This window comes from Elgaria multicarinata, chromosome 6 (genome assembly GCF_023053635.1).
Source record: "Elgaria multicarinata webbii isolate HBS135686 ecotype San Diego chromosome 6, rElgMul1.1.pri, whole genome shotgun sequence".
Classification (NCBI taxonomy): Eukaryota; Metazoa; Chordata; class Lepidosauria; order Squamata; family Anguidae; genus Elgaria; species Elgaria multicarinata.
The window spans coordinates 42,995,964-43,572,679 of record NC_086176.1 but is presented as its reverse complement, the minus strand read 5'-3'; the positions used below and the strand labels follow the sequence as shown (position 1 = coordinate 43,572,679).

The 576,716-nt window shown below is 41.2% G+C and overlaps 5 protein-coding genes across 5 annotated transcripts; 2 read left to right on the top strand and 3 right to left on the bottom strand.

Annotated features, from left to right (window-relative positions):
• Positions 1 to 115,486: 115,486 nt before the first annotated feature.
• VLDLR (very low density lipoprotein receptor) lies at positions 115,487 to 137,829 on the top strand. The gene is made up of 19 exons (XM_063129291.1): positions 115,487 to 115,587; positions 123,159 to 123,278; positions 125,335 to 125,457; positions 126,389 to 126,511; positions 127,443 to 127,823; positions 127,923 to 128,045; positions 128,379 to 128,501; positions 128,898 to 129,017; positions 129,098 to 129,223; positions 129,643 to 129,814; positions 130,881 to 131,105; positions 131,821 to 131,939; positions 132,352 to 132,491; positions 132,787 to 132,928; positions 133,374 to 133,523; positions 134,389 to 134,466; positions 135,805 to 135,885; positions 136,050 to 136,219; positions 137,230 to 137,829. Exons 1-19 carry the CDS (start codon positions 115,521 to 115,523, stop codon positions 137,263 to 137,265), a joined length of 2,619 nt encoding a protein of 872 aa, XP_062985361.1. The 5' UTR covers positions 115,487 to 115,520; the 3' UTR covers positions 137,266 to 137,829.
• Positions 137,830 to 177,199: 39,370 nt separating this feature from the next.
• On the top strand, positions 177,200 to 187,080 carry KCNV2 (potassium voltage-gated channel modifier subfamily V member 2). The gene is made up of 2 exons (XM_063128555.1): positions 177,200 to 178,582; positions 186,799 to 187,080. Exons 1-2 carry the CDS (start codon positions 177,200 to 177,202, stop codon positions 187,078 to 187,080), a joined length of 1,665 nt encoding a protein of 554 aa, XP_062984625.1.
• A 14,120-nt stretch (positions 187,081 to 201,200) lies between these two features.
• Positions 201,201 to 231,782, bottom strand: PUM3 (pumilio RNA binding family member 3). The gene is made up of 18 exons (XM_063129289.1): positions 231,697 to 231,782; positions 230,781 to 230,872; positions 229,120 to 229,302; positions 226,305 to 226,440; positions 225,086 to 225,161; positions 224,235 to 224,328; positions 224,082 to 224,148; positions 222,499 to 222,673; positions 219,685 to 219,788; positions 219,180 to 219,258; positions 218,238 to 218,336; positions 216,890 to 216,943; positions 215,553 to 215,633; positions 210,225 to 210,367; positions 209,564 to 209,786; positions 208,819 to 208,906; positions 207,363 to 207,453; positions 201,201 to 201,483 (listed from the first exon to the last, which is right to left on the bottom strand). Exons 2-18 carry the CDS (start codon positions 230,860 to 230,862, stop codon positions 201,354 to 201,356), a joined length of 1,905 nt encoding a protein of 634 aa, XP_062985359.1. The 5' UTR covers positions 230,863 to 230,872; positions 231,697 to 231,782; the 3' UTR covers positions 201,201 to 201,353.
• Positions 231,783 to 246,107: 14,325 nt separating this feature from the next.
• Positions 246,108 to 323,839, bottom strand: LOC134400752 (histone-arginine methyltransferase CARM1-like). The gene is made up of 13 exons (XM_063129288.1): positions 323,668 to 323,839; positions 298,810 to 298,935; positions 295,558 to 295,664; positions 295,275 to 295,379; positions 289,257 to 289,367; positions 272,646 to 272,823; positions 270,715 to 270,805; positions 260,083 to 260,164; positions 258,539 to 258,624; positions 256,907 to 256,996; positions 254,387 to 254,524; positions 249,386 to 249,475; positions 246,108 to 247,141 (listed from the first exon to the last, which is right to left on the bottom strand). Exons 1-13 carry the CDS (start codon positions 323,837 to 323,839, stop codon positions 247,132 to 247,134), a joined length of 1,386 nt encoding a protein of 461 aa, XP_062985358.1. The 3' UTR covers positions 246,108 to 247,131.
• Positions 323,840 to 340,665: 16,826 nt separating this feature from the next.
• RFX3 (regulatory factor X3) lies at positions 340,666 to 500,839 on the bottom strand. Its single transcript, XM_063129286.1, has 17 exons — positions 500,695 to 500,839; positions 416,120 to 416,244; positions 402,508 to 402,605; positions 396,926 to 397,184; positions 387,691 to 387,765; positions 373,473 to 373,654; positions 372,771 to 372,890; positions 364,252 to 364,373; positions 363,198 to 363,310; positions 361,781 to 361,896; positions 361,184 to 361,338; positions 348,306 to 348,403; positions 347,447 to 347,596; positions 346,606 to 346,814; positions 344,398 to 344,551; positions 342,714 to 342,756; positions 340,666 to 341,774 (listed from the first exon to the last, which is right to left on the bottom strand). The coding sequence occupies exons 1-17, from the start codon at positions 500,816 to 500,818 to the stop codon at positions 341,536 to 341,538; spliced, it is 2,382 nt and encodes a 793-aa protein (XP_062985356.1). The 5' UTR covers positions 500,819 to 500,839; the 3' UTR covers positions 340,666 to 341,535.
• Between the last annotated feature and the right edge of the window lie 75,877 nt (positions 500,840 to 576,716).

Below are 576,716 nucleotides of genomic sequence, written 5' to 3'. Positions count from 1 at the left end.
GACAATCCCAGGAAAAAAGGCAGTTGTAAAAACAGTATGTGTTTATCATCATTGTTTAATACCTCCAAGTTTCACTCAGAACTTGATGGTCTGGAAGTGATTCTCAAGAATCCAGTTGCATTGCGGTAAGATAAATTCTATAGTCTTCCAGTGTAGACGTCATTTAGTACAGTTGCCAAGGCCCACTTCTCTTGTCAGCAGGAATCCAGTAAGACCACACAAGGCATGGTTAATTACGTTAATCCACCGATGTATTAAAAATCAATCTTTATCGCTTTTTTACATTATTTTTTAAAAAAAATGCTGGGGGATTTTTCCCTGGGCCTGCTCAGCTTTGCACCGAACATTTAATTAATCTGTCAGACAACTTGTGCCTAGAAAGTCACATGCAGCTGCTAGAAATCTTGATCCCTTGTTCTACACACAACACTGAATGTTGCAGCTTTTTTTTTTTTAAGTATCATTTTGGGCAAAAAAATGATACCATGGAAGAACACAACTTTGCTTAACTGGCTGGTTTAGTTTTAATATATTTGGGGTTGGGTCCAGATTTAAGCTGGTTCAACTGTGATAAAAGAAGCAGACTCACCCTGGCTCTTTCCATGGCAGCTCCTCATGACCCCTGAAAACGCTACACAGAACATTAGGAGATCAGGCTGAATGGGGTGAGCTGTGGTGTGCAGAGGGAAAGGGGGATCCCCCCAAATCAGGCAGAGGGACCTTCTTTGAATCCTCTTGCAGAAGGCAGATCCTTTGTATCCTGGGTTTCAATAGGGCAGCACACGAAATTTAAAAACACAATAAAACAAATTCTTAAATTTTTAATGGTAACTTAAAAGCCCGAAGTAAATAAATCTAGCACCCATGGAAATAAGCTTGAAGGTATGACAGAAATAACGACAAAGGCATAGAAAACATGCCGCCCCATGCTTTCAACTCATTGAGCAAGCAGTTGAGTGTTAAAACAGAAATACATAATTCATGGGTGGAGGGGAGGGAGAGAAAATAAATGTTGAATTATAGTGCAGATTCCTGTCTAAAATTTATTGTACTACCAGACAAGAGCAAAATGTACAAGAGAGCCAGAGAGGTGTAGTGGCTAAAGTGTTGGACTGGGAGTTGGGAGATCCGGGTTCTAGTCCCCACTTAGCCATGAAAACCCACTGGGTGACTTTGGGCCAGTCACAGACTTTCAGCCCAACCTACCTCACAGGGTTGTTGTTGTGAGGATAAAATGGAGAGGAGGAGGATTATGTACCCCGCCTTGGGTTCCTTGGAGGAAAAAAGGCAGGATATAAATGCAATAATAAATAAATAAATAAATAAATAAATAAATTAAAATAAAATTATGGTATTGTCCCAATAGTCCCATAGAGTACAGCCATTTCCCCTGATCCAACAGTTGTCCTAGTTAACTGAGAAGCCTTGCCTCCATATATGTGCTTCTGCTAAAACACATGTGCACAGATGCACAGTATCCCACTATACACAGGGGACCAGGCAGATCCGAATACTCTTACATCTATATACCTAGGTTGAGACATTATACAGATAATGCACAGGTAAACTGACCAACAAAGATGTGGGCTCAGATTAGTAAAACTCAATACTTATTTATATGCATGCAGTGATGCACATGAGAGCCATCCAGTGAGCTATTCCTCTTTGATCACCCTATAGTGCATAAGTGCACATTCCTATCAATTTCTCAATGACAATGTGTTACCACACTAAAACAAATGCTTGCATTTTAATGGTAACTTAAAAGCCTGAAATACATTGGTGTAGTACCCATGGAAATAACCTTGAAAGTGTGATAGAAATAACTACAACAAATCTTCTTTATATAGAGAGCTTTCCTACACAAGGCTGTTAATCGGCAGTTAATCTGCTCTATTGACTTTCATTTTTGTCACAAAATTGAGATCTGAGCACTACATGACTAGCATTTCCTTTCAGGCTTTCTGCTACATAACCACTATGCGGCACGGTGATATATCAGAATAGTGCAAATACACAAGTGAAAACAGCCATTTCGTTCACTTTCACAATAACGTCTCATGGCGCTTTCATAGTACTTCTATTTAAGCTGCGAGAAACCATTTCAGGACATGTTTCAGAGCATCAGAAAATTACTTAGTAAATACATTCGAACTGATATGAAAATATAATTGAAATCATTGGCTGTCTCCCAAACCCTCTTCTCCTCCTTCCCTGGGTACTTCATTCAGCCAAGACTGTACACACACACACACACACACACACACACACACACACTTTAATAACTAATGGGACATCTGCGAATTCCTCTTGCATTCAACTCCTTTAAAATTGTTGTTGTTTTCCATTCTGGCTTCTGGAGAGATACATGTTGTTGTTGTTTAGGAATGGGCAAATCTGCATCAGAATCCACTTTAAGATTTACCTGACCATGCCACTATGCCACTATGTTTACAATTAGTTATCAAATACAATTAACCATTAAAGTGAAACATTCCTTCCACCAGATAGTGTATGATCATTTTTGGCAACTCAATGCAGACATTTCAAAAAGCAAACACCTGTCTTGTTTTTCATATTTAAATCTTTTTAGATTATGTTTTTATGCTAACTATTTGTGTTTGTATTATTGTGCTGATTATGATTTATATTGCTTTGGGTTTTTTCCTGTTATATTAATCATGGATTTCTGTATTATGCGTGTAATTACTTCATGGCTGATTTTTGCAGAAGAAAGTGATGCATAAATTTAATAAATAATAATGATGTCTATCACTTTGGAGAAAAGGAGTATAAAAAGAGTAGGAATTGCAAAGAAGTTGAAGCTATTTCTTATTGGTTTCTTTCAAATGGATTGATTACAGTGGGCTCAAACATATTTAATTCTGTACTGGAGAGTGACCATTATTTGGATGTAAAGTCCCATTGATTTTAATGTGTCTTACTTCCAAGAAATCTGCCTTGGCATGGGATACCAATAAGGAAACAGGAGCTCTCTTAAAGCTGATCAGCAACCACCATCAACTGCCTTTAAGGTGACCTTGTGGCTATCTGTGGCTATCATTCTTTCAGAAGATTCAGCTAGCAGAATCATGATGAAATTCTGGATTTTCTCAGAAAAGTAAGGACACAAATTCACTTTTTTATTTTTCATATATAAACGTGATTCCAATGCCTACATTGTTCCTATCACACCAGGATTTTCTGTCTTACCTGGATAGTTATTTTAAACTGCTATTTAAAATGTGATAACAATCCAATGAGGATTTCTAGCGCTGTGCCATTTTGCAAGAAAGCATAGAAGCAAAGTGAGCCGGAGAAAGCTGACAGCAGGCAGCAAACCTCAAGAGACACCAGCAGAGGGCTGCGTGCTGAAATCCTTGTCATTTTGTATAAAGATTAGCAACTCCGTGACTTCTGCTAGAAAAAAAGAAAGAAAAACATCCAGCAGGGTCACCCACTAGTTCATAGGGTTCGTTCTTTCTGTAAGAAGTAGTTTGTACTAGCAATACGTATCATAATTTCCATGCTAGAAGGGTTAAAATACGCAATGTGCTACAGATCAAGCAGTCATAAAATGCACTGCATCTTTACTCTAACGTCCAACTGTGCAGAATATATTTTGAAATATGTAGCATGAACAGATGCATTTTGGGAGGTGAAAATGGATTGTTAAGAGTTTCAATGCAATATTATTTACACACACTATTATTTGGAGCATAAATCAATGTCAGTCATCAGATATTGCATGAATGAAAAGTGTTGCAATTCCTGTTGTCTGTCCCAGTATAATACAATATATGCATCCCGTAATCTGTTCTGCAATTGCTTTCCAATGTACCATAAAAATGTCAGAACCCACAAACTGCTCTATTGTTGGGCTACAAATACTGAATGAAGAGTAAAAAAAAAAATCAGGTCTGTCTCACGTTTGCATTGCTCTTTAAAATAAATCTAACACTGTCATTATTTTATTTACTTCTATGTTTTTCTCCCACCCTCCTGCCAAAGAACTCAAGGTAGCACAGTCAGCCCTGCCTACCTTTTATTCTTGCAACAATCCTGTGACGTAGATAAGCCTGAGAAATAATGACACACGCTGAAGGTCACCAAGTAAGCACTATGGCTGATCAGAGTTTTGAAACTGTATCTCCCGGTCAAAATCACTTGAGCCATTACACAACTCTGGATCTCAAGATAATTGGGGGTGGGGACGGGGGAGTGGAGGAGATGTTCAGTTTGGGACCTGCATATTTAGAGGGCCATGTGCCTACCAGTGAACCTATGAACCTACCAGTATACTGTGATCACCAGAGAAAGCCCTGCTGCATGTGATACCACTATCTGAGGGGTGAGGTTGGGAACATGGGACAGGAGCTTTTTACTGGTGCCACCCATGCTATGGAATCCTTTGCTCCATGAGATCTAGCTATCCTTCATTTGTGCTTTTAGGCACCAAGGCTAATCATTACACCCTTTAGATGTGCTTTCCGCCAGGACATTTTAAAAAAATTCAATTTGGATGCAGATTCATTATTGACGCGGTTTGTTATCTTTTCCTTTTTTTATTGCTGTTAATTGTTTAATTGGTACTTTATTATTTCCCGGTTCCTCTCCTTCTACCCCCTGTTTTCTTTTTAATTAATTTATTTATTTACAGTGCGGAGCCCAAGTTGAAGCTCCCAGTCTTCCCCCTTCCCTGTCCAGCCCAGCCAATGGCGACCAATCAGGGGGCACCATCAGCTCCACAATAAAAAAAATTCAGGGTAGGCACCCCACTTTTTTTAAGCGGAGTTTCTAGGGTTTGCCTCGTATGGCTTTGAAATGGCAGCTGCAGCATGTAGATGACCTGCCACCACTCCGAATCCACCCCGAGGCAAACCCTCCATCAAGACAAGCCCCAGGAGGCACGAAAACCCTCTTGTATATTTGCGCTATTCTGCTATACCACAATGTGACCTAGAGGTTATGTAGTGGAAAAGCAGGAAAGGAAATTCTCCTAGCGTAGTGCTCAGATCTCAATTGTGCGACAAAACTGAAAGTAGATACAGTGGGTAGATATGGTGGATTAAGAGCTGATTATCAGCCTCATTAGAAAAGCTCTCAATAACCATGATACAAAATAGTGAACTTGCAGGTCTGCATGAAGTTTTTTCAAGGGCTTTGCAAGACAGCGCAAATGTGCAGGCAGGCTGACAAATGACTCCTTATCACTGGGAGATAAATTAACTTAGAAAAACTCGTAGTATTTTTAAATGTCGATCCTAGGACAGCCCAAATAAATAAAGGTAGGGGTGTGTGTGTGTGTGTGTGTGTGTAGGGTGTCAATGCATACTGTTTGTTGGTTTTCATGCCTCAGGACTCCTCAGGCAACTTAGATGACCTAACTCTATTTATAGCACTTGAAGCCTAAAGGAAGGCCCAGATGAAAACATCTCCTTGCACACTTCAGTGCTTATTAATTACTTTAATTATTTTGGATTAAGACGTTTCAAGTCTAAAAATGTCAGAAAAATGGGCAAGCAGCCATATTAGAATACACAAGTGAATAAATGCATGGATAAAAAACTGTTTCACTATCTGGAAAAAATAAGCAGGAAGACCTTCCACATGGCAGAAGGGGGAGAGATAATAACTGAAAATAAAAATCGATCGTGAAATAAATCCACTCCACACGGGCAGGCTAATGCCAATGAGAGGAATGGCCAAGGGTTTATCTATTTCCCTCTGAGTATCAGATCCATTTAATTTAATGCTTTCCTGTGGCCTAATATTTCCAAGAAGCCAGCGTTTGGTTCTGCTTTATTACTAGTCATGAAATATTAATGTTGCAGCAGTGAGAGAGAAGGATGGATGCTGGATGCAAGGCTCAAAATGGGGACGCAGAGTGACTGGGAAGGAGCTTGTACAAATGGGGACGTCTCCTTCTAAGGTCAAATGAGGTGGGATTGCTTGGTGACTAATCTTTGTGTGTGAGTATGGGTTGGGGGATGTTCAAAGTTTTAGAGTGGATTGTTAGAGAGGGTGAATGAATAGCTCAGAATTCAGATGACATCATATGGTCACAGTCAGATAGAACGGTTTCACAGTCTCCACACCAGTCTTTCCCAACCTGGTGCCCTCCAGATGTTTTGGATGACAAGTCCCAACATTCCTGACCATTGATTGTGCTGGCTGGAATTGGTGGGAGTTAAGTTCTAAAATATCTGAAGGGCGGCAGATTAGAGAAGGCTGTCCTACACTAAAAGATCTACTCAGGTCCAAGAAGGAGAAGACACTATCATGAATTGACTTGACCAATGTACTCGCAATACTTTTGTATTAACTCACTAATTTGGATGTAGTTCATGCAAGGCATCAGGAATTGGGTATGATGGCTGGCAAATGGATGTTCATGCCTTGCACTCAGATTGGATGGCTGTTTGGTTCCTTACCTACCAATGCATTTTTTCTGGTTTGTCAAGTAAATTGCTCAGTTTTCTTGAAAACAAGCCCATCCTTTTATTTAAAGAAAAAGAAACCCTGTGAGGAAATTCCACTGGAGCTGCCATTTTATGTTAGGCTTGAATCAAGACAATGATTTCCTGTTCCACTACAGGTGCCAATCAACACAGCAAAACTGGAAGGATTATGTCACCATCACCAATTATTGCAGTTGTTATGAACAGCTCCTGGGCTTAAGCTTTACATAGGATTGTCACAGACTGTACGCCATATATTTCATGGCCATTTGGGCCAACTGTATACAACTTCGTTGTCTATACCTGTTTATGTATGCACACATGTACACACTCAGGCACCTATCAGCCGAGGATAACACTTGATGCATCCCATGCAGCAGATTCTAGACCATGAATGTTTATGCCAGAATGTATCCTTCAGGTGCCCTAAGACACTTTATTGTTGTATATAATTGGAGTTAATATACAAATAGCTAAAAGTCATCGAGCAAGCTACAGGAATGGGGCAGGAGTACCAACTATTTGGAAAATCAAGAACCAACTAAAATAAGCCATTGGTCTGTCTGTCTTGCCTTTTTCGTGTCTGTCAAGGATACAGTGTTGGATTCAGACTTAGAACAGAGCAACTGAAATCAACAGGACTCTATTGTTTTCAATTCCTCGAAATAAGTTTGGAACCAATCCACTGTCTACAACAATTTTCCCAACTTGGTGCTCTCCGGATGTGTTAGACTACAATTCCCAGCTAAAAGTTGTAGCCCAACACATCTGGAAGGTACCAGGTGGAGGAAGGCTGGTTTACAAAAAGTGGGCTTGCAGTTAAGGGAAAGGAAGACCGAATTTTACATTTCCCTCTAGCAATACAAAAAAACCACAGTGGTATCATGCATACTGATCAGTCCAACACTCTTACTACACTGTGATGACTCTAACAAATTGTATTTGGTAAATTTCCCTGGTAAACTTCATTAACGTTAAATGTATCTCAAAAAAGTGTAATGATTGTATCAAATTGTGACCCACTAAGCTAATGTGCATCTCAGATCCAAACCTTTATAACAATGGGCCTAAAAGCAAACAGTTCCCTCTTGCCTATTGAAATGCAAACCTGGACTGTTGTCAAATCAGGTTCTGCATGTGTAATGCCAAATGCCTCCAAGAGCTGGTGCCAAGAAAGCAATAAAGATGCTCCAACTCTCACTTGCTTTTATCAGAAAACCTTTTGACACCTTTGCCTTTGTAAGTCCACCACATACATTTTGCTCAATGCTTATACAGGGACCAGCATATTCAACCAGCATATTCAGCATTCAAAATGACAGTTCTCAAGAAGGTCTTGTAAAGGGCCTCGATCCCATTGAGGGGTTGATAAATTAGTGCATTGCTTTTCCATGTCATTGTTTGCATGCGTTCATCTGTAAGTCCATTCAGTCCCATTTCTACATTAATCGGTGTTTATTATTGGTCTGTGTGTCAACTTAATGCACATATTTAAATACATATTGTTAAACCTATTTGGTTGGATCCAGACTATGTTAGTCATGCGTTGCTCACATTGAAATCCATGCCGATTCAGTTAATCATAACTAACATGTCCCATTTCAATGGGACTAAAGCTTGACTATCTCAATCTGGATCCAATCCATTTTATTCTCAAAATATGCATTCCAAAGATATAATTAATTTCTCTCAAAAACTGCACATTTTTAAATGTATTTTTGGAGCTCATACTGTGTCAGAGCATTTGGGAAGTGCAAAACAGTGAACAACTAAGCTATGATCTGCATATTACTTAGGAAGGTGCAAGGGGGATTCCACACGTCGTACTGAGGGCGCTTCCATGCGCCCCCAGTGTGCCCCCAAAGCGATGGAAGAGATGAGGAAGAGGTGTCCTTGCTGCCGCCGCCACCCACCTACCTCCTCGCCGGCCGGGTCAGAGAGCTCGGAGGAAGAAGGCGGGGTGGAGAGCCGGCCGGCGAGGAGGTAGGTGGGTAGCGGCGGCGGCAGCAAGGACGCCTCTTTCTCGTCTCTTCGAACAGGCAAGCTACACGATCGCTTTGGGGGCGCACTGGGGGCGCATGGAAGCACCCTCAGTACGACGTGTGGAATCCCCCCAAGTCAGGTGCATTCATATAAGATTTCACAAAGATCAAATACCACAAGCATTCCCAATCCTATCTGGACAAAGAATCAGTCACAAGATGTGTTTGGAAATGCAACTGTGTGGAGACTATTCCATTTGACCTGGCTCTTTACACCGAAGTAAATGCACAGATTCACATTTTAGGACACATGATACAAGGGCAGCTTTTAACCACGATAATATGCATATTCGTAGATGGGATTTACCGTGACTTTTAGAGTTTGCACTGCATTGTGGTTATGTGTCCTTGCAGAGTTAAATCACATTTTGACATGTGGGTGGAGCTTTAAGGATAGGACAACGTGATTGGCTGATTTCCCAATTTCCAACCTATCAGCTGCTTCCTTCCTTCACTCCATTTTTCATTTGAATTCCGTGATTCTGCGGAGCTCCGCAGAGAAAGCTTCTTAAAACAAATGTATTGATTGATTGATGAATTGCATTTTGATACTGCCCAATAGCCGAAGCTCTATGCGCAGTTCACAAAAACAAAGAAGGGGAAATAGGCAGCCAGAGGAAGGAGATGAGTTCTGTCTTTTTCGTTTCCCTCTGCTGCCTTGTACCTTTCCCTCTGCTGCCTTGTTCCCTTTGCCCTCACTCCTGGTTTTTGTGTTAAATGTAGCCTCGTTCCTTTCCCCCCACTCCCTGCTCCCGGTTTGTCTGTTAAATTATCTCTGGAAATAAATTTTATAGCTCTGGTCCTCTCTCCTCACTCACTCATGCACGGAATGCAGGAGTTGCTAAGAGGTGCTGCTCTTTACAGGGGCGACCAGAGAGAGAGAGCAAAAAGGGGGGGAAACAAGATCAGTCCCAAGCCAAGCCATGGACTGAGGAAGCTCGCCTCTCACCACTGTGCTCCCCCAGCACTGCCTCTCGCCTGCCTATGCAGCGGTTGCTGCTGCTGCCAACGATTCCTAGCAAGCTCGTTCCATAGCCAAACCTGCAGCCAGAGACAGACTTCGCTTTTCTTTGGGGGAAGGAGAAGGGGTGGGTGGGATTGCTTCTGAGGGTGGAGGTTATGAAGCGGGGATCTTCAACTTTTTCCCTTCCTGGGCCTCAGAGTACATGCCTGGATAGTTTGTGAATATGATTGCTGACCGGAGTCCGAGCTGTTGCAGTGTTTGTGGGGGGGGGGGGAAGAGGGGGCTAAAAGGAGACCAGACAGTGCCCCTAACCCTCCAATCTTGCCCCCCGGTCCTGGTTTGTCTGTTAAATTAATCTCTGCAAATAAATTTTATAGCTCCTCTGTAGCATATATGGGATAATGCAAATGTGCACATGTATAACTCACTATATTAAAAAAATCAGGAAATAAATTGCTGTTGTTGCTGCAGTGTGAAGGTCTTTAACTACAGTCGAATCAACGAAAAAACAGGTTTTTGTTTAATGACAAGCCATCCCGATGTCGTATAGACGAGCGCCTGGTGAAAGTCTCTTAAAGCAACAGAGGAGCTTCCATTGTGATCCCTTCTTTGACAGTGCCTGAAATTGTTTTGTTGCTAAATCATCGCAATTCATTCTGTATTTTTGCAAGGCACCAGTTACCTAAGGTTTCTTGCCTGAATCCTAAATTTAATTGCATTGGGAACCTTTGCAACTGCATCGCATATGATATGTCAGGGAAGAAGAATCATTTGTGGATGCAAGTATGAAGCACAGAAAGATTGCCCCTAACGATATCTTTGAGAACCTGGCATGCTTCAACAATATTTCAACCAAAGCCTGAGACAGGCTCACTACTTGAATCCTGAACTAAAATTATATCAAAAGAGACAGCCGTACTATTCTATACTTTGGAACTACGACCCAGGGCAATGGCAGGGAATTTTTCAAATCTCTCATATATATATGAGAAAGGGAATAATTGCTTCATAGACTATTGAAATACCTTCTCTTGCTGGGCCAACTCTTACAGATAACAGTCTAATATTTTAATTAGTGCTGGGCCGAAACCTGCCCCTATTTTCGGGAAATTTCCCTCTCCCTGCCAAAGAGAGAAAGTTCCTGAAAATAGGGGGCAGGTTTTTTTCTGCCTCTTTCATAGGGAGTGGGAAAATTTAGAGAATTTTCTCTTTGGGGAGGAGGGCAGGGTTTTCACATAACTTTTTCTAAGTGTAGCCGATGGCTGAGGGGCTTTCTTTGAATTTTTTAGTTTTTTAAAAAAATGAGAACACCCTCTTCCTCCAGAAATTGGATGATCCCAGCAGTTGATAGGCTATTAGAGATCATGTGAACTTGCTCTCTCCAAAAATCATCCAGTAAGCTAGGGTGACCATATGAAAAGGAGGACAGGGCTCCTGTATCTTTAACAGTTGCATAGAAAAGGGAATTTCAGCAGGTGTCATTTGTATATATGGAGAGCCTGGTGATATTCCATCTTCATCACAACAGTTAAAGCTGCAGGAGCCCTGCCCTCTTTTAAATGTGGTCATTCTAGTATAGCTCCTGCACCTTTCACTGTTGTGATGAAGATGGAATTTCACTGTATTGTTAGAGAGAGGGATTGGGGGGGAGAGAATTGCTGGGGAACAGAAGCTGAAGAAATAGTGATTTTACCTCAGGCAAGTAACGGTTGTGGTGGGGGTGCTAAGAATTGCTGGAGGATCACTGACCATTTCTCTTTTTCAATTTCTCACCTTCAAAATATGGAATACCATTGGCTTCCCTCACGGAAGGGAGGGTATTGCAGCCAATGCACTAGGCAGGAAGGCTGGAAAGGCTTTTGCAGAAGAGAGGGGAGTGGGGTTAAATGAGAATCTAGCAGAGCATTTGGCTCAGCTTGCTTCACATAGAATGTGGCAGGAAAGCTGGGTCCTTGCCAAGAGTTGGCATGTGGGGCAGAAGCCCCAATACTGTTAGCACCTGTTGGCAGGTGTCACAGGTGTCACCGAATCATAGAACTGGAAGTCACTTTGGAGATAAATCTGCTCCAGCCTCCCCAACCAGGTGCCCTCCAAATATTTTAGATTACAACTCTCATAATCTCCACGCAACATTGCCAATGTTAAGGGATGTTGAAAGTTGAGGTCCAAAACATTTGGTGGACACCAGATTGAGGAGGCCTTGTCTAGTTTAACCCCCTGCTCAGTGCAGGCTGATGGATGGCGCCCAGCCTCTGCTGACATATCTCCAGTAGAGGAGAACCCAGCTCCTTCTGAACCAACCCTTTCCACCGAGGAACGTCTCTCACTGTTAGGAAGCTTCTCCTAATGTTAAGCCGAAATCTGCTTCCTCCAATCTCCACTCTTGGTTCTAGTCCTGCCCTTGGGCACAACTGAGAACAAGCCTGCTCCGTCTTCTGCACAACAGCCTTTCAGATATTCAAAGACCACTATCATGGATCACTATCACCTTCTTTTCCCTGGGCTAAACATATCAGCTCTTTCAAATGTTCCTTACAGGACTTGATTGCTTTTTTTATAGAAGTTTGCAATTTTGATTGGATCAACAGAAGGGCGAAAGGCTGCTTCATCCCTTTCCTTTCAGCCATTTGTATACTCAGGAAAAGCAGTGTGTGTGTGAACGCATGTGTGCACAGCCAACAGGGAAAGGATTATACAACCACACCTTTCCCAGTTTCCTCCAGTCCCAAGGCAGCTTTTTTTTTTTTTAAAAAAAAAAAAGAAGTTTGATTTTAACTTCATATGCTAATTTCTCAGCATATAAACTTTGTTTTAGTGGAGGCAGATCCAGTTTACAACTAGGGCTGTTCACGGACCCCCCGAACTGCTTCGTGGCCCGATCTGCAACTTTCGGATTGGGCTGATCTGACCCTCCCCCACTCCACTCTGCGGAGCGAGATCTAGAGGGGTGGATCGACATTTTGCTCCCCTTCCCTACTTACTTGCCTCCGTGGTGGGCAGCGGAGGCAGGTAAGTGGGAAGGGGGGGCAAAATGGGTCCCGAATAAGCCCCCCTCCCCCCTGCCCCCTTACCTTGCTCTGCCACTGTCACCACACTGACTGCAGTGGCAGAGCCAGGTAAGCCCCCCTCCCCCCCACTTACCTGCCTCCGGCGCTGTCCAGTGCCAGCTTCAACTGAGGGCCGTGGCCTGCTCTTCCAGCTTGAGGCCTAGCCCTCAGTTAAAGCTGGCGCCAGACCATGGCGGAGGCAGGTAAGACCCCTTCCCCCTTCCCTGGCTCCGTCACCGTCGCTGCACGGAGGCAGATAAGACCCCCCTCCCCCACACTTACCTGTCTCCGTTGTGGTCCAGAGCAGGCTTCAACTGAGGCCTGGCTGTCAGTTGAAGCCTGTTCCAGACTGTGACAGATGCAGGTAAGTCCCCCTGCCCCCTTACCTGGCTCGGCCACCACTGCCAGGTGAGCCCCCCTCCCCCCACCTGTGTTCGGAGCTCTGGATGGAAGTGAACCGCTTTGCCTCGATCCGCAGCTCCCCTGATCCAATCCGGATCCGCCTTTGGCGGAAGTGGATTGGGTCAGTCCGCTCTGGATTCGCTATCTGAAATGGAGTGGAGCACAGCCCTATTTACAACATATACAACAGAAGTGCCATTACATTTAATTCAGCAGGAAATTATCAAGTAACAGGAGAGAAATAAAAAAGAAGAGAACACTATACTCCCGATTTCCCCCTCCCCCTCAACATGGTGCCCGTAAATTAAACACACACCCCTCCCCCAAATATCCTGTGCATTCCTGGTTGGGTGTCATTGATAAAACTATCTGCATACAAAAAAAAAAAGAGGCACCCAAATGTTCATAAATTGTGAACTCTGAGTCCTCTTGCTTGCTCAACTCACTCAGGATGTTTGTGCACATGCGGGGTTTCCTGCAGCTTGGCTGCATTGTGAGGGCCTTCGTGGCAGATGGCATCCTGGCCAGTGCACTCCCAACCAGCTGCTTTTGCCTGGAAAAGCCCCTGTATCACAGAGTCCTTTTATTCCATCCTTCTTAGTTAAAGCATTTCCCAGGCACTTGATCTGCAATGTGCCCTGTGACCCAGCTGTGACGTGGGCTGGCCCTTCGCCCCATTCACTCCTTTAGCAGTCTCATTGAGAGATGTCTATGAGCTTTCTGCGTTAATTAACTCCAAAACTTTGTTAATTCGCTTCTCTAATGTATTGTTAGCTCCGGAGCTGCGCAGCTCCACAGTTGCAAAGGTACTGTGTTAGTTGGGTTCTCTGACGTAGTGTTATGGCTGGTGTGATACTTTTTGGAGTGGGGTTTATTTGTGCTGGTGCGGCGCTCTCATGGGGAGCCAGTATTGGGGGTTAGTTACTCCCCATTCCCATTCATCAAATTGTAGTGGCAGCAGGAACCTGGAGAGAGATGCATAACAAGCCTCTCTCCAGGTGATGTTAGTTCTACTCCCCCCTCCCCCCCATTATCCTAGAACTATGTCTTTTCCAGCACTGAAAAGCCAGGTTTCAGGGACAGCTAACTCTGAAAGATAAAGATTTGTTATCATTTTTGCTAATTGCCACTTGCCAGACAATTACACAGCAGTGGAAAAAAGCTGGATAACCTGAACTTACCTGCAGGGTACCGTAATATATGGTCCATGGTAATATCAGAAAAATAACTCGCGATTTGCTTCTAATCCAAGGAAAAATAGAACTGCTAGCTTTTTGTGCAACAATATATGCCTGCTTCAGTTGCACACTGCCTCGAAAACTGGGGTGTTTGGTATAGCCATTATGACCAGCAGCCTTTGAGAGACTTTTCTTGCATGAATTGTCTAATCATCATTTAGAACCCTCTAAGTATGTCCATCACCATTACGTGGAGTGAGCAGAAGAAAAGGGTCAATAGGTCAGAATTCTTCCTTCTTTCCCCTTGACTCCCCCTCTGCTCACACTTGATCTTTGCCTATTCTACTGTATCTCCACTTACGCTTTTCCCATGTCAGGCATTTAAAATGTTTGCTGACTGCTCAGTTTTTATCTGCCAGTAGTAGTAGTGGTAGTAGTAGTTCTTCTTCTTCTTCTTCTTCTTCTTCTTCTTCTTCTTATTATTATTATTATTATTATTATTATTATTATTATTATTATATTTGTGGCATTTTGATACTTTAAACTTTGTATACCATCCAGAAACCAAATTTCAAAAAGGGCACTAGGGAGCCTATAAAAGCACAAACAAACAAGTGGTTGTTTTCTGAGTCATTTTGCTTCTCTATGTTCCCACATCTCCCCCAGCTTCCCACCCACAGATTCCTGAGTTGATCAAATTAAGCCCCAGCCAGTTTTAACTGCATCCCCTAATAAAGTATTGTCCTTCATGCTTCATATTTCAACAATATCTCTTGGAGATATGTGGAGAAGGGGAAGGAAACAATGGGCTTGTTTGTTTCATGTTTATATTACTTAGTAGAGAGAAATTGCTGCATTCATTAAATGTCAAATTATCATCTGAATTGAAATAATGTATCAATCTGGGGTCTTCAACATGGTGCCTGTGCCTCTCTTATTGCCCACCTGTTCCTCCTGATTTTTTTTAGTGTTTTAGAGCTCAGAACCCACCTCTGTCTGTACTTAGGTTCTTCAAGAAGTTACTTGAAATAAGCAATGTCCACAGCCCAACTTGACAGCCATTTTGTGAGATCAACAATGACACTCAAAATTCCACATGTGCCCACTAATCCAAAAAGACTGGGGATGTCTGGTGTAAATGATTTACACATGGAGGAAGGGAAGAACCATGCATGTGGCCTTGAGCTCACTAGAGGAACGGCAGTATACACACACACACTCATTTTTATGGGAATTTATGAGAGACTGCTACATCTAGTTTGTGTTGGGAATATTACAGCCTTGTCTGCAAATTACAGGAAGAGGGCAGTGTTGCAGTTATTTCATTCATGGGAATTTGGAGCATAGCTTGCCTTAGGATCTTTATAGCCTACAGTGTGGTTTCCTGCAATTCGCTTCTCCCCTCCCTACCTTCTCCATTGTAGGAGCAGACACATTTGCTCTCTCTCTTGTCAAGAACACAAGAAAATGGACTGAACAAAATCCGTTTGAAATTATACAATATATCTGAATTTTATGCAAGAATATTGTAAGCCATTTTACCTTTTCTTCACTAAAGAAGGGTGTAGTCTCCTTTTGTTTTAAGATAGCCCTGTAGGCATGTGGGGCTGGTAAATGCTCGTTCTGTTTTTCCTTTTTGATTTTCTCTGCTAACTGCCTTTCTTACAGGAGGCAGCAATACCAAATAATTCCTATCAGTTTGGTCATTAGAATAGCCAACATTCCCCTGAACCTGCATATTCCAGTTGTGGTGGACAAGTTGATTTTCAGGGAAGATTAATCACCCACCATTTCTATTCTTCTCACTGAGGAAACTTTAAAAAGGTCTCCCGAAGGCTTCCCTGGAATGCAGCCTGAAAACCATTGTCCTGAATTAACCATTTCTAATAATGCAGCCAACCAATGTTGCTCTTTTTTCTCTTTTGCACATGAGATTCCTATGATGTTTTGTAGTGGTGCACTTTACTTGTAATTCTTTTTGAAGGGCTGAAGATAAAGTGCATTTAGCTTACATAGAAATTACTTCAATTATGTTAAAAGCTGAAGCCCGCAGCTGCTTCTGATGGATTCTCTATCAGTTAACACTGAGTACTATAGCTACAAAGTTCTAGATGAATAGTAGCCAGTTGGAAGGCAGGTAGGCATTCATCTTCTCTTGAATATCACTGCTATCCATGATACAAGCTGACAAGCTTTAAAATGTAGTTTGGAAAAGTAGACAGGTAGATACCAAGACACTATTGCTTTAAAACGGTTTATAACAGTAGTGACAACTGTTGGGGCCCAGGACACATACCACATACGGTTTTCAAACTGTTTTCAAAGTGTCATCTACTTGGTGTAGATCTGTACAAAATACCTCCACCTTCCTCTCTACATAAAGGTTTTTCCAAAGTGGGGTGGAGTTCGTTACATATCCATCACCAATAAAAAATAGGAGCTGAAGACCTATAACGAGAAAGCAAAGATTCCTGTACATGCCCTTATGGTTGGGTGTCTGATGAAATTTAATGATAAATGAACTGATGTTAAGCCTATCTACTACAGAAGCTTTAAAAACCTGGGAATTCATTACACAATTGTTTGTGACTGTCCTGCCACCTTCCAGATTTTATGACCCAAGCTGCCTGTCATCCAAACTCTGGACACATTTAAAACTCTGGAAACACAGTCAAATATGCTGTACAATTCCATCTATGTACCTCTGAAAGCTCTGAGGCATGGAACAGTAGCTCTTCATGCACGGTATTAGTGAGGTGCCTGCACTGTGCTCCACTTTGTGGTGTTCAGAGGTGAGAATAGAAGATAAAGTAACAGAGCCTGTTACTGAAAGTTTGATTTTGTGGGAGGGGGGTTATTTTAGTTTTATTCCTTCAAACTGGTCCTGGGACTTGGCCTGGCTGCCAGCATGAATGCTCCAGGAAAAAGATGAATAGAATGAGCTGCTGAGAACAGCTAGGAAAGCAAACAAAGGCCATTGCTGCCATTTTCAGCAACAAACACATCTTCAGTTCTTCAGAAATTGGTCAGCTCAAAAGGCAGCGGCACTGTCATTTTGTGCTAAGCACTAAGACACAGCCCTTCAATTCCACAAATAGCAAGCTAAGCCCTGGGGCACTCGCATTGCCATTCTTCTACCATAAAAGGGGTTATTGTCAGAACAGAACTGCATTTCTTTTAACAGGCAAGAGTTATTTTGAGGTAATTCAGCATAAGAGCCAATGTGGAATGGAGAGAAAGAGAGAGCTCTATCAAAAGAGTGTTTTATTGCATTACTGGGTACTCATGGATTTTTGTGGGTCCCTCTCATGATGTTGTTTGCCTCCTGCCCCTTCTAGCCTTCTTCGCGTGACAAAAAACCACCCCAGTAAGTCTGATTTATTTTAAAGATGGAAGTTGCCACTATCTCCTGCTGTGTGCAAGAGAAGCAGCACAATCAGAACAGCCTGCTGAATGGGCCACGTGCATATTGTTTAATAAGGGACAAACACACGGGCAGAGAAGTGATGGTAAGCAAATGTGATTTCCCCCAGTGTGATGATGCTCATAGAGATGTAAAATGTCCAGAAATTTTGAAGCCATGGAAAAAAACTGTTTCCCCCCCCCCAGGGGTTTTGGGGGTGGAAACGGAAATTTTCAGAAAAATTGAAATATTAGCTCTGTTTACAGATTCAAAGTCACTTTGTTACTTTAGGAACATAAAATGTAATTATCACCATGTTGGTTTGGCATACAATTATTACATTTGGTATATTAAAAGCACAGTGTATTCAAACAATTATTACAAATTTAATTTACATTTAAAAAGGGGGGAAGGGTAAAAAATGGAGCTATAAGCTCCTGAACTGTTAGGAACACCTGAACTGTAAGGAACCTCTTTGGTTTTGCCAGTTTATGAGGAGCAGGCAAAGAACAATTTAAAACAACAACAACAGATGAAACCACCAACATTACTAACAAAGAAAATTATTTAAGTCTCTGCTAGTCCTCCACAGTGTCAAGACACAGTGTCAAGACCCCATTCCCATAAAAAGAACTGAGAAAAAAAAGGGGGGACCAAGATTCAATGAATATGCATGAAATTTAATCAGACTCATTTTCTGACCTCTAGCTATCACTATCATTTCAGTCTCTGCTTCAATGGCAGTGCCCCCTAGAGGCAGAAATGCATCTTGCTCTTGCATTTGAGAGCTGTAGTCTCAGTTTGCAACCTAGGAAAACTGTTCCCCCCCCGGTTTTTTCTGTCCCCCGCATCCCTGGGCCTTCACATCTCTAGACACTCAGAGAAAGTACTTGGACCAGGGATCTCTGGCTTCAAACCCCTACCACCTTCAAGTTCACTGAGTGACTTTGGACAACCACTATTTCTTGGCCTATCACAGATTAAGCCATCATGGGCTACTGTGGGAGGATCTACACTGCGTACTGAAGGCGCTTGTGTGCGCCTGCAGTGCGCCTCCAAAGCGATCGTGTAGATCCTAGAATATTATTATTATTATTATTATTTATTTATTTATATAGCACCATCAATGTACATGGTGCTGTACAGAGTAAAACAGTAAATAGTAAGGCCCTGCCGCATAGGCTTACAATCTAATACAATCATAGTAAAACAATAAGGAGGGGAAGAGAATGCCAACAGGCACAGGGTAGGGTAAGCAGGCACAGGGTAGGGTAAGGAAGAGGCGGAGGAAGAGGCGGCTGGGGAATCCAGCTGCGTCCTTGCCACCGCCACCGCCACCCACCTCCCCGCCAGCCTCCTGCTGCCAGCGAAAGAGCCACTCGGCGGAAGAAGGCGGGGCAGAGAGCGGAAGAAGCTCTCCGACCCGGGTGGCTCTTTCGTCGGCAGCAGGAGGCCGGCAGGGAGGTGGGCGGCGGCGGCGGCAAGGACACGGCCAGATTCCCCAGCTGCCTCTTCCTCCGCCTCTTCCTTCTAGGATCTACACGATCGCTTTGGAGGCGCACTGCAGGCGCTCGCAAGCGCCTTCAGTACGCAGTGTAGATTCCCTCTGTGACATCCGAACGCAGCCAGAGTCATTGAAAAGATATAATGGGAAATGTTGCCCCTATGCATCACCCTGAACTCCTTGAAGGCAGCATAGGATATGAATGTGGTAAGTAGAAGTCTGTATAGCTATGATCTTACAGCAAAATATGGAAGTGCTGTACAACCTCCATCTGCGATATCCTTCAGAATTTAGAGAATATGTTTGTTTAAAATATATTTCAAAATGAACAAAGATTTCTATCCTTCAAGATTGCACAGAGGAAAAACACCTTTTTAAAAGTGTGCAGTTACTTCAAAACAGCAAATAAACCAGGAGGTTCAAGTGAGCCACTTACATTACTCTTCCTCTACTCTGTGCTAGTTTTGAAAGTAGCCACAATATGTATTCAATCTCACTTTATTCCTGCCAACAGACATTGTTTGCCTTGGCATCAGGAAACCCAGCAATTCATAAGCATCTCCCACAGTTCAATGTTAATGTAAGAATCAGCTGTCAGAGGTATAACTTAATTTTAATAATATGCTTCTAGTTGGAGAAATTAGTTGATCAGTGGCTTAGGTAAATTTATTCTATTTCACTCTGTGTGTGTGTAAAGTAAGCAACAATGTCCAGAAGAAATGTTCACAAGGACTGGCAAGTGACCCTTCTTTAGTAAGTGATGTCTATGCAAACCAACTATCTTTTACTGTTTTATTCCTATGTTCACCGCTCTGGAATCTATTTTAGATATGGACCAGTATATAAATATTGTAAATAAATAAACCAATGACTACTAGTCCTAGATTCAAAGACTGGATACTGAAAACAAGTTCAAAAGACTCAAATGTTTAAATGAGATTAAAACAAGTTGCAGTTATTTATTATAATGACTTTGCACTAAAAAGAGAGGCTCTAAGTGGCAACCAAGACAGGCAGAGAGAGAGAGAGAGAAAAGTCATGCTTGACAACATCTGGCCAGCTGAGGGAAAATACGTTGTTTCCTTATCAATGACAAATTATCCTCCCTAATCCCCAGGGAAAGGGTTTAGATGACCGGGCAGTTGCTGTTCCAGCAGATGAAATAAGCAGCAGATGGGATGAGTGGAGCAGCCGCAGAGGTGGTGGGTATTTCTGCCTTATCTACCTTCCTTAGAGAAATTGTAAGAGAATTATTGGATCCTAGTCAAAAAAGAATCTGCAGTGCTAAGCAGCAACATGCTTCCATGCTATTCCATGGGTAAGAAAGCTGTGAGTAATGTGTGTGTTTTCATTGTACACAATGTAATTTGTATGTGATTGTCAAAAAATAATATTACAGTCTCTGTGATGCAGTTATTACTAGCATCAGCTGCTAACCTCTGATTAGGGCACATGCTGCAAGAGTAGACGGGTGTACTAATCCCATCACATGATTGATGAAGGAGGGGGGAAGTGAGAATTCACTTGCTGGCCATGCCCCTTCCAAACCAATATGCCAGCTGGCTACAGGGAAAGGGCCTCTATGCCCATGCACCTATACATGCAGAAGGCCCTTCAACCTGACTGGGCTCCTTGATTGGCCAAAGTTCCTGACTGGTAGGAGAAGCTTTATGCACATGCAGATTTGTGTGCAGTGGCGTGTCTCATTAATGCGAAAACATGTGATCACAGGGGCAGGACAGTAGGTATGCTGCTGTTACCCTCTCAGGCATTCATAAAGATACTATTCTCTTTTCAAAAAAAAAAAGGTGCTGCTGGTGGGTGTGTAAGGCAATGATTCCTGCCCCTCACTTCTCTCAGGGAGCAAGGGGCAAGGTGAGAATGCGCCAGTCCTGCAAACTTCTATACTACCATTAAAACCAGGAGCCACCTAAAGAAATTGATAAAGCCAAGAGCGCATATAGATGGAACAGCTGGAATGTTAAAATGTAGATTTTGTGTTTGTCTGGAGGCACCTTTTTCAATCTAAACCAGCTGCTGGTGGGCGAGTGTCACTCCCTTCTTTCGTAGTTTACAGCGGCACAACCCTAAGTCGGAAATACGTCTCGTTGATTCAATGGGATTTGCTCTTGGCCCAGGTAAGTGTGTAGACCAGAGGACTACAGACTGCCCTCCCCCATTTTTTATTGTGAATATTAACAAAACAAAAGAATAAGTCGTGAAAAAGTATAACAGCAGCAAAATATTACATATATAGGAATATCATCATTTTTTCCATCAGGTATACCATTCATTTTAAAAAAAAGGATGGGGGGAGAAAGTTATGCAAGAAAAGCTGACCATATAGCCATGTATTTATCCCCTGCACACAAATGACTGCAGACTTAGGGTAAAACTACACGTAACGTAAATTGTCTGACATGTAGCTGAGCCTGTTTATTTTACTTGAGAGTAAGAGCTCCATCTGACGAGCGTTTTACTGCATGTTCATTACTGGGCACTCACGGATTGCTCACATGATGACATCTGCCTTCCGCCCCTTCTGGCCTTCATTGTGCTGCAAAACCTCCCAGAAAAAGTCCGGGTTGCTGCTCTTTCCTGCCAGACTGAATGGGCCTCCTTACTTCCTGTTTTGAGGAAGCGATGACAGAGAAGCAACGGGATCCGCGCGTTTCTACCTAGGTGTGATGGGGCTACAAGTGTAGACAGCCCTAACTTTGATTGGGACCACCATATACTGGGAGGGAAGAGTTAATCCTCCCCACATTTGTTTCCCCAAGATTCCCCCCCACTTCCTCTCCTACCACATTAAGATCCTTTTCTCTTCCGCTCTTATTGTTTCCAGGTAGCGCTATAGTTTATTTGTTCCTTAACACACCTACTGAATTTCATAGTTGACTGGGATTTGAACCCAGACCTCCTGGATCTGAGCTAAGCACTCTAACCACTACAACACAGTAACTTGCTTCAGACATTTGCTGAAGAATTTTATTTTAGCATGGTTTTAGCAATTTCATTTTCCTCCACTGTCACTGTTTCAAAATTTGGCTGCTGGTTTCAAATTGTCTGCCTTTATAAATAATTTGTATTGAGTCTGCTTTTTATTTTTTTATTTTTAAAGTTTGTAAGCCACTTTTTTACATGAGGCATTTGTCATACCCTCATCATTCTGTACCCATGGTTGTTTACAGGTTCTATAGATGGTGATGTGACCCTCCAATTTCATTTCTGTGTCTATTGATGACTTCCAGTAATTTTTTTTAGAACAGGGAAAATGCAGCATTTAATTGTGAAAGCAAAAGAAAGCTCTGTTTTCAGTTGCGTATTTGTGCTATTCTGCTATATCACAGTGCCACCTAGAGGTTGTCTAGCAGAAAAGCAGGAAAGGAAATGCTCGACGTGTAGTGCTTGAATGTCAATTCTGCCACGAAACCAAAAGCAGATAGAGCCGATTAACAGTTGATTAGCAACATTTTGTAGAAAAGCTCTGTGTTTTCTCCAATAGAAAGGCAGGGTAATAATAACAACAATAATAATAATAATGTTGTTATCACTGTTAACAGCAACAACAAATATATGCTGCATCTACCCTCATCAAAACAAAGAGTACTTGGAGATTAATTGTTTGTTTTATCATTGTTTTAATTGTACTGTTAGCCATCTTGACCTCTGTTGAGGAAAGTTAAGATATAAATGGTTTAAATAAATAAGTGATGCCAAGGTGGAGAGTTTATTGGGATTAGGGGTTATACAGGAGATCCAATGGACATATTTTGGGGCGAGGTTAAGCTCCCAGGGGTAGGAGGAGGGAAAATCTACCTTTCTTATCCTTGAAGTGGTTGTACAGGTGGGGTTCCTGCAAGATGCATTATAATTATTATTATTGCTATTATTATCTCAATTTATATCCCACCTATATACAAAATAACTTAGGCAGCATTACAAAACTACAATCTATATTCTATATAAATTTCACATTTTGTGGTTGCTATTACAACTCTGTCTTACAGGTTGCTGTCTTGGCTTTTTTCTCTCTCACCCTCTTCCACTGCTTTCCATTGCACAGGAATCTGTCAGTTTCTTAAACCTCAAATACACAAATTCTTTTCGACAGCAATTACAGCTCTTCTGATATACTAGCAGTGTATTAATTCCTGTCAGGAGTGTTTGAGTTCAAGCACCGCAGTAGTAATAAGATTATCTGTGAAGAACTGGGGTGTGACCAGGCAGCCGCTTCTATCCCACACACTATCACATGCGTTCAACCAGAAGCAAACAAAGCCGTTACCTTAGAGGGACAAAAACATAACCAGACATCTTCTGCCTCAGTATGGAACCTCTGCACGGGGCTCCCAGTAACCTTCTTAGTCCCAGGAGGGAATTGTAGGGGCATCGATCTATAAGAGCTGCCTGACAGGTTAGAGTAGATGAGTTGAACCTCTTTCAGCCTGAGGGCCAATTTCAATGCTGGAGAAGCTCTCAGGAGCTGCATTCTGAGGTGGGGGTGGCTAAAGGAAAAAGGGGTGGAGCCAAAATACCTCCCCCTGCTGCCAAAATGACAGCACATCACAGTTTACATCTCTTACTTCCAGTAACTAAGCCATAGAAGAAGCATTTTAACCTTATAGAATTGGGGGCGGGGGAGACAGCACAAAAGTAGGGAAACCTCCCAATGATTAGTTTTGGAGGAAAGGGGGTGGACCCTGGGGAAGGGGCATGGCCCTTTAGGGAACTCAAGAGGGCTGGATTGGCCTCCAGGGAGGGCCGGATTTGTCCCCCTTGGGCCTGAGGTTCACCACACCAGGGCTAGATCGTGTCATGTGACAAGCAAAAGACACCATGAGTCAGGCCTGTTTCCTTCGTCTAAGCAACAAACACGAACAACCAGAGATCACATATTTATTCTCCTCAAAATCAGAAGAGAATAAAAATGTTGGTAGTGTTACACAATGGCCTCTAATTGAAAATATTGCTCATCTATTCCTTTTTCATGGGTTGGATTTAGTAATGTATGTGTGTGGTTGAAGCTGGATGGTGAAAAATAGAGCTATATGCAAATAGCTTCTCATCATTCTCTCAATTTGTGGAAAGAGAATCTCCCCCCCCCCCCCGCAATTTTACTGATTTTTTTCCAGGGGGAGGAGAAAATCTTCAATAGTTTCTCATAGGGGGTTGTATCACACTGGAAAGGGTTGTATTACAATTTCTTTTTTCTAAAGTTTTTTGGGATTTTTGTGCCGCCACTGCAAGTAGCAACAGAAAACAACAATGCAGTTGTGAGGGAAACAATGTTGTGTCTAGTTTCAGGGAATCAGAAGAACTAGTATTATTATTATTATTATTTATTTATATAGCACCATCAATGTACATGGTGCTGTACAGAGTAAAACAGTAAATAGCAAGACCCTGCCGCATAGGCTTACAATCTAATAAAATCATAGTAAAACAATAAGGAGGGGAAGAGAATAGTAAAGTGCCAAAATCTGCCCTCCAGATTCTTGAAAGCATTCTTCCCCTATGAAAGAGGCTTCCATCTTTTTGCCTCATTCTCAGGGCATTTTATAATTCATTTTGAATTTATTTTGGTGGTGGTTTTGAGCTTACCTAATCGCTGGAAGATTGTCAAGGATGCTGTGTGTATTTTATCTTTCTATAATCTCTCTTTCCATTGCTCTGCAACCTCTCAGGCTGTTTGAGCTTCCTGATCTGAAAAGGCCCTATTGGAGGAATTACCTCATGATGTCTTCTCCTGGGTTTCAATTGACATGTGGGAAGCCATGGAAGCTACATTCTTCCAGAGAGATGATTGTATGATGAAAGACAGGATACACACACCTCGGCCAGCTCGTAAATAAGGGAAACAGAAGAACCTCAATCCAACCCATGAGAATTTCTCAGAAATTTCATTCTCTTATGAATTTCTTTTCAAAAGCAATTTCTTTTCTATCAGATTTCATGAGAATGGTTTAAAAATGTGGAATAAATTCTAAGCACAGCACTAGTGAAAAAGCAAAATACTCATTTGCCTGCCAAGGAAGTTACAAGGTGATGGTACCCTGGGATGGCATATTCGGAATGCTAATTTCTGTTGATTCCAACAGCTTCTTCTCTCATCAGGAAACCAAGATCTTACACGTGGGCAGCACCATCTCTTTCCCTCTCTCCTTTTGGTCAACAGCCACTCTGCTTAAATCAACTGTCCCAGGATTTGAAAGGATCTTATTCAGTATTTTAAATCAGCTTGTCAGTTTCTTTCAAATCATGGCTCAGCCCCTTGGGTGAAAATGGAACAAAGGAAGCCTATTTCAGCCCAATGCCCTTGCTCTTAGAACCCTGATGGAGAGTGACTTTACTCAGCAAGGGAGGAGGAGGAGGAGGGGGCAGATAAAGCACATCTTGTCATAAAGGAATCCATAAATGTGGATTCCTGGAAAGTTGACTGAAATTATTGTATTTTCTTTCTCGCACATCCTCCCCTGCTGCCCTCTGTTCAGTTAACTTTAAACAAGGCTAGTATCAAGCCAAATTCTGTGCTAAGAGGAAAGCCAAATTCTGTGCTAAAATTCTATGCTAAAAGATCCCATCACACAACTTCATGCCATTTTGTTTCTAATTTTTTTGAACTGGCTTAAACAGCAATAAGAAGAGAATGTACAAGAGAAGAGGTGTGTGTGTGTGTGTATTTGTTTATACATGAAGTACAATATTGCACGTGGTTATGCATGAAGCTGTGAATGTGAAGATAATGTAAAGTAGAGTTTAGATTGGACCTATTGGACAGACCCAGACAAAATGTGTCAAAGTAAAAACAACAACAACATTGTGCTAAAGGAAAGGAGATTTTAATGTATATCAAACACATGTACATGCACACTTCCCCCTATATCATTTTACTAGAACAGTCAACTGTCTACAATGCAGTTGGCATAATGTTACTAGAACTGGGTGCCATCTCAGGGCAATGAGGAGGAAAGAACAGGAGCAGCCCCAGATTTTTGATGTCCCTTGGGAAAGGCACTCTTGATGGCCCCCCTCCCTGAGTGATCTACTTTCTCATTGCCTTATCACTGCCATTGTCACCAGCTCCTGTTACTTCTCATAATGAGCTCAAGTTACAGGAATCCAGATTCCGGCTGGACATCAGGAAAAACGTCCTGACTGTTGGAGCAATACAACAATGGAACCAATTGCCTAGGGAGGTCATGGGGTCTCCCACACTAGAGGCCTTCAAGATGCAGCTGGACAGCCACCTGTCAGGTATGCTTTAAGGTGGATTCCTGCATTGAGCAGGGAGTTGGCCTCAATGGCCTTACAAGCCCCTCCAACTCTACTATTCTATGATTTCTATGATTCTTTCTCACCATTTCTACCCATAGCTTGAGCTTGCTCGATAGGCAGAGAGCTAGTGAAGAAGTTGGCGGTGGCATCCACTGCTCCTCCTTCTCCCCAACACCAACCTTTGGGCCAGAGCAAGAAGTAGGTGAACAAGACAGTTGCCGTGGTGAAGAGGAGGAGCAACTCCAGGAGGCTCTTGTCAGTGGGCCCCTGCTGGAGCGTGGGCCCACATCAGGCGCCCAGCCATTCCTACCCTTGATGCCAGTGCTGAGCAGGAGGCTTGTTCGGTGGATGCCTTATTATAGGACCTAAGTGTTTTCATGCATTTGCATGGACACCCAAAGTGATAAGTATTTCTAAGCAAAAGTAGCTAGGGGCTCACTTGCACTGCAGCAGCAGCAGGAGGAGGTGCTCAGCTGCTGAATATATTCTTTGGCTACATTGGATGTGCATTGTTTTTATCAAATTACTATTTGATGAATGCAAGTTTATATGCATGAATTATCTGTCAGCCTAGAGTGCTAGCAAGGGTCCCCAATGTGGTGACCCAGGAAGCTTTCCTCTCTTTGCCCCCTTCAAAAAAAAAAATTTTTTTTTTTGAAACCTTGGAAATCACATGGGGAGCCTTCTTTTCTTCCCTTTCGAGCCTCTAGCCTTACTCTTTCTCTCTGCTCTACCCCTTTGCCTTGCTATTCCCCCTTCATTCTAGCCTCTAGTCTCACTAGTTCTCTTCCCCACTCATTTTTGTCTCACTTTTGACTAGCCAGGCTCCCACGGCAGCCATTATGTGACAATCCACATCCTCTGTGGGACCCATTTTATGGTGACACCCACAGCAATTTCTCAAATTCCCATATGCCCCCAGGAGTCCAAAAAGGTTGGGGACCCCTGGCTGACAATGTAATCTTATACATGCTTATGCAGAGTTTAGTCTCACTGTATTCAGTGGAGTTTACTCCTTCCTAAGTAGGTTCACAGTTGCAGCCCTCAAATACATTACAACAGGAGTGATATGAGCTTAGTTGTTTGAAAAGTGGAGAAGGGGTTACCAGCAAGGATACTAATAGGTTAGGAAGTTTAATTCACTATTATGGGTTATCTGTTAGATTTGAAGAAAGACAAAACAGCATGTTTTTTCTGTTCTGGACTGATGATGTAATATTTATCAAATGCCAGGCTACATAACCTTTTCACATAAAACATTTAATGCCAGATACTAATTTTGTAACCACAATGACCTCTTTTGGCAAAGCAGAACTCTTTTTGTTCTTAGTTTGTCACTGAGAAAAAATTATCCTTTCATTGAACTGGTATGCATCTCATTATAAAAACAAAACAAAACTATTATTGTCTCCAGGGATGAATAAATCTCACATTGTTTAACTGCATATACAAGAGAGCAACCCTGAACCAAACAGTATGCATGGCACATATTTAACCATTGCATAAAATAACAAATTTTGACCAGACAGCATAGACTTCAAGTGCTTACCTTGCCTTACCTTTTCCAATTACTTCAGCCCCTTGGCAGAAAGATCCCCAAAGGAAACAGCTTCCTAATCTATGTGCATCTCATTATATTTATCAGGAGTCTGCTTGGCTCAAGTCATAAATTAATAATTCACGTTAATTGGTTTAGCATCACTTCTCTTGTTAGTTGTGAACTTCTCTTAGCATTGCTGGGAAACCCTGATAATTCAAGGCACTCTATAATATAGCCAAAGTGACTAACTAGGCAGCATGCACTCATTATGCATCAATTTAAGATGGGTTAATTCAAGCTTGCAGAGAAACAAATTAAATATGGATGGGTTTTTAATAACAGGGTTGCCAAACAAACGGGGGGATCATAATAAATAAATAACAATAATCATAATAAATCATCATCATCATCATCATCCCAGTGTAACTGGGGTGGATTTACTTTTAGGCCAGTTTACAGAAAACAAAGAGACAAGGCTATTTTGGTCTCTACCCCACTCCCAGCAGAGGTGTCTGTTTTCGCTTGCTTTAAGCTGTACATTTTGACCAACAGTAGCATAATCTGGAACCCGAGTCACTTTGATTTGGCCCTTGGGTGGCTTTTTCCATATTAAAATAAAGGTGTAGGAAGCCATCAATGGAGACTTGTATCTGTGATGTCAGCGGGGCGGTGAATCCACGCTGGGTTTGGTTCTGGTTCTGACTAAACCCAGAGTGGATCCACTGCCCCACTGACATTGGAGCCACCCGCCTCCACTGGAAGTTAATTGCCCACCAAATAAAAATAAACAATTAACATGTAAATGATTTCTCCCCTGAAACTTGAAAAGTTACATCTCATATTGGATTTTGTAGGTAATATGTCTGGGTGAAGGTGGTCCGTAACTGTGAATCTCTCACTACAAGATGGTGCCAGTTTTATGTTGGAGCTTATCCATCCTTGAGGGGCTGGAGTGTGTAGTAAAATGTACATCCAGCCCTTTAAGAACATTTCGAAGAGCCCTGATGGATCAAACCAAAGGTCTATATAGGCCAGTATTCTATTTTTCAGAGTGCCCAACCAGATGCCTCTTGGGAAGCCAATGAGTAATCGCCCTTTTCCACTGTTGTTCCCAAGCAAATAGTATTCAGAGGCATGCTGTGTCTTGTCCTGTGCTTCCTTCTTCAGTACTTCAAAGCTGCTACAGGAGAACTCCGAATCAAAATTAAGTATGTGTTTGTGGAGATGGACGTATTGAAAACGTTGCCCACGTACTGCTATTTCATTCTTTGGACAGAAATATTCGTGAAGTTCCCCAATGTTTAAAACCTTTCTTGTTCTTTAATCAATCATAAATGAAACAATTCTCTTTCTCATGATTGCTAAGTTTACTCAGGAGCCTTTGGTGAGGGGATTTCTCAAATGCTTTTTGAAACTCCAAGTACAGTGTCAACTGGATTGCCTCTATATACCCGTTTGTTGACTTTCTCAAAGCACTCAGAAAAGTTAGTGAGATAGGACTGACCTTTGCAGAAGCCATATTGATTATTTTTCTGCAAGACTTGTTCTTCTATATCAGGGGTGCAGAATCTCAGGCCCAGAGGCCAAATCCCTTTCCTCAGCCGCATCCCTTACACCAATGACTGATCATTTGATACAGTCCCAATGAGAATTGCTCCCTGTATGCCGCTATTTGCCCCAGATAAACTGCCCGCATACCACTGTCTTGGTCCTGATTGCTCCCTGCCCACTGCTGCTATTTTTTAAAATAAATAAATAAATAAAACACCGGTACATTAAATGTATTAAATCTACATATTAACATATCATGTCATCTGGCTCATAGCTGAGTACATCAGTGAACTGAATGGTGGTTGATAGCACTTTCTGTTTCACTTGTTCCAAACTCCCTTTGTGCTTTCTCCTGCTTGGAACAGGGAAAGTTAAGAAAGCACCTGTGGGCGGCCAGGAGGTCAAGCCTGAGGTGGGAAGGCACCCTGTTTCAGCCACTCCCAGTGTGCTGGGCACCTGGGCAGGATCAACACTACTGCTTCAAAATGGTTTATAACAGTAGTGACAACTGCTGGGGCCCAGGACACACTCCGTATACAGTTTTCAAACTGTTTTCAAAATGTCATATCCTGCTTGGTGAATGGTTAATCTTCCCCAGCCAGAGCAGGAGGAGAAGGGGTGCAGCAGTAAGTCTGATGGCTTGGATTGCTCAGCTGTCTGGTCAGTTGTGCAGGCTTGGGACACTATATGAGCCTTCTTCATAGAATCATAGAATAGTAGAGTTGGAAGGGGCCTATAAGTCCATTGAGTCCAACCCCCTTCTCAGTGCAGGAGTCCACCCTAAAGTATACCTGAGAGATGGTTGTCCAGCTGCCTCTCAAAGGCCTCTAGTGTGAGAGAGCCCACAACCTCCCTAGGTAACTGATTCCATTGTTGTAGTGCTCTAACAGTCAGGAAGTTTTTCCTGATGTCCAGCTGGAATTTGGCTTCCTGTAACTTGAGCCCATTAGTCCGTGTCCTGCACTCTGGGATGATTGAGAAGAGATCCTGGCCCTCCTCTGTGTGACACCCTTTTCTGCTGTCTTCTCCCTAAGTATGCTTAGCATTGCATCTTAACGCTTTCATTTAAATGTGCTTTTCAGACATGCCATCTCTCCCAGAGAAAACCATCTGCCAAAGGCTCATTCCTCTCTGCCAACCTTTCATAACGTGGTGCCCACCAGATGCATCCAACACATCTGGAGAAACCAGATTTGGGAAGGCTGGTCTATGCCAATTCATTTAGATATATGCCATACGAAGATTTCTCATCTGACATTGAATCCAAATTAAAATACACTAGCAAGAGGTATTGCGACAGTCTGTAATCTCTTGCTGATTAAACAATTGCTAGGATTTGTTATGATATGTTAAGGATTTGTGACCAGGATGTCATCTAGGATGTCAACAGAGGCTTTCACCAATTGTTAAATATTATTATGTTGCCCTAGCTGGGTATTGTCTTTTTTCTGTCTGAAGAGTATAACTCTACATTTCTATTCTTTTATCAATCAACATTGCCTCAGTAAGGGAGACCATTTTATCTCTTTCACGACTGTATTTTGTGGGAACCAACATGGCAACAATACTCTCTTCCTTCTGTTTTTGGCTTGGCAAATGTAAAGAAGTTTCTTACTACTGTGGGCCTGTTCAGAAGACACTTTAAGGCTTTTGGTTAAGCCGTAGGGTTTAAAATGCCTTGTATGATGCATTTTGCTAAACCCTACTCACTCACTAACCACAGTCAGACTGTCTGCAACAGGGTTAGCGCCTCCAACCATGGCTTAAAGTGTTGTGTGCAACAGCACGGCTTGTGGTTAGTGCTAACCCCAGAGAACCACAGTTTCACTAACCACAGAGCCTGAAGTGTCATCTGAACAGGCCCTGTGTGTCCTATTTTAAAACTTCCATTTTGCTAATGTTGTTGTTGTTGTTGTTGTTGTTGTTATTATTATTATTATTTAAAAAAAACCTTTACCATAAATTAAGGCAGGAATGCACCACCTTTTGAACCCCAAGGTCCATATGTGATTATGACTTGGGAGTTGGGGTCCACACACATGTAATCCCCTTTCTTACCCCCCTCCCTACAAACAACAATGATATGTGTTTAGTACTACATGAAATGCACATACTGTTCTGCTTCAAGGCTTGCAAGTGCCTCAGTCAGGGCTCAGATTGTCCCAGGAGACACAAACAGAGAAACCAGGCCAGTGTAAGGACATACACGAGATTCCAAATATGGTCAACAGGAGAAAGCAGAGGTGAGGTCAAAGCAGGGGTCAGTCCACAGGGGTCAGTCGTATCAAGCATCAAGGCCAGTCAGAGAGAGGGGTCCAGATGGGTAGCCAGGAGTCTAGGAATCTGCAAAGTTCCAGATGAGCAAGGCAAAGCAAGAGGGTTAAAGCACAGTTGTTTGCAGCAGAGACCTCCCTTCAGCTGTGCTGATTTATAGCTGGTCATTAATCAGCACAGCTGGCTAATTAAGTCAGCATGTTGCTTATAAGGAAGGCTCCACGTTGTGGCTTCTGTTTGTTCTTTTGCTGCTCATGATTTCAGGCTATGATTCCTGCATTTGGGGGAGTTCTGGAATGGCACTGGAGGGGCCAGGTTGCTCTTCTAATGGTTCCAGCCAGAACTCTATAGGAACTATTCAAGGTGCTGAACATTTTGAGGATGGAGTTCAGCACCTTGGAGTTCAGCACCTTTAGCATTCTGGCTAGTTCTGACTGAAATGCAGTATGGATTCACAGCCCCACTGAAATTGGAGCCGCTAGCCCCCCACTCATCATGTCTTTAAGTTCCCATGGTGGGGCAGGGAACCCACTTTATTAGAATATTTTGCAGCATATGCCCTAAACTTGCTGTTTTAGTAAGCACTCCTGCCAATAGGCTTTTGCAACAAAATAACAATGTGGAGATGCATGCAAAAACTGCAAAACACATCACTGATGATGATGCTAATAATGATAATATTCACACTTGTACAAATGCTTTTGCAGCATTAGCCCAGTATTGTATAGAGCCATCAGATGAATGAGTTAAATTCTCTCTGTCTCTGCCAAGTACAGCCCTCCCCATAGCCCTGGGGAATGGGATGAGATTTTTTAAACACGTCGCTTTTTGGGAGAGATGTGTGCAATGTGTTTCGCAGTCTGCCTTGGAAGGCAAAACATGATGAGGCAGCACAAATTCTATCCCCAAACTGACTGACATCCACTTGGCAGTGCTGCTCGCGACTTAACAGGTTCGAAATCAGGTTTGAAATCAGTACCTCCAGATTTTATTTGAGATCAGGTGCAAACAAAAGGTAACCTCCCACACCACGTGAGCAGACTTTCGCTCGTGGAACAGGGCTGACCCTTTCTCCCTTCCTGCCTCCACCCCAAAACTTCTCCAGACAGACCCCCACAATCTTCAAGAGCAGGACATGGGGGGGGGGGAAGGGCTGCAGAGGATGGGGTGATCTGCTTTGCCAGTGGGGTCTGTTCTACGGTGGATGACACCCGTGGACAGAACCCAATATGCCAAGTACCCTCGTAAGATGACAATACGTGTTTTATAAATAGCTTTCTATGGGTCATCTATAGGTTACCCTCAAGCAATATTTCTAAAATCCAGCCTTTTCTCTCCAACAGTACTGTTACATATCTTATTTCATGCCTGAACGGTTGCTGTGTTCTCTTCACTGGCGTACGTCTTCCTCTCATTTCCAGCCTCTCAATTTTGTCCATTTTACTGTGCTTTCTTCCTCATCCTCTACTCTGGCGATAGCTCTCTTCTTTTTTCCTCCATCTTCTTAACTGGTTCCCTTAGCCTTTTCCTCTCTGCTGTATGCTCCTTATTCTCGCTTTAGGACTCTCTTGCCATCTCCTTTGGGGGGGGGGTGCGTCTGTCTTCCCACATTCCTTCTTTTGCAAATGCTGCCACAAGACTGTTTGGAATTCGCTGCCTTTGGAGGTCGGGCAGGCACCAATGTTCTATTGCTTCCAGTGCCTCCCGAACACATGGCTGTTTCAGGAAGCTTTCCGTGAATGACCAGCCACGGTTTTACCAATAATGGGATTTTATCAAAACTTTGTTCTTTTAAATTTTGAATTTCTACTATGGCACTTTTATTCTACTTGCTGTTCACCACTCTGAAATCTTTAGATGGAGTACATTAATATTGTAAATAAAGACTTTTTTTGTAAGCAGAAAATCATCCTTGATTTTCTACCTGGGATGGTCATCAGCATGGTCATTGGGCAAATGCCTGGGAACAGTGGGAGTTATAGTCACAGACATCTGGAGGGCACCAGCGGCCTGTCTTGACGATGGCGCATTGGTGCCACAAGCCCCCCAAAGCCCGCAGTTTCGCTCTTGCGGGGTTGCACCACATTATCCCCCACAGCAAGGGGCAAGCCTGGGGTTTATATGGATCATTGGGGGGAGCAGGAAGCTGCTGCTGCCACAACTGCCCATCCCATCCTGGCTCCCCCGACTTAACTCACAGGGCTTTCCCTGCATACTGAAGCCAAGGGAATGAAGAACTTTGCCCCAGCAAAAATGGGGACTCTTCTCCCCACACCAGAGGCAGTGCAAGGGTGTCCCAGCAGTCATTCGGCTTGCTGGCCTGCCACTTCCCTCTTGCCTGGCCAGATGGCAACCAATCAGGGGTCGCCATCTTCCTGGCCATGCCTCCACCTCGCTCCAGAGCGTTGAAAGACAGCAGATGTGCCATCCTCACCTCGCTCTGGAGAAAGAAGTTGGGGTAAGTTCCCGACTTTTCTTCTTTGGAGCTTTGGGAGAAAGCCCCTGGATGGCTCCACAGTGGCTGCTGCATCTTATAAGTGACACAGCACCACCGTGGAGCCACCTCGGGGCTTTCCCCACTTATAGACAGACCCCATGTTGGGGAGGGCTATTTTACACTCATTTGATGGATGGTGCATTACTGTGGTCATTCAGAAGGAATCAAGGCATCCCTTTGCTCACTTGATTTCATTTTTATCCAGGCTTTGTTCAGAGATTTTACCAGGCCACCAAGCATCTTCATGTGATGGAAGAGTAGGCATGACTCCCACCCCTTCCCCCGTTCAGATAATGTCACGAACAGCCCAGAATAGCTGTATCACACAGTGCTTTGGAATATTAGGAATGCATCCAGTCCACTGCACTTCAAACATCAAAAATTATTTACAAAACTCTTGCTTAGATATCATTTAATTTTTGAATCTGCAGCTGCTTGAAGGGGCTGCTTTCAGATCAGCAACAACATCATATAAACTGGGAACAGAACATTAAAAAGGGGGGAAATATTTAAACTTAAAAGGCTACTGTCAGGATGCATGTTAAGTCTAGGTTTCAATTATTTACACCTTATGTGAAAGGGGCAATTTATAAACAATGAAATATATATGAACAACTGTAAAGGTACATATCCCCTAGAATGTCAACACAGTGCTTCATCCCATCTCCTTTGAAATACACTCTTTATTCAACACACAGGCAATTGATCAAATCAGCAGACTGATACACACACACCACATAGACTGATCTACCAGATGAAGTGCTCTACTTGTATTTCAGGTAGTTTAGTCCCACTGACATTAAGAAGAACCAATTGGCTTCAGTCCAGGCACTTTGGACTAGATGGCTGCAGGCTGCCACAGAGGTAAAATGATAAATCCATATACGGTTCATCATGTTGGGTTTTTTCAAGACACTGAGCGGTCTCTTTTGTTCAAGATGATTTCAGAGCTGATTTCCCACAAAATATGATCTGGGTTATCATTCTTTATATCAGGGGTGGGCAACTTGTGGCCTTCCAGATGTTTTGGCCTGTAACACCCATTAGCCCTCACTATTGGCTATGGCTGATAGGAATCCAGAAGGACACACGAAGCCCACACCTGCTTTATGTCATAATTTCCTTGATGTTACAAAGGGGGGAACAAAATATATGGCTATAATTTTTGGTGGAAAAAATGTGAAAAAGTCACAACGGTGTCTAATTATGTGCTCTCCCACCTGAAGTTCAATGCTGAATTATTAATGCGGTTTCAAGTAGTGCAGGTGGCCCCTGAATGAGACTTTTCTCCAAAATGTCGGTGAGCAAAGCACACAATAAATAGGCATTGTTGTGACATTTTCTACTTGTTTTGCTTTTTCTGATTGGAGTATCTCCCTGCCGTTTTCCTGCAATTTTTGGTGGCAACTGTGCTTTCACTGCAACATCTAATCCAGCCCAACCTTGCAAGCTGCAGATATATTTATTCCAAATCAAAGACATTTCTTAAAGCAACTAAGCACATGCATTAGTAAATTTGAATCCCAAATGCACACCCAGGCTCCACCCTGTTATCTAAAGAGTCACTTTGGAAGAAGAAGGTGGCAGTGTCTGGCAGAAGAAACACCACTTCCTGTGGCAGGGAAACCCACTGAAAAAAACAAGGAAGTGTCCCCGAGAGCTGGTTTCCTGGGGCACAGGCAGTGTGACATCTCATTTAACCCTGTCACTGTAGATTACAGTCAGTGTGGAAGATAGCAGGTCCCCAGCAGGAAAGTGTGACCCTTTCCACCCAATTCCCATCCATGTGGCGGATAAGTCTGCATACACCTATCCTGAGTGGTGACAGAAAGGCTGTGGCACTCGAAGCAGAGAGGCTGACAGCCCAGCTAGATCAAGGTGCAGGAATAGGATAATTGAATTAATTTAAACAAAGTGAGACAGTTTTGCCCCCACCTCTCTGAACAAAGGCTTCTCAATACGTCTGATATCTGAGACCTCTGAAAGGCGCACTCCCAGGACTGACAGGCTCTGTAGCTTTGATATGAAATAAAAATCATTTGGTTTGAAGAACGGCTCTCTGGAGCTTGAAAACTTCACCACTCTCACCACAGGATGTTAGGCCAATAAAAAAAAATCCTCCTATTTAATTGAACCTTCATTTGGAGTTCCCAATAGAACCCTTCTTACCAAGAACAAGAATTTTATAAAGTGTCTACAAGCAATACAAAACCAAAATGAATCAGTAGAGTCTGAGCCCAGGGGGATTTCACAGTCTAACATCATGCACATGAAAGTACAGGACAGAAGGTAAGCAAAATGTAAAATGAGAGATGAGGTGCCATGATGAAGGTGTAAGGATGAAGGGAGAGCAAAAAATAAATCAGGGAAAGTTGGGAAGATTTTTTCAGGCCTTCCTCATTATCCCCCCCCCCCCTTTCCTTTTCATTTCTTTGCCTCAAAAAACTGGTAGCTGACAACACAACGATATACAGGCATGCCTACTCAGAAGTCAGTCATACTAACTTCAGTGGTATTCAGTGGTAAGGAAGGCTCAAAACAGGGCAAGAGGACTTAGCAACAGAGGTTGCATGGTGTGTGTCAGGGAGGGGGCATTGCTTCTGTATTGGTTTCAGAAGGGGTTGGAGAATGTTTCATGGTGGAGGGGGAAAGGGAGCATAAAGGTGGATGTTATGCAGTTGCTATGTAAAAACAAATTTCTGGTTAAAGTAATGCAGGCTTTTCCTAGTGTGCACTCAATAAGCAATGTTTTTACAAAGCCCTGAGGAAGTAGGGCTCATCTTACACTCATTTCCTCTCATTTCTAACACAATGCAAGCACTATGAAATGACATGTGGCACACATTCACATTGCAAAGTGATGCCCCTTTCAAACTCCCCCTACTTCTCCTGCAACTACAATATAATGCTTTGGTGTAGGCCACTTGCTCACAATATAAACGCAGCAGGTACTGCGCTGCATTCATTCATGTTTGCCCATCAAGCAGCAATTGCGTCTGGAAAAAAATACTGGTGTCACAAAGGGAAGCAGCATCAGCCAGCTAGGAGCAAGGGCGGGTTCACCATCTCAGTTCATTGTCATTAACAGTTCTGAATATACCTGACGTACCAGGCCAGAGGTCTTTGCCAGCACCTGCTACTTGAGACCCTTTAAACGGAAGATGGTGGGACCTTAATCAGGGACTGTAGACATGCAAAGCATGTCCTCGATACCTACATAATTTATGCATTTATTTAGTTGTTTAAAACATTTCTAACCCACATTTCCATTAAAATGCTTGCACAAAAAGGTTTTTTTAAGTGCATGGTATAAACCAGAAGACATAAGAATAAGAGCTACATCACACCAGTATTTTATCGCACTGTTGTCCTGCCTTGTTTACCATTTTGCCCCGTAACCCTCACATGACATCGTCCCTGTCCTGCAGTCATCTCACCTCTTCACCTCCATTTTCCATGTTTTTCTAGGGCAGCATTTTCTCCTCTACGTGGGATAAAACTACCCTTCCGTCCCCGTGTATTGCTGTCCTCGCACTATGCCACAGAATGTCCTGCTGAAGGGCAGTCTTGCTGATGAAAGAGGAGGGGGACAGTTCTCCTCCAGTGCGCTAAGTTGCTCGAATGGACTTTTGCTGCTCCAACCCCACTCTCATTGCTCTATCATCCAGCCATTTCAACTTCCTTCTTTTTCTTTTTCTTTTTTGCCTGCTGTATGAGGTGCCCAGCCAATGAAATGCTAAATCGCTAAACTTTAGACAACAAAATCAGGGTGGCGGGGGGGGGGGGGGAGGCACCCACATCCATCAGAATGTCCATCAACCGCAAGAACCAATGAACTAGAGGGGGAAGCAGAAGGGGTGGGGTGGGGCAGCAATACCAGGAAGCACAAGCTGGCGCAGGGGAAAAGGAAAACAAGGCGAAATAGCGCAACAATGCACGCACATGAAAGTGACCCGCACTTGACGTGCTAATGAATTGCGGATGCATACCAGGGGAAAAAAGTAGGTGCGTTGGAGTTCTAAAAGAGGCAGCAGACAAAAACTGAAAGAAAACAAAGACAGTATAAAATACCACAAGTCTAGCAAGCCAAATGCCTGCTGGAAACCTTTGCAAGCCATCAGGGACGAGGCAAAGTGGCCCCCCCTTGGAAGGGAGTTCCATGAGCTGGGCACAACTGGCATCCCAACCCAACCCAGAATTATGCCCCCCCCCCCCCGCCGCCCACAAGTTTGTTCTCCTCATCCAGACAACAATGCAAATGTATTGTGTGCAGTGTTATTAGTATTGGGCTGGATCCAGACTTGCTTAACATATACTCATTGAAATCAGTTGGAAACGCTGCCTTATACAGTTTCAGACCCTTGGTCGATCTAGCCCAGTACTGTCAACACTGACTGGCAGCATTGGCTCTCCAGGGTTTCAAGCAGAATTCTTTCCTAGCCCTACCTGGAGTTGCGGGGAATTGAACCTGGACTTCCTAGATGCAAAGCAGGTGCTTTGTCACTGAGCTACCCCCCCTCCCCACAAAAGCTACGTCTTGCTTCCAATGGGTCATGCCATGGGTATAGGCTACATAGTGCCCTCCAGGCCCATCAGCCCCAGTCAGCATGGCCAATAGATAGGGATTATAAGAATTGTAGTCCAAAACATCTAGATGGCATCAGGTTGCCTGGCCCGGTCTATGCTAAGCGTGACTAAAGCTTGGTCCAGCCCAATGGCTTTACCGAATCAGTAGCACCCACCCCACCCCAACTTGGTGTTCCAACCCATTTCCAGGGAAGTCTCTGGGTTCTGTATGCAAACCTCCCATGGGAGAGGCTCCTAGTGGTGTGTTGCTTCTCAGAAAACAACAATTTGCTATCTAGGACCGGCAGACACAGTGTTCTGGCTCTTTGCAGCCTGAGCAAGCTCCTTGTGTTGTTTCATTTTTAATTCTACGGTACACACACACACACACACACACACACACACACACACACACACACAGGACAAGCTCTTTTGGGTAGCAGTAAGCCGTGGCACTGAGAATGGGAAGCGCTCTTGTCTGTGCTGCCAGCTGGGCAGAAGAAGACTGGTGTCAGAGAGCGGCCACAAGCCTAGAACACTTCCCGCCAAACTCAAAGCAAACAATGAGAGAGAGAGAGAGAGAGAGAGAGAGAGAGAGAGAGAGAGAAGGAAACGGCCCCGTGCCAGGCTGCCTGCTGAACATATTTGTATAAGAACGGGTCCCTGCCATGTTCTTGTCAATCATACCAAAAGCATTATTCCCTGCTGAACACTTAAGATGGTAGCTTTTGCTGGTTACTATCCTGGACAATAGGGAAACACAGAGAATTATGTTGTTCACTGTGAGCACTGCAGCTTTGGGAATGTGCCCTCTTTCCTTTCATTCCCCTTCCCCCCTTTTCTTCTTCTTTTTTTCTTTTTTTGCCCCAAGAATTCACCAATGGGACTGTCTCATTTGACATCCTGTAATGTCTGAAAAGACACTTCTGAGGATTGTGCCACATCTGTGGAATTATTCAGGGCTAAAATAGATATAATAGCAGCACAGCCATATGTTTAAATCCAGAACTGCCCCATTTATGTCGAAAGAAGGGGGAGGGAGTCCATTTTAGCAGCCAAAGGGGGATGCAGTCACAGGCTGTTAACCCTTTACTTCTCAGTGGCGTCTCTTCCCACAGTCTGAAGCCAAGGACCCTCTCCCTCAACTGATACCAGAATGGACCTGATGTACTTGGGGAGCTGCAAAAAGGCAAGGAACAGGAACTGGGAAGATGTAGCAACCCTTTGCCCATGCAGCTCTTCAGCCAATAAAATCAGACACCTCACACACACCCTTCATCCTTCATGATTGGGGCAAGACCAGTTAGGAACATAGGAAGCTGGGCCTGTTCAGACAACATGGTAAGCCATGGTTAGAGCGCTAACCTTTTTGCAGCAAATGGTTAGTGAGCATGTTTAAACCATGGTTATGTAGCCAATATGGCTAGGAATGGTTCACACAACATGCTAAGCCATAATGTTTAACTCTAAATCCTTAACCACTGTGGCTTAGCATGATCACTGAGTCAGACCACTGGTCCATGTAGCCTGGAATTGTTGACACTGATTGACAGCTGCCCTCCAGAGTTTTAGGTAGGAGATTTTCCAGCCATACATAGAGATGCCAGGGATTCAACTCGAACCTTCTGCATGTGAACATCTGTGAGTGACCAGTCACAAGCATGCTATAAAGCACTCATCTAAAGAAGCTCAGGGTCTCCTCCCTGGGACCTGTCCAGGGTCCTACAGGATCTGATCTTTCTTGGCTTTGGCTTCTGTCAGGTGGATACATACGTACACCCTGCCTGCTTCCATTGCCTGAGTCCTGAAAAACCACAGCATGCTTGCAACTTGGAATGGAGGGCTGTGGAACAAAGCCTCTCTTGAATAAACCAATATGGATAGAGGCAAGGGAACTGGGGGATGGAGGCCAAGGAGGGGAGTGAGCTAAATGTTGGGGTTCCCTGGCTCAAGACCCTGCGAAGCCTCAGCACAATTCCTGTTGCTCTTAGCTTGGCCACAAGAAGGGCCTGCAGAGAGGCCACGGTAGTCTGTGTCCTCTGTGAGTTTCCAAGTGACTATGACCCACCAGGAAGTAAAGGTCTTTGTGTCCCCCTTCCTCTGGAATAGATAAACATACCTCCTCTGACTATTAATTTTTTCTCCATCTCCTAATATTGCTCAAAACCTCTCCATTCTGCCCCTTGCATGGCCCACCTCATGCTGTTGAAACTCAAGTTCTCCTGGTTACACGTAGGCCTCCAAAGATAGCCTCTCCCTAGTGGCTTCCCACTCTTTACTCATTCCTTGCTTCTATTGCTCTGTCACTGCTGGTCCAGTGCTGTGGGGAGGCAGGGAGAGTGGCAGACATACCCATTACACTTTCTGCTTATATGTGGTCAAAAATAAAACTTGTTAACTGAATCCCGGTTGGTGTTCTGATGTCAGTGGGTGATGAATCTGCTCTGGGTTTCAGTAAGAAACCTTGGAGAGCTCCTTTAGAGTTCTTCTGACTGGTTCTGACTGAAACCCAGAACTGATTCAGCACCCCACTGACATCACAGCCATCAGCCTCCACTGGTTCCCACCACTTTAGTCCACCCCAGTGCACAATCCACAATGTGCAAGCTGTGCCTTCACAAAAGATCCTATTCATTTGGTGTCCTTTGTGAACATGTGTACAGATGTGAGTTCATGTACACATGTCAATGAAGACATCAGGAATAGCCATGGTGACACATGCTTGCAATGAATCTAAGCATTCTTCTTCCTGTTAGCACTTCCTTTGCTTGAAGCAATAAAATGCAACTGTCTCAATCTATCTAAAGAAAGCCACACATGCCACCAATGCAGATCAGCATCTGGATCCAACTTCACTTCTGCACTGGGATGCTGTAAGATTATTTCTTCATTTGAAATTTTACTAAATATGTGTAAGATTGGGGTTATAAAAGCTTGTTGACATAGCAGAGAGAAAGAAGCTTTTGGGGGCATAGAATGGGTTTAAATGGGTGTACAAGTGATAGGGTAGTGCTTTAATATTAAGGGGGCAAGTAGGCATACACACATAGAAGAACACTGTATGAAGGTTTAGATGCTTTAGTTTAGATTAGACCTGATGAAAATGATTTGGAAATATGATTTGATATTGCTCAAAGACATTGCTCCTGAGGGCTTGCGACTTGATATTGCTCAAAGACATTAGTCAAAAGAACTTGTGATATGTATTAATTATAACTAGATGAAGGTTGATGGTCAAGAACAGGTGAGGTTGTGGTTTGAAAAATCCCTGTGTCTATAAGAACAGAGAAGTAAAGTAGACAGTTGACCACATAAAAAGCAGAAGTAATGTCTATCTTGACATCAGAAGGGATGGAATATTCTGGGAAGAGGATGATCTAAATTTATGGCCTAGACCAATGGATTTAGCTACTTCAGAATAAATTAATATGTATTAGGAGGGAGGTCTTTGTCTCTGAGAAGGGTATTTAAGTCTGAACACAGAGGACAAAGATGACTTGGTCTTGCCTGGGAGAGATGGGAGACCCTCTGTGAAGAAGAGCACCTTTGCAGAGTCAGTATGAATGAGGCAGTTACTTCTCTTTTTTCTTCTCTAAAACCATCAAGACTTCCACTGATTTCAGTGGTGATTTAGATGTAGTTGCTGGCCCTGAAACCAGTCTTTCTTGAGAGGGGGGAGGAGTCAGCACCGGTGTTGTCACATTGTTATTGATGGTGTGTTTGTCTATGTTTGTCTTTGCAAAGATCTTGTTCTCCAGAAATCTGCCAGACTTGTGAGTATATTCTCTTAATTTGCTTGGCTGAATGAAAGTTCGTGTGTCTGTTTAACTTTAACTTTCTTAAATTATTGTAATAAATGTTTTAAAGCTATAACAGTTTCATTAAAGTTTGTGAGTCTGAGTAAAGTCAGTCATTCTGGGTGTCTATCTCCAGATCTTCTTTTTCATCTACTATAGTGGAGAATTTAAGGAGTACTGCTGCAAGGTACTGCAGGAACCTCACGCTTCCAAGCAGCCTATGTTCAGCGTCCCTTAAAATAAAAGTCACCTGAAAAATCCCTTTACAATGTTCATTCAGGCTCCCTTGAACTGGCTAGACAGATGTGGATTCCTGCATTGAGCAGGGTTGGACACGATGGCCTTATAGTCCCCTTACAACTCTACTATTCTACGTATGATTCTATGCGTCTTGCAATGGGCATCCCCACTAGAAGCCACTGGTGGTTGCAACAAGACTTTGGGTTGTGAGAAAACAAAATCCTATTCCCATCCTTCCCTCCCACCACCCTCCCCACTCCTGGCAAATGCCTCTACTGAATTTTTGTTATATGGATTATGCAATAGTCACAAGCACCAATTGGACAGATTCTAGCTGGTACCATAATTTTAATGTGTGTTTTTTTAAAAGAAAAGAAAATGTTTTTCACATTGATAATAGGTTGAGAAATGTTCTGTATACTATCTATGTCATGATACATATCGGAAGATCAGTCTTTCTGTATACCAGTTCTCTTTCTGCTTTGGCAGACAAAAGAAAGATGATCAGGAAACTGTCATTATAGGTATTGTAGTCCAAAACATCTGGAGGGCTCCAGACTGCCTATCCCTGCCCTAGTTCTTTTCACCAGCAAAGATGTTCTGCACATTCATTCTGCCTATTGGTCTAAGTTACTCCGCCGAGGTCTAAGCCAGTTCTGAAAAGAGAATTACCTGCACTGCAACATTTGTACTTCGAAGGAGAAGTATGTCAAGGAAGAGACAGGACGTTTCAAAACCCATTCCAAGTGCAGGTATGAGTCCTGGGCTGATGATAGTGAGATACAGGAAATGAGAGAATCACTGAGGTTGCTGAATGGAAAGAAGGGAATAGAATGGAAAGACTCACAAAAGATTCAAAGTGCTGGTATTAACATTTAAAGCCCTAAACGGTTTGGGGCCAGGTTATCTGAAGGAACGCCTCCTCCCATATGTACCTACCCGGACCTTAAGATCATCTACAGGGGGCCTTCTCCATGAGCCCCTGCCAAAGGAAGTGAGGCAGGTGGCTACTAGGAGGAGGGCTTTCTCCGCTGTGGCACCCCGGTTGTGGAACGAGCTCCCCAGAGAGGTCCGCTTGGCGCCTACACTGTACTGCTTTCGTCGCCAGCTGAAGACCTTTTTATTCACTCAGTATTTTAACACTTAATTTTAACTTATATTTAAATTTTACTGTTTTAACTCTGTATTTTAATCCTATATCAACTTTGCTGTGTGGTTTTATCCTGGTTGCGCTTTTTATACTGTATTTCGTAATTGTGTTTTAAACTGTTGGGTGTTTTACTGTGGTTTTAATTTTTGTGAACCGCCCAGAGAGCTTCGGCTATTGGGCGGTATAAAAATGTAATAAATAAATAAATAAATAAATAAATAAATAAATACTGCAAGACTTGAAGGCCAAATGAAAAAGAAAGAGTAGAGAATTCTGCCCACAACTGTCCCACCCAAAGATATTGTCCTATCTTTTCTGTATGTCCTGTTGGGTCAAATAAGCACATAAACAACAGCTCCTGTGGAAATATCAATTATGAAGCCTTCCTCCAGAAGACTAATGGTTACATTAAAATGAGTGAAGATAAATTATTTTGGGCCTGTGCGTGTTAAACTGCAGCGCTGTTTCCCCTTAAATGTGCAACTTTGTTCTTGTCTTGCTCGGAAAATGCCAGTGGAAAGAAACACTTTCTGCTTGAAAAGAAGGAAGAGTGGTTTTGCATCCTGAATTAGGCTTTGAAACTTCAAAGTGTTCCAGAAAAGATACTCAATGGCAGTTAATCGAAAAGGAACGATAAATTTGCAACCTAATTGGAAGACATCTACAGTTAGGCTGCAGTTGGACCTCTCTCCTGCTCTCCCCCTGCAATTTGCCCCGTGACTCCGTACGGGTTCCGCTCTGAAGAGGCAGACGTATCGACAACAAGCTTGGAGATGTCAAAATGGGGCCAAAGTCAAACATTATGAAGGAAAGGGAAATTTGCAATGATGGAAGTTGTTTCCTGAGCTTAAAGGAATTAACAAACTTTCTGTTTCAGCGTTAATCCCGTTATTTTGATTCATTCTCACTCCAGCCTAATTTGCGCCCTTACAGCAAAAAATAAATAAAATACTTTAATGTGACAGCAGCTTCCTCTGTCATTGATTAGCATGAAACGGAAACATAAGAAGAGCCTTGCTGGATCAGACCAATGGCCCATCTAGTACAGCATTTTGTTCCTGCAATGGCCAATCAGATGCCCATGGGAAGCTCACAAGTAAGGCACAAAAGTTCCCTCCCATTCATGTTCCCCAGGCACTGGTATTCAGAGATATGTTGCTTCTCGTGTTCTAGGATCATACTGTCTCTGATACCAGAGGTAATATATAGTCATCATGAGTAGTAGTAGCCATTGATAGCCATATTATCCATGAATTAGCCACTCTAGCCACTACCCCACACTGAAAGCCAATGTAGTGTAATGGCTAGAGTGTTGGACTGAGAGGCAGGAGATCAGGGTTCTAGTCCCCACTTATCCATGGAAACTCACTGGGTGATTTTGGGCCAGCTACAGACTCTTGGCCCAACCTACCTCACAGGGTTGTTGTTGTAAGGATAAAATGGAGAAAAGAAGGATTATGTACATTGCCTCGGATTCCTTGAAGGAAAAAGGCAAGATATAAATGTAATAAATAAACAATCCTCTTTTAAAGCCATCCACATTGGTGGCCAACACTACATCTTGAGGAAGAGAAGCATGCACGTTGAGGGAAAGGTACCACATGGAAGAGATGTCAACCAGTGAAGTACGGCATTGTGGTACAATGGATGTTTTGGACTGGCCTGCTTATGGTAATCCTATTGGGCTCTGGTTTGTTATTTGGGCTCACAGCATCTCCACAGGAATCAGTCAGTGCACAAAATGATTGTGCCTGACACAGAGCACCATCTGTCTGACCAGGGTTGGACATGCTGTTGCACTATCCCATCCACTTCCATTTGTTTGCTAATGAGATTTGGCATGACTTGGAAAGAAAGGGGAGAGGAAAATGCTGTATGGTCTGATCAACTGTTCTTGACTAAATTAATTGAAGCTGGTCATCTTTGTGCAGTAAAAAGCAGTGGACAAAAATCAACATGAAAAGGAGGAGAGGGTATCCGGAAGGCAACAGCTATTATTAGCAGTTCACTTACTACAGAAGATTGTGTTGCTCTCATACTCCAGCCCTTGCGCCTTTAGGATATTTTCTTCAACTTCATTTCGCACTAACCAGCCACCTATTCATTAGAGGAGGCCAGGAATAAAATGAGGTCACCCGGTTTCTGAAAGGCAGCTATCCCCCAAAGTATTTGAGGCTGTCAAGAGCGAGGGCTGACAGACCTTCCAACTAGAAAGACTCCTATCGCGGTCATGCAGCTCTGCCTGGAGGCCTCTGCTAAACCCTCCTCTCTCCACCCTCCTCTTGCAACTTTGCCACTTAGCACATTTGCAAATGTTTAAAAAGCTAGGGAATGCTGCTAGCAGACATTCAGGTTTGCTAAGAAATATTGAGGTTCAGAAACAGGGGCATGCCGTACCGAAGCTCCGTGACAGCAGCGTAATGAAAACATGTGGGGAAATCCTGAATTCCCCTCTTGTTATTTATTTATTTATTTTCAGAGCTGCTGCATCTGAGTGGATCATTTTGCATTTATCAATACAGGGTGGAGAGTATGTTTGTCCATTATTTTTGTGGATGTAATAGCTTCCCCCGCTTGATTTTTAATCCCCATGATGGGGGTGGCAATTTTGGGGGGAAATGGGGGTTGCTGGGTGAGAAGGTTTAACCCCCTATCCATGTATGGTGGTCCAAATCCAGATTAGGGCTCTGCATGCTTACACTAAGGTAAAAGCTAGTGTGGTGTAGTGGCTGAAGTATTGGACTGGGAGTCGGGAGATCTGGGTTCTAGTCCCCACTCGTCCATGGAAACCCACTGGGTGACTTTGGGCCAGTCACAGACTCTCAGCCCAACCTACCTCACAGGGTTGTTGTTGTTTTTGTTTTTTTAATTTTTAATTTTCAATACTTAAACATACACCATTACAATTAAAAGAAAAACAACATACTACATAAATGTTGAGTAACATTAATATCATATATTCTCACTTAATCTATATAACATAATCATACTTAACATAAAAGTGCACCCCCCCACCTCGGGATCTTATTCCTGATTCCAAAATCTCATAATTTCTTCTGCTGGTGGTTTCCCACTTCCCTTAGAAAACACAAATATTAGGAACTGTTTCCAGATTCCTTCAAAATCATTCGTTTTTGCTATACCTCTTCTCACTTTAATATTACATGTCAATTTATCATTAATAGCTATATCCCATACTTCTTTATACCATTCTTCAATAGAATATTCCCCTTGAATCTTCCAGTTCCTAGCTACCATCAGCCTTGCTACAGTCAGCAAATTCGTTATCAATTCCTTAACTTCTTTTTTACATTTTAAATCTTAAAATGTAAGCATACAGCATAGGTAAAGTGACACGTTTTATGGGACCTGGATTTATTTGAAGGCTGCTGTATGGGTAACAGAGTTCCCCTTCAAAAACAAACAAACAGTTTTTAAAAATAGCCTAAGAAATGGACAACCTATCTGCATGCTGGACCCTTCTCTAGGTGAACGGTGCCTGTCAAAATAAGTACTTTTTGTATATTGTATATTGCGAAATGTGTTACCACTTTTTTCAGCCTCTCTCTCAAAGTGACCAAACCAATTCAAATATCCTTACTGCCAGAGCAACACAGACAGCTGCTAGCCAAAAGACAACAATAAAAAGATTGTCATTGCTTGCAACAAACAATAAGGTAATTCTATTTGGCAGGACAAATTATAGCCTGCAAAGATCTTCTGGCTCCCAGGGAAGCCCTGACCTTCTTTTGGGCATTGACTGAGCACCATAACATAAACTTCAGTTGTACGCTAACAGGTGACTCTAAGCTGCCTTACCAGCTACCATCTTGAGCAGGAAGTAAAGCCATATTTTACTGTCAGATATCCTACTGGTAGGCACAAATTATAGGTTTCATTTTCTGAAGAGAAGGGATTTAAACAAACAAACAAAAAAGGTAAGTAAACTCCAGACTGCCAAGGATAGTCTTTTTGAAGGTGAGAGGGGGGGAAATGCCCAAATACACTTCATCCCATTCAGTTCCTTCTGTTGAAGACAAAAACTTGTTTTGCAGATACATTCCTGCTGAAGAATCTGAAACCAACCAGGCTCCCTCTGTGATGACAGGATTGCCTTCCATATTTGGTTCTGCTTCCAAATAAGGTGCACACACTCCCCGTGTGCCTTGCTTTCTTCCACACTTGCCAAATTTTTTAATTATTATTTTTTTGCCACCACTGTGGCAAATTTGATGGCAGAAACCATATTGATGGTGGTGAGCATGCAAACGTGGCAAGGGGGTCACATACAGCCTATGGGCCAAAATTTGCCCACTCCTGGTTTGGAAAAATATCAGCTAGAAAGACAATGGGTTGGATCCTGGATCTGCCTTAAATAGACAGAAGGGCTCTGCACAATAGAAAGTGCCCCCCTCGGTTTTGTGGGATCCCCCTCCCCCTGCAGTACGACTCACCCCACATTCAGCAGGGTCAATCAACCCTCTGTGCTAGGGTGATCATATGAAAAGGAGGACAGGGCTCCTGTATCTTTAACAGTTGCATAGAAAAGGGAATTTCGGCAGGTGTCATTTGTATATAGGTAGAACCTGGTAGAACCCTCTTCTTCACAACAGTTAAAGTGCAGGAGCTATACTAGAATGGCCAGATTGAAAAGAGGGCAGGGCACCTGCAGCTTTAACTGTTGTGATGAAAAGGAAATTTCACCAGGTTCTCCATATATACAAATGACACCTGCTGAAATTCCCTTTTCCATACCACTGTTAAAGATACAGGAGCCCTGTCCTCCTTTTCATATGGTCACAGTACAGACTCTGTGCATCATTATCACAGGGACAGCCGTGAAGGGACAGCCGTGAGGAGAAGGGGGAGGTGAACCCTGCTCCTGCTTGCCCAGGTGCCTGCAGTTAATTCTGGATTTGAAACCCTCAGTCTTTATTTTATCATATTTTGTGATGCACTTCTGAAGAGCACGTCGCTACAGAGGCCGGATCTACACTAGTCTTATAACGTTGCTAGTGTCCCTTTCTAACGTGGTTCTCTGTATCGGTTCTCTGTAGCTGTAACGTTACTGCAGGGCACATTGTTAAATCCTTTTGTTGCTGTGTTTGCTCCGCCCACTGCCTGCCTCATTCCTAGCCAGCAGTGCAGGGCAAGTCATAAGCACACACAAACTCCCTCCCTCCCAAAACATCTTAACACAAGTCCCAGGGAATTGTCTCAATGCACAGGAGCTAGCCACTTTGCTGAAGCTAAGCTGGGTCAGGATTGGGATGGGAGACCAAATTGAAAAGTTTTAGCAGCAGCCGCATTTAAGCCCTGCTGGTCATGAGTTTTGGACTTTGGACCCTTGTTAATTTTCCTGCAAGGAGCTACAGCTCCTTTGCAAAGAGGGGGGAAATGTTTTTTAAAAAATCATAAAACAACAACCGATGACCCAATTTGATTCAAATTTTAAGGCAGGACGCATGGGAGTACTTCACAATAAAAGCAGATTCTAAGGTGGAAAACTTCTGAGTCCTTTGCATACAATTGTCAGTGATTGCACAGTATAAGGCTGGTGTGATTTATCTGCTGTAGCAGATAAGATAGCAAACGGGGCGAAGGAAGGAGAACAGGAAGTGGGCGGAGCAAACTCAGCAGCTCTGGGTTGCGAGAGGAGAATTACCGGTATAAGGAGGCACATGAATCTGCAGCCACGCTGGAACTAAGAAACAGAACCTGTAAGTACGACTCATTTACAACATTGGAGACCCAGGGTCACGTGATGCTATGTGTCACAGTAACCCATTCAAAACGTTAGAATAACACCAGTGTAGATTCCCACAGAGTGAAACAGGGGAGCCACAGCCTTTTGGGATGTGTCCATTGCTGAACTTGACCACTTTAGATTGGAAGAGGGGAGAAGGTCAAATGTCCGACTGCTTGCCTACCTTAAAACATCGCCTTGTATAACTGTCTCCTTTTCTGCCAAGGCAACTGTAAAAGAAAAGAAAAGAAAAGAAATAAACCAACCCACATATACACAGTATTATGACCAATGCCTCTTGACACTACCTCAGGCAGTATAAGATATGGCTGTACTTGCAACTCCCAAGAATTTCAGCACTTGATCAATCCTCTTCGTAAGATATACCTTTCTTTGCAAATCACACACCATCCTCTGTCCATACAAGCCACAGTTGACAGGCACCCCTAAGGCAATGGCTCAAGAAGATCTGTGAAAGAAGAAGCTGCATTGTTCAAAAAACCAAACCACACCAAGCAAACAGCTATTTATTTATTTAAAACATTTGTATCCCGCTCTATATCACTAGGATCTCAGGGTGGCATACAGATAAAATCATACAATATAAAACAATAAATATACACAGCTAAAAACAAATTAAACCATGAATCAAGTTAAAACCAGTATATAATTTAAAAGCAATAAAAACAGTTAAAACAATGTGCAAACTTGGTGAATTTAACCATTAAAGGCTTTGTTAAAAAGCCATGTTTTCACATAAAACATGGAATAAAATCAGCGTTGGCGCCAGTCAAGCCTCCAAGGGGAGGGCATTCCACAGCTGGGGTGCCACAACAGAGAAAGCTACACGTGATACAGGGTGCCTTCGGTCAAACAGGCGCCCAAAGGTACCACGTCTTTTTCATTTCCAAATGTTTAGCTTACCTGGCCAAGCTGTTCAGGCTTTACAATAGCTCCCAGGTGGGAGGTCCTCTGATTGGCCTACAACTCCACCTAGAAAAAATGCAGAGGGGGGAATGGGGGGTGTTAGAAATATGGCAGGTTCTTGTCCCTGGCCTTAGGTACGAAAGACGAGCGTAGAAAAAGCACTGCAGAGGACACCACGTATCAGTATACTGAGGTGCGACTCGAACCGGGTCGGACCCTGATCGGAGCTTGCACACCACTTTTATTCACATAGGGTCAGCTGACAATGGAAAAAGGGGAGTGGAATGAAGGGGGTGGGATGCACAAAGAAAAAGGGGAGTGGAATACATTTACACAACCTGTGTGAGAGAAGTGGGATACAATTATAAAACCTGTGTGAGAGGAATGGGCTAAACAGGATACCTTTACCTAATCCCATCTCCCTTCCCTGCCATTCCACATCTTTCTGGAATGTGTGAGTCAGCCACTTCCTCTTGCAGGGTCCACAGAAAACACAAAGGGCAGCTTAGAGTTCAATTAACCCCTTCATTTCTTACAATCCCCCCTTTGAGACTCACTTCCTCTTTAAAATGATGTGAAGTCTCACTTATCTGTTTTACTTTCACGAGGTATCACGGTGTATTTTCTTCTCGAGTCTCGATCTTGCTGGCTTAGGGCTATGTAGGTAACTCTTATTTGCTTTTGAGTGACTGACTCAGACACATTATGAATCAAAACAGTAAGGCAGGGAATACAGCATGGCAATAAAAGAAACAGTAATGACACCATAAGCACTATGGGAACCAGACTGCGAAGCCATCTAATATCAGGCAACCATGACCATAGCCAAGAAAAGATAGAATCACTTCCCTCATTCTTCTAAGGGCCTTCTTGAATCAGCGTTTCCATATGATGGATAGTGCGGTCAATACTTGGTGCATAATCAGAAATATACATACAACAATGGGACTTGATCAAAACACACACACCTCTTTTCGCGGCTAAAATAAAATCGAGGGCTTGGCGATTTTGTAAGGCCACATTCCTAATTTCACTTTGTTCCTTGGCTAACATTTTAACACTAGAAATTGTATCATTGAACAAACTCTCCGTCTAATTGGATAATAGGTGTAAGTCTCTATAGTTAAAGGCAACTCCCACTCTTGGAATTATTCTTCTAGCAACCTCCGTCCCTCAATTAAATCTTAAGGGAGAGTTAACTTCCCTTCGATTACGAAGCCTTTTTTTGATTGTGACCTATGATGAATAATTAAAGGGGATTGCATGCACTACCAATCTTTTACTCTTCCCCTTCCCGGTGGAACATGCAGACACATCTAACAATCAGATACATTTAGGGTTTTTGACAATTGCTTAATATCCTGAAAATATGCATTTTTCTCTCATAGATGTTTTTCTTTATACTCAAGAGCATATACCTGGGAAGGAATGGTAAGGAACAACACAATTTTTGCCCACATTCTCATGATTTCGCAATTGCAAACCTCAATAGATTTTCTTGTGTGCTACTGTTCATAGGTACAGATTTTAAGCTTAGCCTTCCCAAGGTGCTTTGACGTGTATGTCTTTTCCTTGCTGGCTTCTTGTGTGGGACCTCTGTCAGCTTCCGGTACTGTGGCAGAGGGACCTACGTTGGTGTCCTCAGGGATGTATGGCTTTAACCTATTACAATGTGTCCACTTAGTTGATCCTAGCAATTTTATACAGGCATGCGTCACCAGTCCAACCACATATGGCCCTTCCCAAGACTCCCCCAAAGTCACTTTATTCTACTTGTTCAGCCACACTCGGTCTCCTGGCTTGTATTGATGCAAGGGGGCGTCCAAGGGAAGTGTCTGGGTCGTCACTGCATATTCTCGAAGCTGTAAGAGACATAACTGAAGGCCAGTTAAATGTTCTCGTAATTGGCTGTCTCCTATCTCCCATGTAACTCCAAATGAATGTGGCCAGGGAATGGGGGGGTGGAAATCCAAAAAGCATCTCAAAGGGAGACACCCCCAACCCCTTTCTGGGCATGATTCGAGCTTTTGTCAGGGCTATTGGTAACGCCTCTACCCAAGACATCTGAAGTTCTATTTGTAATTTTTGCAACGTGCTCTTCAGAGTCCTATTCATTCTTTCAACCTGCCTTGAGGCCTGAGGCCTCCAGGGTGCATGCAGCTTCTACTCAATTTGCAAAGCTTGTGCAAAAGCCTGTGTTACTTTTGAAGTAAAATGAGACTTTAAGTCACTCTCTAAACATTCAGATACTCTATACCTGGGGACAATCTCTTGTAATAGTTTAACAACCACAATGCGAGCTGTACAGTTTCTACAAGGAAACGCTTCTACCCACCCCGTAAGCTGGCAAACAATAACCATAAGATATTTATATCCCTTGGAGGGCGGGAGCTCAGCAAAATCAATTTGCACTAGTTGGAAAGGGTAATATGCAAGCAGCTGACCACTTGGTGGCACTTCTTTTGCAGAAGGTCCAGCCTTCTGACATACTTGACAACTCTGGGTGACCCGCTTCGCTGCCATGGTGATCCCTGGGCAAAACATTTGCCTTTTAACATATTCAATCAGGGCTGTCATTCCCGGGTGCCCCAACTGGGCATGAATCATTACAGCAAGGGGGTGCACTAAGGCCTCTGGGATATAAATTCTTCTATCTGGGAGCTTCTTCTATCTTTCTGGGAGGTCCGTCACGGTCAGCTCTTTTTCTAGCGGCCTCTTGCGCTGCCTCATCTGCTAGCTGGTTTCTTTTTCGAAGGTATGGATCAGTGCTCTTCTCGTGTGCCCGCACATGCACTATGGAGACTTTTTCTGGAAGCTTGACAGCCAAAAGCAGTTGTTCTAGCAAACTCTGGTGTTGTACAGGCTGTCCATGTGAAGACACAAACCCCCGAGTGGACCAAAGTCTAGCATGGGCGTGGCAAACCTCAAATGCATACAAACTGTATAAATGTTCACTTCTTGCCCCTCTCCAAGTTCAAGGGCTCTCATTAATGCCATTAACTCAGCTGCTTGAGCTGAATATTTACTGGGCAATTTCTCCAGGTACTTTCGAGCAGGTTTAATCATGATTACAGCACATTCGGTATATCTCTGTCCATCTTTAACAAAGCTGGATCCATCCACAAACATCTCAAGGTCTGGCTTTACAATTCACCTGGTCCCTTCTTCTGCCCCTCTCCTTCCTTCTAAAATGCTGCTATCATCTTCACAGTTCTCTTTTCCTTCGCCCTTTCTTCTTCTTCGTCTCTTCTCTCAAACACCCCCCTTGCTATCTCTAGTAAGGCCAGCAGGGGCAATCTCAGAGCTCCCGGAGTCTTTTGGAGCTTTCTCTGAATATCTGGGGCAGCCTGCCCGATAAATTGCATAGTCATTAAATGCAAATTCTCTGGTAGGCTCATATCAAGGTCCGTATATTCCTCGAACCCTGTCTTCAGCCTTTCCAAAAAGGCAGCTGGAGTCTCATTCTTCTCCTGCCTGATATCAAGGGCCTTACTGAGATTCGGGGCTTTCCTGGCTGACTTTCGCATTCCTTCTAGTAGCAGAGAAAAATATCTCTGGTGCCTTTCTCTTCTTGCATCACTATTCACGTCCCAACCAGGGTCTTGTGTAGGAAGGGCAGCTATAATTTCATTTTTAGTGGCCCCAGGCTTCCCGGACAGAAACTGCACTCTTGCTCTTGCCAATATCGTGGACTTAATCTCCAGCAGGCAAGAATTAAGGAGCGTTTGGGAGTCATGCCATGTGGGGCAGTGGGTACCAGCGAGAGATTCACTCTCCTGACGCGGATGCCATGGGGGCCGTGGGCATGGTATATGGAGGAGGCACAAGATCATCATCTTCTCCTTGCTGAAACACTTCCTTTTTCACAGAATGTTTCAATGATTCTTCTTGAGGTTTTATTCTACGGATCACCATGACAGGGTTGCAGGCAAACACCCATTTGGGTGGTGGCTTAGAGGTGACCACAGTCTGCCAAGGATTAATAAAGGAAACTGATCTAGTCTCCCTGTGTCTGTCACTATAACATGAACAGCGCTAACAAGTGCTGGGGAGAAAGAACCCTCTTTTGGCCAAGAAGGACAGAGAACAGGCCATTCTTTTTCACATAAGTGCTGCAACCTATCCCTCTTCATCTTAACACCATAATCACCACAAAATGCCTTAAAATTCTTCAAACAACATCCTAGAGGCGTTTCCCCTCCTGAACGGGACTGTGCACCACCCATCGTGACGGGGTCCTAGGGTCTGCTCCCAAACACTCTTGCCAATTGCTTTGCTCCTCGCCGGCCCTGATCCGCCTTTCAGCTTGCAATCAGAGAACCGCGGCTAAGAGCTCCACACTCGCTTGGACCGTCGGACCCTGCTCGGAAGGTCTCCTTAGTGTCCTTCAATCAACTCCACACAAGCAGACCCTGCCCTCCCTCTATGTGTCTGGCGTTTCACAGATCACACTCACCGGGTCTCGGTGCACTTCTTCCGTTCCCTCGGCCGACCCTTTAGGCGCGTCTGCAGTGGCTCGAGCCTAGCCCGTTTCCGACCAGTGGGTTCTACGGAGCTCCAAAGCGCGGTCCCACGTTGGAGAGACAGCTGAACTCAGCCGGTCGCGACTTCTCTTCCACCGTGCCTTCGCAGCTTTGGATTACCGCAGCCCACTCAGGGACGGATCCGAGTCCACGGCACCAGAAATTGTTAGAAATATGGCAGGTTCTTGTCCCTGGCCTTAGGTACGAAAGACGAGCGTAGAAAAAGCACTGCAGAGGACACCACGTATCAGTATACTGAGGTGCGACTCGAACCGGGTCGGACCCTGATCGGAGCTTGCACACCACTTTTATTCACATAGGGTCAGCTGACAATGGAAAAAGGGGAGTGGAATGAAGGGGGTGGGATGCACAAAGAAAAAGGGGAGTGGAATACATTTACACAACCTGTGTGAGAGAAGTGGGATACAATTATAAAACCTGTGTGAGAGGAATGGGCTAAACAGGATACCTTTACCTAATCCCATCTCCCTTCCCTGCCATTCCACATCTTTCTGGAATGTGTGAGTCAGCCACTTCCTCTTGCAGGGTCCACAGAAAACACAAAGGGCAGCTTAGAGTTCAATTAACCCCTTCATTTCTTACAGGGGGGCAGGGATGGCAACGAAGAAAACAACCAAGAAAGACTCACTGAGCTCATGCAATTCCAGAGTGCTCTTTCCTCTTAAAGGGACATATACCTAACAGCAGCTTTCCGGGGTCCCAGCCGCAGATTCCCCCCTATTGCTCCCACAGCCTCTCCCATACTGGTGCCCTCTAGCTTAGGGGAGGCTGTGCCACCAGATTCTTTAACTGCAGGTGCCAGGGACAGTTTGCTTCTGCGCATAAACATGTGTGCTGCTATTGAGCTATGGCCTATCCCTGTAGCATTTAAAGATTCAGTCTCCACCTGCAGCCTGAGGTGGCATCGTCCAGCAACAGATACTTCCTATGAGGCTGTTGACTAGACATTTGGTCTCTTTAATGCTGTACAAACTTGGGCAGAATTCTTCCCATTCTCATGTGAAGAGGGGCTGAGGCCAAGAGGCAGCGGCTGGCTTAAAGCCACCCATGGAGTTTATGGCTGAGGTGGTCTTCACACCAGGGACTTTCTGGTTCTCAGTTCATCCACAGCTCGCATTTCCCTGCATTTTTTAGCAGCTACGAAGAAATTATCGCCTTGGACCTCCTCTTCCTCTGCCGCGTCCTCTTCCTTTTTATTCACTCAGTATTTTAACACTTAATTTTAACTTAAATTTAAATTATACTGTTTTAACTCTGTATTTTAACCTTATATCAATTTTGCTGCGTGGTTTTATCCTGGTTGTGCTTTTTATACTGTATTTTGTATTTGTGTTTTTAACCTGTTGGTTGTTTTATGATGGTTTTAATTTTTGTGAACCGCCCAGAGAGCTTCAGCTATTGGGCGGTATAAAAATGTAATAAATAAATAAATAAATAAAAATCCAGTTCATCACCATGCAATACTAGTTCTCAGTTATATCTACACCAACAGTTCTCTATTACTGTTAGGTGTTACTGCTAAAGAGTTGCCATTCTTAGGGTGGCCATATATGCTCTCCTATAGAAGGCAGTCATATATTTGAAGGGCTGCCAGAGAACTGTCCGTTATTTTGAAGGACACTCCAGTCCATGTCCAGTTTAGAATACAGATGACCATCAGAAGGGGGAGCAGCAGGAGCTCATCAACTAAGCAAAGCACACAGGTAACCTGATCACACTTTTCCGCACTATGGTGAGATGTGCGATTTCTGTTTAAATTCTAACAATTATTTCTAAATTTGCATCTATACATAAAAATTAGCATATGCAAATTGGTGTCCTCTTTTTTGGTGATACATTTCTTCTCTTTTGGTGAGTCATAATTGGCCAGCCTACCCACTATGCAGAGAGAGCTTCCTGAGGAGAGTCTCTGTGATGTAAATTGTCCCCCATCCATATGACCCTGTTCTGGGAGGGAGAGAGAGAGAGAGAGAGAGAGAGAGAGAGAGAGAGAGAGAGAGAGAGAGAGAGATCCAAAAACACATAGCTGGGAGGTTCTCATACTTCTAGCAGTTTCCACTCCTTCTGAGAAGTCAGAAGTTGGCTCAGGCTAAACAAAATCCCCTTTAGTAATAGCACTGTCATAAGTGAGTGAGGGACCATGTAAGGATTTCTGTGGGCCCAATCTGGCCTACCAGTCTCCATGCGTACCAGTGGCTTTATGCAACACTGGTCCTACCACTGGAAAGAGTGAGGCAGAGGGCAGATGTTAGGAAATTACAGCAAGATGTGGGAAGATGGAGCTATGTGCCATGTGGTCTGCCCTGCACCCCCTAAGCTAGTCTGCTGCCTTCTAATGCAGTGAAAGATGCTGTCCTATTACGAGTGTAGAAGACAAATTCAACTGCCACTTTAGTCAGCTTTTGTACATGGAATGGAAGGGAGCTGCATTTTGTCCTTTGCGGAGGCAGAAAAACGTCTTGGACTTATTTTTTCTTTAAAGTTCTGCAGGTGCCTGCGCAGTGTCATATTGGGGATTCTTTGCGAGGCGGACCTCTCTGGGGAGCTCATTCCACAAACGGGGTGCCACAGCGGAGAAAACCCTCCTCCTCCCAGCCTTCAAAGTCTCAACATGGTGGCAGGTTTAGACAACATTCCAAAAGAATATAGAGGGAAATCTCTTTGGGATGATGATGATGATGATGATGAAACATCCACTTGCATCTAGTTCAGGGGTAGGCAATTGGTGCCCCTCCAGGGGATGGTGCAACATAATTAGGAGGGCTCCAGATTGCCCACCTGCAATCTAATCTATAGACGTAATTAGAAAGCAAACCTTATGAAGTCAAACACATGTTGTTAATACTGATGACTTAAAACTCTATGAGCAGACAAGAAAGTTCCAGGCAGGTGTAAGCTTCAAAGTTGAGAACCATAGGAGGTCCAAACCCAGGGCACTCCTTTATTTTATATTCCTGGCTTTGTGACTTCCACTGAGCTAAAGTGCAAAGAATGCTTCATTGTCATCTCTATTTCTTTGATATGGAAAGAGCACTGTTTAGGAGCCTATTTGCCATAATTGAGCTTTCACATAAGACTGATCCTGTGACTTGATCTGGAAATGACAAGGTTTATTGAAGAAGAAGAAGAAGAAGAAGAAGAAGAAGAAGAAGAAGAAGAAGAAGAAGAAGAAGAAGAAGAAGTTGTTGAAGTTGTTCTTGTGCTTATGAAAGGATTTCCTGGATTCAGACAGCAGGAAGCTGAAGATGTAAAACAAACAAACAATGTGAAAAGGCAGCGAGAAGCTTTCATTATTTCCCCCATTAATGTACGCCAATTAAAACGGATGAATTGTATTTCAAGTGACAAAGTCATTTACTTTCCCTTTCTATTGACCTTGGTCAACAACAGTGCTTAATAGTGATGGTGTTATATAAAGTGGCCTTTTGTTCACCAGCAAATGGACTGAAGCTACCAGAGGTCAGTGAGCAGACATCTGGCCTTAAGAACTCTGAGGATTGTTGACATAGGTTGGTTTTAACCTCTGCAGAGCAAAATCTCTATAAATCATCTGTAATCACTTTAGCCATTCAGTGCTCTCAAGCGGAAAGGGTTGACCAAAGCTGCTGCCGTTTGCTTGCCAGAGACTTGAGATGGCATCAGTCATGAGTTTCCCACAGCATGCATGATGCTCCTCACCACATCTAAACATTTATTATTTATTTAAACTACTTCTATTCTACTTGATATCCTGAGATCTCTAAGCAGTTTACATTAAAAAGTACATCTCATGCATTAAAAAAAACCCAACAGTGTAAAAACAATATAAAATAATAAATACATTAAAAACATTGCAACAAGCACACTAGAAAAGAGTGGTGCATAAGTTGATTACAAGTCAGGGAAAGCCTGAGTAAGCATGCATATCTGAAGGATCTTTTCCCGTTAACGCGGGTTGTGGGTACTCTGTGCTAAAAGAAATTACAATCCTGCACCCAGGCATATAATCCAAACTCGATGCCAGAAACAGCTGGCTGCTGCTGCCTAGAATAAATTGTGCAAATTGATCATATTTACATAAGGCCTGCCATTTTGCATAAATATTCCGGCAATTTAAAAATTATTATTTTGCATTATTTATTCTGATTTTGCTCAGCATAGGGAGAGGCTATGGAGTTAAGGACTTCCCCCAACCACTGACATTCTTATTTAGTCACCTTCTGGTTTCTGAGATGTCAGCGAGCATAGCTTAACAGCCATAAGGGCTAGATAGGTGCTTGAAAAAAGTAAAGCAGACATTTTCTGATATCTCAGTGCCGAACCTAACATGCTTTCTTAGTGATCCCATGGAATTGTTATACACACAGCCTTGCCAGTTACTATTTACCTAAAGAAAACACGCTTTCCTTGCTATTCCCCATTACCATTTCTGGCAATACAATTGACAGTTCAGCGCAATCCTATTCAGGGTTCTTCTTACATTTAGATGTTCCTAGAATTGAATCCCATTCATTTCAGTGGAGCTTACCCCCCAAGTAAGAGGATTTGGGACTGGAGCCTAAAGTATGAACTTCCCTATATGAGTGTTACCACTTATGGTAGCCACAAACATGGAGACTCTGGATGTGCGCTCTATCCATGCACACGGTTCATTCCAAGCGCCAACACATTGGCCTTTGCCTTTGGCATTTATTTCTTCCTCCCATTGATAGGGCGCCATAGAATTCCCCATGCAAACAGATGTTTAGGCTGCCTCTTTCTCTATTCTATGAAACCTTAGCTGCCCTCTGCATTTCTTGGACAGAAACGGTTAAACAGGTTCTCCCCCCACCCACCCGCTCCCTGCCTTGCTCTCCCGCCAGTCTCCCAGTTGCTATGTGATCTCTGTCTGCTTCCAATCCATTTGACAAACAGTCTCCTTGAGAGCTTGGACTGCATTTGCATGAGCAAACAGAACTAACAAAAGTACTAATGAGCTGTGAATGAATTGTGTACGGAAATTCTCATGATTTGCTAATGCACTTTCAGTCCTCTTCCTTCTGAATGGAAAGTCTCCCTGTGTGCCCACAAGCACGCACACACCCAGATTGTTTGGAGGCAATTCCCTTGTGTAAATAAAGGCCAGCAAGAACTCCTGCTGGGCACTCTCCTTTTATAGCATTGTAAAAGATTCCATGTAAGTCCTCTCCCCCAACATGAACGGTGGGTTCTGCAAGTGGAGCGCTTACCAGATTTCACCTTAAATAGGCAGAAATCAGTAAGGACGAATTCAAAAGTGTGTGTGCCTGTGTTTTTCAAATTTCCATGCACAAAAAACTACAAAGGGTTGCACCTTACAAATTTATGTTGGCATAAGCTTTCATGGCCCTGGTCCAATACTCTTTGTTGATTTTGCTGCAACAGACTAATATGGCTACCTCCCTGATCCATTCTCCCTGAAAGAGGATGTGATCACCCAAACAAAAGGACAAAAGAGGACACCGATTTGCTTATGCTAATGTATGCACAGATGCAAATTCAAAAATAATTACTATAATTTAAATAGAAACACAACGCATCTCATGATAAAGGAGAAGACCTATGACCAGGTTACTTGTGTAGGACAAAAAAAGGAGAACTCCAATAGCGATGTCAAAAAAACAAGAGGCAAAGGGGTTGAAAGCAAGGATATTGTTTATTCTAACATCCAACGCATTTTGGACCCTAAGGGTCCTTCCTCAGGGTAATTCGATAAACCCAATACATAACTTCTTGCGTTAATCAAATTACCCTGAGGAAGGACCCTTAGGGTCTGAAATGCATTGGATTTTAGAATAAACTATATCCTTGCTTTCACGCCTTTGCATCCGACGTTTTTTGGTATCCCCAGGTTATTTGTGTGCCTGCTCTGTCCGCTGCCCAGGTGCAAATTCAAGAGCCCTCCTCTCCTGACTTATGGCTCTTAACCTTCAAACTGATCTTGGATTGGACAGCCTTTCAAAGAGCAAACTGTCCTCTGCGAACTAGTACACCTGGCTGCCCCACCAGATATACAAAAAAAAGGACATCTATGTATAAAATTGCCCCGTGATTTGTCAAGGCCTTTTGTGTGCCCACTTCCAAATGGTGGCTTTTTATGGCTGTGGCTTCTGTATTTATTATTTCCTCTGGCTGGTGGAGTGGGATCAAATAACGATGTCGGGATTAAGCCTTTCTCTCCAGCACTGCATGTGCTGGTATTTGCAGTGTTGCTTGTGGGCCAACTGCTTTGTTTGCTTATTAGCGGCAAGGCATTCCCAGCATTCTGGCTATATTTCATCCAACAATGAATGACAACAACTGACTGGGTTGGGGGGGTGGGGGGTGGAATCCTTCTGCTTAATTCAACCAAAATCGTTACTCAAATATTTCACTTTTGGCTAAAAGGGTGCCCCAGGCATATTGGTGGGGCTGCGTGTATATTCTGTTTACTTGTACCCAGCTAACCCACATTCTGCACCAACACCTCCCTTCACTGGAAATCTTTCTGTGCTCCTATTATGGCTCCTAAGATTTCACCAAGCCTTACTTATTGCAGAGCCATAATGGTGCCACACAAGGATTTCCCGTCATATGTAGCAGGGCTTTCATGCCCTAAATAATGTTGTTGTTGTTGTTGTTGTTGTTAATAATAATAATAATAAATATCCTGCCTTTCCCCCCAATAGGGGACTCAAGGCAGCTTTACAAAATTAAAACATATACAATTAAAACATATAAATAGAAATATACAAAAGTCAAAATAGCACTAAACCAACTGTAATATTAAAACTTTTAAAAACATTTAAAAGGCAAATAAAAATTAACAAAGGTCCAAAGTATTCCCCAAAGGCCTGTCAGAAGAAAAAAAAATGTGTTTGCTGCCTCCGGAATCATAGGAAGGAGGGAGCCAGTCTAGCCTACCTGGGAAAGGAGTTCAAGAGTCTTGGAGCAGTCACCAAAAAGGTCCTCTCTTGCGTTCCGACCAGGCATGCCTATGTTGATGGCACGGCCAAGAGAAAGGTCTCCCCTGAAGAACTCAGGGCATGAGCAGGACCATAAGGGAGAATACAGTATTTTAGGTAACCTGAACCTGAGCCATATAGGGCTTTAGAGGTCAATAAGCAAATGTTCTTAGTTTGCAGAATTTCTGCAGGCCACAGAATTCAGGGGAGGTGTAGGTGCAGAATTTGGGTTACCTGGTCTATTGTGTGTCCCTATTGTAATCTGTAGCAACCTTCTCAGGTTCACCCAAGTAACAGGCTCTGACTCCTGTCTCTATAAATAACTTAATGAAATGCGAGACTGTGCTGAGCTTCCTTGCATTGACTGCAAGAGGTACCGAGCAAGTCATGGGCTTGAAAATATCACAGATTGAGGTCACTGCAAGGTGACATCCTGCCACGGATTCCATGAGTAGCTTTGGGCAAGTCACTGGCTGCGATTTAGAGTTACATTCATGAAATAGTGGGCTGTGTGTCTCTACCTGCCAAACAGATGAATAGAAGGGCTGGATTTGGAACAGGAACGGAATTCATAAAATCCCAACTCCCTGCCAAACAAATAATTGGTACTGTCAAAATTGACAGTGCCAACCATCTGCTCAGTGGGGCATGGTCCCTATCTACCTTCGGGACGGAGAGATGAAGCCCCAGGGGGTTCACCATTCGGCTCGCAAGCTTCTTCTGGTAACTTTGATCTGTGATCAGAAATAAGGGAGTATTTAAAGGATCTTACATATCTTGCATAGAACTGAACTGTGTTTTGCAGGCATGAAAACTATTGCACTAGGGCTTATGCCTGAGTAGATATGTATAGAATTGAGGGCAAATGACTGTCAAGCAGAGCCACAGTTTTGTATGCTTGGTGGGAAGAGGTCCATAAGAGTTACATCTGGCCCTGCCCACTTTCTCTGCCCTTGGCTCCATCTGTGCCCTTGGCCCTGTCCACTACTGGAATGTAGGCCCCAATACCCTTCCAAACTTGGCTCCCAGGTCAAAAAAGGTTCCTCACCTCTCACCTATGGGAAACATGTCTGTAAGCATCTGTGCCCACCATTCTCGCAATCCACCAAGGACAGCGTTGTTACAAGGTAGCTTCTGTGAGCAGTACTGACTCCATTTTGAAGCGACCCAAAACTCCACGTACAGACTGACAGCATTCACAGAAGGCCTAGGTCGAGTAACCATTTCCTGATAGACGTCTTCAAATGCCTTCTCCAGAGACAAAGGCAGGGGTAAAACTAAGCAGAATATGAATGCTGGATGGCAAGAGTTTTACCTGGTCATACACATGCTAATATAGCCCTGTTGCTGAACTCCAGGCTGCATCGAGTACAGCCATCATCCCAAATCACCCTCTTTTGTTCCCATAGCAAGTAGATCTTTAGATAAGATCATACAAAACCCCTCAAGTTTGAGAGAAGAGGCAGGCTAGCTCTCTCTCTCTCTCTAGAACCAGAAACACAGGGCATACTACAGATGCCAGCTTGCGAGAGCAAGCCGCAACGAGTGAGTGCTTTGCCTGGCTGTATTCTTTTCCTCTTCACCTAAGACCAAGAGTTGCAACTCTCCCCAGTTCTGGTCTACAGGAAAGGGCTGCAGCCCAAGGAAAGGTATACTGCCTTTAAAGATTCCCTCTACTCTTTCCCCTGCTGTCTCTGTGTGTATGCTCTTAAGTCTCAAAAAGTCTATTTTTCAGTCTTGAAACTGCTTCTAAGCTTCTACTTGCTCAGCTAATTTCCCCAAAACTAGCTTGTGCCTTTGTATTTGTTTCAACCTCAATAAATGTGCCATTGTGGCGTTATCCCCTTCATTGCTGTAAGTTTCTTGAGTAAGAATCGCCTTACTTAGCCACAGACGCTCTATTGCCAATGTCAAAAGATTCCTTATAAGCGGGTGTAAGTCTTATTAGAATGTGTGCAAGTTTGTACACGGGTCTAATGAGAGCACATCATGTAATAGCGTCATGTAGATCCCTCAGGGCAACTGTCTGTCTCAATTGTCCGTCTGTAAAAAAAAAGGGGGGATAATGGTTCTTATAGGCCTATTGTAAAGGGGACATGGAGGTTCTCAAAGCACTTTTCAGTTAAACTGCTTCTTTCTGTGATACACTTTCTAATCTCTGCTATTGCCGATAATGAAGGAAATGTAATATGCCGTTCATATTGGGAATTATGTCCTCTGTTTTCCAGTATGGTCTGACTATGCTTGTCACAGCCATTGTTGAGGATGAAAGAACAGGTGGATAGGAGTGGAACAGCATGTATTGACAAAGAATAGCTAGTTATGTCTCTACTATCTGTTGCCTTTTAGTATGTATGTATCTAAGAGGAAAGAGCTTCATTTTTAGCCTGGACTGAAGAATGATGTAAAAACAATAAGGATACTGAGACTCCCCTATACAGAAATAAAGATAATTTCATTGAAATAATTCCAGCAATTTTCTTCCCACACTGCTGAAACATATCAGCATAAGGGATTGTTCATATAATTGTCAACATACATGCAGAGAGACAGTTTATTCTTATGACGACAGCCTATCCTTTCAAACAACTTCTTTTAGTGACAGGCGTCTAATGCTAAAAAGGGTGTCTTCATGCGAGACGTTGATGCTCTTTTGCTTCTGCTTAAAAATAAATAAAACACTGCATCCATACCTGTACATCCAGGTGTGACTTGAGCATCAAAGTCTTGCCCTTCGACAATTTCCTGCCCAAGGACCAAACTAGAAGACGTGACAGACATCTGCAACCAGATCTCTCCTCTCTTTATTTATTTATTTGTTTAAAAAGCAGCCACAGAGAGGGAAGATTCAGATCAAGGCCATGGGTCTGGGGAGAGGGGATTAACATTCCTTCCCCCATTTCCCCAGGGAGAATCATACACACACACACACCCAAAGCTGATATTTGTCCCATCAAAGAAAATTTACCAATACACGTAGGTTTTTCATAATGTTGCAAATGGCAAACTGGGGTGGATTTTCATTGAGAAAATGGCATGACAAGAAGATTACCACACATACCTTAAGCGGCTTTTTTCAAAAAATGTAGAATAATAATAATAATAATAATAATAATAATAATAATAATAATATAATTTGTTACCCGCCTCTCCCTCCGGATTGAGGCAGGGTACAACACAAATGCAAACGCCATACAATACATATAATTGATTAAAACATTTAAAACTAATATATGATTAAAAGCAGCACATTATTAAAAGGCATCTTAAAATTTCAACTATAGAGACAGAGATCCAGTAACCTCGGCTACTTTAGCCCTGAGACAGGAGAAAGCAATAGCTATGCAGCTTCCTAAGCAAACATTAGCAATGCACATCAGAGCATGGTGATATCAGTGGAAAGAGTCCACAGAGCATTGCCTGCTAAAAACATATCTGTTTCCACATAGGGTAGCTATATGTCTTACTTTACAGAGGGCAGTCCTCTTTTTTTTTCTTTTTTTTTAGGTGGTACAGGCATTATTATTATTTTTAATACTATTTTTATTGATTTTCAAGTAAGGACAAATACAATAAACTCACAGAGTAAAAGAAAACACTCAGCAACAATATAAATGTTCCCATAGCACCACTATAAAAAAGCATGGGTGTTCATTCCTTCAATAAGCACTTGGTACAGAAAAAGATGCAGGTTAAGTTAGAACCTCTGACCAAAAGGATTCCTGAGTCATTGGGGGTCTAGGTTCGCCAGGATTGATATTAATAAATGTGAAAAAGTCCAACCAGTTTTCCACAAATGTGTCTGATGTTATTTCTCCTCTTGCTAACCTGCTATGTTGTGTCAACTTATCATTTAAAGCTAGTTTCCAAATCTTATCAAACCAGCGTTGATGGTCAAAAGGTCTGTCGCTTTTCCAGAATTGGGCAATTTCCCACCTTGCTGCAACCAGCAAATGGGTGACCCAAGGCTTTGGGAATAATGTTTCTATTGGCATTCCTAAAAATAGAAAGTAGAGCCAGTGCTGGATCAGTTTCTACTTCAACATGAATAATGTTTGTAATGGTTTGTCTGGCTCAGGTCTGATTAATAGAGCAATAAGAAAGGGGTGCTCAGGCCTTGGTTTTGCCCATCAACAATTAGCAGCTGGACAACAGCTGTCTGAGTAGGCACACAGCTCACCTAGGCACAGTCTTCCCCACGATGGTGGGATTTATTGTATTTCTATTTTAATTACAGACATTATTTCTAAATGTGCATATATACGTACCGACTCTCTTTAGACAACACGCTAAGCCATGCTAATGAGGTAAATATTATGGCTTAGTGTGTTTGGTGATCCATGACTTAGCATGTCATGTGAACCATTCCTAATCACGGTGGCTACATAACCACAGTTTAAACACTCTCACTAACCATTTGCTGCAAAAGGGCTAGCCATGACTTCGTGTGTCGTCTGAACAGGCCCAACGTTATGCAAATCTGTGTTCTCCCCTGCCCCCGTTCTTTAGCAATGCATTTCCTCTTCGGGGGTGATGTGTAAGTGGCCACGCGGGATGCTATAAACGAATTTATTGCTGAAATACATTTTAGGCAATACATTCGTTATAGCATCCTGAGGCTATTCTCTCTCTTTCTGTTCATCTCGGATGCTCACACACCTTGCACCAAAATAACTTTGTCCCATTTTCCAAGCCAACGTGCCCAATCTCTAGTGAAGGCATGTCTACAGGCTGAATCTTGCTCACCAGGGTTCCCCATCTACCTCACCTGCTTCTTCCAATGGCCCCTTCCCTCTCCCAGCAGGGAAAAGCTCTTATCTCTAATCAGCAGCAAATTGAGATAAGAGCATTTCCCTGCTGAGTGCTGAGAAAGTTAGCTTTTTCCAGTTTTGAAGCTACTAAGTGTTTCAAACTGCTTACTTCTTAAGCATTTTTCTACAGAGGCTTGCCCAGCTTACTTGTGAGTAGACATTCAGGGGCTGTCCTACTTACTTGTGAATAGGCATGCTGCTCATCCTTGGTGAGTGATTCAGTCCTGCTTATTTCTGAGCAGGCATGTAGAGGCATGTTCTGCTTACTTCTGGTAGGCCTAAAACGGAAACAATCACATTTGGGGCACACCCACTCTACCTATGGCTTAACCCACAGATGGGATGCAGCCCCCGAGTCCTTTCTCAGGTTAGAATTTGGCCCTGGCACTGAAAATATTCCCCACCTCTGTTCTAGTGAATATCATTGATGCACGTGAATGTGAAAGAAAAGCAACCTGTGATATTATTTATTTGTCAATGTAGCACTGCCAACATACATAGCACTTTACAGAATACCGCCCCATCTGCTACTCTGAGAAACAAAGGTAACTGAATTAATATGGGCAAATGCACGGGCACAGATGTAGGCTTCTATTCAGTTGGCAGTGAGGGGAGCCATCATCTTGAGAGAGTACAAATCAGAGCAGCTCAAAGAAGTCAACCCACCACACTTGCAAACCACTTGCACAAAGCCAACATTATTACTATGCAGGACGTGTTGCAATGACCGATGCTACAACTGCTGAGAGATTTTAATATACTTAGTGATATATAAATGCCACAAATAAATAAATAAATAAACCCCGGAGACATTATTACTTGCAAACTGAAATGAGGCCTTTAACTGATATGCTATAGTCGCCCTATGAATCTGCGTGTAAATGTGGAATTGATTTATGAAAATGAACGCCTATACACATTTGATATCTTTTTCAACATACATTATTTCCATGTACTTTAGACAGAAAAGCTTGTCATTCTTAAATGCCCATTTGGTCAAATGTTCTTTTCCTAAATTATCAAGATGCAACACATCAAACCATTTGACCCAATAATCACAAATATTTATTTATTTATTACATTTTAATCTGTCCAATAAATAATGTTCTATTACAAATCCATTCCCTGCATAATTATCTACTGAAGGATGAATTTCTATTAACTTCAAAAGTGTTTCCTCTTTTGATTATAGTTCTGTCTTCCAACATCTGCTGATGTTCACCATCACTCACATCAACCCCCCCCCCCGCCAGAATTCAGCCTTGAAACTTCTTTTATTGTAAAGATCAACTCAACAAATGGCCTGTTTATCCTTGAATGTGCATCTAAATGTGTTTATCCTTCTCCTCAGCATCTCATTTCAGTTTTCCATGTCAGGTATGTGAGCTTATTCTCCTGAGATATCAGCCACCATCACAACTCATTAACTACCCCCATCCTGTTCCTGCTGCTTCTGAGATGGACTTTCAGCAACCATCACAAATCTAGCTTCCAATATGATAATTTTGTGTTCAGATTGACAAAGCTTCCCCACATCCTCTCCCATTAATTAATTCAAATTGGCTTGGAAATTAGCCCTTCGGAAAGGTTTACAAGCTGGCTGAAGGACCGTAAAACATTCTGGTGATAAACTAGTTTTCTGTGAGGACCGATCCATTCCAATTTAATAGGAATTATGTTCATCCCTGTTGCCTTGATTAACATGTGCAGTAATAAGCATAATAGGGAGGGGAGGGGAGAATGGGAGAGGAAAAGATTCTCACTCTAATTAGACAGATGTTGTGAACACCACTAAATACAGAGAAATAAAGTAGCAGCACTAAGCCATGTTTAAAAGACAAGATGTAAGATTTACATTGTGACAGGTCTCCCCCCCCCCAAAGTAGTTGTTATTGAGTTTCATATAAAAATTGATATAATACATAATTGTTTCATTAAAAACATATAAACAAATAACATAAAAACTAAACAATAACTGGGAACGTTACATTCCTAGGAGTACATTATTTTTCAATTTAAGTTCAGGATTCGGTAACTGGTCTTTTTAACATCCCTTTGTGCCACATGGCTCTTGCTTTGTTTTTAATGCACCGTACTAACATTGCTACCACTCTGGAAGCCATTTAGGTGTGTTCTTTAGTTAGAGATTTGTTATCTAAGATTGCAGTTTCTCTCTAGATATTGGCCAGGGTGTTCCAGCTCTTGATTCCAGACAATGTCTGATGGGGATGTGCCACCATGTTGGAACAGAAGTAGCAACAGCAACTGAGAGACAAGATAGTTTTGTATGTACCTGTTCCACAAATATTTTCATGCACCTGTGAAATGCATCCCCCAGTAGTTTTTTGTGGGGGGGGGGAGGGGATATTTGCACCACCATTGCAAAAGGAAGTAAACCTGTTCACAAGGCAGCAAGTGTCAGGAAGAAGAAGGAACCGCACTACGTAAATCAGTTGACTGGCTGAGGCAGAATATGCATGGGGTTGTGCATTTGAATGTGGTGTCCACTCAGCACCACATGTGGTCCTTGGGATCATACAGCTTGCCCACCCTTGATACAATCCACCCATTCTGTGTTTCTTTCAATGTAATGTGCTTTTGGATGTGCATCTGAATGTACCTTTCCATCCACATTTGATCCCGATTAGTCACGTATAAGTATACGTGACTAAAGGATGTACCTGGGTGAAAGGCCTGCCATGGAGCACTGGTGGATAGTGATAATTCTTGCACAGCATGACAAAATGGGAAGCAACAGTACTGTTGCCTGGACATTCCCTGTTTCCCTCAACTATCATTCAGAGTGAGTGCAATAGGATGGCTTCATGTACCATCAGTGATGTCATCATGCATGTTTGACACTGTGACATCATGAGGTTCCCCATGTGATCCCTGATTGGCTAGGTTCCTGTAGTGAAAGAGCCCTTCAAGTAAAAAGATGGCACTTAAAACAGCACCATCTTGAGGAAACAATAGGAGCAAACAGGCATGAAAAAAAATGTACAAAGAAGTTGAAGGTAGGTTTCTTCTTTTTCTTTGGTGCTGCACTAAATAAGTGGCCTTAGGTAAATTCCTCCCTCTCAGCCTAGCCTACCTCAAAGGGTTTGGGGAGGATAAAATGGGATAACTCTGCATGTGCCTCCCTAAGCTCCTTGAAGTATAGATGCGTCATAAATATGATAAATAATTTTTTTAAAAAAACAGGGACACATCATGCTCAAAGGAATTGCTGAAATATTCCCCCCTTCAGAAAAGGACTATCATGCTGCCAGTATCCTCCACATCCAAGGCTCATTACAGCAGAAACTAATGCATTCCTGGGTATCCCCAAAGGGCATTTTAGTTCAATATTTATCAAATATACATGAGTTTACCTGGTTATATTAAACTATTTTCCTTAGAGTATAGGGAAAGCCTCATATACGGCCATACGTGTACATCTCCATCAGTTATTTTAGATGTGTTTGTATTTACATTTATTAAAACGAATGATTATTAATCACATCAATATATTATGATCTAGCAATATATTATTAATGGAAGTATGTTAAGTATGATGAACGTAACCATTCGATATTAATAAGATGAGCACAGTCAGCGTCCCTCTCCCGCCTCTTGAAATTAATCCCATCTGCAATGGCACAAAGTGCAGCGGGGAGCAGGGGGCAGCGAGGAGAGAACCAGCTGGTCAAAAACTGTTCATGGAAACAAGTGGGTGAGCTTCATTAAAACTCGACATCCTTCAGCTTCATGTGTGACTGCTATTTTTGTGCTGGGCCCCGGGGAGATGTGAACATAACAAGAGTCGAGAGAGCCTTTAATAGAAATGGATTCGGCTGCCATTCTTGGCCAGCCATAGTAATGCAATCCACAGCAATAGCTCAGTCACAACGCACACTAATTAAAGATATTTAAATGAGTAAACTGCCTCTTTTTTAAATGAAGGCGTATTAGAGGAGATCTAGAAAAGATGAGAGCGCCTGCAGGATTAATGACTGACTGTGCAATCAATCACTACAGGCTTTGTAGACAAATCTCCCAGCAAGACAGAAAACTTGGGTGGTTCTCATTGGGGGTAGGGGGAAATCCCCCATTGGTTAGTTTTAATTATTAGTTAACTACAGCTCTAGATCACCCCTAATAGAAAATGGCCTGGAATTTTTTGAATGTAAAAATTTAGAGCTTCTCTACATTAAGCAAAAACCCTGCATCCTGACCAGGCTTTCTTTTTCCTGACTTTTTCTGGGTTTATGATGGGCTCCTTAGACAGCGAACACATGATTTGGAATTTGAAACTTCCCTTCTTGGTAATGCTGTATATGTTCAATGAAACAGCACCATCTAGTGGCTGAATTATATTGCAATGCCAGCATTTCACACTGCTGATATGGTGCCATTAACATTTATTACAGCTTATCTCCGATATTTTTGAAAGTGAAATGAACAGGGAAATGCATGGGAGACATCCTGGAGGTTTATGACATCATGCAAAAGACCCAGAAACTTCTGTGAGTGACCACGAGCATGCAATAAATTGCTTGTGTAAAGGAGCTCTCAGTTGTATTCTCTCACCATTACTTGTGCCATAGGGTTTCTGACAGAGGCAACGGTCACACAATGTTACATGAATCTACAAACTATTCATTACATAATGCATTTGTATGGACCTTACAATAGGCTCCTATTATCATAGGCATGCACAGCACATTTCATTATGGTGTGCATCCAGGGATTTTTTTTTTTTTAAAGGCAAACATTTATTGAATACTCAATCATAAAGGACATTATTTTTATTCTTTTATTTATTAAACACTTATGTCCTACTCCACATTCAGCTTGCCTGACTGTGGGAGGGTTGTTGCAAGTGATGGTGGTGGAATGAGGAGACGCTTTTCAAGCCTCCAGCATTGGTGGGACTTTGTGGTAACACTGGCCAGAGGTGGGGCTTACGAAGAGGTATTAACCTTCAGGAGTCCTCCTCCAGGCCTCTTTGAAGCCTGGCTCCTGGCAGAGAGGCTCGCAGCAAAGCGATCCCTTTTTGCTCTTGCTGCCGGGAGCAATGGTGCTGTCTTGGAGGCAGCAGTTCTTCGGAATGGTGGTGGAGCAGCCAGAGGACTGTCTGGATCCCTAAGTATTGCCCCACTCAATTCGGCGCTTATTGCTTGTGACATTAGGGTGTGCCTGGGCCCACCCAGCACACCCCTTGTGCATGCCTATACCTATTATTATAAGGACTGTTGTTCCTTTGAAGCTGCAATCTTAACTGGGAGTAACTGTTGTTGAACTCAGTGTGGCTTACTTCTGAGTAGACACATATAGAATTACACTGCATAGCACTAGTTCTCAAAGTGTCAGGCAGGCATCTCTATGCAGAGGAAGATGGTTCCCATTAGAGGTTCCGGCTCCTCTCTGAACCCTTTCCAGTATGACTGGGTCAGTAATTGGCATGGTAAACATGTTTACTGTTATTAGGAATTAATAGAATAACCACCTTTCTCCCCCACTCCCAATCTTTTTGCAAGGGCATCCTTTTCTGTGTTGTGATCTGCTTGACCAACATCTTGGCTTGTCTTACATCTGGAGAGACTTGGGCAGTTAGGAGAAACCTCTATTCCATCCCTTACTATAAAGTGGGCATAAACCAATAGGATCTTGACCAAGATGTAGGCAGGGGCATTGTTAGAGAAAGTACCACTGAACAGCACCAAAGGCTTTTACAGCAGGATCCTTCATTATTTATGTACTAATAATAATAATCATAATCATAATCATAATAATAATCATAATAATAATAATAATAATAAATAAATTCTTACCCGCCTCTCCCTGTGGATCAAGGTGGGTAACAACATAGAATACAAAAATATAATAAAATAGATAAGACTGATTAAAGCACATAAAACTAATACATTATTAAAATAACAGCCAAGCATCTTAAAATTCTACTGGATAGGCTTGCCGGAAGAGATAAGTTTTTATTGCTTCTTTATATTTAGAAAGACTATTAAGTTGGTGGATCTCTCCCAGCAGGCCATTCCACAGTCTGGGATTGACAGAAGAGAAGGTCCTCTGGGTAACAGTTGTTAATCTAGTTTTTACTGGCTGAAGTAAATTCTTCCCAGAGGACCTGAGTGTGTGGGGCGGATTGTTTGGGAGAAGGCGATCCCGCAGGTAACCTGGACCCAAACTGTGTAGGGCTTTAAAGGTAATAATCAACACTTTATACTTCACTCGGAAACTAATTGACAGCCAATGTAATGATTTTAAAGCTGGTGTAATATGGTCACCCCTAGATGTACCGGTGACCAACCTGGCTGCCATATTTTGCACTAGTTGAAGTTTCCGGACTAGGCACAAAGGTAGCCCTATGTAGAAGTCAAACCTTGAGGTTACCAGTGTGTGCACTACCATCTTTTGGTCTTCCAACTCTAGGAAGGGGCGCAGCTGGCATATCAGCCAAAGCTGATAGTAGGCCATCCTGGCCGTTGCATTTATCTGAGCTGTCATTTAAAGCGACCCCAAGCTGTGAATGCAGTCTTTCAGGGGGGTATAACCCCATCCAGAACTAGTTGACACACCTCCAAACCCAGGTTGGGGCCATTGACAGTAAGCACCTCCATCTTGTCTGGATTCAGCTTCAGATTGTTTTTCCTCATCCAGCCCATTACCACCTCCAAGCATTCATTAGAAGGAGACCCACTATCCTTAGCTGATGCTGTTGTCGAAGGCATAGAGAAATATATTTGGGTGTCATCCGCATACTGATAGCACCCGCCCCATGCCTGCAGATGATCTCTCCCAGCGGTTTCATGTAGATGTTGAACAGCATTGGGGATAGGATGGTGCCTTGTGGTACACCATATGACAGCTCCTTCTTTGAGAAGCAGCTATCCCCAAGTATCACCATCTGGAACCTCCCCGAGAGATAGGACTGGAACCACTGGAGCACAGTGCCCCTGATTCCCAAACCTCCCAGGCATTCCAGAAGGATACCATGGTTGATGGTATCGAAATCAGCTGAGAGTTCCAAAAGCACCAGCAGGGACATACTCCCCCTGTCAATACTCAGGCATAGACCATCCACTAAGGTGACCATAGCTATCTTAACTCCGTATCCTGCCCTGAAGCCGGTTTGAAATGGGTCTAGAAAATCTGTATCATCCAAAACTGCTTGGAGTTGGAAGGCAACTGCCCTCTCAATCACCTTGCTCTAAAATGGAAGATTTGACACTGGTCTGTAGTTATTAAGGTCCAGGGGGTCCAGGGAGGGCTTTTTTTAAGAAGCTGCCCACCTTACATCCCACCTTCCTCCCATATTAGAATGCAAGGTAGTATACATGGGGTTCCCAGGTGATTGCCCATACAAGTACTGACCAGGCCGAGATTTGCTTAGCTTGAACAAGTTGGCTACCTCATATGCCCCCAGAGCACAACCTGGGGACACGGTCAACATGGTGGCTTGTAAAATCACAAGAAGACCACCGTGAATGGCATAGGGAAAATTTAGTTTCTCATTGATACTGACTATGACCCCAGGTAACAACATCTTCCCCAAAAGATGTGGGAAGTGAGAGCAATCTTTTTTACTCCTTCTGAAATACAAAAACACATTTATAATATGACCACAAAAATGGAGGCAAAATGAAGCACTTCTTAATAGATTTTGGTGAACCTGCATTTTGATCTAGCTTCTGACACCTTTAATAGAGAATGATGCAAATTCTACTCCCTTTAGATTTAGTTTGTTTTAATTAGGAGTGAGAAAGAAATTTCCCATAAAAGGACACTTAATTGCACTGGCCAATATTTAACATCCCGTGTTAACAGCTGTAGCACAGAGAGCTATGTCAATCAATTGCCATGGGCATTTCCTTCTAAGAATAAGGGTTTCTCCAGCAGTGGGCAGAGTTTACATCCATAATTGTTACAGAGAACTCATGATCTTTCTGTTACATTACAAAACGTACTGAAGAGAATATGGGGTACAGGACCGAATTAGTTTGGAACCTGTCTTTGGTGAGTTGCTTTGCAGTGCTGCATTGCCATTTACCTCGCTGCAATCCTTATTGCTCTTGCTTTCCTGCTGTGCAAAGGCAGCGCTAGAAAGGGGTGGGAGCAGGTGCCCTCCCCTGACACGTAACCTTTTCCCCTCCCCCACTCCATTTCCGAACCACCACCACCACCCCGTTGTTATTTCAGGAAAAGGCACTTTTCACATACAAATTATAACGGGAAATACAAATAAGATTACAATCCTAAGCATGCTTACAGAGGGCCTCAAGTGTTCCCTGCCAAAGAAAGTGAGGCAGGTGGCTACTAGGAGGAGGGCTTTCTCTGCTGTGGCACCCCGGCTGTGGAATGAGCTCCCCAGAGAGGTCCGCCTGGCGCCTACACTGTACTCCTTTCGTCACCAGCTGAAGACCTTTTCATTCTCTCAGTATTTTAACACTTAATTTTAACTTAAATTTAAATTTTACTGTTCTAATTCTGTATTTTAATCTTATATCAATTTCTGCTGTGTGGTTTTATCCTGGTTGTGCTTTTTATACTGTATTTTGTATTTGTGTTTTTAGACTGTTGGTTGTTTTATTACAGTTTTAATTTTTGTGAACCGCCCAGAGAGCTTCAGCTATTGGGCGATATAAAAATGTAATAAATAAATAAATAAATAAATTTATGGGATTAGGGGTAGGGTGACCATATGAAAAGGAGGATAGGGCTCCTGTATCTTTAAAAGCTATATGAAAAAGGGGATTTCAGCAGGTGTCATTTGTATGCATGCAGCACCTGGTGAAATTCCCTCTTCATCACAACAGTGAAAGCTACAGGAGCCCTGCCCTCTTTTGTATCTGGTCACTCTATACTTTAGCAGCTTTCACTGTTGTGATGAAGAGGGAGGGAGGGAGAGGGAGGGGGATATGTCACTCAAACATACCGTTGACTAACAGTCAACTCAACGCTGGCCTTAATCCACACCACGGTCGATTATAATCATGTTGTTTGAGGAGTACCTCCTCAGTAATCAACTGTAGAGATGACTATTAACGCACCATTGACTATTGTGTAGTCCAAATCCAAAGAATGTTTTATAATATATATATATATATATATATATATATATATATATATATATATATATCTTCTAATTACTTTACAAATTAACAAACACATGTTTAGCACACTTCCCCATTTTCTGCCTATGTTATGTCTTATAGGAACAAATTTTGAGATTGAGCAATGTTTATATTTGGGCAAAAGGCTTCCTGTTGTGCAAGCACATAACACACATAAGATGTTTGTGCTGACCACCAATAATGCCTTCAATGCAGAAAATGCATCCTCCCCCTTCCCCCACCAGCAGCATGCAAGAACTGCTGGGATCAATAAGGTCTGCTGAAATCAGCAAATGCCTTTCATGTATTCAGCTGACTGGTTACAGCTGAAGGCAGGAGTAAATGCCACTTCCCCATTAAGTAAGAAAGATAGACAGTGCTTCACCAAGGCATATTGATTGCATGTTTTAAGGCTTTGTTAAATGTTTCAGAAAGAAGTTTATGCATTTCATTAACAGACCTCCTTGTGCTACATGGCATGTTGGGTGAATGAATCTTTTGTGGCATGAAGGCTTTTCTTAAACAATCCAATTTTATTAGGGGAACAATTCATTCATTTTGCTGTCATTATAGATTTTGTGCAACGTGTTTGTTTTCTGAAGGTGAAAATCAATTCCCGTTTGCCCAGAATCCAGGCATCGTCTATGACAATGAATTGGTTATCGCCTGAAAACATTTCTTAGGGGAAATCTGCCACATACTCATAGCACTGGTTTTTCTACAGGAATACAAATAGGATGAAATGGGACAGCATGCAATGGACGATAGCTGTCAGCATTTTGTGTTCCCCTTCTGAAATATATATGACTAATGCAGAAAATAGGAAATGAAAGCCGGCTGTATCACAAGACCATGGCAAAAGGCACAACATAATAACCAGGTAATGCCAACAATCCAAATGATATACTAGAATTCCATGAAAATCTCAATATCTTCTTCTGTCCGTTCTCCTGAGTCTAAAAGGACTGACACTTTAATCACATCCTTTTCTGTACATTGTAACAAGCATCTAGGAAATGATGACATGGCAAGATCTCACTTTCACATTCCGGCTGTCCCTAAGCCCCCTGAACCCACTTTGGCCCTGACTACCAAACATGCACCACCAGAATCAGGCCAACATCCAGTGGTTCAGCGAGGTCATTTCTGACCCTGGACTTAATGGTCTTACGGTGCCCCCCTTCTGTGGATGGCCAAGTGTATTACTTCAATTATGAAGCACAGAGCTAACATTTCTTTTCTCTTCTCTTCCACCTCTACCACCCCCACCCCCACCCCCTGGGTTTTACATTCCTGGTTTCTTAGAATGATGATGATGATGATGATAATAATAATAATAATAGCAAAAACTGTGTGCCAACTTTAATAAAAAAAATACTCTGAGCATGTGTAGTTTTGCATTTCGAACTCACTTAAATCCAAGCACCTTAGTGACTACAGGAATAAAATGGAGTTTGCTTATGCTGTCCTGATGCTAAACACATTTAATGGGGAATATAAGCACAACTTTGTCATTAAAAAGTGTAATATATTTTAGAAGTAAAAATAATAAATGGAGCTTCTGTCACCATATGTAAGCCCAGCCAGCCGCCAAATGTTATTTTTTAAAATAAGGAGCAAGGAAGGATGTTATGGGGATGTCCATGTTGTCCCCAGTGCTGATGCCAGGACTATTTGCAATTGCTCCATCACCTGATTTTTTTCTGAGGTCTAGCCCTGGCTGCACCACTGGCAACAGTCAAAAGTCTGGATGATCTTACAGAGCCAAGGTACAGTTGGCAGAATGTTGGAGTTCAGTTCAGCCTTCAAGAAAACAATTCTGAACTGTTGACAACAAAGCAATCAACAGAAATGGGCCAAAAAGGAAAATATTGCACATGGAGGGCTGGATCAAAAGATTGCTTCCCATGAATGGAAGTGTGTTATCCATGAGAGGGAGTTCCTTCTTTTCACAGAAGGAGAGTTCTGCTTACAAAAGGACCCTCCCTCACAGAAAGCCCCTTCCATTTACAGAATGGACCTTTTGGATCCAACGAGGAATAGATGGACGGGTATATGTTGGTACATGTCATCTTTGTGTGCGTGCATTCATAAGTGTGTTCCCTCCTGTTTCTGCATTAATTTGCTTGCTTTTTTTTTAATTCACACAACAATTTGTATTTAAATACATATTTTGGATTCCCCTCCCATCTCAAAATTCAGAGAAATTCATGCTGGTCAGCATATTAGTCCAGGAAAGGTCGAGAAGATGCCCTAAGGCTGCAATCCTATGCCCATTTACCTGGAAGTAGGTGGAAGAAGACTCACTGAATTCAATAGGACTTACTTTTGAGCAGCCATGTCTAGGATTTTGATGTGTGGGAAATTTGCAGTTTTGAGTCTGCAAATTATGGAGCGATTATGACACTGCAAAACTCAACGAGATTTTTACACAACTCTTACTTGTATATTTTTTTAAAACAAGATGTTTGGTCAATAATATCTTTTAGAACTGATATTAAAAAAAAAACAAAGCTCTGTCCACAGTTGACTCCTGCTAGCATTCTTTTGGATGCGCTTTTATAGCTCTCCTTTTGTATCTGCGTTCCTTGTTGGCTGGCCTACATATTTTCCTTCTCACTCTTTCCCGTCTGGCATTTCATATATCATTTTCTTTTGTAGCTCAACTTTATCTGTCACTGCTCTTCAGCCTTGGAGCTTTTAAATTTTTTAAAACCGCCTACTGTATTTATCCGTTTTAAAAATACATTCTGATGTTCTTAGCCTTAGGCACTGTATACAACGTTTTATATAGAACTCTCCAAGCTGCATTTTCTTACCTAGCAATCACTGAAACCTGCATTGTGTTTTGCATCACATTGTAATTATGAGCCATTAAAATGTAAATACACATACAATGAGAAAAAGACATGACATTCTAAAAAGATGGGTTTTCACACATGACACAATGGAACTTTTTTAATCACTTATACAAGCAGTCTGAATGAGAGTAATGTAATGTACAGTATATCTAAAGTATTTTAGTATGAAAAGTCTACTTTGACTTTTAAGACTAGAAAATCAAAAAGAAGGGAGCTAAAAGCATATGAGCCAACATACAGCATTGGTATATGAAGGAGTGAATTCTTGTCAAAGCCAAAAATAGCACTAAATAGTCTTGATCTCCTGGGAAATTAAAGGAACTGAGACAGGTGTATTATTACTGCCTTTGAAAGTCTCCCTTATGAAAAAGAAACTGAGACAGTAGCTTCTCTACCATATATATATATATATATATATATATATATATATATATATATGACCCTATTCACATGTATAGCAATTTTTAATTGACTTGTATGCAGTTACATCAGATTTATCATCAGGCATAAAACCATGAGCCCTGATACTTCTGGGGGCCTATTATTGCTAGGCACAAATTTTCCTCAGCTTTATACCCTGCTCCTAAAGGTTACACAAGGCCATTTTGACTTCAAATATAACTTAAGGCACACTTGGGGATTATCCCGCAATTGTCCCTGCCTGCTCCCAGGATATCCTGTGTGTCATTTACATGAACAGGGATGACCCTGGGACGATCCTGGGATGAACCTTAGGTCTAGCTAAGGCCTAAGAGCTGAGGGCTGTAATAAATTCTGCTTGTGTCCATGTTTGGTCCTATTATTATTTATTTATTTATTTATTTATTTATTTATTTATATAGCACCATTGAATCCTACATCAAATCCTGTTCATGTAAGAACAGGATGTGGTCAACAAGTATGGAATCAATTATGTTGGTTCATTTTATTAAGTATTACATGTTGAATGGGGGCCGTGGTTCCAACCCATGAGATTATAAAAGTGCCAACTTCCACATCAGGGGTGGGCAACTTGTGAGCCTCCAGATATTTTGGCTCAGAACTCTCATTTTTCCTCCCCACTGGCTATGCTGGCAAGTGCTGATAAGAGAAATAGTTCAAAAATATTTGGAAGCCCACACGTTGCGCAAATATTTCATACCGTATTTCTTTGATTCTAAGACACACTTTTGCCCCCATATAAACATCTCTAAAAATGGGGTGCGTCTTAGGATCGCAGGTGCGATTATTATTCTTAGAATCAAAGCTCTTTTTCTGTTGGTGGTACTGAAATTAGTGTGCATCTTACAATCGATGGCATCTTACAATTGAAGAAATACGGTAGATACTACCCTAACATGTAGTATCTATGAAAGAAAACCTATGCATATAGGCCACATAGGCTTTCCATGCATTCTGGAAACCTGCACAATTAGGATTCTACCAGATCATGTGGAAATGGAAATCCTATACATCTAGAGTTCCATGTGCATAGACAGCCCTTTCAGGTGTCCAGGCTTAATGCATGGACAATGGGGGTGTCACTACCGTAGACCTCAGTGTGGCCCTTCAGCTTCATTCTACATTTGATATCCCATTATGTGCACATGTGAAGAGGCTTATGGGAACAAATTACAGTAACCCAAGCCAGTGTCCCAATAATTTAAACCAGGCTGCAAAATTGAATTCATTAATTGTTGTGTTCAATAATGCTTTTATTGCAGATTAAAAATTGCTGCCTCCTAAATCAGTAGGGCTTACAATAACGAGGATTTTTGGACCTGCTGATGGGTGGATTGCATTGATGAATCCACTTCCTTTTCAATGTACCAGTTTTGCTGGAAAATTGAAATATGTTCTTTCTGTCCAGGGGTGTTCACTCCACCCTGGAATTATCTGGTAATTGCAAACATCCACAGAGCATTCGATCTTCCAGAGTGGAGATTGGCTGCTTCCAAACCCATAGATTAATATCAGAACAGAGACATGCCTAATTGGAGCTTCTAAAGTCTCTGGAATAGTGTTTGCGTGTGTGCGTGCGTGGGTGTGTATGTGTTTGTATGTGTGAAGTGAATATCTCCATATTTGGAAGATGCTGAGTGGGGTGAGGGGTAGCTTTGATATTGACACCTGTGGCTAACCAATTAGGAATATCCACAGCACTGTCCCTGACTGTGGTCTCCTCCAATCATAGTGTTAGGGTGAGTGGAAAACACTAACTGGCTGCTGATTCTGGCCATGGGGGTGGGAGGGAAAGAGGGAGCGCATTTCTGCTCATACTCATAGAAGTCAATTATCCACATTTCCACAGTGTGAAAGTGCTGCTGGGCTGGCTGGCTGGCATGGTGAGTGAGAGAGCTTCTACACCTGAGTCAGGCACAGGCAGGCTCTTTATTTCAGTGCTGGGCTTCCCATTCCGGGATGGGGGCCTCCGTTCAATAGATCTGGAGGGCACCAGGCTGGAGAAGACTGAAGTGGGGGAATATCAAAGCATGAATGTATCTGATTCAACCTTGGCATGGCTAAAGCCCACTCTAAGATCTATCACCTTACCATGTTTCATCTCTTTATCTATAAATGTTTTGCAACTGTAAGCATTTTTGTTGATTTCCATTTTAAAATCCTTAACAAATCAAAGCATAAACTAATCTAATTCAACCTTGGTGGGGTTAAAGCCCTCCTTAAGAGCTATCACTTTGCCAAGTTTTACCTCTTTATCTTTTAAAATGAAGGAGCTGTGATCATTTTTGTTAATACTGGTTACCTGAATACTGAACAGTTCTTCGATGGGTAATTCGATGAGGCAGAGAGAGGGGAGCAGCTTTAAAATTGAGGTAGATAATCACCTCTACAGAGCTCCAGATCGAATTTTGAGGCAGACAAGACCCACTTTGCACACCACTAGTATTTAAAGATAAAGCCACAGGCTTTTATTCTCATATTTTCCATCTAACAATGAGTGGTGGTTGTTATTATTATTATTATTATTATTATTATTATTGTTGTTGTTGTTGTTGTTGTTGTTATTATTATTATTATTATTGAATTTGAAATTACAGCTTACTTTCCCCTTCCTTGAGGATACACAGAAAGGCATCTTAACTGTAGCTTTGTAATATCTACATTTACTTATGTAGACTACATTTCAGCAGCAAATTTGATGATTATGGGTTGTATCCAATGTTAGTTTAACTTAAGGCCCATTTATTTCAGTGGCTCAGATCTAAGTAGGACTAATATTGTATTATTATTATTATTATTTATTTATATAGCACCATCAATGTACATGGTTTTGTGTGCTGCATGATGTTAACCCAAAATACATTATGAACTGGTATATTGTATAGAAGTCCTATTAAAGTAAATGTGAATCTTTAATGAATTGACCACTTTAATATAAACATTTCTGTTAAAGCATCTCAAATAGATGCACCACTGGTTCCTAATTGCCAAGAAAACATCAAATTACTCCATGAGAATGGCAACATTAATCATTGTTTGCTAAGACAGTCATAAAAGTAACCCTTAAGCTCACAGGATTCACCTCCAAGTAAATATTTTGTAGAATGTTACCTTAGTTCATGAGAAACCAGTGTACAATTTTCTTTCTTTCTTTCCCCTTTCTTTGCCTCAATCAGTAGTATTCTTAATATGGTTTTACTGAGATTGAAGGCCAAGATCTGGCCTTCTGAACACAAGAAGTTCAGAAGCAACCACCAAATGTTATGTGGCCAAAAATGTTCAAAATGTTGGGCAACAATTTTTTGAGACTTATTTCTTTATAATCTTAGTCAAAGCAACAGATGTCTGGGCTATCCAGTTACCAAACATAGTATTTTAATATTATAGAGCCTTGCAATCCTTCCCATGGTGACTTTTTTGAGCAAAGGATCATTTTATCTGAGAACAGTGAATAAAATGAAATATGTTTATGCTGCTTTAGAACCTTGAAAAAGGGATATTCCAAAATGGCCAAATTGGTCTATTAAATTTGAGCGTTTATTGTGATAGAACTGGTCAATGCCAAAGGATCCAAATTCTAGTCTGAGAGAATACTCTTTCAGTAGTTGCAAATGTTGTACTCAATCTTCTCAGTCTAATGTGCTCATTTTTCAATTTTCCCCTGTACTAGTCTTTCGTTATTTTCTGCATCTGCAATTTCTCATACAAACAAAAATTTTGGGGTTCAGATAACGTGCCACTGAACGAACTACATGTCTTGTGTAGCTTTGCTCTCCAACCATGCAATATGCCTAGGAATTGGGGAAATATAAGTCGGTAGGCCAGATATAAAGAGACTGAGGAAATTGATGAGAGAACGATGTAAGGCCCTGTGTGTATGAGGAACCCAGCAATATAAACAAACAATAAAAACATACATTAACTGCTGAGGCAAGTTAAAGAATCACCAGTCCTGAACATCCTACATTGCTGAAGGGACTCAAAGAATTAATTTGAACATGCCAGAAAGGGGGAGGGGAGAGAGATAACACCTCCAGAATAAGGTTAGACAGATCTCTCTATTTCACTTTTATAAGTTTTGCATCCCCCCCAAACACAAGTCCTGTTTTTGCATTAGTTTGTGATTTTTTTTAATTAAAAGCCTACCTGAAAACTTGTCAACATTTTTTGTATACATTTTTGGTTGGGGAACTGTATTGCAAAATTCAGAGAAATGTGAATACCAAAGAATAATTGCATTCTTATTCAGGTTTAGATCAGGACATGTGAAGTAAGTTGGTTTTGTAAGTGAGACCAAATGGATTGGGGCCAGGGCGGGCAGGGTACCAGTGGATAGTTTGTTGTTCTCTTCATTTCTCATTCTTCCCTTTCAGTAGGCCTAATGGTTTTGTGGCCATCCCTTTTGGGCATTTATGAACATAATCAGGAAATTTCCGTTCCTTATCTAGCACGCTCTTCTTTCCTGGCATTTTGGAAACCCTGAGGGTGGAGTTTCACACAACAGACAGGCAATTGGAAGGCAATTGCTATATTATGGGGGCAATTGCCAGGCATTGACAAATCCATGAACAGTTTTTTTCTTAGAAATATGAGAAAATGCTAAATGGTGTGTAGATATTTGTGAAAAAAATCATGGTGGTTCAAACATTTTCAAAATCAGGAAAGCTCCCATTAATCCCACTGTAGCTTTCAGCCTTGATAGCAGACTTTCTACATTTCTTTTTCACATAAGTAGGTGAAACAAAAGTGTGTGTTTTCAATTTTTGTGTCAGAGATATCAATGGGTGATATTCAACTACATGCTAGTAGAAGTGAGATGACTTCCCTGCAACCTCCTTCCACCAGAGCCCCCTTCCACAAATGCTACACAGAGGGTCAGAGGACCCTCCTGATTTGGGACGCTCTATGGCATGAGAGGCTGAGTAGGAGCCCCAGAACCCACAAGAAATGGGAAGCATTTTGGGTGGGTTCTGGCTGCTGGGGAAAGTAAGAGGAAGAAAAATCAATGTTTATGAACTCCTAACCACCAGTGCAACATTGGATATCACCTATTGTTATTAAAATATATATATCCTTTTTGCCTGGAGAATGCATCAAGAAAGCTGTTTGTTGCCCAGTTCATAATGTATTTTAGGTTAACATCATGCAGCACACAAAACAAACAAGTGATGCTTATTAAACATTGAGGCTTAGGGTCAACTCTTTGATCACCCAGAAAACATTTTCTTTCAAGCGTAATGCAACTGTGTTCTCTAAAGAGTTTCAGAGACATCAATAATATTTGAAAAGGAAAAAGAGGAATAATATATGTTTTTACTGTGGGCTTGGGCAGGATGTCAATCTAATCTGAGGGAGGCTATTATGTATTATGTTCGGCTGATATCATTCCTAGCTAGTTGTATCTCCGGACTAGAGAGTTTTTAAAAGCTATTTGGGGTAGGGAGAGAGACTATGGCCTTAGCTAGACCTACCTTTTGTTCCGGGAGAGAGGAGGGGAGACCTCGCATTGGGATTAACTCGAGATCTCGCCCTCGTTTACAGGTGCGACGACCTCAGGAGGAGGTCTCGCACCCCACCCTAACCCTGATGGGTGCATCGGTCCCAGCTTCGCGCAAGTAATCGCACGGAGCGGGGTCTAGCCACGGAAACGGGCCAGACATTCCGTGGTCTCGGAAAAAGCAGGCCCAAAGGGGAGGGCTATATCCCAGGGCAAGGGAGGGATGATCCCTCCCTGATCCGGGATCCCCTGTGCGTCATGTGGACGCACAGGGACGATCCCAGGGTTCGCCCCAGGATATAGCCTGGTCTAGTTAAGGCCTATATCAAGGGAAAATAACTTTGCTCTATTTACAAGCCCAACTGTGCAATTCTATACATGTCTACTCAAAAGTAAGCACCATTGGTTTCTATTGGACTTACTCCCATATAAGGGATTGTAGGATTGCAGTCTAAACTAACATCTTAAACTGTCATAAGGAAAAATATGTTTTAGTAAGCAATAGACATGCAACCCAATCTTATAGAGGTTTACTCAGAGTAAGTCCAACCATGTTAAATGGGGCTTACTCCTATATAATGGTGCAAAGAATTGCAGCATTGACTTCCTCCCCACTCTCCTTTATTAATTTTGACACTCAAGTCACTCAGTCTAAAGCCCTTCATTGCAATGAGAGCAAACTTCCACGACTCCATGTATAAATGTTCTTAGTGTAACAATGAAAACATTGCAGGGAACTCATTAGAATAGCAACAGTTTTAATTGCAGAGAATATGACCCACAGAGCACTTCCAATTTCCAGCAACATCCCAGGTGAGATTGTTATAGAAAGGCATAACTGAAAAGAAAGAGAGACTAATTGGAACAATTAATTGAAACAACACACAATTAATTTCAGTGATGACAACCTTGACTGTGTTGCTGTCTCTCAACATGAAGAGCAGAGAGGATGTTGTCACACCAGATTTAGAAATGGAGACTCCTATGCAACAAAGCACGTCATCAGATATAAATTGCAATATCCAAACAAGTGTTCGTTGTATCCCAGTTGATCCATTTGCAGGAATATGAAAGGGTCAGTTCCAAGATGAAGCTCTACATGTGATTTTTGCTATTTTAATGGATGATACTTGATACATATGTAACGAAGAATCTTTATTAGCGCCAGTCAAGCAAACAAGATTAATCAGGGATCATGCTTTCTCATGCTCTCTATATCATACCTATGCTACATGATTCCTCAAATTTCTTTTGTGGTTTCTTGTGGTTTGTAGTTTTAATTTGGTTTTTAAACTTTTGTTTGTTTTATGGGTTTTGATGATGCATACTTTATTATATTTTGTTGACCACTTTTTTGTTGTTGTTAAAGAAGGCAAGACATAAATCTTGAAAGGAAAAACTAGATCATTTGCACACAGGAATGGATCTCCACATCACTGCTGCTTTCTGGTCCAAAAAGGAATCCATGTAATGTTGGCTCGGTTATGGCACATTTCCACATGCAGAGCTTATGAAATAGCATGAAAAAATGTCTGCCCTTTTGTGAATTAGGTTTTCGCAAGCAATGAATCTCATTGGTAGTCTTGGGTACAGTAGTGAATATAATTATTTCCTCATGGCAATATAATTATTTCCTCACGGACGCGTTAGTCAAAAAGAAGGATATCAAAGTGAAACGTGTACCTATCAACCATCCCACCATATTATGCTCAGAGCTGAGGAAATCAGCTGCAGTCTGGCTACATGGCAAAGGGTGACGTGAAGCCAAGAGCTGTTTGAATGACCCTGAGCTAAAAGAAAGTCCTGGGTGAATACTGTTTCTTTTGAATATTATAAGTCAGAAAGAAGTCATCGTGAGTTTTGTTTTCCAAAAAAAGAGGAAGCATATGCTAATCATTCCATATTTGTTAATGCCCTGCTTGTGTCACGGGCCCCAACGGTTGTCAGTGCACTTCAATACTGCTATAAAGCAGTAGTGTAGATCCTACAGTGCACTTCAATACCGCTATAAAACAGTAGTGTGGTTCCTGCCTTTTATATACCACTTTCATACCGCAATATCCTGCTTGGTGTAGATGAGCCCTATGTTAAGAAAGGAACTAGGTGCATATCTGCACCTTGTATATACTCTGTGGCCGCAGAGTGGCACACTTTTGTTTGCTTTATGCAGCTACCAATTTGCACCCACACTGTGGTTTTTGTTGTGACGCTGTGCATTTTTGAGGTCTCGTTTTACTGCATATTTGTCCAAAAACAAATTAAAGAAATACTTCTTATCATAGGAGTTTGAATGTGTGGGCCTTTGGAAAATGTTTCATTTTATCACTGCTTTGAGCCAGTGTAATCACCACTTAATGACTAGTTTTGGCTCTAAGATGCTAGTTACAGTATAGCTCCAACGGAGGAAAAAATATTCCATTTTATGAAATTTCCTCCATAGGATGCCAGAGCTCCGATGTCTGCAAGGTGAATCAACTGCCTATAGCAGGGAGGGAAATTCCTGATCCATGTGCCAGATTAGACAGGCTAGGGACATGCAGAAATGGTGCTTTGAAGCTGCAGCTCCTGAAGAAACTGCTCTGATTCTATACGTGTGTGTGTGTGTGTGTGTGTGTGTGTGCGCATGTGCGCCTGAGTGTACGTTAATGTTGTGTGCATGGGTATGTGTGAATGGTGCACACATGGGTCCATGTGAATGGTATGTGCCTGGGCTATGGGCTCAGTGGATATGGGCTCTGGCCACATCCACTCCTGGCATGCTGCCCTCAAGAGGTTTTCCAGATGGCAATCCAACCTTTGGGGCAATAAAATAAAATAAAATCCCCACACCTTGACAGACCTATGTGAAATCTGGGTGATTCTAATTCTATTTAGATGAATACATGGCAATACTCTTCAAGAAAGGTTTGACACACTCATATATATGTCTCATAGTACACCAATATTGTGTATCTCACTGGGCCATGAGCAGTGCTCCCCTCAGCTTTTTTAATCTTCCAGTTTCCCATTAAAACAGAGGATCTTTGGAATGGAGAGCTGGAGACACAGATAATTGGGAAACTCATGCAACAAACTAGATGGTGGTTTTGTTGTTGTTGTTGTTGTTGTTGTTGTAGTTGTTGTTGTTTGTTATGCCTAGGCTTTTAAAATGGGTATGCAAGGATTTAGTTCTGCAGGTTTGCTGTGCTTCCTATAGCGACTATCCTTTTTTTAAAATACATGAAATCAGCTTGGCTGGGTGTGGAGGGACCTAAAAGGGTGGATCCCCTTTGTTTGCTGAGTGGTGGTCAAAGATTCTCAAGACACAATTTCTCTCTCTTTAGAAAGTTTATTACAAGCAGTGCTGCAATAAACAGCATAGCCCTCAGAGGACCTGAGGAACTGCCCACTAATTTCAGGAAAGGCTAACATATTTATAGGGTCAGTTCCCCTTAGAAACAATGGCAGAACCTTTCCGCCAATCAAAATACAGTTTTGCAATACAGTAACCAATGATAGACAAGGCATTTATGCATGTGAAGAGTGAAAATCGTTCTAAAACTAGGAAAACAATACGTAGATGGATATTGCATAGGGTGACTAGGAAAACCCCGGAGACCTCCGGAAATTCGGGGATCTCTGGGGCAACCGGGGCTGGCCCCCAATTTACCGGGGGTGGGGGGAGATCACACGCATCTTCTGAGTCTTCTGGAGGAGCTCAGATCAGCTACGCCATTTGCGTGGCTGCTATTTGTGTGGCTGCTACGCAAATGCCATAGGTGCTACGCAAATGGTGTAGGTGCTATGCAGATGGCGTGGCTGATCTGAGCACTTCCTGGAGACATAGAAGACATGCGCACCCTCCCCACCTCACACAAATTGAAAGGGCCATGCTTGCTTATTGGGGGAAGCGTGGGGCACTGGGGCACATGTGCATTCCAATAAGAATCATGCCTGGCCAGCTGCCATGGCAGCTCAGAAGAGGACCAGCAGCAGCCAGAGCAGCCACCCACCTGCGGTGCCCCAGCGCAGAGCCCAGACCCACACTTGGCTGCATGGGTAAACTGGGTGCTTCTTGGGTGGGGGGAGGAAAAGGAGGACACAGGGGGGAGGGAAAGGTCATTTTTGCTTGCATTTAAAACAATGTTTTAAAGAGAGCCACTCTTTCTTGCTTAATATGAAATCATGCTGAATGGCCCTGAGAAAAGATTGATACAGTGACCCAATCATTCTTTCTCTCTTCTTTTTCCACCCTTACTTGGGAGTAAGTCCTATTAAACACAGTGAGGCTTGCTTCTGGTTAGGGAACAACCCTGTGCATGCTGTCTGTGGAACGCTGGGGGTTGTAGGACTTCTTTTTTTGCTAGAGGATTACCTTTTGCCTCCCTTTCTAATCTTTCTTTTTCTGTTTGGTCTAGCACTGGTGTACCCCCTCCTAACTACAGTGTTCTTTAGCTATTTTTTCCTAATTCAGAAAAAAAGAGAGGAAAATAATAGATTTGCTTTTATATTGATCTTGTATGAGGACAGGGGAGAAAAACTACCACAAAGAAATTTGTACAGCAACTAAAAATACATGTTAACTTCTTATATGTGTTCTGTATTTCAGTGATTTTAACATCAACATATGGTTTGTCTTAATTGTGAACTGTAGAATCAGACATGTGACCAAGGCCACGCCCCCTTGGGGTGATTATGTCAGGATGTTTAAAAGTACAAATCACCCAGTATTTAAAATTATATGAGTTACCTAGAGCATCAAGTACCACTTCCAATATCACTGTAAGATATCAATGATATCTTACTTTATCGTCTTTTAGATTCTGGTTTATAATCCAATAAATCAAACATGTGACCAAGGCTGTGCCCCCTTGGGGGCTGGGCCATGTTGGGGTGGGCATGCCTCCTTGAGGGTCGGACATGATGTCCTCCTTTTTGGTTTCCAAAATATGGTCACCCTGGGACCTGTTGTTCAAAACATCTGGAGGACACTAGGTTGGAAAAGGCAGCTGTAGACACTGAATCATATTTTGACAGATTCAAGACAGTGATAAAATATTGTTGCAGCCCAGTCCCAGTGTGCTCTATAGTTTACAGTCAGAACCTGATCAGACGTGGTCTGGAAGGTAGCTACAGTTCAGCAGAGAAGCCTGGGGCCTCAGAGTTTAGCTATGCCTTATTATTCGTGAAATGGCAAAAGGAAGGAGGGGGTGGCAGGTTTGGGCCTAATCAGCCTCTAGAATGGCAAAATAAATGTGAGTGCATCTGTCAGTTTTCTCAGAGGAAAGCAAGGAGGAAGTTAGTCCTTTCCAGCTGCTAGGGGTCGACCTTGAGTGTCATGCCTATAGTTAAGATAGCTAACAGCCTCTCCATAAGAAACTAGCAAAAGGGGTGGGAGTTTTCAAAGGTGTCACACAAGTTGATATGTCAATTCAATAGAACAGAACAGAACAGTCCTGCTGGGTGAAGGTTTTGTTTATGGGTCAAGATCCCCTGTCAAGTAGTTCATTAGGAGGTGAGTTACAGTTAATGCTGTCTTGCTCTTGCTTTTAAGCCTATAAACAGGCTGGGAACCTTTGCTGGGAACATCGTCTTTAATATCCAGCTTTTATTGTCTGTCATTTAGTCAGTCTGTATCATCTGAATGGTCTGTTTGATCTGTGAATCATTAAGAATCTGCCATGGAAGGTATTGCTACACTTTTTATAGGCCCTGAGTTCTTCTTTGCTATGGATTGTGCATATTCATCTTTGATAGCCCAGAGTACCTGCTGGCATGGACTGCTCCTGGCTGTTGGATTTTTCTATGCCTTGACTTATGTAGTTTGGAGATAACCAAAGTAGAAGGCATGGTCATCAAAATCACTCTATGGGCTCATCTACACCAAGCAGGGTATTCCACTATGAAAGCGGTATATAAAAGGCAGGATCTACACTACTGCTTTATAGTGGTGCTGAAGTGCACTGACAACTGTTGGGGTCCATTGACACATCTACACCAAGCCGGATATAACACTATGAAAGGGGTATGAAAGCGGTATGTGGTATGTGTCATGGGCCACAACAGCTGTTAGTGCACTACAATACCGCTATAAAGCAGTAGTGTGGCTCCTACCTTTTATATACCGCTTTCATAATGAAATATCCTGCTTGGTGTAGATGAGCCCTATGTTGGGGGGGAGTTACTTTTAGGGTGACCATATTAAAAAGAGGACAGGGCTCCTGTATCTTTAACAGTTGCATAGAAAAGGGAATTTCAGCAGGTGTCATTTGTATATGTAGAGAACCTCATGAAATTTCCTCTTCATCACAACAGTTAAAGTGCAGGAGCTATACTAGAGTGAACAGATTTAAAAGAGGCTAGGGCACCTGCAGCTTTAACTGTTGTGATGAAGAGGAAATTTCACCAGGTTCTCCATATATACAAATGACACCTGCTGAAATTCCCTTTTCCATACCACTGTTAAAGATACAGGAGCCCTGTCCTCCTTTTCATATGGTCAGCCTAGTTTATGCCAAGAATCATTCAAGCCACTTGCCCTGTATTCTGAACTGTAATGATTGCACTCGATCCAAGTGGAGAGGCGGGTAAGAAATAAATTATTATTATTATTATTATTATTATTATTATTATTATTATTTTATTGGGGAAACCAAGTTGTATTGATTTCTGACATGGTTGTAATTATTAGCTTTTTTACTTTTTTTTGGATTAAATATTGAGCCTACAGCTAATTGCCATCAGCTATATGATCTCTGGAGAGTTGCAACCATTAAGCTTTTGCCATGAGAGCTAAGAAGCTTGTCTATGAAACCTGATTTGCTAGCAAGAAAACTTCTCATGGATTCTGGTATTTTGTGTTCATTTGCCAAGATTTGTTTTTGCCAAAAGTTGGACACAGGACAAATATAATACTTTGGTTGACGTCTCTCCTTAGTGTATTTGTCATCAACTTAACTGTGCTGAAATAAAAATTGCATATTTCTCACAAACCCATCCCTCATCTAAATTCATACTTGTCAGGAGTTTCGAGAAAACGTCAGGACCAAAACCACATTAAATGTCTGCATCTTAAGTTAGGCAGAGTAAGTGTGAACCCGTCATTCTCTTTGACCTCTCTTCCTCATTCAACAATTGATCATGAAATATTCCTGGGTCTCTAATAGTGTAATCAAATATAAGTCCTATTGAGCTCAATATGGGAATAGACACTCTCCAAATTCCATACTTTGGAATTAGAGGTGCTGCCAAAATTTGTAATTACTCCATACTATGAATCTAGCCAGTGCAATCCACTGTGCTCAAAGGGACTTCATCCTGTGTAAATATAAGTAACCCCTCACATTTAAAGGGACTTGTGAGGGAGGGAGAATCACCCAATATCCAAAATAAAATAAAATAGTAACATTTTAGCTGTTTAATGTACATTCATATCTTTCCCCTCGATTTAAGTGCAGCTTTCTAAATGCTGTTGCAACATAGTTTTTGACAAAAAGAAATCGCACCAAGAGCTTGTTCCCCAGATACTGTATCTAATTATCAATTTTATTATGCAAACCAACTTCCTAATGTCTAGTTGCTGAGTTCAATGAAATAGCAATTGCTGTGGATATTTGTCCCTATCCTACAACTGACATTTTAGATCTTCACTGTAAGCCTCATTTTCTGCTCTAAGATTGCTATTTCACATTATTATTATCATTCCAATATCAGGATGTCTTCATGTATGAGTTAGTATGATTCATTTGGAGATATTTGTGTATATTAAATATATGAGGAAAATAAGAAGACCCATGCTGGATTAGACCAAGGTCCATTTACTCCGGCATTCTGTTCACACAGTGCTTAACAAGATGCCCACATGAAACCCAGAAGCAGGACATGAGTGCAACATCATGCTAATTCCATTCCCTTCCATCTCTGTTTCTGTCGTTCTCTGCTGAGATGGGTACCTAAGCATGCCTTGACACCAGCCCTGCCTGGAGATAAGCTATAGCCATCATGACTAGTAGCCATTGATTACCTTAGTCTCCATTAATTTGTCTAATCCCCTTTCAGAGCCAGCCAAGTTGGTGGCCATCACCGTTGAACTGAACGTGAAATCTGGGACACTGCTTCTAACCTTAGCAGGCACTGTAATTTTATTCTTTGTAAATTAATGCAGAGACCTTGTGACCTATTTTGATCATAACAAAGGCAGTGGAAATCTCAATAGCTTCCTCCCCGCCCCCATCATACTTCTTGTTAATAGATGTGCTATATATAGAAGACTCTATCACTAAGAAGAGTTTAAAACCTAGTTTTCTCGGAATATTCTACACCTCCTAGGGATTTATTTTTTAAAAAATCTGAAACATAAAAATGTATCTAGTGGGTTGTAATTGGCATTCACTAACATCCTATTTGCACCTTTCTTGGCATAACTATAAATTTAAAAAGAGACAAGCTAGAACTCTCTGGCTCTTACACTTTGAAGTATCTGCTTCGTAGGAAGTCTGTGACATGATTTCCCCTAATGGCCAACTTCAAGGGTTTTCACACATGACACAAAAGCATGTTTGAGTGTCTCTCATTGCTATTTGTGCACATGTGAATGTTATTAATGCAGAACAGAAAGTGAAACTCAGCCAATTTAAAAACAAAAGTTGATTCTAACCAATGAAGTGTTGCTTCCATTTCAGGAAGTGCCAAAAAATAATAATAATTAAGCCCTTGTGTGTGAAAAACACATGATTAAAGCATCTTTTAATCATGCCTTCCCTTCCACTGGGTCACAAAATTCCAGTCTGAAAAAGTTCATCCCCTATTCACTACTGTTTCAATATCATCAGAAACTCATTTGGGTGCATAAATCTGGATCCAAATCTACATCTAGCACTTGTGGGCACCCAGAGCCTTCTAATTTGTTATTGGGGCACTAACAACACAAAAGAGTCACAGGTTCAGTCTGGACCAGTTAGACAACTTTGACTGGTCCCAACTGGCTTCACAGTGTATCTTGGAAGAGATAGTTCAACTTTCCCATTTGCTAATACCTAGTAAGTATTACTGCTATTATTATTATTTTCTAAAATATTTCCCCTCCATTTAGTTTACTATTGATGTATCCAGCAACCATTCACAATAGCAGTACCAAGGTTCACAGGATATAATCAACAAGGAGGGATTAAAAAACAATAACCCTATAACCACACAAACCACTATGTACATTAATGAGTGATGTAATTTGGGAATGATCATTTCAACTGAAGCAGGAACTGAGCTTCATCAAGCACATATTGATATTGAACTTGTTTATTTTTACATGCTCGCACTAATAATGTGTCCTTAAAGAGCTGGAAGAACTCAAATGTATTTAAGGCTGTAAACAGAAACAATGAAATTAGGAGCCCTTCAATTGATTTAGCTAAGCATTTAAAACTAATGAGTGAATGTGTTTTGCCTGCAGTATGCAAGATAGTTCGGTTACCTAAGGTTCAGGGGAGGAAGTGAAATAATCAATACCTTACCAATCAATGTTAACCAACAGTGGGTGTTACATTAAAGCTAACAACATTATCAGTTAACATGCAGCTGGAAATCTATTGACTTAATACAGTGGTGGTTTTCAAATGGGGTGGGTTCTTGGGAAGGTTATTAGGGATTCTTCAGTGGGGAAGAGCAAGAATGTCAAACACACTCCACCAAAATGTAAGATGCTCACTGCTACTGATCATCACCTACAATGTGCAGCAGCTTCAGCAGCACTCTGGGCCTGCAGTCCAAAATGTTTCAAGGAGGGGTGGGGGTTAAAACTGCACAGAAGATGGTGGAAACCAATGCAGGAAAGCCAGAAGCTACATCAAGGGTGGGCCAAATGATATCTTGAAAGCACACAAGGAAAAAAGCAGTAACTACATCAACCAGCTGTGCCGTGATGTCGGCGGTGAGGTAAATCAAGCCAACTTCCTGCTCTCCCTGCTTGAACAACTGAGAGGTGGGACTTCTGTTTGTTCAAGAGAGCTCTGTGTGTGCAACCCCTGGTGTTGAATCAGGAAGAGAAACTGTGCTGGGAGTATTAGTCCAACAGATCTGCATGACACCAGGTTGGAGAAGGCTGCTCTGGAGATGAATGCCCCCAAAGCCTCTTTCTGTAGGCACATGGCTCCTCGATAGGCTGGGGCAAGGGCGTTCCTAGACGAGGCCTTAGCGCGCCTTGAGAGCCGGTTTCCCTGCTGTGCTTCCACATGACGCACAGGGGAATCCGGCTCCAGGCCGCACTGAAGCCTCCTCTAACGTGCCATAAGCGAAGTCGCTTATGGCGCGCCTTTTCCCCAGCCCCAGCCTGAGGCGGGGGGGCTGGGGAACGTCTAGCTACTTCTGTGGCTTTTTGCGGCTACTCGCTTACTTGCGAGTAGCCGCAAAAAGCCGCGGACTGGCCACAGCGCTGAGTGCTGTGCCCATCAGCCGGGGGAGATCCCGGTAGGGAGAAGGAGAGATGACACAGCACAGTCACACATACACAGAGGGAGAAGGAGAGACGACACAGCACAGACACACACACACACACACACGGAGGGAGAAGGGGAGACGACACAGGAGCGGATGGGGGGGTTAACTAAAAAAAACCCTTACCTTCTCCGCAGTCTTCGGGCCGCACGTGGCCCCTTTAAACTTAAAAAAAAATGGCGGACGCTGCAGGGATCCGACGTCCCTGCGCGTCCCGCGTCTGGAAGCCCGGGCGGCGCGCGCTAACATCAGCGCGCTGTCGCCCCGCCTCCCTGCCGGCTTATCCCGGCAGGTCTAGCAAAGCCCTTGTTGTGACATCTGAAAGTCAACACTGCAAGTGAAAGGTCAGTTCAAAATATAACATTTCAAAAAAGACATTTTCCTCTGGTTTTAGTCTCAACCTAGCTTCAAAACCACACAAATGTAATAAAGGCAAGTTGAAGCCTTGATGTAATACCCCACCCTATTTTTGTCTTTTTAAAAATTTAAGTCAGGGGGAAATTTAGTAATTAGGAGGTTCAGAGATTACGGGTGCAATTCTCTGCATGTTTAGACAGAAAAAAAGTCCTACAACTCCCAGCATTCCCTAGCCAACCATGCTTGCTGGGGAATGCTGGGAGCTGTAGGACTTTTCTCTGTCTAAATATGCATAGGATTGTGCCCTAACTTACAACATGTGGACCACATTCAAATAGTGCCCACACTTTTCAGTAGGATCACGACTTTCACATCACCAAAAAGGAAAAAGGAAATACATCATCCAAAAATCAGGCAAATGAGGATACAGATTTGTATAATATTTGCATATGCTAATTTATATGTGTAGATATAAATTTAGTAATATTATAATTTAAATCTAAATATAATACATTTCAACGTAGTGGGGAAGACTGTGCTTAGGGTGGTATTATCAGACTCATTAAAGGTAGCCAATTTTTTTACTTGTGAACAAAGTTTTGAGAAGATTTAGTATCTGAGCTCAAACACAGCTGTAGCTTAAGGTACAATCCTAAGCACACTTGCTTGAGAATAATTTCCAGTGAATTCAATTCTTTTATATAAAAAGTAAAGATTTATATAAACCTTTTAAGTAAACTAAGTTCAATGGGATTTACTTCTGAGTTACCATTCTTAGACCACTCTGTAGGTTTTATTGATTTCCATGGGACTTGTAAACACTTTCTATGCATATTTACTTAGAAGTTCGACTCCAGCCAATTGAACTTTCTTCATATTCTAAGTAATTATGCAATTGCAGCTGAATTCCATTAATTTCAATGAGTCTTCATCCCAACTAAATCTGGAATCCTAAAACATGGTCCATTAAAAAGACTTGCCCCCAAATCCAGGAAGAAAGACAACAATAGGAGAGGGAGAAACAGAAAAACAGAAAAAGAAAGGGGCAAAGAAGAAAAGAGAGATGGAAGAGGAAAAGAGAGGGGGAAAGAAGAAAATAGAAGGGAGAAAGAGAAAAGAGAAAGAGAAAAAAAGACAAGGGGAAAGAGGAAAAGGAGAGGGAGAAGAAAAAGAGAGAGGAGTAAAACAGAAAAAAGAATGGCCTAATCTACACCAAGCAGGGTATTGCACTATGAAAGCAAAACGAAGGCGATATATAAAAGGCAGGAGCCACACTATATAGCAGTATCGAAGTGCACTGACAACTGTTTGGGCCCAATGTCAAATACCATATACCGCTTCCATAGTGCTATATCCTGCTTGGTGTGGCTCCTTCCTTTTATATACCGCTTTCATAGTGCTATATCCTGCTTGGTGTGGCTCCTTCCTTTTATATACCGCTTTCATAGTGCTATATCCTGCTTGGTGTGGCTCCTTCCTTTTATATACCGCTTTCATAGTGCAATATCCTGCTTGGTGTAGATTAGGCTAATGTAAAAGAGAGGGGAAACAAAAGAAAAAGGAGGGAAGAGAGAAACAGAGAGAGGCAAAACAAACAGACAAGAGACAGACAGTGAACATACACACAGCATTTTCCCTTTTGCAAGTTAATAGACTGGTCTATTTATTCCTTTGCATGGGAAAAGGGAAAATTGCATTGCCCCAAGAGTTCTTGCAAGGTTTGGAGCCATTTTTGGCAGCTTCAACCAAATCCCATTCAAGTGAATGGAGAAATTGCGCCATTCATGTGAAGGGCAGGGGAGCTACCCTACTGAATACACAACTGTAGGGCGAAGTTGTCCCAAAAATCCTGAGGAAGGGATTCTCATGATATTTCCCCCCAAACGCACTGCCATTTTATGTTTCTCTCTCTCTCTCTCTCATGCAAGTGAATGGAGAATTCCTCTATCCAGTTACGTAGAGAAAAAATAGCCCAGTAGGGCGATGGTCTTGCAGGTGCGGTGGTGCCCATGAGCACTGTGTTAGGGATCCCAGCATTGGGACAATAAACCTTTTGAAGAGAAAACGTTCTATGTGCTTTTGGCACATAGAAAACAAATGTGTTCCCAGATGAGACGTTTATGTGCCAACTGCCTGCCCCATTCCCCAAATTTTACCAGGGTCATCTTCCACTCATAATCCCCATGCTTCTGTCTTTTTTCTTACCACCCACAGCCTGCCATTTCATGCACATGCATTTGCATGGATACAAGCAACATAGAAAAGGCATCTATTTTGTGTGATGGCTGCTATTTTCCTTCTGAATGCCACTATGAACAGAGTATTCTGGAGAATCTAAAATAGCAGCCAACAACCCAATGGAGCTTCGAAGAGTTTCCATAAGTTTTGCTAACTCCCTGAAAATTATGTGCACAGCTCCCCAAACTGCAAAAGTGATGAGGGCATCTTTTTGTTGATAGCCTCCTCCCCTTCCCCCAAATTTAGCCTTTCAGAATAGGGACACTGATTTACAAGGTAGAGGAACCAGAAAGTAGACAGGTGGAGCATATGATAAAGGCATTTCCTAACAGAAGTCGTTGGTGTTGCTGCAAGTGCTCACCCACATGTTCACCTTGACATATAAGTTTCATGTGTTCACAGAACATAGGACCAAAAAGGGACCTTGCCATAGGTGTGGTGTATACATAGCAGACACACTAAACTCTTATTCAAATGGGAAGTAGCTGTTTCAAAGATTGGAAAATTCTCACAGGGATAGAATGGATTTCTAATGGAAAGATGCAAATTAGGAAAATGAGATTTGCCAAATATACAGGGGAGGTGTAGCTAGGGAAATGGCAGAGATGGGAATTGGAGGCCTGTACAGCAGAGGAAGCTTACATGCTGTGAAATGGGAGGCAGAAATTGATAGATTTAGAAGAGAAGGGGGAAAATAAAGCGTGAGGTGGCTGACACAAAGGAAAGGGAATCTGGAAAACCTTATTTCTGGATTAGGTTGCCAAAAGCTGTAAAAAAGGAAGTGCTGTAGCCACAGACCATCCTCAGCTGCCTCAGTGTTAATTCCAATTTTAAAAATCAGGTGGCTTAGCATGTAGTTATACTCTTTTTGACACCACGTGAAGACCTTTTTATTTTCCCAGCATTTTATCATCTTAGTCTTTTAACTTCGCTGTTTTAAATCTGTATTTTAAATTTGTATTTTAAATCTCTGCATTGCTGCTTGGTTTTATTCTGGTTGTACTTTTATATTGTGTTTTGATATTGTGGTTTAAGTTTTATACTTTAGGTTTTACTTTGTATTTTTAATTTTTGTAAACCGCTCAGAGAGCTTCAGCTATTGGGCAGCATAGAAATGCAATAAATAAATAAAAATAAATAAATAATCTACATGTAGATCCTCAGATATATCAGCATCACACATGGCAGATCGCTTAGATGCATGTATCTTAGTGGGTTGGAGAAATACTGTTTTACAAAGGTAAGACAATGAAGTAGCAAAAAATATTATCCATTTTGTAGTAGAGACATTTTAAGATATAGTAAGTGGTATATAAACTAAATAAATATTTTGATGTTATTTTGTGAATAGAACTTTTAAATAGAAGATAAAGGAAATAATACCATTAAAATTCCACACACTGTTCGAACAATATGGTTACAAAGAGGTGATCTATTGTCTCTTAATTATGTACACTTTACCATTAGTGGAGGAAATTGCTTTGTTAGTGGAGCTCCATAGCAAGCACTAGAGGATCCCTTTTTTAAACCTAATGGGTCTACATTAAGCAGGATTTCAGTTTGATGCTAGCCTTTGAGTGTCTCTACATTAAGGGTAAATGCTTGCTTGGATCTTTGTGCTACCTGATTCTTTAGTGCAATTGTTATGGGCTGCATTATACAGGAAGAGAGGAGTGATCACTTGCTTTGAATTGAATACTTCCCCTCCCTTCACTTTTATTAAGTCAGTGCCATCTAGTGGTGAAAGATTGCGCTTTCCCCCAGATATTACTACCACATTAAAAATGTTTATTTTCATACCAGAATTTCCAGGGGATACCCCGGGAGATGTCCTTGTTGTTGTTGATGTCATGCAATGGACCCAAAAACTTCCATGGGTGGCCAATCATGAGCATGCAATAAATAAGTCATTTAAAGGAGCCTTTTATCTGCAGCCAAACCCACACTACTGTATCCCATGGAACTGGTGACTTTAACAAGTCTTTTGCCCACTTGTTGATAATGGAGGAACTTGTTCTGGAGGAACCCCTGACAAATTAGAAGGGCATCATTGCTTAGAGTGTAATCAGATGGGGGGATTGCAGTTCCCTACTGTTGCTTCTCTCCCCCACCACCACCACCACTACTTACTCACAGTAATTCCTCTTTCTCCCTGGAGAAGAAAGAGGAAGTAAACAAAGACCACGTGACCCATCCATGGGGCATTTTTATCATGCCACTTTTCCAGCACACAGCAAAAAATGGCAGCACATTCAGTTTCCTAAAAAAAAAAAAGTGTCAGATTAAAAGGGATCCATTTTGTGATGGAAAAAAAGGCAAGAAGGAGCAGGAGGTGTGTGGGAGGTGGACAACGTCATCTAAAGGATGTGTGAAAAACCATGAGTGGGCAGAAGCGAGCATGTGATAAAACGCTCGTCTGATGAACCCCTTAGTATGTCCTTCCTGATTCAGCATTGCCATTGCTGATATGCCAGAAGAGCTACCTCAGAAGGAAGCTAAAAGGAAGAAATATTGACATAGAGATTTAGAAAAACGTTTGAAAAGTAGAAAATGAACAGTGTATGTCAGGGGTGTTGAACCTCTTTCAGCCCGAGGGCTGAATTCAGTTTGGAAGAAGGTTTTGGGGTCCACAGTCCAGTGGTGGGTAGAACCAAAGGCAAATGGTGGTGGGAACAAAATACCAGCACATTTTAGCTTAAATCTCCTACTGCCATTAAGGGGAAGCCTTGCAACCTTTTAGAAGGGGAAACCACCAAACAATTGATGTTTTGGGGAAAGGAAGTGTGGCAGTCTAGGGAATGCCAGAGAGCCAGACTGGGGCCTCAGGTTTAACACCCCTGGTGTACAAAAGTAAAGAACTACTAATGTATTATCTTTTATTAAATTTATTAAATTTATTAAAATATTTATAACCTGCCCTATATCACTAAGATCTTCTGGGCAGCATACATATAAAATCATACAAACAATAAATATACACAGCTAAATAAAATAGTTAAAATATACATAAAATATACGTAGCTAATTAAATATAGAACAATAAATATACACAGCTAAAAACAAACCATTAATCAAGCTAAAACCAGTATAGAATTTATAAACAAAATTATATGCAGCCTTGGTGAACTTAGCCATCAAAGGCTTTGTTTAAAAAAAAACACATTATAACTTGGCGCCAAAATGAGGTGCCACTTGGACCGCCAAGGGGAGGGCATTCCCCAGCCAGGGTGTCACAACAAAGAAAGTCCTGTCCCATGTCCCACCACAACATATGTCTTGCATTGGTGGGATGCAGAGGAGGGCTCCTCCAACAGATCTCAAGTCTCGGGAAGGCATATGTAGGGAGAGGCATTCCCTCAAGTATCAAGGGTTGCAGGGCATTGTGTTATTCTGGAGACAGCAGCGGAAGCAAGATCGTCCCTGCTTCTTTAAATAGCAACCCATTGGTCCTTTTTGTCCATATGAAGACAATGCCAGACGCATCAGACAAACCTGGTAGGGAAGCCGAGAACTGGGCTTTTCAGGAAAGAGCTTATTTGCCGGGCAGAACATTCCGCCACAACAACAGCAGTTAAAGTCACTGTTTGCACGGCTGCAGCTTCAGCTGACCCAGGTATGGTTTCCTTTTCCTCTTTAGAATCATTCCCGGCACTTGAACTCCCGCTACCTCTGCAAAATGACACCGTGTTACAATAAAACTCTTCTGAAACGGCAAAGCTCGCACGTAGTAGGGAGATAAGCCCTTAATGCTGGCACTGCAGGAGAGGGAGGTGAGAGACACGTACTCAGCAGCACTCCTTCCCCGCCCATGCCACCACTACAGCTTGGCATCCCAGGGAAAATGTGACATATCATTGTTGGAAGTGTTTTGGAGCACGTGATTTGCTTCTCTTGAAAACTGCCGTATGAAGTCCTGTTGTGTGTGTGTTTAAATACATAAAACAGTAGTGTGTCTAGAAAAAGGGATTTAAAGGATAGAAGGTACAAATTAAGAAGGATCTAGATAAGACAGACTGAGATTTTGATTTTTTTAAAAAAAAAATCATAGTGAAGTTCACTTGTAAATGAATAACATTGGACAGTGTAGTTGCACAGCAGTAAGTACACTTAGAACCCAGGTGAAGGGTGGTTAAGTAGTTAAGTAGTTATTAAATGTTATTAATAAACATTTATTTTTATTAATAACATTTAAGTAGTTATTAAATGTTTTAATAAATAACTGTTTTAATTATTTTTTTCTGGCATTAGCTTGTTAATGGTTTGATATGCTTTCAGCTTTGCAAATTATTTATTGTTTTCTATTGCTTGAACTGATTTTATCTGTATGCTGCTGAGATCTCAAATAATATAGGGCGGGATACAAATGGGATAAAATATAAGGAAGTGACAAAGCACACTTTCCCCATACACTGGCCATGGCTAGACCAGGCCTATATCCTGGGATTGTCCCGGGATCATCCCTGTGCATCCAAATGACACACAGGGGATCCCAGGAGCAGGCAGGGATGACCCCTACATTTGCTGGGGATAATTCTTAGGTCTAGCTAAAGTCACTGTTGCAATCTATCCTGTAGTCTTTCTTTCTTTCTTTCTTTCTTTCTTGGATGAAAACAGCAACCCTCTGGATAAGCAGATAACAGAGATCTTGGCATCCAATGCTGACTTCATTTGGAACGATTAATCAGAGGTTTTCAAGAAAGAGTATAAGACTGAAAATGTTTCTTACCAACCTTTCCAAAGGAGGCAGCTGAACTGGAAGCCCCCGCCTCTCCTTGCCCCAGCAACAAAGAGAGCCCTGCTCAAGAGCCTGCATACAATTTCACCACCCCCAATTATTTAAACCCCACCTTTCAGGATAAAAATAACAATAACAAAGGTACATTAATAAATGCGCAATAAAGAATATTAAAATATAACAATCCATCTGTATCTGTCCCACAGGGCAGTTGGCAGGGGAAGCAGGGCTGACTCAAGGCACGTTTCTGCCTGATGCAAAAGGCAAGATGGCACCTCTGCCCATTCACACACTGAGTGACAGTGGAATCTTACTTCAATACCTGTAAAGTGAGAATGTCCTTCACTGTACCTTAGGGCAGCGGACTAGCTTATGGGCTTAGTGCTCTTCCCTCCAGCACTTTGAAACTCCTCCCCATCCCCCCAGCATCTGCACCTGAGGTGGCCACCTCACTGCCCTCACAGAAGAGCTAGCCTTGTAAACTCTACAGCAGCCTCTCTCACCCTGGGTCCCTCCAGAGGTTTTGGACTACAATTCCCATTATTCCTGACAATTGTTTATTTTGGCTGGGGCTTCTGGGAGTTGTAGTCCAAACCATCTAGGCTGAGCCCCTGAGACTTCATTATATCATGAATGGTTTCTGGAGGAGGCTGAACACCGACAGCTCTGAATTTCACGTATGTCAGCAGTAGGCATAAGGTTTTTGGCCTTCAACTCCCAGAAGCCCCTGCCAGCATGGCTAATGGCCAGGAACGTTGGGAGTTGGAGGCCAAAATATATGGAGATGTACTTTCTTCCCACCTCTGACATAAGACATAGTTTTTCAAATACCCTTGAATAAAATATTATAACATGTTTCAAGGGTCGGTGGGTGGGGTTGGTTATATTGCTTCTGCATCTTTACCCCTCTTATGATGCAATCCTTTGCTACTTGACCAGTCCCTTTCCCTGTCAACAGCTACTTACGAGATCCCCCTCACCCATCTCTTGAGGCTGGGCCATTGAATACAAGTAAAACTGTAGCTTGATTCTTAATATTAGCTAACATTCTTGGTGCTATGAAATACGTTCCCATCCCACAAATCCATGCCAACAGGGGGGGAAAAAGAGTAGAGACTCCAGGTCACATGGGGGAGCAATGAAAGATTCAGAAGCTGCAACAGCTGCTATTATTAAGTCATTTCTCATTAGTTGTCAGCTAATTAACATTCTGAAAATAGAAACATTTCTGCTCAGCAGAAAGTGATTCTCCATTCATTGTAATGACTGAGAATTCCACTCTTGGGAACAAGATTGATTTCATTAAAAAAAAAAAATTCAAGCAACCACAATGTTTGATTGTAGCAGAGGAAAGGGAGAGAGATTTCAAACTGGGCAAGCCTCTTGGGTGTGTTGTCTCCCACTAACCCAAACCACTCAGTGTCAGTAGTATGTGGAACAGCCTCCACAATCTCTGCCACACATGTTGACTCATTTGGAAGATGCTCCTGGCAAAGTTAGATGAGTGAGGGCTTTTTTATACATGAGGGATTTTTGTGAACTGCCCCGAGAGCTTGGGCTATTGGGCCGTATAAAAATGCAATAAATAAATATTTATCATGTGCTTGTCATTCCCTACTCATGGTTGTTTACAGGCTCTCTACACAATGTTGTGACAATCCAGTTTCTCTTCTAATGAGCATTTTTGATGGCGGTTTTTAGAGCAGGGAAAATGCAGCATTTAATTGTGAAAGTGAAAGAAAGTATGGTTTCCTCTTGTGTATTTGTGCTATTCTGCAATACCACAGTGTCACCTGGAATTTATGTAGCAGGAAAGGAAATGTTCTTCATGTAGTACTAGGATCTCAATTTGTGACAATACAGCGGATTGACAGTCAATAACAGACTCATGTAGAAAAGCTCTGAAATCTACTCTACCGTCTTACTGTAATACGGCTCCAGTCTTATGCACACTTATCCATATTTATTACATTTACATTTATAACCACCTTTTCTCCACGGAGCCCACAGTGGCATACATAGTTCTTCTTCCCAATTTATCCTCACACCAAACTATGAGGTAGGTTAGGCTTAGAGAACGTGACAAATTCAAGGTCACTTGGTGGGCCTTGTGGCTGAATGGGAATTTGAACCTGGTTGTTCCCGCTTTTAGACTGACATCTGACCACTACACCACACTGGCTCTTAATTAGAAGTTCTTACTAATGAGAAGAGACAAGAGAGGAAGCTGTTGAGACAAAGCAAGAGACATGTTGCAGTTGCAAAAACAGATTTTGCTCCTATTTTATAACCACACATTTTTCTATTGTAGAGTCATATAAATCAGCTTTGGCGAATATGAGAGCCTAATCATCTGAGACGACCCCAACAATTAACTGATTTTATTTAAAGGCAGGACTGTGCAATAAAGATGAGCTAACAATTAGTAAGCTCTAATTAAACCCAACAAACAGTAGAAATTGGTGGGAGTTTAGTCACAGATGGGCAGGCACTGGGACTGTATTTGACTAATTGTTTACTAAATTTACTAAATGTTTACGTTTTAGTAAATTAAATATAATTATACTATATTGGGATCATAACTGCTAATTCAGTGGACCTCAAAAATACCAGCACTACTCATATGGACATCTGAAGCCACCTTATACCAAGTCACGTCTTTGGCCCATCTAGCCCAATACAGTCTGTTCTGACTGGCAGCAGCTCCTCTGGATTTTCAGTAGAGCCCTTTCCTATCACTTACTGTCAGGGGCACAGAAACTCAGGCCCTCCTGGGGCCACCAGCACAACACCCAGGCTTCCCCAGATGACCACAGCCAGGCCCCCTTCCCCTGGTCCCACTGCCAGAACCACCTATTGTTTGGTGGTTTAGGGGGCTTTTGTGCAGTTCTTTTCCCCATTCTAAAAGGTTGAAATGCCTCTACTCAGGCTAATTTACTTTAAGCTAAAATATGCTAGCATTTTTGGTATTTTGGCCCCATCCATTTTGCCTTCGGTCCCACCCACCACTGGAATATGGCCCCCAAAAGTTTCTCTGAAATAGAATTTGGCTCTTTGGCTGAGATTGTGAACCCCTGATTTAACTGGTGATGTCAGGGGTTCAACTTTGGGCCTTCTGCATGCAAAGCAAGTGCTCCATCATTGAGTGATGGCCTGACCCATCTTAGTCACTGTGGAATAGAATCATAGAATAGCAGAGTTGGAAGGAGCCTACAAGGCCATCGAGTCCAACCCCCTGCTCAATGCAGGAATCCACCCTAAAGCATCCCTGACAGATGGTTGTCCAGCTGCCTCTTGAATCACTCTAGTGTGGGAGAGCCCACAATATCTGAGGTCCCCTGCCTGCCAATTCTACTTTAGCAACATGGGACCTGCTCAAGGGTGTGTCATGATTCCAAGCCCTCCCGCTGAGATGTAAGCCAATAAAGATGTCTTCCATGCAATCCACAAAGCTTTATTCAGTAAACAGACGTCTCTTCACAACTGAAGGGAGTGGGAATGCTAGCAGCTATCCCCTAAGCTTAATTAGCCTAACAAAACAAGGCTGTTGCCTATCAACTAAATGGACAGTTTCTTGCAATCCCCAACAGGCTTTTACTGAACCCCTCCTTCAGGGATGGTCTTTAAGATGAAACCTCTGGTGAGTGGCTAACCTAGTGGACTACCTCCCACCTCCGCTCAACTCTGCCTGCGTGACCCTGTGGTGAACTCTGGGATCTGTCAACTCCAATGTTTCCTCCCCCTGACAAAGACTGAGTTCCCAGGGGTGGGGAGGATGATCTCTGAGCCTGGGCAACCTGTCCAATAAGTTACTGGGAAGATTCCTCCTTGACTCCTGCAGAGTGTTGGAGAATTTCCTCCCCTGCTTCCTGTCTTGGCTGGTGTACTTCTCCTTCGTTTTCAGCTACCAAGTCTTGAAAACTCAGTCCCACACACTAGGGGGAGCAGGCCTGATCCTGACAGGGCACAGAGTGTGTCTTTTCAATGCCATTCCAGTAATGTCAATTGCTCTAAGCCAAGTGGAGGAGGAGCCCACAAAGAGGTTCCCTCTCACATTAGTGCTGTCCCTGATATTTGGAGGGCTGATGCTGGCGAGGTCCTCCCACATGACGTGGAGCTTCTGATGTTCCCAGACACATGCTGAGCAGTTCTCATGGCACTAAGGTAACTTCAGAGGGGGAAAGAAATAACTTTATTTAACTGCTGAACTTTCCAACTAAGATTGTAGTGCCTGAATTTACTTTCCTTTTCCCCCTCCTCCTCCTCCCTCCCAATCCCCTTTCCTTTTGTGTCATGTCTTTTAGATTGTAAGCCTGTGGGCAGGGACTGTCAAGAAATACTTTTGTAAGCCGCCATGAGAGCCTTTTTTGGCTGAATGGCGGCATAAAAATACTTAAATAAATAAATAAATAAAAAGAAATATTGTCAGCACTATTTTAAAGACTGAATGTTTAAGTGTTGGCGTATGAAAAAGATAGAAAATGCAAGACTGTAACAGTACCTGAACTATACCACTTCAAGAGTCAATTCTGCCTTAATATTTTAAGTTCATGGCATGATTCCAAAAAGTACATTCCTGTGAAAATATTTTGTCTGGTGGTTCAATCATTCAGTCTCTTGATAAATGCTCCCAGGAACTGCATATATCCAAGAATCAAGTCTGCACTCAACCACGTGGCTCTAATATTTTCCTGTGTTTGCACTCATGGTAATCACTTCTGGAAACATCTTTGTGGACAGATACAGAAGAAAACAGTATTTGAACTGGCCCATAAAGCTTTATTCAGAGGACTCTTTTATGCTCTGTGAAAAAAACAAGATAGTGTTAGGAAGTCACAGCACATGTGAAATAGATGCATGAAAAAGACACCCAACATGGGGACTTTGGATGGGATTACTTCCATTGAGGTGAAGTGTAAGAGCCAGAACAGACATTACGTTAAATGTGTGTCTAACAGCTATGGGGTTTTTCATTTTTAGTCTAGAGTAGGTACATCGATCTGGATCAGGACCCTAGCATTGGGGGTAGGGGGGCTTTTAAGAACAGAATTGGGCCATCTGATCCTACTGCAGAGTAAGAAAGAAAAGACTCAGCTCTAGACACACATTTAAAATAATGTCTGATTTGGTCCTAAGGATGCCTTTGGACTTGTACAAGCACTGTCAAGTGGAAACAAAAAGGCTTTAAGAATGCTCTGCCATCTTTTCTTGAATATTGAAAGCAGCCCTGATATGTTGCTTGCCAGTTCCAGGCATTGTTTACATATTATGTTCAACTAGCTGATCAAAATGAATCCTTATGTACTCCGAAGTTGCTTTCAAACCCCACGGGGCAGCTTTCAGCCTGCTACCCTGAGACAGCTTAAAACTCAAAGGTTCCAAAAACACACACCAACCAGTGGGAACTAGGCAGTATGTAGTGTTTTCGTATTCTTCTAGCAAGCTTACCTTTTCACACAAAATCCAAAGTCTGGCCCAGACTTCTGAACATGTTTTTATGCACACATAAAAAGAGAACTTCTATGCTTTGCTTCAATATTTGGGGTGGGGGCACAGTCTCTGCACGGGTACCCCTGTGTAAGAACTGCATGTGGGGAAATGCTGCATGGATTAGGCAATTCTAATTAGTATTGCATTATATGTTATCACAATGTACTTGAAAGTAAGAACACACAGGATAATTCACAACAGAAACTTCAAAGCAACTTGAAAGGGGAAGGAGTCCTTCTTGAACATCTGCTGTCTTGAGCAGAATGTTTTTGAAGGAGTTGAGCATTATTATCAACTATATTGGCCTGATTCGTTCATCACAGTAACACAGAACTTTTTAAAAATGCTAACTTATTGTAGCTCCCACTGCAAGTGAGAATGACTAAACAAGCCATGGACCTTTTTGTCTGTGATTTGCTTAGTGTTACATGTGAATCAGGAACCCTATCTTATTTGTGCCCCAACAGGCTAAGAAATAACCCAAGAACAAACCATGGTCTGTGGTTTTGTTTAGCCACTCCATCTTGCAGCGAGAGCTATCAGGCAGTTTACACCAGCACACTGCCTCGTTCATGACAAGCCAGAAGTTTTTTAAAAAAATCTGTCTTATGATGACATGCAAACTGGGCCACTGTCCTTCTGCCACACAAACATTTGTATTCAAATTAAAACCTCATTCTCTGTTTTGGGCAGACCATATAAAGAGAATTATCCATACAATCTACAACAAGCAGGATATTGCACTATGAAAGTGATTTGAAAGCGGTATATAAAAGGCAGGAGCCACACTACTGCTTTATAGTGGTATTGAAGTGCACTGACAACTGTTGGGGGCCACTGACACATACCGTATACCGCTTTCTTAGTGCAATATCCTGCTTGGTGTAGATTAGGCCATAGAAAGGCTCAGCGAAGAAGTGTAGGCTGACATCAATAATCCATGCAAAAGTTCGAGCAGTGATGATTGTAAGGAAAACTCTTTTTTAAACAAAAATGTTCCAGATCACCCACGTAGTAGTTTGTGTACACCCTTTGTAGTCAAAAAGGCCATACTGAACTGACCCCTTGGTTATCTTTAATACTTCAATTTGCATATCAAATCTTCTACCTCAGTGACATTTTCATAACTGGAGCTTTGGCTTTTTTAGGGCAAGGGAAACAGCGTCCGTGATTAAAATTCTGTTAAGAACCTCCCACTACTTCAGGCACACCATGTTTCCATCACTAGATGTTCGTAATAGATTCATAAAGCAACATTAATGATGATGCACACCTTGGATGACGCAATATCTTTTCTCCCTTAGTCAGTTTCCAGAACATCACCTCTGCAATTGATTTATCTTGTTTCTTGGCAACTTCCTCATCTTCTGCCATCTGCAAGATCGTTTCGCTAAACATCCAAAAGGAAACATTAATCATTTACAATGCCAAAATATGTTCTGGAAGAAGAACTTTGATTCCTATCAAGTGTACAGAATCACGTACAAGCAGATGCTAAACATCCATACATGGTTGATGCTTACCCTGAGCCAAAAAAGGCAGAGCTAACCATCCAAGTTTGTGTAGGAGAGCTGATCTATTGCCATGCCAAATGCAAGAGGCTTGGCAGGAAAACCTACCACTTCTGGATCTCTTGGAAATCATGGCAGGAAGGTATATATTAACTGAATATGTTGAGATTTCTCTGCACTCCCCCACCCTGCGACACACAGACACACACAGACATCTGCATCTCCATGCTCATGGGGTACCTCCCTGAGTACTTCTGGATGATCTGAAAGATGTAGAAAAGAGGTCAGACAGTTGAGGTCAGACAAATCCCATCCTACTGGGCAAGGAAGGATTGCTGCATCTCCCTTTTTCAGTCTGTAATTATTGTGGCCAGCAGGCTCCCCAAAGGTGAGCTCTTCTATGTGGAGTCCACAACTGCATCTCTCTAGGTAAGACTCACCCCTACATCTTCTGCTTCCCAATGTGAAAATGAGGTTTTGACTTTGTCCCAATGGGCAAGAGAGAGAGTAACCAGAGCTGACTTAAGACTCTTTAAACATTCAATATGTTTGAAAATACGTTAAGCAGGAAAACAATTTGTAGAATACCTCTGTTGTTGTTTATTCCTTCAGTCGTTTCCGACTCTTTGTGACTTCATGGACCAGCCCATGCCAGAGCTTTCTGTCGGCTGTCGCCACCCCCAGCTCCCCCAAGGTCAAGTCTGTCACCTCCAGAATATCATCCATCCATCTTGCCCTTGGTTGGCCCCTCTTCCTTTTGCCCGATGAAAATGTGCTGAACAGGAAGTCTTAAGATATGAATGGTTCATAGAGAAAAGTAAATGCAAAAGGACATCACATAAAGAACATTTGTATTCATGAACCACAAATTATGCAAAATAAATTTAAGTCTCGCTAAGGCCAATTAGAAAACAATGTTAGGATAACTATATAGTAGGCCCAGTAAGCAGCAATTTGAATTGATACTTAGCTTTACTCAAACTAGTTCAATGCAGTGTTTGAAGCTTTCAACTATATAGGCCCAAACTTTTAGAGAAAGGGAAGGAAGGAAGACCTATCTCAGGCAGAGATCTGAAGTACAGACTTTTGTGGATCCAGCGGAAGATTGAGAAAGAGTGGCCTTAGCTAGACCTAAGGTTTATCCCGGGATCGTCCCGGGGTCGTCCCTGTTCATGTAAATGACACACAGGATATCCCGGGAGCAGGCAGGGACGACCCCAGGATGATCCCGGGATAAACCTTAGGTCTAGCTAAGGCCAGAGGGGGGTGGGGAGAGAGATCTTCGAATCCTGTGTGTAGAATTCAGCAAAGTCTAGACAGGAAAAAATAATCTTGGTAGAAAGTAGAGAGAACAGAAAAAGGTAGAGAAGTCTGAGCCTCACCAGTGAGTAAAATCAGAAAGTTAGGGAAATGGAATCAAGCTGCTTAGAAGCTAGGCATCAAGCCCCAAAAAGCAAGTCCAGAAACAATAGTCAGCTGCAGTCTTAAAAACTGAAAGTAAGAATGTCAAAGTGACAATGTCTTTGTTCTCTCAAAAGGAAGGCAAACATGCAAACTATGGCCAAAGGCCTCAAATCTAGCAAAAATCTGTTAGCAAAACTTGGAGCTATGCAAAACAGAACAACAGAAAGACCTGAACTGAAGTCCTCCTCCTAGGGTTTAGTTTCTTTTGATTCATTGACTCCCCTAAATTTTCTTGCCTTCTGATTGGCTTTTCCCTTCTTTTCAGTCAACTAGAAATTTAGTTCTAAATTGGTGAACAACATATTGGGTGGACAGAAACCTGCAGAAACAGTGTTTTTTCATAATTTTAGGGAGCTGATTTACTTTAGGCCTTATCAGGGTATACAGGAACATTCTGGACTCATGGAACTGCTAACCACGATGAGTAAGAAACATTGCAACTTCTTCTCATAGTGGGCTATTGTTGCACAACTTGACCACTGCTTTGTCAGGTGCCAGGCAGCAAAACTTTCTGCCCTCAAGGAAAGACAGGCCTGCTTGTGAACCAAAGTTTCACTCCTATTCCATTCCATAACTTCCTTATATTTATTTATTTATTTATTTATTGCATTTCTATACTGCCCAATAGCCGAAGCTCTCTGGGCAGTTTACAAATAAGCACTGTGTTCCCACTTGAACCCCAAAAGGAACCTGAGTAACACACGGTACATTGTCCATGCCCATTAACCTACCAAGTAGCTCGTGGTGATGCCTCCTTTGACCTTACAGGTGTCATTTCTGCCCTTCCTTATCCATGTAGCTCCCCATCCTCTCCTTTGAGAAAAAGACCCCTTTCCTTAATGCACAACTGTGCTGTGTGTGCATTTTTATTAGACTTGTCTCATTGGCATTTCGAGATGCAGAACCTTAACCTATCTCATGGGGAACATATTTCCAGTAATTCCTGGTAGCATGTTTTACAATAACACTTGTGCATGTTTCCTGGTAGCATGTTTTGCAATATAAGCAAATCTACTGCCATAAGGTGGGTAGTGAAACAAGCACCCTCTAATCCTGCAACTGCTTGCAATTAATGAATCCCACTGAAGTCAAATCCCACTGAAGTCAATGATATTTATAATTATCTAAGTGGTTTCAGGAAATATCAGTTCTAAAAATATACCACAACTAGAATAAAATGCATTTTATTCAGCTCCTTGTATTCTACTTTCTTCTTGCTGTAAGTCTTATAATTGAATGTTAAAATTGTACAATGAAAATGTTTCTCTCTTAAATGCAAGCTAAAGCTTTGAATATAGTATCCCTCCATAGCATTTTATAAAATTATCAATTAACTGTAATCGTAGATAAAGGGGAAGGCAGAAGTAGCAATTTTCTTCTTCAACAGCAGGGTCAAGAGTTCCGAGTCAGATTCTGTCTAAAAAGAACCATGTTCATGCATGAGAACATGTGTGCAGTGGAATCTCCTTTTCTTGGGAAAACAAAACAGTTTTGAAATTTAATTCCAATAAAAAACATTCTGAAAAAGAATAGCATACACATACATATAGCCGTTATCAAACACAACGCATATTATTTTAAGACAAGGGTTTGTGTTTGTGTGTGAGAGAGGCACAAGGCGTAAGGCATGTGGCATGTATGCAAAAAAAAAAAAAAAAAAGAAAGCAAACAAGCAAGAAGCCAAGGAGATCTCTGGCAACCAACCAGTTTCCATTATAGCACAGTTTTGCTAGATGCATTTCTTCACGTACAAACCATGGCAGTGATTCGCAAGCCATTCAAACAGATGTTCTTAAAGTTAATTTTAAATTGGTCTGACTGCTACCAATGAAGTTAATTGAATATGATTTGCTTATGGCTTCAGTGGAACAGCTACAGTAACCTTCTCCAACCTACTAACTTCCAGATATTTGGGACTCCAATTCCCATCAGACCCAGCAAATGGTCAGGAATGCTGGGAGTTGTAGTACACAACAACTGAACGGCACCATGTTTTGGGAAGGCTGAACTACAGTCACTCTAATCCAACCTAAATACATTGGCCAAGATCCAAAGAGCTACTTTCAGTGTGTTTAAGAGCATCAGCAATACCCAATGTGAGTTCTTACTTCTTTTTCTTTGAACAGAACAGTGGACCTCTGTGTCCTTAAGTAAACTGCTCTTGAGATTCCCCCACCCCTGCTGTCACTTTAAAAAGTAGTTTGCCATGTGGGATCTGCTGTTTGAGAAAAAGAAGTTCAAAGCATCCTTGTGTGTGCATTCCTACGTTGTGGGGTTCTTTGGATACATTATGTAGAAGTAAGAGATGCCTCACACTTACAGCACTGTGTTGGTGGCAGCTGGACTGATGTTACACCAATGCTTCTGGCAGCAAACGTGTTAAGTGCAAAGATAGGCATGTGTCCCTAAACATGAAGTGGAGATGTACTAGGTGAACTGCAGCCAATCAGCATTCCTTGTTTATTTTAGGGGAAATAGCTGCAATACCAGTATAGCTCTAGCAGACACTGTTGCTGTGTAAAATGTGAATCAGTGTGAATTCAAAATCCCACTGAAATTGCTGGGATTTTACTTCTGCATAATATCTTTGGGCTGGGAGCAAGATCACATCCACCACAATAACTATTGCCTTTTGCCCTGTATCCCAGTTGCTAAAAAAAAACACATTAGAATATTCTCTTCCATGCTTTGGAAACATGGGACAATTATAGTCCCATGTTTCCAAAGCAGGTTGCTGAAATTCCCTTTTCTACATTACTGTTAAAGTTACAGGAGCCCTGTCCTCCTTTTCATATGGTCACCCTATGTAACCCTCCATAATACCATTTACTCTGGAGAAGTGTCTGTTGATGTCAGTAGCACACTTAATCCATCAGTGTCAACTTCTGCAATCCAGAAAGATGGTAACTACTGCTTTAAAGAATGAAGGTCACAGAGACCCTCCAGACATTTATTCTGGAGCAATCTGAACAGGATTGCAGAGTACAACACAACAATCCTATACAAGTCTATTCCAGGTAAATGGGCATAAGATGTTTTGACATAAAAAGCCATAAGCACAATGTTTAGACAGAAAAAAGTCCTACAACTCCCAGCATTCCCCAGCATATGTGGCTGGCTGGGGGATGCTGGGAGTTGTAGGACTTTTTTTCTGTCTAAACCTGCATAGGATTGCACCCCAAGAGCCTTCAGACTCTGATTCTAAGGCTACAATTATCTGGGAGCAACTTCTATTGAACAGCTGAGTGGACATGCTTGGGGTTGTAGTCCTAAAGAACCCCTTCTTGGGAGCAAGTCCCATTGACTAAGTGACAGCACATACATGCACACAGGTTCTGCCGTCGGTCCACAATCTTAAGCACACTTACTTGGGAGTAAGTCCAACTGAACTCAACAGGCCTTACTTCCAAGTAAATGCACACTTTAGCAGCAATCCTGAGTAATACTTATCAGGAGAGAACCCCACAGGTCTGATTAGATCTGACTTCCGAGTAAACCTGTGTGTCGCAAGGTGGGGGAGTGCAGAGAAATCTCAACACATCAGGCTCCAAACATGTTTAGGTCCCTCCACAACGCATGATATCGATCGATCGATCTCTCCTGAGAGAGAGACTAACTGAAAGCATAGGCAGCAACGTCGGACGCTTGTTTTGCCTTCAGTGTATATTTCCAGAACGGCAATACTTGGCACACTGCTGTCTCGTGTGGGTAAAATCAGGTCGCCCCACCCCACGCCTCCTCCCTCGTAGGGAAAGTCGCCACTTACTGCGAAGAGGTCAGTGGCGAGCGGCTCATCAGTGCGCAGGAGGCAGCGGCGGGTCAGAGAAGAGGCGCACCTGCGCGCCTCATCAGCACCAGCTGGGCGGGGACCCTGGCAGCGGCGGCGGCGGCGGCCTCGTTGCGCCATCCGAATGCAAGGCATCGCCTGGCCGCCGTCTGGAGCGCGCACAGCTGCGGCGGCAGGTTGCTTGGATCAGGAAATTAGGGCAGGCGGCTGGGATTGGAGGCGCTCGTAGCCAACCAGAGGCCGCCCAGGCGCCCGGGAGAGACACCGGCAGCAGCCCAGACCGAGACGGCAGCGAGGCGGTTCGTATAAGAGCATCGCCGAGCTGCCCTCCCCACCTCGTGCATGTTCCTCGGGTTTTCCTCACCGGCCCATCCGGTGTGCGGGGGTGTGTGTGTTGACGTGCGCGCACGCGTGCTGGTCCGCTCTGCGCGACGCCTCCTGGGTTTTATTTATTTTATGTACATGTATATATAGCCTGCTGGAACTGCCTTCTTCGCGGCCGCCTGCATTGTGTCCCCTTTCTCCACCCTGCCGGGACTACTACGCGAGCCGCCGTTTGCATTCGTGCCTTTGCGAAAGGAAGAAGGGGGGGGGAGCGCGCAGAGGAACGGCCCCCCCGCCTTGGATTTTCCTCCTCCCTGAATACTGCGAACTTGTTGTGCGAGGCTCAGCAGCGGCAGGCGGCGTCGCCGCACGATGGACACGTTCTCCTGGTGGGGGCTGTGGCTCCTGCTCGCCTTGGCTTGCCTCCGAGGAGCGCGCGGTGAGTACAAGGAGGGACGCGGCTCCATTTGCTCCCACTCACGCTCGTGCTTCGAAGCCTTTCCTGCGTGGTGAAAGCCCTGCAGACGGTGGGGTGGGGGAGGCAGGACCGAGCAGCACGCGTTTGCTTTGGTTCGGTGTCCGTCCCCCCCCCCCGCCACGCACACACGTTCGAGGAGGGGGACCAACGGCATTGGGCCGCCTCATTTCTTCAGAGCACCCCTAATGAAATGTCTTCAATTATAATTTTTACTAGTAATAATCATCATAAAGGAGAGGGAAGATGCCTGGGCTTCACAGCATTAAGATGTGGGCCAGGGCTGGGGCGGGGGTCCTTTTCAAATCCGCTTTGACAGGAATGAGACTGGGAAGTCCTTGTGTTGGGTAAAGATCTCCTCCTTTTGTATTGGTGCATGGGAGAGAAGGGCCTGGCCGCATCACCGGCTTTCTTTTGTTTCCCATGGTCAGTACTGTGTTATTATTATTAGTGCCTTAACTCTAGAGGTGAGTCCTTGGAGCCTTTTGCCCGTAGGTGAGCGCTTCTAATGTCAGGGGAAGAAAAAGAGCTGCTTTCTTTTCCTCTTCCCTGTTGTTTGAAGGAGATACCTGATGGCTCCTGATATTGTGTGGGTTGCAGAACTTTGCTTCTACCAGCTGAGGGTGATGAACTCATAAAGACTCCTGTGTAATCAAAGTATGGATGTCTGTCTCTGATAAGGTGAGGTGCTAGGTGTTGACAGAACAGCCACTGAAGGGCGAGGGGCTAACTCACATGAAATTTGGTAACTCAGTCAGGAATGACAGTTTTAGGAGTACTGTGTGGCCTTAGAACAATGCATGTGTGTTTGGTCCCTGGCTGAGTATTGTTTTGGTTGGCATTGGCACTTGCTTTGCTCTTCAGACTGTGTGTGTGCACAAGGCTTTCTAAAATAACACTTTGGGATACAAGGGTTTGACTAATTAAACCAGGAGTGCAGAACGTTTTCAAGGTGGGGGCCTTGGAAAGGTGGGGGCCCTTTCCACTGGACTATGTCAGTGGAAAACAGTGCAGTTATTGTCAGTTTTCATAGTTCACCTGTTAAACTATGAAACAACTGCCTGAAAGTATGTTGTTTTCTTAAACTTGCCCCACTTATCTGAAGTGTGTGTAGTTGAAGATAAAACTGAGAGAGACTAGAGCTCATGATAATGTTGAGTAACCAGCTCAGAGGCTTAAAGTGACTGATTATTAGTAGGCCCACACCAGTCAGAGCTCAACGTCAGTGATTTACACTTGGAAGTACTTGATGCTGTGATCTATTCTATTTATCTGGGCCAATTCAGTCTATCTGGTCCCTAGGCCAAAGTATATCCATTAATTTTTCATCGGGCTGAGCAGGCACCTGAAAGCAGGGTTCCTCTTAGCCTCTAACCTAAATTCTAGTCTCTAGATTCCCTTTGAGCTCACCAAGAAGATTCGAAACTTGATTTATTTAGCCCTCAAGTCCTGGATGGCTTCAGATATAAACAGGTAGGAATATCCTAAATCTTATTGGACTATGTTGGTTCCTGTCTTAAGCATCCTTCGAGTAAGCATACTAAAAAGGCCATCTCAGTTCTGAAGTTACATGCCAGGATTTCAGAAATGCTTATACAGACAACTTTCTTGACCCAGAGACTGAATGTATAGCACTACTTTTACATACTAGATTATAACTAACAAAGGTAACTGCTAAAATGTGGGCTTGGCTCCAGGACTGCCATCAAGGGTAGGCACAATTGGGCATCTGTCAAGGGCCAACATCCCAGCAGGGGCTTACTTACCACCTCCTGGACTTGTTCCTCCTCTTCATCATTGCAACCTGCTTGTTTACCTGCCTTACTTTGGCTCAAATAACTGTGGTGGTGAGAAGAATGAGCAGTAGACACCATTACTTATTTGCTCACTGGTTCTCTGCCTGTTAAATTAGCAGTAGTAATGATGAAAGAAGATAAGGAGAGAGAGCATTTGAGAAAGTAGACTCACTGAGGAAGGGCCCCCACTGAAAGTGTCTTGCCCAAGGACCCTCAAAAACCAGGAGCTGGTACTCCTTGCCTCCCTTAAAGTTTTTTTAATGAGGAAATTCTGTTGCACACTGCTGTCCAAAACTTGAGTTTAAACAGAATAAAAAGGGTTCAGAATATAACTGCTCTTTCATATATGTTTGGCTTGTAAGAAACTGCTGTGAGCACCACCACAAAATGGCTTCCATGGAAGCATCACGTAGCTGTAGTCACAAAGGGTAACCAATATGCCCAAGAAACTGAGTACAAGGCAGAAATTGAGTCTGAAGCTCAAATGTCTAACCACATATTTATCCCTGCACATCACAATGAAATTGCCATTTCACAGAAGGCAAAATGGATCATCAGCCAACTGCATATCTTTTTTCAACCAGTATTTCCTCTGCCTTCACCCTCCCTCTCTCACACACACCTCTCTTCTCCTCCAACCATAATTGCTGCTGCTGCCTCCCTTTGCCCCCCAAGATCACTCTCCACTGCTCTTCCAAGCTTTCCACATGATAGTGGGGTCCCATTTTCTTTCTTTCTGGGCTCTCTGCAGAGCAAAGTGCTGGCGTGAAGCTACCCAGCAACTTCATTTTTTAAGAATGCTTCTAGGCCCCAGCTGAGGCCCAGAGGCATTCTAAGAAAGTGAAGATGGCACTGGCTTTAGGCCAGTGCTTCACTTCGGAGTGACCCTAGCCACCCCAATGGTTTTAACAAGTGCCAGGGAAGGCAGGAGGCCTTGTAAGGCCAGAGTGAGGTACCCTTAGGCTTAGATATTGTGATACCTTCAGATGCCACAGTGGGGATTAGTTGTAAGACAACTAGCTTCGAACTTAGCTCTAAGCCAGGGTAGGGAGCCTGCAACCTTCCAGATGTTGGGCCCCAGCGAACATGGCCGATGGTCAAGAGCAATAAGAACTATAACCTAACATCTGGAGGGCCACATGTTTCCCAGCCTTGCATCAGCCACAACTCTATGCTAATACTAAGTGGGATGTTTGAGTTGTATGAAGGTGACAGTGTAAACTAGTGGCGCATAAAGTTGATAAGGGCGTATAACCTATGGCTAAAAGTACATAAAGCATATGCTCCTACTCATGGGTTGATGGTGGAATACAGGACTTGGTTGGTCCTAGTAGTTAGTAATAGTACAAAATATGAGCTTAGAAGTGTCTAGTTCAAACCCCAGCTTGGTCATGCACTTGCTGGGTAGCCCTGGGCATGCCATTTTTTCTGCCCTCATCCCTTCCATGTATTTGCTATCCAAAGCTATACTGGGCTGCAAGAGCTACTCTGAGGGGAGAAACTAAAGCCGCCTCATAGTCTTCATCTAGACCTGGCATAATCCTAGTTCATTACAGCAGTTGAGCATTCTGCTATGAAATGGTAAAGTTAATTTGGGTTTGTGCAATTAGCAAAAGTCTCCCTCTGGAGTTGTGAAGACTCAAAGGCCTGGTTCAGACAACATGTTAAACCATGCAGCTTAACCACAAAATGGTTAAGGGAATGCATTAAGGTTAATGTCATCTGACACACGTTTTCCCTAACCATCTACCCCATTAACCACATTGTGATTAGGCTCACTAAGGAAAACTTAACCACAAGTGTTGTCTGCAAGCATTCTGCATGTGGTTAGCATTAACCACAGCCGAAAATGGTTAAGTTAACCACAAAGCCCAGAGTGTCGTCTGAACCTGGCCAATATCTGTTATTTCCACAATTCTTAAAGAAGTGCTTTGTGCAGTTAGGAAGTGAGTATGATATACTCATAACTTGGTATTTCAAAAGACCTTCTTGTCCTGGTCCTCAGATAGTCTTTCCTCTAACATGTTGTGGAATAATCAAGGTACCGCAATACTGGCATTTGGAAACATCCGGCTTAAGTTGAGGATAGGGTTTTCCCCTTGGGGATGGAAATAATTCTAGAAACCTGAGATACTGGTTCATAACTTCCAATAAACTTCAGTGGTACTCTGGCAAAGTAGATCATGAGATAATTCACAACGTCAGTCTCGGAAATAATGGTACTTCAAAAGTTTCCGTTTAATCTTGGGCCTACACCTTATCTTCAAATGTTAATCATTCTAGTTAATGCTTGTCAAATTGGGAAGAGGGACTAGAGATGTGAAGGCCTAGGAAAAAAACTGGAAAAATATCTTTTTTCCGAGGACTGCTTTGGATTATGAAATATTTTCCTTTATAACTTAGGACAAAGTATTATTGTTACCCAGCCTTCACCAAATTGATTTCTACAAACTATGTAATAACACTTTTCTAGAAAGACTAGATATGTGAAATGTCTGGAAATAATGACGGATCTTAAGCTCCCGCAGAATCTTACACTGGAGCTCTGTCAGGAACAGCACTTGCTCTTTTTACTGAGGACTAAAAATAAATGTGCTCTGCCAACCTTGAGGTGGCAAAAGTAAACATCTAAATGATGCAACAAATTAGGAGAGCCTTGCATCATGCCACACTTCCTTAGCCTTTAAAAATGCCCATATCCTGTTTCAGTGTGACTCTAGACAGATGAGCCTGACTGCATGTACTGCAGCAAATGTATTGTTGGATCAGCTTAATGGGGGAGTGAGGAGTGAGTAAGTGCTGTGAGGTGGAACATAATTACTCACTTCCTGGGAGCAACAAGTTGAAGCTTAGAATACTGTGCAGTAAGGCATGTCTGCTTTTAGTTCCCTTAAATGTTAGTTGGCCCTTTCTCTGCCCCTGCTAGATAGGTAATGACTGAGCAGAAGCAAGCTATTCCACACCTTGGGGAATGAAGCCCATTGACCTGTTATAATAAATTTCATTGGGGAAGGGGCATAGCTCAGTGGCAGAGGCCATTCTTTGCATGCAGAAGGTCTCAGGTTTGATCCCTCGCATCTTCAGGTAGGGCTGAAACTCTGGAGAGGTGCTGCCAGTTTGCGTCGATAATATTGCGCTAGATGGACCGATGGCCGGACAGTAGTAGTACTAAAGCTTTATTGTTTCAACCAATGGTTACAACAAGCACAATAAAAGCAATGCTAAAACAAATCATACATGCAAGGTCAGAAATTTTGCTCTATATATTTGGGCTGGGCAGTCGCTTTCTATGTTCCTGTATATGGCTGAGTAGCCACTACTTATGGTCAGTGTGACAGATTTTGATTTAAAACAAAAGATAGTAACTTTTGGCCATGTGGCAACCAACAGGTGAGCAAACTACCACATGTTATGCAGTTGTAACCTGGATAACAGGCATGTGCTACCTGTCATATTTTATTATTGTAAACTTGTAGATGGTGGCTGTTCATTCTTGTTCTGTTAACATGAGTACTCCATGCTTGCTGCAATGTGCCTTTTCCATGTCTTTGTACAGCATGAGCCATGTCTTCCTAGAAGAGGGACATGGAATAGGGGGATGTCATTGCAGCTAATGTCTTAACATGCCGACCTAATTTAAGTCAGTGTTATGCTATGAAGACTGAGTTTGGGGTTCTTTTCTAAAGTATCCTTGCATGAAGCGTTCAGTCTGCATTCTGGAGACTGTGCACAAGTTGGTTCCTTTAGAGCCAGGATAGGCCAAAGGTAGATCTCCAGATGTTTTGGACCAACTCGCAGAAGCCCCTGTAAGCATGGTCAATGGTTAGGAATGCTAGCTATCGAAGTACAAAACATCTGGAGATGTACTTTCTGCCCACCGCTGGTTTAGAGCATTTAACTCTTATCAATGGAGGAAATATCCCTGTCCAATCTGCAGAACGAGGAGCATGTTATGCAAGTTATGTGAGCATTTGAAAAATGTGTGTTATCCAGAAATGCAAGTTGCTCACGCAGTTCACATCAGCGGAAGCAGCTCTAGAGCAGTGCTGCATTCTAGAGGCTGTACACAGGCTTTCAGGAGCTAAGGCAAGATCACATATTCTGGGGATGTGGCTGTTTGCTATAGTAGAAGCGGCTTTCAGTGACCTCTTGCTTCCGAACATTTCTGGTTAACCTGAGTAATACAACTGAGCTAAGTTTTCAGCAGCATGAGCTAGCTAAAATTTTCCTCCTGCTTAATACTAAAACCTGACTACTTCTGTTGTTGGATTCTTGATTGCCCAATTTTCTACACTATTGGCCAGGAAGAAGGAGTGTTAGGTTGTATCCAATGGTGACTTTGCCTTTGTGTAAGCAATCCTCATACAAAGCAAGGCAACTGATTTTCATTGATCTATCTCAGCCACTTAAAGCTCTCGTTGCCCCCAAAAGTTGCTCTTGAGGGCTGGGGACTTTCAAACAGTATGCAGTATGGCACAGTGGGCTGCAGTAGGTAGGAGGGAACAGTGAAAATTGGGTGTCCCAATTTGTGCAAATAGAAGTGTTTTCCAGTAAAACAAAGCCATGATGGGATACAACCCTTTTTATTCTCATCTAGCATTTGGGAACTGATGAACTAATGGTGTTATAAATGTGTGCCTAACAAGGACATGTCTCAGAGCCCATCAAAACATATAGCCAACTAAAGTCTTGGTTCATGAGATGAACCTCTTTCTCCACTGATTTCAAAACTCTACTGACTTCTAGTGTGTGCATGTGTGTGCAAGCGCATGCACGTACAGTTCATCAACTCCCAGTGCAATACTGCATACACCACAAGCTCTGAGTTGTGTAGCTCATCTGGCATACTGGTATTCCATAACTCACTTCAAAAGTAAAACCTAACTAGGAGCAATATTACCCTGCCTTCTGCTTTCTCTGCCCTTTAGCTTCACCAGCTATTGAATCCAATCCCTGTTCTGTTCCTACGTGCATGTCCCCTCCAATGTTGAGCTGTTCTCAAACACCATCTCCCTCTTCTCCAGAGGCACATTTGCCAAGCCTTTCCAAGATGGTATCAGCCTTGCCTCTCCATACTTGCCACTAACCTATCCCAGCTTTGAAGACTCAGTTAAGTTTCTTTGTTCAGCTCTATAGAGACAGGAGCTGTATAAAGACATTTGCTTGATAGGCTGAAACCTTAACAGGCAAGTTAACTTAGTCTAGAATTTTTTTATGTAACACCTTTACCTGCCTGTGGTTCTGTATCATACAACACTGCTGAAAGATAAGTGAGTAGCCAAATGTAAGAGGGCTTTACTAAAATGAGAAGGCCATACAAATGACCATTGAGGCAGTGGCTAAGTAATACTGAATGGCAAGACTGCTACCCAGTGGGGCCTGCTTGCTCCAACACCGTCCCTAATGATTTGTATACATGAGTAACTTTGGCTTTGTTGGTTTCTTCTCACCATTTCAAGGCCAGGCACTGAATGAATCAAAGCTAATTGTTTTCCAAAAGAGTGATATGGCTTGAACCGAGAGTTGTTCGTTAGAAAGGAACATTGAATCATCACTTCAGCATGACTAGAAAAAGCTTCCTATGACAGTTTAAATTACCAGAGGACAGTAATGTCAAGTCCTGACACTAGATATAAACATGCCTTGTCAAGGTGAAAGATGCATCTGATGTGCCTGTTACACTACATCTAACTGCAGCTTATTTCTTACATCTAACTGCAGCTTATTTCTCAATTCAAGGTACAAGAGTAACATGTGATGAATCTCAGTTCCAGTGTCATAATGGCCGCTGCATAACTCTGGTGTGGAAGTGTGATGGGGATGAAGACTGTTCTGATGGCAGTGATGAACTATCCTGCGGTAAGGACTTACATGGTCACTGAACAAGTTTCTAGGTACTAAAGTAGCTGGCAAATACTTCAGCATGCCTCCGACATGCTCTGTCTGAGTTTATTTAGCTGACAGCAAGCCATGGAGAACAAAATGATTGCAATAATGGATTCCAGCTCTTAACAAGCTTATCAAAGCGTCCACCCATATAAAAGGAGTGTGAGAAAGTTATTAATAATCTGTATCTTGGGTTGGGCTACTGGTTTTGTCAATGGCCATCTATGGAGTTTCACAGTATTTAAGGTCAATGATCAGAAGTTCAGAACTGTGCTTCATGCAATTGCAATAGAACAATGTGACCTGGGATATGCTGTAACTCCTTACCAAAGAAATACCATAACTCCTTACCAAAGGAAAAAGGCAGTAATTTGTACATTCAATAAACTTCTGATATATTGACAAACAACTTGAAGGAGCAAAGTGTATTAGCATCTTTTAGGCTGCAGTCCTGTGATCTCCCAAGTCATCCCAAAAACCATTCCCCTCCAAGGGTGGGTTGGGAGATCCAACCTCAAAAGAAACCTTCACAACTGTTGTGGAAACTCTTCGTGGTCTCTGCTTGTCTTTTGGTAAAGCAAAAAGAGGGTGTTCACATGAGCATGTGGGGGTGGATTGGGGGAAAGCTTAGATCCACAAGAACTACCCATCCACCCAAAACATTCTTGCTGAGAGACAATATGGTGTACTGGTTATAGTGTTGGCCTGGGACTCTCGAGATCTGGGTTCTAGTCCCCACTCAGCCATGGAAGCTCACTGGATGATTTTGGACCAGTCGCAGACTCTCAGCCCAACCTACCTCAGAGGGTTGTTGTTTTGAGGATAAAATGGAGAGGAGGAGGATTATGTGCCTCAGGTTCCTTGGAGGAAAAAAAGTGGGATATAAATGGGATATAAATCAGTCAATAAATAAATGCCTTCCCATTGCAACAAATGGCAAGGGAATCATAGGTAAAAGTGGAGGGGAGAAGAAACACCACTCCTTCCTCCCTTCTGCCCTGCTGATGCAAGCCCAGCAAGGCTTTGGGAAAGGTGGTTCTTCTGTCCTGATTTCTGTTCCCATTGGTAGTGAACTGTTGTAGGAAGACATTTTTAGACAGAGAAACCTGCTCATGAAGTGTTAGAATGGAGTAGGTCTGCCATTTTAAAACAGTAAGATGACTGGCATTCTACCAACTTCTAGTACAGTGCACCTCAAAAAAAAAATTATTGGAGGTTGATGCTATTCAGCTTTGAAGTCTAGCTCAAACAGCCAGTATCCCTGACAAATTCATTAGATGTGTCAGTCCTTTAGCATTTACTTGGCCATATTCTCTCTGTGCTAGAGAAGCTGAAATATAAACTAGAACTTTCTGGAGTCTCAAGACTGCTATAAATTTTGCCATCAGGCAGCTCCAAAAAGCATGAAATGACGCAAGCTGTTTAGTCGAGTAAACATGTACCTAGTTAAACATGTATGCAAATAGTGTAGCACCTGCACATGAGGTTTAATGGGGGGGGGGGGTCGTACATTTTGCATCCTTACTGCCGTTTGGTTTTCCCATTTCCATCCAACAAGACTCAATTTAAATTTACTGTTTTAACTCTGTAGTTTAATCCTATATCAATTTTGTTGCGTGGTTTTATCCTGATTGTCCTTTTTATACTGTATTTTGTATTTGTGCTTTTAACCTGTTGGTTGTTTTATTATGGTTTTAATTTTTGTGAACCGCCCAGAGAGCTTTGGCTATTGGGCGGTATAAAAATGTATTAAATAAATAAACCAATGCTCTGCTATACCTAGTTCTACATCTCTTTAGGATGCAACTGGCTGTAGAGATTTGCTGAAAAACAAGAGCTGTTTTAACACCTTTTTTTTTTAGAAAAACTACAAACTTTTGTTAGACCTCTTGATTTCATTGTGATACCAAGTATGTATTGCTACTGTGAGTATCTAGGGTGGCAACTTTGGGGACAGCTGTTAATCAGAGCACTTGAAACATGCTACTGAGTTGCTCCTGTAATTCAATGCAATTCTTCATCTTTGCAGTGAAGAAGACATGTTCTCCATCAGATTTTGTGTGCCAGAATGGTCAGTGTATACCAAACAGATGGCACTGTGATGGGGATACTGACTGTGAAGATGGTTCTGACGAACGTTCTGAACTATGCTGTGAGTAGGCTTGCTCTTCTGTTGCAAGGCAGCTCTAATGCCATCCATAAAACTGAAGCAAGTGAAAGGGCTGTGCACATGGCACACTGTGCTTACTTTTGGCATACAGCTGATAAATATACGCTCCTAAATATTAAGGCAGCAATTGGGGAGGAGATAGGTTAGGTGGGATTGATTTCAGAAACATGTCTGTGTTCTCTGGATGGCCTGTAATCAAGTCTTTGTCTACTTTCAATTTAAGACTAGGGTGATCTTTTCCAACCTGGGGCCCTCTACATGTTTTGGACTACAGCTCTCAAGGTTCTTGGCCATACTGGCTGTTGTTGATGGAAGATGAAGTCCAAAATATCTGGAGGGCACCAGGTGGGCTGGCTGTTGGACTTACAGGTGAGAGTTATATTAGTGTAGTGAACTAAAAACTTGTTTGTGATAATGTTGTAAAATGGCCACTAAACATATATTATGACCAAATAACTTGGCATAAGCAATTGCTGAATTTTAAAGGGTATTCACTTTCAGAATCTATACCCTGCTTTATATATTTAAACAGAGCTTGAATGGACTCTAGAGTTGGTTTAAATATGTAAAACGCAATCACAAATATTGAAACAGCTAGCCAAATTCATAGAGCATTAGGGAAATGACCTTTTTCTTCCAGTAACCTTCAAAAAAGTCTTCCTGAACAACACATTGGCTAATATGAAGAAGGGGGAGAGAGGTGGCCAGGATGGTTTCACTCTAGGTGGGCACTTGTCAAGGTAGACCAGCAGATATCACTGAGCAAATCGTAGGCTAGCCTTGCTTCACTGAAAGTATAAGCTGCATGAAAGCGTAAGCTCTACTACCTAAGCTGACTTGAATAGAAACCTTAAGGCTTTACCCTTGGACCTTGAAGCTGGTTCTAAGTGAACTCTTGATCGCTTCTCAATAGACAAAAGAAATTGTGGAGTAGGTGAAATGAGTTGTGGTCCTCGAACAAATCGGTGTATCCCAGTGACCTGGAAATGTGATGGTGAAGATGACTGTGGTGATGGTGAAGACGAAGATAATTGTGGTAAGCCAGACTTGCTTAGGATGGAATGGGGGTGACTTGGCCACCTAGGTTACATCACATTCAGCAACAGACATGTGAATTGGGAAGCATCCAGCCACATTAGTGTGCACGGGATATTAGCCATAACAAAATACTACTTTAGTTGGCACTCAGATTTCAGATATCCAGTTGGGCTGTATTTCTATCAACAGTCTTCTGGTCTGTTGAATTAAATGGGACTAATAGCAAATTCCCCATCAATGTTTCTGAGAATGCGATGGGAACTCAACTAGGTGTACTGCGAACCTCAAACTTTAATGATTAATACAGGATGCTTGATACTTTGGGCCTTTACAAATACCAGTAAAAGGCAATATTATATGAACTGTAAAGCCTGCCTGTCTAACGTTCTATGGAATGGCAAACTTTCTACAAGCAGAAATTGTCACTGTATAGATAGAAAGCAACAGAGTTAAGGAAAACAACATAAATGGCACCAGCAGTTGCGGCTAGGTTGCTATGTTGACAAATATGTGTTCAACAAATATGAGTACAAAATATTTATTACATTAAAAAAATTAAAAACAAATCGCAAGTATAGATAGAAGCTGCAAGACTACAGTGAAATGATCTACCTAGGTGCTTTCTTTCATTAGGCAGCAGTTTTTCCTGTAGCTTTTAAATTGAATCTAACTAGATTCCAGACGATTAAATACCAAATACTTAAATTTCAAAGTGCTGCCTTTATAACTCTTCTACAGCACCAAAACCCAGCCTAATTTAGGTGCTACATTAAATGACAGTTTAGTTAAGTGTTCATGGACATGAATCAAACCATGTACTGCTGTGAACTTGGTAGCGAAATTAAGCCGGTCAGTGTAGTATTGCAATAGGTTGTTCACATTTTTTGGTTTCTACTTGGTAAATCTAATTGTTCTGTGTCTTCCCTTAGCCAATGTAACTTGTAGTCCAGAAGATTTCACATGTGCCAATGGGCAGTGCATCTCAAAAGACTTTGCCTGCAATGGGCAAGAAGACTGCAGCGATAGTAGTGATGAGGTAGGCTGTACAGCACCTACTTGTAGAGTAGGTGAGTTCCAGTGCAAAAGTGAAAGTGACACCTGTATCCCAGGGAACTGGGTTTGTGATGGTGAAGCCGACTGTACTGACTGGTCAGATGAATCTCCAGAGCAATGTGGTCGCCAACCTGTCCGTACTGTGAAATGTGTCGAGGGTGAGATGCCGTGTGACTCGGGAGATGAATGTTTTCACAAGAAGTGGCGTTGCGATGGGGACACTGACTGCAAGGATGCAAGTGATGAGATCAATTGCCGTAAGTCACAGACTGTTGCCTATGGAAGGTGGGCTGTTGCTCCTCATTCATTAGCTCCGAGCTTAGATCTTCAATATTGTCTTTGTCTTCCTCTCCCAGCTTCTCGGACATGCAGACCTGACCAATTCAGATGTGAGGATGGCAACTGCGTACATGGGACCAGACAATGTAATGGTGTGAGGGACTGCATAGATGGATCTGATGAAGTGAACTGTCAAGCAGGTAACTGGGTAGTACCATATGGCTATGAAGTGACTTGAAACCCCAAGGGCCATATTTCTTATGCTGTTTCCTAGAGAGCCCGATGTCTCTGGAGGTCTTCCATTAGAGGTTTTGCTGGAGGGGTGGCATTGGGATGAGGCTTTGCTCTTGACACATTCCCCTGTGGGACTTTGATATCATTGCCCCTCAATGTTTCAGCCTTCCTAATGAAGATGAAAAAAATATTACTCAATCCATAAAACTGGCACCAATAACAGCTAAGTCACAGAACATTTTGAGCTGGGAACAGAGCCATTCCTTTAATATTGCGTCCCTCTTCACTCCAATCTTCAGCTAATCAGTGTACTGGACCTGGGAAATTCAGATGCAGGAGTGGGGAATGCATAGATTCCAACAAGGTATGCAACGAGAAACAGGACTGCAGAGACTGGAGTGATGAACCTCTCACAGAATGCAGTAAGTTGTAGTCAAAGCAGATTGGATTGTTGTCACTATGGACCACATTGTTAAGTAGCTTGCAACTTAGGTTTTTTTCTAGCAGTTAAACTCTCGTGTAAGTTTCCACTCAAGGTGGGAGCTCTTAACTATAGCATTAAGCAGCAACACAGCTTCTGCATCAATTTTGAAGCCAACAAGGTAAAATGCTTGTGACCTGGCTGTCACAAGTAAAGCAATTCCCAGACTTATGCAGACATGCAGCACTCTCTACATGGCCATATTCTAATCCAGAAACTGTCTCCAGCTCCCCTTCCATTGCAAATGTCTGTACAGTACCTCTGTCAACTGTGTTTCCAAGCACACACAATAATTCTGAAAAGATTGAGTGGCATTTCTCATTCTTCTCTCTTCCAGACATAAATGAATGCTTGGTGAACAATGGAGGCTGCTCTCATATCTGCAAAGACATGGTTATAGGCTACGAATGTGATTGTCCTGCTGGCTTTGAGTTGATAGACAGAAAAACATGTGGAGGTAAACTTGCTGTACTTGAGGGTGCTGCTGAAACTTGACTTCATATTGGGGTGCAATAGTAAATACCTTTTCTCTTCTAGACATTGATGAATGTCAGAATCCTGGTATCTGCAGTCAGATCTGCATCAATACAAAACTGGGCTACAAATGTGAATGCAGCCGTGGCTACCGAATGGATCCACAAACTGGAGTATGCAAAGCAGTTGGTAAGTAACTTGGATGGTGCTGGAGTAAAGCAAGTATCGCTCTCATTTGTCCAGATTCTGCCAGTGGAAGATACAAAACTCATTGCCATCACGTCTTAGACTGGCCGTTGAGCCTTAAGTCTTAAAGAGTTGGGCACCTTGTAATTAACATCTTGGTGTGTTGCTCTGATGGTCTCTGAAATGGCCCTTGGATTCCTGAAATACGGAATTCCATTGAGGGAACCTAAACACTTGGATGGCAGAGCAGAGCCTCAATTGGGGTATACAGTGAGTAAGCTCACTCAGAAATAAGGACTGCTGATGTTTAAGGGATTTGCCTCCCATATGTGTTCATAGTAGAGCTATCCTCTCAGCATCTGGCTTTACGGTGTGATATCCAGTGCTTCATCTGGTAGCTTTACACTAATCTATTCTTGCAGGAGGAGAACCCAGTCTGTTTTTTACTAATCGCTGGAGCATCAGGCATTTTGCCCTAGAAAGGCAGGACTATACACAGCTGATAGGAGACCTGAGAAATGTTGTTGCCCTGGATGCTGACATGGCTGAGCACACAATCTTCTGGGCTGACGTTGGGCCAAATGCTATCCTCAGGTAAATGGATTTTGTAAGCTGTTCCCAAATGAGTAATGAAACTTGAAGTTGCTTGGCACCTACCTAAAGGTTATTAACACCTCTAGCACTTTTTTTTTGGAAATCTGGTACATATTGTCCATCATCTCCTTAAGGGAATATGGCTTATTTTGGGGACAGCGTATGTTTTGCACCCACTTCGTTGGTTCAGTCATGGGTAATGAACAGCCCAACATAGGCTACACAGTTCACACAACACACTTCCATAGCTGTACAGCTGCAGGTAGAGAAGGTAATGCTTTCATTCCTTAATGACATACTTGTCAAGGATTGCTAGCAACTAAGAGCCAATAAAGAGAGCCAGTGTGGTGTAGTGATTAGAGTGTTGAGTTGGGACTTTGGAGATCTGGCTTCTAGTCCCCATGTGACCATATGAAGCTCATGGGCCAGTCAGTGACTCTCAGCTTAACTTACCTACCAGGATTGTTGTGAGGATAAATGGAGAGGAGGTGGACCATGGGAGCTGCCTTGGGTTACTTGCAGGAGGGGGGAAATAGTGGGGTATAAATATTAGAAATAAACTTGGACACTAGCAATGTTCTCGGATCGCTACTCTGGTGCCCAACTTCAAGATGGCTTTCAATTTAACAGGACACCATTAAAATGGGACGCTAACAATATTTAATACTTCCCTGTTTCAACTATTGTTCTATCTACCAACTGTTTTAGTGATGTTTGGGAAAGAAACATCAACTAAAACTTGTGCGTAAATGAGTTTTACTTGGTGCAAGAAAACATAATAGGTGCCAAGCACAATCCTGGGACAGAAGACCGCTAAATATTATTATTATTTATTACATTTATATACTGCCCCATAGCTGAAGCTCTCTGGGTGGTTTACTGGTATTGCCAGTCACTTTAAAGGATAGGGAAGTTTGAGCAGTAGCTGAAGCTAAATTTCTGGACAAATCAGAGTCCAGGACTGATTTGGAACCAATGTGATATGTTCTCAGTGCCTGTGTAGTATGCTTATATGTGGAAGGCTACATCCACTGGAGACTGCATTTAATGAAAACTTCCTTCCCAGTGCCTCAATTACATCTAGTAACAAACCAGTGGAGCACCACCGGATTGTAAACAATGTGCAGAACCCTGCAGGAATCTCTGTTGACTGGATTTACAAGAACATCTACTGGACTGACTCTTCTCTCAAGTCCATATCTGTGGCTAGCCTTGATGGTACTAAGAGGAAAGAACTGTTTAACACTGACTTAAGAGAGCCAGCCTCAATTGCTGTAGATCCACTATCTGGGTAAGTAACATGTTCACATGCTTCCATGCATGGAAGCATGTGAACATCTGAACATTGATCTCAAGTATCTTCAAGCTTCTATAGTAGGGACAAGATGCAGTAGTGCTGGAATTAGATTAGCACTTAAAGTAGTGAGAGATTTAACTCATAGCATTTAAGGGAAGATTACCAAGGGTCCCTTTTGGGAGGGGCAGCTGATGACTGCATAGCCCAGAAACCCTAAAATGAGGGCCATCTTGCTTCACAAACTTACTTGCATAGCAGCACAACACCTACATAGGCAAGAAAAGCATAGTAACTAATTCTAGTAACTAATATTGGAATAGCTGCCAATGATGTTTTCAGCTACTTGACTGTCTCTATTAATAGCTATGGGGCAGAAAAGGCTCTCTATCTTTCCAGTGACAAAACATAATGCACCAATGCATTATGTTTCTGTAACAGATTAGCCTCCAGGGAAGAGATCTGAAATTCGTTGATCAAAATGGTGCAGATGGCACTTGGTGCACCAAGCTTTAATAACACAATGCAAAAAATTGGCCCATGGTGCTACGTTCAGGCAACTTGTCAATAGCAGATATGCCAGAGTTTAAGGCAGAACACACAAACAAAAGCTATAGTTGTGCAACTGAGGAGGAAACATAAAATGAGGCAGTAGAAGCAAAACTATTAGCAGAGTAGACTTATGACAGCTCTTACCTGGTTTCTCTTACAGCTTCATGTATTGGTCTGATTGGGGTGAACCAGCCAAAATTGAAAAATCAGGGATGAATGGACTTGGCAGGCAGCAACTTGTGACAACAGATATTGAGAGGCCCAATGGGATTGCACTAGGTATATTAATGTTCTTCATACCACTTTGGAATTCCTTACTTAAGGAATTCTTGAAGTTACTGGTTTAATTGGGATTAGTGCCTTAAGGGTATGAAGGCAAGTGACCTTCTGAGATGAAATGTTGGGCCACAAGATGATACTACTCACGTCCTTCCCCACCCCCAATCAATATCCAGCTTTGGGATATTTGACATGCCTCTATGGCTTCTCAATGATCATTGCCATCTGCTTTGGTAATTACAGAGTTCTTGTGATCTGCGTTTTGTGAGGGGTCCTCATTACCCATTACATAGCCAAGGACACTACTACAAAGCTTCCCTAGATATCCAGGCTTAAAGTGCATTAAAGCAAGCAGGCAAACTCTTGCCAAAACATGGCTATAGCCTAAGTGCTGAAGTGTGTTTCTCTTTAGATCATGTAAAGAAGCGTCTTTACTGGGTTGATTCTAAGCTGCATAAGATGTGCAGTGTGGACATGAATGGGCAAGATCGTAGGATTGTGTTGGACTCCCATGAATTCCTTGCTCATCCATTTGCTCTAGCAATATTTGAGGTAAGAATTGATGCTCCCAGTGGGGTTTGTAGTGGTCGCAATGGTTTTTAGAGTGGTAGCAGGCTCACTTTTCTGCAGAATTGCTATAGAGCTTAATGATCTGTGAGCTTGGCCAGAAGGGCAGCCAATTAAATTGTCAGTAAGTAGTAAATGTTGCTCCTTGTGACTCACTACTAGGATTGGATAGAACACACGGCCTAGGCCAAGTGCTCCTCAGCATTCATTAACATACTCAGACATCAGCAATTCAAGGAATAATTCTGCAGTCTGAAACTATTATCAACTTGGTTCCTAGGACACTGTTTACTGGACTGATGGGGAAAATGAAGCGGTGTATGGTGCAAATAAGTTTACAGGAGCTGAACTGGAAACATTAGTAAACAACCTGTATGATGCTCGGGACATCATTGTGTATCATGCACTTGTACAACAAACAGGTAACAGCAGTGGGGGGGTGTAGGGCAGCAGAATCTCAATAGATAAAAAAGGGGGTTGGGTTGCAGAATGCAGCTGAGATGAAGGTAGAATGCCTAAACTCTCTGAAGGCTTCAATCTCTGTTTTCTGACCTGGTGTTCCTGCTTTTGGTCCATTAAGATAGCTTACGCTTGCTGGCAAGTGTAGAGGGGGCAAATGGCATCCTATGCTAGAAAGATGGGGCAGTACTCTTCTCGACTAAGGCATGCCCTGGGAGGGGTGCTTCATTCTCAGGAGTGTCTTCAAGAACAGTCCTAAGGTGGAAAGCCAATACACATTGGGTGCATCCTTGGCAACAAGCCAGTTGTTGTAATAGCTTCATCTAGTAAATTGACCAGTCTTTGCTACCTTGATAGAATTTCTAATTTCCAATATTAGCTGACACCTCTGAAAACTTCTACCCACAGGAAAGAACTGGTGTGAAGAAGAGAAAATGACAAATGGAGGCTGTGAATATTTGTGTCTGCCTGCTCCCCAGATAAACGACCATTCTCCAAAGTATACTTGCACTTGCCCTGATGGAGACACATTGCAAGATAATGGTTTAAGATGTAGAGGTATAGTCTCATGCACTTCACTCTCTCTTATTTGGTTAGGTGTGCTGAAAAGCAAATTCCAAGTCTATGCTTTGCCATCTCGTGCAAATGTGTTTGGCCATTAAATAGCATTCTGACTGCCTGGCTTCTACATACGCACGGATATTGCATGCTATAATTCATATACATTAACAATCAAACATTAACCTAAAATGATAATAAGCAATGTATACTGATGTGGGCCATATTAAATGTCTCTGCCATAAACCTGCTAGGTAAAATTGGACAAATGGCTGTCTCTCTCAGTCTCCCATCTGCAATATGACTATAACAATCCTAACTTAGAGGGAATAATTAGAGTTCTAGATAAATACAAGTCCAAAATTTTGGGTTCCATAGTTCTAGATGGGTATGCTAGCTAGAATGTAAAAGCACACTAATATATAAACCTCCTATAGCATCTTTTGCTAGAGTGCTAAATATTCAACGTTCTAAGTATTCTGTTCTGTCTGTGGTGGTGCTCCTGCAGCTTGATCCAAAACTATCTTGCATCCCACTATTCCATGTAATGTTTAAGTGTACTTATCTCATACTTCAGCCATGGCTTTATTTTCCAGAATAGGTTTTAAGCTATACGTGATGCTTCAACTTTATTTAAACATTGAAACTGCTAAGAAGTGCTCAAGGCCTGGATGGATAGACCCTGAACTAAGTCTAGCCATATAAGAGCTGATGGCATCCTTAACTGCTGGTTGCTGCTTCATAGCACAATAAATCTAATATCTTGCAAGCCAAAACTAACTAGACATGCATGCTCATGCTCATCTGCTGTGGGTGTACCACCTCCACAAAGCAAGAACCCAAAGTTATTGATCTATAATTTCAGGTACAGGAACTTCTGTGGCTTACACTGAGGCAAAAGAGAGCAGCAGAACAGAAAAAACACCGGGACCACTTTCTGGAGGTATTGGTCCTAATGCAAGATAAACTAATACAAAGCTCAAAGCTCTCAGTCAGCAATAGGCAAAGGTCTTTTTTTGACAGACCCTGAAAACTGAGTTTATTTGTCAAGGATCACTGAGCTAGCTGGACCTTGGTCTGATTTAGCAAAGAACTTAGTTACTTAAGCAAAAACTGCATAGGTAAGGATGACCCAAGTCAACACTCCCAACCTGTAAAAATTGTTTGCAATTCTTTAACTGCCTATGTAAAATATTCAAAGCAACATAACGTTCTGTTTTATAAAGTTTTATTGCATTCACGACAAAATAAATGCAGCAATAAAATCCAGCTCAAAATGCAGCAACAAGCTGTTGTGAGAAGAGAAGTCCTAGGCACTTGTCAAAAGCCAAAAGTACTTGATCAGTCAAGACAAATCTCCCTGGATATGATGGTTAAATATATTGGCAGCACCTCCATATAAAATGTGCTGTCCCTTGTGTTCATTGCTAGACTTCCAATGGCAGAGGGACATGGGGCAAGGAACTGGTAGATGATCTTAAGGGTTGAGCAGTTTTGAATGGTTGAAGGCCATTCGCAAAATACTCTTGTCCTGTAGGCTTTAAAAAGTCAACACAATACTTTTGAGTTCAAAAATTAGTAACCAGTGCAGATAGTTCAGAATCCTCAATTGGGCCTGCCATAATGTTAACCAGAGCTGGCAGATCAAAATAAAATTCCAATAATGCACTTTCTTCAAAGGCAGCTCCACTGAGTAAATTACAGTGATCTGGAGAGAAGGTGTGGCTGAATTTTATTTTGACTAACTTGTCAAGGAAAAGGATGCAATGGTATACTAGCCAAAAGCTGATGTTGTATTTAGCCATCCAGGAATAAGTCTTCAGAGTTACAGACTATACTCCTATGCTGCAGGCTCTGGAAGAGAGTGCAACTCTGTCAAATAAACTGAATATTTACTGCTAGATGAGCAGAATTCCCAACTAACTTCATGTTCTCTGGCTTAAGCTTCAGATTGTCCTCTTCAGTTCAAACTGTACCATGGAGATCTTACAAAGTTGATCCATCCCTGCTGTGAACTATAGAATCTCTGTTCTGACTGTGGCAAGCAAAGCTTCTCTGCCAGTGTGTTGATAGGAACTGGTATTCCATGATACACTGGCCAATGTTCCATAACAATAGGTGGTAATGTGCTTGCAACTTTGAGTGGAAATTGTTGATAAATGGCTGAAGTCCAGTCCATTTTCTGCCTTACTGGGGTTGTTATCAAAGCCTTTTAACCCTTTCTCAGGCTGTACTTGGCAGTAAATAAAATGGATTTTAAACTATAGCCTTCTCTCCCTAGGACAAAATCAGAGCAGTCCAGTGACGGAAGAGCTGGCTTCTTCCAAAAGTTCTTCAGCAGCATGGGCTATTCTTCCTGTATGTAAGTATAAATCAGAGACAATATTTCCAATGTACCTCCCTTCCTTCCTGGTTTAAATTCTGTTGGAGAAAATACTAATGATGGCTGGGTTAAACGTACCACAAAAGACTTTTTAGCTGATCTGGTTCATTCCAGCAAATGGGTAACCTCCCAATTTCTTTTAGTATTATTGGCGATGGCGGCTGCAGGTAGCTACTTCATGTGGCGTAACTGGCAACACAAGAACATGAAAAGCATGAATTTTGACAATCCAGTGTACTTGAAAACAACAGAAGAGGACCTCTCTATAGACATTGGAAGACACAGCAGTTCAGTGGGACATACATATCCAGCAGTAAGTGAACCCTTAGTGGCTGGCTACTTATAGCTTCTGACAGACTAATAGAGCTGCAGCAGACGGTTCTTGATGATGAAATTCAAGAAGGGTTTCTAGAAAGTCATATTCATTGCATGCAAAGTTGTGTTTATGTGCTTATGTGCATTTTTCTAGGGAGGGGGTCCATAGCTTTCACCAGATTTTCAAAGGGGTCCGTGACTCAAAAAAGGTTAAAAACCACTGATCTAGAGGGTCAGATGTAAGGACTTAAATGATCCTCAACAACTGTTGTGACTTGATTCCAGGGATACAAATCTTAAGATTCTCTGTCCTGGTTAATAAAGGCAGAGCCCATATGTGTGATGCACAGAGACCATGAGAAGTATTAAATCCTGGGCTAGCTTCTATGGCGTAACTACATAGAAATGCTCTCCAGGTCAAGGCTTTAGTGCAAGTAGTTAAGACACATTTGAGGTTAAAAATAGCAGCTTACACAAAACTATATTTAAACCCCCCCCAGTTTTTATTGTGAATATTAACCAAACACAACAAATCATAAATCGTGAGAAAGAAAAACAAAGAAACGTTACATATATAGGAATATCATTATTTCTGTCAGATATACCTTTCATTAAAAAAAATGGAGGGAGAGCTGCATAGGTTTCAAGAAAAGCAGACCAAATATCCATGTACTTATCCACTCGCTAGTCGCACCTAGATAACACCTTTTCAAATGTTGATAACATTAAGTCCTCAGTCCATTGCATTATGGGAGGTGACAGCTAAATACTTATATCATCTCATTGGAAGGATAAAACTGTATTTAACTTCAGTTTGAGCAGGTACTTGCTAGTAGGCTATGCTGTTCTGTAGAGAAAGTAAAATAGGATAAATGTGTATGAATGCTGGATGGATAAACTAGATGGCAAGGACAATCTTGAGTTCATATAGTTGCTTAAGGTAGAACTTCGCTGCATGAGATGGAGCAAATGACATTGTCACTAACCAACTTTCTCTCCTCTAAACAGATATCAGTTGTAAGCACAGATGATGACTTATCTTGAGTACTCAGCCAGTAATTACCTTCTAGTCTTCTTGTGTTCTACACTTCTTGGATGGTAGCCAGACCAGTGGCTGACGGATTCTTTCCCATCCTGGAAAAATGAAGATACGTGGAACAAGTTCACAAACCATTTTCATACATTCTGTCTACAACAATTCAACTTTTAATAGTTACTGGTTACCTGTAACCCTTTAATAAAATAAGTATTGCCACCACTGGCTATGTATAAAGCACTTTCCAAAAGCCATATTGAAGTAACAAGTGCTACAGAAGTACTACCTGTAAATAATTGTACAGGCCCAATTGTAAATCTTCCTGAAGATAGTCTATTAAGCACTTTGGAAAAACATTTCAATGTAAATTATTGTATAATTGTTTTTTTTCAATGGTTGGGCAATGGCAATAGGAGAAAACGGGTTACTCAGATGAATTGCCAAAAATTTGTAAACTTTAACTTTTGTATGAATTGTGAATTTGTCCTCCCTGAACCACCTACAGGGGTGTGCAGAGGACAACTGCTCTGTATCAGAAACCACTGTAAATTTCAACACTGAAATGAAATTAAAGAGAAGCAAATCTATTTACACAATTTTACTCATTATTTGTTTAAGATCATGTTGCTAGCACACTTTCTCTGTAGGCATATTTTTGCCTTGCTTTCAACAGATGGAGACCGGTGAAAATCTTAGCAGGACAAAAGTAATCTCTTTTCCCTATGTGCAGAACACATAAACTCTAAATACTGGAATATCTAAATTGCGGGGAGGCAACCTACAGCCCTCCAGCTATCCTGCAACTCCTTTCAGTCCGAGCCAGCATAGCCAATGGTGGGGGATAATGGGAATTGTAGTCTCACCCCTGACCTAAACATTGGAGGTAACTGTGTGATATCAAAAGCAAAGTAATGTTCTTCATACCATTGCAATTCAGTTTTACAGTTGAACTTGTAAAGGAAAACTAGTTTGCCGGTCATAAAATGCTGCTTGGCTTTTGTCTGTAAATACGATGGAAGATTAACAATTGGCGATTACAAGTAGGGCATGCACCAAAATGCTGCAGTATATCCCAGATCCTAAAGCAGGGACGCAGAAATTCAGGTCCAGGTACCAATTTAAATCCTCCTGTGGTCCCAGCCCTCCCGGGTTCCCCAGATATCCCTTAACCCTGCCACTTTTGTTTTGTGCGGTTTTACCCTGTTCTAAAAGGTTGAAATCTCTCTCCTAAGGCTTAATTACTGGCAGAAGAGCTTCCAAATATGATAGCATTTTTGTCTCCTCCCTCCTTCCCTGCCCACCATTGAAATGTAGCCCCTGAGAGCTTCTCCAAAATGGGATTCAGCCCTTGGGGTGAAATAGGTTCAACTAGGGATGGACAAATCCATCCATTTTAGTTAACGTTGAATTCAGTTCATCCTGAGCTTTGGGAATTTTAAAAAAGTTGATATTAGAATGAGTGTTTTGAGCACACTTGGCATACATACATTTTTGCTTAATATACACATTTTTGCAAACAATTCTAATATAACCTGTTTCTGAACATTTCTCCTAATATATGCATTTTTGCTTGGACAACTCCACAGCAAGATTCAGAGAAGCGCGCATTTGGAAGGATAAGTGAGCTTTGGATCATATGGTGGTTTTGAAAGTCCAAAATTAGGTATGTTCACATTAAAATGCAAACTGAATGTCTCCCCAATCCCAAGGTTCAACACCACTGCCCTAAAGGAAGTGCTCCTGATAAGAATTTAGGTTAATCTGGAATAGGAGTATAGTATTGCTGTTCAGGCCTCTCTGGGCAGTGTGGGAGTCTCAGGAGTAGGGAATGGATAAAGAATAGGGCTGGTCACCACTTCGGGTCTGGAACTAATTTGGACTGAATTGTTCGGAAATGAAGTGGTTCAGCTCTGGGCCAAATTGGGTCTGAAGTGCTTTGGACCTATCTGGATCCTATGCTGTGGGAGTCCCCATTATTTGCCTGGACCTGCCAAGTATGCCTGCAGCCTTCCTTGCCTCTTCAAAACGGTGACTCCCTTGGATGAAAAAAACGGGTTTTTTTCCTGTATGAATAAAGCTTAAATAACACACACAGAGGGAGAGACAGAGGCCCAGATGACTGCAGGCACTCACGGCGGGTCCAGGTAAGGAGCAGGGGGCTCACATGGCAGGTGTCCAGAAAAGCCAGGCCCATTGGATATTAGAATAATTCAGACATCCGAATCTCGATCCAGAGCAGGTTGGATCTAGGCTGAGGTGGATCGAGTCTGATCAGAAGCTCGAAAGCGGATAGGGTCTGTACATAGCCCTAATAAAGAACACTTCCCCTACTGTGCTGCATAGTGATAGAAAGCTGTCAACCCTCAAACTGAGCACTTTAAAGCTAAGTAAACCAGATAAGGGAGCCTGATCAGGATTAGCCCTGGGAATTTATATTGAGAGATCAGGTCGTTTTGAAACTACTAAATATAAAAGAGTGGTGGTATTTCTTCATCTTCCCCTTGATACAGCCCTGTAGAGTGCAATGGTAAGGAGAGATAAACCTCATAGTATGCATTCCCCCATTCCAGGAGAGTTTCAAGCTGACTGAGTTGAGCAGGTCAATTTTCTTGTCCTCAGTTTTATCCTTTTGTTTGTTTGTTTCAACTGCCCTTGGGCATTGAGCAGTCTGCTTAACTTCTAGTTTGCTTAGACACTGTCTGGACTCATCTGCTGCTCGCCGGTTGTTGGGCAATATTTTTTTAAAAAAAACTTGTTTGAATTCAATTTTCAAACTTCATATACCTTAACTGAATTGGGCTGTTTTCCACCCAAAGTTGAAGCTGAGGATCAGTGCACACCTTTACTAGCTAGATATCAGCAAAACCCTCTTTAAGAGTCTCATATGAATATTTGACCTAAGAACTCTGTTGGAGCTTGTGCGTATTTACTCTACTAACCAGGGCTTAGCCTACAAGAATTCAGGAAGGTGGAAAATATTACATGTGACTTACGGAACTACTCACTTGAATTAATACTGGATTGCTCCTAGCCAAGCCCTTATAAATGGGGTTGCTTACTGTGCAGTTATTGGTCCAGATTATAGATTTCCATAAAGAGTGCAAGAGATAGCTTAAGCAATTGAGTCAAGCCAAAACTTTGCAGGAGGAGGTACAAGACTTCCAGAGTCAATTTGATGTGGTGGTGGTGGTGGTGGTGGTGGTAATATCTTCTGTCTCCAAATATTATGATTATGTTGGTTAGCCTAGACCACGGAAACACCTGACTGAGCAGTGTCTGAAGACAAACTGTCTAGTTCTATACAGGGGTTTAATCTCTCTAATTGCATGGGTTGGAAACACATGGGATTTTTGTGTGGAAAGCTAGGAGGGCATAGCTAGGGTAAAGCAACAAACCCAAATACCGCCAAATACTGTATGCCATTTAACAGGGTCTACAGAAGACGGAGTGTAGTGATCGTTAATATAATTGTGTATCTACTAACAGGTCTCAAATGTATGAGCATAACAGAGAAGCCAAATTCCCCAATTACCAGGAAGCAGCAAATTGTGGGTGTGCCTGGGTTCAGAGGCAAAGGGGGAAAGTTGGCAGGTGAGAAGCAGTGTCTCAACGGCAGCATTTATTGTTGTTGTTTTTAATTAAAACAGTTGTATCCCACCCAATATCATTGGGATTTCAGGGCGGCATACAGATAAAATCAATTCAAATAGTATATAACAATAAATAATGTACACAACTAAAAATATATTGAATTATTAACAAGCTAAAATCAGTAGAAAATTTGAAAGCAATAAAACAACTAAAACTATGTGCATCTTTTAGGCAAATTTAGCCCTCCAAAGATTTGATAAGCCAAGTTTTAACTTGGCACTGAAACGAGGCCAATATTGGTACCAGTCAGGACTCCAAGGGGAGGGCATTCCACAACCAGGGGGCCACAACAGAGAAAGTCCGCATCAGCAAGCACCTATGGAAAGACAATCCTGCTGAGCCAAAGGGGAGGATGACTTAAGACTTTCCCTCATAGTCGTCACCCTGGTCCACATAAGGTGCAAAAAGCAGGAGTCCGACATGGCTTCAGTATTGCTGTCATCAACTTCCCCATCCACTTTCTCCTGGTAGTAATAGCTCTCGCAGAAGGCGGAAGTTAGTCACTGGTTAAACAGGAAGGGAATTTTACCTGCACACTAAAAGGGCTTCTGATTTCCTCATTGCAAGATTACTTTCCTTTTAAATAAGTTGACCTGTAGTGTGAGTAAGTTCCTCGAGGATGCTTCATATTATTCTGTTTATTTCACTGTTATGCAGGCATGATAGGTATTGGACTGGATCCAATCAGGAGAGGGAGCAGGCTTGAGCTCCCCACTTGTCCATGGTGGAGATGTCCTTAAGAGATATGGGATGTGGCACCAAGACCAGCCCAGTAGGGGAGCTGCGAGCTGGCCACTTTCTGGGCAGGGGGAAAGGACTCCACATTAGGTGTCTGTGCCATGGTGGGGTCCTGACCCTACCATCTACAAACAGCACACCTGGCAGGCGGGCCAGGAATGGGGAGTCAGATATCAGGCAGGCTGTTCAATGACAGGTTCCATGCATGAGGCCTCCGGTAATCCACTTCAAGTGAAAGCCAGTGAAGTTTTGGCCAAGTTATTAATCCAGCTATGTGTTTGATTTGTCCCCCTCCCTTTGCCGCTGGACCCAATTAAGCACAGCACCGCATAAACAGGTTTATGCTTACATCAAGTTAACATACCTTCATATATCTGCCTAAAGAGTCTGGTCTTAATACATGAATAGTTTCAGTCCTTCCAAGGAAAAATGACCTTAGTGATTACAAAAGTAATGCTGGAGATTACTGCAGATTTGATGCCTTTAACTCTCCTTGCTGCCCCCTTGTGTTAGGTAGATAATAATTGGGGGCAACGGTTATTTTATGGGATGGAACAAAGAAGCATTATGGGAGGAGAAATCATCAGCCAGGATTTAAGATTATTTTGGATTCTCTCTAAAATGGGGGGCACAATGGATTAAAAGACTTAGAGCTGGATCATTTATTTAGAATTCTAGACTTCCCAAACGCTTCTCTATGGCCTAGGAGGATAATTGAATTTGCATCTTCCTCACCATCTGTTTCCTGATTGTAAATCTGCAACGTGTGTTAGAATTTCTAAAGTGCTGTTTTGATTTTTCATGGCTAATAGCAGACCAGCTGAATACTGATGTACTGAAAAGGGCAAAAATCTAATTATATGCCAATGCAGATTCCTAGCCTATAAATTGTAGTAAAAGTGTCCCTCTTACAAGCAGCTGTTTTATGGCAAATAGTGCCTGAGCACCATATGGACATTCTCTTCGGTAATCATACACATTAAATATATTCCTGTTGAGAAGGAAAAAAATTTGCACTCTGTCATCACACTACAGCTTATGAAATGATTTCTTTCCAATTTAAAAACAAGTGTGACCTAAAAAGTGAGCATTCTAAAATATGCAAGAGTTCGAGGGAACAAGGCATTTTGATGCACAGTGTTCTCTTGGGAATGGAAATTCTTCCCTCTATGCAGAAAATGGAATCTGTTTACTTCCATCGTCTCTCACTGACTCACCTTGATATAAGATTCTTTATTGGTTAAAACACAGCTTTATTCCTTTCTGCACCAGCTCATTTTATAAAGAGATAGAAAGCCCCCTTTTCATCCAGGTAAAACATTCTTTTAACTGCATGAAACTGTGTAGTTCTAAAACGGCACATTTTTTCATGGACATATATGACATTTTCCTTAAACTTCTCTGGGGAATAGATTTGGGTTCAGGCATGGTCTGTTCCTAAACTGTGTCACCTTTGTCTTCTTTGTGTGTTAACTTCTAAATCTCAAAATCAAGCTAAATATTTTAGTGTAGCCTCAATGTTTATATTGCTTTTTGAATCAGCACTATAGCCCGAAGCACCATATATTTTTTGTGTTTTCATATGTCAGTATAGTGAAGTTAAAATTAATTGAAATAAAAATGCAGATTTATTATCTGAATGTTTCCCCGCCACTATTTTTCATGAGCCTAAAAGTTCTTCGTTGCTTTAAGGTTGCATTCCTATGCACACTTACATAGGAATAAAACTGTTCCTCTTTTCTCTGTAATTGCCATCCTTTGTTTACTCGATCTTCATGGAAGTTGATAAATACTGATGTTTCCAAATTGAATTCGTGTGTGTGTGTGTCTTGTCCCCCTGCATTGTTTCAGACCTGGTTTGTGTGTATTCTTCCCTACAGTAAAATTCAATTGTAGACAGGTGAAGTGCTTTTTGAGACTTTTAAAGGCTACTTAAATTGACATTTCAATTTAGTTAAAAGCTTCCTCTTTGCAAAATTTGCCTCCTTTATTGCTTTTTTTCCCCCCAGTGCAACTGAGGGAACCATGATTAATTGCTCCTTAGTCAGATTCTATTCTCCATTAAAGAGGAGGCTTTAGTTACTAGTTTCCTTTCAGATTTTTATTTTACTTTATAGAAAATAGTCATTTTGACACAAAATAAAAAGGGGAAAGAGGAAAGGAAACATCTAATTAAAAACACAGACAACAGACACTGTCTCTGACAAGTCATCCCTAATCCCCGAGTTGCACTGAACAGGAAATAATAAAAGAGGTCAAATCTATAAGCAGGAAGCTATTAATGATTGTTATAGGGGACCCTTGCTAAATGGGATTCATTGGTAAACAGTAGAAAAGGATTTTGGCCTTGGAAGTCCATTGGTGGTTAATATAGTACTATGCTAAGTGCTGCTTGAAACATGTGTTTTAATACTGAGAAGACATGACAGTTTAGTTAGGCTTCAGTTCACTCACTTTTAAACTAAAAATTAAATGAAGCATGTCTGTTTTAAATAGATACAGCTTCAGTTTAGTAGTATGACTAGAACTAGAACTGAATCAGAGCTGGGCAGGTGTATGAAATGTATATCAAAGATAATGTATAGTATTGATGATAATTGTTTAAATTATTATTATTATTATTATTATTCCACCTTTTTCCAATACTGAGACTCAAGGCGGCTTTACAAATTAAACATAGATAATGCACATGGCACGCAACTACTAGAAATACAAAATATCAAAAAACCTGGGATGAAGAGATGTTTTATATAATATATTATTTATACAATATCACCATTCCTGTGTAAATATGCATGTATCCAATATACTAATACCAAATATATGTTATATAAAAATACAATATATAAACAATGCATAAACAAAGTACACTCAGCCATGGAATACTGCTGGGAAAAGAGGAAAGTACCAGACGTGTGATATCAGACAGCATCAGCCAGATTTGCAAAACTATCATGAACAGGAGCAGAATACCTGAGCAGTGATAATTTTGGTGTTTCAGCAGTAGGACCTTAAGGATCCACAACCATTCTTAATTCACCTTACAATTTTTTTTATTTTTATTTTAAAAAGTGACCATGATCGAAAAACAAGCCAATCCCTGCACAGTTAGTTCCCTGTGCCCAAGGAAGCTTTGGCTGTGTGTTCTCAATCAGCCTGGGAAGCCATTTGTGAAAGGGAGAGTCTCACAAGCACTTTGTGGTCCTGCTGTTGTGCAAAGAAGCTCGGCATCCCTCAAAGTGCGCCTGCAAAACTTGCCTAATAAGTAGCCCTTTTGATCCTGTCATGGAAGTACCTTCTCCCCGTCATGAAAGATGCAGAAAATCTACTGAGCTGGAAAATATGTAATGGCTAATCGGTTCATTTGTCATCATTGACAGTACTACTAAGAGTAAAATGGAACTGCAGTATGCATTACTGAACCGTTTTGTCTTATTACCAAAGGACACTGGTACTGAAGCTGGATGTACTGTACCAACCTGACCATCTGTTGCCACATTAAAAGTGACATGAAGAGCAAAATCTGCTGTCAGAAAAACTGTGTGACCGTATTTAAAAATCAGCAATTTGTCAGCTTTTGCTAATGCTGTACTGTTGAGTGGATGCCTGGAATTGGGTTCAGGAAGGTTGTAGTGTCATGCTAAATATAGCTTTCCTTTCTTGCACGAGCCGCTCAGGTGATTGGAGCAGTCTGGTATTATTTAAAATAAGCACATGGTCATGGTTTGCTTCAATTGTTCGCCTTAATTGTCCCTGTTGCTTTTCACTTCCACCATTACCACCACGAGGTGTCATGGGCAGTATTTCAACAGGTCTTACATTACTCCTGAACGTTTGTTCATCATTAATGATCCTGGAAATCTTCTAGATCATTACCGGCTTTGAAGGCACTAAAAAAAAAAGTACCGAACTAAGGGAGAGACCATAGCTAAGGGGTAGAGCACACACTTTGCACGCAAAACATCTTAAGTTCAATCGCCAGCATCTCCAGTTAAAGAATCTGGCAGTAGAAACCTTTCACATTACCTGCCACTATCTCCAGTATTCCCTGGAGTGCACCAGTTGCTGGGGAACATGGGTGGGAGGGTGCTGTTGCACCATGTCCTGCTTCATTGGTCCCTGGTCAACAGCTGGTTGGCCACTGTGTGAACAGAGTGCTGGACTAGATGGACCCTTGGTCTGATCCAGTATGGCAGTTCTCATGTTCTAAACAATATTCAGCTAAAGGACAAATAATCTGACCTGGTATGAGGTCGTTTTCTATGTTCAGAGCCCACTTGCATGAAGTGGGGCATACCCTTGATTTGGTCTTTTCTCCAAGCTGTCTGATGAGTAGACTGAAAAAAGGGGGGAAGGTTGTTCCCAGCTTGAATCCACCCAGCCTTCAGTGTGGTTGCCCCCTTTCTATGGAAATCCCTACCTCTGGAAGTCAAGCAGACCCCACCCATTGTGTTGTTTTCAGTGCCTCTTGATAACATCTTTATTTCAAGAAGGTTTCCTTGATTGACAAGCCATGTTTTTTTTTATATCCAGCCAAGATTAAACTCTTTTCAAGTCTTATGTGCAAGAGTGAGGTCGATATTGGGTCCTTTCCCAGAGCAATTTCCATGGGGCTCCTAGGCCATCTCCCGCCACTGATTGGGCAGAGACTGTTGAAATAAAGCCAATGGAACAGCAGCATGTGCCTTCAGAGCATTCTCAGACTGCTTAACACAAACTGTTGCAATCCAGATGTTTTGGACTTCCATTCGCTTCAGCCAGCATGGCCATTGAGCAATGCTGATAGTTGTAGCCCAAAACATCTGGAGATCACAAGGTTGGGGAAAGGTGGTTTAATTTTGTCATAAATTGGGTTAAGGAGCAGCAGTTGCAGCACATTTCCCTTCTATTTGCCTGGATGCTGGGCTCATTTCTTGTTTTCGAACTTAAAAGACAACATCCTCGCCATGTGATATGCCCACATGCTTGTGGATATGGGTCAATACCTTGACCTAGTATAAGCTTTCACAGCCAACATCTTTGTCATTTGTTCTTTATCCATCTACGTGCTGCCCTCTGACCTCTTTATCTCATGCATTTTTCTTTCAGGTAAGTGGAATGTGTTTCTGTTTTAGGGGGATAGATTCGTTGATATAAACATAATAGTAGATCTATAGTAGCTATCCAGTTCTCAACATTTTGCATTGTGATATTGCACAACAATTAAATATTTTGTGGACAGCTGCTGCAACTTCTTACCGAATTGAGAGAATGGAGGTCAGGGGTTTTAATTCATTTGTCTGTCTGTGTCCATAGCACAGAACTGTTGGGGACTTAAACAGTTTTACAGCTACACTGCTATGGGTCCTGACTGAGCTATGAATTAGCATAAGACAAGTATCCCAGATCTTGTTTATCTGGGATACTTGCCGTAGCTAATTTGCCTACATTTTGGTGAAGTCAGGTGGGGCAAGAACAGGGAGCTTGCTAACTTGCCTACCATTTGGTGGAGTGGGATGTCGTAAGAACAGGGAGTCAATATCATTGTTTAAAGTCACAAACAGGGTTCACATAACATGAGAACCCATGGTGGCTTGACACCCTTGTTCGTTTTAGGGTGGCTTGTGATTACATCTGAATCCAGCAGTTTCCTCAGAGTGAATTGTTAATCACACATGAGTGATCCTGAGAATCCATGGTTTGTTGTTGGATTGTTCAAGATAGCTTGTTTTCGGAGTGGCTTGTTGTGATGTGTGAATCTGGCAGAATGGCTTATGTGTGGCTTTTCAGAAAGGGCTGTACAAGAGTTATGAAAAAACCAGTCGCCCCTCACCATCTCACACTAGTGCTGCCTCCTGCCTCCATCCTCCCTCATCCCTCACCATCTGCCCCCTCCTCTGATACATCAATAAAAAATTACACTTGTCAATTTACATCTTCACTTCATTGTCTCCCTAGACACTAACAACTTTTTGTGGTTCACTTTTGGGGAGATTTTGCCCAAATTTAACTTATTTTTTTAAAAAAAATCAGGGAGATTTGGGCAAATTTGCTGTAACTCCTGAATGTATTTGCAGTAACTACTGCGCTTATTCACAATAACTACTGCAGTTTAGTGAACTTCTGCAAATCTCCCTGAAAGTTTTTTTTAAAAAAGTTAAATTTGTGCAAATCTTCCCATAGGTGAAAAAAATCTACTCTGCTAATGAGCACATCTGCTGTCATTAGAAAAATAGCCTGCTGAGGTTGTACAGCAGAGAAAAAGTTTCAGTTTTGCATTGGAATCTTTTCTAACATTTTGGAATAAATAATTCAACACAAAGTATGGTACCAATTCTATATTGTCATAAATAACTATATATGCTGAATATGATTTTTCTTTATGAAATGTTCAATATTTCTATTTCAAATTTCTAACGTTTTAAAAAGTGGGAGGGGGTGTGGCATGGACAAAGTTATTTTTTAAAGGCAATATTATATACTAAAGGCAAGTATTTCCAACTGGCCATCTTCCATGCTTCCCCATTATAATGTATTGATGGATTTTGATTTTATTTATTTATTTATTTATCCAAATGAAATATACCTTTAGTGGTTTGACTGATTCTTCTTAAATATTGAGCAGTAAGAAAGTTATGCACATAAAAAAAAATGTATGCAATGAAATCATAATAGTTCTAAACCAACATTCAGTTGGTCCCATTTGCTGTCATTGATTTGTAGCACACATTCACAAAAAGATGGTGTAAAAATCTAGGCTTCAGGGATATGAAATTCAAGGCTGTTCCACCCATTATGAGGCACATTGTAAACTGTGTTAGCCACAGCATGTACACATGACAAAGAGCTGCAGCTAGTTCTGGATGTTTTAGGGCCAAACAAGTGTTGATGTTAAATATATCTTTGTATTTAAAATACAGGTTAAAAAATACAAGTACCATAAGCTGTTGGGGGAGAGGAGAACTGATGATTATTATTGAGATTGCAACAGGTGTAGAGAAAAAATGTAATCCTTTCATCCTTTGCTGTCATCCTGAGGAAAATCCCTCACGGGTACTAGTGGGTAAATTCCTTCCAGAGCAAAGGAGTGGGATGTGTTAATTTTCACTCCTCACTTGCAGCAAGCTCATAATTATCAGTCTCTGAGTTGATGTTATTTGTTATTGGGTTTTTTTTTAATGTGCATGTTAAAGCAAAGATGCATCTAATGGCTGCCCCTACGTATTCTTGTACGATGCATGCATTTTCAGACAGATTTGTTTCATTTTAGAGCCGTACTTAGACTTAGGAGTCAATTGAAGTCGTGTCCCCCCCCCCCCGCTATTTTTATCAACCCACCCGTGGGGAGGAGTGGAATTTCACCTCAAAAAAAAAGGTGGAGAAAAATTTAACCCCCTCCTCCTGGAGCACACTAGGCGCACTCCAAATTGAGGCTGCGCGTGCTTACATGAGAGTTGGAAAAACTAGCAGACATAGCTGCATCATGCATGCTTTCTCACACATTTAGTTTGGCCCTTAAGTGTAACTTTTAAAATAATGCAATATGTGGAAGAACTCTCCAGTTTAAATTCTGCTGTTGTTGTCCGTTGGAGAACATCAAGATTTCAAAACTCAGCTCTAGGAAATGTAATCTGCTTTCTTGGCACATAGTACCACTCTTAATACTTGTGCAATTTCTAGAACAATAGGGCCCCTCATGGTCTGAAGTCTTGTAGTGCACTTGTTGTGTGAGGGATATGTAATACTTGCTACTTTCTACACAAGATATATTATGTAAATGAGATCTTCATGACCTATGGAATAAACTGTCTTGTACCTTCACATTTTAAAGTAAGTCATTAAAATGTCAGTTAGATTTTACAGTGTGAGCTTCCTGTCTTGTTTAATTATAAGATATTTGCTTGAGCATTCTGTGTGGGGTACAATGCAACCTTGTACAGCAAGCAACTCTAAAGGTCCTGAGCATAGGCTTATTGCATAACAATTTAATCTACTTGATTTGATAGGGGGTTTTGTACCAATTAAATGAGCTTAGGGAACCAGCAAAGCTTTAAGGTCACTTTCTGTGAGGCTGGACTATGCCTCAAACAAAGGAGGTAATTTTCATCTGCCTAAGGGGGCAGAAAATAATATTTCATTTGAAGTTAATGAGCTAAAATTAGCATACTTGTTAGGAAGAGGAAGGAAGGAAAGATGGTGAATGGGCATAGAGGCTGCCAAGCAATTCCAGAATATTTTTCTGGTTGATCATATCTGAAATGCTGGAAAAATTGGTTAAAAACAAGTTTGTCATCAAGCCAATTTTCAAATTACTCAGTACATTTCAAACATAAGTTTTTACCCCAAATATGCATAGACTATAAATTTCTTAATAATTGAATGCTTATACAGTGTCTGTCTAACTTCATTTATTTGAAAGTTCTTCTCTATACCCTTGAAACGTGAGAAAAAAGATTGTTTACTTATTTTTATTTAAAGCCAAAAGTTATAAATATAGAAAACTTTCTTCCTGAAGCTGTTATTCCACTGTATCTACTTTTGGTTTCATGACAGAATTGAGTCTGAGCACTATGCGAAGAGCATTTCCTTTCCTGTTTTCCCACTATATAACCTTTAGGTGGCACTGTGCTATACCAGAATAGCACAATTATACGTGTGTGGGGGGAAACACTTTTTTTGCTTTCACAGTTAAACGCTGCATTTTTCCTGCTCTAAAAAGAAGTCATCGAAAGTGCTTTTTAGATGCAGAAGTGAAACTGGACAGGCACAACATCGTCTCAAGAGCCCATAAACAACCATGAGTAGGGAATGATGAGCACACAATATATACCTCATGTAGAAAAGCTCTCTTAGGTTTGAAAAGTTCACTCAAGAGGCCTGGACTTTTAATTAATATATTTAAGCATTGACACTTATTGCAGTAGGACAAAAGAGAGTTATGACTTGATCCTGTGTGATTGTAAGATGCATTTATTTTTATATGGGCTGTTTAAATGTAATATCCCACAGCTGACTTAAATACAAGAGAAAGATCATAGAATCATAGAATAGCAGAGTTGGAAGGGGCCTACAAGGCCATCGAGTCCAACCCCCTGCTCAATGCAGGAATCCACCCTAAAGCATCCCTGACAGATGGTTGTCCAGCTGCCTCTTGAATGCCTCTAGTGTGGGACAGCCCACAACCTCCCTAGGTAACTGATTCCACCGTCGCACTGCTCTAACAGTCAGGAAGTTTTTCCTGATGTCCAGCTGGAATCTGGCTTCCTTTAACTTGAGCCCGTTATTCCGTGTCCTGCACTCTGGGGGGATCGAGAAGAGATCCTGGCCCTTCTCTGTGTGACAACCTTTTAAGTCTTTGAAGAGTGCTATCATGTCTCCCCTCCATCTTCTCTTCTCCAGGCTAAATATGCCCAGTTGTTTCAGTCTCTCTTCATAGGGCTTTGTTTCTAGACCTCTGATCATCCTGGTTGCCCTCTTCTGAACACGCTCCAGCTTGTCTGCATCCTTCTTGAATTGTGGAGCCCAGAACTGGACACAATACTCTAGATGAGGCCTAACCAGGGCCGAATAGAGAGGAACCAGTACCTCACATGATTTGGAAGCTATACTTCTATTAATGCAGCCCAAAATAGCATTTGCCTTTCTTGCAGCCAAGGCAAAACTTGCCTTGTTTTAACAGTCTATATATTTAAAACCATTAAGGCTTCAATCCTATACCTGTTTACCCGGGAATAAGTATCATTGAGCTCAAAGGGGCTTACTTCTGAGTATACTTGTATGGGATTGTTCTGTAACCGATCCATAAATATTGCTAGGTAGATTCCCCCCACTGAATTGCTAGTTATGTAACTGGACTATTTTCTTATGATTGTGTTTAGATTATACAGTCTTGACGAGGATTATAGATGTGAAGGCTTTTGTTAATTACATGGGATTGGTGAGCCACCTTGAGCATGTTCCTTATAGGGTGGAATATAAACAGAATAAATAATACATTTGGTGACAATGTTGTTGGTATTGACTAATATCGCAGTTTACATAGCCAGGCTTTGTATTATTATTATTATTATTATTATTATTATTATTATTATTATTATTTATTTATTTATTTATTTATATAGCACCATCAATGTACATGGTGCTGTACAGACTAAAAGAGTAAATAGCAAGACTCTGCCGCATATGGAATCAGCCGGTGAGGGAGGTTGACAGAGACATCTTTCCATTCTCTTGTGTCTGAGGTAAACATACAAACACTTTTCAGAGCAAACTACACAGTCCTCCATTAACTTTTGCCTAGAATTACTACCTATCAGGAAAGCAAATAATATTTCACATAACTGGAGTGATTCCACCCCCCTCAAGTGGCCATGTACAGGCACAGCTGGGGCAAAAGATAGTCTTTAGCTTATATGCAGTCCAATTATGACTTCCCACTTTTATGTTGCAATTACTACCTTTGTGTGGTAGCTTGCTGAGGCTGGAATAAGACAGCTTTATACATTTGAGTCAAATCACTGGTCCACCCTTGATTAGAATGAGTTCTCAGACAGAGATTTCCCCCCAGCCATCTATGATTTTGTTTACTTTTTATTCTCCTAATCATACATACTATAGCGGTGTGTGATAGTTTTACTTACTTGTGTGTAAGTATGCAGGATCCTGGCTTGGATCGAGACTATGGCACACTGGGACAGGCTTTTAATACTACACACACACACAATTTCCCCCCCTCCAAAAAAACCATACTCGAAGGTTCTATGGCTGAGGGAAAACTGAGAGCCCATACAGATGACCACTTGTCAGCCATTTTATGACTGTAGTGTGGAGCTGCTCCCATTTTACTACACACCTGCACTGTGAGGTTAAATCCTTTCTATTTGGCAAGATGATACATCTAACCTGGGGTAATTTGTCTGTAGGCTTTTTCTTTTACTTTTCAGGTTGAAATTAAAAAAAAAGGTTTCTTCCCTGGTTGTACAGTGTCGCCATAGAAACGTCTTGGTTGTGCAATGGCTGTAGTTGAAAGAGGTAACACGTGCCAGAAGAGCAATCTGAAGAGAAGATGGATTTGGCTTCACAGATTGGCTATCAGTAGGTAAGGCATTGAAAACCTAGGCAGTTTTCCAGGTTGTTCAGAACTTAACGCTGGCACTGTGTATTACTTTAGGATTGACAGAAGACAATGGAATGTGATATACCCTATTTCTTCAATTCTAAGACACACTTTTTTCCCCATATAAACATCTCTAAAAATGGGGTGCATCTTAGAATCGCAGGTGTGTCTTAGGGTGTGTGTTTTTCTGTTGGAGGTACTGAAATTAGTGTGCATCTTATAATCGAGGGCGTCTTACAATCGAAGAAATACGGTAGTATTCCACTTAGTCTAACTTGCTCCTAGATCAGCAACAGTTGAAGAATACTTGTTGATTTAGCCTTATTCTTGATTGCTACCCTTATACACAGCAATATGAGTGGTAATAATCCAGCCTTTCACACACATATAGTGAAGGTGTTTTTTTAATTTACTACATTTCTTTCCTGCCCAATAGCCGAAGCTTTCTGAGTGGTTCACAACAATAATAAAATACAATATGATAAAATACAATATATATTTTTAAACTACAGTATAAAATAAAACTAATAACCAAATAGAACCTATCAGCAGTGGAAAGATTTAAAATACAATACCAGATTTAAAACAGAAACTGAAAACTTAAAATGCCTGGAATAAAAAGGTCTTAACCTGGCACCAAAAGCAGCACAATGAAAGTGCCAAGCGAACCTCTCCAAGAAGTTCATTCTACAACCAGGGTGCCACCGCTGAAAAGGCCCTCTTCTTTGTAGCCACCCACCACACTTCCTTTGGCAGGGGCTCCGGACAAAGGATTGCTGAAGATGATCTTAGGGCGCAGGTAGGTGTATATGTGAACAGACAATCCCTGAGTACAGATACAAAAGGTATATATACATTATCATTGTACCACATACCTTCCAGTTATTGAATTAAAGAGATGTATCATTCTGAGTTCTCAAAAGGCAATTTTAAAGCAACCTCTGGAGAAGGTACTTGAAAATATCAGGGCTGGAATGTGTTGGGCTTTATTGAAAATAAAGTTATATTTTTCAGCATCTTTGAGTCATGTTCTCCCTTTGTGGATCAGTGGTAGATGACAAACTGGTCAGTTCTTTGGGCTAGATATGCTTACCATGTGGTGACATGCAAAATGTCTGCATGGCCTTTTAATATCCAAGTGCTGATTTCAAACTGCATTAAACTGAAGATCAAAATTAGCTAAAAATAGCTTGCAGAATTTTTGGACATGACTATGTTCCAAGACTTCTGCAAGCTTATTTTTAGCTGATGTTGATGTTTCAGTACTGCCAATGTGAGCCCCTAACTCTGTTACTTGTAACTTGCCGTGAAACAAATATTGACAAGTGGAAGCCTTGCTTCTTATCTTTAAAGCATTACAGTTTACCATCAATCAATTTAAAGGTCATACTGCAGTGCTGCTAGAGAAGTAAATAAATATTTGTGAAACTCAGGTATTAAAGTGCTCTTACTAGTGTGCTTGTATAGTTGCTAATAATGCCAATAATCTGTAGTGGCCAAAATGTCTGCAATTATCTATGACAAGTGAGGACCATGAAACAAAACGTCATGATTGAGAGGGGGGATGTATATTCACCAAGGCCAATCCTTCTCTCCTCCCACCAAATTATTTAAATGGCAAAGAGATAGTTTAAATTGGGGGCTGGATCTCAAAGGCTGCACACCTAAAGAGAAACAAGTTGCAAGGTTTTTGCCTCCCTTCAGTCAAACTCCTGTTAAGGGATGGCACATTCATGCTGCTCCCTGCTGCAGCGTTTGTAGGCGGTATGAAGGCCATGTGCATCCCTTTGCCCCAGCCTGCTTTGGGGAGGCAGGTTGTGGTTGTTGTTTTTCAAAAAGCAGGATTTTGCTGCACACACTGAGCATGTTTGGACAACACACTAAGCCATGGTTAGGCCGCTAACCCTTTTGCAGCAAATGTTTAGTGAGGATACTTAAATGGTGGTTATATAGCCAAATGCCACCATGGTTTGGAATGGTTCACATGACACACTGAGTCATGGTTCACACAACTCACTAAGCCATAATGTTTAGCTCAAATTTCTTAACATCATAGCTTAGAGTGTCATCTGAAAAGGGTTATTATGGGTTCCATCCCTCAGTAGAGACTCCTATACTAACTTCCCTCCCATTTGGCTACTAATATAGTGATGTTCCCAAATAAATGTGCAGAGATTAATCAGAAGGTGTACAACAGAAGGCTCCCAACATCTTTCAGTCCAACAGGGCCTGCCCTTGATCCTTCCTTCCTTCCTTCCTTCCTTCCTTCCTTCCTTCCTTTCTTTCTTTCACCTTAGCCACTTTATCAATTTTGAACTGGTCTATCAATGCATGATTCACATATGTTCTCTCTCCCTCTCTCAATCAGAAGTTCAGAGAATCTGGATACAGTTAGCTTGCACTTGATGAGGAAGATTGCCAAATTTCTAATTTGGCAGTAGGTTGCACCCAAGAGTCCACAAGAACATGCATGGTATCATTCTGTCATCCAAACGTGTGTTTGTGTGCTTATGTAATCACAAAACAAATGTGTGCATAAGATACCTTCACTCACTCAAATATGCACACATATACCCTCATTCAATTGCTGACATGTCCTCTAACATTTATCTAGCCCTAACCATGTGCAATGACATACAAACCTTCCCCATTCCTTCCTCTATCAGTAGCAGTTTTGTTAGAGCCCCCTCCAAGTAACTCTAATCAGAAGGCAACACACTTTGTTTACCAGACTGATTTCACCTACTCTGAAGATCATTTTGAGGGATCCTTTTCAAAGACGAGGCTGGGAGCAGCTCCACACCACAGACATAATTTTACATCATGCACATGATTATATCTTGGCTTAATAAGCTGAGTCATAAACTAGCTTTTGGCTGGCACAAACAACCCCTTTGCTCTGTCCTTCATAGCAAAAGCAGACAAACCAGGAAGCCTCTAGTTAACCATTGTTTCTCATTTTGTCTGAGATATGGATACAAGCTTTGGAACAAGCAGGGATATTAAAACAACTTCAAACTGAGCTTTGATATTTAAGAAAAGCCATGTTGGATCAGACCGAAGACCTATCGCAACCAACATTATGTTCTGACAGTGGCCAACCAAATGCCCATGAGAAGCCCACAAAAAGGACATGGGTATAATAGCACTCTCCCACTCATGTATGCCCGTTCCCAGCAATTGGAATACAGCAGTATGCTGCCTCTGATACTGGAGGTAATATATAGCCATCATGATCATGAATAGTAACCTCTGATAGATTTAACCTCCACTAATTTGTCTAATCCTCTTTTAACGTTGTCCAAGCTGATGGCCATCACTACATCTCATGGTAGCAAATTCCATAATTTCACTATTCACTGTGTGAAGAAATGCTTCTTTATTGGAGAGAGTTGTATTCTCACATCCTGGATAATTTACTTTCTATTGCAGTTATAATTAGGGCTGCATGTACCGTTGATTAATCAGTTAACTTGGTTTCTTTATAATCTTCAGTTTGCATTTTTAAAGATTTTTTTAAAGCTTTAATTATTTTTAATACAATAACTATTTTTAAAAAACTGTAGGTGAGAGACATCTTAGAAGAGAGACATTCCCTGTTTTTCATGCACAAAGAGTTGCCTCTGAAATGATGCCTGCTGTGATATTTTCACACACTATCTAAAAACAAATAATGCTGTTTTTCCCTTCAGACTGATTGCTTCATTCATATGTAGATTAAAACTCATATGATCAAACCCTTGTTATAATTAACCTTAACTCCATTACCACTCCTCTTAATTTCTCTTTTTCATCATTACAAGTATTTCTGGCCACAATAACAGACAATCATGTAAAGCAAAAGTTTCTTTTTTCCTTTTCTTTTGCTACCTGTGATTAGTCCAATTCAAATGGATGCATAAATACATTTGTATTTGCCGAGTGGACATCATGCATATATCTGTGTGGGAAAGGAACACATTATCTGTCATTACTCCAACAGCGCTCTCCTGGATAGTCACAGTAAGTTCAGATCTCAATTGTAGACATATAAAATTGTGATTTTTATTTTTATTTTCCCTAACATGCATTACTTTACACTCACATTGAATCTCTGCCATTTTGTTGCCCATTCACTCATCTGGAGAGATCCTTTTTGAATTGTTCATAATCCTGTTGGCTTTCTACCACCATCCTGAATAATTTGGTGCCATCCACAAATTTGGCCAGCTCTCTGTTCACCAGATGATTTATGAATACGTTGAATAGCTCTGGTCCCAGTGAGTTTTGTTGTTTCATATGTAACACCATTTACTTAAAACGAGACTTGTTTTTAAAAGCTGCACTGCATAAGATAATATTTTGCCAAGCTCTCTCTGGTCTATACCACCTTTTTTCTTTGCTTGCTTATTTTTATATCCCCATAAATGCACTTTACCTTGCCAATTCAATGCAAACCTAAATATATCCTCTGCATTAGTGAACAGGAGACAGCATACTTCAAAACAAAACAAGAAAAGGAAGAAAATGAGCCATCTGGTGTCTCATGACAGGATGTACCTTGGAGAATACTTCATCTTAGATATTGATTCTCCCGTGCTACCAGTAACGGGCACTATTTGGATTTGCAAGGCATAATTCATTTTCTGGAATGTTGAAGAACTAAGTGGTTACATATCTCCATACCAAATGTTATAATTAACCTATAGTTATTTTAAGACATTGTGGACTGAGATAACATTTCAGGTGTAGGCAATGAGATATAACTGTGTGATTCAAAGACTATCAAGCAAATATCTAGATGGCCAGAAGGGGTGCAGGAAATTTATTTATTTATTTATTTATTTAGAATATTTATATACCGCTCCCCATTGAAAATTTGCCTCTCTCTTTCTTCAAATGTTGCTCAGAAAGTACCACTGAGTGCTTAATATTTGAGTGCTTGATACTAGATATGCTGTGTTTGATATTTGGGTTGAATCCAGATATAGGTGTGTGTAACTAGGCTAGTGAGATTTCCGTACCTCCTCCTCCCCATGGCAGCCTTTCCTGCCCCTTGCAAATACTAAACAGAGGGTCCGGGGAACCTGCAGAATAAGGTGAGCTATGGTGCAAGTGGTGAGGATGGATACCTGAAAATTAGGCATAGGTAGGGTGACCATATGAAAAGGAGGTCAGGGCTCCTGTATCTTTAACAGTTGTACTGAAAAGGGGATTTCAGCAGGTGTCATTGGTATATATGGAGAACCTGGTGAAATTTCCTGTTCATTGCCACAGTTAAAGCTGCAGGTGCTCTGTTCTCTTTTAAATTTGGTCACTCTAGTATAGCTCCTGCAGCTTTAACTGTTGCGATGAAGAGGGAATTTCACCAGGTTCTCCATATATACCAATGACAGCTGCTGAAATTCCCTTTTCTATGCAACTGTTAAAGATACAGGAGCCCGGTCCTCCTTTTCATAGGGTCACCCTAGGCATAGGCACCTCCTGGAAGACAGATCCTGGACCCAACTCTTTATATTCAGTGTTTTGAATTCTGAATCAGGAGACATTTGGGGGAAAGTTTCCTATGCAAATTTATTAATTTGAAAATTAATAATTTGCATAAGGAAATTTGGATCAGGACATTTTTAGTTTGCATGACAAAATATACTGATGCCCTACAGCATGATAGCACATTTATTTTACTTGCATTTAATAAACAACAAAGCTTTAAAAACTATCTCACGTTAATTTTTTGTCCCAATACTGACCTGAAATAACTGAGGAGGGGAAATTAAAGCACATTTAATGTGTTTTAAATGTTATGTTATACAGACATTTTTATTGGAATACTTGTAAAAATGTAAAGACTTCCCTTACAATGTTTACATGGGACACACAAACACACGTACTGAAAACTGTTGACAAACTAATAAATTTTAGCAACCCAAAGAACTCTGCCTGATTTGCTGGCAATCACTCATCTACAACTTTGAAACTGACATGCTTGCCTAATATTGCACTTGCAATTGATATCCACTCATGAAATGGAAATATTTCATCCACTTATGAAATGGAAATATTTTCTACAGAAAAATAAAGCACTGGGGGGGGGGGATTCATAAAAAGTTTTGTTTTACACACAGAGAGAGAGACAGACACATACTACTACTTGTGTGTGACCCTGAGAATGCTCCCCCCCTTTTTTTGCTTTCTAAGATGCAGTTTGGTTTGCTTAACTCATTGTAGCTATTTGACCTGCATGTCAATTCCCTGCTAAGTATTTGTTCCCTCCTTGTAGCATGCTGTGTTCTCTTTTTGTACTGATTGGGTCAGGTCTTGTATCTCAGGGCAGATTATGGACTGTTTGTGCTGCTTTCCCAATCTGTAGTCCTTAAATATTATCTTGAGAGATAATGTTGCATGGAGGCTAAGGCTGCAATCTGCACACTGATTTAGGAGCAAATTCCAATGAATTCCATTGGCCTTACTCCTAAAGAAAATGCACAGGATTGTGCTGAATGAATATTATGATCTACTTTGAATACCATTTTTCTTAGAAGAAAGGCAGGGTACAAATCAAATCAATCATTCAACAAACTGAACAGGACTTCTCAATCTTGCTTCTGCCATGAATTCTATGTGTGATATTAGGCAGGTCAATCCCAGCAACAATATGGGGGTGACAATACTGACCTATCTTACAAGGTTGCAAAAAATACAGAGGTGATGTATGGGAAACTGCTTTGAACATTTTTCATATTTTTAAGCTGCATTCCCCTAAGATGTAACCATGCTTTGCTGTTATCAAATCTCACCATCTTTATTCCACTCACCACCTTTGTCATCCATCAAAATCACCCCTTGATACATTTATTATTTATTTGTTTATTTATTTTATTACATTTATATCCCACCTTTTTTCCTTCAAGGAACCCAAGGTGGCATACATAATCCTCCTCCTCTCCACTTTATCCTCACAACAACAACCCTGTGAGGTAGGTTGGTCTGAGAGTCTGTGACTGGCCCAAAGTCACCCAGAGGGTTTCCATGGCCAAGTGGGGACTCGAAACCAGATCTCCCGTCTCCCAGTCCAGCACCTCAGCCACTGCACCACACTGGCTCACATTCATCTCATAGGCATTTATTCAGCCAAACCGGGGGGGGGGGGAGAGATGTTGGGTCTCATCAGCGTATTAAGTGTTTCATTGCACCGTGCACAATAAAACTCCAGGGTGATTAATTAGCTGGAGTACTTGAGATCTCAGAAACACAGCAAACCATTAATGTAATTGAACTTTACAGTCAGCACAACAAATTAAGAGAGAGAGAGAGAGAGAGAGAGAGAGGCATCCCCACCCTGCCCCCTGCGTCTTTTCAGTTCATTAGTTAGTGCATAAACTCCTGAAAACAAGCTGGCTAAATTAGGGCTTCCTTCTAAAACTGAGGAATGCAGCATTTTCTGAAAGCACTTCTCAGTTAAGATTCCGGATGACAGAAAGGGAAATTCTCTTTTTGGGAGATATCTCTTGGAATCTTTTATCTTCCCACGAACACATAAGAATGGACAACCAATGTTGAAACTTCAAATATCACTCAGTAGAACAGGGTTGGAGAGAACCTTTTTTCGATCAGGGATGTGCTGGCAGTGGATGGAGCCAAAGCTGAGGGGGAGGGGAGTCAAAGAGTCTCTCTCTCTCTCTCTCTCTCCCTTTCCCCCTTCCTCCCCATCCAGAAGACTGTTACGGAGAATTATGAAATAAGCTTTTGAAATAAGGCCGAAGGTCATATGATTTTATGCCAAGGGTCACATCTGGCTCTAGGGCTACAGATTCCCCACCACCTGTTGCAGAAGTTGACAGTAACACAAAAAATAAAAGGAAAGAAGAAAGACCTGTTTACTCCAGTTGAATATCCTAGGGAAAGGATCTTCTTCATCAGATCTACAGTGAAGACTAGCAAGGGTGGAGCACGGAATAGGATTTTATTTTAAATGCATTAAAAGTACATGGTTGGCTGGGGAGTACTGGGAGTTGTAGGACTTTTTTCTGTCTAAGCATGCATGGGATTGTGCCCTAAATAGTCATGTTTTATCTGAAACATGCAGTGAAATCCCATGTATTTCTACTCAGATGTACGCCCTCTCAGGCGCACAGTGGTTTAGCAGATAAATTGGCTAGACTGCACAAGCCACCAAGCATTGGTTGGGGACAGCAGTGTTCTTACAAGTGCCACTGAAGCACCAGTCAATCCAAGTGGTGGGCTTCAACACCCCTCTAACCTTACTTACAAGTGGGTCACATCTTGGGATGATAAATTGCATGGGAAGACAATTCATTTAGGGTTAGCCCTAGTGGAGAGTGTTGCGCTTGATCCAGAAAGATGGAGGTGAAAATCTTAATGTTGCTGACATATGCACATCTGTGCACACACACACACACAGATTACAAGAGATATCATGTACCCAGCAGATTTATGAACTGTTTCTCAACAAAAAATAATTAATTTCTTCTCTCTCATCTCACACTATTGCCCCGCTCGTGCTCTTCGCTCCTCTGATGCCATGTTTCTCGCCTGCCCAAGGGCCTTTACTTCCCTTGCTCGGCTCCATCCATTTTCTTCTGCTGCCCCTTACGCCTGGAACGCTCTTCCAGAACATTTGAGAACTACAAGTTCAATCGCAGCTTTTAAAGCTCAACTAAAAACTTTTCTTTTTCCTAAAGCTTTTAAAACTTGATGTTGTGCAGACTTTATACTGTTAGTTTTACCCTACCCTGTGCCTGCTTACCCTGTGCCTGTTTGCATTCTCTTCCCCTCCTTATTGTTTCATTATGATTTTATTAGAATGTAAGCCTATGCGGCAGAGTCTTGCTATTTACTGTTTTACTCTGTACAGCACCATGTACATTGATGGTGCTATATAAATAATAATAATAATAATAATAATAATAATAATAATAATAATAATAATAATTTCAATACCACACAATAGCTGAAGCTCTCTGAGTGGTTCACAAAAATTAAAACCATAAAGTACATCTTAAAGTATAAAATATGGAAACTTGATCCACAAGATAAAAGTGCAACCAATAAAACCAAGCAGCAATGGAGAAATTTGAGTTTTAAAATACAGATTTTAAACACCACAGTTAAAAGTCTAGGATGATAAAATGCTAAAATACTGCAAAAATAAAAAGGTTTTCACCTCGCGTCAGAAAGAGTACAATGTAGGTGCCAGGTGAAGCTCTCTAGGGAGCTCATTCCACAGCCGGGGTGTTATAGCAGAAAAGCTCCTCCTTGTTTTGGGAAAAGCTCCTTCTAAAGTGGGGGAAATTAGATAAACAACCATTAAGGTCCAAAACATACAGACTTTATTTTTGCATGCACACATGAACAGTTGTTATAAAAGGGGAAAACGGTGTGGTTGGTATACCAACCCCTAGCACAGCCCTCCCTGACCTGGTGCCTTCCACTTGTTTCAGACTACAGCTCCTATCATCCCTAGCCATTTGCCCTGCTAATTTGGGCTGATGAGAGTTGTAGTACAAAACAACCAGGAGGCAACCTACTTGGGGAAGGCTGCCCTGGCACATCGCTAGGCCTAACATAAAGATAGCAAAAGATGGAGATTGGGGAAATCAACATTTGCAAGGCAAGGGATTGGGAAGCTGTGTGACCAGGGGACCTCGGGTGTTGGTGCCAATGGGGAGATGTGGGGTCAGAAATGGGCAGATTTAGAAAGAGAGGAGGGAAAATAGAGCATAAGTGGTTATAGTTACCTGGCTTCAGAATTAGGGAGATCCGAAGGATGTCACTTCCTATTTGGTTACCAATAGTTGGGAAATGCTGTGGGCGTAGAGTACCCTGTAGCTTCTCAACCGTTAGTTATAAATAAAAAATGGAGCAAAAGCTTCAAGCCACTTAGATGCTCTTCAGTAGAGTACTATATTGCGCAAAAAGAGCCAAAGGACAATACAAAGCTGGTTCTGACACCACTAACACTCCCTGCACAGATGGACAGCCATCTTTCAGGGATGCTTTAAAGTGGATTCCTGCATTGAGCAGGGGGTTGGACTTGATGGCCTTATAGGCCCCTTCCAACTCTACTATTCTATGGTTCTATAAAGGGAGGCTTAGCCATTATTAGGGACTCTGGAGCCACCACCAATTTGGCTCAAAAACAGAATTTAGAATTTTAAATCAGGGATTCTCCTTGGAATTCCCAATAGCATTTCAAATGGTTTTTCTCTGCTCAAGAGAGAAGCAGGTTCCCAATGCTCTAGGCTCCAGGCTTTATCACTGCCATTGGAATCAAAGCCAGCAACTCATATGGAGATTACAAGCTTCTGGAGTGGCTCTGAAAATGCAGGGTAGGTAGTAGAGTGCAGAAAGGAATCGAGATAGGAACAATCTTGGAAGTGACTCAGAGCTTCTCTACATTCTCTGCTTTCTGCTTCTGTTTTCATTCTAGGAAGTGTACGTAGGACTGTAGCCTAAATTACTCTCACTCAGCCTGGATTCCATACACTGGTGTAACTCTGCTACCTTCACGAAACATAATTAAGATTGTAAACCACCAAAATGCTAAGGATTTATGATAGTAGTGAACAACAGTTTTGTTTGCAGTGTGTTGGTTATGATCTGGATACATACATAAAAAATGAGGGCTCTATTTTCCGTGTGTGTGTGTGTGTGTGTTTAAATTAATCTCTGTCCCCTTTTACTGTGAATTTAATAAAGCAAAACAAAAATCAAATCATGAAAAGAAAAAAGAACAAGGAAAAAATGCATAGAAATATCAATATTCCATCGAGTACTACATTTTTTAAAAAAAAGTAGATTATGCATAAGTTTTTTTAAAAAAAGCAAACTAAACATCCATATATTTATCCATTCATGAATGGTGCCTATATACCATCAATTCAAATGTTAACAGCTTTGTTAGGTCCCCCAATCCAGTCGATTATGGGAGGTGAACATTTATTTATTTATTTATTTATTTCACTTATATACCGCTCCCATAGCCAGGGCTCTCTGGGCGGTTTACAGAAATTCTAAAATTGAGATAAAAACAAGTACACAAAATTTAAAACTCTAAAACACAGAACATACACACATAAAGCATTAAAAACCGTCTTTTATCCATATATTTTGGCAGTGCCCAATAGTCACCTCCTTTTGGTCACAATATGGATAAACTTTGTATTGGGACACGCTTCAATATTGAATGATGTGCATGTCCTCCTAAATGATTTACCAGTTTATTGGAAGTTAATATATGGTCAGTGCAAATGGATTTTCTACATCCTTAGCCTTAGCCAAAATACTGATTTTACAACATTGGAAGGATATGGCGGCACATCTTAATCACCCACTAAACATGTAAAAGAAGCATTAGGTGCATTACATCTCCAACAATTACGAGGATTAGACAAACACTTATTAAAAACACATTGTGGAATTCAATAGACCTGAAACTAGATTTATTTATTTATTTATTTATTTTGCTGAATAAGGCATAGCCTAAGATCCATAAATACTTCAGGTACAGAAACAACAATTCTTTGGTTCAGCAAAATAGAGACCTGCAATTCTCTATTCCATTCCTGTCTTGGATCCCGAATATCATATTTATTTACTGATAAGAAGTATTTATACACATGAACCATGGGTCGATATGACTATTTCCCATGGGTTAACATCAGAACCAGACTCCTGGGTTTTTTTGCATATAGCATTGTTGCTCCTTTTTCCATTGACGGTTTGCCTTCAGTTCCCTCTGTCTCATTTTATATGCAACGTTGACAACATTTCCCTGGACGGTGAGTTAACGCGGAAGTTTTCCTCTTCCTGCTTTCTACTTCAAATCCACCTAACAATGCCTGCCAATTCAGTACCCTGGAGGTTTGTACCCCCATCTGCTGAAGTGGAAACTGTCTAATTCAAACAATCCCTTCTCATCAGAAAGCACTCCATGGCTATGTGAATGCAAAAACTCACCCTCTCACTGAACCATCTGTACAGCCATCCACTACTCTTCAGTGTCATTTTTCTCTTTGAATTTGTTCTTGACACTGGAAAGATCTCCTAAGATTTGTCCCCTGTGTTTGTCTGTCTGTGCTTCACTTCTCTTTCCCAGCATTTGTGGCTATGCAGAATTAGAAGGCATTTCTATTCTCCAAAATACTTTATTTCCACTTCATCTAAACCCACTGGTATATTTCACACATTTAAAATATATCATACAGTTCTGTTAACTATTAAGCAAGCTCTCATTTCTGCTTTTCAACAATCGTGATTTTTTGTTTTTTTAAAAAATCTTACAAATTCATTTTAATAGAAGATGAAGTGCAGATCAACTCCTGCAACCCTATCACTAAATCATTATCTGTAAAACATGCAGGTATTTTTTTATCTGAGATACAGGCAGGATCTACACTACTGCTTTAAAACAGTTTATAACAGTAGTGACAACCGTTGGGGCCCAGGACACACTCCATATACAGTCTTCAAAATGTTTTTATAGTGTTATATCCTGCTTAGTGTAGATCTGGCCTGAAGGCTGTTAACAATAACTTAACAGACAATGAATGAAAAACAGCATTAGTCCAATATACTTAGAGTATACTAGTCAAATGCCTGGTATAAGTGAAGTACACTAATTTTCACTCTTCCCCTCACCTTATTTAAAACTATGGTATTTCTCAATAAAACAAAGGAAAATGGTTACTCTCACTCAAAATCACTTGCCTGCATAAATACCCATGATAGAAGATGTACAGTGCAATCCTATACATGTCTACCTAGAAGTACGTCCCATTAAGTTCAAAGGGTCATACTCCCAGGTAAAAGTGTATAGAAGGGTAGGGATCTTTGTCTGGAAGCACTTTGAATCCTCTTGCTCTGTTCTCCTCTTGCTTGCTTTCCTGCTTCTCTGACCACCATGACCACCACCAACACCCTGTGTCAAATAGCATAAAATGTTGACTTTATTGCTGCATGAAATCCCCCCCTTCCCAGTTGAATGGCATCCTGCTTTCCTCACTGCAACTGCGCTGGTTGTCAACATTCTGTATCTGAGCCTTCCCCCATTAGAGATGGAAAGATGGGCATATGCTCAGGAGGTTGTAAGGAGTGGGGAATTCCTAGGCAACCTGAAACTATCTCATTTGAATGTCTGCAACCTCCGCATATTTTCCATATTAATACTATAACCAAATGCAGACTCCGTGACTTGAACGTCAGCCATTTTTCCGCTTTGTTTACCATGTTGTCCGACAAAGAATTCTGGAGAACCTGAAAACTGAGTTGGCCTAATATAGGCAATAAAGTGATCAGGATTTTGGACATTTTCTTTTAGCTAACACCTCGACTTTCACAATCTTATAGGCAGCACTCAGAAATACTTCCAAGGTCAGCACCCTAGAGGCTTACCACTTTTTTCTTTTTAGCGGGCAGGGACCCTATGCCTTTAATGGCTAGATGACAGGGAGAAACTCAACAGGTGAAGTTATTCAAGCACCAAGTCATAGGGATGGCAGAAGCGGCATCTGTCAGTGCCCGTCATGCCTTTGTTAAAAGGCACAAAATCTCTGATCCATAAAATGGTGACGAGCCTAATATAGCAGTACTTCAGCTGCAGGATGAATAGAATCTTCTGGGTGCAGCCAGAACATCCCATTTAAAAGCGCTCTGCAGGGGTTGGAGTGGGATTAGTTCTGGCTGCAAGCAAATCCATTCCTTACGGAAGAAAAAACATGAAGGGCTTTGTTTTGATTATGAGACATTGTGGGGGAAGAAGCTCCACAAAATCTCTCTCTTCCTCAAGTTTCTGCTAGATGAATTCACTGATTTAGCCCATCATTAAAGTAATGGTGATGTTTCCACAGATTGCTTGGTAAATGGGGTCTGTCAGGCGAGCTGGGATTAATTAACATGGCATGTGAAGGTTTTCAACTGCTTGGCAATGCTTAAAAGTGCAAGCAAACAGCTGCAGTCTTAGGCGGCCATCCTGCATCTGCTTACCTGGGAGCAAGCCCCATTGAAATGAGTAGGATGCACTTTTAAATACACTTCTATAGGATTGTACTGTTAGGCTCTTATGGCACCTCATGGAAATTAGCACTGTAGACAGGGCAGCTTTAAAAAGCTGAGATTAGTGTATTTTCCAAAAAGGGAACCATTTTCAGTAGCTTTTTGTTCCTCACATGGTGTTTTATTATATTAATAGGCTAGCTTGGTATGTTAAGCTCAGTCACTTTTCCCTGACCTTGTAGAGGTTACTAAGCGACAATTCTTTAGCAGCCAGTAACTACTGAGTCATAGTTGGTTGTGCGTGTGGGCATGCATACACATGATTTCCCTTGCTTCGTAATTCTCTTCAGGGTATTGCAACCCTTTCAAATGACATAGAAGACCACAGTCATTAAAAAAAAAAGTTGTGTGATTATCTCCCCATCCCCAGCCTTTGTACACAGTATTTGTGCCTGTCTCACTGGAAGTTAACATTTTACTGCAGTTAGCTTGTTTGTTTTTTAATGTGAGATTTGTTTTCAGTTTTTGCCATGATATATCTCTTTTATTTTTATGCTGCCTTGAGCTTGTTTTCATCATATCAAGGTGGGATATAAATGCCCCAATAAATAATAAACAAAGTATGAGTAGCATTTCTAAAAGTAACAACAGGACCAGTTGTTCTTAAACTTTTTCTTTTTTTGACATGAATACCAGAGGCACAAAGAATTAGGCAGTGGAGTTTACTTCCCAAAACAATGCCCTAGCATATAAATCAGATAAACAGCACATGATTTACAATTGGATACGCAAAAGACCTATTAAAAGCGCACGTTGACAGACTCCCATGAAAACTACGGTCAAAGTTTGAGCTATTAAAGTGATTTAATCTGGAATGTGGTTTGGTATGGATAACAATGCTAAGAGCAAGTGTTATACGTGTATGTGTGACGCTGAAGGCCAGCTGGCAAAAGCTACCACTTTTGAAGGCCCTGTGGTAAATGCATATTTACATAAAGAACTTCATCAGCCGGAGTATTTGTATAACTGTTTCTACTCACTCCAGGAAATATCCTGACTGAAACTTCAGTCAAACATTTCATCAAAAAATTGCATTTTTCAGGAATAAATCCCATAGTTGTTGTTCCTAAAAAGACCTGCTCAGTGTTGCATAAACAGATAGTCTTTTGTGCAAATGACTTCACCACTAAAGATTTATATGTAGTAATGTGAAGTACAGCAAAACTTGTCAGGCTTTCTGCTTTATTATTTATTTATTTATTGCATTTATAACTCACCTTTCTTCCTCCAAGGAACGCATGGTGGCATACATAATCCTCCTCCTCTTTTTCATTTTATTCTCACAACAACCCTGTGAGGTAGCTTGTGTTGAGAGTCTGTGACTCGCCCAAAGTCACCCAGCGGTCTTCCATGGCCAAATGGGAACTAGAACCCGGATCACCCGACTCCTAGTCCAACCCTCTAGCCACTACACCACACTGGCTTTACAGACATAAGGAACCACTGTATACAGCAGGGGTGGGCAACTTGTGGCCCTCCAGATGTCTTGGTTTACAACTTCCATCAACTCTCACCATTGTCTATGCTGGCTAGGGTTGATTAGAGTTGTAGGCCAAAACATGGAGGACCACAAGTTGTCCATCCCTGATGTACAGACATAGTTCATAGAATACCTCCTATAAAATGTAGAATGCTATACATGAGCATTTTATATGTCATTTTTTATTATAAGTTTCAACAAAATAAACAATAAAACAAAACAAAAATAAAAAAGCAAGTGTAACTACATACTTTAAAGGCTTCAGTTTCAAATATTACAATATTCTTTTTTAAAAAAAGAAAAGAAAAAGGAGTAAATTACACATAAACTTCAGTAGAGACAGACCAAATATCCAAATATAAGTACATTTGTGAATGGTGCCTGTATATCACTCTTTCAAATGTTGCTAGTGTTGTTAGGTCTTTAGTCCATTGCAGTATAGCGGTGAGTTTTTATATTGTAGTATCAATCTTTTAGCAGTCAAGAGGACACAAAAAATCCATTTACGTTGACCATGTGTTACATTTCAAGAAGCAGATACATAATTTAAACATGTGCATCAGAAAATAGTAAAGTGCTTTCCAATACAAAGTTTATCCATCTGATGACTTCCTCCCAAAAGGAGATACTATATTGGGCATTTCCAGAACATATAAATAAAAGAAGCATTAACCGTATGACACCTCCCACAATTAGCCGAGTTAGACAAACTTTTGTTAAAGAGATGTTGTGGTATCCAATAGTCCCGAAACAAAGGTTTTTGCTGAATACATGGTGTAAGTAAGCATGTGTTTTGACAGTATATCTATCTGTGGCCAAATTCATGCAACAATTTTGCAGTGTGGTTGCTGCTGAAAAGGAAAGAAATCCTTGTATATATAAGTTTATATAAAACTTGGAAATTTGAGCCTGGCGCTTTCACCTCTAACTGCTCTAAATTATAATGAAGAAACTGAAAACAAGACAGTTTTGGGTAATATGGTCGAATAGAGCTTAGGAATATATACTAAAATGGCCATATTAAAAGCTATCATGACATTCTTGGAGAAATCAAATTTCTGTTTTCCAGTGCTTGCAGATTAGGCATATAATATTCAATGGGAACTTTAAATCAACTTTATAAACCAATAGCTCATAGCAATTTTAATCTGATAATAAATAATTATTATGCACGGGTAAATGCTTTAGGAAAACACATCTTTCAAGACATTTGGAATGGAACTAAGGAACAAAATCCAAACAGCACACTCAGTCGGTGTGCAGAGACCACATCACGCCAGTCCTTTTCCAGCTTCATTGGCTGCCAGTCCAGGTCCAGGCCCGATTCAAAGTGCTGGTATTAACATTTAAAGCCCTAAATGGCTTGGGGCCAGGCTATCTGAAGGAACGCCTCCTCCCGTATGTACCTGCCCGGACCCTAAGGTCATCTTCAGGGGTCCTTCTCTGCAAGCCCCTGCCAAAGGAAGTGAGGCAGGTGGCTACCAAGAAGGGCCTTCTCTGCTGTGGCATCCCAGCTGTGGAATGAGCAACCTAAAGAGGTTTGCTTGGCACCTACATTATATGCTTTTAGACGCCAGGTGAAGACCTTTTTATTCTCAGAGCATTTTAACAGTCTATAAAAAACATTAACTTGGTGTTTTAAATTTGTAATTTTGCATTGCTGCTGTTTTTATCTGGTTGAGCTTCTATATTGTATTTTATATTATGGTTTTATATTGTTGTTTTATACTTTGAATGTTTTTAATTTTTGTGAACCGCCCAGAGAGCTCCGGCTATTGGGCAGTATAGAAATGTAATTAATTAATAAATAAATCTCAACATGAATTTTACTAATTATTATGTAGATGGTATTTGACACCATTCAGGCTTAGTAAAATCTAAAGGCAGGTAGATCATAGGTGTTAGAGGTCCAGATCCAGTGGAGTAAATACATTTCTTTCTTTCTTTTTAGCAAGAAGCCCCCACTGCCTTCTGAAAAAGATGTAAGAGGTGACAGATTCTAGTTATCATATTCTGGTATCAAGGGTGCATTTATTTTTCTCTGTTTGTTTTGGCTTCCATTGTTTGTAGACATATTATTATTCCTGCAGGTGTGGTTAATTTTTAAACATACTTCTCAGGAGGCCAGTGGGCAGTGGGTGAAGTTCAAAATAAGTAAATATTGGCATGCATACCTGGTGGGGCTGTTTTTTGCTTTCAGCAGCAACTACTTGCACCTCATGAGGATCCACACGGTTTAAAGGGGGGGTCCTTTTCAGGGCTATGAGAAAGAAGCTGCAGGTGACCCCAGACACTCTCTTTTTGCACATGAACAAAACATTCCAAGAACTGTAAGAAGCACATACCTATTTTCTACTTTTTCCACCTCATTTTGTTTGGTGGGAAAGTGATTGATAGGCATAATGAGAGAAGGTGTTGGCAATGGTTATGAAACAAATGAACTGTGGCCCAAATACACGGCATTACACACCACTGCCAGCTGCCTTTCTTCTCAGTATGATTTCTGTGGAGAAATACAAGGATGGACATTCACAGCGATATGAGCCAGCAAGGTGAACCATCTTTCTCCCTTACTGCCCTGTGTGTTTGGAATTGTCTCCCAAACCCCTGTGTGATGCAAATCTCTGCTTTAAAAAAACTCACTTTTTCCATGAAGCTTCTGGCATAACTCCTCATTCCCATGCATTACTGTAAAGTGCTGTCAGACAGACGTCTGCTAGTGCTCCCCATCAAAAGGCGTTATGCAGCCATTTTGTCTTTTCTTCCTTAACAGATATTTTCTGGTAAGAAAAAAAATGTAAGAAGCAGTGGGAGAACACATGGAAGACAACTTCACTTAGATCCCCCCAAAATTTGTCGAATGGTAAAATAATCAAAGCCAGACATTTGATGAAAGCTACAATTCTGTTTTCCACTCTAGGTTCTCCATTTCCCATCATTAGCCTCCCCCTGGTGGCAGGAAAAAGAGAAGGAAACCCTGTTTTCTAGAATTCTGAGTGGACAATGATTGCAGGAAGGGGCAAAACTCATGGTTCTAGTCCTTTGCTTGGAGTAAATGGAGTCATTCACACACACATTTTCTAAGCCAGCCACTATTGCTCTATTCATGTTCGCCACCAAGGGTCTTCAGAGCTTGTGTTTATTGCTTTTACATAGTAGCCATTGGAACACATATGTACATCATCTTGATCTGTTGCATAGCTCTTTTGTGACATTAAAACAACCCGAAACACCCCAGGATGTTTAAACTACTGACATTACAGGGACAGTAGTCAGCCTTTTCTTTATACTGCATGAGTCAAAAGAAATACAGGCCGTTCCTCAATAATGCGGGACCTAACAACTAGAGGGACATAAGGCAATGATAGAATCCTGTTGAAATTTCTACTACATAGATACTTAAACATTCCCAGTCCTGACTTTAAAAACAAACAAAAAAATAGTACTTTGCTTTTCATTGACAATTTTGTTGGACTTTATACATCACCACAAGTTCCTTAGATCTACCATAACAGTAAAACATTCCTATTTAATAACCCAGGGATCTGCTTTCAAGAACAATCGTATAGCACCCCATAGCACTGATAACAGCTTTCTGTGTTTCTCAGTTGACAGGAATGTCCCATTTACGCTAGGCCTTAATTCACAAACGCCTGGACCTTTTTCTTAACCCTTTTTTGAATCTGCTCCTAAGTATTTATCAGCTCTTTCCCCTGATTTCTTAGTCTTTTATTTTACATCACCACATAGAGATAACAAACACGCTGAGATGGACGGATTGCACAACCCCCTGGCAGGGCTCATTTAAGAACTTCGTAGGGTAGGTGGAAGTATGTTTGGCATTGGATTATTGTGTCTACCAAAATACATGCAGCATTTGTGAATAAAGTTGCCACTTTGTTTTCCTGACAAAGTTCCTGTGTCTTTAACCAGTGAGTGACGGGCAGAAATGCAACAGGCAAATCTTTTCCTATCCTTGCATCACCACACCCAGAAAAGCTTTGCTTCTTGCATTACTTCCTGTTCCGCAGCTGTTAAAGATATAACATTTTTTGCTTTATAGAGGAAACAGCCTTACCACAATGTCAGGACAGACAATGAAAATGGCACTATGGTCTGTTCATTTTGCAGTTGAACATCCCAAGTGGTACAGGGGAGAATGTGGGATTTAGAACCAGCAGATCTGAGTTCTAGTCTTATAACAATGGATGCTGCCCTGAAGTCTTTGGACAAAGGACAGGATAAAATTGTGATAAATAAGGGGGGAAGGCACCCCTAATATGCTAAACCTGAAGCTCATCCTAGGATCTTAGAATCATGTAGATTTCCTTGTCATTTGCGTTTAACCAACAGGCCAACTTACAGTGTGAATGAAGAGTTACAACAGAGCATTTTAGAAGATGAGTGAGAGCCAGTGTGGTGTAGTGGATCAAGTGCTGGTCTGGGAGTCAAGAGATCTGGGTTCTAGTCCCCACTTGGCCATGGAAGCCCACTGGATGACACTCAGCTCAACCTACCTCACAGGGTTGTTGTTGTGAGGATATAATAGAGAGGAGGAGGATTATGTACACCATCTTGGGTTCCTTGAAGGAAAAAAAGGCAGTCTATAAATAAATAAATAAATCTGCATGGGGGGTTATTGTCTTCACTAGGGATGGGGAAGAAGTTTGTTTGGTTTACATTTTCTTGCATACTTCACTAATTTCACACTTTTGAACCAATACACAAACTGAATTTAGAAACCTTCAAAAATTCACACTTCTCCGAATTTTGCAATATAATTCTCCAATCGAAAAATGCATACACTAGGAGAAAGTGCACATAAAAATGCATATATTCATGAAAATATTCAGAAATTGCTTGCAAAAATATTTATATCAGGCAAAATTACACGCAAAAATGCATGTATTAGGAGAAATCCATACACACAAAAATACAAATACAATTTTTCATGACAACTTTTTAAAAATTCTGAAAGTTCAGGACAAATCAAACTCCAGACTGGGGAAATGAGAGAAAGTGAATTCGACAGGTTCATTCATCCCTAGTCTTTACCAAAGCAAACATAGGAAATTGTGTTTATGCCACAAGATGTTTGGACATAAAGGAGAGGAGGAGAGTTAGGGGGTGACCATATGGCATTTGAAATTAAGGATGGGCAAACTCTCCTCGGCTCTGAGATTTCACTACAAGGGTAGGCAACTTTGGGAGTTCTGAGGGTGATGGAGGCTGTATGTTACGTGGCAAGCGCTGGGGGTAATGCTCAGCTGTGGGCAAGAGTTCTCTCCCACTTCATAAAGTTGACACTGATGGATCTATTCATGTGCATCTAACTAATTATATATATAATATATAAAATGTAAATGTTCGTTCGAAACAGACGTTATATCTCTGAAAGTTCTTCACCGATTGCTTTGAAATTTTGACACAACGTTGCATTCGAATACGCGAGCGTTGTTATGTAACTATGTTCTATATGGGGTCAAAAGTTTGTCTTAAAATCGAAGAAATAGGCCTCCTCAAAACCAGTCCTGCTGATCATTGTGACATCGCCAACCAGTAGGCCAATCCACTGCCTCTGCCTCCTCTCCTATTTGCATGTTCTCTCCTATTTGCTCTTATAGGTCATAGAAGCAACAATCTTGACAGGACCTTTCAAAGGTGAAGATGTCCTCATTCCTCGCATTCCTATGATTCCAACAGATATGCCATTTCAATTTAAGAGATTGCAATTCCCAATTCGATTGGCGTTTGCAATCACCATCAACAAAGCTCAGGGCCAATCTTTAGAATTGTGCGGTTTAGATCTAGACACAGATTGCTTCTCACATGGACAATTATATGTTGCGTGTTCTAGAGTTGGCAAACCAGACAATCTCTATATCTACACAGACAATGGAACAACTAAAAATATTGTATATCCACAAGCATTGTGAAATTAAACATATTAGAAACATCCGCTTTGTCTTTTCTTTCTTTTCAATTTAACCAGACTGAGCCACAGCAACGTGTGGCAGGGTACAGCTAGTGTGTATATATATATATATATATATATATATATATATATATATATATATATATATATACTTACTTGCTGTTCCTTGGGTCCCCTCATTCAATCAGCTGATCAGGGCTTCAGCTGCTTAGCTTCCGCAATGCCGCAGTTTTAGACGCTCTTAAGCTTTTCACAGGACTTGCATGTGCGTTTTGTCCCCTAGAATATGTAATTCCCAACACCAGTCAGGCATCATCGTAGTCCTTTTATTTCTGCACAGCTTTTATGTATCAGTTATACGCAAACACAGTTCACCCAAAAAAAGCATGAGGGAAAAAAGAACTCCAAGCCTACACATTTTTATCCCTAGCATCTTCCGATGGCAAAGAGCCACTTGGAAATTCAACCCCTCCCTAATGCCAAAATAAAACATGCAGGCATGTTTTCAATATGGGTGGGTGGGGAAACTGCCCAAAAGATTTACATGAAACAATTAAGAGAGAATTGATTCAAGTAGAGAGAAGATCATCACCAACAAAAGGGTTGGCTGACCACATCTTACTGAAGTTCCATGCTGTTTATTCAGGCAGGGCCGGTGCCAGACTATTTTGTGCCCTAGGCAGGTCAGCAACTTTCACCCCACCCACCCCCACCAAAAAATGCCGATGTTTCCTGGAAAAAATAAGCACAAAACTTGAAACTGCTAAATTTATTTTAAAGTGCAAGAAATACGTCATGCCAATTATAGCAAACAAATTGGAAAGGAACATCTATGGGTCTAAAATGCATTATTTAATAGGAATATCACCTCCAAATCATCCCCCCCAACTCACACACACACACGCACGCACGCACGCACACACTCAGCATCACTCACTCCAAACAAACACACACATGAACACATGCATTCACTCAAAGGTCCCCTGCACCCCATTCACCCATACATTCTCTCTCTCTCTCTTCTGGGCGCGTTCCAGAAGTCCGAACATCCATCCATCCATCTCGCCCGCCCAGGCCCAGCTGAATCCTCGGGCCGGGCTGGCTCACAGCCAACGCGTGTGAGTGCTGCGCTGCACCTGGCGCCCCTCTTAGCTTGGCGCTCTAGGAGGCCGCCTGAGTGGCCTCTATGGTAGCACCAGCCCTGTATTCAGGACAAACATTCGGGGATTGTGCCAGTAAATACCTGACATTTGGTTCAAGTCAGATTTAAACTGTCGGGCACTCCCAAACCCTCCAAACAGCCATGTCAGTCAGTGCAAAGAAGGGTGGGCAGGGAAAGGAAGACAAAAACTTGGTTGCTACATGACTACTCACATACAAATATGGGACTCAGTCTAGTGGGGGAGGAATAGGAGGCTTAAGTTCCATTGATAAAGTTTCTTCTAGTCCATGCCCACAAGCCACTGTTCTAAATCTTTGTTTTGAAAGAATCCGACATATAAATGGGTTGTAAAAACCTAGGGTGACCATATGAAAAGGAGGGCAGGGCTCCTGTATCTTTAACAGTTGCATAGAAAAGGGAATTTCAGCAGCTGTCATTGGTATATACGGAGAACCTGGAGAAATTCCCTCTTCATCACCACAGTTAAAGCTGCAGGAGCTATACTAGAGTGACCAGAATTAAAAGAGGACAGAGCACCTGCAGCTTTCACTGTGGTGATGAAGCTTTGGGACACACACACACCTGTTGCTTCTTAGACTTTCCTCTGCTTTCACCACCTGGGCCATTTCTTCTTTAACATCACTTTGGTACATACGTATGGTTGAATTACATTAGCTGCAGCTCCTCATCAGACGCTTGTCTACTCAATGTGAACACATGCGCACACTTCAGAATACTGCAGCAAGTTAATCCAAATTCTATTCCAAGAAAAATTGAATTGTAACCTTGCATAATTAAGCAAATATGCATATAATGGCACATTTTGCATAATTTATTCTCCCTTTGAAAGTCAAAGCAGTGAACAAAGAACGATACACAGCATCAAAGCTCCAACCGCTGAGTCTGTCCAATAGTGAAAATTCTCGATAGTTGACCTCTGGCTTCTATGATTGGACCAGGCATTGTCAAATCACTTTCAACCTCAAGTCTGTCTTCACAGCCTTAAGGGCTAAAGCCTGCTTAAGAAAGAAAACTGAGATTCTCAGGAGGAGACTTCTGAGTCCATTTAAATGCCTATTTCTGTGCTTCCAGTGGTGGGATAGTTGTATTTTACAAGTGGCAAAATACTAACATTCAACATAATGTTTGAATTGATCTCAGAGTCCTCAACAAAGATTGGTGTTAGTTTTGCCACCTGAAAAATGGACTGCAAAGTATGATGCACTGGTAAGAGAGAATAATATACACAGTGTCTTACTATACAGCAGGGAGGGGAGGAAATAACCCAGAGAAAATTGGGAACGAGCTGAAACTCTCTAGCACCAATCCATAAAGAGCCATTACTGCTCGGTCACTGGGGGACCCTTCCCTCCCTCCCCATTCCGGATGCATGATGAGGTCGCACAAATAGAAAGTCTTTGATTTCTTTTTTATTGTTGTTATTAGCAGCAATAACTTCTTATATTTTGACTGATTATCCACAGATTTCTGGATCCATAATCATTCACGTCACAGACAGAGGGAGCCGAGGCTGAAACAGGATAATAGCCTTTAAATCCCCTTCTCTAAGCACTCAGATCTTCCCTGTCAGCAAGATTAAAGCGGTCAACAGCAGTCCCCCCCCCCCCCCCGGTCGTGTCTGTATCCCACACTGAGTTTTAGCAACAACTGGAGCTGGTGGCTGGTAGGCAAAACCCCCGTGAAGCTGCAGCTTTGGTGCCGGATGCTTCAGACAAGAAGACACAAGGAGGGAAAGCAGCAGCAAGAAGCACATATCCTCACAGGAGTGGCGGCATAGAAAGTTGCACCCATCAGACTAGAAAGAGAACATGTGGAATTTTAAGCCAAGAAGACAACCTCAGACTTCAGACCCTGAAGCAGAAGCACAGGACTCTACCTTGGAATCTCCTGTGGAATGTCAAGGAACGGTGCATACAAACGCGCTGGCGGGAGGATTGGGTGCTGCTATTTGGGGATCCCAGCTCCAATGGCCCCAGGAGATGGAGAAGAACTACTACTGCTTGGATGAGGAAGAGGAGGGGGATGGAGAGGGAGAGCAGAAGGGACTTCCTTCAATGTTCCCATTCAGTCCTGCTTTTCCTTCTGGAGCTGGTGCTGCGTCTTCCTCCTCTGTGCTCAATATCAACGTTGGTGGCCAAAGCTATCGCCTGACCTACCAGGCAGTGGCCATCTATCCAACCACTCGGCTGGGCCGCTTGGCCACTTCCACAGACCGGCGTCGCCAGCTAGGCCTGTGTGACGACTATGCAGCACAGGGTGATGAGTATTTTTTTGATCGCGACCCGGCCGTCTTCCAGCTGGTCTACAACTTCTATGCTTCGGGAGTGTTGCGGGTGCGGGATGAGCTGTGCCCCCGAAGCTTCCTGGAAGAGCTGAGTTACTGGGGGGTCCGGCTCAAATACACACCCCGATGCTGCCGCATCTGCTTTGAGGAGAGGCGTGATGAGCTGAACGAGCAGCTGAAGGTGCAACAGGAGCTCCGTGCCCAGGCCGCGGTCCAGGAGAGCAGGCATCTCTTCCACCACATGCGCTATGCGGCCCAACGTTGGCGCCTCTGGAATCTCATGGAGAAGCCTTTCTCCTCAACCACAGCGAAGGCCATGGGGGTGGCCTCCAGCTTTTTTGTCCTCATCTCAGTGGTAGCGTTGGCTCTCAACACCGTGGAGGAGATGCAGCACAGGGACAAAGCCAGTGGAGAGATGAGGCCCATGCTGGAGCACGTGGAGACCTTCTGCATTGCCTTCTTCACCCTGGAATATGTTCTGCGGTTGGTGTCCACCCCGGATGTGCGTCATTTTGTTAGCAGCGCCCTCAATGCTGTGGACCTCATTGCAATCTTGCCCCTCTACCTCCAGCTCCTGTTGGAACATTTTGTGGATGAGGACCAGCCCCGTGGACAAGGTTCCCAGCACGAACATGAAATTGAGAAAGTGGGGCGAGTGGGAAAGGTAGGGCAGGTGCTACGCATCATGCGCCTCATGCGCATTTTCCGCATCCTCAAGTTGGCCCGCCATTCTACGGGGCTGAGAGCCTTTGGCTTCACTTTGCGCCAGTGCTACCAGCAGGTGGGCTGCCTCTTGCTCTTCATTGCCCTGGGCATCTTTGCCTTCTCTGCTATGGTTTACACTGTAGAGCATGATGTTTCCAGCACCAACTTCACCAGCATCCCCCATGCCTGGTGGTGGGCTGCCGTAAGTACCTACCTTACTCCTGACTTCTTTCCCTTTTACTTAGAGCTGCTGTCAGTTTTAAAGTGGCAGAGTAGACCCAGATCTCTGAACATCTGTTCTGAGCCGTGCTTTTACAGAACCTGCGCAAACGCACACACCCCTCAGCTGGAAGCTTTAGGACATCAGTTTCAGTAGATCCCGTCTATAATCAGTGAAGCTGAGCTTGAACCGGATGGCTATTTGTGGCTACGCTCTGCACAGACTTCCCGCTGCTTCTCATTGAGAAAGGAGAGGAGGGAAAGGGGAAGGCGCTCAGACGCCTACATGGCACGCCTTCACTTCGCGGTGACATCTATGCGCCTGCTGGCAGCTGGCTGCTAGCCTTTTATCACAGATGCAGAATCAGGGGATAGTTCCATTTTCCTCCTTACTGAAGTTTATAAAAGCAGCAAACCTGTTATGTCAATGCAATAAAAAAAGGTGTACCGATTAGCTCACACAGCAGTTAAAAACTTAGAAGATGAAGTTGAGTACCTGCCCCTGAAAAAAGTGGATTTATGTATGTGCAATTGGGAGACAGGCAGATAAGACAGCTGTCCTTCACAAGACTTTCCAGACAGCTGGTGATAGTAGCTACAACAGAAGACAAAATGGTATTTTGATTTTATTTATACTGAGCCTGGACCAAAATAACAAAACAGGGGAGGACCACCTGGCTCAGTTGATTGTAACAGAGCTTAGAATGTATAGGCCTCTAGTTGAAATGCATCATAAGCCACCAGTGACTGAAATATATTGCATATTTTAGTGCAGTTGGATGAACAAGAAGATCTCATCCACATAGAGTCTACTTGGCTTGTACCTGCATGTAGGTACACGTAGCACATAGGAAGAAGCTCGTGCTGCAAATTGTCCAGTAATACTTTGGTATCAGATGTCCTTGCTGAGTTGCCAGTGCTAATCAAACATGAAAACTGCATTATCAGTCCCTGTAGAAAATCTATTGCTTGTGCCTTTTCCCACATTGTTTCCACTGTTTAGCTTCACTAGATATGGCAAAGTATGTAGGCATCACATGTAATAAATTGTGCGTGGGACTCATACAGCTTTCTGCACGGATTTCCAGAGAGGAAATCTATCTTGCACAAAGTGACCGGATTTACCCCTGAATTGGTAAATAAATCCAAGGTTGAGGTAAGTTCAGGGGATGTTAATTATGGCTAAGAGCGTATGCAAGCAGACTCGTAGACCCCGTTCAGATGACACGCTAAGCCACAGTGGTTAAGGGTTTTGAGCTAAACATTGTGGCTTAGTGTGTCATGTGAACCATGACTTAGCATGTCATGTGAACAATTCCCAACCGTGGTGGCTACATAACCACAGATTAAACACGCTCACTAACCATTTGCTGCAAAAGCATCCATGGCCTAACCATGGACATGTCTATATTGAGGTCACATTGGCACCTCATTATCTGACATCCTGCAATTGCGCTCCACCCGCGGAAAGGAGCACAAATACGGGTTTTGGAGGCTCACAGGGCCAGCACCCCCAGTTCCTGTACACACACACCCGTTGTTTCCCTCCTCCGTTTCCCCCCCACCCCCAGCATCTGAAAACAAAGGAGCCATGGAGGGAGCAGTCGGCTCCTTGCCCCGTTTTTGTTTGTTTTTACTGGTGTTTTGGGGTGGTTTTTTTTTTTTTTAAATCATTTGTTTGTAATTGCGCAATTCTAGAGAGGTGCAGAGACAAACTGCCACCTCCCCACTTTCACAGTGCACCCTGCATTATTTTATTTTATTTTATGTGTCACTATGTGTTGGGAGGCTGTACAAGGTACATGGAGGTGGTCCAGTGGCCATTCGGCTTGCTGGTCTGCCCACTCCTTCCCCTTCCTCCTGTCTGGCCATGGCGACCAATCAGGGGTTGCTATTGGCCGGGTTCACGCCTCCGGCTCAACACCGGAGCAAGGTGACAGACTGCAAATGCGCCTCTACGCCTAGCTGACAGGAAAAAGTCACAGCAAGTTGCCGACTTTTTAAAAGTGGAGCTTTGGGGATTTGCCCCTGGATGGCTTCGTGATGGTGACTGTGCAATGTCGATGACCTGCCGCCACAGCAGACCCACCCTGGGGTGAGCCCCTCATCAAGACAACCCCCATGGCTTGTGTGTTTGAACAGGCCCATGGACAGATACATCCAGAATAGTTATAGAAAGCAGAGAAGCTATTGCGCAGCTTTGTCCAATCTGGAGCCTTCCACGTGTGTTGGACTACAACATCCATCACCTCAGGCCATGCTGACTGGGAGTGATGGAAATTGTAGTCCAGTTCAAAACATCTGGAAGGCACCAGGCTGGGGGAGACTAAATTATAGAACATAGTGCAGACGTTGCATCATGCCGAACTGATGAAAGTATGGAAATGTTCTTTGCTAACTTTTCACCTTGTGGGCTGCAGAGGGGAACAGTAAAACCACACCTCATTTGTGAAGTTGTGGATGACAGTGAGTTGAATGTCTTTTCATGATCACCCACACTGGGAAGGATTCTGATTGTATGCAGTTATTATTAATCTAGAAAAAAAAAGTACAGTATCTGCTGGAATAAAACTTCTAGATGAATGGGTTTGGGACTGATCTACAAACTGATACTGAATCAGAGCACTGCTGATGGGTAAAGCACATGTTGAAGCAGGGAGAGAACTGGTTTCTGATGCTTCTAACGCAGAGGTGGGGAACATGTGGACCTCCAGATGTTGCTGGACTACAACTCCCAACCTAGCCAAAGGTGAGGGATGATGAGAGTTGCAATCCAAGATCATCTGGAGGGCCACGTGTTCCCCATCCCTGTTCTAACGGATTAGCTGGTATTGTCAGGAGAAGTAGTGCAGTTACACCAACACAACAATGGGAGCTATAAACATCCTTACAGCAGGAGCTACTGGGTTCTAGAGGTTTAAACCATCTTCCCAAAATAATCCTCCTAGTCTGTCCGGACTAGCAGCTGTTGGCATGGTGTCCTCGCCTAAACGTGATTGATGAGTGACCAGTGGTTGAGATTGTGGAGCAGCCGGAAACCTCTTCATCTGGAAGCACCCTGTTCCTTCCAGTTGCCCACTGCCCCCACTGGGTTTCAACAACAAAGGGGAGAACTCCTTAGAGCTCAAGTTGGGATTCTGTAACATAACCAAATCTCACCCCATGGCCCCTTTTGCATGCTGCCACAGTAGCCACTTTCCTATGGTGCAGTCCCACATCACTGCAAACACATGTAAATAGCAGAAAACCATGGAAGAGGCCAATTGTTAGGGTCAGGCAAGAAAAGCTAAAGTAAATGCCACCACATTCTGGTATTTACATGCATATGGCAAGTGATGCGATCCTGGAGTTGTCAACCCAGTTCCCACCAGATATTTTGGATTACAACTCCCATAATTCCCAACCATTGGCCAAGCTGGCTGGGACTGATGGGAGTTGTAGTCCAAAACATCTGGGGGCACCTGGCTGCCCTCCCCTTACCCTATGGGGAAGCAGCAATGATATCACTGCAGGCACATGCCAAGACTCAAAATATATGCTGGCACAGAATTCATAAGTGTATTAATTTATTTTTAAGAACAGAAGATAAATCCCTTCCCTCAGTTCTCTAACCCCAAATTTCCATATGCAACGTAAGAAAAATGCACAACTGAAAATTCCTTTCCAGAACCATGGGCTACCGTCAGGGCCCAAACAGACATTACTGGGGTGACCATATGGAAAGGAGGACAGGGCTCCTGTATCTTTGACTGTTGTATTGAAAGGAGGAATTTCAGCAGGTGTCATTTTTATGCATGCAGATCTAAAACAGGGCAGGGCTCCTTCCACTTTAACTGTTGTAACTGTTGTAGGGTGACCATATTTTGGAAACCAAAAAGGAGGACAACATGGTTGCCCCCAAGGGGGCGTGCCCACCCGAACATAGCCTTGGTCGCATGTCTGATTTTACAGCACACATTTAAGACAAATCTGTTCTACATAACATCTTAATGTTAAAATCACTGAAATAAAGAACAAGTGAGAGATTCAATGTATCTGAAATTAACTTCACTCACTCCTACTTTTGTAGGTTTTGCTGTACTTTGAAGCTTTTGCTATACTCTGTGTGTTACATTCTCCCCTTCCCTCAAATATCTTTTCTGGCTGTATCTTCACTCATTGCAAGCTGCTGTTGTTGTTAACAGGGTTTGCTACTGCCCTCAGATCTGTTTCAAATTTGGTACAGCTAAAGCTCTACCTAAAAGCTATCATGGTGCTAACTTTCAGCTCTTTATCTTTAAAAATGACAGTTTAAAAAATAATAATTTTAAAACCTCATTTTTTAAAAAAAATCCTAAAAAAATCAATGGATGAACAGATCTGTTTCAAATTTGGTGTGGCTAAAGCTCTTCCTAAATCCTATTATGGTACAAAGTTTCATCTCTTTAACTTTAAAAATGACGATTTAAAAATAATAATTTTAAAACCTCAATTTTTAAAAAATTCCTAAAAAATCAATGGATGAACGGATCTGTTTCAAATTTGGTGTGACTAAAGCCCTTCCTAAGAGCTACCATTGTGCCAAGTTTCATGTCTTTATCTTTAAAAAATGACAGAGTTATAAGCATTTTTGTTAATTCCCATTAGAGCTGCTCTTTGAAAAAAATCCAGATTTCCCCTCCCCCTGCCGGATTTGCCAGCAAAAACCTGGACAAATCCAGGCAAATCCGGTCATATGGTCACCCTAAACTGTTGGTCTCTTCTGGCAGGCCTACCCAGATGAATTTTAAACCTAAGAATTTGAATGTGTTGTGATTGTTATTTTAATATTGCATTGGTTTTATATGCTCTTTTAACTAGTTTTATGTATTATATTGTATTTAACGTTGTTCCCTGCCTCGATCAAGAGGGAGAGGCGGTTAATAAATAAATATATGATGATGATGAAGAGGGAATTTCACCAGGTGCTACATGCATACAAAATGACACCTACCGAAATTCCCTTTCAATACAATTGTTAAAGATACAGGAGCCCCGTCCTCCTTTCCATATGGTCGCCCTAGACATTACTTTAAATGTGTGTCTACTAGCTATGTTTTTTATTTTTACTCTAGAGCAGGTGCTGGGGATTGATGTGGATCTTAAAAGGCCTCCTCTCAGGCTTAGTATCAGAGCTTCATCATACCTACCCATTTCCCTCGAATTATCCCATAGCGTATGAAAGCTGTCGTTGCTGCTAGCTCTATCACAACAACATTATAGATCCACCCTGCTCCGGTGTGTGCCCCGGGAGGACTGGGCTGGGCTCCACGGCGCTCACCTGGGGGCTGCCGGGATGGCCCTGCTCCTCGTCTTCCTGCTCCGGTGTGTGCCCCGGGAGGGCTGGGCCTGCTCCGGGCTCTGCAGGGCACATTGGAGTACTTCACTGTAACAGCAGATTATAAGGTAGTCCTTTGCACGCAATTCGCAGTGATTGCACAGTATAACGCTGATGTGATAGAGCTCTCAGAGCCCCAGCACCTACTCTAGAGTAAAAAAAAAAAACATTTGAAGCAATGCCTGCTTTGGCCCTTGGTAACACATCTCTCTTCATCGAGCTGTTTATTTTTGGAGATATTCCTCCTGCATTAACATTCAATTCCAGTGAGTTAATTTCCATCAGACCACAGAACTAATCCCAGCAAATGCGCCAGGTGCATCCTACAAATAAGCTCGCCTGAGCAGGCTCAGGGAGCCAGCCTTATGTTTCATTCATCTGAAACGTCAGGCTACTTTAAATAATAATAATAATAATAATAATAATAATAATAATAATGAGGAGGAGGAAAAGGCTCCACTACATACGGCTGCCTTTTCAATGAATGTTCCACCACAAAACTAATCGTGGATGCTGTCTGACGGAGAGAGCAACGTGCTGTGCTGCTCTTGGCAATTTCTCTTACTGTTTTGTCAACATCATTATAATGCCTTGGAATGGCTTCCGATAACCATTACATGGAAAAATTGGCAGAAATTCAAGAGCAGAGAGTCATTATTCTTCAGACAAGACACATGATGTACTTGGTCAGTAAAGTTGCTCCAGGTCAGCAAAGGTGAATGCAGTTCTAGCCAATACCCAGTGCTCAGGCTGCCATCTCTGCTCTACCTTCTTCCCCATTCCAGATATCTCCTGTGGCAGCATAAGGTGCAAAAGTTCATGTTCCTGCAAAACAGGCTTGAAACTAAGCTCCATGGAAACACTCAGTTACTCCTCCTCATACACACACACATTCCTTTTCTAAGTAGCAACAATAGCAGCAGGACAACTCCCTTTCTCTGATAAGAATATATTTTAGCATACGCAGCAGAACAGAAAGAAGCAGCAGGAAAGTGCCTGTGCAAAGAGCCCGGCCACCACTGACCACCTGCAGAAGGTACTGCCGCCACCGCAACCATATTGTTCTCCTTCAAATGAGGGACTCACAAATTAGTTTTTGGATTAATTTCCTGGTGGAAGGACCAAAGCGTTTTTCAGCTTTAAGGAGCTCTTCTTCAAGTTAAAAAAAGTCCTTTGTTTGAAACCGTCAATATATATCCATCAATAACTTGATCCTACAGGCTAGTATGTGTTGAGGAGGGGAACCATGATTAACGTATCGCAATATTTGCACAGACACTCAGGGTGTCATTTGATCATATTGCTCTGGGAACAGCCACCATTGCTGAGTGTGTTTTATGCCTCTTGTAATTTTATTTGTTGTTACTGTATTGTATTTGTCTTTTTATAAAGTTATGTATACATTGCCCTGGGTTTCCCTGTGGATGAAGGGCAGTTTATACATTTTTAAAATTAAATTAATCAATGTGGTGTTGCTCTGTCAAACAAAGCTGTGTGTGACATAATACATCAAAAGGCAGACAAAATCCACCTACTCATCACCCTAAAGATCTTTCAACCAGTATGGACCTAGTTACATTGGTACAAACCTAAACACTGAATAGTTTCAAGTACAGGGTAAAGAATAGGACATTCATGAGAGATACTACTGTAGTTTCAAAGTTACAGATGACTGTGATATCAAAGCATGCAAATCCTGCATAAGTTGTTATTCTTGGAAAATGCACACATTCATTCATTTAGTGTAGGGTGACCATATTTGGGAAACCAAAAAAGAGGACACCTAGTGTGTGTGGGGGGGAAGCAGCTTTCTGAGTCCTGCAGGAAGTACGTTATTCCCCCGCCACCTTAAAGAACCCGATTGGAGTGGAGGAGGAGAAAGGATTTCATTCTGCACCACCACCATCCACTCCAATTGGGGCCTTTTTTATAATGTCCACGAATGACCCACTTTCCCCTTTAAGACCTCAATTGGAGCTCGGGGTGGGGGAATGATGTGCCTCAAGAAAGCATGTCATTCCCTCCTGCCATGCTAATGGCAGCCTTAAAGAGGAAGGTGTGTCATTCCAGTACATTATTGAAAATTATAGAAAATCCCCCTGACACCATGGAAAGAACAAAAACCAGGACAAATCCGGGGAAATCCTGACAGTTGGTCACCCTAATTTAGTGTGTGTCGGGAAGCTGTGTCCAATCGAAAATACCTACTGTGGCTACATGCAGTGAAATACACATGTCAATTTGTTACCCATGACATTGTACATGCATCCTGGTCAAACTTGTGATCTGTGTAGGGGAAAAAAACATCTAAAGAAAGAGGAAGAATTCTATAGACACTGTGTCAATCTGGAGAAAAAAGACACCAGACAGAACCCAGGAATGTGCTGAATCCTTCAAAAACTTTGGGAGTTGTTAAGGACTAATATAAAGAGAGACATTTTGGGTCAGGCGAAAGGCTTACCTAGACCAACATTCTGTTCTCACAGTAGCTAACCTGATGCCCATGGAAAGCTCCAAAGCAATAGATGAGCCCAGTAGCCAGCAACTGGCATACAGAGTTATATTGCCTCTGATACTGTAGGTGGCATACAGTATAGTCATCATAACTAGTAGCCATTGATAGCCAAATGCTCCATAAATTTGTCTAATCCTCTTTTTAAAGCTGTCCAAGTTGGTGGCTTTAAAGTTATACTAACCAAGTACAACGTAGGACCTTATAGAGATTACTGTACTAATGAAACATGAATGCATCAATGTGTAAAATAAAATTTTAATAGAATTCTAAATGATCTGTGCTGGGTTTGCTGTTCTGACTAACCGCCTCAATTTTATTTGCTTAAAAGGTAAGCATTTCTACCGTGGGATATGGGGACATGTGTCCGGAAACTCACCTTGGACGACTGTTTGCTTTCCTCTGCATCGCTTTTGGAATAATTCTGAATGGAATGCCCATCTCTGTCCTCTACAATAAATTCTCAGACTATTACATCAAGCTGAAAGCATATGAGTATACAGCTATTCGGAAGGACAGAGGGAAAGTGAATTTTACACGACGAGCCATGAAGAAGATGTCTGAGCGCTGTGGAAACAGGCCGTCCCGATTACCAAGGCACAGATACAATTAGCACCCTGGAAAGAAACGAGGGATGTGGAGAGAAGAGATCACTTAGGTCACTCTACAAGGTAACTGGGCTAAAAACTATGAACAGATGTACCTGAGTATGGTACAAATTGAATCAAACTTCTTTTAAAAAGAAATACAGATGTATATCTTCTTCCTTATTATTTTGTCTGATGAAGGATCCAGCTGACATCCAAGCAGCCACTGGAGTCAATGTTGTACTTGGATTGTGATCCAACAATCAGTTCCAAGAAGGATCCATTGAGAATTGAGATATAATGCAATGCCATATGTTTCGTCTCCAAATACAATGCTACACAAAAAAGAATGTCACTTATTTTGTGTGTATTTACATATATGCTGACATGATAGTTGTTGCCTGAAAATCAGGGTTGTAGGAGATGTTTGAGCAGAAAAATATTTTGGACTTGTATCTGAATTTTACCACAATCCTGAGATTGCAAAGAGGAGGGTGTGCACAGCACTTTTCTCCTGTGATGGTATATAAGCCAATGTGAGAATATGGAACTTTAAACAAAGTCTTCCAACCCTTCAAACATGTCAAAGTCACATGTGTCATATTTTCATGTCCAAAACAATAACATTAGAGGGAAATTAACACGCTCTGCTACAAAACAGATTAATAGATGTGGGGTTTGCCAGGGTAAATTTCGAAAATAGCTTTCCAAGGAATCCAACACAAATATTTTCTAATTGATGCCAAACTAAACTAAAAGGACAATACACAACCAGTGAAATGCATTTCTGGTATTAATGTGTCACTACAAGACTTATTGTGGTACTGAGTCAAAAACCAAATCAAATCTGTAAACCACAGATGAAATGAAAGGGGAGGAAAAGGTGGAGCCTAGTAATCCAAATGCTTTGTCAATAGTTCTTCCATCTTTTGATTTCAGCTGAACTTCTGTCTGTCTTTGTTACTTTTTTTCATTAGCATTATTGAGTGTTCAAAGCATATGCATTATCTCAGTAAACCTAACAACAACTATGTAAGATAGAGCAGTAGTTCTGTCCTCGTATTGAAGATGGGGACTGAGGCCAAGAAATATTAGCATATTGAAGGCAGATGCAATTTGAATCAGTAACCTCCTGCTTTATAACTCATTCTGTTTGGCACCATCCTATTCTCCAGCAGTGAGTCATGAGGTGACTCATAGGAAGTTACTAGTTTTCACTGCTGCATGAGGGAAGGAAGACCCATTACCAGAGGGCCCAATGAGGCAGCGGCATAGAGGTCATTACTGTCTTTACATCGCTTTGGAGACAAAGGCTCTCAAAGCACCATGTTGGTGCCTGGCTGCTGAATAACTAGCATTGCCTAGGATGAGTTGTTGACATCAGGACACATGCTGACCACTGCTGGTGAGTGACAGCAGCTGCCTGCTTCTACCATGTTGAGTTCAGAGCTCCCACACCTACGATAACATCCTACGATAAGGATTCCAAGTTTCCCTCCCCTATGCCTGGGATACTGGTAGCCTCCAATGAGCTGGTTCATGAGCCAGCAAATTTTACATGGCAGCCAGAGTCCCTTGGTATTACATCCATATTCCCTTCAGTAAATAGATAAGGCTGGATCCAGACTTAGTCATATTTAAGTTTGAGTCATTGAAATCAATGGGGTCTAATTTAGTCATGGAACACATCTATGCTTACAGAAGCATTGATTCAATAGCTCTACTCTAAGTATGATTAAATGTACAGAGTTCCCTAATTGGCTTAAACCCATGATTACTAGAAGTTGGAACTGAAGTTAATTCTTCCTAGAGGAAGAATTTCCCACTGAAATCAATGATACTTAAGGTAGCCAGGTCTACTCTAAGTATGACTAAAACTGGATTTAGCCTTAAATGTTATATGCCCAATGCCCCCTGATACCTATGAACATGTAAATGTTCTTCAAATACCCAGTTGTCACCCAACTGATTATCATTAATAATCCCATAAGAAAATGAGGTTATAATGAATAGAAATTATGTTTATAGGTTTTCAGATAGCATCTGAGTCATGATGAGTAAAGAACATGTTGAAATAGTGGCCCAGTTCAGATATAATAACTATTGATTATTAGACCAAGGAGGGTGGTTAGGCCTATGTGCTCCTTCCTTCCCACTTGCCCAACCTGGGAAACAGTGGTTAAACAAACCAGTATACAAACAGTGGTTTGTATCTCTGGATAGAAACCTGGTTTCTTGTTTGATGTTGTAGTCTGCACCCAGAGGAAACTGTGGTTCAAGAAACTCCAGAAATGTTCCTGTACAGCACTTGAGGGGTATGTGTGTATAAGAAACACACAGGCACAACAGCACTTGGTCCAATAAACCATGGTTTATTAGACCAAGATCATTACATCTGAATCAGGCCAGGACTTAAATTGTAAGAAAGCTGTTAAAAATCACAGTTGAAAAAGGTTTATAAATTACCACCTCCCAGTCAAGCTAATAGTTTATTTATAAAAGTAGAGCCCAAAAATCACCGTCCAAGAAATATCTTGTAATGATTTTACTCCATATCATAGAATCATAGAATAGCAGAGTTGGAAGGGGCCTATAAGGCCATCGAGTCCAACCCCCTGCTCAATGCAGGAATCCACCCTAAAGCATCCCTGACAGATGGTTGTCCAGCTGCCTCTTGAAGGCCTCTAGTGTGGGAGAGCCCACAACCTCCCTAGGTAACTGATTCCATTGTTGTACTGCTCTAACAGTCAGGAAGTTTTTCCTGATGTCCAGCTGGAATCTGGCTTCCTTTAACTTGAGCCTGTTATACCGTGTCCTGCACTCTGGGAGGATCGAGAAGAGATCCTGGCCCTCCTCTGTGTGACAACCTTTTAAGTATTTGAAGAGTGCTATCATGTCTCCCCTCAATCTTCTCTTCTCCAGGCTAAACATGCCCAGTTCTTTCAGTCTCTCTTCATAGGGCCTTGTTTCCAGACCCCCGATCATCATATTTGCAGTATCAATAAAGGTATCGTCCTGTGGTTCTGTTGGCACGGGCTCCTGTACTTTGAAGTGCAACACCAGTGAATAGTTTCTTAATAAATATAGGTGGAAAAATATAAGAACAGTTTTATTGGAGATGGGGGTGAAAGGATGCAGAAAGCTGATGGAAAGGAAGCATGAGGGCAATTACAAGAGCCAAGGGCTGTGGTTTGAGGGGCTATTAATAAACACAGGAGCAATCATTTTTCCAGAAAAACAGCTCAGGCAGACCATGGGTGCTTCAAATGATCAAATTCGCTTGGAACTACTGAATCTCTGTTATCACATTCTAGATGTTAGTTTGAAGCACAGTCTGGAAGCCAGCCAAGGACAAGCGGAGGGGAAATTTACCATTCTTCAGAGTAGTAAAGTATCTACAGAATCTAACACTGTTTAACAGACTCAGGAGACTATACTTGCCTATCAATGGAGAGCAATTAATTAAACTACTATCACCACCACCTCTTTCTTTACCCTAAATAAAACCATCTGCTGTTTTTCACTCCCGAAACAGCATCCAGAGCAGCGTGTTCAACAGAAAGAGTTGGAGAGGGTCTCTGTAACAGACTGGCATATTCTGAGCGTGTAAGAATCATAACTGTATCATCCAAAACCAAGCTTAATGCATGTGTTATTTGACTTTCTGCACATAATGAGTGGCGAGTTCATTTATGTCTGAAGATGTTATAGACAATGTATGCCGATCATTAACTACAGAAGCGAAAGTGCATACAAATGTCACAGACCTCTTGTCAACCCGCCTCAAGTTTTCTGGTCGTTTGGTTTTACTGTTTACAGTATTATTATTTCTCTCTCTCTCTCTCTCCCTACGTATATCACCCTTCCCATCTGAAGGAAAACACTTCACGGTGCTGGTGAAGTGGGCTCCATTCCACAAAAGCTTATGCCAAAATAAACCTTTTTAGTTTTTAAGGTGTCACAAGACGTTAAAGGAGAACGGGCACACTGATTGGATCCTCCACTCCCACTGAATAGCCTCGCTAGCTGCTGACCTCCTGCACAATGACTAACCGATGTCCTTTTCAGCATGTGTACAGTTCACACGTTATACTGCAAGGCGATGCAGCCACATCTTTTCTACACACAAGATGGGATGAAAGAAGTGTCTGTGGATACAGTACTGAATGTATTGACAACTGTGTGAAGTAATTTGAGAGACAGTGGGGCACAATGGTTAGAATGTTGGTCTAGGACACTGGTTCCCAACTTTAGGCTTCCAGATGTTGTTGGACTTCGATTACAACTCCCACCATCCCTATCTAGTATGGCCAATGGTCAGGGATGATTAGGGGTTGTAGTCCAATATCTGTGACCCAAGGTTTAGAACTCCCAAAGTTGAGAGTGGGGATTCGAGACCAGGGTTCTAATGCCCAATCAGCCAAGAAACTTACTGGATGACCTTGGGCCAGTCACTATCTTTCAGCCTAACCTACCTCACAGGGTTGTTGTGAGGACAAAGGATTATATCCAGTAGTGTCCATCCACCAGCAGAATTGTGAATTTCACTATGAATTCTTTGGAGGAAGGGTGGATATAACTGTTCTAAATAAATAGCAACTGAAGCCAATCTAAGGCAGCCAGATTCACACCATCTTATTAAACATTCTAAACACACTTACTAGTTCTACTGTATTCGTGCTTCATATTGTATTCAAGCTCCATAAATATGCATAGGTTTGCCCTGTATGTTGACTTCTCAAGTGGATTTTGGCATACCCAACACTGCTTACGAATGAACAAACATAGGAAAAAAATGTTGTGCACCATACCCTGGTTCAACCCTCCTCTGGAAGATTCTTCTGGGGCACCGGTCAGAGAATTTGCAAGGCCAATTCATTCTGCCATCACCCAATGTAAAACATGGTAGCCATGCAATTTGGCTGCTATTCAGCCATGCTTATAACACAAGGGCGTAAGTTGTTACATATTTCTTAGACTAGTCCCAATCTAAGAAAACATATTATTTTATTAATTTATTGCATTTATATACCACCCCATAGCCGAAGTGCTCTTGGTTTACAAAAGTTAAAAACAGTAACAAACATAGGAGAAAATTGTTGTGTTCTCTGTACGCATTATGCTTCCATGTGTGTTTCCAAGAGGAATTTGAGAATCTACAAATGCATTTATGAAAATACAATTGACATGCATGGGAAGGAAATTATTGAAAGCGTGGGCTCACATCCCATCCTTCTTCTGAAGAAGAAGGAAATATCCAATTGCATTATCATGGCAACATAGCGAGCATCCTGGCTGAGGAGGGGTTTGAAGCAGGGTTTCCCCACACCAATTTAATCACTGCACTACACTAGCCAATGTGTACAGTGTGCTATCAAAAAAGTCTCGGTTCTTCAGATCAAGGATGGACTCGAGGAGCTTGAAGAGTTTGTTAAATGTACCATTTTGCAAGATAAGCAATCAGATCTCCCCTTTCTCAAGAGATTTTGGGGTGGTCATAATGGAAACGTTCATGTCAAATGTAAATCTTTTTAAAATTCTGAGTTCCCAGCTTATTTTACACAAAGGTCCTCCTGAAAAGTTAAAATTACTGACTTTGAAACACAGCTGGAGGTGAAGGCACCCAGTGTAGGAGCAGGACCCTCTTTGTGGAAGTTCTGATGTGGGATAGAGATCTGCTGCCTGGCAGGAGTGCTCAGTAGGGAAGGTGCTATTGCACTTGTTTCCCACTAGTTGGCCACTGAGCGAAAAGAATACTGGACTGGACCTTTGGTCTGACCCAGCATGGCTCCTCTTATGGTCTTATGTGAGGAGTCCCTATGTGCTTGCCCCCACTTACACTCTTCTACTTGCATATTTGTAAATAAATCAAATATTATCACAGAGTACCCAGTGCTGTCGCTTTCAAAACTGCTCAGGGAAGTGGAGACATGAAACATATTTAGTGTTGTTTTCGTTTTTTTGCAGAGATTAATGAAACACTAAGGGAATTGAAAATCAATCCAGCAATATGGTTCACTAATACTGGATGTTCATCCTCCAGCTCAGCAACGAGAGCAAAAGTACTCAAGATGAAAAAGTCAAAGAAGTAAACATGCAACTTGCCCTTTATTGGTGTCCCAGTGGAAGCATCGCACTAAGAAGGTGCCATTACCAAGTGAGAGTTTCAAAAAGAAAATCCCCATTGGAAGCAGAATTGGCACAGATGCCATTCTGGGGGAGGGGGGGAAAGATCACTACTCTGGAGGCAAAGCAGCAACAAATTTTGCTTTCCATTTTAGAAATATAGCTGTTGAAGGACTACAGGATGATCCATAGTTGACTGAATGGCTGGTTCCATTCCCTTGGCTCTGAGCAGATAGTAACATTTAATCTTAAAATCTGCCTCATTTTTAGCTTAAGAACCATGAAAATAGCTATGCTCTAAACACCATGCACCTCAATAAACAGGGACAGCATAAAAATTCTGGGCAACAACCTTTTCTGCTTGTTTTAAATGTGGCTTTCAAGGTATATTTAGCTTCTTGGAGGAAAGGAACCTCTCGTGCAAGCACTGAGTCATTAACTGACTCTTAGAGGGACGCCAGCTTTTGCTGACGTTTTCTTGGCAGGCCTTATAGCGGGGTGGTTTGCCGTTGCCTTCCCCGGCCGTTATTACCTTCCCCCCAGCTAACTGGGTACTCATTTTACTGACCTTGGGAGGATGGAAGGCTGAGTCGACCTGAGCCGGCTGCCTGAAACCAGCTTCCGCTGAGATCGAACTCAGGCCATGGGGAGAGTTTCAGCTGCAGAAACTGCTGCTTTACCGCTCTGCACCACACGAGGCTCTATTTAGCTTCTTAGATGATGTATTTTTGTCCCATTTTCTTGTATAAAAATAGGGGCTTGTGCTGATCTGCTGTTTACATAACCTTTATTAACTTCTTTATATAGTAGTACAGAAATTACACAACATACCAATGTAATCTGCCTCTTTTATCCTGGATTACTACTCACAAATGCCACAGGAATTGTATTTTGGAATATGTCTGTTAAGGCAATTTAAAATGGACATGCAGAAAATGAGCAACGAAAAATAACCACAGGCATAGTCAGAGAAGGAACTGCTGAACACATTGGTTTTAGTGGTATAGTGAAGCCTGGACCATGGGGTCAATGTCCAGGGCCCCAAAAGGCCAAGGAGCCGAAATGACCACCCAGAGAACGGCAGAGGAGACCTTCCTGAACAGAGAAGGCCAGTGATGGGCCAGTAGCAAACAGGCCTGGCATCAGCACCTGAGCTAGCGTGGGCATCCCAGAGCTGATGCTGGCCACTGCACCATCCTTCCTTGCCTCTTATTGTCAAGGGGCAACTAGCCACAAATTATTTATTATTTCACAAATATTTTCAGCAGCTACAAAAGGTCGCCACTTTTGGCTACGCTGGAGGAGAATAACAAAAAGGGGCAAATTTTTGAACTGTTTAGGAAGGTTCACTCAACCAACCAGAGAGGTGCAGACAACTGCACAGCGGAGAAGGTGACAGGAAATTCCCCTTGCTCTGCTTTCACATACTGCCCCCTCTTCCCATCTGCACTATGAGAAAGATACAAGCCCATGGGAGTTCCAGCCTCTGAATTTCAACATTGCATGGAGTTAGGCCATCAATCTAACCCAAAGTTAATGCAAGCTAGAGCTGCACCAGACACATGAATGTCATTGCCTGTATATTCAAGGTTTACTTTAGCTAAGACTGCTGTTTTGCTAGCATTAAGAAATTAAAAACCCTAAATGTTTGGTCATGCACTGATAAAAGGTATATTTGTGGCAAAACCAACGTGGATCTCTCCTATTTCCATAAAAACATTCATGCAGTTAAAGAGCTGGGACAACTGAAGAATGCAAGATGACCCATCCTTCCCCAAGCCTTCAGATGTGTTGAACTCCAACCCCATCATCCCCAGTCAGTGTGTTCATTGGTCTTTTGTCTCTTGTGAGATCACATGTCACTTCTGCCTAATTACCAATTCTCCCTACATCCCGGCCTGTTCCAACAGATCCCAACACTACAAACTTTGGGTTGGATATAGATTTCGCATGCGTAGGTTTCCACCATAGGATGTTTAAGCTGGAGGAAAAGAGGGAGTTGATTTTGTTCAGATTCTCCCCTTAGCCTGCAAATCTGCTCTGAGGATTAGCCTCCCCCACCCCCACCACAACGCTGAAACAACATAGGAGGTGGTGCTGGCAGCTGAAGGAGGAACTGGAGAAAATGGCCTTCCCATTTCCTCCAGTAGAAGTCTCTGCTGGATTGGAGTCCATCCCATTCACAGAAGAAGGGTATGTGTGGATCCAATCCTTCAGCTCTAATCATCATTCTAACCACAACAAACTCTGCGGTATCTAGGGGTCAAAACTAGTTGCAATTTCAGAGATACATGTATCTTCCAATATCTTCTGTGGGCATGCTAAAAGCAGCTGCGGCAAGCGGACATGATTTTGATCAGGGCTATGATGCAGAGGGAGGGGAATATTTAACACTTCCCCTAACACCAATTCTCCAGTGTAAAACCTCCACCCACCTCCCTCAGTGAGGGAGGAGAAAATGTACAGGCATATTTATTGTACCTGCATATTTTCCTTTCTTTGGCCAGTAGCTGGTCTGGGGGTATATTCAAGGTTTACTTGAGCTAAGACTACTGTTCTAAGCAGGACAGGCATGAGGAAAAAGTCTCCCTGCCCCTTCACCACCGTTCCAACCCAAATCAGGCCCTCCTGGGGCTGCTTGTACCTCAAAGATATCTGGACATGCATTCATGCACCTCCAGCGTTACATCTAGTATGGCCCTTTGAAACATTAAATAGAAAAGGTCTATTGTTTCAGACTAGATATGATAAATACCATAGTCAGATAGAGCACATTAACAATATTGCGTATTTAGTACATTAACAAAATGTAATAGACAAGTGGGCATTGCATTAAGCAAACACCTTTAAAAGACAATACACAGAATGATTGAGCAAGCTTAGAAGCATTTTAACAAATCGTAGTATCTTTAATGTATGAATACTGGTCTTTATACACCCACAGCTTTCATTACAATAATCACATAATCCAGGAAATGGGAACCCAGAGCTGAAGTTCTAGCATTTCTGACAAAGCCCCATCTTCTTTTTAAAAATCTGTCAATCCTTTAAGATTGCCATTAGATTTGGGGGCAGCGAGGGAGATGTACAATTGTAGGAATATGGTTAGACGACTGCACACACACACACACACACACAAAACAAGAGACGCCTGGTCTGGTGCACTTATAAAGATAAATAGAGATGAAAGGGGATATAAGCACCAAACCTCTAAACAAGAGAACCCAGTAAGCATATCTATACAGAGACTTGTCATTAATGGTTAGTTTTCAGGCAAAAAAAAAAAAAAAAGACTTCAGAAAAAGAGAACATTGCATTTTTTCAGAGGTGAAGAACATAATCAGCGAAATATGCAAGGGGAGAATGAGGAAGACAATCAAGTGGAACTGAGGTAGGTGGATGACCGATCTTCCATATTCCATTTGAGGACAAGCCTTACACTATCTTCCCTGAAGCATTCTGGGCAGAAAGGACTTCCTCTGTGCCACACAAGTTTAACCAACACCGATCATAGGCCGTTTCTACACCAGCCCAAAAATGTGGACTGGTCACGACCAAGTCCCTGTGCAGCCAAATGATGCACAGGGACTTCCGGTGGCAGTGGGGGATGAGCACAGGTTTTCCCAGGGATAAATAATCCCTGGGAAAATCCCATTCTTCCTGCGGTTTTAGGATTTAACTTGGCCTTTTGGGCTGAAAAACGTTTGGTCCCTACTCTACCAAGCAGTTAATTTGTATTCTGTTGCCCCAAAATAAAGTCAGAACAAAGCAGCAAAGAAAAGCAGGAAGCTTGCTCCCCAGTAAACTAGCTCCATCTGGAAGCTTTCGAGGCCTACTCTTTAATGGACTGAAGTGTCCTGATAAGAAGTACAGATGGCCAAATCCCCTTTTGGAATTGGACCAACCCTTTAAGATAAGAACAAAAGATCCATGCTGGACCAAAGACCTATCTGGAGGGGACCTACACTAATGAAAAATTACATTAAAGAAGGGTTACGATACCTCATTGGGACACATGATGCTCGTTATGTAACGTATCATCATTTCCTCATTCTTAGTATCGTTAGATCTTTTCTTTTTTGTCATTGTAACAACGTTGCATGAGGTCGTATGTGCCCCCTTCCTTCGTTATCGCTACATTTCTTTGTAATTTCAAACCAACTTGTTCATCTAATCCGTGACAGGGGGGCGTGTTTATTTGATTTCAGCACCTAAAACAGCTTGACTTCCTGTGTTTGTCCTCATGTCCATTCGGCTCGGTGGACATTAGGCTGTTCCGTTCTGTATTATCTCCATTCAAAAGTTCTTGTTGCAAAGTAAGTTGATTTTGAAGTGACTTAAAGCCTAAAGATCCCACCAATACAAATTGAATTCCAACTCATGCACAGATAGAATACAAAATGGGTGGGAGGGAGAATGAAGGAGAACAGGAAGTGGGCGGAGCAATGTAACGTCCGAAGAAATGTAACTCCAAGCTACAGCGAGACAAGAAACAGTGTGTCCCTGTCTAATGAATTTATACCGTCAAAGCAAAAGGTAAGTAACGTTTTAATCCCTTAGTGTGCCCCGTTACATTTTAAACTGCAAGGAAATATAATGTTAAAATGGGTAATATACAACTGATAAGCAATAGTGTATATTCGCCTCTAGACCAGAATTCTGTTCCCACAGTGGCAGACCAGAAGCTTATGGGGAGAACACAAGCAAGATATGAATGCAATAGATCCTCCTGCTCATGTACCCCAGCAACTGGTATTCAGAGTCCTACTGCCTCCAGTCCTGCAGGTAATAACAGCGAGCAAATTCAACTTGTAACAGCCAATCAGGGGTGATATACGTAACTAAGGCCTCCACTCCTAATGCAAAAGAGACATTTTAACTACACTGGACTAGATGGCGTAGGGCAACAACTAAAACTTTGAAGGCATTTTTTGCTGGTCTTTAAAGTCATTATCAAAGTTATCTGTTTCACTGTCACAAGAGAGAAATTCCGTTAGCGGAACTGATGAGTTGCTGTGGCCCCTTCAGAAACTGCTCGGAGTGGCTGTGTGTGCAAATGAGTTTTGTCACTGCCAATTAGATCTATTTGAGATTAACCTTTAAGTGCTATACAGGGTAATAAAGCTTAGGCGGATTGTAGAGTGGCAGAGTCAGCACCACGCTACCCAGTCGCTAGGCAGATTGCTCTCATTGGTCCAAGTCCTTTTGGCTGCGCAACATATATATGTCAGGGCCAGTTGGCGTACTTGGCGACTTACAACTCTGAGCTCTTTATGTGTAAATGCAACTCTGGCCAATCAGTTTGCAGCAGAGATCTCTCCCCCTCAGCATTGGCACTTGGGCAAGTTCAAAATGGATCTACCAAGGCAAGGAAGGGAATTTGCACTGCTGCAGCCAACTACAAGACTGTGATTTAGAAGTAACAATATAAAGCCAGCATGTAATTTACAAACTTCTAATAATTGACACACGCGGAGTTAGTATCCTTTGGACTCAAGAGGAATTGACTCGCTCCAATTGAAAGCAGCAGGATTATACTCAAGCACTGTGAAACATTGGGCGGCATCCAACAGGACACTTCTGCCCCTACAGATTCTTTTCTGCTCCACTGATTGAACTGAACAAATGAAGGCGCCCTCCAATTATGTTGTACAAACGGGACCCACCACCTATGCAAGAGAGATTTAGCATTTCCATGGGGAAGCCCCCAAATGAGTGGAAACACTCCTTTCTGGAAGGAAGCAGGTCGGCTGATCTCCCTTCTGTAAGCTCTGCTGACCTGCCTCATTCCAGAAACAAGCATTTCTGCTCATTTTGGGTTGCCCAGGAAGTGCTAAATCACCATTGATCAACACAATCAGTGTGGCGGAAGAGAATTGGCTGTGACAGAAGCTCCTCTTAGATTTTGCCCCCTGAATTAAGCAGCATGCCGTAAGGTAACACTTCCAAAGTGGTAGAGCTTCACACATCTGGCCTGTCTGCATTATTCCTTTTTGGAGTTTGCATGTCCAAACCTATCTGCTGAATTGCACGAAAAGACTCACATTTTCACCAAAGTATTATTAAGGCTAGTTATTCCACCAAACTGTTTTAGAAATTCAGCACCTGTATTCTGCACTCTTAAGAGAAGGTATTTCCATGGCAACAGCATATAAATGCATATAAATATTCTTCTATGCAGAACAAAATCATTATTTTATTTCTTGCCAAAGGAGGGAAGTCAGATGTAAAGTGTGGAACGCTTTAACAAGAGACAGAGAGACCCAGTTCAGGCAGAACGCTCCCCGATTGCTGAACAGTCACCACAAGCTCATCTGCTCCTCTTCTCAGCTTCACATTTGATAGCTGTCCTCCCTTCCCTTGTTGGCAATAACCTACCATTCACAGTGGCATCAGAGCCAATGGCAGCCATTGTTGCTGTTAACCAGCTTGTTCTTGAACCCGAGAGTGAAGTTGGGACCTAACCCACGTTTCAGCTTCTGGACTGAGAGCAAACTATGGTATGCTGTAGTTAAATGATAATGAGTAAAGCCAAGGGGAAGCTTGCACAGGTGGCACAGAGGTGCTTGCAAGCCAGGGGAGGGTTGGACAACGGGCTGGCAATCATGAAGTGTAAGGCCTCAACCAAGCTGATACGCCCCATGCAAACGGGCTTACCTAAATCCACCTAGGCTTGGAAGTGACTTCACCCTTTCCCTTTGTATTGCTAGATCAACAGTTTTAATGTAGCAATTAAATTAGCATCCTAATTTATCCCAAAGGTTGGATGACCTCTTGGTCAAGTGATGCCTTATTTTATCTGAAAACTACAGGAGGACATGAATCCAGGCTTTGGCTTCCGCAAGTGGAAAATCCACCAGGGGTCTTGATTTGATCATGACAAACTTCCCTCTGAGGTCCTGGACTCGGCAGAGCCAAATGTTCTCCAATTTCAACGCAACTAGAATGTCAAATATACCACAGAGTCAGCAACAGCTATATGGGAATCTGTGCTGTCCTCTCAAGAGATGTGAATTTTAATAGCATCTATATAATTATTTCCAGCATTAAAAAACACGATGATAATCCATAGCCCTTATGAAAGTAAGAGGACTATGCAAAAACCAGATTGAGTAGCCCACATTAACCCATGACTTGATGCAATTCCACTTCACAATTCCACATGCTTATCTTCAGGCTGCACACATCAATGGCTGGACCAGAGCCACTGACAGCACTGGCTGATGGTAGATCAATTCACTTGCTGCTTGTGTTTATTATGAAGCATATGTGTGTTGCGCTCATTGGTGTTATACATATCAGTTCCTCCCCTCCCCCAACTCAGACACTGAGCTCACATCCATGCAATTCCAAAGGATTTTTTTTTTTGCCACCAGCCCAGGTTTGCACATAATAGCAAATCGAGGGTTTGCCAGGCACAACATGCCTCTGGTGCGCTCCTCATTTCCGCTTTCATTTTACAACCTACAATCACCCCAATCGAAGGTTGCTCTTGTGACATCCGAACCTGGGCACTCTGGGTTGTTTAGGAGTTAAACAACCTGGAGTTAACCCCCAAACAAATCATCAGTTAACTCTGGGTTGTTTAATTCAGATGTCATGAGAGCAACTGACAATCAGGGCAATCACAGGTTGCCGAAATGAAGTGGGGGTGAGGAGGGAGCCACGTGTTCCTGTTAGTGCCTGTACCGACCAGGTTAAAGTTTTCTGGTTGTGACAGAAATGCAGGCTTGCGAATGTTAGAAGAAAATCTGACAGTCAGTGAGCAAAGCCAAGCAGTGAAATGGCAGTGAAGCAAAGATGGGGAGAACCAGTCTAAATGGAGGAAGGGAGAGGGGAGCGCAGCAGTTGGGTCGACTGTGCTGCTGAAGATTAAAATGGTGAAATAGAATGCAGATCACTATGAGAAAGGGAATGTTTTTAAGCAAAAATATAAGTGTTTTCAATTGCAGTTTCATGAATAGCTCAACCTCCAGAGATAAATCAACCAATTCCAAAGAAGAAGAAAAGATATCCAGCATTCAGAAAAATTGGAAGTTTTTATTGGTAAATTAAAGTAATTATATGAGGGTTTAAAAAAAAAGTTACCCAGACCTGTCCAAAAATATTTCCTTTAAATATATTAAAAGGAGGGATTTGCTTACATTAGAAAAGTCCCTTTAATAACTTTAAATTATGATAATTTCTCCAACAATGCCTTTATTCCAACTGCATCACTTTTAGTCTTTTTTAGTTTTGGAATCAGACTTTTTAATCCATCTTTGACTTGAGTTGCCACTTCTTGGTCAGAGCTCTGAAGAAGGCTATAAAAGGGAAAGAAAAAAAGAGGGGAATCAAAATTAGATTTAAAATAAAATCAGAATAAAATGCTACAAGTGGCAATGAAGGGTAAACAACTGAGAGTAGATTTAGTTTGCCAAGGTACAATTTGGGGTCATCATCTATTAGCAAAGGCATGTATGTACAGGGCACATCTGGGCATGACAATTCAGTGAAAATGTTGTAGATCTCCCCATGAGATCTTTTCCCTCCCTTCAAATGCTCTTCTGCACACAGTATTATTATTATTATTATCATCATCATCATCTCGATACTGCCCCATAGGTGCAGTTCTCTGGGCAGTTTACATAAGATTAAAACAATTAAAAACAATATACAGAACTTAAATTAGGTTAGTTAAAATGTCTGAATCAAGTCTGTATTTAAATTAATTGCTTTCATTAGTTTCCAGATACCTGTAAACATGTTTTTATTCCAGCAGGCTGTGGAATGTTTACATGTTTTTAATATGGGCTGGGCTGTTGCTCCACATGTATGCATGTGGAATCCAATTAGGTCCTCTTGCTGACAGAACCGGTTCTCCCCTCACCTCAGAAACTGTTTGAGGTTTGGGAACCATGTGGAGCAGATTTTGGAGGGGCTTCAGGGGAGAATGTCCCATTGCACAAACTGAATTCTGCTCATGCAAGGTTGCTTTCCACACTGCATAACTGTATCTTCATAACTGAAGCTATTGTGATTTCATTGCAATGCAGTTTGATGGTCACTGCAGCTGAAACACAGCTCAACCTATACATTTTAATATTATTTATTAGAAGAAAGAAGCGGAAAGGCAATGAGTTTCACTTTAAGGGAAGCAGCCACCATCTGTTCCAAATACCAGTCATACTGCGAACTCCAGCAGCAACTGCCAGAATCTAAGGAGTCAAGCTGGCAGTGGCAGCATTTTTTAAAAAAAAGCTGGGATGATGACGTCATCTGCCATCCCTTGCAGCTCTTAAGTTTAGCTGCAATTCTCACAGTAGTTGGGGAGAGGGGGGTGAATTTCCCCAGCAGAAATATATTGTTCCTTGCTGTGTAATGTGAAGTATTTTGGGATGGCCTGGTCTTGAAGGGGCAACTAAGACCCATTAGGTATACTAAAGGTTCTCCTAGTAGGAGAAAACTCATACAACTCCCCCTCCGAAGCGACCTTGCTAGATGGGCTAAAAAGCCCATCTAGCACAATATGGAGGATGGGGATGACGACAACAAAGGTAACCTCCACTGCTCCTTCCACCCTGCATCTGATGATCAGACGTGTCCAAGTTTGGGGGCTTCCGATTATTAAGGACACAGTCGATAGGATTACGCTCTTAAAGCATTTTTAAAGAATGACTAAGAAAGTATTTGCTTGGCATTAAAAAGATACCAGGATAGAAGCCTGGCAATAATTCCATAAATGGGCCATCCGAAACTTTATTTCCGTGACTGCAAATACAGCAGGCTAGTCAATGGGGAGTAAAAAGAAGAAGAAAAACGGGTCTTGGAGAATGCAGCTTTATCTTTAGATTCAGTCAGGAAAATCTGGCTTTCAGGGTGGGGGGCATGTTTGCACTGACAAGCAGAATTAGTAAAAGAACTGAAAAAATCAGAGATGGAAACAGTATTCCAAACAAGTGTTCCAGGGAAACCACTGGAGACGAGTTTGTGGAAGTCTTTCCATGTTAAGGCGGGAGTGGGTGGCAAGTGCCTTATTTTTTAGAAACGCATTGCGCCCTGGTAGATTGTGCTGGGCTGGCAGATTCATTTGTAACTTGTAACTGCAATGTTATTTTTATCATAACCTTCTGATTAAACAGCCACATCCCCCGCCTTGCTTTTTTTTTTTAAAAAAAAAAAAGATACATAATAAGGATTATGTTGCCAAACCAAACAGAATGAGAGAAGAATTAATGTGGCTTGTGGAGTGATTAAAAATCTGTTTCTCAATGTGACCCAAAATACTTCTGCCTTATCCAAACACAGAGCACTACTAGTTTGCTCCATCATGTTACAATGTTATATATAATTTACATATAATTCAAATATTTGTGTGAGCTATACAAATGCAATTACTCATGCAAACTACAAGGATTAACTTCAGTTTCGCTTTATCTTTCAGATTATTTTGGAGTGTGAGAGAGGAAAAAAAGACAGATTAACAAAGGTTATTTAAAATAACAATAATAACAACAACCCCAAAACAAGTAGAAAAATTTAAATCTGCTAACATATGCCATATATCCAGCTCCAGCTATGGAATCTGCACTTATTTCCTTAGCTCAATCTCAGCAAAATGGTTTACAACCAAATGCTCACAATTTAGCATGAAACATGATTTAAGACACATTAAATGAATAAATATTAGAGGATAAGAAGCCCACAATCTACAGTCCGTTACAGGCTTGATTTTAGAACATCACCCTGCACCAGGGAGACTCAATCAGAACAACGAGAGGCTAAGTTTTTAAATCATTTTGATAAAAGTAATGGAAGAGCCAGAAATCTAACCGCTAACATTCCTCCTTAATCAGGAGCATATGTTGCAGCACTAATAAAAGCTGCAGGATCTTTCCCATCCCCATCCCCACAAACAGTAGAAATATCTTCTTTATTATGACAGCTATGGATTAGAGCCACGAGAAATCGGAGCAGCAGCAGGACATTCATTGACATGGGCCCCTTTGCTTTTCTACTGCGAGTAACATAAAGGTACTACTTATTACTCTCCCGATGCCCCCCCCCCGCCTGCGTCAACATCTGCAGAATAGCCTCGGCTTAAAGGTGGCAACTGGGAGACTCTTCTTCATTGTTCAAACACATATTCTGTGAGTGTCAAGTTATCCAACTCACAACTCTGCATTGTATATAAATCCTGCAGAGCATCTACTGAACGCATCTAATTGCCGATTAACATGGAAGGTATGAAGTTGCCACAGTCCACGACTCCACCTAGCCCCCAACTGCCTAAGCAGAGTGGCAGCGGCTCTCCGAGGCCTCAAGCCTCTCCCAGTTCTTCTGAGATCTTTCTCTTTTAAGTGCAGATGGCAGGGGATTGCAGCTGGGGCCTTCCGCGTGCAAAATATTATGAGCCCTTCCAGAATGCTGGTTCCTTTTTAGGGTTTCTGCCATTTCAGGGAAGGGCAACAGAAGTGTGCAAAGCTAGTGTAGATTCTGAGATGACAAAGAAGTCGGAGCTGAAACACGCAAGAATCACACACACTCTTTTCGTGCTCTGGTGTAGCCTCGATTTTCTTCCAGGAGAGCTGTGTGGGCAGTATCTGCTCTTGGACCCTAGACAGAGCACCTTCTCTGGATGCTGTTGCCACTGGCCAAAGTTGTTCTGAACTGTGACTTTTTCTGCGATTTATGTAGCACTTGCATAAAGTTGTGTTAGCCATATTAGTTTTTAGCGGGAACAGCCAGTAAAGTCACTACTTAGTCCATGGCAGTCTGCTATAAGTGAATTGGGTTGTAGCATCATTCAATTGAAAGCAAGGAATAGAGACTAGAGCCTGAGGGAAGGACATATATTATTTTGGTCTGGAAGCCTTTAGGATACAGTTGAACTCCAAAATACAGAGAAAATGGGGAAAATATCACATGTGAACAATACCCAGAGATTGCTCATCCACAGCATTAGTTACATAGAGAAAGGTGCAACTGAGAAGTGGTGACAGGGACAGCAAAGTTCTGAATTTCCACAAATCAAGCAACAGCAACCGGTCCATCCTCACTTTAAACCAGATTGTTCACATCTTTTTAGAGGAAAAAAGGAAACTTTGCTATAGCGGTTGAAACAGCTCTTCGCAAATCTTTATTCAACATCTGTGTGAGGGATTAGAGATTTTAAAAGGATTTAAGCACCCCTGTCATAGGCAAGGGATCTGTTCTAAAATGTCATGAAAAATCCCTATAGATCTATATTATAAAGCCATCAGTTGAGCATTAAAACTCCACAATGATAAACCTCATGAACGGATGTTTGATTTAAGCCCAACACTTTTGCAGTGACCCTGAGAGTCAAGGACATTATTTTACTCCATGTCAGAAGCACTAGAAATGAGGCGAATTAGAGATGGGGCAGCAGATAGTGAGGACTTGTAGAGGAAGGGCAATCCATTTCAGATAGAAAAATGTATAGCCCGAGTGAATAAAATCTATCAGTATAGAGTAGCTGCTTATTCTAGGGCTTTAATTTGACTGTCCCTCCAGCAAAAGCTTTATTTCCTCTCACCATCTCAGCTTGCCTTTACTGAACATATTCCTAGCCCTGAAGGGGTGTCTCTGCTTTGAACAGTATGGGTCAGTCTAACAGCAGCAGTCAAGTATTAAGGAACCTGCTTTAGTACAGGGCGCTGGGACTAAGTGACATTTAGATGCCTTCTATTCGTACATTTCAATGATTCTGAATAGCTTGACTTGATAGCTCAGTTTTAATCTAATGGTCTATGTTGCCATAGCGATGCCATCATCTACAGACAATCTGCTAAAATGTTCAAAGCAGAAATTAAAACTAAATAGGGAAACATCTATGGCAGTTTCAATGCAAAAAGGATTTTAGTTATCTAGAAAAACAGGTACTCACAACGAATGTAAGCTAGAATAAGCATTTTATTCCTATCCCCCAATTATAATTTAAACACTTTTATTATTGAGGAGATGGATGCAAATACTTCAGTTTAACTGGGTTGTCAAATAGACAATCATAGAAGAGTAAAGCTGTTATTTAAATCGATATTGTTTTTATGCTTTTGATGGTTTTAAATTTTTGTATATCTGATTTTAACGTTCATTGTTTTTAACTTCTGTAAACCGCCCAGAGAGCTTCGGCTATGGGGCGGTATATAAATGTAATAAAATAAATAAATAAAATCATTTGCAAGTTGCTTGCTCCAGGTGGGTGCCAATGACGGTAAGAGAACTGTGATTACATACATCATGAGAAGGCAGTTTTCTGGGTGGTGCCTCGCTGAAGTAGATTTAATTTTATCTATTTATTTATTACACTTATATACCGCTCCCATAGCCCGGGCTCTCTGGGCGGTTTACAGAAATTCTAAAATTGAGGTAAAAACAAGTATACAAAATTTAAAACTCTAAAACACAGAACATACACACATAAAGCATTAAAAACCGATTAAAAACTAAACATGTGGGTAATTAGGATGTGCCACCATATGCCTGGGCAAAGAGGAAAGTCTTAACCTGGCTCCGGAAAGATAGCAGCGTTGGTGCCAGGCGAGCCTCGTCAGGGAGATCATTCCACAGTCTGGGGGGCCAGAATTTCCAAATTATTAGACAACTAAGCCTCCAGACAAGTCATATATTCCTGTAGCACCAGATAATGCATTGAAACAGAGAGTGTCCAATTTGGGGAGATAGTAGGCAGACATTGAAAGTCTTTAAAAAGCAACCTTTGTACTGCTACTTCGTTCCAGATAAAAGTGTACAGCAGCCTTCCTCAACCCAGTGCCCTCCAGAAGTTTCAAACTACAATCCCCAGCATTCCTGTCCATGCTGGGTGGCACTGATGGGAGTTGAAGTCCAAAACATCTGTAGGGCACCAAGTTGAGGGAGTTGGCGTACCCCATCCTGTGTTAGTGGATTTCCTGGCATTTGTTTTTAAACAGGCCAGTTGAAAGCAAGGTGACAGATAAAACTAAGCAATACTAATACTAAGTATTACACGGTAATACTTAACAAAACTAAGCAACATGGTTACTCCCTGTTTGCAATCAAGAGGGTTTACAGGGCACTTACAAATAGCATAAACAAAGAAGGTATAGGAATGAACGACAATGAAGCTGTTTCATTGTTTAAAACCTAAATAGCATTCATTAGATGTTCAAAAATTTAGAAGTATAAGTGTTCTCCATACCGACACAGAATAATTGCACCACGATTCACATTTGCCCAGGTCTTCAGAAGGTCGACGCCCACATGCTCTACTAATATTCTTGCAAAACATCCTGTTATGGGTAGAGACCAGACCAGACATCACACAAATCTATTAAAATTCTTTACAAATTTCTAACCACTCATGATTTGAATATCCATGGCCAGTCTCAAAAAGATGGGACTATTCAATACATTTGTACATACATGACTGATTTACTAATTGTTAGCAATCCGAGGAACATAATCAAGCGGTAACAGCAGACATCTTTGAAGAGCTGACCCTATGCCCACGCCTAGTGCCACAACCTAAATTGCTTTTGAAAATCTTCATTTCAGAAGTGATTTGCAGTCCAGCATGGAGAGCCAGAGTTCAATGGACAAACAAACATCACTCAGGCACTCAAAACGAGTTGGGTGGTTCTTTGCATCTTGGCCACAGAGATATGCCCGCTTTGCTTATATCACACGTAAGTTTCGATCAGTTTAACCTGGGGGCTCATAAGGCAGATAAGGAACTGAAAAGTCATGAACCAGAATGAATGTGTTGTTGACTGTGGGGAGGGGGGTATCGGTGACGTATAGCGCCCAATCAAATGGAAAACTCACATACAAAGGTAAAATCAACTACACTTACACTGAAGCAGATACAGGCTATACTCTTTGTGCTGTTGTATTGGATTGTTTAGAGCAGTCTTCTCCACCCTTATGGGATGTTTTGAACTTCAACCCCCATCAGCCCCAGCCAACATGGCCAATGGTCAGGAATGCTGGGAGTTATAGTCCAACATCTTAGAGCACATCTGCCCTGAGTCTGCTCCCTTCAATACCCCAATATTTAATACCTAACACTTACGCACGCACGCACACACACACACACACACACCCCCATGTCTTAACTCATCTGGTCCTGCAAGTATGAAAAGACTACCCCTGAGACTGCCTTAGTAGAATATTGCAATAATGCAGCCTCCCTCCTAAGCAAACCTTTCTACCATTCCTACCAGCAACTTCCTTCCCTTTCTAGCTCCAAAGTATCTTGTACTTGTAGTACCAGAAAAGACAAACATGCAAAAACAAGAAAGAAAGATAAAAATTGGGGGGGGGGAGGAGAATCAGGGCCCAGCTGGCAATCCCCAGAGTAGCACATAAAATGTCTGATTACTGGAATTTACCCCAATATTTTGTTTCTTTAATCAAATGAAACTGCCTTCAAAGGTGTACGGCTTTTACTTTAGATGAAGTTACATTCACACAAACTCCCAGAGGTTTCAGGGGAGGGGGGAAATTGTGCATCGTGGATGCATTAAATTAAGACAGATTCATAATTAACAACTGGTGCAGACAAGTTCTTAAATTACCTGCACCCAACACTTAGAAACACCTAATTAGGTCTGTGATGCATGAGCTCCTCATATTTTACAGATCTACCAACGTACCTTCTCTGCCATTCTCTCTCATTTTCTCATCTTGCTCAATTAACCACTTCAGAACCAAATGACCTGCTGGGTGTTCTGCAATGTGAAGCTTTAAAAGAATAGAAGAGCGTCAAGACTGCACAGTGCTTGCTTCTCACTGTCTCAAAGCCTGAATCTTAAAACTCTTCAAGAACTAGATCAAGGCTAATGCACATTAGAAGAGCTCCATACAAACATATTTGCTTTATCCATTTAACTAAGTGGCATACAAAGTAATCAGTAATGAGCAAATAGCAGGCTATTCAGAACATTAAGACAAAGACCTGGTAATGGTTCAGACAAGCATAAGTATGCTTTTTAAAATTTTGTTCTTGCAAAATTTTTATGACTTTAGCTTCACAGAATGACCAAATTTCAAACTGAAGTATCCGCTGGAGTCAAGTATTTAAGAAATTTAGATCTGTAAGTGTGAAAAGCTCCTTCCTGTAGTTGGTTGAGGAATCAGGATAAACTAAGAGACCTCCTAATTCAGCCTTCACCAACCTGGTGTCCTCCTGATGTGTTGGACTGCAACTCCCATAATTCCCAGCCAGCATAGCCATTAGCCCCATTGGTCACGGTGGCTGGGAATTATGGGCATTGCAGTTGAACACCTATGGAGAGCACCATGTATGGGAAGGTTGTCCTAGTTTATCCCAATTCTACAGTGAAACTATAGCAGACCTCCAAGGAAAAAAAAGAAAATGACAACAATTAATATTCCTACCTGGCCATCTTCGCCCCCTGGAACCATCTCTCTTGCTGCAAGACCAGCAATGGCTTTCATAGCAGGCTGGACATCACCAATAGCAGTCCTGAGGATACCAGTCACTACAATGAATGCAGCTTTGTCCATCACCATTTCTTCAGTATGTAGGTTCAGGTACTTTAATAAGGGTGGAGAAACAGCTTCCAGCAGTTCAAGGTGGCGAACATCTACATCCTTTTTGCTGGTGGAAAAAACACACATAGATAGTAGTCCTTGGACTACAGAAAAATGATTGCATATGTGCTTGTTCTTGTAAAGGAGAGAGCTGATGGAGATGCATCAGAGAAAGTACCTGCAGAACTGTTCTTTCCACCAGTATCAATGATGGGAGACCTCCCACTCCTTTCAGAAATTGCTGGATCTAAGGATTCATCTTCAAGTTGAAGACAACTGTCAAGACAGCTTGCTGTCAAGACATATTTGTAGGAACACCCAATGAAAGTGCTTTCAAGGGGCAAACCAAGTTCTATTTGCACAGAGATGCTTTTTTAAGATGCATAGCCAGCCATCTGGCTGCAGCTTGTTGTGTCATGGCTTCTTTGAGAGGAACATGATATAGAGAAGGCAAGATGCAACCAGTTAAGCTACAAACTCAAGGAAAAATGCATTTCCTAATTACCTGTAAGCATTTCCATCACCCTGTTGTAGGATTTTGATGATCGCTGGTGAGAAATATGTCGTATCCCTTGGACTTAAAAGATACAATAGGACCTTCCTTCCATATTTGTTGTTTACAATGCTGGTTAAGGAATCACTCATTTCCTAAAAGTTGGGGGAAAGAAGAGGGGGAGGGGAAACTTGCTAGTAGCGTGACAATAGTTTATTTTCAATGAAAAATTCCATTTTCAATTCCTTGGTGACTGAGCTGAAATTTAGGCCCACAGTTTGAACTGTTGTTGCAATACATTTACCCTGAAGCAAATCTTACCTATGACTAAATAGGATGCTTTGCTGATTCATGGCAAGGTGTGCTCATTCCAAAGCATGGACAATAATGGACTTAACTCTATGTTTGAGAATGACGGCATGCAGATTCCTCGTTCTCCCCTTCCTATTTATGATTATTCCTCCCTTTCCATTTCAGTATATTTTTAAAAATTCAAAGATAAAAAGTATTAACACATGTTTACGAAAATCTGCAGATATTAGTATGAAAGTTTTAGACACCTATTATTTCTGTTTAGATACAGGAAATTCTGAGGATTCCAGCTTTGCTAATCACCACTTAGTTTGTTCTCAAGTTAGAAGAAAGGGGCTCATCATATGTGCAAAATCTAACTAGACACCTGTTTTTTTAACCTTCTCTATGGCATTACACAGTAATGTACTGATTCCCTAAGTCTCCATTTCCTCTTCTGTGAAACGAGAATTATTGGTATACCTTATCAGGATGTTGAGTTGAAACGAATGCCTCAAGATACAGGAAGTACTATTATAGTTAAGTTATTATTGGCAATAGCACCAGAGTGGGGAGAAAATTCTGAAATGAAGCTCCTCCTGTTACTTGACATTCAGGCAGATAACAGTTTATCTCCTCACCAACCAAGGATACTTTAAGGTGAAGGATTAAGTCACACATTCTTATTTTGCAGGTTGATGACTTATCTTTACACTTCTGGCAAAGCAAGACAATACCATAAACACAGTGACTTGTGACAACCTTGTAGCACGCTTCCTGCGAAGTAAATCCATTTCCCCCCAATAGTTTTCTGCAGCATCTGGCATGTGTTGCAGACAATTGCCAGAGCATGTCCCCTCACTCCAACTATGGGACAGCTAAAGCCACCAGTTCTGAGAGTAGCCGAAATAGGCAAAGTAAAAGATGAATCCTAGACCCTTCTGCAGATGATCAAGGTAGTTCACAACTAAAATGACAAAACCAGCAAAAATGTGGATACAACAGCAATACATCTAATCTGCAATATTTCAACTGAATTCTGTATCAAAGCAACTAGAAGCAATAAAAAAATTCCATACAGGTCTTCCATCAAATCAGTAATACATTAGTAAGTTTGCTTAATTCATTATCTAAGCATGAATGAGCATGGAGGGTTACCTTCCTCAGAGCCTAGCTACTTATGCCACAACCTTCCCATGAGAATTCTTCTGCCTCTTGAGCATTCCCACCAGCAGCTAGAGAAAGCTGAAGGCTCTCCACCCCAGTTGCCCCATCAACAAACAAAGAAGGCTTGAGGGTATAGAAATCCCACATAATAAAGGAGGAACCCCTGGCGGCCTGTTCTGCATGGTTCAGGTATACTATTTGACAGATATGAAACCAGTCACAAATGAAACCAGGAAAATATACGGCCAGAGCTTCAGGCAGTTAAAAGGGAGAGGGAGGGAGGGGGAGAGAGGGAGAGAGAGAGAGAGGGAGGGAGACAGAGAGAGAGAGAGAGAGAGAGAGAGAGAGAGAGAGAGAGAGAGAGAGAGAGAGAGATGGGATACTCCTTTACCATCCAAGAGAGATAATTTTCTACACATCCAGGAAACAAAACAGACGTGAGAAAAACTCTCCCCAAGCAATTGCTATTCCAAGCACCAAAGAACATGACTGTTGTAGCTGCAGGTGCCTTCGGTAATGGAGAGAGTGTTATCACTGACACAGGAGGTGGCAGAAATTAGGCGCATGGCATTAGGCGGCTGCCAAGGGATATTCTTCATTCTGTCATAGCAAGTCAGCGACAAGCCCTGTGGTCACTGCATGAGACACAGATGCCCTAGTGCTGCTTTTGTCTCTTTTTCCATATGTTCAGAAGTGCAGCTCAAGAATGGAACAGCCAAGGAAAGTGTATTCCAAGTCAGTCTGTTGTACAGCAACTATCCTTTCCACGAGATGTGTTAGAAACCATTCTTTACATTTCAGTCATAGCAGGGCACACGCTGGAAAGTTTCCAGCAGCACAATTATCTCAAATACCTGGCTGAGCATGACCCGGATCACCAAACTAACAAGTATGCAGACCTGTTCGTCTGCAAGATTTACAATGGGGCATACACAAATGCTTTGAACGAGGCATGTTCAATCCTGTTTAGCAAATCCTATACACCAGAGGCTCTTCTAGCCACAAGTTCTGCCTTATCCTTTCACCACAAATGCTCACAGTATCAGGTAGCAGTGTTGTGACTAACACTTGCAATTCCCAAAGTTGCCCTCACGAGTCCATGGGATGGAGAATAGAAAAGGTCATTATGCCTTGTCCCAGATTGAGGTGGGGAGCAGATATGTTTGCAATTGTACAACAAGATTTTACGTGTACATGCTGTAAGCAGAAGTCTCATCTCTTCTGCACAGTAGCCAATAAATGTAAAACCTCCAACAACAGCTGCTACCATGACAGAACTGTGCCTCTTGATGTTGCTGGAAAATTAGCTTAATCTAACACAAACACGTGACTTGTAGCAAAACTATATTTAGCCTAGAGCGAAGAGAAAAGTCAGTGACAACACTGATGCAATATTGTAAATAATATGTTTTTTTCTTTACTTTACTAAAGTAGCTCTTAAATTACACAGCCTTGCCATCTTCTATGAATGGTGCTGATCCACCTTTTCGACAGAAATTCTTTTTGGTACATTTCGCAATTGTGAGCTTTCATAAGAATTCAATGTACATGACAACTGGGTTCCACACATTGAAATTAAGGGACACAGTGGGTCCCCAGAGCATTCCTAAATTTTGGGGGAAGTGAACTGGCACATTATCCGCCACTTCCAAAGTACTACTTGCCTTATCACTTTCCCTGTTGCCATCTGCTCTAAAAAGACAGAGAGAGAGAGAGAGAGAGAGAGAAAGAGAGAGAGAGAGAGATGTTCCCTCCCAGCAAAAGTAGTGGGAGGGAAAATACCTAAGCTACCCTGAGGCTGCTGTAGGCAAGGGACTTGATTCTGGGGCCTCATAGGGGAATGGTGGGGCCTTGGATCTGGTGGATCCCAAGCCTCCTCTGTCTCTGCAACACCCTGTTTTGGGCCCAGCTGCCCGCAACAAAACTGCTGGTGGAGTTTTGCAGCCAGTGGTTCTGGGGGTTATTCATTTATTTATTACATTTACATACCACCCCATAGCCAAAGCTCTCTGGGCAGTTTACAATGTGGCCATTTTGTTTTCTGATGTTTAAAGGTTAAGTGCTATAGATACAGCTTGGCAAACATCAATAATGAATTAAGCATTCAAAAAGTCCTCAAAAGCATGTTAGAATCTCAAAATCACCACCAGTCGGTTAGGCTAGTTGTTCAAAACCTTTTAGTGGTAGCCATACATAATGGTATTCATAGCCATATATAAAGGTATTCAAAGTCAACAACAACAATAATAATAATAAAGGCCTCTATGGGACTGTGCAATATAATATAACTATCATTACAGATACCTCTGAATACATTAGTATGGCAAGAAGTATTTTAGGGCTTTTGTTGTTTACAATACAATTTTCACAGCAATTTGAAGATACACAATACTTTCCCTGGAACTTTTTGGCAAGATAGCTGCTAAGGCCCTGAGGGAGTAAAAAAACCCAAAAACACCTTACCCCATACTCCCCTTACGATAGTGTAGTATTTTGAGCATTTAAGATTGCAGCTTCAGGATATTATTACAACAGCCACTACAAACTATTTTGAGAATAAGTACATTTCCTACCAAAGTACCATTCTGCTATTTGTGAATATCTGCTTCTTGGGACTACTTGTTTCTTATATTAAGAAACAGCTGCCATATATTTCTTATGTTAGTTATATTGCACAACTACTGAAGTCTTTTAGGGACTGTCCAAAGTCACAGAAGATCGAATCATGACTCTCTCATAACCTTGTCTAGTTTGACCCTCAGTGTAATATTTAATATTGCTGCCCACCAATTTACCCGGAACAGATGTGAGGCTAACTAGCCTGTCATTTCATGTTCCCCCCACAGTAGAAAGCAAAGAGCCATCCATTTCACCATTCAATCAGGATTTTAAAAATTGCTCTTCAATTTTGGCCAGAATGCTGAAAGAGGATTATAGCTAAATGCATTTAAATGAGCAGACTGGTTTCATTAAAGACGTCAGTTAAACAATATCATATACTCAAGGTAAGTATACCAGAACAGCAAAACACAAAACAGTACCTGTGAGCTAGGCACAATTTTTTTTTCCAGGATCAACCCCCCGCCCCCTCCGGCCACTTTGACTAAGATAGTTCTATACTTCTGGGATGAGATATTAGTAACCCTACTGATAATCCTTCTTCATGCTGCCCTGCCATAATAGTAATATCAGCTATACATTATTTCCTACTAAGGCAGGAGTTTATGCAGGACTTTCAATGGGCCAGCTCGCCAATCACTGCCCAGCCACAGCTTATTGTGTCGTCCCAACCTGGGCAGCATGGCTTGCTGGAGAATTAAGTAACCTTCCAACAACCCATAGGCTATTTGAGGATTGTGTAACCCTCCAGCAAGCCATGCTGCCCAGGTTCGGACAACATGATAAGCTGCAGCCGTAAATCATGCCCAACACGTTTGATGAGTGCCAATAACTTTGGGGCTGGAGGGAGAAATGAGATTCTTAAGTCCTGTGGATATTCTTTTGCACATCAGCACTCGAACCCTTAAGTGTGCGCACGCTAATACATTATGCTGGACCTCAGTATTTTAAATAGTGCAGAATGAATTATCCACCTTTAATATCAAGATAAAAAGAAAAGCATCACCCTGCCAGACATCAACAAACATTTTAAATGTTTGCAGTATATTAAAAATAAAAATCAAAGCAGCAGGTAATTAACAACAGCATTCTAATTAACAACAAAATCAAAGATGTAGGAAAAGACAAAATGACTTTTAAAAGAAAAAAAAACACTAAACAGTTTGAACACCTGGCATAAAAAACACAACAAAGTTTCCAATATAATATATATTTTAAGTGAACTAGGCAAACTTGTGAATCTTAGGAAATTAGATTACTTACAGATATAATTAACTGTTTCACAAGCTTGGTGTCATCAATGCAGTCAAATGCTGCCAGCAAAACCAAGTGTGAGAATTCACCCTGAAATATGAACCAGAAAACTAAGAACAAAAACTAGCCACGCACACCAGTTCATTAGATAAAGATAATCAATGACGATTGTTCATCTTAACCAAGACAAGATTTATCAATACCTGATAAGTGATTTTATTAACATGCCATGATACTTAAATCAAATTTTATTCAACGCAAATAAAGGCTGCAATCTACGCAAATTTATTTAAAATTAAACTCTACTAAACTCTGTGAGACTGTGGCCCCGTTCAGACAACACACTAAACCATACTGCTTAACCACAAAATGGTTAACCATTTTGTGGTTAAGCAGCATGTTTAGCGTGTTGTCTGAACAGGGCCATATCTGAGTAAACACGTTTTGGATTGCAATGTGAGACTGTTGTGAAAAATACTATATTAATTTAAAAGCAGCTATGTTATCTCTACATTGGTTCTGAGTAAAACAGATCCACTTCAAATGAAGACTTGTTCTACGGAATGAAGTCTTATCTATTCAGTAGATGAGCTAGGAATCAAACCACAGAAGAACACAAAACTGTTTTAGGCAAGACGCTAGCTATGAATGCAAGCTTTCAACAGAACACATACCTCAACTGAGCAAAAGAGTGTATATACACATCCTGTCTCTGTTCTTCATCCTTTGCTATGGAACTCTCTACTACTTTTGTCTATGTTCAAACGATTTCTTGGAACTCATATTGAAAAACATGGTATAGTGGTGTTTATTACATATGCCTGTGGCCTTTATAAAGATTATTCTTACATTTAACTCCTGTAGGGGCCATAGTTCAGTGGTAGAGCACAGGCTTCGCATGCAGAAGGTCCCTGGTTCAAGTCTAACATTTCTAGGCAAGGCTAGGAAAGAATCCTGCCAGAGAACCTGGATAGCCACTGCCAGCCAACCTTCATACTGGTCTGACACCGTATCAGGGAGCTTCCTATACGAACGTCTTCTGAATTCATAGCACCACATAGATCAAAGGCTTTGCAACTTATTATAGAATCATAGACTAGCAGAGTTGGAAGGGGCCTATAAGGCCATCATGTCCAACCCCCTGCTGAATGCAGGAATCCACCTTAAAGCATCCCTGACAGACGGCATACCTGAAGGATATAATACCTCACAATAGATCGTTTTAAGCTGCAATTGTAAATTTACTAGGGAGTAAGTCCTACTTGAGCCCAGTGGGACTTATTTTTGAGTTAACATGCACAGGACAAGACTGGTGATGACCCAGACACTACTTTAAAAATACTTACAGTAGCTATTTTTTCTATGTACGTCTTCATGGTTTTTACAATGACTTTTCTATCCTAGAAACAAAGAAAAACAATGAAGGAATAGTGATGAGCCTGTAACTTTAGAAATGAATATATTGCTATATTACATAATCTCCAGAACGCATCATATTTATTAAATAAATGCAAAACATTTTGGGACAATGGCCCCTTGAGAGGTCCAATGACCCCTATAAGCTCCTCTTTTATATGGGGAACGGAAAGGCACCCTGCAGAGCTCCCACCCCAACCAGTCCTACTTTGCTGATCTCTCTATTAGGAGTTCATTGGGAAAGCACATACCCTATTTCTTCGATTCTAAGATGCACTTTCCCCCCATTTAAATATCTCTAAAAATGGGGTGTGTCTTAGAATCGCGGGTGTGTCTTAGGGGTTTTTTTCTGTTGGTGGTACTGAAATTAGTGTGCATTTTACAATCGAAGAAATACGGTAGCATAGGTATACCAGGTCTATCAAAACTTTCCCCAGAGTGAGCTTCAAAAGTTATTCTTTATCTAGAAACTTATTGCCAAATATCACTGTTGGATTTAGTATGCCTAACCTTCCTTTATTAAATCCCAAAGAGCAGTCTGACGGGCTGAATCTAAGCAGACTTGCAAGCTACTTTTAGGAAAGGGTGTCCAATAGGTCCCTGCTTTGTTCTACCTCTTTCAATTCATAAAAACTGCAGTCTAAAGAAAGGGGACCTTTAGAAGATCCCAACGTTGTCTCTTGACAGGGATGCACAACTCAAATCACACATTTCCCACAAAAATGTATTCTGAATTCCCCCAGGGGACTGGTAATGGATACGGGAGGGAGCTGCTCTCAGCCTTCAAGTCTAATGCTGTGCCGGCCTGCCATAAACCAAGAAACAGGGAATTGTATTACATAAAGCTCTCTTTCTTTTTCTCTCTCTTAGGAGCTCTGGAAAAGCCCGAACACAGATCCTGGCAGCACTACAGTTTTATGTAGAAGTTTCAGCGCTAAGCATTTACACAACGAAGGCAAATCACTCTCTCTCTCAAGTCTGGATTTACAGCATGCCTACAAAGCACCATGATAAAGACCACCATGTCATATTCATCATAAAACTTGTTTAAAATCCTTCGTATCTTTCAAATACTATTTAAAAAGGATATGCAATTCCATACTTCCTTGTACTACAATCAGACTTGCCAAAGTCAAGCATAGCTGAGTAGCTGGTAACTGCATTAGGGAAAAGGTTCCCGGGTGCTAGTTTTTAGAGAAGCCACACACATTTGTATTCAAGAACTCCCATTACTTAGAGTAAGACTTTGACACAGACAAGCTACTTTGCATACAATACCTTGGGGGTCCCATGCCACAAGCAATGCATTGCTACTCTGGCTCCATCATGCGTGTGCGCCAAGTAGATTACAGCTTCTCTAATTGCTTCAATCATTTCCTAGACATAAGGAGCAATAGTTTTAAGGAGATGGATTTAAGAAATGTAACAAAAACACACGACCTACAATAACAAGAACATTATTTTGATCAGATCTGTCATCTGCGCTGTCTTTTCTTACAACCAGGACTGGGGAAATATTTCAAACTCCTACGACACAGTTTTAACACACAGGCAACCTATAAGTATTAAAAATGGCAGTGGGTTCTGCTGTCATTACAATGACCGCTAGCTTCAGATGTTCAAGTATAACAGGTAAAGAATAAATGCAGGTAACCATCCCAATTCAACTGTAGTCATGCTTTAAGATTACATTATGCATGACTAGCTGTGCAAGAAATAGGATTAGGATGTGCATCCCACTGAAAAAATGTAGGAAAGGCTACATCCATACTCTGATGTGCATCAGAGCTACACTGCCAATTCCTTTTTCATTATGTATTTGTTTTAAATTTTCTTTCCCAATTCAATCATTCAAAACAGTTCTAATACTTCAATTTAACACATACCTAGTATCTCTATAGTTGCTAAATCACCTGGTTGAAACTTGATTCCAATATGTCATTCTTTCCTCCCATAGCAACTTATAACTTGTTATTTTATTCATTACCATGGCAGCCTAAATCTTATTTTTCCATTGTAACCAGGATGGTATGCATGCTGCTCGCCAATTCCTGACCCAGCCAGTGAGACCTCCTTAGCTGGATCAGAGTGGATGCATTTTTGGTTAAAATGACCAAATAGCAAGATGATACATGATACACAGCTCTTACAGTTTATTAATTTATTTGAAAACAGATACTCAAAACCTGCAACAACTAAAGTCAATGAACCAATACTTACAGATCTCTGTTTAGGGACTGCATGAGTAAAAAAATCCAAAAAAACTTTATGTACCAATGAATGCTTTATTACAGCTTCTCTGCAAGATAAGGAAAAAGTAAACAGACATTTGTTTGAACACTAATGTGAAATATAGCCATTCAACAGCACATAGCACATTGCATTTGCCAAAGATCTGGAGGTTGTCATTTGCAGTAGTATTCAAGATAACGCTTGCCAGAAATCCAAGTTTTCAACAGAACCTAGCCAAGGTATAAGTATCAAGAGTCTGCCTGCCTCGAGGGATAGAGATATTAAGGGGAGGCATTTTGAGGTGTTTTTTTTTAAGAACCTTTGGATCTTACGGCAAACTTAAGAGGGGCACATTATACTAACGTGCTTGATAAGTCACTGTGCTAAGAATTATTCCACTTTAACTAATTTAAATGTCACCATTTCAAATTTATCCCTGCAAGCACCCCACACATTTTGCTGAGAGAAGCATTGCATCACGTATTGTTCTTACTTTTGAGCCATTGGGGTAAGGATCTGTTTCATTTCATCCATAATGGCCTCCCGCTTTTCAGGCTGAGCCTCCAAAACTTCATTCAGAGTTCGGTGATCTGACGACTGAAATGAAGACAAGCCACTGTGAAGGACAGGGGTGCAAACCTCTGAGTTGTTGCTATGCGATTTTAATGTCTGCCTTCCATGTATGTTCTATTGCGTTTAAAATCTGCTGTGCCAGGCTTGGGAGGGAGGGAGAGAGCTGGTGGCTTTTGGCCAAGGTAGTTTCTGCCTAGAGCTTGTGCAACTCCCACTACAGCACCTAGAGGTTATCAGGGTGGTTGGGAAGTTAACTTGTTTCAGCTGTGGGAAAAGAAGGTGGGTCCTGTCCCTATGGGAAGGGGTCGTCAGAAGCCTGGGAAGGGCACGGGTTGGTTAACATGGGTCATGGGGCTTGGGGGCTAAAAAAGAGGTAAAAAACCCCATGAAGAAGACCCTCCAACTTCCTTGGTGGTGCGTGCGTATGTCAAGTGGGAAGATCAGGTCCGAGGCAACCAGGAGAGGGTTGCTCGGAGTTAGAGAGGTTTTTTATGTTTTAGAGTATGTGGGTATCTTGGAGAAGGCCAGCCGCCATTTCAGCTGAGCGTGGGGACGTTTGACTGTTTATTGGGGTAATGGCTAGTTACTAGAACTTTTCCCCACCTTTCTACCTCACTCCCTTTTCCCAATTCCCCTCCCTTCTGCCCTTTCCCTTTTAAGAGGCTTTTTACTGACCAAGGCCTTACATGTTAGCTTTTAGTGTTGGCAATAAAATTGCTTTAGTCCCTAAATGTGTGTCTGTGTGTTATTCCCCAAACATCTGGCTCATCCTGGTTGTGGATAAGGCTAGGGAGGTGGGTTGCCTGGGAGTTCAGCACATTTAGTCCAGGAGCCTACTTTGCAGGGCTGTCAGGTGGACCCTGACATCCTCTACAGCCACTATATTGAATTTTAATGACACTGAAGTTGTGGGAGCTTCTTCCAATTCCTCTATGCCCCACCAATTTCCACCTGCAAGGGGGACCCACCGCTTTCAGAAGAAATATTTAGCACTTCCGGGGCAACTGGAAAAGAGTAGAAACACTCGTTTCTGGAAGAGGGGAGGTTGACGCTTGCATAAGGGAGCTCAGCCGAGCCGCCCCAGTCGAGAAACGAGCATTGCCATTCATTTCAAGGCTTCCTCTGGGAAGCCCACTGTTCCCAGATCCACCACTTGCACAACAGAATCAGCAGGGTGCAAGAGAATCAATAGAAGTGTAAGCACCCCATTGGGGTCTGCCCTATATCTGCAGCCAGATATTCTTAAGCCTGTCATGGTGACTTCATTAAGCCCAATTCAGAGACTCAGAACATACATAGGAGTTGTGTTTAAAAAATGTTTCCTGACTGAGCAATGCTGTGGTTGACGCCACACAGATATCCCAAGAGAATAAGGAGAGCCATCTCTGAAATTGCCCTGAGTGAAAAAGCTTACATTCACACTATAGCATCCAACAGAATTCCGAATTAGGCCAATGCAGAATTAAGCCACACTGAGTCAACTTCTATGTAAGTACGTTTAGGATCACAGGGTAATCTGCAAATGGAATCAGCAGGGTGGGATGATGCCTATTAAAGTGGCTGACGTAGCGTCTATTCGCACAGCTTTTTAAAAGGTTAGAACAGCAGGTATTGGTACTCGTTGCATTCCTTTTGATAGCTACCATTTCCAAAGGGAGGTATGGTTTCTCATTACTATATGAAGTGGAACTCCTGCTAATTGGTCTCTTATTAAAGAAAGCCACAAAGCATGATCTATAGCTCTTGAAGACTATGATAAAACACACAATGAAAGCAGAATTTAAGTAATAGCACATTAGTATTCATGGTTTCAAAGCTTTGAAAGAACTTCATTAAACCCTTTTTTAAAATAGATATGAAAATAGCTCTACCCAGATTCCCAAATACAAAAATTTCTACTAAATCAACTCCATATTGAATATACTGCAAGGGTTACTTTTTAAATCTTTAAAACTGACCATTTTTATCGATCGGGTGCTGGCGGGGGTGGGATAGACCTGAAATGACCCGATGTGAAATGCTGCATAACTACTAAAGATTCCCTAATGCATCAGTATTTTAGTCTGCAGGACTAGCGTTGAAAATTTCACACCAGAAAGTTAAAATATAGGTACAAGCCTTGAAAGTTGGCCTCTAACATTAAGTTGGACCAAGGTCTAATAAAGCCAACCTTTAAAGAAGAACAAAGGAACATATGTTCAAAGTCCAGTACATTTCTGAAGTGGTTGCCTTATACACACACACACACACACACACACACACACACAAAGTACCTTTGCATCTGGCTGCCCTGGACTAGAGTTTTAATGAAGGTACCAAAATGTGAATTAGAATAATGTGAACCACAGATCCATTTTAAAAATAGAAGATCTCTTAGTCTTCATAGTACCAAAGTTATTTGATGGGGAATCTCTCTCTCTAATGCACAGACTGGGCAGCTATCTTATAGCCTCAACAATGATCTGCTCCAAGAAGGGATCCAAAATACAGGAGGGAAATACAGTTTTGTTAGTGGAGCACATAGACCCCTGTGATGACGTGTGTACCAGCTAAAGGTATATGGGCACTTCTTCCGGACTCCTGGTCTGGAACTACATAGTTGCATTTTCCATTCACATTTGCCTGGCCTCCCATAAGCCCCTGCATTTTAGATGTTAGATAGTTGGGGCGGGGGGGGGGGGGGAGAGAAGCTACAAAAACATTTGTGATAGAGGAAATTGTTTCCACTCATTACCTTGTAGACTTGGAAAGTATTCCCATAAAGCTCCTCTGTCAACATGTTCCTTTGCTCTAAAATTGCCTTGTCGTTGTACGCGTACTCCACCACGGCCGATGCTTCAGCATGGCGCAGCATCTTTCTCACCTCACCTTTAAAGCTTTTGATTATTTCCGCAATTTGTGGCTTTGTTCTGTTCCAGAAATAAGTTGAACATATGGATAAGAAAAGAAAAGCAGGCCAGCAACTTTTAATCAGCGCTCCCCAATCTAGTGCCCTCCAGATGTTTTGGCCTATCACTCTTATCAATACCTGACCAACACCTGGCTGGGGCACCAGGTTACGGAAGACTGTTTTAAATAATCACTTATTGGGCCTATTCAGAAGACACCTTAAACCCTGCTGGTTAAGGCTTTTGGTTAAGCAGCAGGGTTTAAGGTGTCTTGTGTGATGCATTTCGCTAAACCCTGCTCACTCACTAACCACAGTCACGACTGTCTGCAGCAGGGTTAGCGGCTCTAACTGTGGCTTAAAGTGTTGGGTGCAACAGCATGGCTTGTGGGTAGTGCTAACCCCAGAGAACCACAGTTTTGCTAACCACAGTCCCTGAAGTGTCGTTTGAACAGGCCCATTAAATACACCCCCCTAAAATTGACACACATACCCTATTCAGCAAGTCTAAATTACAGGCCTATCTAGAATGACAGGGGCCTACACATTTTGGCTCCGCTTATTAGCAAACCATCACTTTTGGTTTCTTGGTACCAAGCCTGCCCTTCTCCAGAGTGCACTGAGCACATGCACCAAACTTGGGAGGTGGAGGAGCAACCTCTCATGTTAAGATGAACTCTGCAGGACTGCATGGGTAAACACAGTCTGTAAGATGGGTGGGGACTGTGTGGCCCTCCAGATGTTGATAGGCTGCAACTCCCATCAGCCCTCGCCAGCACAGCCAATGGCGAGGGATGGGGTGAGCTGCAATTCAGCGATATCTGGAGGACTACATGTGCCCCATCTCTTGTCTACTGAAACAACCTTGCCAAACAAATTGGGTTTAATTTGCATTGCATATCGATCCACAACAGATTGTACCAATGGTTATGATGAGCTGTTTTAGAATTATAAACCCAACATTAATATAAACCAAACCAGCCTTTTTTTCCTTTTTCTTTTTTAGACTGGGGCAGGCATTAGTAGTAGTGTGACACTAGGAGGAGACCAAACAATATTCCTTGCCTTCTTGAGCAACAGTTCTTTGAACAGTCAAGGCTTTTCCAAAGTGTGGCTAAGCCCTCAGTGGGATCACTAAATGGAACAAGTGGGTTGCAAGGAGAATCCATTCCTATTCCATCAAAGCTCATTTTAATCCTCTCAAGACTGATCCAACATAGGTCAGAAGGAGATAGAACGACTCAGTCCAAGGTTAGCCAATAAGCTTTGTTGACCAAGCAAAGATTCAAACTAACTCATTCCAAAGTTCAACTCCCAACATCCTATCCTTGACACAGCGAGTCTCAATGGCAGGTCGGTTTACTTGAAACTGGAGAGGAAATCATGCAGGCAAAACAAGAACCACGTATATAGATATGCAAGATACCTACCCATACACAAGAAGTTTCTTCACAATATTTCTGGAATACTTGGACTTGCTTAGTTCAGTGAAGCTTTCTGTGGGATGAGAAATCACACTGAGAAAGGAACAATAATGAAGCACTCTGCATGCAAAGGCATATATATATATATGGAAATTATACCTCTTAATTCTTCAAACACTTCTTGCCGTTGCGTCTCATCGCCAAACTGAATGTAACATTGGATGACACGGGTTGAATCATGAGCAAATGCCATCTGTGGAAATAAATGAGTCTATTACTTCAGGCCATTTAGGCAGCATTGCACTCTGTGAGATTTAGTACATTTGTCTTTTTAGATAGCTATAATGATACCCCTGAACGGAGACTAAAGCCAATTGGGGTGTAATGACATAATACACTGATACAGAAACAAACAGTATGGGTGCAGTTAGAGTGGTAAAGCCCTGAGCAAGAAATGAACTAAACCAATTTGAGGAAAATTGCTTTAATATTTTCACCACTCTAGTATTTGGCATTTCAAGTGTTACCTACAACCAATACATATAACAGAAACATTTCTTATAACCTCATTTGCTACATAGTAACATATTTCTTTTTCTTACCAGCCCCAAGAGATATATTGGAATCTACTTTAGTGTAAATTACTGGACAAGAAATAGGTGTGATCTAGAGAATTAGGGTTTTCCTACCTCTGTAGCCGCTTGCAGCACCTGAAAAGTTCTGCCTTAGGCTAGGGATCTTCTGGGATGGGATGGGATGGGATGTGGTTCAGGCTCCAACAGGAATAAGGAATTGGTGGGGACGGGGATGGGGTGGGCGGGGAGAAGCCACTGTGCAAGTGGAAGGAATTTCTATTTGCAAAAGGGACTGTTCTGGATCCCAACCATAATCATGTGAACGGGGGAGTGCAACTCAACAAGCACTTTTTCACTATTCACCCACAAAACGTCAGCAATTTGTGAATTGCGAATTACTCTATTTCGCTTTGTAAATGTTGCCATACTTCTTACGTTTTTAATTTTCCCACGAAGTAGCTCCTGAAGTTCACCCAACAGCTTCTTGCGCTTTTCTTTGTCACAGTTTTTCCTACCAAAACAAGCAGATCCAAACGTAAGTCAATAATTATTTCCTTCCTGACAATTGAATCTCTTGAACTTTGGCATCTAATGTTAGGAAACCTTTTAAAAACTTTTTTTTTTTTAAGTGTTGTTCAGGAGCAAAAAGCAACATAGGTGAAAAGCATAAAGATAGCAATATTTCATTACTTGCTTTTTGTCCATTCTAAAGCTCAACAATTTACAATAAAATCATGATTTGGGGACAGCACATATGCCAGGAAAGAAGGCTAGTAGCGAAACGTATTTAAGATACAACACTGCAAACCCTCCCCTTTCAACTCTAATGACAGAAGAAAGGGAAGTCATTTCAATGAAATCTGCAGGGTGACCATTGATGAGGGTCGTAATCAAGATTTGTCACATTGCTACAAAGACAAGTGGTGCTGTCATTCTATCCTCACTCCCACAGATCAAGCTCCAGCACAGTAACTTGCCCAAGGTCGTCTAGAGAGCAAAGATCTGAACGTTGGCTTGCATCATTCAAGCTAAACCAGCAGTTCTCAACCTGTGGGTCGGGACCCCTTTGGGGGTCGAATGACCCTTTCACAGGGGTCGCCTAAGATCATCGGAAAACACATATTTCCGATGGTCTTAGGAAACTGTATTGACTGAACTATGTCATGTATCATCTTTTGTATTATTAAAGCTATTGTTATGTATTATTTTCATTAGCAAACCATCCCATGACAATGGATCGTGTAGAGAAGAACGAAAATAATTTTATGGTTGGGGGTCACCACAACATGAGGAACTGTATTAAAGGGTCGCGGCATTAGGAAGGTTGAGAACCACTGAGCTAAACACTCAGTAGTGCTGTTAGATGGCCGACCTCACAGGAGACTCAGTTCACAGATTATCTCATCCAAGATTTTCCTTGCAGTGTGCAACACTTTACCTACATTTTTTTTTCAAAAAAATCCTGACACCCATTACTTTGTTTAGCAATAAGAAAAACAAACACACTGACTTACTCCCTATAATCCATCTATAGGATACAAGGTCTGCACAGGCACTAAAGTGACATGTAGGGCAGAGTGAACTTTTCTTCTTCAGGAGAGAAAATCCAAGTGCAGCGTTAAGCTACAGAAAATGCAACCAAAGTAATTCTTACCGTCGCAGAGTTTCCCAAATCTGCTTTCCCTTCAGCACTGCATCAAAGTTGGTTTTGTCATTCAGCTGTCGGCTCTGCTTCAGTTCCTTCTTTTTCTTCTTGATGTCATCCCACTTAGGCTTCTTAGGCTGCAACCCTGACGATTAAGAATTAGAATTTAAAAGTGCTCCGGCACATGAACAGGCGTTTAATCTGAGTCGATTAAAATAGTACCAATTGTTTGGTGCAGGTTACTGTTTACGGGATTTTATCCCGCACCGAGTCTTCTCTAATCAAGTCTCGCCAAATTTGCCTCTGCTTGCAAATCCAACAATTACAGTCTTGAGGGAAGAAACAGTTTTTGATGATAACAACTTATTTTGAAACAGTGGATGCGTTCGGATGACACTTTAGTCCATGGGGTATAAACAGTCCACTCCACGGATGGCTATTTGTGTGGCGCCCTCCACTGAGTTATCGTCTCCCCCCCACACACTCGCCCCCCCCCACCGAATGCTGACGCTGGTTACCGCTTACCAGGGCGCCGCCATTCCTGGAGGAGGAGCGGAGGGGGGAGGAGAGATGCAGTGCGCGCCAAGGTGGTTTGTCCGTTGCCAAGCGACAGCCACAGCAGCGGATCAATCCCACCTCCTGTCAAGAGGAGAGATGGCTCCGCCGAGTCTTCTTTCTTCAGTGATGGCCACGGAACGTCTTTCGCAGTAGCCATTTTGGAGAAAGAAGCCCTAGCGGAGCCATCTCTTCTCTTGACAGGAGGCGGGATTGATCCGCTGCTGTGGCCATCACTCAGCGACAGGGATGCCACATTTCCCCGTCATTGGAAGCAACTTGTGTGCCAATTGTCACTGCACCCAGCACGGAGGGACAGGTGATGGGGATATCGCTCAGCACTGATGCGTCTGTCCCCACAGAGAAACACGCACCACCCCTGTTGCAGGAGCAAAAGGCTTCGGGACACTCTCCTCATGTGTCAGGGCACGCGATCCAGCCTCTGGGGGAGGATGCATCAATGCCAAGTGACATCATCACTTACAGGGGATCACATGGTTCGGCGTTGACACATCCTTCCCCGTCGGGGCCATGGCAACAGAAAGTGGGCAGCTATAGCAACACCACCCCCTTCCTTGTTGCCATGGCACCAACAGGGAAAGACCCGTCAGTACGGAGATAACTTCTCTGCTGAGAGGGAATCAGTTGTCTCGCTGGCGCCTCTTCCATCCCCATCAAATTTTGAGGCAGAGAGCGGGGAAATCTGACAAACACAGCTCTCCCTGCTCTCTGTGTCAAAACTAAATAGGGACAGAAGAGGTGCCACCGAGACAACTGATGCCCTCTCAGAGGAGAAGTTCTCTCTGCACCAACACATCCTTCGACTTCATCTGCATAGCAACAGGGATGGGCGCAGCTACAACAACGCTGCCCACTGCCTCGTTGCTATGGAAATAACAGCAACAAAGGGGTGCGCAAGGATCCAAGCTGCTGCTGTGACGAGCAGAACGGATTCTTCTGAATCCCGTCCATCATTATTGTCTGAGGTGGAATTTAATGTTATTATAACTCACACTGATTTATTAAAGGACTATTTTCCTTTTGATCTGCCCCATATTGTCTAGCATATTCCACACTAGAAAAAATCCAATACAGTCCTGTTAGCACAGATAGGATAGTATAGACCTAGTGTTTTCCTACAAGATCCATTCCTTGTTTGTTAGAACTTATGAAGCAGCATCATTGTATGTCAAACCATTGGTCCATCTGGCTCAAATCTACTCCGAAAGCAGCCAAGATCTTTTCCAGCTCTTCCTTCCAAGCCCCCTTTAAAAATATAATAATAACTGCAATGTCAACAAAAGGGGAACCTTCTGAATGCAAAGCACATACCCTTATTACTGAGCTCTGGCCCATTTTATTTATTTATTTATTACACTTATATACCGCTCCCATAGCCAGGGCTCTCTGGGCGGTTTACAGAAATTCTAAAATTGAGGTAAAAACAAGTATACAAAATTTAAAACTTTAAAACACAGAACATACACAGATACAGCATTAAAAACCAATTAAAAACTAAACATGTGGGTAATTAGGATGTGCCGCCATATGCCTGGGCAAAGAGGAAAGTCTTAACCTGGTGCCGGAAAGATAGCAGCGTTGGTGCCAGGCGAGCCTCATCAGGGAGATCATTCCACAGTCTGGGGGCCACCACCAAAAAGGCCCTATCCCTTGTTGCCACTCCGAGCCCCTCTTGGAGTAGGCACCCGGAGGAGGACCTTAGACGTTGAACATAGTGACCGGGTATATTCACGTCGGGAGAGGTGTTCCATCAGGTATTGTGGTCGTGCCCATATTAAAGATGCAGGCTTGCTTAAGACAAGGTCAGGAAATTCGAGACTGAACTGAAATCTGAATTTGAGGCTCATGCTCCTAACGACTTCAACGGCTACACTCACCATGGCAAGTGTGCTGCTGCCGCCGCCATCCAACAAGAACGACAAGACCCAGTCTTGGAGCCGGAAAGGTGGGCGGGGAGGGGGGGGTCATCCAAGCAGTTGGTTGGCAATCACTGCACCCTCTTCAACTCCTATTTTAGGAGGAAGGCTTGGGGTTTATGACTTTTATTATCAAGAATATTTATAAACCACCACGGCAGAGTACAAGAGTAGGGTCAAAGAAGCCACTGTTTGGCTGCTCTGTTGCTGAGCACTGGGCAATCTCAGGAGAGGCTTTTAAAAGAAGCATCACGAAGACAGTAGCACCTGCTATTATACTGAAGTGCATTTTCCTTTGATAAACATATTTTTTTTAAAAAAAAATTTCTCACCTCCTTCTTTATCATCCTGAAGTTTGCGCTTCCTGGAAAACTTTCCTGATAGTTGTTTACTCTTGAATTGTTTCACACCAGTTTTCCCAGGCTTTTTGTTTCCTCTCTCAAATGTCTTAGATTTAAATTTGGACTTGGTGTCTTCCCCATCTTTTCTTTTAAATCTTTTTGGAGGACCAGAATCTATTTCAAAGTAGTAATAATAATAATAATAATGCCTAGTACCAACACTACATCTGCTTGTATCTAAGATTCTTATATTCTTCTAAGCCCTCTTGATGGTTGATACTTTAATTCAAAGCTGCTTCTAGTTTCCCCATAAATTCAACATGTTTAAATGTACATTAGCATTTCAATTCATACTATACTTACAGAGTAATAACCATTTTTAAAAGATGAAAACCCTTTTGACTCTTAAAATTGTTGGATTACAAAAAAAACTTTAACATTTGGTAGTATTAAAATGCTGTTATACTAATATAAGAGAACTTTCTTCCAGAGGACACATCTAATGCCATCCTCTATTCCTTATACTAGTATCGTTAAGACAAGAGAGAACAGAGAAGTGCTTTGTGGACAGATTCATATCAAACAGCCTTCCATTTCCCCATTTGTATATACAATTAATGCTGCAATCCTACACGTGCTTAGACAGGAAAAAGTACAACTCTCAGCATCCCCCAGCCAGCACAGCTTTTTCTCTGTCTAAAAGTGCATGGGATTGCAATCTTAAGTGGATGAAAGATGCCTTTCTTACTCTGTACCTATAATCCTCAGTACCACATTCAAATTCCCACCCATTAGCAACATCTATTCATCACAAGCAACACAGAGCACGTAAAAAGACTGCAATAATTACTACACTTATATGGAAAAGTTCCAATTAAATCAATTGGACTAACTTCCATATAAACATGTTGGAAGAGAACTGCAAATAAAAGTACTGTCACTACTTCTGGCAAGGCAAAAAAAAAAAAGCTAGGGAATCTATAAATGGTACAAATTTGAAGTATAACCATTTCTTTCCTATTTGTGTTTCATTTCTATCCCACCTTTCCACCGAATACAAAACACCTTTCAAAACAAAAAAAAGTCAGGAGAAACAAAATTAATAAAACTCATACACAGAATTAATTCAACTAATTTCTAGATATTAATGTAAGACACCAATAGGTGGATATCCACTGGACAGCAACAACTAAAGTATTACAGACTCTCAGCCTCTGCCAATGCATATGAAACAGCCACCATGTGGATGCTACTTTAAATTGCTATCCATTGTGGCTGTCTCCATATGACAAACTGTTTCTGCACACTGGCTTGACACTGGAATCTTCTGGTTTCTGTCATGCATTTCTGAAGGTCTGAGGTGGAACTGAGAAAATAATAATAAATAAATAATAATAATAATAATAATCTTATCTACATGACTATTAACCAGGCTTAACAATGCAATGCATTATCTCAATTCAATAAAGCTAAATATTTTAACCCTTAATAAACCAATATTTTACAAAATCAGCTAGCACTTCATCTTACAGTTATCAGTTCAAAGTCTCATTCTCTAGACTTTACTCAATCCCAGGTTTCCCTGCAGTATTATAAATTCTTTTTCTTTGTGAGTCATCTTTAGGAAATAACTCTGATAGTATTCATCTTACCATCATTCTTTTTAAATTTCTTTTTACCAGGGCCTGCTTTTCCACCTTGGCCTGTAAATTTCCTTTTACCTTTGGCTTCCATTCTGTTAATGCTGCAAAACACAGAAAATGGTAGTTATTGGTTGTGATACCTTGCCACCATATGTATACAGTTCAGGACTGCAGAGATTTTATAAACCTTAAAGCAGCCATGGCCCATTTGAAATATCGATGTTAAGATTGGCCGACCAGCTGTCGACCAGGGACCAACAAAACAGGACGCGGTGCAACAGATCGCACAGGTAAACAGGTCATTTCATCACCATCCTCCCTGCTATGCTGGGATGCACAGTATTTCTATTGAAGTTATAATTTCGAGGTTTGCATCAATGCATAAAAATTGGGACTGGGAAATCAGTGTCCTTTTTTGGTGATGTATGCCCTCTTTTTGGGGGGGGGGAGTGCATAGGAGGCCGCACTGTAATACAGACTAATTGGAAAGCGGGGGGAATCTAACCCAAACACACTGTCAGGAGACCCAGTATGCACCCATAAGCAGCATTTAACAACTCCCCACCATCAAGAGGCACACAGTGCAATCCTATACATGCTTACAGAGAAGAGAGCCCCATTGAATTCAATAGGGCTTACTCCCAGGAGAGCTGGTATAGCAGCTTCCCTCAACCTGAGGCCCTCCAGAAGTGTTAGGATTACAATTCCCATAATCCCCCAGACAGCTATGGAGGATTATGGGAGCTGTAGTCCCACAGGCACCAGACTATGGAAGGCTGGAAGACAGGGTAGCAGCCACAGACAAGCTCAAGTAACAGGCCCAACAGGCACTCTCTAGGCTAAACCCCACAAACAGGAGTGGCTCCACACAACACTAGGCAGGCCAGTCCTGACCATGCGTCGTCTCCCCTCCAGAAAAACTCACCCGACGGCCACACGTGCTCGCCTCCAGCCGAACACCGCTGCCACTCACCAACTTGGTTGCTTTACGGCGGAGTCTTCGATCACGTTGGTCCACGGGAACCTCGGGGGGACGACAGTGTCATGGACGCGTTGCCGTAAAGCAAACCACAGGAGCCCCCAGCTGGGGGAACGCGGAAAAGACAGCTGCACTTCCGGTTCTCAGCCGAGCAATACCAGACGACCAAGGCAGGGCATCATAGAGAATTTAAGGTAGAGCGGGAGTCCCTTCCCCCCCCTTCGGTTCTTGCCCGGTGTGGAACCGGAAGTGAAGTTTTGTGTGCAAACTCTATGGCCCATCAGTGCAGATTCAGTCTCAGCCGGCGGTGCTTTGTTTTGGCGAAGCAGCTGCACGCTCCATCCACTGATATAGAAAGAGGAGCGTAATGCCCGCCTCTCAGCTTCCGGCTTCATGGGGATCTCCATTTTAGATAGCCCAAGCTGCGATTCTGTGCGCGCTTGCTTAGGAGGAAGCGGGACTGTCTTCCGAGTAAACACGCCTCTGTCCGGTCGCGCTGAAATCCTAGTCCACTAAGCGCCGGCTCTGCGTTGAGGGAGAAATTGACGGGGTGGTGAAGATGGTAATTTAACTAGATTTACCTTTGCTGCATCCTGAGATGCGGTCGATCTCTTTGAGCCTGAGATTAATTCAGGTGGTTATGGCTGCAATCCGGTACCCACTTAACTGAGGCTGAGCACCACTGCACACTGGCGACTTCTAGAACAGCCTTCTCCAGCCCAGTGCCCTCTAGGTGTTTTGGAATTCAATTCCCATGAGCCCCAGCTACCATGTCCAATGATCAGGAATGCTGGGAGTTTATTATTATTATTATTATTATTATTATTATTATATTTATACCCCCCCTTTCGCAAACTTGGGACTCAAGACGGTTTACAGGATTAAAACATGTACAATTAAGTGTTGTAATCCAGAACAGCTGGACTGTACCAGGTTGGGGGAAGCTGATGTATTGGGTTGTGCTGTCAAAGACACAAGTATAGTTAGTAAAAATATTTGTTACCACCTTTCATGCTATTGACAATTCTACAACTTGATGTGTATATTTTGAAACACTGCAACGGAAAAGTGTATCTGCGACATCTTCAGTAAAAATTAAATTAAACATTAAATTAAAGTAGCTTTGCCCAATGTGGTGCTTTCCAAAAGTGTTGGGAGTTCACCTCCCATCAGTTCCAGCCAACATGCCAATAGTCAGGAATGCTGGGAGTTATTTTGTTATTTATTGGATCTCTTAAGATACAATCCTATTCAAGTTTATGCAAAAAAATGTCCTAGAGCTCCCAGCATTCCCCAGCTGCTGTCTGGGGAATGCTGAAGACTCTGGGAAATTTTTCTGCCTAAACATGAATAGGATTACACCTGTAGTTGCTTTCTTGTTTAAAAAAGAGTCAAGGTGACTTACAAGAAGTTTAAAACACAAAATTCAAATCAGCTAAAACAATGTCCACTAAAATACAATGTCTATAACTCCCATTTGGACTAACTCCTATTTGGGGAGCCTTTATGAAAGAATTGTAAGTCACTATATCCAATTTGAAAGATAAGGCATAAATATGAGCTGCTTGTACCCTCACCCCAACCTGCAGTATGGGGATGATAATACTAGACTGTATTGCAAGGTTGTTGTAAGGCACTCTTGCAGACTCATCACCCTACAAACCAGAATATAAGATAATATCTCTCAGACACAACCTTCTAATAATATGGAACACTTTATAGCTCCATTCTTAGAACAGGAAGTCTTTGCATGGCAATTTTTAAAAATGGTTTAAAACTAAAACAAAAGTTGAATCCCATTTTACCTATACAACAAGCCTGAATTTGAAAGAACATGCACTTCTGTCTTTGATTCTTGCATGCAGTGGGGGCAGACCAGATACTGTGAAATCGCTTCAAAATCCTGGCTTTCTGCATTACTTTGCCTGTTGGCAAAGCAAGGGAGGCAAAAGGGCTTCTTACTGTTATCATGCTTGTGGTCATAGAAGGCATCATGGATAGATTTGGGTGGGATACTGGCACTAACAAATTCTGGTGATCAGCACTGAATTTTAATAAACATGAAAGTTCCCAAGGCAAATCATCACATTTCCCCCTGTTTTCCTGAATACATTGGCACTTTCACTAAGACAGGATATAGAAATGATATTCCCAAAACTACTTAAGATTTGACCTGCACCAAACCTGCTTTCTACAGTTGCTAACACAGAGGCAAAAAGGGAGTATTGGTGGAAGATGTGGCTATGGTAAAGAGGTTTGCTACAGGCCATTATAGCCAATTTAAAAGCTCCATCACACCGGGGGTTAACACGCTCCCTACTTCGCTTCTCTGCCTGTGTTTTCGTTCCTCAGTTACTTCCTCTTTTCAAATGAGGAAGTACAGAACGAGCATGAGGCCCATTGAGTCCACTGTTCTAATGGTGCTGCGTCTCCTGCACACAGCAGGAGAGAGCAGCAATTCCGAGTTTAAAGAAACATTGGACTTAAAGAGGGGTTTTATTGTGGCGCAAGGAAAGCCAGAAGGGTCGGAAGGCGCACGGGAGGCAGACGATGTTATGTGAGGGACCTGAGCAAACTTTGTGAGTGCCCAGTAATGAGCATGCAATAAAACACTCATCTATCCTTTTCTGGTAGAGCTCTTTGGCCTTTTATGCAGGGCTGTGGAGTCAGAGTCGGAAGCAATTCTTGGGTTACTGGAGTCGGTAAAAATGTTCCGACTCCTAATAAATTTAAATTGTATATAGAGTTGCGATATGTCCCTGAAAACCAAGATTGTGCTGGATTCCAGCCAATTCCAAAATATTCTGGCCGGTTGGACAAAAATCCCGGATTTGCAGTCCAGCTGGCCAGAGAAATTCACACACACCCCCAGTGGATCGGCAGCAGCAGAGAAAAGGATCAATGTGCCGCCTTTTCCAGAGTGCCGCTGCTCCTTCACAGGCAGGCTCAGACGAGTCACCATGACTCAGGTGCTCCAAGCATGTGAGTTCCAAGCACAAGAAGGAGTTTGGTAATCTTGGCTGGTTGCGGTAAGTGCTGGGCCCCACTGGGTTGTTTGTGGGGGAAGAAAGTTTTTTGGGGTGTATGAGGGAGGGAGTGGGGAGAGGAAGGAAAGGAAACACAAAAACAATCACTTTTAACTGAATAAAATACAGTTGTTACGAAGTAGCTCTCCTGTGAGTGAGCAGTACAGACTCCATTTTGAGGCAGCCAACAGTCAAGGTGTCTTCACCCCTCCATCTTCAACAGAGATGAGGAAAAAAAAAACAGGAATGGGGCTGAGAGCAATCACAAGGCTAGGTCAAGCAATTCATTTCGATAAGAATCACCTTACTTAGCCACAGACACGCTATGACCAATGTCTGAAGATTCCTTACAAGTGTGTGTGTGAGAGTCTCAATAGAATGTGTGCAAGTTGTACACAGGTCTAATGAGAACATATCACGTAACACAGTAAAGGAGATTTTTATTTGGATTTTAGAAAATATAACCTCATTGTTTTCATTTTTGGGCTTCTTTAATAAATAAAATAAAATAACCAGAATATCTTAGCTATAGCCTTTAGACCCAGGCTTTAACAGGTTAGGGTTCTAAAAAGTTGTGTGCTTGCAGTCGATGTAGGAAATATATAGAAAATTTATTTCCTATATCGATATATAATCAAAGGAGTCGTAAGTGCCATGAATAAAGGAGTCTGAGGTTTTATGTGCCGACTCCACAGCCCTGCTTTCATGGCTGTGTGACAGTTTGAAATCCGACAACTAAAGCATGCTGTCGAAACCGCTAGCTGTTGAATTGGTTTCCAGTGTTATGTGTTTATCTAAGCTTAAAGGATTAATTGTTGCCATTACTGAATAATACAGGAAACAACTTGAAAATTGACTTTTGAACAGGGTTGTCCCTGTAAATGGGGTTTTAATGTTGATGCTCTCATCCGTAGACAGACATTTCTTGAGTCAGGCCTTATGTAACCAGTTGTTTTAGTTCAAAGAAATGCCATCCGTAATGAGACTTGCATTAGTTATTTCATGTGGTTAATAAATTAGCTGAAGGATTGAAAGCAAAACAGTTGCCCAAATAAAACAGCAACAACAAAACCTGAAGTAGCCTTTACCAGTTTGTCAAGTCTTTTGTCATATTTTTCCTTCTATTCATTTGAACCAATTTGGGCAAGCTGGTTTACACGTGAAGGTGGAGTTAAAAGTGTAGATGTCCAAAAAACTGCATTTTCCTCCCAAAGTCAGATCTCAGCATTTTTGGGCTTAATTCTATGCATACTTAGACAGACAAAAATGTCCTACAAGTCCCAGCATTCCCCAGCCAGTTCAAAAGTCAATGCTGGCTGGGGAATGCTGGGAGTTGTAGGACTTTTTTCTGCCTAAACATACATAGGATTGCGCCCTTAATCACTTTTATGTTCAGTAATGAATATACTCTCCACCAGATGGCATTAGCATCTCAAATACAATAGAAACAAGCTACTCTTCCACTACATTTAATAGGGTACTCAGTCAGGTGTAGCAAAGGTTAAAGCAATCAACATATATATGTGTTACTATTTTTGCATCTGATGAAGTGGACTTTGTTTAAATTTGTTAATCTTTAAGGTGGCACAAGATCTTGTGTTGTTTTTCCTGCATCAGACGAATATGGCAGTCCCCCTGGCAATGATCCTTGCTTTGTTTTACCAAGTCATCATCCATCCGTCCCCACAATGAAATGTTCACGCCTAGGACCACTCTCAGCCTGATCCACATATATCCCTGAGTCCACATATACACCATTTGTGCCTCTGCAGACACACCATGTCATTTGCCATTCGATCATCCAGCCCCTGATGCACAGCTTGGAAGGGGGTGGTGCTGGCTGGTTGCTTCAGCCAGCTAAGTGCCAGGTATCAGTGGGTGAGGGTGAGCATCTTGTCCCCATCTCCTTGAAGGCCCACTTGGACTCACTTAGATGGTAGAAATGGCGAGGGGGTATAAGGATTGTCTTGAATCTGTTATGTCTGTGTTTCGCGGTTGTCAGCCATCATTGACGGAATTGGAATTATTTTACTAGAGTGTGACGCCACTTGTCCTAATTTGCTTTAGAGCTAACACATGGCTCAGAAAAAACTTCTGCTGCAGAATCTGCAGGTCAGATCCATACAAATCCGAACTCATTTGATCCCACTGTGGATTTCTTCATCAACCCTAGAAAGGACAACATATCCAATGGTGGTGCAGGAAAATCCTATGTCATTGTGGAATGCAATAGAGGCCCCGGTGATAAAACCTAATACATGAGAAAAACCAATCATATGCAACTGGATTTCAAGCATGTGTGTCAAACGACAGAGTCTTGGGGCACCTTAAAGATGAACAAATTTGTCATGGCATAAGCCAGGGATGGGGAACCTGGGTCCCTCCAGATGTTGTTGGACTACAGCTCCCGTCATCCCTGACCATGTTGGCTGGGTCTGACTGGTGTTGGAGTCCAACACCATTTACAGGGCCCCAGATTTCCCACCCCTGGTATAAGCTGTTGTGGCCTGGAGTCCACTTCATCAGATGCATGAATTATTGCCTTCAGTTGGCATGTATAGATATGTTACTGACAATTATGTTACAGCCTAAATGTATGCACAAAATAAGCACAGTAACTGAAGATAATTCTGCCCCCATCTTGACGGCGGCGCTTTGGCGCTATGAAGTGCCTTACTCCCGTACTTGCATTCCTTCCTGACATCTGCACGGGAAGGAACGCAAGTGCGAACTTTCCCGCTCTGTAAAAGTAAATAAAAAATAAAACGGGGGGGGGGGAGGAGAGGAATGAAGCAGCCAGAGGAGAACGCGAAGGAAGGGACTTCAGGCCAGCCACCTCTCCTCCCTCTGGTTGCCCATTCCTCCGGCCCCCCAATTTCTTTTTCTTATCTGTATCTGCAGCTGCGCAGATATAGATAATAAAATTAAAAAGGGGAGGAGGAACAGCCCCGTTCCTCTCCTCCCCCCCCCGTTGTTGTTGTTTTTGTACTTTTACAGAGGCGAGGGGCTGCCCCCTTCCCTGTCCAGTCCATGGCGACCAATCAGGGGGCACCATGGGCTGTGACAAGCCTCTGCTGCCAAAAAAAAGTCTGGGTAAGAGCCTGACTTTTTTGGAGCGGAGTTTCCAGGGTTTGCCCCCGGATGGCTTTGCAACGGCGGCTGTGTCATGTAGATTACTTGCCGCTACTGCAAAGCCACCCTGGGGCAAACCCTTCGTGCCCTCAGTCTGTATCTGATGAAGTCAACTATAATCTATGAACGTTTATAACTGTAATGAATGCGTTTAGCATCAAAGTGCCACAAGACATTATTGTTTGTGCTGCAACAGATTAATACAACTACCTCTCAGGAAGCCGTGTGTTCGTTTCATTTTTCAATCTACTTTGGATTGCAAATAGATTGTATAGATGCAGTGAAAAAATATATTGGATTTAGCCAGGACCTCACTTTGTGAAGAATGTTGAGGAGGAGGAGAAGCAAAGTAATGGCAGGACACAAGAGAAGGTCATCTTTCCTAATGAGCAGTGCTGAAGTGATTACAAAGAAAATGGAGTAGGATGGTGGGAAATTGGGTGATAAGAGGGGGGAAAGGAGCATTGTACTGGAAAATTTAGGATGCATTACTCGGAAGTATGGCCTATTGAGTTCAATGAGACTTGTTCTCAGGCAAGTGTGTATAGACTTGTGGGTTAAAAAGAAAGGAGGTGCAAAGTTATAGGGGTGTCTTTGTATTTCTGATCCCACATTTCTGCCATTTGCAGAGGGTACTGACTCTCCAGAAAGCTGACCTGTGTCCCCTTGCTCAGTCTGTTGTCCAGGTGCTGTTGTTGACTGGCTACTTCAAGGCCCAGCTCTTTCTTCTGATGGTTGTTTATCTTCCAAGCGGACTTGGCCTGGACAGCCCTTCAAATAGGGGACTGCAAAGTTGGACACAGGGCCACCCTAGCTGAGTACCCTAAATAGCTCTTTGAATCACGGATATTACTTCTATTAGAAGAAAATTGTTCTAACAGGAAGTGCTGTTTTTACAAAGAAAGAGTTCAAAAAGGAAGGGTTTTGGAATTGCTTTTTTTAAAAAAATGTGGTTTGGTAAATGAAAAATTCGCTGTAGTTGTTGTGAACGAAAAGATCTTTCTTGAGCTTGTTGTTTTTTGCATTTCAATTCTGCAAATTATTTTATTCCAGCTAAAGACAGACACCCATCAACCCCCATAGTTTATTAGTAAACAGGTGAGTTTTTTGTTTTTTTAAATAAACTGTAGGATTCAATTTATAAGCTTCTAAAGTTCTTCCTCTGCAGTGTTCTCAACAGGGGAAAGAGAAAAGAGGATTAATGGATTACTCACTTTGCTGTGATTATACGCAATCCCTTATTACACGTGGTAAAACCACTTCTGTGTTAACAACAGCACCAGCCATGTTTTGTCTCACTTCTGTATCAGATAATCAGACCTGGTTTTTAGGTTTTGCTTTGTCTTTGTTTTTTTAAGCAGTTCAGAAGCTGTGCATCCTAAAGTTATGTTTGGTCAAATTTGGCTAGATTGCACTGAAAATGGATGTCCCGAACCATTTTTTGATGGATATGCAAAATCTGGAATTGTACATGAAATTGTAAATGTAAATCGTTTGTCCAGTTTTGCCCCTTGGCGAAGTGATCAGTCTGAGTTTGTAATTTCATGCTTAATTTACAATTCACAGCAGATTTACACTCTACAATGCTAAGGAGAAAACTGGCCCTTTCCCAAGTGCTCATGGGCATTTTCGAGCTGAGTATGTTGCTCATTTGAATCACAGTGGAAAGTATCACTCATGAGTATTTATACTGATTTTGGCTCTCTCAGAGTGACTCCCTTTCAGTGTTACCCTGAGAGCCACTTTTCAGTATGCAGCTTCCACAAGACTAGAATAATGTTTAAATGGCCCAACTAAGTGGGTGTGTTTCAATCCTAAGGATCCTAACCTCAGAATAGGTACTCCAATGGGTAGAAAGAAAAAAACCATATACCTGCTATTTGAATGTTACTCAGGAGCCACCCAGGAACTGCAGGGTGGGGGAGGCAGAGAACGTATTTGCTACGCACATACACTGTTTTTCTTTTGCAAAGTCTGCTGCAATAAGCTCAATGCTTGTAATAGCTGTTTAAAAACAACATCATGTAGGTTTTTAAGTGCCAGGAATTCTTGGATACCTGCCATTTTGATGGTCATTATTCACTGCTTATTTTCAGTTAATTCTGTTCGAGATGAATGCCTTTGGACTCAATGGCCTGAACGATTTGCCAAATGCTGTTCTTTAAAGGGCACCTTCAACACATCCAGATGCTCCTTGCTGGTTGTCTTTTTGCAGCCATGGTGCCATCTGTAGAGCTGAAGGACTATTTCAATCTTATCTAAAGGCTTTAGAAATCCTCATTGATTTCAAAGAACTATGGCAATAGTAAGGCATTTGGGAATTCTGGTCCAACTTTCCAAAAGAGGAGCTGGATCTTTATTCTACATTCTTTTTTATATGAGGGACGTCAGTATCTTTGGTCTGGAGTTAGCATCTCTGAAGATTGCAAAGTGTGGCATTGATTGCATAGATGTCTGGCCCATTTTCTATAGTCAAGTAATATATGCAAATAGCATGCTTTGTTGAAAGAAGAAAATTCATTCATTCATTCATTTGATTTGTACCCCACCTCATTTACAGAATAAAAACAGCACCCACCCCAACAGAGCTCCTTACACGCCAAATGTCTGCTTGATTAAAAACGGCTTTGCCTGCTGATAGAAGGACAGCAGAGAGGAAGCCAATCTAGTCTCCCTTGGCAAACTCCCTGCACAAATGCACTTCTGGCCACTGATGAAACCTGGGCATCTAGGTTCAGGCCCAAGTCCAGGTCTACACTCAAACTGTGAGCCTGAGTCTTCAGGGGAGTGTAACCCCATCTAGCACAGGTTGCATCCCTATCCCCTGATTTCCATTTCAACTTACCAGGAGCACCTCTGTCTTGTCTCCCATTGAGTTTCAATTTGTTTGCCCTCGTTCAGTCCATTACTGACTTCAGTCACTGATTTATAGCTCGAACAGTTTTCTTGGATTTCGATGGAAAGGATAGAGTTTGGTGTCATTATCATACTGGTGGCACCAAACCCCCAAACCGTGGACAATCTCTCCTAGCGCTTCCATGTATATGTTAAATAGCATGGCGGAAACATGGAACTCTGACGAACACCACAGGCCAACAGCCACATTGTCCAGCAAGAATCCCCCAGCACCACCTTCTGAATCATCCCTCCAAGAATGTGCAAAACCACTGTATGTGTCCCTTCAGACAGACGGCCTCAATTATGCAGGCCCTAAGATTCACGATATCCAGGGCATTAAAGTTAAGATGATCACCTTGAATGGTGTTCAGAAATGGATGGATAGCCAACCCAGTATAGTTATTTCAAGACTTTAGAGATATGGTTACTCTCAGGTTCTAATTTTTCCAATCTTAAATTCAGTTCATTCCGAATTCATTGAGAATTTTTTGTATCTAAAGTCCAAAATGTTTTTTTTAAAGTTTGCATGAAAATTCATAGAAACTTGTACACATTTCTCCTAATACATGCATTTTTGACTGCAATTTTGCCTAACATACATTTTCTTTGTAAGTCATTTTCCTAATACCGTATTTCTTCGATTCTAAGACACACTTTTTCCCCCATATAAAGATCTCTAAAAACGGGGTGGGTCTTAGAATCGCAGGTGCGATTATTATTCTTAGAAACAAAGCTTTTTTTCTGTTGGTGGTACTGAAATTAGTGTGCATCTTACGATGGTGTCTTACAATCGAAGAAATATGGTATAATGCATTTTAACATTATTTTCATGAATATAGGATTTTTTGTGTGAACTTTCCCTGAATATACACATTTTGTACATCTCTTTTGATTGAAGTACTCCACTGCAAAATTTGAAGAAATCTGAATTTTGAAGGATAAACAAAGTTTCAGTTCACATATTGGTTCATAAGTGTGAAAATAAGTTCACATTAAAATGCAAACCAAAGGAATTTTTCTTCCATCCGTAGATATGACCCATTCAACAGGTCCTACTACGTAATCTAGAATAATAGCACCATTGAAAAGTTCAAGGGGACTTACTCCCATTACAAAATTGTTGTTTGCACATAGACTCTGACTGGCCTTTAGCTTGACTGATGGCGAAATCATGTATTGCGGCATGTGCAGCCATGACGTTTTTTAAAGCTGATACGTTGATCAGAATATGAGTGATGAGACCAATCATTCTTTCAGAGCCAATGCCAAGCTTTGAGGCACAAAGCTCACAATCCGAATAAGAGGGTAATGCAGAAGTGTGTGTCTGCTCCCACCAAAAGAGATTCATGGCATAAAGGTGCATTTGTATTGATAAATGCCAAGTCAGAACATTAGCTGGAGTAGCAGATAGACAATCGGAAGACAGCATGAGGGAAAGAGTGTTACTGAGAAGCACAGGCGTGATGTACACATGTAGCTTGTACGTTATGTTGGCATCACGCTAGTGCCCTGTCTAATGTTTCTTTTGTTCTGGGAAAAGCTGCTCAGGCAAGAGGCTCAGGGCAGCTCAGAACAAGAGGATCCTGATGTTAGTTATGCTAGGCTACCTGCCTTTATTGTAATTGAATTCCATTGACCTGTGTGTGTCCTCTACTATAACTTAATCAAAGAGGACAGAGGTGCCTTCTGGCAGCATGCAAAGCTTGGGAACTCTGGATGCATAAAAACGCCTTCCTGACTACCACTTTGCCACCCTAGTACAACAACCCACAGGCATGCCTTTAAATTGGTCAGTCTACAGCCTTGGCAGAAAACATGGCCCAATCCTGAAGCACCTTCAACTCAAGACAGATCAGCAAGTCAAAGCAGCATGTGGACACCTCTTGTGTTACCCTTCTGCTCTGTATGCCTTTACCTGCCTCTCCCACAAGCAAGGAAAAACAGAGCTGTGTGTCATCCCCAAATTCATGACACCGCACTCCATCCCTATGGACAATCTTTCCCAGCAGTTTTATGTAGACATTCATATTATGCCAGTACTTTTCCAGCTGCAGAGCTGCCAGTCCATGTCCAGGCCCAATTCAAAGTGCTGGTATTAACTTCTAAAGCCCTAAACAGCTTGGGGCCAGGTTATCTGAGGGGTCTCCTCCCGTATGTACCTGCCTGGACCCTAAGATCATTTTCAGGGGTCCTTCTCCAGGAGCCCCTGCTACCAGGAAGAGGGCCTTTTCTGCTGTGGCACCACAGTTGTGGAATGAGCTCGCTAGAGAGGTTTGCCTGGAGCCTACACTGTATTCCTTTCATCACCAGGTGAAGACCTTTTAATTTCCCCAGCATTTTAGTGGTCCAGCCTTTTAGTTCTGCTGTTTAAAATCTGTATTTTAAATCTCTGCATTGCTTCTAGGTTTTATTCTCATTGTATTTTTATATTGTAGTTTTAAGCTTTTATATTTTATATTGCTTTACGCTGTTTTAATTTTTTTGAACCTCCCAGAGAGCTTTAGTTAGGGGGCAGTATAGGGTCACCCAGATGGAAGCGTCATCCTGGAGGGCTGAGCAGCGACACCCTGTTTGAACAGGGGCCTTGCTGAAAGGCCAAAAGCCATTGTCTGTCAACCAGTCTGGAGGAGGCATCTTACTGTCACACCTTCCCTTTTAAGCTGATGCAAAGGGGCAGAAGCCTTTGCTAGAAACGTCTTGTCTGCATTGCCTGAAGCCCTCTCTGTTTGGATCCATCGTCGTCTGGGGCTTTGGAGGCACTCTGCACATGGACTTTCCTACTTGGAACTATAGTTTGCTAAGGACTTGCCATGAAAAGTATTGTGAGACTTTTCATAGACTCAAACTCTCATTTGCTGTGGATTATGTGTCTTTGTTTGTTGTCAGCTCAGACACTGTACCAGCAGACTGGGTTTGATCTATGACCTTTAGACTTTCCTCTACCTGGACTCATGTGGCATGGCGATGCCAATGCAAATGTGGTGTCACGGGACTCCTTGTGTTTGTGAGTTTACCTTTCCTTGGTAGGCCTTGACCATGTAGGCTGGCACAGAAAATCTTAAATCTGGGTTAGGAGCATTCCAACCAGTACTGGAAAACTTGCACTTTGATCCAGTGAGGGGGATCTGTACATGCAGGAAGAGTTCTGCGCGAGGATCAGGAACCATGCACACAAGATTCTCATTGCTGGTCTCCCACTTCAAGCCTTCTGGGCTGTGATGCAATTGCAAGCTGGCCCACACAAAAGATGGTTTGCACAACCAGGGAAAGAAAATAAGCCATCGTGGCTTATTTTCCAACCTCACAAGTCCTGGTTGCACACCACCTAGTTGCCATAATTACACTTGCGAGGTAAACCACCCCCACCACCAGGTTTAGATGTCACAACAAGTTGCACCCAGCAAGGGTAATTATGGTAATTAGCCGGCACACAACCAGCACGGGCAGGGCAGGAAAATAAACCACAGTGACTTATTTTCTCTCCCTGATCACGCAAACCCAATCATAGTGTCCCCCTCACAGATGATCAGTACTGTCAGTCAACCATGATGATGCCAGTCACCTGCTGGAAATGAATCAAGCCTCGAAGGGGCCGTAGCTCAGTGGTAGAGCATGTGATTTGCATGCAGAAGGTCCCAGGTTTGAGCCCCGGCTTCTCCAGGTAGGGCGAGGAAACTGCCTGAAACCCTAGAGAGCTGCTGCCAGTCAGTGTCGACAATACTGGTCTGGACTCAATATAAGGCAGCTTCCTATGTTCTTATGCTCCCAAGCCTTCTGTTTTTGCTACACAGATGATCAGCAGTTCCAAAGGAAATAGACTAGCTGATCAGCAGGGTAGCTGCAAACATACTGTTGTTTTATACTTTGAATGGTTTTAATTTTTGTGAACCGCCCAGAGAGCTCCGGCTATTGGGAGGTATAGAAATGTAATAAATAAATAAATAAACAGCCCACACTTGCACTTGTTTCAGTGGCTGATCAAGAGGGCCTGCAGTTGTGGTCAAAAACTCAGATTTTCCAAAGCTACAGCATGTCAATAGAAAAAAAACATAAGCTACAAAGTCCCTGGGCAGTACAGAGATCCTAAACAGTGATTAGGGAGGTACAACACTGGCTGTGGTTCTGACAGATGATTGATTATGGTTAGTTCAGTCCAGCAGCAATGAACAACCTCCACCTTGCTCTTCCATCTGAAATTAAAGAGCAGTTGGTGGTTGGGATTCACCCCGAATCTAGCTGTGAGTTGGTAACTCAAGGAATGTAAATATATCCACTTCCCAGCGGGCTGCATAGCATGTTCTGCACTGCTTATTCACCACAGGCCAGCTGCTGGAAGCCAGCTGGATCAAGCAACACATCATTTAAGAGAGTAAGAAGACAGTCGAGCCTCATTTCTCTTAACCAATTCATGAGCGTCTCTACACTAAGGGAAATGGCATCGTTTACCTGGGGCTGTTGTGCTTCCTGGTTTTGGGTGCAATAGGTATGAGCTGATTACACCAGAAGTGAGGGCTGTCACTGCGGTAGATCCTGCTTAAAGGTTTGAACGCCTCCTTCCCTCCCTGGCAGGAGTGCAAAGGAAGGGAGGGGAAGTCTGATGTACTGTTTCCTCAGAGCCCCCAGGAAAGCCAGGACTTACTTCTGGGTAGGCATAAGACCCTTGGCACACTTACTTGGGAGTAAGCCCCATTGAATTTAAAGCGGTGGTCTTGGTGGTGGTCGGGTGAAATCCGATCCGCCTGGCTTTGTTGCAGGGAGGCGTTTTACCCTCTTCTCCCTCGATCACAGACATGGGAAAGTCCTTCCTCAGCAAGTTCATAGCGCAACCCCGGAGTTACACACTGCCGGTTTTGCAACGTTAGAGTTTATTCCACATTTTCTTTGATCTATTTTATAACGAAATAAGCACAGGGTGGGGCGGGGGGGGGGGGGAGCCGCAGGAGACATCCTGGCTCATGAGGGAGTGTGCGTGTGCTTTATTTTGCTCATGTGAAGAAGCCCATTGTTCAGCCTTTCTCTATGCTTTTTTCTTTTTGTGCTGAGTGCTGCTGTAAATAATCGCAGGCAGAATCTCAGGGAATGACTCTACACATCAAATGGAGCCCCAGGGCTAAATACTTAAGGCCTCATTCCTGTTGGCCAGTAGAGATATTTGTTGTCCTTTTCATGGGAGCAATTAAAATCTCTCACATGAAATTAAATTGCTCCCAGGAAATCATGGGAGCAATTAAAATGGCACAGTGGAAAACACAGAGAAATTAGAAGCCACACTTGGGGGAATGAGTAGTTGGGTGGGTGGGAAAATATTACACTTTCCCAAATAAATCCTCAGAGAAACAGCGACCACAACCTCATTATATTTTGTATTTAAATTTTATTGGAAAGATTAAATGTACAATTGCCATTGTTATCTACAGAATGTATGAAATATACAGAAATATGGGTGCAGAGAAGTTATTCTGCTGTTGCCCTTCTTCGAAACATTTATTTTAAGAGTCTGTGAAGATTGACTTGTCGACTGACTCAAACAGTCCAGAATTGCGTTTTCCAACCATTAAAATAATACAGGTCAGAGACATCCATCAGTGAATGATCCTAGTGCCATATTGCTATGAGACAGTAATAGTTTATTATTGGCCAGCTGGGAATAAGTGCCAGATTTATCAATATATCTTGCAAATACTGAAAAGAGTTAAGTATGAACTTGGTGTTTTGTTCACATTACTTCTATACATCCTATATGTGTATAGAATATGAGGTAGGTTTTGTTAAAAATATTCCTTGGAGGGGGTGGGGAGGGGAATGAAACAAGAAACCAAGGGGAGCCAGTGTGAGAAAAATAAATCAAAAGCAAACTCCTGCCCGTCAAATGCTAATGCTTTCCTCATCAACCAGAACAAAGAATACAGTAATTCAAATGGGCAAATGTGGGATTAAAACTCCAGTCCTATATGCCAGCCTTTTTCAACCTGGTGCCCTCCAGACATTTTGAACTACAACTTCTATCAACTCCAGCAAGCATGGATAATGGTCAGAATGCTGGGAGTTGTAGTCCAAAGATGAGATTTTCCACTGCTAGCCATTCTGCACAGTGGGAAATTCTTCCGGACAGACATGTTTCAAGATTGGGATGTCAGTTCGAAAAAGTAGGGGAACTGTACAAGCATCTTATTATTTAATTTGCATAAAATACTTCCTTTCAGTATGTACAGACAAATTTCACAGAAGCAGCAGCATGTTCAATATTCTCACTTTTAACTCCGCATAGGGTACTCTGTTTGGTTGTGATCCTGGTTGTTCTTCCAGTAGGTGTATATCATATGATCTAAGCGTACCTATAAAAATAATTAAAGTTATATGATATGCACAGTCTTCTTAGAGTTGTAATGGTATAGAATAAAGCAACAGAGAAACATTGGGTGCGATTTCAATCAAAAATGGATAATGTATCCACTTGTATAGGATCAATTTCTGCTCATAGAAAAGTTGTTACCCATACCATCATTAACTTAGCTGTCTGCTTTTTCGGTAGCACCAGATGTGGCCAGATCTATTAAATTGTCTACTGGCAATTTGGGAAAGGCTCAAGGTTTGCACCCATTGCTCTAGCACATGATTTTGCCACCCTTAACCCTGCACACGCCTGTTCTGGGGTGTATGTCCTGCCTTTTAATCGCAATGTTCAAGTTGATCTACAACATAATTAAAGCACAACACCATATCTTCTTTTTGCCTCTCATTACAGCTGGGAGAAGAAGTAGCAAAACACAAACTGCTACATCTCTACATCCTAAAAAATAAAGCTTACACCTGCAGTCTGAATAGTAGTTAATGGTTTATGGCAAATTATGACATTAAATGATTTCGCTGATACACAACCTTGCCATAATCCTAGATTGCCTTGACACACATTTTAACTATGACATTGGGACAATGGTAACAAGTCTGTGACCTCTATATTTTTTGCTTTGCCCTTAGTATCTAATCCTCCTCCTATATGTCAATCTCAGTTCAGTCTGCAGTCCTTCTTGCTACTGATAAATTTTTCATCTCAACTATTTTTCCATCTGTAGGCTCACATGTGTACATAACAAGCAGACTTATCTTGCATATTGCAAACAGTAGCCATTCAACAAAAGGAAAAGGAAAAAAAATATTTGGAAATACTTTACAATATATCAGGGAAAAGAAACAATTTCTAAGGTTGTACCTGCACCCATTTGTCCAATTGCAATTATATGTTGCTAATGCATTGTTTCTTTTCCCTGTGAAGTGTGTCCAATATGTGTTTTGCAACTGATCTATAGTGTATACATGTTTTCTTTTCTCAGCAGTGCTGTAATACCCTTGCAATGTATGTATGTCCAGGAGGGGAGGCAGGAAAACTCCCTAGAGCTTTAAAAAAAAGTCAGACAGTCTTGCACAGTAGCATGCTAAAATAAAAATAGATGTAATTTCTGTCACAGAGGAGAAAGAACAGGATGAAAGCATTTTAACCTTTCTCCAAACGATAGTTGCATAAACAAGAAGAGTATTTCTTTTATATGACAGTAGTTGTAGCTAGAGCAGAGCTGCAGGACTGCAGTTTCACAAACATTTTCTGCCCCTTGAATAGAAACACACACACACACACCCATTTTTGTCAATGGGGAGGCATTTGAAAAGGCACAAAAGCAGGGAATGGACACATCTAATGTCTGCTCTGTGCTTGAATGCCATTCTGATGTGTATCCAAAATGTATATCCAGGGGCTGAGGCAACTACAGTTGAGGGGGGGGGGGTTCCAGACATATGGCTCCAAGCGCTACCCATCAAAATGCATTGCGCAATAATTCTATCTTTCCCTCCTTAACAGATTTTCTCTAGTAAGGAAAAAAAGAGGGAAGAGGCAGTGGGAGAATATGAGAAAATGGTAGCCCCTACAGAATTCTGTGAATGAGCAAGGTGATAGCATTATAAAAGGCTTGTCTGGAAATGAGACGAGGCCTCAGGCTATCACACTGAAGGCAATGTAGCTACATTTGCCATCACTGAAATCGCCACAAAGCTAAATCTGATTTGCTCCATGGCTTTCTGATCGCACAATATGAAGCTGATTGCTATGATCATATAGTGAAAGAGAAAGAAGCCCTAATAAATCTGGAACAAATGGCACCCAGAGTAGCAGCAAATTGGCCCTGCAAGGAGAGATGAAAAAGTGGAGATGTTCATAAAGGCAGGGAGGGGGCTTGGGAGAGCATTTTGGACACCTTTAAAGCAAACTTCTTGCCTCAAAAATGCCCAGGAGCAAAAAATTCAATACAGCTGTAATTTTAGCACTGGGAGTCGCAGGAACAAAGCAGCACAGTAGGAAAGGATGAAGAATCACATGCGAAGTGCACTTGCAACATGTGATATTTACCAGAACAGAGAGCAAAAATTTGTGCTGAAGGCTAAAGGTTAACAAGTCATGGATTCTCCATAGGTTCTGTGAAGAGAAAGTATCAGGCACCTACTTATCAATAGTGAAATCAATAACCCTTTAGCCAAATTTTACAATTCAATAATAATTATGAATCTTAGCCAAGGGCATTTCTTACCTAAAAAATGGGTTCTTTAAATCGAGGACATTGCCTGACTTAAAGCCTGTCTCATCCACTACAGCAACAATCTGGATGTCATAACTTTGCCTGTAGCATAAATAAGAAATACCATTAAAAGAAGAAATCAACCATTACTTCTTAGGTTTCAACATTGTTGAATTAATTGACACTCTGTTTTGCTTGCATTTACCACGTGTAACTAGGACTGAAACTACTAATTTGTACAGTTGATTAACTTTTCACAGATTAATCAGAACTGTCCCTCATAAAAATATTTTCAGTAAGTATTACACTGGATTATGGAAAGGGGAGCTTGCAATGTAGACACACTTGGAAGAAGAAAATACTTAGGTCCTGTTGTGCTCCTGGTGTAACTAGGACCCGATTTACATGTTGCCCAATCACTTCCACTGCTCCTTCGTTCCATGATTTGTTTAGCATGACATGCACACCTGGACCTCTGGCTTGTCTCTCCCCCAACATGACAGAGAAATGACCTATATGGATGATGGGGCTCATCAATCACTATTGCCAAGTGTTCGTATTATTGTAAAAAATCTTTGTCTATTTTGATACAAAGAATGCATTTAGAATAATTTGCTTAACTACATATTTAGTCAAAATAACTATTAGTCTTCTCTGTATGTTCAAAAAGCTGCCTGTAGTATTTATTTTAATCAATTAATAGGATATTTCATTTCATCATTGCGGCATTTTCATGTGAAACACACACTTTGGTAAAGACCTTCTCTTCTCCCTCCAATGTTGAGGACATGACTGAGATTCAAGGAGCTCTGCAGGTACATGGAGGCACTTCTGCATGTCTCCCAGCACCTCCCCAATCTCCTTTTCTAATCACAACTTCCCATGGGAAGCAGCTCGGAAAGCCATTCCACCCACTCTGGTTTCAGCAGTTGCTCTTAAGAATGACCCCATGGAAAGAAGGCCTCCCAAGACCCACTGTATGTGTAAAAACTCCTTGCCTGTCCCTTTGGATCCTTCTAGGCTATAATGTCTATGTTCTAAGCTATAATGTCTAGGAGTTGGGGACAGAGACATTGTCAAAACTGAATTCTTTGGGTGTTTCCAGACGGACAGCCCTGGTAAGAGAAAACATGGAATAAGTGGTGGGAATACATGGGATACAAATTGACGATTTGGATCCTGGTTCTGTAACCCTAACGCTATCAGTTAACACCTGCCTTCTCTCTATTTACCCAGATTTTGAAGTACCAAATCTGGGTCTGACTTAAAACTTCTGGTCAGTACATACTTCTAATTCACACACACAAGTACATCTTATCCAGGCTTTATAAACCTGAGTAAACGTGAGGAGGAGGAGCATTCTAGTCTCACCCCCACCTCACATATTTCCATCATCCTATACTTGTGGAAGGTTACTTTCTGCAGAGGAGAGCTCTTGTATCCATGAAAATTCTCCACACGATTTTTGTCCAGCTTTAGTTAAAAGGCAACTGCCTAGCTTTATTAGGCTAATTAAGCTTAGAGGATAGCTCCTAGCATTCACACTCCCATCAGGTGTTTTGTTGTTGTTGTCCTTTATTGTCTCGCATCTCGGCAGGAGGGCTTGGAATGATGACAACAGGAGGCTCTCCAATTCAGAAAGCCACCCTACCCAAGTACAGGCAGACATGTGTGAGGAGAGTATGGGGCTAGCATGTCCCCCTCTTCACATATTTACCTGTTAACTCAGGATAACACTTCAGGCATCTGATGAAATGGACTGTAGACCACAAAACCTTATGCAATAATAAATCAATTCATTTTTAAGGTGCCACTGAACTCTTGTTTTTGCTGCAACAGACTAACTCAGCTACCTTTCTGGAGATTTTCTTTGTCTTGTTGGCAAGCTTTTGACATATGAGTCTCAGGGACTGAGAGGCTGGAGAAATGGCAGACCTATCAAGGATCCATGAGGTTTTGTTTCCTTGTAACAGTTTTGGTCAAATGCTTGCCAAAATACTTTGTGGTTCTCAAGCTGGTAATTTGGCCAAAGTATCTGTGAAGTGTATATGCATATTGCCTTAGGATCAGGTTTGTAGACAAGGAAGCAGCCAAGATGCCTGGCCTTTAATGAAGGCTTTGGCAATGGAATCATATTGCTATAGAGACAGTTTTGTAAACAAGTGGGATTACAATAGCAGTTGTGGTAGCATGTGATGGAAAACACTGCTTCTCTTAACCCACTAAGTAATTGATACTCTTCACCTTTGAAAGGCAGGCACTGAATGTGAGCAATATGACTCCTTTATGGGAAAGCTTTTAACCAGAAAGCTTGGAACACTGAAAGCCACATGTTGGGTATTTGCTGTTGATATGAATGAAGTATCTTGATTGTAGTACTAAAACCTCTGATTTGGGCATTGTGCAACCAGAGCAATTTTTTAAAAAATAAATGCAGTGGATGCTTTGCTTCCACTTACAGACACACGTGCATAAAAGTCATCAAAATGAAAATGATAGTACTGTTTTATATTGTATTGTAAGCTCCCTTGAGTGCCCAAGAAAATCAGAATATATATAAAACAAGCCGCCTTCCTATGTGGAAGCCCTTCAAACTTTTGATCAAATTCCAAGCAAGTATATTTTTTCTGACCAGTGCACATACAAATGCACACAAATGCACACAACCCTTTATATATGCTATGTATAACTTGTATTTTCATTCAACAGTGAGCTTCTGCTCAAGCTGTATTGCTCTAGTTGTTCTGCAAGCATATTGGTGGTAGGCTAAGAATTATTATTAGTGATCTTGTTATATTATTATGTACAGTTTTTTGTTTCCTTTTTAAAAATGTTTTAATTCAACAATAAAATAACATTTCATGTGAAAAAAACCAAACCCAGCTACACTACACTAGCTAGGGTTCCCATGGCAATAAGACCCTGCCAAAAAACATCTTTCTTGGGAAGAGCCTCCCAGTAGCCCTATATAAAAGAGGTAGGAAGATGTCGGTGAGCAGTTTCTGTCCTTTGACTTCTGCCTGATTCCAGTTTCAAATTTTCATTTGCTCCTTCCATGCATGAATTTTGGATCAACCAGTTCAGCTGAATTTGACCTTTCTTTTACTTGCTGAGACCCAGACCTTCACCTGGATTCTTTCAGAAGCATCCTTTTACTGAGGGGCTTCAAAACTGCAAGGAGTTTGATGTCTGGTCTGGTGCTTAACCATCACAATTTCATAGAGCAAAAGGCTGAATTCCAGAAATCCATTAAGGATGCAGAATAAGGACTGTGACATCCACTATTTTTTCTTAATAGGCATTGGCGTGCCTCGTTTATGTGTTTCCACAAGTAATTCTAACATCTTGGTACCTTTTCCTGCTGGGCAGCAGATACACTTTTTGCCACATCCTAATTGGCAAAGCTCACTCCTGCTGATTTTGCCAAGATGACAGGAAGTAACCAAAATTATCCCACAAGGAATAGTTTCAGTGCCTGCGCACTATGAAGAAGAATTGGATGGAATTCAGGAAAAACACACCCTCCTGGCCTAACAGGATTTTCAACAGCTGCCACTCAGCCCAGGGACAAAATCGTATGGCTGCCTCTAAGATGCCCCCCTTTTAAAATTCTACAGATTCTACAGTACCCCCAGATGAATACAACTCCCATCATCCCTGACCACTGGGAATTCTGACTGGGTTTGGGAGTCCAACCATATCTAGAGGGTGTCCCTTTCTGTGGATGAGGCTTGCAGGGGAAGTTGTTAGATCCTGATGGCAGCCAGATTGAGGCAGGAAGAAAACAGGACCGTGAATAGCTCCAAGTGAGGCCTGCTGGCTGCAACCCTCCCCTACTAGAGCTACAGAAGGATATTGTCTCAGCACATAACTAAAGCAAACTGAAGCCTTATGTAGGCTGTTAGACCTGTAGTGTGGTCAGCTCCACATCTCCTGGAGGAGCTAACTGGTCTGTCAAAGGGCCCTTGCCTGATTTTATAGCTGAGTCTCCTGTGAGGTTGAAGAGATGGGGAGTTTCTGCCTGGGATCCGTCCTCTGAGCCAGAAGACAACAGCAAGGGTGTGTCATTTGGCCAGGATGAGCTTGAGCAAGGTACTGACCATCCTACCCATGAGGAAGTTGCCTGTACTTCATCCTCATTAGAATCTCCTGAAAGGTCTGAGGGTCGTGACCCCGAGCTACAGGTTCCCCACCCCTGTTCTACAGCAACTCTAGCTTTTCACCTCTTCTCTATGCATGTAGAATTCATCTGTGTCTGATATACTGTGAAGGAAATACCACAGGAATGTAAGATTTGAGCAAGCCCTTGGTGAGTGCTGTTCTTCACCACCTGTCTGGAAAGGATTGTTATTCCACTGATATATAAACAGAGTCATCTTAAAATGACGACCAGAAATTGTCCTGCATGCTCAACCATCAACAAAAGTTAAAAACACCAAGGATTTAGTATTAGCTAGCAAAATGAAGTCACACACACACATGGCTCTTTCTGTTATACTGAGAGCAAGTGAGAGATTGAAATCAAATGAAGTAAGTAATGTTGGAGTAAAGGACAGATATGTTAACTACTCTAATGAATGTTTATTACCTCTCTAAAATCACTAAATTGAAGCAGCTTCAAAGAAAAGGAAATGCTGTACTTGCCCATTATATTCTGTACAACGAAAATCAATATTGCTGTGCTAAATTTAGGGGTAAGTGCATAAAGAGACGCTAATAGTAGCAAAATGTTAGATCTCTGAAGCAAATTCACTTGGCACAAATGTCAAACTGACAATTTTTCTAATCCTCTTTCTGAACACATGAACATAGAAAGGGCTGGATATCTACACTGTGGGTTAAAAATGCAAAGCATATTTTATACTGCTTGTTCTCTTCATTTCTACAAATTTGCAAATGCTTCATAAGATTAACTTTTTATTATCTTCTCCAACATAGTGTTGCAGAGACTCTGACTAACCCAACGAAGTGAACATCTTTAAGCAGAAAAGTGCCAAATGCTTTGCTACTTACCGTTTGTTTGCTACAAATAGGACTTTCCCTGAAAGCGTTTCCCCTTCTTTGGCAAAGAGAGGAGTTTGAAGAAGGCAGCGTACTTGATACCAGTGAGTCAGAGGTTCTGTTGGAGCAGTTGATAGCCAAACTGTTACCCTTAAGAGGAGAAATTAAATAAATACGCAAGCATCAAGGAGAGAAAGTGAAGCTAAAAGTCGAGTGCAGCTGTCAAAGAGTTCCTGGGAAAGTCGGGAGAGAAAAAGACAAGGGCTTGGATCCGAACTTTTTGCTCTGTGAATGAAAGAGACTGCCATGCTGGAAAGGAGCATAATGCTCACAGAAAGGGTCCTTTCGAGGACCCCTTCCATGAGTACAACTCTCCTTCTAGCCACAGAGATAAAGGTTAGAATCCAAGCCAATACATTTTTCAAGGGCAGCATCATATCCAAGGAAGTACAGAGTAATATCAAACCTCTTCTCCAACATGCCAAAGGAGGGATGATATCCAAAAAATGACCTTAAGGGAATGTAGATAAGGGGAACACACTACTGAGGTCAGTGTAATTCCACTGGAACAGCCGCTTTCACAACCACAGTGTCCCTGACCGTGTCACTGTTAAGCTGTCACTGTGTTGTTTGGCAGCCTCATTGGAACATGCAGTTCACTATGCAGACCTATTCAGCATGAAAGATAAAATCCAGCACTCATCCACCTCATGCAGAGAAAATCAAAGCTGTTCTGAACAGTATACCTGCCAGGAGGATCAGCATTCCTATGGCAAGTCTCCTGCTCCTTAGCCATCTAGCTCTTTGTTGTATTCAAGGGTAGACACTATGGGCATGTCTACATCTAGGGAGGGAGTGGGGAGGATCTCATGATATTCTGATCGCGAGATCCTCCCCCTGGGTTCACACGCAGCATGCGACGTCCAGGGATGTCGCATGCTGCATTCAGAAAGCAGGATGTCGTGCCCGCCATTTTTTAAAGAAAAAATGGCAGGAGCTGGAGCGCACTTGTGCTCCATTGATAAAGTGAAAAAAAGAAGAAGCTCCGACCCCACTCCCCACCCATCCCCGATGTCCCTGGACTCCCCCCATCCCAGTTCCTTCCCTCTGCTGATCCCTTCTACTTGTGGGGAGGAGGGAAGCAGCTGGGTTGGGTGCCCACACCACCAATGGTCCTTGCGATCGTCCAGGGACCACAGGAAAAGCCAGGAAAAAAGTGTTCCCAGATATCCCGGGGAAATGGAAGGATCGTCCCTACCTGCTCCTGGGAACCCCCGTGCATCATGTGGATGCACAGGGACGATCCCCGGGATAAAGACTGGTGTAGACAAGCCCTATGTGATCAGCCCAAGCTAAATCATGACAAGGCAAACAAACAGATTTGCAGTGTAGGGCTGACTGACCAAGCTTTGTTTCTTCGGGTCTAAGTGGCCTCTGTAGATCACCAGCTGAGCCTGAAGCACCAGCTGTGACCTTTCCTGAACAGAAATTGGCAAGTGAGTTATCCACAGCCTTGTAACCTCCAGACTTTGTTGCTTCAATATGCTATCAGGCAATGCCTTTGAAGACTCCTCAGAAAGCTAGTTCAGAACACAGCCGCTAACTGGAGCTGGTCCTAGGGAACACACCCTGATAGTTTTGCTGTTGATCAGCTGCCAAACACAATTCAAAGTGTTGATGCTTACTTTTAAAGCCCTATACAGTTTGGGATCCGGGTACCTTTTCCCACATGTACCTAGCCATATGTTATGATCGCCAATGGAGTCTTTCCCTGGTTGCCGCTGCTTTCAGAAATCAGGTGGGTGTTGATTGGGGAGAGGAACGTTTTGGTTATGGCACACCATCTCTGGAGTGCTCTTCTCAAGGAGCCTCACTTGGAACTTACTCATGTCTTTTGGGCATCAAGTGAAGACCATTTTATTTTCCAAGGCATTTTAAAACTTTACCAGAATCTAATTTTATTCTGCCAATACGATATTTGTGAGACTTATATTGCTTCCGCTGTTTTAATTTATGTGTGGTATTTTTGATACGTTTTCTTTATCTGATTGATAGCCACCCTGAGGGCATCTGGCTGAAGGGCAGGATATAATTTTAAAAACAACAGCACAAAAAAATGCCCTTCAGTTGTATTAAATATCCCCAGGGGTGGAAAACTTGATATAAAGAAGGTGTTGATTAATGTGGTGAAAATCAAGATCCAATCTTGGTTTGCTTTGATGGTAGTATGTGATGACTTAGGGTATCATTTTCACAGTGAGAGACATTTAGGTAAAACAGCCTGAAGTAGTGCATTTTTCATGTAGAGTCTATTTTACACAAACACCTTCCAGTGCAAAAATGATATGGTGATGCTGATATGTGGAGATCTGACCACCTCAAAAATAAAAAATGTGTCAATTATGCGTATTCCTTCATGTATTAGGAGGAAGAGGAGTTGATAAAGCATGTGAATTTGGCCAAAGGAAAAAAGTCCCTTCCCCTTAAACAGGTGTTTCAAAGCAAATGTTGGGAGTAAGAAAAAATACGTACAATGAGCCAACAAATGCCACATCAAACCAAAACGCCAAGCCATGGATTAGCCCAGACTGCATCATTTGGAAAACAAAGGGGATTTCCACTCTGCAGAAGGAAAACAAAAAGTTGTCATGGGTTATGTTAGAAATCCATCATTACAGTAACAAAATGTCATGGATGGTTTAAAACAGGAATTGGCAACTTGTGGCCTGGCAGTTGTTTCACCTGACAGCTCCCCTCACCCTTAGGCATGCTGGCTATGGCTGATGATATGGCAATTTTGAAACAGGCACCCTCATCTTAACACATTTACTAGAAATCAAGTTAAATGGAGTTTGTGCAGCATGTTTACTCACATTAGTCTCACTGAGTGCAATGGTATATAGCAGCCTTCCCCAGCCTACAGATTTTTGGGTTTCAACTCCCATCAGCCCCAGCTACCACGGAATATGGTCAGGAATGCTGGGAGTTGTAGTGCAACACATCTGGAGGACACCTGTTTGGGGAAGGCTAGCATGTAGCCCTGCGTAAGCAAGGAAAAGAATTCTCTGGTATCAGTCAGGCTCTAACACTTTATCCCTGAACCCTGAGAAGTGCTCTGTTTCCACTGCAAGGCCGGCACTCTGAGCTCTGTGGTCCAGGTGCATCCCCTAGGATACAGTACAAGTCCCCCTGAGCATTCAGTCAGGGCCAATCCTTGTCCACAGGCCCAATAAAACCCTAGCCTTAGAGCTTGCTCCTCGGTCCAAGCAATGGCTTATGCTGCTGCTCCCTTACCCTGATTGCTGTGTCTTGGATCTCTTGTCTATGCACCTGCCTCTGCCTTCTTGCATACTGCTCTGGAACCTGACCCCTGTTTCGGACTACACTGCTGCTTCTTGCTCACTTGGACAGACAGCCACCTCCCCTGGTGTCCTGGAGCCTGACTGCCTGACACATGCACTGGCTCGATACAGGTTAAGAATATGCCTTTTCCACTTTGTGGAGACAAGAAAGGAGGACTGCAGATGCTCAGTGGAAGGAACTGAGCATAATTGCTGTGTCCTAGAGCTCTCCGTCTAGAAAGTTATGATATCATCATCATCATCATCATCATCATCTCCTGCCTTTCTGCAACTAACAATAATAAAATACTGAATAAAAACAGAATTTTAATTAAAACAGCATGAAAGCAAACACATTATGAATCATATTTATTAATCTCATCTGCTACCGAATTAACAAATGTTTGTCACCTGTATTGTTGGGTTAATTCCTTTATACCAATACCCATTTTCATGATAACCACTGATGAAGAAATTATACCTTTGAATAAAATCTTCCTATACATTTAATTACTATGGCTTACATTTCACTTTGTTTTGGTGTGATTATCTTTATGAATGTCATTGGGGATTTTAAAGTAAAACATTTCACACTGAATTATATTCTACCCCAATAGTGTGTTTATTCTACTACAACAATTCAGACCTCTGACAGGGTATTAAGGATAAAAGGCTAACTTTTATTTTGGATAGGGCCGTCTCTTGTGTTGTGCAGCTGCTGGCTGGCTTGTAAATGAAGAATAACAGCAAACAATGGTTTAGAGTGTGTGTGTGGGGGGGGGTGATATAGAGATGGAAAAGCAGCCTCTTTCCAGAGACTTACCTGTGCAAATCTTCTTCTTCAGCATCTGTAAAGTTGACAGTGTATTTCACTGTCCGGGCCATCAAAATTCTAATGTCAAATGTGTCCTGTAGGTTAAAAGTAAACGTACAAACAAACAAACAAACAAACCAGGATGCGTGTGTTATCATCTAGTGTTTCAAGCTTGTAAAACTTATATTTTACCCGAAGACGGTACATCTTGGCTTGGTCCTTTTCCTATAAGTATTATGCATCTAGAACTCTGAAATATACAACATACCCAGAAGATCTAAATGGGATGGGATTTGTACAGGACTTTCTAACCTTCGTACCACCAATTAGTTCTTTTAGTACAATGCAGTGGTACAAACTATACATTCAGAACTGTACAGCAGTAATCTTAACATCTCTTGCTTTCTACTTTCTTATGCATATTGCTAACTCACATCCACCATGAAGGAGGCAAAAACGTCTCATGATTATACGATGGTCAATGGAACATATTGGAGAATAATATTTGCCTCGAGAGAACTCCGAACAGCCTTTAAAAATTCTGTTTGCTTGGTTTTTCTTTGAAACATTACTTTGCTGTGAACAAAGGAATCACAAGCTTTCATATATTAGCTGATTTTGACTTAAGCTTAAAGAAAAAACAACCCATGTCACTCTTAGGTATATCCTACTGCTACTGCTACCTTTATTCTATAGAAACACCTGTCTGCGATATAAATAAACTAAAAGCATGAGCTACATACAAGCGGTCTCATCCTGTGCCTATGAAGTCTTCTGCATTAGTTTCAGGAATACATTTTAGCCTTATTGTTATTGTTGGCTAGTTTTTTAAATTTCACCAGTGGTAAATAATCCCTATTATTTATTTATTTATTTATTTATTTATTTATTTATATAGCACCATTAATGTACATGGTGCTGTACAGAGTAAAACAATAAATAGCAAGACCCTGGTACTTGATTGTGTTTATAAGATTCAGGCTCAAATCAAACGTGATGAGGATTTCTGTGATCTCTCTATCCGCATGTTTTTCTTTTTGTGTCTCAAGTACTCTGCTGCATGGTGCTTCTGAGCAGCAGCAGGAAAAGAGAGTATAGAGTGGCTACTTAATTGTTTCCCCTCCTTCCATTTTTGAGCACAACATCTACTCTGCACAAGACACTGTTTTACCAAGGTGGGGTGAGAGGAAGACATACAAGATATTTCCCCTTTTGAGTGAAAAAGCAGCTTGAGAAAGTTGATTCTGAGCTTAAAAATAACAGGAGGAAAGAATCAAGCAGTTAGTGTGACCTGGTTTTCAAGAGCACCACAGCTTCAGCTTCCACCATTCCTGACCATTGGCCATGCTAGCAGGGGATTCTGGAAATGGAAGTCCAAAACATCTGGAGATCTACCTTCTGCCCACCCCTAGCCTATCTCCTCTGAAACACAATAGAGCTCAGAAATATCAGTGTCTTTACTGCTCTCAGAAGACCCTACATGGGAACAATGGCTACCTTTGGAACATGATAAAGCAAGAGAGAAAGAGATTTTTTTAAAAAAAAATACTTACTACAATAGGTTGCCTGAAGTACTCATCCACAGCTGCATTGCGGAGACTGGACAGATTGACTCCATAAAAACATTGCTGGTACCTAGAAGAAATAATGTAGTTGTAAAAAGAAGAAGAAGAAGAAGAAGAAGAAGAAGAAGAAGAAGAAGAAGAAGAAGAAGAAGAAGAAGAAGAAGAAGAAGAAGAAGAAGAAAGCACAAAGAAATCTCAACAGACTACCCAACATCCACAGATCCATGCAAAATCTTCAAATAAACCATGAAGCCTGATCAAAGCACATCTTTGATTTGCAAAAATTCTGTCCTCCCATTCAGCATAACTTTTTCAATATTACAGGTTGTTTGTGAGTAATTGTCTATTGGATCAATGAGCTCTGCGAATAGTGGTAAAATAATACTGTTTAATTCTTCTAGGGAACAGCACTTTGGTGTCTTTTACTTTAAAAAAATCTTTAATATACTGGTTGTTGTTTTCTCTACAACACACTAATATGAGGGAAACACACAACCAAAAGAAACAAATATTAGAATTTCCCAGCATTGTCCATAATAAATAGCTGTTTCCCAAAGCTCCAAAGGAGTCCAGTTTTTGTGGTTGTACTAATTTTAATCAGGGACTGAGGATCTAGAGGTAGAATGTGACATGTGTATTCATTCAGAAATCTCAGGCAGTAGAAAGTTTCAACAGCCACATGCATTTCAAGGAAAAGTGCCATCAAGTTGTAAGTTCAAAATTATGAAGCAAGCTCTGATTTAAAGAAGTGGCTGAAAACATAGAAATTGGAATCTAGATGGAAAGACACTTGAGTACCGAAAAACAGTAACAGCTCCAGAAAACTGATTGCTGACTTAAGTCAGGAACCTTTGTTGGCAAACTTTGAAGAGTCTGTCTCAGAGGAGGCTGCACTATGAAACTTGAAGGGATGGGGTGGGGTGGGAGGAAGGCAAGGCCAGTTAGCCATGTTAGCGCCAGCTTCATGTCCTGCCTGAAGAAAAGAATATTTTCATGGGCTGTGTAAAAAACAGCTAAGTCTGAAGAGCATGAAGATGTTAATGGAAAACGGAGTTCATTTTTGTTACATGGGTCACGTGTTGCTTGCAGAACAGAATAGTATGATGCTGCAGAAATGCAACTAACCATTTGGAAAACCTGCAGAGCGCTGTGGGTTTAGTAGGGCTTTATTTATTTATTTTCCGGTAAAAATGCCACTGGAAAGGACCCAACATCCACAACAAGTGCAAGATCAGAGGAAGAGAGACGCTGACCACACAAGCAGTTCGGTGCTATGTCTTGCTGCCCATGCCACGGAGAAAAACTATAAAGGCCATCCCTATAAACTCAGGTGTAGGTGTGCTTCAGTGGTCAAGGTTTAATTTCTTTGTCTTGATTAATAATAATAAAACCTATGCTAGTGTGCTTGATAAGACAAGAATTATACTGAGTAACTGTCCATATTTCAACTGGAATCCAAAAGAATTTGCACCTTTCTAGTGTGTGTGGGTGGGTGGTGGTGGGGGGTTGGCACTATAGTATCCAAAATCCAGAGTGCCATGTGTGCTCTGATGCGTTTCTGCTTGAGTGAGTTGTTTCAATGGAGAGGGCTACTTTAAACAGTTTTGCCCTATTTAATACATGAAATTAATTGGGGAGATTATTTTCAAGCAGGAGAACCTAATAAACAGATTGGGAATTCCTGTGGTTAAAAGAAAGAGCTGGAGCAAACTAAAAATCTATGAACTATTCCTTCCTTCCTTTCTTTCTTTCTTTCTTTCAAAAAGTGGTTTAATATCCATGTTTCAATATTCAAATATAAAACATATTAAATATTTTTAAATTAAAACCAATGTCTTAGATCTTAAATTAGTTTTTGACAACGTTCTTTTAAAGCTGTGTTTATATTGCCAGCTTGAGTTGTTTATTGCCAGGCCTGAGCCAAGAATACACAAAGGGAGCCATAAATGGAGCCATTTTGCCTTTCTGCTGGGTGGGGGGGGCAGGAAAGAGAACCCCAATAAAACATGTTTTCTGGGTAGGAACAGTGAACTAAAGATCGGTATGATAAATTCTCTGAAACATTTCTGCTCAAATTGCAGGTTAAATTTCACTATTTTTTGGCAGGATTATTGTTTCACACCAACCTCTGTGCATATGTGTGTGTGTGTGTGTGAGAGAGAGAGAGAGAGAGAGAGAGAGAGGGAGAGAGGGAGGGAGAGAACGCGCAGGAAACTACTCCTAAAACCTACTCCTCAACACATAAAGAACAGCTGCTGTTCAGACAACTTTGCACTACAAACTTAAATCATATAACTAAAAATAAAAGTAATTAAGTGGGGCAAGCTGTGCTATAATAAATCAAAATGTAAGGAAAAAACAAGGTCCAAGTTCTTCATTCGCAGTCAAGCCAACCAACTCTGGCATGCCCACGTCAAAAGCACTAACTTTCGCTTCCAGTGTTACTTTAACTAAATACATGAGGTAAGTCAAACTCATGTCAGATATCAAATTGGATAGAGTACACAAGAGGCGCAGGCTTTCCCCAGCACTGAAGTTATAGCTAGATAGGAAAGCAAAATTTAGAGAGCTCTGAGAAACAGTCTAAGGCCCTTTCTATACCTGCCTCCCCCCGGGATCATCCCAGGATCGTCCCTGTGCGTCCAAGGGCTTATCTGCACCAAGCAGGATATTGCACTATGAAAGCAGTATATAAAAAGGCAGGAGCCACACTACTGCTTTATAGTGGTATTGAAGTGCACTGGCAACTGTTGAGTCCCACTGAAACATCTACACCAAACAGGATATTGCACTATGAAAGCGGTATAATCATGTATACTATGTTTTTAATCAGTTTTTATGTGTTTTATATTCACTGTTGTTCCCCGCTTCGATCTAAGTGGAGAGGCGGGTAAGGAATATATTATTATCATCATCATCATCATCATCATCATCATCATTATTTATGTGTCAAGGGCCCCAACAGTGGTCAGTATACTTCAATATCACTAAAGCCGTACTGTGGCTCCTGCCTTTTATACACTGCTTTCATAGTGGAATATCCTGCTTGGTGTAGATGAGTCCCAGATGACACACAGGGCATCCCGGGAGCAGGCAGGTATCATCCCTCCATTTCCCCAGGATTTCCGGGACTGCTAATATCCTGGTTTTACTCGTGGTCCTGGGATGTTCCCGAGGACTACAGGCGGTGTGGGCAGCCATCCTGGCTTCTTCCCTCCTCCCTGCGAGTAACAGGGGTCAGCAGAGGGAAAGAGCCGGGCTGGGGGGAGTCCAGGGACATTGGGGTGGGGGTAGGGAGCAGGCCTTCCCCCCTCCCGCTTACTTTTGTGCTTGAGTGCAAGTGCGCTCCGGCTCCTGTTCTTTTTTTAAAAAATGGCGGCCACAACAGGTGCGAGGTCCCTCTCCACTTTTGGGACGTCGCACAGCCGCCTGGACACAGGGAGATGATCCCGGAAGCCGGAAATCCCGGGATCGTCTCCCCTGAGTCCCTCTACACCTTTTGGTATACAAAGAGCCTAAGCCAACTTTCCTGTATAAAAAACAGAACTGCCACTAATTGCCTCAAAGAGACCATGACTTAGATATTTATGGTCACTACTTCATACAATAGAACTGTAAACATTTATGTAGTATGTTATGGAGTCATCATTCCAATACCCTACAAACTCTGGGGAAATATTTAATCCCAATCTGATCGCTGTAAATCTAACCTCTTTGGGCCTGTTCAGATGACACACTAAGCTATGGTTAGGCTGCTAGCCCTTTTGCAGCAAATGGTTATTGAGTGTGTTTAAACCATGGTTATGTAGCCTCCATGGTTAGGAATGGTGCACATGACACGCTAAGTCATGGTTCAGATGACATGCTAAGCCATAATGTTTAGCTTCAAATGCTTAACGACCGTGGCTTAGACATAAATAATTTTCTTTGTGACTAATGTTGATGGTTTCTTCTGTTGTTGCTTTTTAATTGTTTTTGCCTGCTCCTCATAAACTGGCAAAACCAAAGAGGTTCCTTACAGTTCAGTTGTTCCTTACAGTTCAGGGTTGCCATGTCATCCGAACCCAGCATGCAGCACAGCAGGGATGGCTTCTAACCCACCCCACAACCCCTACTACAACCCATGGGTTCTGGGACGGGCTAGAAGCTACCCCTGCCATGGTGTGCACTGGTTTTGGATGATACACCAACCCTCAACGTGGCGCAGGTAATTAAGCAAATGGCAGGCATGTGGGATGGGGTGGGGGAAACAACCCATATTTTTTCCCTATGAATCATGCCAACGTAGATTTGTTCTCCAAAACATCAGGCGAGCACACAATAAACAGGTACTTTTGTGACTCTTGAGTGCTTGTATATGTAAATGTGAATATGAGTATGGAAATGAGAGTATGAGAATGCATACATGTGTGAAAGTAGGCATCTGTGAATGTCTCATTATGTGAATCAGTGAATGTGTAAGTATGAATGCATGTGTGTGTGTGTTTTATACAAACACACCCACATAAAAAATATGTATATGTTCCTGTTTGAGGGGTCCTCACTTGCTTTTTTAAAAAATGATCCAGCTAGTAGCTCCTAGAGTAAACAAGTGGCTAACAAAATGCATCTCACAATTCATTGTAGACATCTGTGTAAGAATAAAAAGAACAGTGCATAATTTAGGAGAATTTGGAAAGATGTGCAGTCTTGTAGAGACTCCAGGCTGGAATAAATTACCTTGCAGGTGTTTTAGTACTTCTGTCTCTATAGGTACAGTGTGTGTATGAGTGTTTGGCTTTACATTACAGGCCTTTATTTCCATAGCAAGAGAAAGCAAGAGGGTGGAAAACAAGCTCATGAAACAATGGGAAGGGAATCTTATAACCAATTGGTTCTTCATATAGGGACTGTATATTTTAAAATGTAGAGAGCATCCCTAATGCAACTCTATAGTTATTGTAAAACTAAAAATTAACAATGAATAATACATAAGGAGTGGGAACCTCTGATCATTCATGGGGGAGGGGAAGAAGAGAAACAGAGGGATACCACCACCCACAGCTTCCTTCCACCTATTCTAAGGGCTACTCTAAAAGAGAGATTTATTGCACGCTTGTGATTGGCTATTCACAAAAGTTTGCAGGTCTTTTACATGACACTGTCAGCTACCAAGATGTCTCCCAGGGTATCCCTTGGAAAGAAACTATGGAAAGAAACACTTTTAAAATGGTAACATCCTGAAAAAGTAGGATCTTCCAACACTAGATGGTGCTGTCTCAATGGAACTGAACAGAGGGGAAGTATGCAATTCAAACCACCTGGTCACCCCTCTCCACCTGTGAAATGCAGCCCATAACAATCACGCCAAAAGGAGGAAGCATAAATGCCCTGTGTAAGCAACGCGATTTCCCCTTAATGTAAAGATGCCCTAATTATGCAACATTCACAAATGCACATGTGCATGTGCATTCTCAGGCTCATGCACTCAAATGCATCCACACAGCCTATTCTTATCCTCCTGTTGATGAGCAGGCTGGTTTGGGATTAGTGAAGGAAGTACCTGACGATCCCCTAAGTATATTGAGCTGACCTTTGTCTGCAAAGCACGGGGGCTCCCCAGAATAAAAGACAATCCTCGCTGGGCTAAAGCACACTCTTCCAGTGCCGAGTACAGCATTTTCTCTTACGCAAGACATCCTCCATACGGGCCTTCCCTCACTGGGTCTATCTTCTCACTGCCATTGTCACCAGCTGTTGTTTCTCCTCATCTTCTTTATCATTATTGCTACCACTTGCTTGCTTGACAGACAGTGAGCAAGTGGGCAGGGGCACCTACTGCTCCTCCTTCTCACCACCACCATTGTCTGGGCCGGAATAAAAGGCAGGTGGTGAAGCGGAAGAGCAGTTCCAGAGGGCTCTTGACAGTGGGCTGAAGCCCAGCCATGACTGCCCTTGATGTCAGCCCTGCACCCTCCCGAGCTGGACTAAAACATGATGGGCATGCACTATCTGCAGGCTCTTACACTTCCAGAAGGGGTTTCAGGATAGGAAAGAGTAAGTTTGAACACACAGGCAGGATCTACACTACTGCTTTAAAACGGTCTATAACAGTAGTGACTCCATGTACAGTTTTCAAAACATTTTCAAAGTGTCATATCCTGCTCGGTGTAAATCTGGCCACACACACTATTGTTTTATAAAAACCAGGGTTCTCTACCAATGATAGGGACATTTCCAATACTAACCATTCTTGCAACTCTCATCTTTCTCTGTGTCCCTGCACTCTTTCCTACATTCTTCCATTCACATATGTCCCTCCATACTCACACACAATGCCACATCCACAAACTATCCACATACTCCACTCAGAATACCATTCACACACAAGCACAACTTCTTAAAGCTTACCCACACTTCAATAGTGCTGCTGCCCATTCCCTTCTATACTGTGCACATTACCAAAGAACGGAGTTTTGTATATCCTCAGACTTTGGGCTCATCTACACCTAAGGATGTAGAGGGAGGGAGGAGGACCACAGACTTACCTGCTTCCACAGGGGTGGGCACCCACACCCCCGCGGAGCTTGGGATCTTCCCAAGTCCACGGGAAAAATTGAGATAACTGCAGCCTCCGTTATCCCAGGGAAACTTTCAGCCCATCCCTGGTTAACCCTGGGATCCCCTGCACATCATTTAGATGCACAGGGATGACCTCGGGACAACCCTGGGGAAAAAGGGCTGGTGTACATGCCCTTTGTATTGACAGGTGGTTTTTTTACATTTCTAAACAAGTGGAATGTTCATATATTCCATGACACTTCTTCTACAGCTAAGTCCACAATTAGGGAACGTTAAGAATATAATTTTAACTCTGCTGTTTTAAATTTGTATTTTAAATTTGTATTTCTGCACTGCTGCCGATTTTATCCTGGTTGTGTTTTTATATTGTGTTTTATATCATGCTTTTATACTGTTTGTTTTATACTTTGAATGGTTTTAATTTTTGTGAACCGCTGAACTTCAGCTATTGGGCGGTATAAAAATGCAATAAATAAATAAAGAAATAAATAATAAGAGCCATGTTGGATCAGACTGAAAGGCCTATCTAGTCCAGCATTCTGTTCCCAAACTAGTCAACCAGATTCCTCTTGGGAAATCCCTAAGCAGGGCTTGAGAGCCACAGTGCCCCTCCTGTTCATGACCCCCAGCAACAAAAACATGCTCCCTCTGATACTACTGAAGGTAATATATAGCCGTCAAGACTAGTAGTCATTGATAGCTTTATCCAACATGGATTTGATTAATCTCATTTAAAAGGGATGGTGGTCATCACACATGTTATGGTAGCGAATTCCAACATTAACAAAGCTCTGTGTACTTCCTTTTATCTGTCTTGAATTTCCCGCAATTGAGCTACACAGAATGATCCTGGGTTCTACTATTAGAAACACTTTTCCCTCTCCAATTTCTACACACACACACACCATGCCTAATTTTGTACACCACTGTCCTGCCCTCCCTTAATTGCCTTTTTTCTAAGCTAAAGAACCTCATACTGACTCCAAAGATCTCAGAGTGGACAGCTAAGCCCCCTACCAAAGGTCTCAGGTGCTTTTCTTTTGTCATGCTCACCTGTTTTGGGGAGTAAATGTGCAAAGACACACTTTTACTGCAAATTGACATGTTCTATGTGATTCCTCATTCATCTCTCTACAACTACAGTAATTGCCCTAAAAAAATATCCAAAGCTGTCTTTAACTTTGGAAATACAAATGTAGACTATATGTTGTGGTTAGGGGGTTGGCTTTATGAAGACTAATGGCGTAAGGGCTTCCAGATTTTATTTTGCTCCTGTATTTATAGAGTACATGTCTTGTTACCATCCAGTAGCTACAAATGCCCAATATGTAAATGTTAATTTTCGTCATGGCAGGAGTAGGTACATATAAGAAATGGTATGCACAATGTAGCTGGTAAAGCTCTCTCATCTACCTATAAACTGAAAAATTGTAAACTGTCAAATTCAAGCCTTATGTCTTCTGCAGATGAAAACCCAAAGGCTATAAGAAGATACAGACACATCTAATCTGTAAAAGCTTATGATGAAGCTGTTGCACTTCTGCCTAAGGTTGCTAATTAGGCTTACTAAGCATAAACTATTCCTATGCAACAAATCCCCAACTTGCTAGTATGAGTTGCTGGAACATAGAAAAGGCAACACACAAAAGTAACCAAAAACTTGGCACCATTCCATTGCAGCTTATCTTTGTTATTACAGGAACTACAAATAGAAAGGATTAAAACGGAGAAAACAGTTCATCTGGTAGACAAGGTTTGCAAATCCATTAGCAAACAAAATCAGTTTCATCTAGAATAGGTGAGGTATGCAAAGGAGCAACCACACATTGGTTTTGAAGCAGATGACTATGCATTCACCCCCACAATCCAAGTGCACCTGAAAATTCATCTTGTGGTAGCCTATGTCTGCTTCTGCCAGCGTATATCGCAGCTGGCATCCAAGACCCACAGGCTATTGGTGTCCATGGCTTCATCGCATAAATATCCTTCATTTACCTACATTGCAAGCAGCAATTGTTGGACCAACAGAGGCAGGGCAATCTGTATTGCCAAAGTACCTGCTTTTCCTAGGCACCTAGTTTGTTTACATATGTCTGTTTTAATGAAAACCACCAAAGTGAGAAAACAGCAGTCTGCCTTTTGGATACATCCAAAAGCAGGTGTCAGTTTCAATGAACGTAAAAATATAATGCACTGCATATGATTCAATGGCTTATTTTAAATTATGGAAGCATTCAAAGAAGCAATGGCAAATGCTAGTCCTCATGCAGGATTTTAAAATCATGAGGATTAGCATTTCATAAATCACTATTTCAGAATCCTAATGAAACAAATGCACTGGAAGACAAATCAATGAGAACCTCAGGTACAGACTGAAGAAAAATATGCAAGCTCTAAAAAGAAACCAAATCCCAATTTTTAAAAGAGGGTTTAATTTATTTTAGAGCAGCTTCTACAGATTCTTTTGGTTTCATCTTTACCTGTAGCATTTCTTCATTGCAAAGGGAAGTGCAAGAAATGGAAAATGACAAAGCAGGATCTACAGGAAGCTAGTATGTAGAGAGGTCATCAAAATCCACTGAGTTCTCCAACCACTGTGGGTCATCCCCTCACCCCTTCCTTGTAATGCCTGTTTTAACACAACATTATATATGATATTTCCCCCTCCCCAACTACATAACAGAATGGGGGAGAATATAATGTCTGGTATGATACCATTTGGTACATTGAGTTAAACTAGATATTATGGGAAGGAATATGGGTTCTGTCTCTCTTGTAATGTCTAGTTCCACATTTAGATTATGGTATGATGGTTATTCTTTGTCACTTACTTAACTCGTAGGTAACCAATAACAGAAATAAAAAAAGGACCACTGATTCACAGAGAAGGGAAGAAAGTCGTCATGTGAATATGATCAAGAAGCACACTAGATTCTGTGACTACACAGTGATGTGATCACATCCCATTCAGTCAGGTTATGAGCCAGGTTTCAGCCTAGAACTTAAGAACTAACCTCCAGAACCCATTTTCAATGTCAGGGCACACTCTGCAGCATGTGATTAAACTAAAAGACAACTGCCTATTAGATCAAGTCATAAAAGTAATATGAAGTCCTACTGAATTAGTGCTAGCATAGGACTAAAACTTTAATAGCAATACTACCTTGGCCCATTCTGAGTTTTTGGGGCTTGGGACTCAACTAGTTGGGTGCTGGCTGATACTAAGTGAACTGCATACCACTCTTACTACCATCTGAATACACTACCAAAAAAAATCCCTTTCCTTAATCACATCCGTCTCTCTGCTTTGAACATGTTTACACAGTACTATGGAGTGATTAGCCTTCCAATTTGAAGGTGATGTTCTCATCACCAGTGTGATGAGCCACAGCAGTGGGAACCAGTGTGGCATAATGGTTAGAGTGCTGGACTGGGACTCAAAAGATATGGGTTCTGGTCCCCACTCCACTGTGAAGCTCACTGGGTGACTTTGGGCCAGTTACTGACTCTCAGCCTAACCTACCTCACAAGGTTGTTGTGAGGATAAAAAGGAGAAAAGGAGGACCATGTAAGCTGCCTTGGATTCCTTGCAAGGGGGGGGGGGGAGGCAGGATATAAATGTAATAATCAATCAATCAATCAATCAATCACATGCAACAATTCCTATCCAGACAACTATGACTGCCTATAAGGAAGAGGCCATCAAATGGAGAGCCACCACATGATGTAGGCTTCAGACGACCAGGCCATGACATGATAACTATAGTCACTGCACAAACAACAAATGTTTTGCCGTGAAATGTGGCCTATAAATAAATAGGTATATAAATATGAATTAGCCCTAAGTGGCATAGCTGCAGATCAGTGAAACAGAAATGGAGTTAAGAAAATAAGAAAGCCTTTCACTCTGTTTTGATAAGTATAGTTCACCTCCGTTTTATGATTCCAAAAAGCAGTTTCATTTGGAACCCTCTGTTAAATTGCCAAACAGAAGACATTTTATCTTTCTTTCTTTCTTTTTTTTTGTTTGTTTGTGGAAAAAAATGAAATAATCATTACCAAAAATTGGCTCTGGAGTAGTGTTCCATGTAGAGCTGTTCATCGGAAAAAGGAGCCAAATGAATGTCACTAAATGTTGGAAACATCATTCCTAGTGAACAAAAGATAATATACAGTAGCAAAGTTCAAATCTTCTACGTAGCCCTATTTAAACAGTTGTTGGAAATATCCAGTAATCATTATCCACTCTCCATCTCAAACAGTTTATCCTTCATAATTCCACAGTGGATAAAAATTTATACTTTAAATCCTGATCACATTTCAGTAAGTCCGTCAGCAACAAGAAAACACTTCAGATGGTAATTCAAAGATGCTGCCATGAGCTGATAAAGGCTTAACTTTTTTAAAAAAACACATTTGGGATTAGATATTTAAATAATTTCCTTAAATCAAAAGCAAGATTCTATTCCAGTTCATCCACCACAGCTGGCCAAGCAGGATAACATTTCTTAACAACAATCTATAGACTCAACATATAACTGTAATATGTTATCACGAGCAGACCATCAACTGTTTCAGATATTCACTGAAGATAATCTTCAAGGCTGTCAGTATTAAAGAACTGGTAATGTTACCATGCATTTAACAAGGAATATCAAAACACTGCAAAATATTTTACAGACCTTATACCCATTTCATATACAATGTGAAACACACAAACTGAGCACATTACAGACTTATACTGCCACCAGAGAAAGAACATGGAATCCATTCACCCACACTTCAATTAAATAAGAGCTTAACTCATCAACTATGAAAATAAGTCCAGATGAATACATTTTTATAAGTGAACTGGTTATACCCAGCACACCCATGCAGAGATGAACTAGCTTATGAAGGAGATGCAGGAAATCGACAGGAAATTAAATATCTATTTAATTAACGTTAGCTGGGAGGACACTTATTCCATTTCTGCAGAACACAGTTTGAGATGGGGAGAAACATTGCCTTAAGACAATGCTGTTGTAAATCATGTATTGGATATAGACTGAAATCCTAAAGCTCTTCACTCTAGAGTGGTCACTGAATTCAGTATTCATTCAGAGTAAGTTGGTTCAGGATGGCAGTCTTACAGTTCATAGGAGAAGTCATAGCTTTAAAATGCTTTATAAAAAGTAAGTCTTCTTTACCCAGGAAAACACAACCTCATTGTACAGATCAAGAAAAAAGACCGAATGTTAGCATAACCTGCCTTGCCACTAAAGTAGGATTTGACTTTTTAAGCACAGCAAATAAGAAGTGCACCTTTAAAGTAAGAAACACTAACTTTTAAGGCAACAAAACATCCCAAGTTGGAATAGCTAAGAGCAGACACACTTGAAAATTTAGGCATAAAGTGATGCTTACTAGGTACTGAAGAAGACTTGACAGAAAGCTGAACACCTTGCCAGACCTGCACTGCACCCAACTCCCTCTTAAGTTTTTGCTGTACAGTCTCATTATTTAAAAATCAAGTAATAATTATCTTATTTTCTACAGAACACTTTTCTACAGCAAAACACTCCACTGTTAAATACCTTTTAAATGGGCTGTAAAATTCTTCCATCCTGTCATTCCTATAGATCCATGCTGGTTTTATAGTGAAACCATCTTGAAGGCACCAGAATAAGAGGGTGTGTGTCTAAATCACTTCCTAATATTAGAAGGTATAATGATCTTTTAGTTTTCTTGTGACAGAACTTCTATCTGGCTGGGAGTCCATATTGGTATTTGGAAACAAAAGTGGAGATAGGGCTGTTGGATAAGATACATTCTTATCAGCTTATTTTAATTCATTTAATCAGGTTTATTGTGGATGATAAGGCATGAAGTGAGAAGCAATCAATAATGGCTTATATGGTAGAGGGAAGCCACCAGGATTCTATTTGGTTGATCCTTTTTCTGCAGACCTTCAGTTCTCTAGTCAATGGCTGGCAAACATATAGACTCACCATTTGACTTCAGCCATTTCTTGGAGTGGAGGTAACTTTCCAGCATCCTTTCATTGAATAGCATGTAACCCATTGGTTCAGAAACAATAACATCTACGTTCTCAGGCAGGGAGATTTCTTCAATTTTTCCTGACAGGACGTTGATCTTATCAGAAAGGTTGTTACTTTGTACTAGAATCTGTAAAGTGAGGAAGTGGAAAAACCAAAGTGTATTAGTTTCTTTGATCCATAAATAATATGAAGATGTAACAAACAGGTGGATTAAGTACAACTGTAGAAGCCTATAACAAGAATGCCTGAAGACCTCTCTGTAGTAGAGGTTTCTTACAAAGCTGCAAACCCTACTGCCCCTCCCCCCAGCAACCCTCAATTATCTTTATCAAGAGTTTCCAATCCCAGCCAGTAATATAAATGGACATTATTATGATGTCGTATTTCCATATTCTGTATTTCAGAACCCTCTAGATAAGGCAGGGTAAGAAAGCTAAATAAGTAAATTAAAGCATAAATAAAATGCATACATAGAAACATTGCATTGTAAGGAATGCAGACTTATTTTAAATGTTCAATTCATTATAAGTTTCAAATGTATGTGGAAAGTGCCTTTCCTTCAAGTAACCGCAGGGTTGTCACCATGTGGAGTCAGAAGAGCTACTTGTTGGGGGGACATCTGCCCATTTCTCACCTCTCTCTGGTCCCACCTATATTGTTAAATGCCCACAGTAGTCATATGCTATCTCTCATTGATCCCGTTCAGATGACATGCTAAGCCATGGTGGTTAAACATTTTGATCTAAACATTATGGCTTAGTCTGAACCATTCGTAACCGCGGGGGCTACATAACCACAGTTTAAACATACTCACTAACCATTCGCTGCAAAAGGGTTAGTGGCCTAACCATGGCTTAGTGTGTTGTTTGAACAGGCCCATTCAAAGTATGCTTAGAAAAGAAACGGCATAACAAACAGCTGTTGGTAAGACTACCATGCATGTCTACCAACTGTAGTGCTAAATGGCCGAAGTGGATGCTTTCACCTTAGCCTTTATAAAATACATTTTCTAAGGGGCCCAGAAATGCTATGATCACCTTTCTTTTTGTTGCATTAGTGTGATAATGGGCACACATAATTTTTCAGCTTTTTGTATACCTGCAAAAAAATGGATACAATTTCTGAAGATGACTTCATAGTATTCTGTGTTGTAGTGTAGATTCTGATACTGTTAGTAACAACAGAGATTATGGATCTTGGGTGGAATCCAATGGGGTGCTTATGCCCCCAAAGATGCTGTTGCACCCCACATATTCTGTTGTGCAAGCGGTGGGACCCACCAATTCCCAGCATTTGTGCAACAGAGATTTAGCACTTCCCAAAGGAAGCCCCGAAATGGGTGGAAATGCTTGTTTCTTGATTGGGACAGTTTGGCAGACATAAGTGGTTTTGCTCTTTTCCGGTTGCCCTGGAACTGCTAAATCTTCATTCTGCAAAGTGGAGGGCACCACTTGCAGGCAGGAAGAGAATTGGCGGAGGTGTAAGCGCTCCATTGGATTTTGCCCCTTGTAGTTATAGGTCCCAATATCTCCCCTGCTGCTGTTTCTCCTTTCCAGATTAATCTGGAATTATTTATTTATTTTATTACATTTATATACCGCCCCATAGCTGAAGCTCTCTGGGCGGTTTACAACAGTTAAAAATGGTAAACATTAAAAAGTATACAAAATTTAAAAATCATCAGAAACATAAAAACAACAGTATAAAAAACAACAGTTTCCATTTAAAAACAACAATTCTGGGGTCCATTAAAAACAAACTTAACGTTGTTAAATGCTGTTAAAATGCCTGGGTGAAGAGAAAATTCTTGACCTGGCGCTGAAAAGATAACAATGTTGGCGCCAGGCGAGCCTCATCGGGGAGATCATTTCACAGTTGGGGGGCCACAACAGAGAAGGCCCTCTCCCTTGTTGCCATCCTCTGAGCTTCACTCAGAGGAGGACCTTAGATTTTGAGCGCAGTGTACGGGTAGGTTCATGTCGGGAGAGGCGTTCCATCAGGTATTGCAGTCCCAAGCCATGTAGGGCTTTATAGGTTAAAACCAGCACCTTGAATTGGGCTCGGAAACATATAGGCAGCGAATGCAAGTGGGCTCAAACCTCCCTGTTCCAGCTATCATTCTGGCCGCCGCATTTTGCACAAGCTGCAGCTTCCGAACCGTCTTCAAAGGCAGCCCCATGTAGAGAGCATTGCAGTAATCTAATTTGGAGGTTACCAGAGTATGGACAACTGAAGCTAGGTTATCCCTGTCCAGATAGGGGCATAGCTGGGCCACCAACCAGAGTTGGTAGAAAGCACTCCGTGCCTCCGAGGCCACCTGAGCCTCAAGTGACAAAGATGGTTCTAGGAGAACCCCCAAGCTACGAACCTGCTCCTTCAGGGGGAGTGCAACCCCATCCAGAACCGGTTGAACACCCCCTATCTGATCAGAACCACCACCCACCAGCAGCATTTCAGTCTTGTCTGGATTGAGTTTCAGTTTATTAGCCCTCATCCAGTCCATTGTCGCAGCCAGGCACCGGTTCAGCACATCTACAGCCACACCTTTTAAAAATTTACATACTGCTCTACATCCAATAAAATTCCTGAGGCGGCAAACAATAAAATCGAGGGTATGACCTGCTTCATGCCCGTGATAACTCATATATCGAAATATGATTTCTATTAACAATGTGCTGGGTACAAAATATTTAGTGCAATGTTAGTGTGTTAGGAGGGTGCTGTTTTTGTGTGCCTTGAAGCACAAGTCCTGAAATTTTAAAAATGCATTTGAAATTAAGGAAAGCAGAAGGTGAGGACAAAAGTTAGAAGTGAACTAGGCTGTTTTAGCAATGCTCTAATAATTTCACTATTATTATGAACAATGGGGAAGGATCATAAACCTCCAGTTATGATCTTGCAGAAATAGCTCTTTTTATCACTGAAATGGAGAAAGGAGACCACTGTGAAAATATGCCACAGTAAGCCTTGGGATCACAATTCCCCCATCTTTTCCAGAGCATTCTCAAAGAGGAGGGTGCAAACTTGTTGTTTTGACCAAACCCAACACATGGTGGTTAATCTTAACTGTGGTTTGTTTGAAACAAGACAACTTCAAACCCTGACTTATGGCGCTATCTTGTTTCAACAGACCATAGTGAAGAGATTAACCACACATAGCACTAAAATGCAGTTAATTAAAAACGGAGGAGGAAATGCTTCCAGTAACCTCTTCGCAACTGTGCTGGATGGGGAGAGGGGAGAGAGGGAGCTCATTGTACTTCTTACAAACCATGTTTTATTATGATATCAAACTAGATCTGGGAGGTGCAAGAAGATGCAATATTTCAGCACAAGTTTGTGTATGTGTAATTTCTACTCTATAGCAATGCTATGAAGAATCGGGGGGGGGGGGAATACTGTGTGAATAAGCCCTAAAATTTTCAGTATATATTTCACTATATTACTATACAAGTTATTTCAACAATACATTTAGAGGCACACCCAAGGCATTTAAAACTCAGTTTCCTTGCTTGAAGTGCACCCTGTTCAGAAGTCAAAAGCCTGCTAAGACATTTCCATTCTACAACTGTTAGCAGACAATAAAACTGAAACGCACTGTTAAAAAGCTTTTGTGTTCATGCTGGAATTAATTCCAAAAAGAGTTTAAGGATCCTTTACATTTTTACAAAAGAAAGAAAGAAAGAAATCAACATCAAATATCAGCTATCAAAGTCTCTTTTGGATAGTAAGTTTTCCATCATGCTGACAAGTAATTTTTTAATCCAAAAATAACTTCACAGTTAAGATGAGTTACAGCTGAACAGGAGAGGACAAAGCAGAAAACTAAATCATTTCCAAGCTTTCATAGATTGTGATGGATAACTTCTATAACAGTCCAGAGGGCATTAAAAACAACAACTAAAGGAAGTTGCTTTTACTTGTGAAAATGAAGGTAAGCAAGATAATGAGAATACACAACTGTATCACTTTTAACAGTTCAGCTATTCAAGATTGTAAGAGACTTTATACAGACATAGTTCTCTAATTTTTAATCTCTACTTGATTCCTTATGTGAAAAACCTTGAATCAACACAACCCAAACCTATCTTATAATTCTTCTAATGTTAATTTAGTAAAGCAGTCACATTAATTACCAGTTAGCATGTTCCTCAGAGTTATTAAAAAACCTTTGCCAATTAGTCTTTAATGATCTTTTTAAACACAAATAGTACTTAACTTCAAAGGCAGAGCAACCTAACCCAAAGGAATGAGGTGGAGCAAATTGTGCCACCATTCTGGGCAGGGATTAGCCATACCCCAAATTTAAGCCTAAGGGATTTCCCAGCCAAGATTTGAAATCCTCAGTACAGACTACATTGTCAATGAACAACTGAGTTCCAGTGACTTGTGTCCAGGCAACAAAAGTTCCTTAGAACACCCATCACCAAGATCTGAAACCATAGAAATGTAAATAACAGACAAATTAAAAAAAAAATAGAACTTACATAGCTTCATAGAAGCGTACAGAACTATTAAATAACCCAGACACAAGTGCTTTAAATTTGGGTGACCATACGTCCGGATCTGCCCGGACATGTCCGGAAATGGGGGGACAAATCCGGGTCCGGACAGAAATCCCTGTTCCTCCCTTTTGTCCGGGAAAAAGGTCTTTATTATTTTTATTTTTATTTTAAAAAAAACCTGTTTAAGGCTCTCCTGGCTTCTATCGGGGCCTCTCCTTGGTCGTCGTCACTATGGCGACGAAGGAGAGGCCCTGATAGAAGCCGGGAGAGCCTTAAACCGCGTGTTTCCGAAACGTGGAAACACCCGGGTTAAGCCATGCCCACCTCGTCCATCTGGGCCTCTCCTATGACATCGACAGGAGAGGCCCGGATGGACGAGGTGGGTGTGGCTTAAGCCGGGCATTTCTGCGTTTCGGAAACACGCGGTTTAAGGCTCTCCCTGCTTCTATCGGGGCCTCTCCTTCGTCATCGTCACCATGGCAACCAAGGAGAGGCCCCGATAGAAGCTGGGAGAGCCTTAAAACGCGCATTTCCAAAATGCGGAAACGCCTGGCTTAAGCCACGCCCACCTCGTCCATCTGGGCCTCTCCAAGACGCAGCGGGTGTGGGCGACAGAACAAGAGGCAGGGCTGCAAGGCGGCGGCAGGCTGGCGGCAGCTGCAGAAGACGCAGCGCTACAGCGGAACAAGGGGCACGGCGGGGGCACGGCCAGGGCGGAACAAGGCGGGTGGGATGGCGGCAGCAAGGACAAGGTGGCGGGGCAAGGTGGGGGCCAGAAGACAGAGAGGCGGCAGCAGCGCAGGGACCGGAAGTGAAAGGAGGACACCAGCCGGCTGTGGACCAGGCAGCAGCAGGACACGAGGTGCAAAGGGAGGAGGCAGCTCCAACTTGGGAAAAGGTAGGCCAAGGCAAGGCCACCATCCTCCTTAATTTGGCATGGGGGTGGTGAGGTGGAGGGGGGAGAGGCTGGGACGTAGGGGGGGATAGGGCTAGGGAAAGGTGGGGGCGGCAGCTAGAGCTTGAGAGAGGGGGCTTCATTGCTAACCATAGGCTTTTCTTCAGCCACTTTAAAACTGGCTATTTGCAAGTTTTCAAAAGAGTCCCTGAAAAAAATTAACCTTGGTTACCAGGAGGTAAACGAAGGAGGAAAATGCCTCAGGTCAGGTGCAAACAAGTATGGGGAAGTAAAAAGAGCTGGTGATGATGATAATGGATGCTGATGTTAATATTAATAATGCTCCTTCTGTTGCTGGTGGTGGTGTTAAAGGATGCTGATGCTAATATTAATAAAGCCATGGTGGATCCCCTGGGTGGGTTACGCGGACCACCAATTGGGAACCACTGTTCTAATGTGTACTATGACTATTGTGGTTGTTTGTTATAAAAATAAAGAAATGGTTTTATATAAGTGTTAATTCTTTTTTAGTATTTAGTATATTATTATAGTAGTTGTGTGCCTTTGCTACTCATTGGTTGCTATCATTTACTTTCTTTGAACCGCCCAGAGAGCTTCGGCTATTGGGCAGTATAAAAATGTAATAAATAAATAAACGTGACCGAGGCCACGCCCCCTTGGGGGGCCAGATATGTTGAGTTGGCTCCACCTTGGGGGTGGGCATGTTGGGGTGGCCACACCTCCTGAGGGCGGCCATTTTGTCCTCCTTTTTGGTTTCCAAAATATGGTCACCCTATTTAAATACACCTAGAACGTGCTATCCCTTCAATAAACTCAATACTGAAAGCCACAGAATTTATCAAACTGTCTCTGGGGCATAACAAAAAAACCAGAACATACCTTTAACCAACATCAATAAGGGGGAAAGTGTATCAGTTCTTTCTTAAGATCAAATGTACACCAAGAAAGCCATAAAAAATAAAGTCACTGGGGGAAGGTATAAATCTTGTAAGCCACCTTGTGAGTGCCTCTGCCCTGAAAGGCGGCCAAGAATTTTTTTAAATGAATAAAATAATCATGACACTGGTTGCAAGTAAACAAACAAACATGCCTTCATTGGGAGCTATTCTTTTCTAGTAAAACAGCAAAGTTGCAAAAAAGTCAAAAATATCCCATAATGTAAACTGCATAACACCTATAAAAGTTGACACCACAGTTGTTAAATATACAACTATATATTGTTCCATTAACATACATATAATGTAATTATGATAGTTACAGATGTGTAGTAAATGCAATAATCCCGAGTAGAGAATTATCTGTATCACCAAAACACATACAGAACTATTTTCTGAAATTTGTTTATTGTGCACTGCCTTGGGAAAATCTTTCAGGTCAGATCTATATTTAGTCATGACTAACTTATCCCACTGATGGGTTTATTCGAAGCTTGACTAAATATGGATCCAATTGTTTGTTTTGAAAGATGGAATCAAAATTTTTAAAATAAATAGCTGGTGGCACCCCAGTGGAAAAGTTTTCCATTGTTATATTCTATCCAGAACTCTGTAAATACATTTTTAATTTCTCAACCACTGTTCTGGTTTAGGTTTTGAGATGCTGTAGCTGGATGGCTATGAAAATGCCTAAGGACAACCCTCAACAACACATTTTGCAAAGGTCTTCCTGTAAACATGAGAAAGTGGTCTTCTAAAGGTCCTTGACTTAGAGCTGCCATTAAATGAGGCTGCAGGTTAAATACATTTGCAGGTGCAATTGGGGTCTAAATGATCCTCGCAGCAGTACGTATTTTTTTAGCATTAACTTTGCAAATTAGGTATGATGGGGGGGGTCAATTTTGCTGGGCACAAAAAAAGGATATAACTGGAAAAAATTGTTAAAAATTAGGTTTGTAAACAGGTAACATAAACCTCTATTATTGACTCCTAATACTATTTGTAATGATTATTAAGGAAAGTGAGGAATTTGTTTATTATGAAGGATCTGTAGACATAAAGAGTAACTAATACATTTTAACAGCATTTTTATGGTCTTTTTGACCTCTAGCACTTTGTGTTCATGTTTTTTTCAGTGTTCTTGGCCATTCCAGTAGGGGTAAAATTGACCACCAAAGCCATAGTAATAAAAACAAAAATGCACTAGATTTGGGAGTCATTTTGTCTCATCCCATATCTCTCATCATGATTAAGGAATACCTGGAATATAGAGTTACAGAAGGCTGACACAAGTGTTTCATGAATTTGGCAGTTTGACTCTATCTGTCAGCAGAGGGCTAAATTCAAAGATCTTCACAAAACAAACTACAGAAAACGCAAAATACTACTAAAATTCAAACTACATCATCACACACTACAATCCCCATCTTGGGTTCAGCTGAGCTTTTCTGAGTGGTTCTGGGGTTGCTTTAATCTACCTCAGTGAATCCAGTATTGGAGAACTCAGTGGCCCATTGTGACAAGTTTCTGAAACATTTCGAGGATACAATTGGCCACCTTCATGCTGACTTAAAAGCCACTATTAATGCAGTGTCTATGGCGGTATCTAGCGCATTGTCTTATCCTATTTTGGGAGATCAGTTTCCATTTTTGAAGCCTGAGGATATGATATGGACAGGGTGCTTGCATCTGTGCAGCCTACCACGTGCTCTCTCGATCCTTGCCCTTCATGGGTCCTTCAAGCTAGACATACTTGGAAGTTCCGCACACTGGAACTTCCTCTCCCATGCTGTTTGGGAGGCAGAAAATGTGGTGAATGGTAAACACCTCCTGAAAACGTACCTGTTTATGCAAGCTTTCCCTGGTTTGTAATTCATATTGTGATGCCACTCCATTTAACTGTTTTCTATTGTTGTTGTTTTAAATTGTTTCTGTTATTTATTTATTTTTGTTGTACCTGTAATTGTTTACTGTGTATTTTAATAGTAATTTTTAATCTTTCAGAATGTAAATTACTTAGAGATTTTATTATATTAAGTGGTAGTATAATTAATAAAATAAATAAATAAATAAAATGGTCTTGGAATGAGACAGAGTTTGCTTACTTAATATGTAAGCATCTCCATGCTGGAATAATATTGTTGTTTATTCGTTCAGTCATTTCCAACTCTTCGTGACTTCTTGGACCAGCCCACGCCAGAGCTTTCTGTCAGCCGTTGCCACCCCCAGCTCCCCCAAGCTCAAGTCTGTCACCTCCAGAATATCATCCATCCATCTTGCCCTTGGTCGGCCCCTCTTCCTTTTGCCTTCCACTTTCCCTAGCATCAGCCTCTTCTCCAGGGTATCCTATCTTCTCATTATGTGGCCAAAGTACTTCAGTTTTGCCTTTAATACCATTCCCTCAAGTGAGCAGTCTGGCTTTATTTCCTGGAGTATGGACTGGTTTGATCTTCTTGCAGTCCAAGGCACTCTCAGAATTTTCCTCCAACACCACAGTTCAAAAGCATCTATATTCCTTCGCTCAGCTTTCCTTATGGTCCAGCTCTCGCAGCCATAGGTTACTACAGGGAATACCGTTGCTTTAACTATGCGGACCTTTGTTGTCAGTGTGGTGTCTCTGCTCTTAACTATTTTATCAAGATTTGTCATTGCTCTCCTCCCAAGAAGTAAACGTCTTCTGATTTCCTGGCTGCAGTCAGCGTCTGCAGTAATCTTTGCACCCAGAAATACAAAGTCTGTCACTGCCTCCATGTTTTCTCCCTCTATTTGCCAGTTGTCAATCAAGCTGGTTGCCATAATCTTGGTTTTTTTGAGGTTTAACTGCAACCCAGCTTTTGCACTTTCTTCTTTCACCTTTGTCATAAGGCTCCTCAGCTCCTCCTCGCTTTCAGCCATCAAAGTGGTGTCATCTGCATATCTGAGATTGTTAATGTTTCTTCCTGCGATTTTAACTCCAGCCTTGGATTCGTCAAGCCCAGCACGTCGCATGATGTGTTCTGCATACAAGTTGAATAGGTAAGGTGGGAGTATACAACCCTGCCGTACTCCTTTCCCAATCTTAAACCAGTCCGTTGTTCCATGGTCTGTTCTTATCGTTGCTACTTGTTCGTTATACAGATTCCTCAGGAGGCAGACAAGATGACTTGGTGTGAACGTATAATTACATCCTTGGACTAGGGTTCTGGAATTCTGTATGAATTTTGCAGCTCTGATTTAACCCATTTCAGGAACATCATTACACTTTATTGCATATCAGCCAGGTAGGCCATTCGCATACAAACAGAATAATTGCACACCCAGCCGCCAACTCACCGCAGCCGAAAAAGTAATACAATCATTAATAACATTAATAACATCATAGACAGCCAGATTGTCATATTTATGTTAACTATATTAACCAACATATGGTATCAACAGGATATAATTTGATCCTATAAGGTAGTCAGGAGCTTCCTCACCTCCAGCGCCCGATGTACAAACTTTGCAGTCCTAAATGATATATAATGATCAGAGCCTAACAGAAGTATTTGAGTTGCCTTTTTGGGTGGCATATAGTCAAACCTAGGAATTAAAGGCTCAAGATATTGCTTCCTCAATTCTGCATACATTGGGCATTCGACTAGAAAATGTGTCATATCCTCAATTTTGGGGCAGCCAGCTGGGCAGTCTGCTTTCACCCTAGGATGGGTCTTATAACACGCCTTCACCTCCATCGACTGGAGTGAATTTAACCTGCACCGGGTGAATAACCATCTTAGCTCATATGAAGTAAGAGAGGTTAAATATAAAGGAGTCTTTCCCGGGGTAGTAATTATACTTTTATATATTGTATTTGATTGGCTCACTTCAACAACAGCCAGTGATGACTGGAGATCGCAGTCAAATAATCTCCTGGAGATCTCGTCCTTAGCCCCATCAAACCCCCTCATAAGGAGGTATGCTTGCGAATAACCAAGCTTGGAGACAGAGAGGCTCATCTTTTCTGCCCATGAATCTTTCTCCATATCATCGTGAGTAGACAGTGGTGAAGCCAGGTGGAACTTAATCTTTAGCCAGAAAAAGATTGCTACCTTTAAAATAAGTGTTTGGATTGAGTGGCATGCTGTTTCCAGATAGGCAATATCCCTAGAAGTAGATCTAGGGACTCCAAGTGCTCTAGTTAAAAATTTGTGTTGCTCTATCGCCAGTGGAGTAGTATCTGCATGGGCCCAAACAGGGCCTCCATACAGGATCTGGGGGAGTATTTTGCTTTTATTATTATTATTATTATTTATTTATTTATATAGCACCATCAATGTACATGGTGCTGTACAGAGTAAAACAGTAAATAGCAAGACTCTGCCGCATAGGCTTACAATCTAATAAAATCATAGTAAAACAATAAGGAGGGGAAGAGAATGCAAACAGGCACAGGGTAGGGTAAGCAGGCACAGGGTAGGGTAAAACTAACAGTATAAAGTCTGCACAACATCAAGTTTTAAAAGCTTTAGGAAAAAGAAAAGTTTTTAGTTGAGCTTTAAAAGCTGCGATTGAACAGTTCTATTAGGGTTGCTACCCTATTCCCCCCGGATCCAGCTGCAAAGCGGAAGATAGCATTAGCTGTTATATTGGCTGATAGAGCTGTTGCTTTTAAGTGCTCATACCAGGATCCTGAGCTTTGAAACATTACTCCTAAGTATTTGAATTTGTTCACCTGCTCAAGCTGGCCGCTATCAAGCTGCCAACGGTATACTTTCCTTCCCCCCCCCCAAAAAAAACTAGCATTTTGGTTTTATCATAGTTAACCTGCAGGGCTTCGCTCCTGCAGTAAGCACTTAAAGCTCTCAGCATCCTTCGCATCCCCACTTGAGTATATGAGAGGAGGATGGCATCATCAGCGTATAATAACACCGAGATGTTCCTATCCTTCAAGTGCGGTGGATTGAAGTCGGGCAGGCCAACGAGGAAACAATATCATTTAGGTAGAGGTTAAATAATAGGGGTGCTAACAGGCATCCCTGGTGCACGCCTTTATTGGTTGGAATAGACTCCGAGCTCCCTTGGTGGAAGTTCTCACACGTAAGCTGGAGTTTTGGTACAGCCCCTGTATTCTTCTGAGTAACTTCTGCTCTGTTTAAGAGTGTTAACTTCCGCCAAAGGCAGGGTCGGGATATTGAGTCAAAAGCTGCTCTGAAATCTATAAATGCAGCAAAGAGTGAATGATAAGGAGGGGGTGTATATTTCCCTGCTAGATATTTTAATACAAAACAATGATCTATTGTAGATCTGCCACATTGGAAGCCTGCTTGTTCTTCTGCCAAAAGATTTTCTCCAGTCACCATGATTCCAACTTATCTAAAAGGTGCCTTGCATATAATTTGCTGGAGACATCCAAAAGGCTTATAGGGTGGTAGTTTTTAGGATCCGCCCTACTCCCCTTTTTTTAAATAGGCACCACAGTTGCCACTGTCCAGTCTTTAGGAAATTTCCCTGATCTATCAATAGTTGTGAATAGGGCTGCTAGCATTGGTATCCACCAATGAGGGTAGTCAACGAAGGGTAGTCTGGTGGGATGCCATTTCTGCCAGGAGCCTTGCCCCTCTTTAACTTTCTTAGCAGAGAGGCTATTTCATCGCAAGTCACTGGGGGCCAGCTAGACAGCTCCGAATCCTCCTCAGGCAGAAGGGGAAGGCAAGCAGTCTCATCATAAAAAAGGGAACGAAAATGTAATTCCCATTCATTAGTGCTTATAGCGGCATCCATGACTGGGGTCTCAGTTCGTCTTAAAGTTGAAATAAGATGCCAAAATCTGGATCTATCGTTCGTTTCAAGTGCTGATGACAGTTCGGCCCATTTTGTCCTAGTATATTCAAGTTTCTTCTCTCTGATTAGCTTTTTATAGTTCCTGCGCAGTGCCAGATAGGACTGCAGTAGCGGGACAATGTCCCTGATTTCAGGGACATTTCACCTCTATACCCCCGTTATATTTTATTGATGAAACAAAATAGATAAGCATTATACCCAATTTAATTAGTTTTGAAGCTATTTGATCACATCCCTGACTTAAATTAAGCAAGCAGTTCAATAGGCTTGAGTTCAAAATGCTCATGGTTCAAAGATTATGCTCCTGCACAAGTAACTTGCTGAATTAGAACCAAAGACTGTGTTTTTATTTGTTTAGGATGAGAGAATGAACAGAAAAATCTCACCAGATAAGGAAATGTAGAGGTTAGAAAAATACTGCTTTGTGCAGTGCTTTGGTTATTTAATCTGGCACCCATATTGCAATGCATTTTAAAATAGTTAATAGTGTGATTGCCAGATGGCCCACCCAAGTTCTGCAATATTTCGCTGACCCCTTTCCATCTTTCTTTCTCTCCAGTTACTGCTCAATATGGAATTTTGCTTCTTTTCACCAATATACAATTGATAATTTCAATGGAATTACAAAACAAACAAAAAACCACTTGGAGAAAGATGTTTCCAAAGTGATTTTGAAAGTAGCTTATCCTAAATAGAGAGATCCTGAGCATCTAGTAATTTTTATTTGTGCTGATTCAGCCAGCAAGCCTCGTTGCAGTCAGGGCCAAGCATCACCGGACAATATGAGGTCCTGTTCACAGCAAGGAGTTGAGGCAAGCCAGGATCAGAGGATTCTGGCCAAGCAGCAGTCAGGTTTCTCAGAGAAACAGGAAACAGAGTAGCACCATGGAGAGTTCCAAATGATGCTGGGGCTGGAGACCAGTCAATCTTCCCTGTACGTTGCTCCATCAAGAAGCAAATTGTGAATGGAGTTTTGGCTTCCTTTAGGCTAGTTAGTTCTGCCTACATTATAAAGCCCTTCTCTTTTGAAGGGGGCTGGTCTGTTTTGGCAGCCAAGGGCTGAAACATTATGGAAGTGGCTGCAGCATGGTTGTATCCTAATGCCTAGAGTCCTCAGAATCTGAGGATAGCAATGCAACCTCCTCTGGCCCCAGGGGAGCCTACCTGGGGAACGAGGTCTTAGGGGGCTGGAAACCTCATTACCTCCCTCTGTAGCCAAGTCCTCTCGCTGTTCTGCTAATTCAGAGGCCTTGATCTAGAAGGATGAGTGGTCAGGGTGCTGGACCATGACACCATTACCCGTACAATGTCCCTACAGCATTTTGTTTTCCTAATGGAGAGCAAAAATTTACAATTCCTAAATAGGGAATTGACTGGTTATAGTACAGTATAATGTAAAATTTCTCAGCTGCTAATCTCTATTTCTATCCTTTGTCCATGTATTTCTTCCTAGGCAGTCTAGTTCTTTAATATTATGTATGGTACATAAAAGAGTAGATAGTTTCCTAGATAAACATATTGCAAATGAGCTCAATGAAAATGCAACTAAATGCATTTTGAACTGCTATTTCATTTCTTTTTACTTGTACTAGAATTTCCAAAGTGAATATAAAGGGTTTTTAGATCCAGCCTTATCACTAGAGGTCCAAGCAGCATCCATACTTTACAACAAGTACAGTTAAAACAAAAAGAGAAATACAAAAATTAAAACAATAATTAAACAAGCTACAAAATTAAAACATTTAAAATATGAATTTTTTTAAAAAAAATCTAATATATAAACAGTGCATTAACAGAGATCCGGACTACTCCCCAAATGCCTCCTGGAACAAAAAAGTTTTAGCCTGCCTCCAGAAACACACCAGGGAGGGAGCCAGTCTAGCTTCCCTGAGAAGGGAGTTCCAGAGCCCAGGGGCAGCCACCAAGAAGGCCTTCTCCCGCGTTCCCATCAGGCGTGCCTCTGATGGTGGTGGGACAGAGAGAAGGGCCTCCTCTGAAGATCTCAGAGGATGGGCAGGCTCGTAAGGGAGAATACGTTCTTTCAGATAACCTGGCCCCATGCCATATAGGGCTTTATAGGTCATAACCAGCACTTTGAATTGTGCCCGAAAACAGACTGGAAGCCAGTGGAGCTGTTTTAACAGTGGAGTTGTATGCTCCCTGTAACCAGCCCTGGTCAACACTCTGGCTGCAATTCTTTGAACCAGCTGAAGTCTCCGAACACTCTTTAAAGGTAGCCCCACATAGAGCATGTTACAGTAATCCAATCGGGTTCCCCAGCTCCTGGCACATTTTTGAGCACAGTTCAAAGGGCTGGTGCCTACTTTTACAACCCTACACAATGTGGGACTCAAGTACATGAAGGAACACCTTCACCTGTACCAATCTGTCCATGTGCTGAGGGGTCAATTATCAGAAGTCCTCTTGTAGGTACACCCCACTATTTGAGGAGATATATGTGGCAAACAAGGAGAGGACCTTCTTAGAGCTGGCATCCTGTCTCTGGAATTTCTTCCCCATGGAAGAGAATCGGGTGCCAATTTTAATCTATTTTAGGTACCAGGCATAGACATTATTTCCCCAGGCCATGCAATTAGGCGGAAAGGCAAAATAGAAATTTAACAAACAAACATCTTCATTTTAACACTGAGTGGATTGTATGTAGATTCGACTGCTAGTTGTATCAGTTGTTTATTGTGTATTATTTTTTTAATGTTGTTACTAACCCGAGAACATAACATGTTGAAGGAAGAGGGATAAAATATATTAAATAAATAGGAAACTTCTGAAATAGCAGGGCATACTACAAAACTAACAACTTAATATCCTTTTTCCTTCCCAAACTAGTCGTTTGTTCATTAGATAGAAACTCTCACACGAGTGGCACAAACACCATAATAGCATTCACAAGAATGTTTGCTTCTCCTATTTGGGCCTCTATTCAAAAGAAAACCTGTTGAAAAAGCTGCCAGAAAGACTTCGCTTTATCCAGCCTCATATGCCAAACACCTTTGTATTCCTCAAGGGCTAATTTTTTATTTCCAATGATCCCATTACTAGTTGACCTCTCCTATATAGTCAACTTTTCCTCTTTCCTAATCGCTCCTATGTCCTGTTTGTTCAAGTGCTCTCCATAAATTCCTTTCAGTTTAACATCACAGCCTTTTTACAAATGACTGAAATCCCAATCCCAAAAACATTTATTTGGAAGCACCCCATCGGTTTCAGTAGAACAAGTTTCCAGCTAAATTTAGGCCTATAGCATTAATGCAAACTATCAGGTTTATTTAGTCATTTGGTTAATCCTGGAAAGATATGCAGTGCAATTCCAGGCATATCTACTCAGAAGTAAATCCCACTGAGTTCAACAGGGTTTACTCATAGAGGAGCGTGTTTAGGAGTGCAGACTTAATCCTATTTTTCAAAAGATAATTTTTAATTTCTCTCAGCTAAGGTAAAGACTTTTTCAACTGTAGGTCTAAACTATGGATCCATGCAAGGGGAAATTTGGCACACTGAGCTGAAAACCAGTCAGCTAAACCAGATGGTCATTTTACATTTTCTACATTCAACTGAGTAATGTTTGCAACATGCCTACTTCTTTCATTTTGCAGATTGTACCATTGGGATGACAACACAACACATGTTATGTTGCATTTCATTTCAGTACAGCTGTATTGGTCCAAATAGCTTTGGCAAGAGCCAAAATATTTAGATAACCAGAGTTCTGGATAAAAAGCAGGGCTACTTCATCAGAATTACATAGAAATGTAAGAAAAAAATAAATGTACCTGATTACAATTCTTCCAATTTCTGTAATACAAACCCTTGGGACTTTTCAGACTGTTAAACTGACCCTATTTTACTGATCCACAATCCCTCCAGACTGGCATGTGTGCCAAGATTGTGTGTATGCCTGTATCCCCACCCCACGCCACCCCCACAGCAATTCAACGGATTGACTAACATTAGGGGCAGTTTCATTCATTCATAAATTCCAGGGTTAAGCAGATGTCAGGCTATGCCTTGGTCAACTCTGGCACAAATTAAGCCCTGCTATTATAACTAAAAGAACCAATAAAATCCCTTTATTTAAATAGAAAAGCTATCCCCCTTTCTTGCACTCATTAAGTGGAAGCAAGTCTCACTGAAGTTAACACAACTTGCTGCCATTTAATGTGTAGGTTCAGGGTGTTAGAAGAATTATGAGCTCCAAGGCACGATCTTGACAAAGCCCTGCGAAATGAATAAGAATGTGCAGAAACAGCACTTGATGGACAACAGTGACCTACGCTGCTAGCACTCCTAAGTTTACTGTACAGTCAGTGATATCTTGTTTCTGTGGGCCACAGCAAAGCATGCCAAACTAATTCAGTAACTGGATGAAATCCAACACACTTACCTCGGCATATTTTGCCACCGAGCTAGCTTCAACAGCATAGACTTTTCTAGCTCCAGCTTGCACAGCAAAAAATGAAAGGATTCCTGATCCACAGCCAACATCTAAGACCACCTTGAAACAAAAAGGTGGGGGAGGGAGAAATATGTCACTGTACGGAGCTTTGTTTATGTTTCAAGATTTTATCAGTGGAATGCCCCGGATTGATGCAGTCCATCATCTATTCTTGTGTGAAGCCTACTAATCAAAAAGAGCTTCTAAATGGAACTATGTTGAAGTTTCTTCATTATATTTTCAAATCAAACTATTTCCATCAATTTCATATCATATTTGGCCTGAGTACTTCTAGTGACAGCAAAGCAAAGAATACATTGAAATGATGAGCAATGCGTAACTTGATATACTTGGAAAACATGCAAATAAAAGATAATTGACTCCTATGAAGAATTTCAGTGGCATCCCTTGCCATAGTATTATTTAACCAGAAGCAGTAACATAATTGTGAAAGATAGGGACAAATATTTTATGTTTATTGACTTGCTCTCATGGTACCTATAGATTATTTTCAAACCACTCGCTCCCTAGCTTTGAGGTGCAATGCTATAGCAGTTTCAATGTTTAGAGAGCACTGATATTTTTTTTGTGAAACACTAGGAAAACAAAGAATCTCACATAAAGAACTGAAGTAGTAAAATCAACCAAACATCCCAGCTCTGATTGTAGCTGCTTATATCGATTTAACAAAAACCAGCATTCAGTGGCTGCAAATTTGGCTGCATTAATCACTGTCACTCCCAACTAGGGGACGATGCAGGGCTTTATTATGGAGATGGTAGAGATTTCCTTCCTATGGGCCACACCCAAGCCCCTGCCAATGTGGTTTGTTGCTGAAAGGGTTTTTAACTGCTTGGGTATTATTATCATCTTTTCTTGACATTTGTTTTAACTGATTTGTTTTAATGCTAAGTTTTAATTGAGATTCTGTTTTTAAACCATATTTTATGAGCTGCCTTGAATGCCATTTTTTGGCAGAAATGAGTGATATAAATTTACTAAATAAATAAATCCATACATACCTGTGAACCTTGAGCCACATTTTCCCCTCTCTCAAAAACTCAACAAATGAACTCATATCCATCTGCACAGGAGCATCCTATGCTCCTGTTTTTCCAGGATTGATGGTTCAAACCTTCCTGCCCTCAACCATTTGTTTTCCAAAATCCTCCCCATTGTGTGGAAACTAAAAGGAAGGGTTCCATTGTCGCCAATGTGTCCTGTGTCTGGAGTGGGGAGAATTTTAGAAAACAAACAGCTGGGGGTGGGGGGGGGATGTTTCAATTTCCCCATCCTTCACACAGTGCTTCTGATCCAGATTGGGGATGTACACATTTACTCTTGGTACACATGATGTACACATTTACTCAGCTGCACACAAGATATTTAATGTATTGAGCACATGGGCTGAGAGCCACCACTTCCAGCCTTCAGTCAACTGATAAAAACGTTACAGTTTTGCCAGACGTTTGCCAGAAATGCTGCCTGAAGTAATGTTAAGGTGGTCAAAAGACCCCCTTTCTGGGGAAAGAGTGTACACCAAGCACTCAAGGCTCTGCCACGATACCCCTCCTCCTTTCCCTCTGTTCATTAATAAAGAGTCATCAGAATGCAGTTGGCTGGTTGCTCAAGGTTGCCCTGCACTCACCACCCCCAGAGTAGGGTTTTGTCTCTCAGCAAATGTAGCAGTTTCCAAAAACACAGCTTCTAAGGCTTGGATCCCGGATCCAAGTTGCCATTATCCCAGACACTTCGGCGCACCGCTCCTCGTTATCACCTGAACACCCCTCCCCCATTGGTCAGCAAGGTTAGCTTCGCCCGCCCTTGCATGGGGGGCTTATCTGATACAGTAAGTTACATAAACAAGGCATAGTTGTCACAATATTATGTGTTGTTAGCTGTTAGAAATAGTTTCATTTATGGAAAATGTATAACTCTGCAATCAATAAGGGATGGGAGGAGAGATGAGCCATGAGCTCATCAGGAGGGGCATGGAATGTTATAAAAGATGTTGGTTGTGGATGATGGGTAGAAAAGCTCGTCTTTGATCCGTTGAGGGTGAGTTTCCTCCTACACGTGTAGTTCAATAAAATGGTCACTGAATCTGGACTTGTCTGGTTTTCCTGTTCCCTCCCTTCTGGTTGGGATTTTTACCCTAACAGTAACATGAAGTAGTTTGACTGTTGTATTTCTTCCATATCTGCCTTTCCTCATTTCATAGGGCTACTGGTTTGGGTTCTGTTCCATTATTGTTATAGTATTTTATCAGTAGTTATGTTTTTAGGATGGTTGGTAACCTCCTTGAGGTTCTCTTAGGGATGGAGAGGCAAAATAAAAATCTTCAAACAAATAAAAAAAGAAAGTTGAATGTAAATCAAATATGCCTCCCACCCTCAGTGGTGCATTCATGCAGACAGTGCACAGTAGGGTAGCCTTCTCCAACCTGATGCCCTCCAGATGTGTTGAGCTACACATCATCCCACATGTGTAGCCTGTGTGGCTTGTAGTCTAACAGATCTGGAGGGCACAACTTTGGGGAAGGCTGCAGTAAGGCCACACAGGAGGGGAAGGGATAGAAACTTGCATTCGTGGCCAAATCCAGCCTCTGGGAGCACTAGTTAACCATATGTGTTCTAAATTTTGGGAAAATGTAAAGGAGTCCGGTGGAAGAGAGAAATATTTTCTATAATGGAGCTTTCCCAGTTCAATAAACTATAGCAGGAATCACAAGCTATATACCTTTCTTTTGCAAAATTGGTCACCCTATCCCAGTCTGGATGAAATCTTTTTGCCAATATATGAAAGAAGTTATAATACTAAAGGTGAATTCTTTGCATGCTGGCTGGGACATACTGGGAATTGTAGAACTTTTTTTGTCTAAACATGCATGGGGTTACACCCTAAATTGTTTTAATGCATGATATTTCGTTAAGCCAACTAGAAACGTATTTCTAGTTGAATTGACCATGCATTTCTCAAGTTTTACTTGTTGAAATCTATTATTATCAAAATACACCTTTCCATTAAAGTTACATTTGTTCTAATGCAAACATAGTAAATTAAATTTATAACATAAAATTACTTTCATTTTATAAACAGCTAACGCAAAGCATGCCACTTCTTCAGTTCATTAATGGGTACAATTAATGAATTTTTGCTATACGTAACTGTTGTGCATTTCTCCCCAAGATCTCAGAAATGGAACACATAATGTAAAAAGGTAAATACCCCATGACACTTATCCCAGAGGGATGCATGGCCTCAATGTGGAAAATCATGACTAGAATGTTGTGGTGTTCCCAATGTCCCCCATAAATGTCAATATGAGAAAGGGGACACAGATTTCTGCACGTACATAAGAAAACTGTTGCCCGGGAAACCATGCAGCCGTGTAACACTCTTAAAGTGTACTTTCTTTTTTCTTTTTTTAGAAAAATCTTATAGTGTAATGAAAACAGTTCTATTGCATGACCTCTGTTCCAACTGTAATCTGTTGGATTTTGTTACAGAGATTCAGTGAATACTTGGGTTGCAAGCACTAGCCTGCTACTTTACACAGTCTGAAGTGAAAAACTTGAGCCAAATCATCTCCAAGCTTATTTTCAATTCCTACAGCAGGACTGAATTAAGCTCTCTTTTATTTCTCCAATGGCAAGCTGTCAAAAGTGTCAGTTTCAATTATATGGTTTTAGCCAGGTACTGTTGGCTGACAATGTATGCCTGAAAGAACCAAACCTACAAAGCGGCCATGGCAGCATATGTTGATCCCAAAAACTATAAACATGGGTGAGATGTTAATAATGAAGTGCAAAAGCCTTAGCAAAATCATATGAGATGTACAAACTAGAATCATAGAGGAGGTTCAGCATGCCCTCGCTCTTGCAATGAATTTAGTTGGCTGGATCCAGACTTCATCATACTTAGAGTAACTTCATTGATATCAATGGGATATGTTATTCATGACTAACTTAAATCACATTGATTTCAATAGATCACTCTAGTCTGGATCAACCCCACTGTTTTGAAGACCGTATCAACAGTTTCCCAAGCCAAGTTTGTAACAGCATCAGCTACTGATCAACCACCAGTAATGTGTTTTGTATAAAGTCCCAATGAATGAGAGGAGCAGGCACAACAGTTCTGGTCTGTTGTGCACATACCATTTGTTTCAATGGAGTTAACACAAATACCTCCAAGTGGATATGGCATCTTTCCCCTCAAAAATGGAATTAGACTAAGTAAGTAATTTCCTATCCTTCTCATTGCTTAAGGAAAGGTAATCTATAAACAACTGAACATAAAAACTGATAACCAGGCTACTGAATGCAAATTAATACAATATTTTGTTAACTATTTTATTTTTTGCTCTCTATCACTATACTAATAAACTATTCTTCCCATTACTTTAACAAGATTATTGGAAAGTTTCTTAACCTAATATTTTGATCTGGAAGCTACTTCCCTTAATTATTGATCTGTGAGGACTCCAGTTGTCCAAAGACCATTGAGTGTGAGAGAAATGCAGTCTGTACCCACTAAGGGGCACTTTCTTTTATTCATCTGTTCCAGAGTTAAGCCTAGGTTTGAAAACAGATGTCAGGTTATGCCTTGATCAACTCTGGTACAAATTAAGCCCTGCTATAACTAAAACAAGCAATAAAGTGCCAATATTTAAATGGAAACACTCTCTCTTTTCAAATTAAATGAAATATTTAAAATGATAAAATACAGATTTTCCTTCCACTTTTGTTCTCAAGTCTCTATTTTCATGGAAGGATAAGCAACAGGAATTTGTGGTTTCGATAGGTAGCTAGCAACTGTTACTGTTCAGTATGTTTAAAAAATAAGGATATCAGAGGGGCCTTGCTTAATCAGACCAAGGGTCCATAGAGAAAAACACACAGTTTTACAAATGTAGCTATTCTATTAATTTATATAAATTATTAACAGTGCTTCCAGGTGCACAGCTCCTCCTGCTATCAATTAGCAGGCACTGTGCAGCAATTCTGTCTTTCTTTCCTTAGCACATTTTCTGCAAAGAAAAAAGTTAAAAGAAGCAATGGTAAAACATGGAAGGATTAAGACTGGAAGATATTATCATCTGCCCCCTCACCCCATAAATGAGGCAGGGCGATGGCGCCATAAAAGCTAGTCTGGAAGCACCCTACAATACCGGCCATTTTATATTTCAGTCCCTTTCTTAATAATCCCTAACATAGAATTTGCCTCTCTTTTTTTCATTACCACCACACAGAAAGTTGACATTTACACTGAACAGCACATCAGGTTCCCCCAGTCTAGCAGACACACCTTTGAGCCCATGTGGGGTGGGATGAGCCATGGAAGTCCAAAACTGCCTTGCTGCATAGGCTTCCCAGCTTCCAGGCTGAGGCTCTCTCGTCACCCCTTGGGCCTTCCTAGATGGCCATCCTACAGCCTTTCAGTGAGGTGTCCATGGGCAGGGCCCAGTGCAGACAGACCAAAGGGAAGACTTGAGCAGCCTTAGTTCAGTAGCAGAAGATTTCACACCTGGCATTTCTTCTCAAAAGGATCTGTAATAGGGAACCTGAGAAAACTCCATGGCTGAGATCTCGGGGAGTCAGTGGTAGTCAGAGTAGCCAGTGGTAGCCAGAGTAGACAGTTCTGGTCCAGGTGGTTGAATAGTCAGACACAACAGGCCTCTTCAGGCGTTGAACAAACATGTGAAGAGTGCAGCGGTCCAGCCCAGCTCCGCCTTTGGCACTGCCTCTATTGTATTGTATGCCTGAAGGGCAATGGTCTGAATGGGAGAGCCTCCTGTATCTTTGGAGGCTCTCCACGCGATTAAGAACCCCAGGAAAACATGGAACCCTGGGGGGGGAAAACCATCAATATGGGAGGAAGAACACCTGAAGAAGGCTACCTACTGTTATGCCGACATTACAACAGTATTATGACAGCACTGCAGGCAGATGAGGCAATGCTTACCTTATCTTTAAAATCTATATGGTTCTGTAGTATTGCTCTGTGATATGTGGCCGTCCTCACAAAATCCTGCATCATATTCTGTTGTTGAGATAAGCAGCCATAAAACTAAAAAGAAAAACAGGGGAAATGTATAAAAATCTGTCTTCTACCATTTGCCTGTTGTACTTCACACATTAAGGGTACAGACTCTGCTGCAGAAACCCAAGACTGGACCAGGAAGTGCAGCAAAACCAGGAAATATTGGATTTACTTCTGGTAGTATTATGATGCAATGGAGCTCTACCTGAAAATACTGAGCTGCAGAGGATTCTTCTGTTCTCTGATTGAATATGGAGTGTTCCTTACTCTGATTCCGGAAGTTCTTCAGTGCATTTGAAAACGTGCAATATTCTGAAACAGAAATAATGAAGCTAAAGCACAAAGCAATTAAATATAGAAGCATGAAAGGCAAGCAAAACAAAATCATGTATGTTATGTGAAACTACCATTGGTTATATATTAAGGTAAGCTACCAGATCAGCACCAGATTGTGAAAGAGCCAGCAAAATAAGGAAGGTAACTGAGTTATGATTAAGTTGCTCTGTATCCTCTAAAAAATAATATGAAATTCTGTTGAAGTAAATATGTAAATAACTTGCCATGAATTATATTCTGTGCTCCATAATCTCTCTGTTCTTTCCCTCAAAATAGATTAACTATTTGGGGTAATTGTGCTCTTAAGGATAGCACAGTTCCTTACCCTCTCTTCTGTTATTAAAAATAGTCCTTTTTGCCTAATATAAAAATGTTTTGCATGCAGGTTTCCCAATATAATGTATATTTGAATACTATTTTCTTCAATATATGCATATTTTGACTGGAGAACTCGATTGCTAAATTGAGAACAGTGCAAATTTTAAAAGATAATGGAGTTTCAGTTTTCATAGTGTTTCAAAAGTGTGAAACTCAACAATTTTCAGCCCCCATCCCTCGTCATCCCTGGCCCTACTATCTCTCAGTATTTTGGCCTCACCTACTGTCCTGTGGAGGAAATGCAGCCCTAATTGAGAACTGGCAATTAAGATTCCTTCCAAAACTATTTTTATTCTCTCTACATTCTTAGACAGTTCAGAAAAGAGATCAGGAAAGTTGTCATGTTGCAAAACGATGAATGCACATGTGAATAGATGCAGGAAGCATGCACATTTCAGACGTGCGTCTTCCCAATCAAATGACAACAATAACTAATGGTGGTTTAAACACTTGACAGTTGGTTATTTAACCCACCATGGGTTATCATGTTGTCTGATGGGTTTGCAGTAGTTTTACCCATCAGTTTTCCTATACTATGTTAAACACATTGACAGGGAAAAGCAACATAGCAAAGTATCTAGAATCACTGGTGTTTTTAACTATCAAATTATGTAGTCAATAACATATCATCACATTTGCTCTGAAACATAGATGTGCAAACTCTGCTCTGCTACCAACAACTTAATTCTATTCTCTGTGTTTGTCTTCCAATAAAGCAAGCAGTATTGCTGTGCAAACACTTTAAGCAGTTCAAGTAAGTCTAAATCTGGGGTGTTGAATCTTAGGACTGCAGGTCAAATCTGGTCCACCAGGGGCCCAAATCTAGCCCACTAGGGTTCCCCAGATAGTCACGTCGACTTTCCCTGGCCTCACCCCCTTTCTCTGACTGTTGATCATTTGGTGGTTTCCTAGCATTTTCATGGTTTTTCCCCATTCTAAAAGGTTGAACTGACTCTCCTAAAGCTTAGTTACTGAAATTAACAGCTTCAAGCTAAAATATACTGGTATTTTTTTGGGGGGGGGAGGCTTGTTGCCTTTGTCCCCCTTGCCTTCAGCTCCACCCAACACTGGAATGCAGCCCCCAAAAGCTTTTCCAAAATTAACTTTGGTCCTTGGGTTGAAAGATGTTCAACATCTCTGATCTAAACCCTGCACACATGGATCCACAATTGTAGATACCAGCTCACTGGTGGCAAAAGGAAATCTCTTCCTGGCAATTAGTTGCCCTTGGATGTCCAGTGTTGATTTAAGAAACCCATCCCCATCTGAGTTCTCACCCCATTGAAGAGAACATGGATTGTGGAGGTGGCATCTCTCATCATGCCAAACAGGAGGGAGAAAGATCCTGACCTTGTTCTGAGTTCTCTGAATGTGCCAGTCACTCTCACTTTATGTTGAGCTCTGGGGATACTTGAGCAGTGAAAATCTCTGTCACTGTTTCTGCATGTCTCTAAATGTGGTGCAACTGCTTCTGGGTGTCTCCCAATCCTGCCCTTCTCCTGAATTCCAGCAGAGGACTGTGGTCTATCCACTCTGAGTCAGGACTTGGACAGTCTCTTTTATTATCTCTAAACTTTCCTAATACCTGGCAGAACTTAGGAGAAGAGAGAGGTTGGTAGCAACCAAAAGAAGTGGCTGACTACCATGGCTAGCCAAAATTCATAGCCCCTTATTTGTACATGTATATGTGTTTGCTGAGTGAATATATACAAACAGCACAGAAATTAAAGTCAGCCTGGCTGACACTGAAAGAGAAATCATCTTAATTTTTCAACTAAGTGCTGTTATGTGGACAACAAGTAAACTGTAAACAGGTGGAATACACATTCATTGGTTGAACAGTTCCAAATAGATGGCCATTGTTTGCAGAAGACAAGCCCTTATATAAGAGACACATTTTCAGTGAATTTTATGGCCTGTTTGATGCTATTCAGATGTTGAGCACATGTTCTGCAGGAAGCCAAGAATACCACCTATGATTTACTGCTGTCTAAGTGGTGGAAGCACGAAGAATGAGCATAGCAGCCTTCTGCATGAATTCAAGGTAGGCAAACATTTCTCACCATAGAAAGAGATGAAGCAGGAGTTTAAATCATCATAGCTCTCAAGCCATACACAGTGGTGCAATTCCCATATAAACCAATAGAAATACTCCACTAAGAGGCCTGTAGACCCTACTGTTTGTAGATACCTGTTCGCAGCTTAAAAGTCTAAACTATCTAAAAGTTGCAAGCAGTTTAAACATAGGCTTAGCCTGCAGGTATGAGGCATTCTGAACAATATTCTGATTGTGCTTATTATTATTATTATTATTATTGACATTACTTGGTGCATACTGGGTGTGTGTGCACTGCACCGAAAATCTGAGGGTCCGACGGTGCTCCAACGGAGCTCCAAACTTTTGGTGTGAATAGGGGTCGTTCTTAAACCCATTGGATACCTGTGGTGCAGAGCGAAGGCTGTTTGCTCTGTCCCATTTTTGGATAAAAGTTTCATTATGGCTATGGCAATTAACCAAAATGCTTACAGCTTTGTCATTTTTAAAGATAAAGAGATGAAACTTGTCACATTGACAGCTTTTAAGGAGGGCTTTAGACCTGCCAAGTTTGAAGCAGATCCCTTCATCCTGTGATTTTTAAAGACTTTTTAAAACTTTTGACAGCTCAGTTGTTGCTTTAAGCAAATAGAGTTATGAGGTGAGTTTTCAAACACACACAATACACACACAATACCAATCACTTACCAGAATGTGACCTGAACTGGAGTAAGGCGCTGTTGTAACCGAGTGTTATCAAAATGGACTCTTTCCCCACACGGCAGTATTCAGTATCATTGTTAACTAAGCATTTAAACACACAAATCCCATCAGCTGCAAGGAAGAAAAAGTTATTTTTCAGTAAATTTATTACAAAAACAATGCATAAACATACATATATTCGTCAACATATATCAATTGTCTGGCAGTTGCATTAGTGGATACCATTTTTAACAAGTAGTATGTTTTCTTCTCAAATGACATTAAGCTGGTTCATGTACAAAGCTAAGCCATAGTTTAGCACAAAGTATATGAGCAGGAACAAACCCGAGCAAAGCCTTAGTCTCGTACACACACCTCGTCCTCCTCCTCCTCCTTCTGAGAAGCTGGGAGCAGCTTCATAATCCATGGGCTGAAATTGAACTTGTTCAGAAACTGACCAGAGTTTGTTTACAACATTGGTAGGCAACTTTGGGAGCTCAGGCAGTCATTTTCACCTCCCGGAACCCCACCCCCACCCCCACCCCCACCATGGGTGACAGTCTGCCGGGAGACCTTGGGGAAAAAGGTTTTTTAAAAAAAGAATTTACAAAAAGAAAAAAGAAAATTTCTAAAGCACTATGGACTGCCAAAAAGATCAAATTTAGCTTGTTTGCTACGGAGCCTTAACACAAGTCAAATTTAGCTTGCAAAAAATTTAAATATGACCTTTTTGGATCTCTATAGTTCTGGATGACTTTTTTCATTATTGTTTTTTTAAACTCTTTTTCAGAGTACGGCAAGGATGCACGTTTCCCACTCTTACTTTATAAACTATGATAACAACAAGTAAGGATTCATGGAAAGTGAAACTAAATGCTAGAGAAATCCTCCTTCCAACTGTGCAAGAACAAGGCTTCACTCAAATTCATTCCCGTCTGGGTATATAACACTAAAACCTGGTTTGGTATTACAGGTGAAACACCTCATTTTGTTATGTGCCTGTTTTCATGTTCTACAACATGGCTTCATCGTCACCTAATTGTTTTTGGAATGCCAGAATCCTTTTGCATAACCCTTTGCTATGAATTCACTAGATGCCCTTTGTATCAATATGGTGGTCAGAAGTAAAACCAGCAAAAGCAGTAAGATAGTGTTTGAAGGAGGAAAAGGAAGTGAGAAGGAGTTAAGAGGTAGGGGTGTGCAGAGCGGGTCTGCTCCTCCCTGAAATTCATGGTGGAGCTCTGTTGAGCAGTTTCCCTGCTCCGATTTTCAGAGGCAGTCTGTCTCCCCACACCGCTGGATTACTCACCGAAAAACTGCTCAGTTTTCAGAGAACCATGCTAATATTGTCAATGGGAATGTATACATCTCCATAATTTTTAAAGATAAAGAGATTAAACTTGGCACCCTGGTAGCTCTTAAGTAGGGCTTTAGCTATGCCAAGTTTGAAGCATATCCCTTCATCCCTTGATTTTGAAAATCCCCCCCAAACTACCCCCCAAACACACTCCCTTAAACTGTTTATATGCACTTCATCGTCTCTCAGGAGAACTTGCAGAAGCAGCAGGGAAAAGGCTGTGCCTAATTTTGGGTGCGGGGAACTAGAAGAAACACGTCTCCCTCTCCCAACACGGCCAGAGCCAGCTGCAGCACCCATTGCATGCCTCATAATGGAATAATAAGCCTTTATTAATCAGAAAAAAATGTGTGCTGCTTGTGCATGAGTTTTGAAAAAAAATGTGCACTGCAACATACACACAAAGTAGACAGACTGCAGAAAACACAACACAGAACTCACAAAGGATTAATTTTTTTTGAACGGAGGGGTAGTAGACTAAACACACACACACACACACACACACACACACTATATATATATATATATATATATATATATATATATATATATATATATATCAGCAGGCACTTGGGGATGAAATGTAAGATAAAAGATTGGAATGGAAAGATAAAGCGATTTTTTTGATATTTTATTATATAGTTTTGGTGGGTGGAGAGTAGACTGGGTAACAGTAAAACACACACTCACCAACTAAACAGGAGTGTGGGGTGGGGTGTTTGGAAGCAATTTCAACAAGAACAAACATTGACTGAGACAGATAGACTGGGATTTAAAGAAAGATTGGAAAGATAAAAGATTTTTTTCTCAATTTCTTTTTAAATTTCTCAGTGGGGGTAATAGGTTAGCACAAGAAAACACACACACATTCACTCAATAACGGGCGAGCATGGGGTGGTACTACAAGAAGCAAATAAAAACAGATACAGAAAGAGCAAAGCAACCCAGCCAAAAAAAAAAAAAAAATGGAAACAGGAGCTATCTCTCTCAACAGCTAGAAATGAAGCAGATAGAGCAAGCACAGCTAACAAACTGAGAACTCTCTCTTTCTCTCAGAATCTCTCCTCCTTCTTTTATTATTTTATTTTATTTATTTATCATACTTATACCCCGCTCCTCAGCCAAAAAAGGCTCTCAGAGCGGCTTACACTTAGCAAAAAAGACAGTCCATTCTTTCCAAATGCTCCACGAGGAATGAGATGTAGGGCAGGGAAATATGGGTTATATCATTTGCAATCCCGCCCCCTAAGCAACGTGATTGGAGGGAGAACAGGGAGGAGACTGTGGCTATGGGTTAGCCACAGATGTCAATCTCAAAACTACCCTTCCCTCACCCATCAGCAACAGTGTCTTCCAAATATGGAAGTGTTTGTCCATCAACATGAAACAAGCCCTCATGTCGCCTAAAAGACCTTCGGATACCTACGGCACCGTGATTTCAGAGGTCCGTTGGAGGACCATCAGACCCCTGGATTTTCGGTGTGGAGTGCACACCCCTAATAAGAGGTAGAGTGTTAAGAGGGGCAAGGAGAGAACAGTAGTCCCTGTAACTAAGAAGTCATCTTAATAAAGCTTGGGTGACCACATGAAAAGGAGGACAGGGCTCCTGTATCTTTAACAGTTGTATTGAAAAGGGAATTTCAGCAGGTGTCATTTGTATATATGGAGAACCTGGTGAAATTTCCTCTTCATCACAACAGTTAAAGCTGCAGGTGCCCTGCCCTCTTTTAAATCTGGTCACAGTATAGCTCCTTCAGCTTTAACTGTTGTGATGAAGAGGAAATTTCACCAGGTGCGATATGCATACAAATGACACCTGCTGAAATTCCCTTTTCTATGCAACTGTTAAAGATACAGGAGCCCTGTCCTCCTTTTCATATGGTCACCCTAAATAAAGCACCCTCTTTATATGAAGTTAGGAGTTGTTCCGTTGATTACTTAAGGAGTGCCATATGAAACATCCTTAGGCAAGATGACTCTTTCTCTATCCCAGCCTCTCCACCTGCAATATAGGGATTACTCAGATAATATTTGTGAAGCACACCTAACACTCCAAAGCACTATATCAACACTGCATTTTATAATATCACTAGCTGATATGCCCGATGTTGCTTGGGTCTATGAATAATGTTTATAACATTTATTTGATATATAATAAATTTCTATGCAACTTATAAATCTTCAGGTTGGTTGTTGTTGTTTTTAGTTTGGTTGAGTTAGTAAACTGTATTGTTAGAATAAATGGGAAATTGTGTTAATAAGAACTGTATTTTAAATTAGAGCTTCGTGATAAACCACATTTTTTGTTTTACCTGAAAAGCCACACCTCCCATCATGCCTTGGCTGGAACATCTGTCTAAACGTCAAATACAATCAGGACACACAACATCCTTTCTGCCAGCTAAAAAAGATGCAAACCTAAAAATATGTTTTCAAAATATGCCAGGCATAGCCCAGATATCTGAATAACATATAACAGGGAAGCAGATCCACCACCTGATGGTGCTAGTGGCATTATGCCACTGCCATGAAGCCACATAGATGATAAAGCAATTTTCAATATCTCCAGCTGAAGAAATTGTATTTATGAAATGTCCTGAAGGAATAATAGCAATTTGTACTGGTCATGACCATGAGTCACAGTTTGGTGGCAAGAGAAGACTCTTGGGAGTTCCACCGAAGGCATGTTGGGAGTTGTAGGCACAAGCCTCAGTTTTTTTAATTAATTTTTTTTAAAAAAATTCAAATCCAAAATTTCATGTTTTTAGATTTTTTACAGTCAGACCTATCAGCGTGTCAAATTTCAAGTTTCTACCCGGCATTGCTCGGGCCCCCTATGTCTGCAAGATAATCATCTTAAAGTAGCAGGGCAGTGCTAGGCCTGTGAGTTAACCTCTAAACAAATTAAATTCATTCCCCCCCCCTCTTACCCTCACGACAACCCTATCCTAGGCCTGAGAGGTAACTTTAAAACAAATTAAATTAGTTTCTTCTCTCTCTCTCTCTCCTCTCTTCTCCCTCAACACCTGGCCAGGGCTTCCTTGAAGCTATTGTCATGATTTTCCTTGTCTCTCTTTCAAATAGAACTTTTGCCAAAAAGCCTATAATGCACTGCAACTGAGCCCTAAGTGGGGCTCAGGATGTTCTGGCTATTAAGCCTTCTGTTTCAGGCTAGCTGTTGCTAGAATAACATTATTGTACCAGTGCCTTACATTTTGTTTTCCTGTCCTTGCCTTGTAACTGAACCTCTGTGTTACTGATCCTTGGAGTCTTGCATTACTCTTCTTTTTTGACTGCCTACTTTTTGCAACTACTTATTTGTTTGATCTTGGCTGTGCCTTAGAAATGACCTACTTCCCTAGTAATACTGTGCTTTGACTATTGCATGTATCTTGACCACTCCTGCCTTAGCCTGATCCCATACTGGACTGCTTTCTTGACTTGCCCTATAATTTGCCTTAACACTGAATCTGATTCAGCTAAAGCAGGACAAATGAGTGTTTTCTGACTGTCTACGCTCACCTTGATGTGTGTGTGTGTGTGTGTGTGTGTGTGAGTGAGTGATCAAGCATCCCATGGCAGCCATTTTTAAGAGCACCTACATCACTCCTTCAAAATTTGAAATGTGCCCATCAGCCCAAAAAGAGTGACAACCCCTAAACTAGCTCCACCACCCTGTATATAACTTAACGTGGCACTGCTGTGGGTGTGGGTGTAGCATATTCTGGAGACATAATCATAGATATGGGAATGAAGAGGCACTCTCTTCTGATCTGGGCTGGGCTATGTACTGAAGGTGGTTGAAACAATAGCAAAATATATCATATTCCATACATTATTTCTCTACCACAAAACAGAGAAAACCATGCAATATTGAACTGCTTTAATGACACACCACAAAACCCTATTACAACAAGAGCCCTTTTACAAAGCACACAATTCCTTCAACATATAAATAAAGTTAGCATTCCAGACATGCTACATTTCTTTATGTCTGATACAGGAAATTTACCCTGCATTCCATCAGAATACAACTCAACCATGGCAATAATTTTCCATTAAGCAGAAACATGCAGTATGAAACTCCTTAATTAGTTTCCTTAAACGAAGTCACTATGATTTCTTCCCTTTGTAATTCTTTGACACACCATTACACAGTTCTAATCCTTCATGGCATATTATGAGAAATGCCTAATTTGAAACATAATCATATAACTGCTTTCTGTATAAGTTGCTTTACCTTCCACCTGGCACTTTCCCGATAATAGAGCTGTCATTTGTTGTCCTTTGATTAATTTGTTTTAATCCTTATTGTAACATGTAGCTGCTGTTTCTCAGAATAGCTTTTATAAGGCAATACCACAAGTCATGATTCACAGGTTAGATGAGTAATGAGAGGTGGGTAGTCGGTGGGTAGTTTTGCTGTAGAGTGAAGTTAAGGGGTGTGTCATATTTACTTTTTTATTGTGGAGGCAAAGTGCACATCCTTCCAAGAGATAAAAACAGGTTTTTGGAAAGGGAAGCGAAATATTCATGAAATGAAGGGGGCATTGCTGTGTGTGCTGTGAAATGTGACAACGATGAGAGGTTAGAGCAAGAGGCACAGCAAGGAAGACAATAAATATTTATTTTTTCAAATGCATTTCTAAAGGTCACAAAAAGCACAAGTAAAGACGGGCTTGTCATGCATCAGCAAGGATGACAAATGTGTTACATGAGAGTTGCTTGTAATACTCTCTATACATTCAACGAACAATTCACCATTTCAATTTATGGGTGGGGGTGGGGGAAACATTGCATTCCCCCAGCAACAAGATATAGTGTTCTGTGTGATGAGGAAAATGCAATAAACACATTCTACATCACCTTCAGGAAAGACATCTGGATCACATCTCACCCTACCCTCTGCAATGTATGAGAAACAACTGCATATTTGCTGCTTTGCAAACTGATAGACTGGAACAGGCTATCAGGCTGGGTGGGTTTTTTCATGTCTTCTTGTGGATTAAGACAACTACTTTTCCCAACCACTATGGATAGGCAAGACATGGAGGGGTAGGGCCTTTTCAGCACTGGCTCCAATTCTGAAGCACTCCTTCATTCCTTATTTTCTTTTAGGCAGCTAGCTAAAGTGGTTTTCTCTCATTGAGCTTTTGAGGCTGTAAGTTTGTTCCGATCTGTGTCTATTTCCTACTAACAGCCTGTCATTTTAAAAGTTCTTACTGAATTTTAATAACTATTAGTTAACTTGTAGGCATTCAAATGGAGGGACATAGTACTACAAATAATTTAATTAATTAATAATAAATGTACAAGTATCGGCTTCTTCCCCCCCCCCCCAATAAACTCAATAATGTGTTCCTTGTTTCAGTAGCTTTACAAGTGTTTTCTTAAAAGCATACCTAATATTCTTTAATAGTACCATTCTTTGATATTCTTTCATAAAGCAAAAAAGTGTCAAAATGGTTCATTTCTTATAAAGACAGAGACAGTCAAAAGTCACCCCCTCTGGAATCTGCTGTTATCCATGTTCTTTAGTTATTTCTTTTCTGTACTATGGAAACATGTTTTTTCTTTAGATAACCGACATGTGCATGCCATCTTACGACTATAGCAGAGAGACCAGTTACCCTATTTAGCATCTTTCACGCAGAACACCACAAGGTGCTTTAAAAAATAAAGTACACTTCCATTTTAATATAACTGGATTACAGTGGAATCCTATGCAGAGGTGGAGGTGCTCTTAGTACTACCAAACAAAAGATGTTGTGTATTCAGACTCTCTCTGCTTAACATTTTCTGTGGTAAAAAAAAAAAAAAGACAGAAAAAGCACTGGGAAAACATGGCAGGGTTACCAATGGAAGATGACACCATCTGGACCCCTGAAAAATTCTTGAATGAGGCAGGGCAATTGCACAATAATTTTTTTTTATTTATTTATTACATTTCTATACCGCCCAATAGCCGGAGCTCTCTGGACAGTTCACAATAATAGCCTAATCTGAAAGAACCCCGTCCCACTGAGTTCAATGGGACTTACGCCCAGGTAAGTGTGTACAGTATTGCAAAGCTTAGTTGTTCCTATTCATCTGATGAAATGGCCCCCATTGTTTATACTTAGTATTTCATCTCAGTGTAAAATGGTCTAATGATTTCTACCTAAGGCAATTTCTGAAAAATCAATTATAAAGAAATCTAAACCAACATAATGCATGCTGGTGCAGAAAGATTTAAGGAGGAGTTCACATAGATTAAATTATTCTATTTGATTAGTATAATTTGACCAAAACGTGGCTCTTTTAGGAAGCCTTTGGTTGATTTGGTGCTCTCTCTCTCTCTCTCTCTCTCTCACACACACACACACACACTCTCACACACACACACACGGGATGTTATTTTGGTTATCTAAACATGTTTCCTAGTAAGAAAATAAAAATTGTAGTTCTTTTTCTCAACTTTGCTTAGTGGAGTTATATAGTCACAAGTTATTGAAAGCACCACAGTAATAAAAGGGATGGGGAAAACATGACAGCTCTGACTGTCTGCAAACTATCTGACAATCAATATACAAGCTAGCATATCCAAGGAGTTCCATGGATATAACTCATGGTGTTGCTTACATATTTTTGGCAGAGATGAGAAGAGATATGTTTAGCTCACCATGCAAAGACTATTTTTCCTGTTCTATAGGAAAAGAACTGTCATACTTGAATGCTAAAATATGTAATTAACTTGTCTGATTATCAACTAATTTACCAGAAGCACAAAAGAAGGAACAAAGGGAGTTATTGTGCAAAATGACATTGTGTTCAGACACTGGTATTTCGCATAGCTGCCATCAAACTGTGTGGCAGCTTTGAGATGATTCTTCCTTTTGTCAAACTGAGGATTCAAAAATCTGTTTGATTTCCTGTTCAAATTCTACAGAAATGCAACAGATACTCTGCCTAAAGTTGTGTGTGGGTGCTTGCTTTAGCACTAGTGAAAAGGAGGTCAAGCCTTTGCTTTCATGCTCACTGCTTGACTTTAGAGAGAAGCCAGATGGAATTAGGTTACAACTAAGCTAAGAGAAGGTTGAGAGTGCTGAGATCTATTACTGCTGGACGAGACAGGAAATCATCTGCTGCTACTTTCTCCTGTACAGTAAGGTATTGAATGCCATGCTGGATAATAGCTGAATCTGACTAGTGTGGGTCTGTGATACATATTATTTCTTATTACATTAATATTCCACCCTTTTTTCCCTCTTGCAAGGAACCCATGGCAGCTTACACGGTCCTCTTCCTCTCCAATTTTATCCTATGATATAGATTAGACTGGTAGTCAGTCCCAAAGTCACCCAATGAGCTCCATAGCCGAGTGGGGACTAGAGCACAGATCTCCCAAGTCCCAGTCTAGCAACTATGCCACACCGGCTCTCAAACTGAACTCAGTCTGCTTGAACAGCAAGTCTAGGATCTGCCAATACCCCTCCTGCCCACTGCTACAATGCTTCTGCTAAACTTTCACCTGCTGCCATGGATTATCATGAATGTGCATATATAACTGTATATATGGAGGGAGAGGCGGGTAACAAATAAAATTATTATTATTATTATTATTATTATTATTATTATTATTATTATTATTATCATCAATAGCCACTCTTAGCCTACTCCTTGGCTGATAGATGTACAACTGGGGGCAATGATAAAGAATTCTTGCAGCATATGTGCTACAATAAATGCTATGGCAGCACCAAGAGACAGTGAGCCCCTCTATCTGCACCCCTGAACCCCAGCAGAATGCATAGACCTAATGAATAATATCTGGTCCTTTACCTCCTCCAGAAGGACCTCTTATTGAACATGAGAAACTAGCAGAAGTGTTTTAGCATCATAGCCATAGATAGCATCTGGCTCAAAAGTGGGGATCATTACAAGGTGGGTGTGGAGGGTAGAGATAAATTCTGCACAGAGCCTCACCAACTGCATGCTTCCTGCTGTCTAGTGCTGAAATACTAAAATTAAGTAAAGGATGTGCTTTGCTTATTTTAACATTTATCAGACAAAAAAGTGATTTTAAGAAAGGAATTTTGGAGCAGGAAACATCCATCTTAGATGGTTCACTAAATAAACCATCAGTTATGGGGGAAAGAACCAGGACTGACCAGTTCCTCAGGGCAAGGCCACTCTCACAGCACCCAGGATGGATTTTACAAGTTCTACTTGATTGTAGCATGCTACTATTTTAAAAACTGCAATAAAATCCAGTCTTCATTGCATGATTTACAATATACCATTTGCAGCAATTGGCAAATAATTAAATTCTGCTTTGTTGCCTTGCTTATGTACAAAGCAAGAGCAATACTATTTGGCAAATATACTAAAATGGATAAGCAGGGTCAAAGCCACAAATATGACATGCGATTAATTTCCTCACCTCACCGTTACAACATAACTCTTCCTTTTCTAAACCCTTCAAACAGACACATTTTTTTTACTGGTACTAAATACTGAAGTTCACATGTAATAGAAACCTTTATGCAAGAATCTTGAGGAACAAGTTGTGCATAACTTTGCTTTCACAGCTCAATGACATTTGAAATGAAAACTTTTTATGCCTTTGCTGGAAGCATGTCTAGACAGTGGTTGTTTACTTGAAATACAGATTTATCTGCAAAATCTCTGTACATATGTCTCCACTTTATTTTCAAGAGGAACTAGGTATTTCTATTACTGTCCTTTGGGTTCCATGTATTAAGATGTTAAACGTCCTATGCCAGTCTGAAGTGTGACTGGACAAATACCACATGGACACTGTCAAAAACAGAACAAATATTCCTGGCAAAGACATAGCAAAGGTACTGGACTAAGCCAAAACCAGGCAAATATGATGTCTGTCTTTAAAATAAAACAAACTAGCCATGTAAAGAAGCCGGAAAGAACTCTACCTTTCAAAAATACATTTGTCTGTTAGACCATTATGTAATTCCATGTTGCATAAATACAACAAATTCCAATGTAATTACTGGTGAATTTACCATCACCAGAACAATATTGTTGTACAACTTTCCATTTCTCTTTGACTTTCTTTTATTTCCCTACAATGTACTTTTAAAAACAGCACAATAGCAAAAAAAAATGCAAACCCTTTTTTAACCAGTGGGCGGGAGCGAGGTGGGTGGGGTGGGGAAGAAAAGCAAAACCAACAGGATAGAGTCAGACAAGAACCCAGGATACTTCTACTTCTGGACTTAATGGTAGTAACAACACACAAAGATTATGTCAGGAATAAACAATCCGTCCAATTGACTTAAAATGAGGGTTATTTATATCTTGCAATAGAGCAGTTTTCCCTAACCTGGTCCCCTCCAGATGCGTTTATTTATTTATTTAATTACATTTATATACCACCCCACAGCCGAAGCTCTCTGGGCGGTTTACAACAATTAAAAAAATAAATGGGAATAATGCACTGCAACTCCATTATTCCCAACTAGCATGGTCAATTGCCATATTGGGAAGCTCTACAGTAAGGTAGAGATCACAGTGCTCCAATAGCGCTTAGACTGAGAAAGGCATTATTGCCCCTTTCCCCAGCCTTGGTCAACCAACAAGCTCCAGCACATGCTCATCGAGGGCCAGCCAAACTTGCGCTGAGACTTGTTTTCCATTTCCTCCTCAGCGGCCTCCCTGCCCAGTGCTCCCATTGCCCGATGAGACAGCTGTCTCCTGTCCTTTTAACCTAGGGTTTGCAGAGCCCACGCATGCCCAGCGCCTTCTCCCAGCAGGCCCTCTGGGCATGCTTCCAAATCCCCCTCAAGTTGAACAGCTGCTGAGACACAGTCCTCATCCACCTTGCCTTCAGGTCATTTAGCTGACTCATTTAAACCCTTTCCAGCAATTCCTGTGCCTGCATCCCCTTGCCCCATCACAGGGGCACAACAACAGCCAAAAGATGTGAGGAGCCAATATAATTTGCCTTGCTGAAATCATTCCCTCTCAACCACCCTTCATCAAATACTAAAGTATTTTCAGCATCAAACAGTGCACATAATAAAAGCAGTTGATGATCTGAACAAGACAGAATTAGTAGCTGTGAAGCACGGAGTAAATGACTGCACAATGCAAACTTATGGTTTTCTGTAGCTGTTAGACTTGAGTTGTAATGAGCACAGGAGCATCGTATGAGACAAAAGCAGGGCAGAGATTCCAGTTATCCAGATTATTTCACAAGATTCCAGTTCTCTTTATTCTGTCTTTTTGGTGGCAGAATTAGATACTCTTTCACACCTCTTTAACATTCTGCACCAAGGACCACATCCACCGATGGCTTAATCTCCGGTCTCTTATATGGTAGGGGTAGCATTCTGTAGCAGTCATGCATCCAGTGCCTGTTGTCTTTTGCACCCAAACTCATGTTCTGTTGCCTATGAGCTCAGAGGTCAGGGTTCCAAAATTTTAGTCTTTTAAGTTTAATTCCCTACCATAAATCCTTAGAACATGAACTTCAAAAATTAAAACTGACTTTATAAATTCTTCCTGTTCAGGTCCTACAGGTTTACGTAGAAATAAAAACTTGTAAAGATTTAAAGCAGGTGTTCGCCCACCGTTTGCATGTGGGCTCTTATCTTTTTTGTAATCCCCGCTATCTCTTAATCACTGCTACCCCATCAGCAATTTGGTAGTACGGGGGGGGGGGGGAGTCATATTTTTCCTTTAAAAAGGAAGTGCGATTTTGCATTAAATCAAGGTGCTTTTTCCTGAAATCCCTCATATGTCTCACTGAATTGATACTTATTTCTGCACTGCCAATTTGGGGGCAGGGGGGCAGCCCCCAGTGCGCTCCAGGGGGCAGAAATTGGCCCTTACACCCTCAGAAGTTACCCACTCCTGATTTAAAGACTGACGCTTGACTATCTGATCAGTATGCAGCAAAAGGCCTATTGGTAGAATATTAGTGGCAAACTTCTTCAGTTAGTACTGAAAGAGAATGTGCCTCTGGGTCCAATGGCTGCTAAGTCTCTTAGTCACACATTGATCCCAGGGAACCTAACTTAGGCAGCTTTTTGTTTCCCACATGGGCTGACTTTTCTTCTTTTTCATCTTCAGAGATGTCTAAAGATGGCAACCTGTATTGCTTGGAAGAAAGCTTCAACATTACCAGAAGCATAGAGCTCAGCATCAAGGGCACAATCAAGGCACTAGAAGAGTTGACTGGTACTGAAACTGACCATTCTGACAGCAGACTCCATTGCAGTTGAAGTGGGCTCTATAGAGATACCATATACCCCCTCAACCAGCAGATCCATTATGAAATACAACAACAACAGTTTATTGCTTATTAGCCAGTCAGGCCATGCGCATACAAAAACATAATAAAATACTCCTCATGCCAGAGGTAATACCAAAATACAAAGTGTTAATAAAATGGCTAACAAGAGCAGGTTAAAACATCTTGTAATCCTGGACAATATTTGCTAACATGTTATATTATATTAATAAGTTTAGTCTTTTATGGCTGCCAGTGACTTTTGTTTCTCCAGAGCCCATTTGACAAACTTGGCAGTCCTATATGATGTATAATAATCCGTACCAGCCAATAGTGTTAGAGTTATGCTTACAGAGGAGTTATAATTAAACCCAACTATCTCTGAGTTGGGCTTTTAGCAAACATACCTCCCAGCAAGGGGGTATGATAGTGCCAGAGAGGAGAACTTAAGAAGGCTACATGACGTTGACATCCAGACAGCAATGGCCATCGCTGCTGGGAGTCCTTCCATTATGAAATAATGGAAGGCAGTAATATAGTGTTGGATCTTGACAACCTGCAATCTGGCATCCTGAGCACCTTTTGCCAAAGAAGAGCCTTCAGTTGGGATGCTCTATTTCTCCAAATCTGCCAAATGAAGGCTTGAAAGTGCTTGCATGAATGCACAAAGTGAGCTAATCCCACAAAGGAAGTAAAGGAAGTGGCCATTCATTGGCAGCAATTTGTCCACACACAATGAGCACTTTAGGAACATGGCAAATATGGTCACCCTAAGCAGTACGTGTATTGTACAAGTAAAATAAAGTAACAAATGTTACTGGCTGCTTTTCCTATTGTTTCCACACTGACGTTCTGGCAAACAATAGTAAAATGCAATTTGCAACGTTCTTTCTTTACACCTAATAGTGTTTAACAATAGAAAGCTTCTACGGCTCTAGGATATACATCCGAGAGGCCCAACGTGTCTGACACATGTCGGGTTTTGAAGTGATTAGGTTAGCATGATTCCAACATGCAGTCCTGGTTTGTGGTGATATATCAAATCCTTACTTTCCCTTAGGCATTTTTTTATAAGCATGCATTTTAAATGACCTCTCTGAAAATAGGAAAATGAAAATAATAACAGCACTCCTTTCAGTAAAAAATGTACACACACTCTACAATTCCTACTTGGAAAGGAACATTGTGAAGCCAAACCATGGTGGAAAATAAAAGCTACAATGTAGCACAACAGCAGGGCATATCTGGCACGGCTATGAAGCAAAACTAACAGCTGGGATGCAAACAACAAGCACAACGCCACAGAAAATTATTCTTAAAATAGTGTTCTCTCATCCAGATTTTCATTTCCCCCCTTTCAATTATATTTCTCCTGTGCCCCAGTTTAGATTAGGAGGAGGAATGATTAAGGAGTCTTTCAGTGCAATCCTATGTCTACTTAGAAGCAGACCCCTAGAGTTCAATGTGACTTACTCCTTAGGCTGCGCTCCTCTATCCCGTTATGAGTAGACATAAGTAGGCATGTATAGGATTTTACCATTATTCAAAAACAACAGCTTGTGACACTTTAAAAACTAACATGCTTATTCTGGCATAAGCTTTCATGGACTATAGCCCCCTTTGTAGGGCGCTACAGTCCATGAAAACATGCCAGAATGAAATGGTTAGTCTTTAAAGTATCACAAGACTTTTTGATGCAATGGACTAAGATGGCTATCTTCTGGACACTGTTAATAAAGTTCCACATAAGACTTCCAAAAGGATCTGAAAGAGATCCTGCTGTATTAAACTTTGTTTTCTACTTCTTTTCATCATTTTCCTCTTGAAAATGTTGACTGTCAGCAGATACAAACGTATAAACCAGGATTAAGGCTTACTCCGAGGAAAGAATATGTGGAATATATTCATCTTTATATTTATTTATAGTTGTTTAACTTTAACAACCACATGCTTTGAGTCCACATGCTTTGAGAGATTATTATACTTTAAGGGGAAAAAAGTCCCTCATTTCCTCCCACAATTCTTACCTGGGCATTACGATATACAACATTAGAACAATATAAGATTGTAATCTTCCTTAGATCTGGTGACTTTATCTTCAGTTGGCCTTACATCCCTCCAAAAGGGCATATTTTTATCACAACAGGTTCACAGTTCACTTATAGCAGCATCTCTCTGCTGACTTTAATGGAACCAGACCTGGTTACGTAGAAGCCCAATGGTATAGGCATTACACACCCCAAATGTCTATATTGGCTGACCTAGGCATATTATGGTAGTATACACCTGCATATGAGTTATCATTCTCATATTCCAATATCATGTATAAGGTTCATTCCCATGAGAAGCAGCCTTCAGTCACCTTGCTAAATAAGGTAAAATAGGTTGGTGTATTTACATTGTAATCTATCTTGCATAATGGTAAATGACTTTTCAGACAGAGGGTTTATTTAATTTTGTTTGGCATTATCAAATAGGCTAGTTGCTTTTGCTACAAACCATCATGCCAGAGTTGCATGTCATGGCAAGCCTCTCTGAAAACAAGTCATCCTGAACAATCCCTGAGAAGTCATGGGTTCTCAGGCTGGCTGGTGCATGGTTAACAAACCATGCTCGAGCCACTGTGCTGGTTTTGAATGTTACAACAAGCCACTTTGAGTCTGAGTCCAGATAATCATGGGGGAAAAGATGCCATCGTGGCTTCTCCCATTGCCCCTGTGCAAGCACCCCTCATTTACAGAATTACATGGGCTGAATTACCTGGACTGGTGTGTTGTCCAAACCCATAGCACAGGGTGGCTTTGTAGCAACCCTACAAACCTCAACTTGTAGTGGGGCTTGTAGAGTGTGTACTAAGCCACCCCTGCTGTACTGCGCATTGGGTTTGGATGACACGCCAACCCATGCTGCAGCACAGGTAATAATGTAAACAACGGATGCACGCATGGCATGGATGGGGAGAAAGCTACAATGGCTTCTTTCCCCCACTTGCAATTGTCCAAACATCCCTTGAAACAAACAAGACTGACAACCCAACCAACTGTGGGCTGTTACCTGACCAACTGTGGCTGTAAACAGCATAGAGGGCATGTTTGTTAGGATACCAAACGCTTGAGTGCCATGGAGAACATATATTTAGGATTGTTCAACAATCAATACATTTATGACGAGCTGTTTGATTTTGGGTTTTCTGTCCTGCGCAAGAGATATGTGATTTATTTACATCATGTCATTTATCTTTGGGCACTATTTTATACACTGAATATATGCTAGCTTTTATATGAGAGTAGGGTGTATTATTTCTCTTTCCCCATATTCATTATAGTGTGGTTCAGTGTTTAGACAATTGACCTCGGACCAGAGGAATCAAGGTTCAAATTGCCATTCAGCCATGAAGTTCATGGGGTGACCTTGGGCTAGTCACTGTCTCTCAGCCTGACCTACCCCATAGGGTCACTGCAAAGATAAAATTGGAGAGGGAACCCTGTATATCACCCTAAGTTCTTCAGAGGAAGGGTGGGATAAAAATGTAGTAAATAAATAGAAACATAGAAAATGTAATCATTTATTTTAATAATGTCATTTTCAGCGTCCCTAAATATCAACAGGAAACTGATTAATCGTAACCAAAATACCAATAATTAATTCATCCATCTGGTCACATCTGAAAGTAAGGCATTTTCACAGGCTGTAAATTTTAATACAGAAACCTGCAGCTAGCAGTGAAGACAAGCTAGTAATCCCTTCATGGAACATTAAAGATGCTCAGAGCTTCAGGGGCATGCTCAGTAAAATCAGCCTATACAACAAAATTATACACATTATTTCTGAGTGCACATTTGTGTTGGATGTTAATAGGTCAATATTCATTTGCTTCCTCTCAGTGTTCATTTGCTTCCTCTCTAATAGAAGCGAGAGCCTGTGGAAGTTTGGATTGCATCATAAAAGATGCATAGTTCTCAAGCATTACAACCAGAGAGGTTTTTGTATGGGTAGATTTGTCCAAACTCTGTGTTCTGGGAATGGCAGCCACCACCACCTGGGCTCCTACTCTGAAAGGGGATTGGGTGGTTGTAGCTGGGATGTTGAGTAGCTGGGGCTTGCACTCCTTTCAGAGCTAAAGCCCAGGGGGCTGTGACTGGCATCCACCATTTTAATCTCTGATTAAACTAGTGGATGATCCACATTAAAATGGCCAGTGCCAACACTAGTGCTTGCCAGTTTTGTTGCTGTTGTGCCTGCCTGCCCCTAGGTATGAGGAGTGGCACTGTTGTTGCCACCGGGGAACCTACCCAGGGACCTGCTGAACCCGACACCAGCAAAAATACTGGGAACAGGTTAGGTGATAGGCCCTTCTGAGGGCTGGCATAATTCTTCCCCATCTTACCCATGCTGCCATTCCTCCCTTCCTCTGTTCTTTCCCTGTTGAACTGTAAGCCCCTTTGGGCAGGGAACTGTCATACCTGTTCTCTGTAAAGCATCATGAACATAAATGGTGCTATATAATGATAACAACAAGTGTCAAACAGTGCCGACCCCTGATGCCAGGCTGAGTAATTGTCTCCTCTCCCAAATAAAATGCCTGGGAAATTGTTGATAGAAATTATTTTTCACACTGGTTTGAGGAAAGCAACCTCCATTGTCACTTGAGAGAATTCTTAGAAATGACATTGCAAGGGATGAAGAGCTGATGAGGATAATAGTGTGGAAAGTCATAGATGTAGGGTGAAAATGATCCAAATGAACATGTGTGACACGAGCAAATACAGTTATTGTCTACTAAAGTAAACATATATTGATGATGTTAAAATGCTTTTCAGTGTTTAGCTTGGAGAATTAAAAATCTAATAGTAAACACAGATATCTGTGTAAAGATGGTGGCTTTCAGCAATTCGAAAGCAGTATGAAAGAATCATAGCTGCCCATGGATGTACATGGGCTGCGCATATAGCTTCAGCAGTAAGCCAGCTGCGCAAACATAAACACCCACTCAGATATAGCCTGGATCAGACTCAGGGAGAAATGACTGGCTGGCCATTGCATCAGTCACAAATTTAACTTCCACATTAGCCAGTTTTTAAAGTGTTTACAAAAACCTTTATTGAACAAACATGGCAAGCACCTGAAAGAAAGAACAGAAAGTCAATACACATAGCACACTTTAAGCATGAGGGAATCGGGTGAACACCATGAACCTGCAGTGATAAGAACATAAGAGATACTGTGCTGGATCAGACCAAAGGTCCATCTAGTCCACCATTCTGTTCACACAGTAGCCAACCACAGTAGCCACCCTCCTGCCCATATTCCCCAGCAATTGGTGTACACAGGCACATTGCCTCTGATACTGGAGGAAGCATATAGCCATCAGGACTGGTAGCCATTAATAGCCTTATCCTTATGAATTTGTCCAATCCGCTTTTAAAACCATCCTAACTGGTGGTCATCAGCAATTTTAACTATGTGCTACATGCAAAACTTCCTTTTATCCATCCTGAATCTCCCACAAATCAGCTTCAGGGGATGACTCTGGGTTCTAGTATTATGAAAGAGGGAGAAAAATATGTCTCCATCTACTTTCTCAACACCTTGCATAAGTTTGTATGCCTCTATTCTGTCTCCACTCACTCACCTTTTTTCTAAGTTGAACAGTCCCATACGTTGTAACCTTTCCTCATAGAGGAGTTGCCCGAGCCTGTTGATCATTCTAGTTGCCCTTTTCAGCACTTCTCCAACTCTACAGTATCCCTTTTTCCCCTCGCTGCTGTGACCAGAACTGTACACAGGATTCCAAGTGTGGTTGCACCCTAAATTTGTATAAGAGCAATCTGATATTGGCAATTTTTTGTTTCCTTTTCTAATTATGCTTAATTTGGAAGTCGTTTTTTCCTGTTCTATTGTGGTCTCAAACCAAACAAGTTTTAGTAGACTCTTGCACTTCTAATGCCTCCATTATTTGCCATGGTTTCCATGAGCCTGCTGCAATGTGACTTGGGGGGAATTATGCAGAGAATGCACAGAGACGGATATTATGAGCCAAATTCTTGAATTGATGGGAGTGCAAATTGTATGAGTTGTTAGAATACACTTAAGTGCTCTAAGAACGGATTTTAATCTGGTGCATAGGCTGACAACATAGTGCCTTTTCAGCCTTGGACTAGACCTTTTTCATGTTGTTGTCTGAAATTGAGGTAATTGAGCCCTAGAGCTCCCCATAACCAAGAGAATAATTTCCATTTAATGACAATTTTGCTCTCTGTGTGTAAGCGTGTGGAATAAGCCCTTTACTAATTATCTAGAATTAGTAGATGTGTTTTCCCAAAATAATTATTTCCATGTCATCCTTGCCTCCCCTTACATAGTTACCAGTGATAGATATCTCAGACCGGAATTCCCCTGCACTATGGCACTATTTTTTCATAGGCAGGGATATTCACTAAGACCACCAGTGTCATTTTGCTGTGAGATTCCTTTAAGCTGCTTTTCTCAGCAGAAGCTCTGCAACATTGCAAAGAGTTTGTACTTATTTCCATTTTTATTTGTTTATAAAAACTGCATGGGGAGGGGAAATGGGAAGCATCAGAAGTAGATTCTGATGCAGTGCAGGGATGCTGTTGAGGGGGAAAAATGCCCCACTGGCTACACAGATGCAAATACATACAACACCTATGCACACAGAGGAGGCTGACTCCTTAGACCAGCCCCCATGAGAGCTTTGCCATGCAGATATACAAAGCAATCAAATGAACATTGCCGAAGGATATTTGAATCTCATCCCTTTTATCCTCATGGTTTTTATCGTCCACACAACTTTCTCTTGAGACGAATCAAAGTCTCATCTGCCCGACCGTGCATTTAAAACAAAGATCACATTCGAGTGATGCTAAGAAAATCCCACGACACCTATGAATTAAGGGCAAAAGAAATAGCCCTGACATCAGGATCAATATTTACCTCCATGAAATAAGTTATCATCATCCAGGGGGCCCTGCATTCAGTATTCACAAGCACATAATGGCAGCAGTCTTTTCTCCTAACACCATGGAAATGCTGGTATTAAAGAGTTTTCTAAAACACTCCGAGATAACATCATCACTTTCAACATCTGTGAACTGCATACTTAGTTCTGAGCAAACAGGAGACAGCCTGTGTCCCAGCTGCATTCTGTTTCATTATTTTCTAGCCAGTGTGGTTCAGTGGCTAGTGTGCTGGGCATGTGCCCAACAGAATTAAATTTCATACTAAGCTCAGCCAAAGGCTCATTGAGTGGCTTTAGGCAAATCTGTAAATGGGACTGATAATGCCACAGGAGGGTTGGGAGGCCAAAGAAAAATAAATAAAAAATGCTTCCAAAGCGTTTTGCTCCTCCCATCACCCACCCCAAGATCCTGATCCCAAACATTTGCACCAGAGTAACTGGCTTTAGTACTAGTGAAACATCACAATCTCACCATATTTTGCGAGATGCTGCCACTACATCGTGGTTGATACCTATGAAGAAGGCTCTATTAACAAGTCCTCTTGACTAGAGGTTTTAAAGCTGCTTACAAAAATCTTCCCAAACCTCAAACACAACTCCCTAAGCCTACTACAGTAAACCTCTGCAGATGTAACAGAGAGTTCAATTTTCTAGATGTACTATTTTTTTCTAAGCATAATCCAAACAGGCATTCTTGTGTCTTGCTACATTTTAGCTCACTACATTTTTGTCCATCAAATTAATTTTTGTGTTTTCCATACTCATTTATTTCCTCCTCCAGAAAGTGCAGGTATGACATTTTAAATCTCCGTCTTAATAACTGCTTAACTTGCACAACTATACCACATGCTGCTGCTGACCAGTTGTGATGCTTATTTGAATGCAGGTAGTTCCCCGACCCCTACCCCAAATCTCCGAAATGTAGACATATCTACTTATCTAGTACAGGTTTTAAGGCTGTATCTATATCCAGTGACCTGAGAGTATGTCCAACTGAACTCAATGAGCTGGTTCACACAATCGCTATTTTAAGGTTGTGGGTGGTTTGTTAACCATGTGGGAGGTTTGTTAATCCACACTTGTGGGGTTCGGACAACATAATCAGTCATGGCAACTGCCTGCTGCATTTTGAATATTTAAAATGGATGTTCACACACTGCACAACCCACATGTTCCTTGGCCTTTAACGTTAACAAAATGCCAAATTTGAAAGAATGGAAAGGGAGCTTTTTAAAGACTCCTATTCTTAATCATTACTCTTCATAACTCCTACCTTGCTCATTCCTCAAAATATATCCAATATTATATGTGATTTATTTTCCCCATACATATGCTAGCATTGAACATTCATTTGCAATTTTTAAAATCTTTATGATAAATGTTTTCTACAAATCTGGATTCTGATGACGGTTTTGCTTTTGCTTTTCTTTTAAGACTATCTAATGATGTCAGCCTTTTCTGCCTACATATAAAATATTTTTAAGGCTATAGTGCTTTGTTCTGGTGCTAATCAAGGAGCTCATTTTAGTTTGAATGACACATATGGCTGAAATTCTGCCTTTTAAGAGCTGTCTTCATTTTAAAAAACCATTCATTTAAAACTTTTATATCTTGTTTTACCCATAAGCATAGCTCAAGGAGGCTATTTTAAACCTCTAATGTTCCTCCATTCCCTTAAAAAGTTTTTGAACATCTGCTGCCATTTCTGTAATATTTTTAGTGCAATCTTGGTAGTAATGGAACATTTTTTAAAAAAGACCAAGACATTTTAGATGTTAAAGCAGATTTTCAGAGCAGCAACCCCTTCTGTCTAAAATAATGCTGGTGATGGAGAGCAGAGGGGGAGAGAAAGTGCTGTCCCAAGATATTTTGCTGCCTGAAGTGGACCTGAAATGGTGCAGCCCGCAACTAGGCCCAACACTTTCAAAAGTCTTGCTGCACCACTCATACCACTTCCTGTCTTCAACAATCCCCTCTCATGCTACTACCTGAAGTGGGTCACCTCAACCAGATGCATGGCAGGCCCAGACCTGGAAAACTATAGAAACGCACATCGAGCTGAGCTACAAGCTGCTCATTACTTTCTTGTTCCAAGAATTTGTTTTAAAGTGGAAAGGACACAGACGCTACTGACAAGGGTTTCTGACCCAGCACACTACTGAATCAACTAGGAAGCAAACTGCTAACAATATGTAGCCTGGGATTGCAGCAGGTGACCAATCCCTGTGGCCCCAAATACCTGATGCTTTTTAACTGCCCCCTTCTCATCCCTATCAGGACTTCACTGTGGCTTACCACATTTACCCCATTTGACTATAATACTTGCCCGATGCCAATTGGAAAATTATGGACAGTAGATCAATAAAATAACTTCAGCCAACCAGCTTATGTGCAATAAAACTTTACTATGAAGAAGACAAAGCCCTAGGTTTCACATTTACCAATCCAGGGGGGCTGGTAAAATTTGTTCTCAACCCCAGTAACTACCAACTGACTGCAATCTACAACAAAGGAAACACACACACTCTCACACACACACACACACAGAGAGAGAGAGAGAGAGAGAGAGAGAGAGAGAGAGAGAGAGAGAGAGAGAGAGAATGGCAGTCTCCTGGATAGTGCCATTTTTATACAGCACAGTAATTTCTACTCTGGTCCACTCAGGTAGTCCTTCCACAGTTGACCTAGTGGTTCAGTTAGGTTATTTTAAATCATTTTATTTATTTATTTATTTATTTATTTATTTAAGGATTTTTATGCTGCCATTCAGCCAAAAAAGGCTCTCATGGACTCAATGGTCTTATGGGGACCCCTTTTAGATAGCCATGTGTGTTCTTTCAGTTGTGAAGCACACAACGGTCTTTTCTCCCCACCCCTTAAACAGCCATTCTACGCTTTATAACTGCTTCTGCATGCCTTCCAAAACTGTTTGCCAGCCATGACTTAAAAAGAAAAAGAAAAGGAAGGCTGAGCATGTGTAATTTTGCATTTAAACTCACTTTATTACCATAACTACTGGAATAAAACAGAGCTTGCCATCTGCAGGTGCTACTCTCTGGGTAATCACTGGGGAGGCCCTTGGGCTGTGGGGGCCCTGGACTTTGACCCTAAGATCCAGCCGTAGCTGAACCACTGAGTCAAGCAGCACTAAGCTGGTGGGTCCACAGGGCAGGGCATCCATAGCGGACAATTCAGCCAACAACAAGCTTACAGTTGGTTCACCATAAACTTGCGGCCTGGCATTTCCCATCCCTCTTTGCATCAGAAACAAATGGGTTTCATCAAAGCGTAGAGAACTGTGCTAACCACACTTTCTTCCAACATTTGTTGTTGGTTTTCTGTTTGTTCACTTAATAAAATACTAACTAATTGTAGGACAGCAGCAAGGTGTCATCTTAACGCTAGAACTAACAGGTCCACATCCACCATATGCAACTGGCACATGGCACACCTTTTTTAAAATGAAATCTTAAACGTCAAAGCTGAAGTGGGAATTATTCTCTAACTGGAGCTGCCCAGGGTTTCATCTTAGGTCAGAGTCATAGCAGTTTGGAGCCAGATCTCACTTTGCATGTTGGAGCGTTGCATGCTGGGACTCAATCCTGGAACATGCACAGTCCTAATAAAGAGTGAAGGCCAATTCACATACTAAATTTAATACAAGAGATATACCTATATGAGTTGAGAAATTGCACACCTCTGTGGAAACAACCACTGTAGTATTTCCAAAATGGGCTCCTCTAATTAGTGTTGTGGCAGTTTGTCAGGAAACTGGTTGTGTGAACTGAGAGTTAGAGAATCTGTAGCTATAAAGCATGGGCAGGGCTGGTGCTACCATAGAGGCCACTCAGGCGGCCGCCTAGAGCGCCAAGCTAAGAGGGGCGCCGGGTGCAGCGCAGCACTCACATGCGTTGGCTGGGAGCTGGGCGGGCCCAAGGATTCAGCCGGGCCTGGGCGGGCAAGATGGCGCCCCGTGCCCGCCCAGCTGAAGCGAAGCCAGGGACACTGGGGTGGCGGTGGGGCGGCTCCACATTTGGACTTCAGGAATGTGCTCGGAAGAGAGAGAGAATGTAGAGGTGCATGGGGTGCATGGGGTCTTTGAGTGAATGCATGTGTTCATGTGTGTGTTTGTTTGGAGTGAGTGATGCTGAGTGTGTGTGTGTGTGTGCACGTGTGAGTTGGGGGGGATGATTTGGATGTGATATTCTTATTAAATAATGCATTTTAGACCCATAGACGTTCCTTTCCAATTTGTTTGCTATAATTGGCATGACGTATTTCTTGTACTTTAAAATAAATTTAGCAGTTTCAGTGCTTCTTATTTTTTTCCTGGAAACATATGTTCTTAAAAATCAAAGTTGGCATTTTTTGGGAGGGGGTGAAAGTAGCTCACCTTGCCTAGGGCACAAAATAGTCTGGCACCAGCCCTGAGCATGGGCTGCATGCCTTTCAATCCTCACTGGCAAACCAAAGCAACCTTTGCAAATCTGGGGTGGCTGAAAAAGGCTTTTAGGAGAGTGCGCATGTCACACCCACAGAACTTTAAGCTGTAGTACTTTTCGTTTTAGAAAATTCTCACATAAAATGTGTAGGACTTCAGGAGCATCCTGTGTATGGATGTGATGGTTACACGTGCCGATCTCCCCACCATGCTCACATGGTAGATTTACCAGCTTCCCAGGGCATGTACACTGAGCAACAGCAACAAAAATAAAAAACAAACCCATGGGTACAAGCTGTGACCATGTTCTCCACGGATCACATATTCATTCTTACACAGAAAAAGCCTTCGGTGTAGGAAGTTCTCAACATGTCCTAAACGCCCCCCACTAGACGTACTCGTGGGAACATATGCGATGGACGAGAGAGCACATGCTTTTCCAAACGTTACCTGCCAGGCAATCTTCCCAAGGTATTTAGCAATTCCCCAACTTCATGATTTACAATGAATAGATTTATCTTACTTAAAAGAAGGAAGAGTGAGAGAGAAGGCCAAGGCGGCTGACCAAGTACCATTGGAAAATATAAAATGAAGCATTTAAATAACTGGACACAGAATAAAAACACAGCTCATAAAAAAATAAGGCGGGGTGGGGATTGGGGAACGATGCTCCAATAAGTTTCATCGAGGACCCTCTTTCTCGCTGCCCGTGGGGCGGGCAAGCCAGCAGCCCCTTGCCAGCCCCGGAGCTCCATGCCCGTCTGACAGCTTCCCCTCCCCAGACGGGCCGGCCACACACACACACACACCACACACAGCTCGCTTTACTTAACCGTCTGTCACGGTCATCTCGGCGTCTTCCTCGCGCGGCTGCACCTCCAGCCGGAGCGCCTTCTGGTTGGGGCTGGCGAAGGGGAGTCCCTCCAGGAGCTGCTCCTCGCTGAGGAAAAGCAGCTTCACGCTGTACTGCAGGAGCCGGAGCGGCGGAGTCGTCGTCGCAGCCATGGATTCCTCCCCCTCCTCCTCCCCCAGCAGCCCAGCCAGCCACGCACAGCAGCTGAGGAGGCTGCTTCCTCCGGCAGGCGGCAGGGGCAGAGGCAGCTTCGTGGCCCGGGCGCCTTACCCGCCCCCTTCCTCCTCCTCCTCCTCCTCCTCCTCCTCACACGAGCAACTGGGAAGAGAAAAGCCCGAGGAAGGGAAACGGGGGAAGGATTGGGAGCGCCCGGATAAACAAGCTCCCCATCTGAGACGCCTCCTCGCTCTCTCTGGCATTTGCAGCAAACCAGACGCCTCCCCACCACCACCACCACCCGTCTTCCTTCCCCCCCCCGCCCCTCCTCTGTATTTTTTTTTAAAATCCCTTCAGCCAAGGAGAACGATTTGCACGCACACAAACCGAGGCTGTGTGAAACTGCCTGTGTGTGGTGCAAACTCTCGTTAGTATTGTAAGGAGTGACACCCGCCGGTCCCCTTTGGAACTGCACGTGCGGTCTTCGACGCAAGCAAAACACCACGAGCAAGCTGCAGCGTCTTTAACATCAATCAATCAATCAATCAATAATCCTCCTGACAGTGGAGGCTGGTGGCTCCGATTTCGGTGGGGTTATGAATCCATTCTGGGTTTTAGTCAGAACCAGCCAGAACTCTTGAGGAGCTATCCAACGTGTTGAACCTAGTCTAGGGTTGGGGTTCAGGTTCAGCACCTTGGATAGCTCCTTTAGAGTTTTGGCTGGTTCTGACAAACCCAGAATGGATTCACAGACCCACCACCGAAATCAGGCCACCAGCCTCCCCTGTCTTCTGATAGCCATGGAAACATTTCTGGACCCCGACTTCACTTTGCACATTGGAGTGTTGCATGCTGGAGCTCAACCCTAGAACATGTGCACTTCTGTGCCACCACTATTTGGAGGCAGTTATAGTCGCGGTACAGCACCAGTTCCTAGCGGGAGTGTAGGAATGGTCGGGATTGCCACTTTTTCCCTTTGCCTGAAGGGTTTCTGCACCTTTTAACAGCTGTTGAGCTGGCAGAAATGAAGCAAGTGAAGTGTTGTTGGGGAGATCACCCTCTAAATTTTTGCATGCCATCTGCTTATTTAAGGGCACAGGAGCCCTCCTCGCCAATGAAGAGATAACTTCATGCTTTAAAAATGCCCTCTATTGTCCCCCAAAGAGATAACTATTTAAAAATCCACATTGTATTTATTTGTAGTTATCTTACTTTCTTTGGCAGACTCAATGCCAGCTACAATTTGGGCGGGGTGGGAAGACACAGCGGTAAAAAGAGTAAAAAAAATAAAGTATAAGGCATACAAATTGGGAGAAAAAATGAAGAGAATGGGAAAGTAATACCTGGCATAGAATATGCACAGGGGTGTAAACTATGGGGTGGGTGGGCGACAGGGCTCAAGCCCCCTCTGAGATTTCCTGGGCTGGCAGTGATGCCCCCCCCCGATTTCCCAGAGGAGGCAATGCCTAATCAGGTAACATCACTAAGCTCACAGTCTGTCTGACAGCAGTGCATATCCTGAAAGTATTTCTTCTCCTTGGTGCTTTGTTTACTTATCTGCCCTTCAATGCTCACCATAAATTTGTTTTAATTCATAAAAAGATTGTTGATTTTTATCTTGCGCTTCAACCTGGATGGTATATTATATAGGACTATGGATGGTGGGGTAGTGTGTAAACTATCATAATATTATAACTAAAATGTATTTTTTTTGTTGTTTACTAGTTATTTTTATATGTGGCTTTAAACACTCTAGGATCTATTGATGAGGGATGGTCTCCAGAAATAGAAATATATACATAAATGTAAACAAATAGGCCTGCCCCCCTTCATAGAATCATAGAATAGCAGAGTTGGAAAGGGCCCACAAGGCCATCGAGTCCAACCCCCTGCTCAATGCTCAATGTTATCCATCTGTCAGGGATGCTTTCCTAGGTTTAGCCCCATGCTCCCCCCCTCCCTGGGAAATTGAGAAGTCTACACCCCTCCTAATGCACGAGCTTTTTTTATATATGGAAGGATGAAATGCAAACAATAACTCTAGAACAATGGGATAAAAAAATTCAATACTGGAGACAGAAGAATAACTATAGGAGTATAATAAATAAATCTTACAAGTAGTAGAAAATTGAATAATAGTTGGTTAAAAATATGATGAAACTGTATGTTTAATTCTGATATTTATAAATGGCCCTTCATCAAACGATATCAATGTAACTTTATGCTTAGAACTGAACTCATTGGGTTGGATCCAATGTTGCCCTTGTGTGGGTAGCTTAGGCATGCCAGTGGCAGCATGTTCATGGCCCCTTCCACTGGCGGCTGCAATATAGTACCTCCGGCCCCTTCTAAAATTGAATATTTTGCTCATTTTGGCACTTCCCCTGGAAGTGTTACACTGTGGCTACCAAGGGTATGCACGCCATCACCAGCACGCCTGGGCCACCCATGCAAAGGCAATGTTTGATCCAACCATTGGACTTAACTTTTAGTCTGTACTATTTTACCCTTCTGGAGATTGACTGATAGGTTAGTTTTGTAAATATAAACATACATACATACACAGGATTCTAGAAATACTGCTAAGCCAACAGAATACATTTTCCAGTTGGTAGATTTAGCCCAGATAAAGACTGTGTTCACACAACCTGACAGTCAATGGTAGGGTAATAATTAGGGCTGTGCACGCACGCACGCCCCCCGATTTACCTCGGAGGTTGTTTCAGAGCCACTGAAACAGCCCTGATTTGACTTGGGGTGCTTCGGGGGTTATCCGCCTCACCTCAGTGCTGAAGCCGAGGTGAGCTTTGGGGCAACTCAGCTTTGCGAGTCCCTGGGTGCCAGCTGTGCAGCCCGCACACAGGAAAGCTGGTAGCAAGGCCAGCCATGAGTCCATTGGATTCACCTCCCGCTCTCTGTTCTCCCCACTCACCTGCTGCCACGTTGCTGCCCACAGCTGCCTGCTGCATCACTGCTGCCGCCACTACATCGCTGCCATCGCCGCTGCCGCCCGCTACATCGCCGCCACCATTGCTGGCGTCGCATCACCCACCACAACAGGGAAATGCACTATGCCTGAGAACCAGGCCACGATTTCAAGATATCACAGGGGCTCTGGTTAGTACCTCTACAGCCACCATAGTTTGTGGCCATAGAGGTACTAAACAGAGCCCCCGCGATATCTTGGAATTGCAGCCTGGTTCTCAGGAGTGCCACTTTTCCTGGTCGTGGCAGGCAATGTGGCAGCAGCACAGTGAGTGTTGCTGGCAGTGGTGATGCGGGGAGAGCGGGGAGAGGATGGTGAGTCCAGAGATCTTCGGCTATTGGGCGGTATAAAAATGCAATAAAATAAATAAATAAATGGACTTCGGGCCGGCCTTGCGGCGGCTTTCCCACAGCAGTGGAAGGGAGGGCCCAGTGCTGCTCCGAAGTGGCCTGAGGCACCCCAAAACTTCGGTACCTTTCTGCTTCAGCTTCGGGGCACCTTGGGCTGACCTGGAACTGACTCGGAACCGAGGCAAGGTGGGCCAAATCAGCACACCTCACCTCGGTTTCAGGCACAGCCTTAGGAATAATCAACTTGACAGTTGTTTATGTAGAGGGTACTCCCCATACAACATGATAATAATGAACCTTGGTGTGGATTAGGATCAGTGTTGAGTTGACTATTTGTCTACACTGAGTTGACCAACTCATTCCCCGCCCTCTCTCCCCTCTCATTCCTCCCTCCTAGTATCCCATCAGCCATGGCTACTGAAAATCTATTCTACCAACTGGACTAGAGTGGAAGCCACTGCTTTGACTGCTCTTGCCTTGCGACTCTGTGGCTGATGAAATAACCAATGGTGCCCTCCAAACAACATAACCAATTGTGGTTCAAGTAGCCAACTCTGCACAATGTTGGTTATTTTGTCCAAATAACCAACTCTTGGTTCAAAAAACACCCTCCACGTAACACGATAACCCATGGTGGGTTAAATAACCAACTGTTGACTATTGAAACAACCATTGGTTATTGTGTTGTCTGAACCCAGTTGTTGTGTCTCCCCTGTACTCATTTGCCCTTCTGTGGTCTTCACAACCTACTTGGGTGGTGGTGGGGAGTGATATGCCAAGTGGCCATGAACAATCCTAAAAATTGTACTTCGGAATTAATACTTAGGGCAAGCACAGCATCCACAATGATTTTTCCACATCCAGGAAAACTAAATTTGGTAATGTAAACCAATGTTCTTACAAGTCTTAGAAACATTTTTGGCTGCTTTGAGGTGGGGGAATAAATGGAACTTGCGTATCTCCTATGAAATAATGCACACTGGCATATTTTTTTAAAGCACAATGAACAGGAGTGCTAGATTATAATGCCTAATGTGAGCATTCATTATAGAATGTTTTTTGTTGAAAAAAGGTCCTTAGTACTGCAAAGATTCGCAATGAACTCCCGAAATAACATAAACTTATTTGAATATTGGACTCCAATTTCCCAAAAGCTCAAAGACAAATGCTCACAAAAAGATAACATATCAATCATAGAGATCAATGTATTTATTTATAGGATCAGCCATGGAATCTCTTCACCAACCTAGATATGATTTTTTTAGGCATGACAGATGAGGAAAAGTACAGTGAAGAAGTAATTGGTTTAAAGTAACCAATTTTATTGTCAATTTCTCTTGCTTTCCTTTAAATTGTATCAACAAAATTGCCCAGGAGGTGTCACTGTTATGTTTTTAAAATGGTATTTTCATCTAGTAGCAAGTTTTGTGTGTGTGTGAAAAAAGCAAAACAAAAACAAAATCTGTCAAGTGAGCGGTTCTAGAACTGACTAGTTATCTTTCAAGCCAGAATGGGCACTGACATTATTAATGCCCATACTGGAAAAACGAAGGTGAAAAACAGTCCTCATTAGTGACTATTATCTAGAGAGCATTTTGCTGATAAAGTAAGATAAAGATAATTCTGGATCCTGGTGTTTTTGAGACCAAAACACTACTTTGGGCAAAAGTTCAGAACAAAAAATGCTGTCCATATCGCTGCTGGCCAATTTGGAAAGTTTCATGAATTGCAGCCTGATGCAGTGTGATTCTTGGATTGTGATGAGTGCACATAACCATTTCCCTATCATCACTACATGTCTACCAAAATTGGAAAGGGAGGAAAAATGTTTTAACAACTGATCTAATCAGCTTGTCGTCTTCACACTCATATACACTAAGCAGACAATTGTGCTTACCTCCTTGTACCATGCTTCTCCATTGCCCTTGCCTCCTGAAAGTCATAGACTGGTATGTTTGATTGTGCCAGTACTTTGTGATCAGCATGGGGGCTTTTGTTCAACTCCTCCATAAATCATGGAATCCCAGGATTATACCATTCTTAAACCCTATCCTGCTGGGCCTCAATCAGAGGAACAAGACTTTAGAAGATAAAGCAGGTTAAGAACAATGTTCGGTGGCTTGCATAAGCTAACAAACATAATCCTGTTAAATTGCATTCCATGGAAGCAACACCCCTTTTTTTTCTCCTAGCACATTGAGGTTTATCAATTATTTTCTCATTATCACATTCACTCCAAGACATCTTCCTTTTGAGAGAAACACATGGTCTAGAAAAGTGAATCCAGAACAAAGCCAGGGCATTTAGAAATTTAAAAACGCATACCCAAATCACATGCATGCAGGGAATGGTCAAATACTGCAGAATTAAATTTTCGAGACCGCTGCTTTCAGAGATGTGCTTGGTGGCAATCCAAATCAGGGCCTTCTCAGTGGCTGCTCCCAGACTGTGGAAATCCCTGCAAAGGGAAGCTAGGATCACTCTCTCCTTGCTGTCTATCCACTGGCAAGCAAAGACCTTTTTATTCAAACAGGCCTTTGACATGTAAACAGGCTTGTTGGGTTGCAATTTTTATTCTGTTGTTGTGTTCTTAATTGTGCTTTAATGTATTTGTTTTTACTATTGTTTTAATCAAATTTTACTTGTGATTGTAAGCTGCCTTGAGTGCCATTTTTCTTGGTAGAAAGGTGGGTTGCAAATCAAATGAATAAATATTGTGCCTTGCCAAATAGGGCATAGTGGAATTTCATTAAATTTTAGCATAAGCATACACAGTTAAATTGGTATGTTCACAGCACTGTGCATATCACACAGTCCTGGACAATGCCACTGTATTATATCCCATAACATGTGTGTGACCTGAAATCAACCTTGTAAGACAACAAACTCCATTATATGAATTTGAATTCATGAGATACTTCATGGTTGTTATAACCTCGGCAGTGGGACAAGTTCCATGCTTGAAAATGCCTATTAGTTTATTCTCTATCTTGTCCATGAGAATAAAGGACTGAATGGCCTCAATTACATGTATAATTTCCTTCAAGTACACCACCGTCACCTGTAATTATGATGACATGAAAGAGGAGTGCCACTCATTTTTCATATTCTGGAACTAGGCTACTATATTTTGCAGGTAGCTGGGAGTTTCTATTACAGTATACTTGATGGAGAAGACCTATGACAACAAGCGAACAGGCCTAAATTACGTACCAACACGTTGGCTTTTTAATCAATTCAATGATCCAAGAATTATATGGTCATAGCTGAGCCTGCATGTGTGGGAAATGTTTAGAAAGAGGGTGGCTGGTTTCAAAAAAGTTTATGAGTGACTTTGCTATCTCTGATTTATGCTGTAATCTTATGCACACTTACCAGGGAGTAAGCCCCACTGAATACAATGGGGTTTACTTCTTAGTAGCCATGCATAGAATTGTGCTACTAGTCTTTCCTCCATCACCATCTTAAGACTGAAAGAAACTCAGTGCTAAAAGCCTTGTAGAAACATTTTCCCCATTTCCCTTTAATTTTCTTTCAATATACAGCCCAAGTTCTGAGTCACTTGAAAGCTCAGAGACTACCTTGAATCTAAACAAGAACATTATTTTAACTGTTCTGGTTTGAATTTTGTTCAAGTGGGCTGACACTGAAGCTTATTTTTGTTTGTCATCTCTGCTGAATCTTCTATAACTCAGCACAACAGCTGAGCTAGAACACTAGGAGTATGTAGCCTATTCCTCTTCACATTTACTCAGAAGAAAGCTCCACTGAGTTCACTTGAACTTATGCCCAAATAAGTGCAAACTCCAGTCCATAGGGCTGCAAGCAGTCAATTTAAATCCATTTACTTCAGCAGCACTCAACTGGATTATATCTAAACACTCTGGCTGGAATAGCTGAATTTACTACAACATATGGATGGACTGCCTCTGTACACAGTTGGATAAACCTTTATCTCTTGCCATCTTCTGTATGCTTTTCAAAATAGTTCTACTGACTAATCATTCAGGATTTTGGGAATTAAATAAATTAGATGTTCCAAAATCTTATATGTAAAAGCCCATCGCCAGTGATTTTAAAATAGCAGCATTTTATTGACTTAAATGATTTTACCTCACCCAAGGAAACTAACAAATAAAAACATTAAAAGTGAACACAATACATTTCAGAAACGTCTCACAACCAAAATCAGTGAGCTATCCAACCACGTAAGTTCTCCCCGTTTCTTCTGCATAATTATTTTTCTTTTTGATTATTTTATCTTATTGTGTGTGATTGGGTGAGTGAGATGGCATGCAGACAGGAATGTGTGTTGTATGCAGAGTCTAACAACTGTTGACTACAGCTGAGCACTTAATAACTGTAGTTACCCAAAGTATCAGTGAAGGTCCTTGCTGCACTTCCTAGTTGGAAAAATCCAAACAGTGATAGCAGCACTATTACTTTAGTAAGTTCAACTAAAAAGCACTAAGAAGTGAGCAAGCTTTTGAGTTTGCAACAGTTCTTTAGTCTTTTGTAAGCCAAAACCAAACAATAATATATTCTGGTGAGTATAAACATTTATTTGCAGTTTGTTATGGCAAGGAGGTGTTATGCAGACAATTCTGTTAGGCCACGACTTATGCAAAAGAAAAGAAAAAAGATACTAGCAAGGCTGCTAGGATGAAGAAGCAGAGTCAGCTCTCCCCTTGAAAATATAAGGTTGAAAATATAACTTGGTGACTTTTAAATAATTCCTAGTAAAGTGTTAAGTTATTGTTCCCATTGTTAAAGGACCAACATGTCAACCTGCATTTCTTTGCTGACTGCAATCCACCAGGCACTGTATAATCCTATGCGCCCCACCCCCACCCCCACATTAAATCCCGTTGAAATTAATGGAAGTTGCAGTTATGTTTTGTGGATTGCTTCCTTTACCTGCAGAGAAAATGTCCTCGTTTCACACACAAAAAGTCTGCCAACAACAGTGAACATGAAGAACACATACGCATACTCCTTAGAATGTAGACAGAGATATAAATAGAACAGTGAACATGAAGAACACGTACACACACTCCTTAGAATGCAGACAGAGATATAAATAGAACTTATACTGATTTATTTTATCACTATTTACATAAAAATTAGGTAGTATCAAAACAGGAAACATTTAGCCACATCTTCAGCTCTCACGTTATTTATTTAAAATTTCAGTAGTTACATTTTAGTCAATTTTATCAAATAGTATGGCCCTAACCCAAAGAAGAGAGAATGCAGATGGTGTACTTACAGGTGTATTGGTAATGCTGATTCACCAATTAAGCTACAATCCTATACATTTACATTGGAGCAAGAGCCATTGAACACAGTGGGGCCTAATTCTGAGTAAATATGCAAAGGATTATGCTGCATTCTATGGTTCTGTGTTGCATCCTTTATTAAGTTGGGTTTTAATTTTTTCTAAATTATCTCCAAGGTCCTTTCTATGATTCTAGGAATCGTAAAATGATACCTGGATAAACTTTGGCACTCTCTTCCTATCTGCCTAGTTGGTCATCAATTGCATTATAGTTGATCTATGGACGCTACATGATGTCTGAGGTCAACCTTATGATTCCCATTTTACCAATACCCTTTTGTGCTGCTGATTGGTTGATATCATTGCTACACTTACATAAAGTATTTCTGTGCATGACTCTAAACAGGGCACATAGCTATAAGCCCCTAAATTAACTTATATATTGGAATGATCTTTAATGAAGACAAGCACAAACCTTGAAGTGTTGACATGTGTTGTTGTAGATCATGTACTGGGTGTTAAGTTTCATTTTCCAGAACTGCTCTATAAATAGTTCCCATGATCTTGGAAAATAGCATACAACAGAAGAAAAATCAAGGTAAACTTTTCCTTCCAAAGAAAACTTAAAACATAAATGTTGCTGTTTTCTAAAATACTACCTTCCATAATCTCTCTTTATAAAAATGGAAACATTTCAAGTATATTTGTAACAAGAAAACAAATTTATTGATTTTAAAAGACAAGACACAATTTTGTTTTGAAAAACACAAGAAAGCTAGCCTGAGTTCAAGTCTGAAATATTCAGAAAAATCCTACTATCTTTAGTATGTTCCAGTCATTTGTTTAAACAACACACTAAAAGTTAATATATATTTTTTATAATTATAAAAGTTCCCCAGTTATTGTACAGTACACAATACAAATTGCCCACAAACTATTATTTAGCTCCTGCCAATTTTGAGAGGACATGATATACTAAAAGATTTAGCATTTTCACAAAAATCACATCAGGAAATACATATTTACAAAATCAAATACATTATACAAAACCCATCACGTTATTCTGTAAAGATGTTTTCTTTAAATAATTAAAAAGTATATTCAACTGTAATCCAAAAACTGGAAAAGAACATTACATTATCTCACACATACAATCTACAAAAAGTTGCTTACCTCATTTACATTATATATTCAGTCAATTGGAAAATAAAAAGATCCAGTATGTTCTACTAGTGTTTCCTGCATCTCTGTGCTTGTGGGACTGAAAAGCATGATCTGCCACTTACCAAGTGAAGTTTACTGATGGCACTTAAGGGGGGGGGGGAAACCCTTATAAAATAAACACACACAAAAAAAACAACTTAGCGAAGGTAAGAAAGCCCTGAGTGATAGGAAGGTTAGTGATTGGTAAGAACTAAAATCAACCCAATTAAACAGGCACAAATTTCTCAAGTTTTTAAAAAGGCACACAAATGTTTATTTTATTTTTATAGCCTCACTAGCTAATACTAAGACCGTCAAATTTTAAATGGGAAAATTAAAGTATAAGGGAGAAATCTCCTTTGGTTAAAACCTTTGCATGTTGAAAATTATTTGGTTAGTCATTGTAAGTAGAATTTCAAATTTGTTTTCCTGTCTAGATAAAAAATATAATACTCAAAACAACCTGGGATCATATACTATGTCTTGTGGAAGAAAAAGATGTGTGAATTTTAATAAGTAGCTTTAATGAGTAATAGGATGCTTCCTAATCACAATCACACATGATTTTAAATCTGAAGATTTTAAAGTTTGCAACACACTTTCTATGTTGTTTTGCAATAATATTTAATTCATTGTGAACAAACCATTAAAGGGCACATTTCACTTTAAAAAATTGATTTCAGAAATAATCCCTATTTAAAAAATACTAAGGTGACCATATGAAAAGGAGGACAGAGCTCCTGTATCTTTAACAGTTGAATAGAAAAAGGGATTTCAGCAGGTGTTGTTTGTATCTATGCAGCACCTGGTGAAATTCCCTCTTCAACACCACAGTTAAAGCTGCAGGAGCTATACTAGAGTGACCATATACAAAAGAGGGCAGGGCTCCTGCAGCTTTAACTGTGGTGATGAAGAGGGAATTTCATCAGGTGCTGAATGCATACCAATGACACCTTCAGAAACTCCCTTATCTATTCATCTGTTAAAGATACAGGAGCCCTGTCCTTTTCATATGGTCACCCTAAATACTACTTATACACATACTTTTTCTTGAATCTGGTCAGAAAGGGAGATCCATTAATCCTGCAAAAATGCAATATGACCTGGCATAGCAGATGATTGGTAGAAAGCAGCCACTCACCTGCCTTGGAACTTTGCTGTTGTAAATAATGCTATGTCTTCCCAACCTATTATGCTATCCAGTTCTCTCTGAAGTGGAATCAGATTTAATTCCTGACTTCAAATGAGTACAGGTACAGAAGCATTGCTGCTGCACAATCTCTATTCATTTCCTATATTGTTTGTAGGGGAGGCTGCTCAGCATCAGCGTTTGGCAGATTTCCCTCAGCGTGAGGCTAATGGAGTATGTTAATGTTTTGTATTCGACCATGTATTCTGGTGCATTTCATTTTACACAATTGATTTAACTGAAAAATTCTTACCGAGTATTACTCAGGGCTTCCAATCCCAACGTAACTTATTTTTTAAGAAGGGGTGGGGAATTAAAAAAATAAAACAAAAATCAAATAAAACTGAAGACAAATCATTTTGAAAACAAGGCATGTTACTTCAGCCAAAATACCCTAGGCAGTCACTTTGTAAGTGGCTTTAACTATTAAGTAAAATTGGTAACGTAAACTCAGTTCTACTGGCACGTAAAATCACTAGCAGCAATGATCAAGGCATGCAAACTGAGAAGCATTTACAGTAAATTATTATGAATAATAAATTCAAAAACCCTTTGAGTATTGCATTTATTTTAATTATACATTAATCTGAATAACTTGTCTGAGGAAGGAAATGTTTTTTTTTTTTGCATTATAGAATTTCAGCAATCCAAGTATCTTTCAGAATAAGCACGGTAGCAGCACAAACTGCTTATTGGTGATACTGCTTGGAACCAATGGACTACAATTTTGGAATATAATTTCTAGATCAGGCCTGCACAACTTGTGATCCACCAAGCCAAGTGCAGATCATCAAGCATGTGCTCTGAGCAACTGCAAACCCTCTATTGTGGCAGTCTGAGACAGGCGGCAAAAACAGGATGATCCAACCTCAGGCTGGTCACCATACATGGCTAGTGTGCTGTGTAGACTTGGAGTGTCACAGGCCTGATCTAGAGAATGGGTTCATTTGGCATTTACTATTAAGTTTTTTGTTTGTTTTTAATCACTCAACTCCTATATCACTGGTGCCTATTTTTATATCAACAATGTCTTACATTTTGAATTCCTTAGAAATTCATTCAGTGACACATTCATTCTGTAACAAACCAAAGATAGGATTATGTATAGAACCAAGGCTGCAGTTCAAAAAAGTTACATACATAGTGGTAAAACAACATGCACAATCAGAGGTTTCTTTGAGTACCAAAGACGCAAAATGCCTGGTTTCAATAGCAAAATGTCTGCCGTAGAATATTCAAAGACACCTCCGGGTCCACACAGTTCTCCACCATGAACACATATATGATAACTGGACTGTCATGGTAATAACCTGTGACTATTTTATAGCAGAGGTGTGCAACTTTTGGCCCTCCAGATGTTTTGGCCTACACTTCCCTCAGCCCTAGCTAGCATAGACAATGGTGAAGGATGGTGGGAGTTGTAGGCCAAAACATTTGGAGGGCTATCAGTTGTCCACTCTTGGTTGATAGGAATGGTAGTATATGGGTTTGTTTCCAATGGTGCCCTTCTGCCAGCAGAATAGACACCACTGGCAGATTGTATTTCCCTTCCCCCCTGCAGCCCCCATCCGCAAATATACTCTAGAAGCTTGGGGGACACACCCCAGAGCAGATTTGGGGGATCCAGAGGGATACTTGCTTGCACAATATTAGATTTAACTCATAGAATTTAACTCCAAACTTTCTGTAAAACCCAGATCTCTGAAATACATTTCCTATTTACAGTTGTTGAATACTAACATAACAATATTAGTGTGAAATACATTTATATGCCTGTTAAACATTTACTTGTAAATACATTTTAGGTAATTTACAATTCAGGTTTCTTTAATCAAATAATTGCCCCCTAAAATACTAGAAATATTAGTTTGTGCAAGCAGTATAATTAAGTGGCAGTGGCTGTTGTTTTCTAAATATATTAAACCTAAAATCAGATGTTTGCCTTGAATTCAAGTATTTATTCTGTAGAAAAGCATTTGCAACAAAGCTAGACCTTAGATAGTTAAAATGTCTTTAATGTACAGGCCTGGGATATTTTACATTTACATACAGACTACATATGACAATCTTTTTTAAAAAACAAAATCTTGAGCAGGGCTGTGGGAGGTGCAACCAGTGGTCTCTGATGAGGACTCCTAATATTTTCCTTATAGTTCCCAGACCTTGATCCTTTGAAAAATTGTGCACACGTAGTACTCATTAATCCAGATTGCTGTTGTTGGGTATGGGCACAGTGAGCTTACAGTTCTGTCAGTGCTCTCACTACCCTGAGATTTGTACAAGTAAAATTAACTTACAATGCTCAAAGGGTTAATGCAAGGTATTACCATCAAAATAATTTTCTAACACTAGAACTAAGCACTGCATTTATGCTTCTATTCCAGTTTTATTTAGTCACTAAACAAACACTCTAGCAACAGTACTAGAATTCCCTTTCCTTTTATCTATATATATATAGAGACTGACCTGTAATGCAGGAATAAGGGCCCAAATTTCACGACTGGTACTGCTCTCACAAATCAGTGTTACATATTCTGAAATTAGTGTTATATGCAAATTTACCGTTGCTGTTTTCCTTAAGGTAATCCTTTTATAAAACTATTCAATAAATGAAATTAGGTTGCAATCCATGTCAAACTAATCTGATTTCTTGCCAATTTACCTTGTGGAAACTATGAAGATCATCAATGTTTTACTGAGAATAATTTGAGAAAGGTGTTTCCAATGCTTAAAAATACCTCGTTTTAAAATTTAAAAATCGTATGTAGATCTGTACATTCCTGAATGACGGTACCATCAGTACTGTTTTAATTATCATCACCCATGGTGAACCAAATGTGGTAACATTGCACATCGGTAACTTTTTAAAAAGATGACTGATTTCAAAAGTAGTGTTGTAACTCCAAGTTATAATACAAAAATAAGCACAAAGCAAAAAATTCAGACAAGACAGTACAAACATTTGTTAGTTTAAAGTGACAGCACCAACTATTTTGCATTCCTGAAGTGCTTATGAAAAATGGGCCCTGGATCTGAATAAGAAATTTCAATAGTATCATCCACATTGATCACTGCATTACTTGTTCAAGAGCCAAAAAGTCTTTATTTAAAAACATATTATTCCTTAAATGAGCTTTTAAAACAAATTGCCCACAAATCATGAGTTCATTCTCCTGCAATGCTCCCAAAAGTGCTTCAACTATGTAAGTATTCTCAGTGCTGTGGAGTTAACATCTGTATTTTATGTCACACAAAAAATCTTATTTCAAGATCCTATCCAGGATTCAAAGCATTATGTGGGGACCATCTGTGAAAATGTCAAAAATCACAGTAGTCAGGAGCAACATCCAAAGTCAAGGGACCTAAAAATCAGGGGACGACTGGAGCAGCATCTAAATTAGAAAGGAACTGCAACTGGAAGAGGAATTTGGGGGAACCCTGGTACATACACAAAATATTTGGGCACATGCATGGGAGTCTTTGGATCCCAGCCCTTATACATCAAGTTTTTCAAAATGTTTATAAGGAATGGTATGAGTATATAGGCACAAGTAGTATAATATCAGAATGATTAGGTTGAAGAACCTCTGGGGATAATGCAGGTCAGTGGGCCCATATGATTTGTAAGGCCTACCAGTGGTTCACAATGAATCCACTATAAAGCAGAAATTATCAGGGGATAAAAATGTAAAACATGTTTACATTAACCCAAACCTGCTATTCTTCCAGTCTGTTTTTATTAACAACTTATCGGAGCATTTTTGGATGTATTTTCTGGCTGCTGAAATCCATTTTATTTCCATGGTTCCACTGCAGACCAGAATGCCACTTTTTTATCAAGATATAACACAAGGTACAATAATGTATTGATCTTTTTGGCACATTGAATACAGTGATCAACTGAGGAGGGAAATAGGTGGTGGGGGTTGATCGATAGAGATTTACAAGCCCTATCTCGCTCAGAAAACTAAATTTGCATCTTTCTCTCATTTCTCTGCATAAACAAAATCCAACATTAAAAATGAAAAAGACAATGATAAGAAAACATACAAGTTTGCCATCTGAAAAAAATGATATCCGTAAATACGCCGCATCTAATACAGAACAATCTTACTAGACCTTTAAAAAACTATGCTGAAAAATGTTTCTTTGTTTTTACATTTAATTTCACTGTATTGAAGTGTAAACATTTCATAATGCACAATGAGAGGGAATAACTATCACAGCTTAGTTTGTTTTTATTTTGTTTTTAAATTTGGTGAGGGGTGCAGACGTGATGGATTTTGAGGGGGAAAATAAGAACACATTTAAGTAACAATGAACAGAATCATAATGGAATATATCAGCATATGTTTAACGATGTGGCAGGAATTACTAGGCACAACACCTAGCTCAGCCCACACTGCCAGTAGGCTTCAAATTTTGCAACTCTAAGCAATTCTTAAAGCTTAGTTTAGAAAGTAGAAATGTTCAAATTAAAAACAATTTAGTAAATCTTTAGAAATTCTTGAAACATGAAAAAGCTAAGATCAAACCTGTGTGCTATAAATATACCAATAATTCCACCTGCTGTTCAAGCATTTGGTGATTGTAACCTTAAAGATCGTCTTTCAGACATATGATAAACAAAGCCCCTAATATTTTACCCAGGCCTTGCTATAAAGTCTGTAAATTTTCTTTGTGCTTTCCTTCATTTTTGGTTTGTTTTGATCAAACTAAGAAAATTCAGGTATCTTTTAAATCAATGAAATGTTTAATCCATTATACGTACAACAGGTCAATTAGAATAAAAGGGAAACAACATATAGTATGATTTAACTGTTAAATAAAATAGCAGACTGACCCCCCACCATATGCACAATTGAAACTATATGCTGCTTAAAAAAACCTTTACTTACTTTACTTTTTAAAATTAAAAGTAGATAAGGGTTTAGAAATATATATTTATATATAAATTCTTGTTTGGGAATTGGCTAACCTATTTTGTTGACCTTTGACATTGTTAAAGCTAGTTTTGTTTTTCACCCACTCTCCCCCCACCCAACCAAGAAAATCTGATTAGTAATAAAGTGAAATTCAGCTATAAATAAGAAAGAAATAGGCCGTCACTCTGAGGGATAATATATCTAATAAAAAAATCTTGATTTCTGAAGACTATGTAACCTGCCCTTACTGTTTAGGGAATTTGAAAGGGGCGGGGGGGGGAGGGGAAGAGAAAGAAAGAAGACAGGCACACTTTGTTGAATCAATGTAAGAGTTATTAACAAGAAAATCTTAGCTTCAGTTCTGTTTAAGGCACCATGTAATAGCCGAGGTACAATGATCCCTGATGTACATTCTTAAATGGCAATGGTCCGTCTAGCCACCTATTCAAATTCTATGCAATTGGGAAATAAGTACAAGTGACATGTGCCAGTTTCACTGCCTATTAAACATTTCTGTATAAAATGAAATCCACTTAAGAACCAGGAATTATTTTGAGCAAAATTACAATGCAGGTTGCTACATTCCTTGCATCCTATAAACTATCTTTAACAAGAGCAGCAGATTGAACTATCACGAGGAAAAGGACATGGAATTAAAAAAGTCATCTGAAAGGAATGGTTTCCTGCATGTCCAGTTCCATAAGTAGCACGTACAATAAAAAAAGAAGATGCTTTTAAAAACTTCAGTATATAAGATCTGCAGTCCCACTGAAGAGCAGAAAGCATCTGGGTAGTGGTCCCATATGTATATGAGGTGCATAATCCGCCAAGTGCTACTGTTACACAGCCTCCGCTCATTGAAATGTGGTTTGACTCTTTGTTTGCATCCAAAGAAGATTTCATTTGAATTTTATGCAAGCTCTATTAAAATGAATGGAGGTTGCACAGAGTCTAGGCAGATTGTACCTGAAATCAGTAGTCTTAAAAGAGAGGAGCTGGTATGCAAAAAATTAAAAATGATTTCTTTTAAAGGAAGCTTGCATTGTCTATAATGGTGTCATCTGTACATTTATTAAGTACACATTACCACATGCGATCAGAGCTCTCGTTTATCCTGCAACGGTGAGAATCGCTCTTCCTCTGAGAAAGAAGACAGTCTGTGTTTTCTAGCATTATAATAAATTTTCCAATATATCCCCTGAACACTCTGAAATGTATTAAAATAGTGTCTTCCAGTTCTCTTCAATGAAAGCTGCCTTTGAATAACCATTTTAATGCAGCTGCTGTCAAATGATCATGCCTCCAGTGTAAATCAAAGAGGAAAATTCTTGATATTTCAGAGTGCAATTAATTAAAAACCCTATTTATACGAAATCACCATGACTAACAGTTAACATTAAAATATTTTGTAAAAACTATGAAAAAAATTAAATTACTTTTAATTATAAAGAGGACAAAAACATTAACATTAAGCTTCGCAAAAATGCTTCTTGACTCTTGAAACTAAGAAAACTCTTTATATTAAGCGGCCAGTGAAAAATGATTGTATTTACCAATTTTTCCCCCCGCCCCAAAAGAGACCTGGCAAAATACATACACCCAATTCCATTTCACAACTCCAGTAAAAGTAATGTTCAAGCACAGATAAAATTTGACAACAGTTGACTTTCAGACTTCTTTTTTGCATCCCTTCCCTCCCCCATGATAAGCCCAACATCAACAGGGCTAATATAATCTGGAAAAAAAGAGCTTTAATATTTGTTAGACTGCAGTATATGTATTTCCAGTAGCACTGCATTGTCTGATAGTTTGAGTAGCTGTAACAATGTGCTCATTGTGAAGAGGGTTCAGGAGGTTCGGCTGCACTCCACTCTCAAGCACGGGTTGCAGGCAGCCCACCTGAAAGGCCTGGCTAATTTCAGTCTTCTCTCTCTTGGCTTGTGGCTCTCCAGATTCATCCAGCTCTTCATCTATTTCACTTTCAACTTCACTGCCTTCATCTGCACAAATAAAACCACCATGAATCCTGCAATCTGAAAGAGCCATGTTATTGTGAGATATAATTGTTTAACCACCCTACCATTACCCTAAGTTAGTGCTGTCGGTTGCTCCCAGTCCATGACCAGATCCAACACCAACAAGACTAAGACTAACTTACATGTGCACCTTGCTGGGTTTCCAGTCAAATAATTCACCATTTCTTAAATCTGCAGGTAAAGGTTTATTTGTTTCTCGTCATCCTACCTTCTGAAGTGCACATTTTTACTACATTACAACCATACTTCCAGTTTCTGAGCTATGGGATGTATCCATTCCACTAATAGATATGCTTTTTCAGCAGAGCCAGAAGGGGTGCAATCCCCCCCATCCCCACCATGCTCCCTCAAAATCTGCTCTGGTGGGCTGGGGTGGGAGGGATGGCACAGTGGGCAGCAATGGGGAGGAGAGAGAAAGCAATTCCTGTTGCACTTGCAGATTTCTGCTAGTGTAATATTGCATTTAACACTATATGTTCACTTGTCAACTTTTTTTTAAAGTTTGCAATATCTACAACTATCTCATAACCTATGACCAAGAATTAAACTGGTAATGCAACTACTGTGTCATACTGGCGTCAATTAAGCCTGGTTTACAATGCCAATAAATTTAAGAGGTCCTTGTGAATTCTTTTCAAACCCCCTTAAATATTAAATGGTAGAAATATGAAACTAAAATACACAAAGGTGCTTTATGTGAGAAGAAACACATGTTCCTCTCCCCTCTGAATCCCACTAATTTGCTCTCTTGGAAGAGGTTCCCCCAACCCTCAAAGTGGAATTTCAGAGAGAACATGGAGCTGCACTGGAAAAGGGAGAGTAAGAACGTCTGATTGTATGAACAGAGCTCCACTTGCAATTCTCTAAATCTAAATCAAGATCTATAATGTATTTAATACTAACCTTTGTCCATATTTCCAGGAGACACAGCATTTAAATCACCAAACTGCAGATGAAAAAATAATTAATAGATATTTATCCAATATGATATCCTACCAATTTCTATAGCAGTCAAATCCTCTATCAATCCCTCTGGCACTAATCATACCCATGACTACACAGAAATGAGTAGCAGTTGTTCACCCCTATGCATAGGTCTTTGGGTTTTCACCACTCAACCATGTGGGGAAAGTCAGTGTTCTAAGACAGCTTTCCTCAATCTAGTACACTCCAGATGTGTTGGAGTGCCATTCACTACGCTGACTGGGAATGACAGGAAGAGAGTTCAGTACATCTGAGGGAACCAGGTTGAAGAAGTCTGCTGTAAGATGGCAATCATGGTAAGAAAATGTTGCTGCTAACAACATACCACAAGGTCTTCTAATCTGAAGCTGACTGTTACGAAGTATTTAGGAGACTATTCCAGAAAAAAGAGAAAAGGAAAGAAGGAGAAAATGGATGAAGGCATGCAAGACTGTAAGTAGTTTACAAAAGAAGTAAACATACCACAAAAGCAGCAACGAGAATTTGTATACTTGATGAATGAAGGTAAAGACCACTCATTGCTTGATTTCCACCTTTTTTTCATAAGACCCTTTTAATTTTAGCCCACATAGCAGAAACAGAATACAAGGAAGAAAAAATAAAATAAAACTAGGGTGCTTTTTGATGTGTCTAGAATAGCTAAAATAACCAAATATGATGGCTACATCAGGTTTCTTCAAGTTCTCTTCATGCAGAATTTTGATACAATCAAAATAAAACCCCTGAGGATGATTAGGTTTCATCTAAAATGGTGAGTATTAGGATGAAAGGAAACACCTGCTTTGGGAGAAAAACATGAGCTTTCTTTATTCCACGAAAAAACAAATAAATAAATTTAATTTCCTCTGCTGTTTTGAAGTGCCAGAGTGGAGACCAATTAAAAAAAGAGGGGTGGTAGTTTGGATATTGAAGATTATAGGAAGATTGCAGATTCAAAGGAATGAACAACTGGGCCAAATGGCAAGAGCAAAATGTAGGGTTCAGTACTCAGGAATAAGCCCAGTGTGAACAAATATATGCAGTCAAACTAAAATACACAGAAATTGTTAAGGCCTCAGTATGGATTTAGGAAGTATCAGACAGCAGAACTGAAACTTGGGGCAGTATCCAACTATGTCATTCTGTTAGTGTAAATGACATTGCACTAGCGGGAAACTAGGCTCTGAACTGTGCGTAAGAGGAGAATCCAATTATGCTTGCACAAGTACGGTTGCACAAGCACTTGCGCATTACACTTGTGCAACCTGTATTTTATAACTCTTCTGCAACCTGTTGCACATTCCTCTTGCACAACTCACTATGTGACTGGTTGCACAACTGCTTGCAAAACCCGCTGTGTAAGCATAATGAGCAACAACTTGCACAACAAAACGATTTGGCGGAATTCCGCTAGTACTATTTCAGTTTCTGGAATGACACCATTCAATACTGTCCTTGGTTTTATATCTATTGTGTCCAAATCTTGCACAAAGAAGTTTTATTGCAACAGTTAACCCACCTCCCCACACAAGACATATTTACTGATTAACAGAATATACTTAGAGAAAATTACTTCTAGTTTGTCTTTAAATCAGTTGGTGAAGTATTCTAATTATGGACTTACCTCTCCCATGACTGCAATAGGTGTCTCTCCAGTGGCTTGAGCAACACGATGTTCAACTAAGTAAAACATGTATTCATCGTACAGTAGACGGATCAGATGAAAAGAACCAAAGCTAGCAGCACTGCGCAAGGTTAAATCTCGAATAACCATTGAGCTGTATAAAAATTAAACAAATGGGAAATAAGAGCATTCAATATGTAATTCAGAAACCTCTGAAGCATATCCAAAACAATCTTGGAAAATTAAACCATTTACGCAAATATGCTTATTTACATTACATTTAAAAAGTTCTACTAATGTGTTCAGACATACCATTAAACCATGTCGTAGTGTTTTGTAAATGAGCAGCAGTGAGTCTTGGGCTTGTGCACTCCCCACCCCCACCCCCACCCCCAAACTGGCATGACTATGAGGAGATCCACTGCCTGGCTTAAACTAACTAGGGTTTCATGCTACGGCCAAACTGGAATAAACTATTATAAACTATGATTTGATCCTGGCCTTTTTTTCACAGTATAACTAACCACAGTTTGAAATTTTTGGACATAAGAATAAACTGCACTTAATTAAAAACAGGTAGTGGGTGCTTCCAATCTCCTTCTCGAAGGTGTGCTGGAAGAAGGGAATGTGTGAGCCTGTGGCTCATTCATAAAGTGCCCAACTAGAGGTTTAGCATTACATCCAAACCAGGATATTGTCTCTCTTTCCCCCAGAATTACTTATACCAGGGTTATTGGGAAATGATGCGGTAGATATGTGGCAGTGGCTGCCGTTACTCAATGGTGAGGGACATGCATGTTGTGTATGATCTCAGCACAATAGATTACAAGTTAGCATGCAGTCCAATGCACAATGAATATGAACACAATTTTATTTATTGAAACAATCCAAAACCAGGATGGTCAACATAAAGTTCATGGGTTCTACCTGGCCCAGCACAGCCTACAGGAAAGTTACCACGCAGTGGAACACCCATGGTGGGAATATCTTGGTAGGCTAGATAAACCCCAGAGGACTATTCACAGTGCCCATTCATGATACACAAGGATCACATTGGCTGGGTTCATACACACATGTTGGTGGTTATTAAGGTAGTGTGGCTTATTAACCACCCCTGCACATGCTGGGTGTGTGCCACCCAATTTCCCTAATTACCCTTGCTTGGGGTGTCTTGTTGCTATGTGTGAGCTCTCCAAGGTGGGTTGCTGGGGTGCTTAACAAATCACCCAGCAATTCTACAACAGAGTGTGGGTCCTGGGTGGTTTGTTAACCACCCCAGCTACCCAACATGCTGGGTTCACACATAAAAACAAGCTGTGCCTGGGCAAGGATAATTAGGGAAATTGGGCAGCATGTGCCCAGCATGTGCAGGAGTGATTAATAAGCCGCTGTGCTTTATTAACCACCTTTGTGTCATGCAAACCTGGCCATTTTTATACTGAAATTGGTTCATTGTCTTCAGTATTAGGTTAATTATCCCTCTCTTATGGACAATGACTAACTTCTTTATTGGGACCTTCAGAGGAATTAAAATAGCTTCCCAGGAAACAAGTCACCATCCCCAACCACAACAAAGCCTAACTATATGTCACTGCATTTCTTCACGTTCTTCCCTTGTTAACTTGCGACCAGGATAACTGAGAGAGCACCTTCTCCCTTACCAACCTGCCCGGTCACTGAGGTCATCTGAGGGCATGCTCCTGGTAGTTCCACATAGACCCATCCTTCGATTGGAGTCCACCAGGGGAAGAGCCTTCAGCGTGGTGTCCCCCCCCCCCTTCTATGGAATTCCCTTCCTCTGGAGGTCAGGCAGGCACCAACTTTGTATTCCTTTCAACACCTCCTGAAAACATCATTGTTCCAGGAAGCCTTTTCTTAATGTCCAGCCATGGTTCACAGTTCACCTTTCATTCTGCTTTTAAAATTTTTAAGGTGTTTTATTGTTTTTATTATATTTCACCTTGTGCACCACTCCAAAATGTTGAATGGGGAACGGTATATATATATATATATATATATATATATATATAAATAAATAAATAAATAAACAAACAAACAAACAAACTTGACTCTCTGCTCTTTATGACAAACTTTAGGTGGAAAGCATGACTTGAGGGACTGGTGTTGTGATAGCACTGTAATATGAAAAAAGAAGAGTCTGTGTATGCAACAGAACATAACCTACTTGGAATACTTTAAGGCACTGACCTGTAGAAAGACCACTTTAACAGAAATTGTCGCGCTGCTTTAGGAAAACTAGGTCTTCCTTCATATGGTTTCAGTGCTTGCATCATTACATTATCAAGCCAGGCAGCCCACTGCTCCAGAGTACTCTGCTGTTGAAGAGTCATCTTGAAATCTGTTTCCAACCTCTGAACCATGTTGTCATCACACTGGCACACCCAGGAAGCCTGCTCCTGTCACAGTACAAAAGAAGTCAAAAGTAGTAGCTCTATCCCACATTTAGACGTTAATTATAGGAACCCAAATGGGAAAGTGGTTTAACCAAGGGACAGAAGTACCAAAAAGGAGAGAAGATTTTCTGGATATTTAAAAGAATAGATGGATTGGGGGTTATCACAGCCAGAAAGAGGAGTAATGGAATTGTTGGGCATTAAATGTATTGTTGTTGCTTCTCAACTCATATGTATAGTAAATAACTTATTTGATAATTTCAAATGGGTTACTAAACATCTTAACTTTTTCCCAAAGTTGACTTAGAAGATACTTGCCTACTGTCCACAGATGCATTGATATTGATACTGCAGGATACCCTAGTACCTTGTTGACAACCCAAATGTTTTCAGAAAGTGCAAGACTGAAACACCTAAAAAGACCCCAAACTGCAGAAATGTTTGATGAATATTTTCTTGCAAGGAGGCTGAGCTATAAGCTGTAATTTTTCAGTTATGCCTACAAAATATGCAGAAGCAAAGCATTCTTGTAACAGTTTTTTCTAGATGGAATTGCAGTGGCAGCTCAGAGACTCAGACCCAAGGAAGAAAAAACAACGACACACTTGCATGCATTCTCTAAACTTCCATTATACCTGGACATTGGCAAAATCCACACGGTTGAGGTCATTGAGCATCTGGTTGATTTGAGAAGTGTTCTGCAGCACAGCACGAGCTGCCTGAGCGAGATGATTAAGAGATGTGTATCTTCGCAGAGTCTGAGCAAAGGCACTTACAGCGGCAACCTACGAAGAACGAAGAAAAAGGCCTGACATACACTCTCATAGGAATGCAACTGGCCAGCAAATTTGATTAAGGTCCCGTCTTTACTGAGAAGTACATTTTTCACACGGCTATCTTTTTTTCAATGAAAGAAAGCTGATGAGAATGGGGAAACTTCATGGATGTGACAACAGATATACAATACAGCTATATATCCCACAAGTTTTTCTCTGTGACATTTATTCTTTTTATGGGACAAGGTAAGTAAAGGCAGGAGTTCTGCGCAGGGGGTTGAAATTGACAAGATCTAAAAAGCATGAATTCCACAAGAATTCACATAATCCACCCCACCCCTCTTTCTCTCACGCACACACACAGAGTTCCATGTCGTAGCATCTTCTGACAGATGTTTTGCCAGTTTACAGCTAAGAACTACACAACTAATGAATGCAGTATTCAAAGTCCTTCAATAGGATAATTTTAGACATTTGTAAACGAACTGTATGTTTACAGTAATATTAAGGAATGTCATAGATTACTAAAAAACATTCAACATATAAAAATATTTCATATTACACGAAGACTCACTTGTGCATTATTTTGTTTTAAAGGGATGCTTTTGACACTGGCTTTTATACTTATGACTCAGAAAGCTTAAAACAATGGTTTCCCAGGGTTTCATAACACCCTTTTTGATTCACATAATTTAGAAGGCAAAAATAACTATTTTACCTTGGTTTGAATCATTCTCTGTGGAATATTGTTCATGGCATTGGAAAGCCAACCTTCAAGGCTTTTTGCAAAATTGCGAATGGCTTGGGTCAAGGCACCTATGCATGAAAGAAAGCAAACAAATGAAAAAAAAAAGTCAAGGCATGTGTGTATTGAAAGACTTATGTCCTTGAATATTAATAGAGTGAGGGAATAAATGCAAATGCATAGTACTAATCATTGTAGGGATAATAAATAGAAATACCATATAGAATTAAAGGCAGTACTGTATTGGCACAAGATGCCTATAGAACAGTGAATATCTGGCCATGGTCTAGTTCTCGCTGAGGTAGTAAACATGTGTCTGGGCTGTGTCACTTCAGACTGCAAGTACGAGGTATTTTGTGTTCAATCATGTGAGTTCCCACCTGCAGTCTGAAGTGGTGGAGTGAACACAGGTTCACTTCCATATATACAAACTAGACCCCAGGTAAGGGTCAATCACATATTACAGTAGCAGGTAAAGGAACACTTACATGACAAAGTAACTCTAGATTGTAAGTATATCATTAGATGAAGCCACTTGCTCTTACTGTGGAGTTACAGTGTAACCAGTGATATAGTGGAGTTGGGCTTGCAAGTTGAAGCACTAGAACTTCTTGATTAGCAGGGACGATGACATCCTCTGCCACTCCCCACAATTCAATTGGGGTGCTATTTCAACCACAGCCTTCTATTTTCTCTACTCCCCACAATTCAGCAGGCTTTCCTGTTCTCTCTGAGATTAGTTGAAATCCTCAGAGTAGCTGGTGGGTGGGGTGGGAGTGGATTTTCCCAGGAACAAGAAATTATTGCTGTATTTTAGGGTGGCCTGGCCTTCAATAAGTAATTAAGACCCATTAGTTTTACAAAAGACTTGCTTCTGGCAGCAAATTGGTTTGCTGATATGAATCATCATAGCTGCTTGCATTTTTGGACTCTTCATGGGAACAAGGATACAGGGAATGATGGCTAACTGTATTTCAAAAATTACCACTACACTACTGAGTGTAAAATATCATTAGCTGTTCTCTGAGATTGCAGATTTTTATATCCACTTTTGTACAGGTACAATACTAATGCTTGGATTTGAGCTGTATGTGATTTAATTCTATGGAGTATTTCTATTGATTGTTTCAATCCTGATCAATGTTAAGTACCATAATTTTAACTTCTATAGTTGAGTTTTATACCTAATTTCTTTATCTGATTGTTAAAAGTTTGGGATGTCACTTGAATATTACCCTCCATATTTGAGAGTTACTGTCTGTTATTCTTAAGCGCATACAATTATAAGGTTTTTTTTAATCAATGTTTTCAAATGCATTTAAATACTAAGTTTTTATAACCTAGCATGCAAAACTAAACCCAACCATTCAGTGACTCTTTAAAATATCTATGGAACAGATGCAAACACAGACTCACTCACCCTATGATCACAATTCAGGGAGCTAATTGAGGTGTATTTAAGGGCAACCAGTAAGATCTTTCTTTGAACAGGAAGTCTTACCACCACAGGTTAGTAAAAACATAAACACACACTCACACACACAATCAGAAACTGCTTCAGAACAGCTTTGCTGTTAGAGGAGTCTGTTCTTTAAGTGATAGAAGTCCAAATCTCTGTTGCGGGCAGGGATCTCTAGTTGTGTAGTTCTGAGGGCTGTGGCCTACGCCAAGGTTTTTTATAGAAGGCCAGGAACTACTAAAGTTCTATTTTAGTGCTTATACCTGCCTCAATTATAAAGCTCCAGAATGTTTCGATATTCAATATGCAGAAGCTGGAATTTGTAACACAATTTCTAAACTAAATCTAGCCACCAGCATGGTCTGCAAATCCCAAACATAAAAAATAACCATATATTTAACAGATTGGAATGGAAATAAACTCCTATCATGGAATGGCATTGAATTATGTCTTGTAGCTTCTCTGGCACTAATTAAGCATTCAACACATACATTGAGCTTTATGGTTTTGGCTTAACAGAAGGATACTAGCTTATAACATATGAGTAACTTCTAGTTCAAGATATGTGGTGGAACAAAGATTAAGTGTGAAGGCATCTTACATTGGGATACATAAAAGGGAATTCTGAAATTAAAATTTGACCCCTTTTTTCTCATTTGGTCTCACTGATATGGCAGATATAGTCGCCAAAACTAGTGTCTAAAACAGCCTTCAACAAACTAGTGCCCTCCAGACTTTTTGAATTACAACTACCAACATTTCTGACGATTGGCCATGCTGGCTGAGGCTAATGAGATGTGAAGTCCAAAACATCTGAAAGACACCAGGATTGGGGAAGGCTGATTGAAAATTTGAAAGAAAACAAGCAATGTCAACGGAATAACAAAAAGAGATCATCATCGTACATGCTATAATCAATCTCAATTCTCCGAGTGGTGGCCCTTGTGTAATAAAAGCAGTGCCACCCACGTACAAGAGGGAGTTATCAACAGGGTTAGGGGAATGCCAGGAGTGGCAGAAATACTAAGAAGCTTGTAAAATAAACCCCATGCCCCCCTCCCCAAACAGCCACAGGATTGAGCGTGTTCAGTGGCCATGGAATGCTGACTAACTGGAGAAAACAAACAAACAAAAAATTGAGTGGCAGGGGAATGGAATGGAGTATTCTGGAGGAGGACATGGCTGACTGACCAGAATAGTGAACAACAGCACTCTGCCCTGCAACCTTTTGTTGCAGGTTCCATGTTTACCCTCTGTTTCTAAAGTTCAGGTGTGAGGGCTATTGCTTGTGCAATCAAAATGACACCACCCAAAAGGAGTATAAGCAGGCTTCGGGGAAACCCAAGGTTTGCAGAAATACGAAAAACATTCTCAAAAGACATTTTCAGAAAACCCCAAACGGGGGGAATCCCCAAAAACAGTCCAATGGAGAAAGCATTGCTGACTGACTAGAACAGTGAACAAAAACATTCCATAATACAGGTCCCACTTGTAACTTCCTATAACTGAGATCCCAAGGGTCATGCTTCCCATCAATCTCCCTGTGCCCCCTCCAAAATTCTGGGGGTCCTCTGATAGGCATTCAGTGAGGTACAAGGGAAAATTGGGCATCCGTGCACACACATACACATCCCATGCATTTGCATGGGCTTCCTTAGATCCTGGCCAACATAAAATGTGAATGACAACAACCCCTCTATGCACAATAGATCATACTGCACTAAATAAAAGCTAAGCAGTAGCTAAATATTAATCACTAAGATTAAATATTTAGTATTAATCACTAGTACCAAAATGAGTCATATTAACTGCCCATTAGAAATGTACTTCGCTTAAAAACCTCCCCAACATCAATAGTAGTTAAGTTTAATTACAGAAGAGGCCTGAATAGCTCCATAAAAGCTTCCCATGAAATAATCATTCTAATAAACACACACTAATTTCTACAGAAACATCTGACACCTGACTTATAGCTATATATCAATTGGATTTTTATACATTTTTCATATATAGATATTGTAGCTACAAGCGACAGACATATGGCCACAGTCTTAGTAAAATAGGAGCAACTAAAACTTAGTAAAATAAGTCCAACTTATTAGGACCAACCAAAAAGCTACCAAATAATGATCATGTTGAAAGTTGGCCGCAATACAAATCCATTGGACTGGACAATATCAAGGGGATGGAGCCCTTCCCCAAAGCCCCTCTACTAATATCATTCACCACACCCCATTTTTCCTTTCTCTGTGCAGAGAGAGAAGCATGCCTTTCTGCATGGAGAATGGGACTCAGACAGAGCTTGGAGGAGCGATTCCTCCAAGCACTAGCCAAGTCAGGCAATTCCTTCACCTCCTGCTTGTTGTCCGGAATTAGGGCAATGAGTGGTGTGTGAAGGGAAAGGAAGAGCCACTTCTCTAAGCAGCTGCCAAATCAGGCATCACTTTTGCACATGGAATGGTGAGCAACATGCGGCAGGAAGGGATTCAGCCAGAGCTTTGAGAAGTCACTCTGCCAAGCGGTGACCAAATCAGGCTACTTTGGGCAGTGAGAGAAGCCTGAATGGAAAGGAATCAGGTGACACTTGAAGGAACTCCTCCAAGCACCATCTGAGTCCCTTTCTCTGTGCTGAGAGAGGTGTGCAGCCTCCACATCCCTCTCTGCACAAAGAAATGTAAAAATGGGTGGAGAAGATGTCAGGGGAGGGGGAAGGGCCTGGGAGAGGAGTGGGCCTGCAGAGGTACTCATGTGAGCCGCATGTTCCTCACCGCTGATTTAAGGGTGCTAAACTTAGGGGGGTTAGTACTGAACAAACACAGCTCTAACTTGGTTTTAAATTAAGTACCACAGAATAGTAGGCAGATAAAAGAGAGTGAGATAATTCATAACAGGAATTTAGCACTTGTAAACAACGTTCTTTTCAAATACCAGAAATAAATCATTCAAAAAGCACAAAAGGCTTTTGCAAGTTTCTGAAGATTTCAAGAGGGGTCTCATTTCATATTAATCCAAAATAAATTCTATGACCACCTTTGTTTCAATCCATTGAATGCCTCTAGATTTGTATCAGGCCTTTACTATTAAAGGCTGATTTTACAACATTAAAAAAATGCTCAGTTTTCTTGGTACTCATAATTATTAAGGGACTTGGTGAGTACAAAAAGCCTTAATGTTGCATTCTTTGAAGCTGGGATGACTAATATACAAGAAAGCTACTCTGGAGAACAGCATTGTCACCTCAGCTTCATAATATGAGAAAATTGCTTGAGCTGCATTTGATTTCATATAGCACATGTAGGCTGTTAGTAGCTAATACTTTTGCAGTAGCACTTTCATTAGCAATACATTATCTCATGTTCAGAGTAAAAAACATGCTTCCCTGTAGTAGCATACGTTATCAACATTGTTGCTCATTACCCTCACATTTCCTAAACACTTCCTCTACCCCCAAACCCAGATGACTTTTAAAAAATTGGTATCATATCATACGAGATGCCTTCCAATTCTCTGATAAGGAGTCCAAGTTTAGTGGCAAGTTGATTTTTCTTTTCCTTTTAAAACAAGATTTCACATTTGATCTCCTTAACTATATCATTTATTTATTAACTTCATCCTAAAACATCAGGACAACCTCTCCTGTTGTTAGGACTGATACAAAGAATTCATTTAGTTCCTCTGTAAATTCCCTATACTCCTTCTACACCTTTGTTGTCTAACAGTCCAACCAGCTCCCTCACAAGTTTCTGGCTTCTGATCATAGAATAGCAGAGTTGGAAGGGGCCTACAAGGCCATCGAGTCCAACCCCCTGCTCAATGCAGGAATCCACCCTAAAGCATCCCTGACAGATGGTTGTCCAGCTGCCTCTTGAAGGCCTCTAGTGTGGAGAGCCCACAACCTCCCTAGGTAACTGATTCCACCGTCGCACTGCTCTAACAGTCAGGAAGTTTTTCCTGATGTCCAGCTGGAATCTGGCTTCCTTTAACTTGAGCCCGTTATTCCGTGTCCTGCACTCTGGGAGGATCGAAAAGAGATCCTGGCCCTCCTCTGTGTCACAACCTTTTAAGTATTTGAAGAGTGCTATCATGTCTCCCCTCAATCTTCTCTTCTCCGGGCTAAACATGCCCAGTTCTTTCAGTCTCTCTTCATAGGGCTTTGTTTCTAGACCTCTGATCATCCTGGTTGCCCTCTTCTGAACACGCTCCAGCTTGTCTGCGTCCTTCTTGAATTGTGGAGCCCAGAACTGGACACAATACTCTAGATGAGGCCTAACCAGGGCTGAATAGAGAGGAACCAGTACCTCATGTGATTTGGAAGCTATACTTCTATTAATGCAGCCCAAAATAGCATTTGCCTTTCTTGCAGCCATATCGCACTGTTGGCTCATATTCAGCTTGTGATCTACAACAATTCCAAGATCTTTCTCGTTTGTAGTATTGCTGAGCCAAGTGTCCCCCATCTTGTAACTGTGCATTTGGTTTCTATTCCCTAAATGTAGAACTTGGCATTTATCCCTATTAAATTTCATTCTGTTGTTTTCAGCCCAGCACTCCAGCCTATCAAGATCACTTTGAAGTTTGTTTCTGTCTTCCAGGGTATTAGCTATCCCACCCAATTTTGTGTCATCTGCAAATTTGATCAGCGTTCCCTGCACCTCCTCGTCCAAATCATTAATAAAAATGTTGAAGAGCACTGGGCCTAGGACTGAGCCCTGCGGCACCCCACTCGTTGCCTCTCCTCAGTTTGAGAAGGTTCCATTGATAAGTACTCTTTGAGTCCGATTCTGTAGCCAACTGTGAATCCACCTAATAGTTGTTCCATCTAGCCCACTTTTAGCTAGTTTGTTAATCAGAATGTCATGTGGTACTTTGTCAAAAGCTTTGCTGAAGTCAAGATATATGACGTCCACAGCATTCCCACAGTCCACAAGGGAGGTTATTCTATCAAAAAATGAGATCAAATTAGTCTGACAGGATTTGTTCCTGACAAATCCATGTTAGCTTCTAGTAATCACTGCATTGATTTCAAGGTGTTTACAGATTGACTTCTTTATAATCTGCTCCAGAATTTTCCCAGGGATGGATGTCAGACTGACTGGTCTGTAGTTCCCAGGTTCCTCCTTTTTGCCCTTTTTGAAGATACGGACAACGTTAGCCCTCCTCCAGTCGTCCGGCACTTCACCCGTCTTCCATGATTTTGCAAAGATAATAGACAAAGGTTCTGAGAGTTCTTCTGCTAGCTCCTTCATTACTCTAGGATGCAGTTCATCGGGCCCTGGAGATTTAAACTCATTCAAGGAAATTAGGTGTTCTTTGACCATTTGTTTATCAATCACAAACTGCAATCCTGTCCCCTCAATGTCTGCTTCACTTTTTCCAGGGGGGTCATAGACCCACTTTTGGGAGAAGATCGAGGCGAAGTAGGAATTGAGCACTTCCGCCTTTTCTTTGTCGTCTGTTATCAATTTGCCATCCTCGTTAAGCAGTTGAACCACCATTTCTTTCCTCTGTCTTACTACTCACATATCTGAAGAAAGCCTTTTTATTGATTTTAGCATCCCTCGCTAATCTCAGCTCATTCACAGCTTTAGCCTTCCTGACGCCATTTCGGCACTTCTGCGCCACTTGTCTGTACTCTTCTTTTGTAGCCTGGCCTTCCTTCCACTTCCTATATGTATCCCTTTTTGTTTTCAGGTCATCTCTAAGCTTTTTGTGGAGCCACATTGGTTTCCTCTGTTGTCTTCTATCTTTTCTCCTTGTTGGAATTGTTTGTAACTGTGCCTTTAAAATTTCATTTTTTAAATACTCCCATCCATCCTGCACTCCTTTTCTCATTAGGCTCCCTTGCCACAGGACCTTACTTATTATAGTTCTGAGTTTATTAAAATCAGCTTTCCTAAAATCCAGAGTATGTGTATGGCTACGCTCGACTTTTGTCTCCTTCATAATAAAAAATTCAAGTATGACGTGGTCACTTTCCCCAAAGAGTTCCCGTAACTGCCACTTTATCCACTAAGTCATCCCTATTGTTCAATAACAAGTCAAGGATTGCCGATCCTCTAGTTCCTTCCACCACTTTCTGTAGGAGAAAGTTATCACCCATACATGTCAGGAATTTCTTGGAAGGGCCGCTTTTGGCAGTAATGGTCTCCCAACAGATATCAGGGTAATTGAAGTCCCCCATCACTACTACATCACACTTCCTTGAAACACTGGCAATTTGTTTCTCAAAAGTTTCGTCCACTCCTTGATTGGGTGGTCGGTAGTAGACTCCGATTATCATATTCTTTTTATTCCTAGCCCCATTTATTTTAATCCAGACGCTCTCGACGGGGCTCCCAGTCTCATCCGCCTGTATTTCTGTGCAGGGATAGGTATTTTTAACATATAGTGCAACTCCACCTCCCTTTCTATTTCTTCTGTTCTTTTTGAACAAGTTATATCCTTCAATTGCTATATTCCAGTCATGGGAGTCATCCCACCAAGTTTCAGTTATACCTATCAAGTCGTATTTGCCTTCATGTAATAAGAGTTCAAGTTCATTCTGTTTGTTTCCCATGCTCTGGGCATTAGTATATAGACATCGAAGACCATGTGTTTTATAGTCTGGCTTTGTTCCTACATTGTTGCAGACACTATTTTGGGACACTGTTGGAGCTGTTCTCTGTACTGTGGTGCATTGGCCTTCATCCATTGTTGCCTCAAAATTTACGTCTCCCACCCCCGTAAGATTCAGTTTAAAGCCCTCCTGATCAAGTTCTTCATGCTGTGGCCGAACTCATTCTTTCCAGCCCTTGTGAGGTGCAACCCATCCCTTGCCAGCAGTCCATGTTCCAAGTAGTGTAGCCCGTGGTCCCAGAATCCAAAACTCTCACGACGGCACCACCTTCGAAGCCAGTCGTTCATCCGGAGTATTTTTCTTTCCCTTTCTAATCCTCTTCCAAGAACCGGGAGGATGGATGAGAAAACTACCTGGGCCCCAAAGTTCTTCAGTTTCCTTCCCAGAACTTCAAAGTCTGAAATGATTTCTTCGTAGCTCTGCTTGGCGACATCATTTGTTCCCACATGGATGAGAAGAAAGGGGTATGTGTCCGTGGGCTTTATGAGCTTCGGTAACCCTTCAGTCACATCTCTAATCTGTGCTCCAGGGAGACAGCACACCTGGCGAGTCCATGGGTCTTCACGACATACTTGGGTTTCAATCCCACGCAGCAGGGAGTCTCCCACAACGACTACTCTTCTCTTCTTCTTGGTTGACCTACCTTCTGCCTCTTGGTCACTGTTGCATGGTGTCTCCTGTACTTCCTCCTCTGCAAACTGTCCTTCAGTCTCATTCTCCAGAAGCTGAAAGCGGTTGCTTAACTCTAATGGCTCCACTGGTGCAGAATGCCTTCTAATTCTTCTGCTCCTAACTGTCACTCTTTTCCAGGGAGTTTCCTCTTCATTGGCTTCCCTCCCCTCAGCATACTCCACTTCTGCTTCAGCTGGCTGTTGTTCTTCAATCTCATGTGCTTCTTGTTGCTGTTGCAGTTCCACCGTTCGGTCTAAGAACTCCTCGACTTCTCTTATTCCTTGGAGGTTGGACACTCGCTGCTCAAGTCCTCTCACTTTTTCTTCCAAAAGTGCCACCAGCTTGCACTTGTTGCAGGTATACGCCATGTTGAGCTCAGGCAGAAACACGAACATTGCACAACCGTTGCAGGTCACCACCAGGTCACATATATTTAAAGATTTTAAAAATCATTTGTATTCATATTTGTAACAATATATTCTTTAAATATAGCCAGATAACACTGCAAGATTTGTCTATACCATTTTGGATGTAGCAAAGGAAGACCTACAGAACTACAGGTTTTAATTTTTGTGAATTGCCCCTTGGCTATTGGGCGGTACGAAAATATAATAAATAAATAAATAAATAAATAAATAAACCTAAACATTAAAAAAAAGGTTTACACATAGAATGTGGAATATCAGTTAATTAAGGACAGGAATAAAGAATGAATGGGCCTTTCCCTTGTTCAGATGCCAGTGCATCTGAACAAAACTTTTCTTTTTCCTAAAGCTTTTAAAACTTGATGTTGTGCAGACTTCTACTGTTACTTTCTACTGTTAGTTTTTCCCTACCCTGTGCCTGCTTACCCTTCCCTGTACCTGTTGGCATTCTCTTCCCCTCCTTATTGTTTTACTATGATTTTATTAGATTGTAAGCCTATGCGGCAGAGTCTTGCTATTTACTGTTTTACTCTGTACAGCACCATGTACATTGATGGTGCTATATAAATAAATAATAATAATAATAATAATAAAGTGCAGGTTTGGGACTTGACTGAGGACAGTAGACATTCATAGATAAAAGACAGGTCTTGTCTGAGTCTGGGTTCCTGTCTTGATACTCGTAGTTTTAAAGAGGTGTTTGATATGTAATGGCACCTGGTGGGGGCTTATAAGTTAAGTAGAGGTGGCTTACAATGTAAGTAAAATAACACTAAGATCAATAACACTTCCTAGGAAGGCCTAAGGCAAGAGCATGAAACACAAACGGACCGAATCAAATTCCAAACCAGCAGATGCCCAGAGACCACATTCATAGACTTTCCATGGAACATAGTCAATTACACTCAAATTCAGCATCAAAGCACCATCAATTCTGTCTCAATGAAACAACTAACATCTGAACAATGATTCCAGATTTCAAGCCTTGCTCCCATCTAATCCTGCTTTCCACATGCCACTAAATGCCTGCCCAGAGCCTCCTGCTGACCGAATTTGCTTCCATCCTATCCCACCCCAATCCCGGCAACTCAAATGTCTCTTGCCATTCTATGCTCTTTTTCTATTGGCCTCAGACTATTGCTGTGCATTCTGCTCCTTCTCACATGGGTTCAAAAGCTGGCAAATTGCAAATGCAACACTCAATATTCTGTTCCTCTACTAACCCTATTATTTATTTATTTATTTATTTATTTATTTATTTATATAGCACCATCAATGTACATGGTGCTGTACAGAATAAAACAATAAAATAGCAAAACCCTGCCACATAGGCGCAGGGGAAAAGGCTGTTTTGGTCACTGGCAAATCAGCCTCTTTACCCTACGAAGGGTACCAATTTTCTATCAATGAATTTGTTAATACAATTCATTAATTTGTATAGAGTTCTGTCAGACATCCCAATGTAGTCTATGGCACACCTAGAGTGCTTGATACTGCTCTCGGACCTTTCTGATCTAAGATTAGCATATTATTCCAAAGCAAGTTTAAAAGGAAATTTGTCTTGATATGAGGAAAATCTTGCTTGTTTTGTCATGTTGACAAATAAGCTTCATGCACGCATCTTGCTTATACATGGAGGATAGATCTGCTTCTCTGCAATACTGGTTGATTTAGTAATCTTTAAGACAGGAATCCAAAGACCTATTTCATCAAACTAGAGGAAACCGACCCTAAAATATCCCCCAAATTATGTTATTGTGAATCAATCTCTTTTCTCCTTTGCCCCCCAGGACTGTCCAAGTCTCTTGCCACTCACAAAACTTGCCTAATGCTGGGAATATGCTGTGGCTCAATAAAATATAATGGGAACAAGTAGTGGATTGGAAAACTACCTGTAAGAAGCAAGAAAGGTAAGCACATACCAGTTCCTGATTATTTGTAGATACCTCAGGAATGTTTATCCACCTATATGGAGTTGCTGATAGTTACATGAGTTAAAGCTCAGGGCGAACAAAAAGAAAGAAAATCTGAATGTTCTGCACATGTCAGACACTGGGGGTAGGGTGTCATCAAGAATAGTCTCTGGACCACAACAAATGCTAGTACACAAATCCATTTCAAATAAAATATTTCAAGCCTCTTTGATCTCTCTGTGCTGCTTAAAAGATACATAACCTTCACAAGACTGTGTATAGCAACTCTACATTTCAGAAAAATGCAGAGGACATGATTGACATTTGGACTGTGTTCCAGAAGAACACTCAAGTTGTGCCACAAGTAGTATAAATAGTAAGTCTTTATTCTGCCTCATTCATAATTGAAGGACAGTAGCATGTTCTTGCATAGTTGGATATGCATGTTTTCTGAACGATCTGTAACTATAATGGTTAACAGCATTTATAGTGATTTGAAGAGAAAATAGCTTTGTTTGCTATGTGTCTCTTTGAGGCATGAGTGCATCTAACTGAACTACAAAACAACTGTTCACAGAAAGAACACAATACTTGTGCAGTTATATGGATTTTTTCCCCTGTAGAAACTATTAACCATCATTGTTAATGGTAAATAAATTCATAACTATTTATCATGGTGCCCAGGACACATATAATGTTTTATAATGGAAATCCTTTGCTAGAATCCACAATAAATCAGCTTTCTCTACGAAACAACAACCTACACTGCATGGGTCTGAATAATTTTATTTCTGAAAAGAAAATGCTCTTCTCAAGTAGAACAATTTGATAATGGCTGGCTAGCTAAAGTATATTTGCAATTTGATGCTGAGACTGTATTGCAAGACATTCTTGGAGTTTTAAAATAGAAAATTGAGAGACTAGAAAAATGAAGGCAAAGAAAATGTTTGCACTACATTTTTAACAGCACAGTTGACTAATACAATGTACATTGTACTAATCCCAGTAAATCTCTGAGAAGTAATATCTTAAGGTGGATTCAAACATTCAACTAATGTGTCTGGGCTATGGTTTCCCCCTAGAAGTGCAAGGGCAGATTCTGATCCAACTATGCAGAAAGACAAATGGACAATCGTGTAATCTGCTAGTAATAACATGCCATTAAAAAGCTGCTTTTTGGTGACACATTACCACCGACATGTTACACAACTGGGCAAATACCAATATAGATGAGCTCCTCAGCTTGCTAAGTTATTGAAAAAACAAAGTTGACATAAACAGAACAGACATACCTGAGCCTTGAATATTTTGGAGTGTATTGTACAGACCAGAGAAAAAGTTCAAAAATAATGGCTTCAATCCAACGTCTCATACGCTGCAGAAGGAGGGGGAATCCCTTCTGCCAGTGGTTTCTGTTCTTCTGGCAGAAGGACCCTGTTGGATTCAAGCCATTTTTTGTTGTTATGAAATATAAAGTGCACATTGCTGTGGCAGAAGAAAAAAAGCACAATTCAAATGACTATGTGCCTCAAATACATTGAAACCTAATTTTGAAAAACAAAACAAAACACAGAATTGTCAAGTTTTACTTTTAGTTTAAATACAGTATTTATTATTGTAGTATATACCTTTCTACACTGTAAACAAAAGTGACTGCACCCACACTGCGTCTGAAGCCTTTAAAGTCACTCCGAAAGGATTCCTTGGCACAAGATCACCAGAAGAAGAAAAAAATCCTTACAAGACGTCATCTATATTCAACTTACTAGGAATAGGTCTAAGGACGTCAGGAATGAGAATCTCCACCAAAGCCTGGTACATCACATGGTCACAGTTACACATCCATTTCAGAATTGACTCATTTTTGCACAGAGTAATCAGCTTTGCTTTCGGAAGTCGACTTTCTATTTCACTCAGATTGCTGGTGTGAACAAATGTATTAAATGAATAAATGAAAATGCATTTACATGAAGATAAAAAAGAAGAACAATGGACTTCAAAGCTTTTTTTTTTAAATAAAACATTAGAGATGTCTGAAACGCGTCCAACTGCCCTGAGGCACTTTGTGTTGTAATGGCTGATATATGGCCTTCAGAGTTTTAGCCAAAGAGCACCATTTCATGCAGCAGTGATAAGAATGGTCTTTGGATTGGATATTATTTCATGAGAAAATAACTGGGCCCTATTCACCTAAAATAAAATGGTATGCATACAAATATATACTGCAGTTATCATAGCAAACAACTACTTAATTTAGTAATTAAAGAGATAACATTCCAACTTAGTATGCAAAATTTAGATTTTTATTTTATTTGAAAAATTTTCTAAAGTACACCCACAAGGTCTGAAATGTAATGACTAACCTTGGCTCAGTAATAGTAGTGCCATCAGTTGTTGTCGAGGGAGAGTAGCGCCAGAAAGTCTGCCACAATTTTTCTATTAGGCTAAACTGAAGGTTCACTACAACATCCAATATTGCCTAAAAATCCAAAGCAGATACAGATATTCTTTTACTGAATGAATGAAAAAGTATTGAACCCCTGTGACAGCAACCCTAGACACACAAAGTGAGTAAGTCCCATTGAACTCAGTGGGGCTTCCTTCTGAGTAAAGGTGTTTAGGATTGCATGTTATTTATTTGCTATTAAAACATTTGTATCCCACCCTATATCACAAGGATCTCAGGGCGGCATACAGATAAAATTATACAAACAATATAAAACAATAAATATACACAGCTAAAAACAAATTAAACAAATTATGTTTTAATATTATTATTTTTTTAAAATGGAATTATATATATATATATATATATATATATATATATATATATATGGTATCTTGGGGCCAGTACACAAATCCCTTAGTTGCTTTGGGGTTTCACCTTCCCCTCTAACTCTGCTCCTGTCTTTCCCAGAACAACTTTCCTCAACTCTTCTCCTGCTGATTAACCATGGTTGACATTTACACTGCACTGACTTTAAACAGATCTGAAGGTAATTTCAACACTTGGTTAACAGCATAACAAAGCAAAGGTTGTTGCTGTTGTAAGCTTAATTATGGTTAAGGCCAGGGGAGAATTTGTGAAACGGGGTGGGAGTGGGGATGACAGGGGAGAAATAGTTAAGGAAGTCAGATGTTATAGAGATTTTAGTTAAGAGATCAGAAGTGTGACATGTCTTCTGGCTCTTTGGTTTTGCAGGCTGAATCACATATGCAAAAGAATAGGATTTATGCAAAATATTTAAGAAATTACTTTAAAAATATGTCATTTTTATCTTGATTTTTTCCAGTAACTAGTTGGCAGCTAACATTAAAAACCAGGACTACAACCTAAAGAACTGCATGAATCCCAGTGAGAGTTTTGACTTACTTTACGAAAATAGTAGCTTCTCATGCTGCACAGCAAGTCACTTTGAAAACTAGCAGGGAGTTTCAAAGGCATTCTGCAATGTGGCACAGGGAATATATTGTTCAGAGTAGTAAGTCAGGAATCTCAATAGGTGCCAACAAGCCTTTAAGCACACCTTCAATATTTGCAAGCCTTTAAAGCAGATCTTTAAGCAAATCTCCAATCTTGGGCTCACAATTGCATCTTTTCAAACACACGCACATATCGGGTATGTCAAACATTAATTCTCTTCACAGTATTCTGCTTTTCATGCAACAGAGATATTACAAAAATACATCTGAAGTATTAGTGTGTATCACATCAGGAGCTCTCGACTGCATGAGAGGGATTCTTAGGGGAAATGGCTTTGTAGAATCCCTCTTCCTTACCTCACAGTGCTCTCGATAGAGACTCTGCAATGACTTAATATCCTCAAAAGTAGTACCATCTGGCAGAGAAGAGATTTCAACTTCTCCGAACTCTGGAAGTGCTCGAGATGCATCTGTTTCCATGACAACACAATGGAAAAAGATATCATAGACTGTGTCAATCACAGTTTAATTAGGAAAACATTGAATGACACAAGGAAATAAATACCAAAAAGGTCAAAGTATTGGACTCAAAACCAGGAAAGTATTAGGTTTTATTGTAAGTTTAAGTTTGCAATTAAAAAGAAATCCACATTTTATACTTCTAAATTAAATATTTCAAGCAAGGTAGGCAGATCTGCTAAATAGGAAGGGGCTGTGTGGGACATATAGTCCGACCCCCTGCTTGATTCAGGAAATCCAGCTCTGCTTGAAAAGGTCCAGGGCAGGTGTGCCCACCACCGTTCTAGACAGTTGGTTCTCTTATCATCAAGACATTTCTCCTACGAAATCTATCCTCCCATAACTTAAGTCCATTACATTTATTCCTGCCCTCTTGGGTAGTTGAGAACAAGTCTTCATTCTCTTCTATGTGGCAGCCTTTCAGATATTTGAAGAATGCTATCACGTCACACACCCAGTCTTCTTTAATGTTCCCAGTAAACATAAGTGCAGCTATGCTGGATTAGACCAATGGCCTATTAGTCCAGCATTCTTTTCCCATTATCCAACCAGATGCCTGTGGGAAGCCTACATGTAGAACATGAATGCAACAGCACCCTATTGCTCATATTCCCCAGCAACTAGTATTGAAAGGCATACTGTCTCTGATAGTGGAGGTAATATATAGCTATTATGACTAATAGTCATCTGCTCCATAAATTTGACTAATCCCTTTTTAAAGCTATTTAAGTTGGTGTCACTGCTGGACCTTCTGAGAATGAGTGCTATTGCTTAACTCATTCTGGAACAGACCCATTAAATACAATGGACAATTTCAAGAATACCTTTGTAATGTAGAGTATACCAGGTTTCCCCCCCCATCCCTTTGGATACCTGTATATTTCTCACATACCCAAAAACTGTTGATGATGCTGACTTTGGGCAATTACAGTTTGCTCAACAGATGTGCCTGTCTGCTGACCAGTTGTCGTGAAACTGTCTGCAACTCCATCCACTTTCTGCATAGGCTTGTACCTAAAATATATTATAGATGTAACATAAGATTATTCCTTTGTCTCCAACAGAAACCTTAGCCCATAAAGTTGTGTTCAGCAATGTTTCATGGCACATTCCATAAAGTTAGCAAAAAAGAGAAGGTAACTATCTTAGTTTTCTCGATCACCACTCATTTTCTGTACCACATTTCCTCAGCTGTCTAACTTAAGTAAAAAAAAATTGCTTTAAATACAAATTAAATCTGGGAAGAAGCACTGCACTTATAATGCATGTAGCTTAGGATGTTTACAACTGGTTTTGCATTCTTTTAATACTACATGAAATCACAAGAAATAGGCTATTAGGTAATTAAAATAGTGCTGAATTACCCCCATTTTTTGGCAGCCACTCAAATTGCACTTGTCAGTTCTAACACAAACATCATCAGACCATTTACTTAAAATGCATGCAACTCCGTGTTCTCTATCATATGTCTCTTGATTAACAAAGTTCATTTAATTAGTAATTCAAACCATGAACTCAAAAATATTGACTCTGAAGTAATATTACAACTACTTTAAGGCTACAATAGTTCATCACAATAAAGATTTTTCAGAATTTCAGGTTGCACTATAATAGCCAACTTAATTCCTAAGCCCCTGCATTTTATGGTAGTGAATGGTATGAGCTTTGGAAAAGACAAATACACAAACCTAAAGTGGTGGATTGCTCTAGGAAGCAGGGACTTAATTTTAGTAACAGATATGTTTAGCAAAAGTTATAGTGCAGAACAGTGATCAATAAAACAACGTTGACTCAATACAAGTCTTATGTGGGCAGACAGAAGCCAAATTAGAAATGAATCATTATTTTATAGCTATTTTTCACTGAAAGACCACAAAAGAATGTTTGCCATCATTTGCAGATGCCTTGAAAATTAAGAAGTTAAATGAATATTAACTCAATACATAGTGATCTATTATTTCAATACTGTAGCACCTGAACAGTACTGAAACAGTTTTAAAATCATGAAAGATCTATACAGAATTAATTTTAACAGATTGCGGTATGGATTACTTCTGAGACATTTTAACTTTCTACAACCATTCAATAAATCCTAGGAACTGAGGAAAACCCATAGAATTTGTCTCCTATAGGTATTATGGAAATCTAAAGATATGAGGCGTCTAAGAAAGGAGGTAAAATAACCCCAAATTTAAATTAGTTATATTTGTTTTCTCTAATGAAGCAATAGAACATGTGTGCTTCCCACTGGAGATGCTAGAAGAAATTAAAAATAATGTTGCTCCAAACAGATGGACTGTTTTAGGATGCTGTAACTGTATCTTCCGCATAATAGCTATTCTGATTTTTCTAGAATCGTGCAGCTATTTTATTCAAACAGATATTTATGTTTCAGATTTACCCTCGCTCCTTAGCCTCCCTGATCTTTCAGTTCTACCCACCTCATGAGGGTCTGCTGTTTTTTTCAATCCCTTATTTCCTTCATCATGCCTTCCTTTACTTTCCAATTTCTAAACATGGTGTCTAATCTTTCTTTGTACCTTCAGCCACTAGTGATTCTAGTTGTGTTATTCTCAGCTGCCTCTTGAAACACCCGCACACCCGTTCCTCCACTTTCTACCATTGGCTCTCAGTCTGCCAGCCAGTTAAGGCAGATCTGAATGACATGTCTAATGCCTAATCTAGTCATATTTGATGGGATCAATTTCAGTTATTGCAACCTAATGATTGGCTACATAACTGCAAATACTTTGTCCGCATGACATAACTTCTAAATCTCTGTTGTCATGGCTAACTGAGGCGAGTCAGTGCGGCATGACCAAGTGTGTCCAAGGTATGGTCAGTGTGTTGTTGCATGAAGGAGTGGTGCCTGCCATACTGAAGAAGGTGGTTCTGCGACCACTCCTAAAGAAGCCCACCATGTACCCAAGGAATTGTGATAGCTAATGCCAAGCCATGGATATCCCGTCGCAAGTACTCTTGGATGAAACTGTATCTACACCTGTACCACTCTGGGTTCAGTCTTCATTGCCTTATTGGGTGACATTTATTGAGTAAGGGACAGGGCGAGTGCAACTTTGCTCTTCTTAAAAAACTTTTGATATCAACCATGGTATCCTCCTGGACCAGCACAATTGGTTCTGTTCCTCCCTACAGGGTTGGTCTCTGAAAGTTTAGTTGGTGAGAGCACTTCGGTCCCCTGGCACTTGTACTTTAGGCTATTGCAGGGCACTATTTTGTCCTCAGTGCTGTTCAACTTTTATATGAAGCCATCGGGAGAGGTCATTTGGAGGTGTCATCAATATGTGGATGACACCTGGCTGTTTCTCTATACCATCTGAATCAGGTGTGGTCATGCAAGCTCTGGGTCAGTGCTTGGACCCAATGGAGGGCTGAATGAGGGTCAATAAACTGAGTTTAAATCCTAGCAAGGTGGTAGTACAGTGGGTAGGTGGGTCACGGATCTGGGATTTGGTGGGTTGCCTATTCTAAATAGGGTTGCACTTTCTTTGAAGGACCAGGTGCCTTCTTTGAGAATGGTCTTGGATCCATCTTTGTTACCCTCGGTGGCTAGGAGTGACTTTTACTAGCTTCCATTGGTACACCAGGGATAGCTTGGCCATTGTGGGATAGGATACCTTGGCAACTGTGGTTCACGTATTGGTAATCTCAAAATTAGATTACTGTAATGTATTCTATGTGGAGCTACGAAGCTGCTAACAGGAGCTTCCTCTTGATAGTATGTTCCCTCTTTTGTAAAAGGTCTGTACTAATTGTTAATAAGCTACAGGATAAAGTTTACAGTTTTGTTGCTAACATATAAATCCATAAACAATTTGGGACTAGGGTAATTTAGGGATTGCTTAGGGATTTCCTGATTCGTTATGTCCTTGCCCAACCTTTGCAATCTTCAGAAGGAGTCCTTTTGATGGTTACATGATCCTGAAATTCTCCGTAGGAGCACTATTAATGAAGTATTTTGCATTGCAGTACATACCTTCTGCAATACACCTGTAATTGACATCAGACCGGCAGCTACAGTTTTGACTTACAGATATCTCCTTAGGTCCCATCTCTTTATACAGGCTTTTCCTGAGGTGTGACTCAGCCTGTTACAGTTATAGTTTAATTGGTCGATCAGTTATTATTTTATTGTTAGATTTTAATTTTTATGTTGTCATTATGTTCACCACTTTGACAATTTTGTTGGGAAGCTGTATATACATTTGTGAAATAAATAAATAAGCATTTCTCCATGTCACACTGCCTTTCAACTTTCCTGCTAGTGGATATACTGTTGTCAATATCCTGTACCTGATTATTCCTCTTCATTAGAATCTTTGAGAATGTACCAGAGCATCACAAATGTTTGACTAATGAAGGGATGAGCAGATCTGTGTTACAGATGAAAACAAGCCAGTTTTTAATCCTTTATAAAATAACTATTTTGGCTTGGACCCAGACAACGTTAGTCATAGCTTAGTCCCATTGGAATTCATAGAACAATTTAGGCATGTCTAACTTAAGTCCTATTCATTTTAATGGGACTAAAGCTTGACTAATTTAATTTGGACCCAACCAAATTAATGTTTATGGAGGTGGGGGGGGGAGAAGAGTAACATTCCTATAAAGATATACTCAAAGGTGTCTTGTTATGCATATACAGTTTTAAAAAATCACACAGTGGATAAACATTTATTAAAAACAAATTCTGTAACGAGAGTGGAAGAGAGATGTTAAAAATGCTGCATGTTCTTTGCTCCCCCTAATTAAGGTAATAAAGAAAATCCTGCTGGCAGTACTAATTCTTTTCCTCAGTATGCCTGTCCTTGGCAATCAAATAACAGTAAATGAGAGAGAGGAGGGTGTGTGAAGATTGCTTTGTTGTCTATTAGCATCATCATCAATCAACAAAACATGTATGACCCTGAACATGTTTTACTAGTTGAGAGATGGAAGGCATATCAGTATTCTACCTGCTATCCCTGATCAAGAGGCCCAAAAGAACTGGGCTCAGGAGAACTGTGCATCTTACTGACTAATGGTTTTCTTTGGAATAACTCCAGTCTGGTCACAGTCATGTAAAGGAAAATACTTAGCTCCCAGTTTGGGGTGGGGGATGGGGGAGGAGAGAAGAGAGGCAAAAGATACATTCAATAACTATTAATCCACAAGCAAGTAGAAGTTAAAGGTAACAGTGATTATGAAATAAGTGTTTTAGAAAATGACACAATCCAGACTTTATTACTAAAGTTGAGTCTTACTCGGCTTCTTACCTCAGTTTCTGACAAATTATTCACAGCTAGCGGAAGTTAAAGATCTTATTTAGAATTACTGCTATATATTTATTCACTACACTTGCTTTACAAACATAGTTGATATGCGTAGATATCTGGATGGAGATTTAGATGAATAATCAGCTATCTTTTTTGTGGTTTAAAAAAGTGCTAGTTGTTTAACATGGAAAATGGCAATCCTCCTAGAACTGCCTTGCTGAAAATGTTACAAGATGTTCCCAGCTGCTCTGTAAGAGAATCTTTCAAAAGATGTTTCTTGCATTTGACAAGAAAATGGATATGTGCCATTTCAAAGTAATTTATTTCAAAATGCAGTTATTCAGAAAGCCCTCTTCAGCTTACTGAGGATGTTGACCCAATCTGGAAATAATGTGACGAGTTAGACAGGATTCACCCACAACTATACCAGACGAGAAGAAATTGAGATTTTGGCCCCAAACAAGTGAAACCTTTTATACAGGTTTGGTCTCAGGGTTGCTTAACTAGATGTTTATACAATATACAGTGGAGCTGTTTTACAAAGCTAAATAAAAGTAATACTGTATACAAGGATCTCTTGCACATGCTTTTCAGGATTGTGGCTTTTGACTGGGCCTAGAGTCAATACGTTTGATGAATAATGTTGAAAAATGTTAAATAGTATTTTCAAATTCTGTTTGATGGTAAAAGTTTGTCAAACACAAACTGAGTTAAGAAACACAATAAATGTCTATTTTAACCAAACCATTTCAGTCATCCCTCATAATATTTAATGGTAAATGACAACATTATTAGACATTGTAATAATGGCTGAAGGACAACATAAAGTATTACCATGAAAGCATAAGTCACATTTAATTTGCTTCCTTCCTTAGTCCTGATTCCATATTTTACTACAGTGGAACTACCATAACTTTACCCCAGTAACTTAGGGAAAAGCAGTGGTACAGAAATGGCTAGACAAGTAATTGCTCAGGGCACAACTCCTACATCGTATTTTGTACCCAGCCAAATTCTGTATGTTGCCTGAGAAAGTAAGCCCACATCACAAACGGCAGCTGAGGTGATAGAGCTGTGCCTGAATTTTTACCATGGGGGCTCACTTGACTAAATGTTATATACAAGAAACAACAACAACAACGCTTCCACAAAGAAAAGCAGATGTCAGGGAAAAGCATCCTGGCCCAGCCTTCTTCTTGACATGATGGTTTCCTTAGGCTGCAATCATATACTCACCTTATCTAGGAGTAAGCCCCACTGAACTCAATAGGGCTTACATCTCATAAGAAATGTATGGGATTGTGCTGTTCATGGATATTTCTGTTATGGAACAGAATTCAATCCAGGGAGCCCCCATTTGCAGTCTTAAATGGTCCAATCCAGAAACAGGTTTACTACCTTAACTACTGTTTGTGTGAACTCTTCCATAGTACTGTAACAAACCTGACCTCTGATAATAAGTGCAAGCAAAGATTTACATTTGCACACAAATACATATTTAGATACGGGCATCTCAAAACTCTATCTCAAATTATGCTCAAATTTCAACCAGGCCTTTTATAATAAATGAATGAATGACCAAACAATGCAGCAGTAAGTGAAGGAGCTTAAATGAAGTAATAAAAATGGTATTTCGTAAAGCAATGATCCTTAAAATGTGCCGCAGACGAAGTTTTTCAGGTGGTCTGAGAGACCACTGCAACAGCATTCCAATGTAGTTGAACTGAACATATAGAATAAAAGGAATGGAAAAGTGTTGCTATGTATTGCTACGTTTGCTTATGTTCTGTATCACTAAAATGTTTGTCAAGCAATGTCCTACTATTCAGGGCCAATTCAGAGAGCAGAAGAAGTAGAGTTCAGAGGCCTTTCAAGGTGTTCATCACATAAATATAAGAGCAATTCCCAAAAAACAGCAAATTGAAATAATGATCTGCAGTAAAACAATGTTTAAGAGCTATTGCACAAGAAATGTTCTTCTATACCACGTATGGGCAACCTGTGGCCCAGATGTGGTGCTTGTAGGCTGCCTGTACGGCCTGCCATTTGTAACACTCCCCAAATTCCCCCCATGCTGTTGCTTCAGCTGCCGCCGCCACAACTGTACTGGGGAAAAGGCATACAAAGAGAATCATCCCCATGTGCCCTCTTTCCCAGCATGATCAGGCTCCTTATGAACCACCAAGCAGCTGTTTGGTGGGCAATGGGGAGCCCAACTGCAGTGGGGAAGAGGGCACAGAGGGATGACTGTCCTTGCATGCCTTCTTCCCCTGCACCACTGGGCTCCTGATAGCACTCTAGACAGGTGTTTGGCAGTCATGTTGGGGAAGAGGTGGTATGGGGACAATCCTACTTGGGCACCTTCACCCCACACACAACTGCACTGCCAGGAGGCCAACTGTGCTGTGAAAAGAGGATGTGCAGGGATGAGTATCCCCACATACACTCTTTTCCAGTATGATTGGGCTCCCAACAGCCCAACTGTGCTGGCGATGAAGGTGCGCAAGTAGGTTCATCCCCACCCACTCTCTTCTCCAGTGTGTTTGGGTTCCTGATAGCTCATCAATCACTTTCCTGGTACCCTCTGGTGCTAGGGAGAGGACATGTAAGGAGAACAGCTCCTGGGTGCCCAATTCCCCAGAAAAAAATCCTGATATCCTACTAAACTATTTGGTAGGCAGTTGCAAGCATGATTTAAATGGGGAAAATAGATGGAACAATACATGGTCTTCTCCATTTAAATGGTCCACTTCCCCACCAGCTGATTGATGTGGGGGAGATGTAAAAACTGCCATCAGCATGCAGGATGGGGAGGTGTAACTTTCCCCATCCTTGCCCACTGAGATGGAGAGGGGAGGGGAGAGAGAATGTGTGTATGAGCGTATGTGTGTGTATGCATGGTGCACACATGTATGCATGCACAGATGCAGCCTCTGACCTACTGCCCATCCCAACTGTATCTCTGGGGAAAAACAGTTGCTCGCCCTATGATATATATGTATTCTAATCTTTACCCTACGGCACAGATCCCCAACATGGTGCCCCCAAACTCATCCCCATTTTTTAAAAATATATGTAAATGAATTTGCATATATCCATAGCAATGAATACATATGAAATATATGCAACTTTATAGCAATTACACCTAGGCTTCAACAAAAGTGCACAAAATAACCAAATAAGTATCCATTTGAAGGTGGTGTCTATATGCCACACATTCAAATATTGAAAGCACCATAAATTCCTCAATCCTTTGGATTATAGAAGTGTTATCCTTCCAATGTTGTAATATCAGCTTGTTAGCTATCAAAAGGGCACAGAGAATCCATTTATGCTGACCATTTGTTAATTTCTATGAAGCAGGTAAATAATTTAAAAGAGCATGTACATCAGTGAATATTAAAGACTGTTCCAGTACAACATTTATCTCCCTCCCAAAAAGAAGCAACTATTGGACACTACCAAAACAGATGTTTAAAAAGAAGCATTAGCTGTATTGCACCACCAGTAATTAGCCAGATTAGCCAATCCCTTATTAAAGAGACGTTGGGGTGTCTAATAGACATGAAACAAAAGTTTTGCTGTATATGATGCAGCCTAAGGACCACAGACGCAACAGGTAGACACCAGAGTGGCGGTCCACTGATTAGGCATTTTGTGGTGGTGCCCACAGCAGTATCTCAAATTCCCATATGTGCCCACGGGTCCAAAAACGTTGCCCTAGGATGACATACTTAATTCCATCTCCTCCTTCATCTATTTAGAAAAGACTGTCTCATTAAAGGCCAATTCTGCTCTCATAATTATATGAGCATTCCTGCTGATTTCAAGTTGAGAAGATTCTGGAAACACAAAACGTACAAAGTATTTTAAAAAGCATAAATGTTTGTATTAAACTATGACATAGTATTACTGCAGGACATTATTTTTTGTCCAGCTAAAAATATTCCAATTATCTGAGAGACCTATGGGTCTAACTGGTCACGTTATCAGGACTGTTCCTTATATACTAAGGATAATGCACTCTACTACTACACACACATGCATACACACACACACATCCTGCAATCAAATAGAAAGAAGGTGGAAAAGATACTAAATGCTTACTAGAATGATTAATTTGGCAATACGCTACCTTTGTTTCTGCTGCATGGGTTGTTGTCTCATAGCCATATATTGCATGTCCTCTTGTAGCCGATTAAGAGGAGAGTCTGGCTTGACACGAATCCCATAGTAGTGATATTTGGAGTTCCCCCTTTGGGAAAATAATAATAATAATAATAATAATAATAATAATAATAATAATAATAATAATAATAATAATAATGGAGTGCATACTACATTCTGAAAGTTGCTTTGACCCCCCCTGGGTTGTTCTCAGAGCAGGAATGGGGGAGTTGCTATACTCCCGCAGCCATCTGCTCTGAGAACACTGACAAGAGATCAACTCACACAGATTCTAACATCCCAGAGGCCAAACAGGCCCAAAGCCTTCCAGAGTACTTCTAATTAAATCTTAGCTAAAAAAAACTACAAGACCCCATGTTGTCACACCTTAGCTATCCATGACACCACCACAACCCCAAGACCTTGGTCAGTTACTGCCAAACTGAGAACACTTGGGGTGGTTTCCACCTTTTGCTTTCCTTAATGTTTTGTTGTTGTTGTTCTGCACTTCTCCACACCTTGGGGCTTCCCTGAGCATGCTGATACCTGGCTGTTGTATCTCAGTGCCCCATATTAGCTCTTTACCCAATGACACAGGGGCACTGAGTGTGCTATTAGAAGGAATGATTCTCCCTCTCATTAACTCAGAACTTTGTTCGCTTACACCAACCTGGTTCCCAATCTTCTGGTCCGCAGGCCCATAAAAATTGACCTTATTAGTTTTCCAAAAGAGGCAGCATTGACTGGGTCCAATTTATGCTCCTGACAGTGTCTCAAGTAATGGTTGTAGAGGGTACTTCTGGGGAGACTCACTCCTTCTGCTGTTTCATAGTTGTCTAAAAGCCACTGGAGCTATTTCAGTTTGGGAACAAAGAAGAAAAATGAACTCAGCACAACTTTACAGAAGAGTTATACCTTCAGTAGATATGAGATAACATGAATACTAAATTAGTTTTTAATGTTTAGCTAGCTAAAACTTCTTCAAATTTCAGTTAATTCTCTACAGACAATTATAGGGAAATAGCAGCACTCATAACATGTAACCTCTGGCACAACCAATTACTTTGAGTAAATAAGTAGAGGTTGATTTAATGTGTCCTGATATATTCTTTGAGATGAAGTGTTAGCACTTAGGAGAAAATAAGCAATATTAAAAGTAATTCACACAAACCAAAAAGAATATATTTTTATGAAATGATGGTAACCTACTCTGTGCTTCTGTATTATTGGACTGCCAAACTTAACATTACTGCATTATATACAAACAAATTTGTATTTTTTTTCTATAACAGCTAAAAATTAGAGACCAGACTATGCCCCTGCCAATGTAGGAGAGCAGTATAGTCAATTTCTCTAAAAGACAAATTTGACTCTATGCAACTATTTTTTCCTTTAGGCAATTTTATTTGGGCTTTAAACATGGAACCAGGTAGAAAAGCATTTATATGATCATCAATATAGCTATGTTGAAAAGCATTTTTACATACTTGCAATACATCCAGAATGGACTGCACTTATCAAGACAAAAACAAAATCCCTAGTTCCATAAAATCAAATCACTTTAGCTTCTGTTAGTTTTAATAAAATAAACATTTAGAAAGTAAAGTACACACATATTTGAATGATACACTTATATATAGACCTACAGGGAGCTTTGATAGGAAATGATTTGTCCTTAGTTTTTACCTTTAAAACATGGGACAGTATCCAAAGGGGCACTGTTGCTAATCCCCTCCTGCAAGCAACACCTTCTGATTGTGGAACATATATATAGCACTTCTGGGGAAAACCAAAAACAAGCAAAAATGCTCATTTCTGGAACAGGCAGGTCAGTAGAGCTTGCATAATGGAGCTCCGCTGACCTGTCCCAATTTAGAAATGAGAATTTCTACTTGTTTCAGGGCTTCCTCTAGGAAGCATTAAATCTCTGTTGTGCAAGAGGTGGGGTCTGTTTGCACAATGGAATCAGCAGGACCCATCACTTGCACAGCAGAATCAGCCGGGGCACTTAGAATTCCCACATTGAGAATAAGGCACACATTTTCCAAAAATGGGTGCTAAACTCATCAAGAATCATTAGGCCCCAATAGAAAGGCTTTTAAACCATCCCTAAGGGTGAAATCCAATGAAGGTGTTCATCTGAGGGAACTGCTTTCGTTAGTGGAACTGAGGGGGAGGGGGAATGCAGGATTCCACTCCTCTGCAGCTCCCCAAATACCCCCCCAAAACTGATCTAGATGGTAGGGGGACCCTCCAGAGCAGATTTCGGAGGGGGGGGGGTCTGCAGGAGATAGGAAGAAAGCCCTGTCACAAGAGCAGAAGCCTACTCAAGCAACATTTGATTCTGTCTCAAATCAGCTGGTCCATAGACTGTTCAATCTGAAATAAGCAATAAAATTCAATATTTACATGCATGAAATAAAGATTCAGATGCCACTAAACTTTAATTTAGAAGCTAATACGAAACAAGTGTGAGGTATTTCATGAAATATAAAATACTTGAATAGCATTGGGAGATTTTGATAAGCCCTCTGTACAACCAGGCAGAAAAAGGAGAAAATACTAGTCATAATATAAAGTACAGATTCTGAGGAGGTCATCTTTATGTCACATTTTTAATTCTGCTGGTCATGATTTATAAATTTTTAAAGTTACAATTTAAATTTGTTAGCAGTGAACTTAGAAATTAGAGTTACGTAGGTTAGTGTTTAATAGACTGAACTGTGAACGAGGAAGGCCCCAGTTCAAATATGCATCTGTCATAAACTCACTGGGTAGTCTTAGGGTAACCATTATTTATCAGCTTTAGTACCTTCCTTTACCAAGTTGTAATATGGAGGTGGGAGGGGAAATGATAGGAACTTTATAAAAGGGATGGATTCCTATAGCACTGGATTCCAGACATTTTATCTAGATGAAAGTAGTGTATTGGAGCCTTAAGTGTTCCCTGAACTAGGATGTGTATTGTGCCTACCCAGCATACAGAAGTTTGGAATTTGGTATATAACAGACAGTTTCTGTTTAGAGATTCCCAGCAACTTCTGAACACTGGAAAACATCTTGGGGGTCAACAGTAGCCCAGTGTTTCTAAAACTTCCCTTGACTGCTCCACACTTTACTTCTACACCCCCAAAGGGTTTAGAGTTAAGAATTACGTTACTAGATAAGCCCCCATGTTTTGTTTCTACAATAGTCACTGTTCTAGGCATTCTTTGTGATTCTTTGTGCAAGTCCAGAATAATGTTCATGTACAGAAACAAGAAACTCAACCGAGGGCAAGCAATTCTGCTGCATTCTACCTTGGAAGTGCCTGAATGATTTAATCAAGAGTAGAGACTTGGCTGGAAGGAGGAAAAAACTGAGCAGTGAATAATGCACAGATGCAGCAACATGCACAGATGGGCAGTTCACCTGCTCATCACAAGTGGGGCTTAGCTGGGTTGCCCACCCTCTGGCTTATGCTGGTGTCAGACAGCATTAGGCCCCTCCTCAAAATATAGAAGCAGATTCTCCTAAAAGGCTACTAATGAATTTGTATCCCAGTTCAAATTTCACCTCAGCCAAAAATTAATATCAAAATGGAAAAGGCTATGCTACGCTAAGCTGTGCTTTAAAACTCAACAATGGGCTTATCTACACCCTTAGGTGTAGGAAGGGAGGGAGGGGGAGGATCGCGGAATTAGCTGCTTCCACGATCCTCCCCCAGCGTCTTGACGGCAGCGCAATGTCCCGGAAGGAAAGAGGGATGTTGCGGGCGCCATTTTTTTAATGAAGAGGAGCCCTGCACACAGGCAGCAAAAAAATGAGCAATGCCCCCCCCAAACTCTGTCCAAACCCCCACCACCACCATCCCAGGGATGGAAAAATCACTTCTACCCCACCCCATGGGCATGGAGCCACCCCGCGCAGCTCCGTGCCCAGCCCCACTACTAGAAGAGATGACCTGGGAGTGGCACCACACAGCCTGTGCTCCTTGGGATGGTGAAATTGGTAGATCTGTGGTCCCAGATATCCTGGGCAAACTCTCTGGTCCTCCCAGGTTGCCCCCGTGTGTCATCTGGACGCACAGGGACAACCTGGAGATGACCCCGGGATATAGGCATGGTGTAGACATACCCAATGATTTTAACTGAGGTAAAGTTCATTTTTGTTATTCATTAAAGTGCATCAAACAATGTATTGTTGTATTTTAGGTCACTTACACAAAATCATTTTCTGATGTCTCAATATTCATAAAAGTCTCTCAAAATAGTTATTTACCAGTATGAACATGTAATCTATGAGAACACATCTGGGGAAATGGTAACCTTTACCTTGGTGTATTAAACACACTTATTTATTTCAATAACTATTTGAAATAAACATATTTGAGGACAGAAACCAAGGAAATCTTTGCACTTAGCTTATTATAATTAATCAGGATAGATTAAAGAAGATATGCTGTTTCTATTTATCCCAAAGAGAAACACTGAATAGTAATTAGAAAAAACATACACATTTCTCACTTACATTAATAAAATAGCATTTGGGATTTTCCCCCAATTGGATTATAACCTCCTTCGATTAATTTTAAATACATTTTGCTAATAAACTTTACTTTTGACAGAATTTAACTGTCAATTGCAGTAGCTATTACTGACAGAGCACAGTCCAAGTTAAGAACAAAAATAAAACAATTTTGTTGTAGGGCAGACATATTTCACTGAGAAAACTCCATTGTTTTTGATTATACAATGAAAAGAAGAATGTTCTAGACCACACACATTTTTAAGGTGAAAAAAATTCAACGTACGTTCTACATGTCTGAGAGCATGAACAATCAAGGATGAGTACACAAACTGCTCTCTTGCACAGTGATATATGCTAACATTGGGTGGACAAACTTGACTCTGCCCTTGAGACAAGTAGGAGGTGATGCCGCTCTGGTAAACAACAAGTACACTGGCACAAATTTATGTAGGATAGGTCTATCCGTCATCATTAGCATTACAGCTACTTATCTTTAACTTCCATAATCAGATGCATATAGCTCTGAATATCAGATGCTGGGTACAAACAGGGGATAGACATCATAGTAATGAAAAACCCACAAAAAGGAGAAAGCATTAACATTCCGCCCTATATGTAAATCATTTTAAGAAAATGCAGGTTAACAACATTATGATCATATTCTTAACAAGTAATTGTAAGGTTTTGCTATTAAAATGCCATACACCCATAATGTGTTAAGCAATAACATTGTAATTCATTACTGTGGAAGCCTGTTACAAAAAGGCTTTTGACCTGAATTTTTTGCCAAATATTATTATATGCAAAAATACATAACAATCCAATGAATACCACCCTTCCTTAACTGCTAAATCTAAGAGTTCTCTGTAACTCAAGGGGTTTCTAAAATGGGATACAGATCAGACATCTAGACCCGTCAATGAATGATGGAATTATAGGATAGGGAGAATCAAGTATTTCATTCCTTACATGTTGCACTTTCAGTAAAAAAAATCTATAGAAGTAAAAAATAATCATTGTTTACTATAAACATGGCATTCTCATATAACCAATTGGATCATTTTTCTGGTGAGAATATTGACAAAACTGAAAGACTAAACTAAAGGGTAGTAATATTCAAGTGAAATTAAAAGAATGAATGTATAAACCACGAGGAATATGTAAACTATGGTATTTCATGTTAGGCATATTGTCATCCATCCTGTACTTCTCTTTTGAAGAGTACTTGTTTAGTGTGCTTCCATACAAGATCCATAAAAACAATCACACCACTAATATAATTGGCTGATTAAATGGTTCCACTGTGTGGTATTTAATTTAGCAAAGTTAAAATGTTTCCTTTTGAAAAATGTCTAAAAGTAACCAGAGATATATATGCAAAATTAATTGGATGCTTTTCATTTTTGGGTGGTTGACTGAATGCCTGCTTTATTTTTCTATGAAGAAACATTCACATAACATTTTCTGCCTTGGACCACTAGTTTCTATAAGGCTTGTGGCCCTCCAGATATTTTGGCCTATACTTCCCATTATCCCTTCTTCGGTATTAACTATTCTGGCTATGGCTGATGGGAATTGTAGGCCAAAACATCTGCAGGGCCACATGGGAAATAACTACTATAGGGGCCATGCTACACTAAAAATGAATGTTATGAAGTACCTTGTTTTTTAAAGAATGACTTGGCTTGGCTTTTCCAGAAAATAGCAGAGCACCGCACAGAGTATCATTTCTTTATGCAAGTTTATACTTTGATAAAAGGCAATAAGGACAAAACAAAATAATAAAATCTTCATGTGATTTACCAACACATTTCAGGAAAGGTAGTGGCAGATCATCAATACTGTGAATGGAATTTGTGGCAGTGGTGGTGGTTGTGTGTGGATAATCAGAAATTTAATTTTAAAATTACATTCTTTAGGCTTATTTCCACATATATGTAGGAATTACATTTACATGGTTTCACTCATTTTAAGAGTTTTTTCCCCATGCAGAACCAAGTTAGAAAAACATTATTTTAACTTTTAAATCTCAAACGTATAGGGTTTGCAATTTTAAGAATAATGAGGTGACATAAAGGTCCAAATATTATTCACAGAGTTTTGAATTGGGACAACTTGTAAAGGTGGTGGTTGAGCATGTATTAGGGTACAAAAACAAGTTAGATTGTTAAAAACAACAACACTAGACCTACTCAGAATGTAGTAGATTTTTGAGAATACAGAAACTACAATCATGAACCAAGTCCTCTGCCCTCCTTGGACACTGTGCTCAATTCTACACTCAATGGGATGAGATTTTACCAAATTTTAGCTCCAAAACATTGGAGTAACTTACCAATGCATTTTCCATGAAAAAACAGGATTCCGGTACTTTAGAAGGCAGTGGATATACATAACATTACCTGTGGCTCTCCTTCATATGTACAATAAATTCTCTCAATTTTGACAACAGCTTAATATGTCACAATTCATTAGAATTACAGCAGCCACAGTCGTGGCTGCTGTATGTTAAGGCCCGTCAGTAATCTGAGCATTCTACCATTATAATTTTTTAGCGGGGGGGGAAGGGGAATTTAGGGTCCTAAAATGAAAAATATTTCAGGAATCTTTCTGAAACGCGGGTACTGCCAGAAAGAAATGCTGGCTTTACATTCCCTGCGCGTTTCAGGGAGATTCCTGAAATATTGAGGTCTGGGTGGGAGTTTAAAGGAGAAAAAGGGAGAGAAACTCTGTCCGTCACAATCTGCTTTGTTTTGCTCGGGGGGTGGCGACTTTTTTTTTGCGCAGCTGTAGCGCAAAAGGGGAAGCCTCCCGGAGCAATCTATAACGAGGATTAAATTCCCCTATCCATCCGATTGATGGAATGGCCTTTCTTTTTTTAAAAGACCGTTCCATCAATTTTTAATTAATTTTTTAAAATCCCATGTTTCTCAATGGGGAATCTGATAAGCTCACGCATGCGCGTGAGCTTCAGAATCCCCAGAGAGAGACGGAGAGCAGGGAGAGCGCGGCCGGCGCTCATCCCCGACCGGTCAGGTAAGTGGGGTGAGGGGAGCTTGCCTGGAGCCGCTGCTGCATTCGTGCAGCAGCGGGCCCAGGCGTAGCGGGAGGGGGGAAATCGGGGGGGGGGGAAGTCGCCCCCCACCCCCCGGTTTCACCTTGTCCGTCGGCTGCAGGCCCGGGTCTGCAGCCGACTTGGGCGGAGGGGGGGAGGAGAGGGGGGCCCGCGTCGGTGGGTTGGGGGTGCAGGGGGACCTTCTCTAGGCTCGCCGCCGCTCGAACTGCGGCAGCGGCGAGGGCAGAGAAGGACCGCGCCGCTGGTGTGTGTGTGTGTGTGTGTGTGCGTGAGTGTGTGATTGATTACCTGGTCTCCGCTGCTGCCAACTGCGGCAGCGGCCGGAGGCTAGGCAATCAATCAATCACACACACACAGACACACACACACTCACCAGCGGCGCTTCCCGGCTAGGGTAGCCGCCGCCGCCCCCCCCCCACGCGCGCACGCCGGAGGAGAGCAGGGACTTACCTTGCTTTCTTCCTCGTGGCTGGTCTGGCCGGAAATGTACTTCCCTGCCGGAAGTGACGTCACTTCCTTTTCCGGCAGGGAAGTACATTTCCGGCCAGACCCAGCCACGAGGAAGAAAGCAAGGTAAGTCCCTGCTCTCCTCCGGCGTGCGCGCGTGGGGGGGGGGGGCGGCGGCGCCTCCTCTCTCCCGGCGCGGCGTGGGGGTGGGGGGCGGTGGGGGCGGTGGGGGGGGTGGGGCGGCGGCGGCAGCAGATGAGGGTAGGCCGGGCCGCCCTGCGCCGGAGGGGTTTGGGGCCTTCTCTAGCCCCGCCGCCACTGCCTCCGCGGCGGCGGCGGCTGGGTCAGAGAAGGCCCCAAACCGCTCCGGCGCATGGCGGCCCGGCCTACCCTCAGTGGGGAGTGTGGGGGGGGGGCAGCGGCGGCGGCTGTAGATGAGGGTAGGCCGGGCCGCATTGCGCCGGAGGGGTTTGGGGCCTTCTCAAGCCCCGCCGCCACTGCCTCCGCGGCGGCGGCGGCTGGGTCAGAGAAGGCCCCAAACCCCTCCGGCGCATGGCGGCCCGGCCTACCCTCAGTGGGGGGGGCAGCGGCGGCGGCTGTAGATGAGGGTAGGCCGGGCCGCATTGCGCCGGAGGGGTTTGGGGCCTTCTCAAGCCCCGCCGCCACTGCCTCCGCGGCGGCGGCGGCTGGGTCAGAGAAGGCCCCAAACCCCTCCGGCGCATGGCGGCCCGGCCTACCCTCAGTGGGGGGGGTGTGGGGGGGGCAGCGGCGGCGGCTGTAGATGAGGGTAGGCCGGGCCGCATTGCGCCGGAGGGGTTTGGGGCCTTCTCAAGCCCCGCCGCCACTGCCTCCGCGGCGGCGGCGGCTGGGTCAGAGAAGGCCCCAAACCCCTCCGGCGCATGGCGGCCCGGCCTACCCTCAGTGGGGGGGGTGTGGGGGGGGGGCGGCGGCAGATGAGGGTAGGCCGGGCCGCCCTGCGCAGGAGGGGTTTGGGGCCTTCTCAAGCCCCGCCACCACTGCCTGCGCCTTAGATCCAGCGGGGGGCGGTGGCGGCGGGGCGAGAGTAGGCCACGCCGGTGCGATGGGGAGGGGAATGGAGGGGGCCCTAGCCGTGGGGGGGGAGAGAGGAGGGACTCACCTTCTTCCTCCTTCTAGGTCTGTCGGGAAATGGAGTTCTCTGACGTAAACAGAAGTGTCGCAAAGGCCTATTGCGTCACCTCTGTTTACGGCAGGGAATTCCATTTCCCGACAGACCTGGAAGGAGGAAGATGGTGAGTGCTGGTGTGCGGCGCGGGTGGGGTGGGGTAGCTTCGCTTCCTGGCCCCGCCACCGCTGCTGTAGATCCTGCGGCGCCGGCGGTGGGGCCAGGGTGGCCCCCCCAGGGTGGGGGGGTTCCCTGTATCTTTAATAGTTGCATAGAAAAGGGAATTTCAGCAGGTGTCATTTGTATGCATGTAGCACCTGCTGAAGTTCCCTCTTCATCACAACAGTTAAAGCTGCAGGAGCCTTGCCTCTTTTGTATCTGGTGAAGACGGCAGGGTTCCTGCAGCTTTAACTGTTGTGACAAAGAGGGAATTTCACCAGGTTCTCCATATATACAAATGACACCTCCTGAAATCCCCTTTTCTAGGCAACTGTTAAAAATGCAGGAGCCCTGTTTTCCTTTTCATGTGGCTAGGGAGGCCATATGCAAAAGAGTACAGGGCTCCTGTATCTTTAATAGTTGCATAGAAAAGGGAATTTCAGCAGGTGTCATTTGTATATATGGAGAACCTGGTGAAATTCCCTCTTCGTCACAACAGTTAAAGCTGCAGGAGCCTTGCCTCTTTTGTATCTGGTGAAGACGGCAGGGTTCCTGCAGCTTTAACTGTTGTGACAAAGAGGGAATTTCACCAGGTTCTCCATATATACAAATGACACCTCCTGAAATCCCCTTTTCTAGGCAACTGTTAAAAATGCAGGAGCCCTGTTTTCCTTTTCATGTGGCTAGGGAGGCCATATGCAAAAGAGTACAGGGCTCCTGTATCTTTAATAGTTGCATAGAAAAGGGAATTTCAGCAGGTGTCATTTGTATGCATGTAGCACCTGCTGAAGTTCCCTCTTCATCACAACAGTTAAAGCTGCAGGAGCCTTGCCTCTTTTGTATCTGGTGAAGACGGCAGGGTTCCTGCAGCTTTAACTGTTGTGACAAAGAGGGAATTTCACCAGGTTCTCCATATATACAAATGACACCTGCTGAAATTCCCTTTTCTAGGCAACTGTTAAAAATGCAGGAGCCCTGTTTTCCTTTTCATGTGGCTAGGGAGGCCATATGCAAAAGAGTACAGGGCTCTTGTAAGGGAATTTCAGCAGGTGTCACTTGTATGTATGCAGCACCTGGTGAAATTCTCTCTTCATCAGAGCAATTAAAGTCACAGGAGCCTTGCCTCTTTTGTATCTGTTCAAGATGGCAGGGTTCCTGCAGCTTTAACTGTTGTGACGAAGAGGGAATTTCACCAGGTTCTCCATATATACAAATGGCACCTCCTGAAATCCCCTTTTCTAGGCAACTGTTAAAAATGCAGAAGCCCTGTTTTCCTTTTCATGTGGTTAGGGAGACCATATGCAAAAGAGTACAGGGCTCCTGTATCTTTAACAGTTGCATAGAAAAGGGAATTTCAGCAGAGGGGAACCTGGTGAAGTTCCCTCTTCATCACAACAGTTAAAGCTGCAGGAGCCTTGCCTCTTTTGTATCTGATGAAGACGGCAGGGTTCCTGCAGCTTTAACTGTTGTGACGAAGAGGGAATTTCACCAGGTTCTCCATATATACAAATGACACCTGCTGAAATTCCCTTTTCTATGCAACTGTTAAAGATACAGGAGCCCTGTTTTCCTTTTCATGTGGCTAGGGAGGCCATATGCAAAAGAGTACAGGGCTCCTGTATCTTTAACAGTTGCATAGAAAAGGGAATTTCAGCAGAGGGGAACCTGGTGAAGTTCCCTCTTCATCACACCAGTTAAAGGTGCAGGAGAAAAATATATTTTTTACTTAATTAACATTAAAGAATGCACAATGGTTGTGCATTCTTTAATGTTAATTAAGTAAAAAATATAATTTTTTTACAGTTATATTTATAAATATAAATTTCAGCAGATATCATTTGTATATATGGAGAACCTGGTGAAATTTCCTCTTCATCACAACAGTGAAAGCTGCAGGAGCCTTGCCCTCTTTTAAATGGAGTCACTCTAGTACAGCTCCTGCAGATTTCACTGATGTGATGAAGAGGGAATTTCACCAGGTGCTGTATGAATACAAGTGACACCTGCTGAAATTCCCTTTTCTATGCAACTGTAAAAGAGGCAGGAGCCCTGTACTCCTTTGCATATGGTCACAAGGTGGGGCTGGTGACTCCGACGTCAGTGGGTCTATGAATCCGTGGGTATATGCATAGAATTGTAGGATTTTATGTCTAACCTTGCATAGGATTGTAGGATTTATGTACCCATGGATTCACTGACATCGGAGTCACCAGCCCCCTGCCCGTGACCATATGAAAAGGAGCACAGGGCTCCTGTATCTTTAACAGTTGCATAGAAAAGGGAATTTCAGCAGGTGTCATTTGTATATATGGAGAACCTGGTGAAATCCCCTCTTCATCACAACAGTGCAAGCTGCAGAAGCCCTGACCTCTTTTGTATCTGATTACTCTAGTATAGCTCTTGCAGCGTGCACTGTTCTGATGAAAAGGGAATTTCACCAGGTGTCATTTGTATATATGGAGAACCTGGTGAAATCTCCTTTTCATCACAATAGTGAAAGCTGCAGGAACTATACTAGAGTAACCGCATTTAAAAGAGGGAAGGGCTCGTTATCCTTTATAAAAAGCCATGAAATTCAATGAACAAAAAACCTACGGTTTATAAAACAACGTTAAGGCCCTACACTTTTCCACCAAGCACCAAAAAGCGGGGAAATTGGGAGTTAAGGCTCGCCAGCCTTAACGCCACATCCTCCCTAAGGAGGCAGAAAGTACCAGTGAAATTCTCATTCTGCCAAAGCAGATAAACCATGAGGACAGGATGGAGAATAGGATATGCAGAGGTGACTGTGGGGTTGTGGAAAACTGATGACGAACAACTTAGAGCCACCTACTTCTTTTTTTGTTTAGAGCAGCCCTTCCCCAACCTGGTGCCCTCCAAAGGTGTTGGACTGTGACGACGGAGCAGGTAAGAAACCCCACCCCCTCCTGCCTGGCTCTGCTGCCAGGTAAGCCCCAACCCACTTATGTGTTCCATTGTCACTGGGCCTGGACTTGAACTGAGCACCCTGGTCCATCCAGAACCTCAATTCAAGCCTGGGCCTGGGGACGATGGAGCAGGTAAGCAACCCCCTCCTGCCTGGCCCCTTACCTAGACCCACTGCCACTGCTGTGCAAACTGCAGCAACGGCTCCAGGCAAGCCCCCACCCCAGCCCACCCCACTTACCTGCTCCGTTGTCGCTGGGCCCCGGCTTGAATCGAGTGCCCTGGTCCACCCGGAAGCAAGTCCGCACCTGCAGCCTTGCTTCTGGGTGGACTCAGGGGCTCGATTCAAGCATGGGTCAAGCCATGACGGAGAAGGTAAGTGGTGGGGTGCAGGGGGGGCTTGCCTGGAGCTGCCACCGCAACAGTTTGTGCAGTGGCAGCTCCAGGTAAGGGGCCAGGCAGAAGGGGGGTTGGCTGGAGCTGCTGCACTTTGTGCAGCGGTAGCAGCAGGTCCAGGTAAGGGGCCAGGTGTGTGTGTGGGGGTTCTTACCTGCTCCGTCGTCACCTGGCCCAGGCTTGAATTGAGCCCCTGGGTCCACCCAGAAGCAAGGCTGCAAGTGTGGCCTTGCTTCTGGGTGCACCAGGGCGTTCTGTTCAAGGCCGGGCCCAACGACGACAGAGCAGGTAAGCGGGGTGAGGTGGGGGGGGGCTTGCCTGGAGGCGCCCCCTACGTTCCCCATCCTGATGTCCCAGCATTCCTGACCATGGGACATACTGACTTGCAATGATCGATCGTTGCAGTCCAACACCTTTGGAGGGCACCAGGTTGGGGAAGGGCTGCTCTAAACAAAAAAAGAAGTAGGTGGCTCTAAGTTGTTCGTCATCAGTTTTCCACAACCCCACAGTCACCTCTGCATATCCTATTCTCCATCCTGTCCTCATGGTTTATCTGCTTTGGCAGAATGAGAATTTCACTGGTACTTTCTGCCTCCTTAGGGAGGATGTGGCGTTAAGGCTGGCGAGCCTTAACTCCCAATTTCCCCGCTTTTTGGTGCTTGGTGGAAAAGTGTAGGGCCTTAACGTTGTTTTATAAACCGTAGGTTTTTTGTTCATTGAATAGTAACATATATTTTATGAGCTGGATCCAGACTTAGTCTTTTTTATAGTCGTGCCAATGATATTAATGGCTTGAATTCAGCATTGGTCTCCCACAGATGTAAGAGCTCCTTCTATTCACGAAAAGCTTCTGATCCAGTGGAGCATTTTCTATGGCAGAAGAGGAGAGGGGGCAAAACCTTCACCAACTCCCCCCTCCCCGTTGTAGTTCCTACAACCCCTGAAAATCTGCTCCAGAACCCTGGGAGATCCACTGGAATAGTGTGGGAGGTTGTGCTGGGAGCTACCAAAGGAGAAGGAACTGACAAAAATAGGGTAGTATCTGGTTTGTTCTGTGTCCTCGCAAGACCCACCACTTGTGCAACAGGGTTTTTGAGGTTCTAAATAATTTGAAAAAAAAAGTGAAAAAGATCATTTCTGGAAGGTCAGTGGAGCTCACAGTAGCAAGCATCGTTGACATGTCCTGATCCAGAAACAAGTATTTCTCTCCCATATAAGTTACCTTTCACTACTAGGCAGGTAAAGTAGCAATACTGTTGCAGTGGGGAAAAACCTGGGCACTTTGACAGAGATTCTATAGCAGGTACACGTGTCTCCGTACAGAGCACTGCTCAGGGATTCTTGCAATATATAAGCACTACTTTGACGCAGAGCCTGCCCCTCAAAATGACAAACATTTTGCTAGTTCTAAATAAGAGTAATTTCATAAATTGACACCAAAAAGCAGTATATTTATTGAGTTGGATCCAGGAAGTTCTGGCCAGTGGAAAATAGAGGAGACTATGGACAGTATCCAATGGGGCTATTCTGCCTTTGCTGGTTCCATTGCGCTTGCGGGACCCACTGCTTGTACAACAGGAGTTTGTGGTTCTAAAGATAACCCTGGGAACTAGGGAAATAAAGAGATGTACTCAGACAACTGAACAGAACAGAGACCAAACCTTCTTCCTTCCTCTGGTGACTTCAGCCTTTGAAAATCAGGTCTGCTCTTTTCTATACATTTCTATTTCTTCACCTGGATAGTCACATCCCGGATTCCATTTCTGTATCATACTAGAGTATGATGGAATTTGGAGAACTTTTTTTCTATAGATATAGATGAAGCAATTAAATTCTTCCTTTGCTTTTAAAAACCCATTTTTGTCATAGCTGTGGCAACTTGCTGCTTATCAAATGACAACAGAATACCCATTTTTAACAGTATGAAGCCCATGTTAACTCAGATATAGTTGGATTGTTATTTTTAATCAGTTTATGGTCGCCTGAGAAACATACGTGTTTTAAGTCCGACAATGTAAGAGCTGGGCAATCAAACAACTCAACAATTTTGGTGCACTGACATTTTGCCTGTAGAAAGATACAGCATTGAGCTGCTGTAGGAGTATAAAAGTAGAAAGATACAGAAGCAATTTTTTAAAAAAGGAGAGGAAAAACAAAATAAGCATTTAGAATGGCAAGCTAAGCATGCAGAACAAGCAAGGGATTAGTTTACATGAAGAAGAGGCAACTTACATGGCTGTTGAGAAGAGAGCTTCTGTGAGTGGATAGACCATCAGACTTTTGCAGTGTCTCAATCGCCATTTCAATCTGATAATAGATGTCATTAAAAAAAGGGCTCAAGACAAGATAGTAATAAAAGACTGACTATAGAAATTTTGATAGATTGCCCAAAGTTCAAAAGGAAACTTTAGTTCAAAGATAGGTATTAATTACAATTTAGTGAGGGCATAATCTTCAAATCATTACACCAGCAAATTTTGCATCAACTTCTGCGACTATAAAAATTGAGAGATGAAGTTCTCAGAAAGGCCACTTTCTTCCATTTGCCCGTTCAGGAAAAACAAAGGGGGACATGATTTATTGCTAAGCCACAATACAAATATTTAAGAATTTTGAGCACTGAATACAATTCACACAAAATAGCATCCTAGAAAAGAGGTATACAAAAAAACTTTAAATGCTTAATTTAGGTTCCAACTCTATACACAATTATCTGGGAGTAATGTTGCAACCCTATGCCCACTTACCTGAGAGTAACAACCACTGAATACAATGGGACCTACATCTGAGTAGACATCTCACAGGATTACACTGTAAGCCTCATTGAACTCAGTGGGACTTATTTTCAGGTAAACATACATAGGATTGCACTATGAGAGTCTATTTGGGGGCAATTTTGTATGATGTGTCTCTTGCCTTGCGATTCTTAAAAAATAACTAAATAAACTGCTGTCATTAGTCCTCTTATATAAATTGTTGGCAAATCATAATTTATTCATTGGGATAACACCCTGGCCTTCCCAAGAACAATCCAAGTGTGCAATAGAGAACTACACTTGGATATGCTTGATGTTTTTACCACAGCAGTCTCCACTATCAAAGAGTCACTCACAGCTCAATTTAAAAAGCATTTTGTGTCTTTCGTAGTGGGTCTGAAATAAGGCCCCGGGAGGCAAATCTCCAGATTTGCATGAAATTCAGCCCTAAGCACACACTTCTCTTCTTTGGATTGTGGGCCTGCAGAATAATTGCATTTGTATTTCTAAATATCTAAAAACCCATTGATAAAAAGAGATAGAAAAAGATTCTGTATATGGAAAATAATATAAAATGTAATTTAAAAATAGAAGTGTGCATCAGAAAAAAAATCCCTTTAAGCTTTTCAGAGAGAATAGTAAAGAATAGGCTACTGTGCTGATTCAGAGTGAAATAAAAATAGCATGAAATTAATTAGTTGTTGAGAGAGAAAAAACTCCATAGGACAGAAAAAGCATACACGTGCTTTTATTTTGCTGAATGGACACTTTTTAGTGAGCATTCTACACTGATTCAATTATGAAGAGACCAGTCCAACCATTATCCCATCTAGTTGAGTCCTATATACTCTGACAAACAGAGGTCCTTCCCACCGTGCTACCAGAGATCCTTTTACCTGGAGATGCCAGGGATTGAAACTTGGGCATTTATGGATGCAAACCATGTTCTCTATGACTGAACTATGGGTCCTCCACAACAGGTAAAAAACTGATAAAAACTTTAAAACGCTTCCCTTAATGTCATTATCTCTGGGAAACACTATGTTACTTATTTACTTAAAATGTTTGCAACCGGCCTCTCAACTAAGAGTTTCCAAAGCATCTAACAAAATACACTGACCGTATAAAATCAAACCAACATTTGATTTTAAAAACCTAGTAGCAGCAATATTGATCAGAAAACCAGAAGCAAGAAAAGAAATGTAATTAGGATAACCCAAAAGCCTACTGAAAGAGGACCACTTTGGTCTGGTGTCTAAAAGCTGGCAAGGAAAAGTGAGGTGAATCAACAGATTCAGTGTCACTTCAGATACTTGGGGTACCTTTGGGCCTGCTATGAAGATGGAAAGGTTCACTTGGGAAGGTTCATATGGGAGCAGATTGTCCTTAAGGTCTCCTGTGCCCAGGACCTTTAAACTGAAAACCAGCACTATAAATTGGGCCTGTAAACAAACTGGCTGCCAGTAAAAGTGTTGCAAAATTGTTCCATGTCACTTGCATCTTGAAGCAATTACAATTTTCAGACACTTTTTAAAGTCAGACCCATATAGAGCACATGACAGTAGTTTAATCTAGAACCCAGAAGGCACCAAGGGCTTATATAGGGAAGTAATGTGCTGCCAGTTTTTATCTGTGTAATATATAAGAAGTTCCAAATCTGAACATGTAAGGGAATTTTCATTAATTTAGGAAGATACTTTTGTTTACTTTCTAAAGTTACTTTCATGCATATTATGCAGAACCTGTGTCTTTCTGATGTTCTCCTTTCATCCATCATTCTGTATCATCCTGATGTCTCCTTCCCTCAAACTCTCAAAGTCAAGCATGTACTTAAGAATTATATATATTTAACTCAGATACACTGAAATACAATAACACTATTTCCAAGTCATCTACTATCTAAACTATCCCAGTGGATATGTACACTGCTTATGGCCATAATCTCAATATTTTCAATAGCAATTTATTTTCATTAAAGAACAAGGGCAACACATGATTTAAAAAATTATGGATATAATTAGCGGAATATGTTATTAATCATAAAAGGGCATTGTATGAATTAAACTTGACCAAACACACACACACCGTACTCTTAGAGACCCAACCAATGCCACATGTATATTTTTTGCTAAGGCATACTAGTGACAATGCATGTGCACACAATAAAAAAGTAAGCTTTCAGTAAGGGATACGGCTGTTACGGAAACAATGCATTTACATTTTTCTGTATATTTCATTTTCACATTTAGACTACTGCCAATAATTTTAGAGAGCAAAATTCCTTATGGCTTACAGAAGAACACACCAAGTTGATAACATTAAAATGTACTTCTAGTTATTACCTTCCCTGGCCTGGCTGTTCCATATCAACCATCACATGACATTTACAACAAATGTTGTGTGCCAAAAGGCTATGAAATTGCACAGCCAATTTCCATAGACTTTCAATGTATCATTTTAAAAACTTCTAACAATGTTTTGATTTTACGTTTTTATTTAATCTTTATGGAACATCTTTGTTAGTCTTAGAATACAAAATAAACAAATGTACAACATCACCACCCACCCTCCTCACATATCCAGCAGCTTTAAAGACTTTAGGGTAAAAATCTAGATCCATGCAATTAATGTCTAAACCATCAGTTTATTGGTGATGTTACAATTTAAATCCTTTAAATCTAGAGAACAATTATTTTAAACTTCAGAGAACAGTTTATTTCCTAGGAATAGTTATGGGGAATACTTTAGCCCCAATCTTACAAATGTATTTATGCTTTGGACAGAAGAGGAAAATGTTCTTAAAACAGATAACCCAATTACAGAAAATACTGTACTATACTGTGAAGTATATAGATGTCTTATTTATATTATTTTGGGATAATACATAATCTCCAAAGTTTTTATTACTGGATTAATACAACATCACTTTGCCTTGGTTTTAATGGTTTTTTGTACCACTTCTACCTAGATTTAGTATTGCATAATGATGGTGGGACATTGGCAGTCAATATGTATATTAAACCAGCAGAGACGAAATTCACACAGGATTATGACAGTTACTATCCTTACATTTAGAAAGGAATTTACCTGTGGGACAAGTATTATGAATGAAGACGAACTGAAGTTCAGAAGTTCATTTCATGGCCCAATAAGAACATTTTTTCAAGACTCTTATTACTAAAAGGGCATCCACAAGATGTGAACTGTGCCACATACTGTAGAGCTAATTCTACAGCTAGGGTTGAAGAATATGAAGCATCAGTAAAATAATCTGTAGTCAATCCTTTGGCATATGAGTTTAAGGGAATTATGTAGCAATGAAAGTTAATCCTGATGATGATATTTTAATCCCAGTGGGATATGAAGTTTGGAGTCCTGCTTAATGCTGGGGGGTTTTTTCATGAGCATCCGTAACGTGTTTCAGCATTCGCTTTAATTATGAGACCAGTTACATGTCGAGGAGTTCACCAAGTAGTTTTTTATGTTAGATTAATTTCTACAACATTTTAATGCATTAAACTGCAACAACTCAGAGTTTTAGATATTTTTGTATCATCATGTAATATAGAACAAGATAAACTTAGAATAAGGGTTTTTAATAATATGGTATAACACACTATGTATTTTTCTCTTTTTGGAATGATTCCTTAACATCACAGCCTTTCTGACACCACAGCAGCTAAGCCAGTGGCATTTCTGACATGTTTGTCTTCTAGGTCCCGCTGCAACATGCAACAGATCAGCCACTTATTGCTGGAAAGCACTCTCAAGCCCTTTCTAAACATTTTATGATGTTTAAAATTGCCCTTCAGGTAATTTGCTGTACAATTCACATCAGCCCTAGCCAGCATAGCCAATGGTGAAGGATGATGGGAGTTGTAGACCAAAACATTTGGAGGGCCACAAGTTGCCCATCTCTGGACTAAATGTAAATAACTCTATGAAGAATCAGTGATTGAATTTGCTTGTTTTCTTGTTCCCTTCCTCCCAAAGCAGGGACTTAGTTGCTTTTTAATATTGTAGAATACTTTTCATGAAAAGAAGTACAATAATTTGTCTCTGTATTAGAACTTTTGCTATTACTGAGCACATGCTTAAAGGCATGCTACAAAATAAATTTGGCTCAATTAAAGTTTTAAAAAACTGTTACAAAATCCTGTATATATTTTTACAATTTAATGCAGTTTATGCTACATGAAAATGATAAAACCAAAGTGGCAAAAATAAAAAAATAAAAAATTAGAGGCAGTAAAAAAACCCACCTCACAAGTAAATCAGAGATAAGTAAATCTTAGAAATCTTAACACTGAAAATGGCAAGCAAAGGGTTTAGCATTATTTTTTAACTCGCCACTTCCTTCATTTTTGCTCCTTTATTCTTTAACCAAAATTAACAATAGTTAAACAATTAATAAAAGTTAGTTCCTGACTATTCTGTAATCTCTCTTGTGGTAATATAATACAGAACAATATAAGTATATAAATAAATCTGGCATGACATAAATTAGAGAGGTGACATCAGACCGGCTTGCATGCATCAAGAAAACAAAGAGCCTTCACACGGACTTTCACCTTCAAATGAAATAGTAAAGGAAAACTCTCTCTCAAACCTATATGAAAATAGCATGTACATTTTTATTACAACACAATGAGGTTTGGAAATAATGATCAAGCTCTCCCAACAAAAAAATATGACGATAATGCAAGTTAGAATGGAAGTTACAAGTGAAATGAGCACTACCTATCTGTGCTGTAACCAATTCTCTGTTTTTAAAAAAATGCTTTTTAGTAGTACTTGATGACCTGAAAACAGATAAAATGGTGGTGGTTTGGTTTTAATTGTCAGTTTCATATAGTACATTTTACTTTAGCAATCACAAGCTCAGATTTGTCTGTCATATGCCAAAGGTCACAAATGCATCTGCCAGTTCCCTATTGGCAAGCACCTTGTTTTTGTTCTGGTAAATATATTGAATCATGGAGATCTCTGCACTTTTCCTATTTCTGGAGAAACTTGAGCACTCTCCCTACAGACTTCAGAAGAGCAGGAGAATATTAGGGGCTCTCCTAGATGCTACACAGAATCTCAGAGACACTCAAACAGCTGTGAGACTTCTTGCTGCTTTCCAGTGTCTGAGTACAACGGAGACAAGTTCCCATCCTTCTCCACAGTTGTGGAAAAGAGCAGGAGCTCCACAGTTGGGTCGGGTCTTGAGTTCAACGTAATATCAGAAGATTCTGTCTCCTCCCTCTGGAGCGGCAGCAGATGAGAACAAATTTAGCCTGGGCAACCATGGCCAGCTCCATTTTGTTGAATGTTAGTCAAAGGCAATGAAAAATTACTGATTCAACAGAACTGTATATAATTATAGCATATTTTGGAAACAGAAGATAAAAAGGGAGAAAGACTTCTAGTAAAATATAAGCCTGTGTGTAATTGTTTGTCAATATACAAAAGTCTTAAAATAGCTATAGGTGACTTGAATACAGTTAAGTCTGATGTAGCAATGTCTTACACAAACCTTTTATTCATTTTTGTGGTCAAAGGTTTAATCAACAGTGAAGCAAGCTGAAAGGATTAAAATACACCCCTGGATAAATATGGGCTCTTGTCTAGTCTCTATTTTAAATCTGTGACACTATCATTATCTCAAGTATGAAAATGAAATGGAGCATTTACTGCAAGCTCATACTGATTTTGAAATTGACCAAAGGGGATCAACTAAAGTCTTGAAATTTCTGGCCTGTGTTTCTTTTTTAAAGGTCTGCTCATTCAGTGTAGTATTCATGAATCAGCCATTAATGACAAAAAAAACTTATGAACCTTCTTTGTACTTTTACCACCACTTAAGAAATGGCACAATATAATGCTAGAAGCCTTATGAATACAATCCATCCTTTCTAAAGTTGTAAAAAGAATTATCTGTTGGTTGTCAATGATATTATATAGTAAGAGGCGATCATAACAGCAATGAATTTAAACAATAATTTCAACATAAATCTTGTCTTTTATATTGATTGCCACATATTTTCTATGTATAACTCAACAGCTTTTTCCCATTTTGTAACTATCTGATGCTGGGACTTTTAAATAATGAGTTTGTAATAGGTGATATAAATGCTGTCATCCATCTCCAAATAGAATACTGATCTCATCAAGTAATTGGTGAAATGGGGACACAAAGAGCATGGTAATTTCTTTTTCTTGTAAATGCTTTATAAAACACATGTCAGAGTAAGCTTCCAAGTCATATTACTGCAGGAAGATTCTGAAAGAACTTATGCTGTAATCTTTAAACATTTTCCTTTATTTTTCACTCTATCATGACTTGTCATACTCCTTGAGAGGGGGCTGGGTGGGATCTGTTTTTGTTGATACAAAAACAGTAATGAGAAAGAGTAGAGCAATAATACAGTTCAAAATAATGACTAATTCATATTATAGAAACAAGTTTTTGAATTTACCAGCCACCGTTTTGTCCTTTGCTATTTTAGCACTTATTAATCATAACATTAAAAGCACACAGGCTGCTTGAAAGTTTCCATCTTTTTCAAGCGCTGTAATTTTTAAATCCTCTTTTTTAATCTGCCAAACCAGATGGTACATGAAACAATTATGGATATTGCCACATAGAGCACCAACAGTTGATAAGTATGTACTTTGAGGCCCTACAATATTAAATAATAAAATAAAATCCCAACTGAGTAATGTGTTGTTTTTTAAAACAACAACAAAGTCATTCTAGCTCCTACAGCTGTAAAGAGGAAGTAAAGTGTACCTATAATAGCCATATTCAGATGTCATGCTAAACCAGCCTCAAGCATGCATGTTTCCACCCCTCTCCTTTCTTTCTCTGATGCAGCTGTAAGGAGTTCAGAAGCTTCACTTCCAATATCAATTCACCACAGTTTAGCCACCCATCCGAACCCTAAACTGTATTTAATGTTAATGATGGCTTGTTTAAAGAAGCCAGCTTCTAACCCATAGTCTAATTTCACATAAATCACAGCTGCAACTGTGATTTTACCATCACTTCTTAATAACAAGAAAATTGAAACATGAAATGTGGGGAAATAGGCTACTTAGAGCTAATGCTGGCCATATACCAGACGTGAAATCCAGAAGTAAACAGGGTAACAGAATTTGTGACACTGTCATTCTATTTAGCAGAATTTCACAATTATATTTATTTTGAGAACTGCACTATGTACTATTCTAATAAAAATAAGTAACACTAAGGAAGTATATGGGGTTTTGCATAGTGGTATAACTGGGGGCCTTGCTAGACGAGGCCTTAGCGTGCTTTGAGACCCGGTTTCCCTGCTGTGCATCCAGATGACGCACAGGGGAATCCGGGCCCAGGCCACACTGAGGCCTCCTCTAACGCGCCATAAGCGAAGTCGCTTATGGCGTGCCTTTTTCGCAGCCCCGGCCTAAGGCCGGGGCTGCGAAACGTCTAGGAAGATCCGTGGCTTTTTGCGGCTACTTGCTTACTCACGAATAGCCGCGAAAAGCCACGGACCTGGCACAGCGCTCATACGAGCGCTGTGCCCATCGGCCCGGGGGGGGAGGGGAAAGAGAGGTGTAGGGGGAAGGCCGGACCTGGCAGGACAGGGGGGGAGAGCAGGCATCGGAGATGGCAAGGGGGGAGGGTGGGTGAGAGAGAGAGCGCCGGGCGCCGCCGCCCAAACAAAGAGGTGAGCAGCGCTGCCAGGGCAAGGCCGGGGACAGGGAGGGGGGGCTTCGTTTTTTTTTTAAAAAACAGACTTACCTGGTCCAGAGTCTTCGGGCCGCATGCGGCCCCTTTAAACTTTTAAAAAAATGGAGGACGCTGCAGGGATCCCGAAGTCCCTGCGCGTTCCCGCGTCTGGAAGCCGGGGCGGCGCGCGCGAACGTCAACGCGCCGTCGCCCCGCCTCCCTGCCGGCTTATCTCGGCAGGTCTAGCAAGGCCCTGGGTTGGTCAATGTGATCATATTATGCCTACCTATATTAGGCCCAATTCAAATTGCTGGTTTACAGCCCTAAGCATCTTGGGGCCAGGTTACCTAAAGGAATGTCTTCTCTCATACTTACCATTAAAATTATCATCTCTGGCCCTCCTCCAGTTGCCCCTGCCAAATGAAGCGAGGCAGGTGGCTACAAGAGAGAAAGGCTATTCAGTGATGACATCCCGCTTGTGGAATGCTCCAACATTATGGTCTTGCAGGCATCAGGTGAAGACCTTTTTATTCTCCAAGGCATTTTAAAATCTGTTTTTAGTGCTTTTAATCCTCTATTTTGCTGCTAGTTTTATGAAGTTTTTATTTTTGTTTTAATATTTACTGTATGTTTTAATGTATTGTAAACTGACTGGAGAACTTTGGTTGTTGAGCTGTTTTAAAGTATGGAAAATAAAAATAAGCAAAAACTAAATTAGTTGGGGCAAAATCTACTGCTGCCTAGGGTATTTTGTAGATAGGAGGGGTATAAATTAAATAATAATAAAAATAATAATCTACTGAGCACTGTTGTTTGGTGGCTTTTATTAATTTGAAGGCCTTTCTGCAAGCCACACTATAATGAATAGAGGTTGCATGGCAACAGTGCTAGGTAGATTGTGCCTTCATTAAACAAACCTATGATTTCTGCTACTGAAAACAAACATAATGGAAAGACATAATGAGAACCAGGCATCTAGCTATAAAGATACATAACAATCTAAAATACTTACTGTAGCTGGCGAGGCTCGTGTCGTGTGAGTCACTGAATGGCCAGAGTTTTCCATGGAATTGCCAATCAGATAGGTACCTCCTGTGCTGCTGATGAGCTGTCCTCCAGTGACACCCATCTGAATGCCTCCAGTGCCCACCATACTATGAGAAGAGACCACTGTTGTCACCTGTGCAGAACTTCCTTGGGTATCAAAGTAATTCCCCCCAGTGTTTTGGCTGTACATCTGAGTTTCTGTGTAAGGATACGTTGTTGTTCGTCTTAAGGGGGGAAAAAAAGAAAAAGAATGTTTCTTTGTGTCCTTTTAGTGAAGGGAGTCAACACTTTCAATGTGGTGTTCAGTACCCAACAGCAGTAACCAAACTAAATAATATTATTTATAATTTCTTACAGAACTTTCTAAACTACAAAGTGCTTTAAAAATAATCTCTTAATATAAGGTAAATTTTCTTTTTCTGAAAAAGCTATCAAATATTTATTAGAAAACAGAAACAGAGTAAAAGCAGGCTGTTAATCCAAATGTGCGAAAAGTGGACATGATACAGTATTTGTTAACACAAAAACTTCACATACATGCAAGATATACCAGCTCCCGATTCTCAGTCTCAGACAAGTCACCCCCAAGTGCTTTGAGCAAACAATATGCAGTATTCATTCACAATAGAAAAATGAAATATTTAGTGGTAGGAAATGTGGCTTTGTTTAGGGGTTGGAAACTTATTCTAACAAATTTTCATATGAAACAATGAGATATAAAATACATTTTAAAGAAGAAAAAGAAAATAAATCAGAAAACCAGGATTCTCCAGATTCTAACATGTCCTATGGGAAAGATGGTAGGGGTTATAGGAACTGGGCAGGTTGTGTGCTTGTGCAGCACATGAGACACAAGCCCTATGCAGGCATTCAGCCTGCTCATATAAAGACTAAAAATAAGGAGGGGACCTGGGCACGCATGAAAGCCCTGTCCCACACATCTCCATTCTTGCCACTCTGTCCTCAACCTTCCCGTGTTGAGGGGGGAGGCCTAAAGGGAGGTTCTACTTGTGTTCACGTAAACATGAATACAAGCCTCCAGGGTACTCTGTTTTATCTGAGTTCCTGTTGCACAGAAGCTTCTACTCACACTCAAAACCAAATGCAACTAGAACCACCACTCCCTTCTCAATGTGTTAAAGTGAGGGACTCAGCAGGAGATGACAGGAATGTTAACGTCAGAGTTTGCTTGCAGACCCACATCCCCTCTCTGCTTTTAGCCCCCATCTGAGCAGGTTGAACACCTACAGTTATTATGTTAATTTGCTCAAGACCTTTGACAGCAATCTTTCTGACCTTATCTCTCTGAAAAGAATTTCAGATAATAGTAATTCTCACTAATCAAAATGGCACTGAAAGGGTAAATCTTTTATATTTTCAGAGGTTTCAAGGGTGGTATGCACATGGCACACGCCCACACATTGATTTATTCCCAGCTGACTCTATTAGGTTCTATGTAAATGTCACCACAATGATCTGTTGCCTTTTATAAATTAGTACTCCTGCCATCTCATCTTGCCTCAGCATGTACCTGAGCTGAATGCGACCCTGCATTTTCTTTCATCTGCTCATTCAATAGGATTCATTTACCTGCAGCACACTGATCTTTCTGTGCAAAAGTTGCTTTTGAGTTTTCGAACTGCTGCACAGATATATTTCACTCCAAAAGGCTTTTCCTTGCAATTAATGCCCTTCTACTCATTTAAGAGTTCTTTATTCCTTAGAGACAGTCTAATTGCTATAAGAATTTGAACCCACAGTAGAACCTTGATTCAAATACCTGTTCAAACTATTTCAGTTTTTATTTTTGCAATCTAGTTATCTAACAAATCATTAAACAAAGAAAATTCAATTTCTCTTATGTAATAATGCTTCTGAAAATATTTGCTTTTAGATAGTATAATTTACTATGATTAGTTAGTAATCTAGAAACAAGATTTCTTACTTTACAATGAAAGTAAACAAAATTTTGTCAGTTTTTAAAAACTCATCTACCTTTAAAAATGATTTATTCTTGCAAAGTACAACTATTGAAAACAATGGATATAATTTAGTGGACGAGTGCTGCAGGCCTTTCCAATGGTCAGCTTTGAAAAGAGAATATCCCCAGCATGCTTTAGGATTGTGGTCATTATTTATAATTAGTGGGTTATATCATGTTAGTCCTATTTAGAATAGATCCAATGGAATAAATTGGACATAAGTTAAAATAACATTCGATACAACCCAATATATTTGGAATTATTATGGAGAGGGGGTTGGAATAATAACTTGACCCAGAACCCCCGTTTTGGCAACACTCTGTCTTCCATAACCACTTGGTCTCTCATTAGAAATCACTTTTTCATGCCAAGATTAGCGAATGAACAAAGGTAGCTGTAAGGAGGGCAACAGAAGAAAGAATTGATAGTACCAGAAACCTGGTATTAATGAAAGGTATCTTAACGCTATGAAACGAAAGTACTAACTCAATCCCCCTTCCATTCAAACTGTTGTAATTATAATAGTGCAGAAGTCATATGGTTCCCTTTCTAACTCTGTAGATTACATGTTAACTCCACATATGTGTGAAGGAAATACATAACAAGGGTACAATTCAAACAATACATCCAAAAACATTCCCCCAGTTAAGAATTTGCATTCCTTCTACTTCAAATAGGATATCACAGGTCAATATTCTGAGAAGACATAGATATGCGATGCACAGAAAGTGTTGACTAGAATATACAGTAGATTCTACCTGTTGCCAAATACTCACTTGGTGAAGAGTCTCACATGAATATCCCATAGCTACATTATAGATATTCTCTACCTTAAGGCATTTTTATTTATCACATTATATTGCAATGACTGACACTCCACTGTAAGAAAACTTCTTCATTTAAAATTCCAGACTGTGTAGTTATTACGCACACCCATCTTCAGAACTGTTAACAGCGATGTCATGTGGCACATGACATTAGCTTATTTATGTTGTCAGTTAATTCAGGCATTTGGTCTGTCCTTAAAATAAAAATGCCAACCAGCAGTTTTATCTCACTATAGGCTTCACTTACATAACATAAAAAACAACCACCTGCCTCCTTCTGAAGACCCATGCCAACCACAGACAATCAATAACTACCAGGGTGGATAAAAATCAATGGTGTTTTTTTAAAAACAACAACAGATTTTTTAAATTTAAATCGGATTTTTTTTAATAAAATAATTTTTGAGGAAAAATCTATCTAAAGATAGTTTTCTATTTAAGATACATTATAATCCAAAGGTTATTCATCATGAAATAAGGATTAATTTTTAATTATGTAGCATGAGGCTGTATATTCATGCAATGTTTAAATTTTTTGGTAAATGAATTCCACTAATCCATTCACAATGTCATGCTCTTCCAGAGGTTTCTGTAAGATTATTAGGCAATTTTCTATCTAGAAGATATTATCACAGATGCTTGGTTTTACAGTTCTCAAAACTGTGAATTTGTGTCTGCAGAGATCACAATCCCATTGTTCCTTTGCAAATCTATGTACACAGAATCAACCCTTTACTTCTTAAGTGCTAAGTTTCAAAAATTCAATGAATAGATTGCACTTGGGGGGGAGTCACATGCTTAAATCGAGTCTTTCTGAGTAGTGATTTAAATCATGATTTAAATCATGATTTAAATCAAATTGATTTAAAAATCAAATCCACCCTGATAACTACCATCAGAAGTCAACAGTGGAGCTTCAATAAAGCAAAATGAAGGAATTAAAGAGGTCAATAATTCACAACTGGGGAGGGCAGATTCATATGTTGCATTTTCTTATACAGTATATTTATTTATTTATTTATTTATTTATCATACTTATACCCCGCTCCTCAGCCAAAAAAGGTTCTCGGAGCAGCTTACACTTAGCAAAAAAGACAGTCCCTGCCCTCAGGCTTACAATCTAATAAAGACATGACACACAAGGAAAAGGAGTCAAGGAGGGAGGGAGGGAGGAGTATATGTTTCCATTTATGAAAAAAGATGAGGTCTACACTTCAAGTATACACTATAAATGGTCACACAAACACATACATAGCTGCATGTACATGCAATTAAATGTATGCCTCTCTGATCATCACATACAGTATGTGGGTTGCATGCCTTTTCCTACAAAAAACATGCCTTCCAAATGTAATCTTTGAAGCAGAGATCTTCCGAAAGAAGGCTACACATGGTCGGGAGCAGGTGAGAAGCAGAGCAATGTATATACTAGGACTATGAATGGAGCTTAGAAACAAGGAGCCAGAAATAACAATGAAGTACGTGCGTAAAGAAGGAAGGATCATGATTCGGTGGATAACAGAACATTTCAAAACAAAATATCACACCATTCCTACATGCAGGAACAACTGTAGCCTATTATTACAGCACCTTTATTTAGTAGTATTGTCCCCCCCCCCACACACAGCTGTACATATATGTTGCAGGGAACTATATGACAACGAGAAGGCAGAAACATACACATAGGGTGATGTTAAACAGTATGTATGGAGCCTTGTGAACAGAGATACTTTTTTTAAAAAAACTTTTAAAATACTTTAAAATAAAATACTACATTTAAAATCAGATTTCAAGAACATTTTTATTTAAATAAATTCCATTGTCCCCATATATGTCATACAACTGCCACTTCGTTACTAATAACAACAACTTTTCAGTCGATACCAACACACAAAACCAAGAAACACTTGCTATAATTGCTTCATCATAGCAAACTGCTTGCAATCCTGAGACCAAGAGCACAACCTTAAGGCCCATTAATTTAATGAATATAATGAACATAAGACACTTCCTTAGAACAAGTCAAATTATTGATTCAACAAGTCCAACGCAAACAGCTCTGATTGGCAGCAGCTCTCAAAAGAATTTTTTCCCAGCCCTGCTAACAGAGCAAACCTAAACTAGTTTACTAAGAAGTACATCCCAATCAGTTCAATTATTTTATCTAAAGACCCTACAGGTTGAAACTGGGACCTTCTTTATCCAAAATATAAGCCCTACCAATGAGCTATGCCTCCTCTGCTGAAGTAATTGGACACCTTAACATTATCATAGTCCAGACACAAACAGTTTTGATCACATGTAATTCATTAAAGTATAATATTTCAAATAAATTAATTTCAATCCTATTTCTCTTAAGATTTATTTCAGCTGCTGCTACAAGATCTACGGGCAGCATCCAACGCAACACTACTGCTAACGTAAATTACATTGCAGTAGTGTAAGTGACCAGTAGCACAACAGGAATAGTGTTTGTTGATGCAGCAGGTTTTCCTAGGAAAACCTTTGTGTTACTGCTGTTGCACTAGAAGTCGCTAGAGCAATGTAATTTATATTAGTGGTAGTGTCACATTGGATACTGCCCAAAGCTTTTAATTTGGATAATGGAAAGCTTTAGGTTTAGATGATTTTACATAGAATGTTGTTCATATTTTTAAAACCCTGCATAATACAATTTACAGATATCTGTTTAACCATGTATACTATTAGGAAGGAGATGTAAAAAATGTTTAACTTACATAGCTCCATTTGTGTACACTGTGTCACTTCCCTCCACGTACTGCACCTGGGCTGGATATACATGCTGTACCTGTTGCACAGTTTGTACTTGCTGAACCTGTAAATAAAGCAATCAGAACTTTATGAGACAAGTTTTCTACTTGGTCATTACAGAACTAGCCTATACTGGTTCTAATTATTAGTGAACAATAAACTATGAGACACGTTTATAAAGGATTATAAATCAAACTTACGATACGGTGACTTCATGTAGGCATTTCATTTATTTTTAGCATTTATAAGCCACTTTTCAACAAGTGACTCCCCAAAGTGGTATAAAATTAGCGATGGTGAACTGATCCCATCATATTCCATAATTTGCTGACCAAGTTACATATCCAATGGTTTATGTTTGGACAAAAGTTCCCTGTTAATACAAGATTTTGAAGTAATAATGAACTTAAAATTACAGTGATACAAGATGGTCTGGCACTTTTAAACCATATTCTGGTTTATTTAAAAAAAATATTAAAGGCCTCTCCAAGAGGGTAGGAATCATAGCTCCTGCCATACAATTTCAAAATGTAGCCAAAATTGTGGAAATGGCTCTATGTGATCATGTAAAGTTCTTTCTAGAAGCTATACAGAAAAAAATTGGCTGACCTAATGAGATAATTTCAGTCCTGTTTTGAAAGTGCACAGTATGAACTATACTTCCTAGCCTCTCAGAGAGGTTTTGCCCGTTATTAAAGTTTTAAAAATAAAGAAGAAAATGGTTTAAAAGCTTTCAGACCACCTAATGCTACTGGAAATTTGCTAAGAATCCTCCAGACCTCAAAGGGCCGGTGCAGCAAAGATAAATAACTTGGTTTGAAGTACTTTTTTTTAAAAAAAAAAAAAGTTTAAAAAAAGAAAAGGAAAAAAGTCAGTGCTCATTTATACATCCAAGAATTGTGCGCATGCCAGATTTAATTTCTGACTTGACAATTTTTGAATTTTGGCAGCATCGCTACATAAAATATAATATTTACAATAAACAGTAAAAACCAATATACAATATAGAAAAGAGCAGGAGAACAAAACAACATAAGAAGCCAGGTATAAATTCTCTAACTAATTTGGGAGATACAGATCATTCCAAATTGAAGGTCTGCCTAAAAATGGTGCTCTTCACCTCTGAAAAACAGAAAGGGAAGGGGCTAGGTGGGCCTCCCAGAGAAGGGAATTTAAAAGCCCCGTGCAGCCACAGGGAGATTGGAAGCTTTCAATTCCATTTTGGACTAACCACAGTATAGCATTATGTTCGAACTAGAATAAACCGTGGTTAGTCTTCAGTATGGTTTACTGAAACAAACCATCTACACATCTTGGTTCATGAAGCTGTGTTGTTTCAATAAACCATTGTTAAGATTAATCAGAGTTTAGGATAAGGGAATAATGCTAAACTGTGGTTAATCATATAGAGAAGCAAAAGGTTCTGATCTCCTCCTTACAGCTATACCAAGCTCAGTCCCCATAATAACAGAATACAGTTGCATCCCAATGAAGCAATACTTTAAGTCCTCACACAGTAAGACAAACATGATTTATAATTACTTCTCTGTCCAATGTTCTTGTCTCTAAGTGAAGTGGCCTCTGGAGTCAAAGCAATGGCCATAAATATGTCTCGTCAATTTAGATCATGCCAAACATAGCACATAAACCATGGTTTGGTTTCCAATTCTCCTTTGCCAGACTAATGATCAGTACGGTTTTCAATTACATCACACCAATCTGCACTTAAACTTCCTGGAACATGTTTGGTTCAAAATATTCAAGGAGATTTTGCCCTTTTCACAGTTCCCTTCAGGAAAGCAGCAGTGGACTGAGCAAATACTCGATCTTTCCAATTAACTTGATTCTGAACTCTCAAAAACATAATGGAAAAATATAATACACCATCAAATGCCCTGCCATTCTGATGCATAAAACCTATTTTCAAACTCATAATAAACAAAATTATTTTGTAATTTATATCCATGTTTACTATGTACTGTAGATTTATACATGAACAATATCCTCAGAAATCATTACAATTCAGACGTTATCCTTAAAGATAACAGAACTAGTAAATATGTGGTAGGCCTGCCAATAATCTATTATTCAGAACACTTTGGGGACTGATAGTGGGGACTTTGTATCTACACATTCAGATATTCTAGTGCCTAAGTGCTTTTCAATCAGATGTCCCTGCCACTCTAATTGGGTTGTGTAAAACTGTCACCAGCATATTTCATCTCCTCTTTTTTTGTTTGCATATTTTAAAAGCCTTTAATGCAAGTTCTTTCATTGATTTCCTATGAATATCTTGATTCTAAAAACAAATCTGGATGTTGCATAGTATGACTTCCTTTCAATCACATCAACTACATTCTACTACTCCCAACAGTGCTGTGAATCTTACAAACCAACAGAAATCATACAAAGCATTTTCAAAAACAAAAAACAAGCCTTTTTCCTGCTTGTATTTTTGATCTTCCAATAATTGTAATAGTTCTGTTAATGTTCTATTTATGACCTCAGCTTGGGGGGGGGAAATATATAAACACAATTTCCAAAATATTATGCTTTAAAATAATCAGCAATCTCAGTTCGCAGTTTATTTCAAAGAAGCCAAGACAGGAACTACTCATGAGCAAACTGAAAATGTAGGCAATCAAATGCACACTTAACTGGGAGTAAGTCCCATTCCATACGTGCACAGGATTGCACTGTAAAGTCTGCAAATATTTTACATTTATCTCCCACGCAAAGCTCTCAATGAACATAAAACAAAACCTGTAGATTGATTCTAAACTTGGGATATCCAACTTGGTGCCCATGGGCATCAATGTGCCCATGGAATTCTCTTGGTGCCTCCGCTGGTACAACTCTGGTTGGCTGGCAAAGGTAGAAGTAAAAGAAGGAATCTAGAATACTGCTGGCAGTGATGTATCTCCATAGATGGCTGCTCATCACAACTCCTGTCATCCCTGCCCAGTGGCTTGGAGAGGTCACCACTTGTGCTACTCTGGCAATAGGAACAAGTCTCTATTACGTGTCCTTCTCCTAAACACAGCAAACAGAGCATATGCCCATCTGTAGAAGGGATTTTACTGCCACACTTTACACACTTGTAAAAGAATGCCTTTGAGGCCATATGCCTCAGAGGCGATCTCCCGATAGCAAGGAGATCATGAAAACAAAAAACCAAGAGAAACAAACAAAGAAATAACATACAAGAAGAAAAACATGACAGAAGAAAATAAAACAAAGAAGAAAACCTCAGCCAAATGCTAAAAATGGTGTCTCTGAAGGGACGAATTTCCCCATGAGGCTCGCACTACAGCGGTTGAAAAAGAACTGAGGGACTAAGCGGGAACCGTTTGGAGGATGCACATTGGGACGGTGGGGGAGGGGGTTCCCGCCAAAAGATGTTTTCCTCAGCTATAGAATGTTCCCAAAGAAAGGCTCCGTGCAGGTGCAGGGCCCATATGTGTGATGTACAGAGATCACAAAGAAGAAGTACCACCACCTGTTCTACTCATGGATCCCCAGTCATGTTTTAAAAAAATAAAAAAAATAGATCTTCCCCAAATCTCGTATTTATATTTATTATTTATTACATTTATATCCTGCCTTTTTTCCTCCAAGGAACCCAAGAGGGCGTATCCTCCTCCTCTCCATTTTAGCCTCACAACAACAACCCTGGGAGGTAGGATGGGCTGAAAGTCTGTGACTGGCGCAAAGTCACCCAGCGAGCTTCCGTGGCCGAGTGGGGACTAGAACACAAATCTTCCGACCCCCAGTCCAACATTCTAACCACTACACCGCACTGGCTCTCCAGTTCTATGAGGCCCAATAGCTGAAGCTACAGTACTGGGAAAGTAGGAAAGAAAATGAATGGTTCCATTGGGTCTCAAACAGCATAGTTGGCAGCACTCCCTCACCCCCCCCCCACACCACTCTAAGATGCATACGGAGCTTTTTCAGGCTTGAGAAAAGGGTGGGCCTTCTAACAGTCACTTACTTAGGACACAGAACTGGTGGTGTAGGCCTTCCTTCCTGGCAATGATAATTTATAGCAGCTAACATGTAGAAGCAATGACCGTTCAAGTTCAAGGAAACAGTTACATGATTCTACCCAATGCCACTTCTATTACAGTGGTGCAAACATGCTCCACTGCATAACTTTAGACTCAGGCTATCAGTCTTGTTATATTTCTTCTTGCAGTCACATTTCTTATGTCTTTTATTCCCATATCACAGTGATTTATTTATCACTGTAGGTCCCAAATCAGACTGCATTAAACATAAAAGCTGGGTTCACATTATTAGATAAGCGCATTTAAATTGTGGCACATGCCAGGTGCATGATAGCAATAATCACCACCTGAGCACGGCTTGTCGTGTCATAGGAACCGTGTGTGTGTGTGTTGGAGGGTTATTGGAGGGTAGTTTTCTCCTCCAATAAGCTATGTCGCCCGGCTTTAGACTACGCAACAAGCTGCGCCCAGGTGGTGATTATTCAGATTGTGACTGGTACGCGCTGCGATTTAAATAAGCCACCGTGGCTTATTTTGATCATGTGAACTGGCTCAATGATTACTTCAATAGATTTAAGTAAACTAGGCCAGACTTTAAAACACATATTTTCCCCATTTGTACTGTACCAGGAAAAGCAGAAGATATTGAAATGTGAAAGATGAACTGAACAGGTGTGCATTCTGTTTATGTCACTATAAATGGCAGAGTGAATGGGCAATCTCAATATAAAAATCTGTTGAAACATTTACTGCATTGTATGAATCAAGTAAACACTTTTTAAATCTGTAATCAGTAAATGGGGGAAGAGAAAACCTTTAACAGATTGTGCAAAAGACAAACAGAAGTTACAATAATAATATTAAAAGTTATTTTAAAAAACAAAACATAAATCCCTAGTAGACATATATTACTAAGGAACTGAATTAAGAGAACTGGCCATTTTGGAAATATTTTCAAACAGAAGAATTGTATTTGCTACTATTGCATTATTTGTTGAACATACCTAGCAACACATTTTTAAAAAATATATTCCATTTGGAAGAATACTATGGGTTGGATCCAACACTGGCTGTCTGCCAACAAAATGAAAACCACTGGTGGAGCAGATTTCTCCTATGCCCTTCACACACCCCTGAGCCTGCCTCAAATCTTCTCCAGGGGATAACAGATTACATTTCATTGGGAAACAAATTAACCATAAAATTCAAAAGAGCCAATTCTACATATCTGAGAAAAGAAAAATCAAACAAAGTATGTGATAACATATTGTTTAACTTTATTCCTCATTAATTCTAAGCATAACCACATAGCACATGAAATAACAGATAATGTTCCACCCAATGTTGACAAAGCATATTTCAGAGTATAGTTGATTGGTCTCACTGACTTAAAGTTCATCAGAAGTTCCTCTGGCAACTAGAAAGAACTAAATGACACGATAACTGTAGAGAGAGACAGGCAGTTGTAGCTTCAGAATTATGGATTGAAGGACCTGATAAATGGGGTTGGAGGAAGTACAGAGGGAGATGCTATTAAAGACAACCTCTAGTCCTCCAAACTAATTTTCAGCTCAAATCTAAACCAGCACTCAGGAATGAGGAAGAGATCCTGCAGAGTGGAGCTATGCGGTGACCTATATGTCAGGACTCCTTGCGCTCAGACCTTCCAGTGTGCAGCAGAGGACTCTGAGGAGAAGGAGGTACAGGCTGCTTCCTTGGAGGCAGCGTAGTAAGTATCTTATTCTGGGCCTTCCTAGCAAGAGGACACAGCCCTGCCATTGTCCTCTGACTCAGAGGCTAAGTCCCCAGCAAACCTTCTATCTCCCCAGTATTGCTGAAGTCTAAGACTGCAAAAACAGGCAAAGGCCTTTGAAAATTCCAGTCAACAGTTCCAGGAGCAGCACAGCTGTCCACACTTTAAATCTTGTCAGAAGGCTTCAGTTGTTTTGGCTCCCCATTGAGACAACAATGTACTGTCCTACTGTCGCAAAGATCATCAGAGGAGGCCTTGCAGGTTGTACGGCATCTTGCAGATTGTCATCTGGCAGCAACCCAGAGGTGGGGCTTCTCTGTTGTGGCACCCATCTTCTGGGATGCCCTCCCACCTGGTATCTGGGAGGTCTTAAAGACTTATCTCTTTACCCAAGACTTCCCTGAATGATTGTGCTACCCTGTTAGTCTGCTTATTAATTAATGTCTTTTTACTTTGGTTTTAAATATTTTAAGTGGTATTTTTATTGGTTATTATGTACTTTAATCTGTTTCTGTAAACTGCTTAGAGATATCTTTTGATATAAGTGGTATATAAATTGATAGGAGGAGGAGGAGAAGGAGGAGGAGCAGCAGCAGCAGCAGCAGCGCCAGCAAGACCCACTTGGAGCTATCCAAGGTCCTGCTTTTATAAACCCTCTGCTCAAGAGGGCTTCTGCCATGTCATTACTGATCTACCTTGACTGGACTATATCTGCTTAACCTGATGTTGACTACTGTGACTTGGCTCTGCTAACTAGACTGGACTTTACCTGCCTTGATCTGCCTTGATCTGAGTTCATCAGATCCTACTTGCTTCCCCTGTGAGAATGAAGTAATCACAGAATGGGCCAATAAGCAGGCTAGACTCTCTCTGTGGACTGCATCAAGGCAAGACCACTACACAACACAGGCAATGGCTAATTTCTTTCAACTCAAGGCTTGCAGTTATTTACATCTACTGTTTGCTCCTCTTTTTCCTCCTGCAAAAGCAAACACAACTGCTGCGTCTTGGATTGAGAAAAATCCTCCCAGCCCCTATGAAGTGGAAGTGACAGTAGGTGACTTGTCCTCATCAAATGAGGTGCAGTGGATGTCTACAGGAGAGAGGGACTTTTCAATGGTGGCTCCTTGTCTGTGGAATGCCCTCCCAAGAGAGACTTACCTGGCATCTACACTGGTGTCATTTCAGTGTCAGACAAAGACCATTTTCTTTTCTGAAAACTTTTATTCCGTCCTAGTTTCTCTGCAATTTGTGTTTTCATGCTGTATTTTCTTGTTGAATTTTACATTGTTTTATTTTATTGTTGTCAGGTACCCTAAGAACTCTGACATAGGATGGCCTATAAATATATAAATAAAATTGTCTGGTTGAGTTCCACAGAGAGACAAGGGAGTCTAAGTCATCACATGGCTCAGATTTTCCTCACTCCTGGCCTTACTCTAACTGCATTATAGGGATTGCTCACATTCATACTAAGTTTTTGGATCTTGCTCCCAGACCCCTTTGCTGTATAAGCAGCCAAATTCCCATTTCCTGCTGGATGAAAAATACGCAGTTTATTTTGTGTTTCTATATTTCAATTTATTAGTCTTTGTTATTCCCCGTGTTTCAGGATTGGGTGTGGATATTTGTGTTGTGCTCGAAAAGCTTGGTGTCTTGCTAGCTTGCAGAATGTATTTAGAAAAATACCAGGTAATTACGGTTCAGTCTCTCCCATTAAAATGCACTGCCAACAATAAGCTTGTCTGTAATTTCTCAGTAGTGGAAAGCAAGGCCTACAGATTTTCGACATGAAACATGCTGGTTTCATATCTTGGTTTGTAGTCAGATTAAATCTAGGGATGTGCAAATCAGGAATAATCGACCTCACCAAAGTTCTCTGAATTCCATCTTAAAGCTCATTCTTACTCAAGTCCACATCAGATTGCGAGTTTTGTTTTCTTCTTATTGCATGAAAATCCATACATATTTTCATACATGATTTTCCAAATGAACACATCAATTGCGGGAACCTTTAAAATGTACACATTCTTCCCCCATTGATTAAAGCACATTTTTCAAAAGTACATACTTTTTCATGTGCATGCTATGCAATGCATTTTGTTTTGTTTTGTTTGTTTTTGGTCTGCCAATTATATTATAAACTTGGAAATGCACAGGCTTCGGCTGCAGATTGCATCCAAGTCCATGTTCGGTCCAGAAGCAAAGGACAGGGTAAATCCTGATAAAAATGGAAACCAATTTCTCATACATCCCTTCTTACATCTTCCGCTAAGTGGCACCCAAAAACTAGTGTGAGGTGTTAAGTGTTGCTACAGTACTTGTTCAGACAACACACTATGCTATGGTTAGGCCACTAACCCTTTTGCACTAAATGATTAGTCAACATATTTAAACCATAGTTATATCGCCACCATGGTTCACATGACATGCTAAGTCATGGTTCACATGACACGCTAAGTCATAATGTTTAGCTCAAAATGCTTAACAACTGTGGCTTAGCATGTCGTCTGAACAGGGTTGAATTGATTGGGAACAGTGACCAGAAAAGCTTGGGAGTTACTCAAACCACAGTAATAGAAGCTCAGTTAGAATGCACACTGAAAATAGGAAATGTACCACCAATTCTAAGACGTCACCAGCTTGGTTAAGAAGCAGTATCAAGGATGCTATTAGAGAAAATAAGGCTTCCTTCAGAAAACGAAAGTCTTGCCCAAACAAAAGGAAGATAAACTTGTACAAAAGGAATGCAATCAGATAATCAGGGATGCAAAGAAATTTGACATGCATATTGCTAACAACATTTAGATTGGGGTCCCAAATGCGGTGCCCACGGGTGCAGCGTTACCTACAGGGACTGCCAACAGTGTCCAAACTAGCTCTCCACTCCCTGCACCCTTCAAAAGATGATTTTAAAATAAACATCTTGGAAATGTTAAGACAGTTTACCATGCATTTTTCTAGGTACAGTTTTGATGAGTGGGAGGGAAGGGGCCTGGAGACCTGATAGGATGCTGCAGCTTCCACAGTCTTCTCCCCTTCCCGCCTCCTTTTTGCCCTCTCCACGCTCTGTTTCCAAATGCGGAGATGTATCTGGCATGGCAAAAAATGTACTGGCTATGAGGGGTCGGGGAAGGAGGCAGGGAAGCGGGAGGGGGAGGGACGGTGCAGTTTTTGAGAACCGAGGTTGGAAACCTGGTTCTAATCTTGGTTCCCAGAAACTGAACAATCCTATGGCCCTCTAGACAGTGTCCTGTTTCCATAGTATTGCTCCCTAATGCAATACTCTCCTTTGAGCACTGAGATATCAAATTGATAGAGCAACTGCTCGACTGCAGCACCCATTTTCACTGAGAGGGGAAGATGCAAAAAAACATATTGTAATGTGATAGAAGCAAGGCCTTTAAGACACTTGTGTTTTATTAGTCATTATTTTCATTGTCATTTGCAGAAGAAAGAAATACCAAAACAAATTATGTACATGTGTAAAATCTGCTGCCTCAAAGGAACAAATGGAGCATTAATTTATACAACATGCTGATATAAAATGTTTGTCAACAAAAACAAAAGTGGATAAAAACATTCAGTACAAAAATAAAAACCATCTTGAATTACAAAAATTAAGCATTTTACAAGAGACATTACTATTTCAGACAAAAGGTATTTCCAAAAGAAGACTCAGTTTCAGATTCAATTGGTTTTAAAATCCCCTTTGGAAATATATTTTAAATTACAGCACTTTCAAATAAAACAGGCTAAATAGCAACCTTTCTTCTCAAATAACTGAAGTATGTAGAATGTATTCATCTGAAATGCTTACACTAACCATGACATAAATAATGTATACATTGTTATTCTTAGCACATGCTCATATTTACATAAACAACTGAGGTCTATATGAAGTTTTTATACACCCAAACTGGATTTCATTTTCAACTCTGACTTTGATTAAAACCATCTCTTGGAACATCCTCAAACCTGTTTCAAGACTATTCAAACTAAAACAAATATTTACTATATTCTAATTTTGGTGACTGCATGGCTCTATTTAATTTTGATATTTATTTATTTATTTATTACATTTTTATACCGCCCAATAGCCGAAGCTCTCTGGGCAGTTCACAAAAATTTTTAAAGTATATTTTTTCCACCAAAATGTGCTCCACCCTATATAGTAACATTGACATGATTGAAATGAGAGCTTTGTACTACCTTAACAGGAATATATGAAGCTTCCTTATACTGAATCAGACCACTGGTCCATTTAACCAAGTACTGTTGACACCAACTGGTAGTGGCTCTCCTGAGTTTCAGACAGGAATCTTTCCCAATATCTCTCTCTGTAGATACAGGGGATTGAATGTGGGACCTTCTGCATGCAAAGCACGTGGGACTTTCTGAGCTATGGCACTTTCAGAGCACAAGTTTTTCAAGCCTTAGATCTAATAGCAATTAGGCTAAATGGGTGACTGAGAACCCAGCACATTGGTCTATAAATGTGTTTTTTTTTCCTAAACGCAAGACAGCTGGGCTATGGATGTCCAATATTTTTGTTTTTGTTTTCTTAAATAGCAGCCCACCTGCTACTCTAAGGATCAAGGATGTGGCGCTCTGGGAGAATTTGATTAACTCTCTCCTCCCAAGCCCTGTTCTCAAGTAAACACACACACACACACACACACACACACACACACACACACTGCCCAAAGGTGATGTTAGCTCCCAGGTAGGGATGAAGAGAACAGAACATTGGTACTTACCAAGAAGGTTCCTTCTGGGTTGGTGTGCAGAAGGCATCCCTGTAATGGGTTAACCCCCTCTATCACACAAGGAAAAGCAGGGAATGTGTGACAGAGTTTGTGTAGTCTGCCAATCTACACAATCTACACAATTGTGTAGTCCTCCATGCCAGTTCTGCCTATGGCTACAGATTAGTAATAGAAATCGGTGGGGGGGATCTCCCCGGCATAAATGGAAAATCACACAGACTACAGAAGAGAGGAGAAAAGTTTCCAGGAAGGATAGATACATAAAATAGATGGAAATAAGTTCCCATAGTGAAGGCCTGACCCAGAAGAAACAGAGGCAGGCTATCATGATGGAAAATACAATAGACTCAGGGACCAAAAAGTTTAGGTTGCAGCCAGGCTGCCTTCAGTGCACCAGTCGAGAAGGAGCATTTGCAGTAAGTACTAATGTCTATTCTCCAGGTTGGTGTGATGAAGGCATCCCTACAATGAGATATACTAAAGCTAATTACCAATTAGGATGGGACAACTTCTGTGGTGAACCAATTGCCTGTTGGAAAACACTCCTACTAAAGGAGGCATTTGCAGAGGCATAAATTGTGAATTTTATATTGCCTAGTAGAAGAATTTAGATTAGCCCAAGTTGCAGTCTTACGAATTTCTGTTACTGAGGCATTGCAGATAACGGCTGCTGAGGTGGCTGCTAATCTGTTGGAGCACAGCATGACCTTTAGAGGTTTAGGAAGGCATGAAGCGTTGTAGGCAGAATACACATTTGAGCCACCTGGCTAGCGTGGATCTGAAAAATCTCTTACCCATGGGAAGGAAACAAAAAGGGAGTCAGATTGGTGGAAGGACTGTGTGCGTTTTAGGTAGATTTTGATCGCTCTCTGTATTTCCACCTTATGCTAGCCCTTCTCCAAGGGATAATTTGTGAAACAAGGTACTGACTTTGGAGGTGAAGGTAGGATCAAATCTGAGAGTGACCATCTCCTTCTGAAAGGTAATCAGACCTTCCTGTACTGAAAGGGCTGGGCGCTGTGTCCTTTTCCTGAGTTCTGTCAGTGGCCTTGGGCAACACACTAGGCTAGCATTTGTGGTCAGTGTAAACTTTTGAGTCTCATGGAATGGTGTTCCTTGTTGCAAGTTCTGTGGGCATTGCCACCACAGGAATGAGTCTTTGACCGTGAGGAGTCATATATTACATGATGCTCTTTCAGTGTGATCTGTGGCTGAATGGGGAGAAGTATAAATTGTAAAGGGCAAGAATGTAGGCATGTCCAAGGGATTATGCCTAGGCAGGATATCATCGGACCTAAAATCTGAGTTAGTTCCATCAGGTCAATGTTTTTTCTGCAGCTGAGTTGTTCTGCCTATCGCATGTGTTGTACTGCCTTCTACAGGGACAGATAAATGTGTCAATGAGCACTCCCAGGTAAAGAAGAGTTTCGTTGGTTGAGGGTGGCTCTTCTTGTTGATGATGAAGCCATGATGGTTGAGACAAGTTATGGTTAGATTTAAGTTGTTGAAAGCCCTTTGTCTGGATGTGGATTTGTGGATCATCCAGGTAGAGATAAATATGTATCTCTTTGAGTCTTAGATTTGCTTGTAGGGACATCATAACTTTTGTGAAGACTCATGGGCCAACTTTACTAATGGAAATGATGGGTTTGTTAGGTGAATCTGAGGAATTTTCTGTGGTGTGCAGAGATTGAAATGTAGAGATAGGCCTCCATCAGGTCGATTAAGGGGCAGTGGTGTGGATTCGAATTCACTACCGAAAGTGAAATTAGCATTCAAAATGACCACCCATTGCATTGGGTGGGAATCTACCATGAGTGGAGGGGGGGAACATGGAGATGGCTCTCAACCTTCCCTTTGCCAAGGTGCTGATACTTCGTACAGACAGCCTCCTGATCCTTTCATCTTCCAACTGTGAATCTAGGCTCCTAAGGGGCTCCGGATCAGTTTGGAAGATGGTGGCAAGGTCTGAGGATGCGGACACCTCATCCCCCTTAATCATGACCACTTCTTCAATGTTAGGCTACTGCTACTGCCACATGTAGCAATGTCCGCAAGACTGAGCAGGCAGCCAGAGCTGGCAGTCTGAACCTCCCTACGTTTCTCTCACTGCAGGCTTAAGGGTGAATTGAGCTCCAATGCGGGGCCAAGATCATGGGCCCACTTAGCTTTTGGTGGACTTCTAGGAAGCCTGGGGCGATTCTCTTTGCTTTCTTTGCAAATGGAGCAATAAGGAAGATGAGGTACAGCAGAACAAACAGCACAGTAGCCAAAGAAATGAGAGCTAAAAATGAGTCTCTCTCTGTATATACATACACACTCACATACATACGCATACACAGTTGGGGTTGAAGAGATAAAGAGTCTAAAGAGGTAAGTAGTATAAACAGAGTGGCAGAAGAGGATCAAGTTGCAGAAAATTGCAGGAGATGGGAGAGAAGCTCTACCCCGGGTGAAAAACAGGGACAAACTGGCAGAGAGGAGATGAGGACCAGCAGACTTCATAAAACACTGTCATATGGTCTCTGATTTTCCTGGGCAACAGAGGGAGTTAACGTTCCTCACACCAACCTAGAGAAAAAGACAGTACCTATACCAGACCTTTTACTCTAATAGAGCTGCCAGCATTTACATCTAAATAATGGGTCTCACACACCACATCTGGTTTAGACTGTACAGAAAAGGTGGGGAACCATTTGGGGGCCTAATTAGCTCCATTCAAGCACAACAGGGACTGCAGGCTGGGAGTGGGCAGAATCACATTCCAATGCGGGTGTGTGACGTGATTGCCAATACCCATACACACACATACACACCACTCGCCCTCCCATACTGAAAATGCCCTCCTGCCAGCCATTAGGCTTAAAGAGCTTCCACTGGCATGGGAGACTTTTTTAAAGACTGATTGCAATGGGGGGGATTTTTGAGGAGAGTCATAATATTAGTGGGGGGAGGATTAGCCCTTCCTTCCCCGGCAGTGACATCTCCAAAAATCCCCCCTCCTCGCCATGCTGGAATTAGGCTTTTCAAGTTGACAAGCACCTACCTGTTGTTGCACTGGTAGCTGTTGTACCACCTGGGTGGGCACGGCTGCTTGGCCAGCTACAGAAGTCTGTAAGGTCACTGTCGAACCTGTGTCCGACCCAGTCTCTGACGTCTGCATTGTTGTTTCTGTATAAAATTTAAAAACAAACATATTAAATGTTGTGCTCTTTTTGCACTTTTGGTCTCTTGCTCTTTCTAAATATTAACTAAAAGGCATTTTCTTTATATGAGAATGTGTTCTGTTTAAGCTGCCTCATTTATTTTAAAACCAGCTTCAAAAAGCGATACACCGAAAATAAATAAATAAATAGTCTGGAAACAATTTAAGCTATTTTCCTGCTCCTTTACTTTTTCTATCAGTTGTTCTTTAAATGGTTGTGTTTGAATGCTTGATTGTCCCAGCAGCAATGTAAAGTTTGTTACTATAAAATGGATAGCATGAATTTATTTTTCCTTATAATTTGCAATATTTATTATTTGGTGCCAATATTTATTATTTGGTGCCATTTCCTAATTCTTTCCTTTCTTTTTCTTATTCAATAGAGTCTACAGCTAGATCTTTAAAAGATCTTTTGATTAAAAACAAAAAACAATCATTTCTAGGGCAGTGATCCAAGCTTTGCTTCTCTTTTGCATCACTGCCAACCGTACAGTTGCCTGTGGAAGGGAAGAACTGTATGACACGAGACGCCCTGCTTTTTTGACACAGTGTTATCTGCCCCACTCATGGATTTGTCTGGAGGTGATGCTTCTGTTGGCGGGGTTGCTTTTCCCCCTACCATGGAGGCTTTGACAGCCACGCCACCACAGACGTCACTGAGGAAGGAAGGCAATAGCTCTGACCAGGATATTGTTATTTGCTCCGCTCTTCAATTGGTGAGGGCAGGGGCACTGTGGGTAGGGGCTGCTCTTTGCCCTTCTGCAACTGCTGATGCATTGCTGGGGGAACAATACCGGATGTTACTTGTGCTATCCACCAGACCAGGCATCACTTGTAAGACAAGAATCTGTTGATTTGTTCTAGAGTGGAAGAACTAAATGTGAAAGATCTAAATGTCTGCACCCACTGAGAGCAAAAACAACTTTATTCAAAACATGTTTGTAAGCTACCTTGAAGACCTAATGGAAGATGGTGGGATATAAATCTGTTAAAACATGTTCTCCAATCTTAAATAGTCGGTTCAGAATTTTGCTGTCCAATGTTCATTCCACCAGTTCCCTATTTGCTTTCCAAACTAAAGTATTGTTTAGACATTTTGAAGCCCTGGGTGCACTTGGCTGATCTGTACCTGCTGCATCTCTTGCTAAATTCCATCACGTTTCCCCCCCCCCTTTCTTCTTCCAATTCAGGCCCTGTGACTTTGTTCTCTACTTTTCAGAGCTTTATCTTTAAATTAATCCATATGTTTGCAAAGCTCCTCTAAATATTTTGGTATCGTTCCTCACTTCCTTCTCAACATATATATCTTTTTCTTTAACTTTTCCTCGTTTTTTTCTTCCTACTTTACCGGAACTTAAATTACAATACTATATTATTGCCCAAATTTTGCAAACTGCAGGTCACAAACGCACAATTATTTTTCTTTCCACTCCTTTAGCTTTCCATTTTTGTCCAGGTTGTGTTCTGCTTGCACAGGAGATCAATGTTTTGTTTTGTTTTTACCACTGCCATTAATTTGTTTTAAAAGGTTAAGGAGAGTAGGTATCTGCCCCATTCCGCTACAGCAAAGCTATTCACCATCAATTACAGGAAGACAGGGGTCACAGCACTGGCATTGGACTTCACACAACTGTAAAGTTCTTAATCATTAGAATGGTATGGAGTAACTGTAATGGGTGGCAATAAAAAATAGCTTAAAAGTTAATAATAATCTTTAGAATTATCACAAGGAATGTCATTTGAGGTTATGTGTTGTAACACTACAATCAGGGAACCATACTCCTACATTATATAAAATATGCAAATACAACTAAAAATAACAACACGTGATGTTTTAAAAACATAAGGCACTTCTGCTCAAGACGGGTTCCCAATATCTGCACCACATGCCATTCTGCTCCAGAGGGTTCCTCCACCCTCTGGAGCTGATGGAGGGTGCAGCAGAGAGCAGAGGGAAGTGGGAGAGCTCTGTTCCATTTTTGTTTATTCGTTCAGTCGCTTCCGACTCTTCGTGACTTCATGGACCAGCCCACGCCAGAGCTTTCTGTCGGCTGTCGCCACCCCTAGCTCCCCCAAGGTCAAGTCTGTCACCTCCAGAATATCATCCATCCATCTTGCCCTTGGTCGGCCCCTCTTCCTTTTGCCTTCCACTTTCCCTAGCATCAGCCTCTTCTCCAGGGTATCCTGTCTTCTCATTATGTGGCCAAAGTACTTCAGTTTTGCCTTTAATACCATTCCCTCAAGTGAGCAGTCTGGCTTTATTTCCTGGAGTATGGACTGGTTTGATCTTCTTGCAGTCCAAGGCACTCTCAGAATTTTCCTCCAACACCACAGTTCAAAAGCATCTATCTTCCTTCGCTCAGCTTTACTTATGGTCCAGCTCTCGCAGCCATAGATTACTATGGGGAATACCGTTGCTTTAACTATGCGGACCTTTGTTGTCAGTGTGGTGTCTCTGCTCTTAACTATTTTATCAAGATTTGTCATTGCTCTCCTCCCAAGAAGTCAACGTCTTCTGATTTCCTGGCTGCAGTCAGTGTCTGCAGTAATCTTTGCGCCCAGAAATACAAAGTCTGTCACTGCCTCCACGTTTTCTCCCTCTATTTGCCAGTTATCAATCAAGCTGGTTGCCATAATCTTGGTTTTTTTGAGGTTTAACTGCAACCCAGCTTTTGCACTTTCTTCTTTCACCTTCGTCATAAGGCTCCTCAGCTCTTCCTCGCTTTCAGCCATCAAAGTGGTGTCATCTGCATATCTGAGATTGTTAATGTTTCTTCCTGCGATTTTAACTCCAGCCTTGGATTCGTCAAGCCCAGCACGTTGCATGATGTGTTCTGCATACAAGTTGAATAGGTAAGATGAGAGTATACAACCCTGCCATACTCCTTTCCCAATCTTAAACCAGTCCGTTGTTCCGTGGTCTGTTCTTACCGTTGCTACTTGTTTGTTGTACAGATTCCTCAGGAGGCAGACAAGATGACTTGGTATCTCCATACCACCAAGAACTTGTCACAGTTTGTTATGATCCACACAGTCAAAGGCTTTAGAATAGTCAATAAAACAGAAATAGATGTTTTTCTGGAACTCCCTGGCTTTCTCCATTATCCAGTGGATATTGGCAATTTGGTCTCTAGTTCTTCTGCCTTTTCTAAACCCAGCTTGTACATCTGGCAATTCTCGCTCCATGAATTGCTGGAGTCTACCTTTCAGGATCTTGAGCATTACCTTGCTGGCATGTGAAATAAGTGCCACTGTACGATAGTTTGAACATTCTTTAGTGTTTCCCTTTTTTGGTATGGGGATATAAGTTGATTTTTTCCAGTCTGATGGCCATTCTTGTGTTTTCCAAATTTGCTGGCATATGGCATGCATCACCTTGACAGCATCATCTTGCAATATTTTAAACAGTTCAGCTAGGATACCGTCATCTCCTGCTGCCTTGTTATTAGCAATGCTTCTTAAGGCCCATTCAACCTCACTCTTCAGGATGTCTGGCTCTAACTCACTGACCACACCGTCTGAGCTATCCCCGATATTATTATCCTTCCTATACAGATCTTCCGTATATTCTTGCCACCTTTTCTTGATCTCTTCTGTTTCTGTAGGTCCTTGCCATCTTTGTTTTTGATCATTCCCATTTTTGCCTGGAATTTACCTCCGATGTTTCTAATTTTCTGGAAGAGGTCTCTTGTCCTTCCTATTCTATTGTCTTCTTCCACTTCCGCGCATTGCTTGTTTAAAAATAATTCCTTATCTCTTCTGGCTAACCTCTGGAATTTTGCATTTAATTGGCCATATCTCCCCCTATCAGTGTTGCCTTTTGCTTTCCATCTTTCTTGGGCTACTTCCAGTGTCTCAGCAGACAGCCATCTTGCCTTCTTGGTTTTCTTTTTTTGGGGACTTTTTTTGTTGCCACCTCTTGGACAATGTTGCGAACTTCTGTCCATAGTTCTTCCGGGACCCTATCTACTAAATCTAGTCCCTTAAATCTATTCTTCACTTCCACTGCATATTCATTAGGAATATTAGTGAGCTCATATCTAACTGATCTGTGGGTCTTCCCTATTCTCTTTAGTTTGATTCTAAATTGTGCAATAAGAAGTTCGTGATCTGAACTACAGTCAGCTCCAGGTCTTGTTTTTACTGTCTGTATAGATGTCCGCCACCTTTGGCTGCAAAGGATGTAGTCAATCTGATCTCGGTGTCGGCCATCTGGTGAAGTCCATGTATAAAGCTGTCTTTTAGGTTGTTGGAAGAGAGTGTTTGTTATGCACAGTAAGTTGTCCGGGCAAAATTCTATCAGCCTATGTCCCACTTCATTTTGTTCTCCTAGACCATGCTTACCTGTAATTCCAGATGTCATTTGACTGCCCACCTTGGCGTTCCAGTCTCCTGTAACGAAAATAACATCTCTTTTTGGTGTATTATCCAGTAGGTGCTGCAGATTCTCATAGAACTGATCTACTTCTACTTCTTCAGCATCTGTGGTTGGGGCATATATTTGGATCACTGTGATGTTAAATGGCTTACCCTGAATTCGAATTGAGATCATTCTATCATTTTTCGGATTGTATCCAAGCACTGCTTTAGCCACTTTATTATTAATTATGAAGGCTACTCCATTTCTTCTGTGATCCTCTTGTCCACAGTAGTAGATCTGGTGGTGATCTGATGAGAAGTGGCCCATTCCAGTCCATTTCAGTTCACTGACACCCAATATATCTATATTTAATCTTGACATCTCACCAATAACCACATCCAATTTGCCCTGGCTCACAGATCTTACATTCCAGGTTCCTATGGTGTGTTGATCTTTAGAACATCGGATTTGTCATTCACCACCAGCACCGTCGGCCGCTAGCCATCCTTTCGGCTTTGAGCTAGCTGCGTCATCACATCTGGGGCTAGTTGAACTTATCCTCTGTCCCTCCCCAGTAGCATTTTGACCATCTTCCGACCTGGGAGTCCCATCTTCCGATGGTACACCGACATATCTCTGGTTGTACTGATCCATTTAGTTTTCACGGCAAGAATACTGGGGTGGGTTGCCATTACCTTCCCCAGAGATCGTATTTAGTCTGACCTCTCTACCATGACCTTCCCATCTTGGGTGTCCCTTCACGGTTTAGCTCATGGCATCCTTGGGAAATTAGGATCCAAACTTTGGTACTGTTGCAAGCACAAACTATAAGTTTACTCCACATTTACTAATATTGTTTCTGCCAATTCTTCTCCACTTATTTAAAATAAAACTAAGTGAAACAGTGCGGTTTTCTCATGAATGTAAATTAAAGACAAGGAAGATGCACTCTTTGAGCTAACCATAAGCTAGACAAAGCTCTGTAGTTTACCTCAACTGCAGAAATGTTATCAGTGCTTTGTGTCACAAAAAAGTTACACAGAAATGGTTGGTACTCATTTTGTTCTTTCCAGTGTAAAAGAAATATATCCTTTTCATCTACTGCAGCTTGACAACAGTACAAGTAAAGGCAATGGCAGCTTTCCGGGATTCAATTTTAAACTCTGTTTGAACTAAAAACATGCTCAGGGAAGGATGACAAAACCCAATATTTAAGACATTTGTAACTGTGCTGCTTACAGGCACTCTCACTACTAAAAATTGAGCAAATAAAAGTGATGCTAAATTCAACCTAAACTTTTCCCTCCCCTCAATCCCAGCCAAGGATTGGCACTTACATACTATGGATAAGGCTTGAATCTGCATGTCTCAACTATGTTCATTCTCAGCAAGAAAAAAACCATGTATTTAATGAAGTAACTGACTTTTATATTTTGAGTAGGATTTTAACTGTGTCAGTTAAAATTAGTTTTGGAGGTTAATTTAGACCATTGACAGTGAAATCTTATTAATGTCTACTCAAAAGCAGGTTCTATGAGTTCAATGGAGCTTGTATATAGGATTGCAACCTACAGTGCAAAAATACCTACTCAAACATCCTATTGTTTTCAATAGGACATTCCCAGGAAAGTGTGCATAGCATTATAGTTTTATTGTATTAAGAATAAGCCCTTCCTCTTTTTTTCTTTTTCTTTTTACTAAACAGAAAACATACATTTCCTTTTGGCACGAGGACTGTCTTTTCAAAGAATAATGACCTGAAAGTAATATATCAGAGGTGTACCTTCAAACTCTTATGTTTCAGAAATATTTTTCAGGTGTTGAACTTGCACAGACTTTTACCTTACCCTATCTCCAAAGGCTCGAAGCAATGCATGAATAAGCATGTTAATTCTAACATATATGGAAGTCATCCTGTGGTTCAAATTCATGGGTTCAAATTTCCACACAGACATACTGAATGGCTATGGACAAACTACAAAAGATGTAGTGATGGCCACCAATCTGGATAGCTTTAAAAGGGGGCTGGATAAATTCCTGGAGAAGGCTATCAATGGCTACTAGTCCTGATAGCTATGTGCTACCTCCAGTAACAGAAGGAGTAAGCCTGTATACACTAGTTGCTGGGGAACATGGGTGGGAGAGTCCTGTTGCCCCATGTCCTGCCTGTGGGTCCCTGGTCAACAGCTAGTTGGCCATTGTGAGAAGAAACTGCTGGACTAGATTGTGAGAAGAGACTGTTGTGGGGTGCCACAGGGTTCTATTCTGTCCCCCATGCTGTTCAACATCTATATGAAGCCGTTGGATGAGGTCATTAGGAGTTTTGGGGTTGGGTGCCATCAGTATGCTGATGATACTCAGCTCTACTTCTCCTTGTCGTTGGAGTCAGCTGGGGCTGTGGAGGTGCTGGACCAGTGCCTGGAGGCTGTAATGGGCTGGATGAGAACCAATAAACTGAAGCTGAATCCTGATAAGACGGAAGCTTTATGGAATGGTGGTTCCCGAGTCCTGGAATTGGGTAAGGGGCCAGTTCTAGATGACGTGGCGCTCCCTCTGAAGGAGCAGGTACGTAGCTTGGGAGTACGCCTTGATCCATCATTGTCACTGGAGGCCCAGGTGGACTCTGTGGAACGGAGTACTTGGGGTCAGCTTCGGCTGATCCGCCAGCTATGGCCTTTCCTGGACAGGGACAACCTAGCCACAGTAGTGCATGCACTGCCTATACGCTTCCGGTCGGAATTCAAGGTGCTGGTAATGACGTTTAAAGCCCTAGACGGCTTGGGACCTCTATACTTGAGAGAGCGCCTCTCCTTATATATGCCTGCCCGAGACCTTAGATCTTTTGGAGGAGCCCTTCTCTGCATCCCACCAATGCAACATATACGTTATGATGGGACAAGGGAGAGAGCTTTCTCTGTGGTGGCACCCTGACTGTGGAATGCCCTCCCCTTGGAGGCCCGATTGGTGCCAACATTGATTGCATTTCGACGCCAAGTAAAAACATGGCTTTTTAACAAAGCCTTTGATGGTTAAACTCACTGGCACATTGTTTTAACTGTTTTAACTGCATCTATTGCTTTTAAATTATATATTGTCTTAACTTGGATTATGGTTTAATTTGTTTTTAACTGTGTATATTTATTGTTTTATACTGTATGTTTTTATCTGTACGCCGCCCTGAGATCTTAGTGATATAGGGCAGGATATAAATATTTTAAATAAATATAAATAAATAAATAGATGGACCCTTGCTCTAATCCAGCATGGCTCTTCTTATTTATCTCTCTCCTACCCATCTGTGAAAGGACAGTGTTTAAGACTTGGCTTATAGGGTTGTTTTAGAGGCACACTGCTTCTGAAAACTGCTAAAAAACCCATAAATATTAACGTGGCATATTCAATATTTTTCATGTGCCTCTTTCCATGTATCAATTGATGCTGATGTCATGCTTTGAGGTAATTGTTAGTATAGTTCCTTTGCAGTGCTCTTTTCAAGTGATATTTGCTTATCTCACAACAAAAGCACTCAGATTGATCTATTCTGAAAAGCTAAACAACCCCCTGCTGTTTTATAATAACACTGCCCATATGTAAACGAACTGTATATGACTGCAGGGGAGACGTGCCCAACTTCAATCTAGCCATCCTTGCCTAATGCAACTGTCAGGTGTGTCACCAGCAACAGATGCTTGTTTGACAAAAGACCTTTTTATTCTGGCTAATTAAGCAGTTAGACACACCCGCCTGTTAACGGGCCTGCTTTATACAACCAGCACTAGCTGAATCATGTGAATCTACAGACAAATAGGCTGCATTTTGAAAGAAGACTAATTAACCTCTACGAAAGGGAAAGAATACTGCACTAACCCAGCTGCTGATTGTGACAAGATTAGCATTTCTTCAATTTAAGCAATACTATTTAGAACACATGTTTTATTCCAAAATTTATCCCCCCAACATTCTTTTGGAAAAGTTGTTCAGGGTTATTTAATATACTCTGGATGCACAGTAGGGATCCTTCTGTGTTCTGTGCCTTACATACCAGAATGAATGGTTTAACAATCTGATCCATCAATTACCTAGCAATTCACACAGTGCAAATATGCCATCTTAATAGTAACTATTTTTAGTAAGCACTTTCATCAGCAATTAATTTGCTATTCTAAACACTAGAGTTAGTAAAGTCTTGTTGCACTGTGTCTGCTTTAATGTCTACACCAAATGATGTAACAAGTTCTTAGTTCAGTACTGAAAATAAAAGCCTATAATTTACATTGAAGTACACTAACTTTTCTTTTTTCTCCCCAAAAGAGAAAACATCTCTAGCAAAAACATAGACTTGATTAATCATATGGAAGCAAGGGGGCTTAATTATATAACTTAATTATATAATATGAATGGGCAGAATTTCACCCATTTTCCAGTGTAGAAAAATTCTTAGAATTTTTAACTATAGAGAAGTTACAAAGTACAATGTATTAAGCTTCTGTTCTATAAAACAAATGGGTTCTCATAAACAGTGATGTGTGTTTCTTGGAAAATGTTGAATTGGGAAATTGTCTAGAAAAAGGAAACATGTTCTGGAATATAATTGTTGAAGAGTGACAATAAAATACTGCTAATAATTGCTGAAGATTGACAATAAAAAAACCTTACAAGCATTGGGGAAATGCAGGTTGCTTACCTGTAACTGTAGTTCTTCGAGTGGTCATCTATGCATCACACATATGGGCTCTGCGCCCGCGCGGAGACCTGAACCGGAACCTCAAATAGCTAAAAATAACATTTTAGGCGGGAACCATCCCTAGCGCCACTGCGCATGTGCACGCGGTTCCCGCCTATACCTCAGTTTACAGGAGTCCGACATTGTGGCCCCATAAACTTTTTATAAACAATATTTAGTGTAATTCAATTCACAGAGAGTATCAAAACACACCACCAAGAGGGGATGGTGGGTGGGTTGTGTGAATGCATAGATGACCACTCGAAGAACTACAGTTACAGGTAAGCAACCTGCATTTTTTCTTCGTGGTCTCTATGCATCACACATATGGGCGATTAGCAAGCTGACATACCTGGAGGCGGGTTGGTGTGTCATCTTAATATTTCAGATAGGACCGCTCTTCCAAATGAACAATCCTGTCGGACCCTCACATCAAGGTTGTAATGTTTGATGAACGTGGATGGAGTTGACCACATTGCTACCCTGCATACTTCTTGTAGGGGGACACCCCTACGAAAAGCCACCGAGGTTGCCATTGATCTAGTGGAATGTGCTATCACGGTGTCAAGCAGCTGCAGGTTAGACAAGGCGTAAGCCATCTCAATTGTCTGCGTTATCCAGTGGGAAAGACGTTGGCAAGATATGGGAAAACCCTTGCGAGGTTCCCCATAACATACAAATAGTTCTTTTGTCTTTCTGAAGTTTTCAGTCCTTGCCTTGTAGAACTCAAGGGCTTTTCTAACATCCAACAGGTGCAAAGTACGGTCCACTGGTGTTGTAGGATTAGGGGGAAAAGCAGGTAATACAATGTCCTGCATCGTATGGAAAGCTGACACTTCGGTAGAAAGGCTATATCGGCATGGAGTAACACCTTATCCTTGTGAAAGGTCAAATAAGGTGGGTCGACTCTTAAAGCCCTAATTTCGCTTGCACATCGTGCAGAAGTCACAGCTACGAGGAATGCTACTTTAAAGGACAATAGTCTTAAGTCGACCGTAGCCAAAGGTTCGAATGGTCTCTTTGTCAAGACATGTAGTACTACCGACAGACTCCAAGATGGTATCATGTGTCTAGTTGTCGATATCGAGTTTCTTAGCCCCCGTAAAAACCTTTTCACTACCGGGTGTGTGAAAGGTGAGTAGCTGTCGACACCCTTATGCGATGCCGCGATGGCAGCTAAGTGGACTCTTATCGAAGACATCTTCAAACCTTGTTGGTACAGAGAGAGTAGGTACTGTAAAATATGCGTAATAGAGCAAGAGTCAGGTTGGACATTCCCACTTCTAGCGAAGATAGAGAATCTCTTCTATTTGCTAGCGTATGACTTTCTAGTCGATGGTTTACGGGACGCTAGCAGAATGTCATCGATAGTTAGGGCGTTGAAGTGCATAGTGATATTCTCCACGCCGTCATTTTCAGTGTTGCCAATTCCAGATGCCGTATCATGCCTCGATCCCGAGTTAGCAGCATCGGTGTCGACGGGAGCCGTATGTAATTGTGGTTCGACAATCTTAACGCATGGGAAAACCACGGTTGTCGAGGCCACCAAGGGGCTATCAAGATGCAGTCCGATTTGTCTATCTGGATCTTGGCTAGGACGCGTGTTAGCAGTGGAAAGGGTGGAAACAGGTAGAGTAGGGCTCCTTTCCATGTCCTGGTGAACGCATCCCTTAAGGAATGTTTGCCCTTGCCTGCTCTGCTGCAGAATTTGGGGCATACAGCGTTGCTCTCCGAGGCAACGATGTCGTCCACGGGGGTACCCCAGTATTGAAAGAGGTCCTGCCTCGTTACGACATCGAGCTCCCACTCGTGGTCGGTATGGAACGATCTGCTCAGAAAGTCTGCTACCGTGTTCGTCTTCCCTGCGACATAGATGGCGGTTAGGAAGATGTTTCTCCTTATGCACCAGTTCCATATCCGAAGGGCTGATCTTGTCAGGGGATGAGATCTTGTACCCCCGTCTGTTGATATAGCAGACGACAGTAGTGTTGTCGGTGGCTACAAGTACACTGTGTCCCTGCAAAATTGGTACAAAGGCTTTCAAGGCTTTTTCTACTGCCAACAACTCAATGTGGTTGATATGCTCGGTCTTCTGTGGCGTAGACCACCTGCCCTGGACCTGGAGCGATCCGCAATGAGCGCCCCATCCTAGCAACGAATCGTCGGTAACGATCGTCTTCGATGGGCTTGGGGTTTGAAAGGGAACTCCACGAAGGAGATTCTTGTGTACTGTCCACCATAGAAGAGACGACCGCACCGAAGGTGGTAGAGACAGTCGAGCCTGATGAGGGTTGGTATGGAGGTCGAAGGTCCTGAGAAACCAGTTCTGCAGGATTCTCATCCGTAACCTCGCGAACCTGATGACTGCGGTGGTCGCGGACATTAGCCCCAATAGTCTCTGTATCGACCTTGCAGTGGTAAGGTGTCGAGCTCTGATATCGAGCACTTGGCCGCGTAGGGTTATGGCCCTTGATGTTGGGAGGTAAGCTCTTCCCTCTACCGACGATAGGGTAACACCTATGAAGTCTATCTTTGTCTGGGGTTTTAGGATAGACTTTTCTAGGTTCACCCAAAGCCCCAGGCTGTCGAGTAGTTGCAGGGTAGTGGCAATGCTGTCCTGTAGGGTAGCGTTGTCTTCTGCTACCAGCAGCCAGTCGTCTATGTATGGGTAGATGGAGATTGCCTGTTGCCTGAAGTGTGCGCATACTACCGCCATGACCTTCGTAAATATTTGAGGTGCTGTTGTGAGTCCGAATGGAAGGATGGTGAATTGGAAGGCTTGGTCCCCAACTAAAAAGCGGAGGAAGGGTTGGCTCAACTCTCTGATGGAGATGTGAAAGTAAGCGTCCTTCAGGTCTATTACAGCAAACCAGACGCCTCTCTGGATCAGTTGAAGGACCGATGCCACCGTGATCATACGGAACTTTTTGGGCGTAATAAAGGTGTTGAGCTGTCTCAGATCTAATATTTGTCAAAGACCCCCATCTTTTTTCGGGACAGTAAAGTAAAGTAAACCCCTGATTGAGTTGGGGAATTGGCACCTGTGAGATAGCTCCCTTGTCGAGGAGCTTTTGAATCTCTTGGAGGAGTGGAATGGATGGTGCTGTTATCTTTACTCCCAAAAAAGGAGGGATGGTATCGAACTCGATGCTGTATCCATTGCGGATTATGGTAAGGACCCAGGAGTCCGTGGTTATTGTTTCCCATTGTTGAGTGAACTGTTGAAGTCGGTGGCAGAAAGGTGGTAGGTAATGGTAAAGGCAGTCAAAGGTGCTGCTTCTTGCCGAAGTCTGGTTGTCGGCGAGCTTGCTGGTACCGAGGTTGAAAACTCCTCTTTCTTTGCATTTGTTGTTGCTGCTGCTGTCTAGGCTGTTTCTCATATTGAAAACGCTGTTGTTGTTGAGAGAATGGTTGTCTAGACGATCTCTTGGGTCTGTAATGGACCATTGGTGCAGAGAAGCCCATTCGTTTCGCCATAGTACGGGCCTTGTGAATGGAGTCCATTGTCTCGTCTGTTTTGGCGTTAAAAAGGCCTTCGCCATCGAATGGCAAATTCTCAATCCTGGTTCTAGTCTCATGGCTTAGACCAGCCGACCTAAGCCATGCGTGTCTACGAAGGGCTATGGAACCCATCATAGCTTTAGAGTCACAATCGGTTTGATGTCTCACGGTACTGAGCTGTTGCTTTGCAATGGCTGAAGCTTCCGCCTGAAAGACTCTGGCTAATTCTCTTTTGTCATCAGGCATATAGTCACAAAGTGACCCAATCTTCTCCCCCAGGAAAACCTGGTACCGAGCCATGGTTGCTTGATAGGTAGCAGCCCGTAAGCCTAGGGACGTAGAGGCATAGATCTTTCTGCCTAAGAAGTCTAATTTTCTGCCCTCCTTATCTACAGGTGCGGAATGGATCTTTTCAGATTTTCCTTGCGACGACTCAACCACAATTGAGTTGGGCTTAGGGTGCTGAAAAACAAATTCAGCCCCCTTCTCCTGGATGCAACACATCGCCTCAAGTCGTTTTGAAGTTGGTGCTGTGGACGAAGGTGCCTTCCATGACATTTGTGCCGTCTGCAGCAAGGTAGGAGGGAATGGAATGGCAACTGGTACATTGGCGTCCGTGTGGAGTACATCATAGATGGGGTCATCAAGTCTTTCTAAAAGCTGATGTGTTACGAGCCCCAAAGATTGAGCCATTCTTAGAATGTGCTCAGAAAAATGTCCCATATCCTCAGACGGAGACGCAGGATCTTTGGAGTTTACTGCGTCGTCAGGTGATGGAATAGATGGCGTTGGTGATACAGTGGAGATTGAATCTGATTGATAATCATCATCAAGTGATATTGATTGATGATGTGGTGATGACGGTAAAGGTTGCACTTCTTGTTCTGACTGCAACGGCAGTAAAGGCACGATCGCCGTGTCCGATACCGTAGCTGGTTGATCATGGTATCGACAGGCTGCTGGAGTTGGCGGTGCTTAACGTTCACGGTACCAAGAAGGTGTCGGCATAGATGGTGGAGGTGCCATCGGGCCCGGGAGGGCTCTTGATACCAGCGGAGGCCGTGCAAACTGGTTATCTCCCGGTTGTCGGTATCGATAGTAATAATCATCTGCTGGTAAATATGCTTGTAGGCAATAGTATTCCCAGTCTCCCCAGTCGCAGCGTAAGCTGACTGTCTGTCCCAATCAGAAGGTGGAGAGTATGATCTCTCTCTGTAAGCAGCCGGTCTAGGTGATCTTGATCTTGCTGGGGAGATCGGAGGCAAAAACTGCTGTGGTTGCCCTTCGGGGCGTACAGCCGCTTCCTCACATGTAGGAGGCTCTTGTTGTACCGATCGTGTTGGTGTCGAGTCTCTAATCTCACCCTCAAAGATTGATTCCAATGGCCTCGATACCGTGGTCGGCACCGAGGCTGGCCTGCTCGATACCGTAGCAGTCGGTACAGTAGAGACACACGGTGAGGAAGATTTATTAGAGTCCTTTCACTTTTTCTTCCTTTTCTGCAACTCGGCAGACTTTGGAGTCCGGGCTTTTTTAGAAATTTTTCTAGCCACAGAGCTAACCAAAGAGAGACCAGGCGTGAGGGGTATATCCGTCCTCTCTTCATCCATGGTCGTTTCAGAGATGACGAACGTTTGTACGTCAGAGCTCTGGTCATCGTCGATACTCTGTTGTGTAAGAGTAATGGTCTTTTCTGGAACCGTAGGTTTCTCCATTGTCTTCTGTTTGGGAACGTCGGTGGCTCTGAGTGCCTTTTCCCACAGAATAGATCTCAGTCGATCTGCTCGATTTTTGCGCGTCTGTTTAGTAAAAGACATGCAGTGCTGGAAAGTCTCGACTTTATGGCCCTCGCCCAAACAGATTATGCAGAGCGAATGACCGTCAGTTGGGGGGAGTTTCGCCTGACAACTAACACACTTTCTGAAGGGAGCCTTTACTGCCATAGGATAGAAAGCCCTAGCGAACCGCAAGTCACCGCGAAAGATACAATATCTAATAATTTTTATATATATAGTGAGAAGAGGAAGAGAGAGAAGTGAATACTGAGAAAATACTGAGAGGAAAAAAATGAAAAGGTAAGTATAAGAAAAACTACGAGGAAAAACGCTAAGAGGTCTGTTTTCCAGGTCTATCCACAATGGCGGACGACGAAGAACTGAGGCATAGGCGGGAACCACATGCACATGCGCAGTGGCGCTGGGGATGGTTCCCGCCTAAAATGTTATTTTTAGCTATTTGAGGTTCCGGTTCAGGTCTCCATGCGGGCGCAGAGCCCATATGTGTGATGCATAGAGACCACGAAGAAGAACTATTATATCAATGTGAAATCAAATAAACGGACTGAATAGTTTTGCATATAATAAATACAATAATATAATAAATATATAATACCAATTCTGGCCCACTCGTACTAGCTGCATGTATATTTCCAACTTCAATTCAAGTTGCTGTTTTTGACCTACAAAGCCTTACATGATTCAGGATTAAAATACCTGAAGGAACTTCTCTCCCGGTATGAACCTACCCATATACAATGAGCGTTATCTGAGACCCTGCTCCAGGTGCCTCCTCCAAGGGAGATTCAGAGGATGCCAATAAGGGAGAGGGCCTTCTCTGTGGTGGCCCCTGATAATGGAACGCTCTGCCTAGTAAGTTCCACCTAGGGTCAACACTGTCATCCTTTTGGTGCCAGGTTAAGATTTTCCTCTACTCCCAGGCATTTGACAGCTTATGACCCGCTTAACTGGTCCTGGAATTTTTATTGTTGATTGTTTTAAATGGTTTTTGTTTGTAAATGGTTTTAATATTATTTTAGATTGTATTTTTAAGTTTTTAATCCTTTGTAAACTGTGCAGAGAGCTTTGGTTATTTTGCCAAATACTAACATAACAATAATGATGCAAGCCACAATAATATTACAGCATCAAGAGAACTGGGTTAAAAAGTGACAGATAAATAAAAATAATAAAACCTACTAGTTTCATATCTAATGCTATATCAGATTTTTGTGAGGTTTAATATTCAGTGTTAAAATTGCCAGTCTTTTGTTACTAGCTTAATGTGCTGGGTAAAGCAGCAGGAGACTGGTAGGCTCCTTGTATGATGAAAAAAGAAGTTACGGTAGACTATAATTCTGATGTACTAAGTCTGCATATTATCTCCATAAAAAATGGCCCAAATGATTTTTCTACACAAAAAAGGTGAAGAAATTTAAATTTAAATTAAATCCATGAACATACTTATAACACTGTATTAACACTTTAAATTGTAGCAATTCGCTCTAAGCACTTTTATGTGCTGGAGTTATTTCAAGAGTAAAAAAAAGAATGGTAATTATGTAAACTTTCCATACTTACCCATCTGCAAAAAGAGATAGCAGTAATTAATACTGGCAATTAGTAATTGGGCTGTGTACTGGTAACATGAGATGCTGCCAGAATAACTCCTTTTAACGAAAAGGATGTTTTGAAGTCACTTATCTCATGTCACTTTAAAAACCTGCATTTCTTTTTAAAAAATAAGTTTGAATTAAGATGCTAACAGCTATCAAAATAAAAATCAATTAATTCTGCAACTACTAATACACAGGTTTTGGAAGTTCGTATACAATATAACCATCAGGAACTGCATTACAGAACAGCTTTGTGACATTCTGACGTTTTCTCCAAGAACTTCTAAACTAAAAACCAACAAACAATCTCCTGTTTAAAATTCCCAAGGGAAGGAATCAAAATATTTCTTTTTGAAGAATTATATCTAGACCTTGATTTAGAACACTCATTCGCCTGCAGGTTTCATTTATTAAAATTTCTGATTGTATTACAAAAGATATACTATGCCATTTTTTTTTAAGAAAAAGGTGGTTCAGCACTGCTGAAAAAGGTACTAATGTAAACATATAGTCCAATACTTTTAAGCAAAAGATTAAAAAAGAAAAAAAACATCCATAGTACCCTATTTCTTCGATTCTAAGACACACTTTTCCCCCCATATAAACATCTCTAAAAATGGGGTGCGTCTTAGAATCGTGGGTTTTTTTTCTGTTGGTGGTACTGAAATTAGTGTGCATCTTACAATCGATGGCGTCTTACAATCGAAGAAATACTATCCGTTCAGAACAACACAAGCAGGAAAAAAGCTAAACTCAAATAGCATATGATAGTAAACAAATTGGTTTCAGGCCTGCTGAGAATGAAAGAAGCAGTAACATATCACATCCCTATTGGGATAATGAGATTGGTACAGGAAAGAAAATGCCTCAGTAGGTAGAAAGTGAAGTGACTGAATCTTTTCAAGTAGCACTATCATAAGCAGGGTCTATAAATTTTGGCTGACCTTGGTAGTCAAGCCAACATTCCTAGTCACCCAGCCTCTGCCCCATCATTTGAATATAATTATATGCAGGCTAACTCAGAGGTAAATCCCATTGTATTTGGTGGGTGTAATCTCAGGTAAATGTGCTTACATGGAAGTAAGGCTTATTGAACACAAGGTCACTTTCTTGTTAGTAGACACATGTAAATTAAGGCTGTTAAATCCTTGACCTTGCACTGCAACACTGAATTATTTAGGCCTCCATAGAATGACAGAACTTTCACATTGGAGGCAATGTCATACATATATATAAGCACAATCACAATGACAGTTGCTCTGTCAAGTTCTCATGAGTATCTTTCCCCTCATATCTGACAAAGACTAAATAAGTAAATAAGAGTGACGTTTCAACAAGCTTTAATGTTTGCTTGTTTCAAACAAACCATAGTTAACACTAACCACAGGTTGCTGGTAAGGGCAACATGACAAGCTCTGGTAAAGCAGAAATGGGAGCAAAAACTTCTGAACTCTTCCTTGCAGCCATGGTGGAGGAAGAAAGAAGAGTTATGGGAACTCTGGGGGAAAGTGACCACGTCAAACTTGAATTCTTGTTTTTAACGGAAGCAAAAGCTGAGTGTAGCCATACATGTACTCTGGATTTTAGGAAAGGTGATTTTAATAAACTCAGAACTATGATAAGTAAGGTCCCATGGCAAGTGGCTCCAATGAAAAAAGGAGTCCAAGATGGGTGGGGGTTTTTTTTTTGGGGGGGGGGTTAAACGAAATTTTAAAGGCACAATTACAAACAATTCCAATAAGGAAAAAAGAAGACAACAGAAGAAACCAATGTGGCTCCACAAAAAGCTTAGAGATAACCTGAAAACAAAAAAGGACACATATAGAAAATGGAAGGCAGGCCAGGCTACATAAGAAGAGTTCAGACAGGTAGCACAGAAGTGCAGGAATGGCATCAGCAAGGCTAAAGCTGAGAATGAGCTGAGGCTAGCAAGGAAAGCTAAAAGCAACAAAAAAGCTTTCTTCAGGTATGTGCATAGTAAAAGACAAAGGAAAGAAATGGTGGTTCAACTGCTTAATGAGGATGGCAAACTGATAACACATGACAAAGAAAAGGCCGAAATGCTGAATTCCTACTTTGGCTCAGTCTTCTCCCAAAAATGGGTCTATGACCCCTCTGGCAAAAGTGAAGTACAAGCTGAAGGGGAAGGATTGCAGTTCAAGATTACTAAACAAATGGTCAAGGAACACCTGATGTCTTTGAACAAGTTCAAATCTCCAGAGCCTGATGAGCTGCATCCTAGAGTAAAAAAGTAGTTGGCAGAAGAACTCTCAGAACCACTGTCTATCATCCTTGCAAAATCATGGAAGACAGGTAAAGTTTCGGAAGACTGGAGGAGGGCTAATGTTGTCTTCAAAAAGGGCAAAAAGGAGGCACCTGGGAACTATAGACCAGTTAGTCTGAAATCAGTCCCTGGGAAATTTTTGGTACTGATTATAAGAAGTCAATCTGTAAGCACCTTGAAAACAATGCAGTGATTACTAGAAGACAGCATAGATTTATCAAGAACAAATCCTGCCAGACTAATCTGATCTCATTCTTTGATCAGGTAACCCCCCCTTGTGTACTGTGGGAATGCTGTGGACATAATGCATCTTGACTTCAGCAAAGCTTTTGACAAAGTACCACAGGACATTCTGAACAGCAAACTAGTTAAAAGTGGGCTAGATGAAACAACTATTAGGTGAATCCACAATTGGCCACAGAATCAGATTCAAAGAGTGCTAATCTACGGTACCTTCTCAAACGGGGTGGGGGGGAGAGGTAACAACTGGGGCACTGCAAGGCTCAGTCCTGGGCCCAGTCATTTTTATTAATGACTTGGATGAGGAGGTTCAGGGAACGCTTATCAAATTTGCAGATGACACAAAATTCGGTGGGATAGCTAATAGCCTGGAAGACAGAAGCAAACTTCAGTGATCTTGATAGGCTGAAGCACTGGGATAAAAACAACAGAATTAAATTTAAGCGAGATTAATGCCACGTTCACCTAGGAAAAAGAAACCAAATCCACAGTTACAAGATGGGGGACACTTGGTCAGTAATACGACCAAGAAGGATCTTGGAATTGTTGTAGATCACAAGCTGAATATGAGCCAACAATGTGATGTGGCTTCAAAAAAAGCAAATGCTATTTTGGGCTTCATTAATAGAAGTATAGCTTCTAAATCACACGAAGTACTGTTTCACCTCTATTCAGCACTGGTTAGGCCTCATCTTGAGTACTGTGTCCAGTTCTGGGCACCACGCTTCAAGATGGATGCAGATAAGCTGGAGGGGGTTCAGAGGAGGGCAACGAGGATGATCAGGGGTCTGAAAACAAAGTTGTATGAGGAGAGACTGAAAGAACTGGGCATGTTTAGCCTTGAGAAGAGAAGATTTAGGGGAGACATGATAGTACTCTTCAAATACTTGAAAGGTTGTCACACAGAGGAGGGCCAGGATCTCTTTTTGATCATCTCAGATTGCAGGACACTGAATAATGGACTCAACTTACAGGAAGCCAGATTCCAGCTGGACATCAGGAAAAAATTCCTGACTGTAATAAGAGCAGCACGACAATGGAACCAATTACCTAGGGAAGTCGTGGGCTCTTCCACACTAGAGGCATTCAAGAGGCAGCTGGACAGCCATCTGTCAGGAATGCTCTAAGGTGGATTCCTGCATTAAGCAGAGGGTTGGACTCGATGGCCTTAGGCCCCTTCCAACTCTACTATTCTATGATTCAATGCTTAGCTGAGGCTTGTTGTGGCTCATTCGCACTATGCTAAACTATGGTTTAGTGTGACATTCACGTGTGTTCCATCTGAAAGAACATTTGAGGTAGAGTGGGCAGAGCTAGCAGGTATTCCAGAGTAAAAGCAAGATGACGATATTGATAGTGGAGTGAGGTGGGGAATATTCAGTCCTTCACAGTTCAGGCTAGTAGTTTGCACTATTAGAATGGAAACGTTTTGCTCAGCCTGAACTGCGATTGAAAACTTGCAGACTGAAAGGGGAAGGGAAGGGCTTTTAGGGAAGGACAGGATATTTTCAGTGACAATAAAGAGACAGATATTTATTTTGGATGGAATGCTGTCACGACCTTTGGTAAATACAATGACATGACTGTTAATTGGGCCTGGTGAAGAAATGGAAACGAAGGGGCGAGGGGAGGATATTCTGTGCTCTCTGAAGAACTGTCCTTGGGTGCAGAGAATCCATGCCACATGGCAGGTGCCACACTGAAGCTTGAGCCTGATGCCAACATTGTTATCTTTTTGGTGCCGGGTCAAGACTTTTCTTTTCTCCCAGGCATTTAACAGCATATGAGGAGTGTTTTTAATTGACCCCAGATCTATATTTAGACTTGGCTGAGAATTCAGTTTTAAATATATATTGTCCTTGTATGTTGTCTGTTTTTATGCTTTTATGGTTTTAAATTTTGCATATCGATTTTTAACATTCAGCGTTTTAATCTTTGTGAGCGGCCCAAACAGCTTCGGCTCTGGGGCGGTATATAAATGTAAATAATATTTATTTATTTATTTATTTATTACATTTCTATACCACCCAATAGCCGGAGCTAATATCTAGTAAAGCTTTCAGCATCATGTGACAGGCTGTGAGCAGGTGCTATCTCCAAGTACTGCCTCCTGTCCTTTGGTTACTAAGACAGGAATATAGCAAGTTTATGGACATTACATCTCCTCTCTCTGTACTGTCCTACCTGCCAGGTTACAACAAATGAATAACAAGCATGCGCTATAAACTTTTATTAACTGTTTTATTACTTTTCAATACTGCCCATCAGCCAAAGTTGATGGGATTCACAAAGATGGGCGCTTTAAAAACCAAAACTAAAATCATGAAGTACTGTAACATAAAAATAATAATATAAAACCATAAATTTAAAGCTGTATAAAACCGACGGAATTGTCTTGTGAATAATTGGCATTCTCCCTCCATTGCTAACAAAGACCTTTATTTTAACTAAAAAAATTTCAGCAATTCTGAGAGCCCGAGCAGGGAAATCCTATCTGCTCAGATGTTGGAGCCCCCGAGACATCCCAAATCCTGCCAGCACAAGGCCAGCAAAGATTGAAAAAGATCAATATTTGTGTTTTTCCTGACTTCAGATTATTTAAAAAAACGTTTTAAAAAAAATCCTCCCACTGCCTGCAAGGTTGGTGAATGGTTACAAAGCCTCCCCCAACCCAGCTATGCTACCCTCAAACCCACCCACCCCCTTTGCCGCTCCAATACTGGGGAAGTGAGGGCTGCCAATGGTACCACAAGAGCTAGAAATGTTTCGAAAAATCCTATGACCCCTAGGATAGCCACACAGGGACCATGGGACTGCAACTTAAAGGAAAGTTTTTATGTGCCAAAAAACTGTTTTCATCACAAATCCTAAATAAAAATAAAGCTCAGAATCTAGCTTTTCCAAACCAGAAGGCAAAGAATTTCAGTGATACATCTAAAAAGTATTAAGTCTTTGCTGCAGGACTCCTGCTTTTGGTGGTGGTGGTGGGAATGCTCGTATATCTTTCCTTGTGTAATAACATTGCCTATGAAAATAGGCACCTTATAGACCAGAATCCACTTTCCCCTCATGGGATTTTATACCAGAAAATATAAATAAGGTGTGTGTGTGTTTGTGTGTGCATTATATATATACGCAGAGAAGAAAAAATATCAGGCTTTCAAATTATATAAAATAATAGTAAAAAGTTATGCAATCCATTACAGCTTGAGTTATTAATACATAATTTAATTCAGACTGAGGAAACCAATATCAATTTTGAAAGTGCATATAATGGTGCTGCAATCTTGTGGCTGGATCAAACTTCACAATTTGCTAGTAGAAAAAAATAGTTGGCTATAAAGGTCAGTCAAAATGTGTTGACTCTAAATTTAATCAGTTCTACACTTACACCTCTTTTTGCAGTCCCCATAAAAATTCACATTAATCACCCCTAGACCCAATGGGAGGGGGAGATCTTTGTGTAGTTCAATGAATAGAATCTCGAAGCAGCAGCAAATATAAAGAGTGGTTGGTGTATGGGAAAGGGATTCTAAAAGGTAGGGATTTGCATGACAGGATTCATTATAAAAATTTATTTATTTATTTATTTATTTATTTATTACATTTTTATACCGCCCAATAGCCGAAGCTCTCTGGGCGGTTCACAAAAATTAAAACCACAATAAAACACCCAACAGGTTAAAAACACAATTACGAATGATGTTACAGTATTATGAAATGATGTTACAGTATTATGAACATATGCTAAAGCCTAAAAAAAAACTGTAAACAAAATAAACACATTAGAAAGAAATGGTCCTCTGATATGTGAAACATGTTTCCTAACCAATACACTCAAATATACTCCACCACTACCATATGAGAAAACACTCACGGTTGAGGAAAATATGATTTTGTATCCCAAAACAAGAGTTTTTATATTTCCCTAGCCATGTCCCATTGAGTTTGATTTTCACATTACAGAAACATCTAACAATTCATTGAGTTGAACTATTTTTAAGGTTTCACAAAAACTAATCCCAAAACTTTAAATATATAGAAAAGCATAAAGATATTCAAAAAGAGATACTTGCACTAATACTTCATCACAGTTTCATGGACAAAAATACAAGAAGTTTGAAACATATTCGCTTGGATCCAAACAATGCTAAGCAGGAAATACTGCTAACTGGTGAACTTTTCTGCAAGCATTTATCTCCAGTCTGGTAAGTACCTACTTTGAGGGACATCTCACAGTATATGAATCCATCCACCCAGCGAACCTTTACAGACATGCAATTTTAATATGTCATTTGGATGGCTACAATGTGAAACTTTGCGATAATGTTTTTAAATTATTTTGCTGTCCATACAACTGGCATTGATCATAATAGTTTTAATAGAATGTTGTACTTCAATCTGTTCAAAAAAAAGGGAACTGATCTATATTGTTCCCAACTCTGATCACCTAGAATTGGTAATACTTTTGGAAGGTGACAAGTAGTCCTCAAAAGAGGATCTTTCCCAATGAGTCGACACGAATGTAGCTAATTTACTGATGGAATTCTATGAGGAAGTAGTACTGGTTCCTCCAGTGATTACTTTATTAGGAAATAACAGGATTAACACAAGTGTATTCAAAAATAGCTAGACTGTTTATATAAGACACACATAAGAATTTACATATATAACCATAGAAATTTCCAACTTTACAGTCACGCTCTTCAAACAGTTGGAGGAATACTAATGAAATCCATTTTCATTGCAACAGAAACTAAATGTGTCTACAAAGCATTTACACATAATCATTTGGTAATAACCTGTAGTTTATGCCCAACGAACATAGTTACAATAAGATTATGAAAACCACCACATAACAACAACATTAAGCACAAGTGAGACTTCCAGCCAAATGTTGCAGTCTTGACTGCTTTTATTCAGTGTTCCAGTCAATCAGCCATGCCCTCTTTCAGGGTACTACATTCCATTCCTCCTCCTATCCAGTTTGCTGTTATTTGCTTATAACCCAAGAATAAAACATGGATTATAAATCTGGGTTGTTTTCCCCTTAGCAACCCAGAGTTTCAGGTTCAAATAGCAGGGAGAACAACAGAACATCCCTGGGTCGTTCAGTGGCGGAAGGAGGCAAGTAGTCAGGAGCTTGTGTGCTCCTGAAAATCACATGGTTAACAAATCCTGGGTTGTTTTATTGTGCAAACTGGGTCTTAGTCTTCTTTGGTTTGCTGGGGGTTTGGGGGTGAGATTGTCACCAGTTGTTTTTGTACTTCTGCAAACCTTGGGTTCTACTGAACCTACTAATACCTCCCTCTTTCTTTTGGGCACAGATAGTGCCCTTCTGGCAACATAAGCATCAATACATCAGAATGAGAGGGAACAAATGAGACACGCACCAAAATGTTGCAGGGACATTTCATGCTTCAAACTAATAGGGTCACTTGTGCAAACTGTAAGGTGGTTACATACTTTAGCTTTCTGGCCTGCTTATCTGCAGATATCTGACAGCATGTATTATGTGTTTAGTAAAAGGTTGCAGGAGGAAAGGCAGACCAGCAACTATTTAAGTGTTCCATCCACTCACTTGGAAATGTCTGCCAAACATTACATCTGACAAGTGTATTTACATGGGCTGTGCACCTGGAAGAATCTTTGACAGGAAAAATGACATTTGGTCTCACCCCTAAGGAAAATTTGAGTGGCAACCATTATTCCAATATCACAAGGATCTGGTAGTTTTAAGATTTACAGACCAAGGCCATTTTTAAAGTTCTCCAACATTACTGCTTCTTGTAAAAAGGAGCTTGGCTGTCAATCATGTCCTTATTTGCAGCACAAAAATGCCTTTGTAACCGTCACTTGTCACTTCCATTACCTGTACTATAAGCAGCTGCCACTAAATCAGTTTAAGGAATCGCAGAAGTTAAACACATTTACATTATGATGATGACAGAAAATGCAATGAATGACTTACAATGCCATTTGCTTTTCTCAAAAGGTATGAAGCTAATTACCTGCAGCAGTCAACTATGAAGACCTACATATCAACAGTATTTTTGGACAAAGTAAAGCATTTTAATATTTTGTCCAGATTGATTGCTTTTTGCTGAAAAATAGATTGTTATTGTGAAAAGCTCAACATAATGTGTAATAGTGAACAAGTCCCCTGTCAAACATGGCTGTTACTTTTGAACACTATAAACAAGCTGGAAAAAAGATTATATTCTTTAATTAATTTTTTTCTAATGCAAAAAATGTGAGTCTGAATCGAAGTATCTTTGCAGCAGCAATGGGGACTGGAGAAGAAGAGTGGAAGAATTCTTCAGCCAAAGCAACACTATAGGAGATTAGATGAAATGTCATTTATACAACGCACCTGTACACCATGATGTTACATATCTTCAACAGACGTGCTGGCAAAAGTGAGCAGGGCTACCTCAAATGCAACAGCCCTCCCCAACTGTCTTCCTCAACACTGAGTACTCCAATGTATACTGCCTCTCAACATGGAAGTTCCATTTAGTTATCACGCCTAATAGCTTCTCTCTTTAATTTAATCCTTAAAAAAAACAAAAAAACCTCAAAGCTGGTACTGTCCCCACATCTGTGTTTAAGAAATGCTTCGTTTTATCTGTTCAAATTCTACTGCAATCAATTTCAATGAGTGGCCCCAAATTCTACTATTATAAGAATGTGTGTATCAAAATATCAATGTCTGTAATCTCAACCTACTTTCTCTATAATATTCATACTTATATGAATCTTTATTAGAACTCTCTCCCACCAATAATCTTTTCTTAACTAAGAGGCCCATAACTTTTAGCTTTTCCTAAGGCAGTAAAAAGCCAGTTTCTTACCCAGACAAAACCCACAATAAATACCATATGTTCCATTACGGTTTGAAACAATGCCATACCTTAAAGAAGGTTATCCAGAAATTTCTATCATATACTGGTATGTCTGTGCAGAGCATGGGAAACGGAGTCTGTATAGGATCATACACTTCATTGCTCTATTTGTACTGAACCTGGATAAAATGTATAATGATTTTCTTGGAGATCAAGTTCATTTAAGACTCTCTTTCAAGTGATCAAATCACTTAAGAATGGCAGTATTTCCAATAGCAGTCAAGCAACTAATGACAATGTTTGTGGACTGGACACCTATATTGCTGAATGTAAAAAGTGCATTTGCAGGAGACTGCTTTAAACCTTGTCTCTGTTGTGATGACCAGATTTGGTTAAAACAAAAAACAGATCTACTAAAATGAACATGTAATTCCATCTCCATTAAATTAAGCCACAGAATCACCATCTGAGTTCCCAATAAGTGGACAATTTGTTCCAGATATTCAAGGTGGATTTGGAGTTGCTTTCTCCCCCAAACTGCAGCCCCACTCGCATCCCCGTGCCATATAGCAAGCAACTTCTCAAACTAAAGGGACTTTGAAAAGCAGTTTGTAATATCGTTTAGTGGCCTGATCACATAAACAAAACCATTTTACTCCCATAGTACTCCTAAAATAGCTATTTGAATCCTGGCCTTCCTTTTATCTAGGATAATTTCACTGTACTTAGCAGTGCTGATAATGTTAAAGATGGCTCATCAGCAGGTTTTGCCAAAACATTCCTATTTCTATTATAAAAGTTACAGATGAAAAATATTAAATAAAAACTTGGTCCCGTAATGGTTTCTTGGGAAAGTAAAATGGTCTAATTAAGAGCATGGACCTCAAAGAATTAACAGACATCCTTCTTAAAATAAGAATGGCCCAGCATTTCATCAGAATGGACATAGTGTGGAGGGAAAACTCACATCTTCTCTTCATTACTTACAGAGGCACCACTAGTTTTGAGGGGGTCCCAGGCAAGTTGCTTTCCTCCCCACCTTTCCCAACTGCCCTGCCAGGTAGTATTTTCTTTTCTTTTTTTACCTGGTGGCTGTTCTTCCTCCTCCTAGCCTAACCAGCTCCACTGCCAAAAGGAAGGACCACAGCAACTGGCCAAGCAAGCCAACAGGCCCTTCTGGGCGCCATTTTAAAAGAACTCGTTTTCTCCCTTACCTTTTGAATAGCAGTGATCTGAACCAATCAAATGCTGCCTTTGTGTGGGGTCACAGCCAATGAGGGCACAGGAACAGTCTGAGTGTTTCAGATAGCTGCTATTCAAAATTTAAAGAGGAGGGGAGATTTATTTTAAAGAGGTGTGCCACAGGGCCTGAAGGATTGCCTAGCTGGCTGCTGCAGTGCTTTGCTTTGCTAATGGAACTGACTACACTGGGAGGAAGAGGAACTGCTACTGCTGCCACCACCACTAACTTCAGAGGGTCGATTTAGGGTCCTTCTAGACCTGTATCCCACAGCCAGGCCCTGGCAGTGTCACTAATTGAGTAGTTTGACAATTATTGAAATTCAAATCAGATGGCCATATTCTAGGCTTAGTGCAATTTAACCACACATTCATTTTCACAGGATATTTTGGACAGTAAACAGAGGCTAGATTCAGTCAGGAAGGAGTTTTTCTTAAAACAGAACTTCAACTAAATTATTATAAAATGAAATTGCAATCCTGTGCTAAATATATTTTTCATATTATCCTGTTTAACAACTTCTTTGGCCCTATGCAAAATGGAATTGAACAATATTTATGTACATATCTTTAAATAGTCATATCCAGATCAGTAAAGTGGTGCATGTCCTATCAGAAACAGTTACTCAACACTTAATTGTGAACAGCTTAACTGAAATATTAATAAAAAGGACTTGCCAGCAATATTACAAAGCAATTTTGCAGTCATGTAGCTTAGGTGGCTTGCAGTCGGTCTTGAAACAAACAACCCAGATCCACTCAGCTCAATAACAAAATGCGATCTCACTATATTTATGACAGAAAAATGAAGAAAACTCTTAATAGTAGTGCACACCAAATAAAAAATAGAAGTATAACCACTTCCTTACTAAAGTTATATTCCACAATAGACATAAGAATATAAATTGGTCCACCAGGTGGCAGAAAAGAGACAGCATAAAAAAAAATAGCAAGGCCATCATATTAATTTAAGATAGCCTCTGTTGTTATATCATAGAAGCCAGACTTTGGCAGATAATTAAATGTCTATCATTGTGTTTCAAACGAACACAATGTTATAAATATAAATTCCTAAAATAATTGTGTTTCATTCAGAGAGTGTATTGCTTATGGAAACCTTTAAAGTAGTGGTGGGAAGACTTCAGGATTGCAGAATCTACTTTATTTTTTACTTGAACCCCAAGATCCACCAACCAGCGCCTGATGCAAAAAGACACAAACTTAGAATTAAAAAACTCTGAACCCAAGAATTAGCTCGGAGTACCAGAACTGAACGGAGCTCTCTGTCCTTCCACACAAAAGTCCATTCATGATTATCCCCAATCTTTCTTCGTTTCAGAAGAATAATTTAGGGAAGTGGATTACTTGTTTTGTTGCTGCTACTGTTAAATAGTTGGGGGTCATAAATCCTTGCCAATCAACTGCAAATCACACAGATATCTGCCAATAGAACCAGACCTACCTTTTATACACCCTTGCTTAAAAAGGTATACATACTCCCTTTAAGAAAAATAATAATTATAGTGATATCAACGAAGGAATAAAAAAAAACATCAGAGGTAGAGAGAAGATAGATCAGGGTCTACTGATAGATCTCTGGGTGATTTGCAGGAGATCGTGAAGGATTTTAGACTACAAATAGTTTAACAATAGCAAGTAAAGAAAACTTCTGCCATAGCTGGCCTTGTGTTAACTGCTTATCTCCCAGTGTCAGTGCCTCACCTGTAAAATGTGAGTACTAATTGGTTCTATTTGGCCAGGTCTTCCTGCAGCTCTGCCAACCAGCTGTAGAAATTTGTGTTAGTATCCCTGATTTATAGTAAGATGTAGATTTATACAAGTATATGCAAGTTAATCCAATGTATGGCTCATGAATATCAAGGTTCTAGTAAGAAATAGATACAAACCTGACGTCTGGCCACCTATGGCATACATTCATGTTGCATTTTGACAGTGCTTGAACAATCATCAAAACCCAGCGGTAACCTGAACTGATCTCAGAGCACAGAGGAAAATGTACATGGGCTGTCAGTGTTAAGAAATGTTAAAGTCAAAATCATAACACATGCCATGTTGTTAATCTTAAACTGTATTGAAATAGTGGGCAACTTACACGGCATTCTCTCTTGACCCATAACTATTTATACGTTCCTTTTAAACAAATAGCTTACTGGCCCTTTAGAAATAAGCTTCAAAACAAGCATATAACCTTAGGGTTCATTGTAATTGCTTTTTCGTGTCTAAATCTATTTTACAGTGCAATTCTATGCAGGCCTATTCAGAAGCAAGTCTCATCATGTTCAGTGTGGTTTGTTCTCATGTATTACAGATTCAATGATGTATTCAAGCACTAATAATTTTAACATTGTTGTCATGATTCTAAGTATTTGAGACTAGCAATATCAAGGCTCTCCGTCATTCCTCACTGGAATTATAACTCCACCTAAGAGATCTGATGTCATCCACTCTATGGATGCTGTCAGTCAGGGGAGATGACCATGACTACTTAGTATTCTACTGAGACCCCTTTGGGAGGAAACTGAATTAACAAAGCTAAAACGACTAACAGCTGATATAAAAGTGTAATTGCTTTGTTAGTGTTCTTTTTCTTTCTAAACTACAGGCTTACAGATTTTGGCTGGACTTTACAGCCACCTATTTTTAAAAAAAAAATTAGTAGCTTTTTTTGCTTCCTGCGCCACAAAGGCATGGTGCCCTTTTGTACCTGTTGCCTAGTGAAAAATGTTTAGGGGGGGGGGAGCACTACATGCTGTGTGTTCAACACCTCCACTATAACCCATGCCACTGATCCCCATAGGAGGCTACAATTACAAAAGTGTCACACACTGCGTTCCTGAGTTGCTGGTGACTTTTATAAAACTTATTATCCTAGATACTTGAAAGTTGCTAAACTTCAATTTATGGTTGCTAGGGTGTCACCATATTTGTGGATCCAATTCTACTCACAAGGTATTCGGTCACATCAACCTTCCTTCCTCTATAGAACAATAATACTTTGCTTATCTTCAAATTCATCTCTACTGAGAAACAATAGAAACAAGTGGGGACCTGTGAAGATTGATGGGAGACTTCAGGGTGGGTAGTTTGGAAGGAGGGGGAAGACTGATATTGGAGGTTAGAAGGGAGAAAGAATCACTAGGTTCACACAGCACAAAAACCCACATTCGGGTTGAGTATGGGTTTACTGTGGGTTGTCGCTGAACCATAGGTTTTCACTGAAACGTGACTTATCACATTGTCTGTTTCCAGCCGCGCTAGCAAACCATGGTTTGTTTACCACAAACAGCCCCTGAAGAGAACCCATGGTTTGTCACTAGGTTATGAAATGTGGGTTGTTTGCAAGGAAACCATGGTTTGTTAGCATGGCTGGGTTCACACAGCACGACAACCCATGTTTCAACAACAACCCACAATTCAACTACAACTCACACTCAAACAATATTCAACCCTTGAGTCTGAGTTTTGTGTGAACCCAGTCAGTGAGTTTGGAAGTTAGGATATGTCCTAGCTGGTAAGAGAGAACATAAACACGTGGGTGGGCTCTGGGAAAGAATAGCTCAGGTTGGATGGCAGAAAGGGATGAGTGGGCAAGAGTTTGTAGTTAGGCACCTTGCTGTTCACCTTGGAGTCGGAGCCCATACCTGCGTTCTCAAGACAATCATTGCATGAGCGCCTGGTCTTGAGATAATGCACCAAAAAGTACTCCCTGAGTTCAATTTGTTTCCATCCCCTCACAGTCCCTTAAGGCAAAGGGAAGTCTCAGTCTTCCTTTGCTTTCAAAATGACAGGCGGGGAAGAAGCGTCTGGGCAGGTAGAAACCAATGTGAAGGAAGATCTTAGGAAGGCCAGTCACTTCTCCTCTCATCCCATTTGGAACTTCTTGATGTTGGCTGTGCCGGAAACTCAGCAAAGCACAATTCCTCTAGGGCTCAAGAGTCTGCATTATTCCCATTATTACAGAGGATACTCATCAGCAGAATGAGAAAGGCACACATACACAACATCCACCTCAATCCCACTAAACATCCAGTGACACAGTTGTTCCACATAAAGAGCAACATTGCTGGGCAAAGTGGCGCCTCCCAGAAAATGCTCTTAGGTTATATATCCTGAGGACTGCTAGCGGGCTCCTTGTTTCTGAGGAGTTAGGCAATTTTAACATGTTCCATAAGTCACAACTACATGGTTCTTGCCTTCTTGATAAGCCTGGCTGCTGCTTGAGCTACAGATGCCCAAACCACTCTAATTAGCCCTTGTGCCACCTTCAGATCCATTTAGAGAAAAGCATAGAAAAATGCAATTTGACCCATTAACTTCGTAGCATGATCTAAATAAAAAGTGGTCTCAAATTATTGCATGAACTGCTTCTGCCATAGCACTGTAAGCTCAGCTATGTTTGTTCTTACAGCAGCCTTCCCCAATGTGCGTCCTCCAGATGCACTGGACTACAACTCCCATCACCTCCAAAGCATGTCTGGCTGGGGATGATGGGAGCTATGACCCAACACATCTAAATGGTGCTGGGTTGGGGAAAGAACAATGTGCAAGTTACACCCAAAACTTGCTATTCCAAACTTAAATACACGATTAAACTTTTCACTATTATAGATAGAAATGATGGTACAAACTTAGTTATGGTACTTGCTTAGTCAAAATAAAAGTATGTGTATTATATTATCCTGTAGGCCATGAATCCTGCAATCAGAAGTAAGGGAACTAGAGAAGGTTCAGATTGAAAATGAAAATATACCAATTAGGTATGCACTCAATTCCTTCAGACACTTAAGGAGAGAGGAGGAGTTCCTAGTCATACTGTATTAACACAGTTAACTTAAAACATAGGGGAGAATATCTAAATCAGGTATAGCCTAGCCTAAAGGCAAATTATGTTTTACAAATATTTCAAAATGGAACCTTTATATACGTGCATAGAAAAGAATAGTGTTTCAACAAGAAATTCAAGGAGAACATTTTTGTAAAACATCCCCTCCACCAACTTAGTTTCTCTGAATCATTTTGCTTAATCTTCAGCATATTTATTTGGGAGAAAACTCAATGGGACTTACTTTTGAACAGATTGCACAGAGAGACATTGTTAATCTTTGACTTCCACACCCCAAAAATAAATGGCATGGGACACCTTTGGGTCTGCTTTCTAGAACCTTTGAGCTTTGACAGAAAAGGAAACACAAACTCAGAAAACGTTTTTCCTAGTAGTTTAAGTTTAAAAATTGGGTTGTGTTGAAAAGTACACTGACTATATTTTTACCAATAAATTCAGTACTCTTTCTTTGTAGGGGTATTTAACACTGCACCTCTTTTTGTAGATTTTCAACTGCTATCCACAATAATGGTGGCCACGAGTGAGTGGCAAAGGATGCAGCCATTTTCTTTAGTGGCAGCTGTTATGAATTTCTTGAACTTAAAAAAAACACCCACAACCTCAGAATACAGTTTTCTGCAAAAAACAAACTTTTTTTTTTTAAAAAAATAGTGGTCACTTTGATTCTTGTCCCCTCAAAAGTTTTTTTCTTATCCCAAAATCTAGCCAAAACAAAACAGCCAATTTTGAGGTAGATGAAACAGCTGAGACATGGCTCTTGTTAATTCAGTCCAGTCCTAGTGGCATGGGAAGAATAGGAAACCATGTCACTGATTTAAGATTTAGACTGAATTATGATCTAGCTATGGAGAGAGATACACTACATGTCTTTTCATAGCAGCCTTGTGTACTTACTCTACTTGTACCTAATAAATAGCTACTTCCTCTATCTTTTCCAGCCTTTCCCTTTCTGGCAGATGTGGCCTATTCTTTCCAGAAATACCTTCTGAACTGAAACTTCTGCTACCTACTTATGACTAAAGCCAATGCTGAGTAGTGAAATTATGAGGTCATACTGCTACAGCCAATCAACATACAGTTGAGTTGACCCTGCAATCCTACAGTCTAAAGGATACTGAAACATAATTTGATTTGTCCAATTGGACACTACTGAACTGGCAAGAGGAAACTATGAATACACACAACCATTTCAGGTCCTAATATATATCCTCCTACAGCAAGTTGTGCATTCTATGAATAAGAGAATGTGCATTTTACCATCACTTTTGAAGAGGACTCAAAGTTGGAGTGACTCATTCTTATAGTTTGCCTGGAACATCTGAAAATACCCTTATAACTTCCAACTATAATCTAAAATCCACAGTCAGGCTCTACTTTTATTATGACCAACAAAAATATCTCAAAACAATGGGTAAGATTTTGAGTTCTCCAGAATGTTTTCTTTACTAATTTTTTCCATCAATTTATCTGGAACGGACATTAAGCTGAATTGTAAAACTGGTGTTCCATTGGCTAGTTTCCAGTCCTATGGCATGGCAGCCTACCTTAGGGATATATATATATACTTTTGTTAGAAGATCAGTAATTTCACATTTAAGAACTTTTAGATGGATACCCTCTGGACCTGGTGATTAGTTATTTTTTGTCAATAAAGCCTAGGTCAATAAGGCCAATAAGAATGATTTGGCAATCAATGATCACTCTTTGCCTCAATTCTTCAGACTCCCTTCCTGAAAAAGATTAGTTCAGGCATGGGTATCTGGCATATAACTTCTTCTCTTTAACAGCTTCCTTGACACAGCTTGTTACCCATGCCGATGACTTCTTGGACTTGTTGATATATTTCCTGATATGCAGTGAAGACAGACACAAAGAATTCATTCATCTTCTCCTCAGTCTTCTTATACTCTGTTAGTACTCCTTTAGCTTCCTTTTTATCCAACAATGCAACTGCCTCCTTACCCATTTTCCTGCTTCTAAGAAGGAACACAAACATACACAAAAGAAATGCAAGCAGACAGTAAGGGACGCAAAAAAGAATTTTGAGATACATGTTGCTAATAACATTTAGACAAACACTAAACTATTCTTTAATATTATTAGCAATATGTATCTCAAAATTATGTTTTGCATCCCTTACTGTCTGCTTGCATTTCTTTTGTGCACGTTTGTGTTCCGTTTTTATTCTCCTTGTTTGAACAAGGCTATCACTTTCTAAAGGATGCCTTCTTTTCTTTAATAGCTTCCTTGACACAGCTTGTTACCCATGCTTGTGACTTCTTGGACTTGGTAAGATATTTCCTGGTATGCAATATGCATTCTAGGTGAGCTTCTATTATTGTGGTTTTGAGAAACCCCCAAGCATTCAGGAGATATTTGACTCTCTTGACTTTTCCTTTCAGTGTCCTTTTTTTTTAATCAATCCCCTCCTTTTACAGAAATTTCAGCATTTGAAATCAAATGTGACGGTTGGATTTTCTTGGCAATTGGCCAAAACATATATGTTGCCTTTGATAGCACTGTTTTACAATAGGCACATCTCACATCAAGTTGAAGTAAAATGGATAGCAGCTGCTATGTAAAAGAGGTTACAGTTTTGTTGTTGAGACATGAGGAGTTTTTATACTGTACACTAGAATAAAAAGGGGGCAAAAGTCAGCAATTGATGGAACATACCCCCATTCATTGGGGTTATGTTCTATCCTGGACATCCTGGACATCCCCCCATTCATTGTTTCTTAATTATGGGCCAATGGAACATCAGCCTAGCCCTATTCAGGTATTCTGTATGTGGATCAAGCAAACATGCAATGAGAGGAAGTGTTCCAGCCACATCCTCCTCCATCGACGCATTTGTTGCCCTCAAGTCGGAGAGGGCAACTGTCTAAAGAGAAGAGCCGCCTGTATCCGTGAAGGCTTTCCACACAAGCCAGAATGCTGGGAAAATCTGCACAAAAAATTGTATACGTTTTTGTGCACATTTCTTCTAATGGGAAATTCAATGGTGCATTACTGCTAGTGCTATTAATGTCAAGCTAGCAGAAACTAATGGTTGCACAATGTCAATAGCACTCACTAGTGCAACAAATTTCCCAGGAAAACCTATGTACTAGTAAGCGTTACTGATGTGCAAGCCATCAACAGTGCTAGTGGTAGCACACCATTGGAAGCTTCCCATTAGAAGCAATGCACATGAAAATGTGTACAAAATTTCAGGTGGACTTTTTAAAATACTGGCAAACTGACGTAGGAATTGAATAAAATAAATGTAACAGTAGAAAAATATGTAACAGAGGGTGCAATCCTATCCAGATGACCATCAGCCTCCAACCTCAGAGGCTGACTGGCATCCTATCCACAGCGGGAGAAGTGTGGAAGTGATCATTTTGCTAGACTGGCATTTTTGCCTGTCTAGCTAGGACTCTGGAGAGGGGTGGGGAAGAGGTTGGGGAGGGCTGGGGATAGTTCATATCCCTGCTTCCCCAGACCCCTCCCTACCAATACAACTGCCCTTTCCCCCCTTCTCCACTGCCCTTTCCCTCCTCTTCTTGGAGACACAGCTGATGTGGTTTACTCCATACCAGATGCAAGGAGAAGGGGAGCTCAGATGTCTGGGTCTGAGGTTGGAGCACTGTCTTAAAACCCAGCCTTTTTAAAGAAAATCTTCTTGTATTTTTAATTGCATTTTATTCTTTTTATTCTTCTTATTATACATCACCTTGAGTGCTCATCGAGCGGAGTAGCATTAAAAAAAAATTCTAATTAAATAAAAATATGCTCCAGGCATTGATTCAGAATCTCCTCAGTCTCAGTAACAGCCCCTTACTATGACCCACTGACATAGTCCACAGTATTATTATCCCAGTATCACAGATAAGGTTTGTCTACTACCACTCAATGAGGAGCTGTGATTTCAACACAGAGGCTTAGCTCATGCTCTTTACCACTGTATCATGATCTCTATAGGAATACGTTAGGCAAGAAAGGAGGTAGTGCAAAGGTGCAAAATGGCTAACATGTGAAGAAGTAGAAAAGGCAATAATATATACTAGGAGAAAAAGATAAAGAGAGGAGTATCATGAGGAATTACAGCTCATATCTACCTAGAAAAAATGCAGGCAACTGCAGAAATCATCTGAGACAGCTTCTGAATGATCTTACAAAATGCTGAAGGCTGAACAGGACACTAAAATATGAATACACATTACTAACCACTATTGCTACTTACGTATTAGGCATCAACAATGTGTAATTTGTTTATTCAAAGAAACACAACTACAACTGGCAAAGATGCCAGAGGGATTTTATAAACATACCAGAGGGAAAGCAGAAAACAAAAAACTCATTGCACCCAGTGCTCAATTTTTGGACCAATACTAGTAAACAATGTAAAGACAATAAATTATAATGATATAAAAGTATTCATGGAAACCAAAGAGGGCAAGTGTCAGGATGCCAAAGGCATATCAGAAAATAATTGGGACAATATTTTCAACTTTACCCAAAGGTCCTTAGAAAGTAATTAGGGCCATCTATATGTTTTCATCGTAACATTTAAAATATATAACATACTCACATTTTCAAGGGTTTACTAATGGGTGCAACCAAATAAGGCTGAAATCTGCAATTTCACAATTCTCTGAAAGAAAACTTGATCAACGCAAATCAAGTTTCAAGATCACAAATCAAGCTGAGAGCAAAAATTACTCATCCCAATTGTTCCTACCTTTGCATCACTGAAACAAAGACCTCAAAGAAAAAAGCCAACTCAATAGACCCTCATCTCATTGGCTGCATTCACATGGAATGCTAAGGCAGAATTCTGTAGAATCCTGGCTTATGGCTGCTCCCATCAGTAGAAGCGGTTACACTAACCAGGAATGAAAAGCTTACCACGTCATCACAACTAGGATCACAACTAGGAATCGTAAACTAAGAACAAACACTGGTTTGTGATTCTGGCTTGTAACAGGTGCAACACTGAGTGAGCATGAACTCAAAAAATTAAAGTCTTCATAATAAACACCAATTTTGCAAAGTTTCAAGTCTCTTTACTGAACTGGTACTACAACACATGTAAAAAAACATATAGAAGGAGCATGGCTCAATAGTGGAAATCAGCCATCCTCCCCCAACTCTGAATAAAATGTTTTCAAGCAGTTTGCATCCTTTAATACCCATCTGAAGTTATTTGTGTGGCTTAAATTATTATTAAATTAAGCTTTTATGTTTATAGTGGTAAGACAGCTGTCAACTAATCATAATAAGTTGTGTCATTTTAATAAAGAAGTCATTTAAATGTAATGGGGCACAAATAACACCTGTTCTTTACTACAATTGCCAGTCCTTAGAAATCTGCCACTTCCCTCCCCCCCCCCCACAAATGATAGCAAAAAATTTGAGCAAATGCTGTGTGAATGTGGTATCTACAGCCTATAGCTGTCAAAAGCTATGATTCAATCCTAACTAGCCATGTCAGAAACTTTAACTATGGACAGGTATATCCAAGTTTCTAGCATTTTTGCTGTTCTTAGCCTCCCTCCTCACCAGCAGCCTACCCACGCACACACACTTTTCACACAGCAAACTTGACAGGAGAACAGTATGACAGACTTATGACACTGAACTAAATTTGTCTAGCCGCCACTGGCAGCTTATTCATAGCCACTGTCTCCAGATGAATGTGCAATTAATAGCTATCAAACTCTGTCCTCATTATGCAATTCTGGGGATTTCAATTATTCTCTTTTCTAGCAAAGTATGTATTTCTAATCTCTTTTTAAAAATTAAATGAAATATTGCAGAAATCACTGAACCAGAAAGAAACTGAACAAATAAAAGCTAATAAGATAGCGATTGAGCATAGATTTTTTTTAAAAAAGTTTTTAACCAGCATGCTTGATCAAATCAGTGTCAGGCTTCTCTCACCACCTGGCGTTGGGAGGCTTTTCTCCAAACCTGTTAATGGTTGATTTATGTTCTAGTGCTTATTGCTATATTAAATCTGGAATTCTTTTTTATCTTATTGATCTTTCTTAGATCTATGTAAACATCCAAGTTTGTATTAATTACTGAAGTAAGCAATGAGTTAGAATCCAGGCAGATATTACACATTTTCCATACTTGATAATCAGTTTAACCTTCATTTGTTTTTCTGTTACCTTTCCTGCCGCTCTATTTAAAAACAAAAATGCCCACTGACTTTCTTAGCATTTTGGTAACAGGATTATTAAGTACTTTTACCAGAATATTGGGTTTTTTTTGGGAAATCACAAAAGATCTCTGAATTCAGAGAAGTTCACTGTGAAAAGAAAACCATGACAACTATTTGTACTCTTGCTTTATTATTGCATCTGGCATGGTCACTCTTGGAAATTCAATCTATTATCGTTGCTAGGCATCAGTTGCTGTGCAACCTAAAAGGGTATGTTGTGCGTTCAGGCTAAGAAGCATTAATAAACCTGTAGGCCTCCGTCTACAGTTCTAAACAGTATGTCCAAAGACCTTAAACTGCTTCTTGCAAAGTCAGTACTCTTCAAAAGAAAGAGTAATGGCATCTAACAAAATAAAAACTGGGAGAAGAAACATACTCAGAAGTGTTCAAGCCCAGTAAGTTCTAAGGAAGCCATCAAAAGCTTTCTTGATAAAACTTTTTTAAAAATAGCAATTGCCACTGAATAACTTGATCAGAGATTAATACAGCTGTATAAACACATATGTGCATTTCATGCACTTTTTTTTTTTTTAAAAAAGCAGTACATTCAGACAGGAAGAAATACTAGCAAATCTAAAGATTACATAAACCACTCTTGGAATTTTAAGGAATTCAAAGTTCTAAAAACCAGTTATTAAAAAAGTGACATCTTATTTTCTCATTTTTGTTTGTATTAACTTACTTTAAGCTTTCCTTGCACTGGGCTAGGTACCAGACTCAGACCCTGAGTTCCCAGGTCAAGCCCCAGAGCCTGAGCACAAAGAAATGAAAGCACCTAATATGTTTCAGACCAGCCTTCCCGAACCTGGTACACCCCAGGTGCTTTGGACTTCAACTCCTATCAGCCCCAGTCAGTATGGCCAGTGATTGGGAATGATAGAGTAGAAACCCCAAACATCTGGAGGGCACCAGGCTGAGGAATGCTGTTTTAGACCATATAGAAAATCTGGGATTCAAACTACAGTAAAGCCTCTAGGATACAAGCCTATAAGCAATCTATGTAATCAATTACTGGCATTACTTAAAAGTGTTCACTTTATGTATTGTGTATTAATTAATTCAGATTCATCTCAACTGTAGATGGATTAAATATATTCATCTTGGAATCATGTAGAAACTAAAGCAGTATATTTGGTTAAGCTTTGTAAGGTTTCCGAAGTTATTTAATTTCTCTGGCCTAGATTCTGCTTATATGTTGGGGTTGGGGGGAGAAGATCTTTGAAAAAATGTGATGATATGTTAAGTTACAGAGATCTAGGTCTCCCCTGAATCCTCTGGCATATGCAGAGGAGTTGGAGGAGAAGTTAGCCTTTCACCAACTTGGGTCATGCTCAGAAGTAGCAAGAGAAAATCTCACCATTTCTGCACACCTCCCATCCCAGTGCTAAGTGAATATGCCCAGAATGAACTTCTTACCTTATTCGCTTTTGGAGGATCTCACAACTGGGTTTCCTACTTCTCTGGAACAGTCAACTTGTTCATTCACCTCATATACAGGAAAAGATCTCAAAAGCAGTATGCCTAGTTTGACTAGACCAAATTGAGCAAACAAATTTTCCAGTTCCCCAACTTAAAGGATCAGCATCTCACATATGGCAGAACTTAGAAAAAACAAGGATCTCTCTTGCTGCCTTGAAGTACATCCTAACCAGTGAAAAGCTGACACCCACACCCACCCTCTCTGTGTGTCATAGGTGTAGGGAGAGTAGATAGTGAATGGTGACCTAATCTGTGGACCCCTGACATTGGTGCCAGGGAACTGAAAGCAAAATCAGCAATCTCTTTAATGTTCAACAAGAATCAACATGCAACGGTCAGGAATTGTAGTCTAAAACATCTGGAGGGCATCAGATTGGAAAAGGCCAACGTAGCATATATAACTGTAGTATTTATGAAATTCACACAGTAATCTCCATACCACATGTTTTGAATAAATAAAATCTTATTTGAAAAGCATTTTACTCATTTCAAAAAAGAAAATAATTTATGAGATTTTGTTGTTGTTGTTAGTGTTCCCAAAAACATCTATTTTTTTCCGGTGGAAAAAGTTATTAATGTCAAAGGGAAGGAAGAATTAGAGATGTAAAATTTCCAGAAATTTTGAAGACATAGGAGGTTACTAGCCCTACCCCCAGGCTTTTCTTCTTTAGAGAAGACCGATTTTGGAAGATATTGAAATATATATGTCTTTACAGATCTAAAGTCACTTCGTTACTTTAGGAAGCTAAAATGTATTAAGTATGACTTGGTTTGCATAAAAGTATCATTAAAATTTTAAAAAGTAAACCTAGTAAATTTGTAATTATTGTGTGAATAAAAGAGCAATCCTATGGCCCTAGATAGAGCTGTTATAGATGTTTCAGATTCCTGAATTGAAGGTCGGAGACAGCACTCTGACCTCAGACCTAGGGGTCGAAGCTACCTGCTCCCTTACAGCTGGTATGGGGAGAACTGCACCAGTTGCCTCTCCAAGGTAGCAAAGGCGACCTCAGAGAGGACAGAAAGGGAGCGTGTTTCTGTAGGTGGGGTGGGAGGATGGTTTACAACATATCCAGAGGCTTCCCCAGCCTCCTTCAATCCCCCTTCCTGATGCATCGGCTAGATGAAGAAAAAAAATGGCCATCTAGCTAAACTGAGGAGTGGAAGGAGAGTGAAGACTGGATGGCTGTAAGCCTCCAAGTTTGGAGAATTTTGTCCATGCCAATGTTTGCGCTCTAAACTATACTTTTACATTCAATATACTGAACATGATAAATATAATACATTTTAGATTATTTAATGTCTGACCAGAAAGAACATCACTGAAACACCTGATTCATGCTAGAAGCCAGAAGAAGGAAGAGTTGTTAGGAAGAGGATAACTAATGCACCCAGTAGCCGAAGCTCTCTGGGCAGTTCACAACTCTCTTACCTATGAGAAATGGTAAACAAACATATTACATTTTAGAACCATTAATAAATCTCAACCTATTATTTGAAGAGTGTCATCCCCTTTTGTAAACAATTCCCATTAATAAGCATCTTAATTTTGTTCATTTTGAAAGTTTGTCTCTAGTGGTCATGTCAATCCCATGCCTATGCCATAGGAATCAGGCTACCCAAACTATTAAGAATAGTTAATAGCATTATCAATAATTTGGAAGAAATAACTATGCTGGGACTCTTGCAGAAAGGGTCTTCTGCAACATTCCCTAACCCCGCTGTCGGTAGGGCTTTAACATTTCCAGAAATTTTGCAACTCTATTTTTTTTATAACATTTTCCTTATTACATAGGCTTTAGAAACCATTTTGGATGAGTAAAAGCCAGGTAGCAATATAAGAACACCTCATCTTAAATATTTTATTCCTAATTCTAAACAAATACTTTAGGTTCGGAAGCTGCAGCTCGTGCAAAATGCAGCGGCCAGATTGATTTCAGGAACCAGAAGGTTCGACCATATAACACCTGCTCTGGTCCACTTGCACTGGCTGCCTGTATGTTTCCGAGCCCAATTCAAGGTGCTCGTTTTGATCTATAACGCCTTACACGGCTTGGGACCACAATACCTGTCGGAACGCCTCTCCCAACGTGAATATACCCAGTCACTACATTCAACATCTAAGGTCCTCCTCTGGGTGCCTACTCCAAGAGGGACAGGGCCTTTTAGGTGGTGGCCCCCAGACTGTGGAACGATCCCTGACGAGGCTCACCTGATGCCAACACTGCTATCTTTCTGGCGCCACGTTAAAACTTTCCTATTCGCCCAAGCATATGGCGGCATCTCTTAATCACCCACATGTTTAGTTTTTTTAACAGTTTTTAATGCTTTATGTGTGTATGTTCTGTGTTTTAGAATTTTAACTTTTGTTTACTCATTTTTATCTTAATTTTAAATTTTTTGTAAACCACCCAGAGAGCCCTGGCTATATAAGTGTAATAAATAAATAAATAAATAAATAATAGTTTTATAATTCAAAATTGTTCATTTTTTCTAAACCCCCATTTTCCAAAAAATTTCAGGTCTATACATTCCTTTTTTTAAAAAAAAAAAAGTTTCGCCCACCCCTTTTTTCCAGGTTCCCCCATCCCCCACAGCTGTCACGTCTCCACTGGTTAAATGTTTGAGCTTCCACACACACAGCAGGTAAATCATGTCTTAGAATTGCTTGTCTAGTTTCATTTTAAATCTGCAGAGGTCTCTAGAGATAGAGCAATAGTTATAATTCAGTTTTGTTATCTTCAACATCACAACAAACCAGTGTTAAAGCTGAACATAATAGTGAAGCAAAGAAAGTTTTGCCCAGGATCAAAATCAACACATAAAAAGAGTGAGGAGGAGGGAAAAACAGGATAGGCAATCAATGAATTTTGAGTACTCTAAATAAAAGCAAATCAACAAATGCTAACAAACACCCTTGGATGCTGAAGAAACTAACTGTAACAATATCCAATTTATTAGAAATTATCTTTAAAAACTACTGGAAGAAGAGGTTCCATCAGACCAGAAAAAGTCAGTCAACTAATATTGCCGATCGTTAAAACAAAGAGAAATAAAGATTCAGATAACGATAATTTCCTTAGAACAAATAAATTATTCCGTTTATAAGTGTGTGAAAGAAAACCTGATGATTACTAGCCTCCTACATGGATTTGTAAAGAATAATTCCAAATCAATCCAATTTCCCTTCTCTGCCAGAAAAGGTGATTTCATAGATATCAGAAATGAAGATGATTTAAAATATCTCTTGATTTCAACAATGCTTCTGAGAGTTCCACAAGATAGTAGCATAAGTACACTAGAGAAAAGTAATTAAAAAGTACTATCATAAAATGGGCACACAGCTGGCTGAAAAGCTGCAGTGCCCAAGAGGAGTAATTAATGGATCAGTGTCAAGCTGAGAGGAAGTAAAAAGTAATGCTTCAGTTCACAGGGATCTGTCCTAGGTCCAGTGCTGTTCAACATCTTCATTAATTACTCAGATAAAGATTTGAAGAACACTCATTAAATTTTCAGAAGACGCAGAAATGGGAAGAATTGCAAACACTGTAAGGATATGATTATAATTCAAAACAACTTCGATAACAGTGGCACACTGGGCTGTAAGCCACTAAACAAAACTTAACAACTCTTGTTAAATATTTCACATTGGAAAGCAATTGCAAGCATATAAACAACAAAGTGGAAAAATAGTGGCAAATATTCTAGTACTTCTGAAAAGGACTTTGGGGTAATAGTGGCCAAACGACAAAGCAATGTTGTGATACAAAAAGGCTGAAAGATGATTGAAATTGAATTAATAAAAGCTCCGTATGCAAAACATCACATCACAAGTAGACATGTGAAGGTCCAAGAGAAAAAACATAAAAATATGTGTTTTACCCGTTTTTCTTTTTCAGGGACCATTTTTGTTTTCCGACAAATTGTTTACATATTGTAACCTAGCCTTTACTCCCCACAAATGATTTCTAAGAACTATGTAATCAGACTTTTATTGAAAGACTAGCGATATAAAATGACTGGAAATACTGAAGCCATTGGGGGTGGGAGGTATTTTTTAATCCTCTCTGTTAGATACCCAGCATAGTTGTTTCTTCCATTCCTTATTAAAAAAAATTATGTAATGCATCTTTTACTGATAGACATTTAGGGATGCTCCAAGTCATATTCAGTTTCCCAACATGTGAATAGAGATATCCTGTGTGTCATTTACATGAACAGGGATGACCCCAGGACAATCCCGGGATAAACCTTAAGTCTAGCTAAGGCTTCTGTATCTTAATATGGAGGGAAATGTGCATTCTTGACTGTTTGAGATTTTTTTTCTACTTAGTCCTGTGTTTCTGGATTTGTTCTGGATAGATGCTGAAGCAGTTAATTAATGTAGTTCTAATCTAAAACCCACATGTGAAAAATGATTGTAGATTATCCCACCAGATGCAATGGAACAGCAGGTGGGATAACCCACCTATGTTTCTTTTTTAAAAAAAAGTTAACTTTAAGACTTGGATCTATATCTTGCTGCCATTGTTTTTTTATATAAAGTTCTCAATTAGACTTCACCGCTAGCAAACGCTACCTCAGTTATAAAAATCTTTGAATTGCTGCCACTAGAATAAACCCTCTCTGCCTAAATCTCAGTAGCCTGCTTCCTATGGCATAGGCATGGAACTGAAACCACAACTAGAGACAACTTTTCCTAAGAAGTTAAAAAAAAAAAGATGTTCCTTAACGGAAATTATTTACAAAAGCGAATAAAAAATCACTCCTCGAATAATAGGTTGAGATTACTTTTAATGTTTATTCAGACAATAATTACAAATTTACTGAGTTTACTTTTAAAAGTTTTAAGTATGATGATAATTTTATAAGCAAACAAAGTTATACATCCCTAATATACCTTTAGGAACATAAATGCTGTTTTATGTTCCTAAAGCAGTCTTCCCCAACCTATTGTCCTTCTTCAATGGACTAAATTGTAGGAGGTCTGCATTATACTTTTAGACTACAATGACCTGATTTTCTGACCATTAGCCACGTTGCCTGAGGCTGATGGGAGCTGAAGTCCAAAATATCTGAAGGACACCAGGTTGGGGGAGGCTATCCTTAAGCAACTAAGTGACTTCATTTCTGTAAAGAGTACTAAAAAAACAAATGTTGCTCTTTTTTTCAATTTCCATTTAGACCATTTACACCTGTAATTTTGCAGAAATGGCAACTTTACAGCAACAATTTGTGCAAAATGGCTCTTTACAGAAATGGCCGAGCTGCCATTTTTACACAAAATGGCTTGGCAAGGGAGCAGAAGACTACGCACCATTCTCCGGGAACCAGCGACCTGATGTACGTGGCAAGCAGGATTGGCCAACCAGCAGGGGCCCAGTGAGTGGTGCAGACAGGGGAAGAGTTTGTCCATCCCTAAGTATGACTAGTTTAAATCACCGAGGGGGGGAGTGGGAGGGGGGAGTGAACCAATTAGAGTCTTGGCATGAGGAAACAGATTCTCTTTTGAATCAGAAACCATGCATGCCAACTGGATACAGATGTGCATCTGCATTGTATCCCAAAATCAGATAAAAGGCACACAATGCAGCCCACATTTGTTCTACAAGGTGTGGATGTCGATCTGCATTTCTATCCACACTGAAATGCAGACAATGACAGACATCCTTAAGCACTGTTTCAGACTGGGCCCATGTCGTTGCATAAAACCATATCTGCATTAGGGCTATCCAATTTTAATCAGAACAAACAAATTTGAAATTACTGAAAATATAGCGGGAAATAGTAAAGTTTGAAAATGCTCAATGTATGAGAAAAGGCTGGAAAAAATGGACATCAAAGTGAACAACTGTTTACGAGTGCCATGGAGCATGGAAAAGAAACAGTAGATACAAATGTAGGCTGGATATTAGAAGAAGAATACTAATTGAATACATTATACAAGGCATGGTTTCTACAGGCTCAACATTTTTAAAAGGAGACTGGATGGACATCCAGCTTTAAAGCAAAAGAATTCTGTAACTACTTAGGAACAGACTGGATGACCCTTCAGATTAATTTCAATTCTAAAGCTGCTCTTGTTCATCCTTAAGCCAATATCCAGAATTAGTGATACCTTCTATAATAAGAAGTTGACAGAGACAACCAATTACCACCACTATAGCAAAACAGAAGATGAAATACCAAATTTGATCAAGTCACTTTAAAGTCATATGAATGGGAAGTTACAAAGGTTAATTTTAATTTCCTAGATGCTCATACCACTTCTGTCTACTTAGATAACGCATTAAAGTAAGAGTTAGGAATGTCGCTAACGAGATATCAAAAAGTGAGCTACCAGAGCCACTTGCAGAATTAAACTTGCCTACCCCAATGTGAACTAGCCACATATGAAATTTGAAAAATGGCAGATGAATGAGTATCCAAAATCATGACTACTTAACAGGATTAAAAAGAACCCCCTAATCCGACACAATGTATGGCTACCATCAGACTAAGACATGAAAGCACTGGGATTTAAGTTCGTTGTTGTTGTTGCTTTAAAAAAAAAAAACAAAGTTATCACAATCTTTGCTTATGTTCTGTAGCTCAAATTCTTATCGCTATGCAACTATAGAGCAAATTCCAATCCCACATATATTAGCAGTAGATCTCATTTTACATGGCTTACCTTTTAGTCAAGGTTCACATGGGCGGTTTGTAGGAGAAGCACATGTTATATATTTCTGGGATACATTTTGACACTCTCACTTCTACAAGCTGCCACAACACCAGTCTCTGGGGCCTTCCAGGCCTGGTGTGAAGCTTTACACCATGAAATCACAAAGTGGAATTACTATCTTGTGAACCTTAGCAGAAGTCAAATGAATGCACAACCTAGGTGACTCCACAATAATTTACAAATCTCCTTCTTTAGTACACAATCTGTTTTAGCATTATGTGAGGATTGATATGTTTTAGGGTTATGTGAGGATTATTTAACTCTTCTGTAACCCAGGCTTGCCTAAATAACAACCGCCAAGCAGAGGATGCATGTCCAATCTAGCACCCATGGGCACCGTGGCTCATCGTGGGTTAAATAAATAACCCATGACAAGCTGGGTCATGTCATCGGAACCTGGATACTGGGGATTTTACCTCTGAGGCCGTAGACAGAGTCACGACCTCAGAGGTGAAAATCCTCACTTGGATGTTAACCTCCAGCTCCCTCCAAGCTGCTGCAGAAAGCTTCACGGAAGCTCCTCTTTTGAGGTCAGTGTCATTACCTCAAATGAGGGCAGGAAGGAGGGAAAGTGGGCATACCAGTGGCCAGCAAGGGAAGGGAGGAGGAGAGGCCAGGATATGCTGTATCTAGTGGCCTCTCAAGCCCTGGGGCCGCCCCCACAAGCATCACTCCACTGAACGGAATAAAAAAAAGAGGACAGAGGGGCAAAGATCATCTGCCGCCTATTTACTGTGTTATCTGTACAGCACCATGTACATTGATGGTGCTATATAAATAAATAAATAAATAAATAAATATAATAATAATAATAATAATAATAATAATAATAATAATAATAATAATAATTGTCAGCAGCAGCCTGGCAGGGCACTGGATACTCGGAAGCCTCTGAGATTGGAGGCTTATATCTGGTGGGAGGCAACCCAATTAGGGTTGCATCCTAAAGTCTTTGTTGACTTTGTATACCAGGCCTCCAAGCCCAAATCTTAAAATGACTCTGCAACTCCCCTTGGTTTCAGAAACATTTATTTATTATTTACTTATTTAATTTATATCCCACATGTCTACCAATGAAAAGCACTCAAGGTGGCTAACTATAAAATGCAGATTAAGAACAAAATCTCAATTAAAATGTAACATAGAAACAAATAAACTAAAAACACAACAAAAGAAATAAGCAGCACCAGCCAGCCAATTAAAAAAAACCTCCAGCAACAGACCAGCTTATATGCTAATGGCTTGCCTGAAGGAAAACGGAGGAAGGACAACAGAGACGGGGCCAATCTAGCCTAACTTGGCAGGGAGTTCCACATCCTAGGAGTAGCCACTGAGAAGGCCTTCTTACATCCCCCACCTAAAGCACATCTGATGGCTGTGATACTGACAGAAAGGACTCCCTCAAAGATCTTTAAACCCAGGCACACTTGAATGGGAGAAGGTAATCTTTCAGGAAGCTTGGTCCCAAACCATATAGGGATTTATAAGTTATAACCAGCATTTTAAATTGGTATAACTAAGACATGCATGCATTGGATGAAACTAAAATATGCATGACTGTGCCCAAATAATACACCTCTAGGAATGGGTACAGGTGGTGCACCAACAGTGTAAATGTATCCTTGCCACTACTGAAACCTGGGCATTCAGGTTCACGGCCAAATCCAGACATATACACAAACTGAGAAGTCTTTAGGGGTTATAATTCCACAGAAGGCTCAACCTGAATCCAGCACAGGTTGAATTCATTTTTCATGTTGCTTCAGGAGCTGCTATTCAAGAAATACAAGTTGGCCCAAGCCATCGGAAGAGATTATGCTGCTACTTGATATATATAACTGGATGTATGTAGGAATACTTTTCCAATAATATTGGCAAGTGAATGAAAGTGTCTCCAGTCTTTTAAACATTTCTTAAACTTAGCTTTTTGCATGTGCTCCTTCTTCTGTTACTATTCCACCTATTTATTTGGCTCTGTTTTAATCTATTCTGTTCAGACACATCATGGAGACGTTATGGATTCTTGTTTTTGTACTTTTATTCAGGCAATTGACAACTGTTGCCATTTTTAACTCTTCATCTTTTGAAGCTGCACTCTTCTTCCATATTCTGCTGTGAAAACCTTTGTTGTAATGCACTTCTTCCTGGTCTTCCCATTTCCCCATCTTCAGTCACTTTCTTCCATTCTTATGTCTTTGCCCAGTTTATTCACATCACACTTCTCCCCCCTCCCCCCCCCCCCCCGCTTTTCCACAGCACATTCATTTTATGTTTCCTCTTCTGGGCTACAAATGTTTACATTATATTGCTCCATCTTATCTTTCATCTCCTCTTTAACATGCACGCACGCATGCACCTCCCCCCCCCCGCACACACCATCTGCTTCATTCTGTAGTTCATTGTTACTTTGCAAACCCAAGGTTTCCTCGTTTATTTCCGAACTTTGCCATCAGTTCCTTTTGTTTGGAATTCCCTCCTTTCTGATAATTGGATGGCTCCGTCACATGCAGTATTTAAAAAACACTTCAAGATGCATCTCCCCCTCCCCAAGCCCTTTCATCTCAGCCAGTTCCTCTCTTCCTTTCTCTTTCCTTTTGTGACTCCCTCCCCATCCCCGTTAGGGTTGTGAGGCTACAGGCTGGGATTGTCTTTTTAAACTTTTTGTACACTGTTTAGCTGTAGACATTATATAACTTATTGTTGTTCCTCACTAGGGCTTGCAGATCCTGATCCTAGAGATAAAGGACAGGTACGCTGCTTGCTCCAGACTGTGCACCAGTAAATGAAAATGATGTCTCTCACCATGAATTAAATTAGTCCACTTTAGGAATGCTGGGTTCCTGCTTAGAACCTGGCACCCCCAATGAATCCATTTAAATTCACTAGCAGCCACAAATGATGTACATAGCTAAAGAGAGCAATCTTGCTGACAGGTCAGAAGTGTGGTAGGAGGTAGGGCTTACAGTATTTTTCTTGCATCCATGGATGGAAGGAAAATAATTCCTTGCTACTGCCAGCAAAACAAAGTAAACCTTCATATGCACTTTTGAGCACATACAAATGTTTCCCAGAGACATGAGCATGGTTGAGAGCTGGGAAGGCTTAGAATCCCTCAAATCCGTGACCACTCCCTCACCGCCACCTCCCCAACACACACACACCCATGAGGTTGGAACTCTGACCTTGTAGTGGAAGCTCTGGTGAAAACATCTGCAATGATTGGGAAGTACTAGAAGGGGGAGCTGTTTTCCAACAACAAAACAACCCGCTCCAAGATGAAAGCTTTGTCTACGGCCTCAGAGGATTTTCCCCTAAACAATCCTATCCCCCGGGACGCTGTCAAAGGATCATAGGATTGCCGTCTTAATACATTTCAGCTTTTTCAAACTATTATAAGTACACCTTCATTATAAAAAATAAACTTTACAGTCCATTCTACAAAATCAACCCAAATTAATTTTAAGTAAATTGCTATATATTAAATATAAAATAATTATTTACTTATTTATTTTAAAAAGATGGCTAATATTGTAGAAGTCCAACATAGGAGAATGTGCTCTTTAAGTAAGATGCAATACTTAACTACATTTCATGTTTATCATACTGCTTTTTTTAAATTTCAAAGTAAAGCCAAATCTAAAGGGATCAGTTTAACAATGCAAGCATATCCCTAAGGGAATAACCTTGCCATGAGCAAGTTTGCTATGCATACTCAACAGCAAAGCTAGCACTTTAGAGTAAGTCACTTTTCATGTCCACCAAACATGCACCATATGGCCACTCCACTACATTAACATAAGGCTGAACTTTTAACACTATTCATATCTCTTGCCAGTTGATGAGTTAGTTTATCTTCTAATCAAGCTTTCTGACCCCAAACCATCTTTATTCAAAAGGAATCAAAACTGGTCCCCTATGAATAAATATGATTACAAATCCGGTTTGAAATCATTTAAAAGAAAATATCTGGAAAATCTAAAGATTTTAAATTGCATCTTTATTTTCATAGAAATGAAAGGGATCAAAAAGCCACCTAATCCAATATCCAGCCCAAAGTCAAGATCATCCATTCACCAGCTCTGCTACCTTAATCAATACAAGATCAGTATGTCACAAGCAGAGATCAAATGCTCTAGAAGGCATGCTTAAAGAATAATAGCTCCAGATAACTCATACAAGCATGCTATATAATATTTTATTTATCACATTTTTACAAAGTAAGTGCTTTAAATATCCAATTTGTAATTTTTTTAAAAAAAAATCAATGTATGTTTAACCTCGCTGCTCCACAAAGGGTGCATTCTGCTAACTTTCTTTACTTATTTAATCATCTGTAACACTTTAAAAGGTAATCGACATATGCAAGCCTCAGCTTGTCCTGTTCACTGCAAGGTGCCAAAGCCGTATTACTGATGTCAAAAGTACAACATATCAGAACAATTATTTCCATTTCTTTCCGTTACATGTACTCTTAAGAAAAAGCTGTCTGTGTGATTATTTTCCCACTTCTATATGATTGTGTTTCCCTAGAAAAACAAACACACTGAGACCTATGGATTCTTTCCACAAATTGCAGAAAGAAAAGAAAAATAAGCAGTTCTGGATTTCAATACAACTTACATATAAGTGTACTTAGAATATTTTAAAAAATATTTCCCTTAAACAATTAAGGAATTTATGTTAATATTCACGATTTGAAGTGCTTTAACTCAAGTTTCTCATAACTGCTGTAAATGGCTACTTTAAATGTAAAATCTTTATTTTCCAGTATTTTGATCCGTTTCCAATATATAATCTTACAGTACACCAGAGGTATAGAATTTATATTGTTTTATTTATTACATTTCTATACTGCCCATTAGCTAACCTCTCTGAATGGCTCACAAAACAAACTTAAAACCTTAAAATACAGAATATAAAAACCAAAAGTTTAAAACAGAGTGAAAGCAAAGTAAAAACTAAGATAAAAATCAGCAGAAATGCAGACGTGTTATATATATATACACTTAACGGGTAAAAAGCCTGGGAAGATAAAAAAAAAAAAGGTCTTTACCTGGCACTGAAAAGACAACATAGGTGCCAAGTGAGTCTCTTTGGGGAGGGCATTCCACAAACAGGGTGCTGGTAGTGGAAGGGCCTCACCTCATTCAGCAGGGGCACCTGAGGCTTTGAGGATAATCTTAAGGTCTGGCCAATATTATTATTATTATTTATTTATATAGCACCATCAATGTACATGGTGCTGTACAGATTACACAGTAAATAGCAAGACCCTGCCGCATAGGCTTACAATATATATATGGAAGGGGGAAATCCTTCAGGTAAACTAGACCCAAGCTGTTTCGGGCTCTGTAGGTTAATACCGCACTTTGACTTTGCCTGGAAATGGACTGACAGCCAATGCAGATAAAGCACTAGTGTAATATGATCTTATTGGCCAGTCCCCATTAACAATCTTGCTCCCCTGTTTTGGACCTACTGAAGCTTCCAGACCATTTTCTGAGGCAGCCCCAAACAAGTTATCAGTGTGTGGATAACTGTAGCTAGGTTATTTCTGTCCAGATAGGTTTCTACTTGGTGTATCACATGAGTTGATAAAATGTGTTGCGTGCCACTTAAGCCATCTGTGCCTCCCATGACCAATACTGGATCCAGGAGACCCTCACACTACGTGTCTGATCCTTTAGATGGAGTGGAACCCCCCTCTGCAACAACTCATCCAGGCTAAAAAAAACATCCCACTAACATTACCTCTGTCTTATCTGGATTGAGTCTCAGTTTATTGCCCCTCATCCAGTCCATGACCACACCAGTTCAGAACACTTCCTCCCTCACCTGAAATGATGATAAGGAGAGATAGAGTTGGGTGTCATCTGCATACTTGTGACACCTCAGTCCATATCTCTAGATAACCTCCCCCAGCAGTTTCATGTAGTAGGTGAACAGCATAAAGAAGTGGCATCCCATTGCATAACTGTGAAGGAACAGAGCAATAATCTCCCAGTATCTCCTTCTGGAATTGGCCATCCAAGTAGGGGTGGAATCACTGAAGTGCATTACTTTCAACATCCAGCCAAGATAGCTTCTCCAGAAGGATACCATGGCCAATGGTATTGAAAGCTGTTAAGAGGTGCATGAAAATCAATGGAGTCACATTCCCCTTGTTCCTCTCTCGGCAAAGGCTATCCCACAAGGTGACCCAGGCGATTTCCATTACAAAACCAGGCCTGAAGCCTGACTGAAATGGATCTAGATAATAAGTTTCATTCAAGAGAGCCTAGAGTTGGCTGGCAACCACCCAGCTGAGGCTTCAAGAGTGACCTTATTACCACCGGCACCAATTCCTCTCTCAAGGAAGAGTTGACAACCTCCTTGCCCCAGCCAGACATCCGTTCCCTATTAGATGTAATAAGTCATGAAGGAAGGGCGTGTGCGTGTGTGTTCTCTCTCTCTCTCTCTCTCTCTCTCTCTCTCTCTCTCTCTCTCGTCTATAACTAGAGGAAAATTGATTTCTGATAAAGAGCAGGCTAAGGAGAGGATTGTTTCAGACATCAGTCATGTTTCCATGTGTATTTAAGCTATTCAGCAAGGCTGGTAGTACTATTACACACAAAAACATTATTGCAAAGTAACTTACTAAGTCACATAGGTCCTTATACTGAACCTCTTGAATTGGACAGAAGCAGTTTTAATAGTTTTAAATGTAACTAAAAGTAATAGCTCTATATAATGTGTTTTCTAGTTCAGGCCTTGATTATTTAAATAGATTTAACCAACAAAGAAACATCTGCCTTTGAATGAAAAGATTAACTCTGAATACCATCTTGATTATTAAAACACTATTTATTACAACTAATGTTATTTACAACAGAAGGTCTGTTCATTCCAACTTTAGTAATGTTTCTGTGGACATTAGACATTTGAAAATGGTATTGTTATGGTTATTTCATCAAAACCAAAGGAGCAGATCCAAAAGAAAACCCTGTAGGAGTTCCTTTAAGATTGTACGGGGGGGACGGGACACCGAACTACTATGCACTACAACACAGTTTTAGACCATGCACATCATGACCTCTACTCTGAGCAACAGGCAGGGTCTTTACACAGAGAGGGAGGAGCCAGCTGGATAAGGATGACAAACAGCTCTCTACCCTGAAAGACAAAAGTGAAGCCTGGGAGGGATAGTCTGGCCAAAGAGGGACGAAAGACCTCTGTTGATTTCAGAAACAGTTGTCTGCTTAGTAACATAGGAAGCTGCATTCTACTGAGTCAGGACAATGGTCAAGCTAGCTCAGAATTGACTACATTGACTGGCAGTGGCTCTCCTGTGTTTCAGACATTTTTCCTAGCCCCACCTGGAGACGGCAGGAATTGAAACTGGGATTGTTTGCATGCACAGCATATGCTTTACCTCTGGGCTGCAGTCCTTCAACCCCAGGAACTATCCAAGGTCCTGAAACTGCAGCTTAACTCTCAGGTGTCTATTGTGCCCCATGGCCACCAACTGTGGTCAGGCCAGGACATCAAATATTTTGCAGACAGTTTTTCACTGTTCTACCTCAGGTTTTGTTTTTTGTTTTTACCATCATTTTGTTGAATCAATGACCCATAGTTCTCAATTAATGTATACAAACCCAAAAATGGTCTTAAAACTGACACTAGCAAGAGTTCAAGGAAAATGCAGACAAATATCTCTCTTGTTCCAAACACACACCTTTGAATGATACTACAATCCAAGCTCACTCAGATTTTTTCAGTTTTTAAAATGCATTAACTCTGGCCTAAAATAGTCCAAAATCTTTTATCCTATTATACTTGAAAATTGCTCTTACCTATCCAAGACACAATCAGCCCTATTCCTATAACACCTGAACCAGCATGAGCAGAGTAGGATTTATTAGTTGTTTTAAAAAGATAACTGAATTTAGGTTTTCAGGAAGCATGATCTTAGCTCTTCCAAGATTGTCATTTTCCATTAACATGTTAATTTGCCCTCCTTTTCTATGTGCAAAAGGAAATAGATGAATGTACATCTAAACATTAACAGCTGAGGTAAAACTATTAATGCATGCATACATTTGCCATTAAATTTAAATGTTCATTATATTGTATAAATGTCATTTCTTTTCCTACAACAACTGTCGTTTGAGTAGTTGTTGCTGTTGTTCTAAATCATGTGTTTAAAATCTTGATCCTAAAATATGTAAGCTGGAAATAATGTAACAACATTGACACTAGAATGTATTGTGCTGTAGGAGGACAATTCTGCCCTAATACAAAATATATCCATTCGCAAAACAGGCTTTTGTTTTAAAAGGCATTATGCTAACACCCATTCAACCCTGCATACAGATGCATAGCTTAAAAGACTCAACACATACTCAACACTTACATTCTCAGACTAAACACTCAGGGATTTGAGCATAAAATCAAAGATACCTGCCACCCATTCCTTTCCTTCTCACTCAGATACGGCCCTGCCCCTTTTGCCCAGGTGCAATATTGTGAGTGACCATCACCAACTCAGGTTAAAAAGTATACTCTGAAATGCAATTCAGGTACTGTGATTTAACCCAGGTTCTCAATGAGTTCAGCCACGGTTCCATTTTAATCTGGGTAAACAATAATTAGTTAACCTTGAATGGAAGTAGAGTCAAAACTGGCACATAACAGGAATAGGTATGGACAAGCCTGCCATTTGATTCTGATACCTTGGGCTCAGTGTTGAGTAAACCAAGCTAGAAGACATGGTATATACAGCAAAGAGTGGAAATCAAATGAGCAGACCTCAAATTACAAATACTGGTTCCTAATAGTACAGCTATACTCTAACTTCTGCTGTAACTCTTGCACTACCACAATGAAACAGTTGAATCCTATGCAAGGCAAATTGGGCAGAGGTGGATATATCCTATCTACCCCTCTTGCACAAGTTTCCCCAGTACCACTGAATCAATGCTTGTGTCTACGCTTCACTGCTATACAAATTGGGCAGAATGAGGCTTATAATTTCATTTCGTTATACAGAAATATTTTTTATGTTCTCCCACAGTCCACTGTATAAAATGTGTGTATGAGCAAGGAAGTTATCTTTCTTGCCTTTAATATTGTTACACCCTCAGCCTTTTGTGAAGTTTTATACTTCTGTGGAAATACCTTGACTATTTAAATTCATATATACATTCACAATTCAAAACAAATGTTGTGGAAAGTTGGTATGTCTGAAAGCCATAGAAAGAGAGAGCTTTTAAGCTATACTCAAACATCTTTTTCTACTTGTTATCACATCTCTTGGCACTATTATACTCACCAGAAAAGCCTTTACAATTTTCTTTCCTCTTTCATATGTGCGTATTGAATTGCTAATTTAGGTCATCTGAGGATTCAAGTAAAAAATGAATTTCCCTTTTCAAAAAATTTTCCTTGAATTTTTTTATGTAAATAAAACACCTCCTATTATTTAGTATACAGAATAGAAAAAGCATAGAAAACTAAAATGCTAAAACAAACACAACAGTAGTAAGGTTGCATTCAAACATCACAATAACGAGCTCAAGTTAAAGGAAACCAGGGGCCTTGCTAGACCTGCCGGCGTAAGGCGGGGCCGAGGCGTACTAACGTTAGCGCGCCTCCCCCAGGCTACCACACGGCGGACGCGTAGGGACGTTGCGTCCCTGCGGCGTCCGCCATTTTTTTTTATTTTAAAGGGGCCGGGTGCGGCTCGAAGACGGCGGACAAGGTAAGTTTTTTTTATTTTTTATGGGGGGGGGGGAGCTGGGGAACGTCTAGGGACTTCCGCAGCTTTTCGCGGCTCCTCGCTTACTCGCGAGGAGCCGCAAAAAGCCGCGGACCTGCCTGGCACAGCGCTCATAGGAGCGCTCTGCCCATCGGCGGGGGGGGCGAAGGCTGGGAGGGTGGGTGGCAGGGTGGGTGGCACGGGGGGAGGGTGGGTGCGATCGCGCTGCGTGCCGCCCAAGCCCGGGCAATGCCTGTCATGGGGCGGCATTGCCCGGGCAATGCCGCCCCATGCCAGGCATTGCCCGGGCAGCACGCGGCGCGATCGCTCCCGCCCTCCCCCCGTGCCACCCACCCTGCCACCCACCCTCCCAGCCTTCGCCCCCCCGCTGATGGGCACAGCGCTCCTATGAGCGCTGTGCCAGGCAGGTCCGTGGCTTTTTGCGGCTCCTCGCGAGTAAGCGAGGAGCTGCGAAAAGCTGCGGAAGTCCCTAGACGTTCCCCAGCTCCGGCCTGAGGCCGGAGCTGGGGAAAAGGCGCGCCATGAGCAAATTCGCTTATGGCGAGTTGGAGGAGGCCTCAGCGCGGCCTGTCTCCGGATTCCCCTGTGCGTCATCTGGACGCACAGCAGGGAAGCCGGGACAGAAGGCGCGCTAAGGCCTCGTCTAGGAAGGCCCCCGATTCCAGCTGGATATAAGGAAAAACTTCCTGTCCGTTAGAGCAGTACGACAATGGAATCAGTTACCTAGGAAGGTTGTGGGCTCTCCCACACTAGAGGCATTCAAGAGGCAGCTGGACAACCATCTGTCAGGGATGCTTTAGGGTGGATTCATGCATTGAGCAGGGGGTTGGACTCAATGGCCTTGTAGGTCCCTTCCAACTCTGCTATTCTATGATTCTATGAATAAACCATAGTTATTCATGACAGGAATAATCTACAGCAAGCCTTACGTTTGCATGCCTCCTCTTCTCCTTTGGTGTGGCCACAAGAAGACTGAAACTTCCATTTTTGAATAACCAGAGTTTTGAGTTATGACAAAACACTAAAATATGGTTAAACTTAACTATGTTTTGCTAAAAGAATCCCTCGTCTAGCAGCCTGTTCACTCACTTGAGTAGAATTCCTAGTTACCTATAAAAAGCAGGCACGTGGTTAAAACATGACTGGACTAACCATTCTTTCCCTCTGCTATATTATTACTGCAAAGAGTAGCAGTATCCACAAGATTTAGTTTTTGTTCCCATATTCAAAGAGAAAATAGAGTTGAGTCCCAACACTTTAGGATCTCAGCATAATTTACAGTTTAATGGTAGAGATACTTTGTCTTTAAGGCCTTTTGATATTCCTAACTACTGGCTATAGAACTCACTTTCCCTCCTGAAGGTCCCAGTTTCAATTCCTGGCTCCTCGAGAATCTAAAGGAGGCATGGAAAAGATCTTTGCCCTTTGGAATTGACAGTACTGTATGGATCATTGATCTAATTCAGTAGAAAGTAGCTTCATAGAAGCAGCAAAAGGTTTGCCTAAACTGAAATTGCTTCACTGCATGGTCACGTCATACAACAACTTCACCTATCACTAAAACTCCATTCATGCTTTCTTAATTAGTATTTCAGCCCACTTTCAAGGTTTCTGATAAATTGTTTGCATGATTTTACGGTGTTTTATTGGTATTGTTCCACATTTTAGTATTATTTTATAATGAAAAGTGAGTAATACATTTTACAAATAAATTTATGAATAAGGACTAAGAATCTGTGACAGTATTTGAGGTTAAATAATTATTTGAAGTTAAACCAGCATGGTTTAGGGTGGGTGGAATCCTATGCATGTTTAGACAGAAAGAAAATCCTACAATTCCCAGCATTCTCCAGTCAGCTTGTCCTTAACCATTCTCTTGTTTCTGAAGACAAGAAATAGACCATTAGACCATGTATCAATCCATTTCTGGTCCCTGTCACTTTCACATGTGTTCACGTGACACTGTCAAATTGAAGCGCATCAAGAGAAGAGCAACAGGATGGTGAAGGGTCTAGAAACCAAGTTCCTATGAAGAATGGTTGAAAGAGCTAGGTATGTTCATCCTGGAGAAAGGAAGATAATAGCAGTGTTCAAATAACTCAAAGGCTGTCAATGCAGAAGGTGGAGCAGACTAGTTCTCTGTTGCCCCCAAGGGCAAGACTACAACAAACAGTGGAAATTTCAGGGAAGCAGATTTTGGCCTAGCATTAAGAGAAATTTCCTAACAGTGAGAGATGTTCAGCAGTGGAATAGATTGCTTAAATACTTCCAGTGAAGTAGAACCCACCATCTCCAGAGGCAAAGGTGAGATGGCCATCTGACAGGGATGCTGAAGCTGTACCCTACAAGAGTCAGCATAGAATAGTGGGTTGGATACAATGGCCTGTGAATTCCTTCCAACTCTATGATTCTATGATTTGTAAATCTGTGGCAAGTTCTTGGTGGTACGGGGATACCAAGTCATCTTGTCTGCCTCCTGAGGAATCTGTATAACGAACAAGTAGCAACGGTAAGAACAGACCACGGAACAACGGACTGGTTTAAGATTGGGAAAGGAGTACGGCAGGGTTGTATACTCTCACCTTACCTATTCAACTTGTATGCAGAACACATCATGCAACATGCTGGGCTTGATGAATCCAAGGATGGAGTTAAAATTGCAGGAAGAAACATTAACAATCTCAGATATGCAGATGACACCACTTTGATGGCTGAAAGCCAGGAGGAGCTGAGGGGCCTTATGACGAAGGTGAAAGAAGAAAGTGCAAAAGCTGGTTGCAGTTAAACCTCAAAAAAACCAAGATTATGGCAACCAGCTTGATTGATAACTGGCAAATAGAGGGAGAAAACGTGGAGGCAGTGACAGACTTTGTATTTCTGGGCGCAAAGATTACTGCAGACGCTGACTGCAGCCAGGAAATCAGAAGACGTTGACTTCTTGGGAGGAGAGCAATGACAAATCTCGATAAAATAGTTAAGAGCAGAGACACCACACTGACAACAAAGGTCCGCATAGTTAAAGCAATGGTATTCCCCATAGTAATATATGGCTGCGAGAGCTGGACCATAAGGAAAGCTGAGCGAAGGAAGATAGATGCTTTGGAACTGTGGTGTTGGAGGAAAATTCTGAGAGTGCCTTGGACTGTAAGAAGATCAAACCAGTCCATACTCCAGGAAATAAAGCCAGACTGCTCACTTGAGGGAATGGTATTAAAGGCAAAACTGAAGTACTTTGGCCACATAATGAGAAGACAGGATACCCTGGAGAAGAGGCTGATGCTGGGAAAGTGGAAGGCAAAAGGAAGAGGGGCCGACCAAGGGCAGGATGGATGGATGATATTCTGGAGGTGACAGACTTGACCTTGGGGGAGCTAGGGGTGGCGACAGCCGACAGAAAGCTCTGGCGTGGGCTGGTCCATGAAGTCACAAAGAGTCGGAAATGACTGAACGAATAAACAACAACAATTAAAATCATATTTACATATTTATTTTTGAATATACCACACTGTGCAAGTCTTAGGCAACCCAAGAAAATTATGTTTAAACTTATTCATCTGAGCATTAAGTGTTTATTTGCTCAGAAATGCACTAATTAACATAGAATAAATACAAATAAACATTAATACAATTAAAATGTAACAATTCCTTGTATTCTCCACCATCAGCACAGCTAATTCAACTTAATGGGGTATGGATTACCTGAACCAGGTGTGCTGGTGGTGGAATTTAACAAATACAGTATGTAGAATGGCTGGGGTTCTTCAAGGAGAGGTTTGGAGACGGCTAAGCTAACACAGTTTGACAGACATAAAATCAAAGTTTTGCATCAACAGGGTGCAACTCAGTGAGCAATAGGCCACCTAAGCGGATTTTCAAGTTGTGGTATTTAAGCTGTCATAAAGAAATTTGAAGAAACTGGGCAAGTTGAAGACAGAAAATGCAGTGGAAGACCCAAAAGCTGTCTATATCTAATGAACAGTACTTAATGGTCACTACCTTGAGGGACAGAAGCAAATCCAATGAAGTGCTTACTCAACATCTGGCAGAGTCATGTGGCACCAAAGTACACACTTCAACAGTAAGAAGAAGTCTTACAAGAAATGGTCTTACAGAGCGTGTTTCAGCTAAGAAACCATTCTTGCAGAAAGGCAACAAGCAAACGAGATTGCAGTATGCAACAGATGATGAAGCATGGAGTGGCAACCTGTGGCAGAAAGTCTTATGGAGCGCTGAGTCCAAATTTGAAATCTTTGGTTCACAAAGACACCAATATGTCAGAAGTAAAGTTGGCGAGAAGTCCATTGATGCCTGTCTGCAGCCTTCTGTGAAACACGGTGGTGGCTGGGTCATGGTCTGGTGGTGCATTTCATCCGATGGTGTAGGGGATATGGTCAAAATCATCATGCTGTACCTTCAGGAAAATGACTGATTGGAAAAAAACTTTATCTTTCAGCGTGGTAATGACCCCAAACTCTCAGTAAACACAATTAAGACCTACTTAGAGTTTGGAGATGGAACACTCTCAGTATTAGATTGGCCACCTCAGAGACTCAGTCCCAACATAACTGAAGCTGTGTAGGATCACTTGGACAGGGAAAAGAACAAAAAGCAGACAAAGTCAAAAGAAGAATTGTGGCAAATCCTACAAGAAGGTGGGAAGAATTTACCACAGGACTACTTGAAAAAATTACACATCCACCAAAGTAAATTGCTTCAGTTTTGCATTATAAGGGAGGTCACAAAAAATATTGACATGTTTTAAAACACAACATTTTCTGTTACTTTTCATTGTATAATTTTTTTTATGTTTACTTCAATGTTATACAGTGGGGGGGGGGGGGTCCGAACAAAACACTGCTCAGATAAACGGCTTTAATTTGCATTTTTCAGAGTGACCTAAGACTTTTGCACAGTACTGTATTTCTAAACATATTTTGTCCTAAAATACACATTTTGGTATATTTTTGAGCCAAGCATTTTCCATGAAAAAAGTTTGGAGAAATTTGTTAAGCATTCTCTGATCTGCATGTTAGTCCAGGAGGTGCGGATCAAGCATGCTCATAGAAACAAATTATTATTATTTTATTTATTTATTTATTATTTATTGCATTTCTATACCGCCCAATAGCCGAAGCTCTCTGGGCGGTTCACAAAAATTAAAACCATTAAAACCATTCAAAGTATAAAACAACAGTATAAAACCATGATACAAAATACAATATAAATTATTTAACCATCCTAGCACCACAAATCCGTTGGTTTGTTTTTTTTTTCATTCTACAGATCTGCATATCTAAAATTATTTTGATATTTTTAAAGGCCATTATGTTAGAATTTGGTCAAGTAAGCGTTGCTGTTCAAAAGCTGGTTCAAGAACAATTGACAACAGACTCATGCTCAAAATGCAGATATCATATCCAGTTTTTATAAACAGTGTTTATATATCAGATGGCTACTTTAATACATTACTTCTCAATCATCAGATTCTGAAATGAGACTTTTAATGCAGAAATTTAGCTATGGCATTTGTAATAAAAAGTCAAGGGACTCGCATACAAGCAGGACAAAAGAAACCTCGGCCTCCATCCTACTGCAATAAACAATATAAAACTAAATTAAAATGTTTAAAAAATTGTGCATACTTCGTAAAGCACCTATATCCTAAAGCACCTATACTATATGGCAGGTTCTGTTCAGCATATTAACCAAGATCCCATTAACTTAGGCCTCTTAATGGTGATCAGTACTCAAGACTTCACAGTTGTAAATTTTTAAGTACTCTACAAGATAAATGTGTCTATAACTCACTTTTAAATTCATGAAAGATCTGGAATCATTGAGAAAATTTCATGAAACTACAATATTCAAATCCCAACCTTCTAAGAAGCTCCTAGCTTATCTTCATAAAAACTAGTGTAAAGTCCATGTTGCTTTAGGCACTAGTAGTGCTGTGCCCCCTTTTGGGGGGGCCCTCTCAGTCCCCTCATCACAGAGGGGCCCATGAATAATGCAAATATGGCTCATGCATAGTGAACACCCCTCCAAAATTTGCATGCAGCACGTCCCCTTCCACTCTCTCACATGCTCCAATTGGCCACCTCCTTCCCCCTCCCCACTGGCATCGACAGCCTAACTGCGTGGCTGCGCCTAGGACCCGCCTTTGCATCACACTGATCGGCCAAGCAGGGCTGTCTGTCATCCTGCTGGTGGAGGGGTACAAAAATTCAAAAATTTCTGCATGTCTACACTGCTCAAGCTTCAGTTGAAAACAAAAATGAGCAAAATCAGTCTGGTACATCTTGAGTAATAAGCCTTACACTACTGTATTCTTATATAGATCCTGTGAGGTAGATTAGGGGGAGATTTTGTGGTATTCCCTGGGGCACACAGTAAGCCTGGCTAAGAAGGGATTTAGAGAGAGGTCTCCCTATCCAAGTCCAACACTATCCACTGCATCACACCAGCCGTCATGTTAGATCAAAGTAACAAGTAGAATATTACGGATTATTTCTAGATGAAAGTAGAAAACAATACAGCAGAGACAGATAGATCAATAGTGATTCGAACATGTGTAGTTCGTAGTTCTAAACACCATATCTTCACAAGTATACAGGACTAGAAAATGTAGAGAGTGGAGCAAAAAAAAGGGGTGATCATGGATATGAAAAATCTTATACTTGAAGAGAAGATTAAAACAATAAAATTTTATTAATTTCATTTGAATTTATACTGAGAGCAAGCCAAAAGGGAATATGACTGAAATATGTTAAATCAACTTTATTTTGTATGTGTAGCATTGACAAACTACATGGTGCTTAAGAGAATACAAGAGGACATGTTCCTGGCCCTGAGGAGTTTATAATCTAAGAAACCACAGAGGAAAGCTAGGGAAGCGGAGGCAGTAATAATATGCAATTATTTCAGTTACACTTACACAGGCTTCCATCCCAAACATACTTACCTGAAGTAAGTCCCATTGAACTCAGTGGGATTTCTGAGTAGACATATATAAGCCTGAATTGTTACACTTGGTTACAGATTTAATGACAGTAGGCCATGGGAACAAAACAAATAGCATTGGTCATAGACAGAAAAATCCTAAATACCAAATTATGCAGAAACTAAAAATTAATTGGTAGTATCAGGCATGTTTGCCCTCCTTTCTTACAAAGGAACAACAGCTGCTTCCTCCTGGGCAGGCTCAGCTACATATATGCAAAGAGCCTCGTCCCCCCTCCATCACTGCAGCAGGTAACAACACCTCTGTCAGAAGACTATCTTGCAGTTGCTGGAGACAAACCTGCTGAGAGCTCTAGGAGCAGGCAGTGTGCATTTCCGATACAGAGCTCTATCAACCTTTCCTCTGAGTTCATTAATTTACCTTGTTATTTTTCAAGTAAGGTTGTGCTATGAAGAGCATCCCTGGCGAGGTAACACTACACACATAGCAGCTGAGGGCCTGATTTAAACAGAAAGCCAGCCACATGGAACGCTGAACAGGTAAGCAATTTTAGCCAGCCCAGCATCACGTTTAAATTGGGCATAATTCCAGTGTAGTGAAGCCATATTGCTTATGCCAGCTTTACATTCAGAAGCCTGACTTTCCGATCATACTGCACTTGAAGCTGAAGAGCTAAGCACGGTACTTAGCTAAAATGTAAATTATATTCAAACATTCTGTCAGCCCAACCACCACTCTCACCTTGATCCATTTGTTTATATTTCCCAGGCAATTGAATTTATCAAGCCCAACTGAAAAAAAAAATTCTTTACAAAATATTTAATGATCATAGTAACACATTTTAACACCAACACTTTCACTTACTAACAATGCAATTCCATGCATCTTTTCTCAAACGCAATCTATTCAGTGGACCTTACTCCCTAGTAAATGTGCTTAGGATTGTAGTCCAAAAAATTAAATAAACAGCTACACAATTTGCCAGTTGCCAGGGCTAAGTAGTTGTTTCAGAAAAACAATTCTAAAATCACTAGCTCTGAAACATTCTTAGATTGTATAAAGATGCCCTATATGAAGCAGAACGCAAAATGCAAAGTAGATATTACAAATACTAATATATGAAAATATGTTTATTAGATCAACACCATTTTCTAAACTTACTCAAATGAACAGTCTCCAATATTGTTTTCAATATACACTGAGTAGTTACCAAATATACCCAATCAAAGCCATTCCAAAAATAAGATAAATCTTATGTCAGGACTGATAACCCAATCAAAGTTTGTTGTTTGTTTCTTACATGTACATTCTATCTTTTCCTCCAAGGAATGGTACACGATCCTCCTCTACTCCATTCCATCCTCACAATAACAAGACTGTGAGGTAGATTAGCCTGAGAATCATTGACTGGCCCAAAGTCACCTAGTGAGCTTCATATCTGAGTGAGGATTTGAATCCAGGTCTCCCAAATTCTAGTCCAATGCTCTAATCACTGCACCACACTGGCTCTCAAAATTATAATTTGTAAAAAGGATTGAACATTGGCAAGCAGGACAGTTGTGTTGGACTGGCCTCTCTGATTGTTTGTAGTCCATAGTTCTGAATGAAGACTTATACTCAAGTTGTCCCTATTTTAAAGTCTTAATACATTTAATATCTACGGTCAAGGTGATTAACAGAAATATAAATTATTTATGCTGCAATACCTTTCAAAGGTCCCATCAAACTTGACCCTATAATACAATAGTCATTTAACATCTAGAAGGATATATTATCTTGTTCTGAAGCGTCTGACATTCAATTTAAGACATCCCACATGAAACATAATGAACATCAGAAGAGATGACAGAATAAGGGGAACAGGCAAAAAGTTGCACATAGTAACAGCCTACTTACGTTATGCTACAACTACAAGAGATTTTTATTTTGATCCATGTTAGGCAATACTAAGTTGAGGGTAAATGTTTGTAACAAGCATCTCCTCTCTCTCTCTCTCTCTCTCTCTCTCTCTGAGAAAATGGGAAACCGTGTGTATAAATAAGCTCTGGATTGCAAGCTATCATCCAATTTAATATATGGAATCCAATTGCTTATTTAAAATAATCTATCATAAATTAGGTCTCCTCCCACAAAGTGTAAGCTTCTGAACTTCAAACAAATATATATCAATCATTTCCCTTAAACCTGACGGCAAAATGCCAAAATCTTTGAAAGACATACAGGCTGCGTTCTCTCAGCTGGACTAAAACAGCAGCCACCACTTTGGTCGCTCTTACCAGGGGACTCTGTAGTCACCAAAAATAACCAACTGCATGTGGCGAAATAGTCAACTGTGCCCAACACACGACATGATAACCAACGATTGTTTATTTATTTATTTATTTATTTAGAGTATTTTTATCCCACACCTCAGCCAAAAGGCTCTTGGAGCGGCTTACAATGTATCAATAAAGAAGACAGTCCCTACCCTCAGGCTTACATTCTAAAAAAAAGACGTGACACACAAGGAAAAGTGGATGGGGAGGGAAGAGGGAGAAAATAAAAAGAAATTAAGGAGACTGTTTAGGCTGGTGGGAAGGCCCTGCTCCGTCCTCTCATCTCCCAATGGAGGGGCAAACCAACAGCTCCTTCTTCCCCACAAGGTGAAGATGTTAGCCCTGGGGGGGGGTCCAACTGAAGCAGGCCCCGATGGTTTATTTGATTGTTCAAATAATCAACTCTGCACAGCATTGGTTATTTCATCCAAATGAACCAACTGTGGTGTGAAAAGGTCCTGATAGACAACACAATAACCAACCACTGACTATTTAAACCATGGTTGGTTATCGTGTCGTCCAAATCCAGTCACAGTTTGGCTGCTAATTTTGTAAATTTAGCTACCTAAAACCCCTGAAGTAGTGAGACATAGCCATTCATTTCTCTCTACAAATAAAACTGTTCCATCTGAGTCTAGAGAATCAGAAAACATGTATAGAAAAGAGTTAAAGCAAAGGACAAGACAGGCAAGATAAAAACAACCTAACACAAATTTTGAGAACAGTTTCATTCTTGCATCTTAATCTGCTCCACTGTGACACCTACCCCACTTTTCCAGGGTCACAATCCTCACTTTCCTTTTGAACACTTCAGCACTCACCCTAGAAGAGGTAGCTACTTTATTATCTTGTTTGTCTAGAGCAGGGATAGGCAACCTGGTGCCCTTCAGATGTTTTGGACTACAACTCCATAAGCCCCAGCTAGCATGGCCAATGGTCAGGGATTGTGGGAGTTGTTATCCAAAACATTTGGAAGGCACCAGGATTCTGATCCCTGGCCTACAGAAATCCACTTGCCTTGTATAGTTAGAAAAAAGAATTACCCCCTTGTAAAGCATCCATTGAATCCAAAGCTGAATTCCATGCATAAAGCAGCACAACCTATGACCTCTCTACATCCTTTCTTGGTGCCTTGAAGGAGTCTGCAACCTATGTGTGAGCTGTCAGTTTTAAATCCAAGGGTGTTGATGGCCCAGCAGGAAACATAGAGCATTGGGAAACAGCTCCCTAAGTTCTTGAGGAGTGTAACAATGTTTACAGTACAATTCTGTACAGGTGTACTAAGAAGTAAGTTCCCTTGTTTTTAATGGGGATTACTCCCAGGGATTGCAAGGCTCTCCATTCAAATTCTATTTTTGAACAAAATTGTGCTTCCAGAGTCCCTAATAACGGCTCCCCATCATCACCCATCCAAGAGCTTTTCCTTTGGATGTTTATTATTAACCTGAAGCATCCCGTTATCAATAATTTAGCTGAGGCTTTTAAATTCATAACCCCATATTTTAATTCATAACCAAAGCCGAGAAACTCAAGGGTAGTCTGTGTCCACAGCATCTTTCTAAATATTTGTAGCCCAACCAGAAATTGACATCCTTGGATTCTCTTCTCCTGCTTAATCTATCCATTTCCCGCCCCCCGCCCCCCGGGCAACATACACACACATTGTAATCAGCATCCCAGGTCTCCTGGTCACATAGCCTCCAAATTCCCTGCCTTGCCATTTCCACAGTGCCTCCTTCCATTCCTTCCCCAATCTTTGTCTCTCTCTATTGCTATGTCAGTCCTGTTAGAACTAGTATACTAATCCATGAACCAATGGGTTGGTGTACTAACCAAGCTGTTTTTCTCTTCTGTAACATGTATACATGTGTATACTGAGAACAAAAATCTGTATAAATAAAGACTATGCTTTTGATTAATGAGTGCTTGAACTAGTGTCCCCATTTTAGAATTTGCTATTCCCATTTTCCTAGAGCATAGTGCATAAATCCGCTACATGCACACCATAGCTCTGTCAAAGATGTAGTGGGACAGAATATAAGTTCTATGTTAACTTTCCTTTCTACTGCAATAATAATCTTTTTTATTTTGTTGCTGAATGCAGATAGCATCCTTCCCCAATGGGTGCTCTCCAGAAGTTTTGGATTTATTATTATTATTATTAATTATTATTATTATTAATATATATAGCACCATCAATGTACATGGTGCTATACAGAGTAAAACAATAAAATAGCAAGACCCTGCCGCATAGGCTTACACTCTAATAAAATCATAATAAAACAATAAGGAGGGAAAGAGAATGCACCAAACAGGCACAGGGTAGAGTAAAACTAACAGTATAAAAGTCAGAACAAAATCAAGTTTTAAAAGCTTTAGGAAAAAGAAATTTTTTTAGCTGAGCTTTAAAAGCTGCGATTGAACTTGTAGTTCTTAAATGTTCTGGAAGAGCATTCCAGGCGTAAGGGGCAGCAGAAGAAAATGGACGAAGCCGAGCAAGGGAAGTAGAGACCCTTGGGCAGGTGAGAAACATGGCATCAGAGGAGCGAAGAGCACGAGCGGGGCAATAGTGTGAGATGAGAGAGGAAAGATTTCAACTGCCATCAGCCCGAGCCAGCATGGTCAATCATCTACAATGCTGGGAGTTGTAGTCCAAAACTTTTGGGAAAGACTGGCATATAGGATCACATGCAACTATATTATGCCAGTGCAATTGCTAGCATAGCAGAACTATAAGATCAGCCTGCTCTGCTGTAATTTTTAAGCACGCTTATAGTACTGGGGCATATTACTAGGCAAAATGTTTAAAAGCAAAATAATTCACTATTATCTGTCTCCCCTATTTTCTTCAGTCAGTTTGGTGGGGTGGGAATAAAGCAAGCTTCAGTTTCTCTGTATTAGACCACACAAAACTGAAAATAAATGGTGAACAAATCAGATATAAGCATATCATTAAAATTAAAAACAATCCTATGTGTACGTTCTTAGGGGTAAATCCCATTCAACTCAGTGGGACAATTCCATATGAACATATATACAACTAAGCTACCATTTCCCCATCAAATTCTTAAAATAAACCACTGAACACAGATATCAATCTTCCTAACAGAAATGTATTTATATCTGGGAATTGTATAAAGTATAGTTCAAAACTTATTAGTTTGCAGAATTAGGTAAGTCTTTAGAATGACTAACTGTAAAAAAAATCATGTTTTATAATGTATGATCACAGTCAGTAAGTCTGCCTTCGCTGGGAAAATTGTAAAGTATCAATGGCAGCATGTTCCGCAGCTGCTTGTCATATTTTAGGTCATGGATTCAATAAGTTTTTCTCATTAAATCTTGCAATTTTTTTAGCAATTTTCCCCACCCACCCAACATTGAAGGGGCCCAGGGAAGGTTACACAAAACTTGTAAAAAATCTGCAGGCTCACCAAGATGTGAGGCTGCACACATACTATATACCTTACAGCTTACGTGTCTGAAAGTAGATCTCCTATAATGGAATGTACACATTAAATGTTGAAAGGGCAAGTTTAAACATTTTTCTATCAACTTAAAAAAAGAAAAAGTTAAGAATACCTCCTATTCAAAAGACATTGTGTGGAATCTGGATCCTTACATTTGTTTCATGGTTTGACTTCAACCAATGCTCACAGCAATGCATGTTCGGAACAGCTTCCACTGATTTTATATTTTAAAAAATTAATAAAAATTGCAACTATTTGCTTTATAAGCAAATTACCGGGATTACTTCTACCTATACATACTGAAACTCTGCTAAATTACATTTTCCCACACATACACAAACACAAAATCCTTTTTATTAAAAATAACCACCTCCTAAGAGGATTAGAAGAAAAATGTATAAGAATGTGCTATGAGTTTTCAAACTAATAAAATATTTAGCCTAATAAAATGTTCCAAGGCCTGGAGAAAAGTAAAACATAAACTTACATTTTGCTCCTAACAAATGCAGAAGATGCCACATGCTTTAGACAACTCTTTTGTGAGCCAATGGAAGTCCCAACACAATACATGAGAAATAAAAGTGACACCTGTTTAAAGCAGCCATCTGTCCCTCACCAGCTGAAGAAGCTTGAGTTTTTCCACCTAATCTTGGATCTTCAAAAACACAGACCTACACTGCACCTGTGAACACTTATACAAATAATGTCTACAACAATTCCATAAATAAAGCCATCTATCGATTATTGTATATGTTGGGAAAATATGCACTTCTGCACGCAAACATGCTGTTTTCACCTTTTATTTTTAGACAAGACAAATGGCTTCATTCATAATTAAAAGATGCATGTGGGGATACTTAAAGTAAACCTTTATTCCTTTGGCATAGAACCTGGCTAAAAAAAACAGCATGCTAACTCTTTAACAGTAGATTTGAAAGTTTCCTTTAGTTCCCTGCATATTCCTGATTCACTCACAACCTGTCAGCTGAAATGCAAAACAATTTCCTCCAAAATTAACATTTAAAAGAAATATTTTCAGTACTTTAAAACCTTGTTTCTTCTTTGTTTCATACCAGAGCCTGCTTCTGTTAAAGCTCCTTTCTAATCATAAGTTCAAGTTTTTATTAACTGAAACTGGAAAAACAAACAAAATGGGGATTTTAAGACTAATCTATCCTTCCATTTTGAAAAATCACGTCAAGACCTAATTTTGGTCCCTTTCACATTCACTATGGGCTTCAAATAATATTTCTCTCCTCCCATCTCCAAACCTGAAGAGAACTGAGGCTGGGGTTCCACCCTCCACCACCACCCCTTCACCACACACACAACACTAACACTTGAATTGGGAGATACATGTTACATGTTATATTTGGTGATGGTAGACTTAGGTGGGAGAAACTGATTCTGGTTTGCCAAAGACCCTTCATTTCCCCATGTAATGGAGGTACATGTGCTCACTTTTTTTTCAAGGAAGAACAGACTTGGACGCATTTCCCTCTTCAACAGCTACTACTGCCACCACCACATTAAATATTCTAAAATCTGGACATGTGGAATCCAGACCTATTGTACCTTACGGAGGAAGAGAGAGACCTCAGTCCGCTCTGTTTTAGTAAGCCACTAGCAATAGACAGAGCAGTCAGCTCCTGGGTAAGACTGCGTTCCAGAAAAATCACATTACTCAACTCCTGGCTTCTAATTCAGGAGGCTTTAAAAAAACGGTCTTGAGTTAATGGAATAGGAAAAAAGTCAGAACCTGCATAAAAAGGAAAACAAAGTAATTGGCTAACTAATCTTTTGCTCAAATATAGTCTTTGAATTAGTTCAGTGACATACACAAAAAAGCATCAGACTTATGTGCAATGGGATGCACAGGACTCATTTGGAGGGAAGCAGCAGAGGTTCTCCAAGCAAGTGATGACAAAGACAAAAGAAAATACAAATACTATCTCATTTTTACTTGTATTCTGGGGGTGTTGGGGCACGCATCCAATATTAGAGAACTGCTGGGGACCAACAGGTTGACTTGGAAGTCAAGGGAAAAGCCTAAATCTTCTTCCTCTGGCTTTTCCAGGGGGAATTAAGTCTCACCGTTAAAAAATTCCAGATATAATATACCAAACATGCACAGGATTGGACTTTGCAAGGGGTCGCCTTGGTTTAACATGAATTAAACATTTTTGAGCTTACAAGAATCTGTTCTCATCAGCTTGAATAGATACTACGCTATTTTTACTTTTGGGTAAACATGCAAAAGATTGCACTCAGCAGACTAAAATAAGTTGCGTAAGAGACTGCTTGTCAGAATTAAAAGTTTGGAGTTTATAACCACAGCAGAACAAGTTGCCATTAAAGAACATAGGATTGTTCTCTGCAACTTAAGATAAGCTCTGCGAGGTATCAGCAATCAGAACAAAGTCTAGAATTTGAAAACGTATCAAACACTGATGTACCACTGATTTGTTTCAGTACTGCCCCAACCTGCAGAGGAAGAGGATTTGGCTGAAAGGCCAAGTGAGATTATGGCTTCATGGAGGCTACACAGTAAGCAAGCACAATACATGCAACTGTAAAATGTGGTTACTGCTTACGTGGTGCAGAAGTTAAGCCAAATGCCTTGACTTACAATTTCTATGCTTTAGCGCGCATAAGTGTATTCGTAAGCATCTTAAGCTCTTCTCTTAAACCAATTTTTTTTATCCTAAAATGTCCTCATCTTTGTATATAAGAAAGGGAAATCCAATTAATTACATGAGCTGTTCAAGGGGGAGGAAGGTGGAATGTTTAAATTTACCATTTCTCTATAATACTTAACCCTCTCTCTGGTTGGAAACAAAAATGAATGTCTGTCCTAACTTATGTCAAAAAATATACTGACAAACATCAAAACAACCACAAAGGCTTGTATCCTGTACAGTAAAATGGAAATTAATCACAACAGCACTTAGCGGGTTGGATCCAGGATCTACCTTCCATGAGAAGAAAAGCTCTGCTTGCAGAAGGTCCTTCAGTACGCTCTTGGAGGATTCCCCCCTCCACAGACACACACAGCTCAGCCCATTCTCCTGACTCTGTACATGGCATTTTCAGGAGCTGCAGGGGCTGCCTTGGGAAGGAGAGGGCAAGGAGGTCCACATCCGCCAGCACAGTTAAACCATCTTAAATTTGGATCCAATCCAGATCCAGCCTGGCGCCAACATTGTTATCTTTTCGGCGCCAGGTCAAGACTTTTCTCTTCTCCCAGGCATTTTAACAGCATTTAACAACGTTAAGTTTGTTTTTAATGGACCCCAGAATTGTTGGTTTTTAAATGAATACTGTTGTTTTTATACTGTTTTTTACGTTTTTGATGGTTTTTAAATTTTGTATACTTTTAATGTTTACCATTTTTAATTGTTGTAAACCGCCCAGAGAGCTTCGGCTGTGGGGCGGTATATAAATGTAATAAAATAAATAAATAAATAAATAAATCCAGTATTTACCATTACAATAATAATTTCAGCAACTTTTGCTGAATAACAGCACTATCACATATATATACCCTCAGAGTTAAGTCCCATTAACCAATACCACTTATTCCAAAGTAAACGTGGATAGGATTGCAGCCTAAATTATCAAAATGTAAAATTATGGAAGTAGACTATGTTCAAATCCATATTTAGATATCAAGATACCTTTTGACTTGACTGGGCCCAGTAACTCTACCTACTACAGGCACTTCACACAATCTCACATATATATATCCCCACAAAGCATTTTACAAGCATATCGGAAAATCCCACAAACACACACAGGTAATTTTCTTAATCATAAATATATGAACACTTCACCCAATCCAAACATACAAGCACTTCCAAATACTCACAGTCTCATGATCTCTTGCACACATGCACACGTATACAGCATGCTACTCTCCCTCTTTCCTTAACTACTAGCTTCATCAGTTAAACTGCTCCTCAATCTGTTGGCAGCCAGGAAGAAGAAAGAGTCAATCTGGCACAGGACACACAAAACTTGCACTTTACTTAAATGATTGACTTAAATAGAGACTTGTAAACCTCATATTTTTATGAACACAGAACAGATTTTCACCAAACCAGGAAGGTCAAGACCCCTGCAATTTCCTTGAATGTTTGTGAGCATTTAAACCAGCAAAAGGAAAATAGGATAAATTTGCACTTGAAGTAGAAATCTTTAAATTGCGGTATCCCAACTAGTAATTTCTCAACAGATTTTTTGAAGTTTATACAGTTTACCACATAGATTGCCTGTGCCATATCTCACATGCCTGGGACAAATCATCATGATTTTATAATGACTAGATTCAGGCTTTATAATGACAGAATGCTGTTGGGTACCTCTCCTTTAACTATGTGGCACTTTCCTGCCTGTATAATACTGTGGCTTTTTAAAATATCCCTTTGCATTCACAGAAACACTAAATTATTTCCAGTAATTCAATCATACTCTAAATCTTTTTTGAAAGTGGATAATTTCAATTACGATTTTTATGTGCTTTAGGTGGCTTTTCAGCCACCTTATTGTAGAGATCCATATGCATTCCGAACTTGACAAAAGTTGCTAGTTCCAAATAAATTTATGATGCTCAATATGTCAATGCAAAACACACTAACACCAGGAGTGATGGTGGGGAGAATTATTTTGTAAGCCACCATGAAAATGCTGATTGAGCAATGCTGACTGTGAATAAATTTAAAATTAATTAATTGACTAACAAATATCTTCTTAAGGCTAGAGATGTGAAGGCCCGGAAAAAATTGGGGGCAAACTGTTTTCCCCCTTTTTTTTCTGGAGCTTTTTTGGAGGGGTTCCGAAAAATTGAAAAAAATGAAGAAAAAATGGATTATAGAATGTTTTATTTTAGCATGATGAATAAAATGTTTAAGACAAGGTGTTCAGATATTTACTTCTCCAAATGATTTCTAAAAACTATGTACAGTATCAGATTATTACAATTTCTGTGCACCAAGGACAAGCAATTCCTAGGTTGCAAACTAAGACTATAACTCTCAAATGCAAGAACAAGATGCATTTCTGCCTCTAGGGGGCACTGCCATTGAAGCAGAGACTGAAACTGATAGTGATAGCTGTAGCTTAGAAAATGAGTCTGATTAAATTTTGTGCATATTCACTGAACCTTGGTTCCCCCCGCCATTTTCTCAGTTCTTTACATGGGAATGGGTGCATTATGTCTGTTTGACACTGTGGAGGACTAGCGGAGACATAAATAATTTTCTTTGTTACTAATGTTGACGGTTTCTTCTGTTGTTGCTTTTTAATTGTTTTTTGCCTTCTCATAAACTGGCAAAAGCAAAGAGGTTCCTTACAATTCAGGTGTCCCTTACAGTTCAGGAGCGCTCCATTTGTTACAGAAAAAAGTAAAAAAAGTAAAAAGTAAATTCAATTTGTAATAATTGTTTGAATACACTGCAATTTTAATATACCAACTTGTTATGTTCCTAAAGTAACAAAGTGACTTTCAATCTGTAAAAAGTGCTAATATTGCATTTCCACCCCTATTTTTCCAAAAATTATATAATAGTGAGTATATAAAAAAGTATATAATACTGAGTAATCTTACCTTGACTCCCAAGTTATATCTGATTGCACAACTAATATCTCAAGTTTATGTAGACAGGTACAGTATATGCAGGATAAACTTGGGAGCCATGTTCTCAATGATGCAGTTTTTATTTGCTGACTACAGATTGTGACCCGAGCCTGCTCCAGCTATATTAGTAAGATTACTCAGTATTATATACTTTTTTCTAGAGTGAGTATTTTGTGGGAGTGTTGTTTCGATTATGCCATCTTTGCAAAAACTAATTAGGTGTTTTTTTATCCACCAGCCTCTTGAAGACAGGAGGGAACACCTAGTCCCCAGTCTTTTTTGTTACATTCTTGAAGATTTATAGCAGCCAACCTTGGGTAAATTATTATTATTAGAGCAGTGGTTCCCAAAGTGGGCGGTACTGCCCCCTTGGGGGCGGTGGGATTGCATAGGGGGGCGTTAAGTGGCAAAGGGGTGGCAGGGGGGCGCTCAAGGTGGTCTCCCCAGAAGGTCTTAAAACCCAGGGACCGAGCAGGAAAGAGCGGCAAATTCAGCTGCTCTCCCCACACCGCTCCTGCTCAGGAAGGACTTTCTCACTCACGCAGCCGCTCTCTCCTCCTATCTCAAGCCCACAGCGGCCCCACCAGAAGTAGGGGGTGGGGGAAGCGCCCACAGGAGGCAGCAGAGCAGGAAACAGTGGTGAATTCAGCTGCTCTGCCCACTCTTCTCCTGCCTCGGAGGGCCCAGGGCTTCTTTCCTGCTGGAGCCACCGCCACCTGCTCGCTCCTTCCCTCCCGTGGCCAGAGCTGCTCCCTCCTACAAGCTGCCCTGACAGACCTCTCGCGATAGTTGCTGCACAAGGCGGGAGCAGCAGCAGCAGCAGCCCTGTGGCGGAGAGGAAGGAGCACGTGGAGGATGGTGGGCGGCAGAGCTGCTGCCAAGAACAGGGGCAGGCCGGCTGGGTGGGGAGCAGGACTGCTTGTGCTGCTGCAAGGTATCACCAGGCTCCCTTTCCCAGTCAGGAGTTGCAAATTGGGACCATCTCCCCTCTGAGCTGCTGCCCTCCTGTCCTAATCAGCCCGGCAGCTATTGTGAGGCTTGGGGGGAGGGGGGGTTGGAGAGAGAGAGAGAGAGAGAGATGCTGTGTGTGTGCTCCCACCTTCCAAAAAATCTGGACTACAACAGGATTGGGAGAGAAAAGAAAAGGGGGAGGGAGAGAGAATTGCAATTCCCCAGGTCCTTCCTGGCTAAAGAAGATTCAGCAGCACCTTTTTTCAGAATGCTTGCTGAAACAATTCCTATCTGCTCTTACTTATTTCAGGGTGTCCAACCCCCTTTTTTCAAGTGTTCTTTTGGTAAACATGGTATGTGTGTATCTTGTGTCACCATAAAAACAGAGCTGCAGCACAATCCTAAGTATGTCTACTCAGAAGTAAGCCCCACTGAGATCAATAGAACTTACTCTGAGGTAAATGTGCATAGGATTCAGCCTGAAAACGAAGAGAGGGTGAAGAAAAGACAGGAGAAAATTAATTGTAGAAATAGAATAGCAAGGTAACTGTGGGATATTTAACCATATTTAAAGACAATAAGTACAGTAAAATTAGTGCCCCTCTACTTCAGTCCCAGCCAGGTTTTCCACAGGAAAACTCTGTACCAGGTGGCAGATAATTATTTTTAATTTTTAATTAAAATACATTATCCTTTCCTATAACAAAATGGTGCTTACTCCTAAGTAAGTGTGTTCCACTGAAGAAGGAAATCCTATTTGATTCCTGTATTCATGCTAGTGTGACATAAGTTAAAAGCACAATTTTATGCACGTTTAGACAGAAAAAAGTCCTTCAACTTCTAGAATCCCCTCTAAATGGGAAGCACCCGCCCCAGGCTTGCTGAGGGAGGGAGGGAAAAGAGAGCGAACACCTCTGTTTGCAGCCAGCATGGCAGGGCACACCAATTGGATTTTGAATAAAGTATTCAATTAATTGTTACTGTTTTGAATTTAATTGTTATTCTTCCTTAGTGGGTCACTGAAAACTGCTATTCTGAATAATGATTTTTATAGTGTAGGGTAGGGGGCGCTGGGCATGAGTTTGTGGAACCAAGGGGGCGGTGACCTGAAAAAGTTTGGGAACCACTGTATTAGAGTATACTCTTGGGCTCAAAAAAAGGGGGAGAGAGCACCAATAGGCATTTGGCAATCATTATTTTTTTCTGCTTTTCAGGTCCTATAGGAACTCCCTACATCTGGGGCATAAAAAGTTGTTTTAAACATTTGTATAATAATTTTTTAAAATCCACATATCATTTTCTCCCCACTGATGAAGACATTTTGTGGTTGAAACGCGTTTGGGATTTACGTTTTATGTTTGTTGTAAGTGGACCATTCTGTTTAAATTTTAAGTGTATGTATTTGTTTTAAGATTAAACATATTTTCTACTAACAATATGATTTTATTTTAGTAAGCATAGTTATACCAAAATTTGATATATTGTTTTTACCAGTTTTCTTAAACTTATTTTGCTTTCAAGTTTGTTTTTGGTTTAAGATAACACTCTTTTTTACACTTCTAGACAGAAAAAAGACCTACAACTCCTTGCATGCCCAAGCCAGCCATGCTGGGTGGGGCATGCTGGGAGCTTTACAAAAAAAATTATGTCTAAACATGCATAGGTTTGTGCCCTTAATCTACAAAAGCTTCTCTATCTGGTCACCTACACACAATTCTTACTCACCTTAGATGAAGAGTCAATTAACTCCTTTCTAATCTGAATTTGATACATGTTCAGATTAGACTTCAACATAAATCCAGCCAATTTTTAAAATTCTGCAAGCCAATTATTCACACGTCAATATGTTATAGAGAGGCTTCAGATGTGCTGGCTCTCCAACGTGTGAATTGTGTGCTATTTATTTAATTAACATTACCCTGACACTTTGCTCAAGAATCCATTTTGGTTCCAGAAGGCACAGCTTGAAAAACTGCCAGGAACATAGTAACACCCTGGACTCCCGCAAAGAATCCACAGTGTATACCTGTTTCCTCCTTGACTGAAAGAGTCATCCCCTGTAATTGCAGGAACATGCAAATACTTACCTGATCATCATGCCACCTTCAACCAACTGACTGACCCATAAGGGTAACTTTGGACTGGCCAATCCAGAGCCCTGGTGGGAAAAATGGCCTAATCCCAGACAGATCAGTAAGGTCAAGCGTTACCTGAGCACCTTTGATGACACCTTTTGTTTTGAATATTGTATTACTTCTCTGTATAGCCAGCGACATATAAATCAATCAAGGGGCAAGGAACCTTTCTGAGCTTTCTATTCATTTGTCAGGACCAAAATATTGTTGCCTTTGTTTGGACTCATCTTGGGTCTAACCTCTGAACCATGAAACTGTTTATACCATTTGTTTGACATTCAGTAACTGCTTTGAAGTCCAGGCAGTCAACGTTCATTCTTTCTGCTTTGGCATTCTTAATGCTGCTGTGTCTCAGTTTGGAGAATAGCCTGGAGTCTGACTGGCTTTATTTATTTATTGCATTTTTATACCGCCCAATAGCTGAAGCTCTCTGGGCATGTGAACATTCCTTGAGACTCTTTACTACAATGATTGTCTACTCTACCCTGGCACCCATCCCATGTTTCCAGAGTAAGGATACCCCACTTTCCAACTGTGCCACCTTCTTGCTGCATTTTACTCAGAGAGGTTCCATATGTGCAGGGATGCAGTTTGACCTGAAAAGCCACAGGTTTAGCTGAAAATATCTGGAGGGCACCTGATTGAAGGAGGCTGTTAGGGGATGGGTATACAACCCACGCTATTTTTCTCTTATGTAATGAATATATGTGTTTTGAGAAAAAAAATCCATATAAAAATATGTCCAGGCTTCTGGGAATTTAATGAGTGTTTGAGCTAATATTTATTCCCTACATTTGTGCGTATTGTGCGTAACTATGCTGTGTGCTCACCATATCTCGTAAAGCATGCCCCTATAAGAGCCACATTCATCATTTTGCATGTATATATGCAAGTTACATGCTCATGTGAAAGATGATGTGTGGCAACAAATATGACTGCACAAAAGCTCCATGTCCTAGCTTAGAACAAAGTGGACATGTGAATTTAAATATATACTGGAAAAGAGAAAAAATGTATACTGCGCTAAATCTAACATTAGATGAGTGGACTCCCGCTTATGCAATGGTAACTCACCTTCTCCTCCTATTGTCACCCACATGCTGCAGGGAGTGGGATGTTTGATTCCCCAGTAGTATCAATTCTCTGGTGGAAGAACACCATTGGATACAACCCACTATTGTTATTATAGTTTCCAAGTAATATAGAGAATGTAGTACAGCACGTCTACTAGCATACTTCTAAATATGATGCTTAGATACTTAAGCCTGAAATACCAATTTAGTGTTAAACAGTGTGGTGTACCAGCAGCAAGTAGTACCCTATCCTATGCTCCAATTTGCTGATAACAAATCTTCAGGCTCAGGCTCTAAGACACCTACTTTTCAATATATTTATACCAAAAAAATATCAATTTCAAATCTTATGAACACAAAGAGAGCACCAGTGCCTACAATCCACACAGTTTTAATGAGGTTATAGCACCAGATGAATTCAAATGCATGCTTAATCACACTTTTTGAGCTATGTACTCTAAGCAGCACGTATTTTTAAAATACAAACTGTTCTTGTCAGGACTGGCTAGCATGACATCTGCTATTCTCCTGTATAAGTCATTAGTAATATTGAAAAGTATAGAGAACATAGAGAAACAATTTAAAAGAAGCAGCAGAAAACAAAGTGTTAAGTGGTACTTGAGAAGCATACAGTAGTACAAACATTTTGTTTTCTACAACATAAATGAGCAGCTGTTAAAAAGCAAATCCACCTTCGTGAGATCAATATGTGGTCCAATATAACTTAAACACCAGGACAGAGTTCCAAACACACACACATTTCCATGTCTTTCTATAAAGAGGAAACATTGTACACCTGCAGTATGCCATTGCACACAAAGCATTTATTTATTTATTTATTACATCTTTATGCTGCCCAATAGCCAAAGCTAATTTTCCACTTCTAGAAAAGAATTCAAGTTCCTACTGATGCAGGGCTTAGCATACACACCAGAGCCACTGGATCTTAAAGATTGCAGTCCCCCAACTAAACAAGTTTACCTTCAAAGCTAGCATGAACATATGTGCTTTTGTGAGCAGTAGTTCCAAGAATTCTGTACATACAAGGGATTCTCCACTGCTACCATTGAACTTTTGACTTATATAAGATTGCAGAATTACAGCTGTACATGTATGGAATGTTTTCATTAGTGGTAAGGTAGATATAAGATTAGACATCAAGAAGAAACTTCCGTTCAGCAATGAAATAAGATACTTAGGGAGCATGGAGAATCCTCTTTCTTGGTGATTTCCAAGAAGAAGCTAGACAGATATCTTTTGGAAATACTCCAGGTATAGTTTACCTGTTCCTTTTATTACAAATAATTTAATGGCCATTGCATTCTGAACAGTAACGCCTGGCTTGACCCTTAGATAATAACTTATTAACTCAGGAGAGGCTACCCAGGATAAATCAGGCCCTCTCTTCTTTTGGCATCTTAGAGATGTCCCATTGTACATCCCCATCACACACTTTTGTTCTGGTTCTATCTTTCTCTACACGACAAATCAAACAATTGTAGAATCCTTCCTCAACTAGGCACTCTGGAGCAAATGCAAGTGAAAGTAGCATGAGAAACCAGGAGGAGTATCTTTCATTTCCAATAGTAGCTTCCTCCTTGGAGACTTCCTGTCAGGTCATAACAAAGATCCAAATCACAATTGCAATTATTATTTATTACATTTATATACCGTCCCATAGCCAGCTCTCTGGGTGGTTTACATTACAATTACCACAGAGTCCTTCGCTACTTTGGGGGGGGGGGGTACTGTGCAAGGAAACTACATCACTTTCAGTAAGGTCCTGAACAAGAGGAGAGGGAAGAAAAGGCTCATGTGGACTGGATGTCAACTACCTTGATCTGTGCCAAGAAAAGCTACTGCTGTGCAAAGCCCCTATTCCTAGCCAGCAACTGCTGGGCAAAGCATCTATTCCTAGCTAGGGAAGAACAATCACTCTCAGAGAAAGCAAGGCTCAGCTGTTTCCTAAAAGGTTTGAACCTACAGCTGCCAATCCAAATGGCAAGGTGGCCCAGTTCGCAAAATGACATTGCTGAAACAAGTCACGGTGGCTTGTTGTAACTGCTTCTTGCCATGGGCTGTTGCTGCCCACCCCAAACATAGCCGTGCAGCCCAGGTTCAGATGACATGGCAAGCTGCACCAGTGTGGGTGATCAGTGAAACCTGGCTCAGTGGCTTGTCCCAGCTACCATGCCCGTGCAAACCGGGCCTGTATGTAGTGGCTCTTCATCAGTGCAAGGCAAGATAATTTGCTAGAGAATTCCTGTGAGACATCTCCATCTATGTAAGATCCTAGTGGAAGTGATGCTGCCTGCTTTCACACAGGTCCACAACAAGCAGAGAATGACTCTAAAAAAATGCTATCTGTATGTGCAAATCAGGTGTCAAAAGATGCTAAAGGAAGACTAACAACTGCTTATGTGTCAGATACATTCATATGACAGAAAGCACAAAATAAAAGAAATGACTGTGAGAGATCACACATGTGCATTCTTGGGTGCAATTCATAGTAACATAAAATTAAGAACATAAGAAGAGCCATGCTGGATCAGACCAAGGGTCCATCTAGTCCAGCATTCTGTTCTCACAGTGGCCAACCAGTTGTTGACCAGGAATCCACAAGCAGGACATGAGTGCAACAGCACCCTCCCGACCATGCTCCCCAGCATCTGGTGTACATAGGCTTACTACTGCCTCTTCTACTGGAGGTAGCATATATCTATCAGGACTAGTAGCTATTGATAGATAAATTCCTGGAGGAGAAGGCTAACTTCCTTTTAAAGCCATCCAAGTTAGTGGCCATCAGTACATCTTGTGGTAATGAATTCCATTAGCTATACAGTCTTCAGGAAAGAGTTTGCCCACTGCTGTACTAGATAATAACAAGCATCCATATCACAACTAGCTCAATGTATAACCATTATATTTATTTATTATTTCATTTCTATACCACCCAATAGCAGAAGCTGCCTGGGCAGTTCACAAAAATTAAAATCACAAGGTACAGCATAAAATATGGAAGCTTAAAACCACAATATAAAAACAATGTAAAAAGTACAACCACAATATATAAGTATAACCAGAATGAAACCTAGCAGCAATACAGAGATTTAAAATATAGATCTAAAACAGCAGAGCTAAAAGACTAAAATGCTGGGAAAATAAAAAGGTGCTTGGGCTGAAAAGAGTACAGCATAGGTTCCAGGCAATCTTTGCTAGGGAGCTCATTCCACAGCTGGGGCGCCACAGCAGAACATACCCTCTTCTGGTAACCACCCAGCTCACTTCCTTTGGCAAGGGCTCACAAAGAAGGACCCTTGAAGTTAAACTTAGGGTCCAGGCAGATCCATATGGGAGGAGGCAATCCTTCAAATAACCTGGCCCCAAACCATTTAGGGCTTTGAATGTTAATACCAACACTACAGTAAATAAGAATATTTGTAAGAATAAATGGATGAATATCACCATTTAAGTTGGAAAAAGGAATGTCCTTCATAGCCTCAAATGGGCACATGCATCGCATAAGCAAGGAAAGTGAACAATTTGCAAGAGACCTTAATTTGTTTGGAAGCAGCAGATCCTTTTCTCTAGGCCATAGGGAATTTTATAAATTTTAGGATCTTTGTTTTTTTTAACTATCCACTCAGGAAATTATTCCCCATCCCTTCTGCAGATCCCCAAATCAGTTCAAAGTTTGAGGAACCCTCTGGAGATGATTTGGTGGGGGGGGGGTAGGTGCAAGGGGGAGAAGATGGCGAAATCCCATTGCACAAACAAAAGTCAACTTGTGCAACCCTGGATGTCATCCTTTGAAAGTAAGTGGGATAAATAGAATAGCATTATTGAATGGCATTTTGAAATTCAAAACTCCATCAGTGGTTTGCAGGTCAACAAGGGTTATCAGCAAAGAACGCTTCCTATATTCTTATTATTTTTAACAGGTTTTTTTTAAATAATCAAATGAGGAAAGGAAGATAGAATTTCTGTCTTTTATGATGAACTGAATCTTGACCAGACAAGACTTTTCTAATAAACCTCTAATAGAATACTTTCCCAGTTCTTTAAGCATCAATCCCAGTATCTTACAACCTAGCAGTGGCCAGCTGCAATACTTCAGGAGTTGGCCATTGCTAGGAATAAGATATCAGATTTATTGTACTAATATTAACTAAAGTATTCTCTTGAAGGCTTAATAAATAAAGGTACTGACAATCTATTCAGAAGTAAGACCCATTCAGTTCAATGGAACACACTCCTAAGTAAGTGTGTATAGTATTGCAGTCTGAATCAATAATTCTAAGATGAAAAAAATCAGCACATTTTACTCGTCATACTTGTCTGGCAAACAAAATGTCCTACCCTCTTTCTTTATGCCTTGGACACTTTAACCTGAGTGGTCATAGATTGCATTATTGTATTAAATGGGCTATAAATATAATCAGATCCTTTCCCTAGATTTAAAAATCAAGAATTATAGTCTAAATAAGACAACAGGTGGATGCAACTAACAGGAGGGGGGAAAACAATTGTTACCCTAATAAGAATAACTGATGTAAGTATTAATGTAAGTGCATTTATACTTTTCTGAATACAAAATAATTACAATCAGTATTCACATGTTAATATGTAATGGAGGAGCAAGAATGATCTATCTTATACTAGTTCATGGAATGATCATATACCTTTAAAGTAATATGTGCAAAAATATGTTTATATAGTAAAACTATGCGACATACAAGACTTACTTCTGAATAGTACTTGTGTTACCACAGCATTAATTATCTAACCTGGTCTGCACTTGACAATCTGAAGAATAGACACTGCCACATTCTTCAGGGGTTGCTCTGTCAGATAAATCAATATCTTTCTGTTGGCACTGTTAGAAGCAACAACCTATTCAATACAGGTTTCACAAATGTGAGGAATAACAATATTCACAATTAAATTAGTCTCTTTTATACAAAATCAACCAAATTAACAAGGATCAGGAAACATTAGAACCTGCCCCAAAATCACATTAACTAAAAGGAGTGAAGTGACAAGACCTTTTAAACCATTAGTATTCATGTGGCTCAATCCTATGCATGTTTACTCAGACGTAAGTTCCATTTAACTGAGTTAAATGGAGCTTAAACCCAGGTTAGTGTGCCCAGGACTGCAGTCTAAATAAAATGTTAACTCCAATGCCCAGCATTACTCATTGAGAGTTTATTTGGTGCCTTGTTAAAAGAAGAGGAGTAGAGGGGTCAGGTGCAAAGTGACTGAATGTCAAAAACTTGTCCAACTGAGGAAGTATAGTAAATACTACCTTTCATCCAGAAAGAACAAATAATTACCATAAGCTCCTAGAAAAAACAACAACCTGCAGATCTTACCTAGCAACCAGAAAGATTAAATACACATATATTTCAAGTTCAGATGGTTCATAATTGTTTATGGTCAACTTGACTTCAGCTTCAGCACTCCAAGGAAAGTAAAAAGCTACAAGGAAAACCAACATGCTTCTAAAAACTACAATATTAAGATTACTGACTACATTTTTCTTCTCGCTTTCCTGCCTCTCTGTGTTTAATATATAAAGTCTCATAAACTAAAATAAAATAACATTTCTTTATCAACATTGTGTTTCGAGATTAGAGAGATGGTTAATAAAAACATAAAATGCAGTTTTCCTACCAAATGCATGCATAGTCAAAGTGGATCCACTACAAATCCAAGTTTGCACTAAATTTGGATCAAATCACAATAATAGAAAAATGGAATTTCTAGAAGATTTTTCCTAGCAGGATTGCAAATAAACATGGTGTTGTAGGGGGATGTTTAATGAACAGGAGGAGGATTTGCAACACAAAGAAGACTGTTTGCCTCCGAATGATCAAGTTAATGATAGTAAGTAGGGAACAACCTGCTCATAATAAAGCACAGAAGAGGTTAAAAAGCCAGCATGGAAAGGATGATCAGAAGCAAAAAGTTCATAAACCACATCTCCAAATCCACACAATCCCACCTGGAGTCCAAGGCCCACATACAAGTTCCAAGAGGGGGAAAAACAACCCCAGGATCATATATGCCAGATTTAGATTTGTTGAATTCGAAGTAAAAGCAAAGAAATATACAGACTATGGGTAGCCACCTTATTTCCCCTTTTCCCAGTAACTCCCTACAAAAGAGAATAGGAAGATAATAATAATAATAATAATAATAATAATAATAATAATAATAATAATAATAATAAAAGCACCCAGACACAATTACCTTGTGTGGACCACAAGTGTGCTTCCCTCTCCTCCACCAATCCTCTCCTTCCATTCTCAATACCCTCAGTACAAATAATGCCCCTTTCCCCATCCAAACTCCACCAGATCACTACAGCCACCATCAGAGTACAAGATGGGAGGTGGGGGAAAGGAGGGGGCACATAAAGAGAACACAAAACAGGCCGGGGGTGGAATCACACACGCGCGCACACACACACTTTCCCTCTCCCTCTCCCTCTCTCACACACACACGTTACAGCCTTCCCCACTTTCCACGTCCCGTGGTGAACCCAAATGGAGCAGCTCCAGGCCGGCCACTCGATGGAAAAAGGAACCGAGGTTGGGGTGGGGGGGGGGGGAGCACATAACAATCATATTCACCTGGGCTGTGGAGGGCTGTGGTGGTGGTGGTGATGGTGTTGCTCTTGCTGGTGGAGGTTGTTGTTGTTGTTGTGGGTGATGATGAGGAAGGGGGTGAGGATGGGGGTGAGGAGGAGCAGCAGCAGGAGGAGGAGGAGGTGGTGGAGGAGAGGAGCCGTTGTTGTTGATGGGTAACAGTCGCCAGGACTACGGTGACTATGGCGCTTGATTCACAAGGCAACGGTTGCTATAACTCACAAAAGGGAGAGAGCGAACGAGAGGAGGAGGAGAGGAGGCGGCGGCCCAGCCTCACAGGCCCGGAAGAGGCGGGGCTTGTCGCATGACTGACAAGGGCTCTTCTCCTCCTCCGGCTCAGAGAAGGGGAACTCGGGGCTCGAGTTCGCTCTCATCATGCCGTGCACCCGGGGAGGGAGGGGGGTTGTTCTTTGGTATATCTGCGCGCGCGCAAGAGGACTGGCGCGCCTGTTCCTGGGGAACCGTTAGGCTGCGTGACGGTTGGCACCAGCGGTTAGCCAGCCGGCCCTGCCGCTGCAGCGCGCGCGGTAACCTAACACCCCTCGCGGGGTTGGCGGGGGAGATCTCCAAGGGGCGGGGCTACAATCCCTGGCGCCCGCGTGGGGGAAACCTGGCAGCCGCGCCGTTGTCATTTCCGGGGGGGGGGGAGGCGGGGGAAGAGAAGCAACGATGAGCGTTGAATGTCCCGGATGTGAAGAGCAGCTGAGGAGGAAGGGGTACCCGGCGCCTCGTTCGGGTGCCGGCCTTTCCCTCTCCGCATTTCACTCCCCCTTTTGGAGCCGCCTAGAAGAAGGGGGCCCTGTCTCAGTGCCCGGTTTGGCCCGCTCTTCCCTCCACCCTCCTGCGGGGGTGGTGTTAAAATGGCTTGGGTTTAGGTGGTTGCCGCCGCCATCTTACATGGGGAAAATGCCGCGGGTGTGAGGCTGGCAACCAGTCTCGCATGCAAAGACATCTGCTCCCTGGCTATTGCCTAGCTCTGAAACGTTGAGGGAGGCAGAAACCCAACGCCTCTAGTGAGGGGGAGGGAGGAGGTGAGGGCTGGTCCCACGTTCGGGGGCGGGGGCTCAGTAGCATGTCGTTGGCGAGTCCCCATCCTTCTCGCCCCCTCCTCCAGCGGTCCCAATCCTCTCAGAGAGAGAGGGAGGGAGGCTGAGTGGGCAGAGGCAGGGACAGCCAGCCCAGGCCTCGCTGCTGTGTCACCTATTGAGAAGGGGGCAGAAGCTGGAATTGCTGCCTCCTCTTCCTTGCTCTACGTTGATCTCTTCCTGGGCAGCGGTGATACTCACACCACCCGGTTGCCCAGAGGAAAAGTGCAGGCAAGCCATCATAAATAGTGCCAACTGCGCCTTGCAACCATCACTAGCCTGCATTTGCAGGTGAAGGAATGGCAGGTGCCCTGTGCTTGCTGCCTGAGGAAGTGGAAATGCTGCTGCTGGCAGGGCAGAACAAAAGCTGGAGGCCCATATCAGTGGGCCCTCAGCAGCTGCCTGACAATGCCGACCCTGAGAGAAGGCTTGTTAGCTATAGTGAGTGGCTTTCTCCTACTTCTTCCACATGAAAAACCTCACACTTTTGTAAACCATGTTAACTAATGTGGAATATCTACCACCTCTTGGACCAGGACTTCAGTCAAATGCAAATTCAGCCATAAGCATTCTTAGCAAAGTTTAAAGTAGTTCTGTTAATACATACCAATATGGTATTGTCTGTCTTTGCAGTTTTTACTTTTCTGGGGATGCTTATGGCTGAAGTGGGGATCATGATTTGCATCCATAAGTCCAAATGCAAAAAATGGTACTTGTTCCAAATTAAAGAATATGGATTATAAGGATGTGAGCTAACTGTGGCATATAGGAAAAGGCCAGTCTGGATAAGGTACGCTATATTGCTTTGCAGCTTTGTGTATGTCACTCAGCAAATGTTTATATTGAAAGGTGGCATAAACATTTTAAAAAATAAACTGCCCAATATGTAGGAGGAGTTTCACTCCACTGCTCCGCAGGGGTGAGATGCCTTTGCTGGAATACTGTGTTCAGTTCTGGTTATCGCACTTTAGGGAAGACATTGAAAAGAATCCAACAAGGAATATAAATGTGAGAGTTCTTGTATTAAGAGAAAAGGCTGAAATAATGGGTTTTGTATGGTTTGGTAAAGGAAAGATGAAAGGAACTAGCTAATACATGAAGTATTGCCCTAAGGATGGAGACAAGCTGTTCTTCCCAACTGGGCACAAACATGGATTCAGATCAGCCAAAAATGAAGTAGAACATCAGGGAGCATTGTTGGTTTTTTTGTTTTTGTTTTAAAAAAAGAGTAGAGAAAAACTGGAAACAGGTTGTCTTGGGTTGCGATGGGTTACTGGAGACTTTTAAGATAAAGTTGAAGAAATTCTTGATTTGATTACTGATGGTGCTATATAAATAAATAATAATAATAATAATGATGACACAGTCCTTGCAATAGTAGAACTGGGTAAATAACCTCTTATGTTCATTTCAAGCCTTCCATTCAAGAGTTCCTATCTCCGTTGGCAGCATAATTTCATGTAGAATTCTTTCTGCTGTCACAGGCTTGACTAGATGACCCATGTGATCTATTTAATCATGCTAATCATGGTATAAGAAGGGCTAAAATTAAAAGAGGTAATACGCATTAGATGGTGTTGATTATGATTCTATGCTACAACAGGTAGCATAGAAACTAGTGCAGCATGGCCATCCTAAATGTGTACAGTACCCCTCCTAACTAATCTGCTGGAAGTGAGGCAGGACTTCTCTGTAATCTGGCAGAACTTTGTCATAGGGTTGTGAGGATAAAATGAGATAACCTCTGTAACGTTCCCTGAACTCTTAGAATCATAGAATAGTAGAGTTGGAAGGGGCCTAAAAGGCCATTGAGTCCAACACCCTGCTCAGTGCAGGAATCCACCCTCAAGCATCCCTGACAGATGGTTGTCCAGCTGCCTCTTGAATGCCTCTAGTGTGGGAGAGCCCACAACCTCCCTAGGTAACTGGTTCCATTGTCATACTGCTCTAACAGTCAGGAAGTTTTTCCTGATGTCCAGCCGAAATCTGACTTCCTGTAACTTGAGCCCATTATTCCGAGTCCTGCACTCTGGGAGGATCAAGAAGAGATCCTGGCCCTCCTCTGTGTGACAACCTTTTAAGTATTTGAAGACTGCTATCATGTCTCCCCTCAGTCTTCTCTTCTCCAGGCTAAACATGCCCAGTTGTTTCAGTCTCTCTTCATAGGGCTTTGTTTCTAGACCCCTGATCATCCTGGTTGCCCTCCTCAGAACACGCTCCAGCTTGTCTGCATCCTTCTTGAAGTGTGGAGCCCAGAACTGGACACAATACTCTAGATGAGGCCTAACCACGGCCGAATAGAGAGGAACCAGTACTTCACACGATTTGAAAGCTATTAATGCAGCCCGAAATAGCATTTGCCTTTCTTGCAGCCATATCGCACTGTTGGCTCATATTCAGCTTGTGATCTACAACATTTCCAAGATCCTTCTTGTTTGTAGTATTGCTGAGCCAAGTATCCCCCATCTTGTAACTGTGCATTTGGTTTCTATTTCCTAGATGTAGAACTTGGCATTTATCCCTATTAAATTTCATTCTGTTGTTTTCAGCCCAGCACTCCAGCCTATCAAAATCACTTTGAAGTTTATTTCTGTCTCCCAGGATATTAGCTATTCCACCCAATTTTGTGTCATCTGCAAATTTGATAAGCATTCCCTGCACCTCATTAGATGACTAGAAGAATATAAAGGTCACGGTTGTTTTTAACCTTCAGGCTCTCATCTTATAATGCAACATTCCCCAACTGGGTGTCCTCCAGATGTGATGGACTGCCACAATTCCTGAGGCAGTTACTATTATTATTATTATTATTATTATTAAAATTTACATCCCACTTTTCACAGAGATATCGAAATGGTAAACATAACATGTAATACCATCAAGACAACAATACAATACAACAATAAAATGCAATAATAAACATTAATCAGCACTAAAATTGCACACCCTATGCTACAGACCATAGCTGGCTGGTTCCCACTCCAGGGAAAAAAGTGTATGAAGCGATGAGTAAGAAGACATCTAAATGTCAAGACTGTAAGGGCCTGTCTAATGATAGTTGGTAAAGCATTCTAGAGGATTATAGTCCAACATATCTAGAGGGCTGCCATAATGGATCCCAGTGTCCTTTATATAGAAAAGGTTTTGTGGCATATGAAAGTTTTCATATTTAAAGTGTACATATCAAGATTTTGTGGGTAAAAGCTCAAAGGCTCAGAAACAAATGTACTTTAAGCTGGTCTGTTTGTTATATTTATTTACTGCACTTTCTGGAAGGAGTTCAAAGGTTCATACAGTAATTTCTTAGGCAGATCAGTTCATAGGGTGACACTTGCTTAGCATCCCAGGTGGAACTACATTATGCATCTCCCCTCATCATTTTAAACCTCAAACCAATGCAGGAATTGGGGATGGGTGAGGAGCTGCAATTTGCTACATCTGAAAGTCGTTTATTATTTCTCCCCATACTTTGCAGCAGATATAGGCTACACTTAACAATTCTGCTGAGACAGCAGTAATGGGAATTCTTTAGTCATCACCTTTAAGAAGCAGATTCATATAGTCGTAAATACAGAAAGAAACATTTCCCTAGTTAGGCTGTACCAACATCAGTACGCCCTGTATTGCATAAAACTAGGCATTCAGAATTTGAGCTTGAAAAGAAACTTCTGCATGGAGCTGACCTGAACTTCTGCTCTGCCTGGGAGGATCAGCACCAGCTGCATAGGGACAGCACTCCATGTGGCTCACAGATGTTGCCTTCTGGAAACACTAATAATTTTTCCAAGATTTTTGCTGCAGTTTTGAGGGCTGTATTGTTTTTTTAAAAATAATTCTGAAATTCCTACTATTTTCTCCACTACGTTTCTGATGTCATCAGTCCCTTTTCCAGTCGAGTTGCCATTGCCTTTTCATCTGGTATTTGGTGATGCAACTGGGAATCTTCTTCCTCATTGTATCCTGCCTGTGCATTACCAGATCCTGAATACCTCTTTGTAAGGTCCAGTGCTGCTAGTCTGAGATCATAGAAAATTAATTGTGCCCAAACTATAATTGAAATTGACTTTTCATGTGTGAAATTTACACTTACATATATTTAAAGCCAGTAAATTACGTCTGGCTTTCCAGAAAAAGAACATAGGAAGCATTATGCTATCAGACCATTGCTCTATCTAGCTTAGTATTGTCTACATGACTTGCAGTAGCTCTCCAGGGTTGTAGATAGGGGTTTTCCCCTGACCCTACCTGGAGTTGTTAGAAATTGAACTTGGGTCATTTTGCAAGCTATGTCGGTACTCTACCACTGAGTTACTGCCCTTCCCCTACTATGTCCCTTCCTTTAACTGAGAAATCATTTTACCATTTCCATAAACCCAAGCACTGACTCTCAACTGTAACAAGAAACCTTCCCCAGATACCATTAGTACTAATGTAGCTATACAGAACATATAGTGCCATACAGGAAACATAATGTTGCTTTCCTTGATAATTTTTTTGTAGTTTAGTTTTTAGAGCTAAGTCACTAGAGAAGGAGCACTAATAATTCTTAAGAACACTTTTATGTTTGTAGTGTGAGCAAAGCAAACAAAAATGAAATGAAAGCTTTAAAATTAAAAATTTAAATCAATAACTAATTCCTAGCAGTGCATACAATTAACCATTGTAATAAAACAAAGAAGCAGGTAATGACTTCATAATCACTTGAAGGTTACAATTAAAAGCTAATGTTTTTTTTCCGCAGACAATATAGGCACAGTAAAATTATGCTTTTGACAAATAAAGTATATTTTGAGTTAACTGGATGAATTTGAATGATCTGATTTACATCCAGGTGTCACAAACCCAGGGCTGGTATTGAGGATTCTGTTCCCTAGCCTGTTATTTGACCATATAAGCCTCTAGACATTCAACTCCTTAAACCACTCTCTAAAACTATAGGTCTCCTTAATTGTGAATGATAAGTGATACTTTAAGATTTAGAAAATGCAAAGTATATTTAGACAACTCAGGAAGATTAACAAATGTACTTCTAAAGGCACTACCAAGTACTGCTGTTGTGTTCCCACTCAATCTGTTGCACAAGCAGGACCCACCACTCATACAGTAGAGAGCTAGCGGTTCTAAAAGCAATCCCAGAAACAAGTGAAGACACTTGGTTCTGGACTGGGAGAGATCAGTGGAGATATCTTCTGCAAGCTCTGCTGACCTGACCTGACCTGACCTGACCTGTTCTGAAAATGAGCATTTGTACTAAGTTCAGGTTGCTTTTGAAACTAAAAGCTTCCTGTTGCACTAGTGATGGGTGGTGCTGGTACGCCGGCAGGTTTGGATACGGCCCTGGTAGATAAGTTTAAGTTAGAAATATATTATAGGCCCCAAAGCAAATTATGAACAATGAAAGAAATGCATGGAAACTGACTCACTTCGGTCAAACATTGCACATGTTTGTAAGCCTAGACCTTAAAATTCAGACCAGTTCTAAACATTACACACCACATAGGTTCTAATGTGGAAAGTAAGGTGCAATGTGGCCACATACGTCGTGTGCTCTAGATGAATCTTGTCATTTTTTTCCTGATGGCAATCAGCTTTAAAAAGAAGTAGTACACCACATCTAGCATATTTAACAGTGAAATTGAAGTCAACCTCCATTTTTGTAGCATCTGCCCTTTACAAATATGGTCACTGTGCTCTGGCAGATTAATGACTCTCTCTCTTTGTGCATTATTTTGATTGAAAACATAGAATAACGATACAGCTAGATCGTCTCTGCAGCATTGGCCATTTTAGACACTACCAAAATACTCTGGAGGACAAATTCTTCCTGAGTCATGTAATATAAACACTGCATGTATCACATGAATAGGTTAGTACAACAAAGGGAATTTCTGAGTTGGATTCCTGAGGTGGACAGCAGGAGAACCAACATACCCATACACAATTGATACAATGAGCAAAGACATCACATTGAGAGCTCCACACATCACAAGATGAGTGGAACATTTACACCAAAATAAGAAACATTTTTGAAGTCCAGTAATTCTGTTCAAGACATGGTTGCTTCTGACCTGTAGTTTCAAGTTATGAGATCAGTCTGAACTGACAGTATTTCCTATTATTATTATTATTATTATTATTATTATTATTATTATTATTTAAAAAAACAGTTATAGATAAAACCACATCAAAAGACAATAGCATAGTCCAGATACAGCTCATTTTAGGACCAAATCCCTCTCTGCTTTTAAACACATAAACGGCTTGTATGAGAATGAGAAAGAATAGCTGGAATTTTATAGAGATTTTGTCAAACTTCTAAAATACATAATTTTTCAGGATAAAGCATAAAACCTGTGTGAAACAAGGGCAGGATTCTAACAGAAAACCTTTAGTAAAACCATTAAAACCATCAAATAATGTCTTGAGTACAATGGAAAGTGCAGTAACCAAATGGGCTTTGTTTACCAAAGCACAGAGATATCAAGATGGGTTCACCTATTAAGTTAATGGCTGGGTTGCATAGCTGGGACATAGCTTTTTATACTTGCCATGGATAACATCAAAAGAGAAATATACATAATTAAAACCTTTATTTAGGATTGCTGTTTCTTCATTTGTCATCTATTGAACTATGTTGAAACATGGCAGTTCCAAGTAGAGAGTCAAACTGCAGTTTCATAATTGTAGTTAAAATACCTTCATATACACTGAAAGCAAATATTTTAATGCTATGATGGGATAACAGCAGGTTCGGGCTACTAATAGCTAGATTACCAGTTCTTTCCTTTACTACTTAAGAAGGCTTTTGGTGGCTGATAATGAAAATTGTAACCCAGGCCATAAGGAGAAAAAATCCTTTGGCCTTACTAGCTTACTCTACAGAGCATAAGGAGGCATGCAAGAAGTATTATTCACTTGGCAATCACTAGAGGCCTATGGAAGGACTCTGGATCTGCCTGTGCAGTCACTAACTGAGCAGCAAAAGGGCATTGCTGCATGAAAAAACCCACCACCAAAATAACGTTCTCTTCTACTGGAGACCTATGGAAAATTGAAAAGCTCAAGATAATATAAAGCTAAATGATAACCTTAGGGTTGATTGGGTAACTACAAACCACTGTGAGAGCAATCAGCATTCTAAAAGAAAACAGGGAAGAAAATCTTGAAAGTAATCTATAGATATTTTGGACTGGAAGGAACAATAGTTACTAATAAGTCAGGCTTTAAACTGGCTTAAATGAATAGAGAACATGCCGCTAGAATAAACTGAGGGTCACATGGTCTGAATTAGTCCAGTTCAAGGTACTTCTGCTGTGTAACCAAGCCCCCTGCATATTCAGCCACAGCTTTTTCAATATTTATTAAAAGAAAATTGGCGATATTGTATAATTAGATGCAAAATGTGATCACACAAAACCTGTTACCTGAAAATTCTGTCCTTTCATTCAGAATCACAGGAAGCTGCCTGATATCAGGTCAGACCATTGGCTAGTCTAGCTCAGTCTGTCTACATCAGGGGTGTAGTTGGGGAAAGGACTGGGACCAGTGGGGAGTGAAATGGGCTATCTGGGGAACCCTAGAGCACATGATTGAGTCCCCAGGTGGGCTGGATTTGGCCTGAGGTTCTGCACCACTTGTCTACACTGAATGGCAATGGCTCTTCAGGGTTTCACAGGAGTCTTTTAGCCAAGGTTTGAATCTGGGAACTTCTGTATGCAATGCATGTGCATTACTATTGAGCTATGGCTTTCCCATGACCTGCTGCCTGTTCCTTTTAACTGGAGAGGCCAAGGGTTGAACCTGGGTCCTTCTGCATGGAAGGCATATGGTGTACACTGATCTATGGCCACTCGCCAGAGCTTTCACTTTCTTCTGCATTGTGTTTTCAGAATAGGTTCATGCACACTTGCATGGGCTAAGATAAGATGCTCAGTGTTTAGATCTATTATTGTACTTGGTTCTCATAAAGTGTCAAGAGACCATCTGAAAAGTTAAATACCCTCTCTTTATATGGAAATATATAAAGCTATAGAAATACTTAAGAACCATTTTGAGTTGGTATGGAAGCAGAAATGGACGCACACTCATGCAACATAGCCTTTTGAAGTTTCTGCACTGAAGAGTAGGATTTTTTTCTTCCCACTGTTGGTGGGGTTATTTTTGCCTACTTCATACTGGAGATTTTATTAGGTGGGTGGATAAATAGTTTAATTTGTTGGCGGGATGTGTGGGAATTTGATAGAATAGGGACAGTGACCACTCTGGCACCTTCTGGTGATTGGCATGTCCAGAGCTCCTGCTCCTCATGAGTTTTATGGCTCCAATGTCAGGATATGGTATGCCTTTGGAGATCCTCCTGCTTCATCTACTCAGAGTTCTACGGCTTTGGGTGGGTATGATGTGGGGTGGTCTCCCCACATTCTCAAAGTGTTGTATAAGAGAGGTGCTGGGTTTACCCAACTCCTGGCTTACGAGCGTGGCTTGCCCATAATGCCAGGCAAGTTGCCTGAAGTAAGGACATATAGATTCCCACACTTTTCACATGCAGATCCAGGAGGGGTTGAATACCCCTTATTGTTAAATAAAGAGGCCCTAGTTTATCCCAAACTCTGGTGTCCGTGTCTTTATTCCATGCTTCCTTCTCCACTCACAAATGGATACACGCACATGCAACATATCCTGTTCAAGTTTCTGCACCAAAAACAAGCATAAAAATTAGTCAGCCATTCAGCGTTCTTCCCCATTAACTAAAAACTTACATCTAGACTCATATGCACTGCAGTGAGTCCATGGGCATGTCTACACCAGACTTTATTATTTATTACATTTATATACCGTCCCATAGCCAAAGCTATGCAAAGCATGTGCATTACCATTGAGCTATGGCTTTCCGATGACTTGCTGCCTGTTCCTTTAACTGACGCACCTCGGCTTCCCTCCTCCACACCAGTAGTGGTGGTCATCAACCTGGTGCCCTCCATATGTTTTGAAATACAACACCCATCACCCCTACCCTTTGGCCATGTTGGCTGAGACTGATAGAAGTTGCAGTCTGAAACATCTGGAGAATGAACTCTCAGTCTGCCAGATTATAACATCTGATTGGATAAAGGGTTCTACCTGGAGTGGGGAAAGGCCAGACACAAACCTGTCAGAGAGGAGTTGCCATTTGGACTCAGGAAGAGAACTGGAAAGAGAACCCAGAGAAGAAGACAAAGGAGAAAAACCAGAGAGCTGAAAGAACTGCTTAAGGTCAAAGGAGGCAACAAACTGGCAGCAAGCAGTGGCTGTTGAGAGGAAAAGAAGAGGGCAGAAAGAGGAACAGGGAGCTGAAATCATGAAGGCTGAAGCTGAGAGAGCTGCAGGGAAAGGAAAACTTCCGAAGCAGTCCTTTGAGAGCAAAAGCCGTGTTTGTCTTCTGGAAGCAACTGGCATCAAGAAGATGTGTCTTCCAAGAACTGAAACTGATAAACCTCCTCTATGCTCTATCTACACAAGTGTGACCCTAATCAGAGGGATGATCTCAGTCTTAAACCTCTGAATTAATCTGTGAGTAATGGGTGGAGTTAGAAGAAGGGAAGCTGGCTAATAGTATTGGTTAAGGAAGTGGCCTGTCTCAAGGTGATGGATACTTACTTAAGCAAGGACTGGACAAAACCTATTTTTAAAATGCAACCTGTTAAAGAAGTATTTGTTTTATGTTGTAAATCAATTTAAATACACGTTATATCTGGATCAGCTTTAAATAAATCTTCTGTCTCATGCCTAACGCCTAACCGTATTTCATGTCTAAAGCATAACCCAACTGTTGTATAAAGAGGAAAGGGATTGTATATGAAATGGTTGGTTGCGACAGAAGATAAAGCATAAAGTAAGTAAATCAGGTTTCAATACGGGTAGGCTTAAAGAAAAATGGATGCATCACATTTGTGACATTATAATGTGCCAGAAGTGGAGACAGCAGTAGAAATAAAAATATAAATATTTCACATACAGTAGTAAAGGTTGGTGGGCATCGGTGTTTGTTTATTGGTTTGCTACATTTATATCTTATTTTTTCCACCAAGGAGCCCGAGGTGATGTTCAAGATCCTCCTCCTTTCCATTTTATCCTCACAACAGCCCTGTGAGGTAGGTTAGGCTGAGAATCAGTGGCTGGCCCAAAGTCACCCAGTGAGCTCCATGGTCAAGTGGAGACTTGAGCATCCCCAGTCCTAGTCCAACATACTAACCACTACCCTACATTGATCTATCAGTACCACAAACTCCACAGGCACATTGCATCATCATTAAAACGTCATAGAATATGCTGTTGGTGTACTAGCATTGTAGGGTCATTATGCTAGCAGTTCGCAGGAAGATATATCCCAGTGCAGATATTTATGTATAGTGTTTAGCAATCCATACATTCTGTCTTAATGGGTGTGTACAGTGGGCTGCATAAAACTAAAAACTGGTAAGTGTTATTATTTGATTTCAAATAGACTGTGTAATTTTCCCTTTTCTAGAACTGGACACCATTTTTAAAAGTAATTGTCCTTAACTGCCAAAGGAGCTATGAACTTTGGACTTCTGATTCATAACAAGAAAAATAATGAACCAAAGAGGCATTAGCTCACTGAAGTGCCTATGCACTGATTGGGTACTGAAATTACAAGATAACATTTAAGATTCAGCTCAAGGTGTTTGATTTGCAATGTCGGGGTGCCCTATTTGGAGTTGCAGATGTGTGACACCATAATTATAGACTTTGTATTAAAATGCGATATCATTCTTCACCCAGATGAAATAACCTTTAAAGAAAGAACCCTAATTTGAACTGAAGATTGATATAAGACAAGTAGTGCTAATGTGAATAATAAAAATTTTATATAAAATAGTAATTCTTGACAAAAGATTTTAAGTGGGGTTAATTATTAAACATGCCTGTCATAGCTAGGAACGGGGGGGGGGGGGGAGAGAAAGATCCCACGTCTAACTCTTTGTGAAACCAAAACCTAGTATTCAGTGATATAAAATTAAAGTTGAGTACAGAAAACAATACCAGAAAGTATTTATATAGAAATGGGTACAGACAAGTTAGAGCGGCCTCCCTCAGCCTAGTAGCACCCTCCTGATGTACACTGAGAGTTGTAGTTCAGCACACCTAGGGGGCACCAGGTTGGTTGAGTTAGATGCAATAAGGGTGCAGTTTGTTATGACAGAGTTCTGCACTGGAGAGAGAAAAAAGCGTATATGTGAAACCAAATCAATAGAAGGTAAAACATTAGGTCACCTTGTGAGAGGCTTTCTGCCTTGGAAAGCAGGCTATAAATACTAAAATAAATAGATTAGGTCTCTTGCTTTGGTCTTCTGCTGGGGTCGGCCTTACCATTAGGCAGAGTGAGGCAGCTGTCTCAGGTGGCAAATCCTGGGGGTGGGTAGTGGCAGCAAGATGTTGGAGGACAGAGCGGTACGTACAACACATAGGCTGCTGTCCTCAGGTGCAGTAGAGGCAGCCGGCATTGCAGTAAGATTTATCTGCCAATCTGGTTGACCTTGGTAAATGGAATGGGGGGGAGGGGTTTTGTCCTTCACCTCAGGGAGGAAAACATCCTAGGCTAGCCCTGCCTTCTGCTTATCATTTCCCTATTCCACATTCCTTAATAAACTCTCACTCTGGGTCTTGATGCAAGTGACCCTTTCATTATTCATCACAATCAAGGCCAGGCCATGGGTCTCGTTGCCTGGGTCTTTCCCTCACCCCCTTCCTTCGCCATAGTGGAGGGCCTGTCTTTCACTGTTGGTGGGGGACGGCATCTTCCATTTCCTGTGGCAGCAAAAAGTACTTAAAAACCTAGGTGAGTTTTCAGACAAAAGGCGTTCCAAATTTCAGCCCACATGTGATCAAACTTCATTAATGCCTACAGACTAGCTCCCCTTCCTGCCCCTGCTTTCAGGACTAGCTAGGAAATCCTGGGCCTAACCACAACCTCAGAAGAATTTCAGAATGATTCTAGAATGCTCCCATATTTTGTGGAGGTCTCACGAAGGGTGAAAAAATGACATAGTTGTCCTCAATATCTTGACCCAGCACTTAAATTTACAAACATTGATGATCCTGGCTGCAGCTTCCAGTTTTCTAGCTGCCAACACCCTTATTGAGACTGGATGTCTAAGAATAAATTACAGATTTGTTACTGCTACAGTATTTTCCCCAACATAGTTCCTCTGCTATCCTGTTTTCGGAGATGGCAGGCCTACTGTAAGAACAGTGGTGGGCAGAATCAATATCTACCATTTCAGTTCTGAAAAAGTTCTGGCCATTAAAATGAGTGCAGAATGAATTGCTTTGAGTTTTCTTCTTTCTTGTTCATTCAGTTCTCTGGTCCCTTGAGCAATCATCGACTATCTTAGATTTATTCTGTTTTGCCTGATCCAAAGCAAACATACTATTCTTTTATGTTTTAATATAATAATACAAAAAAAATCAACAGTATTCTAGTGGATCATCTCTGACATATACTGTAATATTCTATGATAAAATGAATGCAAAAAAGAAGTTTAATCAAAAGATTTTAAAGTAATATCTTACATTGCTCCATTTGATTAAATCCGTAGACTTCATTTCTTAGGAAAACTACAGTGTTATTAGTTTACTTAGTGAAATAGTTAATTTAAATGTATTATTATCTTTTTACTGTGTGCCAAATAAATTTTTACTTCATTCCTAATAATTAAAGTGTGGTTACAGACTGAAAAGTGAAATGGCACCTTTATTATACAAGAGCTTTGCTCCACTAACATCATTAGTATCTTAGGCTAGGAACCTTTGAAAGAGACAGACATAAATATCTAGGAGGAAGGGTAATGAACTGTCAGAAAGTTCAGGCACCTGAATGGATCCTGGAATAGTGTTATATCAATTAAAAAGTCAGAGATTGCTTAGACATAGAGTGAATACAGACTATCATTTACCAAGTAGTCTCACCACAGTGACAATTGGCTTACTCACCACAGGAAGACTCCACTTGTAAATAGTTGCCTCTACACAGTTGCCATCTGTGGGGGGATTGTGCAGTATTTTTTTTACCATGTGATTAAGAGTAAATTCACATGAGTTCCTTTATCCAAAAGAATGGCGATACTTCCAGTCACCCAACCCTGTTGGAATATCAGTATGGACTTTTGAAAGCCTCCACATTTTCATTTCTATACTGCCCAATAGCTGAAGCTCTCTGGGTGGTTCACAAAAATTAAAACCATGAAGAGCATAATAAAACAACCAACAATTTAAAAACACAAATACAAAATACAATATAAAAAGCATGACCAGGATAAAACCACACAGCAAAAATTGATATAGGTTAAAATATGAGATTAAAACAGCAGAGTTTAAATTTAAGTTAAATTAGGTGTTAAAATACTGAGAAAATAAAAAGGGTTTAAGCTGGTGACGAAAGGAAACCCATAGTGTTGGGCTATGGAACAGACAGCTGGGATTTTTAAAATGGCTGCCATTTGATGCTAGCCTGAGAGACAAATGTGTATTAGAAAAAGCTTTGGCAAGATGGTTTAATGCAGATTGTGTTTTGGTATTGATTGCAAATCTTGCTCCATATGAAAGTAGTCACATGAATTCAGTCTAAGGAACAGAGTTGGCCCAAGACTTCTGCTGCCTGAGCAAAGGACAAGATGACACCCGCTCCCTTTCCATGTACAAAGCCTGACTGGAATGGCAATTGAATCTTTCTTTGGCCTGCTGGAGGAAATTCGTCAGCTTAACACTCTCTCTGAGTTTAAGACAGCTATAAAGACTAGTCTCTTCCAGCAGGCCTACCCAGATGAATTTTAAATCTAAGAATGTTAAGATGGGCTGATTATTATTTTAACATTGTATCGGTTCTATATGCTCTTTTAATCAGTTTAACGCATTTGATTTATATTGTATTGTTGTACTTCATGTTGTTCCCCACCTCAATCCAAAAGGAGAGGCGGGTAAGAAATATTTATTATTATTATTATTATTATTATTATTATTATTATTATTATTATTATTGTGCCGTGGCCTATTAATCGCCTTCATGTCATGTGAAGTGGGTCAGCATCTTGCGGTTCTTTCAGTAAGGCAATATCAGTTCTGGCAGTGGTCAGAGAGAGCATTGCAAGGAGAACTATATTGTCACACCCTCTTCAGGGCAAGAGTTTTGCAGAAGATGTGGGCCAAGAGCTTTATACCAGCCCCTCTTCAGGGCAACAACTGTGTGAAATTTGGGGGTGAAATTGTGCTCTTTTATAGTATGATAAGTTGATCCATTACAATCCCTGCTGTAAACCGCATACATACTTCACTATGGGTCTGAAAAGAATTCTGTTTTCTTTTCAGTATGGAAATAATGGTTCTTCCTTTTATCATCAAAATAATATCTTGCAAAGTTCTCAGAAGAATGGGAAATTCTAATACCATACTTAAAATTTCCACTTGATTGTATAAGGTTTCCCAAACACTTTCATATGTGTGCATTTAAAAATAATAACAATGTCAGCAGTGTTCTTACGAAAAATAACTCATAAAACTTGAGAAAGCTTAAAAAAATAGAATTGAAAATGTCAAGTGCAGCTTCGGTAAACATTTTGTAGCCGTCCATTTAGAAAGTGGCTCAAACGCTGAAAGAATCCTTGTTAAAATGCCAAAGCATTTCTTAGGGCTTCTCTAGGTGATGCGTTCAAAATGTGCCCGGGTGTATTATATTTTAGATTTGGCAGGCGTACCTTGCAAGTCACACTTCAAAGGCGATAAAGTGATATTGAGTCCACATGTAATCCATAAGCTAAGGATGTAGCCTCATTGCAAGAGAAGATAGATGTACTAGATAGGCAGGAGACAAGAAGACAAGGTGGAAAACATTCCACCCACCTTCTATTTATAGACTCCAAGTTGACTGGTGAATCTTACACTAGTGATGAGAGGGACAGTGTCCTGAGGGCAGCAACCTAACTTTGGGGAACAGGGGAGGTCATGTGACACACACAGCTCTTTCTGCTAATATCACACTGTTCCCTCCTGCCCCCACAGCATCTTTGGCCTGAGCTGGCTGCCGTACTCTGCCTAATGGTAGGACTGGCTTTGAGTATAGCCCCTCTTCCCAGTTTGGGCTAGATAATGTACACTGCAATGTACAAGATGGAAATAGAATCACATTTGAAAATATGCTCTGAAAAACAATCACATTTTCCAAGCAATAGTATTTTGTTCTTTGAATGCTTGGAAAATGCAATATCTCTGAAGGAGATGTTCTTCCTGGAGGAAAAATGTCTTGTTCCTGGTCTATAAATGAGCAACTCCTGTGTATTTGTTTTCTATAAACAGATTAACTGGAAAAGTGTACAATATGACAAGTGATCCAGCACTTTGTTTTGTATCTCATCATAAAGGAACAGCTTCAAACACCATAGGGATCCCCAAACTTCAAAGTTTTTCTGTTCATGTTACACATTTAATTCATGCTGTAACCTGAGGTGCCTGAGTCTTGAGATGAAAATGCCTTACATTTTTCTTGTCTTTTCTCAGCATGCAAAACCACCAGTAAGAAATACCAATCTGCCATCTCTGCTTATTGTTCAGATGCTGGCCTGGGGTGGAGATGGTAACACCTTCAAGTTTGACTCCAATTAACATTTTAGAACAGGAGGAGATAATTAGATCATATTTGATTACAAGTTTCAGCCCCTAGTTAGTATGACTAGAGTGAAAAATTGAGTACCTTAGATGCAGGGAAAGTGTTTTGGAGTATTATTCTGAGCGTGTTAAGAGAAATGAAGTTTCAAATTTAGATAAAAGGGTTTCCTTAGGCACAGTAGGACAGCCTTACCCCAAGCTTGTGTCTTCTGCATGTTTTGGACTACAATTCCCATCAGTCCCACCCAGCATGGCCCATCAGGGATGATAGGAGTTGTAATCCAGAACATCTGCCAGGTGCCAGATTGAGGAATGCTGCAGTAGGCTCTCCTCCTTCTCACTGCCGCTGCAGCTACCGGATTGTTTGCCAGGGAGAGAGCTGGTGAGTAAGCAGCTTCTCCTCCTTAACTTGGCCAACATTGCTGCTCGCTGCCAGGGGAGTGACTCTACTGTGGAGTAGGTTATAAGCCACTAGACCAGACCATTCTATGGAGCCTTGTTGTTTATACACGGCATTGATTCAATGTAACTCCAGATTTTTGAAAGCCCCTGGCAAGACACCCCCAATGGGCCACCTCTCATAGTAAGTCTACCTTCTCACCAGCGTTGTCACCAGCAGCTATTGTTCTTCATCCTCTTTCTCATCACTGACACCACTTGCTTGCTTGACAGGCAGGGAGCCAAGGAGCAAGTAGGCAAGGACATCTATTGCTCCTCCTCCTTGCCACCATTGTGTTCTGGGCTAGTGCAAGAAGCAGGTGAACAAACAGGTTACAATGGTGAAGAGGAGGAGCAAGTCCAGGGAGCTCTTGTCAGTGGGCCTCTGTTGGAATATGGGCACTCGGAAGATACCGGACTATACCTACCCTCAGTGCAGGCCCTGCTGCCAGATAGAACTTGTTGTCTTGGGGAAAGCACCCCGTATTCTACATACATTTTGTCTGTGTCACTGCTATGTTTTTGACTCCTCCCTGAAGACATCCATATGGAAGAATCTTGCATAACTGCTAAGCCCAGGTAGGGTGGCCATATTTTGAAGGTGTCCTCCATTTGAATGACTGTCCAAGTTCGTTTTGAAGATAAAGGACCATCAGAAAGAAGAGCTGGGCCTTGAAGTCGCCCATCAGCAGTACCTGGACAGCTGACTGAGGAAGGCACACAGGTCACCTGATCACAGTCTGCCACACTATGGTGTGATAGAATGTATTTCTATTTAAATTATAACAATTATTTCTACATTTGCATGTATACAAGTGAATTAGCATATGCCAATTTTATACAAATTGGTTTCCTTTTTTACCCTCTTTTTTGGCAATGCATTTCTTGTTCTTTAGCAATTTATAAGTGGCCACCCTAGGCCCAGCTCTCTAAATTGGTCTATGGGAGCCTCACCCAATCTTTTCCTAATTACTCCCTAGTATCAGGAAAGAGCACAACTTCAGATGTTCTACTAGAAGTGCAACCATTATGAGCAGAATGTTTGGGATGAGTCACCACCAGCTGTGCTACTGCAGGATTGCAAAGGATAATGTTAATATTACAGTGACTATCAAAAAGCTGATAGTCACAAATGAACACTAACAATTTCAGAAGAATTTTGTGAACACAAAATAGATATCAATTTCTCCAATCACTGCAAGACTACAGTCCTATACACGCTAACCTAAAATGCAAGAGATACAGTGCAATCCTATGCATGTTTATTCAGAAGCAAGCCCCATTTGAGTTTAATAGAGCTTCCTTCTGAATAAATATGCTTAGGATTGCATTCTATCTCTTACATTTTCAAACACTCAGAACACTTGTCTGGGATTGTCAGAGCTCACATGCACAAGTCAACATCTACCCAATTTCAACCATTTGCTGAAACCTTTGTTCCAGTGTGGCTGTGGTTTTATGCCAGTGACAGAAGTTATGTCAAAGCCACTGTTTAAAGATCAAGGTCCCACTGGTTACCTTTTTAAAAAAAGTGTTGTTGTTGTTTGAGACTTTAAAAATTGTTTTTAAATAAAGTATTTAGCCACAAATTTGGAATAGCTTATCAGTACCAGCACTACGGCCTTTCTGAAACAAGCCATAAATTCTCTCCTATGCTTCTCAATTTTGTTTTTACAATGGCTTCACCTAGGTCATTATATAAGGCAGTGAGACTAATTTTCCCCATAGTAATTTCCCTTTTTAGCTTAGCCTCCATGCGAAGCATTGGGACATTTTACAATTTGCATACATTTATATTAATTAATATTTACATATGAGCAGCGGCAGGTCTCACCTCTACCCCCTTATAGGGCAATTGACAGTCCTGAAAATAAATGGATTTTGTAGTGCTCCTGGAACTGGAAGCCTTTATCTATTTTATTTCAGATATGCAGGATCAGGGTGCCATGTGTTCCAATATCAATGACTCATTGTTTAAGCTTCCCTCTTTCCTGAAAGACAATAAACACTCATTTTGTGTTACTGACATCTCATAGATCTGAATTATTATTATTATTATTATTTTGGAGTTTACTCTAACTCCTTTGTTTGAAGAGAGATATGATGAAAATGGAATAATTATTTTCTTTACATGCTCATATTGTTTTGCCATTATATCATCCCATGACTCTTGCATACACTAATGAAACATATTGCCATATCATACCTCACAGCAAGTAAGGGAATGTTTTGTGAATGCTTTAAGGGCAGCAGAGCTAATACCACCTAACAACAATGAAAGGACTCAGATAATGCCACCCCAGTAGTAAGGAAACAACTTCCAGCCAATGAACACCTATGAATTACCAAAAGTGATACCAAGATAACTGTTTTATGAAACTCATGTGACTTTTGTTTGCTTAATGTGGTTTTCATTTTTATGAACCTCCCAGAGAGCTTTGGCCATTGGGCAGTATAGAAATATAATAAATACACAAATAAATAAATAAATACATTGGAGGGAGAGACGATTACACACTACGAAGATTTATATGAGTTTGGCTGCAGCAAGTCTAGTGTATATACTTACTTTGCAGTGAGACCCATTGAACTCAGGAACCTACTTGTGAGTGTACATGCATAGGTTTGCACTGCTAAAGTGATAATTATAGAAAAGAGGTTAGTCTAGAAAAATAATCATGACCCCAGATTAAGCCCCTAATTCAGAAGGCTAAAAAAAAAAAGCTAATAAAGCTTCCTGGTTACATACAAATAAGCAGAATTTTTGAAAAAGTAGAAAAGTGTTGTTCTTCTCCAGTCAGTTGTGTAGAAGAACTTAACAAATGAACATTGGATGCCTCTGGGTTTTTTTCCCTAGAACACTTTCCATTCCGGTATCATCACAGCAGCTGTCCAAGTTTACGATATGTCCTAGGCTAACAAGAAAGTTTCATAGCTGAGTCGAAATTTGAACCAAAATCTACCACATTCCCACACCAAACATTATATAGATTTATCACAGATTTTTCTTTAAAAAGCAAATGGTCATTAGCTGACACAGATCACATATTCCTCAGTCATTCTAAATATGTTAAAGCCAAGGTACCTATTCAGATGTTTGAGTATGGAAATAATATAGTTTTATGTCCTAAGAGCACAGTCCTAGCAGGATGCCTCCAAAGTCAGAAACTTATGACTATCCAATCAGAGCAAGAGGAACAGTGGATGCCATCTTCATCTCCCCACTCCTCCCTCTCTGTATTTTAGCTAGATGGGCTTTTTCGCCTGTTTAGCTGAGGTGCGTTGGAGCAGGAGCAAAGGATGCTGGAGAGGCCTGGGGATACAGTGTAATCCAGCCTCTTCAGTCCCCTCCATGCCCTCTGGAATGCCCCCTTTACACCCTCTTTGAGGTCACTTTTGCAATCTTGGAGGAACAGCTGGCATGGTTCTTTCTGCACCGGCTGGAAGGGAGAGGGCATGGGGGAGTGCAGACTCCTGGCTCTGAGGTCAGACCGCGGTCTCCAACATCAAATCCAGGGACCCAAAATATCCTGTAGCCCCTCCCCCACTGTCTATTTATTTATTTATTACATTTATATCCTGCCTTTTTTTCCTCCTTGAGGAACCCAAGGTGGTGTACATAATCCTCCTCCTCTCCATTTTATCCCCACAGCAACAACTCTGTGAGGTAGGTTGGGCTAAGAGTCTGTGACTGGGCTAAGTGTTTCCATAGCTGAGTGGGGCCTAGAACCAGATCTCTCGACTCCCAGTCCAACACTCTAGTCACTACACTATGCTATTGTCTAGGGGCCATAGGATTTCTCTCCCTAGGTATATATAATTTTTTCTTTAATACAGTAGTTGGGTATCCCATGCCTATTATTTGGGAATGAAATGGAGGAGTCCAAAACCAACACAATGATTTCTGCATTATTGGGGAGCTCCCTAAGTCGGGGTATTGAATGTCTTTCAGCCTTGAGGAGTGAATTCCAATTTGGAGAAGTGTTCAGGAGCCTCATGCCAGTGCTGGGCAGGGCCAAACAAAAAGTGCTGGGTCCCCAAATCCCCCAAATCCCAGCATATTTAGCTTAATGGTCTTACTATCAGTAACTAAAGCCTTATGAGAGGCATTTCAACCTTTTAGAAGGTGTGTGTGTGGGGGGCATCTGCATAAAAGCCGTGAAACCATGAGATGGTCAGGAGAAAGAGGTGAGGCCTGTGGAAAGGCTGCAGTCATCTGAGGAGAGCGGGACCGGGATTCCAGGAGGGCCAGATTTGGTCCTTAAGGCTGATGTTCTACATCTCTTCCCTAAGTACACGAAAGTAAATCTGTTTGCAAATTAAAAGAAAGAACTGTGGTTTTAACATATTTTAACAAGAAAACAAATGCCCCACCCCCACCCCAAAGAGTTTATTCTCAGTGACTTCTATGACTTGGAGGGGATCTACACTAGTCAAGTTAGAAAGTGTCTTACTGTTTTAAAGTGTGCGTTTGGTAGTATTTCGCCACGTGACGTTCAGTTTGTGACGTTTTATTGTTGTCTGTTCTCCGGTTTTTATTTTGAGCTTCTCTGAAATAAGCCGTTCTATTTGTTATGATGTGGCCGATTTCATTGTATTAAATGGGTTTCCTGTAGTTCTTAATTAGCCAATCGCATTCCTGGGGGCATGTTTATGTAATTTCCGTGCCCAAAGTTGGAGCTGTTTTTTTCTTTCAAGCCTCTTTTTGAAGCCACTTTTAGTTTCACTTTTGAGAGGCTGCAGGATCGTTTGTAAGTGGGGGATTCTCGGGGAGAAGAGGAAGTGGAAGGGGAAATTGGCAGCCAGGGGAAAAGAACAAACGGATTTCTTTTCTTAGTGTGGCCAAAAGGAATGCATTCCCATGGAAAGAGAAAAGTAAGTAAACGTTTTAAAAACTGCTACATTTTAAATCGTTAAAAAAAAAACGTTCAATGACTGTAAAAACAACATTTCATATACTAGTGTAGATCCCCTCCTACATAATGTTGAGGGCAGTTGAGCCATGGCATGTTAAGAGAACAGATGACAGCAACATTTGCTGGACTTGGGGCAGGAAACCAACTCCAAAGGCTCAGTAATATTGACCTCAAAGTAAAAACACCCATGAAAAGCTTCCAAATTCTTCTCCAGCTCAGATTAAAAGCAGTTTCACTGCCTTCCCCCACTAGCCCTTTTCAGAGTTACAGCCTCCTTTGCATCTCCCTATAAAAATAAATTGAGACATTTTTGTCCACCGACTTCAGTAGGAAAATTGAAGTGGTTGTGGCTGGTGAGGGACAAACATCAATTTACGGCAAGTTACATCCATGGAGTAAGAAGGTCTTCCATGATGGGTAGCTGTTTGTCCCTCACCAGCTGTTTTTGGAGCAACGGCTGTCACTGTGGAGCAAAATCCCACCCCACTACAGGGGACCCTTGGGGCAAGAGACCCCATGCAGGAAGAAGGCTTTTGCTCCACAGCAAGAATCTTGCCAGTTGCAGCCTTTTAAAGAAGTCCCCATGCAAACCAAGGCAATTTGATTGTAATGAAAATGGAGAAGTGATGCACACACGTGTGCATGGACAAACACACACACTGTAGTTATTTCATAACGGCAATTTTCAAATTGATTTTTTTTTTTTTACTAAGACAACCATTTTGATTAAACTTGGCTTTTGAACAATTCTGAATGAAAGCACTCCAATTAACTCGCCCCATCTGCTTTTCCATTGACAATTTCTGAATCTGAATAGGAACAAAAAAAAAGTTATCTTCTGCAGCACTGAAGATTAAAACCAAGAGTATTGCATTATTTTAATCTGTTCTCGCTGCAAATATTGTTCCTCCATTCATGCAGTGGTTTGTTTTCAGAAATGAATACATGCTGTCCATTAAAAAAAGAAGAAGTTGAATCTGGAGATTGGAAGAAAATTTATCACCATCAGATGAATGTAATTCTAGAATGCTGCCTCTACAACTGTTGGTACAAAGAATCTTGTTTGAGTTAAAATAGAGGGGGCGGAGGGGGGGGAGAATTCTGAACACTATTCTTTGAGTTTCCATCTGCTGCTTTATTAATGGTTTGTTGCTGTTAGAATGATTCTTCCCTCCTGAAGATTTTGGTGAGTGCCTTTCTCTGAAATATCAGGTGGACACGCCAGAAGGAGGAATAACAGTTCGAGAATCTACCAGAAGTCCACCATAGCTGTTTATACTAGAACTTACATTTTAAACTGCAGCATCTTCTCTTACCCAGTGTAAGAAATATGAAATAGTCAAAACAATTTCCCCAGCATGAAGTACACATAGGGGACAAGCCTGGGGAAAACAAGAGCAAATCAATTCCAAGTGGGACTGTGCTTTTGGCCATTATAGAAGTCAGAGAGTTAAAGCAGAAGCTACTGTGGGAAAGAATGACCCTGTTCAGATAACAAGCTAAGCCATGGTGATAAAGCATTTCGAGCTAAACATTATGGCTTAGCGTGTCACGTGAATCATTCATAACCATGGTGGCTACATAACTACAGTTTAAACACGCTCACTAACCATTTGCTGCAAAAAGTTTAGCGGCCTTACCATGGCTTAGCGTGTAGTCTGAACAGGCCTAGTATGTGTGTGATGGACCGGCGTTTTTCCTACCAGGCAGCTCCTGTTTTAGGATTCCCCACCCTAAAAATGAATATTGATAGGCTGAGTCTTGCCTGAGACAAATTCTAGGCTATCTACCTGTTGGGGGGTGGGGTGGAGGTAGGGATGTCCATCGTTGGGAAATCACATTCTTTTTTTGTCTCAACAGATTTCTGTTGCATATAGGACTAGATCTGCATTTGCAAGTCAAGCTCAGGGCTTTCCCCCCAAACTCCAGGAACTTCTTTCTGCATTTTTTCACAGGCACTGCAATTTGCACAAATTTCTGAGCAATTTGCACAAATTACTGCTGAATTCAGCCATAATTTGCACACAATGCTCAGAAAATTATGGTAATTTATTTATTTATTAAATTTATATACCGCCCCATAGCTGAAGCGCTCTGGGCGGTTTACAAGAGTTTAAAAAACAGCGGACATTAAAAAGTATACAAAATTTAAAACCATCAAAAAATATAAAAACAACAGTATACAGTATCCATTTTAAACAACAACAGTTCTGGAGTCCATTAAAAAACAAACAAACTTGGCATATGTTGTTAAATGCTGTTAAATGCCTGGGAAAAGAGAAAGGTCTTGACCTAGCACTGAAAAGATAATAATGTTGGCACCAGGCGAGCCTCATCGGGGAGATCATTCCATAATTGGGGGGCCACCACTGAAAAGGCCCTCTCCCTTGTTGCCATCCTCCAAGCTTCCCTCGGAGTAGGCACTCTGAGGAGGACCTTAGATCAGAGCTTTCCAAACTATGTGTCGCAACACGTTAGTGTGTCAGCTGCAGTGTGTAGGTGTGTCACGCAAACGTAACGAGAAACCTCTGAGTCTATGTGAAATAAGCAATACCAACTTGCATGCATTTTTACGCAGCAAAGGTGCCGATTAGTATGGTGCACTAGTATATTCCCCTTCCGTCGTATCCGTGTATGCACACAACTGTCGAGGGATCATACAGGTACTACGCATGTGCAATATGCATAATCGGGTCGAAACAGCTGATTCTGCGTCACTTCCGGTGACACAGCTGCACCTGAAGTGACGCATTCAAGAAATTCCATAGGTCCAGTTTTTTGATAGAACACCGTCTCAACCACCGCTCGATCGCAGCTCGACAAAATTGGTTCAATGTGAAAAGTCTTGGAAATGTATGTTATCTTGCAAATCATATATTTTTAAAAATATAAATGAAAGGTTTTCATGAGACATGTTGTGTCCCCATACATTTCGTTATTACAATTTATGTATGTGTCCGTATCTCTTATAAGGGGTTAGTTTAACCTCCGGTTGGCTAGTAAAACTGAATTACTGTGTCGCGAAATGATGCATGTTTAAAAAGTGTGTCACCAACATGAAAAGTTTGGAAAGCTCTGCCTTAGATGTTGAGCACAGTGTACGGGTAGGTGCAGAACTTGCAAACAAAAAGATATTACAATATGCCCGGAAACTCCACAATATTACAATATGCCCAGAAATTCCTGTCAGGCACTGCAGCGGGAACCAAACCAAAGTCCACCTCCACCTTCCTAAATGAATTTCTCTGACATCCTTAGGAGGGAGGGATGCTTTCTAAGACCTGCTATCAAGGACCCGTTCCTCCAGCACAGCCGTAGAAATAGAGGAGCAGAAGCAGAAGCAGAAGGCGGCGGCTTTGGATTTACTTTCCCAAAGCCCAAATGGTACAGATTTTAACCAAACTTTGTGGAACACCTTTAGAACAGTGACTGCCATGCAGTCCAGCACATGGGGAAGATTTTAGTGAGAAATTCCAGAGAAATACCCTTTCTAAACCAATGAAACCAACCATTGCCATCTCCAGGTTTTGGGCAAGGCACTCTCAATGGCCCATCTCCATCAGTGAGTCTACCTTCTTTGTTACAAGCTGCTATTGCTCCTCCTTCTCCTTCTCCTCACTTGCATGCTTGATAGGCAGAGAGCCAGTGAACAAGTAGGTGGTACTAGTCCCTGAAGCTCATAATATTTGCTTCCTTCATGCACTTCCTCTATGTGTCCATCTGCTTCTCCATATGGTAGAATTTTAAGCATCTGAACTGGCTCTCTAGTTAACTGGCTTGTGCAGGCCTGAAGTAGAAAGTGGCTCATTCTGATATGTCAATGCACATCTCAACACCTTTTCCTTCTCCATTGTTCAGCCTCCAGACCGTCATCCAGACCATAGCATCTACTAGTTTTAGAAAGAAGGAACACTCTTGTTTTTAAACAGGCACTGTGTAATGAATCCCTATATCCTGATATAAACCAACAGCATCTGGGACTCTGGACCCCTGCTGAGAACCTCTTGTGTTGACCAGTATCATTTGCATTATTTCCAATCCATTTTTTCCTGGTTTAATCCTACCTTCTTTTCTTTTTACAATAGCCAACTGCTTATGAACTCAACAGCTTTTTCGTCATGAAAATCAAAACCTATTAGGAAGGTAAAATCATCCTTCTAAGTAATTTCTGATTGGCTACCATGACTACTTACATCAAAAAAGGAGCTTATTTCACCATTCACTCAAACTATACTCCATCTGACAGGAGTTCTAGTCCAACACAATGGCCACATGTGACACACCCCTATTGATCCTTCCTTTATTTCCTCTATAAATCAAAGGAACCCAACCAAGGAGGGTCTCTTCAGAATGCTGCTCACTGATTCTGTGACTCATTAACCCCTCAGTAACCAGCCCAGCACCCTCTCTTCAACCTTATACTTCACCGCTAACACCATTTAATGCTCAACCCTACTTCAGGTTCTCCAATAATCCAATTCCAGTTCATAAAACACAATAACTTTTATTAAACAATAAGTAAGGTTATGCAGCGTACAAAGTGTATGGTTTCATCAGGTTCAATACTTGTTTGTTTTAATACAATTTCAAATGCAACCCTGCCTACTCTACCCTCTAGACTACACTCTCTCCTACCTCTCACTCTTTCCCCCCAAATAATAAAGCACATTGTCCCTACACTTGATCTAGACACTACACAGACAAACCCCAGACTCTAACTCTCCACATACAAATCCTAACTGTTTCCTTCCCTAACTCCTCCCTTGAGCTACTAACTGCCAATACAAACCTTTGTACCACCAGCCAATCAACATTCACCTCACACATTCTACTCACTCACTCCCCCTCCCAACAGCATTAACCACTTACCATCCGCTGTCCACAGCACTTACATCTTAAACAGCAATAAACAATAAAACATTGCAAATACTTACATCATAACATTGGCCACAAAAAGCTCAACACAATGTAGTCCACAGTTTCCATATAATCCAATACAGCTCCCACGTGGCTCTGTGATCTGGGAAGTTACTGGCAGAAGCCAAAATGTCATGTTGGAAACATTGTTGTCTTCACAACCCTTCCACATGGTAGAACATTTATAAAGGTCGGTGAGACAGCCTTTGTAAATCATATATCACTGATAAGCACTACTACAAAAATGGAAAGAATGCCAACCTATTCACTTCTGGTCTGCTTCCTTCCGTTCAGTTTTGGCCATGGGGATAAGAACTAATGGTGTGTGAGCTCAAAAATATATATATATATTGGGGTGGGGAGTACAGCATAGTGCTTGGTCCATAAAGCCACATCCCAGTTTAGCTTCCCAAAGAGCTATCACCCCTATGCAGGTACAGATCTTCAGCCCAACACCAATGAAACTGCTCCCAACACTTGATCAATGGATTGAAGAATTGTCTACACCCCCTATTTGAGAAAAGGTTATGTGTAATAGTTGAATAAGACCAGGTACTTATCTCTCTCCATTTGGACAAAATAAGAAGAAATTTTCTTATAAATAGCTATCTTCAGGGACAGTCAATAGTGCACATCAATCACTGCTAGTCATGATGGTTATATGACAATTCCAGGAGTATCGGGAGCATATCACTGAATACTCGTTGCTGGGGAATAGAAGCAGGAGGGTGCTATTGCACTCATGTTCTACTGTGGGCTGCCCTTAAGCATCTAGTTGGCCACTGTGGGAAGCAGAACACGGCACTAGAAAGGCTTTTGGTTTGATCCAGCAAGGCTCTTCTTCTACGATCTAAACAGAAAACACAATCTGCTACAAGTAATTCTTTCTGTTTCCCTTGAATCCTCCCCTTCTCTCTGTTTTCTTTCCTTCCCCTTGTTTTTTCACCTCCTAAATTACCCCCACCCTGGTTAATTGTTGTTTGCTTTTAAGATCTAAAAATTGTTCAATAAAACATTTGTTTTAAAAAATTGAGAGAGAGAGAGAGAGAGAGAGAGAGAATCCGATTGGTATTCATTTTCTGAGCAAGTCGTCTGTCAGGCAAATGGTGTGTGGCTTGTGTCTGAGAGTCTTAATTTACACACACGCTCTCTCTCTCTCGCTCTCTCAGTCATGCCTCCGATAACAACGAACGCCTTGTTCTTGTGAACAGAGGCTGATGTGCCGTTTGCTGAGCTCCTGGCATGTTGCCTTGTTAGAGCTTCATTAACCCTGACTACTGTGAAGCAACTAGTCCTGAGAACTTTGCTGCTGCCATGTGGCTGGTCTCTCAGCCGCTAATGGGGTTCATCATCACTCAGTGACTTTTCAAATGCTCGGCACTAGCTGCATCCCCCAGCAAGCATTGTGGATGTGGATGAGAGAGCAACAAGGCAGCATGCAAACCCAATGCACAGACAGTCTGGTTCATTTCTGGCCATGGGGAGAAGAACTAAGCAAGAACATGGTGTGGGGGTTCCTAAATGTTTAAGGGGAAGCCACATCCCAGTTTACCTTTTCAAAGACAAAACCAACCCCATGCTAGGGATGTACAGATTTTGTAAAACCCATTCCATCTGTCGTTCACAGTTTGTCAGGTGCCTTTTGTTCACTGTCTGTTCTTTTTCCCAGATTCGTGCAACTTTGTATTTGTGCAAAGAGGCCCTTGCAAAAATGTACAAACCCCCTCCCCCCTCAACTGCATATTTTAATGCCTTAGTCTACGGGGAGGGAAAAGTATATTTTTGGCTGTATTTTTCTGACTAAATCTGATATATATATATATATATATATATATATATGGTCCGCAAGTCTGCAGAATCCGGGTGACTCGGGAAAAGCCGGTCCGCTGCGGAAACCGCAGGTCAGATTCATAGGAATATGAAGTCATTTGATTCCATTGCAGATTTCTCTGAAATCCCTATCCCATGAACATAGAGATCTTCAGCCTAATGCCAAGGGAATTCGGAATTTTGGAAAATTCTATCATCCAAGCACAGAATGGTGTCTCCCTTTGGAGTACATGTAACATTGTAATTCTAGACTCTGGACTTAAGGGGGACCCTTTCAGACAACCATGTCTATTGCCTCCCCTGCACATTGCCATTTCTTACTTTGCAACTCCTTTCACATTCCTGAGTACAGCAACAACAAACAAACAAAAAAACACCCCCGATGAACCTGTTTGCCAGTCTTAATTATAAATAAATATTCTGAGCGTGTACAGTTTCACATTTTAAACTCACTTAAAACATAACACCAGCATGACTACAGAAATAAAATGCAGCTAAACAAATAAGCCCCACTTTGTGGTTTAAAAAGAGGATAATATATATTTTCAGTAACAATAATAAAAACGAGCATGCGTAGCCACGTACATGCCTGCCTACCTGCACCCAACCATAAAATGCTTTTGAAAATAAGAAGGATACTATGGCAAGCAGTGCAAACCTCAGTGGCCCTGACATGCCTATGCTAGCGCAGGTGCTGCCGACTCATCTCCTGCCATTTTCTGAGTAGTTATTCTACGCTCACGCGCTGTGGGGTGCTGGGCTTCAGCCCTGAGGTTGAGCCCTCAGGGCATCACTGACTGTGCAAAATGCATCTGAACATTTCAGCTCTAGATTCCAAACAGCAACACAACAGCTTGAGGATGGGGCTTGTGTCACAGCAATTTGCCACAAAAATATGTCTAGAATGTTTATTTCTGGCAAATGACAAAAACCTCCCCTAGAACTTTTAGGGTGGATCGTATCAGCAGACAAATGTGTCACATTGGTTAAATCTACTATTATCCTTCGCTGTTCCTGATGTTGAGAGCAACCCGAACAAATCAGCTGCAAAAAAGAAGACTCCCCCTGCTTTTCTGACTGCATGCCTCTGCCCTTTTTGGTGTTGCTACTGCTGTTGCTGCTGAGCAGATTGCTGTTGACTGATGCCAACATCTATATTGCTTAGTAATAATGATTCTCATTAGCATGCTCTACATCGTTGAACCAAATCTTGCTATGGAGAAAAGATCTTGTAATTTGTCTGGGAACTGAGAAAATGTGCTGTTGATTACTGTAAGGATCCAGGCATCCTTTCCTTACCCCCAAGAAGATCCAGAACTCTGCACTAAGCTCCCAAACCTTTCCATTAGAGAGGAGGTGGGGAACCCTTTTCAGCCTGAGGGCCGAATTCAGTTTCCGAGAAGTTCTTAGGGAGCATGTTCCTGTGCTGTGTAAGGCCAAAGGGGGCAGGGCCAAAACACACACACACACACACAAAACGCCAACATATTCTAGCTTAAAGTTCTTACTGCCACCAGTCCGGCATGTCAACCTTGCAGAATGGGAGAAAAACTGCACAAAAGCCAGGAAACTGCTAAATGATTGGTGGTTGGAGGAAAGGGGTGGAGCAAGGGAGTGGGGGTGGGGTCACTCAGGGAACCCCAGTGGGTGAGATTTGGGGCCTGGACCTGAGGTTCCCCCATCCCTGCGTTGGAATGTTTTGCTTAATTTGTATGCTTTGATTGTGCCGGCAAATCTTGATATTTCCCTTCCAATAGGAGTTGGAAACAAAAAAGTGGACAGGGATGGGTAAGAAGGCAGCAGTACTTGCAAATCTGTGAGAAATGGCTAGCCCTTAATGTTTTTTTATGATTCACACTCCTTAAGGAGACCGCATTGTGCTAGAAGTCCTACTTCTTGCCAAGTCTGATGTAGCAACTGGCAGACATTAGCCCTGTTCAGGCCTGAATGCATGTCGACTTCAAGTGGGTAGAGGGTCGGGTCTGTGCACGCTACCCCTCCCCTTTCAGGTCAGATTTTTCCATGTTGAATCAGCAAAGCCTGAACAGGAGCTCTACTTGCATTCACTTGAAAGAGAGTGGAACTCTCTGCATGATCACAGACCCTGCCTTACCAGGGTTCCCAATCACATGGAGAATTCTACCCACGTTCAAGTGAACGCCAGCAGAGTTCCCTTCAGACATTGCCGATTCAACATGGCAGAGTTGGAACTGAAGGCGGAGCCACACACCCAAAGATTAGGAGATGGGACCAGCACGCACAGCCTCACCACTCTGAACAGGGCTATAGTCACAGGTGAAACTGGAAAAGATAAAAGATGGAAAAGAAACGTGGATAGCCTATGGTCCAACAGCAAAGTCCACCCTAAGGCATAGTGAATGCACGTTGGTAAAAAAAAAAGGTGACAAAGTAGGATATAGTATAAATGTTCCACATCACACCTTCCAATAACAAACTGGGATGCTGCCAGGATTGTAGCTAATATGGGGCCACTGAGGGGAAGGAGAAGTACAAAACAACAACAACAACCCTAAAACTTCAATCCTATACATATGTACCTGGGAGTAAATCCCATGGAATGTCATGGGACTTACTTCCCAGGAGATGTGCTTAGAATAGTACTGTAAGGGGGCAGAACTTCAAAAATACCCCTATGATGACTGAGCATGCTCAGTAGATAGAGAATGTAGGGTGTCAGTTGGAAAAGTAAAACTGAACATGGGGGTGGGGGAGAGAGGAGAGTGGAATGTCCTGTTTGGAGGGAATTGCTGACTGGAACTGTGTTGAGGAGCGCGCCATTTTGGAAGGAAGATACAATGCAACAGCTGGGTGCAGCTGCCACTTGTTAAAGACTCTCAGACAACAGCACAAAATTCATGGAAGACTATTAATTCATTACTAGAGAATGGACCTGGTTTCGCAAGGCTTGGAATAGCCATGAGTTTGATACAACAAAGTCAACCAGCAAACTTATGCAGCTGTCAGAGCTGAATACATTGTACCCACCCTGTCTGAGTGAAGCCACACCCACTGGCCCAGCCCCTGCCCACCGTGCACAGCTGAAGCTCCCTGAGGGATGTGTTTGTCCAATCCATTCCCTGGACAGGTAACTGTCCACCACAGCGTGGGTGGGGGCAGTGGTATAATTTCCCCCCTGGGCTTCAACCTGTATTGACTGCAAAGCTATGTGGTGGATAGGGAAGTCTGTCACCTACTGATTGAAGTTGGTAAAATACATGGAAACATTTAATTGAATTAAAATTAATAAATGCATTTTTTAAAAACCCACCACAAAGTGCACATGCCTCGTTTCAGGTGTCTAAGTTTCATGGCCTTTGTCCTATAGTGCTGACAGACAAGCACACATCCCCTTTCATTATTATAGATTTATATTACAAGACCCCTATAAAACAGTTGCTTGGGGCAATAGGTTCTTGTGCAATCATTGAAAAATGAAACTATAATGCCATAATATACAAACAAAGATCTAAAAACTCAACAATGCACAACCAACACAATTAAAATTGAAATTAAAAAAAATACAAATGGAAATACAAAAGCCAACATGACAAAAATAGAATGCAAAGCCAACGTGATAAAGCACATTAAAAAGTGAGGGCTAAAACCAGCCAAGAAGTAAAACAGGAGTTTAAACCACCAACATGTAACAAGGATTAGAAGTCATATTATAGTTATTTTAAAAGTTATATAAGTCATACATACATAACATTTCCAGATGCTAATAAAATCCCAAAAGAATTCAAATCACTGTTAAAGAAATACACTGCAAATTTCCAAACCACTAAAGTGAGCCTTAAGCTGAATCTATTACTGCTGAAACAATAAGTCTTTAGAGCTGGCAATGAGCTGAAATCAATGCTGCAAAGTACCATTTAATATGACTGGAAAACTTGAAATGGCACAAAATTTCAATATCTCCAATCCTGGAAGTAGAAGCCTGGTCCAAATGTTTCCATTTTGAATTGTACTTTAATTTGAAACTTCTAAAAGCAATATCAAACATGCAAACATCCCTGTTATATAAGTTCTAACCATTAGTTGCTGTTCATCTAATGCAGACCTTAAGTGCTTGAATCAGACACTGGCTTGCTCTTAACTGCTTAAAACATTCCTAAGAAACAGAAATGGGTTCAAAGAAATATATTCAGGTTGCTTTATAAAATCTATTTGAAAAACTTTCTCAATAATATTTGCTCCCTAAAATGTTATGACTGTTTATTCAAAGTAAAGTCATGAAGGATGTTACCCAATTTTATCCTAGCTCAGGGATGGGGAACGTCTGGCCTTGGGCCAAATTTGGCCCACCAGTCCTGCCCATCCAGCTCATGGGATCTTGTGTACGGGCCCCCTCCACAAGCCCCACCCGCTGAATGGAGAGGAATCTCCACAGGGCGAAAGGAATACCTGCCGTTCATCTCCACACACTCACACAGCCTACATTGGTCATACGTCTCACATGCAAAGCTTTCACATGCCATCTGCTGTCACATAGTTTTCTGCACGTAACTCGTTTTCTTTTATTATTTAGAAATGTTTACGTGCCTGTGGCATTTCTCAGGTTTCAAGTCTAAGAAGGAAGTATCAGTGATATGCAATAAAATGTTCATCTTTAGCACAAACATTGAAAAAAAGAGACCAAATCTATTTCCATACTGCAAGTTCCCACACTCCATGATCACAGATGGGACACTTTTTGTCACCACAGTGTCCAGATGTTCCACCTATGTGTGCTAAGGTGCTTCCGGACCGAGGGCTCCTAGTTCTACCAATCCAAAGATATTATGTCGCTCTTCTGTCTTTTCCTCCTGAATGTTTTTTTTTTCTAGTGAGCAAAAAGACATAAGAAACAGTGGGAAAACATGGGAGAGTTACAAATGGAAGATGGTGTCGTCTGGACCTCTCCAGAAAGCCAGTGAAAAGAGGTGAGGCTGCACAGCTTTCCTGAAAACCTTCAAAGAAGGAGCCTGATGAACTCCAGTGGAAGCTGATACCAGAGGTGTGGTGCCACCTCTGAGAAGGGGAGGTTTGAAACTGGATGGTGGGTTGTATAAGTTCAAAAGGTCTAAAACTGGTTTCCTTAGTATGGGTCATGCACTACTGCTTCCTAAGGGACCATACCCTCCCTCAAGGTGAAACTCACTACCTTCAAAGTCCAAGTCTTTAATCCCCACCTTGGAAACTTTTAATAACCATGGTGGGCAAGGATCTAGAAAACATGTTCTGGGTCTTCAGTTTCCGAGCACTTGTCCACATTCTCTGATTGGACAAGCTGGAGAGTATCCATTACAACTTAACAAGACAATGCCCTAGTTACACCCCTCTTTGATCCGGTTAAAACCAGGATATCTGTCTCTGCTGAAGTGATTTAAACTACAAAATGCATTGCAAATTGGCCACAGCAAGCTGTTGAGGGGCTCCTGATCCATCGGATTTATGTGGATCAGGTTTTGCACCAGCCGAAACAGCTCCATTGGCCAGAGTTGTGCAGATGCAATGGTGGTAGAGAAGTAAAATCTCTCCACTGCTCTCTCCAGCAAGGTGGACTCTTACCCGTGTTCAGTCATGCTCACAGCAAGTTCTTCTCCATCTGTGCCCTAATCGTCGGCCCTCAACTCCTCAGAGTAGCAAGCGGCTGATACAGCTCTGCAATTCAGCTTGTGCCTAAGGCCCGAGTCATCTCCATCTTCCTGGCAGAGACTTGAGCCTTTGCTTTCCCCCCCAATCTTGTCTCCTTTTGTGTCATGATGAAACAATGGGTTGGATCTATACTAAGTCATCACAAAGTCTATTGAAATCAATGGGTCTTCAGTTAGTCATGACTTATTTGATTTCACTGGTTCTACTCTAAGCATGACTAAGTGTGGCTCCAACCCTGAAAGATTCTTGCATGTCTATGTTTTATTCCGATATTATCTGCCAGAATGGGCTGTCTGGCTGAGTGAGAGAGTCTGGAAATGAAAATTTGTTCAAACCCTGAAATGTATAGGAGCCCTACTGAGGGAATAGCAGCTCCACCTACTGACCTCTTTATGCCTGCCTTCTCTGATAGAATAGGAGGCAACGAATGGACAACTTCTTTCTACTATAATTTCTTAGTGAAACTAGTCCATTTATAAAAACAATCGACAAGGTGTAAAACATTACGAAGGTGAAGGAAGATGTATGTTTTGTTTCTCAGAAGACATGAGTGTTAGTGACATTAGTGAACGCATGCACCACTTCAAGAGAAGTGTTTTAAAACACAGCCCTCTTGGATTAGTGGTCTACTCTTAAAACCAACCCTTGAATCCATCTGTTTATATTCCACTGTTGACTTCAGTATATGCTTCTAAAAGGGTGTCTTCTATATCTAATAACATGAAATTTTAAAAAAACAATGGGTTGGACCCAAGATCTGCCTTTTGTAGATTCATGGAAGGTGTCTCGGCTTGATTTTTGGAGATCTCCCTCCCCCTCCTCCACACACCACAACTCACCCCCTTTAGCAGGGTCTCCAAATCTTTGTGTAGCATTTTCATGGAGCTTCTAAGGTAGCCGTGTGTCCTACTTTGCAGAGGACAGTCCTCTATTTGAAGGGCTGTCCAGTCCGAAGCTTGCTTAAAGATAAAGGGAGGGAGTGTAGGAACCCTGGAATTGCCCATCAACTGATAGCATCTGCACAACATATTGAGCAGGCACACAGGTCACCTGATCACAGTTTTCCCCACTATGGTCAGATGCACTGCATTTCTATTTAAATTATAGTGCTTCTTTCTAAATTTACACTTATACATATAAATTAATATATGCAAACCTATTCAAATCTGCATTCGCCTTTGTCCTCTTTTTTGATGATACGTGTCCTCTTTCTTTTGGCAACACCTAAGTGGCCAGCCTTAGCTGCCATGGTGGGGAAGAGGCAGAAAAGTCTGCTTCTTCCAGCCCAGTTGCATGCGCCTTAATCTGGATCCAGCCCAAAGCATGCAAATCACCAGGAAGTACAAGGGAAATGTTGGCATTTTGAGAAAGGCAAAGCCCTGACAACAAGGGTGACTTCACATATTTTATAACACACACAAATAGAAGACTCATTCCATAATAAAGATGCTAGGCTTGCTTAGAATGTCGGCTGTCTCCCAGTGAATTTTTGACCTTGAGGATTTGTCTCAATTATTCTGTGACTGAATTTAGTGTTAGCTAGCAACATTTCCCCATCTATTGACCCTGTACTGTGTATACCCCACCCTCCAACACACAGGGCAGATTGCAAACAATTTAAATTACAGTGAAAAACGTTTAAAGCAAAAACATTAAAACAATACAATTAAAAAATGCAGCATGAAAGGAGTGAGCAGAAATACAACAAAGACTAAACAGCAAAAGTGAACAGCAGAGATTGAATTTCTTGGAGGATTCCCCAATTAAAAGAGAAAGGGACCAAGTTACTTGAAGGACCGCCTTCACCCATATCAACCTGCCCACACTTTAAGATCAAAAAGAGAGGCCCTTCTCATTTGCTCACCTGTGAGGGCAATTAGATGGGTGTCCACACAGGAGAGGGCCTGCTAAAATCATGCATTTCTTTATCGTTGGTTGTTTTTTTTATGGGCAGCTCTCATTTCTGCCCTGTGATTGAAGAAAAAAACATCATTCTGAAGGTATTTGATGTTTTACAGACTGCATGAGTCGTGATCCAATCCAATATGTAATTGCAAAGCAAAAAAAGAACATTAACCCAAATCTGACATACCTCTAAAAAAATGATTGTTTTTTTAAGGTGTACCGACTTCAAGAAGTGGCTGCCCAATACTGGCTGCCTTTTTCCTAGGATGTTCCAAAAAAATTCCAAAAATGAATTTTCATACAAAATATGTGGACTTCCCCCTCTCTGTGAATTAATTAATTGTTTCCTGAATTTTCTGTAATTATTTAATAATTCTCTCTCTGGATCTGGTAAATCTTTCAAGTGCTGATTAGTACTGCAGAGGCTGGGGGTGGGGTGGGGGAACCAAACCAATGGCTATCAATCAATTTATTGATTCAGTCAACAGACCTCACAATCAATTAGCATGCATGGATAAAATTCAAAAACATCACTTTACACACAGAAGTATGGTCCAAAACGTAGATCAGGTATCTCTATTAATACAAAACCACAAAGATTACTCTAATTAGTTAATATTTTAGCCCATATACTCTCAGCAAATATTTAGCTATAAATATCTGCAACAAACTCTTTTGTATTGGAAAGGGGGGAAAGAATGTAATATTCAGATGATCGTCCAGGATGCAAAGAGATTTATGGATTAATTAACTCATTAGAGTGATCTCAATGAAAATTACAGGAAAAAGAAACATGGCTTACTGGCTGTTATCTGGCTGGTGGGATTCAAGTCCTGTAGCTTCAAAGCAAACCTCCCTCTGCCAGACAGATAAGCACTGACTGTTTAAAAGCCACTATGGCATTTTAAAGCCCCTGGCGTATGTGGGGAGGGGGGGCATTAAAGAGATGGATGGCCAAGGCTGACTTTTGAAAATATCATGCATGCTAATGTGATGGGTACAACCCAATGAGAACTCTGTGGCTTAATCTCTATAAGATGTCTTTGCCATATATCCCCACGGAATATGGTTGGACCTGTTACAGAAGGGTAAGACTGCAATCCTGTGTGCTCTTTCTTGGGCATAAACATCATTGAAGACAATGAGTTCGAAGTAGGGTGACCATCAAAAATCACCCAAAAAAGAGGGCGAAAGAGAAAACATATTTGCTTAAAATTTACATATGCAAATATCAGAATTTTTTTTATTGCTTTTTGAACTTTATTCTGCTGTTGGTTTTATGTGCTGGAATTTATTCTTTGCTGTCGGTTTTATCTCAGTTTTATTCTGTGCTGGTTTTATTCTTCGTTTTAATGTATTATACATTAAAATATTGTTTTAATATATGAATCCTAATACCAGCCTCAACTAGTCACTTTTAAGTACCTTGTTTATTAGGGTAGATTGTAGACTGGCTAAGAGTACAATCTTACGCATATCTATTCAGGAGCAAGCCCTATTGAGTTAAATGTGGCTTACTCCCAGGTAAGTGTGCATCGGATTGCAGCCTCTGTGTAGGTTGTAATATTGATTTATTCAGTTCAACAAGCATCTTTTCCCCCAAATAGCTTGAGAAATATTCAAAATATTCAGATAATCTGATGCTTAGCCGAAGGGAATAATATTTATCCAGGTTGTAATGGCAAGAACAAGAAAGATTTAACTGATGATTCCAATAATAGCACGTTGATTGAATCCTGCATAAAAGAAACGGAACCTTCTGATTTCACCTGGATAAAGATTATGTAATTAAATATTTTAATCTCAGCCACTGAGTCGGAAGCAGAGCTATGGGGGAAAGGGTGAGGGGTATTTAGCATATGAAATTTCTGGCAGCTGTTTAGATGGTGTGGATGCTTTTTATTAGAGAAGGTCTAATTTCCAAAATAAAAAGAATACCCAGAAATTCCATTTCCAATTCCATTTAGGAGTTCACATATGCTCTGTTATTAATGGAGCTGATTCAGATATTACTTACAAGCAGAGGCGGCTAATGGTTCCGATGTCATTAGGACATTAATCTGCTCTGGATTTCCAGTCAGAACTCTAAAGGAGGCATCCAAGGCATAGCTCCTTTAGAGTTCTGGCTGGTTCTGATTAAAACCCAGAGCGGATTTATTGCCTCACGGATATCGGAGCTACCAGCCTCCACTGCTTAGAAGCAGAGATTGATTTGCAGGGGCATCTTCCCTCCTGTTAAGGGTAGATACAGAAGAGTTCTTGGTGGCCGTTCCAAAACTTTGAAACTTGCTTCCTGCGTAGCCTCACTGAAGACAGCTCAAAATCTGAATATATTTTGAAAATACTATAAGACCTTTCTATTTGTGTGGGCTTTCAGCAATTTGACTTAAGCTTGCAATCCTATCAATATTTACCCGGAAGTAAGAGCATTAAACTTAGTAGGACTAACTTATGACTGGGAGGACATGCGTAAGCTTTCATTGTAAGGCTGGTAAGGGAACAGGGTTTTATCTAGGGATGTGCTCCGCTTCTCTTCGGTTCAGAGAAGCAGGAGCGAGGCGGCCTAATTCGCCTCCGGAAAAGGCGGAGGCGAAGAGAGTCAGGGGGGCTGCGGATCGAGGTGAAGAGGATCACCCCAATCCGGAGCTTCGCCTGCAGGTAAGTGGGGGGAGGGGGACTCATCTGGCGCTGCCGGTGCCGCCATCCATGCGGCGGCGCCGCCGGCAGCGCCAGGTAAGGGAGCAGGGAGGAGGGACGCTTACCTTCCTCCATCGCGGGCTTCAATTGAGGCCCCGGTTGAAGGCGGAAGTGAAGGCCGAGGCCTCCGCCGGCTTCAACCGGGCCTCAATTGAAGCCTGCGACGGAGGAAGGTAAGGGGACGGTGTGGGTGGGTGGCTTATCTTGCACCGCCGCCGCCGCTGTCCATGTAGTGACTGCAGCGAAGCTGGATCTTGCTCCGCAGAGCAGGAGATGGGCAGAGCGGCGCGAAGAGGATTGGGCCCGATCCGGATTTTCTGGATCGGGCCACGAAGTGGATTGGGGGGTCCGTGCACACCCCTAGTTTTATCTGTTATGACTTTCGTTCTTTTAGGCTGTAAAATAATGGGCACTTTTTTCCTTTTTTTTAACCCCTGTTCAGAGTTAGGGGTAGGGATTTAAGAAAACAAGTACCTGGGAGGGGAAGGTTTAAATAGGGTTACCGTATGAAAAAGAGGACAGGGCTTCTGTATCTTTAATAGTTGTATTGAAAAGGGAATTTCAGCAGGTGTTATTTGTATGCATGTAGCACCTGGTGAAATTCCTCTTTATCATAGGGTGACTATATGAAAAGGAGGACAGGGCTCCTGTATCTTTAACAGTTGTATTGAAAAGGAAATTTCAGCAGGTGTCATTTGTATATATGAAGAACCTGGTGAAATTTCCTCTTCATCGCCACAGTTAAAGCTGCAGGTGCCCTGCCCTCTTTTAAATCTGGTCACTCTAGTATAGCTCCTGCAGCTTTAACTGTGGTGATGAAGAGGAAATTTACCAGGTTCTCCATATATACAAATGACACCTACTGAAATTCTGTTTTCTATGCAACTGTTAAAGATACAGGAGCCCTGTCCTCCTTTTCATATGGTCACCCTACTTTATCAGAACCGTTAAAGCTGCAGGAGTCCTGCCCTCTTTTGTATCTGGTCACTCTAGTATAGCTCCTGCAGCTTTAACTATTGTGATGAAGAGGGAGTTTCACCAGGTGCTGCATTCATACAAATGACACCTACTGAAATTCCCTTTTCAGTACAACTGTTAAAGATACAGAAGCCCTGTCTTCCATTCCATATGGTCACCCTAAACCTCTCCTATTTGTGCATGGTATTCCAACCCAGATTGGGGCCCCTGAACACACACTTTCAAAAAGCAAAAAGGGAACAGAGAGTAAGCCGTATGCTACGTATTTCATGTATTGCGTAGTTTAGCCCTTAGTTATGATTGAATATAGGATTGTGCTATTAATCTCCTATTGTATGTTTTTGATTGGTTTTGTATTTAAATGAAAGCAGGCATGAGAATCCTGTAGACTGTAAATGTGGGTAGAAAGTCAAGAAATAAAATACTTTACCTGAATTATTTATGTTTCAAATGCATTTTTCTCACCTCCAGTCTTGAATGGAGTAGGCTATAAATTCAAATAGGTACATTGGTATAGTTGCTGCAATTTCTAATTAGTTTCCTCTGTCTGTCTGTCTGTCTGTCTGTCTGTCTTCCTTCCTTCCTTCCTTCCTTTCCATCTTCTAGTTTTGGGCTGGTGCTCTGCTGTTCAGCTTTGGGCTCTCAAACATATTTACTCTCCAGGTTAGTACAATAAATTCCTGATTCTGTTTATTTGATTTTTATTATTCAGATTGCTTCTCTGAAGGGGAAAAAATATGATCAAAGTGATGTGCAAAACACAAATAAAATGAATCCTATATAAAACTAACAATAAACTTGAGATTCCAGTACTTCCATCCTCCTCCCCGCCAAGCAACGCACGCACACACACACACACACACACACACACACTTCTCCTCCTCCTCTTTAAGTGCTCCTTCACTCCCCCCTCCCTCTGAAAGTGCAGTGCTCTTTAGTAACCTATAATCTTCAGAGTGCTGGTTGTATGCTGCGCTGCCCTGTTGTTTCGCTGATACTGGCAGAGTGCATTCCAATCCCAAGCACATTCCCTCCCCACCGCCACCCCCTGGCAAGTCCAAAGTTGCCAGCCTCAGGTTCCAAGAACGGCAGGAGAGTCCTAAATTTTGAATAGCCCCTTATATACACTTTGTTTCTGTAAGGCACAAAAGAACAGAGATGGGAGGGCAGTAAGCATGAGGACGGTTTGTCTCCGTGGAGCATGGGAACTGGTGTGTCAACTGCTGACACACAGGGAATTCGTACAATGCTTCCAAAGGGAACCTCAGTCAAACAAGCTATATTTTCAAATATCCCTCCTGATGTCCTTACAGCTCCCCTGTTGTCTAAGCAGACAGCATTGGTTTGTCCTTTCTGGTGAAAGAGCTCGAAAGCATTCCATCGATCTGCACCCACAAAGCACATCGCCACTCACACATGCACACTGGCAAGCATGTTTCATGTGTACCTGAAAGGGACCTTTGCCAGAGGTGTGGCATGCACACAGTCAGTTCCTGCACTCTTATTCAAATGGACAATACTTCCAAGTTGGGAATCTTACATCAAACACACTTAATTTGAGGAAATTCGCACATGCACTCCTGTTCAAAACCATCACAAGACTAGGATCAAAACCAACACAAGATTTAGTTTTGCAAAGATTGTTACAGTGGAGAAAAATGGCTCCTTTAATATAACCTCCCCTAGCACATGAGGCACCAGTATACTGATTCAAACAGACCTAACTAAGAGATAGAAAAGATGCAGATTGGTGGACATTAGCGCTTGCTGTATAGGGAGGGAAAGTCATGCTAGAGAAATGTCAGACTGGGGCATTGGAGGCTGATAGGCCTGGAGGAAGTGTGGGTGGTGGAAAAACATTGGACCACAGGTATGGAAGTGGACAGATTTAGAAGAAAAGAAATGGAAATGGAGCAAGACAGTTATAGAGCTTTATCACACCAGCATTATACTGTACAATCACTGTGAATTGAGTGCAAAGGACTCCGAAATTTTCCGGTTTCTATCTGCTTTGACTGTGAAGTACTCCCATGCATCCTGCTTTAATTGTGCTATAAAGCCAAAAGAATCAACCTATTTTGCTACTAGTTTTGGAGCGAATCATTTGTTGTTTTCCGAGCGGCCACTGGGAGCGCAGGAGCAGGATTTGATATGTTTAAAGAAAAAATAAACAAATGCTTACATCTGTGTAGGTTTTAAAGATAAAGGCATCAAAATTGGCACAGTAATAGATATTAAGGAGAGCTTTAAGCATACCAAATTTGAATCAGATTGGGTCACCCATTGATTTTTTTTTTACATTTCCCCCCTTAAACCCATTTCCTGGTATGCAAAGGATCTTAGGAGCACTGCCGCCCAGGGTGTGATTTAGCTAACAACAACAACAGCGACAGCTTAGCACTGTAGGGGATAATTCGAGGGAAACAGGTGCGTGGGATGAAACTAATAGTGACCTAATTCAGAGGAAAGGGAATCTGGAGAACCTCATTTTTGGATTGGATTGTCAAAAGTTGTTCATTCGTTCATTCATTCATTCCACTTCTAATCTGCCTAATAACCAATGTTCTCTGGGTGGATTACAAACAATTAAAAGTCTAAAATACCATAGAAACAGTTAAAAAATATAAAATACAATACAAATATTTAAAATAATGCCATGCAATGCAAAACAACAAACAGCCATGAATTGATAAAATGGTCATAAAAATCTAGAACTAGGTCTCTAAATGCCTGGGAGAAGAGAAAAGTCTTTGCCTGGTGGCAAAAAAACAAAAACAAAACAAAAAAACAATTTAGGTGCCAAGGAGTTCATTCCATCAGTGGGGGTGCCACAACTGAGAAGGCCCTCTTTTTTGTAGCCACCCATCTAGCTTTCTTCTGTGGGGGCAGCCAGAGGAGGACCTCCAAAGATAACCTAATGGTCATTGCAGGTACATGTGGGAGGAGACATTCCTTTGATACTCTGGCTTCCATTGTTGATCCCAAAGTAACAAGGTCTCATCGTGAGGAGGAGTGGGGGGACAAATGTTCAGCCCTTATTAGGGAATCACAGGCCACAGCTAGACCTAAGGTTTATCCTGGGATCATCCAGGGTTCACCCCTGCCTGAGCACTCGATCCCCTGTGTGTCACCTAGATGAACAGGTTTGACCCCTGGACGATCCTGGGATAAACCTTAGGTCTAGCTATGGCCTCAGAGTGGTCTGAGAGCCTTACCAATGAGCCTTCTCTTGAAAGTTCCTAATTAAATTAAAGATTTAGCACTTACTCAAGACTATTTGGCATCCATTCCCCCACACCTTAAGCTCACTTCTTGACCACCAAAAACAATAACAACAACTCCTACGTTGGACACAGCCCCCAGAGGACACCCAGTTGAGCGCAAGAAGCTGATGGGCAGTCTTGTGTCACATATGGAATTCAGCCCTGAACTCAATGGGGGCTTTACCAGGGGGTAAAGCATTCTCTGGGCTCATCTACACCAAGCAGGATATTCCATTATGAAAGTGGTATGAAAGTGGTATATAAAAGGCAGGAGCCACACTACTGCTTTATAGCATTGAAGTACACTGATAACTGTAGGGGCCCATTGACACATACCATATACTGCTTTCATACCACTTTCATAGTGTTATATCCTGCTTGGTGTAGATGTGTCATGGGCCCCAACAGTTGTCAGTGCACTTCAGTACCACTATGAAGCAGTAGTGTAGATCCTACAGTGCACTTCAATATTGCTATAAAGCAGTAGTGTGGCTCCTGCCTTTTATATACCGCTTTCATACCACTTTCATAGTGGAATATCCTGCTTGGTGTAGATGAGCCCTCTGTCTGGGTGTGTGAGGCAAATGGATCTCTCTGAGTAAATGAGGCAGTTCAATATGAAAGTGAAAAGGGACTCCAGGCCCAGTAACTATGAGCTTGTCAGCCATGTAGAGAAGTGTGCTAGAAAAGACTCACGAGGAGCAATAGTAAAAACTGGTTGGACCCTGGATGTCCAAATGGAACGCTGACCGTTCAAACTCCAAAGCAATAGTAGCATTTTCACAAAGAACACAAAGGTTTATGTTGCATCCTTCAGGGTGGGGTTATGCTTTTTTTTTTCAGCTTCGCATCAAAATTGTTTGAGATTACATTATTTTTTGCTTTTTTCTCCACTATTTCAATCTTTGACAGCATGAGATATTGATACAATTGCTATCTAGGACCAGGCTCCAGGTCATTCAGGAATCAAATAGCCCAATTCTATTAAACCTTCTGGCATTGGACCCAGGCTGGTTCAAAACAAAGAGAACAAAGGTTTGGTTCCAACTCCTGAATAGAGCATGCAGGGCAGCTCTCTGACACTTGGGTCTCATCTAAACGGGGGATTTACTCCAGTGCTACTGAACCTCACAGACATTCATGGCACATGATGTTCCTCCCTCTCTGCAGCAACTATGGGTTTTCATGCCATAAAACCTGCATTTTTGCAAAGTTGATTTGTGATGGATTTTCCCATCGTGGGCTGTTTCCTATTCAGTGCGGTTTGGGAGTATGGGCTTGTCTATACGGCTTGTTTACCCTGACCTAAATGCGCCTATTCGTGTTTCAGGACATATGACGCAGCCATCCATTTGCTGTAGCGCTGGGCTTTTTACACGGTAATGCGCATATTCACATTCGCGATTTACTGCGACTTTTCGATCACGTCCGAGTTTGCACCACGTTATGGCTATGTGTCTTTGGGGGAGTTAAATCGCATTTTGACATGTGGGCGGAGCTTTGAGGGTAGGACAAGGTGATTGGCTGATTCCCTGGCTTCCCACCTATCGCGTCCTCTGGCTGCCTCATTCCTTCCCGCTGTTTTCATGTTGAATTAAGATGGAGCTTTTAAAATGAAAACAAAGAGGGGGGAATGGGCTGCGAGAAGCAGGAGACTTGTTCAGTCCCCTGCTTGCATCCTCCTCTGCTGCCTCATTTCTTTCCCCATTCATTCTTTTCCCCCTCTTCTATGAATCTGCAGAGCTCCTCAGATAAAATATATACCTTTGTTTGTCTCTACTCTATAGTGTCGTATATGTGATAATACGCATTAATAATGCGCATTAGTAACTGCACTATAAAAAATTCAGGAAATAAATCACTGTTGCTGCAGTGTGATGATCTTTAACTAGCTTCGAATCAACAAAAAATCGGGTTTATATTTAATAAGGAGCAATCCCGTTGTCATATAGATGGGGGCCTGGTGTGACCTCAGCTAGCGATACTAGCTTCTGCGCTGGGTGAATGGAGCAGCACTGATGGGAGGAAAGGAAAGTTGCATCATCTGCACCTATCTGGAGTAGCAGCGCTTTGCAAAAGAGTTAGTGACTTCAAAAGGTGCTTTGTTTCCCCCCAGATAAGCCTTAAAGTCGGCACATTGCTTTGGGATGACACTAGTTCCTTTGAAATCTCCACTTCTGCCCTGAGAACAGCCCACTAAACACGCCTACTCAGAAGTCATTCCCATTGACTTCCAATGCACTTTCTCAGCACGGAGCAGAGAGAGGGTTGGAGAAGCCTAGGGTTTTAAATCTGCGCTTATCAGGATGAGCGCACCTTCACAAAATGTTAATGAGGTGAGGGGTTTTTTTTGTTTTCTTTGTTTTAAAAGGAAGCTTGCTGATGCTGCAAGACTCCACCCACATACGCCTGAACTTAATGCTGTTTCTCATGCAGTCTGCCATGCTGAAGTGTTTTGCTGTTGTCATTTGCATACACCAGTTTAATTGGCTGTGTGTGCCATGGGAGGAGCAAATCTGATTTGATGAAAATGCAATTTTAAACTGAATCCTGTTGGGAAACATCTCCATATTTTTTGCCCCTTGATGATATCAAACAACTGGCTAGCTACTCAGGGTAGCCTAACCCCAATATTCAGTAGTCGTTAAGGTGCTTGGAGTGGAGGTGTTTGGGGTTTTGACCTCAATGAACTGGTGAGAACACTCCAGGAGTGGATCATTTTTCCTTCCAGGGAAAATGTCCATTTCTAAAGGTACCCTCATGGGTAGTCAGTTGGGTAGTGACAGGATAACATGGCAGACATTTACAGGAGTTTCCCAGCCACAGGGAGGCCCTCCTTTTAATTAGATAGAAGTGCAATCACATAGACTGTGTGGATTCACCATGCAGCATTCCAGAGCCTGATTCCTTGTTCCTGGCAGCTATTCTAGCCTTGCCTTCTGGAACAAAATGGATTCCAGACCCAATAGGTCTTGGCAAATGTCTGATAAATCCAATAGCACACGTATCATGTAAACAGAATGTCAGCTCGTTTGAAGCTCCTCTGTAACAGGTACAGTGCAAACATATGTAGCAGAAAAGCCTTCATTCATACATTTGTACTTGAGAACATTTCCACGTGCTCTGGAACCCCAATGATGTAGGGTTCCAAGTTGCATGGAAGTCTTTGTGTATCTGGCTGCATGTGCTATGGCTTTTCTGCTGAAGGTGTTTGCACGGTCAGGGCATGAGGAAAACCGGAGCACACAGCATCGAACATGGAGCTATTTGGCACAGCTCTGCTCCCACATTGATAGAACACATGTGCTACTTCTGAATTGGGCTTATTTTCTAAACTTTGGCTTGGTCCTAACAAAGGCATTATCTTGTCAATGTTTTGATTTTTTTAAATTATTATTCTTATGAACCGACACAAATAAACCAATTCATTTTAAAGCTTTGTTCTTCTGGCCTTTTTCATTGCCAGATCGAGAACGATCTCCTCAGAGTCCATTTCTCTTGCAAATTCGTGCTTAATAGACAAAAGAAGTTGTTGGCTTAGCTGTTCTTTCGCCAGCGCAGAACACCTGCAGTTTGGGATGAATGCTAGCTTGCTGAAACTTCTTCGGTTTTGCCAGCATCCTTGGCAGTGTGTAAAGAATCTGTAAGGTTATGCACACTTCACTGAACATTAGTTGCAGTTGTTTTGAGAATAACAAAAGGAAAATTATGCCCCATCAACATCGTTTGGGCTTGACTTCATTAGCTTACGCATTTCATCGAACATCAGGATACAAGATAGAACCCTTTTTTAACATTGAATCTGTTACTCTTTTAGGTCACAAGTCTAGATCTTTGAGAATCAGATAATGTAGCATGACTCTTTCCTGGTTTTTGTAAATTTACCGAATGTGGTGATGCTAATGGTAATACTCTCTTTTGAAAGCATTTAATTGGTGTTGCATGTTTATGTGGGCAGCTTTTCTTCGTCATTGATGGTCACAGATTCAATCTCTATATTGCAATCATTTTCATCTTGTTTTTGTTCATCTACTTCCATAGTTTGTGTATTGCCTTAGCCAGCAGAAATACCTTGCTTGTTTTGAGAAAGATTGGCAGGCGTCCTTTAGCTTCTTTTGGTTCTCTTTGTTTAATTTCCTTACATTTGGGGCTGCGGGATATATGGGTTGTTGTGTGTGTTTTGTGTTTTTTAAACCCACCAGTTTAAGATACCAGAGTTAAGGCTATCTCGTGTTGGTCCCAACACTAAAAAGCCAGGAAATTGGAAACTAAGGCTCATGCCTTAACTGACGTGCCCCATGATCAGTGATGATGTTATGAAAATTATGCTGGCTTACAACTTACCCTCCACGCACCCACATGTTTCCTTAAGGCCCAAATCCAGATATAGAGGATGGAGTGCCTGAGACCAGCAGAGATGCCTCATGTTGTCCTGGACCTGTATTGTCTTTTCAAGCATCTGAGCCTTACTTTATTGCTAGAAGAATCCTTCTGAGAGTTGGCCCATGCCAGTTTGTTGCTTACATCAGTAGCTGGAAGGATGGGTTTAGCAGTGAGAAGTAGTTCTCTACTTGTAATCCTCCACTGGCTCCCATTGTCCCTGGACCAACATCCCTGATTATTATAGTACTTTCTCCCTCTCACCAACTGTCTCTCCTTCCTGCCTATGCACAAGGAATTCTGGGACTGATGGGTCTCTATGTCACATAGAGAAGCATAAATCTGTCTCTCAAAATACAAGCCCTCAGTTAATTGTACAAAGCACATTTTCTCTGTTCTAGAGAAGTCACTGAACTTACTGTTCAGAACGTTACTTGTTCTGTGCTAACTGTGGGTCATCCGAGGGCAGGCTCCTGGTGGATCCAAATAGACCCATCCTTTGATTGGAGTCCACCAGGGGAAGAGCCTTCAGCATGGTAGCCTTCCTCCTATGGAATTCCCTGCCTCTGGAGGTCAGGCAGGTGCCAACTTTGTATTCCTTTCGGTGCCTCCTGAAAACGTCATTATTCCATGAAGCCTTTCCTTAATGACTAGCCGTGTTTGTGGGTCCTGTTGGAGGTTCCTTCGGGTGCATGGCACCTTCAAGTGCTGCATTGGGGGGGGGGGTCTCCTGGTTTACAGGAGCAAACAAATTTTAAGATGTTTTTAGAATGTTTTTTAGGATACTTTTAACAATGTATATTATGTTTTAATTCAGTTTTATGTATTTTATTATTTATTGTTGTTCCCCGCCTCAATCAAAATGGAGAGGCGGGTAAGAATTATTATTATTATTATTATTATTATTATTATTATTATTATTATTATTATTTTGCTTCTTTTAAAATCTATTTCAAAGTGTTTTATTCTGTTTTTATTTTATTTTATCTTGTACACCACTCTGAAATTTTCAAAGGGGAGCGGTATATAAATATTGTAAATAAATAAATAAATAAATAAATAAATAATACTGCCATAGATAAAAGGGTGTAATTTGACATTGGATGTCTATGGATCTCAGCATTCAGACTGTATGGACTAAAATTGCCCCACAAGGAGCAATTTTACTTCTACTATGATTGTTTTCCTATAGTTCATTCTGTCCTCCGTAATTTTGCTTTTTCCGCTCTGCCTGCATCCAGTTTACCCAGGTCCTCTTGCTGCTGTTGGCTGATCTGCTGCGAACATGATGTCATAGCAGGCCTATGTTGGCAGGAGGGTCATCTCTTTCTAACTGCCAACACTCTGAAACCAGGGAGGGAGGGAACAGTTTAATCTCCTAGGAAATTTTGTAGCCAACCTTAGAGTCACTATTTTTCACTGTGTGACATAGCTGCCTGCAAAAAAATTTAGTCCATCCTTGATGGCCCTTCGCAAATCCAACCAGTTTCAGATGCAACACCCTTGGATTTGGATTTGCCAACCTCAACTAAGGTTCAGTACTGGGTCTAAATGGGCAGAGTCCAAATCGGTCCAAGCTGACAAAGGCCATTTTCAGAAGTGGTGAATCAGGGTCCAACTTGACCATGCATATCCCTAGTGTAATCCTATATATGTCTACTCAGAAATGCGTCCCACTTAGTTCCAGATAAGTGATATAGGATTTCTGCTGCAATCAATTAAAATAATGTCTTTAATTAGATGACAGCTCTAATCACTCCAAAGAATGGAAAATACTGACCTTTCTGCACCAGCACACGACCATTAACTTCAGTGAGTTTACATGGCTGTAGCAGATGGTAAATCTCAAATTAAGTTCCATAAGAGAAAGTGTATTGACATGTTTGTTTGGTAGTAGCTACCATGTATTTTTGCCTAGCAAATTGTCCTCCATCTTTTGAGAGGGTCACTCCAGATCAATATACCTGTTGTCATTGGATTTCAAATCTGAACTTTGTCCTCCCAGTTAATTGGCCATGGAATCCTACTGATCTCCCTCTATTAACAAGCCAAGTTGCTGATTTGCAAAGGGAAACTCTGCCCTTAATAGGAATAAGAAACTCACATTATGGGCTTCAAGAATTTTAAATGAACAGAGGATTTGGAATAGAGCTCTATAGCATATTAGCATTGCCAGCTTTTATTAAATTCAATCTCAGACTCATGAACGTTTTATGTACTTTTCAATTCCTTCTAATCTCCTTTAAAAGATGAAACACTAAACATGAAATAATATGGGGTAATTGTTAGAGCCATGTTACAATCTTCTTCTATAGATCTCTTTATTCCTCAAAAAATCTTTTTAGCCTCCTATACATAGTTAAACCTCATCAACAATATTTGAGATTTCATCATGCATTAGCAAGAATGAAAACCATGTCTTATCATTTGACATTTCCCAACGCATTTCATTGTAACTGGATGCCAGGACCATATTCTTACTTCAATACCCTACCATCATTTATCTTAAAATTCTATAGTATCTCAATCAATGTATACATGTTTTGTTTTGCTAGTTTCCTTGTTTTATTTTTCATTCCTTCCAGCATGCAACATTGTTAGGTGTTACCATGGTGACTCTAATTGATTTCTTTCTACTGTTTTTACATGCTTTTCCAAGGTTTATACAATACATCCTTGTTGTAGTTATTTTTATCTTGGTAAGATGCATAACATTCTCCTGCAAACAAGGCTTAATAAGTAAAAGTATCCAGGGTTACACATTCCCCAAATCTTCGGGCAGGTTCATCACTGGGATCTGGACTTACGTAAAAGGTGTGATGGGTCAGGATCAAAATGAACATGTCATGCAGAATGTCTAGTTCTGGGAAAGCGAAGGAGAGCAAACAGACAAGCTGACAATACAAAATGTTCCAACTTACAAATGTGTGCTCTTGAGTCAGAAGGGAAAACAAGACACTGCTGCAGGTTTCAGACAGGGGAAAGGATGCCAAAGCAACTGATTTTGAAAAAAATATTTTGCCTTCCCTGCCTTTCCCATCTGTTTTATTACATATCCCAGAGTATGATAGCCTTCACAATTCAGAAGCATTGTGACAATTTCAGTGGATGTTTTGCAGTCTCAGGACCAGGCCTATCATTAGGCAGGCTGGGGCAGCTGCCTCAGTCGGCGGATGCTGGAGTTTGTGGGGACAATAGCGGCAGCCCCCTTTCCTTTCCTTTCCTTTCCTTGTGAGCTCCATGGTTGTTCCCCTTTCTTAAATGACACAGTTATGTGTGCCATGTGACCCATCCTCTCCCTCATAAGCTAGCCTGCTGCCCTCAGGTACAGTGAAATTTTCCTGACTCCAGTTCTGAAGTAAGATTCAGCTGCCAGTCTGGTTTGCTTCTGTATGTGGAATGGATGTGTGCGTGCGCCATCTTGTCTTTCCCTCAGACAACAAAAGTTCTGGAGTCAGCCTTGAGTCCATAACAATGACTCCTCAGTCAAGTCCCAAAACTGTCCATAAAATCACCTCTCAGTCAGCCCCACTTCACACGGATATTGTAGGGAAAATAAGGATGAAGACAATCACAGATAAGCTTTCATGGGCATTATTGACTTCATCAGATGCATGAAGTTGACAGTGAACATGGAAGCTTATGCCAAAATAAATGTATTCATCTTTAATGTGCTACAAGATTCTTTGTCATTTTTGCTGCAACAGACTAACATGGATAACGCTCTGGAAATAGATTGTAAAGTGTTGTGGGGATGTTCTGAACACAGCTTAGTTCCATTCTGAGGGAACTGGTTTCAAGGTAGCGAATGCATGCTCAAACTAATCCCACACTTAGAATGTCTGTCAGCCTTCACTCTGCGAAGTCCTTCTGAAAGCCAGTGCAGTTATGCGAGGAGCTTTCAGAACCTCTATAAATCAAATTTAAAAACCTGGCACAAATGAAACAAGTGACTGAGTATAGGGGTGAGCAAGAACCGAAGTTGTGCCCTTTGAATGTTATGGTCAATTGCTCCAAAACTCTTGAGATTCTCTGAGTGTTTCACTTGTGGGTGGCTCTGGAAAAGGCTTTGATGCTGCCATGATTCAGATTTCAGATTTTTATTATGCGGTCACAGACCCAATAGAAACAATACCAACAATCATTAATTTAAAACCATAAAATCACAGTCATTTGTTCATTATACAAACAGGCTAAAAGAGTTATTTAAAACATACACATATTTAAAATATATAGGCATAGTTAGTAAAATGGGGAAAGTGGGTCCCATGCTGCAGGTTGGGAATCCGAGGTGGGTCATGGGTCTGGACCGGTTGAAGACCACTAGCACATGAAATATACTGCCATGAATTTGCCTCATTCACTGAATTTGGGGTGGGTGGGAATGTCATCATCTTCTCCTCATAATTCCACTCCCACCAGTGTTTTCCCATTGGGTCTTCTGTTTTCCCTCCCAGAGAAAACCCATTAAAGAGGAAACAACAGAATAGCTGCACAACACCTTCTGATTGGTAGTGCTCGGAGCCCCTCCCCCTGGAAACCCTCCCTCCCTCTGTAATGCCTACATGAGGCCAGGCCTCTGGCAGACCCCTCCCCCTTCCTTCTTTCCCCATGAGGAATTTGTTGCCACAGTGATAACTCTCAAGCACTCACTGAACGCACAAAGAACATGCATATAGCATTCCTCTGCCCAACGGTCTGAAATTCTTCCATTCCCATCTATTTGCCCTCGCCTCACCCCGCTGCCTGGCACGTGGTGAAATCAGACTTGTGTTTCGATATATTCGCATTTCCTCCTACATTTCTGTTCATCACTGAGGACATTTTATTTTCATTTCACAAAAGATAGCAAGGGTTTTCTAAAAAGAGCTTAAACGTCTTAAAAATAAATCCAAGGCTTTAATGCTGTGTAATTATCTTGTCTGTTTTCTCATCTGCTGCTTAATCTTTCATTCCTTCCCTTGATCTTTTATGGGGTTGCCATTTTTCTTCTTTCTTTTGCAGATCTCATAAAGGAAATTAGTATTTTCAAAAGAAAAAGTTCTTTTTCTTGGCACTTCATCATATTTGCTTTAAGAATATTAACTCTTGAACTTTTTATGAATATCTAAGCAAGAATGCCGAAGAGACTGAGATATAAATCAGGACGCCCCCAGGTTGAATGTCACGTCTGTCATGAACTGTCTAGATGGACTTAGGCAAGCCGCTTCCCCTTAGCCTCCCCCTCCCCCTCTGCAATGTCAGGGAGAATAATCCTGACATACCTTACAAGGTTGTGGGAAGGACAGCAGCTAGGTCAGTCTTCCCATTTCTGGCAGCCTCCATTTGGACAAAAACTTGCTGGTTGACATGACGGAGGCTTGTACTTGGGGAAGGCCGTACAAGCATTTGAAAGTGTATACAAATGTGGAGATGATGATGATGATGATGATGATGATGATGATGATGACGCCCCATTTTTGGAAATAGAAAAACCAGCTGTTACTTGGAACAGCCTCAATGATGAGGTGAAACAGGTTCCTCAGTAGGCAGTAAACAGGTAGAGAAAACCAAGACAATTTCCCCATTAACAAAGCTGAAGATAATACTGGGGGGCATGGGGAGTCACTAGAAGCAAAATTGGGAACCTGGTTTTTACTACAACGTGAGAAAACACTAACTTCTGAGGAGCCACATGGCACACTGCCTCAGTTCCAATGCCTGTGCTAAGAGAGAGAAGAAGAGCCCCCAATCAGGCCCCTGAGGGGAAAGAGAAATGTAAACAGTCTCCCTTCAAGCAACATACATGCAGGCATACAATCCAACCTCCTCAGTTCCACATTCAGTTGCTGCATTTCCCTACGAAAACTCAACATACCAGGAAGCTGGATGACAACACTGGACTTGGGAGTTTGAGTAGTCTGTCTGTCAAACACCATTCTAATTTCCCACTCTCCCCAGCAGCATAGGAATATCGGGAACTGCCTCATACTGAGTCAAACCATTTTTCCATCTAGCCCAGCTGTCGTGTCTAACCCTACTGCCCCTGCTTTTATTTTATTAATTTATTTATTACATTTATAGAGCCTCGTGTGGCGCAGAGTGGTAAAGCGGCAGTTACTGCAGTCGAAACTCCCCACAGCCTGAGTTCGATCCCAGCAGAAGCTGGTTCTCAGGCAGCCGGCTCAGGTCGACTCAGCCTTCCATCCTTCCGAAGTTGGTAAAATGAGTACCCAGCTAGCTGGGGGAAAGGTAACTGCGACTGGGGAAGGCAATGGCAAACCACCCTGCTACAAAATCTGCCAAGAAAATGTCAGCAAAAGCAGGCATTCCTCTAGGAGTCAGCAATGACTCAAGTGCTTGCACAAGAGGTTCCTTTCCTTTCCCTATTACATTTATATACCGCCCCATAGCCGAAGCTCTCTACGCAGAAGCAGGTTCCATTGAGTTCAATAGGGCTTACTCCCAGGCAAGCAGATATAGGATCGCAGCTTAAATGTCCTAGCATACTTGTATAAAGCCCCATCCAATGGGAGTTTTTCTTCACAAGGCTGTTAATTGCTATATTTATTTTCAGTTTTGTCACAGAATTGAGAACCAAGCACTATACAAGAGCTTTCCCTTTCTGCTTTTCCACTAAATAACCTCTAGATGGCACTGTGCTACAGCGGAATATCACAATGATTGTTGTTGTTTATTCGTTCAGTCCCTTCCGACTCTTCGTGACTTCATGGACCAGCCCACGCCAGAGCTTTCTGTCGGCTGTCGCCACCCCCAGCTCCCCCAAGGTCAAGTCTGTCACCTCCAGAATATCATCCATCCATCTTGCCGTTGGTCGGCCCCTCTTCCTTTTGCCTTCCACTTTCCCGAGCATCAGCCTCTTCTCCAGGGTATCCTGTCTTCTCATTATCTGATGTGAAGTGGCCCATTCCGGTCCATTTCAGTTCGCTAACACCCAATATATCTATATTTAATCTTGACATCTCGCCAATAACCACGTCCAATTTGCCCTGGCTCATAGATCTTACATTCCAGGTTCCTATGGTGTGTTGACCTTTAGAACATTGGATTTGTCATTCACCACCAGCACCGTCGGCCGCTAGCCGTCCTTTCGGCTTTGAGCTAGCTGCGTCATCACGTCTGGGGCTAGTTATAATAGTAGTTATAATAATAGTTAATAATAGTTAAAATAATAATAGTTGAACTTATCCTCTGTTCCTCCCCAGTAGCATTTTGACCATCTTCCGACCTGGGGGTCCCATCTTCCGATGGTATACCGACATATCTCTGGTTGTACTGATCCATTTAGTTTTCATGGCAAGAGTACTGGGGTGGGTTGCCATTACCTTCCCCAGGGATCGTATTTAGTCAAGTTGGAAAACACAGTTTCTTTCGCTTTCAGAAATAATACTCCAGTGTCCCGGCTCTTTAAAAAAAGTGTAGAAATTGCTCTTAAAAAAGAAGTGAAACTGGAGGGTCACAACATTGCCTAAAGAACATGTATACAACTGTAAGTAAGGAATCAATTAATACCTCATGTATTCATTGAGTACGTTACCCGTTATTTTCTATATGAGTAAGTTACCCATTGTTTTCTATACCAAGATCATAATATTTTCAAGTATTGTATAGCAATAAACAAATTGCTTTGTTTCAATTTAAATCTTGAGTCTGCAATCTTTTACACTGGTCATGCTTTTCCCTTGGACCTACTGAACACATTCAGACTCAGGTTAGACCACCAAATTAACAGGTAGGAACTACATTCAATTTGCCTGATCTAAATGGATTGTTCCACTTTAATAAAAGTATTGTAACTAACTTGCATGCATCAGACTAATTTCAACCCTCCTTCTGTTGAGAATTTTCAGGTCCAAAGGTTACAGCTTTCCAAAAATCATCAGAAACAGAAGGTGAAAGTAACAGCTAAAGGCGGGTGAAATAGCAAAAGGAAACAAAATGTATAAACAGTGCCAACAATTAAGGTTTTAAAAATATTGAAACACATTTAATATGTAGATTGAAAAGAAGAAGTATTTGTGTTTGTGTGTGTGTTTTGTTTAGGTAAGGACATCCTGTTTCCTTTTATGTGATAAAACATGGGATCATAATTTCTATCTTTATTAACAGGCATGAATCCCATTCTGTCCCTCAAGATTTATTCTTTGAAAAGCTTCTTTGAAATCAAGGTGCAAGATTTGCCACCAAGTAGAAGAAAGGTTTCACAGGAAGGATTTGTCTTAGACTGTTTTAGATCAAAGATACTTGAACTGTTTGATCTTCCCCAGTACTACAAAACAGTGGTGCCCACTGGGGAGGGGGGGGCACCACTGCCTCCAACTTGGTGGCATGGTTAACAGTGGCAAAAAACCACACTTGTGCTGTAAAAAAAGGTACATGTGTGCCTTCTTTGAAAGCAAAATTGCATTCTCAGGAGGTTTGTAAAATTTTCCCATGCTATCAGTAGGAGCCATAAAGCATCAGATTTCCAAACTTGGTTCATTTTTGGTACCCACATCAAAGTGGACAGCCTTTGAACTGATCCGAGAAGAATCAAGCCATTTTCCAAAGCACCAAATAGGGTTCTGAATCAAATCTGGGGGTTAGTGCATATGCCTCTAATATTCACAACAGAATAATCTAGCCTCACTGGAACTGGATTATATCAAGACATGGCAGCTGGAGAGGCCCATCATATATTCTGCTTGCAGGCATTGGGGTCTCATCAGTTCTACTCAGCTACAAACCGTAGCAACAGTCTGATTCCATTTTCATTCACAGCATCTTCATATTCTCCTGGCTGTAGAGCAGACTGGGCCCCCGTCTATACGACAGCGGGATTGCTTCTCATTTAATTTTAACCTGAATTTTCATTGATTCGAATCTAGGTAAAGAGCATCACATTGCGGCAGTAACAGCGATTTATCTCCTGAATTTTTTAATAGCACATTTATTAATGCGCATATGCGCACATACACACATTCGCACATACGAGGCTATGGATTATAGACGAGGCAAACGATAAATTTTATCTGCAGAGCTCCGAAGATTCATAGAAGAAGAAAAACGAGTGGGGAAAGGAACGAGGCAGCAGAGGAGGATGCGAGCGGGGGGACTGAACACGTCTCCGCTCTCTCGCTGCCCATTCACCCCTCTTCGTTTTCATTTTAAAAGCTGTATCTGCCCGTTCCTCATATAGGAGGGAAAGCGAGAGGGGAAAGGAACGAGGCAGCAGAGGAGGATGTGAGCGGGGGACTGAACATGTGTCTCTCACTGCCTGTTCCCCCACCTCTTTGTTTTCATTTTAAAAGCTCCATCTTAATTCAACATGAAAACGACAAAAAGGAAAGAGGCAGCCAGAGGACGCGATAGGTGGGAAGGCGGGGAATCAGCCAATCACTTTGCCCTACCCTCAAAGCTCTGCCCACATGTCAAAATGCACTTTAACTCCCCCAACAACACATAACCATAACGCAGTGCAAACTCAGACATGATGCAAAAGTCGTGGTAAATCACAAATGCAAATATGTACATTATTGCGTTAAAAAACTGGCGTTATGGTGAATGGACGGCTGCGTCATGTGTCCTGAAAATGCAAATATGTGCATTTAGGTCAGGGTAAACAAGCTGTATAGACAAGTGAATCAAAGGGAATTAATTGGGGTCCACAGCCTACCCAAATGGTGAACATACCACCATCTTTACAAGGCTTTTACAACCCTTCTCAAACTTGAATTGTAACCATGCGATCAGTCACTATTCCTTGATGTACCTGCCCTTAGGGTCTCTTTCATTTCATGCCCCCTGATTCCTACCTTGAAGGTCTGAGGATTCTGGCTAGGAATCAAAATGAAAATGATATGCAGATCATACTGTGTGGTATGTGTGACTTGCCAAAGTAAATATCCTCCCTGGAGGGTGCTGTGTTTCCTGATGTACATACTCAAAGTACAGGGAAGAAGATCATCTGGGAGTGGAGGGAATACCTTTCATATCCTTTGTGATGCCCACGTTTAACTCCTTTTAGCTCCTTTTTGGATGTCTCTTCTAGCTCTGTTTTTGTAGGCTACAGGAAGTCATGATTCCACCTAGCCTGGCACTCTCAACCAGGTCTCCCTGTGGAAATGCACTTAGCCAAGAGGGATAATCTGGTCTCCAGCTCTAGTTTACTCAAGCTGTCTATCTAGAGATCTCCCCCTTCCATCAGAACTTGAATTAAAGGTCTGCTTCTCTTTCAACACAGTCCCTTTGATACTGTTTTTAGAAGACACAGCTAAAATTGGGAGGATCAGAGAGGGGGTCCTGTGGATTTCATTAGGGTCCCCCTTCCTTTCCCACCATAGTTTGAGCATTGCTACATGCAACCTTCATGTTCTTCTCTGTGGAAGTGCCTCCCTTGCACAAACTGTGGAGCACATAACGTGAGCCTTAACTGGAGGTTTGCCATGGCATATTTTAACTGAGTGATGCAGAATAATATGTGGTCAAAGTAGACTTTAAAAAAGAAAGAAAAAAGAAGGTAATACACAAGACAGCTGTGTCAGGCAATTCAAAATATTAGTTCTAAACTATTGGGAATATAGACGCATCCAGGATTTTGAACTTCTATATTGTCTAGTTAATGATGCATAGATTTCCAAAATAATGTTCTAAGCTACTTAAGCTACTTCCAGATGTCTGCTTTTAGTGCCACCAATCAAAAGACATTGCGAAGCTATTCAATTTCCCCCTCCCAAATGGATTTTTTGTGGAAAGGAAAAAGAAGGAAGAAGGGATGGGTAAACACAGGAGGGTTACAAATGGAAGATAACAACATCTAAACCTTTTGTAAAACTACATGAATAAGACAGTGCACTTGCACAATAAAAGCCTTGTCTGGAAGCACCCCTAGGTTAAATTTATTTCTTGTATTGCATAAACCTCACATTCATGTTTTTGGTGTGGGTGTGGGTGGGTGCTTTCAGTAATGTTTACACACGATATTTTGCGTAGCAACCTACAATATGCTGCAGTTTTAAAACACCAGTATACTAGAATATCTTTGTGAAGTTGTTTTGTATAAATGACAAATATTCAAGGTTACAGCTTCAGTGTTCAGTTAAAATAACTAACTATGCCACAGAACAATATTGGAGGCATTCCTAACCTGAAACAAAAACTGACTCTGCTTTGGTGCTCCATATCATTGCTGTCTAGATTTTGCTTTCTTGCTCTGAGAGTGAGGAGTGATACATTTGTTCTGTAAATAGTTTTCCTCTGTAACATGCCCATCAAATCAACATTACAGGGATGGAAAGATGTAGTTTTATTATGTGAAAAATCTGTCCCTAAAACAAACATCTCTATAAGCAGTGATATAGTCTAATGCAAAAAAAAAAAAAAGACCCCAAAAACGCTATTTCCTTTGGCATGCAAGATTAAATTCTTTTTTTATTCTTTAGAGAAAACAATCTCTCCTTGTTATTTGATTCTGAGAATTTACCAGATTCCATTTTTAGTACGATTTCAAAGCTAGGATTCAATGCAGTGCTAAATTTATTCACCAGGGGTCATCGAAGGTCTGGATTTTCTTTGTCTACCTGTTGACTCTCAGATGTACTAAGAAATCTCAAAGCCTCCTTAAGGATTTTGTATTCAAGATTTGTTTTTATCAATCTGTTGCAGCTATAGAACTATGTTAAAAGCTTTTGGGAAGGGGGATATTTATAGGAGAGAGAGAGAGAGAGAGAGTTTCTTGCCTTTTCTCCAAACTGCTGTTCTTATTCTGACAGAGAATAACCTGTTGTTATTAAATAGCAGAACGGTAATAAAGGTAATGCCAATGTTAGCTGATGAACCTGGTGGGGAAGAAAAAGCATGAAAAGTTGCATATGGATCTGGAAACTTTTCTTCATGCTCGTAAGTGTACTGTCACCATATAAACACCTGCAAGATACCATAAGGTTCTATTGATTACATCATCACTTATATCCCAACATTAAACATTCCAAGAGAAGTCATGTCTCTTGCCGGAGTCATTACCATTAACTTATAAGCCCCTGTTGCCTAAAATTAAGGTGGGGTTTGGCAGAATATGGTTCACTCAACTTAAATCTTGCTCCATCATGAAAGTATGATGACCATAAATTCAAGATTTAAAACCAATAATCATGAACTGGAATTAAATATCATTTTCAGATCAGTTAATTACAGGGGAGTTATTGTGGAGCAACAGGAGAAAGTCTTCAAGTATTGTACAATTTAGGAGACCAAGATGTCTCCTTTCCTTTGGGCATCGATCTAAACAGCAATTCAAGTAATTGCATGTTTTGAACAAGGAATAGATGTAGTTTTAGAAAAGAATGCATCATGGCAGAACCCCAACTTCATAAAAGAATGTTCCCCAGCAAGCAAACATTTGAATGTCTCTATATTTCTTGTGTTCTGCTAGCTGAAGGAAGTTGCTGAGATGTAATAAGGTCGCCTGGCGAGTTTGTCTCTGGCAGTTCATAATCCACAAGCTAGAGTCTAAATGGCTTCTTTCGAATCAATTAGCACTAATGGTGAGGTGATCTCTGGAACTAGCACACACGCTGCTTCCAGAACAGTGTTGCCTTCTGCTGCTTAGGTAAATCTGTGGACTCATGTGGCTCTCGGAATGGGAAGTCCGACTCACTAAGGCCAATTTGTGTGTGAGCCACGCAACATTGGAGATGCCTCTGTGAAGCAACTCTTTATTATTTATTTATTATTTATTTATTTATTTAGTTATTTATATAGCACCATCAGTGTACATGGTGCTGTACAGAGTAAAACAATAAAATAGCAAAACCCTGCCGCATAGGCTTACATTCTAATAGAATGTAATTCTACATTCTAATAGAATCTCTTCGCTCACTACTGTACCAATGTCCATAGGAAACCACCCTGAAGCCAGCCAACTGCTGCAGTTACTTCCCATACCAATTTTGCCATTTAGGAAAGGAATGACATCCCATGAAGCTGATTGGTGGGAGATTCAGAACAGATCAAAGGAAGGACTTCTTCACTCAACTCATAGTTAAACTCGAATTCACTATCACATGATGTGGTGATGGCCATCAGTTTGGATGGCTTTTAAAGGGGGTTGGATAAATTCCTGGAGGAGAAGGCTATCGATGGCTACTAGCCCTGATGGCTAAGTGCAACTTCCAGTACTGGAGGCAGAAAGCCTGTATACATCAGTTGTTGGAGAACATGGGTGGGAGGGTGGTGTTGCAACGTGTCCTGCTGGTGCTTCCCTGGTCGACAGCTGGTTGGCCACTGTGTGAACAGAGTGCTGGAGTAGAGAGACCCTTGGACCAGACCCTTGGTCTGATCCAGCATAGGAAGCATCAACTGGACTAATGGAATGGCTTCAAACAGACAACTAGGGCATAGTAGGAAGCAGCCCCCAGGACTGCCTTTGAATATAGTTCAGAAACTTCAGGTGGTTTTTTTTTACATAAGATAGCTGCCAGGATGCAGTTGTGTACCAGAGGCATGTTACCTTTTCATCTCCAGGCTCAATTTAAAGTGCTGCTTTGATCTCTAAAGCCCTAAATTGTTTGAGGCCAGGTTGGCTAAAGAGTTGTGTATACTCATGCATTGCCAGCTACAGGTTTTGGGGGGTCCTCAATGAGACCCTCCCTTCTCACTGCCATTGTCATCACTGCTGATGCTCTTCTTTCTCATCCACTTCCATTTACTTTCCTAACAGGCAGAGAGCCAATGAGAAAGTAAAGAGTGGCATCTACTCCTTGCCACCATGTTGTCTGGGCCAAAGGAAGAGGCAGGTGAACAAGCAGGTTTCAATGGTGAAGAGGAGGAACAACTCCAAGGGTCTCTTGTCAGTGGGCCTCTACTGGGGTGCGGGCCTAACTGTGCCTATGCCTAGATTGGCAGGCCCCAGGGATGGGTCTTCTTCAGTACTTTGGAATTCCCTCCATAGGAAACTACAGATGGCCTATCTTATTGGTGCCTTTTAAGCAGATGTGTAAAGCTTTCTTTATTCTGCTTTATTTGGCTCTGTCTGCAGTATACTTACCAGGGAGAAAACCTAACTGAACTCAATGGGGCTTACTTCCAAGTACACATGCATAGAATTGTACTATTCCTCTCTTCGTTTCTGTTGTTCCAATTGTTCATTGACTGATTTTGCTTTTAATGATTTATTGTTTGATTTATTGTATTTATTAATTCTTCTAAGCAGACTCATGAGGGTTTTACCTTAAAAGGCAGGATATACTGAAACAAATAAATGCCTCTACCAGATGAGTCCCAAGGTTATCCCAGATCTCTTCCAATTTAAGCATTTCCTTAATAGTTATATGAGCCTTGTGTGGCGCAGAGCGGTAAAGCAGCAGTTTCTACAGCTGAAACTCTCCCCACAGCCTGAGTTCGATCCCAGCGGAAGCTGGTTTCAGGCAGCCGGCTTGGGTCGACTCAGCCTTCCATCCTCCCAAGGTCGGTAAAATGAGTACCCAGTTAGCTGGGGGAAAGGTAATAACGGCCGGGGAAGGCAACGGCAAACCACCCCACTATAAGGCCTGCCAAGAAAACAAATAATAATAATAATAATAATAATAATAATAATAATAATAATAATAATAATAATAATAATCAGCGAAAGCTGGCGTCCCTCCAAGGGTCAGTAATGACTCAGTGCTTGCACGAGAGGTTCCTTTCCTTTCCTTAATAGTTATGGGACGGAGTTGAAGGAGAAAATGGTGAGGTGGAGAATCATATATGCTGCTTTGGGCTCCTTGCATAGGCTAGGAGTGTCCAGGCACACCCTGATGTCTTTGGGGGGGCTTCGCTTCCTCCCCTGCTTCCATCGGTGATGGTGCACAGTGCCACGCTTTCCAGAAATAAAGCAGGTGCAGCAGCAGCTCCTTGAACTCCCATCCCTGGTGGCTCACTGACTGACTTGCCTTAGCAAGTGGTGAGGACACGTACGCCCACATCGCCAGTGTGCTGCCTCTTTAAAACCTGGACTCCAGGTCTTAAAGAGAGGCAGCACACTGGTGATGCAGTTTGTGTGTGTCCCCGGCCTGCTAAGGAAAGTCAGTCTGGGGGCTGGCAGGAATGGGACCTGGAGGTGCTTCCGCTGTGTCTGCTTTAAGACCTGGTGATGCAGCGTGACGTGTCCCTGGCCCGCTAAGGAAAATCAGCCAACGGGCTGGCAGGGTTGGAAGTGGGCAGCTCATTTCCAATCCAGGGTCTCCAGAAACAGGCCCCAGCCCTTCTGCCCCCTCCTGCAATCCTCCCTCCCTCCCACGTCCCTGCAGCCAGCCACTCGAAGTGGGCGCCATGCTTTGTCTCATCTCCTGACCCTGCCTGCCTGCTGCCAGGCAATTTACTTTCCCACTGCACACCTGAGTTCTGTCTGCACACTTTTCCAGGAGGAAAGCTTCTCCGTTAAGGGGGCGTTACTTCCAAGCCAATCTTTACAAGCTGAGGCTGCAAAACCACCAAATTGAACAAGCCTGCTTTCCAGAGCTTTATGCAGATTTGGGTTTCTTGATCCTAAGCTTAGCAGCAAATCCTGAGTTTGCTCAATTTGGAGTAAGCTGCATTAAAAACACAGACTGGCCACCAAATTTCTGTCTATGAAAATAGGAGCTCCTTATATATGCAGTCCACCCTATTGCAAAGGCTTGATAATAGTAACCTTTACTTTGGGAAGGTGTGATTGCCCCCCCCCCCCAAGTTCTTCTGTCCAGCTCCATAAATATTTTATTTTATTTATTTTTCATTTATTTATTTAGGCATTTTTATCCCACCATTCAGCCAAAAAAGGCTCTCACGGCGGCTTACAAAAATATTTCTTGACAGTCCCTGCCCACAGGCTTACAATGACTTGAATGTCTCATTCAGCCTTCCAATTCCCCCAGTGGGAAATACTAGGCTATCAGGCTGAATGCACCTTTTACATATCTGAATGAAAACAATGAGACTTGTACCACCAATTTTGCTCCAAGGTAGGAGGTACCATCTCCTAGGCAGCAGCATCTTGGCAGATTTTTACTCACAGCATTGAAAAGTAAGCTTCCATGTGAAATATATGTAGCAGATGCAAATTTGTATATCACAAAAAAAGGCAACGTGATGTAAACATCATTCCCAGGGACATTTTCATGCAGACACTCTTGGTACACTTCAGTTGGTTGAAGTTAATGTGGATGTAAAATGCAGAGGCACTTATTATTTCTAGATGGCTTGTTATTTCTATAATGTACTAAGTGGTTTATAATACTTAAAATTCCCAACTGTTTCTGGTCTCAATCTAATAAGATGAAGACAAAAGGAATAGAGAAATAAAGGGAATAGAAAGATGTGATGTCAAAGCTAGGCAAAAAAGCTTTAAAAAAAATCTGAATTTTGGTTCTAGCACAGAGATAAGATGGCACAAGTTCATCTAGAGAGTTACAGATGAGAAGATAAGGTTTGGACTGACTTATGAAACACCGTCTTCTAGGAGACTTGCCCAAGTTGCCATGTTTTGCATAAGTGCACTTTCCTTTCTGAAGGCACATTCCTATGCATGCTTAGGATTACACCCTTCAATGCCTATAAATGACCAGGGTTCAGCCAAGATTGGCAGGTTTCTGTTTTTCATCTTCCAAACTTGAGATGGTTCTAATTTGTGCTGGGATGTTTTCTCTCTTTTTTCCTATCTGCAGATTCTTTGTTAAGTATTTGATTTTAAAAATATCCACCCTGGGATGAGTGGAGAATTACACAATCCAATGCAATCTGATAGTGTGCTTTTTCTCATGGCAGAGGTTGAAAAACTGACAGATATATATCCAGAAGCAAGGAAAGATTAACTGTTTGCAAATGAATTGCTTGTCACATTAGCCTTTTTAATCCTTATCCTTTCACAGTCCAAATCTTGCAGTGTAATCTTCCATTGATGAGATTTGGACAACTGTTCAGATCCAAAAGGGTTTGATGGAGATACTCCAGTTGAACAAAGACATGAACGCCAAGCAAGCCAAGTGGCTTGTATACCTTTAATATTAATGGCTCTTTGGGACATTCCTGGTCAAAGCAGATTTAAAATAAACCCCTGTCCAAGGGAGCTATCTTAGGAAAGCTTGTGCTACAATGAATAATGATAAACTAAGGCCTTCTCTTTGTCTTTTATTTTTATCCTGGACAGTGTTCTGAGGCTCTCTGAATTCTTTCTGGCGTTGTCTGCTTAGAGAACAATGTGATGTGTGACACTGAATGTTGGCTTCTTAACCACAGACGAAACCCCAAGGCCCACAAAATCATGTCATTAAAAAAGCACCCGAAAACAAAAACAGCAGTAAATATATCTGAAAACCTCAAGTCATTTTGCTTATTTTCTTCTTCCTGTGGGATAAGAGGAAGGCTAAAACCCTCGTTTCTTTTTCATGGATTAGAGAAGCCAGCTCCTGGGTAACCATTGTTGTATTGTAATCTCCTGGCATACCCTGGAAATTCTTTGGGAGTGACAGCAATAGGGGTGGGCGGGTGTATATTTATCTTGATGCAGAATAATTTGTGCAACCCAAACACACAACATTTATCTTCTCTTCCTTATACAGTTTTTTCAAAAATGATAAGAGTTGAGTTTTTTTTTTTAAAAATAATCTTTTGGTTTTCCTTTCCTACAACAACATCTGTTCTTCTGTGAAAGATAATTTGAGCAGGCCTATGGAACAAAATGAGTGTCAGGCTGTGCAAAGACTTAGAAACTGGATCAGATTTTGAAGAAGTTGCCAAAATCCTTTCTTCCCAAAACCCTTTCTCCCCAAATCCCCAGAAAATCAATAGAAAGCTCTTAATGGACTTCACTAGCCCTACAGAAACCTCAGAACAGCCTTTCCTAACCTGGTGCCCTCCAGATGTTATGGACTTCAACTCCCATCAGCCCCAGGCAGTATGGTCAACGGTCAGGAATGCTGGGAGCTGGAGTCCAAAGCATTCTGGGAAGGCCATGGAGGCTCTCAATGCAAAGGCAGCCATCCATAGGATAAGTAGTTCTAGATTTTATGATCAGGACAAGAATCATGTGTGATGGGAGGCCTTTTTGGAGGCATTATTATTATTATTATTATTATTATTATTATTATTATTATTATTATTATTTCTATACCACCCAATATTTATTTTCTTTATTTATTGCATTAGCCAAAGGTGGTTTACAACAATTCATAAGATAATAAAATACAGTATAAAAATATAGCATAGAGTGCAGCATAAAAAAATTAAAACCATTTAAATAGCTAAAAGCAGTTGCAATAAAATACTAGACCTATTTAGATGCTTAGTGTAAATGCCCCATCATATTCTGTCAAATGCTTTTCAAGGGGTGAGTACCATGTCCTTGCCATAGTGTAATAAAAGCCTTTTCTATTTATGATGGGACATAAACTAGGGAGAAGGATTAATGAAAAGATTTTTTTAAAAAAAAAAATGCCAGTGAGAAACAAGCCTTGATTTTCAGTAGGAAACCATAGTTAATTGTTATTCAATGCCTTGGTGGAGCACTATAAGCCTACAGCATAAGAACATAAGAACGTAAGGAGCCCTGCTGAATCAGACCGAGGGTCCATCTAGTCCAGCACTCTGTTCACACAGTGGCCAGCTAGCTGTCAACCAGGGAGCAATGAAGCAGGACACGTTGCAACACCACCCTCCCACCCATGTTCCCCAACAACTGATGTATACAGGCGTTCTGCCTCCAATACTGGAAGTTGCACCAAGCCATCAGGACTAGGAGCCATTGACAGCCTTCTCCTCCAGAGTTGTGAAGGCAAATAAAGAAGTAAAGCCCAGATGAAAACATCATTTGCCCAGGACTCTGTTGTTCAGGTTTGCAATTTTGGATGATTCCTTCAAAGGTGTGAGTGGACTTTCAACCCCAGTCCAAATTCAGGTGTGTCAAATCTGAGTCGAACATAGCCAGTGCATCGGAACTGGCTTGAATTATCTCACTGGCTGTTCCTCACTATGTTGTATTTAGGTACAATTCATTAACTGCATGCCAGCCTTCCCAAACCTGGTGCCCTCCAGGTGTTTTAGACTAACAACTTCCATTGGTCATGCTAGTGGGGCTGATGGGAGCTGAAAGACACTGGGTTGGAGGAGGCTGTTGTGTATTCTCCCCTTAAATACAGTCCACCCTTCTGACTTTTCCCCCACCCCCACCCTCAGTTCAGGCAGACTGCAACAGTCTTCAGGTGAGTTGGCCAGCCAGGAAGCTGCCTAAGTCAAGTGAATAAATTCAGTTCAACCTGCTTATGTGGGAAGCTGATTAGTTAAGAAGTTCAGCAAACCGTACACTTCCCTCTTCCACTAACAGTGTCCAAGGTATGCATGGTTGGGCACCTGATGAGCACCTGACAAGAGGGCACCTGACAAGAGGCCCCTGCTCCTGCTCCTCCTCTTCACCTGCTTGCCCACCTGCCTCTCACACTGGCCCAGACAATGGTGGTGGTGAAGAGGAGGCGCAGTAGATGCCCCTGCCTGCTTGCTCACTGGCTCTCAGGCAAGCAAGTGGTAGCAATGATGAGAAAGACCATGAGGAGCAATAGTGGGGGGGGGGGGGCAGGGCCGGCGCTGCCATAGAGGCAGCTCAGGCAGTGGCCTAGAACGCCAAGCAAGGAGGGCACCAAATGGCGCACCCGGAAGCTGCTCTCCTAGAGCGGCTTCTGGGCACGCTGTTCCACAGCCGCCCCCCCCTCCGCCCCCCCCCCCCCAACCCCAGCGTCCTGGCTTCGAAGCCAGCAGCTGGCTGGAAGCCGCTTCTGGCTTCGAAGCCAGGATGCTGGGGTTGTGGGGGGGCTTTAGTACGGCGTGCCTGCCTAGGGCGCAAAATAGTCTGGCGCCAGCCCTGGGGGTGGATATGACAAAGAATCTAAACTCACTGAGGGAGGAGCCCATTGAGAGTATCTTGCCAAAAAGCATTCAAAAACAGGAAGCTGGCATTCTTCACTATCTGCTTATAAAGAGGAGGTACCCCATTGCTCCATGAACGTAGCACTCTGTCCAATGTAACACTCATAACATATCAGGAGCTCTTCTGGATCCCAACAAAAGTCCCATAGCCTGCTTCTCACATTGGCTAACCAGGTGTTTCTGGAAGGCCTACAACCAAGACATGGTTCAGTAACCAATTCAGTAACCTCAATTTTACAGCAGGTACAATCTACAAAATCAGGATCAGTCTAAACCCCTCATGATATAGCTAGGAGTCCTCTATAAGGCCCTGACCCCTAGAGGTCACTGAGACCAGACTTTTTCTAGGACTCCTCAAAACACCAGCTGCCACCACCTACTGATTTATAGAGAGACGCAGGACCCTCCCTTTTCTATACTTAGCGCTTGGGGTAAGATATGCCATCCTACAAATCCACCCAGATCGGAACATAGGTATTTGAAAATATAAACATATATTTATTTATTCAACAGGTCAACATTCAGAACAAGCAATAAATGATAAATGATAACAATAATGCTTCAAAAAACCTAATACGATATACCTCTGTTTCAATAACATGCTCCCTCCCTTTTCATTCACAACCTGTTACTGACTAATTTAAGTAACGAATTCCAGCTCTTACAGCCTCTCACTATCTCTCTCCATCTTAATTAAAGTCACTCTCTCTGATCTCTCCCGAAGTGTCCCTGTCCTCTTTCTAACCGACTTTCTCCAACAGCCACTAAACTCCATTCGGCATTCCATTTTGATCTTGATTGTCAATCATTCCTCCACTCACTCTTCTATTACACCCTTATCTGCATGTCCCTCCCACATTCGGCAGAGCAGCTTGCCTCAGATGCTCCTGATCTGCTTGGGAACTTTGAAAACATGGATTAGATCCAGACTTATGCTGGATCAACTGTGCTGGTGGAAGTGATCTTTCCCACCCCTTCCTTCTCAGGGCAGCCCATTTATCCCTTTGAAGTTGCTACACAGAGAATCAGGACACCCTGCTGAACAGGGTGGGCAGCCATGGTGGGTGGAGGCAGGCTCTCCAAAAATCAGGCAGAGGGACCTTCTACAAGTGGAGCCATTTGTCATGTGGATAGTTCCTTCCTCTTGCAAAAGGCAGATCCTAGATCCATTCCTGAGACAGGACTTCCTCCTAAGGTCCTAGGAGACCGACCATGTGCTAAGACCGACTTCCTCCTAAGGTGACCAGCAGACCAACCACATGCTAAGCTCCTGCTGTTCTGTAGCAGCCGTCCATTACATATGACTGAGTGTTTGGCTTCTGGAAGAATGGGACATTTCCTGGATTCTGCCCTACCTAGCTAGGACTGCCCTACTGGGTCAGTGGCAACTTGTTTACTCCCTGTTGCTGTCAACACCTTCCTGCACATTCTGTGCAGTTTTCACAACCTCCCCCACCCTGGATTGACACATCACTGTTGCACTGGGGAGCATGGGAAGAGAGGAGTAAGGGTTGGGCGTATTTAGGAGCAGATAGGTCGTTCATTGCGGGACTGCTCTGCCCAGCTTGCCAGGAGTAGAGTGCCACTTAACCATTGCAGCGCAATCTTCTACGTCAGCATCCTAGGCAGGGTCCAAGGTATGCATGGTTGGGCACCTAATGAGGGCCCATACCCTACCATGGGCCTACTGAAAAGCACCCCCTGGTGTTGCCCCTCCTCTTCACCATGGCAGCCTGCTTGTTCACTTGCCTCTCACTCTGGCCCAGACAATGACGTTGGGGAGAAGGTTGAGCAGTAGATGCCCCTGCCTGCTTGCTCACTGGTGCTCCATTTGTCACACAAGCAAGTGATAGCAATCATGAGAAAGACCACGAGGAGCAATAGCAGCTGATGATGCTGGTGGTGAGAAGGTAGATTCACTGTGGGAGGGGGGCATTGAGGGTGTCTGGCCCACAGGCCTCAAAAACCTGAAGCCAGGACTGATCTTAGGCCTTCTCCTAGCATGGTATGTCTAGTATCTTACAACATTTTGAAGCGATGCAGAGGCTCGAACAAAGAATGTGACCTCCTGAGGGGGGATGCTATTGCATCATTTCTTTTCCATGCTATTTTATTCCCCCCTCCCCCCCTCCACTTTTGTCTTGGGTCCACAGCTAGTTAACTTGAGTCACCGTACAAAGCAGCATGCTTGGAATTCCTGCTTACAATTGTCATAATTAATTATTGGAAGCCACGAGTGAGCCCAGCGGAGCGAGGCGCTCGCTGACCTTCTGCAGGGCAAATGCTTATCAACAGGGAACCGATAGGTTTATTAGGGACAGAATGTGGGCAGAGGGGGGGTGACACCCATATGGCCTTGTTTGCTGCCTTATATAGGGAGTTCTGTGGGGCTGGGGTGGGCGGAAGAGGGGAAGAAACCCTATCTAAAAACATAAAAGTTCAGTAGGATCTCTCTCACAGGTTCCTGGTGGTTTATTTTACCCAAGACATCTGGGTGAATGATTAACATTTTACTGTGTCAGGTGTTCTTTGTTGTTCTTGGGTGCCCTCCCCCCATTCTAGATAATTGGTTGGAACTTTGTATTCAATCACACTGCCGTCGTTAGATGCCTGATGGATGAGGTAAGGCTGTAGAACTGAGGCCAGTATATTTAGAGCACGCCTCCACTTGCCAGGATTTCCCCCTCCCCAAAGTTGCGGGGAGAACAGAACTTTGTTGGAAAAGAATGGAAGAGTGGAAAACATTTGAGAAACACTTCTTTCATATTTGTTTTCTGCAGAGCACATGTTGTTATGAAGAGACATTCGGCAATACTTGTTTAAATTGATTAATAATCACCTCCACTTGCACTGTGGAATTCTGGGAACTAGGAATCTATAACAAAGACTTAGGAAGCTAGAAAGTCCTAACAAGGAATGTTCAATGCTTCCAAGGAACTACAGAACTACGACATTGCCAAAGAAGCATCCTAGGCAGAAATCCATCAAACTGAGATGATCGTGTGCATGCAGTGATGAGAACTTCACCACCTCAGTTCCCATAATGCCATTACTAAAGGTGCAGGAGCCCATTCACCTTGCAGAAGTAGGGCTGTGGAGCAACTCTATTGCCTAGGGGGCAGGGAGAGGGATGAGCTTTATGTTGGCATTCAGGAACAGACCTCTTCAAGCCGGATGAAGCATCTTATAACATTTCGTTTTTTTAAAAAAAATAATACTGTTAGATTTGTTTTTACTTTCTTAAAAAAAAAGTAAATGCAAACAACTATTTGAACACTGAGAAGGTGGTGTGGGGCAACAGGAAAAGAAGAGGAGCATGAGTTTGAGCAAACATAGTGGTATTAGGACACAATTCTATGTATGTTTAGACAGGAAAAAAAGTCTTACAAATCCCAGATTTCCCAAGCTAGCCATGCTGGCTGGGGAATGCTGGGAATTGTAGGACCTTTTTTCTAGAACTTCACTAGAAAAGTTTTCTAGAACTTTTTTTCTAGAACTCATCTTGCATCCTAGAATGGTAGACTTGCATTCCGCCCTAATGTTCTCTGATGCTTACATTTGAAGCTCCTGAAAGTGCAGAGCGCTTCTTCCACTGTCTAAACATAGAAGGTAATTCAGTAATGGCAAAGGGAAGCATATATTGACTGGAGCCTCCATTGAAGTGAATGGGAATGTCTTGCTAACTGGTGAATGTCACACTTACATCAGAGAATCAACATTCATATCAAATTATTGGATCAAAATATTGATTGAAGGTTTTTTCCCATTCTGGATATTTGCCTAGGCATGTCTTCTTTCCTAAAACATATTGTGGACTGATTTCTGCTGCAGAACCGATCAGTGCATCACAGTCCAACAGACAGAGGATCATCAGTAATGATATCTATTTGGGCTGAATTGGAAAACAACACTTCCAAGATTGGCAGCAGCCCTCCCCAACTTGGCACTCTTGAGATGCGCTGGTCTCCTGACATCCCCCAGCCAGCATGGCCAATGGTTAAGACTGCTGGGAAATGTAGTCCAACACATCTGGAGGGCACCAGGTTTGGGAAGATTAATTTAAAGAGCCATAGCTTTCTCCATTTTCAGAGACATGCAAATAAATTCTTCTGAAAGCTTATATAAGCATTGGCTTGGCATTAAGTCTCTCTGTTTTCTTCTTTGTTTATTTGTTTTATTTTCTCTCTTGCTTTCATCATCAGACTAAAATTCATCACTCTAAAATTCTAAAAAAAATTTTTTTTTGCTTAAAAATTATAAAAGAATGTGTTAGGAATTAAGTGGCTTCCTTTGGCTTGCTGGGATGAACTTGCCACAGAGTTGTCGTGTCGTACCCATCTCCCCTTCCCCCCCCCCCATAGTTGCAACCATGCATGCATGAGGTTGGCATTTACTAGTTACTTCAAAGGTATGTTGGGACTTTTAAAAAGGAACACAGAAAGTTCTTTGTTTCAATTCACTAAACTAGCCCATCTCCTTTGTGAATCATTAATGATGCTGATGGCCTGGTAAATTTACTTTGGCTTTAAATCTATAAATGGCATGGGAAGATGTGGTAGAATGAGTTTCATATCTGACTTTAAAATAAGAACATTTGAACTGAATGGAGAATATCAGGAAGAGATACATTAAGCATCGGGAGGGAGGAGCTAGACTAAAGGTAGCACAGCTGACCTCATAAAAATCAGTGGGGAATTTGACATTAGCTTTATTTCGGACAAGATTTAACACTTTTGTTAGGGTTTCATAGCATGGTTGTTTTAGCACTGTGAAGATTAGCTTGTGGCTCTTTGTATTACGTGCCTGTGGTGGATATAGTATTAAACTTTGTTTGGATATGGTTGCTTGTTTTATAAGGTCTTTGTGCATTTTATTGATATTTTATTGCATGTGCCTTGTTTTAATGCAAAGCCGGGTCTTCTGGGAGTGCGACTTTGCATTAAATCACAGTGTGCACTCCCTTTGTGTCTTGCTTTAAAGTGAAAATGAAGCTTTTTTTTTTTTGCCATTGCCACTGAATTTTGCTGGCAGTTCAGCAGCAAGATGTGTGTGTGTGCTGCCCCTGGTGGATTCTGGGAGTCAGAAATTAAGCCCCCAAACTATTATATTCTTCAAGAGAGCAATTGGCCTTGACAGAGCAAAAGACTTGAACCAAGGTCACTTCTTTTTATTACGGTGAAAACCCAAGCCATGTTTCACTCATTTGTTCATATTTGTTTAACTAAACATTCAGCATGCCTTCATCTCATGGCAGAGAGCTTGTGTTGTGGTTTTTTTTTTAATAATTAAAGACAATACACCACATGGGACATACGCCCTAAGACTGGAGAGCACAAGGGAACCACTCTTTGGCTTCTGCTATCAGCCAGGGGATCGGCAGTCACCTAGGAGGAGAGGGCTCCTGTATCTTTTAACAGTTGCATAGAAAAGGGAATTCCAGCAGGTGACATTGGTATGCACGCAGCACCTGGCGAAATTCCCTCTTCATCACAACTGTTAAAGCTGCAGAAGCCCTGCTTCGTGTGACCAGAGCCCTGTCCTCCTTTTCATATGGTCACCCTATGTGGTACCCCAGTTTACCAGGACTATCTGCAAGGTAAGAGACAGATCAACCCATTCCATCCATCAGCCAAAGAAAGAGCCGCTGCAGGGAGCTTACATCTCCCCCTCCCTGCTAGCTCCTCCTGTTGCCTTGGGAGTGCAAAAGCACATAGAGAGAATACTCTGACCCCTCCCATCAATTTAGTTTGTAGGCCTGGTGGCAGGGCCCCCCTCTCTCTCTCTCTTTATTGATGTGAGACACTTGGGAGACAAGGAATGGTCTGAAAAGCAGGATTAAAATGCAGTAAACAAACAAAACATGAATAGGAAAGCTTTTAGTGGACATGCTCGGAGAACACGAGAACAACAAAGCTAAACCATGAGCGTCCCTACATCAAGGGAAATCACGTTGTTTACTGAAACTGTTGTGCTTTCTGGTTCTTTAGCACGATTGATATGGGCTGGATTACACAGGAGGAGAGAGGTGACAAGGTGGAAGATCCTGCTATTTCCTGGGGCTCCTTTAAATGGCAGAATCATTTGCATCAAGGGAGCGCCTCTCCCTCCTTGGCACGTGTGCAGAGGATTGGGGAGCCTTGTGTTTGTCTGTTTCCTCATAGTCCCCAGGAAAGCCAGGACTTACTTCTAGGTAGATGTAAGATTGTGCTGTTGAAATAAGGTTTTCCAGTCAAGCTGGTGCGCTAGAAATTTCCAGTTTCACTTTATTTTCTTTATCATCGACACAAACCCTTCATTTCACCTTTCATATTAAAAAAGGACAAAATAACTTATGATTATATGAAATGTAACTGTAACCAATCACAAAACTATACATATTAATAGAAAAAGACACTCTAATTTTTAAGGCATACAGTATGCAACAAATATATGCCAACTAAAGTAAAATCAGCCAGATATACAATAGGGTATAAGGAATTCAAATCTATATAAAGGAGCATATATAAATTCTGTACAAGAAAACGCAAGGTTTATAGAAAACACATTTCCACAACCCTTCCTCTCTCCCCAAAGTGCTTTGCATGAGCAACGTTGCACAAACGTTACAAAACGAACACAACACTCTGCTAAGTTTAAAACTTTTTTCTTTGATTTATCTGTTACTTTAAAAATTCACGCATAAAAAGTGCTGGCTTCTTTTTCAAATTTAAAAAACACATGCTGCTATAAAATGGCACAGACAAAATATGGGTAATAAAGAACACATTTTTTTCTATTTTAAAAAAGACCTATGATAATGATTTGCTACAACAATATTATTAACATTACAACACTTCTGCAAGTGATACTATTAAACTAGAATAGTTGACTTCTGATATAATTTTCTAGTTGAAGAACTCCAGTGTACATTTCTTCCTAGGATATAAATACTTTTTCTGAGGGTAACAAATGATGAAGATGAACAGTCTCATCACCTGGTTTAGTCTAGCCAGACTGAGAATTGATTTTTTCTTGTTCTCAAGCCTCCAAGGAAACTTTATTCTCATGCAAGAGAACAGAGCATGGCTGGGCAACTTGTGGCCCTCCAGATTCTTTTGGCCTACAACTCCCATCATCCCTCGCTATTGACTATGCTGGCCAGACCTGATGGGTGTTGTAGGCCAAAAGATCTTAATGGCCACCATTTATCCACCCCTGGTATAATGGGTAACAGAAACAGAGTTACTACAACAACACAGACCTGTAGTGGTTTTCTCCTTACCCTGCAGTGGTATCGCTACTAACTATTGGCTGTACAGAAGGCAGGATTCTCTGATATGTATGTGGACATTTTCACTCCTGTAGAGATGAAAGAAACCTGGAAGCTATGAAAATGCAATGGGAGTTGGTTTATTATGCAACATTGGGGCCCTTCCCTATTGCACTATTGTAGTAGCTCATTTCTGAGAAGAATAAAAGAGCCAAACAGGAAAACATCATCATAATGTTGTTTACCAGCTACATCCTTACATAAAAATAGTTTATACCGAATCCCTTTAAGCAGGTAATATTATCCAGCGATTAAAAAAATGAAGCACCATTTTTGTAACATAAAAATCCCCTTTGTAAATAAGATATTCAAGGATTCAGTTATGTAAAATGTCTTTTCAACAAACTAATCAAAGTAAGGCAAAAAATTATCTGTGAAATCAATTCATTTTGGTATGGCAAATAAAAGAGAATTATTTCAGCACAGCAGCAAACTCTTGAAACAGCTTCCTTTAGAATAGTAGATACAATTCTGCTGCTGAAGTTAAGCAGGCCTTGGCCAGAGAAGATCACTTAGAGCCAAACATATGTAAACTGCAGTCATATACACACTTATCTAGGAGTATGTCACACTGTTCAGCTGAACTCACATTTGAGTAGACTGTTCATGTAATAACAGAAGGCTTCCATAATGTGATGGTGTCCTATGTAAGCATATAAGGCACATTTCTTATTTCAATT

Coding starts and splice junctions, on each gene's coding strand:
- VLDLR (XM_063129291.1), top strand. CDS start 115,521: ATGGACACGTTCTCCTGGTGGGGGCTGTGGCTCCTGCTCGCCTTGGCT. Junction 129,815..130,880: donor GGGCCAAATGCTATCCTCAG/GTAAATGGATTT, acceptor CTTCCTTCCCAG/TGCCTCAATTACATCTAGTA. Junction 132,929..133,373: donor TGCACTTGTACAACAAACAG/GTAACAGCAGTG, acceptor TTCTACCCACAG/GAAAGAACTGGTGTGAAGAA.
- KCNV2 (XM_063128555.1), top strand. CDS start 177,200: ATGTGGAATTTTAAGCCAAGAAGACAACCTCAGACTTCAGACCCTGAA. Junction 178,583..186,798: donor ATGCCTGGTGGTGGGCTGCC/GTAAGTACCTAC, acceptor TTTGCTTAAAAG/GTAAGCATTTCTACCGTGGG.
- PUM3 (XM_063129289.1), bottom strand. CDS start 230,862: ATGGAAGCCAAAGGTAAAAGGAAATTTACAGGCCAAGGTGGAAAAGCA. Junction 226,441..229,119: donor TCAGGATGATAAAGAAGGAG/GTGAGAAATTTT, acceptor CTTAATCGTCAG/GGTTGCAGCCTAAGAAGCCT. Junction 225,162..226,304: donor ATTTGGGAAACTCTGCGACG/GTAAGAATTACT, acceptor TTGTTTTGGTAG/GAAAAACTGTGACAAAGAAA.
- LOC134400752 (XM_063129288.1), bottom strand. CDS start 323,839: ATGGCTGCGACGACGACTCCGCCGCTCCGGCTCCTGCAGTACAGCGTG. Junction 295,665..298,809: donor CCAGTTCAGGTCACATTCTG/GTAAGTGATTGG, acceptor TTTCTGTTTCAG/AATATTGCACGTTTTCAAAT. Junction 249,476..254,386: donor CTATTTGTAGCAAACAAACG/GTAAGTAGCAAA, acceptor TTTATGCTACAG/GCAAAGTTATGACATCCAGA.
- RFX3 (XM_063129286.1), bottom strand. CDS start 500,818: ATGGTGGCTGTAGTGATCTGGTGGAGTTTGGATGGGGAAAGGGGCATT. Junction 387,766..396,925: donor CACGAGCCTCGCCAGCTACA/GTAAGTATTTTA, acceptor ATCTATTATCAG/ATTGAAATGGCGATTGAGAC. Junction 372,891..373,472: donor ACCAGAAGATTGGGAACCAG/GTTGGTGTAAGC, acceptor ATTTTCCCAAAG/GGGGAACTCCAAATATCACT.